This window comes from Heloderma suspectum, chromosome 3, assembly GCF_057233095.1.
Source record: "Heloderma suspectum isolate Gila_16-S chromosome 3, 16-S_ref, whole genome shotgun sequence".
Classification (NCBI taxonomy): Eukaryota; Metazoa; Chordata; class Lepidosauria; order Squamata; family Helodermatidae; genus Heloderma; species Heloderma suspectum.
This window is the reverse complement of record NC_139460.1, coordinates 283,870,221-284,334,699: the sequence shown is the minus strand read 5'-3', so window position 1 is coordinate 284,334,699 and position 464,479 is coordinate 283,870,221. Positions and strand designations below refer to the sequence as shown.

General features: G+C 42.6%; 7 protein-coding genes and 1 pseudogene across 20 annotated transcripts; 3 read left to right on the top strand and 5 right to left on the bottom strand.

Moving 5' to 3' along the window:
- Nucleotides 1–6,994: 6,994 nt before the first annotated feature.
- CCL20 (C-C motif chemokine ligand 20) lies at nt 6,995–13,795 on the bottom strand. Its single transcript, XM_084847162.1, has 4 exons — nt 13,669–13,795; nt 13,312–13,426; nt 11,342–11,419; nt 6,995–10,481 (listed from the first exon to the last, which is right to left on the bottom strand). Exons 1-4 carry the CDS (start codon nt 13,739–13,741, stop codon nt 10,442–10,444), a joined length of 306 nt encoding a protein of 101 aa, XP_084703288.1. The 5' UTR covers nt 13,742–13,795; the 3' UTR covers nt 6,995–10,441.
- A 35,335-nt stretch (nt 13,796–49,130) lies between these two features.
- On the top strand, nt 49,131–63,488 carry SLC19A3 (solute carrier family 19 member 3). The gene is made up of 5 exons (XM_084847161.1): nt 49,131–49,280; nt 52,739–53,555; nt 54,569–54,761; nt 57,134–57,275; nt 63,265–63,488. The coding sequence occupies exons 1-5, from the start codon at nt 49,131–49,133 to the stop codon at nt 63,427–63,429; spliced, it is 1,467 nt and encodes a 488-aa protein (XP_084703287.1). The 3' UTR covers nt 63,430–63,488.
- A 26,448-nt stretch (nt 63,489–89,936) lies between these two features.
- On the bottom strand, nt 89,937–124,939 carry AGFG1 (ArfGAP with FG repeats 1). Of its 8 annotated transcripts, XM_084847152.1 has the most exons (14): nt 124,450–124,939; nt 118,192–118,285; nt 108,904–109,019; nt 106,017–106,179; nt 105,241–105,394; nt 101,431–101,550; nt 100,765–100,839; nt 99,743–99,946; nt 96,295–96,472; nt 94,984–95,063; nt 94,324–94,416; nt 91,790–91,942; nt 90,871–90,962; nt 89,937–90,146 (listed from the first exon to the last, which is right to left on the bottom strand). In XM_084847152.1, the coding sequence occupies exons 1-14, from the start codon at nt 124,614–124,616 to the stop codon at nt 90,087–90,089; spliced, it is 1,749 nt and encodes a 582-aa protein (XP_084703278.1). In that variant the 5' UTR covers nt 124,617–124,939; the 3' UTR covers nt 89,937–90,086. The 8 variants fall into 8 exon arrangements, with proteins under 8 accessions (XP_084703278.1, XP_084703279.1, XP_084703280.1 ...); XM_084847153.1 differs by lacking the exon at nt 100,765–100,839; XM_084847154.1 differs by lacking the exon at nt 100,765–100,839 and having other exon boundaries at nt 96,382–96,472.
- A 10,054-nt stretch (nt 124,940–134,993) lies between these two features.
- On the bottom strand, nt 134,994–146,916 carry MRPL44 (mitochondrial ribosomal protein L44). Its single transcript, XM_084847151.1, has 4 exons — nt 146,736–146,916; nt 140,309–140,777; nt 137,567–137,745; nt 134,994–135,292 (listed from the first exon to the last, which is right to left on the bottom strand). Exons 1-4 carry the CDS (start codon nt 146,897–146,899, stop codon nt 135,124–135,126), a joined length of 981 nt encoding a protein of 326 aa, XP_084703277.1. The 5' UTR covers nt 146,900–146,916; the 3' UTR covers nt 134,994–135,123.
- A 3,921-nt stretch (nt 146,917–150,837) lies between these two features.
- Nucleotides 150,838–206,371, bottom strand: MFF (mitochondrial fission factor). 7 transcript variants are annotated; one of them, XM_084847143.1, is made up of 9 exons: nt 206,250–206,371; nt 203,422–203,579; nt 193,803–194,023; nt 191,969–192,132; nt 186,204–186,292; nt 170,799–170,957; nt 161,687–161,746; nt 155,929–156,013; nt 150,838–154,837 (listed from the first exon to the last, which is right to left on the bottom strand). In XM_084847143.1, the coding sequence occupies exons 2-9, from the start codon at nt 203,457–203,459 to the stop codon at nt 154,706–154,708; spliced, it is 948 nt and encodes a 315-aa protein (XP_084703269.1). In that variant the 5' UTR covers nt 203,460–203,579; nt 206,250–206,371; the 3' UTR covers nt 150,838–154,705. The 7 variants fall into 7 exon arrangements, with proteins under 7 accessions (XP_084703269.1, XP_084703272.1, XP_084703276.1 ...); XM_084847146.1 differs by lacking the exon at nt 161,687–161,746; XM_084847150.1 differs by lacking the exon at nt 170,799–170,957.
- Nucleotides 206,372–208,405: 2,034 nt separating this feature from the next.
- Nucleotides 208,406–344,141, bottom strand: COL4A3 (collagen type IV alpha 3 chain). Its single transcript, XM_084847141.1, has 52 exons — nt 343,883–344,141; nt 315,695–315,751; nt 308,753–308,842; nt 305,710–305,754; nt 304,237–304,281; nt 303,366–303,428; nt 302,888–302,941; nt 302,035–302,061; nt 300,918–300,995; nt 298,057–298,119; nt 291,094–291,129; nt 290,929–290,970; nt 288,863–288,940; nt 286,623–286,685; nt 279,637–279,693; nt 278,796–278,840; nt 277,681–277,734; nt 273,301–273,342; nt 272,854–272,941; nt 270,898–270,933; nt 270,521–270,685; nt 263,520–263,612; nt 261,358–261,453; nt 258,778–258,848; nt 256,767–256,955; nt 255,385–255,553; nt 254,388–254,480; nt 253,230–253,334; nt 250,874–250,971; nt 249,693–249,843; nt 247,761–247,874; nt 245,110–245,277; nt 244,744–244,833; nt 242,704–242,838; nt 241,411–241,509; nt 240,373–240,462; nt 239,118–239,257; nt 238,893–239,019; nt 238,128–238,208; nt 236,404–236,502; nt 231,002–231,052; nt 227,166–227,351; nt 224,853–224,983; nt 223,658–223,730; nt 221,355–221,426; nt 221,136–221,255; nt 220,205–220,303; nt 219,633–219,845; nt 218,599–218,776; nt 217,859–217,973; nt 213,254–213,426; nt 208,406–212,258 (listed from the first exon to the last, which is right to left on the bottom strand). The coding sequence occupies exons 1-52, from the start codon at nt 343,997–343,999 to the stop codon at nt 212,174–212,176; spliced, it is 5,049 nt and encodes a 1,682-aa protein (XP_084703267.1). The 5' UTR covers nt 344,000–344,141; the 3' UTR covers nt 208,406–212,173.
- LOC146351361 (alpha-1,6-mannosylglycoprotein 6-beta-N-acetylglucosaminyltransferase A pseudogene) lies at nt 215,492–217,590 on the top strand (annotated as a pseudogene).
- On the top strand, nt 343,367–456,825 carry COL4A4 (collagen type IV alpha 4 chain). Its single transcript, XM_084847142.1, has 47 exons — nt 343,367–343,939; nt 346,603–346,774; nt 349,613–349,655; nt 353,994–354,071; nt 367,912–368,046; nt 369,055–369,099; nt 371,493–371,609; nt 372,741–372,809; nt 373,716–373,751; nt 374,923–374,985; nt 376,514–376,549; nt 376,788–376,829; nt 377,459–377,539; nt 377,991–378,044; nt 379,720–379,779; nt 387,914–387,958; nt 388,412–388,465; nt 389,076–389,145; nt 389,245–389,349; nt 396,333–396,497; nt 398,013–398,105; nt 398,262–398,425; nt 398,845–398,917; nt 403,050–403,156; nt 405,348–405,531; nt 405,924–405,992; nt 407,586–407,693; nt 409,914–410,132; nt 412,409–412,570; nt 413,762–413,932; nt 415,355–415,498; nt 416,901–417,008; nt 417,778–417,959; nt 420,363–420,426; nt 421,108–421,182; nt 422,618–422,725; nt 423,203–423,310; nt 429,113–429,184; nt 431,772–431,900; nt 432,669–432,776; nt 434,550–434,705; nt 434,798–434,896; nt 443,319–443,450; nt 445,373–445,489; nt 446,606–446,794; nt 453,129–453,415; nt 454,284–456,825. The coding sequence occupies exons 2-47, from the start codon at nt 346,731–346,733 to the stop codon at nt 454,545–454,547; spliced, it is 5,034 nt and encodes a 1,677-aa protein (XP_084703268.1). The 5' UTR covers nt 343,367–343,939; nt 346,603–346,730; the 3' UTR covers nt 454,548–456,825.
- The last annotated feature ends 7,654 nt before the right edge of the window (nt 456,826–464,479 follow it).

Sequence of the window (464,479 nt, the reverse complement as noted above, 5' to 3'; positions counted from 1 at the left end):
GTTCTGAACCAATTCAGCTAGTGTGGAAAGCAATCAGAATCCTGCTGAATCAAACCAAAGACCCGTCTTTTTTTTAATGGAAATTGTTTTCAGCTATTTTGTAGTTTGTATATTTTAATAATGCAAGCCTGTCAGCCGCCCCTTTCAGAATTTGCTGTCAAGTCAAGCAGCGAAATGGAGGAGGAATGTGACAGCTGGCATTTCAATATGTTATGAGGAGGAATTTGACAAGTGGCATTTCTAGACGTGCAGAGGCCGTTTCAATGTGCTTGGGCACTGTACTAGGTGTCTGTCATATTGACCCAACTTAACGTAAACTGCTGTCCTGCAAATGTGGACATTTGCGAAGGACTTAAGGGGTGGGAGGAAGCAATCCCATTTGCGCAAATTTGAAGGACTGAAAAGCAAAAGAAAAAATAGTGATCCCATTTGCTGAAAAATAAGGCAGTTTCCTATGATCCCAACCTCTACCGAGCCATCAAACTGAGCTATAAACAATGGGAGTAGAAATGAAATAGGGGGAAAAAACCTCAAGATCACAAAGTCAGTGAACACTAATGAGTGACTTGTTGCTGTGTGATTAGAAGGTACAAAACATTACAGTTATCACAAAAAGAAAGTGCCAACTGAAAGGAGAATCCATTTAACAGAAATATTTCTAACATTTTGAAGGAGACCAGTAAGTCTGCAGCCAAATAACTGAAGAGAAACGGTTACTAAAGAGTAGTGATATTGTATTCTTTGCTTCAATTGTAGTCAGTATTAGTCCTGATACCCAAATAAAACCTGCTAATGACCAATGAATCTTCAGAATGGTGCACATTAACAGTATGAACAGAGTTTTCTATGGGGAAAAAATATTAATAGTAAAAATGGCCAAGTAATGAAAAACTTGAAAAGACTCCCCTTTCAACTGAAAAATTAACATTAGGTCAACACAAATATGATATAGGTCAGAGTGTAATCTAGTACATTTTCAAAGCATTCTTATGACTCCCCACTGTTTACCCTTTGAAGATAAACCTTTGTTGTTTCAAAGAAAGGAAATAAGAATAGTGGAGGGTTTCTAAAATACTTTGGGGAATAAGATTTCCTGGCTTTTTGTATTGGTTTGTTTGTCTGCTTTGTGTTTAGGAATTCATCTGTGGTGACTGTGAAGTAAAGGAGGGAGTGTTCAATTTGGAAACAGTATTTTTAGATTGCTCCAATAAATAACAGAATTTGGTTTTCAGTTTGCTAGTTCACACTAAGCAGCAGATGTGTTTGCTACATGTACACTGGTTTTACCAGCCACCGTCATAAAGTATGAAAGGGAGAGATGTCTGTAAACATGCAGTGAACATATTTATTTAATTTATGCCCTGCCTTTCTACCAAAAAATGGCACTCAAGGCAGCTTACAAGAACAATTTAAAACAGTTTAAACCAATAAAACACATTAAAATACAATAAAAACAACAATTATAGAGTAAAACAGCATCTGACCCACAGACCCACTTACAGGTCAAAGGCCTTCTTGAGTAAAGTGGTTTTTGCCTGCTGTCAGAAGGACAGCAGAGAGGGAGAAAATGTAGCCTCCACTGGGAGGGAGTTCCACAGCCTGGGAACAAACAACAAAAAGGCCATCTCATGTTGCCACCCAACGCACCTCTGGTGGTGGCCGTCTCAAAAAAAAGGGCCTCTCCAGAAGATCTTAAAGATCAGGCAGGCTCACATGAGAGAAGGCAGTCTTTTAGGAAGGGAAGTGCATCCAATCATGGCTTCCCATCATATGCCTGCTTTGTCCCCTTGAATGTACAGGCTTTATGTTCAACAAAGGATGTCCAGCAGCAACAAGCATGGCCTATTACACAAAATATGAAATCAGGCCTGTAAAGAGAGCTATAATCTGATATTCCCAGATTAGAAACACAAAGAGCACATCTGAGCATACAAGTGTAGGATATGACAGCACATGTTGGGCTCATTCCCCCTGAGGTCCCTGGAGTTCATAAAGATCAGAGTGGGCCAGGCTTAATTTAAGACAGAGCTTCTATTAAGCTCTGGCTTAATACACAGAAACATGTGTATTGAAAACAATGCAGTGATTACTCAAAGCCAACATGGATTTGTCAAGAACAAATCGTGCCAGACTAATTTGATCTCATTTTTTGATCAGATAACCTCCCTTATGGACTGTGGGAATGCCATGGACATAATATATCTTGACTTCAGTAAAGCTTTCGACAAAGTGCCCCATGATATCCTGATTAGCAAACTAGCTAAAAGTGGGCAGATGAAACAACTATCAGGTGGATCCACAGTTGGCTCCAGAATTGGACTCAAAGAGTGCTTATCAATGGTATCTTCTCAAACTGGGGAGAGGTAATAAGCGGGGTACCGCAGGGCTCAATACTGGGCCCAATGCTCTTCAACATTTTTATTATGGTTGCCTCCTTTTGGGAGGAAATTATACGGATAAATTTTGTATTGGAAAGCTCTTTAATATTTACTGATGTAAATGTTCTTTTAAATTACTTACCTGCTTCTTGGAATGTAACACATGGTCAGCGTAAACGGATTTTCCATGCCTTTTTGGTTGCTAAAAGACTGATATTTTGATACTGGAAGGATAAAAGCCCATCGCCTACTATGCAATGGACTGAAGACCTAACAACACTAGCAACATTTGAAAGAGTGGTATATAGGCATAACTTGCAGATGGACTTATATGTGTATATTTGGTCTGCTTTTACTGAAGTGTATGTATAACCTATCCCCCCCCCTTTTTTTTTCTTCTTTCTTTCTTGAATATTGTAGTATTTGAAACTGAGGATTTTAGAATACGTTGTGTTTTTTCATGGGAGGGTGTTACGGTTTTGTTTTGGTTTGTTGAAACTCACAATAAAAAATTGGAGGGGGGACATTTTTATTAATGACTTGGATGAGGAGGTGCAGGGAATGCTCATGACATTTGCAGATGACACAAAATTGGGCGGGATAGCTAATACCCTGGAAGACAGAAACAAAATTCAAAGTGATCTTGATAGGCTCGATCACCAGGCTGAAAACAACAGAATGAAATTTAATAGGGATAAATGCCAAGTTCTGCACCTAGGAAAAAGAAACCAAATGCACAGTTACAAGATGGGGGTGACTTGGCTCAACAATACTACAAGCGAGAAGGATCTTGGAATTGTTGCTCACAAGCTGAATGAGCCAACGATGTGATGTGGCTGCAAAATAGGCAAATGCTATTTTGGGCTGCATTAATAGAAGCATAGCTTCCAAATCCCAGGAAGTACTAGTTCCCCTCTACTCAGCACTGGTTAGGCCTCATCTTGAGTACTGTGTCCAGTTCTGGGCACCACACTTTAAAAAGGATGCAGACAAACTGGAAAAGGTTCAGAGGTGGGCAACAAAGATGATCAGGGGACTGGAAACAAAGCCCTATGAGGAGAGACTGGAAGGACATAAGAAATATTTAGCCTTGAGAAGGCTGAGAGGAGATATGATAGCGCTCTTCAAGTACTTGAAAGGTTGTCACTGGGAGGAAGGCCAGGATCTCTTCTCGATCATCCCAGAGTGCAGGACACGGAATAATGGGCTCAAGTTGCAAGAAGCCAGATTCTGGCTGAACATCAGGAAAAACCTCCTGACTGTTAGAATAATACAACAATGGAACCAATTACCGAGGGAGGTAGTGGGCTCTCCCACACTGGAGGCATTGAAGACGAGGTTGGACAGCCATCTGTCAGGGATGCTTTGACTTGGATTCCTGCATTGAGCAGGGGGTTGGACTCAATGGTTCTCTAGGCCCTTTCCAACCCTACTATTCTGTGATTCTATGATTCTATGTCTAGAGGAGACCTATGAGGAAAGATTGAAGGAGTCTGAGTTGGCTATGTTTAGCCTGGAGGAAAGGCAACAAAGAGGCGATATGATAGCTATCTTTAAATATTTGAAGGGCTGTCACATAGATAATGGAACAAATTCATTTTCTGTTCCTGTAGAGCAGGGGTGGGCAACATGAGGCCCCCCATGGCCATTTGTGCAGTTCCCGCCCAGTCCCTGCCACTGTTGTTGCCCCACCCCATAAATCCCAGCAAAACAAGATGTGTGGGGAATGCATGCCTTGTTTCCCAGAAGAATCAGGCTTTCAGCAGCATACCAAACTGCTGTTTGGAGAGCTGTCGAGAGTGTGGTTCTGCTGGGAAACAAGGTGCATGCTCCGCATGTGCTTTTTTTCCCAGCACATTTGCTGGGATTTTGTGACAATCACTTCCAGTGGGGGGTTGGGGGAGGTGCACCCCCACAGGGTTCCAGGGGCAATGCAGCCCCCCAAGCCCTGGAAGTTGTCCACCCCTGCTCTAGAGGATAGGAGCTGAATCAACGGATTTCAATTACAAGAAAGGGTTTTCAACAAAATATTTGGAAGTGATCATATTGATAGCCTGTGTCATCGCCTCGTTCTAAATGGAGACCAGGGTCTCAGTAGGATCACTGGCTAAGCCTGCAGGAGTTTTATTATAAGTTCCTTTGAGTATATGGTTGAGGAGGGATAGAAATATAAATATACATAAACTTTCATATTGGGTGGCTTAACGTTCACACTATTTAAAGTGAGTAATAATAGCTTTTCAAGGCCTTTCGTCCCCATTAGTTATATGCCAGGTACATATTTCCAAAACCCTCTTGCTCTGATGGAAGACTGGAAGAAAGAAAGAAAAAAAGATGCCATTAGTCTAAAGTAATTATAGTTATGGAGGCTGGTGGTTACAAAACCTCCTCCTCTAAAGCTTCGTTCTGACCTGTTTGTCAAGTATTTGTCGTTTGGTGGTATACTGAGACCTAAATAAAAAAAGGGCAAAGTAGAATTTGAAACCATAATATTGCAAAAAGGGAAAACAAAGAATGCCTTCATATTTCCATTGTATTTGTCATCTGAGTAATATTTTTCAGAACAAGGTTTTATTTGTTGATATGGGTTTTTTTCATGGTAGATTTAAACTTTAAATCTCTGCTACATTATAGCAACCCTGCAGCTTGGTTTCACATTTCATGTGCACTGAAATGCAGTCAATATGAGCTGTGCAGTACCATGTGTTTGTTGCATGTCTAGTGTGATCACATTGTTTGATGTCTACATTGCATCTGGACAAATGTCAGCAGGGTTTGCTTGTTTATTTATTTCAGGTATATAACTCTTTACAGCCACATAGGTAAACCAAGTAACTCACCAAAAAAAACAATATCAACCGAATCAAACGTTCAAAACTTACACAGATTGAAATCCTAAAGACCAATTATAACATTAAAATTAACCATCATCAAGTCCAAAATTCAAAGAACAAAAAATGAAATCCCCCATTCCTACACCGTCAGCTAGAAGAGGAAGGCCTTGTTTTGCTTCCTGAGGATCGTCAGGGAATTTGTCATGTGTACTTCCTGGGGAAGAACATTCCAAATACATGTAGCATAGCCAAAAAGACCCTTCTATTGCAGAGGTGGGCAACTTCAGGACAGACCGCAGTCTCCTGAGTGACCCGAAAAATGCATTTAAAAGGGTGTGTGTGAAAAAAATGGTGTCCGGATCACTACAGAGCACCAAAGAGGTCAAGAGCATCTCTACACCAGCCTAAACTCCCACATTTAAAACAGGGCTTTCTGCTTCCATTTTAAATGCAGGATCATGACGGACTCCCTTTACACCTGCTTCCTCCCCCCTTTCCCCCCTCCTTTTCCCCCTTATCTGAGTCTTCAGGAACAATTGGGGTGAGTATGGTTTTTGGCTCTAGGGCTTCAAAAAACATACTCGGCTTGTCCTTAAAGAAGGAAATCAAATTTCTGAAACACGCTGGCCTGTAATAAACTCTGGCACTTGTGAGAATCCATTCGTATTTGTTTCTTTGTTGCATATAGTGCCTTTCTTCTTTGCTTCTTTTTGACTATAGTACGTGTGCATGTAGATGTAGACATTACTCAGAATGCCAGTGCCTTGCTTCTCTTCTATCCCCCTCCTCACTCTTCAACTGTCGAAATAGTAAATGTTGCAGGTTGTGTTTGAGTTGCATCTATTTGATAAGGACTGTTGCGAATTTAAATATTCTGTTAAACATTCTTAAACTTGTCATTTGTTTGATATACAGCAAGCAGCAAAAAGTTTTCAGTAATATAAGAAAATTTGAAGAGTCGTGCTGGATCAGACCCAAAGCCTGTTTAGTCCTGCATTCATTTTGCACAGCAGCCAACCATCTGCCTACGTGAAGCCCAGAAGTTGGACATGAGTGCAACAGCACACTCCTGCTTGTGTTCCCAGCAACTTGTATATAGAGGCATGCTGCCTCTGATACTGGAGGTAATATATAGTAGCCATTGTGACTAGTAGCCAGTGATAGCCTTACTCTTCATTAATTCATCTAATTGCCTTTTAAAGCCATCCACGTTGGTGGCCATCACTACATCTTATGGTAGCAAATTCCATAGTTTAAACAATGCTCTGTGTATGTATGTTTAGGGAGGAGTGGCAGTGCTCAGACAGAGATACCTGCTGTGAGACTAGCGGCATTACAAAGACAATTTTAGTTTATATTATAAAACTCATTTGTTAACCTGCATGAATGATTGGAAAACAGCTTTTTTTTTTTTTTAATATCTCCCGTGGGTTGTTTTGGAGTCAAATTATTTGGCACCTCTTTTTGGCAGGATGGTGTTAGGATCTAGGTAAATAAAAACAGAATGGCTCTGCTAACACAGTTAGTAGTGAGAGAGACTTGGAATGCAGTGTCTCGTCAGCTGCAGTTTGATCCATATTGTCACACTAAATTAATTTTATGGGAGAATCCAGTTTTGAAAATAGAGAGATGGCCTTTTATGTGGAGGAGTTGGGCAGATAGTGGAATTTATACTTTAGATCAGTTAATAGGATCAGAGGATGAGATTTTACCATTTTCAGTATTGCAGATTAGAAATTATTTACCGGCTAGTGTTGGAGTCTATACAGTGGCCCAAAAGTAGGTATACAGCATAATTTATTTGCATTTTATTACATTGTTTATTACAATTACATTTGTTTAACACTGTTTAATCTCGTAAGTGCTGGAAATGTATTCCATCAACGTTGCAACGTTCTTCAAACCTGTCCAGAACACAATTACTGTCCAGAATACTGTCCAGAACAGTACGACACAAATTCCGGTCTGCATCAATGTCCATAAATGCTTCAGTTGAGATGTGATAGTCAAATAAGGATTTTCATCTGCCCAGTACACATAGTTATGCCTATTCACGTGGCCTGACAACTTGAAAGAAGCCTCATCTGACCAGATGATCTTATCAAGAAGGTCTGGTTCGTTAGAGATTTGGTTACGCATCATCTCACAGAATTGCAACCAACGGTCTGGGTCATCCTCCAGAAGACCATGTAACAGTCTTGGATGGTACAGCTTTAATTTCAATTTACGCATTAAGCGTTGCAAGGATGTTCTAGGTATGGATAACTGCTTAGATGCACGTTGTGTGGACTTTTTCAGACTGTTCACAAATGTCAGAGCGACTCTCATCTCATTTTCCTATGTCATAGACGTCCTAGGATGTCCAGATTTCAGTGCATTAGCCACTGCACCTGTTGCTTCAAATTTATCTCTACGACGATAAATTGTCAGACGTGTTGGTGGAGGAGTGTCAGATGCTTCTTGCCACGCTGTGCGCACCCACTCGGCATTTTCAGTCTTCCAGCACTGCTTTAGAATCCACTTTCTTTGTTCTTGACTCAAGTTCGCTGCCATCATTCACAATATCAGTAAAAAAAAATAACTAAAAAACTAAGCAACTCTATACCTACTTAAGGGCCTCACTCCCCTCACTCTCTACACTTAACTGATTTAACTGTCACACCCTGTCACTCACTCTTCCCAACTGTCATTCTGACTCCACCCACACATCTTCTACTCACACATTCTCTCCCCCTTCCATCAACATTCTAAACAACTGTATACCTACTTTTGGGCCATCTGGTATAGGGGCCATCAGTAGTGATGAGTGCTTCAGTGCTTCCTACACTGTTAGAGGAATTAATTGGTTCTTTAGAGAAAACTAAGCCTACAATAGCTGTTTATAAAAAGTTGTTTGCAATATAGTAAAGTAGATCTTCAGATTGTCAGAGAGGAATGGTGAAAGGGGATGGAATGCTATATGCAGTGTAATCAATGGAAAGTTGTCTTAGGTTCCATATGTACAATTTCTGTAGATTTAAAACTGGGGCTGATTCAACAGAAATTTATGTTTCACATATATTGGACACCACAGAGGCTTGTTAAGAAGAAGCCAGCTAGATCTACCAGATGCTGGCGATGTAATGAAGACAATGCCTCATTGAGGCATATGATGTGGGCATGTCCTGTAGTGGCCTCTTTTTGGTTGGAAGTAATTGCTCATATAAATTTTGGCCCTGAAAAATCGGTGATAATAGTGGATGTCCATGTGCTTTTAAATTTCATCCCTGCGATGTGGGGCTTGACAACAGATGGCCAGTAAAAGTGGATACTGAGAGCCCTTACAGTTGCAAAAAGACTTATACTTCAAGCTTGGAAGGATAAACACCAACCACCTTTCATCTGCTCTTACTACATTTGAACGTATCTCCTACAGCCGTCAATTTCATAAGGATAAGAAGAGCCCTGCTGGATCAGACCAAGGGTCCATCTTGTCCAGCATTCTGTTCACACAGTGGCCACCTAGCTGCCCATGGGAAACCCACAAGCAGGACACATGTGCAACAGCACGCTCCTGCCCATGTTCCCTAGCAATTGGTGTACATAGGCATACTGTCTCCAATACTGGACATAGCATAGCATATAGTCATCAGGACTAGTAGCCATCGATAGCCTTCTCCTCAAGGAATTTGTCTAACCCCCTTTTAATGCCATCCAAAGTAGTGGCCATCACTATGTCTTGTGGCAGCTAATTCCATACTTTAGCTATGTGCTGTGTGAAGTACTTCTTTTTATCTGCCACCCAGCAGATAAAACGAATCTCCCACCCAGCAGCATCATGAGATGACCCTGGGTTCTAGTATTATAAAAGGGAGAAAAATGTCTCCCTATCCACTTTCTCCACATCATGCATAATTTTGTACACCTCTATCATGTCTCCCATTAGGCACCTTTTTTTTTTAAGCTAAACAATCACAGCTGTTTTAACCTTTCCTCATAGGGAGTTGCTCCAGCATCTTGAACATTTTAGTTGCCCTTTTCTCCACTTTTTCCAACTCTACAATGTCCTTTTTTAGGCGCGGTGACCAGAACTGTACACAGTATCCCATCACTTATACTTGAAGTTGGAATGCTTATTTAGATATATGGTCCGCTTATATTAACATATATATTTGAAATGGAAGTGTTAAATCCTTTTCCTTTCCTCTTTTTCTTTTCTCTCCCCCTCCTTTTTTAAAGTTTTTGTTGTTGCAGTTGCTATTGTTACTGAAAATTAAAAAGATTTTTTTAATTACAAAGACAAAAGAAGATCCATATTGTCTCCTCTGGAATGTCAGAGGCTATGGTCCTACTGAGAACAGAAATAAAGAGGGCAAGGCATGGATGTGTACAAAGGAAGTCTTACTGGGGCTCAGCCAGCCACAGGAGGACAACAGATGGATGAAGAGGCATCAGTGTGACTCAGGGGGCACAACATGTGTACATGGGAGGGAAAGATGACATTTTAATAGCTTACCTAGCAACATGCACTGGATGTTCATAATACATTTTCATGAACTTCCCATATGTCTTAATTTATCATGTATGTCTTTAATACATAGCATCCACTTCTGATGTTACATTTCCCTAGCTATAAGGTTATTGTATGAATGTTTTTAAAGCTAAATGTCTGAATACGTAAGGCCCATAATACAGCATACAATGTACATGTATTTGTTCATATTCCCATTCTTCTCAAATTACTCAAAATATTGTAGTATATATGTTTGAGTTTATATACATCAAGTAATACATGAACAACATTACTTTGAACTGTCTGGTGAGCCAGCACCAAAAAATGCAAACAAATACCTAAAATGAAAGTAAAAACAAATACCCCAATCCAGAGATGATAATATGCAATAAGGCATTGCAAATCTACTGTAATAGTAATAGTTTATAGCAAACGGTGATTCACATTCTCATTTGCTTCATATGACAGAATGAATGTGCACTATAATCACAGATACACATATTGTATATAATACAATTTCGTATTTATCCATCAGTCACAACATGTGAACAGATATAAATGAACAATGCAACTTCATTGCTTCATTCAAACAAGTATTTGATGCAATATGAGTACATGTTTGAGGTTCCAGAGAATCAGGGATTAGTAGCCAGCAAACACTCAAAGGTATACAGCGAAACAATTCCAACAGATTTTAAGTTATTTGGCCTGGCTCTGCATTTGTCTCTAGTTTCATTTCAGAAATGGTGTAACTGTGACCTCTTCTTGAGCTTTTCACTGTAAGAACAATGGAGGAATAAATATAAGATCATTAGAAGAGCCATGCTGGATCAAACCAAGGGTCCATCTAGTCCAGCATTCTGTTTACACACTGTCCGGCCAGATGCCTACGGGAAGCCCACAAGCACGACATGAGTGCAATAGCACCCTCCCGCCGATGTTGCCCAGCAACTGGTGTACATAGGAATACTTACTTATTTATTTCGATACTTATTTATTTCATTTCTATACCGCCCGATAGCCGAAGCTCTCTGGGCGGTTCACAACTGCCTCTGATACTGCAGGTAGCACATAACCATCAGGACTAGTAGCCATTGATAGCCTTCTCCTCTAGGAATTTGTCTAGCCCCTTTTAAAGCCATCCAAATTGGTGGCCATCACTACATGTTGTGGTAGCAAATCCCATAGTTTAACTCTGCGCTGTGTGAAGAAATACTTCCTTTTATCTGTCCTCCCACCCATCAGCTTCATGGGATGACCTTGGATTCTAGTATTATGAGAGAGGTATACAGATGTTTCCCTATCCACTTTCTCCAAAGTTATGCATCCACACCATGCATAATTTTGTACATCTCTGTCGTGTCTCTCCTTACCCCTTTTTTCCAAGCTAAACAATCCCAGCTGTTGTAACAGATAAGCTTGAATTTCCCTATCTGCCATATAGCTCCTGAATTATGAATAAGCCAAGGAAACCTTATCCCTACCAAAGAAGACTTAAAGTCCTGCCCTTTCCAATTGGAAATGTGAGGAATGAAATGTAGCATTTCCAGCATGTGGCCAAAGAACCCTCTTTGATCACAGCTACTGTATTATAGGCACCCATAATCAAGTATTTTAACTTGATTCCTCCAACCTACCTCAGCCAGCGGAGCTGCTTCTTCACCCAATGGTCTCTCGGGTTTGCACAAGCTCTCAATCCATTCTTAATGTGGAAACTGGAAAGAGGAAAAGCAGAAATTATAAACAGGTTTTTAAAAAGTCCTAGAGGTTTATAATAATTGGAACAAAGAGGGAAGGCAACCTCTTCCTAGATGCAGTACTCAATAAAAAAGCAATCAATTTTTTTCCAAGTGAAGAAAGAAAACTGATTTGATGTGTATCATTATACTTGTTGCATTCAATCCCAGTAGCATGGCATCCAGTCACCAGAGCATGGATTGAAGATGCCAGGGATGTGTTGTTTCATTTTTCGTAAACTAAGCTGGAAAAATTCCCTTCTGAGAGCTTTCCTTTCAATGGGTTTACCTAGGTCTACGAAATAGCAGGCAGTGCTAGAAAAGAGGGTAATCTCACATTTTTCTTTGTTTTTGGTTTTAATTATCAGTGTCTGTATATTCTAGCATTGTAGTACAGTAGGGGGAACAATTTTTTAAAGACCCCAAAATAGACAAATGTTTTAGAAACTTGTATAAGAACAGGGAAGGAGGAGAGAAATGAAGTTGTGTCACTCATCATTCATGACAGCACCAACAGTATCCAATAGGTTCTAATGATGCTTCCACACTCCAGGCAGCAAATCAAAATACCCCAATCCCTGAAAGAGCTTGGAAAAGAGTTGCATTTGAATTGCAATTTGACTGCTTGAAAAATGTGATTATCTTGAAACAGGAACACTTCCTTGAGAGAAGGAATGAAGATTTCCATGCAAAAACTGAGGAATAGCCAGGCTTTTCTTGAACTGTTAACAGTTTTGTTGTACAAGTGTTTCCAAATTAGAGACAGTCCTCGACTTGAAGGCATCCTTCTGTATTTGAAAGGCTGCCCTGTCCAAGTCTGCTTTAAAGATAAAGAACCATAAGAAGAGAGAGCCCAGGGGCCTTGAAGCTGCCGGTCAACAGCTGGCACCTGGAGAGCAGACACACTGGTCACCTGGTCATCGTCTTCCCCACAGTGGTGAGATGTATTGTATTTCTGTTTAAACTGTTTCTTTAAATGCTTGCTTTAAAAGCATCTCTATACATGTACGTTAGCATATGCAAATGTTATGTAAATCCACATCTTTATTTTGTGGGGGTGATATATTTCCTCGTTTAGTGATGCATAAGTGGCCAGCCTGTTCAAGTTGTGATTAACTGGAATAGCCTTAAATTGCTAAACTCAATTTTAAATATAGCAACAAACAATGTATAATATTACTCTAAAGTCACGTACACTACAAATAAGCTAGCAAATATACAGATATAAAAATAAATTATAAAGAGGGTATAGTCACACCAGAGGATATTGAAATGGTGATTCACCTTTTAACAGAAGCTCATATGGCAATTAGTTTTAAATGGAAAAAAGTTAATCCGGCTACGATTGATGTAGTAGGGTCTGGGATATGGCCTTCATGACTAGATTGACCAACATAATGACCCAGTTCACATGTAGCGCCAATTCATGGATTACTTAAATTTGAAGTGCATCTGAAACATTTACATTCAAATACATAATAAAAAGATACCACTTTTCTATACATCTGACCTTCTCTCTCTATGTGCAAACTGGGCCAATAATAATGACAACCCATGGGCTGTTTAAACCATGGGTTGTGTGCACAAGCGGGAGCCTCCGGCACACTCACTTCTGCTTTCAATTAACAACCTATGATTGCCCTGTTCATAGGTTCTTATGATGTCTGAACCCAGACAATATAGATTGTTTAGGAGTTAGTCATCAAAACTTGTATTTGAATGGCTAGAGTGATGGTTGAAAAAAATTCTTTGAAGCATTTTTAGGCATTATTTAAAGCTAAATAGCATCCTGGATGATTAGGAGAGGTATTTTTTTTTAAATATCCTTCACTGATGCAAATATTTTTTCCCATCCATTCCCATTGACTCACATGACAGCATTGATGTCACAGACTTCACTAGAAAGTTGCTCTGTGAATCCTATGATAGCCCTTCGAGGCAGAGGATTCTTGGTGTAAGAAAGGCAGCAATCTTGGTTGTTTTGAGCTGGAGTGAAGAGAAAAAAAATACACTGAAGAACAAGCTAACGTTTTAACCTATATCCTTGCCCTGCCAAGTGCACATGTTTTGGACCAGTTTCCTAGCAAATGGCAGTGCTCCAAATGACTTTCTAGAGTGCCATTTGTTTTTAAATCCCACGGGAATCTACTTCCTCATCTCAATTTGCAGGACACACACCTCAGCATCACAACAGGTCACTGGAACAGAATTCCAGACACACCACTCACCTGTACTAGTGCCCAACAGTAGCAGCAGGCCCATCAAAATGGCAAAGGCTGTGTCCTTGTTGAAGGTAGTCATGATCTTGCTGCTGCGTATGTTATGTGCATCAGATGAAATTGGCTGTTCTGATCTGGGTAAACCAGCTTCAGTCAACCTACTTATAACACCTGCTTGGGATATTTGGGGCTTCACCAAAGGGTGTGTCTTCCATTTTGCAATTGTGGGGATTTCCCTATGACTGTATTCTATTGCAAGCTATTTCTCTCCTTTACAATGTTGTGTAGGCTTAATTAACATTTAGGGTTGATTAACATTAGAGGTGGAATGTGCAGCCATACTAAAGAGGAAGCTGATATATTTTGTGAGTTTCTGAGGGGGCAGAACTGTGGTAAGAGCGGGAAAATCCAAACGATTACTTCCCGCTGCTAGTGGGAAACCACACACCCTTTAGTAAATCCCCTGGAATCTCATCCAGGTGTTATAATCCCAACTCCCACCCCCACCTCCCAAATAGCTTGTCTTTATTAATTTAACTAATGAACGAACCTGGCTTCGCAAAGGTTGTAATAGCCCTTAGTTTGAAACAATGAAGCCTTCAAGCAAACTTATGCAGCTATCAGTGTTGGACACCTTGTGTCCACCCTGAATATATGCATGCCCTCTGGTACTACTAGGCATGGTCCCTGCCATGATGCAGCCCTCCTTAAAGGAGGGGCTGTCTGTCCATTCCATTCCTTTGAGGGGGGCTGCCCCACAGCTGGAGCAAGGGGGTGGATGTATAACTCTGGCCCTCAGCCTACTAATCTCCCTTGGCTTCAAACTGTATCAACTGCAAAGCTATGCACTGGTTAGGAACATCTGGCCCTAGTGACTGAAAATGTTACTGCAGGCTTCAACCGCATGGACACATTTGAATTAATTTAAATTTATTAATGCATTTTAAAAATAAAATAACCCTGAGGTGCACTAAGAATCCCCTTAGCAAGCACGCTAAATTTCAAGAGTTTCAGTTTCACAGTCTTAGAGCTATGGCACTGACAGACAGACACACATCTTTTATTATTATAAATGTGTATTAATGCTTATAGTTTTAATGTTTTTATGTAAACTGATTTGTGATGTTTGCCTAAAGAGCATAATGTAAGTACCCTAAATATTAATGTAAGATAAAATAAGCAGGATAACTACAGCGGATTCAATCAGATCAGAACAGCCAGGTTTTTCTGTTTGCTAAAACCTCTTGTATGTCTATGCATGTGTAACACTTTTCTTCAGGATCTCTAAAGGGACTCACAGCAAAGGCCTTGTACAGGGACAATATATATCATTTTAATGTCTTAATTAAAAACAACAATAATGCACATGTAATAATTTTACATGTGTAGCAATTCACTTATCACCAAAACAATAAAACAGAGCACAGCCCTCCCAAAGTTCTGTCTTTTAGCTTGAGTCCAAAACAAAAATATAAATAAAACTTCTCTCGGAAGCTTGTTTTTTCTACTGGCAGAAGAAAGAAAACAGTCTCTACTCAGTTCACTCCAGCTCCACAGCAATCTTCTCAAAATGGACCAGGATCTAGCAACACAGGAGCAACTTGTTAAAACAACACTTTATACAATATAAAAGAACATAAACAAACAAGGAACTCATAGTGTTTGTAAAAAAAAAAAAAAAGACTCTCTTAAAAAAATTTAAAAGGAAACCTCCCTACTAACCTGTCTCAAGGGTTCAGGGTCTTACAGAGAGGAGAAAGCTAGCTTCTTCCAAACTGTATTTTGGTAACTGCCTAAAAATGGTGGCCACTCCCTATCTCACTCCTTTACTGAACATGTGCAGGAATATTCCCACTCAGAATTCTTAAAGAAAAATATACCAGTGGGTTACACGTGCACACACACACACGTGCATAGCCTGTTGAATCCCAGTTATAGTCTTTTGTATTGTCCTGAGTTTGCCACAGGGCTGCATCCTCACAAACTCAACAGTTTCATCTTTCTAGTGGAAACCTCAGGCTCGTTCCTCCCTGCCAAAAAAGTCAGGAGTTTGGGGAGAAGCACCCCATAAAGCATCCACCCCTCTGGAATTAAAAATTGAGCACACATGAGCTTCTCAGAATTACACCGTAAGAATTCTTAACCAAGATAAGTATTATTGGCCTTGTACACTTTTGATAATAACCTTTAAAGGCCAATTCATATGGCCAGTTAAGAACTATTCACAAATGACTTTTTCTGACTCTAGGGATCCAGATTTCCTGTCGAACAGATTAAGTGACGTATTTGCAGTCTATGTGTATTTGATACATTCTACACCAGGTGTGGGTAGAAAATAGATTTCCAGATGTTTTGGACTTCAGTTCCCAGCATTCCTGACCATTGGCCATGCTTGTAGGGATATCTGGGAGTTGAAGTCCAAAACATCTGCCCGCTTGTGCTCTACACCTTTTCAAAAGTTTGTTGACTCCAGATCCAGCCTGATGGGTGCTAGTAGGCTATTAACCTTCTCACCCTCTTCTAAAACCCAATTATGCATATTAAATTACCTCTTTGCCCTTGTGGGAAATGGGCAGGGCTGGTCTTACCATGCAACAGGGTAAAGTGACCTGCTTCAGGCAGCACCATGGTGGGGCAGGGGGGTGGGAAGGAGAAGAAGAAAATTAAGGTTGGAAATTGTGTCTGAATGGTGCAGTACACCTTTTGAAATGTTGGCCCTAATGGCTGGGGGGAGGCACCATTTAGGCTCTCCTTCAGGCAGCAAAATTGGCCAATCCAGAGCCTTGGCCACCAGGACCTTCAATGGATATTGTGACATAATAAATACACAATGGAGAAGCCAGGAAATCACCAAACAATCTGCTAGGGGAAGGGGCTACCTGGGGAGGCCCAGAGGGGCAGATCGAGACCCAGCTGGTTCACATTGGCCAGTGAGCCTGAGGTTCAACACTCTTCATCTAAGAGCCCTTGCCAAAACCCTGCAGATGCATCCAAAGTGGAGAAATATTTGGCACCTGCCATATCCAGGAAGTTTCTAATTTCCCTCAGGGGTCGGGTTTGTCCCCAATGCTGTTTAACATCTACATGAAACTGCTGAGTGGGATCATGCAGAGTTTTGGCATGCATTGCCATCAGTATGCTGATGACAAACAGCTCTGCTTTTCCTTTTCCTTTTTATCAGCTGGGGCTGTGGATTTGCTAAATCAGTGCCTGGTTGTGACAATGGACTGGATGAGAACTAATAAACTGAAGCTCAATCCAGACAAGACTGAGATGGTGCTAGTGGTGCCCTCCTTCTGACCAGATGGAGGGTGCCCAATCTGTTCGGGATAGAGTTGCACTCCCCTTGAAGGAGCAGGTTCATAGCTTGGGGGTTCTCCTGGAGCCATCTCTGTCCCTTGAGGCTTAGGTGGCCTCAGTGGTACCTAGTGCCTTCTAGTAGCTTCAGCTTGCAGCCCAGCTACACCCCTATCTGGACAGGGATAACCTGGATTCAGTAATCCATGCTCTGACAACCTCCAAGTTAGATTACTTCAATGTACTCTACATGGGGCTGCCCTTGAAGACTGTTCAGAGGCTGCAGCTTCTGCAAAATGCAACAGATAACTGGAACTAGAAGGTCTGAGCATGTAAGACCAATTATAGCCTGCTTGCATATAACACCAATTCTAGCCCGCTAGTTTCTGAGCCCAATTCAAGATGTTGGTTTTAACATATAAAGCCTTACATGGCTCAGTGCACAATACCTGACAGAGCGCCTCTCCTGACATGAACCTATCTGGACACTACAATCAGTATCTGAGGCCTTCCTCTGAGTGCCTTCTCCAAGGGAGGAGAAGGCCTTCTTAGTGGTGGCCCCCCAATTTGGAATGATCTCCTCACTGAGACCCCCCTGACACCAACACTGTCATCTTTTCGACACCAGGTTAAGACTGTCCCCTACTCCCAGGCATTTAATGGCGTATGATGGGGCCTTTATGTCAGCTGTCTTTATCAGGTCTAATATCTTACTGAAATAGTTTTAGCTGTTTAAATTGTTTTACATTTTGTATGTTCAAAAATTTATACTATGTTTTGTTATCTTGTATTAGTGGTTTGTAATTTTTTAGAACTGTCCAGAGAGCTTCGGCCATTGGGCAGTTCAGAAATGAAAATAATAATAATAGTAATAATAATAACCGTAACAATAGTAATAATAATAATATCCCCAAAGTTCACCCCTTGTGGGAATGGAGAAGTCTTAAAGGGCTTCCATCACATTTATGTTGCTACTTCCCTTAATACAGTCAGTTAAACTATTTTTAACTGTGTCGGAGACCTTTGTTGGGGAAGTTATCTGCTGCCTTGATTGCTGATCAAAGAGCTGTTGTTTTTACCCTTACACAGGACAAAGGAGTAGTTGTATATAATAATGCATTGTGATCCTTAAAGTGTCTGGCTTCAAAGTCCATGTGCGACAAGGGAGCTGAGATGTTAGGGAAACGCTTAGAGCAACAGACAAGTAGCTTGTTTTCTGGCTAGGCCATTATGTGAAAATGTTTTTCTTTGGTGTGTTCAATCTGCCCACAAACCCCCTCCCAGAAAGCAATTGCTGCTGTGTTGCTGCTATGGGAGAAAATGCAGACTGAAACTCATGTGAGGGGAAGTTTCAGGCAACCCCTTCTTTGTCTAGCTCAAAGCAAGACATCAAAATTGAATAGGGTACTTGGGAATTTCTGTGGCTTTGCTGCCAGAGAAGCCTAGCTGCAGGAGGGTTACTTTGTTGTGGAAAGAGAGAGAGAGAGAGAGAGAGAGGGAGGCGTATGAAGGGAGTGGACAAAACAAAACTAGGAAGAGAAGAAATGATAAGAAGGTTTGGGATTTTGTTTTGTTTTTTGCTTTTTTGGTTTTGCAGGAGGGAAATTTCACTTTCCCAGCAACTCAGATAATTTCTACATGAGGCTTGTATTGCACGCTTGTGATTGGTCACTCATGGAACTTTGCAGGTTCCTTACATGACTTTGTCAACCTCCAGGGCATCTCCTGTGCTTTCTGACCTTTATCCCACTTTTTAAAGATAAAAGATACCCCAATAGTCCAATATATCGGCAGTGTGTAATGACGGAGTTGTTCTATAACCACAATGCCATCTAGTGGCCGTGAAATGAAACTTATAGAAATTGCCAAGAACTTGCCGAGAAAGACAGCCCCGAAAAAAATAGCCCATGTCAGCCCGTGTAAGGAGCTGATCTTAATCCTGCAAAGAATCTGGAAGCAGAAGTCCCAGTAAGTTGTGGGATAAAAAGCCTGGTGTGGTGAAGCCCTTAGTATTATGGCTTGGGACAGATGCAACTTCCCCAGAATTGTTATGCTCATAGGAAGAACAATTTCTATGTAAAAACAATATGGCCTAAAGAAAGCTGTATCTAGTGCTGCAATAATGATGATGATGATGACGATGATGTAGCACCATCTATGTACTGTCATACATGGTGCATCACAAATAGTAGGTAAGACAGGTCCCTACCCCAGTGGACTTAGAACTTAAAATAGACACAAGCAAAACAAGAGTGGAAGGAGGAAAATGGACACCTGGGTAAGCAGGGGAAGAATATGTGATTATTTCAATAGCGCACACTTTGGCTGAAGGCCACACACCCATCCCTGCCCCACCTCCTTTCCCCCGACCATCAATCATTTGGTGGCTTCCTGGCTTTTGCACAGTGTTTTTCCTTATTCTAAAAGGTTGAAATGTTTCTCTTAAGGCTTAGTTACTTGCAGTGAGAGCCTTAAACTAAATATGCTGGTATTTTTGGTTCCACCTGTTTTGTCTTCAGCTCTGCTCACCACTGGAATGTGGTCCCCAAAAGCTTCTCCGAAATGGAATTTGGCCCGCAGGTTGAAAGAAGTCTTACAACCCTGCTCTGGAGCAACAGAGAACAAATTTGCTCCAACTTGAAATATTTGAAAATGTCTGTCATATCACCTCTGAAAATATAAGTGGGGGAATTTCCTCCCTTCTGTCTGATAGGGCTCCTGTTTCCTAGCTCCATGCAGCATAATGGCCCTTGGGTGTAGTGAATGTGGGGCTGAGCCCTAGGCCTTGCTCTCCAAATAATACACTTCTGACTCCAAAGTTTCTACAACACCGTTCTTTATTGGTATCTACATGAGAGGAGACTCATTCCTGAGGAGCCACATACCAGACTGACTGGCTCCAAAGCCTACACAAAGGGAATGGAGAATGGGCCTCACCCAGGCCTCCAGAAGGGAAAGAGACTGCTTCTCTCTGGGCAACTTTACACCAGCCTAAAATCCTGCATTTAAAATGGGTCTTTCTGCTTCCATTTTAAATGCAGAATCACGACTCCCTTTTTTACCCGCTTCCATTCCCCCCTCCCCTTTCCCCCTCCTTCTCTCCATATCTGAATTTCCATTATCTTTCTTGACCTCCCTCCTCTTCTTGCTGCTTTTCCTCTTTTCATGGAGGGAACTCAAGTGGAACACAAAGGGGTAATTTGATAGCTCATTATCTGCAATCTAATCTATTTAAAAACGGAACAAAGGGCATTTAGTGCAGGATACACCCTGGAGGGTCACGGCATCATATAAAGAGCCCGCAAACATCTGTGAGCCATCTCAATTGCAGGATAAAAGCTCCGTGTGAAGAAAGCCTTTCTGTTGGTCATCAGAGAGGTGGTTGGGGAAAAGAGAGTGAGGGGGCATGACCATATGGGGAACTCTAGAAGCCTAGATTTGGACCCCAGGAAGGCCAGATTTGGACCCCAGGCATAAGGTTCTGCACCCTTGCTCCAGAAGATAGTGCCCAAACCAGTGAGTTCAAACAACATGAAAGGGCATTTAGACTAAACTTTAGGAAGAGGTTTGTGATGATACGAGTTCTAAATCAGTAGAACAGACTGCCTCAGAGGGGGTGGACTCTCCTTCATTGGAGATTATTAAGCAGAGCCTGCATGGTCATCAAACTGGGATGTTTTAGCACTGGATTTCAAACCCCCCGCCAGAGGTTGGACTAGATGTCCTTTGGGAAACATTCAAACTATGATTCTTTGATTTTAAGAAAACAGCTACACCCTACCTGCCAAACCTCAGCAGTGAGGGTGTTTGGCAGATATGATGATCTCTGTTACTGGGCTGGTTCATATAGGAGCAGGTTGTTCTTTAGGTGTTTAAAAAAGTTACCCTCTCCCAGCATCACAGCTCCAATTTAATTCACACACAACCCCCACCCCATGGCTATGTTTATTTTTAAAAAAAAAATACAGGAGGTCCAGTCACAAATGTCCTGATATCCTATTTAGTTTGACCCTTGAAAAGTCCAGACTTGCAGAATTTATCCCTTCAAAGAGACATATGCGGGCCATTAATATAAGGGCAGGAGAAATGTTTAGGCCAGGCACAGATATTTTGCATTTGAGAAGCACTTTATGAAAGTGATTTCCAGACCAAAGGCCATTTTGGTAATTACTTTCAAATACACATTTCCTAGGGAACCATACTTTTGAGTTCAGTATTTCTGTCAGGCTTCCTTAATGGAGGCAATTTGGTTTTATAGGAGACTTGCACAATCAACAGTAACAACAAATGGATCAAGAAAGGACTTTTCCATCACACCAACACGTGCAAGAAAAGCACAGGGGTTTCCTAGCAACAGGACAGAAACTTGTGTTGAAAGGAGATGCTGAAAAGACTAAAGGCTAGTGGCAAGCTGCCATGGGTGGAAGGGATAATGAACAGAAATCTATATGAAGTAACGTAATTACCAGCTATTCCCAGCAGGGTTAAAATTAATGGCAATTCCAGCTAGGTTAAAACACATGCTGTTGTCTTCCCTTGCTTCCCTCAGTATGTTGCTGTCCATTCTCCAGATGCTAATCCTTGAAAATATGACTGATAGGGATGGCGGAGAATTCTGCCACAGATCTCAGTGAGGCCAAATGCCAGTGCATTCAGCCCCCTGAAATCCGTGGCGGAACGAAGCCCCTCCGCCCCACCACCCCGCGAAAGGTGCGCGAAATGGAGCACCTACCTGGTGCTGTTCGCGCTGCTTTGCGAATGGTTGCCGCATCTGCGGCCACCATTCGCTTCATGATTTTTCCCATGATAGGCTATGTAAATATTTACGTACCTTTCATGGCGAAAAAAAAGGGATGCAAATGGTGGCGGCTACAGCGGGCGCCATTTGCATCCCTGCACAGCCCAGCAGCAGCCGGATGTCACTGCGGGTAGCCCTGGCCAGCGGCTCTGCGGAGTCGCCGTGGAGCCAGCCGGTGAGGATTTCGGGGGGAGGGACGGAGTGCCTCCTCCCCACCGTCGATGTCACAAAACAAAACAGGTAAGTCACTTCGTACATCCCAAATGACTGAAACGGGATTAGTTTATAATGCAGTGGTGAGTCTGTGGCAAAGGAGAAGCACTTCCAGTGGGCAATTCTATATAAGGGCCTTTCCAGAACATCAATAGTGTGTCAAAAATTCTCAAATATAGTGTTTCAGACCTAGGGATATCTCAGCCCACCCGCACCTCCAAGCAATCAAACAACAGTATTTTGTTACTGCCAAAATGCGATTTCATTTCCCAATTAAACACGTCAATTGTGATTGTTAGTGCTGCACAAATATGGTTGTGCAAATGTCATAGGATCCTATTAGGTACTGCCTGCGAAACCGATAATAACAAGTGACACAGCTCCTCCCTGCAATACCTGTCCCATTTTGTGAACTTTTAAAAATGATGAGTATATTTTAAAAAAATAATAATTAAAAATTAGGGCACAATCCTATGGCAGCTAGTCAGCAGCTAGACAGCCATAAAATATGTCAGTTTCCGGGAACTGACCTTGGAGCCCATGCTCCAAGGTTAGTTTTCTGAGAACTGGCCTACCCCCACCCCCGCCTCCTGCAGTGCCTCATAGGCAGCACGGAATGGCCCTGCACTCCATGCTTGGAAGAGGAGTGTGGAGCAGAGAAAATGGGGCATTCCTGGGAGCAGGGAAGGTGGAAATGCCAGTACGACACATCCAACGTGTCATCTGGCAGCTGCTTCCCCTACTCCGCCTTCCCACAGCTAGACAGCCGATAGCCGCAAATGCAGGGTGGCTGATACATGGAGGGGATGATCCCCTCCACGCTTCTCCTGCCCTGCCTTGGATAGGTGGTCACCTCCAAGTTCAGAGGCGGCTGCCGATCCCGGTAGGATTGCTCGCTTAAAGGGTGAGCATTCCCCTGCTATATTTGTCAAATGCAGGAGTGTTCATGTAGTCCTAAAGCACTCAGTGTGGTGGTCGTAGGTGCAATAGCTGATGTGAAGGCTTCTCCTGGCACTCACAGATCCTTGGCGCTCCATTCACTGTCTTTTGCACTGACTGGCTTTTCCCTGGCTTCAGAAATGGGACGGGAGTGATTTCAGCCTTGAAAATGACATACAGTCAACCTTTTTTCTGTCCCTGGGAGGATGGGGCATCTCTTTTAATGGGCAGCTGGACAATATGCAGATTCTGGCTCCTTCCAGTGGTAGGGGGGCCTGATAGAAAATGGGGAGGGGGGATGCTGTTGGAGAATGTCTACTCAGGCTTTTGATGTTGCTTGTAGCAACTAGGGGCCTGTCTTCATTAGTGATTTGCTGTGGATTGGGACCGTTTGGAAGTCCTTTGCAGCACATGATGTCATGGCCAGTTTGCAGCCACCCCTGAGTTTATCTGTGGGAAGCCACATTTTTGCAGAGTACATTTATTCCATTTTTAAAAAAAAAAATTCAGCCCCCCTGTGCTTCAGCAGCTGTGTGCCGATCCCTCTTCTTTAAATTCTGTATGATTGGGCATTCCTAGGGGTGTGCCTTTCATCTGGCTGTGACCTCGGTAACCCAGGTAACTAACTCCCCTGCTTTTCCAACTCATCCAAGCACCAGAGCACTCTTTTGAGCCTTCAGAATCACGCTGTACTTCCTTTCCGCCAGTGGGAGTAACTAGCCTCTATTTCCCAGCCCTTCCCTGTTGAAAGCCATGATTATGTGCTTCTCTGATGCTTGTGTTATTTGGCTGCTTCTCTGCACTGGGGGAAAGGGCTGGCTGGAATTGCCTCCCTTTGTTAGTGCTGTTGCCTCCTCTGCTGGCTGCCTCCTCTCCTGCATTCCTTAGTTTTCACTGTATCGCCGTATTGATACAGTGAAATCCCGGGGCGACAGGATCCCGCTCCTCTGGTTGCTTTCTCTCGCTAGATAGCTAGCACTTGAAACAGCACGGCTCCAATTTTCTCAGTGGGAAAAAGATGCTACAGATTCTCAATGGGGGGAAAGAAGGCAACAGAGGCTGCAGAGTGGGAGTGGGTGAAGCAGCTAGGTGGCTGTATTTACTCCCTGGAAGTGCACAGCTGGAGTTTTTTGACTGGGCAACACAGGCTGCAGCCTGTCAATGGGTGAAGTGGCTAGATCCCTGTATTTACTCCCTGGAAAAGGAGAAAGGGGGGGGGAGCTCTAACTCCCTGACTGTTGGCTGTAGTGGGGCAAAATTCCACTGGTAGGTGCTCTCATGGGGAGCCTTCAGATGCTGTCAGGGATAATTACATGGTAGCCGGGGAGGGTGGGGGGGAACCTGGACAGAGGCAGGAAACAAACCTCTCTCACTGGTTGAGCAGCACCGGCCGGGTTGATGATGTTCAGTTCTACTCCCCTCACCCAACCCAGAAGTATGTTGCTTTCAAGTACTGTGTGACCTGTGAAAGCGGATTTTTAAGGTACGGTACACTCAGCATTTCTTGCTTCATGTGCCCTTGACAGGCCAAAGCCAATTCCATGAAAATCCAGATAATACTCCAACGTGCTTCTCATTCTGTTGTCATGAAGATCCCTCCTTGTGTAACAGAAGCTTTTGGGGATCATATCCATTGCTGCAACCTTCCCCTACCTTCCCCTAAGTACCTGCATTCTCTTCTAATTATTTCAGACATCCTTCAGATTTTGACCCAGTCTACATGGCCGATTTAATGTGGAGCGACATCAAATCAGGGTCATTTGCGACAGATGATGCTGTTGCCAATCCACAGCAACCCCGCAGCTTCCATCTAGAAAAGGTGCATTTTCGGAAAGCCCCTTTAGTGCATCATTTTTTCCTTTAAAGCGGGTCCCATGAGGTTCCACTGCAGTCTGCCTCATCCCCCCGCATTAAATCCTGGGCATGCCTATTTTTGTGACCTGGCAATCAAGGGGTAGGGCTGCCCCCTTTTCCCTGCAATTCCCTTTTTTTTCCCATTCGCAGTAAGGCTGCTTTCCCATTCACAATATCTAGCTCTTTTTCCCATTAAACCGTATTGCTGTAGCGGTGTTTCAGGCATTCACAATAGCTTCATGTGCCCCTGACGAACCAAAGTGATTTCATGAAAATCCAGATATAACCAGAAAGTGCTTCTCATTTCATTTCCATGTAGATGGAGCCTTTGTTGATCGAAGTTGAACATTGTCTTTGCACAGCACCTTCCTAAACTCCTAAAGGAATCCATGTGCTTTTAATCCAACGTTTTCAGAAGAGGCTGTGCAGAAGTTTAAAGAGGAAATTTTTGTCCTGCTGATCAGGCATAAGTTTTGTGTCTTTCAAAACCACCTTGAAGGCATTGCAAGGTGGAAAGAAGGAGTAAAAATGTTTTAAAGAAATAAGTAACACACACCTTGGGAGGGATACAGAGAGCTACATCCGACATTATGTGAATGGATGTCTGCTCACACACCAGGGCTGGATCTACACTTACTGCCTTTTTTCGCTTCCAATGAGGTTTCACTGCCCGCCTTTCACACTACGCAGTAGCCGCCTCGATTTAGAACCGGAATTTCCCACTTCCATGCTCCTGCTTTCAATACCCTAATATCCCAGTATTTCCCCTTAATGTGATCTGATTTTCCGCCTTTGCTACCATATCCAGTCATAGTCCCCTTCCCTGCCTGTCCATATGCAGCGGTGTTTGTATTCCCCTCTTGTCCAATCACAGCTCTTGATGGCCCCATGTCTTCTTCCGGCTACTGATCGCATAGCTTCCTCAGCAGCCCCTGTTTCCTCAGTAACAAGCAAAGGGCTGGATGTGCGCGCGCTTGTCTGATCTCCGAAGCTAAGCAGGGTTGGTCCTGGTCAATGCTTGGATGGGCGTCCGCCTGGGAATCAGGTTTCCTGCACTGAGCAGGGGGTTGTTGTATCCCTTCAAATGAGAGTAAGTTTTACCCCCTGCTATCCCCCGCTCCAGATGTTTGTTTGTTTTTGAATTCAGGTGTTATCCTCGCAGAATTGGGGCTTCTCCGCGATGGTTTTTTTTCTAAATGAGGCATGATCTTCGAAGCTTCCAAGATCATGCCTCAGTTAGAAAAAAAACATTGCGGAGAAGCCCCGATTCTGCGAGGATAATGCCTTAATTAAAAAACAAACAAACATCTGGAGCGGGGGATAGGAGGGCGTAAAACTTAGTCTCATTTGAGGAGATACAACAACCCCCTGCTCAATGCAGGAAGCCTGATTCCCAGGCGGTCGCCCATCCAACTACTGACCGGGGCTGACCCCGCTTAGCATCCGAGATCAGACAAGCGCACGCAGGGAAACAGCACAGCGCTCAAGTGTGAACTGAGCTTGTGCATTCGATGAAGCACTGCAACGGGGAAAATGGGTGAGTGTGAATAATCACGTTTTAATGCAAGAGTGTTTAACCCGACGGGACACCGAATTTATTGTGATGGCGGGCGCAATGTAGATCGGCCCCAGAAGTTTCCCTTCCACTCTTCCCCCAAAGCTCCCTGTACACCCCCCAAAATCTCTGAAGGCCCCCCAACCCTTAAGAGAAGATTGAGGGGTTTCTGGGGGGCTGCAGGGGGAAGGGTAATTCAATCCGCCAGCTGTGTCCATTCAACACCAAGTCCTTTGGACGCAACTCTTTAGTTTTTGTTTTTTGGTGGGACTCTTGTATGATTTTAATTTTATTCAAAGAGGCCTTTCCAGGGCTAACCTTTGTTAGAATGCGCCTATTAGTACCTATGGTACAGAAAAGCTAGTGAGAATTCTGATGGGTGACAGCTATTCAGACGGCGGTATTGCTTGAGGCCTAAGCCTTAATTTTCTGAGGAAACTTTGAGAGAAGATTTGTGAAGTGTGCTGTGTTAAACCGACACATTACAGTGCTAGGATTCAGCTTTCCAGCATGACAAGACAGGGCTCTTTGAAAAGACACATAGGAGGATTTGAGGAAGTTGGCTGTGCTTCAGATTACATCAACAGAGAACACACAGCAGCATGTTCACAGCGTTCTCTCTTCAGTTTGGCTTCATTCTGTGAGTCACTTTTGACTGTCCTTTGTGCTGTGCAGCCCTCGTAATCGGAAGTTACGCTGGGGACTTTTCCTGTTTTCAATCTTTTCTTCCTTGTTTACACTTTATTAACAGGTTCTCCCCTCCGTACACCCACATTTCTCATAATAGCCTTGGGTGTGTCACTAGAAACTGGAAAAATACTGTGTAAACGCAAGAGAACTACAAAATGGGCAAAGAGTTATTGGATTGGGTCGTCCCCTTCTCTTTTTTCAGGAAAAAAGGTTCCCTGCCTTTGGTGTGGGTACTAAGGAATGGAGCCTGCCCAATTCTACAAAAGCTGAGTGTCTGGCCTATTCCAGAATCTCAATGAGCTATTGATTATAGCCTGTGATGCCATTTAACATCCTTTATGCTACTGTCAATGAATTTTCACAAATAAATTGCCCAAGATAGAAAAACACCTGCAAGTTTACATATTCAATAGTACATTAGTAATGATGGAAAGTATTTTATTACCAGCCTTAACAATTGTGGGAGTTATCCTAAAACAATAAATCAAATAAACCTCAGATTGTATTTCCCCTGGAAATAATAATCATTATCTAAAAAATCCCAGCCTTAAATCTGATAAGAAGTTTACAATACTTTGTTAGTTTTTCTTCTTATTGGCTTTCAAGAAAAGTGATTTGCTGTGGTAGAATTGGGAGATAACTAATTGAATGTTGAGGTGATGTATTTTGAAAATAGTGAATGTCTGGAACAAATCCATTAAAGTTTGAATAATTCTCTCAGAATGCAATCCTATTCAGATAGGCAGCTGCCTCCAAACTCAGAGGTGACCGCCTATCCGATGCAGAGCAGGAGAAGCACAGGGGGGATGGTTCCACAGCGCGGAAGTGAGGAGAGGTCGGTTCTCCAGGAACTGACCTCAGAGTGTGGGCTCTGAGGTTGGTTCCTGGGAAACCAGATATCCTGTGGCTGTCTAGCGCCCATAGGATTGCTCCCTCCATTGTCTTTCTGGTCCAAACTAGACATGACATTAATTTTTTGAATGCAGTTAATGTGCTTTTTTGTTGTTATGTAGAAGCAGCTGTGGGGAAGCCTGTTTGGTCTCAGGACTAGAGGATGGGGGTGGGATGAGGAGGGAAAGTTTAACTTCAAAGCTATTTGCATTCCAGTGAAGCCCCTCTTAGCACCAATGGGAGCTTTCTTTGAAAGGCAAATAGCAGTTTTGGAGTAGCAATTTTTATTGGGACCATGATATTTATTTATTACAGATATATCCAATGTTTTTTCCTCTTGCAATGAACCTAAGGCAGTTTATATGATCCTACTCTTCTTCATTTTATCCTGATAGAGAAAGAAAGAGTTTAAACTTCCCCTCTGAACTTCTTTGGCCTGTTTGGAACCACATAGGTAAAAATGCCTGGGAAATTCACTGGCGTGTCCTAACCTAGCACCAAGTATATTCTTTATTTGTTTATTTAAGCTGGGGTTTTCCAAATGCACATTGCATGCCTAGAAAGTATTGTAGCATCAGAACAAGGCATACTAGTACGCCAGAACACTCTAGAACATGAGTGGGGAACCATTTTGGGTCGAAGTCCACATTTCCTCAGGAGTCATCTGTTGGGGGGCAGTATGCCAGTGGTGGGCAGGGCTGAAGCCAGTAGTGGCTGGGAACAGAGTCAAAAGTGGGCAGGAAAACTCCCTTTTCTGTGTGTCTCTCTCTTTCTGCCACCCTGTTCTATTTCTCTGTCTCTTTCTCTCCCTCTTCTTCCCCACCCAGCAGACTTTGCCAGAAGTCTGAACTGAGCACTCGTAGAGGGCTTCTGAAACTAGTCCAAGGACCACATGAAATTAGGCCATGGGCTGCAGGTTGCCCAGCTCGGCTTTAGAATAATCCCATGGCATAGTCAGTATTTAACCAAGATTAAGATTTGATTAAGGGAAAACAGAATAAAACACAAAATCAGGCATATAAGAAAATAACCACAAAATATGTTACCATGTGTCCTTGTCTACATGTGTATAATCATTCACACATCTACTGTACCCAAACTACATGTGTTAGAATGTAGCACACTATGACAGAATGAATGCTCCTGAGAGAGGGAATGAGTAATGAGACAACAAACCAAATACGGGGTATTCAAATATATAGTTTATTTACACAGTGTCAGGACTGATTCTGAGTGTATAGAGATAGTTAGCAGTTCAGATTCAGAAGGGAAGCAGCCAGAACCAGGGGAGGCATCTTCCTGAGCGAGTTCAGATATGGATAGGTGTGCTTCTCAGGATGCTAGCACCCAGATGGCTAGGCCTGAAGCTCCCGCCCTCCATGAGAATCCAGGAGGAGGAGGAGGAGAGTGCAGGGTGTGACTTGAGGGATGCTAGACTGTGGTGCAGAGCGAAGCAGGAAAAGTTAGAGGCGGAGCTCAGACAGTTGACCTGGTTGGCGATGCGTGAGGGTCAACATAGGGGATCATCACTGGATGGAAGGGGTTTCCCTCCCTAAGTTATTCTAGCCAGAAAGTCCCTGTTCAAACTGCTGGCAACATCTTAGCTCCCATTTGGATTCCCTGCTGTTATTCTTTTGTAGCCTGAGAGTCTTCAGGGATTTGCATCTGTAATGAACCTGTTGATAGTGAATTAAAGGCGTGAGACTGAAGCCTCTCTTCTTGTGTGTGTGCATGAGGAAGGTGGGGGCCAAGGGAACGTGACACAGAGACAGGCAGAGAAATACATGTGTAGTGTTTAGACTGGACTGGCAATGACTGGGATCTTCTGAACCCTCCAAAATGGTACAGAAACAGAGGTACAAAAATGATACAAAATAGGGAGAGAGAGAGAGAGAGAGAGAGAAAGCTCTCTTGTTCTGCTTCAAAAACCTTTTCAAAGAGATAGAGGCTTTTCTAATCCAAAAGAAAGGACAAGGGTCCTGATGTTAGGGTTTATTTTCCCCTGCCGTAAAGAGGTGTGTGTGCATCTTTTAGGGTGTAGGATCCAAACCTTAATGTAGAATATTCATGGTAGAATATCCATGGGATTGTCCTTAGAGTGGGTTTCCCAGTGCTTCCTGCACAGTGCCCTTTACTTCTTTCAGGCTCTGAGTAGCCAGTTAATAGGTGTACAATGAGGCTTGATTAGATTGGAACTGGGTGGAAATATAGGGCTTCTTCACATGGAGCTTTTATTCTGCTATTGAGATTGGTTCCTCACGGAAGTTTGCGGGTCCTTTAGATGATGTTGTGAACCTCCAGGGCATCTCCCACATGAAATGACCTTTATTTCATTTTTTAAAAGATAGGAGATAATGAGTGGGTTGAGTTCTGCCTGAGTTCCCTTCATGAAAAGAGGAAAAGCCACAATAAGAGGGACTAGACCACAGTGCCATCTAGCGTCTGTATAATGAAACATATGGAAGACTGAGATAAGGGGGGAAAGGAGAGGTGGAGGAAGCACGTGTAAAGGGAGGCCGTCATGATCCTGCATTTAAAACAGAAGCAGAAAGCCCTGTTTTAAATGTGGGATTTTAGGCTGGTGTAGAGATGTGTATAGACTGCTTGCACTCTTCTGGAGATAGTATGCCTGCTGAACAGAGGGTGGTAGGGTGCCACTCCCATTATCCATGCTAATAGATGCAAAGCAGTATACACTTGCAACCTACTCTGCCCTTTCTGGCCAGTTCTGTACCAGCTCACATTTCAGGTAAAATGGATCATTTTGGAGTCAAACACCAGGGAAACACTCAGCAGAGGTGATGAAACTTGCTGTCTTGGCAACTTATAGCACACTAGTTTAAGTAGACCAGCAGTGCCAACCTATCCATGCTTACTCAGAAGTATGCCCAGCCCTATCATTAGGTAGTGTGAGGTGGTTGCCTCAGGTGTTACAGGGCTTCACCACACCAGGCCCTTTATTCTGCAATTTACTGGGGCTTCTGCTTCTGGTTTCTATGTGGGATTAAAGATCAGATCTTTACATGGGCTGACACATGCTGCAAGTTATCAGCAGCCTTGGGGTGGAGAGCAAGCCACAAATTAGTAGGTTTCCTGACAGATCCAAGTACCTCTTGCTCGCTTGCTCTCTGCAAAGCGGCATGGGGCTTCGTTGCTATCAGTTGTTTATGTGGCGGGTCGCTGTCTTCTTCTTCCTCCGCTGCCAGCTCCGTGCTTGCTTTGAGCCTCTCCTAGCCCAGCCAAGAAAACTCTCCTCCCAGCCCAGGTCAACAGGCAGACACACGGGGGGGGGGGGAGTTGTGATTTTTCCTGCTCTGGCCCAATGGCTTCTTCTTCCCAGGCTGTGGTTATAGTGGAACCACACAATTATACACGGCCATTACAGTAGATTTACATTTAAATAGTACATTATCTCTGAACTTTAAAAAGCGGGATAAACCAAAAAAAAACAACAACTGTGGATTTGCCCTGGAGGTTGACGACGTCATGAAAAGGACCTGCAAACATCCATGAGTGACCCACATCGAGTGCATGATAAAAGCCTGGTGTGAAGGAGCCCACAGAGGAGCTCAGTCTGGTGGCTTATACCCATGCAGTTTGTGTCTTGGATCTTTATTGGCATCACCCTGGCACCAATACCTTGGCTAAAGAATCAGTTTTGCTCTGGAAAAAGCAGCAAAAGCAAGAAGGCCTTGGATGGTAACAGCAAGGCCAGTACCTAACTGTGTGTGTGTCCTCTGCTGATTACATTAAAAGTTTGAAATGCCTCTCCTTAGGGTCAGCTACTTGCAGTAAGAGCTTTAAGATAAAATATGCTGGCATTTTGGCCACACCTCTTTTCCCTTCAGCCCTTCCCTACCATGGGAATGCAGCCCCCAAGAGCTTATTTGGAATTGAATTAGGCCCTTGGGCTGAGAGAGTTTCAACACCCCTGATTTAAAAGATAGTAATGTCCAACCATACAGTCAGTAAAAACAAGACCTGGAGCTGACTGTGGCTCAGATCATGAGCTGCTTCTTGCAAAATTTTGGCTGAAATTGAAGAACGTAGGGAAAACCACTAAACCATTCAGGTATGACCTAAATCATATCCCTTATGAATATACAGTGGAGGTGAGGAATAGATTTCAGGGATTAGACCTGATAGACAGAGTGCCTGAGGAACTATGGACAGAGGTCCGTAACATTGTTCAGGAGGCAGCAACAAAATCCATCCCAAAGAAAAAGAAATGCCAGAAAGCCAAGTGGCTGTCTGTTGAGGCTTTACAAGTAGCTGAGGAAAGAAGGGAAGCAAAAAGCAAGGGAGAAAGGGGAAGATATATCCAACTGAATGCAGAGTTCCAGAGAATAGCAAGGAGAGACAAGAAGGCCTTCTTAAATGAACAATGCAAGGAAATCGAGGAAAACAACAGAATGGGAAAAGACTAGAGATCTCTTCAAGAAAATTGGAGATCTCAAGGGAACGTTTTGTGCAAAGACGGGCATGATAAAGGACAAAGAAGGCAGGGACCTCACAGAAGCAGATGAGATTAAGAAGAGGTGGAAAGAATACACAGAAGAACTATACAGGAAAGATCTTAATGTCCTTGATAGCCATGATAGTAATGTCCTTGATAGCCATGATAGTGCGGTCACTGAACTTGAGCCGGACATCCTAGAGAGTGAAGTCAAGTGGGCCTTAGGAAGCATTAGTAACAACAAAGCTAGCAGAGATGACAGTATTCCAGCTGAGCTATTTAAAATCCTAAAAGATGATGCTGTTAAAGTGCTGCATTCAATATGCCAACAAATCTGGAACACTCAGCAATGGCCGCAAGACTGGAAAAGGTCAGTTTACATTCCAATTCCAAAGAAGGGCAACGCCAAAGAGTGTTCAAAGTACCGCACAATTGCGCTCATTTCACATGCCAGCAAGGTGATGCTCAAAATCCTACAAGCTAGGCTTCACCAGTATGCGAACCGAGAACTACCGGAAGTACAAGCTGGGTTTCGAAGAGGCAGAGGAACTAGAGATCAAATCGCCAACATTCGCTGCATCATGGAGAAAGCAAGAGAATTCCAGAAAAACGTCTATTTCTGCTTCATTGACTACGCTAAAGCCTTTGATTGTGTGGATCACAACAAACTGTGGCAAATTCTTAAAGTGATGGGAGTACCAGACCACCTTACCTGTCTCCTGAGAAACCTGTACGAGGGTCAAGAAGCAACAGTAAGAACTGGACATGGAACAACCGAGTGGTTCAAAACTGGGAAAGGAGTACGACAAGGCTGCATATTGTCACCCTACTTATTTAACTTATATGCAGAGTACATCATGAGAAATGCCGGGTTGGATGAATCAGAGGTCGGAATTAAGATTGCTGGGAGAATTATCAACAACCTCCGATATGCAGACGATACCACCCTAATGGCAGAAAGTGAAGAGGATCTAAAGAGCCTCTTGTTGAGGGTGAAAGAGGAGAGTGCAAAAGCTGGTTTGAAACTCAACATTAAAAAAACGAAGATCATGGCATCTGGCCCTATCACTTCCGGGCATATAGAAGGGGAAGAAATGGAAGCAGTGACAGATTTTACTTTCTTGGGCTCCAAGATCACCGCAGACGGTGACTGTAGCCATGAAATTAAAAGACACTTGCTCCTTGGGAGGAAAGCTATGGCAAACCTAGACAGCATAGTAAGAAGCAGAGACATCACCTTGCCGACAAAGGTCCGTCTAATCAAAGCTATGGTTTTCCCAGTAGTAATGTATGGCTGTGAGAGCTGGACTATAAGGAAGGCTGAGCGCCGAAGAATTGATGCTTTCGAACTTTGGTGCTGGAGAAGACTCTTACGAGTCCCCTGGACTGCAAGGAGGTCAAATCAGTCCATCCTAAAGGAAATCAACCCTGAGTGCTCATTGGAAGGACAGATCCTGAAGCTGAAGCTCAAATATTTTGGCCACCTAATGCGAAGAGAAAACTCTCTGGAAAAGACCCTGATGCTGGGAAAGACTGAAGGCAAAAGGAGAAGGGGACGGCAGAGGATGAGATGGCTAGATAGCATCACGGATGCAATGAATATGAACCTGAGCACACTCCGGGAGAGTGCGCAGGACAGGAAGGCCTGGCGTGCTATGGTCCATGGGGTCACGAAGAGTCGGACACGACTGAACGACTGAACAACAACAATGTCCAACCAAAGACAACTTTTAGGGAATATATTTGCGGCACAGCCAAGTGGCTGCAAAAATGGACAGGCATGGGCGAATTTAATTCAGGTGACCATCATATCTACTATTGTGGGCAAGAATCCCTTAGAAGAAACAATTAAAAGAAGCACAATTGCACTCATTTCACATGCCAGCAAGGTGATGCTCAAAATCCTACAAGCTAGGCTTCACCAGTATGCGAACCGAGAACTACCGGAAGTACAAGCTGGGTTTCGAAGAGGCAGAGGAACTAGAGATCAAATCGCCAACATTCGCTGCATCATGGAGAAAGCAAGAGAATTCCAGAAAAACGTCTATTTCTGCTTCATTGACTACGCTAAAGCCTTTGATTGTGTGGATCACAACAAACTGTGGCAAATTCTTAAAGTGATGGGAGTACCAGACCACCTTACCTGTCTCCTGAGAAACCTGTACGAGGGTCAAGAAGCAACAGTAAGAACCAGACATGGAACAACCGAGTGGTTCAAAATTGGGAAAGGAGTACGACAAGGCTGCATATTGTCGCCCTGCTTATTTAACTTATATGCAGAGTACATCATGAGAAATGCCGAGTTGGATGAATCAGAGGTCGGAATTAAGATTGCTGGGAGAATTATCAACAACCTCCAATATGCAGACGATACCACCCTAATGGCAGAAAGCGAAGAGGATCTCAAGAGCCTCTTGTTGAGGGTGAAAGAGTGCAAAAGCTGGTTTGAAACTCAACATTAAAAAAACGAAGATCATGGCATCTGGCCCTATCACTTCCGGGCATATAGAAGGGGAAGAAATGGAAGCAGTGACAGATTTTACTTTCTTGGGCTCCAAGATCACCGCAAATGGTGACTGTAGCCATGAAATTAAAAGACGCTTGCTCCTTGGAAGGAAAGCTATGGCAAACCTAGACAGCATAGTAAGAAGCAGAGACATCACCTTGCTGACAAAGGTCCGTCTAATCAAAGCTATGGTTTTCTCAGTAGTAATGTATGGCTGTGAGAGCTAGACTATAAGGAAGGCTGAGCGCCGAAGAATTGATGCTTTCCAACTGTGGTGCTGGAGAAGACTCTTACGAGTCCCCTGGACTGCAAGGAGGTCAAATCAGTCAATCCTAAAGGAAATCAACCCTGAGTGCTCATTGGAAGGACAGATCCTGAAGCTGAAGCTCAAATATTTTGGCCACCTAATGCGAAGAGAAAACTCTCTGGAAAAGACCCTGATGCTGGGAAAGACTGAAGGCAAAAGGAGAAGGGGACGGCAGAGGATGAGATGGCTAGATAGCATCACCAATGCAATGAATATGAACTTGAGCACACTCCGGGAGAGAGCGCAGGACAGGAAGGCCTGGCGTGCTATGGTCCATGGGGTCACGAAGAGTCGGATACGGCTGAATGACTGAACAAGTGGCTGCAATCAGTTTGCCATAATTCTCCCGTCTTCACAGCCGAAGGGAGGGCATTTCGCGACTGCCAAAACAAACTACGCACCCGTTTATTTGTAAGGAGCCCAGAAACAGAGTAAGATGACTGAAATGAACAAAATTCTTGCCCGATGTACAGTTTTCCAATCCAATATAACATTTCTGGAGGCATCATTTCGGTTTAAGCAAGAAAGTAATTAATGAAGGAACAGTACGTTTTGCGTGTATTAATAATTCCTCAGCATGTTTGCCAAGGACTTTCCCCTAACTAGGAATTCCAAGAAGGCAAAGTTCATTTGCCAGCCATAATGCCACCTTGAAGCTTACTGATTTACTTTCTCTGTCATTTACAAAGGCCACTTTGTCAATCTACTTGGCCCCTGTGAGCTGGAAATCTGTTTAGAAACTCACATTCGTCATTCTGTGGCGATATTAACTGCACGCAGGTGAAGGTGGGTAAAATGGTGTGGCTGAATTTTCATAGGTGTGGGGAGGGGAGCAGTAGGAAACAAAGTGTCCTGAATGTGCCAATTGTCCAGAGGTTAACAAAAATGTATAATACAAGCATGCAAAATAAATGTTACCTTTCAATTACTTCTGTACATTGGAGAACTTTTGCTTTCCTGGAGGCTTAATTTTTTAAATTTTTCTTTAAAGTTAGAAAAATCTAAATACTTGATGCATGTGTTTTATCCCAGTTAGAAAATATGAATTTATTTGAGAAGGAAAACAGAAATTAAATGAGAAATATTGGGGAATACCAAAAGAAAATGCTAAACTAGAATATTGGCTTTGATTTGATGTGTTATGACATGGTTGGTTTTTCAAATGGATTGCTTTTAACTTTTTATAGTCATGAAACTTAAAAAAAAACAAACCACCGAGTTAGTTTAAGCAAGGGTGAGAAACCTGTGCCCCCGCAATGTTGTTGGACTCCAACTCCCATCAGCTACAGGCAGCATGACCAATGGTGAGCAGTGATTTGCAGGGCAATCTTATACATGTCTACTCAGAAGTAAGCCCATTGGTTTCAGTGGGAACTTACTCCCCGGTAAGTAACAATAGGATAGCAGTGTCAGTGGAGGATGTTGCCCGTTTGCCAGTATTGATGTAAGATTCAACTGTCAGTCTGGTTGACTTTTCTATATATAATTGGAGGAGGTGCCATCTTATCTGCTTCAGGCAGAAAAGTGTCTTAGGTCAACCTTGCTTCCCAGAAGATGGTGTTCCATGGCATATTGGCTCTGAACCTGAAGGTCACTTACAACCATGATGATTTGTAGCCATTGATAAATTCATCCTTTATGAATTTGTCTAATCCCTCTTTAAAGCCATCTAAGCTGGCAGCCATCATCACAGTTTCTGGTAGCAAGTTCAATAAATCTATTAAGCACTATATGAAGAAGTTATTCCTTTTGTCTGCCCTGAATCAACTGTCAATCAGTACCATTGGATGACCCTCAAAGTTCTACTATTATAAGCAGTGACAACTACTGATTTTTGAGGGCCCTTGGGCAAGACACCCTCAGTGGGTGCCCTCCCTTTGTGAGTCTACCTTTTCACTGCCATTGTCAGCAGCTGCTATTGCTTCTCATCCTCTCTCATCATTGGTACCAGTCAGCAAGTAGGCAGTGGCATCTGTTGCTCTTTCTTCTCACCACCACCATGTTCTCAGCCAGAGCGAGAGGCAGGTAAAGAAGCAGGTAGCAATTATGAAGAGGAGGAGCAAGTCCAGGGGGCTCTGGCCAAGAGCCCACACCCCAGCAGGGGCCCACTGACACGTGCCTGACAATATCTGCTCTTGACTCCAGCCCTATGAGGAAGAAAAACCTCTTGATCCACTTTCCACCCTATGCATAATTTTATAAAATGTTATCATCCCCCTCCCCCCATGCACATACTTAGTTGCCCTTTTTCTAAACTAAAAAGCCCCAAAGATTGTAGTTTTTCCTCATAGGGAAGGTGCTCCAGCTCCTTGGACATTTCGGTTGCCCTTTTCTGTACCATACCCAACTCTGTATCCTTTTTGAGATGGGGTGATTAGCACTGTACAGAGTCTTCCAAGTGTGGCCATACCTAGCCCAGTGCGGATGGAGAAGTCGCTATAGCAGCTGTATGTTGTCAGCAAGAATATCATACATGTGTTGTGTAATTAAAGCTACAGTCCCCACTTTCAAAAGAAAGACGTAGGATCTTTCCATTAATGTCATAGATTTTGAATCCAGAAGAAAGGGCCCCCCGATAGCCCTGCCTGGCCACTATTGTTGTCATCTTCAGGTAGGTGGATTCTCACTGGCTTACCATTTTTGTTGCTGTTCATGGCAGTCAGCTTTCCCCAGGATATGCTCCTGGGCATTTTAGATGCAGTAAAAAGATTGTGTCTGTTTTCAACTAGTTCCCCATCTGCCCCTCAAACTTCTAAAGAATGTACTTTTTACCACTTCACTGGGTATGCTTTGCACAAAGCTACCTTTCCTAAAGATCTGATCTGACTGATTGAAAAGGACCTGATTTTCATTGCTTCATTCACCTGTGACACATCTTGCATCAGTGGTGGCACCCAAAGCAAATGAGCAAAGGTGTGAGACATTTTGTCTGTTTAGGGTCTTTGGGTTTCTACAGCAAGTGGAGTCTCTCATTATCTTGCTCAAACTAGACCCACCCGAGTCCCTACTTTACAACAGCCTTCCCAGACCTGGTGCCCTCCAGATGTGTTAGACTACAATTCCCATCATCCCTGGGTTGATGGGACCTATAGTCCAACACATCTGGAGGATAATAGGCTCGGGGAGGCTGCTTTACAATCTAATCCCTCCTGCAACTATGCAATAGAGCGCAGTTTCATGCCATCTGTGTGTTTTGCTTTATCTATGATCCCAGCTCACAACTACTCTAGTGCTGGTATAAGTCTTTTTCAGCACTATCAGGGGGAATGTCAGCAGCTATTTTCATATCCTGTGTAATCTAAAAATAAACTATAAAATACTTCCCATGATTTTTTTAAAGCCATAGTTTTCAAAGAAAGCTTTTGTGGTTGTATCCTGGCATATTTTAATGCAGGTTTCCTAGAATGTTAAAGGGGGCAGTTATTTCAAAACAGAATGTTGTGACCTTACCTTTAAGCAGGAGAACATGAGAACATGAGGAGAGCCGTGCTGGATCAGACCAAGAGTCCATCTAGTCCAGCATTCCGTTCACACAGTGGCCAACCAGCTGTCGACGGGAGACCAACAAGCAGGACACGAGAGCAACAGCAGCCTCCCGACCAGGTTGCATATTGCTTTGCTTAATAGGGAAAGATGTGCTTAACATCTTTCCCTATTGTGCCGCCGCGAGGTAAGCTCCGTCCTGTGGGGATTCCGCAGGGTGGCGAGGGGGGGAGGCCGTTCTTTAGAATCTGGCCTCACTGGAGTCCGTGGCGGAATTCTCTGACATCCCTACTTCAGTATCAGAAGCAGTATGCCTATGTACTCCAGTTGCTGGGGAACATGGGCGGGAGGGTCCTATTGCACTTGTATCATGCTTATGGGTTTCCAGCAGGCAGCTAGTTGGCCACTGTGTGAACAGAATGCTGGACTAGATGGGCCCTTGGTCTGATCCAGCATGGCTGTTCTTATGCTTACTTTTTAAAAAATCTTAATGAGTTGATATGTATCCACTGGCAAATGCAAGAAAGAAAAACCACCAGCCTGAGCAGAGGAATTAATGTTAAGTATTTCTAGCCTACATAATTTTCAAATAATGTTCAAATGTACAGATCAGATATATTCACATAATCATATTAACACCATCAGTAAAACGAAATGCCAGCATGAAAAAAAATCACCCCAAAATTTTCAGTAGCTTTCTCAAACAACAAAATGACATGCTCTGATGGACTTGGGGCTGATTAACTGCAGGGGTGGGATGTATACTTGCACCCTAAAGCTTCCATGAAAAAGGTATGTGGCTATCTAGATAATCATAGCTTTTTCCAGTTGTGTTGCTCCATGCAGGGTTGCCATGTGTTCCACTTTACAGAGAACAGTTCTCTACTTGAAGAGCTGTCAAAATGACAGTCCTCTGTTTGGAGGTGTCCTTTATTTGAAAGGCTGTTCAGTCCAGGTCCAGTTTAAAGATAAGATGGAGATCAGGGGCCTTGAAGTAGCCCATCAGTACTTCACACCTGGGGGGCAGACTGAGCAGGCACTCTGGTCACTTGGTCATTGTCTTCACCACTATGGTGAGATGTACTGTCCATTAAATTATAGTAATTATTTCTAATTTTGCATCTATATGTATAAATTAGTGTCAAGAACTCCATTTGTGCTCTGTGCGTCTAACGCCATTTGGCCAGGCTGCAGTGGCACGCAGTGTTGCAACCACCTGTGTGGCTCTCATCTTGAGATGCTTCCGGCCTTCAAGGCCAGAGCAAGACTCAGTTAATTGAATTGGATGATCTCAGCTGCATTCCTGTGATAATTCACTCTTCTCTATGGGATTTGGGAATGCTGCTTCAGTCGGCCTGTGGCTGGCTAAAAACCTTCCTTGAGTTGTCAGGGGTTTGAACATAAAAAGAGGGGGCCTGGAGCTGCCCACTTGTCTTGCACTCCCCCTAAAGGATCACGTTCATAGTTTGGGGGTGCTCTTGGACCCAGAACTGTCACTTGAGGCACAGGTGAACTCAGTGGCACGGAGCACTTTTTATCAGCTTAGGCTGGTATACCAACTACGCCCTTATCTGGACAGAGATAGCCTAGCTACAGTGATCCATGCCCTGATAACTTCTCGTCTGGATTACTGCAATGCGTTGTATGTGAGGCTGCCTTTGAAAACGGTCCAGAAACTTCAGCTAGTCCAAAATAGGGCAGCAACAGGGATTAAACTGTTAACAGGGACTGGCCAACGAGTTCATATTACACCAGTACTTTTCCAGCCGCACTGGCTGCCAGTCCATTTCCGGACCCGATTCAAAGTGCTGGTATTAACATTCAAAGCCCTTAACAGCTTGGGGCCAGGTTATTTCAAGGATTGCCTCCTCCCATATGTGGCCTGCCTGGACCTTAAGATCATCCTCAGCAGCCCTTCTCCGTGAGCCCCTGCCAAAGGAAGTGAGGTGGGTGGCTACTAGGAGGAGGGATTTTTCTGCTGTGGCATCCTGGCTGTGGAATGAGCTCCCTAGTGAGGGTCCCCTGGCACCTACACTGTATTCTTTCCGGCACCAGATGAAGACCTTTTTATTTTCCCAGGCATTTTAGCATTTTCGCTCTTTAGACTTTTAGCTTTGCTGTTTTAAATCTGTATTTTAAATCCCTGCACTGCTGCTAGGTTTTATTCTGGTTGTATTGTTTACTGTGGTTTAAATGTTTTATATATTTTATATTGTTTTATTGTGTGCTCTTTGGTTTTAACTTTTATGAACCTTCCAGACAGCTTCGGCTATTGGGCGGTATAGATAAGAAAGAAAGAAAAAAAGAAAGAAAGAAAGAAAGAAAGAAAGAAAGATTTTGAGTTTTGCTGCAACTTGCTTTCAGGCTTGTCTTTGGATCTCAGATTGGACCCTGTCCTGTTAGAAGACCCACACTTAGATAATACATAGGGCAAATTTAGGTATTTCTTTGTTATTTTTGCCATAAGTATGGCAACTTCCAACTCAGATTCTGGTATGCCTTTTTATTCCTCTTCCTCTTTACCCTAAGTAAATCAATTTGATCTCTGCCTTAACAGTTGTGTATGCTTCTTTCCAGGTAAGCCTTAGTACTAAATCCAGAGTTTTCTGCTTGGTTAACTGCTACTATAGAAGGTGCCAGTTTGGGCTCCCATTTCTAAACCTGATGCCTGTAAGGTCTGAGAGTCCTCTGGCTCAGGCGGATGTAAGAGGTGGAGGCCGCCTACTTTGATAATTTTTTGTCCCTGCCTACGCTGCTGGGAGCCTGAGCAAACCCCCTTCTCCCTTCACAGTAAGCACATGCAAATGTTAAGCAAATCTGTGTCCTCTTTCTACTCTTTTTGGCTCATTAGACTATGTCCCAGTTTAATGAGCCAAATTGCATTATACAATACAACTACCTAGGCTTTTAAAAATGGCCAGAGTTCCTATTGTTGGAATATATATATATATATATACATACATATATATATATATTCTCTCCTATGCAAGCTCCTTCACAGCCTGGTCAGCACACAGCAGGAAGCACTTTGTAAACAATGTATCAGAATTAAAATAGCCTCTTAAGATTTTTCACTTCACTTAAGAGCAGGATGCTGAAACAGAGCCAGTTTGTTAAGGAGGTTACTGTTATTCCAGTCTTACTGGAATAACAGGAATGAGGCAAGGAACATACATCAAAGTTTGGCAGAAGAAAATGATCAACAAGATTTAAACTACAAGGATGAATAAAGGACAAGATTTAGACCTGACAGGGCATCCAGGAGAATGAGAAATGACGAGAGAACTACTGAAAGGTGGACATGAGATCGGGAATAAATCCTACTTGAAGAGGTTTGACTCCAGTTGGATTTTTAAAAATCTGACAGCACATGCCCTGGCTGGAAGCAAGAGGAAGAAAAGTGAGAGAAATGAGCTGCATTATCAGCTGAAGATAGCAGTGAAGAAGGCCATAATTGTATGGCCAGCCAAGAGCCTTCGGAATACAGGGTAACTATATGAGAAAATAAAGTGTTGTGTTCTGTAGAAACTTTGGAAGGAAATCAGAGATGCTTAGAGGAAGAGAATATTATTGGTGCTATTAATATACAAATGAGCTCTACAGCCTGTGTGGAGAGAGTTGGTTTTCATGCTGACGTTTTGAAATTCAGAGCAAAAAATTGAGGCCCCTTAGGTGAAGCATCTGTAGGTATGTCAAGGGAAGCTATGGGGATTTAGAGAAGGTTTCTTATGGTTTGGTCTGTATTTATGGGAGAAATACGACCTATCTTGCAAAACATGCAAGAAACCTCAGCCAAATGAAAGACAGTCCTGCAGCAAAAGAAAACAAGCCAGAGTCAAGTGATATTACACACGCACACGCGGAGAGAGAGAGCCACAGAACAGTCCCTCTCCCACCAAGGCAGAAGTAAAGGAAACCAAACCTTGTTTGCTTTAAGCAATGTCTGGTGTCCTTTGTTCTTGCTTTGTGGGGTGGGCATGCAAGTCTGTTATATTTTTCTTTTGCTGGAGAGCTCTCTTTATTTGGATGGTTTACATAGTTATACAGTGGAATGTTCTTTTCGTTGAATAAGCCCATCATCCAGAACAATTTTCCTTCTTCTTTTCTTGACTATATGCTACTACTGCTTCTTGTTGTTTATTCGTTCAATCACTTCCGACTCTTCGTGACTTCATGGAACAGCCCACACCAGAGCTTCCTGTCGGCCATCACCACCCCCAGCTCCCCAAGGTCGAGTCCGTCACCTCCACAATATCATCCATCCATCTTGCCCTTGGTTGGCCCCTCTTCCTTTTGCCTTCCACTTTCCCTAGCATCAGCATCTTCTCCAGGGTATCCTGTCTTCTCATGATGTGGCCAAAGTACTTCAGTTTTGCCTTTAATATCATTCCCTCAAGTGAGCAGTCTGGCTTTATTTCCTGGAGTATGGACTGGTTTGATCTTCTTGCAGTCCAAGGCACTCTCAGAATTTTCCTCCAACACCACAGTTCAAAAGCATCTATCTTCCTTCGCTCAGCCTTCCTTATGGTCCAGCTCTCGCAGCCATAGGTTACTACGGAGAATACCATTGCTTTAACTATGCGGACCTTTGTTGTCAGTGTGATGTCTCTCCTCTTCACTATTTTATCAAGATTTGTCATTGCTCTCCTCCCAAGAACTAAACATCTTCTGATTTCCTGCCTGCAGTCAGCGTCTGCAGTAATCTTTGTGCCTAGAAATACAAAGTCTGTCACTGCCTCCATGTTTTCTCCCTCTATTTGCCAGTTATCAATCAAGCTGGTTGCCATAATCTTGGGGTTTGTTTGAGGTTGAACTGCAACCCAGCTTTTGCACTTTCTTCTTTCACCTTCGTCATGAGGTTCCTCAGCTCCTCCTCGCTTTCAGCCATCAAAGTGGTATCATCTGCATACCTGAGATTGTTAATGTTTCTTCCAGCGATTTTAACTCCAGCCTTGGATTCATCAAGCATCAACTACTGCTTAGACTATTACTATTTATTACCTCAAAACAATATGCTTTGGCTGCTAAAGAAGAGTCAACAATTCTCCTTATTAACTGTGCATCCAGCTAGAGGTGTGTGTGTGTGTTTTTAATTGTTCATGAAAGTTTAGAATGCCGTACATTGAAGGGGCAATGCAGTAACTGTGCATCCAAGTAGAGGCATGTGTATATGTTTAATTGTTCATGAAAGTTTAGAATGCCATTCATTGGAGGGGCAATACAGTAACTTTACTGGTAATAAGCCACATTGGACGATGGTACTTGGCTTCCTGAGCCAGTTGGTAGGCATGTGGCTGGGGTTTTCTTCCTGCATAACTTTGAGTCCTGTGGTGGTGCCTTATTTTGTAGTCAAACAACAGGCTTTATTTTTATTTCCTCTTGGTAAGGATATGGGGCAGTGGGTTCCATGTATTTTTTTTAGCTCATGCATGCATCTACCTTTGGACCTCCAACAAAGAAAACTGTAATTTAGAGAAAGGTATTTATTAGTACAAGCGCAGAAAGATGCGGTTCTTTAAGTTACTGTGGGGTTGTGTTTTTGTTGTCTTTTAAATCTTGGCCTCTGATTCAGGCCCCACACAGGTGACAGTAACCACTACATAGGTTTATTAAACAAGTTGCTTACTCTAAGCACATGCCTGAAGCAGGATTTTTGCTAGACTAGGCGAAGGGAGTCTGTTGTTTGGGCCTTCCCCAATCTGACGTCCTCCAGATGTGTTGGAGTACAACTTCCATAATTCCTGGCTGGGAATTATGCTGACTGGAAATTATGGGAGTTGTAGTCCAGCACATCTGGAGGTTGCAAGATTGGGGAAGGCTGGTCTAGGCTGTCCGCAGGGGACAGCATGCAAGTAATTCACTGTGCCTGAATACAACAGAGCGGTTAATTTTTTTCCCATAACAGAAATGTTTTGCTGGATCTTCCAAAGAGGTTCTTGATTCAGCCAGCTCAAAATAAACAGGGCTTTGTGTGTGTGTTGACACGCACATGCATGCAAACTTGATTGAGGCTTTAACTCTTGCCATATCTGTGCACAACAAAGATGTAAAAAAAAACACACACCCTGTATTAACTTGCCCTGTATTGGGGAATAACTTGTATGGGGAGGGGGGTGCATGCATGCTAATTTGATTGGGGAAGCAGTGCTGGGGTGGGATGGGGTGGCCATGCGCCCTACTTTATAGAGGGCAGTTCCCTATTTGAAGGGCTTCCTCTATTTGAAGGCATCTTGTATTTGAAAGGTTGTCCAGTCCAAGTCCAGTTGAAAACTAAAGAGCCTTACAAAGGGAGAGCAGGAGGGGCCTTAAACTTGCCCGTCTAGAGTTAGTACCTGGACAGCAGACTGAGCAGGCACACAGGTTACCTGGTCACCATCTTCCCCACTGTGATGACATGTATTGTATTTCTGTTAAAATTATAGCAATTATTTCTACATTTGCAGCTATGCATATAAATTAGCATATGCACATTTTATGCACATCTTTATCCTCTTTTGTCCTCTTTCTTGGCCACTCATAAGTGGCATAAGTGGTCATTTTCTCTCTGAAATTACACTGCCCTGAAGCTACTATTTCTACCCCCACTGAGGGAAAAAATACAGGCTTCATACGGATACGGTGTTGTTAATTAGTGTCTGGTATTCTGGCTGCTTGTTTTGAGTTGTGTGGACAGCAAGTGCAGCTTTAGCAGCAAAATTCAGATTGCATAAAAGATCTTCAGGATTTTATTTCCAAATGAAAAACTGGGAACAACTGTAATAAAAGGGTTGGCAACTTGAGCAAATGCTCGATACTTTTGTGGACCCCTCCTTATCTGTTCATTCTGTTCTATAATACATTATATGAATCTCTTCCCTGGCAGTTGATTTGCTTCCCAATTTGAGGATACATGCCTTATGGATGACCTTTATTGAGAAAGGGATGGGGGAATGCAACCCTGCTAATTCCACTCCATCTCTCATCAGCTTTGGATACCATGGACCATACTACCCTCCTGGATCAACTCTGTGGCATGGGCATTGGAGGCACTGTGTTACAGTGGTTCTGGTCTTACCTGCGGGGTTGATTTCAGACAGTAACATTGGTTGACTTTTCCTCAGCCCCTTGGCTATTGAGCTATGGTGTCGCACAGGGTACCATCTTGTCCCCAGTGTTGTTTAACATCTATATGAGCAGTCATTGGGGGATTTGGAGCTAAATGCCAACAGTATGCTGATGACATGCAGCTCTCTGTGACATCTGAATCAGGTGAGGCCGTGCAAGTCCTGGATTTATTAGACACTGTAATGGGCTGGATGAGGGCCAATAAACTGAAATTGAATCTTGGCAAGATAGAAGGCCTGTGGATGAGTGGTTCTTGGGTCCAGGAGATAGGCTCATTGCCTGTTCTGGACAGGTTGCACTCCCTCTGAAAAATCAGGTTTGTGGTCTGCGGGTACTCTTAGATCTATCACTGTCACTGGAGGCTTAAGTGACCGTAGTGGCTTGGAGTACCTTTTACCAGTTTTGGCTGGTCCTCCAGCTATGGCCTCTCCTGGACAGGGGTAGCTTGGCCATGGTGGTACAGGCATAGTAACCTCAAGACTGGATTACTGCAATGCACTCTATGTGGGGCTGCCCTTAAGCCTGCTCCAGAAGCTGGAGCTAGTGCAGAATGCAGCAGCTTGGTTGTTGTCAGGAGCTGCCTCTTTTCAGGATGAAACTCCTTTGCTGAGGGAACTGCACTGGCTGCCTATTTGCTACCGGGCCAGGTTTAAGGTTTTGGTACTAATACACAAAGCTCTAAACAACTTGGGACCAGGATACCTGAGAGAGTGCATTCCTTACCAACCTGCCCAATGATTGAGGTCATCAGAAGGATTGCTCCTGGTGGTTCTTCATGGATCTATGGCCTGAATGGAGTCCACCTGAAGAAGAGCCTTCAGGCTCCCTTCCTATGGAATGCCTTGCCTTTGGAGGTCAGGCAGGTGCCAATACTGGGTTGTTCTCAGCACTTCCTGAAAACAGCTCTTTTCCAGGAAGTCTTCCTTGGTTAACCAGCCAGAGCTTTACTGGCACTGTTTTTTAAAGAATAATTTTAATATCACGTTTCATTCTTCTTATCTTTTGTTCATTTTATCTCTTGTTGTTCACTGCTCCGGAATCTGTTTAGATGTGGAGTGGTATACAAATGTTGTAAATAAATAAATAATAAACAAACAAACAAACTGGGGAAAAGGCCACCAAAATTAAGAGTGAAGACATGTGATGTGTGTGGGGTGGTTCAAGTCAGAGTCCTTTAGCCAGAAATGCCTCTCAGTTTGTTCACAGGTAAGCTTGCTGCTGTATAATCTACTTCCTGATTCTAACCATTGAAGGGAAATTGTGGCCGTTTTTTGACAAAACACGGACGATTTTTTCAAGGTAAATTTCAAGATTTACAACTCTTTGTTAGATACAGCATTGCTCAGTGTTGCATACCACTGAAATGTTTTCTTTTGTTTCTGAGTTTGGATTACACTATATGGAGGAAGGCTAGATGTGTGCTACCGAGTGGCCCACAGTGGACCTGAGCTAAAAAGCTGAGAATCCTCTGGAAATAAATGATGTGATATGTGTACAGCACATAGGGCTTCTTCACTCTGAGCTTTTATCCTGCAGTTGAGATTGGTTACTCATGGTAGTTTGCGAGTCCTTTAGATTATGTCGTGAACCTCCAGGGCATCTCACACACGAAATGGCCTTTATTCCATTTTTTAAAAGATCGGAGATAATGAGCTATCAAATTACAATGCTTGAGTTCCACTTGAGCTTCGCACAGGAAGATGCTTGGCTATTGTGTGAACAGGATGCTGAACTATATGCCTTTGTTCTGATCTAGCATGGCTCTTCTTATGTGCTTAGTGCTTTTATGAGTAGAAGCTGGAGGGCAAGACCGTACCGCTAGTTCTACAACAAATATTGCACACACAACCTGCTGATCACCTTGATGTCCAAGCATTCAGCTGGGATGTCTGCAAGGGGAGGACTCTGCATGAGCACTTGCTCACATATAGGTGCTCTACATGATTGGGACTGCTGTGCAATTGGGAGGAGCCATAGTTCAGTTGTGATTAGGGATGGGGAGAAGTTCACATTTCTCCGAATTTTGCAGTGGAGTTGTCCTATCAAAATTGCATATAAAAATGTGAATATTATGGGAAAGTGCACATAGAAATGCATATATTAGTGAAAATAACATTCAGCTATGCATCATATTAGGAAAAGTACTTATGCATAGTGTATATATTAGGCAAAATTGCAGACAAAAATGCATGCATCAGGAGAAATGCAAACAAAAATGGCCACAAATTTTCATGCAAACTTAAAAAAAATTCTCAAAGTTCAAGATGAGCCAAACGTAAGACTGGAAAAATTCTCAGCATTCAAGATGAACTGAACACAAGATTGGATAACATAGAAACGGAGGAAAACCAAAATTGATAGATACAGCCATTCCTAATTGTCACAACTCTACATTCGTATAACGCATGAAAAGGGCTCTGAAATGGTAGAATGCACTGTACTGCTTCAGACTGTTGGTTGAGAAACCAGCCTTTATTTGAAAGCTCTCTGTTGTAAAAACTTTCCTGCAAAATAAAATGAGCATATGATGGGGAAAAGGTCCTAGTCCAGCCATCCAGCTGGTAGTTTTCTATTTGCAGGGAGTTTTAAAAACAGCAACATATGAGCACATTAAAAAATGTGATTCCTCCCCCTGCAGCCTGAGGTACAGTTCATTCTTTCACCTGAGATCACTACCACCTTTTTCTGCTGCACGTGTTGGTCTACTCTAATTTATCTGCTGTGTTCCAGTAAGAAACCATCACCAACAACAGACTACCTTATTCATCTTGTTGTCTTGCAGTATAATTACAATCCTTCCCCAAATCGCTTGATCACATCTGTCTTAAACTAGCTGCAATTCTAAAATAGTTTCTTAAAAAGTTGCAATGCTTACATGGAAGTAAACTCAACTGAAAACAATGGGGGTTACTTCCAAGAAAGACAGGGTTATTAATCTATGTTGTAGCAGGACTAAGAAATTATGAACAAAAGGTTTGATTGGACAATGAATTGTGACCTGCTGAAGTATGTAGGTCACAGGTGAGATACAAAAGTTCAAAATTGTCCAGCTGTCCCAACTGAGAATGTCACCTTTTCAAGATGGCTATTACCACTTAATCCAACTGGTTTGGTAGTTTCTCAACTGCAGACATGATGTATACCATTAAAAGCCAAAGCAAGCAATGACTAGAGTTTCTCAGAATTTTTCGTTGCCAAGTTTTTCATGTCTTTACTTGCATAAAAAGCTCCTGTTTTGCCTTCCGTTCTTCAGTAAAGATCCTTTTGTCAAATGGCTCATTGTGTGCACTTTATATGAATAGACTCTTTTCCAATTGAGAGCCTATTTCTTCCATGTTTGCATACTGTTTTCTTTACTCTCTTTTAGCTGGAAGAGCCATGGCTTGTTGGGGGGAAATGCAAAGCAGTGGATGGATTTTTCCCACCTTGATTCTTTGCATATATGGTTTCTTCACCATGATGAGACCATCTGAGCCTTTCCTCACACCTTATCTCACTGGACCCGATAAAAACCTGACCATCGACGAGGTACCATGAAATGTTCTTCATTTGTACTGTGTGCTGTCAATAAAAGACTGGGTGTGAAGAAGCTGTAGGGTGTGTGTTTTTTACAGTCACTGTAGGAAGACTGAATTGCCAATTGCCCCAGCAAACAGTGGTGCAGCTAGGTAAATTTAGACCATAGACTCAAGGATGGTGTTAAATGTAGGCATGGTTGGGCACCTGCCGAGGGCTCACAGCCCAGCAGGAGCTCAGTGACAATAGCCCCTTGGCCGTGCTCTTCCTCTTCACCATTACAATCTGCTTGTTCACCTGCCTCTTGCTTTGGCACAGACAATGGCAGTGGTGGTGAGAAAGAGAAGCAGTAGATGGCCACTGCCTACTTGCTCACTGGTTCTCTGCCCGCCGCAAGCAAGCAAGCGACAGTAATGATGAGAAAGAGGGGGAGGAGCAATAGCAGCTAGTGACAATGGTGGTGAGAAGGCAGCCTCTCTGAGGGAGGGGGCCCACTGAGGGTCTCTTGCCCAAGGGCCCTCAAAAATCTGGAGCCAGCACTGCCTGAGCTCAGTGGTTTTAGGGGGCCTCCTTTTAGATGGCCACGTGCATTGCTTCAATTGCGAAGTAACTAACATTTCTCTTCTCCCCTCCCTGCCATTCCATGCTTCACAACTGGTTGTACATTCCTGATATTTCAGACCAACAGGAAAAGCAAAAACTCAAAAAGAAATATTCTGAGCATGTGTAGTTATGCCTTTTAAATTCACTTAAATCACAGAACTATTTTCTTGTAGAAAAGGATATCTTCTTAAAGTAAAAATAATAAAATGAGCATCTGTAACCCAGTTGGCTGACCTCTAATTCTAAAATGTGTAAAAATACAAAAAAAGGATGCTGGGGTGAGCAGCATCAGCCCTGGTAGGCCCTGGCATGCCCACGCCAGCCCAGGCCCTACCATTAGGCAGAGTGAGGCAGCCGCCTCAGGCGGTAGATACAAGGGGTACAGAGCAGTGCCAAGCTCCTGTTTTCCACTGTCCCCATCACCTGCTGCTCACTAGATGGTCATTTGGGCTGCAGGGGCTCTGGACACAAGCCCTGAGTTCCAGCCCTTGCTGTACCACTGCTAGCAAATACTCCTGGTGTGTGGAAACCACTCTCTTTCTCAGCACTCAACCCACCACCAATTGTAGGCAGCTTCAGGTAGCTTGAACTGGTGTGGGATGTTCAAATGTACATAGATGGGAAGGTAAACCTCTACTGGCTGACTCCTCTTGGTTCATTCTCTTCACAGCTCCCTCTGACTGGATGTCTACCTCTCTCCCACCCTCACAAATCTAAACCCCACAGTATTCCCACAGTGTCCTAGGGTTCCCTTCTGAGGACAACAAGGTTTCCTTTAGTCCATTCCTCAGGAAAACATTGATCCAGGGGTGGGGGAGCAAGACTGGCCCTACCATTAGGCAGAGTGAGGCAGCCCCCTCAGGAGGTAGATACAGAGGGTACAGAGCCGTGCCAGGCTCCTGAGCCACACAGCCTGCCCTGTCCCCGTAAGCTAGCCTACTGCTCTCAGGTGCAGTAGAGGATGCTGTCCTGTCCTAAGATTCAATCACCAGTGAGTCCAGTCTGCTTCTGTATGTGGAATGGTGAGGGGCACCATCCTATCCTTTTCCTCAGGCAGCAGAAAATCTTGGATGGTGCTACCAAAGGATCCATGTAAGAAGTGCACTGGAAAACAATGATTCTTGACTAGTAGCAAGGACAATGTGCACATATGTGGGATGGTGGTTGTACTAGCATTGTGGGCTGGGCACCTGTTGGATGGTGCCCATGATGTCACTGCTAGGTACATGTGGATTTTTACCATTTTGAATTACCTATCAATTTTCACCTGTCCTTCTCCAAAGCATTCTCTCCCTCTCTGTTCCATCAGACACCGTGTGCCTACCGTCTATAGTGCATGCTTTGTATAGTTTTTGTTATCAATAGGAAAGGGGACAGCACCAAAAAGGACAAACACCACCCCAGAAAAGTACTGTTCAAGTAGTTATTGTTTGTCATCTCTCTGCTGAAGAGAGAACACGCTGAAACCTCTTGGGCATACCACCTCTCATGATACTTTTTCTACTTCTGAGATAGCTTTTTAGGCTTTGTCTCCCTGTTTTGGTTCTTCTGACAATTTTTGTAACAAAACAAGCGGACTGCATGTACAGGACATGTGCACACGCACAGAAAGCCAGTCTCCCAGCAGTAAAGCTAGTCCTATCCCTTTCCACTATGGGAGGATGAGCACATTGCTTTCTGGGGCTAGCATTAGTAAGGCTCTATGCTGGGAAAAGACAGTGTCTGGGCATGCCCCATATAAGAAAAATAATAAGAGCAATAAGGCGTTCCAGCAATGTAAATGTCACTTGAGGCCCAGGTGGCCTTGGTGGCATGAGTGCCTTTTATCAGCTTTGACTGGTTTGCCAGTTGCATCCATTTCTAGACAGGGATAGTCTGGCTATGGCAATCGATGCTCTGGTCACCTCCTGGTTGAATTACTGTAATGTGTTATACATAGGGCTGCCCTTGAAGATGACTCAGAAGTCTCAACTAGTGCAGAACGGCTGGCATGGCATAGTTTTATCTGGCACAGCCAGGTTTGTTCACAGTATACCAATCTTAAAAGAATTGCCCTGGCTGCCAGTTTGCTTCGGGACCCAGTTCAAGGTGCTGGTATTTATCTTCAAAGTCCTAAATGGCTTGGGACCCAAATACCTGTAGGAGGGCATCTCCCATATCTGGTTATGTTTTGAGATCTTCTGCAAGAGTTTTTTTCCAAGCACCTTCCTTGCCAGAATGAGAGGGCTTCTTTTGGTGGCCGGGCCCCTGTTAGGGAATACCTTTGCTAGAGAGGTGCACCTGCATTAAGTTATTTTTGATCCCAGCTTAAGACATTTTTATTTCCCAGGCATTTTAATTTGAGAAATACCCTTAGCCTGTTTTTAGCTAGTGCCTCACTTTATCGTTAATGTGATAGTTTTTGTTGCATATTTTAATGTTTCGTTATATATTTGCTGTTCTGTTGAAGGGCGACATACAAATCTTTTAAATAAATAACTAAATAAAATTCTTCATTCTGCAAAAACAGCAGCCATCTATCTAGCTCTGGAAAGCCAGCTGGAAAGGAATGAAAACCAGTTAATGAGCATGTGTTGTTCCTAAAGAGACTGGGGGAGATGACCAGGATCTTTGCAGTGCATTCTGTTATATATTCATCATGTAATTTCATTAATACTTATGTCAGGTGTGGGAAATGTGTGGCCCTCCAGATATTGGACTGCAACTCCCATCAGTCCTAGCAAGCATAGACAATGGTAAGGGATGCTGGGAATTGCAGTCCAACAACATCTGGAGAGCCACATGTTCCCCATCCCTGACTTTTAGGTTTTGAATGCCTTATATTTGCAGTCTCTCAGTGTTACACAATTCTGCCTTTTCCCTTCCAGGTAACACAGCATGTTTTCCCAGTTTGGACATACTCCTACCTCGCTCTGTTATTCCCCGTATTCCTGATTACAGACTACGTCCGCTATAAGCCTGTCATTATACTCCAGGGAATTAGCTTGATTGTTACCTGGCTGTTGCTTTTATTTGCATATGGCCTGCCAGCCATGCAGCTGGTGGAGTTTTTCTATGGGCTCGTGACGGCCACAGAAGTTGCCTATTATGCCTACATATACAGTGTTGTTAGCGCCGACCATTACCAGAAAGTGACAGGTTATTGCAGAAGCATCACTCTAGTGGCATCCACCATGGGTTCCTTCTTGGGGCAGATTTTAGTCTCTTTTGCTCATGTGTCTTATTTTTACCTCAATGCCATAACATTGGCTTCTGTCTCTGTGGCATTTATATCTTCCTTTTTTCTGCCCATGCCTCAAAAAAGTATGTTCTTTCATAGAAAGTCTTCCCTAGAAGCTTCCATTGGCCCACTCAATAAGGATGCACCCGAAGTATCAGACCAGCCACACAATCAACAGGAGGACATTACAGCGTCATCAGTCAACTCCCAGAACTTACCTGAATACCCACTACCCAAAACTCAAAACCAAAATCACTTTTTGACAGTGCTTTGGCAACTGCGTAAGGACTTGAAGGAATGCTACACCACAAAGAAACTTCTTTATTGGTCAATATGGTGGGCATTAGCCACTGCAGGCTTTAACCAGGTTTTGAATTATGTCCAAGTTTTATGGGATGACAAAGCGCCTTCCCATAGTTCTGCTGTTTACAATGGAGCTGTTGAAGCCATAGCAACATTTTTGAGTAAGTACATGATTTAAAATGTGTCTTCCCCACTAAGGTGAGATGTACTGTATTTCTTTATAAATTACAGTAATTATTTGTAAATGTGCCTCTATACATATAAATTAGTATATGCAAATCTGTGTACTCTTCTGTTTTGGTGATGCAATTTCTCTTTTTTGGTAAAGCACCTACCTATCAGGGATGCTGTTGTAGTAGATTTCCTGCATTGGCAAGGGGGTTTACTAGAAAAGCATTCCAGCTCAATCTATATATAACCTCTCTTCAAGAATTAGAATATGGATAGTCACAGCGCCTTTCCTGCTGTGGCACCTAGGCTTTGGTATGAATTGTGTCTGCCTGCTGTAAAGTTCATATGACCATCTTTATAGTTCAGTGTGTTTGGCTCACTTCAGTTGGTGAACCGATGGCTGCATGTTTATTATTGTCATACTGTAGTCTGTATTGTTGGTGTGTTTTTAAGTTTTGTAAGCCACTTTGAGCACTTGGGAAAGTAGCACTGAAGTGTTAAATAAATAAAATACTTTAATAAGAAAAAAAGGGATGATATTGATATAGCAAACTGAACATTATGAATCTGCTTCCACCTCTATGATTCTATTTAAAATGTAGGTACCGTTACACAGCAATCCTATACAAGCCTACCTGGGAATACGTCCCAATTAACTCAATGGGGTTTACCTTTAAGTAGACATGTATAGGATTGCAGTATTATTTATGTAACTGAAGTAGGCTCTAAACATATAAAAGCTCATGCCTCCAGACATTTGTTAAGGACTTGTTGCAGAACAATCTCAGCAACTCTTCTGGAATTGATTATCAATCACATTATTTATTAAAAGTATTTTTATCCTGCATTTCCATTGAAAGATATGGTCAAGGTGGCTTAAAGCATTATTGTGCATTTCCATATCTATAATTTCTAAAGGAATATTGTGTTCTAAAAAAAACCCTTTTTAGCGAGTCCTGTGGTTCTGCAGGGTATAACAGGTCTACCCCATCTTTATTTCCAGGTTCAGTAACATCACTGGCTGTGGGATATGTGAAAATGAACTGGGATCTAACAGGGGAGCTGGCATTGGGGGTCTTCTCTGCATTGGATGCTGTTTCACTGTTTCTGATGTATTTTACCAAGAACATCTGGGTCTGTTATGCTGGCTATCTAGTTTTCAAAGCATGTTACATGCTCCTTATAACCATAGCCACGTAAGTATATCTACTCCATTTGTGCTAATTTGTTACTGTTTGGGAATCATTTGGAATGGGGCAGGAGAGGTTAAATATTGCCAGCGACACTAAAAATCTTGGAGAAGGAGATAATGGGAAAGCAGGTTCAGGTCAGGGCATGCCCTGTGACACATAAAAACTATTGACAGCATCAGCTCTGCCTTTTCGTGGGGCCTTGGGCAAGACACCCTCAATGAGTCCTATCTCTTAGTGAGTCAACCTTCTCACTGCCATTGTCATCAGCTGCTGTTGCTCCTCTTCCTCTTTCTCAGCACTGCTACCGCTTTCTTGCTTGACAGGCAGAGAGCCAGGGAGCAGGTAGGCAGTGCCATCTACTGCTTCTTCTCACCACCATTGTTCTTTGGCCAGAGCAAGAGGCAGGTAAACAAGCAGTTTCCAATGGTGAAGAGGAGGAACAAATCCAGAGAGCTCTTGTTAGTGGGCCCCTGCTGGGGTGTGGGTCCTTGGCAGGTGCTCAACCACGCCTTCCCTTCATGCCGGCATGGGCAGAAATGAAGAAAGCTGATTTGTTCGTTTGGCGGCTGCTGTTCCAGCCACAGCCACACAACAGTGCTGCCAAAGATGCACCTGCCTTCCCTCCAAGATCCTGTAATCAGCCCAGGGGTAATCCAGGGGGTGATCTTCACAACAACAGAATGAGAAGCGCGTTGAAGTATTATCAGATTTTCATGGAATCAGCTTTGGTCCATCAGGGTCACACAAAGCAAGATAAGCCGAGTGTACCATTCCGTTAAAATCTGGTTTTCAGGGGTCACACAGGGCTTGAAAGGGATATACTTCCGGAAGGGGTGAGGGGGGTAGATTGAACATCATCCAAATGCCAGGGGCTGCTCAACCAATGAGAGAAGCTTGTTTCCCAGTCCATGTCCAGACTCCCCCCTGCTACTACATTATTATAAATGGAAAGCATCTAATAGGCTCCCTATGGGAGAGCCACCCCCTGGCCCAATTTTGCCCCATTCCAGCAATCTGCTGCAGAGTTATTCCTTCCTCCCCTGTTCCCCAATGTGCACACTTTTGCCTTGAGAAGCCAAAATCCCCAGTTCTTGAGTGCAGCATCTGAAGGCTCCTCCTGAGAGCACCCCCCCCCCATTTTGCCCCATTCCAGCAAACTGTCATGGAGTTATTGCTTCGACACACACACCTTTCTCCTTCTCTGGGCACTTTCTCCCTGCTTGCAGTGACAAGCTCCCAAGACCTTGCCAGATTGGAGAAGCAACTTGACATAACTTCAAAGAAGCAACAATATCAGAGATGCAATTTAACACAAAAATAGAGAAGCGAAGTAATGCAAACATCAAAGAAGTGCATCATCATGGTGGCTAATTCCTGGTAAAATGGAATTGCAGGGTGATTTTGAAGGCTGGACAGGCTCAGTGAGGTCACAGCCAGGTGAAAGACACACGCCTGGGCAGAGCTATCATGCCGAAGTTAGTGCAGAGGATAGGGGCACACAGCACCAGAAGCACAGAGAACCTAAATTAAAGAAATAAAACAGTCATCTCAGAAAATCTGGCTTTTCCACTGGAAATCTCTGGGGTGGTTGCAGATTGGCCACGATGTCATCTGCAACCAACAACCTTGAAATGCTCCAAATTTGCAGCAAATCCCCCATGAGGATAGCCCCCAGATCAGCCATTAATTAAATAAGCACAGGTTTTGCTTACACTAGTACTTATCAGCAAGTTTAAGACAAACATGGGACTTCACACACATACCCATCATAATAAGCTTTGCATGTCCCTTCCTGGTCATTCGGTAGTAGAATACATTTCCTTAAATCCCATTAATCATCTTGTGAATCAAATATGTGCATATCTGAAAATTCCTCGCTCCCAAGTTCTACCTTGATTTCACACAAGTGGACTTGGAAAAAGATACCTGGGGGCATGGGGTGGGGGTGAGGGTTGGGGAATCAGACATAGCTGGATATCATGCTGGCCATATCTCTCACTTGTTATTGTGGGCCATCTTCCCCAGCCTGGTGCCCTCCAGATATTTTGAACTACGACTCCCAGGATTCCTGACCATTGGTTATGCTGGCTTGGGTTGATGGGAGTTTAAAACGTCTGGAGGTCACCAGGTTGAGGAAGGCTTCACTATAGCTACTCCATCCTAATGAGATGATTTAGGCTACAGATTGATGTCAGCTAAGCACAGTACACAACACATTTTACTCCTGTCAACAATAGCCTTTATAATACTTTTGTAGAGAGCTTTCACTTATACACTCCCAATAAGTTAAGCAGTTTTATTTCCACGCTCAAAGAAAGATAAAGCTACAACTGTAGAGTTCTACCACCAGTATTCTAACAAAAGTTTCACTTTAGTTTCCAGATTGCTGTCAGTCTCAGCATGGAACGTTACGCATTAATGTTTGGATTCAACAATTTTGTTGCACTGCTAATTCAAACTATTGTGACCTTTACAGTGGTGGATTCCAAAGGGCTGGGACTTGATATTGGGACACAGGTAAACTGGATTGTTGATATGACATCATGGGCACTGTTGCTTATTCAGTAATGTTTAAGTACTTTGCATCTTTTCAGAGGCCGCAGTCTTATGAAACCAATAGGCTTAGGGATGCCAAGCCTTAAGACAGCCTTCCCCAACTGGGGACCTCCAGATGTGTTGAATGACAACTCCCAGCATCCCCAACCAGCATGGTGATAATGGGAGTTATAGCCCAACACATCTGGAGGACACCAGGTTGGGGAAGGCTGCTTTAAGACAAAGGACTCAATTTAATATATTTCTACCCCGCCTTTTAGGGCAAGGCCTCACATGGCAGCTTACAATAAAAACATTAAAAACGAAACAATTGAACAAATTGCCCCTGGATTTTGCCTCTGCTGAGTGTTATCAAGCTATAGTTCTAGAATTTAGGAAGCCCTTGGCTGCCAGTTAACTATGTATACTGATTTGAACACCAAAAATTGCTGCAGGGTGGGTTCAGTTTTGGTTGTGTACTGACAAGAATTAGTGAGGGGGAAATCTTGAGATTCATTCGCAGTTTTATTAAATCATCTAAATATTTTCAATAAAACATAACTTCAAAATACAACTGTGTAGGCTAAAACGAGTAATATGAAATCCTTAGCAATACAAAATGCATAAGCTTCCCAGATCTTAAGAGTTTAAAAAGACAGTATTTCTAAAGATGTCTAGTTATCAAAGATTTCAGTTTAAAAGGAAGAGCTCCCTAAGTTCCAAGTTTCTTGACAGGAGGGCAAGATGGAACTGTGAGATGGACATTCCTCCAGCACCATCAGGCTTCACTATGAAAAAAAAGCTTTAAACTGATTTTTAAGCACTGTGACTTTCTAGCCCCTATGCCTATCCTTCTATACCTTTGTAGGTTTCTTGCTTGGGGACACCACTAGGATGTGTGCCATTTTCATACAAACTGACTAAAAAACCATAGAAGGGGTGTATGTGTGTGGAGGAAGAGGAAGTGAATCACTTCTCCCCTCCCAAAAGTAAAGAACTCCCCTTCCACATGAATCAATGTACTTCTTTTTCTGAAAGTTTGCAGGTTTATTACCTGGGGACATCTCTAGGCTGCCTGTAATTTTTAGAACAATGTTCCATAAGGAACATAAGGGGATAAGTGCATCCTCTTTTGGGGACCCTCAAAATGACTAGGCTCGCTCTTGCTCTTAAACTGGGCAACCTCCTAATATTCTCAGCCCATTCTACCAGGGAAATTAAAAAAAAAAACCTTTGGGCAGTCCCCTTAAAAAAAATAAAATCAAACTACGAAGGATACGTAGCAACAAAACCCTGCACCTATTTTTATGTCATTGAGCAGGCGTAATCCCCTCCTAAGACTACTATGCCTGCAACTATCATCCAATTGTGGCAAAGACAAAAAACATTATACCCCTTTTTAATTTCCTATGATACTCCATGGGAAGTGCAAAGCCTTGGATTTCTGAACATCAACTCAGGTTGGGTGCTGAGTCAAAGCAGGCCAACTCCAGATTGGTCGGATCAGAAGTGGGCCATTTTCTGAAGTGCTGAATTGGGGTCCGAGTTGAAGCAGAGGGTCAATGCATGCCTCTAGTGTGTAGGTACACAGGTTTGTGAGCTTCTGGATATTAAGACACTGATATGCCCAAAACATTAGAGCATATTTTTACACTCTTTACAATATTACTTCATTGTTTACATACATTTGAACTCAGTCTTAACTCCTCAGAAATTCCAATGAGGAGAGCAATCTTATGGGCGACAAGTCCAAGAGACAGCACACCGATGTTGGAGGTGCCCGATCATCCTATGCCCTGCCAGGCTGTTGGGAGGGGAAGATCCACAGTATGAACTCCTCTGAGTTCAGAGCTCAGTCTGTAGCCTCAGAAGAGGTCGGCTGCATCATATGGCCCCTCAGACGTGTCTAGGGACCATAGGATCAGTGCCAGCTCCGGGTTTTTGAGGGCCCTTGGGCAAGACACTCTCAGTGAGCCCCATCTCTTAGTGAGTCAACCTTCTCACTGCCATTGTCACCAGCTGCCGTTGCTCCTCTTCCTCTTTCTCAGCATTGCCACCACTTGCTTGCTTGATAGGAAGAGAGCCAGTGAGCAAGTAGGCAATGGCATCCGCTGCTGCTCCTTCTCACCACCACTGTTGTCTGGGCCAGAGCAAGAGGCAGATGAATAAGCAGGTTGTAATGGTGACAAGGAGGAGCAACTCCAGGGCTTCTTGTCAGTGGACAGCCTTTGACAGGTGCCCAACCACCCTGTCCTTGACACTGGCCCTGCATAGGGTTGCTCTCTAAGGACGGAATCCTATGCACGTTTAGACAGACAAAAGTCCTCCAACTCCCAACATTCCCCAGCCAGCCAGAATAAAATGAAGAAGAGGAAGACTATGACTGAGTTTAGATGACTGCAGCAGGGGAAAAAGCCATCACGGTTTCCACCCCTGCCCCTGCGTGTGCCGCATGCGCAACTGCCATTTGCATTATTCCCTGCGACGTAGCCCAGGTTGGCACGTCATCCAAACCTGGCATGCAGCGTGGTAGGGGGATTCACAACCACCGTGCAACCCACGACATGCAGTAGAGATTGTCCACGATGGCTTCTTACACAGCCGGGATTGTCCAAATGCACCCTGTGTAAGCCACCTTGGGTTTCGTGCGAAAGGAAAAAAGGCAAGATATAAGTGGAATAAAATAAATAAGTGCAACTAATGACTAAATCAGCCTTTCCCAATGATGTGTCCTCCAAATGTTTCAGACTACAACTCCCATTAAGCACACAGAAAGAGGTTTAAGGTTAACATATATCTTTCAGGCTAAACAAGATTGATTCTAAATTCAGTCTTTGAGAAAACAACCCCCATCTCAATATCGCTACTTAAACATTAATTGTATAGAAGTTCTGGAAAGTTTATACATCAGATTTTATAGCATTTATACCCTATACAATTGACTGGCTATTAATTATCAACCAACTGATATGCAAAACTCTTAGTACACCTTTGACCGTAATAAAGTAATATTTTACAGCCAATCTTCAGATAAACAGACACCAAAGATCAAGTTTTACAACTCTTCATTAATCAAATAACCCTTGACCCTGAGTGATGGAATGAACTCAACATCCTTCCTTGGATATTATCCAGACTTCTTTGCCAAATAGTTAATATCAGTTACCTTGAATTCATTGTGGCCGTGCTTGTGTGTTTGTGTATCTTCTCTTTACTACAATACTATTCTTACTTTTTACATCACCAAATTCTTAATTAGGTATCATTAAGCACATTCAGTTGCTCTTCACTTGGGATTTCACAAAATGACATCTTATATGGCTTTGAGAGAGGTGGGTTAGCAATTTGTCAGTAGACTTCCCAGCAATTCCAATACAGCTAAAATAGGTATTTCCTAGAAAAATGTCATAGAACCTAATAAAAACTCCATCAGATTAAAAACGTATATAGAGGGCCCAGAATAAGATCAATAAAAAAGCTTGGTGGGGTAAAAATAAGTTTTCAGGGACTGCTGGGGGTTCATGTACAGTTCTCAGAGGAACTTCCTGCCTGCTTCTTGGGCCTGTGTTGGATTGTGGCTTCTGTGTTTCCGCATAACGTCTAATTTAAGGAATGCCAATTATTTCATTATTTAACTAATTAAGTGTGTATTAGACTGCACACCTACACACACTTACTTGATAGTAAGCCCCATTAAACACAGTAAGACTTTTGAGTAAACAGGCACAGGATTGTGCTGTCAGTGAACACGTGTTGTAGAAAATGATTGCTCACTTTACAAATTAACCTTAAGGAAATCTCCACAGTTCATCTCAACATCACATTTATCTCCACGACTTTGCTTCTTCCTCTGTTTAGCAGCGGATGGCACATTTGCTGATACTGGCTTTCTGGCCTCATTGGAACAAATTCGACCTTATTCCATGAATCATTGAAATGGATGCGCCACCAAAATAAGTAGCTGCTAGCAAGCCCTTTTCCTGTAATACTTGGGTTTTTAGAGTCAACAATGCACTTTAAACAGTTCAACTCAGCCCAGAATTTATGATCAGGTTGAAACACCTGGCTCCACATTTTTGCTCACCCCCAAGTAATAACCATTGAATTTTCAAACACTGTTCACCCCATATAAAAAAGCAAAAGTTTGTTTTCAAAGATCAAACATACCTGTGAAACGTGACCATTGGCAAAGTTTGCTAAATTGTTTATTCTTGTTTCTCATCTTGCCCTATTATTTGCACATTTGCACACCTTGCACTATTATTTATGCACCACAATGTCAAAATGTTGCCTTCACAAAAATGTGCATACACACAGCTGCTCCCCCCAGACCCCCAACCTCCCTGGTGACTTATTCTGTATCCTTGGCAGGGCCAGCAACAGCCCATGGCATCCTTGGGCAACTGCCAAGGCCTGCAACTAATGCCTGCCCTGCTCCCATTTCCCTCTCCCCCCCCCCAGCATTCCAAGCAGTGCCTAGTGGCTGGATCTAGCCAACATTTTAATTTCTCACAATGCCCCCAACCTAGCATCACTCTGAAGAATTGTAGGAATTTAAAGTGTGGTTAGATCTAACTGCCCACTGCCACTATAGCAAAATATGCTTACCAGGGCCCTCCAACAGAGGAGGGGCCCACCAGAGGACTCTGTCCAGGGCCCCTCAAACCTAGAGCTGGCCCTGATTCTTGGGAAGCTACCTGGGCTGCTCACTCCTTGTTGCCTGCCCAGCTTTGTGACCAATCGCATTCCTACTTTTAGATAATTTCATGAACAGAATTTAAAATATGCACGTATTATTTTAACAGCAAACTGTAGACGAAGGGATGACACACAAATGCAGTCTGTTAAGCCTGTTATTGTTGTGGCCTACGACATTGCGGTATAGTTCACTTGGACTATTTCAGGTTGAAGTCAGGCTATGCCAACCTACAATTTTGCAGTAGCATTGGAACCTGAATGAGAACTGGAATGAAGTTGGGAGGGAAGCTTAAATCAGCCCTTCAGTGTTGTCCAGCAACGCTGTTCTGCTCACATTATTGGGTGTGTGTGTGTGTGTGTGAATCTAGGCATGCTTCTAGACCAAGGGCTTCTAGCCCTACCAAACAAAGGGCATTGTGGAGCTATTCCATCTTTCCTTAACAGATTTTTTTGTGGAAAGAAAAAGATGGCAGAAAAAGCCATGGGAAAACATGGGAGGGTTACAAGTAGGGATGAGCAAATGTGTCGATTTCAGTTTCTCATTTTTCCAGTCTTAAACTGGGTTCATCCTGAACTTTGAGAAATTGTTTTTTAAAGTCTGCATGGAAATTCATATGCATTTCTGTGTGCATTTCTAATATATGCATTCTTGTACGTAATTTTGCTTAATATACACCTTTTCAAAGAAATTTTCCTAATAATGCATGTTGAATGTTGTTTTCACTAATGAATGCATTTTTGTGTGCATGTTACCCTAATATACACATTTTTGTATGCACTGTTTGATTGGAAAACTCCACTGCAAAATTTGAGAAGTGCAAATTTTGAAGAATAACTAAGTTGTGGTTCATATAGCAGTTCAAAAGTGTGAAATTAGGTAAATTTGCTTTTAAATGTGAACTGCATGAATTTCTTCACCATCCCTATTAGAACTAGAAACGATGATCATTTGGACATCTGTAAAGTGTTATGAATAATGCAGGGCAATTGCACAGTAAAAGCCTCATCTGGAAGTATCCAGGAAGAAAGAAAAGGAAAAATGTTGGACTCCCCATTTTGAAAAATATAAAATCTATGGAGACACGTCTGAGAAAACAGCCAGCTTTTATATTTTAAAAAATTGTGATCAAACATTTTTTCCTTTTCAGGAAGTACAGTAGTGAAAAGGTTAAGAATGATACCGATGGACAAAAGGGTTGAAAACCATTAAGGATAAAGCCAAATGTGTTCTCAGAAAAGATATTTTACTGCCTCTCCCTCTGTTTCCTTGCAGTTCCTAATATATGGCAGTTACTTCACAGTGATAGCTGGGATTTTCCTAAGCAGAAGCATTTACACTATAATCTCAATCAAATGCCAAAAGAAGAATCTTTCTGAAAGTTCTCAGAAGACTGAGGTGGATGAGCAGGGTACAGAAGGCTGTGGCACAAGACTGTGAGACTTCAACACCTTAGGAAAAGACTGCTATAAGCCCAAATCAAACACTTGAGTGCTTGAATAAAGGGAGCTGGGCTGAGTTATCCCTGTATCCCTGTTACCAAGTCACAAATTACATGTCAAGCGAAGTTAAGAACATAAGAAGCGCATGCTGGATCAGACCAAGGGTCCATTTAGTCCAGCATTCTGTTCATACAGTGGCCAACCAGCTGCCCATGGGAAACCCACAAGCAGGACACGAGTGCAACAGCACCTTCCCGCCCATGTTCCCAAGCAACTGGTGTACATAGGCATACTGCCTATGATACTGGGGGTAGCATATAGCTATCAGGACTAGTAGCCATTGATAGCCTTCTCCAGGAGTCTATCCCCCTTTTAAAGCCATCCAAATTAGTAGTCATCAATACGTGGTAGTGAATTCCATAGTTTAACTATGTGCTGTGTGAAGAAGTACATCCTTTTATCTGTCCTGAATCAGCTTAATGGGATGACCCCAGATTCTAGTATTATGAGAGAAGGGGCGGGGGAACAGGTTGCTTACCTGTAACTGTGGTTCTTCAAGTGGATATCTGTGCATTCACACATATGGGCTCTGTGCCTGTGTGGAGCCTCAATTTGGAAAACTTCCATGGCTAAGAATTTTGGTGGGAACTCTCCCCAACTGTCCTACTAAGCATGTCTGGGTGGGTTCCTGCCTATTCCCTCAGTTCGATCAAGACCCCATTGTGGTCTCAGGACCAAGGGAAAGTTATCATGTTGTTATCAACATTCATGTAAGCACTGAACTGGAAGTGGGGACAACGGGTGGGTTGTGTGAATGTACAGATGACAACTCGAAGACCCACAGTTACAGGTAAGCAACCTGTCCTTCTTTGTAGTCTCTGTGCATCACACCTATGGGCAATTTACCAGCTCACTTACCAGAGGCAGGGAAAGTGTCCAACTGAAGAACCAATGTTAGCATTGCCCTTCCAAACAAATAGTCCACCTGGGATCGAGCGTCCAATCTGTAGTAACACATAAATGTAATTAGCCTCTACCATGTTGCCGCACTGGAGAAGCGCTGACGGGGACGGGGACTGGAGAAGCGCTGATTGGAGAAGCGCTGATAGAAACGGGGCTATAAGAAGCCAGTCATCAGGTATAAGTGGACTCCCTGCAGTCTTAAGTTAGTGTACTCCACTGCTATACTCTTAGTGAAGACACGTGGGCCGTCAATAACCCAAATGGGAAAACTTTGAATTGGTCACGAGTCCCAGTGGCAAAACGTAGGTATTGCTGACTCTCCTTCTGTATGCCAATATGAAAGTATGTGTCCTTGAGTTCTGTGGATGTGAACCAGTCCCCATTTTGCAAGAGTGGCACGATCGTTGTCAAGGAAATCATGCAGAACTTCTTGGGTGTTATGAATGTACTGACATCCCAAAGACCCAAGATTGGTCAGAGCCCTCCATCCTTCTTCGTTATGGTAAAGTACCAGGAGTAGAATCCCTGTTGAACGCAGTGTGATGGTACCGACTTGACCACTCTCTTCTCCAATAACGAAGCTACTTCTGCTTCGAGGATGTGAGATGATGGAGTCAAGTGGAGGACACCGGAAAGGGGGAGGACATCAAACTCGATTTTGTATCCTGATTTGATGATGGTAAGTACCCAAGAGTCTGTTATGTGCTTCCAGGCCAGGAGAAAAAGGGACAGACAAGAGCCAAGACTAGGGGTGCAGACAGGACAATGAAGAAAAAGATCAGAGGAGTCAAAAATGGTGCTTCGCATTGAAGTCACCCTTGTGGTGACTCACACAGTATTGAGGAGAAGGAGTATTGGCATTCAGGCTGTGCCAACAATTGCTGTTGTTGTCTGAAAGGAGAACAGTCATCCTATGTGTGTGACTGCTGGAAAGCTGGTTGCCGAAAGCATCTGCAAGTTTTAAACTATTTTTAATGTAGAATTTTATTGTTTTAACTGTTTTGTTGTTGTACATTGCCCAGGGTGGCTGGGTGACCAGCCAGATGGGCGATTAATAAATTTAATAAAATAAATAAATTAATAAATAAATAAAACTGAGGAAGTGGCTGGCCGACACCCGTCTTTTTTGCTGTGGACTTCACCTTTTGTACCGAGTCCATCAGTTCGTCAGTCTTTGAATTAAAGAGTCCCATGCCATCAAATGGCAGATATTTATGAGGGACCAAGCCTCCTGAAAGAGGCCTGCATAACGCAGCCATGCATGTCTCTTAAGTGTGATGGCTCCCACCACTGCTTTTGCTCCACAGTCAGCATGGTGTCTTGTGGTGTTGATTTGTTGTTTTGTGAGGTGCATCACCTCAGTCTGGAATAACCTGTCCAGCTCTCTTTGATCCTCTGGTAGGTGTTCACACAGGGTGCCCATTTTCTCCCAAAGGAATAATTGATATCTGGCCATGGTGGCCTGGTAATTTGACACCTTGAGGCTGAGTGCCGCCAAAGAATATATTCTACGCCCAATGAGATCCAATCTACATCCTTCCTCACGATTAGGCCAGAATGGATCCTCTGCGAGTGACCTTGAGCAGATTTTACTATGATGAAGTTTGGTTGGGGGTGAGTGAACAGAAAATCCACATCCTCCTCTTGGATTTTCAAGTCTCTTTGATGTCAGGATCATCGATGCTGGGGCCTTCCACGGCTGTTGTACTGTACTGTTTCTAACAGTGTTGTTAAAAATGGAATTGTGAACCGGCATTGCGATTTTCCAATGGATGACATCAAAAACTGGGTCATTGTCTAGACCCATTCCAGTCCGGGTTTCAATCTGGTTATGGGACTGAATCAGCCTTGGTCACCCTGATGGATGACATTTATCAAGAGACCGATAGAGGGAGTGCAACCCTGTTAATTCTGCTTCACCTCTCATCAGCTTTTGATACTGTCAACCATGGTACCCTCCTGGATTGACTCCATGGGATGGGTATCAGAGGCACTTGGTTGCAGTGGTTCCGGTCCTACCTATGGGGCCAATTTCAGACAGTAACATTGGGTGACTATTCCTCAGCCCCTTGGCAATCAAGCTACAACATTCTGCAGTGTACCATCTTGTCCCCAATGTTGTTTAACATCTATATGAAGCCATTGGGAGCAGTCATTAGGCAATTTGGAGCCAATGCCATTGGATAAGCTAATGATACGCAGCTCTATCTCTCTGTGACAATCTGAATCAGGAGAGGTGGTGCAAGTCCTGGATCATTGCCTAGACTGAGTGCTGGTCTGGATGAAGGATAATAAACTGAAGCTGAATCCTGGCAAGACGGAAGCCCTGGGGGTAAGTGGTTCCCAAGTCTGGGAGACAGGCTCATTGCCTGTTCTGGATGGGGTTGCACTCCCCATGAAAGATCAGGTCCATCGTCTGGGGGTATTCCTACATCCATCGTTGTCACTGGAGGCACAAGTGGCCGCGGCTTGGAGTGCCTTTTAACAAATTCAGCTGGTTCGCCAGCTTTGACCTCTCTTGGACAGGGATAGCTTGACCATGGTGGTACAGGCATTAGTAACCTGAAGACTGGATTACTGCAATGCGCTCTGTGTGGGGCTGCCCTTGAGGCTGGGCCAGAAGCTGGAACTAGTGCAGAATGCAGCCACTCGGCTGTTGTCAGGAGCTGCCCCTTTTCAGGATGCAACTCCTTTGCTGAGGGAACTGAACTGGCTACCTATTTGCTACCGGCCCAGGTTTAAGGTTTTAGTTGTTGTTCAGTCGTTCAGTCATGTCCAACTCTTCGTGACCCCATGGATCATAGCACGCCAGGCCTTCCTGTCCTGCGCTCTCTCCCGGAGCGTGCTCAAGTTCATATTCATTGCATCCGTGATGCTATCTAGCCATCTCATCCTCTGCCGTCCCCTTCTCCTTTTGCCTTTAGTCTTTCCCAGCATCAGGGTCTTTTCCAGGGAGTTTTCTCTTCGCATTAGGTGGCCAAAATATTTCAGCTTCAGCTTCATTATCTGTCCTTCCAATGAGCAGTCAGGGTTGATTTCCTTTAGGATGGACTGATTTGACCTCCTTGCAGTCCAGGGGACTCGTAAGAGTCTTCTCCAGCACCACAGTTCAAAAGCATCAATTCTTCGGCGCTCAGCCTGCCTTATAGTCCAGCTCTCACAGCCATACATTACTACTGGGAAAACCATAGCTTTGATTAGACGGACCTTTGTCGGCAAGGTGATGTCTCTGCTTCTTACTATGCTGTCTAGGTTGGCCATAGCTTTCCTCCCAAGGAGCAAGCGTCTTTTAATTTCATGGCTACAATCACCGTCTGCGGTGATCTTGGAGCCCAAGAAAGTAAAATCTGTCACTGCTTCCATTTCTTCCCCTTCTATATGCCAGGAAGTGATAGGGCCAGATGCCATGATCTTCGTTTTTTTAATGTTGAGTTTCAAACCACCTTTGCACTCTCCTCTTTCACCCTCAACAAGAGGCTCTTTAGATCCTCTTCGCTTTCTGCCATTAGGGTGGTATCGTCTGCATATCGGAGGTTGTTGATAATTCTCCCAGCAATCTTAATTCCGACCTGTGATTCATCCAACCCGGCATTTCTCATGATGTACTCTGCATATAAGTTAAATAAGCAGGGTGACAATATGCAGCCTTGTCGTACTCCTTTCCCAATTTTGAACCACTCGGTTGTTCCATGTGTGGTTCTTACTGTTGCTTCTTGACCCTCGTACAGGTTTCTCAGGAGACAGGTAAGGTGGTCTGGTACTCCCATCACTTTAAGAATTTGCCACAGTTTGTTGTGATCCACACAATCAAAGGCTTTAGCATAGTCAATGAAGCAGAAATAGACGTTTTTCTGGAATTCTCTTGCTTTCTCCATGATGCAGTGAATGTTGGCGATTTGATCTCTAGTTCCTCTGCCTCTTCGAAACCCAGCTTGTACTTCTGGTAGTTCTCGGTTCGCATACTGCTGAAGCCTAGCTTGTAGGATTTTGAGCATCACCTTGCTGGCATGTGAAATGAGCGCAATTGTGCGGTAGTTTGAACAATCTTTGGCATTGCCCTTCTTTGGAATTGGAATGTAAACTGACCTTTTCCAGTCTTGTGGCCACTGTTGAGTGTTCCAGATTTGTTGGCATATTGAATGCAGCACTTTAACAGCATCATCTTTTAGGATTTTAAATAGCTCAGCTGCAATACTGTCATCTCCGCTAGCTTTGTTGTTACTAATGCTTCCTAAGGCCCACTTGACTTCACTCTCTAGGATGTCCGGCTCAAGTTCAGTGACCGCACTATCATGGCTATCATGGCTATCAGGGACATTCAGATCTTTCCAGTATAGTTCTTCTGTGTATTCTTGCCACCTCTTCTTAATCTCATCTGCTTCTGTTAGGTCCCTGCCTTCTTTGTCCTTTATCATGCCCGTCTTTGCACAAAACGTTCCCTTGAGATCTCCAATTTTCTTGAAGAGATCTCTAGTCTTTCCCATTCTGTTGTTTTCCTCGATTTCTTTGCATTGTTCAGTTAAGAAGGCCTTCTTGTCTCTCCTTGCTATTCTCTGGAACTCTGCATTCAGTTGGGTATATCTTCCCCTTTCTCCCTTGCTTTTCGCTTCCCTTCTTTCGTGAGCTACTAGTAAAGCCTCATCAGACAGCCACTTGGCTTTCTGGCATTTCTTTTTCTTTGGGATGGATTTCGTTGCTGCCTCCTGAACAATGTTACGGACCTCCGTCCATAGTTCCTCAGGCACTCTGTCTATCAGGTCTAATCCCTGAAATCTATTCCTCACCTCCACTGTATATTCATCAGGGATATAATTTAGGTCATGCCTGAATGGTTTAGTGGTTTTCCCTACATTCTTCAATTTAAGCCGAAATTTTGCAAGAAGCAGCTCATGATCTGAGCCACAGTCAGCTCCAGGTCTTGTTTTTACTGACTTTATGGAGCTTCTCCATCTTTGGCTGCAAAGGACATAATCAATCTGATTTCGATATTGACCATCTGGTGACGTCCATGTGTAGAGTCGCCTCTTGTGCTGTTGGAAAAGAGTGTTTGCTATGATCAGCATGTTCTCTTGGCAAAACTCTATTAGCTTTTGTCCTGCTTCATTTTGTACACCAAAGCCATGCCTGCCTGTTATCCCGGTGATTTCTTGACTTCCTACTTTAGCATTCCAATCCCCTATGATGAAGAGGACATCTTTTGTTGGTGTTAGTTCTAGGTGTTGTAGGTCTTCATAGAACCGATCAACCTCAGCTTCTTCGGCCTCAGTGGTTGGGGCATAGACTTGAATTACTGTGATGTTGAATGGTTTGCCTTGGATTCGTACTGAGATCATTCTATCATTTTTAAGATTGTACCCCAGTACTGCTTTTCCCACCCTTTTGTTGACTATGAGTGTTACTCCATTTCTTCTAAGGGATTCTTGCCCACAATAGTAGATATGATGGTCACCTGAATTAAATTCGCCCATCCTCGTCCATTTTAGTTCGCTGATTCCCAAGATGTCGATGTTCAATCTTGCCATCTCATGTTTGACCACCTCCAGCTTACCTTGATTCATTGATCTGACATTCCAGGTTCCTAAACAATATTGTTCTTTACAGCATCGGATTTTCTTTTCACCACCAGACACATCCACAGCTGAGTGTCCTTTTGGGTTTGGCCCAGCTGCTTCACTCTTTCTGGCGCTACTTGGAAATACCATGTGCTCTTCCCCAGTAGCATATTGGACACCTTCCGACCTGAGGGGCTCATCTTCCGGCGTCATCTCTTTTAGCCTTGTGATACGTTCCATGGGGTTTTCTTGGCAAGAATACTGGAGTGGGTTGCCATTTCCTTCTCCAGTGGACCACATTTTGTCAGAATTCTCTGCCATGACCTGTCCGTCTTGGGTGGCCCTGCACGGCATAGCTTATGGCTTCACTGAGTTACGCAAGCCCCTTCGCCACAACAAGGCAGTGATCCATGAAGGGGATCTACCTATTCACTACCGGCCCAGGTTTAAGGTTTTAGTACTAGTGTACAAAGCCCTAAACAACTTGGGCTCAGGATACCTGAGGGAGCGCCTTCTTCCTTACCAACCTGCCCAATCACTGAGGTCATGAGAGGGCATGTTTGCAGTGTTTCCACATGGACCCATGGCTTCATTGGAATCCACCAGGAAAAAAGCCTTCAGTGTAGTGGCCCCCTTCCTCTTTGGAGGTCAGGCAGGCGCCAACGCTGTGTTGCTTTCAGTGCCTCCTGAAAACATTGTTATTTCAGGAAGCCTTCCTCAAGTGACTGGCCGCAGTTTATCAAACTTGGTTTTATCAGAACTCTGTTTCTTTAGAACAAAAAAAAATATTTCAACATGGTGTTTTTATTCTTTATCCTGTCTGCTGTTCACCATGCCAAGGACTTTGGATGTGGAGCAGTATACAAATACTGTAAATAATAAATAAGTTTTTGCACCGGTTGGTGTGTCTCGATACCGAGAGCCTGAGCCATTCTCTCCATCTGGTCCCTGAAATGGTCTAAGTCTTCCAAAGGAGAGATTGGGTCCTGCAATCCGACTGCACCATTCAGGGATGATAGTGATGGTGCTACCGATTAGTATGAGACCGTAGCAGACTGATAGTTGTCTGTAGCCCACCCTGGTGATATGCTCCACGATGGCTGGACACCCCATCCCAATCCTGGGATGGAGTGGTCACGACAGTGGTTAGAGGATCAGTTGAGGTCAACGGTGCCGGTGGTGGTGCTGTGTGGGTGTCAGATCAATTGGTGCTGGAGCCAATGGAGAGAGAAAAACATGTTTGGGTGGCAGCTGTGCAAGTGAAGCAGATAGTACTGCTCCCTGTCTCAGCGACAGTGGATCCTTATAGATGCAGTGGAATCGATCTTCTCTCTCGTCTCCAGTGCCAGTCATCCCAGTAGTATGTAGGTCTGGGTGGCAGTGACGCGCCTGCTTAGAGAAGGCCTGGCAGTGTGGGCAGGCCTCTACAATGTGCCCCTCTCCCAAGCAGATCAAACACAGGAAGTGCCCATGTGTGAGTTTGCTGCCACAGTGAACACACTTTCTGAATGGCGATTTTCGCCATACACCCTCAGGCGAAGAACACGAACATGAACCTCGCTCCAATTAAAGAGTGAAACAAAAGAAAATGTTAGAAGGGCAGGAAAACATGATAGAAAGATAAAGTTAAGAAAAAAACTCAGCTAATGTCTGAAGACCAGAATGTTCTCAACAAAGCAATCACAATGACGGTCGAAGAACTGAGGGGATACGCGGGAATCTACCCTGACATGCGCAGTAGGATGGTGGTGGAGGGTTCCCGCCAAAATTCTCAGCTATGGAAGTTTCCAGAATTGAGGCTCCATGCAAGAGCAGAACCCATATGTCTGATGCACAGAGACCATGAAGAAGAATGTCTCCCTATCCACATTCTCCACACCATGCATAATGTTGTACACTTCTATCATGTCTCACTTTACTCGCCTTTTCTGCAAGCTGAACAATGCCAGCTGTTGCAACCTTCCCTCATAGGGGAGTTGCTCCATCCCCTTGAACATTTTAGTTGCCCTTTTCTGCACTTTTTCCAGTTTTATCAGACCATATTCTCCTCTGATTAAAAACAGTAGCATTATGACATTGCGGTTAAAGAAAATAAAAATAGTATGACATTTCAGCCATGTTTATCTAAGAATTACAATTTCCTTAGTAGCTCTGAGCAGATAAAGAAATGTAAATTTTCTATGTTCAATTAAAAATAAAAGATTTGTTGTACATGAAAATTGATTAATTGATGGAAAACAGTGCTATTATTTGTAAAGGCCACTAATATATTTGGGTTTAGAAAATGCTTTAGTCAAAATACGAAGTAAGACTGTGTAAGGACTGGGCCCAACATCTCTGCAGAAGCACTCCAAAAAGGCTTGGGAACAGATCCAGAGTCAGATAAGGAAGAGGACAAAGGGGTGGTGTAATTACCAAGGGTGCAGGAGAGAGGGCAGAGCAACAGTGGCAGAGAGTTTTTTCCAGATGCCAGCTTATCAGCTGGATCAAAGCCAGCCAGAGACCTCTCCATCCGTGGGAATGCCAGATCTTACTGTCGGGGAGGAGTTGGGAGCAACAAACCGAAGAATCAGATGTCGGGAGAGGAGGGAGGAGCAACTTAGGGAAGTGAGGCATTCTAAAAGGTTGGCCGCTCAAAATAGGTCCCTGGGGAAAGACCCTCCCTGAGGGTGGGACTGGAAAAGCTACTCACGTTTCATACTATCAGCTTGCACCAGTTTTTGTTGCAACCTCCTATCACAGAGTATTCATCAAAGGGAGCCCTTTGTAGTCTAATATTATACAAAGCTGACTAGAGAACTTAGATCTGTGTTGCTGTATGCAAATTACATCTGTAACCTGTTTGCCTTTCATTTTCATCAGATGTGGGTGACGCCATGGCTATCTTGAACCAATGCTTGAACACAGTAATATACTGTATGAGGGCAAACCAACTGAGACTCAATCCAGATAAAATAGAAGTATTGATGGTTGGTGGTTCATCTGCCCAGGTTAATGGTGTTCAGCCTGCTTTAGATGGGGTTGCGGTTCCCTTAAAGGATCCGGTTTGTAGTCTGTTGTTGATCCATTGATCCAGCACTGTCTTTAGAGATGCAAGTGACCTCTACAGTTCAAAGTGCCTTTTATCAGCTTTGGCCAATATGCCAGCTGCAACCTTACTTGGATGGGGATAGCATGGCCATAATCACCCATGTTCTGATAATCCCCTATTTAGATTAGTCCAATGCATTTTATGTGGGGCTTCCTTTAGAGATGTTTCAAAAACTGCAGTTGGTCCAGACAGGGAGACTAGATTTAAAGACTTAAGACCAGGATACCTGAAAAACCACATTTTCCCTTATGTACCCACCCAGACCCTAAGGCCTTCTTTGGAGGCCCTGTTCTGAGTCCCCCTGTCAAATCAAGTGCAGTGGGTAACTACCAGGGAGAGGGCCTTTTCAACAGTGGCACACCAGTTATGGAACAGTCTATGGAACAGGTTGGACTTGATGGTCATATAGGCCCCTCTCACCCCTACTATTCTATGATTCCTAAAGAGGTTTGCCTATCCCTGTGGCCTTTTTGTGGCCAGGTAAAGGCGTTCTGGTTCATCAAAGCAATTTAAATAACTCAAATAACAGTTTGGGTCTGTTTCAGAATCTGTATTTTTAATTTTGGGATGGCTGTGAGTTTTGTTTTATTTTACGTTGCTTTTGATTTTATTACTATCTTCTATTTTTAATCTAAATTGTTTTTATGTTCATTTATTGTAAGCAACCCAGAAAACATTATCTTAGGTAGCACATAACACAAAAGACAATGGGCATTAATTGCAAAGGAGATGGCTCATTGTGGCATTTCCCAGTCCTAAATTTAAAAAAATTAAGCAGCCAATGTGGAAACTTTACTGCTAATCTGGCAGTTTTGCTTAGTGAAATACAATATCATATATTTTGGTATTGAATTCTGAATATTTATCTTTACAATACAATGCTTCCCAAAATTATTATTTTACCTAACATCCATGCATCTCTTCAGGATATAGTTTTCCTAAATGAACTGACACCTCAATTTAGGTCTTAACACATCTATTGCTCTATGGAATAATCTCCCCAGACCTACATGGCTTCGCCCTCCTTACTGGCCTATAGAAAACTTTGTAAGACACATCTTCTATCTGGCTTTTGGTTCAACTAGTCTGTTGGATTTCTTTTTGTATTTTATGCTCTTGTCTTATTCTACATTTTATGGTCTTGCATTGTAATATGGAAGCCACATATAACTGTCAAGATGTGGCTAAGGAATTATTTAAATAATATAAATGATTAAAACAAAAGCAGACCCTGTATTTTGATTTGGGGGAACCTGACATTTTAATATTCATGCCCATTAGCAGGAAGCCTGGAGTAGCACTAGTTGTATCTCATTCTACTCAAAGATGGGAAGAAAAACACACCACTATCACAAATATAATTCTGAGAGGACTCCGCTACTTGAGCTTGTCCATGGACCAGCAGGGAAGTGACTTGTTCAAAGACTTCATGGAAGAAAACCAACTGACACATTGAAAGGTGTTAAACCAGACAGATAAAATGACACCCAAGAGCTCAATGCAAAGAAAATTTATATCTGGGTTAGTGAAGGGAGTAGGAGGGTAGGGGCTTGCCCAACTCCCAATTCCCCGCAGTGTAGGCACACATTATCCAGTAGACTGCCACCACCTCTTAACATCTACCTCAGCCTGAGCCAGGGGAATCTCAGACCTTAGAGGACACACTTGGGGGACAGAAATAAGCATTCAAGCTGACACCCTCTATTTCAAGCCCCAAGCCTAAAACTAAACAGTAGCAAGACCAAACAGAAGGCTCTGAATTTAATACTGAGGCTTCAGTGGAACAAAGTACATACAAATTTTGAAATAGATGTGAAGTTTATTGACAATAACGAAGGGGGTAAAAAGGTGTACAAATATCAGAGAAACCCGAGAAAGCCTTCGGAACAATGGAGACACCTTTTGGAACAATGCTGCAGGAAAAAAATAACAAATCAGTACCTAAGCCTATCCTATACTTTACCTAAGGGTCTTCCAATAGGACAGGGCCCAATTCAGGATCCAAAAGCTCCCAGGCCTGAAATCCAAGTAACATGGGCAAATGAAGACTGAAGATCAAACAGAAGGTCAGAATGAAGACCAAATGGCCACAGTAGCCCCCCTGGCTTTATACCATCCTACCACCAGGTCCCTGTCAAATGTGAGGTGAGCCTCCTTAGCCAATCACTAATGGGCTGAATAAATTATTCAGCTTTCAGGAGAGAAGGGGGGTGAAAAGCTCTCACCTCAACCCCACTGAAATCAGTCAATCTAATTTTGGCAAGAATTCAGCTCTGACCTTGAAGTGCCTGGAGACTAGATCAACATGAAATGACTTTTCTCTGTCTATGGCATTTCACTGCTGTAAAAGGAGGGGAGTGGATGTGCAGGTGGCTTGAGCTTCATACAGTCAGGGCCAGAAATATTGGAACAAGGATAACTGTTTTGGCAGTTGGCCTCTGTACACCACCACACTGAAGTTGAAAGGAATCACACCCAAATGGGAGTGAAGTCAGGACTTTCAGCTGTAATTCAAGGGGTGTGACAAAAGTAGGGCACTAACCATTCAGGAAGGACAGCCAGTGGCATACACACATACCCATTGTTGGGGGCTCATAAGTAATGGAACAAACCAACATCATTTCAAACTTAAGGGTCGCCTTTAATACCTGGATGAAAATCCTGTGCAGTCAACGACTGCCTGAAGTCTGGAACCCATGGACATGACCAAATGCTGAGTTTCCTCCCTCAAGATACTTTGCCAGGCCTTTACTGCAGCTGCCTTCAGCTGCTGCTTGTTTGTGGGTCTTTCTGCCTTCAGTCTTGTCTTCAGGAAGTAAAAAGCATGCTCTATTGGGTTGAGATCAGGTGACTGACTTGGCCATTGAAGAACATCCCACTTCTTTGCCTGGAGAAACTCTTGGGTAGCTTTTGCTGTATGTTTTGGGTCATTATCCATCTGCAATATGAAGCAGCATCCTATCAGTTTGGCAGCATTCGGCTGAATCTGAGCAGAAAGTATAGCCCTATACACTTCAGAATTCATCCTGCTGCTTTTAACAGCAGTCAGGTCATCAATAAACACCGGTGACCCGGTTCCATTGGCAGCCATACATGCCCATGCCATAACACTGCCTCCACCATGTTTGATAGATGATGTGGTTATGCTTTGGATCATGAGCTGTTCCTTTCCTTCTCCATACTTTTCTCTTCCCATCATTCTGGTACAAGTTGATCTTGGTTTCATCAGTCCAAAGAATCTTATTCCAGAACTGGGCAGGCCTTTTTAGGTGTTTGCTGGCAAAGGCTAATCTGGCCTGTCTGTTCTTGAGCATTACCAGTGGTTTGCACCTTGTTGTGAAGCCTCTGTATTTACATTCATAAAGCCATCTCTTGACTGTAGATGTTGACAATGACATGCCTACCTCCGCAAGAGTGTTCCTGACCTGGCTAATGTTGTGAAAGGGTTCCTCTTCACCATGAGCAGAATTCTGCGGTCATCCACTTTAGTTGTCGTCCATGGTCTTCCAGGCCTTTTGCTGTTGCTGAGCTTGCCAGTTAATTCCTTCTTTTTCAGGATGTTCCAAACTGTTTTGTTGGCCACTCCTAATGTTTTTGCTATCTCTCTGATGGGTTTATTTTGTTTCCTCAGCCTAATGATGGCCTACTTCACTGGCATGGACACCTCTTTGGACCTCATGTTGGGAGTTCCAGTGAACAGCTACCAAATTCATATGTAACACTCAGAACCACCTCCAGGCTTTTTATCTGCCTGATTGGTCATGGGATACCCAGGAACAGGCTACACCTGGCCATGCAGCTGCTTGTCAGCCATCCGTTCCATTACTTATGAGCCCCCAACTATGGGTGTGTGTGTATGCCACTGGCTGTCCTTCCTGAATGGTTAGTGCCCCACTTTTGTCAAACCCCTTGGATTACAGCTGAAAGTCCTGACTTCGCTCCCATCTGGGTGTGATTCCTTTCAACTTCAATGTGGTGGTGTACAGAGGCCAACTGCCAAAACAGTTATCCTTGTTCCAATATTTCTGGCCCTGACTGTATATTGTGCAGTGTTCTGCTTGTATAAATATTGACTGCCTGGTAGGTGCTGGGCTTTCTACAAAACAGAGTGCCCCTATCATCCATTTTCCTCTGCTCAAAGGATCGACACTCATATTTTGGCATTTACTCTATTCCTTTGGCCCTCAGCTGAAACTCTGTCTCAATTATTAAAATACATTGCACAAGTTATTATGGAACAAGTTATTGGGGATTGGTGCAATTTACTTACCCATAAAATGATATGAGAAATGATGTCCAGCCTTCAGTGGAAAGTGCTAGCATTACTCAGAAGTAAAATACTTGACAAACGCTACCTGATCTCTTCCCCTGCCCACTCTCTAGTTACTAGTGTAAAACCCATGTTGCGCGCTAGTAGTCCAAGAATGATTGGATAAAAATGTTTGGCTGTTTCCCTTGCAATTGGAACAACTTTCAGGGCACATTTCCTTCTTTCCTTTCCTCTTCCTCTCTCAGCTTTCCAATTATGCCCCCCATCAGCTTCCCTTCAATTAGCACCCCAATAATATGACCTCTTCCCACTATATTAAAGCAAGCCTCCCCCCACCATACCGAATGGGGTCTTCCAGCCTCCCTCCCTCTCATTCACCCATACAATGACCCTCCCTTCTTTGAATAAGAGCCTCCTCCCATTACATGGAAGCACAGACAAACCCACCCCTCCTCTGTTGCAGGAAAAGGGGGTGTTCCAAGCCCCCACCCAAGAAGCCCCACCCCACCTTCACCTGGCCCTAAAAAACGAAAGGTGAGATGGGAAGAGGGGGAAGAGAAGAAAAAAACATCACCTGCCCGAGCCAGAGCCATCCAAAATGACGCCAGTCTTGCGCCCTGCCCACTCTTGCAGCATCACCCCCCCACTATGCCACACACACACACACACACACACACACACACACGAACTCCACCCGTGCACAGGGCATCACGGAAGAGCAGTCCCTCCCTCTTTGCTCTGATTCGTCCCATTCAAAACAATACAATCCGATGGGGAAGCATGGCCATTGCCCCCAGCAACCATCCTGAGACCTAGCAGCACCCCGTGAAGCCTGTCTGTGACGCAAAATGAATAAAAACAAACCCAAAGAGTTGTTGGAGGGACAAGTGCCATGAGTTACTTCACCTGAATTTGAAGGGTTAATACATGCCCGAGTGAGGTGGGAGGGGATCTCTGGGAGGTTGGTCTACCTTTTCCTTGTCCCCTCCCTCTACTCTATCTTCTTCCTTCTTCCTCCTGCAAGTGATGCTGACCATGGGGCTGACCTCAGCCAACATACCTTGAGATGCAAGTTTGTTATATCTCCAGTAAAAGGCTATTCCTAACCCACCACTCGAGTATGTTTTGTGTACATCTGTGGCCCCCCACTGGGGGCTGATTTGGACTTCAGGTTATGTGACCCAGCAGGCAATAAAGAAGAAAAAGGCTTTCACAAGGAATCACCCAGAAACCTGTGAGTACTGCCCTTCGGATAGACAAGGGAGAGAGAAAAAAAATCTCAGAGGGTGGAATGATGGCTGAAGGAAATATACATGCAGCCACGGAAAGCCAAGCACTGGGAACTACCAGATATGGAAGTTCAAGATGGAAATGGTGCTGGTGAAAGAGGACTTGTAGGAGATTCTGGAATTGGCTCGTCTCACAGAAAACGCCCAGGACCGGGACAAAAGGGACAGAAAAGCAAGGGCAACAATTGCCCTGTCAGTCCAAAATGACGAGTTGCTCCACATCAGAAATGAGAAAACAGCTAAGGGAATGTAGGAGGTTCTGCAGAAAGTGCACCAGCCTACCAGCATAAATACAAAGCTCTTCTTGAAGAGGAAGCTGTTCAAAATGAGGCTCAGCTTGCCAGACCATATAAATGCAGTCTTGCAAGTTGTTGAAGAGCTGTGGGCAACTGGCTCAGAGACCCCAGAGGAAGATGTTGTGGCCATCATTTTGTGCAGCCTAGATGACTCCTATGAACCCCTCATAACAGCCTTGGAAGTGCACCCCGAAGCAGAGCTAAAATTGGACTATGTAAAGGCCAGCCTGATCAGTGAGTGGAATCGCAGGATGGAAAAGATGGCTGATGCAGAGGATAAAGGCTAGGCCAGAGACAAAGGCCAAGTGGGAATCAGAACAAGCCCTTAAGGCAAGGACAAAAGAATGCTACAAGTGTGGGGCCAGGACACTTTTCAAGAGAGACTGTTCCAAAAATGGCCACGAGAGGGAGCCAAAGAGGAATGAAAGGCAAGGCAGAGTAAACTGCATGCCGCAGAAGCAGCATTCCTGTTGATCGGTTCACCTTGAAGTAACCAGAGCTCAGAAGCACAACCTAGTTTGGGTGCTGGACTCGGGAGCGAACAGCCACATGACTAGCCGGAAGGAGTTCTTCGAGGAACTAGATCACCAAAAGCAGGGTTACATTTACCTGGCTAATGGGAAACAGATAAAAGCAGCTGGAATTGGAGCAGGCGCCACAGAATGTACAGCATCACCACATGGTGACAAGACAATGCTGACAGATGTCTTGTTTGTGCCAGACCTGGAGGGGAGCTTGATCTCAGTAAGAAAGCTCACAGCAGATAGATCTGTCCTGCTTTTCGAAGGGGATGAATACCAAATCTCCAGAGAAGGAAGGTTGTGGGGCAATGCCAGGGTGAGGAACACTATGTATGAGATTGCTGGAAGCAGAGAAGAGGCCAAGAGGGCAGACACACACCCCACAACAGCTGCATTCACCTCTTGCACAGATGCATGGGGCATAGAAGCATGGAGGCAGTGAAGGAGTTGGTGACCAGGGAACTCACTGCAGACTTACACATCCCAGCGTGCAGGTCAAGGATGAGCTGTGTGTGCTGCATCAAAACTGAGTCCACGCGAGCCCCACTCAAGGCGAGCAAGAGCAGAGCTAAAGAACCATTGGAGCTCATCCACTCTGATCTCTGTGGACCAATGGAAGCGATAACCCCTGGAGGGCGTAAGTACTTGCTCGCCTTCTTTGATGATTGTTGCAGGTTCAAAACAGTGTACATCATCAAGTGTGAGCATCAAGTACTGAGCAAACTGAAGGAGTTTGTTGCAGCAACCAAGAACAAATTCTGCAAGACATTGGGCGCCGTTCATACCGACAATGGAGGAGAGCACATCAGAAAGAAGATGGAAGCGTACTTCTGAGCCCATGGCATCATGCACCAAAAGATGGTCAGTTACTCATCGTAACAGAATGATGTGGCTGAGAGGCACAACAGATCACTCCTAGACATGGTAAGACGCGTGCTATCAGATGCAAATCTACCATTTAAATTCTGGGGAGAGGAGGTATCTATGCTACCCTACATACAGAACACGTTGCCAACCAGAGCCACTAGTAAAACACCTTTTGAACTGTGGCATGGAGCCAAGCTGAAGGTGGGCCATCTGAAAGTGTTTGGATGTAAGACCTACGCTCACATCCCAGAACAGAAAAGGACCAAGCTGGCTGACAGAGCCATCAAAGGGGTCATGGCAGGATACAGTGCCTACTGTAAAGGCTACAGAATTCTTATTCTCCAAGACTGCAGCATCATAGTCTGCCGAAGTGTGCAATTTGATTAAACTGTGAGGCCTGGAATTGTGGAGTTGATAGAGGTGAACCTGAGCGCACCTGAGAGTAGAGAAGCGGAGCCCACGGCACCTGAGGAAGATGAGGGCAGCTGACACATCTGAACCCAACAGCAAGGCTGGCAACACTGGGGAGCCCAAGCTGAATTCAACAGAGCAGCAGGAACCCAGGAGGTCAGAGAGGGCCACCAAAGGCGTATCACCAGCCAGGTATGTGGACCATTACTTTGCAGCCAGAGGCAGCAGATCCAAGACCAGGCGAGCTGGGAGGACATTGCCTCCTTGCCCAAGGATGAGGCAGACAGGTGGAAGAAGGCAGCACAGGAAGAGATGGACTCATTACACCAAAATGGGGACTGGACCCTGACTGAACTCCCCCCCCCCAAAAAAAAAATCACAAAGCAATTGGCTGTAAGTGGACCTTCAAAGTAAAGCGCAATGCAGATGGTGAAGTAACTTGCTACAAAGCCAGGTTAGTAGTGAAGGGATACTCTCAAAAGTATGGGGAGGACTATGATGAAATGTTTGCCCCAGCAGTGAAGCACACCACCATTAGAGCAATGCTAAGTGTAGCAACCAGCAGGGAGATGCAAGTTAGGCATCTAGACATTAAAACAGCATTCCTGTATGGTGAAATAGAGGAAGACCTGTACATGATGCAGCTGCCAGGGTTTGTAGATCCAGGAGGGGCAAGGAAAATGTGCAAACTGCACAAAAGCATTTACGGAGTTAAGCAGACTGCCAGAGCCTGGAATGAGAAAATTAATGGAGTCCTGATAAATCTGGGCTTCACCAAGGGGAAAGCAGACCCCTGCCTCTATACCAGGCAGAGGAGGGGGCAGGTGGGCATACATACTGGCGTATGTGGACGATCCGGTCCTGCGCTATGAGCAGGAAAGCAACGGCACAGACTGAAGCAGAACTTTGAAATCAAGGACCAGGGTCCAATAGCGCATTATTTGAGTATACGGGTGGAGAATGGGGACAATGGGAGCTTCCTCCTTAGTCAAAGCCAAAAGATCAAGGAGATGTTAATGGAGTTCAGAACAGCAGAGGCAAAAGGGATCAAGACTCCCATGACCACAGATCATCTGACAGGTCGAGATGACGTTCCACTGTCAGTCAGCAGCACCAAAGGGCGATTGGCAAGCTGCTATTCATCGCAAAAGGCCAGACATACCTGCAGCTGTGGGCAGGAAAGTGGCCAAGCCATCTCAACACCACTGGAATGGAGTGAAGCATGTGATGCACTATTTATTTGTTTGTTTGTTTATTTATTTATTTCTATACCGACCAATAGCCGAAGCTCTCTGGGTGGTTCACAAAAATTAAAACCAAACAGCACACAATAAAACAATTTAAAATATATAGAACATTAAAACCACAATATAACAATACAACCACAATAAAACCTAGCAGCAGTACAGGGATTTAAAATACAGATTTAAAACAGCAAAGCTAAAAGTCTAGAAAGCTAAAATGCTAAAATGCCTGGGAAAATAAAAAGTTCTTCACCTGGCGCCGAAAGGAATGCAATGTAAGTGCCAGGCAAACCTCACTAGGGAGCTCATTCCAGAGCCAGGGTGCCACAGCAGAAAAAGCCCTCCTCCTAGTAGCCACCCGCCTCACTTCCTTTGGCAGGGGCTCACGGAGAAGGGCGGCTGACTATGATCTTAAGGTCCAGGCAGGCCACATATGGGAGGAGGCAATCCTTCAGATAACCTGGCCCCAGGCCATTAAGGGCTTTGAATGTTAATACCAGCACTTGAAAGGTACTGCTCAAAGTGTCCAGCCGCACACACACAGAGCTGATCAGTTTCATGGATGTAGATTGGGTGGATGATGAGGCGGACCACAAGTCCGCATCAGGAAACCCGTTCACATACAATGGCAAGGCTATTTAGTTGGGCCAGCAAGAAACAGGCAGTTGTGACCATGTCTTCCACAGAAGCAGAATACATGGCAGCAGCTGGTGCATGTCAGGAAGTGATTTGGCTCAGACAATCATTCACTGACATGGGACTGGAGAACACTCAAGCCACAGTGCTACATGAAGACAATCGGGGTGCCTAAAGCTGGCATTGAGTGAGAAGCTGAGAAGCTTGCACAAAGGCGATGCAAGCAGGCAATAAGAGATGTAAAAAAGCATATTGAAGAGCATATTGCTAACATCAAGGTCAACAATAAAGAATTCTTCAAATATATCGTAAGTAGAAATCCAGCTAGGGAGGCAGCTGGACCAATGGATGACAATGGAGTTAAAAGAGTACTGAAGGAGGACAAGATTTCAGAGAAGCTAAATGAATTCTTCTCATTTGTCTTCACTGCAGAAGATATAGGGCAGAAACCTGTGCCTGAAGTGTTGTTTTCAGGAAGGTAGTCTGAAGAACTGAGGCAAATAGTGGTGTCAAAAGATGTTCTCAAACTTGTTAGAATCATAGAATAGTAGGGTTGGAAGGGGCCCACAAGGCCATCGAGTCCAACCCCCTGCTCAATGCAGGAATCCAAGTCAGAGCATCCCTGACAAATGGTTGTCCAGCCTCGTCTTGAAGGCCTCCAGTGTGGGAGAGCCCACCACCTCCCCAGGTAATTGGTTCCATTGTCGTATTGCTCTTACAGTCAGGAAGTTTTTCCTGATGTTCAGCCCGAATCTGGCTTCCTGTAACTTGAGCCCATTATTCCGTGTCCTGCACTCTGGGATGATCAAGAAGAGATCCTGGCCTTCTTCTCTGTGACAACCTTTCAAGTACTTGAAGAGTGCTATCATATCTCCCCTCAGTCTCCTCTTCTCAAGGCTAAACATTCTCCTCTTCTTTCAGTCTCTCTTCATAGGGCTTTGTTTCCAGTCCCCTGATCATCTTTGTTGATAAACTGAAAGCAAATAAATCACCGGGCCCATATGGTATCCATCCCAGAGTTGTCAAAGAACTCAAATATGAAATTGCTGATCTTCTAAGTAAAGTATGCAACATGACCCTAAGAACAGCCTCTATACCTGAGGACTGGAAAATGTCAATGTAACACCAATTTTTAAAAAGGGATCCTGGGGGCATCTGGGAAATTACAGGCTAGTTAGCTTAACATCTGTTCTAGATAAATTGGTTGAAGGCATCATTAAAGATAAAAATTAGTAAGCATATAGAAGGACAAGCCCTGCTGAAATAGAATCAACATGGCTTCTGTAAAGGTAAGTCCTGTCTCACTAACCTTTTAGAGTTCTTTGAGAGTGTCAATAAACATGTAGACAGGGGTGATCCAGTAGACACTGTTTACTTGGACTTCCAAAAGGCTTTTGACAAAGTCCCTCACTATAGACTCCCGAGTAAACTTAGTAGTCAGAACAGAGGTCCTCTTATGGATCAGTAACTGGTTAAAGAACAGAAAGCTGAGAGTAGGAATGTCAACGCAGTTTGCAGCTGTTGTAAAAATGGCAAACCCAGTGTTTGGCATAATTAGAAAAGGTGAGAATAAAACTGCCAATATCATACTGGCTTTATATGAGTCTATAGTGCGACCACGCTTAGAATACTGTGTACAATTCTGGTCACCATACCTAAAAAAAGTTATTGTAGAGCTGGAAAAAGTGCAGAAAGGGGCAACTAAAATGATAAAGGGGCTGGAGCATCTCCCCCATGATGGAAGATTACAACAGGTGGGACTGTTTAGCTTGGAAAAAAGGAGGGTAAGTGGAGACATGATAGAGGTGTACCAAATTATGCATGGTGTGGAGAATGTGGGTAGGGAGACATTTTTCTCCTTCTCTCAAAATACTAGAAACTGGGGTCATCCCATGAAGCTGATTGGTGGGAGATTCAGGACAGATAAAAGTACTTCTTCACACAGTGCATAGTTCAACTACGGAATTTGCCACCACAAATGGCCACCAATTTGGATAGCTTTAAAACGGGGTTAGGCAAATTCCTGGAGAAGGCTATCAATGGCTACTGGTCCTGATGGCTGTGTGCTACCTCCAGCACCAGAGGTGGTGGGCCTGTGTATACCAGTTGCTGCGGAACATGGGTGGGAGGGTGCTGTTGCACTCATGCACTGCTTGTGGGTTCCTGGTCGACAGTTGGTTGGCCACTGTGTGAACAGAATGCTGGACTTGATGGACCCTTGGTCTGATCCAGCAGGGCTCTTATGTTCTTATGAAACAATTCTTGTCACAAATAAGGTACAAATAAGCTACAAAACAGTATGACACTTCAGTGAATCTTTAGTGAGACAGTGGTGCAATTTTATTATTCACATCAGGAAACCAAATCTATCTGTGGTGGACAAATAACTCCAGAGTGTCTAGCAAAGCTTGGTGATGCTAAGATTTATTGCAGAAGCCTGAGAAAATAATCTACATTCATGGACAGCTGGAAACTCTTTTAGTTGTATTGGAATAGAACCATGTGAAAGGAGCCCACCAGGAAACACTAAATATTGTGTATTTTCTTGTTGTAACCTTTCTGGTGGGATAGTACCCATATATTTTCTTTAAAAAAAAAAAAAACACATCAGAATTAATTTTAGTAAAAATGATTCAGATTGTGCTCTCCACCTGTGCATTATCATTTTAACTTAATTATGTAACATGAGGTTTTTAAAGAATAACTACATTTAGCAACTCTGTCCCTACAGGAGGGGGAGAGAATTGGAATTCCCTTAGATGGAGGGAAATTTTTCCGGCTTCCCACCTCGCTCTGATCACTACCTCTTTTCTGTGCATTTTTTCCATTCGCAATGTTTTTTCCCTATCCTTTTCTCATTCAGTGCTTCTGAAGTACACAAATGGGTTCATTTCCCCCTGTCATTTGCAAATACACCCATATTCTTGCAGTAATTACACTCATACTCCCACAGTAATTAAAGCTGCCTGCCCCAATAGCTTTGTTTCGTTCAGCTTCTGCTTTTGGAGTTTAGGGTTGAGGGACCCACCGAACTGGGGGAGGAAATTGATAAGTGTCCGTTCAAGACGTAATACAGCTAGAGGATGAAACTGACAAGTAGGATTTCAACAACGTACAGAAGGGAGCTGTATCACTGATAAGACAAAAGTAAGTAAATAGCTGACAGGCAAATGTATGCACTTGTGCACAATATAATTTAAACAAAACCCTGAACCCAGTTGTGTACTTTCAAAGCACCAAATAATATTTTTTTTAAAAAAGGTTGCAAATGAGTTACAGACATTCCTTAGTGTCACTTCTGAATCAGTGGAGGAGTTGACAGCAGTGGTGAGGGAGGCACATTAGCGACATAATCACATCAATGTTTTATTCACCTTTATATTCTATTATGGTGCTTCAAACACAGCAAACTGAAAGACGTTGCAGGTGTCCAAAGAGTTTGCATTTAAGGAGTAAGCGTCAATATGAATATGCTCTATACAACACTCCAAGAGCTACTTCAGACTCACCGCAAGTAATCCTAATGAAATTAAATGTTGTATTCACCTACAACCATGTTCCATGAAAATGAATGAAATACTAAATAAGTAAGTTCTTAGGCTGCATTCCTATGCACTTATCTGTAATCCCCATAAAACAGCCTTTTCCAGTTTGGTGCCCTCCAAATGTCTTGAAAATCTTCCAGCTTTCCTAACCATTGGCCATGCTGGCTGGGGTGGATGGGAACTGAAGTCCAAAACATCTAGAGGGGGCACCAGGTTTGGGATGGTTGCCACAGAATACAGTGAACTTTACTTCTAAGTAACAACACACAGGATTTCATTGCATGAGAGTTGTATAAAAACTAAAGCTGTACTGATTATGCAAGCTCAACAATGCTAAATAATGCCTAATCTGTAAGGACACAGTCTTAACATTTTAAAATGTTAGAAGAGATACAACAATTCATTCCTTTAGAAGGGTGGTGAAAGAAACAAGATCCTGCTCATTATTCAAGGCATCTAGGTGAACACATAACTACCTACATTTTTTCACCGGCACAGTGAAGAATAGCATCGACTAGGGATGGTGTGGCTACATTCAAGAAACATCAGGAAAGGGTTAAAACCCATGCTCCAAAAAAACAGGAGCTCCCTACAGCTACTTTAAAGCAAAAGAAGTTGGTAAAACAAATTATAGGCACTTGTATATCAAGTCTGTTCTAGCTCTGAGGTTTCATGTGTGAAGGCTGTGTATTTGGGCACAAATTTTTACTTTCCATTTCCTGAATTTGAACACCAAATTCACAGGTGAGTGAAGATGACAGTCTAATCATAGCAGGATACTTTTTTGAACTCACCCAAAGCTTATTATATGAACAAAATAATGGGAACTTGGCTCAAATTTTCAAAAGGGAATTAAAATAGCCAGAAGGTGACTATTCACTCTGTTCACTCTCTCCTCATTAAGAGGAGCTGACAAACTAAAAGCAAATGCAACACAGACTGGGTTCACACATCACAATAAGCCATTGTGGTTTATAAACTACTCATAGTAGCTTATAAACCACCACTGCTTATCATGTCATCTGTGAGCGGTTTTCCCCTGCCAGGATGGCCAGTTTTATTTAAATCATGGCTTATTGTGTCATCTGGCACTCCACAGTGGCTTAAAGATCGCCTACAGATTCACTTGGCAAGAGTGATCAAAACTGCTACTGCTGCTGCTGCTGCTCTGCTCCAGCCAGATCTCTGCTTCTGAGATCTTCCTAGCAGCCAGGTACAGATAGCTAATGACAAAAGCTCTAAACTGCCCCTGAAACACTGGAATAGCTCTATGGCAACATAGTACAAAGTAAAAATAAGGAGCTTCTTTGTATAGTGCCAATCGCCCTATCTCCCAAGTGTGCGACTGCAAAATAGCGGTACTATACTACCGCGACAAGTAGAAAGAGCTGCTCTGTATAGCACCAATTGCCCTATCTCCAAGCACACAACTGCAAAATAATGAATGTGTGAAACAGCGCTACTGCAAAATAGTGCTACTGTGAAATAGTGCACAGTGGGAAAAGCAGCATCTGTCAAAAGCATGCTACTTCCAATGGGGGAAACAAAAAGAATGGCAGGGGGAAAAAACGGATGCAGGGTTTCTATGGTGCATCAGGTGCCTTGCTACTAGGGGAAGCTTATATGAAGTTTTGTCCCGCTCCTGCAAACTTCCAAGGGCTTACAGATACACACACACCTTTTGGGTGCAAACAAGGTTTTCACTCCTTTGGGCAGCTCGGAGAGAGGAACTGCGGCATGAGGGCGGGGAGTGGTATCCAGCGCAAAGGAAGCTGGGATACCATCCTGGCCAAGTGAGAGAACTGTAGAGGGAGGAGGGGCGAGGGCAGGGAAAATAAGCCACACACAGTAGCTTATTTGTCCAGTTGTGTGGGAGATACAGTAGCTTATAAATCACAATGGCTTAAAGTGATGTGCGAAACCGCCCACAGAGTGAGGTACGCTAAATTGCCTTTTTTTAAGCAAGTCCAAACCCCAGAATTATCATAGTTAAGCTAATATCTGGACAGAATATTCTGCACGCTTTGTAAGTCAATTCTCTTGGAAAGAGCACATATTAAATAACTATATCCAAAAATCATGTTCATAGTAGCCTGATGATCCCAGACAGAAATTTGCAATTTATCACCCCACATCCACAGTTAAACCGAACCAAATGGAAACAGACTTTTATCTATGCTGGTTGTTAAACAGACACCTATTTAAAAACTTAGAGGCAACATGTTTCCCAAAATCTCTGCCTTTCAATGCCTACGAAATACACAAGTGTGTTGAGGTGAACAAAGTCTCAACAAGTGTGTTGAGGTGAACAAAGTACTTGAAACAAAGTTTCAAGTAGCCACAAACTATTAAATCAGTCCCTTATCAGCAGCAAGGAACACTAAGTACTTTCAACTTTCAACTCCTGTAATTTGTATCACAAAATAATTTTAATAGAAATATGATCAAGAAATCAAACAACATGGCTCCAATGTGAGGCAAATGAATAGAGTGTTTAAATTCCACTGACACCACACATATACAAACTATGCTTAGACAAATATTCAAACCTTTTCTGTATTCACTCCCTTATAGTAGCATATGAAATATGAGGCACATTTTGGTCCAAATCCTTAGTTCACTATATTTTTATATGGCGAACTGTTTGGCTCCATCTTTGTACTTTACATACATGGATTTATATTTGTCATTGATAGTACTGCTGACAACAGAATTAGCATTTCTACTGATCAGCCTAGATCAATGTACAAAGTATTAGAGTTAAAGGTGACCAGGAAACTACAGAAACATATTTGTGAGACAGGTCAATCAACTTTCACCAAGAAATGCCAAGAAAACTAGCACTGGGATTTATTTTGCAAAGAATAAATACTGAATAATACTCTTGCAAAACAGGGACACATTATCCACTCAACAGGAAAAAATTTGTAAGTGAGGAAGAACCAACCCCAAGTTAAGGTTGGAGATAGTGAGTATGTGCTGGCTGATGGACCTTCAGTGACGCTACAGAAACAACCTTTCAGCTTGTTTCAGTTAACCAGGATGAACAACGTAACAACGTATAGTCTGATAAGACATTTAAATCAAGAAAGAAATTCATTATGTTCTATACTGTGCATTTGACATCAGATTAAATACAGTGTTCAGAATAATGACATTTTGATATTTTATTGACTGATCAGTCACAGTATTCCTACTATGTAATAGATGGCAGTTCACAACATTACTGAAGCAATCAGGAAAGTACTGCATCTGTCTTGGGAAGGATCCTGAAGATTTAACAAAATTGGTTAGTGCAAATGCTGACAAAGACATACATGTTTTTTCGAACGTTTATTTTTTTCCACCTGCAAACTGTAGCAAAACATGATCAGCTTTATTATGCAGACAGGTATCCCTCTACATTATAGAGAATTTAGGCATGTATAAATAGAAGAGCTCTTTAGGAAAGGAAAAAACACATCAAGAAATGAATAAAACCTTCAGTTTTGAACTCATAACTCCCAACAGCAATGGTTAAAATGGTGTAGGTCATTCATTCCAAGAGATACAACAGCACCTTAAAGTGGCTGATCTATTTTCCCCAGTAACATTTTTCACATAATAATGTGTTAAAAGTTACAAATACTGATATGCACAAATAACTAATTCCTAAGAAAAAAATATGTACAGTACTGCAGCCTAATGAATGTGATATCTGCAATAACTTAATATTAGCCAATTTTAATATACATGATACCGTTAACATTCTCCTGCCAATGCACAAATTAAAGGATGTTACCAGAGCCCCCTGTTTTGCACATTACCTGATGTTCCTTGGTTTTAATACACAATGCAGGCTTTTTTTTTTTTTTTTTAAAGACTTCTCATGTGTTTAAAGCTAAGGTCAGTGAAACAAGACAACAGTGCAAGAGGCGCAGAGATGTTATGTGATCACATAAGAGTTCTTTTAGGTAAAGTGTCTATAAGGCTATAAGAAAGGATTGGTTGATGAGCTTCCTGTTGGAAATTGCCCTGCTGGTGCACTGGCCTAAAAGAAAAGAGGAAAAGTCTCACACAAAAATAATGACAGCCCTATGCAAAGCATATTACCTCAACAGACTGAATTAAAATAGAAAATGTTTGAGCTGATCCCATTTTGTCAGAAGTATTAATTCAGGGAACACGAATCTCTTACTATACATGTTTTTCCTCCTGCTATGCTTGGAAAATCATTCAGTCTGTGCTGGAGTCAGTTTCTCTAATTTTCTCTTTTTCTTTTTAAATCAAAGACTGTTTACAACACAAGGATAGTTATGAAGAGATCATGGGTGGTTCCAGATTTAGGTATGTGCAACTGGGCGGACTAAAGCATATTTCCCATGGCAGCCCCTCCAGCCCCCTGAAAACACACACAGAACCTTGGATGGCCAGTGCTCAATTTTCTTTTACTGGGGGCTAATTGTCTATTAACGTATTTTTGGTAAGCATACAGAACACAGAGCTAACAAAATGGCACTGTTGTTCCTTTAATGTAGGAAAATGCACGGGATGTAAAATGGCACATGGAAGGCCAATGTTTATTATTGGGAGGGGCAGCTATGACCCCCAAATACATTAAAAGATTAAGATTAAAAAGTTTTAAAAGACCATGGTTCATAAATGGCCCTCCAATTTATTATTAAATAGTCTTATAAATACAAGTCAGTATTGTGGTAACACAACAAATTACTCTCTAAATCTGAAAGACTACTAAACCGTTAGGCTTCACTTACCATAAAAGGATTACTAGATACTCCAACAGCTGTAACTTGCCCAAATGGGGTTACTACTGGTTTTGCCTGTCCAAATGCAGCAAAGCCTGCACCTATGTAATAAAATATCATGTAAATTTTAAAGCTATAGTAAAGTATTGCACTGCGCATCTACTCTATTTCCAGCAATTAATCTCTTGATCATTGTGTTTATAAAATATTTGATCTCAATGAAAACAATGGAATCAGATCCCATGCCCCTATGAACTATGTAAGAAGTTTCACTTTGTTGACTTGCTTCCCCATTCTAGGTTTTCTTCAACAAAATCATGTAAGTTAAAAACACAACTTGAAATGTTCTGGGTACTCTTAAGTAACCAACTCAAAGTGGGTATTCCCACTTTAACACTGGGGTCCTAGATATGTCTGAAACATATAAATGCTAGCTAGGAAAGCCTGGGAAAAATCAATTTCTTACTTTAACATAATTAAAAACACTTAAAGTTCATGATATAAAATTATGCAGAAACTAGGTTCTTATTTAACCATCTAGTAATACAGTTGTTAGATCATTTAAGGGTAAAGATTCAGAGTATCATTCCAAATAGGTTCCCTGCATCTGCGAAGCAGCGACTTAGCTGGGATTACCAGGTTTTTCTAGGGCCAAACATAATTCATAACAGTCATTCCTGCATTTAAGGACAGGGAATGTGAGAATATAAAATATGCAATAGCCTGATCAGGTGAACTCCCTCACCCTTCACACCACTATACCATCAGTTACATCCTGAGGCTACAATGTAACATTCAAGCGATCAGCTGATGTAAGCACAGAACAGGCAAGAATATCTCAAGATGAACAGATTAATTACTAAAATGTTATCAAATTACGCTTGTGCTCCCAATTTGTTGAAACAAAATGTAACATGCAAACATTTACCATTAGGTTGCTGGGTAAAAGCAGACTGAGGAAAGGCTGCCTGGGCTGGAAATGCAGGCTGTTGGAAGTTACCACTAAAGCTAGTAGGAAGACTGTATGAGGCAGTTGTTCCAAATCCTGCAGGCATGCTCATGGATGCGGTGCCAAATGTTGCTGTTGGTAAGGGAAATGTAGCATTCAATTACTTTTCAATCGTGTTCTACTGTTGCTATGAAGTCGCACTACGCAGCATTTCCACAGAATCCCTTATGAAGCTGCCAGTCACATGGCTAGCCTTAAAACCATTAAGCTTCTGGATTTTCTAGGAAAATAGCCAAAACTTGTTTGGTCTGCTCCCTTTGATCAACATCATGTTTGCCAGTATCTCTTCTTAGGTATTTCAAAACATTTTTTCTTAAAACAGAATATGGAGATACCACAGGCAATAGCTAACTACCAATGATTTTCAGTGGATAATAATGTAAGATAGGGGGAAAGGACCATAATTTCAAAAATATCATGGATCCATTTAGCTCAGTACTTCCAGAAATAAGTGTGCAGAAAGCATTAGAACTCTATAGTAACTTTTACTGACCACCATTAAATTATGTCCAATAAATAGCAGCAGCCAAGATCCAGGAGCTATTTTGTTGGGCTAATTGATTTTTTACTCAGACAACTGACCCACATGGCCTGTCAAAATGATTCTTTAAGGAAGCCGCTGTTGAAAAACTGCTAAAGCTTCCTTTGTTTAATCTAATTGGTTCCATTGTTTTTTGCATCCTGGCTGGGTTGCGAAAGAAATATTGTTCAGTGACAGCATTGCATGTGAAGCAGTCTATTAAACAATTTTAATTTTTGTATAATATTGTTAGATATATTGAGTTTCCTGACTAGAATTTCCAGTGGATCGTTTTACTGAACTACCTACGATTTTTTCTTTGTTTATAGAACTTGGGGCAGTATCCAATGGTGTCATTTCGCAAACTCACAGTAGCACCGGCGGAGCTCTGTTGAATCTTTCTATTGCGCAATCAGTCGCCTGTTATACTTGCACAATCAGTTGCACAAGCAGAATGCATAACAAGTTGTGCAAACTTAATGCACAACTGGTTGTGCAACTGCCTGCACAACTATGCTTGCATAAATGTAACTTTAGTTGAATTCTCCTCTTGTGCATAGTTCAGAACTTGATTTCTGCTAGCACAACATTTGCACTAACAGAGTGACATAGTTGCATACTGCCCCTGATCTCCCTTTTGTTGTAGAGAACTGGCACGACTTTATTTCTATGTCACCACATCCATCAATCAATAGTTATGGCTAGCCAGGAAAGACGTGGCATAACAGCTCATTAAAGTAACTGTGGAATAAAGAGGCACATATGGATATAAAATAGACAAACTACAGATAGTGCACCAACAGACTTACACAAGCTACTATTAGCAGGGAGGATATTTAACAGTGAAACTTGCTAAAACAGCAAATCCAAACACATTGTGATAATACACAATGGTTTGCCATTATTAGTTTCACTTCAGCTACTATGAACACAAGCTTCAAAACTCACTCACTTTTTAAGCATCTACTAATGTGACCATGGAGGTAAAATGTAACAGTTTTCGCTTACAATCCTAAGCACACTTGCTTGATGACAAGTCCCAATGAAATTAAAAGCACATGGTTTTGAATACATGTGTTTAGGACTGAGATGTAAGTCTTAAATTTATATCAAGTAATGTCAACATGTATTTGAGGTGAATCACCATCCATGCCCACTCCACTTCAAAATATGGAAGGGGGGTTGAAAAAGTTGTACATGCGGAAGAACCAGTAACCAGCAGTAAGCTTTCACAAGCAAATGAACAGTTAGCCACATGAAACTTATATAAAATGTGGCCACCTACCAAACTGAGCCTGAGGAAATATGTGAGAGTGCATTGCTCCTGAGAGGCCTTATGAGAAGTCACAAAGAGACCAGACAATGTCAAATAATTATAAACAACTTCTTGCAGAAATATTTTTGCATGGTAAAATGATCAATATTTAAACACCCTTTTAAAACTTCAGAATACTTCATAGTTTGGAAGTTATTCTGTTAAACTGGTCAGAAACTGACCTCTTTTAACCAAGTCAAGCTCATTCCTTTAATACAGACGCTACCTAAATATTTTATTATGCATAAGCACAAAAAAGCTGGAAGGCTAAAGGAGATATCAATTTTATTACATACATTATATCTGTTAAAGGAAATTCAAACATTAAAGTGTTCTAAAAGTAGTAGTGCAGTGTAACGGTTTGAAACACAAATATTGACTAGATTTAGCCTTAAAAATCAGGAATGGGAACATCTTTATTTGAACTTATGCATGTTTCCTGTTCTAACTGTTTGACCTAGCTAGATAAATATAACAGCCACGACAAAAGTATTTGATTTCATAAGAGCAGGAGTATATTTAACATGATAGCTTACCTCAAAGTTACAAATTTATAATTATAGAAGATTAAAAACATGAATTGTTATCAAGCATAATCGCATGTTTTCTTTTTCTAACCTGTTGCTCCTCTGTTATTGGTTTGGAATGGGTTCGTTGAAGGTGCTACTGCGGCTACGGGAGCAGCCACAAATGGATTCGTGGATGGTGTTGCTGAAAAATCAAGCATTGACATTATGAAAACACTACATCCCTCAAACTATCAAAATGACACAGTACAACAATTCCGTCTAAGATATATTTCATTAATGAGCCAGTTAAGATGATCACATCTTGGCATAGCTCCCACTGGTACTTAATAAGTCAAGATATGAATGACCCTTTTGCCTGTGCAGGCAGCCTCTTCACACTTCTCTTTGTTTAAACTGTGATTAAATCAGGAAGCCTTCAATTAACCATAGTTTCCCATGGTTTCCCATTTAATTCAAACCAGGAAACTATGGTTACCAGATTCAAAACAAGCCAGGATACAAGCCAACTTCAAACTTTGGTTTAATATCCTGGCTTGTTCTGAAACTGGTAAGCAGTTTTCTGGTTCAGCAAAAATGGGCAACTACAGTTAATAGAAGACCACCTGATTTTCTTGCACTAAGCTGAGATATAATCATCCAAACGCTTATGCACGAATTGCCTTTGGGGTTAAGGCATAACTATGGATACAGGAAAAAACAGGATTATGTAACACAAGTTAACAAGAAGGTTTAGTAATGTTTACAATACCTCCAAATTGAGCAGGTACACTTGATGACGCAGGCTGTGTCTGTGTATTAGCACCCACTGGTACTGTTCCAAAAGCATTACTGAAAATAATTCACATTCATCAACATCAGAGCCAGTCACTTAACAATTAGACACCTACAGCAAATTATTGTATATGGAAATATAGACAGCTGTTTTATCACATTTTGGAGGAAACAACTGGCTTAATTTAATTAATTAATTAATTAATTACATTTGTGTCCTGCCCTTTATCATTAAGATCTCAGGGCAGTGTACAGATAAAATCAATTTAAACAGTATAAAACAATAAATAATGTAAACGGCTAAAAACATATTAAACCATTAAACAAGCTAATAACAATTAAAATCTAAAACAATGAAACAGTTAAAATAGTGTGCTTCTTTAGGGAATGCATTTAGCCCTCAAAGGCTTTGGTAAAAAGCCATATTTTTACTTGGAGCTGAAATGAAACCAATGTATGCATTAATCGGGCCTCCAAGGGGAGAACATTCCACAACTGGGGTGCCACAGCAGAGAAGGCCCTCTCCCATGTTCACCGCAGTGTATGTCTCACACTGGTGGGACCCAGAGGAGGGCCCCTCCAACAGATCTCAGTCCTTGGGCAGGCATATATAGTGGCAACCATTCTTAAAGTACACGTCAAAAGCTAACCACATCCTCCAATAGCCAACGGTATGCGTAGTAATAAGACAAAAGAAATTTAGATAAGGTACCAAGCAGAAACTTGCACTTCCAGATAGTTACAAGATTGTATTTAATTTTTTTTTGACATCACTAATATCAAACTTTACAAATCTCGTGCTACCAACAGGTTTAAGCCAGTTATGGAATTAACACCAATGTAAATATTCATACACAAATGACTTATCACTGACAATAATTTAGGCATTGAGAATGCTGAAGCCCCCCTCCCCCAGCCAGTAATATTTGTTTCAGTTTCATATCAGCAACTTGTGCTTAGTGATATTTGTAGCAAGCTTTACACTTTAGTAAACCACTACCTCCACATTCACCTGTCCACGCCTTAACTCAGGGATGGGGAACCTGTGGCGCTCCAGATGTTGTTGGGCTACATCATCCCTGACCATTGGCCATGGCTAGGACTGATGGGAGTTGGAGTCCAAATACATCTGGATGGCCACAGGCTTCCCACCCCTGCTGTAACTGAATCTGCATTTTTTAAACTATAGGTTTTCAATGTTTTCCGCACTTCTTCAAAAGTGTACCATTTCATTTTTATTGTTTGTAAACACAACTGGTTTACATTAACTTCTATCAAGAAAGAGTACCTGCTAACATTACTGGTGGAAGTATATGCATTACTAGAGGTTGCTGTGGAGCTGAACACACTGTCTAATTCTGCTAGAGCTGCATACTTGTCTGAAGATGTACTTGGCTGACTTGGGGCTGACACAGCAGGACCTGCTGGTGCTGTACTGGCAGCAAAGCCACTTCCTTGATCACTACCTACAAAAAAAGATACGAGATTAAAAATTCACACAAGATTTCTTTAGAGCATAAGTTAGCAATGGCAATTATATCTTTATTGGATAACCTACAGTTAGGAAATTAATCTACTGTTGTTCCCCCAACTTTCATTTTATAAGACAATCAAAGCAATTTTCTTCCAACTTTTTTTCCTTAATGCCACAAAACTATAGCTAGACCTAAATAAACAGACATCATGGACCTAGGCTGAACACTTGCATGCAGTATGATCAGTTTAATGAAGGCCCACAGCACACATATTAAGGCTGCCATTTAGATGCTTGCTTTAACTGCTACTCATATGTAGCAGCTAACCAAGCAGCTAAACCTGTATTGTCCGCACCACTGCAAAAAGGTAAAAAAAAAAATATAACCCCATGCCTGTGGCAGGAAGAAATGTCCTGAACCAAGTGAAGAGCTGATGGGTAGGAATGACCTGTCACATGGCTACAGCTGTTTGAAGCAACTCTCATATGGTGAACAACCCAACAACTTTGGTCTTGAGTGTACAGAAAATAAAAGGAATAAGTCACTTGCACATTGGCAATAGATGGACTAAGATGTGGGGACATCACAGAAAAGTACTTGGTTTCCATTTATATCATCCTTGAATAAATCCTTCATGTGTGTTTTTCAGTGTATGAGAAGACACACTGCAAGTTTAATGCAAGTTGTAAGGATGTATGATTTTAGCTGTACATTAAGTGCATATGCTTACAAAAAAAAAAAAATTAAAACAGGCAGAATAATCAATTAAACTGCTTCAACCCAAAAAAGCTCAACATAAGTATTACATTATAGGGTTAAACATGTAACAGCATCAAAATCTTAAAATTATGAGTGCCAGTTTTTGATTAATAAACTTTATTGTCCTATTAATGGCAGTTAAATATTCCACAATCATGAGCCTTCAGATCCTTAAACTCAGCAGGAGGGAGATTCCTGAAATACTGTCTGAGCACCCAACAAAATCAGGATGAATGTTCACTGAGCCTATGGGGCTATAGGGCTTTCTCCCCACTTAGTTGCAGATACTAAGCCCTTTTTGATGAGGAAGGTTTTTTTAATTGACCAGAGCAAATTAGATTTTCAATGAAATAGTTTAAAATTGGTTTGCACTTTTATAGGTGTTATCCATGTATGAAATTTTATATTTTAGCAAATTAATATTTATAATTCAATCGTTTAATACTGCTCATATGAGTCATTGCAAATGACTCATTTATAAAGGAAGTTACTGTCATTTCCTAAACTCACATGTCAATATTTTTTTTATTTTAAAGGGGCCCATAGTTATAGTTCATGAGAAATGTATCAGGCAGAGGACTTGTATCTTCTTTTGAAATAATGCATTCCTAAAACCTTGTTTGCTACACTAAAACATGGTTTCCACTCTAAATCCAAATCCAGATACGTTCCTGCTTGATCTGAAACTCATTACTTTTTACAATGGAGTAAGAGCCAAGAGCCCTTGTAATATAGTAGTTCTGAGCATCAGACCAGGAAGACTACCCTTTCGACTACTGTAATGCATTCTATGTGGGACTACCTTCAAAAGCTGTTCAGAAAGTTTAGCTGGTCCAGAATGCTGCAGGCCAAACCACTGAGCAAGGCAGCATGCGATTCACTCGTTACAACAGCTTCACTGGCTACTAGTTTATTTCCAGGCAGAATTCAGAGTGCTGGTTATGACCTATAAAGCCCTATACGGCTTAAGAGTAGGCTAGCTGAAAGACTGCCTTCTCCCCTACAAGCCTGCCCGGTTCCTGAAATTTTCAGGAAAGACCCTTCTTTCGAGACCAATGCCTTCACAGGCACATTTGGTGGTAACCCAAGAGATTACCTTTTAGGTGGTGATTCCCAGGCTGTGGAACTCCTTCCCAAGAGAGGCTAGGCTTGCTCCCTCTCTGCTGTCCTTCCACAGGCAGGCAGAAAGCTTTATTTAAGAAGGCCTTTAGCCTGCAAGTGGATCTGGTGGGTTGGGTGCTGTTTTTAATAATATTTTCCCCTGTGATTGTTATATTCTTGTTGTATTTTAATGTATTATGTTATTGTTTTAATCAATTTTAATTGTTTCTGTAAGCTGCATAGAGAATCATTTTTGGTAGAAAGGCAGGGTACAAATAAAATAAATAAATAGGACCAGGGTTCTTATCCCCACTCAGCCATGAAGCTCACTGTGTGTCTTGGGCCCATCATTTATTTGTTGTTGTTGTTTTTATACCCACCCTTCAACAAGTTCTCAGGGAAGTTTAAAAAGTTAAAATTATAGCAAAACAAAACAACCTACCACACAAGACTAGAATGGGAGGCAGGTGGGGGGGAAAGAGCCATATGCTGCCCTGAGCCCCTCAGAGGAAGGGCAAGATATGAGTTTAACAACTTCCAAGATAATCAGAAATTATACTTAACTGCAACACTGTGCAGTTCTGTGCTGCAACCTGACACAGTCCCTACCACTGTAAGAATATTCATTATAGACAGTGATCCAGAAACATAATCTAGACCATTACCCTATATAAAGCCACCTAGTCATGGATTTGTGGAAACTATAGCTTTGATATCCTAGATCCTACAATAGCTTTTATGAATAGAGGTTTCTACCCTCTTAATTCTTAAGGGGACTTGGCTAGATGGCTCACTGTGAACTTTCGGACTACTTTGCCTTTCTAAAGAATGAGACATAGCTGGGTGCATCAACTCCACATCAATGTTAAGGGGTTTTTTTGTAGTATGAATCATAAACAGATTTTTTGAAATAGATAAAAAAAGGCAGAACAGAGTAGAACGCAAGTCTGAAGAATTACTCAGATGCAAAGATCACTCTTTCAGGCATCAACATCATTGCCGTCTGCTGAATTCCATGATGGCATTTGCTATACTGAAAAGGATAGGTTTCCTTGGAAGCTTCATCTGCACTCAGATGAACTGAGTCATCACCCCCCCACACAAAGCACACCCTCCCCACACACACAGAGATGACTTGATCAGAATATTAATGGCACTCTGGAGCCTGGTATTAAGGAAAGAACTGAACACACCAGAGACCAATACTTTTACTGTACTACCTTTATTTTTACCAGATCTGATATGCTCGCAGTGTATAAAATTTGCAAGCAACATGCTACTAGTATTGGTAGTTCATACAATGGGAAGCATTAAGAACCCCACTGTCTACTAGAATACAGAACACCACTATTGCCATGATAAATAGTGTAAGAGAACAGGTCAAAGAATAAGAATTAGTACCTTGCCCTGTGCTGAAGATATTATCTAAATTAGCAAGAGCTGCGTATTTATCTGCTGACTGGAGATTCGATTTATTCAATGCAGCTTTACTGGCTGCAGTTGTGTTGCTCTGAGAAGCACTGAAGGCTCCAAAATCAGCACTGGAGGATTTGGGGAAGTTATCAAAGTGTGCAAAGTTAGCATTCACTGATCCAGCGCTCCCACCTGTAACAAGATAAGTTAAACATGATAGATACTTCCAAGCTCAACGAATGTCTCTTCAAATGCTACTGGTGACCATGTATGTGGATATGTTTAAAGGTCACACATATCAAGAAGAAGAACAGAGAGCAGAAGAGACTGTATCACACTTTTTAGAGGAACAAAATCCCTGTCAGTGCCTGTGGCAGTCAAGTATTTAATATTTTCAAATTTAAACAGAAAAAGTTCCACACAGTGGCTGCCACCACTTGGTCCTAAACACTAGCACAGGGATAGGCAACCTGGTGCCCTTCAAACGTTTTGGACTACAATGCCCACAATCCTAACCATTGGCCATGCTGGCTGGGATTTATGGGAATTGTAATCCAACACACCTGGAGATTACCAGGATGCCTACTGCTGTACTAGGATGTGTAGTCTCCTTCCTCGTAAATACTGCCATATGTCTTGGGCAATTGGATTTGGGAGAACATCTGAAAGGCCTGTTTGTGTGAGGTATATTAAAGAGTACCAGAACATTTCCCTGCCCTATCACAGCAGAACCCCAATGATTCGATGTTAGACAGATTTTATATATGTATCCTGAAATTATGAGATTCAGTTACATTTTTAATTTATTTGCAGTAAGAAAATAACGTTAACTTTGACTTCTACTGTCTATGTATTGGGAGGACTCCTAATCAATACAACTAAGCTAATAAACTACAAGCTAGCACTTTTTAAAGCAAGGACTAATATAAGAAAACCTGGACATGATAAAGGAAACAAAAAATGGCATTGTAAATTAAGTGAGCTGAGTTTCCCACCATGGTGGAACTTACTGCGCACAGCCTGGAGAGGGAAAGCGGTAGTAGTAAATTCACCAAAACTGCAGCTAGATGAAAGCGTTCTGAACGCTGGACAGCCAGAAATTGTGTGAGGGGTTAAAGTTAACAAAAGGGAAAAACAAAATTTTAAAAGAAAGTCTTAAGACAACACACTTAAAAAAGGAAAAGGAAAAAAGAAAATAAGTCAGCCATAGACAAGTAGCGTGTCATTCCAAACAAACGTTATTACAACACAACCAAATTAAAGAGCAAAGCAATAGACCTTACACATGAGATATTTTTAAAAACTGGATACACTTTTACCACATTAAACAAGTTTCTTCTCTAATTGGAGTGCATTTACTGTTACCTTAGAAGATGGAAAACAGAGTCTCCTTTTAACTTAGAAATAATCCAATATTCGACAGTGCCCACAAACGTGGCACAGATTATTTCATGTGTAGGGATAAATAAGAAGCTACAGTGCAAAAAATTTGTACGAGAAAACATCAACATAACTCACACCAAATATAGCAAACAAAGGGGAGCATCCATTTCAGGTTTCCCCAGAGCTTCAGAGTGTGTGTTAAAGTAGGTACAGGAAAGAGTTAAGAGATATTCTAAACTACATATCCAGATTAGTTTATATTAAGAAAGCTAACAATGCTAGAGCATTTCTACCTGTATTTTGGTGCTGAAAAGCAGACTGACTTGCTGTGGGGAAACCACCAAAATTACTCGAACCACTAGACTGTCCAAATGCATCAAAGTTTGCAAAACCTGCATTTGCAGAGTTCTGCGCTGTAAATTGCAAATGAACAAAACATGTTAATGGTATGAAAACGAAAACAGATCATAAACTGAATCACATTACGCCAGGCTTTGAGGGCAGCTGTACCTCAAACATGCCACTGACATAAATGTCACTTATGAAATTATAGTGTATAGGACAAAAGTTATCTTAAATATTCCATCTGATGCGAAGTGTTTCACATGGGAATACCAGTTATTTCTATGGTATGTGTGCAAAATATTTAAAACCAATGTCTTTCTCCCTCATGTGAGTCAGTAAAAGTGAAAAGGTCACTTCTGCAAGATCAGTTCTATAATCACAATACCTCCAACACAGCTTTTAGTTCACCATGAAGTTAATAAATAAGGTTACTATTTTTTTTCCTGGAAGTTAGCACCCAAGAAATTAACACTGAAAAACTCAGTATGGCAAAATTCACTTCACACAATTTGGCTTAGAGCATTCGTCTAAGATAGTGACATCAACACTTTGTGCTATTATACTGCTGGTCACTTCAGACTATTGGGCCAGTTGTATCCATGTTCTTTGCTACTACAGCATCTATTTAAGACAGCCTCAGTCTCTCACTGAGAAGTAGTTCTGTAAGTTTAAATTCACACTGGCCAAGATCCAAACCAGCCTGCAAGTTCAGTGGATCCTAGCATTTGGGTGTTTTTCTCAAACAACAGTTCTCCATGTCACACAGCAAGCAGCTTTTGAAACTGAAGTTTCATTAGCATTGTTCAGTATGCCTGGAAAACTCACTAACCCCACTCTCTTGATCCTGGCCTTTGAGAAGTCACTGTGACTTATGAGGAGATAATACAGCCAATATAAAATTTAAGAGAATAATCCAGAAGGAAGCGCAAATCCTTTAGTCAAATATTGTGCCCAAAGCAAATTAGGCTCTTTTAAGGTAGTAATTTATTTACAGGACTGGGAACATTAGATACACAACAAGTTACACACAACTATAGGGACCTTGCCTATAACAAAATACAACAAAGCCCAGATACATCTTCCTGATTATACTTTTAGAATCATTCCCTGAAGTATGCAGCCAAAGAGTTGGCTAGTTCAAACCAATGTGCAATTCACGCCACCCCCCACTCCTGCGCTGTGATTGCCAGGTCACAATGATACAGTAACCATGGAAGCCACAGTTCAAAGAATCCCCACTCCCGCTCACTGGAGTCTAGACATAGCAAACACACGCCTCTCTGGCATTCCGGACTCCAAACCTTCCTTGCCAGCCCACTTCCTGTCAATCACGTACAGCCCCAGTACTAGTTTTACTTTTGCTTCTCCTTTCTTCAATGGCAGATCTACACCACTCATTATTTCATTTGATTCCTGTTTTTTAGGCCACCGCCCACTTTGCTGCCCGCCCTTCAGCCAGCCTGTCTCCTGACAACCCTTCACTGCACTCCCCTCTCCTTCTCCAACATAGCATATTTCCTTCTCTGAAGTTTCTTCAGAGTCTCCTCTCGCTTCAATTTTTTTCTCCTCTTCAAGCATCATTCTCCACCTATCCTTCCCTTCAGGTTATTTTCTCTCAGTCCATTGTTTATGCTGCTCCCTTCTTCCAATCTCCTTCTGGACGCATTGTCCCTTAGTTTCTCAAAACCTTATTGCAGTACTCAGCCTGCCCTCACCTGAGGTTTTAATCCCAGTCAAATTGGCACATTTCCCTTATCTCACAAAAGCTAGACTGCGAGTTGCTTTATGCAGTAAACAATTGGACATTCCAGCCTCAGACAGTATAAAACTAGGGATTCTACACAGGATCCTGTAAGCACCACTGACCAAAGAATGACACATCAATATCCTTTCTTACAGAACAAGAAGTTAGCACAGATAGAAGCGACCTAATAAACTGAGATGGCCTGGTATAGTGGTTAATTATGTGAACTTAAGTTCATAGTTCAAACCTTGTCTCAGGCATAGGCTTGCCTCAAAGCCACCCAGTGAGTCATTATACCCTTAGCCCTCCATCCTCAATGTGGTAAGAATACTGACTTGCCTTACAGGGTTATTGTAAGGATAATTGAGATAATATATGCTAACTACTTCGAACAACTTCATAGAATCATAGAATAGTAGGGTTGGAAGGGGCCCACAAGGCCATCGAGTCCACCCCCCTGCTCAATGCAGGAATCCAAGTCAGAGCATCCCCGACAGATGGCTGTCCAGCCCCGTCTTGAATGCCTCCAGTGTGGGAGAGCCCACCACCTCCCTAGGTAATTGGTTCCACTGTCGTATTGCTCTAACAGTCAGGAAGTTTTTCCAGATGTTTAGCCGGAATCTGGCTTCCTGTAACTTGAGCCCATTATTCCGTGTCCTGCACTCTGGGATGATCAAGAAGAGATCCTGGCCTTCTTCTCTGTGACAACCTTTCAAGTACTTTCAAGTACTTGAAGAGTGCTATCATATCTCCCCTCAGTCTCTCTTCTCAAGGCTAAACATGCCCAGTTCTTTCAGTCTCTCTTCATAGGGCTTTGTTTCCAGTCCTTTAATACAGGATATTTAATTTAATTTAATTAAATACAGTGATTTAATTAAATACAGTAATTTAATACAGGATATACCTAAGTATTATCATAATCTCTGATTTGGGATTCCACACACAGTACAATCCCAGTCCCAAACTTTAAGTTTAAGATACAGTGATGACAGATCAAAAGTGTCAGATGTTTAAGAAAAGCAGCTAATAGGTTGTGCACAACATTGTTAATAAGCAAACTGCTCACGCTGGCCAGTGGGGACAGCAATCATCCCCCACCCCCACAACGCCTCTAGAGTGACTGTCATCGTGTAACATCAACGCAAGTGAGGTATTATGGGGAAAACACTGCAGACTGCCAAGAGGAGAGCTGCTGCTGCAGCAGCAGCTGCCAAACTATACTTAAAGGGGGGGGGGGGAGCTGCTACCACCACTTGTCCCAGGAAGCCTCCACCCCTGAAAAAGTCTAGAATTTCTTCTGTCCCCTGATGAAATCACTGAATACGACAACCCATTTTGCTGCCTGTGAAAGGGGCCATGAAACTGGGGTAGCATTTTTGTTGTAGCAGTGGTCTGAACACAAAATCACAGGGCCAAAAGGGAGGAGCTATTTTTTAACTTCAGAATCATGGGTTCTGAAGGTTCAAAATAAGGATCAAAATAAGAATGTTGACATATTGACTGTAAAGCATTAATTTCTCAAATGTACTAAAATCTGTGCAAATGTACTAAAGCCTAAGACAACCATAACTATCTTTCTTGTCATGTAAAGCAACATAGTCCAAACTATGTGGGTTCTCTCATTGCCATTTCTTGCCTTTAGTTCCATTATATACTTAGTCAACATTAATTCTTTCCTCAATACTTTCTGTAAATGTACCACTCTGTCCCTCCAACTCTGACAGACCTTGACAGCTACTTCAGAATTAAGACCGACAGAATCTGGCCAGTCTGCTTTTTCATAGACCAAGTTTCCTGATTCATGTGTACACAGCTTGACAAATTCAAATTGTCACTTGTCATTTAATGACTAAGTGCAACCTGTTAATGGTATAATTTAATCATTCTTATTGAAGGAAATCATTTAAAGCAAGAGCCTGATTTTGTTTTTCTACAGAAGAATACTATTTGCACTTCAAGCAGCTGGATTTCAGTATTTATTAATACCAAATCCAGGAATAGAAAATACTGTTACCTGCATGACTGTTGAAATGTGCAAAATTAGCAAAATTTGCTGTAGCTGTAGACTGAGGAGTAGGAGCAGCAAATATGTCCGATCCAAGGTCACTGAGAAGATCAAACTGTTTCTTTTCTTGTGACTGTCCTTGAGACCGAATTACAACAGGAGACTGTAAACAACAAGTTGTAGTTGGCTAAACAAACATGAGTACAGGCCAATCCAGAGTTTTATTCCTGAGGTGGAAAGACACACCTCGTTTATAAGCCAAATTACTTTTTACCCAGATCACACTATTCTATATTGTAATGCCTTAAGGAGTTTTGTGAGAATAGCAACTTTCATAATGTCTCAGGCACTCATTGAGTGAACTGATGGCGAAGTTGTGTGGAATAATGAAGCATTCTATGTGAGAAGGGGAAATGTTACAGTCCACTTCTGTGCATTGTCAGTTTAGCTGACAGAACTCTCCACATGGGCCCTAGATAAGGGAGGAGCTGTATGAGCAAGGAAAGGAGATAGAAGACTGGAAAGTTGAATGGGAAGATACCAGAGTTACAGAAGCTTAGGCGCTGGGAGCCTAAAGACTTGTAGGCTGTTATAAGGGTGAACATGCATGGAGTGGGCTGCAAAATAAAATGACACCCAGACCTCCTGCAGTTGCCCACCACTGGCTCAGGGGCAAGGGACATTGAGCTGAGGGCAGTATTACTACCAACGGACAAGGCACTGAGTAATACATTTTGAACAATACATGTAAAATTCAGCCAAGTTTTTTTTGCCACATTACTCACTTGGGTAGGTGTGCCCTTGTTTAAGTGCAATGCTGGTGCAGATTCTCCCAGGAGAGATTTAAGTGGCTTGACTTCCGGTGTACTGCTTGTACTACTAGCTGAGGACCCAGATATAGATGCATGGACAGATGCCACAACTTTTGCTTGTTCTGGTGGGACATACCTAAGACAAATAGATGCATTACATATTAAATAAACGGTAGTCCCAAAATCTATTGTGAGCAGATAACCCAGAATTACTGTTCCAAGCACTACATTGTTGACAACTGCCAGCGTAGAACAGCCACCACGAACCTCCATATGGCACCTATAGTATGACAAGAGTCCCAGAATCCAAATGTTTCACAGCAGTTATACTAGGCACTTCGTAACATTAGTCCATTTCAATTCAATTCCAGCTGACAGACTTGCAATCTACTGTACTATTATCTCAAAACTTGTCAATCCTGGTTTTGAAAGGTACAAGGTAAACAAAGAATAGAGACAGAGGGCAACATTATTTAACCATTTCAAGTGCAATGTTTGCAACTTCACAGTCCTGAATGCTTATGTCAGAAGCTAACAAGGCACATTAGGTCTAAGTTGAATGAAAGGAGTATGTTGCACACTTGAAAAGCGTTACAAAAGTAGGGACTCCCCAAACCAATTTGGAAGCCGCTTTGGGGCTTCGAAGGCAGGCCCGATTTACTTCGGGCTGATTTGGAGGGGCCAATCCACCTCAGCCCTGAACCCAAAGTGGGATTTGGACAGCTAAATCCCACTTCAGGGCCCCCCGACACCCCCACACAAGCCTCCAGCTCCCTACCTGGGCCACTGTTGCTGTCATCGCCACTGTCTCTGTCGCCGCCACCACCATCGCAGCCCACCACCGCCAGCCCCTGAGCCCTGGATGTGCCATTTAAAAAAAAAATTAAATGGCGACTCCCACCAAAAACAGCTGGCACACATCCAGGTCTCAGGGGCTGGCAGCAGCAATGGCAGCGATTGATGATGATTGTGGAGGCTCTTCCTGTGAGTCGCCTGAGGTAAGGAGCTGGAGGCACTGGCGCAGATGGGCTGGGGTACCCAAGCTCTGAAGTGCACCGAAGCACTTCAGAGAGCCCCTGACCCACTTCAGGTTGCTTCGTGCCCCCTCTGCTTCACCTTGGAAAGGGCCCAGAACATCCCATTCTGACTCGGGGTTTGGGCCTTGGCCTGAAGCGGTGCACAGCCCTATACAAAAGTGTATGACATTTTACAACAAGTAGTAATACTTAACATTAAGAAATTCATTTAATGATACACTATGCTAAAATGTGAAAGAATGTTACCGGAACTTTACTATCCATTAGAAATATTCCTATGGGCTGCTGCACACAATACTGTGAAATTGATACAAATGCAGGAAACAGGAAAACCAAGTATACATTGTGCATGTACTGAAATAAACAGTAAACATTTACATTATCTCTTTAATTTCATGGTCACATGAGAAATAGTGTGCTTTTTTTCACCTGTGTTCCTCCTGCTACATGGGAGCAATATCTGTGTAAAAATTTATTTTGCAGTTAGTGGCCCTAAGTTGTGATAGAAAAAGAAGCAAGGCCACTGTATTACAAGGGCTGCTTCCTGGAAAATTCTGATTCTGGTTTGTCCAGCATGTGATATCCTCTTTTCTTTAAAAAAAAAAAACAAAAAACTTTCCAGGATTTGCTTCAATTTCACACTCAGTACTAGGCAATGGACAGGTTTAAAAAATACTGCTATTTAAACATATGCTAAGCAGTAGGGACACTTTATCCTTTGGGAAAAACGCCAACCCACTCCTGGCCCAGGCCATAGCCCAAGGAAACCCAGTCATAATAAGAGGAAATGAGAGAAGGTCCTGGGCCCCAACAGTGGGTAAGCCTTTAAGCTGATGCTTTTGGGGCCTGTGGACATATTTTGAAATCTGAGAATGTTCCGAGCACCTCCACAAAATGACTGCCATGGGCGCCTGCCTTGTCACAAAGGACAAGTAACACTCCCAAGAAACTAAGGTAGAGGTGAGGCTTGAGCCACATAGGAAGGTGCCTTATACTGAGTCAGACCATTGGTCCATCTAGCTTGGTGCTGTCATCACTGACTGGCAGCGGCTCTTCAAAGTTTTGGCAAGAATTTTCCAGTTCTACCTGGAGATCCCAGGGATTGAACTTGGGACCTTCTGCAGGCAAAGCATGTGATCTACCACTGAGCTATAGTCCTTCCCCACTCAAATACTAAAAACACATATTTGCCCCCACACAACACAACAGAATACCCATTTCACAGAAGTAAAACTGGTGATGCTCAGAGAACACACTTCCACCTGCCAAAAAACCAGGCAAAAGATACACCACAAAGGAAAAACAAAACCAACCAGACCCCCAGGTTGCTCCCTCCTCTCCCCAGTGCTCTTACAAGGCAGCACTGGGGGGGGGGGGTTTCCCTCCCTTCAAATACAGTTTTAACTGGCTGTCTGGCTACATTAGAAAGCTCCTTTCCTAAGAATGCCTCTGGGCCCACATAGATCCCAGAGGCATTCTAGGAAAAGGAAAAAAAGCAGGCCAGCTGGGGACCAGCATTTTGTTTTCCAGAGCACCTGAGGTAAACACACACACACACACAATTTGGAAAGGGCAGAAAACCTCAGTGGGTGCCAAGGGAGATGCGTGGGGCACTGTGGTGCCTGTGGGTGCAGCACTGGAAATACCAGAGATAAATGAATAGTGGGAAACGTCCTGCAAAGCACCCAGACAGGATCAACTGTGATATAAATAAAAGCCTGTGTATTTGTAATAACTGTTCTATTAGCAAAATTAAGACACTTCAAGTTTGATTATTTTAAGTGAGAGTTTTAAACTACTAGTTAAACAAGGTATGTACTGACCATCTTTTCTTTTCATATTTTTCTTGTAGAAATTCCTTGACCTTTTGAGGATCCCTGAAGTCTGGAATTGCTGATGATCTTTCATCAAATAATCCTAGCCAAATCTGTTTACATACCTTTCGAAGGAAAAAGCAAGTCAACATCAGGTTAAATCAATTTCACTCTGATTATTTAAGAAAAATAAGCAGCACATTGAAGACAGTCATCAAATCCTACCATTTATTTTCTCTATAAGAACAGCTATTTAAATGAAAAAGTGGAACATGTGTTGTGCTTAACGATGTACTGATGCTGCTCTTCCCAACTCTTTTGATAAAACTTCATCTGTACCTTGACAACAAAGGTTTAATACTATTAGGACAAAATACTGATATTTTATTGCTTATATAAACACAGTTAAATAAATTTTTGTTTCACCTTGCAGCCTTAACAAGGGGCCCCAAGGAAATTTACAACAGTTATTTGGGAAGAATATCAGCCTCCTACCAATTACACTTTTAACTCAATGGGTTTGTTTCAAATCTTAAAATAAACTTTTGTAAAAATTTGGTTAATCTGTTATTCATTACTCAAGAGCGTATATTAACTTCTACACGTACAAAAATCCTTGTAATTGAAAGATACATTCTAGTCCAATTCAGAATGGCTTTCATACAGAAAAAACAACGAAGTCTTATGACAACTTAAAGGGCTAACAAATTTATTTTGGCATAAGCTTTTGTAGACACTCTCCACTTCATCAGATTGATGGGACATGGTTTCAAAACACTGCTACAAAATTAACTTCTAATTCTGCCTTGTTTTATTTATATTTTTAATTGATTCCTAGGTACTCCCCATCACTTTTGCACTCTATATGAAAGATTCCAATCAGAAGAACAGTGAATGCTGTGTGAATCTCTTTAAATATATATTTGGTGGATCCAATAAACTGAGCATATGAACTGAGTCCATTGACTTTACCCATAACTCTGTGCCTGTATGTGTTTTTGCTTTAAGGCCTTGTGTGTGTGTTACCTCTTCACTAAATTAATCCACATCAAAAAGTTCTGCTACCAGAGTAAATTGCATGCACTTTGAATTGATTTCCACAATTAATCCAGTGTTTTTATTATGGCACAAGGGGGGCTTTCAGAAGGAGTCTATGCCTTGACTGAACAATACTTTCTTTATGCTCGAGCTTCTGAGGCTATGTAAACGAGAAATTAGGGAGCGAGGGGGGGCGTGTTGTAGACAGTGCACATGCGCTGGGGAATTCTGGTAAATTTACAATAGCAGAGGCACACTCTTGCCGTGGACAGTGTGATTGTTGGATATAATTGGATGCATGTACTGAGGGAGAAGGGAATCTACTTCTTGCTTACGAGCTTCCTGCTACTAACTACAATGGAGATAGGTTTCTGCATACAGACTCTTGTTGTCAGTCAGCATTTAACCGCATGAAGAAAATGAAGATTCCCCAGGGTTCATCCTGACTAATACAAACCAGGAAGATGGCCAAGAATAGCTGGCTGCCATAAACACAGGCAGGCAAGAACTATGATTTAATTTTCACTCTGTATGGATTTTTTCATAAACTATTAACATTTCAGATATATCTAAAGCTTAAGAAGGTCTCTACAGGATCTTCTACAAAAAAACAGAGATGGCTATTAAGTTATTTTTATTAATCTCAAATCCTAGTAAAGAGTGAACCAATTTAAGTTAAAGCAAGTGTTAATTCCACTGAGAAGAATGGCCTGATTTATATAAACTTCCTCATATGCGCTCTAGCTATTTCCCAGAAACAACTTATTATTTGACATTTATAAAATGCCTAAAGTTTTTAAGTGCTATACAGATATTAAGAGATAAAACAGTCCCTGCTTGTAGGCTCACAATCTAATACACACAATAAAAACGGAAAAAGGAATGGGGAGGGAAGGAAAAGGTGGTGGTGGGGGAACCGATACTAAAGAGGGTACTATTTTACAACACACTCATTTAAAAAGCTATATTAAATTGCCTATTTCCTAATCATATGATTGTAAATTGGTACCATATAGGTACAGGTGTACAAATTCTAGTTCAAGTAGCAAGAATCAAGTGGAAGATACAGTTTGACCCTGCTTTTAGGACAGCATATGACCTGTTTAGAATATTAATATAGCATTACATTCTAACGACTGTTTTCCGATGGAAGATTCCAGCTTTCGTTACAGGGAGGTAAATATTGTATGACACAGCAGCATCTAGGCTATATTGCACTACAGAGGAGACTACATTATAGGCATTTTCTACTCAGCTGATGCACAAAACTGTGTATCAAAACCCAGTTTATTAGTTCAAGTTCTTAAAGGGAGTCTAACTATCAACTGTTTAAGAATTTTAAGGCACAATCCATGCTGGCTGAGGCATGCTGGGAATTGTAGAGCTTTTTCTGTCTAAACATGCATAGGATTCCACCCTTAGAGAGCAATCCTATTGAGCAGCCAAGAGATCATAGGATGGCTTGGAAAACCCCTTCCGAGATTGGAGACAGCACTTCAGTCTCGGAAGGGGGAGTCAGAGATCCGCCCCCTCGCAGCTGGCACAGAGAGAACCACATTAACTGCCTCTCCAAGGTCAGAAAGTCAACTTCAGAGAGAGGGAAAAGGGGGCATCCCAGTGGGAGGGGAGGAGACTGGAGAGGCCAAGATATGATTTAGCTGGGGCACTGAAGGTGCTAGACCAGGCTGTAATGGGCTGGATGAGGGCCAATAAACTGAAGCAGAATCCTGACAAGATGGAAGCTCTGAGGACTGGTGTTTCCTGAGTCCAAGAATTGGGTAAGTGACCTGTCCTGGATGGGGTTGCACTCCCCCTGAAGGAGCAGGTGCACAGTTTGGGAGTACTCCTAGATCCATTCCTGTCACTGGAGCCCCAAGTGGAATCCATGGCCCAGAGTACTTGGGGCCAGCTACGGCCTTTCCTGGACAGGGATAACCTAGCCACATTAGTGCATGCGCTGGTAACTTCTTTGATTAGACTACTGCAACGCACTTTACATGGGGCTGCCCTTGAAGACGACTCAGAAGTTGCAGCTAGTGCAAAATGCAGCAGCTAGACTGCTGACAGGAACATTTCATAAAGATCATATAACACCAGGTTTAAAGAAACTGCAATGGCTACCAGTACGCTTCTGGTCAGAATTCAAGGTGCTGGTGATGACATTTAAAGCCCTAAGCGGCTTGGGACCTCAATATCTGAGGGAGCGCCTCCCCCTATATATGCCTGCCCAAGGATTGAGATCTGTTGGAGGGCCCCTCCTCTGCATCCCACCAGTGCGAGGCATACACTGTGGAGGGACGTGGGAGAGGGCCTTCTCTGTTGTGGCACCCAGGTTGTGGAATGCCCTCCCCTTGGAGGCCAGACTGGTGCAGACATGGGTTTCATTTCGGTGCCAAGTGAAAACATGGCTTTTCATCAAAGCCTCTGAGGGCTAACTGAATTCCCTAAAGTTGCACACTGTTTTAATTGTTTTATTGTTTTAGATTTTTAAATTTGTATTAGCTTGCTTAATGGTTTGATATGTTTTAGCTGTTTAAATTATTTATTGTTTTATACTGTTTAAATTTATGTGTATGCCGCCCTGAGATCTTACTGCTATAGGGCAGGATACAACTGTTTTAAATAATCAAACAAACAAATAAAATTTTTCCTGAGCCCTCTCCAGCCTCCTTCCCTCCCTCTCCAAAGCACCCTCACCAGACTGGCTGAAAAGCCCGTCTAGCAGAAATATAGGAGATCAGAAGAGGAAGAGATTGCCTCTGCTGCTCCTCCCTTCCTGGCAGCTTCAGCCTGGCAGAGCATAGGAATCTTGGAAGCCTCTGAGTTCAGGGCTTCTGAGAAGTGAGGGTGCAGTCCATAGGATTGTGTCCTTAATAAAGCACACAAATTTGAGCATCATCTGGCAGAAAGGCAGGATACAAATTTAATAAACAAATATAAATTATGTCTTCACCCAAAAATGAAGGTAGACCCACATGGTGTAGATCAGCTGGCTAGCCACATGTTTAGCAGTGAGAGAAACACTGGCTGCACTTGCACATAACACCAATCCATAGTTTATGTTAACCATGGTTTGTTGCTTTAGCTGTGAACTGTCTTGCAGATGAGCAAACAAACCAGAGCTTCTTTTCCCTATTTCTGGTTTATTTCTCTTCTGTCAATTCTGCCAGCCTTCACAGCGGTTTCATTTTCAGGCTGCTCTTGTTGGGCGCTTTTTCAGGGGTGGACAGCGGTGCAAACAAAACATGGATAGTCCACGGTACAGCATTTAGAGATCACTATAAACCATGGTTTAAACAAACCACACTTTGTAAGCCAACATGGCTTCTATTTGTGGTTTGTAACTGGTTAACAAACCATGGTTTGTTTGCAGGGATGGGCTCAGACACAACAACAAACCAACAAGCCACACCATTCCTTAGTGTTATGTGGAAACCAGACCACTGCACGCCATCTATAATAGTTGGGCCTTCTCCTTCTGCAAATATTGGTATGTATGGTCCTTACGTCCAATACTTTGCCAAGTCAGGAAAACGTCTCCCATATGGTTTTCGAGTGATGTATTTGAATGTGAATAGAGTATTGGTTTGAGCTTGAAAACGAGATTCAGTTGTACAGTGATTCTGCAGTCATTAAGTGATATGCCAGTAATTTTTAGTGTGTGGAACATGGCTCAATAGGATACATTCTGGTTAAGATGCATAAGCATGCATAAGCCACATTTCATTCATCTGAAGATCACTCTATATGAAAATAGCTTGGGGATCAAACTAACAAACATGTTAATACAAGCTGTATAAAGAATGCATATTAACCTATATTATATAGTAAGCCAATTAGAAAAAAATACTAGGGATTTTCAACAATGTGACTAAGCAACAGAGCAGAACTACAATACTTGCCACAGGAAGAATTTTGAAATCGTGTTCCTGTGTAAAGCAAGCTATAACGTGTTTTAAGTAAATTCACTATTTCCATGTGTCTTAGTCACTAATGTATTGGCTAATGTATACTTCCTAGAAATGCAAGAGCTGACAGCTCTTAGTCCATCATAATATTAGGCACGCCATAATTAATAATTGTCATTTGATCAGAATTTATTTGCTTGACTACTTTTGCAGGACATTTAAGTATTCCCTCCATCCCACTGATTTTTTTTTATATGATTACATACTATTTTCTTTCTATTGTAATTGGTTCGCTCCCATTTCCTAAGCATACTACTTCATAATGATGCAGTTATATTACATTATGATTTGAAGCAGCATCTCCCTTTACAAACTTTGTAAAAGGAACAACTTTTACATGTCACACAATAAAGAATATTGAGCAGAATGTACTAGATAAAGACTTGTCAACTATTTGTTTAAGTAATCACTCTACATCCCACAACTGCATACACACTGACCCCTTTAATACCATTTACTGGGAGAAGCTCAGAATTTCTGCATCTTTCAACAGTTACTAATAACCACAGCTCACATTATACTTCCCTAGAAAAAGTGTAAGAAAAAAATATCTAAACATTAGGGAAGCTGTGCAGTTCTTGGCTCTTGCCTATGATGCATTTGTACAGGATCAGCCTACATATGCATCATAGCGGAACTGATATTTCTATGTATCTGTATTGTGGAAAAGTTAAAGTTTAGCGCACACAATCCAAGACACCTTGATTACAAAATAAGACTGAGGGAGATTATTATAACAAATGGCCAAGACTTCAGACATTAAGGGAGCAATCCTATTGCTGCTAGACAACAGTGTCTAGACAGCCATAGGATTTTTCATTTTCTGGGAACCGACCTTAGAGCCAGTGCTCTGAAGTCAGTTCCCAGAAAACCAACTCCCCTCCCCCGCTGCCTCATAGGTGGCATGGCTTGTCCCTGGCTCTGTGCTCGCAAGAGCATGGAGCAGCCGAAAAGGGGGCATTCCTGGGAACAGGGAGGGGACAGTGGAAGCGCCATTACGATGCTTCCTATGCACCATCCAGCCTCCCCCACCACTCTGAGGCGCCCTGGCTAGACAGCCAAAATTGGCTGTCTAGCCACAAATGCAGGGTGGCCAGAGCGCAGAGAAAAAGATCCTCTCCGTGCTCTGCCTGCCCTGCATTGGATAGGCAGTCACCTCCGAGTTCGGAGGCAGCCAGCTATCTCCATAGGACTGCACCCTAAGGGTGCAATCCTACGCATGTTTAGACAGAAAAAGTCCTACAATTCCCAGCATGCCCCAGGCACGGGATAGAATATCAGGCTGTGAGAATTTTAATCCCGTAACACCAAGAAAGGTTTGGCATTAAAGAACACAGCCAGAGAAGCTTTTAGCTTATGTACCACTGGAACCTAGCAATCACTTCTGGTCCTGGTTTGTAGGCAAGCACAAACCACAGTTCACCTGTTTCGACCAAACAGTAAATTATAGCTTTGAGAAAATGAGGATTAGAAGTGACTGCATGCAAGGCAAGATAAAATATGAGCACAAGGCTTATCTCATAATGAAAAAACATGGTTGGGTGTTATTTCTGAACAGCCCTTTGGATTCACATTTGTAGCCATTACCATGGATCTATTATTGGAGAATGTAAGCGGAATATACTGGTATCTATCTAAAAACTGTTCAACCATCTATACTCTAAGATGACCAAGTCAGAAAACGCTGGATAAACTATGCACATAAAAATCAAACCTGACCCTAATGGTATCATTGCTGGGAAGAGGTTTAGTCTCTATCCCATGGTGTTCATGGATCTCCCTTTGCTGGCTACAGTACATGTTAATAGTGCCATTTATTCCTACAGGGAATTGTTGCAATGGGGACAAAGTCTGCCCACTACCCCTGAATCTGGGTGGCCTAGCCACCATCAACAGGGATCCCATAGGGAAATGTAATGCTTCTGTGTATTCAGAACTCTTGGAACTTCCAACAGCAGCAGCAGCTAGCATATATGCATTATGAGTTTGCTTGGGGAGTGACATGATCAGAAGTTTCAAGCTAGAAGGATCAGGTGTCCTTCTGCTTGCTCACTCCTGTAACCTCTTGCACTGTCTTCAGAGACTGTGTCAGCTACACTCAGTAGCACCAACCACAGGCTCTAGACAGATGCTTTCTTTTCAAGCCGTCACCCAGCACACTCCCCAGCTAGTCTAAGCAAGACTCCTTGTCACGATCCTTTTCTTGGAGGGGGAAAAGCTAACTGGACTATAAATAATATCATATGCTTGGAATCTCTGGTGGAGACGGGGAGGGACAAAGGAGAGTAACTGTCATCCAGCAGCCATTCCATCAGGCTGTAGCAGAGAGAGATACAAAAAGCAGAGCCATGCCATGCAATTTTTGGCTCCTCTTCTTTTTAAATTGTTTCTATTCCAGATGGTTGCAATAAGACCAACTGCATTACCTCTGCATTATATGTGGTCATTATAAGATCCATATAACATTAAGAACTGGTGCCTGGGTTTTCTTGTTTTCTCCCCGCGTGCGCACACACACTCTCCCCTTTTTCCATTTGTGTTGTATCTTTTTAGATTGTAAGCCTGAGGGCAGGGGATGTCTTGTTTTTATTGATCTGTAAGTAGCTCTGCAAGCCTTTCTAGCTGAAAAGCAGGGAACAAATGCTTTAAATAAAATATCCATACTCTCAATCTGTTAGGGTCAAAATAACTGATGTCTAGTTAACCAGGGTCCTGTGAACTATTGTCTGTATTTGTCTGTATTCCCTGCATACCAGCTGTTTTGTTTTCAGTACTTCTCCTAACAGCAGTACTATGAAAAATGCAGTTATTCAGCTACTCTAGAAAGATCTCTTTAAAAAACAATTTAAAATATCTAGTAGTGTACTGAGTAGCAATGAAGTGGCCCTCATTTACAATTATTCAAAAAGAAGAACTATTCATATCTTCTAATCAAGTAGAATTCTGTACTCCTGTGCTCATATCAGGAAACAAAATTGGCTATAAATCCCTTCCTTGTAATCATGTTAAACTGATAGCAGTAAACTCTTCCATTCTCAGGGAGAGCATAAAGGACTACATTCCTCAGCAAGCAGATGACTTTGGCCAAATATAAATATGGCAGAGTTAAAGCTTCATATTTATTAGCCATTTTCTATCACTGTTTTAACTAAAAAAAATCTACAACTTGATTGTGCTTGGTGATTTAGCTTTGCAGCACTGGTGCAGCAGCTGAGATACCTTGCTAGTGCCTAAAAGAGGCACTCACGGCATGAGATGCAGTAGTTTCAAGACACCACACATCAGGTCTCAAACATAGTATTTTCCTAATTAAATCAGATTTTGTTACAAAGCTGTTAGAGATCATTCCTAAAAAAACAAATCCCAGAACCTGCAATTTTTATAAGCAGAATTTTGCATTTCTCTGACAAAACCATTACATGTCCTGGAAATTTCAAAGATCTCACATAAGCAACTTCCCCGCTTCTATCTACTATTAAAGCATGACAAAAGTGACATGGCAAAAGCAGGGCACTGTGACACTACCCTATTATGCAACATGAATGGGAACAAGTGTTTCTGAGGAAATACCATTCATCTTTAGAAAGGAAGTCCTACCCACACTGGAAAATGCACTGTAGCAGCATGTTGACTGATAACAGGGGTCGGGGGCGGGGAGGTATTAAGAAATAATACATCAGCAGAAGTCTAGAAGACATAATTCCCACTGCAAAAACTAAATTACAGCTCACCAGGGTTAAAAAGCTTAATAATGCTCACAGATACCAACTTGTCTTTTGACCTCCTACAGACAGCAAACAGAAACTCACATTCTCTTGTTTTCAGAATGAACATTTAAATGCTGCTGGTGCTGGAGCTCTTACGAGTCCCCTGGACTGCAAGGAGGTCAAATCAGTCCATCCTAAAGGAAATCAACCTTGAGTGCTCATTGGAAGGACAGATAATGAAGCTGAAGCTCCAATATTTTGGCCACCTAATGCGAAGAGAAAACTCTCTGGAAAAGACCCTGATGCTGGGAAAGACTGAAGGCAAAAGGAGAAGGGGATGGCAGAGGATGAGATGGCTAGATAGCATCACTGATGCAATGAATATGGACTTGAGCACGCTCCGAGAGCACAGGACAGGAAGGCCTGGCGTGCTATGGTCCATGGGGTCACGAAGAGTCGGACACAACTGAACGACTGAACAACAACAACATCTTTTTTATCAATGGTAAACTATAATCATTAAAGGATTGTTTATTGCTTTAAAATCAATTCAGTCAATTATGCATTCTGCAATAAATACTTACTTCATTCCCATGTTTCTGGAGAAATTCTATTTCTTGCTGTGTGAATGTGGTCATGGAAATGGACTTCACTCTATGAGGTGGATTTAAACCTCGCCTATAAAACAGTAAGTTTTAAGATTGTCATTGCAAGAATCTTTTAAACAAGAAAATAGAAGATTCAATGACACCTTAATTTTTAAAGTTGCCGCTAGTAAACACCCCCCCCCCGCCCCGGTTTGAGAAATCCTATGAGGTTTGAAAGAAATCCATCCTTTCCTCAAATTAGGCCTAAGAAGTCTTTTTGAAGAAGTCTTTTTTGTTCTCATGTGTCTATATCCAAGTATAGAGATGTGAAATTTCCAGAAATGTTGAATTTCCAAAATTTTGAAATTTTGGAGATTCTGGGGAAAATGAAAAAATATGAAATATTTCTTTTATAGTGTTGTTTACAGGTCTAAAATCACCTTATTACTTTAGGAACATAAAATGCATTATATATAACTTGGTTTGCTCACAGAATCATTAAAAATAAAAATAAACTCAGTAAACTTGTAATTGTCTAAGCTAAACTTTTATATTTAATATACCAAGTACGAGAATTATGGGCAAACCAAGTTATACACAATACATTTTAGCTTCCTATTTTATGTCTGACCAGAGGGAACTTCACCAAGTGGTCCCTGAAATATCTGAATCCTCCTAGAAGCAGGAAGAGCTGAAGGCAGAATAAGACTGGTGTACAGCATGTTTTCCTGTGTGTGAGGATTTGGTTGAGATGGCGTTTAGGGAATCTGGTCTAAAGAAAAAGCTATTGAGAGCTTATTAAGAGAGCGTTCCCCAGGTAACTTATTAGGAATGGTAATCAAACATATTTTGGCAAAGCCCTGATTGACCTCTGGAATGGGGAAATAGCCTGGACAGTTGCCATGATTGCTCCTAAGCAACCTCTCCTGCTAAGTAGAGCCATGAGCGCCATGGTTTTCCAGGGAGCTGGGGGCATGAAACAAGTGGGATGGCAACTAGAATGAGGTTGGCAGAAAACTCAGAACAAGTCCAACCAAACATGGGATGGAGCTCATTTGAAGGCCTACTTGAATGCACAGTACAAATAAAATAAATAACTTCATGGCAGTGAGGGCAGCAAATAAGTTGTTCTCTCGTGGATGTAACTTTGGCCTCTGTTTGGTGAGCTATAATTGATACTTTTCAATTCATACAGCTCGAAGATGTGAACAAGATCATTGGAGAGGTGAGGCTACCACATGTATCCTCTTCCTGGCTTATATAAACAGCAGTGGGGGGGAGGGGCTGGCCGAGTGAGTGAGGCTAGCGGTAAATGCCTCTTTACAGTAAGGTGTGATTCTGTTTTACCTAAAGGAGGCAGTGGTAAGACCTCTGCTTAAAAATTCCTGCCTGAACCCCAATGTATTGGATAATTTCTGGCTAGTCTCCAATTGTTGTGCAAGGTGCTTCAGCATGTGGTGGCTTCTCAGTTTCAGGGGTTTCTGGGTGAGGCAAATTATCTACATCCATTTCAATCTGGCTTCAGGCCTAGATATGGGACAGAGACTGCTTTGGTTGCCTTGGTGGATGATCTATGCTGGGTCTTGGTGAACAACCTATGCCAGGAACTGAACAGGAGGAGCGTGTCCTTGCTGATACCTTCTAAGGTGTTTGTCTGGGATGGGACTTGAACTCACTGTTCTACATAGGCGCCAGTCCTTCTTGGAGGGGCTATTTCAGAAGATGTCAAGAGATACCTGTTTGATGACATAGCCATTGGCCTGGGGTGTCCCTCAGGTTTCCATCTTGTTCCCCATGGTATTTAACATATACATGAAACTGCTGGGAGAGGTTATCCAGAGTTTGGGGGTTCAGTCCCACCAGTAAGCTGATGAAACCCAACTCTATCTCTCCTTTCCACCTAAATCCAATGAAGCTATTCTAGTTCTAAATCAGTGTCTGATGTCAGTAATGGACTGGATGAGGACAAACAAATTGAAGCTAAATCCAGACAACACAGACATGCTCTTGGTTACTCAAAAGGCTGATCAGGGAATAAGGATTCAACCAGCGATGGATAAGGTTACAGTCCCCCACAGACTCAGGTTTGCAGTTTGGCTGTACTCCTGGATTCAGCCTGAACCTGGATACCCAGGTTTCAGTGGTGGCTAGGAGTGCATTTGCATAGCTTAGGCTACTGCTCCAACTACACCAGTTCCTAGATATGTCTGATCTGGACTTTGGCATGTAAGCTTGTCATCACGCCTTAGTTACATCCTGTTTAGATTACTGTAACACACTGTATGTAGGGTTGCCTTTGAAAAGTATTTGGAAATTTCAGCTGGTCCAAAATGCTGAAGCCAGACTGTTGACCAGGGTTAGTTACAGGAAGCAAAGTATTCCCTTGTTAGATCTACTTCTCTGGCTGTCTGTTTCCAGACATAATTTAAAGTGCTAGTTATGATATATAATGCCCTTGGGACCAAGCTACCTAAAAGACCACCTTCTCCCGTATGTGCCTGGCCAGATTTTAAGATATTAGGGGGAGGCCCTGCTCTCAGTTCCGCTGCCATTGTAGGCACATTTGGTGGGGCCACAAGGGGGCCTTTTCAGTGGCTGCTCCCAGGCTCTGGAACTCCCTGCCAAGGGCAGCTAGATTTGCCTCCTCTCTGTCATTCTTCCATCAGCAGGCCAAGATCTTTTTATTCAAGCAGGACTTTGGCATGTAAGCTTGTCTGCTGCTGAAGGGGGTGGGGTGTTAATTGGTTGGGTGCTGTATATTTCTTTAATTTGTGTTTTTAACTGTGTTTTAAATTTGTTTTTATGTTACTTTTAATTAAGATTTTGTTTTCAGTGTGGATTTTATTATTGTTTGCTACCTTGAGAGCCATTTTGCCAGAAAAATAGGTCCTAAGTTAAATAAATTCAATTTAAGTATTTTAAGTGATCTCAAGCTATTATTTGAAATATTTTATTGCCATTTTAAATACCTCTTAATAAGCATCTTAATCTTTGTTCATTTTGAAAGTCTCCAGTGGTAGTGTGAATCCCATTCCTACTACATAGGAACCAGGCCACTGAGATCCTCCTTTAAAGTGTGTGTGTGTGGGGAGGGGGTATTTTGGTGGGAGCAGTTAAAGGTTTTATAGCTGAGAAGCAACATTCCTTAACAGTGTGGTCTACTTGGAAATGTTTTAAAAACTGTTGCAGTGAGTTCCATAGACAGAAGCTTCAATGTTTTTGTTGTTGTTGTTGTTTTTAAAGAAACATAGGTGGGGTAACCAACTCATTGTTCCGTTTCATTTTCTGGCAGTGGCTAGTCTCATGTTGGAAAATTGAGCATGACTTGGAGCATCCCTAGAGGTCTATCAGTAAAATCAGATTAGATCAATAATTTCAATAACAAATGGAAGAAGTGACTATGCTGGGAATCTTACAGAGAGGATGAAAAAAAATCACTTTTTCTGATGGCTTCAAAATTTTCAGAGATTTACTTTTCTAGTCTTACATTATGTAATTTTTGGAAATAAATTGCGGGGTGAGGTAATGGCTGGGTAACAGATGAACACATTGGGCAGTATCCAGTGGGGTGCTACGCCCCCACCAATTCAGTTGTGCAATGTACATGCGGGACCCACTGCTTGCATAACAGAGATTTAATGTTTCCTAGAGGATGCCCCAAAACGAGCAGAAGCACTCATTTCTGGATCAGGACAGGTCAGTGGTGCTCGAGCAGAAGCACTCATTTCTGGATCAGGACAGGTCAGTGGTGCTCCCTTATGTGAGCTCCACTAACCTGCCCCTTTCCAGAAACTAGCATTTCTGCTGGTTTCCAGATACTCCTGGAAGTGTTAAATCTCCGTTGCGCAAACAGAACAGAATCAGCGAGGGCGTAACACCTGATGGACACTACTCCTTATTTTGTTCATATTTATTCATGTTTACTTTAAACATTCTAAAAACATGTTTCCCCCAATTTTGGGAATAAAATACCAAAAAGTCTGTGGGGCGAGGGAAGAATCTTTCCCCCCTAATTTTTTGAAGCCCCCGCCCCCCGGCCTTCATTTCTGTATCCAAGGAATGGATTATTTACCTCACCTTCCCCAGTACCTGTATCTTTACACTTATTAGGAGTAAAGTTTTTCCCTAAATAAATAAATAAATTATACCTGTTTTGGTTTCAGAAAAATATTGACTATTACAATAGAGTGCCTTAATGGTATAACAATTTATTAAGTTACATGGGAGAAAGTAAAGTGGTTGTAATCTAGGACAGATCAAGAGGAACAAAACCCAATTCTCAAACCAAATACAGGTCATCAGGAGCATGGTGAATATTTAACCCTCATCCTTTTATTTTCTCCTACATGTGAATGGCTGTCACATATGACTGTCAGTAAGCGGCGGCGGGGGGGGACGGGACTAAGTGCTGCTCTTGACTGTGTGTGGCCTAGTCTCTATTAACAAGAACTCTATTGGGTTTGTTTGTGTACAAATGGGACACTGCAATATACAGACTGTAATCCTCCCCATTTCCCACACATACATACCATACTTATCATAATGAGAAGCATTTCACTGGCATCAGAATACTTCGCCTAAAGTGGGTTGTGGATCCTATTTTTTTCCCATCAAGAAGGTCATGCCCTTAGCCCAGGTGCCCTGTGCTCCCAATAGGGTCAGTTTGACAATGGTTAGGTTAATTTCAACTACAGAAGTTCAACCGCAACCATGTCACCAGTAGTATGTACAAAATAGAAACTGAGGGTTTAGGACTGAAAAGCAAAGATGCCTGCAGCTATTAAACAGGAAGCTTCAAAAGTACCTTAAGCTACACATCTATATGGTTTACTGCTGGAAGAATTAGTGACTCAATGGAAATAGTAACACAACTGTGTACTTGCAAAGGAGAACTAGTAAAAATCAATTAAGAGTAAAATTGTACATGCTTCATACCATAAGCAGGTGCCATTGACAGTAAATCTTTCACATTAAACTTATAAGGATAACTTTATGCACCTAAAAACACTTATGGATCGCAAGTGATGGCTGGGGAAACCATATAACTTTGGTTATCTTAAGTATTTTTCAAAGAGCAACTTCTTACAACTGAGGTTATCAAAGAACTAATTAAAAATACAATTCAAACAAGCCAGAAGACTAAGATTCAACAAAAAACCAAACCATGTCCTATTAACACCACATTCTTGAACAGAACAAATGGGATAGGAGAGCAGACAAATGTGCTAATGTTCTATTAACTGGTGTAGTGAACTTAAATTCAGAGGTTAACAAGTAATCATTCATCTGTTTCCTGCTGTAAGCCCTCAAGGTAAACATTTAATGTGCTCAGTAAACTCAATATCATGAAGTGGTGAACCCTTACATACTCTGGCAAAAATGTATTTGTCATCCCAGTTATTAGTGTAATAACAAAAAGAACTAAAGCATTACATTTGCAAAAAGTATTTGACAAGCTTTCCCCACCCATTTTACATACTTCCAGGATTAATATCAGAGTAGGCACGTGTCCACCCGTACTCTTTCACATGCTCTTGGGGACCTTCTCCCAAAAGGCAGACCTATTTTGCACAGTCCACTTCATCAGTAGATGCAATAATCTCTTTATTATTATTAAAGAACGTGCGTTTTTCATTACAAATATCCCACCCATTAGAGAGGAAATAAAATCCTTTCACTACTCTATACATTTAAGTGGAACAGAAGAAGTGCTGGAAGATTCCATAAGCCTCCATTCACCTACCAACTTAACCCCACCAAGCTTTTGCTTTCCGGTGGTCTCTTCAGCCTAGCCTTTCAGTCCTCGCCACCCACCCATCTGGCCCCTTGAGTTATACCAATTCTTATCATTTGCCTAAGAAATATAGACAACTCATTCTTTTCAACCGCAGATATTCCCTCCAGCCAACGCTACCTCATTACTCTCAAGTCTTCCCCCACAGCATTAAGGGGCAAAAGAGAGGGAGTTTGGTGGGAAACGGAACCTCTCCCCCCCCCATCCCATTTACCTTTCAGTCTTCTTCCAGGTCCCCAGAGGCCTCCCGCCCACCGCCCTAACAGTCCATTACCAACACCCAATGTCCATTTCGGAAAGCGGGAGATGGTCTTGGGGAGGAGGCCCCCTCGCCAATCCCCAGCACCCAATTTCCCTCAGCTCCTCGACCCCTCCCACCGCCTGCCTGAAGCTCTCGCTCGTTTCCTCCCGCCAGGAGGTCAACAACCCCTCCTCTCTTTCTCTCTCCCTCCTCAACTCACAGGATGCCGGAGCAGGAGGTACACACGAAGCTGCCCACCGTCATGTCGGTGTAGGTGGGGCCGCGCTGGTCGCAGTCGAAGCACTTGCGGTTGGGGGGGAGGCTGCTCATCTCCCTCAGCAGCTTCAGGTGTTTCTCCTCCTGCTTCCGCTTGGCGCTCGCCGCCATGGCCTCCGCCGGGGGGGGCCGGTTCCCGGCCCGCTCACGCCAACCCGGGGGCGAGGGCGAGGAAGACGGCAACGCGGGGAAAGCTGGGACCGTCCCGCTTGAGGCGCGGCAGGGGGAAAGGGGGGGGCGAGGGGGAAGCCTGGGCCCGCGCCCTTAGCGGCGCGCACGCGCGCGCGCGCACACACACGCGCACACAGCCCAACTGACGAGAAGAGGCGAGGCGAGGGAGGCCGGCGGCGGGGCGACGCGCGACAGAGCCGGGCCCGGGGCGGCTCAATGACGAGCTGAGGCGGAACCTGCGCGACACCTTTCCCAGAACGAACAAGGAGAGGAGCGCAGCGGCCTCGGCGATCAGCCCCCGCTCGCGCTCCCAGGGCGCCGAGCAGCGCCCCCTTCCGCCCGGGAGGATTCCCCGAGTCCCTCTCCCTGAGGGAGCCGGTTACCTGGCGTGACCCTGCAGGAGGGGGAAAAGAGCGCGAGCAACCTGGTCGGTTGCAGCCTAGGCACCCGCGAGGCTCCGGTGAGGAAAGGAGCAGAGCTTAAGAAGGGGAAAGGCCTGGAAGGAGGGTTAGGAAGGAGGAGGCGGGGCAACGGAGGGATCGCCTGTGGTGGCCCATGGGCATGGATGGTACCGCTCCCTCTTTCGGCTTTGTGTTTAAATGCCCTGACCGACAGCGACTGGACCGTTCCAGTGGTCCATTCTAGTCCAGTGTTGTCTATTCTGACTCTGAAGTCTCTGGAGGAAGAAGAAGAAGAAGAAGATAACAGCATTTCTTAATCACGACATTTTATTTCATTTCAAAATAAAGTTAAAGGCACCCAAAAGAACTGCATAATAATTGATCAAGATCACTAAGGAAACAAAGGAATTCACTAATTATAAGTCTATAACCAGTGTGCTAACTTAGCACCTACAGTAAAACAGCCTAAGTAGGAGCGCCTAAGTATCTAACGAAATAATAAAAATACAATCTGGACAGCATATAAAAGGAGCATGTGTGAGTGCGTGTTATTTTGTGTGTATTAGTCAGAAAAAATATAGGCAACTGTGCTAGGTTGAAATTTGATCAAAAGTTTGAAGAGCTTCAGGACAGGAAATGAAATCATGGTGCCATAATATCTTTCTTAAAATCAGCCTTACAGGTTGGCAACCTGTAATCTGTATACGAAGCATGTGCTCTACTATTGAGCTATGGCCTTTCCTCAGTGCATAATTCTTAGCCAATTTGCCATGTTAAAAACAACAGATCTCCCAGGAAATCAAAGGATCACTCCAAATCTGTACAGAACCTTTAGAGAAGTACATCAATTCCTCATCTCCCCCCTTTCATAACTGAGGATCACATGCTGTCTGAGCATATCCCTGAAGCTCTTACTTATTGGAATGAGGTTTCATTTCATTCCTGAGTCTGGCCAACTCAAGAGTTTTTGAGAATTGCAAGATTGTGGGGCAAAATACATTTCTGCCCCCTAGATATCTGTCATGAGACTAGATTGGTCTCAGAGAATACAAAACTGGCCATTCTTTAGATATTTGTGTTTGGATGCGGGAGCAATACATACATTCTTAAAATGAGAGGTGCTAGGATTTATGCCTAACAAAAAGGCTGCACCAGCCCCAGATTTGTCTGGGTTAATTGTGGTTCTTCAGTAGTGAGAAGAAAGCACTCTGCACATATTCAAAAGAGCTTTTGTTAGTATTTAACATGTTCTAGGGCTCAGCCTTTATGGCCTTGTGATCTGTATATTTATTCTAATGTTAGCAGGTGTAATGCAGCGACTAAGAGACTGAGGATGTTCCCAGGAGAGGTTTTCATTGCGCCATTGCCTTGCCTCATCCACAGAATTTTACAGGGAGTCCAGATGACATCTTCCACTTGTAGTCCTCCCATGTTTCCCACCACTTCTAATTTTTTTTTTCTAACCAGAAAAAACGAGGAAAGGCAAAATAGCTGTGTAATGCCTTTTGAATGAAAGCAGTAGGAACCCTCCATCTAGAAGCACCTTGAGCTACAAATTGGGAAATCAGTTGAAATCTTGCCTCTGCTGTTTCCTCACAAAATGGTCTTAGGCAACCTACCCTATCTTAGCCTCAGCCCCCACTCCATCTTCAGTATGGGGATAATAATACTGACCTACCTTATAGGGTTAATTAATTAGCTAGTTATTAATTATATTTATATCCTGCTTTTCTGGAACTCAGGGTGCAGAGGCCATAGTGTTCCCAAACTGTCTCCTATCTGACCAAAGACTAGGCCCAAACTTCCTTACCTTTGGCAAAGTTGCTGCATCATGTGCCTTCAGACCATGCCCTGGGATCTGGGTTGTTGTAAGGATGATAAAATAGTGTATATGAAGTGCTTTGAACACTCAAAGTGCTATACAAATGATGATGTTGATGATGAATCTTCCAAAATATTATTTAAAATGTGAAGTACTTTATAATCCTTATCCCATTCCTCTTACAACAACTGCACAAGTTAAGTGACTTGCTATTATTTCAACTTGCAGATGGGGCAATGAAACATTCTTGTTTTCTGGTTCCTGAATTTGATTACCAGTCTTTGGCTGTTTTTTATTTATGCATTACATTGAAACAAGATCAAAGTGTTGCAGGCAGCAGCCTTATTCTGTATTCTGCTGTGTTGAGGAGGCAGCTCTGCCTCAGCCCTAATGCAAATGAGGCAAGCCGCTCAGAGTTCTTAATTCTTTTTCACAATTACTTTAGGAGATGGATAATTCTAATTGTACAGGTTGGGAGATTGAGTCTAAAAGTGACCGAGGTACCCAAGCAGGTCTACCACTGATCTGGGATTGAAATGCAGGCTTCCCAAGTCTCGGTCCAACACTCTGCCCATACTGGCTCCTACTGAAACTCCAGTTTTAATTACAGTTTTATTACTGATTTTAATGAAACTTAGCTGTAGCATATACATATATTCTGTCAAGTCTTCTCTTAAGAACATAAGAAGAGCCATGCTAGATCAGACCAAGGCCAACCTGTTCAAGCATTCTGTTCACACAGTGGCCACCCAGCTATTTGTAGGAAACCCACAAGTAGGACGTGAGTGCAATAGCACCCTCTGCCTCGGATACTGGAAGCAGCATATAGCTGTCAGGATTAGTTTCCATTGATAGCCTTATCTTCCATAAATCTGTGTAATCCCCCTTTAAAGCCATTCAGATTGGTGGTCATCACTACATCCTGTGGTAGCAGATTCCATAGTTTATGCACTGTGTGAAGAAGTCCTTTTTATCTGTCCTGAATCTCCCACCAATCAGCATTATGGGATGACCCCAGGTTCTAGTATGATGAGGGAGAAAAATGCCTCCCTCTCCACTTTCTCCACACCATGCATAATTTTGTATACCTCTGCCATGTCTCCGCCCTTTCTCTAAACTAAACAGTCCCAAATGTTGTAACCTTTCCTCGTAGGGGAGTTGTTCCAACCTCTTGACCATTTTAGTTGCCCTTTTATGCACTTTTTCCAATGCTTTTTGTTGTTGTTATTTGGTCAGTCGCTTCCGACTCTTCGGGACTTCATAGACCAGCCCACACCAGAGCTTCCTGTCGGCCGTCACCACCCCCAGCTCCCCCAAGTTCAAGTCTGTCACCTCCAGAATATCATCCATCCATCTTGCCCTTGGTCGGCCCCTCTTTCTTTTGCCTTCCACTTTCCCTAGCATCAGCATCTTCTCCAGGGCATCCTGTCTTCTCATTATGTGGCCACAGTACTTCAGTTTTGCCTTTAATATCCTTCCCTCAAGTGAGCAGTCTGGCTTTATTTCCTGGAGTATGGACTGGTTTGATCTTCTTGCAGTCCAAGGCACTCTCAGAATTTTCCAATGCTACTATATCCTTTTTTAGGTGCAGTGACTAGAACTGTTCACAGTATTCCAAGTGTGGTGGCACCATAGATTTGTATAAGAGCAGTATGAAATTGGCAGTTTTATTTTCAATTCCTTTCCTAATTATGCCTAACATGGAATTTTTCTTTTTCACAGCAACCATGCACTAGGGTTGACATTTTCATCAAGCTGTCCACAACAGTCCCAAGATCTTTCTTGGTCAGTCACAGCTAGCTCAGATCCCATCTGCATATACACAAAGCTGGGATTTTTTTGCCCCAGCATGCATCACTTTACACTGGCTTATGTTGAACTGCATTTGCCATTTTGATGTCATTCACCCAGTTTGGAGAGATCCTTTTGGATCTCTTTGCAATCCCTTTCTGTTTAACCACCCTAAATAATTTGGTGTCATCAGCAAACATGGCCACCTCACTGCTCACTCCTAATTCCAGATCATCTATATATAAGTTGAAAAGCATCCTGTAGGAATCCACTGTTTACATCCCTCCACTGGGAGAATTTACCATTTATTCCCACTCTCTGCTTTCTGTTCTTTAACCTGTTACTGATCCATAAGAGGACCTCTGTTCTGACTACTAAGTTTACTCGGGAGTCTTTAGTTAGGGACTTTGTCAAAGGACTTTTGGAAGTTCAAGTAAACAGTATCTACCAGATCACCCCTGTCCACACGTTTATTCTCAAAACTGTCAAAGAATTCTCAAAGGTTAGCAAGACAGGACATACTTTTGTGGAAGTCGTGTTGATTCAGCAGGGCCTGTCCTTCTATACGCTTACTAACTTTATCTTTAATAATGCTTTCAACCAATTTACCCAAAACAAACATTAAGCTAACCAGCTTGTCATTTCCCCAATCCCCCCCAACCCAGGAACCCTTTTAAAAAATTTGTGTTTTTAAAACACCAATTTTGGTGCCATTCTCCATTCCTCTAGCGTACAGGCTGATCATAGGAACATATTATATATTTACTCATCCTCCCTCCCCAGAATATGACATTGTCCTGGGTTTTCATATGGGGAAGGCTTCTGATTGTGTAGATTAGTATTCTACTAATAACAGTTCTGTAATTACATTAACAGCATAATCTTATGTATGTTTGCTCAGTAATACCTCCAGCCCCCTCCAACTGAGTTCAATGGAACTTACTTCCAGATATGTATGTATAGGATGTCAGCTTCATTTACTTATCTGTGCATTTGAAGATACCCATGTGTGTAATTCAGAAACGTCATAATAAGTTCTTACTGTATCTTCATTTTTGCCCACATTATGGTACATACAAAAAATTAAGTTTCGATGCAGTTCTAATCCTATGCACATAGAATGAGCATGTTTATAGTAATTTTTAATATTTATATGGCACTTTTTAAAAGTTGTGTACACTGTCTCAGTAAGGATTTTACAACAACCCTGTGAGGCACGTCAATATTATTATCCTTGTGTTACAAATAGTGTTGCCTTGATCTCACTTTGTAAAAGAAGGATGGGATATATATTTAGGGAGCAATCCTATCCGGACAGGCGGGCCACCTTCAAACTCGGAGGCGACCGTCTGTCCAAAGCAGGGCAGGAGAAGCATGGCGGGGATCATCCCCTCCACGCTTCTCCTGCCCTGCTTTTTCTGCTAGATGGCAGAAGCGGGGAAGGAGGCTGCTGTACAACACATAGGATCATGTTGTACAGGCAGCTACACTCTCCCCACCCCGGAATGCCCCCAGCCACGCCCCTTTCTGGCCCCTCCGCGCTCCTCTTGCAAGCGCGGAGGATGGGGCTGTTCTATGCTGCCTCTGAGGCAGCGCAGAAGTGGGAGGAAGTCAGTTCTCTGGGAACAGATCTCAGAGCACGGGCGCCGAGGTCGGTTCCTGGATAACAGCATATCCTATGGCCATCTAGCTGCTATCTAGCAGCCATAGAATTGCTCCCTTAATAAATAAAAGCAGGGGCTAGAGACTAAGAAAATAAAAGCTTTCCAAAGGTGACTCAGCAAGCTGGATGGGACTGAACAAGATATAATTACAATTTATAGGTTCTTAACACCTTTCTGGCGGGCAGAGCAATCCTATACTGACATTATGCTGGGGTGAGGGGGAGAGATATACCACTAACATAACCAAAAACACAAAACATAACCAAAAACACAAAAAAAGGAACTGCCGCAGCCCACTAATCGGGGACTGTGCCAGCAACAATGCCCACATGCTGTGCAGACACAGGGACCAATAAACTCCTGTCGGGGCATGCCGCTAGCACACCCACTGCATAACAAGACAGACAACAGCAGACTGACCCCATTCCATCAGCCCCGGTGGCTCAGTCATTAATAACTCCAGTACAGTCAGTCCTCAGGCATTCCCATATGCCTGGATTTGAATCTCACACTTCTTCACAAGCCATTTTAAGAGCACAATACACACAAAGGGGAGGAAGGAGAGGTCACATAGAAAGGGGCATGTACAGAGTACACACAGCCCTCCGGGGACAAGGATTGAAGCCCTACCAAGGGAGGGAAAGCAGCCAAGAGGTCCAGGACAAAAAAGAGAAGGGGAACCAGAAACACATGCTGCCTGATAGCAGCATCCCCCAGTGACTTACTGCATAGAACACACTGTTGGGAAGCAGTAGGTGGGAGGTCCAACCCCACGGGGGGGGGGGGGGACATGCTCTCACTTGCCTTTTGCGTACCTGAAAAAGTCATCCCAGAAGCAAAAGAGAGGGAGCTCCACATTAAAACTTAAAACACATAATGCAAGCTTCACAGAGCAGCTCCCTAACCAGTCAGACGCAACAGACAGTGATCAGACACATGGGGTGTTTGTCCCCTCCCCCTCAACATCCAGTCAGAAGCACAAAGACAGGAACAGCTCCTGTTCTACATGATGAAGGCCCCTGATTCAAATCCAGAGGACAACCCCACACTGAGGTAAACCTGAACCAATCAGCAGGAGTGCTGCATGGGCCCATTGCCTGGCTCTTGCATGGGCCAAGCAGCCCTTTTGGCCCACCTCTTCCTCCCCCTGGCAATCCATGTGAGCACCTCCTGCTATTCTGCCCAATAGTCCAGTCCCACCAGGTAGCATCCCAATATGCCTCTCTTCCATATCATCCCACCTTCCTCTTCATCCCATACCCCCACACCACACTGACTGCCTCATACACTCAGGCAGCAGCACCAATTGCACCCAAGAGGCCTGCTTCTTCACAATGCAGGGAACTGGGTGAGCAGAGAGGAGGGGCTGTTGACCCCAAGTGCATCATGCTCCCTGCCTCCCCCCCAGAGTCCCATCCGGAGGGTAAGTGAAGCCAGATCCTACTGGGGGGCGGGGGGGGCACAATGGATCCTTACATACCACTCCCTAGCAACAAATACAACATATGTGGCACTGTCAACGCCTTCACTAAACATCATCAGGGATGGTGGAGATTTTGAAAGGGAAATACATATATGGGCTTGACAACCAGTCACTCCAGCAGGGCTCCTGTGCCTTGCGGACAGTAGTTCAACAGACATTAAGGTAGCCGGTACAGTGGCCTTCATAGAATCATGAAGGCAGCAGCATATCTCCCCCTACCCTGCCAGCATAATTGGAGTATGGGGATTGCTCTGTAAAACCTCTATAGCTAACAGCAGCTTTCAACATTAACATTCACTTCCACATTAAGAAGCTAATTTAAGAGGTTTTAATGCCACAAATGCATTCCATTGTAATAAAAACAGGAGCTGAGAGCATGATTAGACATGGATGAATGTTTCTGAAAGCTAAGATCAGTTCTTATTTTCATATCTAAATCTCTATGTGCATGATACACTGGGGAAAAGTATTTCCTATGCTCCACTGGAGTGTGCAGTCTTGCAACAAACCCCATCCATTCCAGGGAGATTTATATACATTCCTAGTGAATTGTTATGTCCTATCTTATTTTTGCAAAAGCACATAATAGGCTAGATCTTGCTGGCAGATATCAAGAGGGAACTTTGAATAAAACGAAGTGAAGCTCTTGCAACAAAAAAAGTGCAACAGCCAGCGCATGGAGTTTAGAACTTGAACCTCAATGAATACAACTGTGCTCTGCCATGAACTCACTGGATGCTGGTATATGAAGATGCTGGTATATCAATTTGTATTATGAAGATTTGTATTATGCATTCATAATCAATTTGTATTATGAAGATGCAGGTATATCAACTTTAGTGAGGCAAAGTGATATGTATCTTCCCTCCAAGATGAGGAAGTTCAGTACAAAGGAATGAAGAACCGCCTTTCCCTCCACAATGAAATGAATGCTGAAATCTGTGGGGACAGTAGCCCTGTATGGCCCATTGCTATATTTTGACCACTTTTCTTTAAACAGGTTTAACATAGATGAGTTTTAAACAGAACATACAGAGAAGTGTGATGCAAAGGTTAACATGTGGTTGTTGTAGCCTTTTACTTAGTTCCACTAATGATAAGCATGCCAGATGAATTTTGCAGATAGTCTTATTTTTCATAATGGGTTTTAGAAATAATGGAAGCGGGCAACTCTAGGGACTGCAATAATGGACTGTATTGATTCTTTGGAATACATACATATATTAAAGGCTGCTTTTCCTTCTTTTTTCATTACTCATTATATGAGAAATTATATCCAGCTGGATCACTTGTGTTGCTGTGGCTTGTGTTTTCAGATGACAGAATTCTCTCCTAGCAGACAATATAAATCTATAGGTGTATAACGATATAGACATTTGGTAGGGATACACACAGCCACCTCACAAAGCATGAGGGGGAGTGGCATTGCACCCCAACACTCAGTGAGAATGTGTGTATTCTATGTGTGTAGAGATGTATCCTATTTGTGTAGAGATGTGTGCAAGGCTCCTCCATATGAACAGGAAGCCTCATTGCTCCAGGATTCTCCTTTGTGTGCAAATGGACTTTATGCATACAGCCCATACTCAATGAAGCTGCCAACTTGAGGGATATTTGAACATATCAGACAGCTTTGCCACACTAAACTTCCAAAAGAAGTATAAAGCAAATAATCATTCTAGTTCAGCTAGGGCAGGGGTCCCCAACCTTTCTGGGCTACAGGCACATTTGGGCATTTGAGAAATTCTGGTGGACACCACCATTACAAAGCAGCTGCCACAGTAGGGTTGGCTAATCACAGAGCGACTGCCACAGGCAGGCTGGCGAATGACAAAGGATAAATATCTTGCCCAAGAAACTGAGTATAAGGCAAAGGCTGGGCCTGAGCCCCAAATGCTACACTAAATATTTAACTCCACATAGCGCAACCAAATACCTATCTCACAGAAGGCAAACTGGTGAAGCTCACCCAGTGAATCCAAGTAGGACCAGCCCAAGATATTTTGACTCTCCTACATCCCATCCGTACACAAGCACATACACTATTCATCCATCACGCACACACACACATCTCTCCTTTCTCATCCTCCTCTCAATCCCAAGATTGTTCTGTTGAACCTCCCCAGCCCCTTCACACTTCTCTCAGATCTATTAGTTTCTCTGAACTATTACCCCTCCCCTCTTCTCTCTGCACCATCACAGGCCTGTACAGACCTTTCCCCAGCCAAACGTGTCTGTAACCCTATTACACCTTTTCCCTTTCTATCTCCCATGATTCTGCACCAGTAAACCGTCTCTGTGCCCCGGGGCTCACTCTCTTTTCTCTGCATCACCACAGTGCTCTATGCTCCATTCTCTTTTCTCACCTCACATTTTTGTATCCCCAGCTGTTTTCCTTTTATTTCAGTGATCTATTTAGTTTTCTATTTTCCCTCTTCATCTCTCCTCAATTCTACCCTGAATTTGCCAGTGACAACACACAAGGCTTTCACTCTCCCAGAAACTGAGGAAATTCCAGGTACATGTAAGGCATGCAGTATGGTTTGCTGGCTGCCAGTGACAGGCTGGAAAATTTGGTGCCAAGTCCATCAGATGCCTCTTAATTCAGGGACTGAAGAAATACTGCAGATGTGAAGGCATTCTCACATCTGCTGTTTTGAAGGACTTGGACGGGCCTTAGCTGGAGATCAGAAAGGGCTACAATTGAAGGTTATTAGACAATACCATAGGGGGCTACAATCAACCTGTGGGCCTAACGTTGTACAAGCCTACTTTACAGAGATATCTCATCAAACACGCGGGGGGACGTGGTAGAGAATTAAGTGATAAAGCAATCAATAATGTTTTGTACTCTTATATTAATTTGTGTATTTGCGCATGTATTGCAACTCATTAATTTGTATATCTGCAAATTAATTTTACTCTATGGTGGGATATGAAACATTTTATTGGCCAAAATTATTCTGAAGTTTTGCATTGTAGACTTTTGCCTTAGTCTTTGGCTATTGGAAAGTACAGAAATGTAATAAATAAATAAAAGTATGCACTTAACCATGATTCTTCCGAGTTTACACAACACATTTAAGAGTTATTTTATTATTAAATACCCTGTTTTTTCAACCCAGCATTGCTCTCCAAAGTGATACTAAATAGGAGTAAAAACCTTATACCACCAACTTTATTTGCAGGAAATTGGTATTTTTTAACCCAAATTTCATAATCACTCATTACATTTTACTCCTTCAAATGCAGCATCATTGTATATGGAAGAAGTAACTTTTTCTGCCTAACTGCTAATAGCATTTTCTGCTCTCCGCTCCCATTGTGGAGAAGAATACACCCAGGGGCGCCTGTTCTCAGTGAACCCATAAAGCTTCCTCAGGGCCACACGGGCAGCTTCTTCTTCAGCAGCTAATACTGTTTCACCAGCACCTTCAGCCAGAAGCTTCTTATCACTGAAAGGAAAGGAAATAACTTCATGAGTTCTTGATTATTACTATGCATCCCATTATATATAACAGGCAACAGCAACTGAGCATTCCTTTAGCCTAACAACTACGGGCCATGCAAGAAATATTCACAGAACGTAATATTAGTTCAGTGATCCTCAACTTGTATGTTGTGTTGCGTAACACCCAGTAACTTATAATAGCTTATTCCAGCCTACCCTGTCTAAAAAGAAGTCTATGTATTTTGAAATCTAGGACTTCTCTTACTTCTCAGAGAGCCATGGTTCTTCGGGGCACTAGTCTGGGTGGCAAATCATATGTTAACTATATATACTAATTTCATCAAGCCAGCCAACAGGTTGGGACTGATACAGAATCCACGGTATCTTAAAGTCAACATATAGTTGAACAGTTGTAAAATAAAAAGGACACCACATACTGAAATGAGTTATTTACAGCCTTTTGAATTCTTTCAGATCTTGTCCAGAGAGACAGTAGATTATGTGGTAAAATTGTTTCTGGGTTCTATTTCAGGCTGTCTATAGTAATGGGTATGTGCTCCTTGCTGCAGACCTCCCTACACATAGAAAACATTTCATTTGGAGAAATACTCAATTGTGAAATATCCTAGAGCAGTCTGTCCTGACATAGTTTTACCCATGATCTGCTGTGTAAGTCCATCATAAAAACTATTTTTTTCTGAATTTCTATCTTTAAGGATATTCTTTTCTGCTCTTATATTTGTTAGTGAGTTTTATTATACTGATTTTATGCTGTCCACAAATCCAAATCAGATGAAGGGTAATCTTAAAACATCTTAATAAACTATAGTTACCTTATTAAGATCTATGGGTTGGATCCAACTTTGCCTCTCATGAAGAGAAGCACTCCTTCCATCTGCAAAAGGCTTCTGATCCAGCAGAGGAATCCTGCTGGTAGAATGGAAGTGGAGGCAATTTTTGTTGATTTCCTCCCTCCTTCTGCAGCCCAGTAAAAATGTGCTCTAGAGGAATGGGAGACCCTCCAGAAGAGTACGGGAGATGGCACTGGGGACTGCAGGGGGAGGGAGAGAAATCAGCAAAAATCAGCCTCCCATCCTACCCCTTCTTCTCTTGGGAGTGTTCTCACCAGAACTCTGCTCAGGGAATGCTACTGCAGGTGGAGGCACACTCTGGATGCTTTTACTCACTTGACGACTCTCCTGATTCAGTACAATAAGCAGAGGAAGAATTAGGTACCAGTTGGATTCATTTGTGTGTGTATATGTAGTGTAGCAGTGAAGTGCTTACTCCTTCAGAAGTGCTTAGCATGGATTGCCTGTATTAATGTAAAGGCAGCCTGGCTTGCTAAAATTAATGTAAAGGCAATCATGCAGCTGATTATCATGCTCAATGGGAATTACTCAGTGTACAGGAATCCAGAACTAAAAGAGACAAGACGGGACTAATCAAGATCTTGGAAAGGAATAAACAATCATGCTTGCACAATCTAGAATGAATCTGCAAGGTTACCCCCAGCATACTGAGAAGGAAAACAGCAGGAATTACCAATGAATACTAGTGACAACAAAAGGAGGAAGTAAGGCAGGACTAGGATAAAGATAAGACAAATGCTTGGTTATGTAAATACAGTCTCTTTCCCATTCCTTTTAAAGGTTCAAAATCCATCAGACTCACTCAGAGGCATTTGTAATGAGCCTGAGGCCAGGTTTTGACATTAGGCTGTCTAAAACCGGGCTAAAGAATACCAGAGACAAGTCTCTTCTTGTCTGAAAAATATGACACCCATATCCTAGAGCTGCCAAGCTGGATAATTAGTGTGTCTTTATCCTTTGGAGAGATGAAAATGACAAAAACATGCAGCTCCTTTATAAGATACAACTCAGACTTTGCAAAAAATGTGAGAATAGATAAAGAGCCAGTACAGATTATCTTACCAGCTATGTGTGGTTGAGGTGGGATTCTATGTACTCACTGGAAGCACCTGTGCGACCTTTGGGTCCACCAAAGATCTGTATGTGGATGCATCACATTTGACTCATGCCAACATGTATAGGCCCTAACTGTATGGTCAATTCTCAGAGGATATTGATTGCATAAGTCTGGGCCTATGCATGTTACATTTTTCATGCAAAGGTTCCATTCAAAGTTTCCATTCAATATCCACAGGTACAATCAGTGGGCCTAGAAGGAGAACAGGTGGTCCCAGTAAGCAGGGAAGGCATAATCCCAACATTCACGGTCAGTAAGATCATCTGAACCAGTCTAAAGTCTTACTAACCAATACAATCCAACAAAATACAAGGGCAGTGCAGTGGTAGCTCCTGACTGTCTGGTTAGTCTTGGTTCTGGAGCAGATGTATTCCTCTTCGCCAGTTCCTCCAGTAGCAAGCCCATGGGGTTTATAACATTCCACATCTCAAACAGTTCTTTTCCTATCAGTTGAGGAATGAAGAAGTCCTGAATATAAAAAGGGGAAATTTTCAGATGTCAATACGCTTTGATTCCTGGCATGTAGAAACAAATATTGTAGTTCAGGTATTTTAAAATTGATAATCATAATTACAAAGAGTAAAGATTATAAATCACTCCTGTTTATGCTAAAAGATGCTAAAAATGGAAAGTCTGGGTGTCAAAATATATGCTAAATTTCACAGGTATGTACTAATTCCATCAAGCCAGCCAGCAGGCTGGGATTGATACAGAACCCACAATCGCTTAAAATCAAACAGATTAAGATTTATATGGGTACATTTCTTGCAAAGACTAAGTGCTACAATCCTTGCTGCTACATCATGCTGTCTATTATAAATCAAATACACGTCTCAAGCATCTCATAACCAAGGCTATTTTCCACTAGCATATTAGTAGAAAGAAGCTTCCTATACATTAACGAAGCTGTGATGGACACATTGCATCCCTCTGCTTTGGGGGCAGGGAAAGCCATGCTGTTTGATAGGATTTGGATCAGTTCCTATGAACAGGCCTGCAATGCTGATGGTGACATCAAGCACACAAGGAAGTCATTAAGCAACATCACATATGGGCTTTATGGAATTACCCTTCCTAAAGAATAAACTGTTAAGCTAGCTTTATTCTGACCTAGAAGGCAGTGCAATGATACCACTACATATTTATAAAGGCGTAGGAATGAGAAGCTGCACCAGACAAAGGTATACAGGCTCAAACTATGAGCAAATTAGGCCAATGGTTGTTGCGCCCACCACAGGAGTCTGCTACAAGGCTATAGCTGAAGGCAGCATAAGGTTTTAAATCAAGCATCAGCATTTTATCTTAAGTAAAACTCAGGGTTCAGCATGTTTAAAGTTAGGAAAGATAGAGACCGGACATCACCCTAGTAGAAACCAACCATCAGCATGTTCTAAGGGACAGCTAAAGAGCAGAAAAGGGAACGAAGGGAACTATTGTGATTTGTAAGCATGCTGTGCCAGAATGTACCAAGATGTGTCTTCCTGTTAAAACTAGGGTACATGAACATAGCCAGAGTGCAATTCTCTTGGTGTGGACAGAGGTCACTAAGAGAAAGGGTAAGTGATGTAAGGGGAGATACGCATGGATGTAAAGCGCTAGGAGTAAAATAGTACAGTAACTAATCAGTACAGTAACAAATCACGTCACATGTTCAAATGTAAAACAACAGAAGTAAAAAGAAGATACCGGGTGTGGTTGCTCCTAGCAGAGAGTTACCTCTGCTAGAAGACAACATAACAACTGATAAGTTCTGTTCTTGTAAGGTAGGAAGTTGTACCTTCATCTTCTTGTTCAAAACTTAACTAGTACCATGGTATTATTTTTTCTATAATTGTCTTAAATATATTTACTTTTTGTATATAAGCATCTGTTTATAAAGTAACCGTATTGTCAGAGGGTGAACAACCAAAGAATCCATTTTTTTCTCACTAGATAGGGCTTTAGGGACTTGCTCTACCAGGGACACTGTTGTTTAAATTTTAAAAGCCAAATACATCCTTGGGGGAAATTATTTCCCCTTCAAGGGAACTTACCCTTAACTCAAGCCAGAGAGCCCCATTTCATGCAGCAGTCTGGCCTCTGATGGTCCAAATGGAATTACTCCAAGGCCTACATGCAATAAGCCAGCCTTCTCCAACCTAGTGTCCTCCAGATGTTTTGGACTTCAACTCCCATCAGCCCTGGTCAGCACAGCCAATGATCAGGCATATTAAGACTTATAGGCCAAAACATCTAGAGGGTACCAGGTTGGGGAACATTGCAGTAAGTAGACAAATAAACCATGATGCAACACAATTGATGTTCTACCAACACACCTGGATGTGCATGCATTAAAATTTCAGTGCGAGCTCTCCAATTTCCAGGTGCCTGTATTAAATGTACATGTGCAACCACTTGTCTCTTCCAAACCTCTGAGTGCATCATTCTGTATGTTTAAAAAAGGAGTGTGTGTGTTTTTTTTAAATCCTCTTAATATTCTGTGCAATCCAATCTACAAATGTAAGTTGGAGTGGTATCACTTCCGTGCAAGCACTGTCAAGAAAGACAGCTGGTCTCAGAGGCCAAATGTTGATACAGAAAACTGTGCCAGAATTAGGCACTATAATATATAGTATAGAAAATACACACATTTTCATAGGGAAAGGGTAGGCAATCCAGCTGTTTTGGATTGCAACGCCCATCAACCTCACACATCATGGCAAATGGGTCAGGGACTATGAGAGCTGTAGTCCAAAACATCAGGAGGGTATCAGGGTTGCCTGCCACTGTCTCAAGGCAACACTGGTTTTCTTAGGTACAACTTATAAACAGTCCTGGTTATAGGCTGCTTAAAGCATTGCTTCTTCTTCAGTGGTTCACATGGAGTAAAAGCTAAGAGATGAGTTGTAGCAGATTATGCTCTACTGATGTTTGGTAAACAAGATGCAATGTATTATTCCTTATGTTATGGCAGGCAGCATTTTAGCCCTGGATGGGTGCCAAAGAACTATTAATTCTACTATACATAATAATATACTGCGCAACAACTTACCCTGACAAAGATCTCTGTTCTCTGAGGGCCACTGCTTTGAAGCAATGCTCCTATTACAGCAAATAAAGTATGCTGAAGCACATTGGGTGGCACAGGAAATTCTGCACAAAGTGTCAAGTCTTGTAGAGACAGGTTTCTGGCCAAATAAGATACCATTTCTTCACTGGTAAGAAAGTTAACAAGAGCCTCAATGCCTGCAGGTGGCATTTCTGGATAAGCCTCTTCAAAGCACTGTTTGAGGTAAGAGCATGTAAAAGATGCCCCTTGCAGAGAAAGTTCATTATTGTCCTTGAGATTAAGAGCAACTGCTTCTTTCTCTAGTCCCAGTGTTTGGCGCCTGGACTCTTCATGTTTAATATAACAACGATTAACAAATGCAGTTTTGAGAAGAATCAACGAAAACGTCTCATGTATCCGGTGACCAAAAGCCTGTATTTCTGCATGATAATCCCAGTTAGGCTTCTCAGAGCTACATAATGACACAAAACAAACAAAAAGCCAGAAAACAATCAGGATAGACATTTGAAATCAGGATTCTCTCGAGCCCATTATTCTAAATTTGGTCCTACAAAGCAAGAATTATATTCATTGTTGTTCGTTTTCATTTTCACAGGTTAGGAAACATGAGAAAAATTTCTGCAAGGGTAAACTATCTAATGTTGATCAAATTGACAGAAAGTAGGAACACATGGTGTGAAATTCAAGAATAGAAATGAAAGGCCTCTGCTGCTTTTGCCATATAACACACCACACAGCCTCCCGCCAAGGTGTTTCTGTTGATTTAACACAAACAGATCCTAACCACTCTTACACAGAAGAGGCACAGATATCAGTGTAGTGGGGTAGGAGAATTTAAAAAAGCTTCATTTCTGGAAACCAACATGCCCTTTTATTTTCAGGTCCAGTTTATAGTTGTATAACTCCAATAAACCCTGGACACAAATTTCTCCTCCCCACACCCTCCAGGATCAGTATAGCCCATGTCAAATCTATATAGGTAAAATGACATGTTTGTACATTTACACATCTAAATCAGTTAATCCAATCCAATCCTAACTTTCAGGATTTGACTTTCAACTTAAAACAAGGAAGGTTTATGTCCATAAATGCTACACCAGATGGGATGGGACATTTTGAAACAGGGATGCCCCTTATGAAATCATAGCTAAACCAACTAGGAAATTATAAATCAATCCTGGCAAGTGGTATATACAAATGTGGTCATGCTATCCATCCAAGAGCATAATTTAGCCATTTTAGCTTTATTAATGAAAGTATAATTCAGGGTGCAAAATGTATGTAAATATTCCTACACACTCATTATTGCAAGTATAGTACATACATGAATGTAACTATATATATAGAACAGACAAAACATATGTATGCATATTTAAATATAACAACAACATTAACAATATATAACAATGTCAATAACAAATAACAGCATGGACACATTCATATAGCCCACTTGTCAGAATTGATTTATAACTTACTAACTTGTTTGCCTGTGATTTCATGAGGCAAACAAGTGATTTCACCCAGCAGCACCCTCCCTCTTTCCAAATGCCCCTCCATGTGGAATTTTTTGGAGAAAAACTTTTTTTAGTGTAAACTGAACATACCTTGAAAGTTAGGTTAGGATCAGATTAACTGGTCTTGATTTATCAGCATACAAACATACACATTTATGTCCCAGCTTTGTTATTTGCTTTTTTAATTAATAACTATCACATTACCTGAAAATAAAAGGGCATGTTAGTTGGCAGAAATGAACTTTTTCTTGGGTGTTTTTGGGGGATCTATTTTCAAGTAAGTACTTTGGCTTCAATCCTAAATATTGGATTGAGCAACATTTAGGATTGGATTATTAGAACTGCACCTTACTCAGGACTACAGACCTTTGTGTATCCTTCTGATTGCCAAATGATCTATGGTCCAAGGAATCTGCCTGTACCTTAAAGTTGCTTCATATTTATTTTTATTTTATTTATTAAATTTCTTAATTGCCCATCTGGCCGGTCACCAGGCCACTCTGGGCAATGTACAGCAATACAACATTTTTAAAACAATAACATTCTACATTAAAACATATTTCTAAAAATACCCTAACCCACCCCAAATGCCTACCAGAAACAACTACGTTGTTAATGCATGGCGGAAGCTCATTAAAGAGGGGGCATGGCAGAGTTCCCTAGGGAGGAAGTTCCACAGCGTGGGGGCCACCACAGAAAAAGCCTTCTCCCTCATCCCCACCAGCCTAGCTGTCCTGGCTGATGGGACAGAGAGAAGGCCATCCGAGGCAGATCTTGTTAAGCGGCCTGTCTGGTGTTGCTGGAGGCGCTCCTTAAGACAGGCAGGGCTGGAACCATATAGGGTTTTAAAGGTCAAAACCAACACCTTAAATTTAGCCCGGAAAACAACTGGTAACCAGTGCAACTCCTTCAGCACCGGAATGATGTGATCACGCCAACGGCTGCCTTTAATCAGGCGAGCCGCGGAGTTCTGTACCAGCTGCAGCTTCTGAACCATCTTCAAGGGTAACCCCACATAGAGTGCATTACAGTAGTCTAGACGACAGGAGACCAGGGCATGTACTACTGATGGGAGCAGATGGTCGGGAAGGTAGGGGCGCAGCCACTGTATCAGATGGAGTTGGCACAGCACTGTCCATCCCACAGCTGACACCTGAGCCTCCATGGACAGCTGGGAATCTAAAATGACCCCCAGGCTGTGGACCTGGTCTTTCAAGGGTAGCCGTACCCCATTCAACACCAGGTCAACATCCCCCAACCTCCTCTTGTCTCCCACCAAAAGTACCTTGGTCTTGGCAGGGTTCAGCTTCAGCTTATTCCTCCCCATCCAGCCACTCACTGTCTCCAGACATTTGGAGAGGGATTCTACGGCCAATCTTGGTGAAAATTCAAACGAGAGGTAGAGCTGCATGTCACCATATATTGATGACACCGCACCCCAAACCTCCTGATAGCCTCCAGCGGCTTCACATAGATGTTAAATAGCATCAGGCAGAGGATGGAACCCTCCGGCACACCACAAGTGAGCGGCCACGGGTCCGAAACCTCCTCTCCCAGTGCTACCCTCTGGTACCTACCGGAGAGGAAGGACCAGAACCACTGTAATACGGTGTCTCCAATGCCCAACCCCTCCAGGCGGTCCAGGAGGATATCATGGTCAATGGTATCAAAAGCCACTGAGAGGTCGAAAGCACTTTACAGCCCAATCCTATGCATATCTACTCAGAGGTTAGTGCCACTGAGTTTAATGGAACATCCTTCCAGGTAAGTGCATGCAAGATTCCATCTTCAATGTGGGAAACAGACACAAACCTTAACATCGCACACACCCATTTTAAAGCACATTTCGTGCATGTAAATGCTTTCTCTATTGGAAACTGATAATATGTGGACCCAGAAATCTAGAGCTACACAATGCTCTTACTGGGGAAGTTATGCAGTGGCAAACTTCCACTTTTCTATCACAGCCTTCGTTCATGACACAAACTAGGTAAATGAAGAACATTTCCGCTAAATGTTCTTGAAGCTCTGCAGGTGTAAAGACAGAGAATACAGATTCTCAATAAGTAAAATCAATACTGCTATTATTAATAAACTATAATAATAAAAAATGGTGTGTGTCTGTCTGTCTGCACAATACCTCCAAGGCCATGAAACCTAGACACTTGAGGCATGCATACTACAGGACCCTAGCAGTGTGAAGCTTGGGATTCTTTTGTTTATAATACACATTAATTTAATGTCACTCGTTTGTGACCAACTAACCAACCAACATGGTTCGAAGCCATGTGTTAGTTGGTCACAAACCACTGCATAGCTTTGAAGCCAGGAAAGAGCAGGCTGAGAGACAGAGTTATATGCCTGCCCCAGAGTTGATTTGATTTAAATGAAATTGATTTAAATCATGATTTAAATTGCTTCTCTGAAGGACTCAATTGTAATGATTTAAATCACAGTTTAAATCACTAGTGACGAAGATTCTATTTAGTCATTATTTTAGCAGAAGTACATTATTGTTTAATATAAGCTTAATACAATTTAAAAACCTGTTTGGTGGTGGTGGTGGTGGTTATTCTGGCACATCATGACAAAAATATGATTAATAGAACAGTTAAGCTGTTCATCTTCTGAATGACTTCATAATTTCTTCTTTAGTACTAAAATGACCAAATTATCATCCTATTTTTGATGAAAATTAATCTGAAAACAGAGATTATTCAGAGATAATATTCATATCTTAATATCTCTGATATTCAGAGATGTAGGTTTCGTTAGAAGGTAGGTACACCCTAAGTAATTATTCTGAATTGTTTTCAGATTAATTTTCATCAAAAATAGGATGATAATTTGGTCATTTTAGTACTAAAGAAGAAATTATGAAGTCATTCAGAAGATGAACAGCTTAACTGTTCTATTAATCATATTTTTGTCATGATGTGCCAGAATAACCACCACCACCACCACCAAACAGGTTTTTAAATTGTACTAATAAGATTGTTGAAGAAGAAAACTAACCAGAAGAATAAACAAACAACATTAACAAAACACACATATGGATTTTTGTGGAGGATATATGCAGCAGAGGTTTCCTCAGAAGTCAGGACAACATGTATGGTTTCACTTTCTATTCCCCCCCATCCATTGCATTTATAACCAGACTCCTCCTCCTTGTTCAGATCTACTCCACCTCTGCAAATTCTCTATTCATTGATTTTCTCTATCTTTGCACTTAGAGAGCGGCAAGGCCTTGGGAAAGTGTGCAAGAGAGCATATGCACTTCTGTACACCACCTGCAGTGCAGAATAGGACTGATCAGGTTATCTTCCATCTTCATAAACTGCTGTTAACATATCCATAGGATATAATTAGAAGTTGTATAATTAGTATTTGTGATGATATCTTTGACCAAGGCTCTTTTTTTTTACTAATTGTTTTAAGAAAATTACAAAATCTGATTTACATAAAAAAATCCAACTTAAATTTTAAAAATTTTAAAAAATCACTGAGATTTATCAACCTTGGCCTGCCCCTTTCCCCCTGCTGTGGGCGGCTCACCCAAGGGAAATGGAGTGAGCAGACTCCTCCCTCAGAGGGCTACAGGGGATGCACTATGGCAGGGGCCATGCCTATGAGGGCCAGCATGCCTTGCTTCACTGAAACAGGGTGAGTCCAATGTGTCCAAATCTGACAGATGGTTAACTTTGCTTGAAAGCTTTAATGTATCAAACTAAAGGGCTATTCCCACCTGTGCAAAGCTAGTTCTGGGAAGTAGTTTGAGGAAGAGTTATATGGCTGCTCCCTCCCCACTGCTGTGGGACAGCCTCCCCAGTGTGGAGTGTTGGACTAGGACTGAGTTCAAGTTCCAACTTAGCCATCAATCTCAGTGGCTGACCTTGACCTATCACTATCTCTCAGCCTAACATAACTTACAGGGTTGTTGTGTAAATAAAAGCATGTACACCACCTTGAGCTCCTTGGAGGAAAGGCAGGATATAAATGCACTAAATAATAACAATACAGCATGCACCATGACACTGGCCCTGCCTAGAAGTGCTAGCAGGCCTGGCTTCACTCAGATGGGGCAGGCACAACGTGTCCAACTCTGACAGCAGCATAACTTTGCTCGAAAGCTTCGCCGTACCAAACTAAAAGCCATTCAACCCGTACGAAGCCGGGTCCATTCACTAGTAATAATAATAATTAGAGGCAGGTAGCCTCGTTTCAGGCTCTTCTATACAGAAGACAACTCTCCTTCGTGGAGGGGCCATGGCTCAGTGGTAAAGCACATGCTTTGCACGCAGGAGATCTCAGGTTCGATACCCGGCATCTCCAAGCAGGGCAGCAAAGCCTCCTATCTGAAACCCTGGAGAGCCGCTGCTGGGCTAGACGGACCCGATGCAATGAATATGGACTTGAGCACGCCCCGGGAGAGAGCGCAGGACAGGAAGGCCTGGCGTGCTGTGGTCCATGGGGTCACGAAGAGTCGGGCACGACTGAACAAGAAACCTTCTTCTAAGACGACGTGAATTCGGCCACGCCAGACAAGCAGCCCCTCTCCACAGCAGAAGAGCTCGCTTTGGTGGCAAGCCGGCAGAGCCGCGGGTCGGCAAGCCCGCCCTGCCCAAGCTTCCCTCCTGTCGAGCTGCGCACAGAAGGGGCACCTCCGGCTCCGGGGCCCGACTTTCCCTCACCGCGTAGCAGCCCTAGCCGAAGCGGAACTCCCGCTGGCCGGCACCGCAGCGCTGCCCAGGCTCCCTGCAGCCAGCCCTTGAGGAGCTCCGTGGAGAGGCGCAGCAGGCGAGCGGCCCGCACGAGGCCCGCCCGGAGTCCCCGTTCTCTGCCGTCCCCGCCCGCCCGCCCGCCTGCCTCTCTCTCTCTCTCTCTCTCTCTCTCACCGGCGCTTTGGAGGCTCGAGCCGCCGCTGCTGCTCCAGATAAGCGCGGACCCAGCGCTGGTTATCTCGGCGCGGTTGGAGGCGAAGGGCGGCACGCCCCGTCGTGGCAGCCAGCAGGCGCTGGGAGCCCCCCAGCAACAGAGGCCGCAGCAGCGCCGACGCCATTGTTCCGAGGGGAGCCCGTCAGCGGCGGGCGCGTCGGCACATCCTCCGTCCGGAAACAAGCGCCGCCTCTTTTCTTGTTCCGGTTAACTAGGTTCCTCCGCTGACAGAACCCTTCGCGGCAAGTCAGGCTGGGCTGTGAGGGGCAAACACGTCCCGGTTCGCGGAAGGCGTGTTGAATCTGTAGTGTGGGTTTTGCCCCTACAAACAAATGCAAAAGAAATGTGTATTGGCTGGCATGCTGAACCTAAGACTGGGGAGATCCTGATTTATGATGCCTGCTATAATCAGGCTCAAGTATGACCTGATGGGATCTGAGCTAGTGGTGACCGATGAAGAAAGAGATCTGGCGGTTGTGGCGGACAGCTTGATGAAAATGTCAACCCAATGTGCTGCTGCTGTGAAAAAGGCAAATTCCATGTTAGGCATAATTAGGAAAGGAATTAAGACTAAAACTGTCAATATCATACTGCCCTTATACAAACCTATGATGCTGTGAAATACAGATTTCATTTTACCCGGGACCACTCAGTTGATCAGGCTGAGAGGTTTGGGATCTTATGAGGTGGAGAAGAACACGCACACAACCAATGTAGATGAAAGAAAATGAGATTTATTGAAATAAAAGGAATAAGCAAAAGTAGAACCTCCCCAGAGAGTTGCACGCTCTCTGAGGCTTAAGAGGTTGCACACCTTCTAGGTACAAACTTAATTACAAAGAAATCTCAAAGAGTTTCAGGCTCTCTGAAACTTAAGACTGAAGAGGTTACATGCCTCCTAACTAACAGCCCCAAACTAACAAGCCTCAAGAAGTTGTACCCTTCTCTGAGGCTTAGGAGGTTGCGCGCCTCTTAGGTAGAAACTTAGTTACCCAAATGTGCATTAAATGACGAAATATACAGTTAGTCCCTGTTTGTTGCTCAGCTCCAGATCGGTCCACACTGCAAATGGCCCACTGTTTAGGTCTTATATCCTAAACCCAAACGGTTAAGTATGACAGAACAAAGATAATTGCACCTTATCTAAGCCCTGGACAGTAAAATACTTTCCCTGAATTTTACCCAACACATACCACACACTATCAAGTACTTGGCCAGAGCACTTAATACGTGTCCCGTGGATTAAGGGTACTGTTGGTATGTTGTTGTTGTTCAGTCGTTCAGTCGTGTCCGACTCTTCGTGACCCCATGGACCATAGCACGCCAGGCCTTCCTGTCCTGCGCTCTCATACAAATGATCCAGATGCAACCACACCCCTCCTGAGCAATGGCAGATTCAGGAGTTTTATACCTTTTTCCCTCATTGGGGCTTATGAGATCAAAGAGAGGTTCAGTATGTTCTTTGTTGATGTTCCCAATTCCAGGATTGATGTTGTTACTGACAGATTGACATCTTCTTCTGACTCCCCAACATTTCTCAAGGTTGTTTCTGTGGTCATAACTTGCCGTCCTCCTCTTTTATTGGCCCATTTCCATGTTCTGTAACTGATACTTTGGCAATCTTCAGGACATACCAGAGCACCCTCATCTGGCCCTCCTGCAATAAAACTATTCATTCTCCATTCACACACCTCTCCTTCCTGATCTGGGCGATTCACATGACATGGACTGGTTTAGAATGTTGACCTTTTTACATTTCATACTGTTCTCAATGGTCACTTAAATGTTTTGGGTTACAAAATACATTTCAGCATGTTTACAATTCAGGCTTGTATTCAGGGTCAAACTTTGCATTCTATTTCTTTTCACACCACATTTTTTACATTGCAAAAGAGAACAAGAGTACACTGTGGTGCCTGAAGTCTACAAGGTTATCTACTAGGAGCAGAAAGAGAAGTTATAGGAAGTAGCAATCTTTATTAACAAAAATCAAGTAAAGGTAGATTTAAGAAATGAGGCAAATTAATAAAAGTGATAAGATACTAAAAGTAAGATATAAACTTAAATATTTAAGGTAAATATATGTGGATGTGAGGAGATATAGGGAAGCCAACATGAAAAAATAGGAAAAATAAAATCACGCCATGTCATTGCCACCACACTTGGAACACTGAGTACAGTTCTGGTCACCACACCTAAAGAAAGATATTGTAGAGCTGGAAAATGTGCAGAAAAGGGCAACCAAAATGACCAAGGGGCTGGAGCAACTCCCCTATGAGGGAAGGTTACACTTTATTATTTATTTCATTTCTATACTGCCCAATAGCCAGAGCTCTCTGGGATTGTTTAGCTTGGACAAAAGGTGAGTAAGGGGAGACATGATAGAGGTGTACAAAATTATGCATGCTGTGGAGAAAGTGGATAGGGATATGTTCTTACACCCTTCCGTCATGGACCCTTCCCTTCAACCTTGGTCTAGGGGGGAAAAAAAGTTACTTTGGATTTACTTCCTCAACAAAACTTTGTGATGAAATATCCTAAAAACACAAGGGTAACTTAGCAACTGTGCAATATTGCACATGGAGAAGGTATGAGTGGGAAATTCCCTTTTAAACCAATGCAGGCAAATGCCCAGATAAAAAAAAATAAGTTAATTTAGGAGATGGGGTTGTGCAAGGAAAGGCAACAATCACACAGATAATTCCAAATAAAATCAATAAAGTCAATCTATCTTAGCTAGTTGCATGTTCCTATGTGAGCAAAGTCTTGGGTTTCAGAACATATGCAGAGTTCATTGCAGAGAAAAGAGTTTGAAAGGAAGCATTTTTTGGATTCTTGATTTCAAGAGACAGAGGGGGAAGTCTCACAGATTTATGGAAATCTGAATCCAAAAAAAGCCAGCATGTTTATGGAGATGGAATGTTGTTTTGTCCAGTGGTACAATACGCTCCATTTCTGATATCTGTCTACCAGCCATTCAGAAAATTATTTAGAGAGTAGATCCACCTGCTTAATGACTCTGTACTTACATTATAAAAGAGCTAGTCAGTTCCAGTTAGATGCAGCACTGAGAAAGGCAGCTTAATTTCTGGATGTTTACTCGGAGGCAAAGTTCAGGATATATACTCATTCAGGTTTCATTGCAGGGGACAAAATCAGTCTCCAACCTGGTGGCTGTAGGCATCACTGTACCCACGGATACCTTCCTTGGTGCCTACCAGAGTGCCTGCCCCACCTAATTTTTAAAGGTGTTTTTCAATTTAAACATGAGTTTAAAACTGGGAGATTGGCATGCTGCCCAAATGGGTTCCAAAGGCATTCTTAGACAATTAAAAATGGTGGGCAGTTGCAGTCCAGCACTCCATTTTGAAGAGCACCCAGCTATCCAAAAAAGAGAGGGAGGTAAACTGGGGGCAGGGGGTGTCCTGGGGAGCCAGAGAGAGTGGCAGAATGCATCCTGGGCAGCAGGATAGTGGGATTATCTTTTGAGGGTTATCTTTTGTTAATGATCCATACAGTTAAGTTGTCCATGTTCACCAAAGTAATTTCTAGTATTCTGGCATCCAGCCCTAAATATACTGTAAGACTTCTTGAAGTTATTTATTTATTTATTTAGTTGCAATTTATAGCATAGAGACATTGTTTTTAAACAAATTTATATCCAGTTTTCTTTTATAATAAACAATACATGGCTGCCTTTTTTTTTTTTTTTAAAGGTGTCCAATTGTTGTCTGCCTTCTTTTACACAAGCGAAGCTTGCTAGTTTGGACATTACATAGTCCCATAATTTTCATATTCATTCCTTAACTGATTGTTCTTCTTCACAGTACATGATGTATACAACCTTTCCTGCTGTAATCATACATGAAACAATTTATAACGGATATTGATATTTCTACTCTAAGTTAGCAAAAAATAAAAAAGGATCCAGTTGAATCTCACAGCCTATTATTTCCCTTCATTGATTTTGCAACAGATCACCAATATTGTTTCACTTTAGGGTACAACTACCATAAATTAATACACATATCAGCACACAAATGAAATTGCCAACACATCTGTCATGTTTATCAATTTGTTAAGTTTATTAAATGTTATATGTCACTCATTATGTTAAAATTGTTTTCTCTAACATTGATATTCAAAGAGAAGTAATGGCATTTTACCCATAGTTATTCTCAAGTTATAAAATATATGGCAGTATTGAAAGACTGTGCCCACTTTTATCATATAGGTTTTGTCTTGTTCTTGCTCACGGTTTAATTTCAACAAGAACTTTTATAAAGTATACCATAATTTGTGTCAAATAGCACAAGAAATGTAATATTTCAAAATTAGTCTTCTAACCTATTCATTCTGTTTTGTTAACCAGCTTTGCAAATAATGTTCTCACCTCAAAATATTAAAGTCAAGGGGGAATCTCATGCATGTTTGTTTTAATTATATCATATAACTGAAATTCAGAATTCCTAATGTATGTTCCACATTTTTATCTATCCATGTTACCAATCCTCCTCATAGGAATAAATTGCATATCATCTGCTATCTGCTAACAGAGCTTTAGTTAGAGTCATGATAGATCTATATTAGTCCCATATTCTAAGAATATTTGAGTTATTCTTTATTTCAGTTTTTACTGGGCAATCCAGTTTCTTTGGCCAAAGGATAGAGTTTAGATCAAAATCTATGTATTCTCGCTCAAAAGGTTTATTATAATCTTGATTGCTTTGTCCATATAAGCTGTGCTAATGTAATAATAAATGTATTAGCAACATGTAGATTGGGGGTGGGGAACCTGTAAACCCCCCTACAGTTGGACTGCAGCTCCCATGAGCCCTAGCCAGCATGGCCAATGGTCAGGGATTATGGGGTTTGTAGTCCAACATCAGGAAGACCACAGATTCCCCACTATTTATCTAGATCTCCTAGATACCTTCAATATATGTAGCCTTTTGTGTAGTTGTTTGAAACTGATGACACCTGTTGTGAGTTGGGGGACACAAGACAAGTTATCTGCTATTACTTTTTCATGGAGCATAGTCACTTAACTGAGCTGAACTTCCTAATTCTTATCAGAAGATATGGGCATCATAGTGGTGATTGATACAAGTCTTTTCCTTTAATCAAAATCACTGAAGATTTAGGGTTTGCAAGAAGGCTGAAAGATGGTAGATCGTGTTAAGTCTCTAAACTATTTTCACAAGCCCAAATGCTAGCCAAGCATTCCTTCCCAACTCACACATAGTGGGTTGTGGAGTTTTTTTGCTGTGGTAAAAGTTCTGGAGGAAAATGCAGTCAGTATCCATTCTGAACCATACAGTGCAGCAGACCATCTAGTCCATAATTGCTTGCATCAGCATTAAGTATTATAGGCATATTAGCATCACATTATTTACCTTGTTGAGCCAAAGAAGAATTGGCTTTCTCTTTCTGTGGTCATTCTTTGCACTGTCCTATAGTTTGATAGCTGATAGCTAAGGATCAAACTATAGGTGACTTTAAACATGATTTAAAAATGTGCTTAGACTGGTCATGCCTCTTTGTTTACTAAAAGCAACTATGGGTTAATCCATATGGCTTCCATTTCCCTCCCCCCCCCCAAAAAAAACCACCCAAGCTATTTACTGTTTTAAATATTTCAGAAATCAGGGCATATAGCAGCTGGGGGGGGGGATTTGGTGGGGAAACAGCATAGAGTTAAACTCCCCACTGCTGTCCCCATCTGGCTAAGGGGCTCCTTTTTGTAATCAAAGAAAAGTGGCCAGTCTCAGTACATTTTCTGAATCATGTGCTTAAAGTCAGCTCTAATTTAAGTGCCCAATATTTGAATATTTACACTGAGCTACTCTAGGTGGGCAAGCACCTCTAATGTGGATTCTACTATGTACTGTGCATTCAAAGTGAAAATATATGCCCTTTGTGCGGCATGTTTTTAAAACAGCTGAATTTCTCCTGGGCTTTCTTTTGTGTTGCTTTTGCAGTAACATGAAAGTAACCTTACTTTTTCAAAATGGCTGCTTTCAGCATTTGTAGAATAGATGTTACCTCTTCCAAGTTACTCTTAAATTGCTGTCACTTTCTGATAGGAGTGTTAACGGACTCCGCTGGCCTTGCTGGCTCTATGGCCTTGTGAAGGATTAACTGTTTTCTCTCATTCTAGCACTTTAAATTCCAGGCAAAGTGCTATCTAAAAGGTATTTTTCTCTCTCTTATCAGCAAACTCAACGTTCAGCTAGTTCATACAGGCCCGTAACAAATGATTTATACATTTCTCTAGGATACTGAACTCTTTGATAAAAGCAGGCCTTTTCATAAAGCATATCACATTTGGGAATAAAGTCTGCATCAATTTGGCCAAGATGAATTTGTGATAGGAATGTAGGAAGCTGCCTTATACCAAGTCAGACCCTTGTCCATCTAGCCCAGTATTGTTGACACCAACTGGCAGCAATGGCTCTCCAGGGTTTCAGGCTGGATTCTTTACTAGCCCTACCCGGGGAAGCCGGGGATTGAATCTGGGATCTTCTGAAAGCAAAGCAGGGGCTCTACCACTGAACTACAGTGCCCTTTATGTCTCTCTTCAGCAAAATTAAGCCGCTTATAAACATTGCTGGCTTCTTTGCTCTTGACATAAAACGTAGTTTCCAATGTTGCTGCTCTGTTTACGCCATTGACATAGCACTACTGTAAGCAATTCCAAGTGCAATGCTAATAGCATATACTGGCATGACAAGTTTCTGCCTGCTGGCAGCATTACATGGCCTTTTGATGCCTTCAATATTCAATTTGGAATCAAGCATTTCAGTGAATTTGAAATATATTTTAGCAAACACCATCCTTAATGACTTCAGTAAGTGACTCAGTTCACCTAGTTTTTAATCACTGAAATATTTAGGGACAGGACTTTGTTTTTCACAGTTGACAAATGCTTTTCATGTCAACTTTTTCTTATTTTACAGCACATTATCCCAAAAGGTAGAAACTTTAAAATCAAACACAAAGCCGGTGGAGGTCTGTACAATAGCTGGATGGAGATAAGAGCAAGCAAAACACCCACACCCTTATTTAACGGGCAGTAAAGTGAGATTCAATATTGATCTAAACATAGGGAAATAAAACAATACTTTCAAATAAAAGATTTCTAAAATAGGAGGTTTTCCCCCACATCTGAAGAACATATTTTACAGTTCATTGAAAAAATAAGGAATTATACACTGCTTAGGGTTGACTTTTATTAAATACACTACCATTGGTACTTGGTTCCATAATCTTTAGATCATTCATGGACAGATTTGCTTAAAAATGTATTTTTTTTTTTTAGGAAAAAAAAAACATTTGCAAAATTAAAGCTAAAATACATCTTACACACACCTCTGGATAATCCACTGACTTATATTAGCAAAGAATATCTTTCAGTCAATATGTACATGTGCTTGAATGAGAGATAAACATGGGTTAGGATGCCTTTTAATCTGGTGCACTACTGCATCAAATCTGACTAAAAGAAAACAAGTGTAAAAGGTTAACTTTAAAGGTGCTGAATGTAACAATGGAATAACAGCGAGAAACCCATACTTTGTTATGCCATTTTGCAGGTAATTTAAATCCAAGTTTAGCATCTTTCTATACAAGAGAACTGTCTTCTGGACACCTTTGCTAGGTGGATGCAATTCCCTTTGTAAAACAGTTCAATACAAATGTACATCAAATCATGCAAAAAGAGGTTAACAGGATGTTACAACAAATCTGAAAAAAATAAATACAATTGTCCAGGCATCCTTTTAATGCTGTAATGTTACAGCTGTTTACTGTGGCAGAAGTTTTCAGTGCATGTCATGAACCACCATACAATTCAGAGACAGAAACAAAAGACTTTGTAAATTCTCTATATTTCCCCACCATCCAATCTTTGCAAGTGCTGTGGCAATTTCTAGCGACGAAACCAAAGCCAACTATTTAGTAGCCAGAAAGCTACAGTAATTGAATACACAATCATTTCTCTTTTTGCACGCTCTTTGTTTTCTTCTTCCAGAAGTTGTAGACGGCGATTCAGTTTGATAATCTAAAAAAGAAAGGAAATGTCTTTCAACTTTAATGTTTAGCACAAGTTTACTAATCCTTTCAAGACTTCTCAGTCTCATCCACTCCAGATTTGGATGATTATAAGAGGAGCAAGCCCATGTCGGACTCTAGTAATGGAAGCCTGCAGCTCTGCAACACTTGAAATAAAAGAGTTCTTTTCAATAGACAGCTCTCTCAGTTCCATGCTCCTAGACCTCAGAATCATGGCAGTTATAAATAAGTCAAGCAAGCATGTAATACAAATAAATTATCCAATTCAGCTGCTTGAACCCAATCAGAATAAAGCCTAAATGGAAAAATAAATTATAGCACATGCAAAGCCAAACAGACTTCCATTCGAACCTAAGGAAGAAGCACGGGAATTTCTATAACCCTATACATACCTATGTGATTCACATGACATGATAACCTACCATGGTTTAATTCACCTGTGGAGACTGTTGTGTAGTGCCGGGCTTGTTGTATCTTGTGAATTCAGGAGGCAGGGGCTGTTTGAGGGTGAGACAACACAAAAATAACCCTAAAACAAGCCATGGGTTATTTGCGGGTTATCTGACCCTCAAACAACCCCTGCCACCTGGGTTCACACAACATGCTAAGCCATGACAACTGCTGGCTGGGGCTTGCATATTCAAAATGGTGGCTGGCATGTGCTGTGGCACCCCAAGCATTAATTATCCCACTTTGGCTTGTCGTGATGTGTGAACTGGCACTGACTGGAAGTCACACTGCACCCATGGCAATGTTCTTCCCAACTGGGTCTCCTTTCTGAATGCCTTTCTCATTAATCACATTTGTGCCCTGAACTCCCTATATTTTATCAGTGTACTTCAGAAAATGAAAATGCACAAGGTGCTATATAGTATCCTAGGCATGCTAATACTGAGAGTGAACAATTGTATCATCATGCCACAGGAGAAAAGTTGTACTTGCACTTCCAAATGTTAGGGCAAATTTAAATTTTGTTCCCCTCGTATCTCCCATTTGTTATTTGAATAGATAGAGCATTAACTATATTACTGGAAAGATGCATATGAAGCAGCACTACAATAGCTGAAGCATTTTAGATACCTGTCGTCTTAAAGAAGCAGCATCCACAACTGTCAAATCTTCTGGCGTTCCATCAAATGATGTATCCACATTTGAAAGAGTATATCTATGAGATGAAAAAGACAAATATACTTTAATGGCACAGATGTAGATGGCAATGTGTATAGGATCCCTAAAATCAGCCTCTGTACCAAAGTAACATCATTTAAAAAAAAGGGATCTAGGGACATCCTGAAAATTACAGGCCAATTACCTTAACATCTGTTCTGGGTAAAGTGGTGGTAAGCATGATTAAAAATAAAATATCATGCTGATAAGATAAGTGGTACTGAAGAAGAGTCAACGTGGCTTCTGCAAAGGTAAGCCCTGTCTCACTACCTCTGAGAGTGCCAACAAACATGTAAAAAGGAGTGAACTGGTACATTGTCAAAAGTTTTTTGAAAGTCCAAATAAACAAAGTCCCTCATTCCTGAGCATATTTAGCAGTCATGGGATAAGAGGAGAGGTCCTCTTATGGATAGGTAACTGGTTAAAGAACAGGATGTAGAGAGTAGGAATAAATTGAGATTGCCCACAATGGAGAGATGTAAGCAAAAAAGTCCCCTAATGATCTGTATTGGGACAGGTGTTTTTTAATTTATTTGTAAGTCGTCTGGAGTTTGTGGTGAGCAATGATACCACATTGTTTAAGATGGTTAAAACAAAAAGGGATAGCGAAGAGCTCCCAAACGATCTCTCCAAACTGGAGGAATGTGCATTAAAATGGCAAATGACTCAATATAATAAGTGTAAAGTGATGCACACTGGGGCTAACTTCACATTTACGCCGTCAGGATCTGAATGGATCTTGAGGTTGTGATGGATTGTGCAATGAAAATGTCAACTCAGTGTGCAGCTGCTGTGAAAAAGGCGAATTCTATTTTGGGAATTATCAGGAAAGAAATAAAAAATAAAACTGCAAATATCACAATATCTTTATGCAAGTCTATGATATTGTGTACAATTCTGGTCACCCCGCCCCCAAAAGAATATTGTAGAGCTGAAAAATATGCAGAAAATCAAAACCAAAACGATTAAAGGGCTGAAGCAACTTCTCTATGAGGAAAAGTTACATTTGGAATTGTTTAGCTTGGAAAAAAGAGGAGTAAGGTGAGAGGGCATGGTATAAACTTATGCATGGTGTGGAGAACGTGGATATGGAGAAGTTTTTCTCCCTTTCTCATAATACTGGAAGGCAGGATCATCCAGTGAAGCTGAATGGTGGAGATTCAGGATAGACAAAAGAAAGAACTTCTCTACAAATGCATAGTGGAACTCACTACCACAAGATGTAATGATGGCTGCCCACTTGGACAACTTTAAAAGGGGATTAGATAAATTTATTGAGGATAAGATTATCAATGGCTACTAGTCATGATGCCTATCTATTACCTGAAGTATCAGAAGCAGTATGCCTCTCAGTACCAGTTGCTGGGGAACATAAGTGGAACAGTGCTATTACTCTCATTTTTATTACTATTTATTAGATGCTTAGATGCTTTCTCCTGCTTGTGGGCTTCCAATAGGGATCTGACTGGCCACTGTGGAAATGAAGTGCTGGACTAGACAAGCCTTCAGTCTGATCCAGAAGGACTTTTCTTATTAGGCTTATTCTTTTTATTACATAAATTTATATACTGCTTTCCAGTAACAAAAATGATAAAAGCATAAAACATAATTAAAGCACAATAAAATAATTGTTGGTTGACTATGACTACACTGGCTTGGTCACCACACATGGAAAGCCTGCATGAAGAGGTAGTCTTGAGCAGATGTCTAAAGATCAAAACTGAAGATGCCTGCCTAATGTCAATAGGGAACGCATTCCAGAGGGCAGGTGCGGCAGCACTAAATGCTCTGTTACAGGTAATCCTGAAGTGGACCTCAGGAGCATGCAGCACCATCAGAAATACTCCTACTGAGGACTGCAAGCACTGGGCAGGGACATAAGGAGCGTGGTGATCCTTAAGGTAACCTGGTCCTAAGTTGCTTAGGGCTTTGTATGTTAGCAATGGAACCTTAAACTTGGCCCAGTTGTTTATTGGCAGCCAGTGCAGTTCTTTTAGCGGAGGTGTAACATGCTGTCGAAAACAGGCCCGTTAGTAGCTTTGCAGCTGCATTCTGCACCAGCTTCCAGACCTGGTCTAAGGGTAGCCCTACATAGGGTGCATTACAATAATCCAATCTTGAGGTTACCAAAGTCTGAAAAAATTTGGCCGAGTAATCATGGTTCAGGAATGGCCACTGCAGGCGAACTGGCCAAACCTCATAAAAGGCACTCCTAGCCACCAAGGCCATCTGAGCCTCTAGCGACAGAGACTGATATAGGAGTACCCCCAGGATGCACACCTGTTCCTTCAGGGGGAGTGCAATCGATCCAGGACAGGCAACTGACCTATTTCCTAAACCCATGACTCACCTATCCATCTCACCAGGATTCAAACCGTCTACTGACCCACATTCAGCCCACTACTGCATCCAAGAACCGGATCAGAGTCTGCACACCACACCTGATTCAGATGTTATGGAGAAATACAACTGGGTATCATCCATATACTGATGGCAACTCACACTAAATCCTCAGATCATCGCTCCCAATGTCCTCATATAGATGTTAAACCGCACTGGGGACAGATTAGTGCCAGCACCCCATAGCACAAGTGACAAAGGGCCAAAGGGGACTTTTAGTTTTTCATTACGTAAATGCCTAAAATAATGTGTTTCATCACCTGCCGCAGGGGCATCCTGACAATTTCAGGGGTTTTAAAGCAAGTTCTTCCCATTTTCTATTTATTTATCTATTTTTTGTTTGTTTATGGGATTTATACCCAACAGTTTTATTTATTTATTTTTATTATTAAATTTATTAATCGCCCATCTGGCTGGTCACCCAGCCACCCTGGGCGATGTACAACACACCATAAAACAATTTAAAACAATAAAATTCTACCATTATTTTTTTTAAAATACCCTAACCCACCCCAAATGCCTGCCTGAACAACCACGTTTTTAATGCACGACAGAAGCTCATTAAAGAGGGGGCATGACGGAGTTCCCTAGGGAGGGAGTTCCACAGAGTGGGGGCCACCACAGAAAAGGCCCTCTCCCTCGTCCCCACCAGTCTAGCTGTCCTGGCTGATGGGACAGAGAGAAGGCCATCCGAGGCTGATCTTGTTAAGCGGCCTGTCTGGTGTTGCTGGAGGCACTCCTTAAGATAGGCTGGGCCGGAACCATATAGGGTTTTAAAGGTTAAAACCAACACCTTGAATTTGGCCTGGAAAAAAACTGGTAACCAGTGCAACTCCTTCGGCACTGGAGTGATGTGATCTCGCCGGCGGCTGCCTTTAATCAGGCGAGCCGCCGCTTTCTGTACCAGCTGCAGCTTCCGAACCGCCTTCAAGGGTAACCCCACGTAGAGCGCATTACAGTAGTCTAAACGAGAGGAGACCAGGGCATGTACTACCGATGGGAGCAGATGGTCGGGAAGGAAGGGGCGCAGCCACAGTATCAGATGGAGTTGATACAGCGCTGTCCGGCTCACAGCTGACACCTGAGCCTCCATGGACAGCTGGGAGTCCAAAATGACCCCCAGGCTGCGGACCTGGTCTTTCAAGGGTAGCCGTACCCCATTCAACACCAGGTCAACATCCCCCAGCCTCCTCTTGTCTCCCACCAAAAGTACCTCGGTTTTGTCAGGGTTCCCAGCGTGGGTAAGTGATGAGCAGATTCCCAGCGTGGGTAAGTGATGAGCAGTAAAAAAACCTAAACTCAAGCTATGGACATGAAATATTTGTGTTTAGCATCATTCCCTTCCATTTTGAGGTTTGTAAAGAATAGCCTACATTACAAGACCAATTTACTACATGGCATGAATTTGCTATAACAGTGGTGGGGAACCTCCAGCACATGGGTCAAATCTGGCCCACAGAGGTTGCTCATCTGACCCTCTGAGGCTTGGGCTCTCTCTGCAGCTCCTGTACCCTGGCCTGGAGGCTTCCAGGGGCTTGGGGAGGAGGCGGGGAGTGGAATTCTTTTGTTATGTCCAGTCACAGTAATTAAATACTGCAAATAGATATATAATTTTACAGTACATAGTTCAAAATGTACATTTTTTTCACAAGACATTAATACTGGAAGTTGGCCATGGTTAGATTTTACAACTGTCCACAAGAACAATAAGTATTTATCATTGATGGTATTTAAGACTTGGATTTAAGTAAGATGCATATTAAGATCATGTTTATAACCTGTGCAATAAATGCCTTGCAGTGCAATCCTATGTGTCTAGTTAGAAGTAAACCTCATTGAATTTAGTGATGCTTCCTCCAGTTAAGTAGGTATAGCAGAGGTGGGCAACTTCAGGTAGTCCTGGGGCCAATTTCTAGCACCCAAATCCAGTCTCCTGTGTCTGCCACACCACAAAAAAAAGAAGCAGCTACAGAGACTCAAAAGAGCCATATTTAGCTTGAAAACAGTGCAGAAGGAACCATGATACTACAAAAGCATCTCTGCTTCCAGTTGACTAGGCAATGCTTACTCATCACAGATGAGTGGCCATTTACAAGTAGTTATTCCTGCAAAGTCCTTTTTTTTTTTTTTTAACATAAGCATGAGGTAGGCATGACAGGCATTTCTTTTTTCCTTTCTCCACTGCACTCCCAAATGAAGAATCATCCAAGCCATAAGAATCAGATTTGGGAATTCGTTTGAAATGTGTGTTTTATTACTCATAGACATATGGTTCTCTAGATGCACAGGTGGGCCCTGGCCAATTCTTTACAAAATGGGATTGTAAAAGGATTTCCTTTCAGTAAAACAGAATCAGAAATCTTCAAAACATGGTAGTGTTATAAATAAGGTGGGTACACCTGACATGTTCTAGCAATTCTCATTTTGTAAATAATCTTTTGTGTATTTAAAAAACAGGAATGCCAAACCTATTTCTTCAAAGTCATAATCTGTTGCTAAAATGAAATAGTAAAAGTTATTTCTCAGCACTGCCAGCCAACAGTGAGCCCCAAATAAACTGTTTTACATTTCTAGATCCATACTAGGGATTAGAGGGGGAGAAAGCAAAACTTTTTAAATGCATAGAGAATAAATCCTTTAATTCTGTATGATTATACTCAAGAACAGTCAGTCAATGAAGGGAACACAGAAAAGGAGAAGGAAAGCACTATGCATAGCCACAGGCATTATCTCAAACACATTTTGTTTTAACTTCAAATGATTTTTCAAATATGAATTTAATCTCCTGTGTTAAATTTAATATGTCCAGTCCAAGGATACTATGCAAGTTTAATGGATTATGTATTGTCTGATTAATTTAAGAGTTTACCAATGTTTTAGTTATTTTGAAGCAAGTTTCTGAGCAGGCCTTACCTTGAATACTAAAATCAAAGAGAAATCCATCAAATACTTTTGTAGCATAGGATTGGTCTCTTAAAAGATCAGCAGGCATTGTTCAATGCAAAAGAATTCCAGTGAAAGGATTTAAAAATTTGCATGTAATCCAGCAGAGAGGTAAAGTTGTACTCAATATAAAGGCCTGCTTGACCTCCAAATGTATAAATCTACTGAATATGCAAACCTACGTATGCCTGCTAGGAAGTAAACTCTGCTGAACTACTACTATAACTACTACTATTTGATCATTGAGCAAACATGTTCAGGAGCAAACCATTATCAATTCTGTGAAAGCTGAATATAGGATATCACAGCTAACTAAATGCAAGTTTACCTGGTGTCATGATGAGGGTTAGAGGAAGTGGCAGCAGCCGACCCACCTCGCAACACTGGCCTAGGGCAAATTTTGAGGATAGGAGACACAAGACAGAAACAGGAAAAAGACAGAGAGAAGAGGTAGAACAAAAAACCAAAGTCAAAGATTGAAGTATTTCTAGTCCATCATACTGAAATAGCACAAATATAAACCCTAGTTATTTTCAAGATACTCCATTTTATACATACTAATTACTATTGTGTGAAGGGGTCTTAACAATTTGCTTGTTGCTTTTTTCAGATACCGGACTGATTCCAGATGTAGTCATATTTAGAACAGACCCATTGAAATCAATGGGACCTTAATCATGACTAACCTAAGTCTGATTTTAACGTGTCTACTCAGAGTATGACTAGATGTGGAACCAACCCTTTGTTTTTTGAGGAGAAATGTTGGAATTGAAGCTTGCACAAAGACTTATTTTAAAACTATATAGATAATTTCCACCCATCTGCTGTATGGTCAGGGAGCAGTCATGTTAAAGTTAAACTGAAGTTTTTCCACAAGGTAATTCAGTGTGCATAACTACAACAGACTTGCCAGTAGCAGTCAATGACATATCAAATTAATCACAAAAGTCAATATGGACCAGGATAACAATGTACTAAAGCAGATCCAAGATGATCCACAGCCCCATAAATCACAATGTAAAAGTGCAGCTCTTTATTCTCCAGGTGCTTGGATTTATTAGCCCCTCCCTCCACCCTTATTGTATTTCCCCTCCTCTTCTCCCTATTTTAAAAACTTGTTTTAATATTTTTGCTGTATCATGTAAGAACACTGAGTTCCATTGGTTATATGCTATAGCCCTGAGTACCAAGGAGGAAAGAAAGCAATACAGTTAAATATATAATTGCAATGCTCTTTCCCACTTTCTCTTTGTGCCAGGGTCAGAAAAACTTGAAAGCAAGCTATGCCTTGGTTCTACCTAGCTTATTCAACAGATGGCTAAACCCAAGAGGGTTGCTGAGTATTCCAAGGCTGGTATTCAGTGGTGGCCTCAGCAGAAAACACTTCCACCAGCTTAAGTCAGGACACCCCATTTTTCCAGAGCCTCCCCCCCGCAACCCAATATGTCGGGTTATGACTTCTCAGAGTTGGGGAACCTTCTAGAATTGAATATGATATGGCATCAAGTACTGTAGTAGGGTGTGCCTGCTTTAGCGAGCGGAAGCACTTTCCACTAAGGTAAAGCCACTACTGAACAACCCTAAGGATTTCAGCAAAAGATGCTACTGTATACTGTGCTTGAACAGAAAACAAGATGTTTGCCAATTGCTACTGGTTCTCTAAATGATGAACCAAGACACACTGTGACATTCTTTAACAAAGATACTCAGAGATTATTTTTAAAATGCAGTCCCTGTGCTGTCCACAGGACAACATGGTTGTCACATGCAAACTCCAATATATACCTTGCTCTACCCTTCGCAAATGAAAGCACACCACCACTATTCTGGTATAGAAGCTGATGAGAATGCTGCTGGAAAATGTAGAGATGTCAATAAAGTGCCATCCCAAACTGTTGTTACTGATGGATTCAGTGACCTGGTTTGCACATAAAGCTAACTCAAGGATTAATTAACCCATGAGTTGTTGAATTGTGGGTTGTGGTAACGTGCAAACCCAGCCACACTAACAAACAATGGTTTGTTAATCATGAACAACCCAGAACCCATGGTTTGTTGTTGGGTTGGGAACACTGGGTTGTTTAAACCATGGGTTATTGTTATGTGTGAACCCAGAACTGTGGGTTATTCATGGGTTGTTTTGCCAGGCTAAAGAGGTGGTGGGCAAGAGCAGTAAAAAAAAATCCAGCTGCTCTACATGCTGCAAAGACAGTTGGGATACAGGGAAGGAGTTGGCAAAGGTGGAGGGAAACAAACAACAAGAAAACAAACCACAGTTGCCAGACAGACCTTGGGTAGGAAAACAAATCATGGGCTATTTAGGGGTTCAATAAACCAGGGGGTAGCATTATATGTGAACTAGGTCTGTGTGTGTGTGTGCACAATTTTTTGCCTGGTTTAAAATCTGATGCATCAGACATGTTAAAGTCTACACATACTATCCTAAAGCTGAAACATGACCATATATGAATCAGTTAAAAGCTGTTTTTCTATGTAAAAGAGATGCCCGTGAAGAAGAATCTGACCTTGGAGTTTAAGTATTATAACTGATACCTTTAATGGCTACACCCTTAAAGGCAGCCTAAAAATAAATTTAAATAAAGTATAAAAAAACGACAGTCAGGTACTATATTTATTACTATGCGCTTCCTGCTAGACTTAACAAGTAATCAGAGGGGTTAGGATCCAGGAGATGCCACTTTGTATCTCACCAGGATGATCCAATGAGCCCATAACAATCATCTTGTACTCATTTTCCTAAATTCTAAGCCATCTTGCTTTTAATTCATATAAAAACAATTTTCAGATTTTTCTACAAGTCAGGTGTCTTAAGCTTTTAACAACCTGAGCCTTTTATACAAACTAATCACTCCCAGACTTAGATTATTTTTTTAATTGAATCTTAATTTTCTTTGAAAAATTCTATGAAACAGTATCACCATTTTTCCTCAGGAAATTTACTCAGAGCAAGATACATCACTGATAACTTAACACAAACTACCCTGACTACAGATGCCTGAACACATGTACATCAGCTGCTATGAAGTGTTGTGATTCATTGTATAAGATACAAAGCAGGTAATTAATATAATTTACAAGTCTGACAGGTAGGTATTGTTGCCCGAAGTCATTGGTTCCTGAATGGTATGTGTGTTGTTTAACCTCGACACGTAGATGATATATCATATAATTCCATTGAAGAGACAAGGAGCACAAGACAATTCCTGTTCACAACTAACTTGAACTCATTTTTAATTGGCACTCTAGAAGCCATAAAGATCTGCAATCTATTTGAAATCGATTTGTTATAGGCAATTTTTTTTGCAAAACACAAGGTTGTTTCCTGATCTTTGCAGCAACCCAGGTGCCCTGGCTGGGCCCCAGCTGTTAGGGACCTGGAATTTGTATCCCCAAGCAAAATTAAGATCAAAGCCAACCCTATAAATAAGCCCACAAAAATTACTAGCCTGCTGGGAGCTGGCAGAAGAATGATGGAGAGCCAGGGCCAGGGTTAGTACCTGGCATTCTTGGGAAGCTGCCATGGCTCTGGCAGGACCTGCTACCAATGCTTGCTCTGGGCATCCCCCTTTAATTTTTTCCCCCAAAGCAGCATCACTTGGGGGTACCATGGAAAATTAAAACAGTGGCCTCCCCAGCCACTTAGCTCTGCTGCTGCCTGCCACTGCTGCCAGGTAAGTCCACCAGGACCAACCAACCGACCGACCTATTTATTTATTTGATTTACTAGCTGCCCATCTGGTCAGCTACTCGGCCACTCTCGGTGGCATACAATACAAATAACAACACGAAATACAACAAATTTACATAATCAACTGAACAAAACAATTGACAGAAGATGGGCACATCAGGACCAGGACCCCCTCAAACCTGGAGCCAGCCATACAGATTTCTACGCTGGTTACAGAGGATGGGGTTTCACTCTTTTGGCATCCTGCATAGAATATGGGTAGATGCTCTATACTGAGTTAGACCATCAGTGCATCTAGCCCAGTATTGTTTACATTGACTAGCAGCAACTCTCCAGCATTTCAGGCAGGATTATTCCCTAGCTCTACCTGGAGATGCCATGGATTGAACCAGGAACCTTCTGCATGCAAAGCATATGCTCTACCACTGAGATAAAGCTCCCCCTCCCCATTTCTATGCTAGGCACAGAAGAGGGACAGAGCATTCCGTCTTTCTTCTGCCAGTCTGCTCACTCACCTACATGGAACTCCATGCAATCTCCTGCATGCAATTGGTGGTCATGTATCACTCTCAGTGCTTAAATACAAGGCTGTTACTAACTCATTATACATTGATAAGGTGCTGCTATCAAAACAGGACTAGTATTCTTTCTACAGAAGGTGGAACATTATAAAAAACATAGCTTTGGCACTTAAATCTTTCCCATCTCCCCTTCGTACTATGTAGTACAATTTATACCATGTCCTGACTCCCTGTACCAGGATGGGGAATGTGTGACCTTCCAGATGTTGTTGGACAGCAACTTCCATCATCTCTCACTATTGGCTATGCTGGCCAGGGATCATGAGAGCTGCACACCTAGAGGGCCACACATTCCCCACTCCTTGCTCCTGTCAGCAGCTGCCAATGATGTGGAGTGGGTAGGTGGTGGCTAGAGAAACACATAGTGTAAGACATCAAGACACGGGTAAGTTGCATTACACATTACAGAAAGGAAGGGGGAGACTGCACACAAGGCTGCTGTTCCACTTCCAAAGCAAAAGTAGATGTCATTCTATTACTATTCTAAATACATTTGTTGAAGGCACACATTCCAGGTTTAAGAGCTTCCAGACTCAGGGCGAGACTGCAAATGCATGTCCATGATTCGCCAACAACAACATCTAACCATTACTTGCATGTGTACAACAGCTATCATAGTTTGAACACTATAGACCTACCATAGTTCGAACACTACAGACAGACCTTTCGTATCAGCTAACATCTCACACACAGTACTGTGCGGAGGAAATTCACAGTCAGATGCAAGTCATCAAGTATAAGCCCAAATGATTTCCACTGATATGCATGCTTCATGTATGGACTGGCTGCTACTAAAATTATTTTCATGTGTAAAGCTTTATAGGTCAGGACTACTTCAGGGAGAGAAAGTACAGCTCTAGTTTTAAGAGGGAATAAAAATATGGTATCCATGTATCATTCTAACACTTCTTGCTTTTCACAAGTTCAGAAGATGGAAGGTAAGACACAGTGTTGGTAATAAAAAAAAGAGCAAAGAAAAAGAAAAGACAAAAAGGAAAGTTGTCTCACATAAAGGAAAAGAGGAATGCTGCAGAAGATGGCAAGTTCATGAATATATGATGCTGCCTGGCAGATGGCATTCCCAGCTCTGCTACTTGAGAACATTTTAACTGGAGATGCTAGGAGGTGAACCAGAGACATTCTACATGCAAAAGCGTTGCTCTACCAAGCCATGGCCCCATTTCGTTGTATCGGGGCAGTTTTAAGTCCCTATATAAAAGTTCAAATTTCTTTCAGGCTAATTGAATTAATTAAATCAATGTTTTGTGTTAAAACTCAACATGTCTTCCCAAGAGGCATATACCACCTCTTAAAGGCCATATTTATCCTTCTGTCATATCCTATTCATAAGGCACTTACTGGCTCAATTTTCAAACACTGACCTCACAATCCTATGCAAACATACCTGGAAGTAAATCCCACTGTATTCACAGTGTTTAATCCCAAATAAGTGTGTTAGTCTTCAGCCTGAATGTATTAATTTTTGCTAGTTTCTTCCTGAAAGTAGAATATTCTCTGTTTATCAGTTTTGAACATTTTCCTACAATATATATATTTTTACTTAATTTAGTAGTTTGATAATGAGTTTGTCAGTTACTAAAACATGGCTATAATTTTTAATTTGTCCATCAAACAAACCATAATGAGACTTTTAAAAATACGTTATTTATTTAACAATATTCGGATGGCCACCTAATGTCATATGTTCACTGGGCGGCTTTCCACCGCGTAGCTTATTTTAGGGATTAAAAGGGGTCAGACTTTATGAAGGATACAATATTTAGAACCTGGTATATTAAAAAGCTCCCTCTTTTGTGGTGAAACTTACATTAAATACCATTAAAGGACCAACAGCGTAAAATGTAAACACCCCCAAATAGCTAGAATACATCTTGTATTTTTCTCATGTACTAAAACAAAAGGATTGTTTAAAATGGAAGTTAATCTGACCCATTTCCATTGTCCAACTCAGATAAAATATAGAATAGACAGGCAGCATGAACAGAATACTTAAGGGCACAATCCTATGACTTCTACCCTCAGTGCTTGTAAGCCTCTGAACTTGGAGGCTTACCAGTATCCAGTGCAGCGGGGAAGAGCTGGAGGAGCGGCAGAGGCAATCATTACCAAGCCGCTCCTCCTACTCTGCATTTTTGCTAGATGGGCTTTTTTGCCCATCGAGCTCAGGTACTTCGGATGGGGAGGGAAGGAGGCTGGAGAGGCCTTGGAATAGCTTGTATCCCAACCTCTCCAGACTCCTCCCCTCCCTGTCCACTGGAACGCTCCTTTACCCCCTCTCTGAGATCAGGTTCCCAACCTCGGAGAAGGAGCCGGCATATTTCTTTCCATGCAGGCTACAAGGGAGAAGGGGTGTGGAGCGCAGATCCCCTGATCCAAGGTTGGAGTGCTGTCTCCAACTTTGAATCTGGGAATCCAAAATATCCTATGTTCCCATAGACTCTGTCTAGAGGCCATAGGATTGCTCCCTTAGCTCTGTTAAGTAGTTCAGTGAACCGTTGTTCTCTAACCCCCAGGCATATTTACCAAAGTTCCTGTGATAACAAACTTGTGTGGTAATCCAAGTATCCAGGCAATAGATGTCTTTAGTGCAGAGCAGATACATCTTGCTTGCTTTGGGTATTTCAACCTATACCAAGTTTACTATGGAATGTTTGTGTTTACCTAGACTAGCCTTCCCCATTCTAGTGCCTTCCAGGTGTGTTGGACTACACTTGCATTATCCCCAGCCAGCATAGCCCCCAGAGGGAGTTTTTGAAAGGAGGAGAAATTGTAAAGCAGTGGAGAGTTAGTTCACCATAATATTAAGTTAGCAATGATAAATCTTTAACATTTTAATTCACAATAGTACAACATACAATAGCTGTGTAAAGCAGGGGAGGGGGAAGAGGGAGAAACCAGAAAATATTTTGAAAGGGAAAAATCAAAACAGAACTAAAACCAGACGCTTTAGGGAGCAGAACAAAGCTAAAATTCAATCACTAAAAGAAATGTCTTGCCCTACATATACCTTAAACAGAGAGAATACGCTACCAAGGCCAATGAAAAACAATAGTATAGTTTGAAATACGATAAAATAAACAGCATTTTATAGCCATGCAAATGGTACATTTTCCAAATTTCACATTCCTACATGTAGATTAGAAAGGTTTCATCTGACATGGAAATGCGTGTGAACAACAAAAATAGTATCTTCTCCTAGATTTTAAGGTTGTTTTTTAATTAACTCAAGCAAGAACTATAATGAGAAACTGTCTTTAGAGTTTCCAATATGCCTCCTGGCTTTACTATTAATATACCAACAGAAAAACTGTGTCTAATCCATTTACATAATTTGAGAATTCAACAATGAGGCAAAAAGTGTTTGTTAGCTTTAATTTCTCATTAAGAATACTGAGAAAATATTTTAAATCTATTTTAATTTAGGAATGTTTTGTGTCAATACCCCATGGTACATGCCAGACTATTGCTTTACTTTGAGTAAGCCATTTTGAAATGCTGTTTTTCAAAAAGGGGTTTTAAAGCAGAATACAAATATAAATAAAAAGAAAATGAACAAAATTATTCCCAAGAGTGAAAAGAAGTGAGCAGCCCCTGATCATATGGTGATCCATGCATATATAAGAGCCTGACAAATCTCTAGATCACGATTATTACTATGGAAGTGTAATTCTAATGGAATCAATGACTGTTCTTTCCAGGTAGTCTGTTTAGGTTTGGAGTGCCAAAACATCAAACAGTTCAAGAAAAATATTTTTCAGAAGATCATTTCTGTCAATTAGTAACTTTTAAAAAAACAGAGGCGAGGAGAAAAGGGAAGGAAAGAAACAGAAGCCAAAAGCCTATGCTGGTTCCCCCAACCTCTGTTTTTGTTACAAGGGGCTAGGAGGAGAAAGGGATTTGAGAATTTACTTCTGCACTACTGTAACCTTCTTGCACTGACTTTGGAAGAAAAAACAAACAAACAATCCTGTACAGTACTTCTGAACGCCAACCCTGGGATTTGGCATTATGAAAAAGACATATAGACAAGGAGCAGGACCTTTCGTCTATACAGCGGTACTTGTGCAAACACCCCAAAGCTCAGAGGATCACAGGGTTATGGTATGGCTGCTAAACAGAAGAACTGTATTTGGGTAAAACCCTCTAGTGTGGCTGAGCTTCTTAAGAGTGATCTCAAAAATTCTCCACTAACAGAATGCAACAGAATACCTACTGATCTGTAGTCTGACAAGATAGTTATACACACAAGAGGGGTGCCCAAACACAACTGGATTCAAAAACAAATGTAATTTGAAAAAAAAAAATACAGGCTTCTGATCTTTGGGAGCTGCCCAGAGAGCTTCAGCTGTGGGGCAGTACAGAAATGTAATAATACATAATAATACATTTTGGTGTGGAAAAATAATTTTTAAAATTTCCTGACTCATATTTAAGTAGTACATCACACTACATAATCAACTAAAGCCTTAAATCAGAGGTTAATAATATTCTGCCTCCCCAATTAATTTGTGAGGTAAAGACTGTGGCACTTGGGAATCTGAAGACCCTCCATGCAGGCTGCACAAGGTCCTTCCTCCATGCAGCAGGTCTTATGGATAGTTTATCTTCCAGTTTGCATCCTTTCAGGATAAAGTTACTGTAGTTATTTTTTTTTTCTAGCAAGAATCACAGCAATTGATTTCATCTAGATCTCCTCTAATATTAGTGAGCCTTGAACATTTAGTTTTTTGAAACCATTTTGGCACTGGCGTATTGCTACAAGAGGGAATGCTGTGTACTTCCAAGTGTAATTAAAAAGAACAGAAACTGTCCCATTGAAATCAACAGGACATAAAGGCTTAAAAATTGTCGGAACTGTGCAACTACATTTTTGCCGCTTCTTTCCTTTCTGTTCTTAATTTCTATTGCAAGGGAGATCGGAATTTCAACAGATGGTCACTCTGACCAAAGAAATAAGACAACTAAGATCCATGAAATGTGAATTTTGGAAATGTCATTCACTAACAGCAAAAGAAAGCAAAAATGTTAATTCTGATCCATGTAATTTAAACAAATCAAAACCAATTAATTAGGAAATGAAAGCGAAGTAAGAAGCAGTAAACTGGGCGGAATCAGTGACGGCCAATCACCTGCGATTTTCATCCAGCACTTCCAAGACTTGCTGGTAAGCCCTACGGGTAGAAGACTGGATAAGCGACAAAATGCCCCGAGCAGAGTAAAGATTAGATCCATCTTCAGAGAACATTTGGGGAGGACAGACACGAACCTGCTGAGGTGATGGTGTCACACTGTTTGTGCCAAGCGTAGTAAATGAAGAGAGAAACACTAGTGTCAGGTTTCATATAGAAAAAGTTTCATCCATCAACCAAACCTTTCTTTTTTTTTTTTTTGGTAAAATTAAACTGGTCCTGTTTTTCTTGTGCCTTTCCCATCAACAGGTAAAATACTATCAAGAAAGAGTTAGTGGATCTCTTGTGAATTGCATCTTGAAACCTTTTATATCAGCCAAAATGTAAAGTCACTTTAAGATAATGTTTCTGATCCACTGTGACCAGGAGTTTATTATTATACTAAAAAACCAACAGGAATTGTAAATGCTACCTGTTTTAAAAACACAAAATCACTCTTAACTAAAGACTGATTCTGACACATTGGGCTGGATTCAGGCTTTGTGATATTTAAAAAGTAAAGCCACTGACATCCATGATAATTTTGTCATGGCTAACCTGTCCCACTGATTTCAATGGGTTTACTCTAAGCATGGACCCAAACCACTGTATGCCAGAATCATACAGCATAGAACACCATAGCCTCAAACATCCAAATTGCTCAGGAATTGGAGAAAGAGAGTACGTTGACAACATTCTGGAAAACATAAGTTTATATAAAACAAGAGTGATATTAAATGGGACTAACTTAAGTCCAATTCATTTCAGTGGGTCTCTCCTCTGACTAAATCTGGATAATACAGGGCTATGTGAAGAACACGTAAATAAAGGACTACAAAAGAAACACACAAGATAGCAAAAACATTGATGAAGACTTTTAGACATATTCCAGGTATGACAAGCCAAGGGCCTTTAATCACTTATCCTGAAAACAAACGGCTAAAGATTAACCAACACTGCATCAAAGGCACTCCTTGCCTGTAAAACAAATTAAGAGCACAGTTCAGCGCCATCAACATAAATTGGAATTTTACAGTTCAGTTCAATAGGATATTGATTAAATAATTCTTCAAAGTTTGTTTCCCAGAGAGCTATTGAGCCTAACAGGATTTCAGAAAAGCACACAACTGAAGAAGCAAAATAAAGAAGTACCAAGCAAAATCTTGTCCTAGCTTTAAAGCTTGTAGCGCCATCTTGCTTGCTTTAAAAATAAAAAAAATATTCCTTTCCATATTTTACAATTGCTCTTTAATTTTGAAATTACCAACGTTAACCAATATTTTACAGCTTATTCCTACTCTGAACTGTGCCTTACTTTAAGCGGAGGCAGAAAAGTATTAGGGTAGTATTTTAAGTCAATCTGAATAAGTAGTTCATGGCATAATCTGGGTGCAAGCCAACAAGCACTTTGGTCATGAAAACCTCATCAAAATAGAAAACAGGGGTGGAAAACCTGTAGCCCTCCAGATGTTGTTGGACTCTAACTCCCATCAGCCCCAGCTATCATGGCCAATGGTTAGAGATAATGGTAGTTATAGTCCAACATCATCTGGGGGGGGTCATAGCTACTTCAACCCCTGATTGAAAAGAACTCTTTTGAATTGAACCTGATAAACACTGCTAAGAGGGGACTTGGTGAAGCAATCCAGTCCATCCTCTCTCAAGAACATAATAGTTTTGATATAAAACTCCATTTAAAAAATCCTTATAGAATTACAGAAAGAGGAAATGACTGAATGTGGGGTGAGAGAGAGGATAAAAGCAGGACTGATGTCCTAGAAATACAATACATGCTTAGGGCTGAGAAATTGTACACATGTAATACCCCAGATAAAATTTACATCCCTGCGTAACGTTCTCTCAAACATATCTGTGTAGGCATTTGTGAACATTTCCATTGGAGTTACTGGACTGAAACTACACATTTTACCCTTGGTTTATATTGCATAGAAATAAGCTCTGATGAATAAACCGAACATCTTAGAAAAAGTACTATATTTGGGTTACATATTGTGAGAGAGTATGTCCAATGGGATACAAATGGATAATTGCTACTCATGTTTAACACCATCAACAAGCCACCTGCATCACAAGGCTGGCATCACAATCCTGAACATTTTTTTATCAAAACCACGTCTCAAGAGATTTCAGTGGAACTTGCTCCAAGGAAGTCTGCTCAGCATTGTAGACATCTCTCACTTTGTGACTTTGACAACAGCAGAATGCAGATGTGTAGACACCAAGTTTTTAGAGTAAACCAGTAGCAATGCACTATTCTAGCAAATACCAGAGTTACAAATGATTATTTATATAGCACTCTCTATGGTTGGAGTCAATATACCCTCAAAGAATAAAGCCCCATCTTCAGGTGGTAGAAAATCCTCTTCCTCCAGTTTAGGAATTCACTGAATCTAGCTGTTCATGAGCAGAATCCTATTGTTTGGGCATGCCCTCAAAAAGTACTACCCATTTTTACCTAGTGCACCATCTAAAATTAATCTCCACCTTTGCTAATATTAAAACTGCCATGTTTCTCTTTACATCTGTTCTCTACCTAACAAGGAACCTGTGTGTTCCACTTAAGGTTGAAGACATATACAGATAAATTGCCATTGAAGTGTAATCTGAAACCTGCACATCTTGGAGAGCCTAATCAAACTAGAGATTGCAACCTCTTCCTACACTCCATCTTACGACTATGACCACTGCAGATTTTATGGCTTAACACCAAGCCAGCATTTTCCTCCCCGCATCCTGTTTTATTTTATTTATTTATTTATTCATTTCATTTCTATACCGCCCAATAGCCGAAGCTCTCTGCCGAAGTTTTGCTTAACATCCAACCTGATTAAGAGTTCTGTAAAACCCAAAAGCTTGTTCATTATTTTGTGAGGTTGCGGTTAGTCTTTGTTTCTCTAATGCATCAACTATAATTACAGAGATAGCCTGGGTTCAGTGATCCATGCCTTGGTAACCAACCACTTGGGTGACTGCAGTACACTGTATGTGATGCTGCCTTTAAAAATGGTCTAGAAATGAAAATGGTCTATTCTGTACTAGCTTGTACAGAATATAGAGCACAAACTGGCACTGGGCAATAGAAACACATCATACCAATGCTTCATCACCTCCACCGGCACCCAGCCTGTTTCCTGGGTGCCAAGTGAGGTGACAAAGTTTTAAAGAGCTGGTTTTGACCTTAAAAGCCCTTCTCTGCTTGGAATCTGAAGGGCAATCACCTTCCACATATACATACAGAAAAAAGAGCCAGTGTGGTGTAGTGGCAAAAGTGTTGGGCTAAGAGCTGGGAGATCCGGGTTCTAGTCCCCACTCGGCCATGGAAGCTCACTGGGTGACTTTGGGCCAGTCACAGACTCTCAGCCCAACCCACCTCACAGGGTTGTTGTTGTGAGGATGAAATGGAGAGGAGGAGGATAATGTAAGCCACCTTGGGTTCCTTGCAAGAGGAAAAAAGGCGGGGTATAAATGCAATAAATAAATAAATAAATAAATAAATGTGAGGTCATCATCTGAGGCCCTTCTATGACCTGGTTTACATGACTGGTGGCACCCAGTGTGGCTTAAATAAGCCACAGTGGGTTGCAGTGCGTGCTGGCCACCATTGTGAATATTCAAGCCACGGCTTATTGCAAAGTGCAAACCAGGCACGGTGGCTTGTTGTTGTGGATAACAAGCAATCCGGAACCCATGGGCTGTAGTAGAGTTCTGAGGTGGCTTCTTAACCACAGCAACAAACCATCCTGCCCAGGTCCACATGTCACAATAAGCCACAGCAACTGCCTGCTGTGCCTTTGTATTGGCCTCAGGAGTGTAACCAAGTCACCTGTAGTGTTAGAGGGGCCTAGAAATCCATAATGCCTTGCTTACATTCATTATTGGTGCAATTCCCTTGTTAGTAAGCCTCTGGCACGTGAAGATGAGTCAAAAGGCCGATAGCACGGCTCAGCGCATTCCATACTAACGAATGCTAGAAGGCCTCATCAGGCCGTGCCTGCGAAGTGAAGCTATGTGTTTATGCTGAAGCAGGTGGCTGTGCTGGAAACCAAGCACCGTGAGTCTATGCTGGGAATGAACGCTAGGGGGAGCTTGCTGCTGTTATTCTGCCTGATTGCTCTAACATGTATGGTATAAAACCCATTGTACGCCATGGCTCTTGGTTCAGAGAAGCTGTCTGATCCAACCATTGGGTATGCCTGTGTGCTGTAAGTTACTCAATAAAGTACTCCTTTATTAGCAAACCTGGATCTGATTTATCACTATCTTGGCACCTTTAAATTAAGAGTTCAGAGCCTACTGCAGGGGCAATACAGGCTTGAACATTCAACAATGGTGGCCAGCATGAACCTCAACCCACTGTGGCTTATTTAAGCCATGGTGGGTGCTGGTGATCATGCAAACTGGTCCTATGAGTGCCCTTGCCAAGTGAGGGACAGCGGGTGGTAATGATCTGGTTCACACATTTGCAGGTTAATATGGGTGGCTTGTTCAGGTGGGTGACAAACCACCCAGCAACCCTAGAATAGGCCATGAGTTCTGGGTGGTTTGTTACCCACCCCGACAAGCCACCCTCACTGGTTTCAGGCATCACAACAAGCCATGCTGGTGAAGACAATTATGTAAATCTGCCCGACATGCAACTGACACACGCACAGTGGTTAACAAGCCATTGTGGCTTATTAATCACCCTGTGATCATGTGAACTGGCCCAATGAGTGAAAGGGCCTTCTCAGTGGTGGCCATCTGATTGCAGAACAGCCCCTCCAGAGACACCTGTCTGGCACCTATCTTACAGCACAATTCTGTCTACTCAGAAGTCCCACTGAGTTCAATGGGCCTTACTGCCACATAAGTTGCCATAGGATTATAGCCCTAATGTAATTTTAGTGCCAGGGCAAGACCATTTTATTTTCCCAGGCCTAAATTGTCTTGGTGCTTCTATTATTGTTTTAGCTGCTATCTGTTTTAACTTGATTTAGTGCTGTGTGTTTTTAATCCTGTGCTGCCAATGTTTAAGTGATGCATTTTGACATTGTGTTTTATTTGTTGTCTTTTACTGCATTTTTATTGCGATGGTGTCTTTAAATTTTTGCTCCACTGAAAACTGCCTAGAGAACATTTATTAGGTGGCCTAAAATATCCCTAAACAAAAATAACATTCTTGGTAACACGTTTTGCTAGACAGTTTAGACAGAGTGCGTGTGTCTGTGCGTGACAGACAGACAAAGTTTCTTAGTAACATGAAGTTTGTTTTCAGCTTGGCTACCTCACACACCACAAAATCAGTAAAGAAGACATTGTGACTGAGTAACTAAGTTCATGTAAGGAAAAACCAGAGATCCGTTCACCATTTGATCATAATCTTGCACTATGATTACTGCTTTTAACATCAGAAATGTTGCCCCCAAGGATTCTCTGCATGGCTGATTGTGTATATGATTGAGACATCATATACATAATATGGGGATGAAATTGAAATTCACAGCTAAAATAAACTGAGAAAATAGGAAGCTGCCTTATGAATCAGGCCATTGGTCCATCTAGCTCAACACTGTCTACCGTGACCGGCAGCGGCTCTCCAGTTAGAGGTCTTTCCCAGTACTACCTGGAGCTGTGAACCCGGGACCTTCTGCAAGCAAATATGTGCCCTATCAGTGACCTATTGTCCTTCCTCAAGTTGTGGAATAATATGAAACCATTTACAAAAAGGCAATGATTAAAGAATAGACATTAACAATGACAAGTAATACAAACCCCTAAAGAATAGTGGTAAGTAAACTCAGGAGCATGTACAGAATCCTTTTCAACTTCAAATTTGAGAAGAATTTTAATTTTTTTAATTAGTTAGCATTATGCAGTCACTTCCCCTGGTGGTTTAAAGAACTAAGTGATCTCTGAAACTTCAAGGCTAGCCTCTCTGCAAAGCACAGGACAAGAAAAAGGGGTTGTTACCTATTCTGTGTCCCCCCCCCCCATTCCAACTGCACCAAGTGAACCATCCATTCTAACTACCAAAGATGGAACAAGAAACAGGAACTTAAAGCAGCCAACATCTCCACAGTATAGGAGTAGCAACACTTCTCATACTTCATTCAAACCTGTGTTAAATAGGAAGTCTCTGCAAGTACAAGCTATACATGGTGAGGAAGTAAGATCCTATCTTCCCACTGAATCCACTAGGCATACCTGTGTGGCCTCTGGGCCCACCAGAGTCTTTGAATTGGTATAATATTTGCATAGAAAAGATCATTGGTCACTTACCTGTAAAAGGGATTTCTCTATGCATGTAAAACAGTACATCAGGTGGGTCTTATGCGCCACCTAGTGGACAAAGGCAAAATCACCACTCCAATTAAGACTTTTAACTGTCTTTCCTGCCTTTGAAGCTCAGTTTCCAATGACAAGCTCAGGAAGTATTAGGATCAGTGAGAAGAGCAAAATACAAACAAGAAAAACAGGACATCTCGCACTCTCTGCAGACAGGGTTTGGAAAGAAACCAAATGTGACAAAATAAGAAAATCAATCCCCACCAGCAGAAACAGCCATAACAGAATCTGAATCTAGGGTGTGGCCCTGATGTACTGTTTTACATGCACAAAGAAATCCCTTTTATGGTTAAGTGACCAACAATCTTTTCTCTTGTGCATGTAAACAGTACATCAGGTAGAACATACCAAAGCTTGACCCATGTAGGGTGGGATTCATTAAGAAGCTGCTTAATGACATGCCTTCCAAAGGCTGCCTCAGCAGAGGCATATAAGTCAATCTTGCAATGTTTAACAAAGGTGTTAGGATTTGCCCATGTAGTGCCCTACAAATCAATGCAGCAGAGCACTGATGAAGAAAGCTACCGATGTCGCAGCTTCTCTTGTAGAATGGGCAAAAATTTTGGTAGGTGGAGACAATTTTGGCAGGGATAGGCTAGGGAAATACACGCCTTTAGCCATCTACTCAGAGTGGCATTAGAAACCTTCTGTCCCAAGGAAGCAAGAATGACACAAACAAAGAATCTGAATGCTGAAAAGCTTTGGCTCTGCTGATATAGGCCTTCAGGGCCCTCCTAACAACAAGGGAATGCCATTTCATTTCTGAGGGATGCACAGGGGAAGGACAAAAAGTGGAAAGAATTAGCTCTTGTTGACAATGAAAAGGAGACAGGACTTTAGGGCAGGGTTAGTACAGAGCACCACTCTATCTTTATGGAACACATAGATGTTTATCCATAGAGAGGACATTAACTTTGGAGATCCTTCTGGCTGATGTTACGGCCACCAAGAATAAAACCTTGAAAGAGAGTAGTCGGAGAGATACTGATTTCAGGGGCTCGAAGGGTGGCTTCTAAAGTGCTGAAAGTACTTGGATGAAAACCGATCTAAGAGGAAGTACGTGCGTTAAGCGTTGAACCACTAGCCTGGCCACCTGGAATTCAAGTAGGGTGATAGGAAGCTGTGACTCCCCTGAGGACCATGTTCCTTGTACCATCCTCCCCTTGCACAGAGCTCCCCAACCAGAAAAGCTGGCATCTGATGTAATCACTGTTTTGGGGGGATCCTGGAGGGGGACCCCTCTCTCCAGAAAAGGACAGAGGAGCCACCAGCAGAAGGAAGCTTAAATAGTCCTGGACAGATAAATGTTCAAGTGACATCTTGAAGCTATATCATTTTGGAAAGGAAGAAGGGCTGATTGTAAGGGATGAGAATGAAGTCTTGCCCAAGGAGTTACCTGGAAGCATGAGGTTAGCTGACTTCTTGAAGCAAATCAATTTGACTGCAGCTTGAATTCTGGAGAACCTCTCTGGAGAGATAGCCATGATCCCTACTTGTGTGTCTATTAAGGCCCCCAGGTGAAGTATTCTGTGAGAGGGGAACAGATGACTCTTTTGATTGTTGACCAGAAAACCGAAGTCCTTGAGACATGCCAGAGTGACTTGCAGGATGTCCATTACCTGATGCCGAGAGGCTGAATGGATGAGAAGATCGTCAAGGTAAGAGTATATTGAGATCCCTTGCATGCAAAGATGTGCCACCAAAGTGACCATAATCTTTGTAAATACCCTGGGACATGAAGCTAGGCCAAAAGGTATGGCTCTGAATGGAAATTGGGACCCTTCGAAGGCAAAATGGAGGTCACGCTAATGGTTGAGGAAGATAGGAACATGGAGACAGGCTTTTCTGAGGTCCACTAATGTCATGAAGTCTCCTAGGCAAAGAGCTTCTTTGATGGACAGAAGAGTCTCCATCCAGAACCAGCGGTAACAGATGAAGTGGTTGAGAGACTTGAGATTCAAGACAGCTTTGACCAATCCATCTTCCTTTGAGACTGTAAAGAAGTGAGAATAGAGCCGTAGTCCCTTCACTTCTAGAGGTAACGGTTCCAATGTTGCAATACCTAGTAGAAGGGGGATGGCCAATTTTGTCATCTCCCTTTTGGCTCAATTTGCTGGGGTTGGTAATGGGAAAAAAATAGTGGGGAGGTCAAGATGTCAGCTCCAGACGCAGACCTGAGCAAAGAGTCTCCAGGACCCAATGATCTGAGGTGATGGTCAGCCATTTGTCAGTGTACCCAGCAAGACGACCGCCCACTAACAAAAGGCTGGTGTCAGAACTGGTGACACTGTATCCCCTTGACATGGTGGATGAGCCATATCTAGCGGAGAAGTTCTGTTGGCCTTTATTTCCTCCTCAGGGGCAGGATGGGTGGACCAAACATCTCTCCCTCGCCCAGAGGTTTTGGAGTAACAAAATGGCTAGCTGGTTTGGTGGGGATGAAAAGATCTCCTAAAGAAACGCCTTTCTTCCTTCTTCGTTGCCATAGGCATAGCCTTTTTCTTATCTTTTGATTCGACTAGGACATCCTTTAAAGCGTCATCCCCAAAGAGCTTGCTCCCGATGAAAAGCTTTGACACTAGGTCAGACTTCAAAGGAGGAGCAGCTTCCCAATGGCAAAGCCAAATCAGTCTCCTGGCAAACACATCAGCTGCTAGGGATCTAGCAGAGAACTGATCCAAAGAGGCAGCAGCAATAAAAGCTACCACTTTTATTTTATTTTAGAGACCTTGAGAAGAGTCTTACGTAATCCGGCTGGATCATGAAGTGCCCCATCTAACACATCTTCTAACCACAGGAGGGAAGGTCTGGCAAAAACTGATGCTGAAGCTGCCACCCGAATAGACAGGGGTGCTGCTTCATGGACCTTCTTCAAACCAGTATCCAGCTTGTGCTCAACCGATTCCTTGCGCTGCGCATCCATATCTTTTGGGTGAAGAGCATGACTCACCAGAGCTATGACAGGTGCATCAATAAGCGGGACTTTAATTTGATCCATAATAAGCTGCTCTAAAACATAATGTTTGTTAGGAATAGCGATGCATTTCTTGTGCTGCAAAGGATCATTCAACTTACTCTAATCACTTTTGGGATAACAGCAGGCAGCTTCACCACTTTGGTCTTGGGCTGAAGATCAGGACAGACAGCTGCCATCCTAAAAGTAGAGGGTTTAGGAGCTTCCTCTGAAGGAATCAAATCTAAGGCTGCCATTGACTTACATAGGGAAGATAATGGGATTCCTGGAATAGGTGATAAGAATCAGGCCCCTCAAGGTCAGACTCACCAGTCCACTCCTCTTCATCCAGGACAATTAAATCCACACCATTCTCATCTGGGTTAGGAGAGTCCAGATTTGGGTTGGACATTTTCTTTTTAACTTCCTCCTAGGCACATCATGAGGATCTGGAGATATATGAACACTGTCTTGAGCTGGAGCTGAAGGAGCCTGCTGTGACATTAGGAGAGAGCCAGAGGGCTGCACAGCATTTCTAGATGTAGCAGACACAGAAAGGGTTAAAGGCTGAGAATGAACCATCCTTAGCCAGGGCAGCTAATAAAGCCTCCTTCAAGCCCTATAGCAGAGAAGGTGGAATTTCCAGAGAAACTGAATCCCCCCAGATTGCTGCCTAATTGTAGGGGATTGACAGGGTTTTGGTGGGAAAAAGCAGCGGGCCTGGAAGATAATGCCCCTGTTCCCAAAGAGTGGTCTGTGAACCCCTGGAACTCCTCCGGGGAACATTGCATCGAAAACACACTGCCCAAGTTCCCAGCCAAGTCTGCCTCTCCGTCATCAGAGAGAACTTCATCTGTCCTAAGGCTCCTTCTGGCCAATCGCTTGGGAGATGGTGTAGCAAAAGCTGGGCTCCTGCGTAAGGCCAGGCTCCCCACTCCTTGTCCTCCTCCTCTTCCTCCTCCTCCCAAACTCCCAACATCCATATCAGCCAGAGCTATGTCATTGCAGGCATTTGATCTTATTCTGAGCCCTGCTGAAGAAAACTCCCAAAGGCAGAGAAAAGGGAGCTCCAGATGTGACGGAAAGGTTTGCATTTTTATAGCTGTAGGCAGACAAGCCGCTTCAGGACAAATAGGAGGAGGGCCAGTAATGGCTGCCATTAGTGCCTTTCACAGCGGCCACACAGAGGCAGCTTGTGAAGAGCCCAAGGAGACTGCCAGGTGAGGTTTATGAGGAGATTTGTGGGCAGAAACAGACTTTCCTTTTGCTTTCCCCATAGCAGCAGCAGAGCTGAAAGCATAAGGGAGAAAAGGCTGGCCAAATTGGAGGCGGGGGTTGCTGGAGACGACAATTAAGGTAGCTGACAAGAACAGAGAAGCTGCAGTGGGTTGTTCTTTTTTTTTTTTACTGTTTTCCCTGAAAGGAAAAAAGATTGGGAAGTGACAAAAAGAGAAATGACAATAATGCAGGATGTGCGGAAGTTAAGGAGAAAATGGAAAATAAACAAGCCTGAGTCAGAAGAACGCAGAGAGGCAAATCCACGACTGCTTCAGTGAGGTAAAATTGCAAAACTGAGCTCAAAGGTGGGAAAGACAGTTAAAGACTTAATTAGAGTAGCAATTTTGCCTTTGACCACTAGGTGGCGCATAAGACCCACCTGATGTACTGTTTACATTTAGGGATGGCAGAGAATTCCGCCACGGATCTCGGGGAGGCCGAATGTCAGTGCATTCGGCCCCCCGAAATCTGTGGCGGAACGGCCTGCTCCCCCCGCAGATCCCCCCGGAACGAGACTTACCTGGGGCGGATCTTCCGGGCGGCGGCGGCTCCGGCGGCGGCAGCTGGTCTTCTGACCGGCTGCCGCCACCGCCATTTGCAGTTGTTGTTGTTGTTGTTGTTTTACACAGACGTGATAGGCTACGTATGTTTTTACGTAGCCCAAAACGTCTGGGTAAAAAAAAAAAAGGTGCACGCAAATGGCAGTGGCTACGGTCGGCCGCCGCCATTTGTGTTCCTTATTTTGGGCCGTCTTACTCTACGTAAATAATTACGTAGACTAAGACGGCGAAAATAAGGGGAACGCAAATAGCGCCCGCTACGCTATTTGCGTTCCCCTTATTTTCGCCGCCATAGTCTACATAAATATTTACATAGATTAAGACGGCCAAAAAGAAGGAACGCAAATGGCGGCCGTAGCCGCCGCCATTTGCGTATGTGGGGTTTTTGTTTTTGTTTTTTACCCAGAGCCCTCTGCGGCCGGAAATCCGGCTGCGGATGGCTCTGGCCTGGCTGGGCCTGGCCAGCTGCTCCGCAGAACTGCCGCAGAGCACAGCCGGTCGCGGAGGATTCCGGGGGGGAGGAGCGGAGTGCCTCCACCCCCCGGCCAGGATTCCGGGGGGAGGGACGGAACGCCTCCCCCCCCACCATCAGCATAATCCGCGAAAGGTAAGTGATTTTCGTACATCCCTATTTACATTACATCATGCACTAGAGAATCTATGAGCACAAAAAAATCCAAAGTGCATAGGCCAGAACAGTACAATCGATACCCCACTGACAATACAGGAAACAACTGCTTCAAACTCTCTGAACTAGATTTTACACATGGGACCCATTATGCTGATCTGAGGATATCTAGCAGTCCCATAAAGTTGTAACAGGCATGCCCTGTGTGCAAGGCAGGAAAATACAACTTTGTTCCCCCAGCCATAGTTTCTACTTATGGAGAAATTTTTCCAACCAGTGCATAAAACTGATGCTTAAGAAAATATAACCAAAACATTCCCCTGAATTCTTTACTGGAGGAATGACAAACTTTCATATCTTATAATGCTTAGGCGTGAATTACAGGTGGAGCATATAATACAGCATAGTAAAAATAATTTCAGATGGTATATTCCAGCATTTTAGACAGGAATGCAATAAACAGAACACTTGATTTTTAAAAGTGAATGGTTAATAATTACTGGTCAAGCTTACATGTCCTCTTTAGCTGTGAAGGGTGACTGGTACCGCGGCATTTTAATTCTCAGAACAGTATAAGGACAGTGCCACCATGAATAATAATTGTGATTTTTTTAAAGAGGCGACTTTCTAAATAAATGGAAGGTCATTAAGAGAGGCATTATTATTGCTCATCACTTCTTGTGCCTAGCTATTACTAGTTTTGGAAAGCATCTCAAAATCTGTGCAAGTTCAAAAAGTTACCAGGAGAGCAGTGATGACAAATATAAAGCACTATTGTTCCTATAAGACAGAGAAAAAAAGGAAGCAAACGGATTCTTCTGGATCTGGTACGTTTTGTGCACAGAATTGTACCATTGTTACAGCTAACATACTAGAATGTCATGTCATAGTTCATATTATACTAGAATGCAGAAGTTGTCCTGTACAGTGGCACTTACCAACCATGTCATAGTTCCAATTACAAACATGCATACACATCATCCGAAGGGAAGAAAAGTATGAATGCCTGTTAAAATGTTGTACAATATATAGCACTTGAATGGATAACTAACTTTTTATGCAATGAGAACCAGTGTGGGCAACATTTCTTTTTGTGGAAAAGCAGAATACAAACTACAAGTGAAAATGGAAACTGAAAGCAGGAGTCTGAGAACTAGGGCCTGAGAAGAAAAGGCTATCAATCCATGCGGAACTTGCTAATGAAGTGCTAACTAGAATGACATCTAGTCATTCTTAAATACAAGGGGGATTGGCAAAGTGCCTGCAGTAGCCAAAGTACCTGTGATGGCAAAAGATTTAGGAAAGATCATACACCTCTAGGGTTGCCAATCAGACATCACCAAAAAAGAGGAAATAAGAGGATAGATATGCATAACATTTGCATATGCTAACGTATATGGGCATATTTAGAAATAATTACTATAATTTGAAAAGAAATACAGTACACCTCACTGTTTGGGGGAAGGCTGTGACCAAGTGGCCAGCATGCCTGTTCAGGTGATAACTATTGATGGGCAACTTCAAGGCCCTTGCTCTCCCTTCTTATGGTTTTTTAACATTAAACCAGACTTGGACTGCACAGCCCTTCAAATAGAGGACTGTTTGACACAGAGGTCTGTCATCTGTAAAGTAGGATACAGGCTTCCTCCTTACACATAAGACCTTGGTTTATATCTGTGGATCAGTTACCCTTTAGATCGAACTTGTCTTTACATATGACCAGTTGGAAAGAAGCCTCAGAGCACCAGAAATGACCAACAGTGCCATCAGCCACTAGAAGCAGTAAGTGACCCTTCTCTGACCCTGTACTCCTAATCAGTCTTGCCTTGTGCCAGCAGACTGCTCTTTCTGGTCAGCAGACAAGGAAATGTTACTACAGCTCTTTTCCTTCTCCCTGCCTTCCCGTCCTCCCAACTGCAGACAAGTGGAAACACAAAGGAACACAGTGAGGGGGGGGGGGGGGAGTAATTTCTTTTGTCAATTAAAAGGAAACTGAATAAATTGTTTACCTTGCTAGCAGAAAACCTAATTAAAAAATCTGATCACCCAGAACTCTTATTGAATCAGAATTTAAAATTATGTCATAGATATTTAGTTCAGAAACTTCAGCTGGTACAAAATATAGCAGCCAGGTTGGTCTCTGGGACATCCTGTGGCGACCATATTACACGAGTTTTAAAATCTTTACACTGGCTGCCAATTTGCTTCTGAGCAAAATATAAAGTGCTGGTTCTTACCTTTAAAGCCTTACATGGTCTAGGTCCAAGGTACCTTAGGGAGCGCCTTCTTCCCTACTTCCCAGTCTGCCACCTAAGGTCCTCTGAGGGCTACCTGCTGCAGCTGCCTAATGTGAGTTTGGCAGCCACACGCAAGAGGACCTTCTCCTTTGCCACCCCTCAGTTGTGGAACGACGTACAGGTTGAAATGCGCCTGCTGACCTTGTTGAAGATTTTTAAGCAGGCATTAAAGACACTATTACTCCAACAGGCCTTCCCTTTTTAGAACTCTTGTTCCTTTTGCTGACATTTGTATACTATTTTTAAGCAGTGTTGTTTTAAGCTGTGTTTTACTGTTGGATTTTTTAAAGTTGTTTTTAGTTATATGTTGTTGTATATACTGTCCATATGTTTTTATGTAAATGGTTTTTAAACTTTGTATATTGTACTTTAATGTTTTAACTTTTGTAAACCGCCCAGAGAGCTTTGGCTATAGGGAGGTATAAAAATATACAAAATAATACAAAATAATAATAAAGCCCCACATGGTTGTTTTCATTCGTTCCATCAGTACTATAAGAGATGTAATTCTAAGCATGTACACTATAAATAGAAGATTCAAGTAGATCCAATACCAGTACTAAATTTATACAAAATGCCATTGTAAATTTATTTTACAACCAAAAAATATTTAACATTAAGGCAGAAAAAACAAGGGGGGACTACTACAAGCCATTATACGCTATTATAAAATATTGGTTTTAACTGATCACCCAGAATGACACTGACAAAAAATGCTCATCGCCCAAAACAAATGATTAATTCCAACGGGGATATACTAGGCAATCTGTTATATAGCTTATCATGTAGAGCTCCACAGGTTTTCCAGAAATTTGATTAAGATTTAAAATATTCTAGGTTGATATTTATCAACGGATTTCCAACATGTGTTTAATCATTATAACAAAGAGCCAACTTAACTGTGTGCTTAAGTTCAAACATGTCAAGGTGACCTGGTGATGCATCTCAGGTTTCTTTTGTTTTAAGTGAGGCATAATTAAGAACAAGAGTTTGACGATTTATACATGTTTTAAAGACGTTACCAAATTCTGCTGTATGAACATATTTAGCAAATGCCTAATGTCATCCCTTTAGCTGAAAAAAAAAGTTAAACAATTTGAGGACAAAGAAATCACATTTCTTTGAATAACAACAAACTGATGTATTATTTCAACAAACAGAATGACAGTTAGGAAGAGAGCTGTAATCCTTTAACTTTTCAATTACACAGTTTATCAATAGGATCAGCATTTGAATGCTGACCATGAATTGGGAAGGAAAACTTTTTCTACAAAGTTGCAATACATCAAGAATCTCTCTACTCACACAGAATCATTTTTTATCAGTTGACCATTTTGACGAGTTGCATTCTCACTCATTGAACGTTCTCTTTTCAGCCTTCCTACTGAGCGAACCTAAAAAAACAAAGCAGGGCAAAGAAAAATAAAAAACAAAGCAAGTCTTTCACCATACCTATGGCAAAAAAACAAGATCACCTAATATCAATCAACAGACCTCCTTCATTTATGAGCAATACATCAAAGGAATAAAGGCAGTCCTTTGGATGATGACATTTTGTCATTTGCAGATAATTTTGGAAAGTCAAGAGAAGACACACACCCTCTCCCCATTTCCCCAATTTTTAACATTAAGGATTCTCAAACAAGAACCTAAAGAGGAAAATTCATAAAATAAGATGTATTTAATTAAAATTGTTAAAATTAAAAATTCCTAGGATAGATTACACAAGAAGAAAATACAAAAACAATTAAGATACAAATAATATGAACACTAACAATCATTAAAATGTGAAGACTGGAAGGCAAAATAATCTTAGAAACCAGATAAAAGCAATTGAAAGGACTAAAATTATGTCTAAAAGGCCTGGGAAACTTTTTTTAAAGGTCTTTGGTTCCGAAAGAAAAACAAAGTAGGCAACAGCAAACTGCTCGAGAGAACTTTCCATATTTAGGGCACCACCACTGAGAAGGCCTTTTCCCTGGAAGCCACCCACCGCATCATGGTAGTAGTAACTTGTTATTACAGAGGAAAACTAGATTAATATAGGAAACTACATATGGGACAAAGGTTTACAGAGGAATTATATCAAGAAGTGGCTGGAACTATATAAGTTAATATGGACCCATCTTTTTCAGACTATATGATGCTACAAGAACCTAAATTAGAATCATACTTATTTACTTAAAGCATTTTTACCCTGCTCTTCAGCTGAAAAGGCTTCCAGAGAAGCTTACAACAATCAATAAGAAAGTCCCTGCTTTCAGGCGTACAACTTCAAAACACATGACAGAAAAGGACATGGGATTGGGAGGCAGGAGAAAACCAGAGTCAGACACTAGTTCTTGAAGTTAGTGGTATTTAACATCAAAGAGCTTACAAAAGATTTCCACTAATAAAAACAATCAGGACTGGAGATGCACAGTCCAAATCCAGGATATACGTACGTGTGTGTGCGGAAGTGCAGCAGAAGTGAAACATTCCGGAAATATGTACTTGAGTTTGAGACTGTCATTTAAAACATATAAGATATGTTCATTTGTATAAGATAATTAACCCTTGGATGATAGGTGGGGTTAAATCTACCCCAAAATTGCTAGAAAAAATAGTTTAAAAACTAGTGTGTCAGTCTTCTACAACCCCATGCTTTACATATTCCTCAATCAGGATGAGATATGAATTTCTATGTGGTGTTTCTACTGAAACATTGATGCTTTTATCCTTAGAGCTTTTGGGGTCAGACCTACTGGGATGGTTTAGAAAATGGAAAAACCATGTACTTAGTGCTAGAGAGCTAAGTGATCTTGCAAAATACTGTTCAGTTAGTTAATCATCATGTCTATAGAAGCTTAGGAAAGAACCTGTTCTTTCCATTTCTTGTGAGAACAAAGCATCAAGGGTAAAAATACAATACTTTGTCTATTTGCATAATAGACAAATCACTCACTTCTTAATATCACTACACACTGTTTTAGGGGGCAATGGTACTCTGCAGGTGTACAAAAACATTTTTTTCTCTATTAGAACCTTCCTTGTGACTAGGAAGACTAAGAAAAGGCTAGAAAAATTCAGGGGTGGGAAGAACGGATTTTTCTCCATGCTGCCCCCCGCCCAGGACCGTTTTTTGTCTCCACCCTAATTTAGGAAAAATGAACAATTTGGGATTATGAAATATTTTAGAATGGTGAATAAAATATTTAAGATAAGGTGTTCATATATTGCTCCCCAGACTTTACTCCCCACAAATAATTTCTAAAAATTGTATCAAAGAAAAACTTTTATAGGAAGACAAGGGAGGTAACATTTCTGGAAACGTTGAAGCCAGGTGGGGGAATTTTTTTTAATCCTCTCTCTAAGATTCCCAGCAGTTATTTCTTCCATTCCTTATTAAAAGTATTAAGCTACTTTATCTTTTATTGATAGACATTTAAAAAGGTAAAGGTGTCCCCAACCAGTCGTGTCCGAGTCTAGGGTGTGGTGCTCATCTCCATTTCTAAGCCGAAGAGCCAGCACTATCCGAAGACGCTTCCGTGGTCATGTGGCCGGCATGACTGAACACCGAGGTGCACGGAACGCTGTTACCTTTCCCGCTGAAACGGTACCTATTTATCTACTTGCAATTTCTTGCTTTCAAACTGCTAGGTTGGCAGGAGCTGGGACTGAAGACGGGAGCTCACTCCATCACACAGCACTCAGGTCTCGAACTGCTGTCCTGCTGACCTTCCAGTCTGCAGTTCAGCATCTTAACCACTAAGCCACCGCAGCCCCGATAGACATTTAGGGATCCTCAAATTCATGCTTAGTTTCCCACACTTCTGGAATAGGTTGCCACTGAGGGTTCGTCAAGCCCCAACATTGCAGGCTTTTAGGAACGCTCTGAAAACCTACTTGTTTACACTAACCTTCCCCTGATTATGTGTGTGTATTTTATTGTCGTATTGTTGTTTTATGAAATTGTATCAGTCTATTTTATTGTAACCCACCTTGGGAGGGCTCTTGCCCTGGAAAACAGCCGAAAATATTTTAATTAATTAATTAATTAATTAAATCCCATAACATGAAAAAATGTGCATTTTTGAGAGTTTGGATTTTGTTCTCCTTCTGAGCTTGTTCTGGCTAGATGCTGTAACAAGCCAACATGTGAGAGAAACACTAAGTTATACCACCACTACCACCACATGCAATGGAATAATGTGTAGATTATCCCACATATTTTTTTATTTTTGTTTTTAAACATTGAGGTTGGGTCTATGGAACTCACTAACAACATTTTTAATAAAGTTACCAATTAGAACTCACTATTATGGAATGCTGCCTCAATGATAAAACCTTTAACTGCTACCCCCAATATAAACTCTCTATACCTACAAGAAACAAAGCAGCCTGGTTCCTATGGCATAGGCGTGGGATTGACACCACCACTAGAGATAATCTTTCAAAATGAACCAAAAAAAAGATGTTTATTAAGGGGAATTTTTCACAAAAGGGAATAAAATGTCACTCATCAAATAATAGGTTGAGATTGCTTTTACCATGTTTGGTTACCATTCCTAATAGGTAAGAGTCTTTCCCAGCTAATTAATCTCTCAATAGCTTTTCCTTCAGACCAGATTTCCCTAAACGTCACCTTAATAATTCCTCACAAAGAGGAACAGATGCTGTACACCAGTCTTTTACTAGGCAGTCCTTCCTGTTTCTTCTGGTTTCTATGGTGATTCAGATGTTTCAGGCACTAACTGTTGAAGTTCCCTCTGGTCAGACGTAAAATAGGAACCTAAAATGTATTAGGCAGTATCCAATGCTGCCCGTGCACTAGCAGGACCCACTGCAAGCGCAGTAGGAATCTAGCGGTTCCGAAAACATTTGGAAATGAGCTGAAACGCTCTTTCCTGGAAAGTGGGAGGTCAGCAGAGCTTGCAAAAGGGAGCTCCACTGACATGTCCCAGAAACTAACATTTCAGTTCATTGCCAGGGTTATTTTAGGAAGTGCTAGCTACCTGTTATTCTCGTGGTGGGTCCCGTGGGTGCAAGAGAAAGAGCAGAGGCTGAGTGGCAATAATGGATACTACCCTCTATGTATAACTTGATTTGCTCATAAAATTATCCTGTTTGTTATATTAAATGTAAAAGTATAGTTTATTCAGAAAGTAATTACAAATTTACTCACAAGTTTACTTTTAAATGTTTTTAACTTTAATGAAAATTTTATGAACCAAGCAATACATAATACATTTTATATTCCTAAACATGGTGACTTTATGAACAAAGCAATACATAATACATTTTATATTCCTAAACACGGTGACTTTAGATCTGTAAAGAACACTAAAAAAAAGTATTATGTATATTCCCCCAAATTTTTGCCTCCCCAAATCCCCAGAAAACCACTTTTCCCCCACCACTTCAACATTTCCATAAATTTTACATCTCTACTTGTCACCTTGCATCATCGTAGCTGTTTTGAGATGTCATGTTACCCCAAAAGGCAACAACCCCAAGCCTGAGATAATTTCTTGCTATAAAACTAAAGGAGTTGTAAATACCACATGACCAGATGGTTTCCGTAACATTTCCAAATGCATGATCAAATGGTAGCCAATGCATTTTTCAAATATAGTAGACATTGCCAGTTTAAATTCCTATTTTTTTAGCAGTTGAACAACCCACAATGGAGTGAACTTATCTTCCTAGAACTTATCTTCCTAGTAGACCTTATCTTCCTAGTAGACCTGGGTCTTAAGCTGATCAAACCCTGGGCTGAATCTAAAAAAACCAACCATCTTGCCTGTGACACTGAGAGAGGTAGCAAATGACAGGACCTCCCACCGCTGACATCAAGAAAAGGGGCAGGTGTCATCTTTGAGGCTGAAGCAATGAAAGAAAAATTGCAGCACTGATGCACTTCATGCAGTTATTTTGTCTGTCCAACTCATGCAGTTGTGAAATGTGGTAGTTGTGCAAAGGCTGCTCACATAGCTTGTGCTATGGTTGCAAGTTCTGTAACATTTGATGTTATTACAGGTAATTCACATTGTTATTATACTGTTATAATTTTATGTTAGTGGCACACTACATTTTACTTTTAAAGAACACAGGGGTCAATTAGACCTCACACACAGTGTTTGAAAATGTTTGTATTTTACGTTGTGGGGTATTAATGACCTCAATTATTTCTTTGCAGCTACATTATTTTAATGAGAAAGGAAAGTTCTCTCTAAAGGGGTAATCTTTTTACTTGCAAATGGTGTTATGTTTAATACCATCCCATGGGTATTTATTTTTATGGCTTTCTTGGAGTAATTTGATTCCATGGGTAGTATCCTATTGTGCCCATGCACTCACAGGACCAGCAGATCATGCAATGGGGCTTTTGCGGTTCTAAAAATAACCCGAAATGAACTAAAACACTAGTTTCCGGAATGGGGCAGGTCAGCATAGCTCACAGAAGGGAGTTCTGCTGACCTGTCCCAATCTGGAATCAAGTGTTTTCTTAGTTATTTTTAGAAGCACAAAAGCCTCATTCCTACAGTAAACAACAAGTTACCACTGATTTCAAGGGAGAACACACTTCTCTATAAGAGCAATCAATTTTAAAATATTTTCAGCTTGCGTTTTGACAATGCAGTCTTCAAGGTGGCTAATTTCAGATTTTGAAAATGCAGAAAAAACAAGTCCAAGCTAGCTCCCACTCAAAGCTCATGTAAATAAGCACGTGTGACTTAAGTTGGCACTCCAAAGAAAAAAAAGTGCATGTGCCAAGTGAATCTCTGCAGAGGGCATTCCAGAATCTGGGAACCATCACAGCAGAAGCCCTATCTCTGGTATCCATGTGACTATTTTTGGAAGGATAGGACACCTGGAGCAAGACCTGAGATAATGACCACAGCAAACAGACAGGTTCATACAGGAGAAGGCGATCCTTCAGTTATTCTGATCATAGACTACATATCTGAATTTACACTATACTGACCCCGAGTATATTGCAGGAAATACTCACCTTCCTTTTTGACTTCTTTATTAAGTACAATGTTGAAACAAAAAGTGATGACACGAAAGACAGAAAGAATACTAGCCTCTTCCGTTTGAGGAGCGGCTCTCTCTAGGTCCAAGAAATCTAGTGGCCGTTCACTAAGTGAAATAACACGAGGTGGCGTTTTCAGTGACAGAGGCTTGAATGGAGTCGACTGGAGAAGATCTAGATCTGGGGGCCTGGAAAGTGGAATGTCTTCACTATTGCCTGTAACAGAGTTAATTTTAAAACCAAGACCATTTTATTAATAAATTATTCAGTGTGATTCAATGGATAGAGTGCTGGTGCTTGGAGAGCTATGTTCAAATCCCACCTCATGTATAAATTCACTGGGTGGTCTTAAGCAAATCACACTCAACTTCATCTGTAAAAATAACCTGACATCACGTTGTGCTTTTCTAGGAAGGAACTGCAGAGACAGTGCAAAGCATTTTATACATTAAAATAACTACAAAGATAACACATAAACGTATTTTAGGGATATTCTATTTCTAAATACTTCAGTGATTTCAATAGTATGTACTCTATGTAAAATGTTTTCAGGACAGAGATATTATTCTCACCTGTGTTAGCATTCAGCTACCTCAGTACCACAACACAAGAGCAGCAACATAAGCTAATGTTTTTCTGCAGTACCCTTCATTAAACATTTCAGATTTTGAACTAATTAATCACTTGCTGGGTTTCTCAACAGCTAAGCTGAGATTCATATTGAACACACAGTCACACTCATTTCAGCACTTGCCTACCCCCACAACTTTAGTAAAATAGCGCATCATCTACCAGAATGTGTAATGGACACATAAGAACAATTAAAGCATAGAGGCAGCCACCTGTATTATTCAAACAGTTCTAATTTGTGACAAAAACATGTTTTTAAAACACTCAAATACTTCCTTGTGCTGATGTGGATAATTCCACCAATATAAACACAGGCAGGCAGGCATTTTATAGATTCTGATCCTTCCCCTGCTGTCAGATAAAAAGTTATTTGAATTTTGAAAACCATAAGAAACAAATGAATATTAACACAAGCTAAACATCACATATGGCAACACATCACATATGTCAGTATCAATTCAATCCTGCAAGAATCTCTATGCAATGGAGCAGCATATTATAATAAAAGAAACTGGAGAAACTCCTCACACCCAATTATTTCAATTATGTAGACACAGCATGAAGTGAAAGGCACAATTTGATCACTTCTTACCAATTTATCCCAGTAATGTTTGCATTGCTCACTGTGGTTTTAAGTTGATTATCTTTATTTATTTGTTATATATATCCCAGCTTTTGCAGCAAGTCCCCACAAGGCAGCTTACACTTTTTTTAAAAATTGATGCAATACAATACCTGGCATCAGATAAAAATATGTAAGAAGTCAGCAGTAAAATCATAAAAATATTGGGAGTAATAAAAAGGGGGTAATGGTCCGTTTGAAGGCCACAAGGGGAGGGGGCAAAGTTCTCAGGAGGGAATTCCACAGATAAGCAGTGGCTATTCACTTTATTATTGTTATTCATTACATTTTTATCCCACTCTTGCTTACTCCAAGGAGTTCAGGACAATGCACACGATCTTTTCCTCCCTGCTTTATCCTTAGAACAACCCTGTCAGGTATATTAGGCTTAAAGTATATGACTGGCCAAAGGTTACCTAGTAAGCTTAATTGATGAGTGAGGCATTTGAGCCCATATCTCCCCAGCTATAGTTTAACACTCGAGCCACTACATTTTAAGAAGCATTACATAATACTGGACTATAGATATAATTTCCAAATGGCCATTTTTATTACAGTAAATGCACACAGAGTTAGATACAGAGTCTGACAGCATAATATTTTACCACTCCCTCCCACCCAAAGGTAAACATACCTGCCACTACAATCCTCTCTGGCACCTGCATTGTTACACTGGCATTCGGAAGCCCTCCTTCATGAGCTGTCTGCTCAAGGTCAGCATTTGGTGGAGCTACCTTGAGTTTTTCTGGAACTCTCATTCTCTGGTTGATCCCTTCAGTATACTCAATTTCATACTGAATTCGATTCATTTCTGCCATTTCAGCAGCTGGAGATGGAAATGCTGCTGCACTCATCCTAATACAAGATAAAACAACTTGAATTATATCTCAACAGCAAGAAGTGACACAGCATGGGTTTCAGTGCATAATAAATTAAATTCTTCCACTAACTTAGCAGGGAATGCATTTTTTTCCATTACAGACATTGCCCAAGTATAAGGGTCTTTGTTGCAGCATGGCCATTGTATATAACAAAATTTAATCTTGCAGTTAAAACTCAGGAAGATTCTTCCTTCCTTCAGAGTGCTACCTGGGAACAATTGTCACATCATCTCTCTTTAGTCACCTAGCACAAAAATTACTAAGGAGCAGGCAAATTGTGAAGATGTAGCATGCCAACCCTGGGCAACCATTCTGGAGGCAAACAGCAGAGAAGGTAATGCCTCAGATTTGCAGCATATAGGCTGCAAAAAAGAGACTGTAGCTAGCACGGTTTGGGTGCAGTCTCACATTCTGATCTCATAAAGAAATAAAATGGTTAAGCCATTTTTTGTTTTGTTCTTAGTTGTAAAATGGTTGCTTTCTGTTTAGAGGCTGTTCTGGCCAGTAGGTTCAAAGTCAGCCCAAGAAACTGAAACTTAAGCGGGGGGGGGGGGGGGAGAATCCTACTTATGATAGGAAATAGAAACTTAACACAATGCTGCTGTCCTTCTGAGGTGGGAGGGAGAATTAAAAAGGTATATAGGTGAAGCTGGCAAGTGGGCAAAGTTATTGTTGTATTGCTGGAGAGATTAGAAGAATCCAGGATGGAGAGTGCTGCAGAAGACCCAGACTCCTGAGATTAAAGAAGCTAAAATGAAAGCAAGGTGGCTTGATGCTGCACTGCCAATGGACAATAATTTGCTTTGCTGCTTTGTGTATTTGTTTTGTTTCTAGGTCATGACTAAAGAAGAAAGGCAGTTTAGGTTAGGTTTAGATAGATGTATTTCCCATGTTATATTCACATCCTAACTGCTCTTATGGCAAACTGCTAAAACTATTTTAAGAATCTTCCCCTCACCCCCCAAAATATATTTCAGTAACTGCAGTGCGGAACCTGCGGGTACCATAGCACCCCTTGCCCTTCCCAGTTTGTTTGTTTTTTTAATTGTGGGCTGCCAGTGCACTGCAAAACAAAGCTCATGGTCCCACCTTCTTCCTTCCTTTCTCTTCCACAAAATGTCTCTGGGCTCCATGTAGGCCCAGACATATTCTTAGGAAAAGAAAGGAAGAGGGTAGAGCCACTGGAGCCAGGGCTTTGCTTTCTAGCACGCCAGTGAAAAAGCCTATTTAAAAAATAAGAAATGACCCTGCAATTGCCTAGTAAACTCCCAAGGTGGTAGTGGGGTCTTAGCAGTCAACAACTATCTTTGGCCACCTCATCAGTTTGTCATTTGTCTTTTCAGTTTTCTCTCTGTGAAACAGATATTTTGTTGTGCTTTGTGGGGGTGAATATATGGTTTGGCATTTGGGTCTTAGACCCAAACTCTGCCTTCTACTCAGTTTCTTGGGCAAGTTACTTGTCCTTTGTGACTACCCAGGTCCCACCACATCCATTTTGTGACTAAGAATGTCACCCCCTAGGCAGTCTTTTTTTGTGGCGCCCATGGAAGTTTCTCAAATTTCAGAATTTGTCCATGGGTCTAAAGGGGCAGGGGACCTCCTTTCAAATCTTTACCAAAATCTAAATTTGTTGATGGTCTGATGTCTTGATTTTCACCCCATGCCTAATTCCCATACCACACTACCCCAATACACTGAGTTGGCTGGATCAGTAAGTTACAGAGATAAAAGTGTGCTTTATTGGAGGAAGTCAATAAACACTTCACTTGGTGGAAGCAGTGAGAACCACAGGAGGGGTTATGTTAGCTGGTTTGATTGCCTCCCCTCCTTCTCAAGGTGTAGGCTACAGTCCCTATAGTCACAGACCTGTGCTATAAAGAAGAGTTTCATTTCATAACTTACATTCTTCTTGCAACAGTTTCAGAAAGGGCCCGCATGAATTACCCAGTTAGAGCTAAGATAAAACAAAATTAATTTGCAGCCATCTATATTAATTAGGCAGTACTCATTCAGAATACAAGCCCCTCTAATTATATATAATTTTTAAAACCTTAAAAACTGTCTCTTGTCTTAACTGCCTAGAACAAAGCAATCTTTTGAAGAAAACAGTCTTTTGAAGACTGCAGAGCTCTAAGATGGAAACAGCATAGGCCAAATCAGTAGCTGCACTCCGCACACAGATCATGCTTCCTGTGTCAGAAAGAGCACCACTCTCCATTAATGAAGCTCCTCAAAAAACTAACCAAACCAGAGTTAACTGTTCCAAGCCATACAGCCACATATCCTGATGTGTGGCCAGAACACACATACAAGTTTCAATATCAAATTGCACTCATCATGGTTACTCTAGGAAACGATTTTGTTGTTGCCCAGGGCATGGTCTAGTTTTTTACTTTTCTTTTACACTATTACATATTTATGTATTGTATTTGTTAAAAACCTCATAAATAGATTTCTCTAGGCACTGTACAGTGTAATTTAATATAGAATACTAAATAATAAAAATACAACAAGATCACAACAAAACAATAAAATCCAGCACAGCATAACACCAAATAGACTTCTATTTTACCATGTGGTGTCAATATAATATAGGTACAAAAACTAAAACCAACATCAGTTGTAAGAAGCAGAAGTCCCTGGCACGTAGATATTGAATCTAAAAAATGCTAAAATAATTAAAATGTCTGAGAGAACCTGGTGCTGAAAGGACAGTAATGGGGGCACCAGGTGCGCTTCCCTAGGGAGAGCATTCCAGAGCAGGGAGCCACAACTGAAAAAACTCTCTTGTTACCACCCTCCAAGGCTCAGAATGAGGAGGCATCTGAAGGGCTTTTATGGATGACTTTAAGGCATGGTTAGTATATATGGCAGGAGGTGTTCCATCAGGTACTGACGTATCAAGCTGTGTAGAGCTTTACAGGTCAAAACTATTGGGCCCAGAATCTAATCAGAAGCCAGCGAAGACCACAGAGAATCAGTGTAACATGATCCTAATACCTGGTCCATATTGCAGCTGTATTTTGAATTACTTGAAGTTTCTGGACCATCTTCAAAGGCAGCCCTATAGTAATTACAGTAATCCAAATGGAAAGTTACCAGGGCTCATAACTAGGTTATGAGCTAAGCAGCTACTGGTAAAACAGTGGTGACAAAACAGTGGTGGGCAACTTGTGGCCCTCCAGATGTTGTTGAACTGCAACTCCCATCACCCCCGACCATTGGCCATGCTAGTTAGGGTTGATGGGAGTTGTAGTCCAACATCTGGAGGGACACACGTCACCCACCCCTCTGATAAAAGGTGCTCCATGCCACAGAGGTCACTTGGGCCTTTAATGTCAGTGATTAAGCCAGAAGCACCTCCAAGCTATCCACCTGGTCCTTCAAGAGGAGCGCAACTCTCTCAAGAACAGACTGAGCCCACGCTCAACCAGTCTGAGGACACTCCCTCCCCTAGCAGTGTTTCTGTCTTGTCTGGACTGAGCTTCAGTTTGCTAGCCATCATCTAATAATTCATGAACATGACCAAGCACTGCTCTGGCACCCCCACAGCCTCACCTGGCTCCAAAGAGAAGGAGGTATAGAACGGTGTGTCATCTGCATACTGATGACACACTCCAGCCCCTCAAATGACCTCTCAGTAGTTTCATGTAGATATTAAACAGCATGGAAAATAAAATGGAATCTTGCAGGACCCTAAAGCAAAGATGCCACAGAGATGAGCAGAAACTCCCCAGCACAAGCTTCTGAAAACCAGTGTTCCAAGTAAGAGTGGAACCAATGCAAAGCAGTCCCACCCACACCCAACTTTGACAGCCATTCCAGAAGCATACCATGGTTAATGGTACAGAAAGCTGTTGGGACTGCAGAAGTGGGATCAAAAATAATTAGTAAGATTGCACCCTCACCACTGGTCTCTCTTTCAACAGGACAGGGATACCAATGCTGTCTCAGTGTCGTAACCAAGCATGAAGCACAATTGAAATGGAATCCAAAGAATCAGTCTCATCCAAGAGAGCATGGATCTGGTCAGCTATCACCCACTTGATCACCCAAGAAGGAAACATTTGCCACTGGCCTATAATTAAGATCTTGTGGGTCCAGCAAGTTTCTTCAGGAGTGCTTGCACTACTGCCCCATTTAAGGAGGCTGTGACCACTCCCGCTCTTGAAGAGGAGCTGACCTCCTGGATCCAACCAGTTTTCCCCTCCTTGTAATCAGCCACAAGGAGCAAGGGTCGAGCAGTCATGAGGTCCGTTAAACCTTACCAAGCACCTTGTCCACATCCCCAGGGCCCACAGACTGACATTCATCCACCAACATAGGACCAGACAGAGCTCTGGACACCTCCATGGACAGAGCAATACTAACTGAAGACTCCAAGTCATGAAAGATAAAAGTGATTTTGCCTCAAATGTGAAGCAAGCATGTCACAGTGTACTGAGAGTTCCACCAAATTACCATCAGGGTCAGGTTTTAAAAGGCCATGAACCACTTCAAAAAGCTCTGCTTGATGACTTTGAGAAACTAAAATTATTATGGAGAAAAACTGCTTCTTTGCCAACATCCCTGCCAAAGAGTAACTCAATTATGAGCTCTTACACGTGTTTACCTGTATTTGCACCAAGCTTTCCTCCACTTGCATTCTAGATGTCTTCCAGCTTGCTTCATTGACCTTAATTCAGATGTATACCAAGGAGCCAAATAGGCTCTGCTAAACAGGAGAGGTTGCTTGGAGGGTGATGGTATTAACCACCTGATTCATGTCTACATTCCACAGATCAACCAGGGCTTTGACAGAAGCACCAGTCATACCAGCCAGAAAATCCCCATGAACCTTCTGGAATCCATCAGCCTTTGACAGCAGACCATCCCAACAGATCCCCTACCCTTGCAGGGGGTGACAGCCACCTTTAGTCTAAATCTCAACAGGAAATGATCTGACCATGACAAGAAATTATAAAATCCCCTGCCTTCAGACCACTTTCCTCCTGTCCAATAGAGAAAACCTAGTCTAGTTTCTGTCCTGCTACATGTGTTGGGCCTATGACATATTGGGACAGCCCTATGGGCAGTCATGCTGCCCATAAAGCCCTGAACTTCCCAGGATCTGGTGGCCTCAACATGAAAGCTGAGGTTTCCAAGGACAAGCGTCCAGTGTGTGTGTGTGTGTGTGGGGGGAATCCATGGATGCGTTTTAAATCCACAAAGCAAGAATTTATACCCAAGATTTTAACAGTTAAGGCATAAGCTGTGTTAAATGATCCTGAGCAGGCATCCAAAATTCCACTTGCCTGCTTTCCAGGGGTTAGCGTCCTCTGGCCATAAGGACTCCCAGCAGGCTCTCACCTGGCGAGGAGAAGAAACAGCAAGCATTGCCATTTCTTTCCATATCCAAACTTCTGCACAAGTGACACAAGACCCCACCTCTGCCTTGAGCTCTCTGCACTTACTAAAAGGCTTGAGGATTTGCTTGCAGGAGAAACTGAGGCTTAGCTAGTAAGCCAAGCTGATATTTATGGATCACTATTTGTGAACTTGTAGGACAACATAAGTGACTTGCAGGATCATATCAAGGTCCAGCTTCTAATCCAACCTTCTCCCACTTCCAGATGTTTTAGACTACAATACCCAGCATTCCTGACCATAGGCCATAGTGGGTGGGGCTCACGGGAGTTCTGGATGGCACCAGGTTGGGGAAGGCTGTTCTTATCTAACCTATGCAAGGAGCACAGTACTAGGTGGGACCTATCAAAAATTGGTAATGGTCCACCAATAAACTGCAATCTCCCTTCTGTCTACCCCTAGGCTAGAGACTAGCAAACCTCCACAGTAAGGTTAGCTGTTTGTATCTCACAAACCAAGTATTATGTCAGAAGCAGTTTGTTCTGCTATTGACAACTTAAGCTCAATTTGTAGCTGAACATCGATACTGATCTTGAAATTCATTATACATCAGAGTGACATATGCTCTGTTTATGTACCAGAATGTGCACGTTAGAAAACAGTGTATGAATATATATATATATATATATATATATATATATATAAAAGTAGGATTATAAATGCTTGGATGATCAAGCCTTGAAAAATATTCTAAACTAGGAAAATGTCTGTCACTATGTGAGAAAGAGGGTGCGGGGGGTGCACGCACATAGGACTTGAATACTGCAAGATACCTGGGAAGTGCAGTATATTTCTAGATACAAAGCATCCCTTGAAGGACAGGCTGTACCACCAAAATCGTATCCTCAAATGCAACACTTTATATAAATGAGAGTGGAGATCATTCACTCATGGTGAAAAGGTACAGAAGTATAAGACACTATGTGGGGGAGTTAAAGAAGGGAAGCGAAAAGCAAGGGAGAAAGGGGAAGATATATCCAACTGAATGCAGAGTTCCAGAGAATAGCAGGGAGAGACAAGAAGGCCTTCTTAAATGAATAATGCAAAGAAATCGAGGAAAACAACAGAATGGGAAAGACTAGAGATCTCTTCAAGAAAATCGGAGATCTCAAGGGAACGTTTTGTGCAAAGACAGGCATGATCAAGGACAAAGAAGGCAGGGACCTAATAGAAGCAGATGAGATTAAGAAGAGGTGGAAAGAATACACAGAAGAACTATACAGGAAAGATCTGAATGTCCCTGATAGCCATGATAGTGCGGTCACTGAACTTGAGCCGGACATCCTAGAAAGTGAAGTCAAGTGGGCCTTAGGAAGCATTACTAACAACAAAGCCAGCGGAGATGACAGTATTCCAGCTGAGCTATTTAAAATCCTAAAAAGTGATGCTGTTAAAGTGCTGCATTCAATGTGCCAACAAATTTGGAACACTCAACAATGGCCGCAAGACTGGAAAAGGTCTGTTTACATTCCAATTCCAAAGAAGGGCAACGCCAAAGAGTGTTCAAAGTACCGCACAATTGTGCTCATTTCACATGCCAGCAAGGTGATGCTCAAAATCCTACAAGCTAGGCTTCAGCAGTATGCGAACCGAGAACTACCGGAAGTACAAGCTGGGTTTCGAAGAGGCAGAGGAACTAGAGATCAAATCGCCAACATTCGCTGCATCATGGAGAAAGCAAGAGAATTCCAGAAAAACGTCTATTTCTGCTTCATTGACTACGCTAAAGCCTTTGATTGTGTGGATCAGAACAAACTGTGGGAAATTCTTAAAGTGATGGGAGTACCAGACCACCTTACCCATCTCCTGAGAAACCTGTACGAGGGTCAAGAAGCAACAGTAAGAACCAGACATGGAACAACTGATTGGTTCAAAATTGGGAAAGGAGTACGACAAGGCTGCATATTGTCACCCTGCTTATTTAACTTATATGCAGAGTACATCATGAGAAACGCCAGGTTGGATGAATCACAGGTCGGAATTAAGATTGCCGGGAGAATTATCAACAACCTCCGATATGCAGACGATACCACCCTAATGGCAGAAAGCGAAGAGGATCTCAAGAGCCTCTTGTTGAGGGTGAAAGAGGAGAGTGCAAAAGCTGGTTTGAAACTCAACATTAAAAAAACGAAGATCATGGCATCTGGCCCCATCCCTTCCTGGCATATAGAAGGGGAAGAAATGGAAGCAGTGACAGATTTTACTTTCTTGGGCTCCAAGATCACCGCAGCCGGTGACTGTAGCCATGAAATTAAAAGACGCTTGCTCCTTGGGAGGAAAGCTATGGCCAACCTAGACAGCATAGTAAGAAGCAGAGACATCACCTTGCCGACAAAGGTCCGTCTAATCAAAGCTATGGTTTTCCCAGTAGTAATGTATGGCTGTGAGAGCTGGACTATAAGGAAGGCTGAGCGCCGAAGAATTGATGCTTTCGAACTGTGGTGCTGGAGAAGACTCTTACGAGTCCCCTGGACTGCAAGGAGGTCAAATCACTCCATACTAAAGGAAATCAACCCTGAGTGCTCATTGGAAGGACAGATACTGAAACTGAAGCTGAAATATTTTGGCCACCTAATGCGAAGAGAAAACTCTCTGGAAAAGACCCTGATGCTGGGAAAGACTGAAGGCAAAAGGAGAAGGGGACGGCAGAGGATGAGATGGCTAGATAGCATCACCGATGCAATGAATATGAACTTGAGCACACTCCGGGAGAGAGTGCAGGACAGGAAGGCCTGGCGTGCTATGGTCCATGGGGTCACGAAGAGTCGGACACGACTGAACAACAACAACAACAACTTTGCAACTGCTGTCTGCAGCCACTGAGGGGCAAACTAGTAAGACACCATTCATGCAATTAGCAATTGCGTGAATGACTTATTTAAAGTAAATAGAAAAATCAGGACCCTGCCATGGAGAAAGCCTTTCTCCACTGTCACCATGACATTGGTGCAGGTCAATCCCCCTGCAAGTTCCCATTTGCACCAATTGAGGCTTTGCAAATAACAGGGGGTGGGGGTTGGATCCAGTTTGGGACTACAGCAGTGGGAAAAGACTGATCCCCCCCACACACACACACACCAGGGTCCCAACTGAGGCCTCTGCACCTGCTATTTACTTTTCAGAAGTCGTTCTCATCTAGCTTGGCCCAGAGAATTATGTCTGTTCGCATATACATAGCACCACACCTTCACCTGCTCCCCCACCTAGATGCCTAGGCTCTGATTTTTGGTTACACCACAACATGAGAGAATGGGGATGCTGGGAACTGGACTGTATACATCAATTCTTATGCAATAAAATTTCATTTTGGGAGCCAGAATCAAAAATGTTTTAGATACCGACCCTGATGGCCAGAAAAGTGTCAACATTCTAAGTTGCCGGGATCTGGTTTTTAGACAAATGGATTACCAGCCACCTGATGTTGTCTAACCCTAGTTTCACAGAATGGCCCAGTCTGCACATCACAACCCATGGTTTGTTGTTGGATTATTTCTCTGGCTTGTTGTGGGAGAGACAAGCCAGAGTTCCTGGTATGAACCTCACAACAACAGCATGCTCTCTCGTCATAACAATGAACATGTGAACCAGCAGACAATCTCTCTAAATTTTATGTTGAAAATAGAACAAGGTCAGAAGGCACATGAGGTCTACCCTGTTGAAGAGTTAAGCAGCTAAGCAAATTGTTGCAGCTAACCAAATCTAGGCCTGCTCAGTGCCAAAACGGGAGACTACCTGGGAACATTATGAATACTTCCTTGAGCTGTGATGAAAGAAAAGTGGGATATATGTGTAATAAATAAATAAACAAACAACATTTTAATTATGAAGAAACATAAGGAATCCTGTCAGGCCAGGCAGCAGTTTATGTAATACATTAATATCAAAATGAACCAAGATAAAAATACCTACAATGAGAGTCCATCCACTACTACTATGAACACGTTTAACTCTATAACTTCCACTAACCTTCCTAAAGGAATGTCACTGCTTGTTCTCTTGCTCATTTTGGTGTTTGCTTGCAACGTTTTAATATTACTACACTGCAGCACTGTTTACTTTACATAACAGTATCCCTAAACAGTGGAACTTTTGTACATAAGACAGCATGACAACTGCTTTTCGAGCTGTAAGGGGAAAAAGAAAAGAACAGAGAGCAGCATTAGGCATATCACTTAATTAAATATTTATTACTTATGGCATTTAAACTCTATATTTATCTATTCGGTAATGTGAACTTGATAAGAAGATGCAAAATAACTCTCAAATATCTAAATGCTTATTAGGATGCACAAATGCCGTTTCTTTTGAAGTCCCCAATTGGTGTTCCTGAAGAAGCAAAACATGCAGCCAGATGGCAGCCGCTAAATCTGCAAAATAATTAAACTATCCTCAACAAAAATAGATTGTGTCTATGCCTAAGTATAACAATGACAAAGCAAAGATTACTTGGCAGTACTTCCTTTGATCCTAGGCTGCAAGGGAAGCAGATCCACGGATAAGACAGAGAGCATGACCACTTAAGCATGTAGTGTACTATATGTAGTGTACTGTAAATCACGCAAAGGTGAGTGTGGTGGGAGTTGGGACCACAGAATACAGTTAGCTGCACTACATTTATTCCACTGCAGGAAGAGAGATCAGTTAGACCTAAGTCAGTATTCTGACTACCATACAGAAAAGTGGGAGCAGTGAAGGCATTATCATCAACATGTGTACGCTTCCTTAAGGAGACTAACCTCATGTTGAGATTCCTTAGAGTCAGAATGGAATGGTCAAGGAGAGAGAATGTGCAGGGAGGATAGCAAAGACGGGGCACCTGCGATTGGTTTTGATAGTAAGGGTTATCAACGCAGGGCTACCCCTGCAGTCACTGAAGGAAGCCTACTGAATCTGAATGGATCCCTGTAAGCCTTGTACACCTATATATATATATATATATGTGTGTGTGTGTGTGTGTGTGTGTATTACGTAGAAGCTCTTCTAGGGCTGCATTTGCACAAAACACCAAGCCAAAATTCTGGAGAATCCTGGTTTATCAGTCACTAGCAGCACACTGATGTATGCTGCCTGATCACTCCCATCTAGCTCCTCCCACCAGTGGGAGTAGGTAAACAAACCAGGAGTCCTGGTTGGTCTCTTTCTTGCTGGTGCATTCCTGATTTGTTTAATTGCTACCACTGAAGGGAGCAGTCAAACAAGAGCAATCAGGAAGTGTGCATGAGCATGCTACTCACGAACGAAAAACCCGAATTCTCCAGAATTCTGGCGTATTGTTTGTTCAAAGGTGGCCTGCACGGTGAGGACTCAACATGCTAAAGTAGCACATAATCTCTCCAACCCAAGTTGACTGGATATACCTAATCAAATAATGTCCACACAGAGAAATGGGGGTGGCTTGACTTATAATAAACGTTGACACAATAGGAAACATAAGAAATGTCAGCCCTGTAAAGGAAAGTCTGCTGTAAATGAAGACCAACCTGGTGTCAGAAGCAGAACATATTGGATCAGGAGAGCCAACTCTATGGCAAAAGGGGCAACAAGGAAGGCAGAAAACAGTGACAGTCTACTTAGAGGATCATTTTAGCACATGGGAAAACACTTGCACAAACGTATCAGCCTATGCCAAGCCAGTGCAACCGCTGGCATAAATGTAGGATTCAGCTTTGGGCACAGAAGCACTGCCAAGTGTTATTACCCAGGCATTCAGACAGTGGAGTGCCTCTCTATCCAGCATGGCAACGTATTCACAAATCCAGCTCAACACGGGCTGAGAGACACTTTGAAATTGTTGTGTGAATCAGGGCCAGCGTCAATGGTAGGCATGGCTGGGCACCTGCCAAGGGCCCACACCCCAGCAGTAAAAAGAGCCCCTGGAATTCCTCCTCCTCTTCACCATTACAACCTGCTTATTCACCCGTCTCTCGCTGTGGGCCAGACAGCAGTGGTGGTGGTGAGAAGGGGAGCAATAGATGCCATTGCCTGCTTGCTCACTGGTTCTCTGCCGTCAAGCAAGCAAGTGGCAGCAAAGACGAGAAAGAGGATGAGGAGCAATAACAGCTGATGACAATGCCTGGAGAAGGTAGAATCACTGAGGGAGGGGGCCCATTGAGGGACTCCTACCCAAGAGCCCTCAAATACCTGGAGCCAACACTGATGTGCATAGAACCTAAGTAAGGAGAAGAAGCGCAATACGTAGCAAGGCAGTCATAAGAACACGAGCCCCGATGGACCAGACCAGAAGTCCATCTAGCCCATCATCTTGTTTCTTACTGTGACAAACCAGATGCTCTCAGAAGGGCCACTAGCAGGGCATGAAGACGACAGGCCTCCTTCCGCCACTGGCTGGCACAGGGGGTTCAGTGGCACACTGCCTTTGAACATGGAGGTTCCACTAACAGCAGAACGAGGGCGGGGGCAGAAGAATTACGGGCAAAAAAAAAAAAGAGGGGAAAGGTGTGGTGAGCCAGTGGCGAAAGGGGTGGGGGTGGTGTTGACGGGACAGTGACGACAGCTAGGGAAACGCGGGGGAGGGGATAACGGAGAATAACGGTAGCAGTGGGGGAAGGGAGCTGAGACAACGAGGTGAAGGGAACTCGGGAACAGCGTCTGTGGGGAACGAGGTTCACAGGCGGGGGATATGAAACCCTAAATACCAAGCGCAAACTCGGTTGAATTCTGGCCTTCGGGGCGGGAAGCCAGTGTGGGGTTTCCTCGGAGCTCCCCACGTCCGTCCCACTGCAAGTTCTGAGGGGAGAAGAAGGCCCCAAACCAACACTCCCTTCTGTTCTCACCCTGAGGCCAGCGAGGAAACGGCTGCCCGGTCCCGGGGATCCACTCCGTCCCTCTTTCAGGGGCCGTTAGCGGCGGGGCATCAAAGCAGCGCGGAGCACCTTTAGCTACACAGCCCCGGAACAGAAGGAATGAAGCGAAAACAAAAAGACAAACGACCCCAATTGTCCCATTGAGCCGCCGTACTCGGCAGCGAGGAACGCAACGCGATAGGTCGCGAGACCGAAGAAGGGCGGAAAAAGTTTGTCGGCAGGGGTTGAAGGCGCTGCGGCCATCTTTACTACGGTCACAGCTCTTTTCCGCCTGCTTAGGAAAAACCAAACAGATTCCTCTCCTTCTGCTCATGACGATCTATCTAGGTTGGCCTATGCGAGGAGAGCGCCTGCTGCAGCGGAGGCCAGTCCTGTATCTGTTCAGGGAGTGTTGGTTCGTTGTTGATACATAATGCTCAGATCCAACTTGCTACCAAAAAGGGTTTTGAATGTCTCAGGTATTGGCGCCCGGGGATTGTCAAGACCTAGAAAGTCAGGTAAAGCAAAGTTAGCCGTGCTGGCCCATAAGACAGTTTCTCAGACCCAGTCAGTACCTTTATTAGGACCAACCAAATATGCACAAAATTGTGGGCAAGCTTTCGAGATCTCCAGATCGCTTCATCAGGCAAGATGTTATAAAAAGGGGGGGGGGGGATGACGCGGGGAAGGTAGATTTGATGTTGAAGTTTGCACGATCAGAGCCTAAGGGCGCAATGCTATGCAAGTTTAGACAGAGAAAAGCCCTGCAACTGGCTGGGTCATGCTGGGAGCTGTAGGGCTTTTCTCTGTCTAAACATGTATAGGATTGCGCCCTTAATTTGGGATGAAGAGTCGTAGACTTAAACAGATTGTGTAATGCGGGTTTCGGGTTATACCTATACCTTGGACTGTTGAGACAAACAAATCATTTTTGCAAGTATAACATCTTTCCATTTTTGAAAGTATAAAATCCAGTAGTTACTTGGATTTGTCTCCAGCCTTAGTTGAAACCCACAGGTTCCTTCGTAATCGGGGAACAAAAGTACATAATGGTGTTTCAGATTCTTCCTGGAGCCCTTCTCTTTAACAGTCCCTATGCACAAGCACACCTCGGCCCACTGAAATAAATTGATTTAGAGGTGCCTAGAGCTACAAATGCACATGAAACCTGCATTGTGGTTAGTGAAACGCATGCATTCCTTCTGATGCAGTTGTGAATTTATAGATTTTCTCTCTGATCGGTTTTCTGTACTTTATTGGATATGCTGTACATTGCATTACTCATGAGAGAGATTGGGGAAGCTCCTACAACATGCAGAAGTCTGCACGTGCTTATTTTAGGATTGTCTATCTCCATATTAGCCTGCCTGTTCCCTGAGGTTATCTTCAGAGGCTCTTCTCTCGGTGCCCCATCAAGTGAGGTACAAGAAGTGGTGACTGGGGAGAAAGCCTTCTTGGTGGCAGAAGTGGTGCAGTTAGAGATAATGTTAAGACTCCGGACAATGGTCTTATGGTGTACCACCTCTCCCACCCTACCCCCCAGATGGTAACATGTATTTCAAATACATGGCTTACTACACTTCAAAATATAGTAAGCCAGCTCTGCTGTATTTGGGGCCATCCTGTTCATTCTGTTGACTGGAGCCTTAGACGTCTGCCCCCAAAGTCCTGCCCTGATGGCCCCACTAGGTACTAGTGCTCCATATGTGAAATGCTGTCTGGAATTTCTATAGTCATCCTTTGGGCCAATACCTTTTTTATTTTCCCAGCCCATGTAAGACCTTTCAGCCCTCAGCCAATGGGTGTTTATGCTTCTTTAGCTGCTGTTTTCAATGTTTGTTATATTGTTCTTATATTATGTATTTTTATTGCACATAAGCTGTCCTGGTAAATTTTGTCTGAAAGGTGGGATAAAAATCTATCAAACTTGGATTTTTTTTATTAATCCAATAGCTAATGTTAAGGTATATGTCTGAGCCCCAGGAATTTTACCGCCTTCCCTCTCCATGTTCTAATAAAAATAACCAAAACAGATGCTGCACTTGATCATGCCTTATTATCAATAGCATGAGTCAACCAAGAGGACTATGAATTACGACGGGTATAATTCTAAAATATGAAAGACAATAATACAAAAATCTCTCTCAGAGGACATTTTATTTACCACTGGAGCGTAAACATTTGCACTGGTATATGTGCTTGCAATGCAAATTAAATATTCCTGCTCCACCATGTAATTTAATGATTTGTGATGCTGCAATGATTTTGTGGTTGGCAACCCTACAGTAAGTGTCTATTTACCGGCTCAGCAGCAGAATGGTTTTGCAATATTGTTATCATGATGGATGCAATCCTATGACACATACTTGGGAGTAAGCGCCACAGAACTCAGTGGGACTTACTACTGAGAAAATATGCATAGGATTGTTTTTTAAAAGTCCACCATGAAAGAAAGCCATTGGAAGCATTAAAATGTAAATTAAATGAAAACATTTACTTGCAAAAATACATATTAGTAATAAGAAGAAAGTGTAGTTTAGTAGATCTCTAAGGCTGCAGTCCTAAACACACTTGCCTGCGAGTAAGTCCTGTTGAGCACAGTGGGACTTACTTCTGAGTCAGCATGCATAGGATTTCACTGTATATTCTGTATTTAGAATCACACATTTACATAAATATGCACATTAATGAGATGTGTTTTTATGGCTAAGTGTTGCAATGATGATAGTTGTGGAAGTATCAAAAGTAATGAGTGTCCTTAGTGTTAACTTTAATATTTTCAGTAATTTTTCAAGTGCACTATAAATATAAAACATTCAGAACTACACTTTCATACATAAATTATAATATAAAGGCCCTGATCCAGCTTTTTTTTTTTACTTCATATTGCACACTAGTGCAACTGGTGGCCCTAGATGAATATGCAAGTGCATCCCCCATCAGATTCATACATCAAATTCATAGGAACTGGATGTGTTCAGATGCAGACAAATATTTCATCAGCTGTGCACAGGAATCTGGTCAAACCTCACCTCAAATACCATTCTGGACACCACACTTTAAGAAGGATTTGGATAAACTGGAATGGGTTCAGACAAGGGCAACAAAGATGATCAGGGACTAGAAACTTAGCCCTATGGGGAAAGACTGAAGGAACTGGGTATGTTTAGCCTTGAGGGGAGAAATGGGGATATCATAGCACTTTCAAGTACCCAAAGGTTTGTCACAAAGTAGAGGGCCACAACTTGTTCTCTGTCACCCAAGTCTATAGGACATAAAATAATGGGCTTATATCACAGGAAAGCAGATTGGAGTTGAACAAATATGAAGAACTTCCTAATGGTCAGATCAGTCAGACAATGGAATCAATTGCTTAGAGAGTGGTGGGCTCTCCATCACTGGAGGTATTGAAGCAGAAACTGGACAGCCATTTGTCAGGGATGCTTTAAACTGAATTCCTGCACTGAGCAGGGTGTTGAACTTGATGGCCCAAATCAGGGGTGGGCAATATACGGCCCACAGTCTGTATGCAGCTCCTGCCATGCCACCCATTATGGCCTCTACCAACTCCTGCTGCCCCCCAATTTAAAAAAGAAAACTTTTTTTTTTTTTAATGGCATCTGTGGTGGCTTGTTTGCAAGCTAAATTTGGCCCTTTTGGTACTGGGTAGCACTATGGAAAACAAGCAAAATTTAACAATTGTAGCAGTCTGTAGTGCTATGGAGCGTTTTGCTACAAAATTTTAGCAGGAAACTAGCATTTTTGGCCCTTTTTGTTTTTCATTTGGGGTGGGGTGGGGATCCTGCGGATATTGCAGCACCTTGCCGACTGCAGCCTGCATTGGGAATCCAGGCAGTGAAAATGGCCCTCTGGAAGTTGTCCACCCCTGTCCTAAATGGCCCTTTCCAACTCTATGATTCTATCTCCCTTGCTGATCAGGATGACTTGCCTAAGGCTGCAATTCTGAACACAGTTACTAGGTACCAAACCTCCTTGAACACAGTGGGACTTATTTCTGAGTCAACATCGTTAGGAATGAACAGTTAGTCCTTTTAAACTGAATGATCCATGTAAATCTTTTCTCAGTTACTACTACTTGAAACTATTGAAAGATTGTCTGTGTTGGTGGAGGGATTTTCTAGAAGACAACTGGTTAAATTCAGCTGATATTTTCAGCAATCAGTGAAGTCTACAAGACTTTAAGGGAGCAATCCAATCAGCATAGGTGGCCGCCTCCAAACTCAGACAAAAGTGCCTATCCAATGCATGGCAGGAGAAGGATCTCCTTTGCACTCCACCCACCCTGCATTTGCGGCTAGACGGCCGATTTCGGCTGACTAGCCGCAGGACATTGGAGCATGGGGTGGGGAGGCCGGATGACGCAGAGGAAGTGTTGTACCAGCACTTCTGCACTCCCCATCCTGGGAATGCCCCCTTCTGCCCCACTCTGCACTGCTCATCTGAGCATGGAGCCTGGGGACAATCCACACCGCTATCTAGTGGCCATAGGATTGCACCCTAAATATGTAGATTTTACATGATAGAATAGAGTTGAAAATGGGAGGCTTTTGCATTTATTGCATGAAAATCACATTTCATCTAAATTTGATGCCGTGTCAAAAAGTCTACAAAGCTACTAGACCATAAAAGATTTTACTAGCCCAGTGCCCATCCATACCGTATCATTTATTTGTGGTCATCTAGAGCCTGAAAGAAAACCAACTATTTTCTAGTTCAGAAAGCTTCCTTACCTGGTTACCTAGAGGTGATTACTACTTGATAAAGGCTAAGCCTATCATAGTCAGTTTTGCTTCAGCAGACTGGCTGGATCCATATTAGATTATTCATGCTTAAATTAGTCAAGATGAACTTGTCTCACTAATTTCAATGGGAGTAAAGCAAGAAGTATTCTGGATCCAACCCAAAGGCAACAGGTAATGAATTAAGGTTGCAGTCTTATATTCAGTTTCCTTTGAGTAAGCCTCATTGAACTTAATAAGACTTACTTTTGCGTAAACATATATAGGAGAGCACAGTGGCATTCTTTGGTGGGCAGGTGGTGGCAGCAGCTGAGGAAATGTGAGCAGTTGCACTGGTGGCAGGCAGCTCTTTGGGCACCCTTCCTCATGGGAGAGCCAGCCCCCAGCCCCGCAACCATCACATCTCTCAAGATTTTGATATTTCAAGACAGGGTCAATAATACAGGACCAAAGACCTATTGCAGTTAGTAAGATCCAATAATATGCAAACATATCCCTATTGTACTTTAAGGGTAACTAACCAACACGTTCACCTTGTAAGTTACCTTTCAGCTAGTCAAGAAGTACCACTACTGTAGTGCGATAAGAATGTTACAATTTCCATTTCCTATCTAAAGGAAGGGTCAGTGGTGAATATAGAATACATTTGGGAAAATTTCAAAAGCTTTGTGCAGAGTTTTTTGATGCTGCACTCAGTTCTTTATAGTGCCAGTGCTTCAGCTTAAATAATACCTGCTTTGACAACACTTATGTAAACAAATGCTACCCTGTTTACTCCATTTTGCAGTTAGAAAAGCACAAGGCCAAAAGGTGACAGCTGTAGCCTTTTCACATAAAAAAATAAACAAACTAACAGGTGACACCTTCATTCATAATTTACATGGACCCAGGAATGGCAGAGTTCAGAAGGTGGCAACCTTGTAGTTCAGCAAATACAAACAACCTATTTCAAGAAAGTGCTTTGGATTTTAACAAAATAGTCAAAATATTGCACCATTTCATGATAGTACAGCACTGGTATTTTCAAGTTCATATTATAAATGCAGTTTGGCTTTAGTGGAGGCACATAATTACAAGTTCATATAATCTCTTTTTGTTGTTTAGTTTTTTGCTGTGCCACAAAACTTGAGCCTAATTATCTAATGACAGTTTTGTTTAGTTGGGTCTCCTCATGCAGACTTGACAGCGACTGATTATTTTTTCCAGTTCTCCAGCTTTCACAGTCTGGGGTAATGGTTTCCTTAAAAAGAAAGAATATAATATAATCACCCGTTTGGAAGAGAATGAAACTTTCTTATTCTAAAAATTAGTTTGATAAATAGTGATTAAAACAGAGGTAGAAGTCAGTCATAACCAAATAATCATAACAGACCTAAATGGAGCTCATAATGGCAGACAGTTTGTTGTTTATTCATTCAGTCGCTTCCAACTCTTCGTGACTTCATGGACCAGCCCACGCCAGAGCTTCCTGTCAGCTGTCGCCACCCCCAGCTCCCCCAAGGTCGAGTCCGTCACCTCCAGAATATCATCCATCCATCTTGCCCTTGGTCAGCCCCTCTTCCTTTTGCCTTACACTTTCCCGTTAGCAAAGCATAAATGTGTATGAGCTTATACATAAATATTAACAATATATGAAAATGCCCTATCAGTCAAATGATGGGATGCACAGAAATGGGTTATTAAGGAAAACACCGACCCAATCAGCATCTATGAAATCTAGTTGGAAGACAATTATCAATAATCTCAGGATTCAACATCAGAAAGAATGAAATCGTTATGCTAAAGGGTACTGCACACTACGTGTTAATGAAGATATACAGGAGGCCAAACTAATGGCCTAATTCTGTGAGTTGCTGTATTCTAGCAGTGGCTCATAGGATCCCACATTATCAATCTGAACACTGTCATACAGGGACAATTGCTCTCTTTGTGCTAAGGCTGCCCTGACACAGGTGTAATTTGTGCTCCTGTGCTGGTACCACTACCCCAACCCCCTGTATAGCATAGCTATACATGTAATTTTATGCAGGTATTCACCGGGTTGAATGGGGAAAGAGGCAGTGTTCTTACAGATACATATGGATGGATCTATCTTCAATACTGATAGGTATGGGGCAGTTGCTGCTTTCATGGAGTTTTTGTTAGTACTAGAACACTTTAGTGTTAACTGTTCTATTCTGTGATAGGTGGAAGGATCTGTGTGGCTCACTGACAAAGTAGCGTAAATTAGCATACCTGAACATTCTTCTTGGATTTAGTGAAGCCAGCCAGAAACTGTAGGAGTTTGAGTAATAATTGCATGTCCCTCGGCCATGACATTCAATAAATGGAATGGCATAAAATTTTTCTAAGCATGACCCTGGCGATGCCAGCACTTGTCCAGAAGCTTCTGAGCCTGCTCCTGTATACTGTAACAATAAATGTATTCCATGAAAACCTGTTTGCTGTTAATTTTTTGCAGAGAAGAAATACCCTTAAAAACCTGTGTTTGGAGTATTAGTATTGGAGCTAATTTATCCCAGAGCATGGAAGCCACAAAGAGTTGCCACAAGGTAGTTTTATATAGCAACTGGTAGTATTTGCTAGTGTCACTGGTAATGTTAGTGTCTAACATCAAATTAAGAGAAACACTGGGATTTTGATTACATTAAAGTATCACTTACTTGATTCCTGGAAGAGCTCTTCTTCCTGGATAGAACAATGATAAGCAGTACAAAGACAGCAAAGACTATAGTAAGAAATTCCCAGAGGGGTAGCTGTGAAGAGTTTTGTGGCACTTTAACAAATTTTATTAACAAATTTTATTTGTTAAACGAATGCTTATACAATTACATTTTTTTTTAGTTTTAAATGTGCCACAAGATTCTTCATTGTTTTGGTAGGGAGAAAGTATCCCTTTAATTTAGGACTGTAATAGCTTGATTTCAAAAGAGCCAGTTTTAAATAATCTTTTATTTCCTTTTGTTACTGTTATATTGTTTAGGCTGATAGAAAACAAAACATATTTAATGAAATGCTCACATTACTATAGCAGATCTGTAGGTTCCAGATCAAACTTTAATCAGTGTGCTCTTCTCCCAAATTTTGAACTGATAATTGCCTGCATCTGTCCCTGAGTTTAGCACAACCTCTATCAGTGATGTTTTGAATCCATCTGCAGACCTCACTAAAGATTTTTCTACTTCTCTTCTGGTTGCCAGCCCTCTTCTGGCATTGGACAAGTGGATGTTTATAGTCCCTCCAAGCACTGGGGATCTCTTCGGTTAGTCCCTATCCACGAACAACTGATATTCCTCCAGACTTTCTCCTGTTGGGTTCTGGAGCCTGTACATTTGTAAAATCCAGTCTTTCAAATGTGTTGGCTGGACTATCTGATTAGCCTGAGGACAAGTACCCACACTATTCCTGAATACAAGCCTTTCCCCTTGATGGGCTTGGCTGATATGGAAATCCCCAACAACAACAACAACGACCCTGCCTGATGGCATTTAACTGTGAACTAAAACCTGCAGCTGATGAGAACAGACTTGCAATTACATATGTAAATCCCAGAACTATATTTCATTTCTTCTAAATTATATCCCCAACCAATATCAGAGGTAGAACCAAGAACCTCAAGGACTGGTGCTGCAGGAATCTCTCCTGATGGCAAGGGCTCTGGACGTAGAACTTGCTTCAGTACCAGAGTGGAACAGGGATTCCCAGTATCAGACTATTTGATATGCATGCAGTAAGAAGCCTCCAGACTGGCTAAGGCAGTTTTAAATACAAGGACACTGATCATCTATCTTTTCCAGGGAACAGAGTATCTCTAGCTTTTCCTGCAGCCTAGGCTGCCAACTCAGCATCTAGCTTCCTTGCAGGAATTCCAGCCTTTTCTGGATCTTTGCCTACCCATATTCCAGATTATTTCCAAGTTCCAGGTTATTTGACCAAGTCCCTAGTTTGCTTTTTTGGCTACAAGATCTTCAGCTTTTGGTTCTGCCTTTCTTTTAGTACACATTGCACTCCCTGGACAATTTTCCTTAATGTGGGCCAAGTTTTGTCCCTGAGTTAGTTTGTGGCCAGTACACAATATATAGTATCATACGGAGATTTCTATTCGGCTCAGTTAAAAACTTTAAATTTAATGCTACAAACCAGATATCCAAATATCCTTTGCTTGCAAGCTCCAGTGCTGCAATTGTCAGTCTGACCCTAGCCAAACAGCAGGGCACCACTGTTACTTCTAGTTTAACCTTCCCACCAGTCTGATGGGGAAGCCAAGTCACGGCCCTGCTCAACGTGTAGGATGGACCAAGGGAATGGATCTTCTTCAGGCAGCAGGACAGAGCAGAATTAAAAGAGCATGTTGACCAATGAACCAGGCTGAATATGAATTGTGATTGTTACTCACCTGGACTATGAACTGAGCCCTTGACTTTGAATTCTTTCAGACATTTTTCAAATAACACTACAGCTAGCCAAATAGCCATGGCGTTCTTTACTCCATGGAAGATGTATTCTCAGGAACTTGGCTCCTTTTTAGTGACAATTGTGTTCATTTGGGGAATTATATTCCTGCATTTTACTGTCCATCAGCCCAATGCTAGTGTTGCAGATCTCATTAATGGAGCCCAGAAAAAGTGTAAATTGCCTCCTATGGATGGCTTCCTCCATTGCAAGGGCAAAATAAAATCAATGAAAAGAATCTGGTGAACTGATTCCTGCTATGCAAATTATAGTGTGGATGGGTCCACATACCCCTTCCTTAGTTACCTCAGTGAGGTTGAACACTGGTGTCCTCATGTACCCTGGAGAGCAAAAAACCCTAACAAACAAGAAATCGATCAAAATATAATGGCCAAAGTAAGAGCCAATTTCAGTCTGTTATACAAAATGATGTTTAGACATGAAAGATTCACATGGATGTTGCTGTGAATAAGGTGAATGGCTTATTCTTGGATAGAAGCAGTTAAATCACTTGTGGGAAAGCAAAACCTGAAGAGAAAACGAAACAATGTCTTTGTTTAAGTGTCCTGACAAAAGAATCAGGATTCAAGATAGCAGAGAATGTCTTCAGTGGTTGACCACTTGGTAAATTAGTGCAGTTGAGTGATTTAATTACAGCTCTCTATTTATTGGGCCATGACATAATGATTCCAGCTTCAATGATAAAGCTCAAGGAGATAATGAAGAAGACTGATAACATCTCGCTGCCCAACCCATGAGGATAATATAATATTACTTATTTATGTTGACATAGTTGGACTCACTCAATTTAAGAGGGGGCATCCTGGGCTTACTATTGGTGCAGGTTGTGAGTGCTGGATTCATTTGGGACTGAATCAGAGTTTAATCATGCTCATTATATTGTGTCCAAAGGCCACAATACGCTATGGGGACAATGGAAGTTTAATCCACAGCAGTTCTACACTGTGTATCCTCACACTCCAAGCAATAATTTCCTTGGCTTTGTGGAACAATATCTAAATTCCAGGGACATCAGTGCCATCAAAGGGCAGAATCAGTCGCTTGTTTATGGCAAGATTGATAGCTTCTGGAAAGATAAGTCTTACTTAGATGTCATTCACATCTGTACATAAGTCCATTGCACTGTCAACAGGACAAGTTCTGTCTACATGACCAGCTATGTTAAAAACCATAGCATCTTCAGTGGCCAAGATTTGCAATTCCTGCCGAGAGAGACAAAACTCTTTTGTGACTTGATTTTCCATATTTGGGGCCTACTTCTTTAGAGGCCATTGCAAATGGATGTGCTTTTTTGAATCCAAAGTTTAATCCACCCAAAAGCAGAAAAAACACAGATTTCTTTAAAGAAAAGCCAACATTCTGAGAGTTGACATCTCAGCATCCCTATGCTGAAGTTCACACTGGGAGGCCTCATGTCTCGACTGTAAATGCCAACAATCTTTCTGAAGTTGAGAAGGCAGTGAAAACAATTTTGAATTAAAAAAATTGAGTATTACCTGCCCTACAAATTCACATGAGAAGGGATGCTCCAGAGATTGAGTATTTTCAAAGAGAAACAGGACTTCTGCCAAAGGCTAGTGATATGGCCTCCTTTAAGTGCTCTTCAGGTTAAAATTGCTGGGTCTGGTAAATCATGTAAGCAGGTTTGTCAATACAGTCAGCTCATCTGAGAGTCTTCCTATTTCCATTACCTTAACAGCTACAAAGATCTCCAGAAATGCAATGTTGAATGCCATACAATAGCATATGAAAATGATATTGTGGTTGCATTCTTTAATGAAAGGAGAAAACACTGTGTTTTCCAGGGTGATCTCTTGTTGTCCACTTGTGCAGGATCCCATGAATACCAGAACAGAATCTACCCTTGCAGAGACTACTTTAAAGGACAAGTTGCAGTTTGTAAAAACTGTCTATAGCAGCAACTCTCATGACTTTTATGAAGGGACGAAAGAGGAAGTGCCTTGGAGAAGGTTTCTTGCACCAGTTGGCTTATTGCAGGTGGAACAATTGCTGAAGTGCAAAAGCCAAGATTGAACAGATAAACTAAGCACAATTTTAAAATCCCTTTATCTGTGTACTTTAGGAACTGATTTTTTCCTCTTGCCGCCATATTACTGCTCCAAGGGTAATCTCCCATGTGACGCTACTGCTAATATAAATTACATTGCGCTAGTGTAAGTGACCATTAGCGCAACACTAAGAGTGCTTGTTGGCATGATTGGTTTTCCAAGGAAACCCATCATGCCAGCAAACCCTATTGGCATTGTGCTAGAGGTCATGCTATCGCAACATAATTGACGTTAGTGGTAGTGTTGCATTGGATACTTCCCCAAAAGTGCAGTAACAGCTTTTATTTTTCTCTCTTACCATAACAAAAGAAAATCCTTTCCAAAGAGATTGCCATCCTTGAGGGCATGGTGGAACGGAAGTTGTTTGGCTGTGGACTGCTATCATCATTGCAGGGCCTTCACAAACAGTGCACCTACACAATGACATATGAAATTGTTAGGTGAAAAGTGACCCTTAAGAAAGGGGTAAACAAATTGCATCCTACAAGCTGTCTTTTAAGCCCTGAGGAATGTTGCCCATTCTTCCTTTCTCTTGCATTTGCCCTCTATCATGTTATGCAGCCTAATCCAACTGGGTAAGTGAATGTATGTTGGAGGGGAGCATGTTCCTGCTATGTGAACATTTTTGTCCCCAACCCATTTCACAGGGGGAGAGAAGGTCTGCCAAATCAGGCAACTAGAAGGAAGTATAGAAATCGAATACATGCATGCATATTTTGAAACATTTTTTTGCTTACATTCATATTTAAATGTACAACACTACACCCACCCACCCCCGGTAACTTAATCTGAGATGATTTTAATCAGTTTTGCTAAACGTTTTGGGTTTTGTGTGTGTGGAGTTTTCATCATGTCATTTCGAATTCATATTTTGTTCATGTTTTCCACAAAAGTGTACTAGATTCAGTTCTAAATCTCAATTTTGTTTTTGGGAAGACCAGTCATAATCTGCTGCATGTTTATCCAAAACAAAAAACAAGCAACAAACATTTTTGTGGAAATACAATCAGAAGAGGAATCCAAGTATTAAAATATTACCTGCTAATATAGGGCTCCAAAGATTTCCCAGAAATTGGTGCCATATCTGAAGGCATTGGTTCTGCTGTTGACAACCAGTATGAATAATCATTGCGAGAAGCAAACCTACAAATATTACTGGGATTACATAATAAAAAGGGCATGGTGGTAAATCTCTGAAGGCAGCTACCAGCTGTACCTGGAAGATTCAGAAGAGAAGGTATGATGAGCTATGTAGTGCCACAGTTTGTATAGACATGCTATAAAATCTAATGTATAGTACTGAGCAATAATAAAGCCATAGATTGTAGGGAAGCACTGTAATGCGCAATGCCAGAAAAGCTAGTCAGAGAAAAAGGGTGGAAAAGGCTATTAATAGGAGAGCAAGAATTTAATCCACGCTATAAGGACCTTAATGTAGTGTGACTGAAATCAGAAAATATTTTAGGGGAATGTCTACTATCCTTTGGAATCATCCCTGCACTGTAATAAAGCAACTGTGGTTGCATGATAGCAAGAGCTACATTAAAACAGAATTGCCAGAAAATCACTTATTGAAAGCATGAGACATTAACGTTGCAGTAACTTTCTTCACGATGTTTCTGAAACAAGTAGTATACAGGAGCCTAAAACAGTGCATAAAGAATTGAGGTTGTTAACTAAAGTGGCTACAAAAAAAGAAGAAATGCCTTTACTAGCAGTTATTCCTGTCCAGAGGTTCTCAAAAGGAGAAATAGCTACCAGAAATAAGGTTTCTTCCATAGGGCTGGTCACATAAGCACTATCTCCTCCAGTGTGAGTAGTATGAAAGAAGGATTCTTGGTTAGTTGTATAGTGCAATCCTATACACACTTACCTAGAAGTAAGCCCCACTAAAAATGATGGGACTTCTGAGTAGATATGTGTAGGATTGCACTGCCAATTATATACTCTCATCCAGGCAGTGAGATGTTCGCCTTTGCAAAATAAAGTTGATATGGTGGTTCTGTTTACTAAAAATGTTCCATTTATAAGGAATAAGTAAGGGCATTTGAAGAATATGTTTATTAAAATACCAAGGTCTTGTCCATGTGCTTGCTCATTCCCTTGTACGAAAAGGAGTGAATAGCCACTATAGATGTGAGCAGTCCCAGACGGACATGAAGGAATCTTTGTTGACTGGCTGTGCCGAGAAAAGATGAAGCCACTTTTTCTTGGGCCAGATAAGCAACTTCCTGGGAAACCAGGAAGTCCCTTCATACCAGGAAAACCAAGCAATCCAGGTAAACCTATGAACAAATCAATAAAAATAAATGGATAAAATTATCTATGTTTGTGAGTGTGTGTGCATCCGCAAGCAAACAGTATGGGATGAATACAGACTATTTGCATGATTATTGTACTCTAGGATTGCAATGAGATTGCAATATCAAGAAATTTCAGTTAGACAAAGAAAGAAGCTACAGGCACTCTGTTAGGTTTGCCAGATCAAAGCGGGAGAAATTATAGAGGAATCTGACATGTGATGTTACTTTTTCATAATTCAGGCCTTTTCACAGTCTTTTGTTTTAGATTAGGTTCATTATATTACAGAATATCAATATACTATCACTTCTGTGTAGCACTATCAATATTTTCTTTACCATACCTTTTTGTCCTTGAAATCCCTTCTCTCCTTTTAGCCCAGGTGGCCCTGGTATACCGGGAATCCCAAAATGGCCTGGCCGGCCCTTTATACCAGGAGGCCCTGGATGCATAAAGGACAAAACATGTTAACATACAACAATTTATCAACACATACACAATCTGGATTTTTTTAAAAAATGCAACTGCAGAATGCAAGGCAGAAAATGGTGATTTCTAATCAAGATCCTTTAATAGTATTTGATTTTAAAGCAAACTAGGAATAGGATGACAAATATTTGTTAAGTAGGAGTCCAAGAGGGAAGCCAGGGGAAGGATTATTATTCATATCATCATTCCCACTGGGCTTCCTGGGAGCTGCCATGGAGAAACTCAGCAGCATGATGACTATATATTATGCATATGTACACCAGTTGGTGGGGAACATGACTGCAGTGCAGTTATGCCCTGCTTGTGGGCTTCCAAAAGGCAACTGGTTAGACACTGTGTGAACAGAATGCTTTGGTCTGATCCAGCATGGCTCTTCTTATATTCCACCACATGGCCACTGAGAAGACCACTGGGCTGTATTTTCAGGAGTTTTATTATTTTTGTAAGTCACCCTGTGAGGGTTAAAAATATTTTAAATAATACTAAATAAAACTAATAGAGCCAGATTCACATAAATTTTTGCTCTTGAGATCATGAGCACACATATGGCTATGGAAGACAGGAAGCTGCTTATATTTAGAGAAAGCTACCAGTGTGTAAACTGGTGCTAATTGCAGGATGCTTTGATGATTACTTGATATATTGGGATTTTGTATTCTTAAACATTTCCAAGACTTTTGTCTGTTTCTCTTGGTAGTATCCATGGCTGATGTATGCAGGATATGTTTTCGGTCATTCCTCTCTTTGTGTAGGGATGCAAAAGAGAAAGATTAGGAAATGTGTACCTGTTGGCCCAGGTGATCCTCTGGGACCTGGATCTCCTGGATTTCCTGGGCTTCCCGGAGGTCCAGCAGGTCCTGGGCTTCCTGGGAAAGAGACTGCTTTCACAGATGGTCCAGGTGGACCTAGTAATGAAGGCATAAACAAAGAATTGGTTGATTTATATTAAAAATCAAATGGGATGAAATGGAAAGGTAGATTGAGAGGGACTATGAAATAATTACCAGGTAGTCCCTTTGGCCCTCCAGGCCCTGCTATTCCTGGTGGCCCAAGTGGTCCCCTGTTGCCCTTTTCACCTGAAAAGGAATATCTGAGATGATTAGACATGAGTCTATTTAGTTCTAATGTCAGGTGTATTTGTGAATACAATTAAGCCTATTTAGCTAATCTGTGTAATCCTCCAGTGACTACAATACATTATATTAACAGTGCATCCTATGCATGTATCCTCAGAAGTAAGCTCCTTTGAACTCAATGTGACTTACCCTCAGGTAACGGTGTATAGGGTTGCAGCCTAAGACTGATTTTGTATCAGATCAGCACAAATGTTGCTCTTCCTAAATTTCTAACTTGGGGCATTGTTTATGGAAGCTTATGTTCCTTGAAGAAACACATGAGCCACGGGTCACTGGGTTAACTAAGAGCTACAATTTTATTAATACATGAACCTGCAATTACCTACTTCCCTATTTAAGTTAGACTGCAATCCTGTGCACACTTCCTTTGGAGTAAGCCCCACTGAACACAGTAAGTAGACAGAGCAAGTGAACATGCATAAAGTTGTGCTGTTAGTTCCCTAATTATTCTCTTTCCCCAGGATAGTTCTTGGGGTGAGATGAGGGTGACTTGGTTTCCCCTCAGCCCTATCTCTTTATCTGAATGATCCCATCCTGACCCTAGGTGCCAGAGCAGTAGCAAAATTCTGCTCTTCTATCCTTCACTTCTTGCTGCCCACATGTCTAAAGAGGAGTCAAAGGAAGCCCCATTGACTCAACACTCCTTTGCACAGCCGAGAAGACTTGAGTATACGAGGTGGGCCCCTCAAGCCAAGCAGCCCTGAGATGCTAGTTTCAGGAAGAACCCGCAGTTTCCAAATGATTCCTCAGTGCTCACAAGTGTATCCTACCTTATTATTACTTCCTATAACCTGCACTTTTTACATTCTGAGAGGAAATGTTTACATTTTGTATTTTGAACTGTGTTTTAATTACATTATGTTAATTTTGTTATAAGCTGCTTTGTGTACTTTGGTAGAAAGACAGAATAGAAAATAACAACAAAAGCTGTGACCCAATTAAGTGCTGAATTACCAAATGCAAAATACTACCCTTTGCTCAGTTCAATGGGTCTTTGTCATATTGGGTGCAGTGCAATGCACAGTGGGATTTTTTTTAAAAAATATAAAGACTAATTGGAAACCAGTGTGGATGAGTTACAATCAGTAAAATATGCTCTCTGCAGACTTTGGTCTTGACCCAGGCCACAGAATTTATTTATTTATTTATTTACAATATTTTATGCCGCTCCATATCTAGAACAGATTTCGGAGTAGTGAACACAAGAGATAAAACAGTAAAAGGATAAAAAGATTAAAACACCTGATTAAAATTATGCTATTTTTAAAAACAACATTCTGCAGTAGTGGTAGCTTCAGAGTCATGTTCAAAGGCAAACCCAAAGGAAGTGCATTAAAATAATTCAGTCTGGAGATTACAACTGCAATGCATCTTAAGCCTCCAGAAGAAAGCTGCCAATTCATCCCAGCTTGATTTTATAGCTGGAAAGGAAGCAGCTGTTTGACAGTGCTGTTTCACCGCTCTCCCCAGGCATGCAAGCAATGAGGAGATGGAGCAGTATTCTCTCCATTTGTCTTGCATTCTCCCACTGGGCACTTCTGTGAGTTGGGCTCAAAAGGAGAAAGCAAGCAAATAGGCAGCAGTGACAGTGGTGAGGAGGAGGTGGGCCCACTCAGGGCATCTCGCTATGAACTTGTCCAGCTATTAAGATTTTCCTTTTTGAGGACACCATTGCTTGTGGAGACCAGCTTTATTGGCACATGTGGGAGGATTTTTTCCTGTGTTACTCCCAAATTGTGAAATGCTCCGAGTTATGATTGCTTTGCCTTTTTAAAAAAAGTGTCAAGATGCATATTTTTACCTTAACAATAAAGCCCTGCTAAAAATAGGTCATTTTTAATGTGTTAATGATGGCTTTATTGCTGGTTTTAATATTTATGGGTTTTTCTTTACTGTTTTGATTCATTGCATTGGCGTGGGGGTTTTGTTTTTTTGGTTTTTTACAGAATATGCAGTATAAAAAGATGATAAATAAATAAATATTGCCCAAGCCTTGGAGCCAGCATGGCAAAATCCTTGCAGGAAAGCACAACTCCAGGATTGCTTCAGTTCAAGTCCTGTTCTATAGAGGAAACAACATATCCACAACACCTCAACTTATATAGTTTATTCATGGAGTGTACTGTGTAAGAGATGACAATATGGCCCTTTTGAATTCAGTCAAATAATACCTTTTATCCCTGGAAATCCTGGAAAACCAGGTTCACCTCTAGGGCCGTGATAGCCAGGGATACCTTCAATTCCCTGCAAATTGGACAAAAAGAGGGAAAAAGAATCTTGTCTCAGTGATTATACGCAAGATAGGTTGGTTGTTGCTTTCAGCAGATTCTGTGAATGGGGGAAAGAACAGAAGCAGAGAAAGGCAAAATTGAAAATAAGCCCAGCTTGGCTGTGGGGGACGGACTGTCAAGTGAGGGACATTTGCAGGGAAGAATTGGCAGGTAGAGGAGGAGCTAAGCACCGCTCACTTCCACTTGTTGATCCTCCCTGTAAGTGCTGCCCACATGTTTCTGGTATCTCATCAAAAGCAATGTTGGAACCATTTGTTTGCTGACATAACTTCTGGCTCCACCCAAACACTCCCCATTTGTTGAAAGACACTAAGGGTGCTTCCAAATGGAAGGTTCCTAGAACTACCAGGCAAAAGGCATTGGGCACCTATTCTGTCCTTCTTAATTTTTTTTTTCTGAAAAGAAAAAATGATGGAAGTAGTGGGAAAACAGGGCAGGGCTGCAAATGGAAGACAACAACATCTGGACCTCCTATAAAATTCCATGTTTGAGGCAGGGCAATTGCAGGATTCCTCCTCTGGAAGCCCCTTATCCTTCCTGTGTTGTCAAAGATTCTGATTGTCTGGAAAATGTTATTTTCCTAATTATTTAGTAAGACAAATATATCCCATTAATTTCTCCAACTGAATCAACAGCAGGTAAGCCAGAAGGGAGACTACTGAATGAGTTTCAAATGTTGCAAGTTTTGGGTGACCAGACATAAGGCAAGGGAGACTTCATTCACTGGTGTCCTAAGAGATGAAATGATGTTTTGCTAGCATAAGTATGAAGGGCTGAAAACTGGGTATTGCTCTAATTTGTTGGTGAACAGCTTGTGATTTATAAAATAAACATCTATTACTGAAAGATGAATGTGCAGAAACACTTCTATCAATAGCTGTATTGGCAACTATGATAACAGCCAAGTCAGTGAAATCTCCTACATGTCATATAATGATTACACACTGATGCTTACATCTCAATTTTTTTTCTTCTATAGAAATTGTATTATGATTCTTTTGCTAAACCATTTTGCATCCTAAATGCAAAATTTAAAAATAGTGAATGAAAAATAAGGGATAGTTATTTCACTTACTGCTGGGCCAGGTAGGCCAAAATCGCCTCTAATTCCAGGTGGACCTGGTAAGCCATCTGTACCTCGAATACCTTTGCTTCCTTTAATACTGTAGCTAGGGAACGCAGCAGGTCCTGGAATACCAGGAATACCTATATTTTTAAAAACATGCATTAGCACATGCAGTTGGAAATTGTCTTTAAACCAGAAATTGTATACAAAAGACTTAGAAAACAAAACCTCAAACCTGTCCTTAGCAAACCCTAGTATATTATTTGCCTTTCTGTTTAGTTGTTTGTTTACTCCATGTATATGCCAGTTTTGGACCTTGGCCCCTCCAAGTGGCTAGCAGCAGTTAAGACTACTATCAACTGCCACAGTACTGCAGAGGAAGAAGGTAGAGGGGGCTGTCTGCATTTCTTCATCAAGGACAGGGTGAGGAAAGCTTTGATTCCCAAGGGACATTTGAAACACCTGACTCTAGAGGCCCCTTAAGGGTGGGTGGGATATTTCTGCCAAGCTTGATGCAGCTGGCAGGCTTACCCCAGCAGGGGTGACCTTGAAGGGGAAAACAACTGAGCTGGATGAGGGCCAATAAATTTAAGCTCAGTTTAGACAAAATGGAGGTACCGTTAGTGGCCGGGTGGGGTGCCGAGGTAAGAGGTGTTCAACCTGTTCTAGAGAGGGTTCTAAAAGATCAGGTTTGTAGTCTTGGGGTGCTCATTGAAGGTAATCCTTCAGGTACTCATTGATCCAGAGGCATATGTAGCCTCTGTGGCCCGGTTATTAATGTCCTGTAACCTCCTGACTGGATTACCGCAATAGATTGTATATGGGTGGGGCTGCCTTGGAAAATAGTCAAGAAACTTCAGTTAGTTTAGAATATGGCTGTGAGACTAGGAAATATGTGTACATCACAGTACTTGGCCATCTTCATTGGCCCCTGTCCATTTTTGGACCCAATTCAACGTGGAATTTTGACTATTATAGCCCTTCATGGATTAGGACCAGAGGACCTAAGGACTACCTCTCTCCACATATACAGTACTGTGCAAAAGTCTTAGGCCACCATTACATTTGTTGTTTTAGCAATGGTATAATGACCATATATAATTATTTCTCAGTCTCTTCATTAGAATATAACCAGAAAATACAGGAAATTTCTATGCAGTATTCAACAATAGAACAAAAATCAGAAAAAAAACCCTTCCATAGGCTAAAGTGGCAAGTATTTAGTGTGACCTCCCCTTACACTAGAGTAACAGCAGGCACCTGGCCAGGAATGGTCTTCGTGGAAGGGTAGCAGCCAAGAAACCACTTTTGCGGAAGGGGAACAGGGTGAAAAGGCTAAGATATGCTAAAGCTCACAAAGATTGGAATGAGGATCAGTGGAAAAGAGTATTTTGGAGTGATGAATCCAAGTTTGAAATTTTGGGGTCCAATCGTTGACAATATGTGAGAAGAACAGTTGGAGAGAGATGGACAAATGAGTGCTTGCGGCCTTCAGTGAAACATGGTGGAGGGTCTGTCCTGGTTTGGGGCTGCATTTCTGCCAGTGGTGTTGGCGATCTTGTCTGTATTGATGGGATCATGAATGCTGAAAAGTACAGACAGGTTTTAATTCATCATGCCATTCCTTCTGGAAAGCGCCTGATTGGGAATGGTTTCATTTTTCAGCATGATAACGATCCCAAGCACACTGCTAATGCAGTGAAATAATATTTAGCGAGGAAAACAGCTAATAAAACACTGACAGTCATGGACTGGCCTCCACAGAGTCCAGACCTGACTATTATAGAGGCAGTATGGGATCACCTGGGCAGAGAAAGAAATAAAAGACAACCTACATCTAAAGAAGAACTCTGGGAAGTGCTGAAAAAACCTGGTAAAATATACCAGAAGATTACTTCAGAAAACCTCAGGATAGTCTCCCCAAAAGAGTTCAAGATGTGCTTAGAGCCAAGGGAGGTCACACTAAATACTGACTTTTGCCTGTACATATTTCCTGTATTTTCTGTTTGTATCTTAATACAGAGACCGAAAAATAATTATGGATGGTCATTAAAACTTTGCTAAAACAACAAAGCTGGTGGTGGCCTAAGACTTTTGCACAGTACTGTACCTACAAAGACTTTAAGATCTTCCTTGGAGTTCTTTCTCTCTCTGTCAAGTGAGGTGCAACTGGTGGCTATGGGAGAGAAGGCCTCTTCAGGGGTGGTGCCCTGGATGTAGAATCCCCTCCCCAGATAGGCTCACGTGGTGCCTACTAAGATCTTTGAATCTTCTCTATTGGGATAGGTTCATGAATAGGCCTGTACAATAATACATTCCTACCTGGTTTACCATCTGGACCAGGGGGTCCTCTATTTCCTTTTGAGCCAGCAATTCTTAAGCCTGGTTCCCCTGGAAGTCCCCGTTGTCCAGGTAAGCCAGGAGGTCCCCTTGGTCCTTGGTCCCCCATAAGACCTTTAACACCTTGTAGTCCTGGAAAACCAGCTACTCCCATATCTCCTTTGACACCTATGCAATATTTAAACAGAATTTAGTTACATTTTAGTCAACTTCAAGGCACTTTTAAAGCGAATGTGACATATTTCATGTCCTGATATTGCACTCATGTCCTGGTTGTGGGTTTCCCATCAACAGCTGGTTGGCTACTGTGTGAACAGAATGCTAGTCTAGATGGACCCTTGGTCTGATCCAGCACGGCTCTTCTTATATTCTTATTCCCCTAATTCCAATGCAAAATGAATGTGTACTATAGCTTACTCTGAAATGGAAATCCTGAGCTAGGGTTGTCAACAAAAGATTTGGTTGTATTCAACATTATTGTTCCATTCACACAAAGTAAGTTCCACTCAAGGAAGGACCTCTTCCATGAGTGCAACTTTCCTTCCATGAATAGAAGCTCCATTAGATACAACTCAACACTGGATACAGCCCACTATGCTCTTGTTACAGGAATTACTGTTAGTGTTAGTGCATTTATTATCCCAACCACTGAGGCCGAAGAAGCTAAGGTTGATTGGTTCTATGAAGACCTACAACACCTTCTAGAACTAACAACAACAAAAGATGTCCTCTTCATCATAGGGGATTGGAATGCTAAAGTAGGAAGTCAAGAAATCACCGGAATAACAGGCAGGCATGGCCTTGGTGTACAAAATGAAGCAGGACAAAGGCTAATAGAGTTTTGCCAAGAGAACACGCTGATCATAGCAAACACTCTTTTCCAACAGCACAAGAGGCGACTCTACACATGGACATCACCAAATGGTCAATATCGAAATCAGATTGATTATGTCCTTTGCAGCCAAAGATGGAGAAGCTCTATACAGTCAGTAAAAACAAGACCTGGAGCTGACTGTGGCTCAGATCATGAGCTGCTTCTTGCAAAATTTCAGCTTAAATTGAAGAACATAGAGAAAACCACTAAACCATTCAGGTATGACCTAAATCATATCCCTTATGAATATACAGTGGAGGTGAGGAATAGATTTCAGGGATTAGACCTGATAGACAGAGTGCCTGAGGAACTATGGACGGAGGTCTGTAACATTGTTCAGGAGGCAGCAACGAAATCCATCCCAAAGAAAAAGAAATGCAAGAAAGACAAGTGGCTGTCTGATGAGGCTTTACAAGTAGCTGAGGAAAGAAGGGAAGCGAAAAGCAAGGGAGAAAGGGGAAGATATATCCAACTGAATGCAGAGTTCCAGAGAATAGCAAAGAGAAGGCCTTCTTAAATGAACAATGCAAAGAAATCGAGGAAAACAACAGAATGGGAAAGACTAGAGATCTCTTCAAGAAAACTGGAGATCTCAAGGGAACGTTTTGTACAAAGACAGGCATGATCAAGGCCAATGAAGGCAGGGACCTAACAGAAGCAGATGAGATTAAGAAGAGGTGGAAAGAATACACAGAAGAACTATACAGGAAAGATCTTAATGTCCCTGATAGCCATGATAGTGCGGTCACTGAACTTGAGCCGGACATCCTCGAGAGTGAAGTCAAGTGGGCCTTAGGAAGCATTAGTAACAACAAAGCTAGTGGAGATGACAGTATTCCAGCTGAGCTATTTAAAATCCTAAAAGATGATGCTGTTAAAGTGCTGCATTCAATATGCCAACAAATTTGGAACACTCAACAATGGCCGCAGGACTGGAAAAGGTCAGTTTACATTCCAATTCCAAAGAAGGGCAACGCCAAAGAGTGTTCAAACTACCGCACAATTGCGCTCATTTCACATGCCAGCAAGGTGATGCTCAAAATCCTACAAGCTAGGCTTCAGCAGTATGTGAACCGAGAACTACTGGAAGTACAAGCTGGGTTTCGAAGAGGCAAAGGAACTAGAGATCAAATCGCCAACATTCGCTGGATCATGGAGAAAGCAAGAGAATTCCAGAAAAACGTCTATTTCTGCTTCATTGACTATGCTAAAGCCTTTGATTGTGTGGATCACAACAAACTGTGGCAAATTCTTAAAGTGATGTACCAGACCATCTTACCTGTCTCTTGAGAAACCTGTACGAGGGTCAAGAAGCAACAGTAAGAACCAGACATGGAACAACTGAGTGGTTCAAAATTGGGAAAGGAGTACGACAAGGCTGCATGTTGTCACCCTGCTTATTTAACTTATATGCAGAGTACATCATGAGAAACGCCGGGTTGAATGAATCACAGGTCGGAATTAAGATTGCCGGGAGAATTATCAACAACCTCCGATATGCAGACGATACCACCCTAATGGCAGAAAGCGAAGAGGATCTAAAGAGCCTCTTGTTGAGGGTGAAATAGGAGAGTGCAAAAGCTGGTTTGAAACTCAACATTAAAAAAACGAAGATCATGGCATCTGGCCCCATCCCTTCCTGGCATATAGAAGGGGAAGAAATGGAAGCAGTGACAGATTTTACTTTCTTGGGCTCCAAGATCACCGCAGATGGTGACTGTAGCCATGAAATTAAAAGACGCTTGCTCCTTGGGAGGAAAGCTATGGCAAACCTAGACAGCATAGTAAGAAGCAGAGACATCACCTTGCCGACAAAGGTCCATCTAATCAAAGCTATGGTTTTCCCAGTAGTAATGTATGGCTGTGAGAGCTGGACTATAAGGAAGGCTGAGTGCCAAAGAATTGATGCTTTCGAACTGTGATGCTGGAGAAGACTCTTACGAGTCCCCTGGACTGCAAGGAGGTCAAATCTGTCCATCCTACAGGAAATCAACCCTGAGTGCTCATTGGAAGGACAGATACTGAAGCTGAAGCTGAAATATTTTGGCCACCTAATGCGAAGAGAAAACTCTCTGGAAAAGACCCTGATGCTGGGAAAGACTGAAGGCAAAAGGAGAAGGGGACGGCAGAGGATGAGATGGCTAGATAGCATCACCGATGCAACGAATATGAACTTGAGCACACTCCGGGAGAGAGCGCAGGACAGGAAGGCCTGGCGTGCTATGGTCCATGGAGTCACGAAGAGTCGGACACGACTGAACGACTGAACAACAACAACAACAAGAGGATGTCCTTTTCATAGCCATTCCTTTCTCACTGGAATAACCATCGTATAACTTTCTCATCAGGATACTCATTAGTTCACAAGAGCACCCCTTCCTTCTTTTTGTAATATCAACTTTATTATTGGCAAAAATATATCAGAATGCTTATAAAATTTATGCAAGTTGTGCATTTTTCTACAATGTTATTCCAAACACAAACGTTTTTGGTCTGGATGTTTTGGTTCCAGAGAGATTTTACTGCAAAATTTGAAACTGCTTAAGATTAACATCAGTAGGACTGGTAATAGAAGTGTTGTTGTTGTTCAGTAAAAAGAGCAAATCACTGGTTATTGTCACAAGAAGAATAATTCATAACATAAGCCTCTGAGCAATATCACCATCAACTGTGAAAGCCTCTTACCAGTTTTAGGAGCCTGACAGCTGAAAACACAAGCCAATTAAGTAAACTGGTTTACTTTCACTGAAGTTGGCAGGATTAAACTCATTTTAAGATTTACCATTATGAGTTAAGTGGGTTGTACCCCACTACATACGACAAGTTACTCAAAACCATTCTTAACTTAGTTAGTAAACTCTAAAATTATGAGCCCACTGTAAGGGAACAGAAAACTTCAGAAATTGTGTTTGGAGGGAAAATATACAATAAAATATAACTTTACCTTTAGGTCCAGGAACACCTTGAGGGCCAGGAACTTGCCGCCCTGGGAAACCTACATGATAATATATATATAATGTATTACAAGTGCAGAACAAGAAAAACCAAAGGACAATACATTAAAATAGCTAGCATAAAAATATGGCTAACCATTATCCTGAAAGTTCTTGTTGTAAGGGTTCACAAATAAACTCTATAAATTTATAAATGTATCTAGTAATACCCCTTCTTTACTTCTCTTGCAATAAGTAAGTTGACTTAATAAAATATTTACCCATACTTATCCATAACAGCATGGCTGGCACCTGTTGTAATTTCTACATTGCTGCAATATACGTGCTAGCTCAAATTAGCAAACATATTACTAATTCAAGGTCTTCTTCACCCCTTTTATATATCCTAAAAGTGCAGTTTTAGGAGTAAATGGAACTTCATGCCCAGTTACATTCAGGTTTCCCTCCAGCAAGCCAGAATAATTGGATATAGCCAAAATTCATAACAAAAATTTGCACCAAACATCTGGCATTCCACCAATAATCATCTAAATTATTTCCATTTTAAAAGGGTGTGTGTGGGGTCAAATGTAAGCAAAACTGCAATGTGGTAATTCTCTTTGAAAGTCATTCTAATTTTTTAAAAATATGTTTTTTCCACAACTAACAACATTTTCCCCCCAGAATAGGTTCACCTAAATCTAGTTCCCATTTACAATGAAAGTTTACATTATCGAATTCCTATTTGAGGAACAGCTACCATTTTCCTATCAGCCCCTTCCATGCTGCAGAGGTCAATAAACATTCAGCTTCTTTTCCCTCTGAATCAACCTCTGTTCCTGTATCAAAATATTCAGGATTCTGTTACTTGAAGTGGTGTGTTCCCTTTTATCTTACTCACTACATCCAGAAACGTTAATACGTATATAATTTCCTTCCCATAGGAACTTGAGTTAAACAATAGATACAAATGTTTATATAATTAAAATGTGTACATTTACATTGTATGTTGTTGTTCACTCGTTCAGTCGTGTCCGACTCTTCGTGACCCCATGGACCCTAGCACGCCAGGCCTTCCTGTCCTGCGCTCTCTCCCGGAGTGTGCTCAAGTTCATATTCATTGCATCGGTGATGCTATCTAGCCATCTCATCCTCTGTCGTCCCCTTCTCCTTTTGCCTTCAGTCTTTCCCAGCATCAGGGTCTTTTCCAGAGAGTTTTCTCTTCCCATTAGGTGGCCAAAATATTTGAGCTTCAGCTTCAGGATCTGTCCTTCCAATGAGCACTCAGGTTTGATTTCCTTTAGGATTGACTGATTTGACCTCCTTGCAGTCCAGGGGACTCGTAAGAGTCTTCTCCAGCACCACAGTTCGAAAGCATCAATTCTTCGGCGCTCAGCCTTCCTTATAGTCCAGCTCTCACAGCCATACATTACTACTGGGAAAACCATAGCTTTGATTAGATGGACCTTTGTCGGCAAGGTGATGTCTCTGCTTCTTACTATGCTGTCTAGGCTTGCCATAGCTTTCCTCCCAAGGAGCAAGCGTCTTTTAATTTCATGGCTACAGTCACCGTCTGCGGTGATCTTGGAGCCCAAGAAAGTAAAATCTGTCACTGCTTCCATTTCTTCCCCTTCTATATGACAGGAAGTGATGGGGCCAGATGCCATGATCTTCGTTTTTTTAATGTTGAGTTTCAACCCAGCTTTTGCACTCTCCTCTTTCACCCTCAACAAGAGGCTCTTGAGATCCTCTTCGCTTTCTGCCATTAGGGTGGTATCGTCTGCATATTGGAGGTTGTTGATAATTCTCCTGGCAATCTTAATTCCGACCTGTGATTCATCCAACCCGGTGTTTCTCATGATGTACTCTGCATATAAGTTAAATAAGCAGGGTGACAATATGCAGCCTTGTCGTACTCCTTTCCCAATTTTGAACCAATCAGTTGTTCCATGTCTGGTTCTTACTGTTGCTTCTTGACCCTCGTACAGGTATCTCAGGAGACAGGTAAGGTGGTCTGGTACTCCCATCACTTTAAGAATTTGCCACAGTTTGTTGTGAACCACACAATCAAAGGCTTTAGCGTAGTCAATGAAGCAGAAATAGATGTTTTTCTGGAATTCTCTTGCTTTCTCCATGATCCAGCAAATGTTGGAGATTTGATCTCTAGTTCCTCTGCCTCTTCGAAACCCAGCTTGTACTTCCGGTAGTTCTCGGTTCGCATACTGCTGAAGCCTAGCTTGTATGATTTTGAGCAACACCTTGCTGGCATATGAAATGAGCGCAATTGTGCGGTAGTTTGAACACTCTTTGGCGTTGCCCTTCTTTGGAAGTGGAATGTAAACTGACCTTTTCTAGTCTTGTGGCCAATGTTGAGTGTTCCAGATTTGTTGGCATATTGAGTGCAGCACTTTAACAGCATCATCTTTTAGGATTTTAAATAGCTCAGCTGGAAGACTGTCATCTCCGCTAGCTTTGTTGTTAGTCATGCTTCCTAAGGCCCACTTGACTTCACTCTCGAGGATGTCTGGCTCAAGTTCAGTGACCGCACTATCATGGCTATCAGGGACATTAAGATCTTTCCTGTATAGTTCTTCTGTGTATTCTTTCCACCTCTTCTTAATCTCATCTGCTTCTGTTAGGTCCCTGCCTTCTTTGTCCTTTATCGTGCCCGTCTTTGCACAAAACGTTCCCTTGAGATCTCCGATTTTCTTGAAGAGATCTCTAGTCTTTCCCATTCTGTTGTTTTCCTCGATTTCTTTACATTGTTCATTTCAGAAGGCCTTCTTGTCTCTCCTTGCTATTCTCTGGAACTCTGCATTCAGTTGGATATATCTTCCCCTTTCTCCCTTGCTTTTCGCTTCCCTTCTTTCCTCAGCTACTTGTAAAGCCTCATCAGACAGCCACTTGGCTTTCTTGCATTTCTTTTTCTTTGGGATGGATTGAGTTGCTGCCTCCTGAACAATGTTATGGACCTCCGTCCATAGTTCCTCAGGCACTCTGTCTATCAGGTCTAATCCCTGAAATCTATTCCTCACCTCCACTGTATATTCATAAGGGATATGATTTAGGTCATACCTGAATGGTTTAGTGGATTTCCCTACATTCTTCAATTTAAGCTGAAATTTTGCAACAAGAAGCTCATGATCTGAGCCACAGTCAGCTCCAGGTCTTGTTTTTACTGACTGTATAGAGCTTCTCCATCATTGACTGCAAAGGACATAATCAATCTGATTTCGACATTGACCATCTGGTGATGTCCATGTGTAGAGTCGCCTCTTATGCTGTTGGAAAAGAGTGTTTGCTATGATCAGCGTGTTCTCTTGGCAAAACTCTATTAGCTTTTGTCCTGCTTCATTTTGTACACCAAGGCCATGCCTGCCTGTTATCCCGGTGATTTCTTGACTTCCTACTTTAGCATTCCAATCCCCTATGATGAAGAGGACATCTTTTTTTGGTGTTAGTTCTAGAAGGTGTTGTAGGTCTTCATAGAGCCCATCAACCTCAGCTTCTTCGGCATCAGTGGTTGGGGCATAGACTTGAATTACTGTGATGTTGAATGGTTTGCCTTGGATTCGTACTGAGATCATTCTATCGTTTTTAAGATTGTACCCCAGTCCTGCTTTTCCCACCCTTTTGTTGACTATGAGTGCGCCTCCATTTCTTCTAAGGGATTCTTGCCCACAGTAGTAGATATGATGGTCACCTGAATTAAATTCGCCCATGCCCGTCCATTTTAGTTCGCTGATTCCCAAGATGTCGATGTTCAATCTTGCCATCTCATGTTTGACCACCTCCAGCTTACCTTGATTCATTGATCTGACATTCCAGGTTCCTAAACAATATTGTTCTTTACAGCATCGGATTTTCTTTTCACCACCAGACACATCCACAGCTGAGTGTCCTTTCGGCTTTGGCCCAGCCGCTTCACTCTTTCTGGCACTACTTGGAAATACCCCCTGCTCTTCCCCAGTAGTATATTGGACACCTTCGACCTGAGGGTGTCATCTTCCGGCACCATATCTTTTAGCCTTGTGATATGTTCCATGGGGTTTTCTTGGCAAGAATACTGGAGTGGGTTGTCATTTCCTTCTCCAGTGGACCACATTTTGTCAGAACTCTCTGCCATGACCTGTCCGTCTTGGGTGGCCCTGCACGGCATAGCTTATGGCTTCACTGAGTTACGCAAGCCCCTTCGCCACAACAAGGCAGTGATCCATGAAGGGGTTACATTGTATAGTCTGAGATAAGTTTAATATCTGACTAATGATTAAGGCCTTTTGAATTTAATATTAAACTTTATGCTATATGCTACTGTTGATAGATGTTTAGTTTAAATATCTGTCAATTTGCATTACTGTTCAATTGCTGGCAAGAAAAAGAGGTGACATTTCACATATGTTTGAGACACTTTAGTCATAGTAAGACATGTTTTATGAATGGTGCATATTAGAAGTCAAATTGCAACGTACAGAAAAAATATCAGAAAAAAAGCAAGGCTTTCCACTCCATTTTGTTTAATACAGCAAACAACACAATCCAATGTTTACCCAGAAGTAAATTCTACTGTCTTCAGTGGGGCTTACCTATCTGTTTAGGACTGAAGCCTATGTCAATTAAAAATTATACAAGCATAAAATATTTTGTTACTTGAGATATCAGCAAAACAAATCATAACAATAAAAACAAGAGACTGCTAGAAGCAAAGGCACAATCCAGATAGAATTGAGAACTTTTAAATACCATTGATTTCATTGGGAGAGATGCAAGCATGTGATTAACTCCCCTTGTGAAATCAATATGGCCAAAGTAAATAACTTCCGTGGTTTAAGGATACTTGAAAATAACTAATTAACTGATATCGCCATTCCTTAAAGTGGATGAACTAAATGTCCATCGTTTGTACTGGAAATCAACCAAAATTTTCACAGTTGAGACATTGTTAATAAGGCTGAAATCCCATACACAAACCTGTGAGTAATCCCACTGAACTTAATGGGATTTACTTCTGAGTAGATATGGATAGGATTACACTGTAAGAGTGTGGAATAATATGGACATGATTAAATCAGCAAATATTGTACAAACAAGAGAAGGCTGGCAAAAGTATAATCCTGACAGAAAAGTGGACTAATTCTGGAACAGGAAGAAGCGCCTTTGTTATGGACAAATTGTCCAAAGTCTATCTATCTGGTTATTTTGTGCATAATTTTATGATGTTATCCATTGTTTTATTTTTTATTTGGAAAGACTTTATAACATTTTTCTTTACTTATTTTTATTTGTTTTAAACAGCAAAGTTTTAATAATTGCGCATTTTCCAACAATTTAATAATTTTAGCACGACATGAATTCTTTAACAATCCCAAATTATTGTAAGATATGGAATGAAATAGGTTCAGAATAGAATGAACACCTTGGGCTCCCTTTTCTCCAGGTGGGCCAGGAATACCATCATGCCCTTGATTACCCTTTTCACCAGCTGATCCATCTTCGCCAGGTAGACCAACGGAACCTGAGGATTATAAACATTAAAAATTGCTTGTTTTTGCATACTGTTCTGAAAAACAGGAAACTGTTCTCATTTGTTTAATTTAATATGATGTCCACAAATATAATAAAGTGTAAATAGCAATAGGGAGCGGTAGTTTGCTGAAAACAATAAACAAACTTTCAGAGTTGTCAACATTCAAGTATAAGTTCAGATCATACTGTCTCTTTTCTTATGTCCTTGAAAAAGTGCCAGAAACTAGACTTTTGCTAGGATTCACACATAATCCTGTATAGCACTGGCTGATCTTGCCAGTATCCAAAGGCAAATTCTCATCTTCATCATATTAATTCAGAATAACTATACTAAAAATGAATTGAACAACTCCCAGTGCCAGATGTATATCAGCATAGGCATTGTTTGAATATCTGGAGCACAAGCAATATAATGTCAATAGTGTTGACTTGTGTGTGGTTTTCAGGGCAATATTGATCTTGGAAAATACTTCCAGTAACTCTTCTTCTAGAGGTATTAAACCAAAGAGCAAATCTTCGGTGTTTTTGTTGCTTAGCAATGTGTCCCTGTTTAAAGCACATTCTAGACTTCCACAACCAGCAGTGCCAACTCCAGGCTTTTGGGGTCCCTTGGGCACTGCGGATGTCCTTCAAATATGAACTTTCCCATCTCATAGTACCCACCTCTCCCATGGCACCAACAGAAGGTCAACAAGTAGCAACTGTGGCTGCTTCTCATCTTCCTTGCTACTGTTATGGTCTGCCACCATCCCATGATAAAGGAGAGGATGGATGAATGAGCAGGCAGAGGAAAGGAGCAACAGCCACCACTTGCTCATCCATCCTTTTCCTCTAGGTCATATTGACAATTGTGTCCAGAAGGCCTGGTCAGCAATTGTCTCCCTGTCATGGTCCTACAGGTGTCCAATCATGCCAACATAAAAAACATAAGAGCCATGGTGAATCAGTCCAAGGGTCCATCTAGTCCAGCATTCTGCTCACACAGTGGCCACCCAGCTGTTGACTAGGAACCCACAAGCAGGACATGAGTGCAACAGCACCCTCCCACCCATGTTCCCCAGCAACTGGTGTACATAGGCTCACTGCCTCTCGCACTGGAGGTAGCACATAGCCATCAAGACTAGTAGCCATTGACAGCCTTTTCCTCCAGGAATTTATCTAACCCCCTTTTAAAGCCATCCAAATTGGTGGCCATCACTACAACCATTGACAGTGGGCTTTTGAGACTTTTCCTAACAGAATTCTTCTAGAGCAGAACTACATAACATATGGTCCACCAAGCCAAACACACAGAGCTTCGACAAACCTCCTAGTTTTACTGTTGGTCTAGGACTGCAAAAAGGGGGGAAAGTGTGTTTGTCAAGCAGTTGGACTGCATTTTGCTTTATGGATCACAATTTGCACAGGCCAGCTCTACAGCTCAACCATATTCTTTAGTTTGCATGAGAAGCATGCCAATTGCAGCAAGAAATTCCACTGCCACAAGAGATAAAGTAGATATATGGAAAATCCAGCCAGTGAAAAAATAAAAAGCCCCCCCCCCCCCAACAGTGAGGAGAATAGAGGAGGGGGGAAAGGCAGAAAAGGGACTACAAAGGGTAAAGCGTCACAGACCTGGAGAGCCCCGGGTACCATTTTGTCCTGGTAATCCTTTACTACCTTTAATACCATTACTGCCTGCAGGTCCTGATTGTCCTATAAATAGAAGATCAGTCATTTTTCAGAGGTGTTAAAATAAGTGCCTTCAATCATCTATGAATTTTTGCTCTTTATGCAGCCATCACAGATTGTTAGTTGAACAGAGCTGAAGTGGCTATATTTGCTTCCGTTCACTCCCTTCAAAATACATTCATACATGCTCCCTTCACTGATCTAAAGAGCAAACTTGGGGGGTGGGGGGAGAGGGTTCAGTGAAGCCATCAAAGGTAGCACAGTCTGCTCTAGATCGCTGCATAAACATATGCCCAACTTTGTATCTCTTTTATTCAATGGTTTTCCCCTGTCCTTATGATTTGATATTAAATTGTGCTCAAGAAGCATCCATGTACAAGCAGGAAGCTATAATGAAAGAACATAGTTTAAAATAACGTAATATATGTAGCATTATACTGTTCCCATTAGGGTTCTTCCAGATGGAGGGTTTCTAAGCATCATACACAAGAGACTGCAATAATCTTTAGAATGGTTGCTACTAGTTTAAATGGCAGATAAGGGTCAAGCAGGAATAGCATAAGAGGCACAGTTTAAAATACTGCCTGTAGCTCAAAACCCCATGCTAGCTGGTACCTCTTCCATAGAAGACGCTGCTGTCTAGGTGTAGTTTTACATGGCACAATAATTCTCTAACATGCCTGCATTGGTGCCTAAATCATACTTCACCTGGAATTCCTGGTAAACCACTATTCCCTCTGTTTCCAGGTAGTCCAGGTTCTCCTACAAGCCCTGGCTGACCAGGTGATCCACTTTCACCATTTCTTCCTCTTTCTCCTGGGAGGCCTGGATCACCCTAGTAAGTTATCAATGAAATACAATCTTACAGTAAATAACAGATCAACCTATTAAGCACCCCTTGATCCCAGTGAATCTACTGGCAGCTTTGTATACCTTGGGTCCTGGGCTTCCTGGAGGCCCATTTCCAGGGCAGGCTGGTTCTCCTTTATCCCCTGGAATACCAAGAAAGCCGGGTGGCCCTGGTATACCTGATGATCCAGGCAAACCTGAAGAGCCTTGCTCACCTTTAGGACCTGAAGTGACAAACATTGGTCTCAAACTGGATATTTTAGATTGTTAATTGTGAAATGTAAAAAAGAAGGAAGGCTAAAAAACCCAAACAAAAAATCAAGGACCAAACTAAATGTTCTTTTAAGCACACATAGTGGAGCGATGCATGCTACTTTTGTTTTTTGTTTTACTCTTCTGCAAGTGCATCTGGCCTTGATTCATATTGGGACCATGGTGCTTTGGGAAAGGAGGGTTTAAGCTTTCCCACCATAGATTTTTGTATCAAAACTTCCCCCTCCCTCTGTTGGAAAAAAGGGGGGGGGACCCTATCAATTGGAATCAATGGAGACCTTTTTAAACCCCCCGCCCCATAGGTAGAGGGGAATTTTGAAACAAAAACAGGTGGGAGGAAAGCTAATGCCCTCCTCTTCCAAAGTGCCATGGTCCTGATCAAAATCAGGGCAGCATGCACTTACAGGAGAGTAAATAAAAGTAGTTACAGGAATGTTTAGTTTGGCCCCAAGTCATGCAGACATTAAATGAGAGCTATGAGCTCATGTGTTGCAGTCTGACCCCCTGTCTCTCTTCATACACACAGACATTCTGCCTTAATGAAAACAGAATTTCACCCAGAATTGATGTTAATATACATGCAGAAATCTTGACTGCTTTGTGGCCAATGAATTCACAAATGTGGGTTCTCTAAGCAAGTCTCTTCCTATTCCTATAATGGTCCAACTATCAGAGTTAATCTGGCAAATTTAACAGCGCTCATTTGACAAAGGTTAACGACCTCTGCCTTTTATGCATTCCACTGCCCTCTATGCATTTAATATAGATTAATAGAACAGTTCTATTCACACTCTAAACAAGGGCATCTACAAGAGAACTACAAAAAGAACCCAGTTAACGGAATAATGGGTAAAATGTCCACAAGCATCTGTATTTTGACCTGAATAAATTTATTAATAATCACTTGCTGTGCTATTCCATAATTTAAACCCGTGTAATCCCATTCTCTGCTACGCTTGGTTTGCTGCCTTTATCAGTTCTTACAAACACATTACTCATGTACCCAGACTATTTGTTATTCAGTACTCTCCCTATGGTGACAATTCAGATACTTTAGTAAGATCACCTGGCACTCCCATGTTCCCTCTGTCTCCTGGAGCTCCTGGCAATCCCAGACCCCCAGGAGTTCCTGGAAGTCCTTTATTTCCTTTGGAACCTGAAAGTATAAGACAATGTTGTCTTTTTTTTTTTTTTTTGCCATACTTTAGTATTAGTGGGAACATTTGTCTGGGAAGTATCTGTGTTATACTAATCATACCTGTTTTTCAGAATATTAGCTAAAAAGAAAAAAGAATGTCCTCCTTCTCTGTAGCCTGGTACCATCTCTCCTTTTATAGCCACTACTTCCTTCGCCTTCTCAACAAGCTACTATTCTTAGTGCAGCTGCTATTTCTACTGGAATCCAGCAATGCTCAGACATCGACTTGGGCCTGTAGCCAGCATAAAGGTTCAGGGGGGGGGCACCAAAAAGGGGGGGCAGTTCATCTTCTTTGCCGGCCTTTTAAAGACAACGTTGTAAACTGTGTTTTAACTATTTGTTGGTAAAAATAAATTAGGGGGCAGAGAAAATGTATGGGGGCAGGCCCCGCTAGCTCGCCCTTGCCTACAGGCCCGCATCAGCTGTGGGTCAACTGAAGAATTATTTGAAGTTGCACAGGATATCCCACAATCATGCACATACTCAGTGTGTGGTTAGGATTATGCTAAAATTACTTTGCTGTCCTGAGATGTGGCTGTTTCTTTAAAAATACCCTTTTTATTGTTGTTGTTGTTTAAAAAAGGAGCAGGCATTGTTAAGTTTTTATCCATTGCATGTCTAAACATGCTTTAAGCATGTTTTACCATGCTAGCCACACATTGGTATGAGAAGTCTCTGCAGCTGCATCCCAAAATAGGCTGGTTCTTTCATTACTTCTCCATTCAACCATGGGCAAGTGGACAACCATGGATGATTATAGGTGTAGCACGCTGGGCCATTTTTAAAACCTGTGTTAATTAACTCTTGTCTTGCTATGACAAATTATTGAATCACTGAATTTTGATTCAGGATTCTTCCATGAAGCTGATATAGTTTAAGGTATGATCGATAATGAATACTATATACCTGGTGGACCTGGTGTCCCTGGTAGCCCATTAGGACCCACGCATCCTTGCACACCTTGCTCTCCTCTTTCTCCCTTGATTCCCATTCGTCCTGGAAACCCTACAGCAGCAAAGGCATAAATTAAATTGAAAACTACTAACACCCTCATTTCACAATAACAGGCAAAGAAAAGTTGTGTGTGGAATGGCGAGTTTGAAATGTTACTCCCTGCACCAGCCCACCCCAATATGGTGCCCTTCAGGTGTTTGGGCACCTGAACATTAGCTCCAGCCAGCATGGCCAAGGGTCATGAGTCCTGGGGGTTGTAGTCCAAAACATCTATGGGGGACCAGGTTAGAAAAGGCTGACCTACATTTATGCCACTATTTTAAATCCCGTCTAAATGCAATCACCAATGTACATCTCTTCAGATGCAACGAACGCATAGTAAGTTAGGGCAGAACTACAGATTCCACCTCCATCACATGTCTTCAGAGCGTGGCGTCTGTTTGTCCTTTGCAAAGTGGGTCCAGGAGGATGCCATTTCTGACAGACAGGTGGCAGGAGGGCACCTAACTTTTCCCTTGTTCAGCACTTTTCCTCTCCCAGTCTTCCTTTCCAACTGCAAATATAGATATGGAAGCTGGGCTGGGAGAACAGCAGCTCCTGTCATTGGGAGTTGAAAGGAGAAAAATAGTGCACCTGAGAAGGCTTGAGCACCCTTCCCTGTTGGAAATTGTGTCCTCCCAGTCTGATTTTGCCAAGCTTTCAAGACATGCAGTGAAGGCAGAATGTGTATTTCCCACCCTACCCTTAAGGTCAACAAAGAAAACTATGAGGATAAGCTATGTGAATATGCAGAAAGAGTATACATATATATTGAGCATCCCACAATTTATATCTGGCCTTATTTAAAACTACAGCCCCGTGTGGCGCAGAGTGGTAATGCAACCAATGTAATGCAACCAAAACTCTTCCCCACGACCTGAGTTTGATCCCAGCGGAAGCCAGGTCTCGGGTAGCTGGCTCAGGTCGACTCAGCCTTCCATCCTTCCGAGGTTGGTAAAATGAGTACCCAGCTTGCTGGGGGAAAGGTAGTCACGACGGGGGAAGGCAATGGCAAACCACCCCGCTATAGTCTGCCATGAAAACACCAGTGAAAGCAGCATCCCTCTAGGGGTCAGTAATGACCCGGTGCTTGCACAGGAGGAACCTTTCCTTTCCTTATTTAAAACTTACACATGATATCGTATTTCCAGAGGAGTAGCTGTGTTATGTATCATGCCAATTTTAATAGTAGTAACTGCTACATACCTATAGCTCCTCTGTCTCCTTTATCTCCAAAACTCACTTTGGATTCTGATGTTCCAGGAGGACCTTTATCACCCGGCTCTCCTTTTTCCCCTGAAGATCCCTTTCTTCCTTTTGATCCTGGAAAGCCAGGAGAACCTACAAATTAAAAACAGAACAGAACGAAGAAATATTTACTATAAGCTAGCAAAGCAGTGTCCTATGATTACCTTTATTTGCTTTTTAAAAAATTATCTGGAACTGAAGCACTCTCTTTTTTACATCCAACTCTGGAAGAACACTGACTTGCTCCTCTTCTATAACTGGAAGGGTAAATGGCATGACACCGAAGAGGCAGATATTTAATTAATAAAACATGTGCTGCCCCTCTTCCATATTTGCAGCTAATGTGCCATTTATCACTTTAGCTCCCAAACATTTTATCCAGAAAGACCCACAAGATGCTGGAATACATATATTGGTCAAATGGTCCTATCCAGAAATCACATTATTCCAGCTCTTTGTGCTATATTATTCCAGCATCCTCAACTAGCAGCCAAAAATAAGCCATATCCCAAAGACATGTGACCATAATCCACTGGTAAGCCAATTAGCCTACTGGGGTGCAGGTTCTGTGCTTCTTCTCTGTTTGCTAGGGCATAGGGGAGGGCCCATACTGAGTGCCCCCATAAGCTTAGAAGGCCACAAGGGAAAGCCACCAAGCAGGGGAGCAGGCAAACCAAATGCAGCCCAAACTCTCTGGAAAAGACCCTGATGCTGGGAAAGACTGAAGGCAAAAGGAGAAGGGGACGGCAGAGGATGAGATGGCTAGATAGCATCACCGATGCAATGAATATGAACTTGAGCACACTCCGGGAGAGAGCGCAGGACAGGAAGTCCTGGCGTGTTATGGTCCATGGGGTCACGAAGAGTCGGACACGACTGAATGACTGAACAACAACAAAAGCTACTATGTAGGCCTGGTTTTCATGCAAGGAATGATGGGAACTGCGGTTCTATTAATGGCATATTCCAAACTATCACGACCTCAATACCTAGAATTTCTTGAGAAAAGCCATGACCATTAAGCTGGTTTGAAACTGGTTTAGGTTTAAACCTATAGGCCAATACAAGTCAAGGGACAGTCCACTGGCAGACTTCACTGATATTTCTGCATATTTTTATTTATTTATTACATTTCTATACCGCCCAACAGCCGAAGCTCTCTGGGCAGTTCACAACAATTAAAACCATAAAATACACAATACAATACAATATACATGTAAAAGCTTAAAACTACAATATAAAAGTACAAACTACATTAAAATAAATCAATGGAAAAGGGCTGAAGCAAGACCATGGAGACTCAAGCTCCTGTGAAAAATAAACCATTGTTCCACTTCTGTCAATCCCATTGACCATCATAACCTGACAGGCCTACAGGCTCTGTTATTAAATAATATGGGTCCATAGTTTACCACTTCAAAAGAAAGCCTAAAAAATTGCCACATAATGTAAGTTGCTCAGAGTGCTTCTCACTAAAGAATGATACAAGGTATTTGATAAATAGAATCATAACATTAAAAAGAAGCAACACAAACCTCTTAATTCTCCACGGAGTGGTCTGCCTTGCATTTTGAGGATCAGAACATGTGAACTCAGTCCATCTACACAGTAATTTAACCCCAGATTGTATAAATAATGCATAGATTAAGAAGGTACAAGAATTTTGTTTCAGTTCACAAATTATCTGAACGTACCCCATTCACAACTCCAAACTTGAATGCGTTTCCTGAACTTGCAGTCTCGTTCAAACAAAGCATATCTTTAATGTGCACTTTGAAATGCACATTGAAAAAAACAACAGCACACATTTTCACACTTTAGTCAACGGGTGAAGTGCACACTCCTGAAAAATGCACACAGATACGAACTGAAAAACAGCTCATAAACAAAACTGGGAGCAAGCCAAACTGAACTTTCAAGTGAAGTCTGGAGAATGTTGATGAGCTCAAACATCCCTGATTCTCTCATCCTAGCACAGATAAGTTTTGTATAACTTACCCCTCCTTCCAGGGATACCTGGATTTCCAAAGACACCAGGCAATCCAGGAACACCTACAATGCCTATCAAGCCAAGTTCTCCTCTTGTACCTATGGGAAGTGAACAAAAAAAACCCACTGCATGATCTAGACACTCAAAGGTTCTGCACTCCCCACTACCTGTGCAGGATCTCACACCTAACCGTAATTTAAAAATGGGACCCCTCCCACATTTCGCCACACTTTGCATGTAGGCTTAATATCATGCCATTGCCTTAATTGAATCATACTGGCTGTATCTATAAAATGTATGAAGAGCAAAATGGCAAACAACTAGTATCAATAGTGTGGTCAATTCATTTTTTTTTTAATTCAGGGAGGATTTACCTGGTATACCTGGTACTCCAGGCCTGCCAGGTTGTCCCCTGATGCCATGCAATCCTTCATCTCCTTGAAGGCCAGGTAATCCAGGCGGCCCAAATTGTCCTGGGAACCCTGGAATATCTAATCCTGGAATACCTGGATCTCCTTTGGCTCCTAATACTCCTCTGTCTCCTAAGGTAACAGACACATTGTAATGAACATTCAATGAAAAATCTGCCCCCTGCCCCGCAAAAAAAGGTTGTGGTTCTGAGGTCTGGAAGATGTAATTAATAATAAATAACATGAAGCCCTGCTTAAAGTTTGTGGACAACTTTTATAAGGATTGCACCAGCACTTCTAAAAGCCATGCACATACAGGGGCAACCAGTTAGTATAGCAAAATGTAGGTTGAGCCTATTGCTTAATTTTAAACAAAACACAACAGGAATACCTTTCAGACGTGGCATAGAAAAAGGGACCAACTTGAATGCAATTTGGACAAAATCCCTTTGAGGACACTTTCAAAAAGCAGATATAAGATTTAAATGAAATATTTTGCACTTCTGTTTTATTTTTATGGATCATTTTCTTAAAAAACCTTTTAAGATAAAATATCAGTTTTAAAGAAAGCAGAGAAAAGAAGAGATTTGGGTGTATAGGGGCCTGTCCCAGTGTTTCATTTTGTCAGTGTACTGCATCCTCATTATGAGGAATAGCACTGCCATTTGTTTATCCAGCTGTGCCTTGTGTGTGTGTGTGGGCGCTCTTTGAGTTTACTTGTTAGACTTAGTGCGCAATCCTATGCACGTTTAGGCAGGAAAAAGCCCTACAACTCCTAGCATGCCCTAGCCAGCATGCTGAGAGTTGTAACCTTTTTTCTGTCTAAACATACATAGTATTGTGCCCTTAGTATTCATTCTTCGAGGGTAACCAGGGGTGTGTTTCCACGCTATTGCTTTTATTTTGTTTGCAACTTTGTTGTGAAGTTTCCCCAATCGCATCTTCTCCTCTTCCTATTTCCACAGCTCTTAAAGACCTGGCTTAACGTTGCTGTAGCCTGGGGCTCTGTACTGTTTCCACTGGGCTCTAATAAAATTATTTTCTTGATGGCTGGTTGGAGTCTGAGTGGAGTTTGGGTTGGGTCTGATTACCTTATCAGTGTTCCCACCTTCTCAGCCATGTTTCCAGGACAATGGGAGAAGAAGCTAATTGAGGAGTACTGGATTTTTAAAAAAGGAATCAGTTCTGCTGTGAAGAGATACTTCCCCCCCTCTCCCCCCTTTCTCCTTTCCCCTAAAAGTCCAGATGCACCTGCATTTCAGGAGCAAGCCTCATTGAACACAATGGGAGTTACTTCTGAGTAGACACACATATGCTTGTGCTGGGAGAGGGATGGGGAGCACACAAAGAGAGAAACCAGCCCCCATTTTAACTGAGAGGACCTCATTGACCACAATGGGAGTTACTTCTGAGGAGACACTAATGGGTTTGTTGTGGGAAAGAGAGTAGTAAACACAAAGATGAAAACCAGCCCCATTGTAACCCACAGGATCTCTATAACGAAGCTGTGAAGTACTTTCTTCCTAAGGCAATTCATTGGAGCCTCAAGATCCTGTTTGGTAGCTTAATTGCACTTAAGGAAATGGGCTTTAAAGTGTGCCATTTCAATTGAGGGGGAATTCTGTAAGTTCTGATGAGGGTATTCAAAGGCAAGCTTCGGTGACCGCAATGGGAGTTACTTTTGAGGAGACACTAATGGGTTTGTTGTGGGAAAGGGACCAAAACCAGACCCCCATTTTAATGCACAGGATCTCTATATGGAAGCTGTGAATGAGTCACATCCTAAGGCAATGGACCAGAGCCTTGAGATCACGGTTAATCGCATTTAAGGAACTGAGGGCTTTGATATGTGCTGTGTCAATTGAGGGGCTTCTCTATTATTTCTGTGGTCATTCAGAGGGCAAGCCTCATTCAGCACAATGGGAGAAAACACCCTCATGGGCTGTGTTCTGCTGCTTATTGTCAATGACGTTTTAAAAGTTGGTTCCTCGGCATCCTGCTCCAAAACAGCGATGAAACTTCTGGAAAACAGGGAGGGAAAGGGTTGGGTCACTGAGGTCAGAGCAACACACCCACAAAGGCTGGACTACACGCCCCAGGGGCAGGACTATGATACTGGACCCAGTGCGATTGTGGAAACAGGTCAGTAATGGAGCTGTGGTAAGCTGGAAAAGTCAGACTATAACCAGTCTCAGAAGAAGCGTTTTTTCTCCATTAAAATGTGGTGCTGATGCTGAATGGCCACAATGTCATGGAAACACAGAGACCTCACTGCACAGTCAGGTTGGAGTAAATCGCTGGTGGAAATACAGCCCACGTTCATATTTTGTGGTCAGTTCTGTACTAGTCCAAATACTGTGTTTTTTACTATGTCAACATGGATGGGATTACTCATAGTGATAACATTAACTTGTCCTGCTCCTATCCACACTGGATTGGTGCAAGTCTTTGCATGGCATAACTGCATCATCCAAAGTTGCAGGACATACTGGGTTTTTTTTATGCCTCGCACATCTGAACATGTCAGGTTATCTGACCACAATGTTTCCTATGTATCTTGGTTACCATGATTTTTATATACTGCATATGTGTCGGTAATTTTGTACAGAACTTACCTTGTGGGCCCATTGCTCCACATGGACCTCGTAGCCCTGGTAAGCCATTAAGACAATCACCTATTTTTCCTGGAACACCTTTTTCTCCTGGCACTCCAGGGGAGCCAGTTTCTCCTAAAAGACAGTATTTATTACATTAAACATATTTAAAATCATGACCTTTTTTCTTTTCTTTTTTTTACAACTGGAACTTCACAGCTCCAGTCTCTCTGTCTCTGTCTCTCTCTGTCTCTTTCTCTTTCTCACACACACACACACACACACACCAGAACACATACCCCACTCATGCACACAATTTGCACATTTAGATCACAGAGGATTGAAATATGAATGTAAAACCTACTGTTACTGATAAAACCCTCTCACTGGCCAAAGCCATAAATATAAGGAAGTAAGAAAAGCCCTGCTGGATCAGACCAGAGGCTTATCAAGTCTTGGATTCTGTTCACACAGTGCCCAAACAGATGCCTATGGGAACCCCACAGCAGAACATGAATGCAATAGCACCCTCCTACTCATGAACCCTAGCAACAGGTATTCAGAGGAATACGGTCTTCCAATATTGGAGGTAATATATAGCCATGACTAGTAGCCATAGATAGCCCCAAAGTGCATCACTTTACACTGCCTTACATAGGACCACGTTTGTCATTTTAATGGCCATTCCCATAGTTTGGAGAGAGTCTTCTGGAGCTCTTTCTGATCCCTTTTGGTTTTAACCACCCTAAATAATTTGGTGTCATCCACACACCTGGCCACATCACTACTCACACCCTAACTCCAAATCATTTATGAACAAGTTAAAAAGCACCGGTCCCAATACAGATCCATTGTGAGGACAGTCCATTTATTCCTACTCTCCTTTTGAGAGTCCAGGTAAACAATGTCTACTGCAGTCTTCCCCAGACTCATGCCCTCCATATGTTTTGGATGACAACTCCAGCATTCCTGACTATTGACCATGCTGACTGGGTCTAATGAGAGTTGAAGTCCAAAAGAGCTGGATTATATCAGGTGGGAGTCTACCAGATCCCTCCTATACAAATGCTTGCTGATACTCTCAAATAACACAGTGGCACAAAAGCCTCCATTCAGAGGAAAAGCAGTTTAACACACTCCTAATACATTTTCTTTTTTCTCCCATACACTCCCTTCAATCAGGGCAGAGATTTAAACTTATTTTCCTTTGCCTATCTATCCTTTTTATTGGCTGGATGGTTGCTAGGATGCTAGACCTCCGGGACTGACCCTAATTCTTTGGGTTCTGTTTGTCCTATGGTTTCAATCTTTGGGTTTCTAGGTCCAACCATCCAATCTCCAGGCCAGCACCTACCACTGTTGTGGGCCCATACCTGGCCGTGAAGAGGAAGGAAGGCAAAAAAGCACCACACTGCTTCTGTTCTGATTCTCTTCCCAATTTGCCCTCCCATGCTGTTTTGCCTTCTCAACACAGTTTTATTTAAACTCTGTGCAGTCACATCCTCTCTCTCTCTCTCTCTCTCTCTCTCTCTCTCTCAATCTCTCTCTCTCTCGCTGTCTCTCTCGCATATTCAGCTCATGTGGCCAGATCTTCTCTGGCTGCCTTAAACAGCAAGGAAGGGCAGAGATTGACTTACACAGACAATTGACCTCCTTCTTCCATGAATTCTGTCCACATCCTCAGGCTGCACAAACTCAATGTTACACAAATATGATGTAAAGGAGGGATATACATTTATTTAATTAGTGAAACCACCACTGAAGAACAAATGATTTTTTAAAAGTAAATATGCACCAGAGGCAGCCACTTTACTCAAAATGCAATGAGTTTGCACAATCTTTCATGGCATTTTGGTTGCTCCTAATAAAGGTATCACCTAACTGTGGGTTTTGGATTTTTTTAAGAGCCTAGATATGTTCCTATTCCATGGAATCGACATTGGGAAGCTCTACCTCTTGGGCCATCAGCACCATCACAACCTTGTCGACCTGGAAGTCCTCGAAGTCCTGGGAATCCTCTTTCACCCTTCTCACCTGACATACCTTCTTCTCCTTGTGGACCTAGTCTACCTTGTTGTCCAGGAAAAACTGGGCCTGGTTCACCCTAAATCACAGAGGAAGAAAAATGTGAGTAAAATCTGAAATGTTGAGGAAAAACAGGCAATTTCCCTTTCCCTTTTCCTTATATCCTTTTAGCCTTTTCCTATCCAATCACTAATAATGCTGTGGGATTGGAGTTAAGGATTTGATCTATGTATGTTCCTGCATTAGTCAAGTACTCCTTATAGCAGTTATTATTCTGGGGACTTCATGGATATATTTACACACACACACACACGCTGTGATGGGAAACCCCTTGGTACATGTCGTATTGATAGGTTGTATTGATATTACCATTTAGATAGTTATGGGTTGCATTATGTTTATTATTCTTTTGATTAATTTAGTACTTTTGTTATATTTTAATGGTGCTATATTTTACAGGATGAAGTTGTTCTTATACTGATTGTATTTTGCACTTATGATTCCTGCAGTGCCCCTGAGGAAGATATTCTTTTGAAATGTATTGACAGGTATGTTGTATTCCTTGTACTTATTGAAATATCTCTGTTTTATGTCATTCACCTGAACAGCTTAAAGATTTTGGATGCAATTCTGAGCAAATTTACCAGGGTTCAAAACTCACTGAAGTCAATGGAGCTTACTTCCAAGTCAAGATGCACAGGATTGGGCTGTGTGTTTGTACTTTGCTATGATACACAAATGTGGTTATTTCATTACCCCTGAAACCAGCTGCTTCTCAGTACTATCTCAAGCCTCCCCCGCCACACACAACCTTTTCAGCATGCTACATAAAATGCAAAGGAATGGGCATGGGTGCCTGGGCATAAATGTGCACATTAAATGTTTACTAACATTTTAAAAATCTGGGTTTATGATTGCAGAGGCAGGAAGGAAATGTGTTGAGAAAATGCACGAAGTTCATTGGCAGGACAGAGCTGGATTAAACCAAAATGAAGTGTGTTTGTAAAGACATTGCCTAAATATGTATGGCCCTGTCTGTTTTGGGTTCATTAAAACTTTTGCTAATTAGTAGACTTGATGTACTCATAGGAATTGGTTGTTGAACCAACCTTTTGTCCTGGAATCCCAGGTTTCCCAGGTAAGCCTGGTTCTCCTAATTTTCCTGGACAACCTGGCAGTCCTTTAGATCCTTGAAGTCCAGTATCTCCTACAAAGAAAAAGAAACCCAACATCAAGTGATAAGACTTCGCTGACTTGTGCCAAGTGAATATGTACTTTCTGAGGTTATGATGTTGTTCTTGCTTGCTACGTTTTATGAACTGACAAAAAATGTGGTGAGGAACATTCAGTTGTGGGAATCTGTCATAGGATTGAGGCTATGCAGTGCCCTTCACCCTTTATTACTAGCTTTGAGGGGAATCGTGGCCACAACCAAACCTCCTGCTGTGACATTCCATGACCAGGCATGCAATCTGTAGCTGGACGGTAGTGCCTTTACCATGGCTTTGCCTTCCTTTCAGATCTCCCTAGTCCCACAGCATTCTCTATACAAGTTTCCTGCACTGCTACCAATTCCTGCATGGATCCCACCAGCCTCCATGCATTATTTATTTAAAACATTTAGGTTCCACCTTTCTGTCTTGAAACTGAGACCCCTCCAAGGTGGTCAACAGTGTCAGATCATTGCAACATCTACTCTTTGCCTAGCTTTCAGCTCCAGCCTGGATCACCATATGCTTTAAATGTCCATACCTTCTATTGCTTCTGGCCAACAGTCCATTACCTTCACCCACTGACTGCTTTCTGGATTTGTATCTTGGACTAGGCTTTCAACTTTTCAGTATTTCATGTCCTGTTCAGTTAGTATTGGAATATTACATATATAGTATGTTCCTAGAATATGGCTTGACTATATTGCTTAGTGATCTTTTGGACCCTGACCTAGCTTTAACACATGACCAGATGACCCTGATTGTGTATCATATTCCTACAGCCTTGTTCCTAAGCAAATATTACACAGTAAATGACACCTATATACAGAAAACATTTTGAAATGTTTACTAGAGTTTTTGTTTTCATAGTTTGGCACCAATCTAGATAACAGCAATGGAATTTCAGGTGAATATGATAATTATGAGATGGAGGTCTATAAACATGATCCAGAAGATAGCAACTTATGGTTCAATACTATGCATGTTTACTCAGAAATAAGTTCCACTCTGTTCTATGGATCTTATTCCTTGGTAAGTGTGCATTTGATTGCAGCCAAAGAGTTTAAGATATAAAAGGTGAGGATGGGCTAAACACTAAAAAAAAAAAAAAAAAGGAAATGTAAAAGTGAAAAGAAAATATTGTTATTATTGTATCATCATCTAATTACACATGCACAATAAATAAGATTTGGGTGAAAGAAAATATTAGATCATTTTAAGGGTAAGCTTATTCTACTGAAGGAGGAGATATTGGAGGACTGTTTCCATACTGGGAAGTTCAGGAATATTTAAGTATGTCTACAGAGAGTACTTTAAGGCACAGTCCTATTCATGTTTAGACAGAAAAAAAAGTCCTACAACTTTCATCATTCCTCAGCCAGGTATGCTGGCTGAGGAATGTTGGAAATTGTAGGACTTTTTCTGTCTGAACATGCAAAGAAGTGTGCCCTTAATCAACATAGCAGTTGGCTGAAATGTGACACTAGGCTGGAGTCAGAGTTTTCTTGCCTCCTTCTCCCCACAGCTGCTCCCTGCACTTCTGAGAAGACATTGCAGAATGGTATGAGATGAGGCACTGAGGGCTCCAATGGAAGGGGGCAATCACTGAAAATAGGGCTGCAACCCCAAACCACATTCCTCACTATTCAAAAGGGCCCCCCAACCATCAGGTGTGGCTTTTCACAGGGTGCAGGAAGTGGGGAGAAGGGAGTGGGAAAGTCCCATTGTACAAGCAGATGTCCACTGATGTAACTCTGGATTTAACCCATTGTTCCTTGATATAAATGCAACTATTATAGTATGCTAAATCTTCAGTGCAAATTAAATAAAATTATCATTTTCATTGTCAGAGGGGAAATATATCAAGTAACAGTAACAGAAAATATATATAAAAGAAACATAGATGTTCATTTCATTTCTACAACAAAGCAATGGAATATACCATCCATGGAGCATATACTTGTGGCATCACAATGTTGAAATGAATGGGTCCTCTCCAAAAGTATGGTGTCCTGTCACTTTGCATGCACTTTACTTTGAAAGCCAAATACTAGCAGCCCTCCTTTTTGAAAGAAGATGCCACTCAAGTGCTTTCATGAAGATACAACTACATGTATGCAACAATGCAGCTCTAACTGGGATTTTTGGTCTGAAGATCTCTAGGTTTTCATATATGTCTATTTCTCAAATTTCCACTTGTTTTGTTGTTCTGATTTATTACTCATTTCCCCTTCAAATAAAATAAATATGTTACCTTTCAGACCAGGATAGCCAGGAAATCCAATCTCTGTTAAGCCTGGGTCACCTTCTGGTCCTGGGAAGCCTGGGTCACCACGCTGCCCTCTGGATCCAACACTACCTATCAGAGAATGCAAGTAGTTCTGGCAGCTATCAGATGACAGCACTGCTTTCTTCAGAACAAGAACCTAGATCCCCTCAAACCCAGGGGTGAAAAGGACCTCACTACAAACACAATAGCATTTTCCTGGTTTTCCTTCAGGGATATCTCAGGGTGCGTTGTTTATTTGAGGCCAAGGTGGCATGTATGATCCTCCTCTCCATTTTATCCTCACAACAACCCTGTGAGGTAGGTTAGGCTGAGAGTCAGTGACTGGCCCAATGTCACCCAGTGAGCTTCATGACCAAGTGAGGACTAGAACCTGGGTCTCCCAAGTCTCAGTCCAACACTCTAACCACTACACCACACTGGTTCTCAGTATGGGGACCTATAGCGCTGTCAATCAGAAGGTAATGTGCAGCTGTTCTGTCATTTCTTCCTTAACAGATTTTCTGTGTTAAGGGAAAAGATGGAAGAAGTGCTGGGAAAAAACTGGAGGAATACAAGCAGAAGAAGTCATCTGGGCCCCCTGGATGATGGCATCATAAAAGTCTCGTCTGGAAGTACCCTCACTCTGAATGGCTCTAGCTGAGAAGTGAGTTACATGTTATACAGGAATAGTGCCAAAAATGCTGTTGCGCTCTCTCTCTCTCTCTCACTAGCTGACTAAACCATCTGTGTAAACTCTGTACTTGTGGAAATGAGACTGTATACACAGCAGACAGGTGATCTGTAGTTGCCAACATACTGACAGTATAGTTTGAGAGAATCTCTGAACCAGGGCATATGCCACACACTCAGTGTTGACAGTACTGGGATGGATGTAACAATGGTCTGATTCAGTATAAGCAGCTTCCTATGTTCTTAAATTAGAGCACATTTACTCCTTACTGAAAGGACTTTGCTTGACCCCACTTCTATTTCATTCTTTCAAATTCTTCTTTGGGTTACTTCTTTGGACAGTGGTTGCTGCTTGGTTGACTTGACCATGGCAGGTTGCAGCCTTTTCTTTTCATGCAGAACTTTAGATATGCTTAGTTTTACAGCAGTTCTGCTTGAAGAAGTAGCTCTTACCTCTTACTCCTTGTAGTCCAGGTCTCCCATCTAGTCCTCGAAGTCCAGGTGGTCCAGGAATTGCATTTACTTTACCAAATTCACCTTTGGGGCCTTTAAAGTTATAACAAATTTAAAAAAAACCCTAGAATATGCCAATTCTATGAATTTTTAAAGTCAGCATGAACAATGAGGTTCTTCAGCATTACACATCTTGAAAATACCAGTCTGATAGCTCCAATACAGGTGAAGTGATCAAGGATCACATGGAGATATCCAATTATTTAAATTCATTCTTCAGGTCATCCGTCAGATGACTACCCAGCTGCATGAATCAGTGAACAAGTAGGCTGATACAAATCACAGATGTCAAAACCACAGCTGCAGTGCATTCTGAAAATTTACCAGGAGTTATGATTCCTGGGCCTTTCCTTCTCAGGCCATGAAAGGAGCTCACTAACATCTACTAAGTCACTCACTAACATCTACGAAGTCATGAGTAAACTTGGATGCCATTAGCAGTCCAGGGAGGACGTAACATTATTTCACTTATATTACTCTACACGGATGAATGCAGCTTTTTCTCTCCCAACCCCAAGTAAAAATGAATCTTTTTTCATTTTTACTCTAGAAAGGGCTGGATCAGGCCATGTGCGTGTGTGTGTGTGTGTGTGTCGTAGGGTGGCTTTTAAGACCCAGACTGCGGCCCCTGTGGCTACTCTACAGTAAAAATGAAAAAAAAAAAAAGATGTAGCTGCTTGGCCCTCAAATAACTTGAGTTCCATGCTGGAAGAAAGATATTATGTTAATGTAATACATAAATAGTGTCAAATCAAAATTTCAAAAACAAGAGACAATATTGAGCTTTTGTATTGTTCAATACAGTTATATTATGTTATCCTTATTATACAATAGCATTGAGTTTACCACAACTTTCTGGTTTTCAATCTACCACAGACATCACAGTGAAATACTTCTCTCAATAATGATAATGATGATAAAATGAGGTTCTACTGACCAGCTACTCCAAGCAATCCAGGCAAACCAGGGTTTCCCAGAGATCCTTTAGAACCTTCTATTCCTTGTGGCCCATATCCTGGTGGTCCAGATAGCCCTACCTCTCCGGAAAGACCTGGGATACCAACTGATCCTGGTGCACCTCTGTCTCCCTTTGGACCATCAGATCCCTAGGAATAATTTAGAAAATGTTGATTAGTAAACTATGCTTGAATTCCAGAGTAGTAGCCCATTTTAGTCTGTTTCACCAGTTAACACAATGGCAAGCAGGAGAGGCTAAACAAACTGTGATCCTCCTGTCTGTGGTTTGTTTATGGTGATGTGTGAACCAGCAACTCTGGTTTGTTCATGGCTCATGTCTCTGACTTGTCTGGAGAGACAGGAGCCAGAGTTTCCAGATCACACATCACAATAAATAAACCACGGACAGAAGGTCCATGGTTTGTTTAGCTGCTCCCATTTGCAGTGGGAGCTAATGAGCACCATGGAAGAGCACACTGGCTCATTCACAATAAGTGAATAAGTGCCAGGTGAATGTGGCCAATGTGTTATGTGGAAACCTGAAAAAACTAATTGATTGAAGTATGAATTTTACACTCTGCTCCTGATGAACAAGAACAGTGAAACAGGATATAAAAGACATCTATATTCTATTCTTGTCTTTACAAAAATCTGCTGTGCTCCAAGTGCACCCTTCAAATGTGCACCCTTATGAATTCCTATTGAACTTCATAGAACTAACTTCTGAAAAATGTGCTTCAGATCTTGTTGCAGGTATGTTTCATTGCCTCTTTACTTAAGCTTTTAAAAAATTGCAGTAGAAGCCAATATATTGTTATATGGCACTGTGGGACAGTGATTCTACTTAATGTTTATGCTCACAGCTAAGACAGAAAGGAAGTGAGGAAATCTCCAGGAGCCCTGAACCAGCAGAACTCTTCTGTATGTGCACTGCTACCATAAATATTCTGAAGCCTGATGCGGTTAACACTTGCCACTTATATCACCCACTGCTGTGATTCAAGAGTGGCACTTAATGCACAAATAAATAACATGTTAATTTCACTTTGATCATAACAAATTACTAGCTCGGGGTTTAAAATACATTACATCTTCAGTTCTATAACAAAATCTATATTAAATAGAAAAAAGTTATTACTGACAATTATATATCTGTTCTGCCTATAGGCTGCACACGCACCATACTACATTTTTCAGATGTCATAATAGGGTTATGGCACAGAACAAATAAATTAGTGTATGTGCACAGATAAGGTAAATATATCAAGATACATTAATGTATTTTTCAATGGATTCAAAGAAAAAGAAAAATTAATATGTTTGTGCAAGGTATAACTAGTAGTGAAAGTAGCATATACAAACCTGTGCTCCTACAGAACCCTTTAAGCCTTCCAATCCAGCTTTCCCGGGTAACCCATCCAACCCCTTTTCTCCTGAGCTTCCTCTGAGTCCTGGTTCTCCTTTGTCACCCTTTGGACCTTCTGGATCCACATACGCTGGTATACCTTTTGATCCTTTAAGGCCTTGGTTTCCTGGAAGACCTTCAAGTCCCTAGATCACATGTTATGCATAAAGTCTATGTTAGGTACAGTAAAACTATACATGAAGGCTGTGTTCTGGCAAAATAATTCTCTCCAAGTGCAAAGTGGGTTCTCCCATTGTCAGCAGTTACCCGTGCTCTGGTAATCTCCCATTTGGGCTATTGCAATGTGTGTATGTGGGTCTGCCTTTAAAAACTGCAGTTGGTTCAGGATAGGGCCACAAAATTATTCACTGGGACAGAGCTTTTTTAACATTACACCTGTGCGTTGTCAGCTGCACTGACTTCCAGTCCATTTCTGGACCAAACTTAAAGTGCGTTTTTAACCTTTAAAAACCTAAATGGCTTGGGTCCAGTTTGCCTGGAAGAATGTCTTTTCCCATACATACCTACCTGAACCTTAAGACCTTCTTCAAAAACTCTGCTCTGAGTGCTCCTGCCAAATGAAGTGAGGCAAGTAACCACTAAGGAGAGGGCCTTTTCAGCAGTGGCACCTCCATTATAGGGAGGTGGGCCCAAGGAAGAGGCCCTTATCAGTGGTGGCCCCCAAATTATGGAATTGTCTCCCTGACAAGGCCTGCCTGGCGTTAACATTGTTATCTTTCCAGCGCCAGGTTAAGACCTTTCTCTTCTCCCAGGCATTTGACAGTGTATGATATGTGTTTAATTGATCCTGAAATGTCTTATGGCTATGATTGTTTTTGAGATTGTTTGTTTGAAGTTGTTTTACATATATGTTTCTTTTGTGTATATTGTCTGTTCATGTGTTTTTTATGTAAATGGTTTTTAATCTCTGTATATGGTATTTTTTACTGTTTTTAATCTTTGTAAACTGCCCAGAGAGCTCTGGCTATTGGGCAGTATAGAAATGTAATAAACAACAACAACAACAACAATATAGAACAGCCTTCTCAAAGAGATTTGCCGATGTCATGACACCAGAGACTAGCAGTGCCCTGGCCATGGACTCAGTGTCTGAGGAACCAGTGGTGCCAAGAGAGGAGGCACCGGGTCTTATCACCACTGTAGAACCAGAGACCCCCAATCCTGATATGCCAGAGATTCTCAACCCCAAACTCTCAAGCCTGGACCAACAACTGCAGCCCCAAGCCAAGCTCCAGTGCTGGGCCAGCATATCCATCTCCAAGAGCTTCACAATCCACGGAGCTGATGTGCCAGTGCTGGCAGTGGGTTCCTGGAGAGACGGAGGAGTGCTAGGCTCCAGTCCAGAGGCCTGTCCCGTTAAGGCTTTCCACTTTGTAGGAAGGGGTGGAGTCTAAGAAGGGGCTTCGACTGATGCATAAAAGCCTTCAGTCTGGTCTCAGACCTTACTGGAGCAAATGGCTTGCTAAGAGCTCTCCTAGGTACTGCAACATCCCACTTGCCCTGCTGCTCTGAGCCCCATGGGCTCGTCCTCCAGACGAGAATGCAACCGCCTGGCACCATCTTTGGGGTCTTTTTGGCATCAGATGTAATCCTTTTCTTTCCCCAGACCTTTTAAATAATTTGTAATTTATAATCCAGGCTACCAGTTTTTAATCCATATGTTAATTGTGTTTTAGTTTCAATAGTTTGTATTGTTTTATACTGTATGTTAATGTATTTGGTTTGTGAACGTCCCAGAGAATTTGTGTTATGGGGTGGCTATATAAAGAGAGTACATCTTCATAATTCATGGAGGTCCATCTGTCAATAGACTGATGCCTTTTTATGACCAACACCCGCAAAGGCCAAGATAACCAAAGCTCTGCCTTTCCAACACAGAAAAGCCTATTGCTTAAAAATGCAAATGCACTAAAGCTACCTACAAAAGCAATTTAACATAAGGCTTACTTGAACTCCAGCAGGTCCCTGCTGCCCAGGGGATCCTTGGGATCCTTTAGGGCCAAATATTCCTTCCACACCTGTAATGGAAATGCTATGATTTAGAAGAAATAAGAGGGAAACAGGCTAAAGAATCTGGGCAAATACTAGTACAGTTTATGCAGTTTAAACAGATGGATATTGAAAGCAAGAAAATTAAAGGTTGAACACAGTTGAACACAAGTTGAACACAAGGATATTAACACATGCCCTCTTGTCTAACTTCCTAGGAATATAAAAAGCACACTCTCTTCATTAAAATGTCCTTGGACATTTCATGCATGCTTGGAAAATTCTACATCTGCTTCTTTAATTTATTATATTTTGGTATCATGTAAATTCTTTATACACGCCAGTACTTCTGTGATTTTCTTCAAGAGTATATCATCTTTTTCAAGTGTAATTTCTTATTTATTTTTCCATGGGTAAGGGGTAGGGTGGGAAGATGCAGAGGGGCAAAAGTGAGTAGTGTGTTATGACCCTGGAGTCCAGCAGTGACCTTGAGAGATGAAGGAGTTCTAGGCCTCCCTTTAAGGCCTTCTACTTTGCAAGAAAAGGGTGGAGTCTGAGATGGGGCTCTGGATGTCAAGGCACAAAAGGCTTCAGTCTGATTTAGCAAGATGCTCACTAGGACTGCAGCTCTCCTTGCTGCCTTGCTCCTCTTTGGGACCAGTACATAGTGCTTGAATGAGTGGATGTACTTTCACCTTTCTCTGTGTTAAAAATGAAGGTGGGATTTCATGTTCACGAGCATTGCATTAAAAGTTGTTTATACTTAGCCCCTCAGTCCTAAATGCACATAGGTGAAAATAAATATCACCAAGTCTAATTAAAACTCAGTCCTATTTAAATGTGCTTAGGTTGAAAGGCAACAAGTCTGATCCTTGGGGCAATTGCAGAGGTGGGCCAGTTGTACACGCTTAAGCAAGGGTTACTGATGAGATATTAAACAAGAATAACCTAAGGGGAATGAGATGATGATGAATAGAATAAAGTGAAGCTCGCAACAAAATGTTGCAGTGTGGAGTGCTCCTAATTCAAGGCTGCAGCCAGCCATGCGCTCCTCCAGGACACTCCATTCCATCACCAACCCAGTCTCCCCTCCAATAGTTTGTGCCTATGCTCAATGAGTCCCCCTTAGGATTTTTCTTAATTTTTTTTAGTACTTCTGCGAAGCTTGGGGTATCTCCAAGCCTGCTGATACCTCACTCTTGTGCATGGATGGTTTTGGCTACATAAGTTGTTTAGGCTATATAAGTATCCACAGTCAGAGAACTGAGTTTGCTATTAATACATAGTATTATTAAACTGATCAATTATAGCAGGGGTGGGCAGACATCAGGCTTGCAGGACCTACTTTGTTCCTTACTAGAATCCTGAGATCCATTAAATGGAATCTGGTGCAAACGACATACACTTAGGGTGCAATCCTATGCAGGCTTAGACAGAACCGCCCCCCCCCCCACACACAATTCCCAGCATGGTTGGGGCATGCTGGGAGTTGTAGGACTTTTTTCTTTCTTGCACCCTTACAATTAAAGAATTCTGAGCCCTGGAATTTGTTTTAAGTACCAGAACCAGACTGAGCTCATAGTCCTTTAACACAAACCTCCACTTCTGCTTATCCCGCTCTCCAAGCTTCATTTCAGCAGTATAATAAGGTAAGTGGGGTCATTTTGTTGTTGCTTTTGTTAAACAATTGGAAGTCAGAAATCCTTGCTGATCTACAGCAAATCATATGGCAATCTACCATATTAGAACCCGATCTACCTTCTTGTCCACCCTGATCAACAATTTCACTCTCACACATGTAACGTAAGTGTTTGAACATAAGAAGAGCTTGTCTATATTAGACCCTTGGCCTGTCTAGTCCATCACCCTATTTCCAAGCATTGACCAAGCAGATGATCCTGAGCAACACATAAGCAGAATGCGAAATCAACAAATCTGCCCCATGCTTTGTCTCCCAGCAACTGGTATACAGATATTTCCTCTCTGAACCTGGAGGTTGCATTTAGCTCTCACAGCTAATAGCTGCTGACAGATGTATGCTCATCAAACTCTCCCAGCAGCCTCTTATGCTCACCTGAAGCAGGAAAAAGGTCTCTTGAGTCCTGAAAGGACCCAAATGCCCATAAGAAGTCACATAAAGGGGCAAGAAGCATCTTTGTTCCTCTTCACTCCTGCCAGTGCCCACAGGTGTTCTTAAGTCAGGCTTTTGTTATACAGAGCCAATATGTAGTTGTGCTGGCGATGGGTTCTTGCACCATAATGCTGACACCAGCCATGTCTTTGCACAATTCTTGGACCTTTAAGCCTAATACAGGGCAGCAGATTCTAAGTTTGGGCTGTAAGTCAGATATTTATTCTAATAATTCTGTAAACCATCCTCTTTATTAAAGAATATAAATATAAAGTAGATTATATACCGAATGGCTGTGGATAAAATATTCTATAAACTGGATTATACTCTTGGTTGAAGATTTTTATCCTCTCCCACCCCCATCCTCAAACTCTGGTATATTTTAGTAATATTGCACCATCTTTTACCTTTAATTCCTCGTGGACCCTCTGCCCCGGGAACACCAGGAGTGCCAGGTGCTCCTGTAATATAGGTACACTGGTTACATGGCTCTGCTTCTTCACCTGCAATAAAAATTATGCATCTGTTAAAGGCTACATTGGCAAATTATGCCTATGTGAAAAGCACAAGTGCCTTGGGCAAGCTTATATATTTATTAGCAAGGATGAGGACGTGAAATCATGTGGGTGCATCTAATCCTCTTCTGGCATGGTACAACAACATGGTAGCTTCCAATAACAGAGAGCGCGGTATTTTTTTTCATGATCTTTCTCTGTCAAAGGTTATTAGTGTTATCTTGTCAACAATGAGAAACAGAGAGCCCATACGGTTCATCCGTCTGTCTATCTGTCTCTGTATCAGATTTTAATCCACCATTTCTTCAAGAAATCAGGGTGGCACCCTTGGGTCCGTCACTTCATTCTCACAGCATAAGAGCATAAGAAGAGCCATGCTGGATCAGACCAAGGGTCCATCTAGTCCAGCTTTCTGTTCACACAGTGGCCAACCAGCTGCCCATGGGAAACCCACAAGTAGGACATGAGTGCAACCATCCTGCCCATGTTCCCCAGTAACTGGTGTACATAGGCATACTGCCCCTGATACTGGAGGTAGCATATAGCCACCAGGACTAGTAGCCATTGATAGCCTTCTCCTCCAGGAATTTGTCTAACCTCCCTTTCAAGCCATCCAAATTGATGGCCATCACTACCTCTTGTGGTAGCACACTCCAGGAGAGAGCGGAGGACAGGAAGGCCTGGAGTGCTATGGTCCATGGGGTCACGAAGAGTCAGACATGACTTAACGACTGAACAACAACAACTATGCACTGTGTGAAGAAGTACTTCCTTTAACTGTCCTGAATCTGCCACCAATCAGCTTCATGGGATGACCCCGGGTTCTAGTATTATGGGAGAGGGAAAAAGATGTCTGACAGTGGCCACACTCACTTATGGCAAACCAAGGTTTAGTGTGATGTGCACAACCAGGGCTGAACTGTAATGAGCCTTGGGCTTGCAGGCTCCCCACTCCCTTCTCCTCCTCCCAAGCAGTTGGGAGAAAGAATATGGAAGCTTTTACTTTTGCTTTCCCTTAACTGTGTCTTGTTTCATCTGGCATGAAACACTGACCCAGTTCACATGTAACAACAGTTCCTGGGGTTGTTCTTGAGTGGAAGCAAGTGAGTGCACTGCCTCCTGCATATTCATCACCCCCGCTTTTAAACAACCCAAGAATGACCCATTCCTGGGTTGTTGTTGTCATTACATCTGAACATGTAACTGGGTTATTTAGGAGCTAAACAACCCAGAGTTAACCCAATGATCACCCATGGGTTGTTGTTAACTCTGGGTTGTTTAACTCCTAAACCAGGGGTCCCCAAGCTTTTTGGACCCGTGGGCACATCTGGGAATTTGAGAAACTGCTATGGATATATACAAATTCATGTATATATATTATTAAATAACATTGTTATTTCGAGAGGCCTTCCTTGAGTGACCAGCTGCGGTTTATTAAATTCAGAATTTGTTTCCTTTAAAATGTTTTAATTCTTTTAACATGGTGTTTTATGCTTTTATGTTTGTTGTTCACCACTCCAAAATCTTTTGATGTGGAGCAGTATATAAATATTGAAAATAAATAAAATAAAATAAAATAAAATAAGTAAGACAGGGAAATTTTTTTAAAAATTCAAAACTTTTGTGGGTGCCATTGGAGGTGACTGCAGGTATAAAGGCACCTGCAGGTGCTGCATTGGGGACCTCTACTCTGACTACTACAGCACATTGATTACCATACATGCTACTACACACATTGCCTGATTAAAGGCAGCCGCCAGCGTGATCACATCACTCTGGTGCTGAAAGAGTGCTCATTATCACTAGGAAGGATGATACATGCAGCTAAGCTACTCTTGGGGCAAATTAGTCATTGGTATGGGCTCAGAGTGAAAGCAGAATCAGATCCAATTGATTTTAGTCTGATAAAAAAGAACTGAGTACATTCTATGCTTAAGTTGTCTTGACCAAGTCCAATTTTTAGCAGCTTGGTCTATAGTTAACATTTTTGTTCACTGCCTTGCTGTACTTGATTTATAAAGGATAGAAATATATTTGCAAGCAGAATAACTGACCTTTTGCTCCACTAGCTCCTGAAAGGCCTGGAGGTCCCATGGATCCTGGGGTTCCAGGTGCTCCTAGTAGGCCTCTTTCAAAAGTTATTGGACCTGTTTAGGAGTGAGATGGACAAAAATTTAGTTTCATATCTTGCCTACAAATGTAATAATAGTATTTTTAGGACCTCAGGATGAAGCTGGATCCATATACTGTAAGAACATTAACAATATGGAAGAAAGACAGAAACCAATTCCAAGCTATATGTATGTTACTGCAAATATAAAAAAGACTTACTAGTGAATCTTAATGTTTTTGGAAGTCAATGGGGAATGTCAGATAACTGTGGCATTTATTGGTCAACCTACAAACTGTTTTTGGATAACGAATGATCATATTTAATTATTTATATATTCATCAGTGCAGATCATATTTTACAGCAAGTAAAACCAAGGAAATGGCTGGTCGTTACCATTATATTTTTCATGCCACTATTAGCACATAGAACTGTTTGTTTTCAATCATATATTGTATTTCCAATCTGCAGGGGAGAGCGCTGATGCTTACATAGTCCGATGCTTGGCAGTACCCATGCACAAGAAGCAGTCTTTTTATGCTTACTGGATTCCTGAGGTGTGCATAAGTACATTTTTTAAAAAGAAGAAAAAAACTGACAGGGGTAAAATCCCTAAAACAGAGAAAGAAACACCATGCATGAGTTTGCTTGAGCAGGGGAAAGAGGAGGGGGGGAGTAACAGGGTTAGAAGAGAAAGCTGAACAGGGTTGGGGAAAAGGTGAGCAAAGACGAGAGACACAGAGGTTGAGGGTTAAGATTCTGGTTTGTTCCCAAGTTGGTAAGCATAGTTTCCCACTTTGGACTAAACAGAAATGTATGATTAATTGGAGACTTCTACATTGCATTCAGGTGTTTCCCGCCTCCCAGCTGAGCAGAGCAGAGAAAGCTGCTTCAGCCGGTCCAGGGACTACAGAAGCAAGCAAGTTCCCAGAGAGCGAGCGACCAGAGTGAGCGAACAGGGGGAGCAAACAGGAGTTGGCCAGGGGAGTTGCAGTGGTAGAAGAGACAAAGGAGACAAAAGAGACAGAGGCAAAGAGGTAAGTGGGCTGCAGGAAGCCCACGGGGCTGTCCTTTTTCCTCCTGAGTGGCTGTGAGCTCACGAGGTGCTCCTGAGAGCTCCAACTGAATTGGGGGTATGTGGCCTGAGTACTCCCAGCAGCTATGGGCAGGAAGCTTCAATCTGTTTCCCGCCTCCCAGCTGAGCAGAAGAGGGGAAGCTGGTCCAGGGACTACAGAAGCAAGCAAGCTCCCAGAAAGCGAGCGACCAGAGCTAGTGAACAGGGGAAGCAAATAGGAATTGGCCAGGGGCGTTTGGCAGGGGAGATCAAGGGGGAGGCCCCTAACATTTTTTTAAATTATTTTTCTTGTAACACACACTTCCACAACAGTGGGACTCTGCTTTTAACCTCTAGTGAGTAGAGGAGCAGGCACAGGCTAGTCTAGAACAATCAGAAAGCTAGACACAAAAAGGGAAAAGAGGCTATGGAAGGACAAGATTCTCCAGTGGTGGTGACCTGCAAGGTGTGTGCAATTTTGTTTTCTTCCCTGAGAACAACATGGCCTACACCTGCAACAAGTGCAAGTTGATCACGCTGCTGGAAGAAAAAGTAAGAGGACTGGAGTGGTGACTGTCGACCCTCCAGGGAATAACAGAACACAAAGAGTTCTTGGACAGAATGGTGGAACTACAGCAGCAAAGTGAAGATCAGAAGCTTGAAGAGCAACAGCAAGCTGAGGCAGAAGTAGAAAATGCTGAGGAGAGGAAAAATGCAGTAGAGGATACTCCTTGGTAAAGGGTGACAGTCAGGAGAAGAAGAACTAGACGCCACTCTGCACCAGTGGAAGCAGTGGAGCTGTGGAACCAATTCCAGGTATTTGAGGATGAGACTGGAGGACAGCCTGCAGAGGAAGAATTACAGGGGAACCTGCATGAGAGTGAGCAAGAGAATGAAGGTCAGTCAAGCAGAGGTGATGAAACCCAGGCCTACAACAACAAGAAGAGAAGAGTAGTAGTAGTGGGAGACTCCTTGCTGCGTGGGATCGAGACCCAAGTATGTTGCAAAGACCCGTGGACTCACCAGGTATGTTGTCTCCCATGAGGACAGATTAGAGACGTAACTGAAAGGTTGCCTGCACTCATAAAGCCCACTGACAGGTATCCCTTTCTTCTCATCCATGTGGGAACAAATGATACCGCCAAGCGGAGCTACGAAGAAATCATGTCAGACTTTGAAGCTTTGGGAAGGGAACTCAAGAACTTTGGGGCCCGGATAGTTTTCTCATCCATCCTTCCAGTAGTTAGAAGAGGGGTAGAAAGGGAAAGAAAAATACTCCGAGTGAATGACTAGCTATGAAGGTGGTGCTGGTGAGAGAGATTTGGATTCTGGGACCATGGGCTATACTTCCTGGAAGATGGGCTGTTGGCTAGGGATGGGTTGCACCTCACAAAGGATGGGAAGAATGTGTTTGGCCACAGCATGAAGAACGTCATCAGGAGGGCTTTAAACTGAATCCTACGGGGAAGGGAGATGTAAAGTTGGGGGTAACAATGGACAAAGGCGCATGCACTGCAACGGAGAGAATAGCTCTAATAGCACCCACTAATAGTCTTCAGAAACATGTAGGAAGAAAGCCAGACTATGAAGCACATGGTCTTTGATGTCTATATAATAATGCCCAGAGTATGGGAAACAAACAGAACGAACTTGAACTCTTGATGTTGTTGTTCAGTCATTCAGTCATGTCCAACTCTTCGTGACCCCATGGACCATAGCACGCCCGGCCTTCCTGTCCTGCGCTCTCTCCCGGAGTGTGCTCAAGTTCATATTCATTGCATCGGTGATACTATCTAGCCATCTCATCCTCTGCCGTCCCTTTCTCCTTTTGCCTTCAGTCTTTCCCAGCATCAGGGTCTTTTCCAGAGAGTTTTCTCTTTGCATTAGGTGGCCAAAATATTTGAGCTTCAGCTTCAGTATCTGTCCTTCCAATGAGCACTCAGGGTTGATTTCCTTTAGGATTGACTGATTTGACCTCCTTGCAGTCCAGGGGACTCGTAACAGTCTTCTCCAGCACCACAGTTCGAATGAACTCTTGATACAAGAGGGTAATTATGACTTGATAGGTGTAACTGAGACTTGGTGGGATGACTCTCATGACTGGAATACAGCAATTGAAGGATATAACTTGTTCAAAAAGAACAGGAGGAACCGAAAGGGAGGTGGAGTTGCGCTATATGTGAAAAATACATATTTCTGCACAGAAATACAGGAGGATGAGCTTGGTAGCCCCATCAAGAGCATCTGGATCAAAATAAATGGAGCAAAGAATAAAAGGAACCTGGTGGTCGGAGTCTACTACCAGCCACCCAATCAAGGAGAAGACGAGGATGAAACTTTTGAAAAGCAAATAGCCAATGTTTCAAGGAAGCATGATGTAGTAGTAATGGGGGACTTCAATTTCCCCAATATTTTTTGGGAGACAAATTCTGCAAAACATGGCCCCTCCAGGAAATTCCTGACTTGTGTGGCGGATAACTTCCTCCTACAGAAAGTAGAGGAAGGAACTAGAGGATTGGCTATTGACTTGATCCTAACCAACAGAGATGACTTAGTGGATAAAGTAGCAGTTATAGGAACTCTGGGGGGAAGCAACCATGTTATACTTGTGTTCTTGGCTCTAAGGGCAGGAAAAGCCAAGTGTAGTCAAATGTGTACCCTGAATTTTAGGAAAGCTGATTTTAATAAACTCAGAACAATGATAAGGTCCCATGGCAAGAGACTCTAACGAGAAAAGGAGGCGAAGATGGGTGGGAGCTTTTAAAAAAGGAAATTCTCAAGGCACAATTACAAACAATTCCAACAAGAAGAAAAGGTGGAAGACAACAAAAGAAGCCAATGTGGCTTCACAAGAAGCTTAGAGATGACCTGAAAACAAAAAAGGACACATACTGTATAGGAAGTGGAAAGAAGGCCAAGCAACAAAAGAAGAGTACAGGCAGGTAGCACAGAATTGCAGGGATGGTGTCAGGAAGGCTAAAGCTCAGAACGAGCTGAGGTTAGCGAAGGATGCTAAAAGCAACACAGAGGCTTTCTTCAGATACGTGCATAGTAAAAGACAGAGGAAAGGAATGGTGGTTCAGCTATTAAATAAGAATGGCAAAATGATAACAGATGACAAAGAAAAGGCTCAATTCCTACTTTGGCTCAGTCTTCTCCCAAAAGAGGGTCTACGACCCCCCCCCCCCCCAGCAAAGGTGAAGTACAGGCTGAAGGGGCAGGAATGCAGCTTGGGATTGATAGGCATATGGTGAAGGAAAACCTAATTACTTTGAATGAGTTCAAATCTCCAGGGCCAGATGAACTGCATCCTGGAGTAATAAAGGAACTGGGAGAACTCTCAGAACCGCTGTCTATTATCTTTGAGAAATCATGGAGGACGGGTGAAGTGCCAGATGACTGGAGCAGGGCTAATGTTGTCCCTATCTTCAAAAAGGGTAAAAAGGAGGAACCTGGGAACTACAGACCAGTCAGTCTGACATCAATCTAGGGATGTACGAATCCCTTACCTTGTTCCGGTCCTGGGCATCCACGGTGGTGGTGGGGGAAGCGATCCGTCCCTCCCCCTGGAATCCTCCCCAGCCGGCTCCACTCCATGGCAAGGCCACGAAGCTGCCAGCCAGGGCCGGCCGCAGCTGGACTTCCGGCCACTGCTGGGCTGCTGTGGCTGCAAATGGCAGCCGTCATAGCAGCCACCATTTGCATCCTTGCATTAGGCTATGATAGGCTAGGCAAGTATTTACGTAGCCTATCATGGCAAAAGGCAGAGACGCAAATGGCAGCCGCTATGCCATTTGCACCCCTGCCTTTTGCCGTGATAGGCTACATAAATACTTACGTAGCCTATTACGGCAAGGAGAGGGAGCACAAATGGCGTAGCGGCTGCCATTTGTGCCCCTGCTCTTTTCTGTGATAGGCTACGTAAGTATTTATGTAGCCTATCATGGCCTAATGCAGGCACGCAAATGGCGGCTGCTACAATAGCTGCCATTTGTGGCCGCAGCAGCCCGGCAGCAGCCAGAAGACGAGCCCGAGCCACATCCGCCGCTGCATCTGCCACCAGGTAGGTCCGTTCCGGGATGGATTTCAGGGGGTGGCAGGGTGAGGAGGCCATTCCGCCACGGACTCCGGGGGTCCGGATTCTAAAGAATCCAGCCTCACTGGAGTCCCTGGCGGAATTCTCCAACATCCCTACATCAATCCCTGGGAAAATTCTGGAGCAGATGATAAAGCAATCCATCTGTAAGCACCTTGACAACAATGCCGTGATTACTCAAAGCCAACATGGATTTGTCAAGAACAAATCCTGCCAGACGAATCTGATCTCATTTTTTGATCAAGTAACCTCCCTTGCGGACTGTGGGAATTCTGTTGTCATAATATACCTCAACTTCAGCAAAGCTTTCGACAAAGTGCCCCATGATATTCTGAGGAGCAAACTAGCTCAAAGTGGGCCAGATAAAACAACCATCACATGGATCCACAGTTGGCTACAGAATTGGACTCAAGGAGTGCTTATCAATGGGATCTTCTCAAACTGGGGAGAGGTCACAAGCGGGATACCGCAGGGCTCAGTCCTGGGCCCAGTGCCTTTCAACATTTTTATTAATGACTTGGAGGAGGAGGCGCAGGGAATGCTGATCAAATTTGCAGATGACACAAAATTTGGTGGGATAGCTAATACCCTGGAAGACAGAAACAGAATTCAAACTGATCTTGATAGACTGGAGCGCTGGGCAGAAAACCACAGAATGACATTTAATAGGGATAAATGTCAAGTTCTGCACCTAGGAAAAAGAAACCAAAGGCACAGTTACAAGATGGAGGATACTTGGCTCAACAACACTACTAGCGAGAAGGATCTTGGAATTGTTGTAGATCACAAGCTGAATATGAGCCAACAGTGTGATGTGGCTGCAAAAAGGCAAATGCTATTTTGGGCTGCATTAATAGAAGCATAGCTTCCAAATCCTGGGAAGTACTAGTTCCCCTCTACTCAGCACTGGTTAGGCCTCATCTGGAGTACTGTGTCCAGTTCTGGGCACTACATTTTAAGAAGGATGCAGACAAACTGGAGAGGGTTCAGAGGAAGGCAACAAAGATGATCAGGGGGCTGGAAACAAAGCTGTATGAAGAGAGACTGAAAGAACTGGGCATGTTTAGCCTTGAGAAGAGAAGACTGAGGGGAGATATGATAGCGCTCTTCAAGGACTTTAAAGGTTGTCACAGAGAGGAAGGCCAGGATCTCTTCTCGATCATCCCAGAGTGGAGGACATGGAATAATGGGCTCAAATTACAGGAAACCAGATGCTGAACATCAGGACAAACTTCCTGACTGTTAGAGCAATATGACAATGGAACCAATTACCTAGGGAGGTAGTGGGCTCTCCCACACTGGAGGCACTCAAGATGAGGCTGAACGCCATCTGTCAGGGATGCTCTGATTTGGATTCCTGCATTGAGCAGGGGATTGGACTCGATGGCCTTGTAGGCCCCTTCCAAACCTACTATTTTATGATTCTAGGTGCATGAAGAAGGAAGGAAGAAGGTGGCTACGTGTATGTTGAAAAGGCTCAATTACATCTTGGTTTATTAAGCTGAACTATGATAAGTCTGAATTGGGCCTCTCTCACTCCAAAGCTATTGGAAAAGGCTTCAATGAATATGGGATGTGGGCCTAGGAACTGGTATTAAACTAACTGGTATTGTTTGCAAAATATCTCCATACTTCCTTTACTTCAATATTCCTGTCTTCTTTCATAAGGGTGGCAGTGACAGCTGCTGCTTCTCTAAGGGTTCAGTTGGGGACAGTGCAGAGTTGCACTGGTTCCTCATGAAAACATTCTGGCCCCACATACACACAATGACACAACCATGTTGCTCTACCTACCTGGTTGTCCTGAAAGACCTGGTGATCCTGCTGGGCCAGGTTGTCCTGGAGGTCCAGGAAGTCCTGGTGGTCCAATAACATTCATGCCAGGTTGTCCTCGATCTCCTTTCCTTCCTTTGAGGCCTGAAGAACCTGGCAGACCTCTGGGACCAGGTCTTGAAATACCTAATGCAAGATTTTATATGTCAAATTATTTCGATGTTTATATGTTTTATGTATCAATGTTTTTAGCTATTTAGAAAGATTTAATTTCAACATAAGAAAAACATTATCATGGAATTTCTTATGGTACATATTATTATTAATAATACTACATATGCAACAAAACAAACAACATTAGTAGTCTCATTGGGGTATTTTTCTGTAACAATACATACCTGGCCTACCAATGGCACCAGAGGGACCTTGTAGTCCTGAAAACACAATACATTTGTTAAACATCTATATTATGTGGGTATTATTTTGAGCTATAATTATTTTAGTGCCCTTTCCCCTAAAAGAAATGTATAATTTGCTCAACTGACAGACATTAACAGCACATTCCTATACATGTCTACCTAATCCTAAGTCCCACTGAGTTACTAAGAATTTCTACTGAAAACAACATGAACTGTGAACCACCTCCCTCTACTTGAAGCCAAGCAGATTCCCAGGTTTAGTTCCACATATTCTAATCTGAAAGCAGTCAATTTTGGTTTTTTATTATTGTTTTATTTATTAAAAGATGTATACCCTGCTCTTAAATATGGATAACTTCAGGGTAACAGTTACAGCAGGTAGAACAATCCATATTAAAACAACAAATATTAGCCATAGCTGTCCTCAAAAGACAGCACACGATAAACCCAATTTCAGCTAATTAAAAAAAAAAAATCATATTGAGAACTCCTCTGAAATCTGTAAGGATTTTTTGTCCTTTGGTTTTTCACTTACTGTAGAGATATTATGAGGAATATGCATATGTATATGGGGGGCATAGCTTATGGGGTGCAGGAGAGCTTAAGGGCTGTGAGAGCCTATTAGCATAGCATGCTGAAGGGGACTTAAGGGGTAGGACTTGTAAGTCCAAACCTGACACATATGTTCGCCTGACTAACTTTATATAAGCAAGTAGCTCCAGGAATCAAGACTAAGATACAAGATCAGAGCAAAAATGTGTGTGCCAGAGCTGAGAACAAGCATGCACAATTGTTACCCACCAAACTGAATGTCAACCAGCAGACACACATGGCTGCCCACGAGGGCAGCAGCTTAATAATTCACACGTTCTTGCTGCATGGCCAGCATTGTAAAAATTATGTGTGTGTGCGCGCATGCATGTGTGTGTATATCTATTACAAGCAACCAGCAGGTGGGCAGTATAGGCCATAGGTTTTGCTGTTTTAGAGCACTAAGTACTAATTATCAAAATGACCAGCTGCACTGCTTTGTATGTTGTGCTAGTGCACGTGCATGTTAACATACTACTGTGATTCACTGTACAGCAATAAACAATAGAAAACATTATTTTAAATCCATCTGATGTCTTTCATCACTTTCACATGCATAGCAGAATCGGGCGGGATTCAGGTGGCAGAACTTGAGGACCTAAAATGGACCACCAGTGATCGTATTTTTCAGTGCTCTCCTATCTGAAGAATCGCCTGCAAGAAGAAACCATCATAACAGGAGATGGGCTGGGCTACAATCTTGCTTCCTGATATGCTAGTTTCTCTCTCTCTGTCTCTCTCTGTCTCTCTCTTTTTTTACTTGCAGGAGGTTTGAATGATCCCCTCATGTAAAAACAAAACAAAACAAAAACTCCCTGCAAGTAAAAAAGATCTAGCCTGCTCTCTGCTAGTACCTAATTGCATAAGGGACCATTCAGAGGGTTGTTTCCAACCCTTGACCTGCAAGCACTGGTGAAACGGTTTGCTCTAACCCCTGCAGCCCTACCCCCAATCTACTCTGGAGGGTTGGGAAACTGTCTGGGGGAGTTTTGGAAAGCACACAGAAAGCGCCAGGAGGGAAGGGAAGACAGCAAGGGAAAATCTTGTCACACGAGCAGAAATCTGCTCATGCCATGTTGGATTTCAGCCAAAAACAGCATCCCCCACCTTTAGTCTGAAGTAGTACAATCCACTCTGTCTCAGGTCTCTACCACTTCATTTCAACACACATGTAGACCTGACAAGGCCTCAGTACAAAGTACCTCTGGCTCCGGGGGACATTGACACACCAGTAGCCCATCCTTCATTTGCATCCCCATTTGGTCCCCAGAACCTCATGGTGTGACACCATTTTCTCATATCTTGCTTCTTCTGCTTTACTTAAACCTGTTTATGGTCTCTCACCAGGTGCTCCATGCTGGCCTTTAAGTCCTGGGGGTCCTGAGTAGCCCTTATTTCCTTTTTCACCAGGTATTTCATCATAATACTCTGTCTTAAATAAAAAGAGTGACAGACAGAAGGACAAGAAAAGGGCAGGGGGAAAGGAAAAGAATAACAATGAAGAGAAAGGCTTGGCAGCCAGTAGCAATAGCTATCTTTGAGTGACAATTTGATTTTCTCAATCAATATTCTAAGATGGATTTCAACTGATTTTTAAACTGGTTTTCCTTTTGTGGATTGCTTTCTAAATGATGAATCAATCCAAAAACAAATCATCATTAATGTAATTGAACTACACATGCCTAGACAAGGTTATTGGACATCAATCAGCACTCTATTACTGGGCATGCTGGCTCTGTAAATTTTAAGAAAGTAATGTGAAACATTAAGGCATACATAATTTGCACTTACTGGACCCTGAATTCCTTGTCTGCCAACTTCACCTTTCCTCCCCTGCATTAGAAAATGGAAACTGGTCATGTTGAAATAAACATTCAAAACACTGTAATTTCTCAAATCTAACAAAATTATGAAAGCTACTGACAATGTTCGATATAAATGCACTGGCCGCTTGGGATACATGTTAAATAGAATTGGAGAGGAAATTAATTAATTTTTTTTAAAAAAATGTCCAAACACTTCTGGATTGATCATTCTTTTGTCTCAGGAATTGGCTCCCATTTCCATGGGTTTTTCTACCTTTTGGGTTTCCTTTTGTATCCTGGTCTACCCCCTAGGGGCTAGACCCTGCAAAGACTTACCTACTATCCACTCTAAATCAACTCCCTGCAAGGATATTCTTGTGATTCTTTATGCTATCACAGTTCTTGCTAGTCACTAGTTACTATCACAGTTCTTGCTAGTTACTAGTGTTTATAAACACCAGAATGAGGAATGCTTTTGTTAGCCAAATACAGAATTGTACTGGTAATGTCAATAATTCGCTTGTATTCGCTTGTATGTCATTTTTCATTCTTGTTGTAACCCACCATGAGCTTTGGAGAGGTAGGATAAAAATAGTTTAAATTAAACATTAAATATAAAATAACATATTTCAGTGATCCCCCTTCATGGATCACTGCCTTGTTGTGGCAAAGGGGCTTGCGTAACTCAGTGAAGCCATAAGCTATGCTGTGCAGGGCCACCCAAGACGGACAGGTCATGGCAGAGAGTTCTGACAAAATATGGTCCACTGGAGAAGGAAATGGCAACCCACTCCAGTATTCTTGCCAAGAAAACCCCATGGAACATATCACAAGGCTAAAAGATATGACGCCGGAAGATGAGCCCCTCAGGTTGGAAGGTGTCCAATATACTACTGGGGAAGAGCAAAGGGTATTTCCAAGTAGCGCCAGAAAGAGTGAAGTGGCTGGGCCAAAGCCGAAAGGACACTCAGCTGTGGATGTGTCTAGTGGTGAAAAGAAAATCCGATGCTGTAAAGAACAATATTGTTTAGGAACCTGGAATGTCAGATCAATGAATCAAGGTAAGATGGAGGTGGTCAAACATGAGATGGCAAGATTGAACATCAACATCTTGGGAATTAGCGAACTAAAATGGACAGGCATGGGCGAATTTAATTCAGGTGACCATCATATCTACTACTGTGGGCAAGAATCCCTTAGAAGAAATGGAGTAGCACTCATAGTCAATAAAAGGGTGGGAAAAGCAGTACTGGGGTACAATCTTAAAAACGATAGAATGATCTCAGTACGAATCCAAGGCAAACCATTCAACATCACAGTAATTCAAGTCTATGGCCCAACCACTGAGGCCAAAGAAGCTGAGGCTGATTGGTTCTATGAAGACCTACAACACCTTCTAGAACTAACACCAAAAAAAGATGTCCTCTTCATCATAGGGGATTGGAATGCTAAAGTAGGAAGTCAAGAAATCACTGGGATAACAGGCAAGCATGGCCTTGGTGTACAAAATGAAGCAGGACAAAGGCTAATAGAGTTTTGCCAAGAGAACACGCTGATCATAGCAAACACTCTTTTCCAACAGCACAAGAGGCGAGTCTACACATGGACATCACCAGATGGTCAATATCGAAATCAGATTGATTATATCCTTTGCAGCCAAAGATGGAGAAACTCTATACAGTCAGTAAAAACAAGACCTGGAGCTGACTGTGGCTCAGATCATGAGCTTCTTGTTCCAAAATTTCGGCTTAAATTGAAGATCGTAGGGAAAACCACTAAACCATTCAGGTATGACCTAAATCATATCCCTTATGAATATACAGTGGAGGTGAGGAATAGATTTCAGGGATTAGACCTGATAGACAGAGTGCCTGAGGAACTATGGACAGAGGTCTGTAACATTGTTCAGGAAGCAGCAACTCAATCCATCCCAAAGAAAAAGAAATGCAAGAAAGCCAAGTGGCTGTCTGATGAGGCTATACAAGTAGCTGAGGAAAGAAGGGAAGCGAAAAGCAAGGGAGAAAGGGGAAGATATATCCAACTGAATGCAGAGTTTCAGAGAATAGCAAGGAGAGACAAGAAGGCCTTCTTAAACAAACAATGCAAAGAAATTGAGGAAAACAACAGAATGGGAAAGACTAGAGATCTCTTCAAGAAAATCGGAGATCTCAAGGGAACGTTTTGTGCAAAGATGGGCATGATAAAGGACAAAGAAGGCAGGGACCTAACAGAAGCAGATGAGATTAAGAAGAGGTGGAAAGAATACACAGAAGAACTATACAGGAAAGATCTTAATGTCCCTGATAGCCATGATAGTGCGGTCACTGAACTTGAGCCGGACATCCTCGAGAGTGAAGTCAAGTGGGCCTTAGGAAGCATGACTAACAACAAAGCTAGCGGAGATGACAGTCTTCCAGCTGAGCTATTTAAAATCCTAAAAAATGATGCTGTTAAAGTGCTGCATTCAATATGCCAACAAATTTAGAACACTCAACAGTGGCCACAAGACTGGTAAAGGTCAGTTTACATTCCAATTCCAAAGAAGGGCAACGCCAAAGAGTGTTCAAACTACCGCACAATTGCGCTCATTTCACATGCCAGCAAGGTGTTGCTCAAAATCATACAAGCTAGGCTTCAGCAGTATGCGAACCGAGAACTACCGGAAGTACAAGCTGGGTTTCGAAGAGGCAGAGGAACTAGAGATCAAATCGTCAACTTTCGCTGGATCATGGAGAAAGCAAGAGAATTCCAGAAAAACATCTATTTCTGCTTCATTGACTATGCTAAAGCCTTTGATTGTGTGGATCACAACAAACTGTGGCAAATTCTGAAAGAGATGGGGGTACCAGACCACCTTACCTGTCTCCTGAGAAACCTGTATGAGGGTCAAGAAGCAACAGTGAGAACCACACATGGAACAACTGATTGGTTCAAAATTGGGAAAGGAGTACGACAAGGCTGCATATTGTCACCCTGCTTATTTAACTTATATGCAGAGTACATCATGAGAAACACCAGGTTGGATGAATCACAGGTCGGAATTAAGATTGCTGGGAGAATTATCAACAACCTCAGATACGCAGACGATACCACACTAATGGCAGAAAGTGAAGAGGATCTAAAGAGTCTTTTGTTGAGGGTGAAAGAGGAGAGTGCAAAAGCTGGTTTGAAACTCAACATTAAAAAAACGAAGATCATGGCATCTGGCCCCATCACCTCCTGGCATATGGAAGGGGAAGAATTGGAAGCAGTGACAGATTTTATTTTCTGGGGTTCCAAGATCACCGCAGCCGGTGACTGTAGCCATGAAATTAAAAGACGCTTGCTCCTTGGGAGGAAAGCTATGGCAAACCTAGACAGCATAGTAAGAAGCAGAGACATCACCTTGCCGACAAACATCCGCATAATCAAAGCTATGGTTTTCCCAGTAGCTACGTATGGCTGTGAGAGCTGGACTATAAGGAAGGCTGAGGGCCGAAGAATTAATGCTTTCGAGCTGTGGTGCTGGAGAAGACTATTACGAGTCCCCTGGTTCAAGGAGGTCAAATCAGTCAATCCTAAAGGAAATCAACCCTGAGTGCTCATTAGAAAGGCAGATACTGAAGCTCCAATATTTTGGCCACCTAATGCGAAGAGAAAACTCTCTGGAAAAGACACTGATGCTGGGAAAGACTGAAGGCAAAAGGAGAAGGGGACGGCAGAGGATGAGATGGCTAGATAGCATCACGGATGCAATGAATATGGACTTGAGCATGCTGCAGGAGAGAGCGCAGGACAGGAAGGCCTGGCGTGCTATGGTCCATGGGGTCACGAAGAGTCGGACACGACTGAACGACTGAACAACAAAACATATTTCAGAAATTTACTTATTGTTAGAAATTGTATTTCCCCGTTGCTGACTTGGTAATGGAAAATTGTCTGATTGGGTGACTAAGGGAGCAATCCTATGGCCGCTAGACAGCAGCTAGACAGCCATAGGATATGCTGTTTTCCAGGAACCGACCTTGGAGCCCGTGCTCTGAGGTCAGTTCCCAGAAAACCTACCTCCCCCCACTTCCACACTGCCTCTGAGGCAACGCAGAACAGCCCCGTCCTCAGCACTCGCAAGAGGAATATGGAGGGGCCGGAAAGGGGCATGGCTGAGGGTGTTTTGGGGAAGAGAGATCCTCTTTCCCTGCTCCATGCTCCTACAGCTAGACAGCCGCAATCACCTGTCTAGCAGAAAAAGCAGGGCTGAAGAGACACGGAGGGAATGATAGGAGGCGGCCGCCTAACTAGATAGGATTGCGTCCTATGTAATTTAAGTTTGGCACTGGTTGACAAAGGAAGCAAAATAACATAGACAGAAGTGAAAACAGGGTTTTACCTTAGGCCCAGCTTTTCCAGGCAATCCTGAGATACCCTGGTCTCCCTTTTCTCCCTGCAGGAACATAATTGATATTACAGTGAAATGAACGCTCTCATATCACAAACTTGCAACACATATTTCTTATCTGTAATGTTCCTTTGAAACCAAAATCCTATTAGGCTATTAGGGTACATCGATCTGCTTCCATTATTTACTATGAGCCCAGTATTTCACCTAAGCAGTTTTTTCTCCTATGAGCCCAGTATCTCACCATGCATTTTAGGTTTCTCTTTTGATTTCTCTTCTGTTTCTCCTTCAAGGTTTCCTAATAACCCCAGTGAGGATTGTCTAACAGATGCATTGTATCTTTCCCCCAATGAACTGGTCCCAATGGCTGTGTGCTAGCTCCAGTACCAGAGGAGGTGGGCCTGTGTACACCAGCTGCTGGGAACATGGGTGGGAGGGTCCAGTTGTGCTCATGTACTGCTTGTGGGTTCCTGGTCGACAGCTGGTTGGCCACTGTGTGAACGGAATGCTGGATAGACCCTTGGTCTGATCCAGCAGGGCTCTTCTTATGTTCTTAATAGTGTTTTCTGTTAAAAAATGGTAGTTAACATTTTGAGGTGCAATGTACCCCAACACTTTTTGTGAAGCTTGTGTGCTAGATTATGTCTTTGGAATGTGATAGCAGTAAAATCTATTCTTTATGTTAAACTGGAGTCACTTTGAAATCCATCATATCTTTATTTCCAGCTAGGATTTTAATGGGGTCAACAGCAGGTTAACCCAATAGCAGATTAATAGGAGCAAATGCCTGGCCAGCAGCCCTCCTCCATGAACCGAGCCCACTACAGAATCCATAACATTATTACAGGAGGTTGCCAGGAACACCCACAACATTTATGCTCTTCAGTCTTGCCTTGCCCCATTCTGCCCCTTATCTGGCCTTTTCCCTAAGCTATTCCATCCCTTTTCTGATCCAGCCTTCAATTTTATTGGACAGTAAAATACAGACCACCATTTCTTTTGCCAACAGCCCACAACTTTTCCAGTCTTGAACTACCATGACTAACACTACATTCCTACTTTTTATAACGTATAGCACAAAACAGTTTTAAAGATTTTCTTGTTACCAGTAAGCCGGGTGGACCAGGACCACCATCCTTTCCAGGCCTACCCTAATAGAAAAAGTAATAATAGGAAAACACTACTTTAATACTAAGTATATCATTGTCATTACTGTTGAACAAAATAGGTGAATAATGTTTATGCAGTTCTCCCAGTATAAAATATAGGATTCTAATAAAACATGATTTAGGGTGCAATCCTATGGGTTGCATCCTGGGTACATGTAAGTGCCCAAACCCTGAGGTTTACAAGCATCCTGTGCAGAGAGGGAGGTGCCTCGTGCCTCTCGTGCTGCATTTTAACTACATGGGCGATTTCGCCGGTCTAGCGGAGGCTTTGGGGAACGGGAGGGAAGGAGGCTGGGACAGTAATAGGAAAAGGCATAAGCCAGCTGCCCCACGTCCTCCCCTCCCTGCTCCCAGGAACGCCTCCTTTCCCCCATCTCTGCACTCTGACGAGCATGGAGAGACAACCAGTGTGGTTCTCTCCGCACTGTTTACGAGGGGGAGGGGGCAGGGAGTGCTGTTTCCCAGCTCCAAGCCCTGTCTTTGACCATGGAGCCAGGACTCCAAAAAATCCTATGTCCCCCACTTTCTAGAGGACATAGGATTACTCCCTCCATAAAGCTGAATACGTGGAACTGAAGATCCAGTGCTCTCAGTCTGCATGCATAGAAATACATAAGAACATCTAGCTGTCTGCAGTATAAGTTTGATAATAATAAAATGTATTTTCAAGTTCTACAAATAACTTTAACTTAACTTTTCTGGGACTCAAAGACGTTTCCATAGCACTAGGGAGTTTTCAAGAATAGATCTATCAACCCCACAAAATGACGTTACACACCTGAACTCCTGGCCCTCCTTGTTCTCCTTTTGCACTTTGAAAATCACCAGGTAAACCCTAAAACAGAGACCCAAATGTTGTTTTAGATTCATGTTACTACACTGAACATACAACTCTTATCATTTTATAACATTTTTATATCTATAGCAATATAAAATTAAAGCGTATGTTAATACATCTTAACTAAAGCCACTGCTTTATAGGGTAGCTCACTATAGCTCACAATGTTGAAGGTGATGTCGTCTTTTCATGGCATTCTGCAACCAGGTTCGAGATTATTATTGTTTTCTTCATCTAGACTTTTGTATAGCAGATGGTACATACACATTAAAATATTCAAAAAGCATATACAAAAAAGAGCATCGGTCTAGTGTGGATCCACGGAGAGCATCTAGCTCAGTCAGCTCTTCATTTTCGTTTCAGTCATGTGCTGCCATCTGGTGCACTGCAATCAGCCAAGCAGTTGCATTGTACACGCCACAGTACAATATATACAGTACACAGTACTCACCACAGGGTCTTTACAACTAAGCAAGTGCCAAGGCTGGATAGGGGATAAACTCTAATCCTTGCCGAAGGCCAGCTGTTGGAGGTTAGGATGGGGAAGGAGTACCACTCCCACTGGTGGGATAGCATGTCCACAACAGAGGCCAATCAAAAGCTCCACAAGTATAGATCGATTGTGGGTGGTGTTTCCAACAGGGGTAGCCCTGAAACAGAGCTCTCCAGGGCGGCTGTGAATCTGCTTGATGCAAAGCCACCCTCAGTCCCACAGTTTCCCCAGATTGGTCTCCAAACCTATGCCAGCCTTGAGCTGGCAATGGAATTTTCCTGCCATTGGCATCAATGGGAGAGGGAATGTAAAAAAAAAAAAAAAAAAGTTTATCAGCCAGAACAGAAAGGGCAAAAATATCACCCCCATCTCCCACCCTGGCCACTGTGGGCTCATAATGTGGAGGTAAGACCATGATGGATCTCCCTTTCCCCTCACAAAATTGCTCAGCACAGCATTGATCTCCATTTAAAGAATGGGATTAACTACAAATTAGGTGCATCCAGACAAACAGTTTTTCATGCTATATATGCTTTAATTATTTATTTACTTAATTATATTTTAAATCCGCCCAAAACAAAAGTTCTCTAGACAGATAACAAAGCTAAAAGAATTCAAACAAAATACTAAAAGCAAACAATAAACAATATTGTTGGGGAAATACAGTGTAAAACTTCTGCCAGCAGGTAAAGAAAGACCTGCTCTCTTTCTGCTGGCAGGCAAAGATCTTCTTATTCAAGCAGGCCTTTGGCATGTAAATGAGGCTGTTGGGATGGACGTTGTTTTTATTCTATTATTGTTGTGTTTTAATTGTGTTTTAATGCATTTGTTTGATTATTGTTGTAATCAAATTTTATTTGTGATTGTAAGCCACCTTAAGTGCCATTTTTCTTGGTAGAAAGGCGGAGTACAAATCAAACCAATCACTAAATAAAACATATAAAAGCATCGATTAATTCTAAAATTTAAAATCTAAAATGCCTGGCAGAAGAGAAATGTCATCAACTGGTTTTGAAAAGATAACAATGCAGGCATGACCAGGTGAGCCTCGGTGGTGGTGGTGGGCATTCCAGAGACCAGGGGCAGGCAACCTGGTACGCTCCAAATGTTTTGGACTACAACTCCCATCAGTCCCACCCAGCATGGCCAATGGTCAGGGATTATGGAAGTTGTAGTTCAAAATATCTGGGGGGCACCAAGTTGATGGTGCACCACAACTGAGAAGTTCCTCTCATAGTCACCTGCCTAGCTTCCTGCAGCAGGGACACCTGGAAGAAGACCTCTGAAGATGACCTAAGGGTCTAGGCAAGTACATATGGGAGGGGAACTGCCTGTAGATCAAGGGTGGGCAACATGTGGCCCTAATGGGATTTTTGCAGCCTCCATTGGGCCCCAATGCCGGTGGGGAGCACCTGCCTCATTTCCCAGGAGAATCGCTGGGAATCTGGCCGCACAGGCACTTCTGGCAGTGGCAGAGTATGGCCCATGACGGGTCAGGGTGGGAGGGATGCAGCCCCTGAACTCACTGATGTTGCCCACTCCTGCTTTTGATACTCTGGCCCCACACCATTTAGGTGTTTAAAGGTTAACACCAAGACTTTGAATGGCCTGGAACTCTGGAAATGGACTGGAAGCCAGTACTGCTATCACTTGACCATATAGACCAATCCCAGTTAATAACCCAGCCACTCTATTTTGAACTAATTTAAATTTCTGAATGCACATGCTTTTCATAACTGGCGTGATAGACATCTCGTGTTGTCCCTTTTCCTGACAACTGTTTCATCTCCCCTTTGCTAGCAGAGTATTTTTATTTGTATTTCTGTGAATTTGAACCACTGCAGTGGTGTACCCATTCACTTTGTTGTTGTTGTTGTTCAGTCATTCAGTCGTGTCCGACTCTTCGTGACCCCATGGACCATAGCATGCCAGGCCTTCCTGTCCTGCGCTCTCTCCCGGAGCATGCTCAAGTTCATATTCATTGCATCCGTGATGCTATCTAGCCATCTCATCCTCTGCCGTCCCCTTCTCCTTTTGCCTTCAGTCTTTCCCAGCATCAGGGTCTTTTCCAGGGAGTTTTCTCTTCGCATTAGGTGGCCAAAATATTGGAGCTTCAGCTTCATTATCTGTCCTTCCAATGAGCACTCAGGGTTGATTTCCTTTAGGATGGACTGATTTGACCTCCTTGCAGTCCAGGGGACTCGTAAGAGTCTTCTCCAGCACCACAGTTCGAAAGCATCAATTCTTCGGCGCTCAGCCTTCCTTATAGTCCAGCTCTCACAGCCATACATTACTACTGAGAAAACCATAGCTTTGATTAGACGGACCTTTGTCGGCAAGGTGATGTCTCTGCTTCTTACTATGCTGTCTAGGTTGGCCATAGCTTTCCTCCCAAGGAGCAAGCGTCTTTTAATTTCATGGCTACAGTCACCGGCTGCGGTGATCTTGGAGCCCAAGAAAGTAAAATCTGTCACTGCTTCCATTTCTTTCCCTTCTATATGCCAGGAAGTGATAGGGCCAGATGCCATGATCTTCGTTTTTTTAATGTTGAGTTTCAAACCAGCTTTTGCACTCTCCTCTTTCACCCTCAACAAGAGGCTCTTGAGATCCTCTTCGCTTTCTGCCATTAGGGTGGTATCGTCTGCATATCGGAGGTTGTTGATAATTCTCCTGGCAATCTTAATTCCGATCTCTGATTCATCCAACCCGGCATTTCTCATGATGTACTCTGCATATAAGTTAAATAAGCAGGGTGACAATATGCAGCCTTGTCGTACTCCTTTCCCAATGTTGAACCAATCGGTTGTTCCATGTCTGGTTCTTACTGTTGCTTCTTGACCCTCGTACAGATTTCTCAGGAGACAGGTAAGGTGGTCTGGTACTCCCATCACTTTAAGAATTTGCCACAGTTTGTTGTGATCCACACAATCAAAGGCTTTAGCGTAGTCAATGAAGCAGAAATAGACGTTTTTCTGGAATTCTCTTGCTTTCTCCATGATGCAGCGAATGTTGGCGATTTGATCTCTAGTTCCTCTGCCTCTTCGAAACCCAGCTTGTACTTCCGGTAGTTCTCGGTTCGCATACTGCTGAAGCCTAGCTTGTATGATTTTGAGCATCACCTTGCTGGCATGTGAAATGAGCGCAATTGTGCGGTACTTTGAACACTCTTTGGCGTTGCCCTTCTTTGGAATTGGAATGTAAACTGACCTTTTCCAGTCTTGTGGCCACTGTTGAGTGTTCCAGATTTGTTGGCATATTGAATGCAGCACTTTAACAGCATCATCTTTTAGGATTTTAAATAGCTCGGCTGGAATACTGTCATCTCCGCTAGCTTTGTTGTTAGTCATGCTTCCTAAGGCCCACTTGACTTCACTCTCGAGGATGTCCGGCTCAAGTTCAGTGACCGCACTATCATGGCTATCAGGGACATTAAGATCTTTCCTGTATAGTTCTTCTGTGTATTCTTGCCACCTCTTCTTAATCTCATCTGCTTCTGTTAGGTCCCTGCCTTCTTTGTCCTTTATCATGCCCGTCTTTGCACAAAATGTTCCCTTGAGATCTCCAATTTTCTTGAAGAGATCTCTAGTCTTTCCCATTCTGTTGTTTTCCTCGATTTCTTTGCATTGTTCATTTAAGAAGGCCTTCTTGTCTCTCCTTGCTATTCTCTGGAACTCTGCATTCAGTTGGGTATATCTTCCCCTTTCTCCCTTGCTTTTCGCTTCCCTTCTTTCCTCAGCTACTTGTAAAGCCTCATCAGACAGCCACTTGGCTTTCTTGCATTTCTTTTTCTTTGGGACGGATTTCGTTGCTGCCTCCTGAACAATGTTACGGACCTCCGTCCATAGTTCCTCAGGCACTCTGTCTATCAGGTCTAATCCCTGAAATCTATTCCTCACCTCCACTGTATATTCATCAGGGATATGATTTAGGTCATACCTGAACGGTTTAGTGGTTTTCCCGACGTTCTTCAATTTAAGACGAAATTTTGCAAGAAGCAGCTCATGATCTGAGCCACAGTCAGCTCCAGGTCTTGTTTTTACTAACTGTATGGAGCTTCTCCATCTTTGGCTGCAAAGGACATAATCAATCTGATTTCGATATTGACCATCTGGTGACGTCCATGTGTTGAGTCGCCTCTTGTGTTGTTGGAAAAGAGTGTTTGCTATGATCAGCGTGTTCTCTTGGCAAAACTCTATTAGCTTTTGTCCTGCTTCATTTTGTACACCAAGGCCATGCCTGCCTGTTATCCCGGTGATTTCTTGACTTCCTACTTTAGCATTCCAATCCCCTATCATGAAGAGGAAATCTTTTGTTGGTGTTAGTTCTAGAAGGTGTTGTAGGTCTTCATAGAACCGATCAACCTCAGCTTCTTCAGCCTCAGTGGTTGGGGCATAGACTTGAATTACTGTGATGTTGAATGGTTTGCCTTGGATTCGTACTGAGATCATTCTATCATTTTTAAGATTGTACCCCAGTACTGCTTTTCCCACCCTTTTGTTGACTATGAGTGCTACTCCATTTCTTCTAAGGGATTCTTGCCCACAATAGTAGATATGATGGTCACCTGAATTAAATTCGCCCATGCCTGTCCATTTTAGTTCGCTGATTCCCAAGATGTCGATGTTCAATCTTGCCATCTCATGTTTGACCACCTCCAGCTTACCTTGATTCATTGATCTGACATTCTAGGTTCCTAAACAATATTGTTCTTTACAGCATCGGATTTTCTTTTCACCGCCAGACACATCCACAGCTGAGTGTCCTTTCGGATTTGGCCCAGCCGCTTCACTCTTTCTGGCGCTACTTGGAAATACCCTCTGCTCTTCCCCAGTAGCATATTGGACACCTTCCGACCTGAGGGGCTCATCTTCCGGCGTCATATCTTTTAGCCTTGTGATACGTTCCATGGGGTTTTCTTGGCAAGAATACTGGAGTGGGTTGCCATTTCCTTCTCCAGTGGACCACATTTTGTCAGAACTCTCTGCCATGACCTGTCCGTCTTGGGTGGCCCTGCACGGCATAGCTTATGGTTTCACTGAGTTACGCAAGCCCCTTCGCCACAACAAGGCAGTGATCCATGAACCCATTCACTTAGACCTTGCTAATTTCATTGGCTAGCAGGTGCTGAAAACCTAAATAATTCACAATCCCAGAACCTAGCTACTTCATGATCTCAAGGTTCAAGGTTCATTTTCCCTGCTCTCCCTAACAGTGGCTCCTGTGGGTGATTTGCTTTGCCACTAGGGAAAAGATTCAAACCCACCTGGCAGGCCACAATATATGACTGGTGGGCTGCATTCAGGTTGGTGGATCTTGAATTGTGCAAATCTGTACGAATGAAGGGGCAAGTATTCAAGTCAGGAGGAGCTTAAAATGACAATTACCCCCTCTTGGATTTCAAGCAGGGCCCATTTTGAGTCAGGCCCAGCTCCCTGACTCAAAACAGGACTCACACCCCACCTCTGCGGCTCCCCTGTTCTCTGCTTCCGGTCTCTGCTCCCCCCACCAAAAAAAATTAGCCTGAAATAAATTTGACTGCAAGCTCCATGATCCCTGGCAGGAAATTCTGTAATGGACTTGTCATTTATAGGCAAAGAGAAGTTCAGGAGCTCTGCTGCCCTTTCCTCTTCCCTCTTGGGTAAGGGAGGGTGATGGGGGAGTTTAGGGAGAAACAGAGGTGAGGAAGCTTGGGAAAGGTGAGGACTGGGCTTTTTTGAATGTTGCACCACTTGAATACTTGAAAAGTCCAATTTATTTTGGAGTCAAGTCAGAGGTGGTCTGCCCATTTCTAGCCTGTACTAGCAAATGTGCTCAGAGCTGAACTAGGCACCACACAGCTGGCATGTGTAACAGTCTCTCAACATTTTTACAAAATGAAAATGAAGCCACAGGAAGCTGTAAATTTGGTCAGAGAGGCAGGGTATACTATATCTGGCTCCAAGATTGAGGGTTCTCTTGGCAAAGTGCCCTCTGGTGGGGGCCTTCCTAGATCAATCAGCAGCGAGAGGTCATTTAAGTTTCTCACAATGCCATGGAGCGATGTTATGTCAGGGGCATCGTGGGAAATTAAAATGGTGGCTCACAGAGTCAGACACCAGAGTAGGTGTCAGAGCTGGTGGGGCCTGATTGTGGGCTGGGGCCCTGCCAGCTGCCCAAAGTGATGGGTGCTGATGGAGGCTACTTAATCCTTTTCCTACAGGCCATTTATATGATCAAATCACCCAGTCTGCTTTTCCACCTGCAGAGGAAAAGAGACCGGTTCTCAGTTTAAGGTACTTTAAGCAAAAGTATTTGTATGTTGAGTAAAGATGACAGACATGTTATAGATACAGTCACACCACTAGTTCAGCAATATGTGCTAAGGCAAGAGGCAAGAATATTTTAATATCTATCTTCTAGCTGGAATCTGAAAGACTGGTTTAGTACCACTTACTCGTTCTCCTGGGAATCCAGGGGGTCCTGGAAAACCCATATCTCCTTTATCTCCTTTTAGTTCCTGCCGCAAAAATATTAAAAGTAAAATTAGTATTTATTAATTTAATGGAGCCAAGAACTTTGTAAAAAGCATAATGACTCCAAGCAAACAAACCTGAACCAAAACAAGCAAAAACACAAACTACACGTTGTTAAAACAGACCCCGCTGGTGTGTGAGAGAGGCACATGTTGGCACACAGAGGGTCAAACTACACATTGGGCTTCTTCACACAGAGCTTTTATCCTGCTATTGGGATTGCTCACTCACGGAAGTTTGTGGGTCCTTTTCATGATGTTGTCAACCTCCAGGGCCCATCCAGAGGTATTTCCTGGTTATTCCATCTCAAAAAGATCCGGAAATAATGAAGTATCTATTTAAGTCGGGATGTTGCACTATTAAAACAGCCACTAGATGGCACTGTTTCATTGAGTTCTATGGAACCTTGAAAATTAAAAACTTCCCCTCTCAGTAATCACATGGTCACCACTGTAAATATGGAAAGGCTCCACAATGGGAGGACTGCAGGTTTCTTCTTTAATGTAAAGGCAGCCGTTATGTTAATTACATCATGTGTAGTTGAGCCTATTCTTTTTTTACACAGGAGTAAGTGCACAGCCCTGATTTGGATCAGAACCTGCACACACCAGGAAGGAAGGAGTAAACCTCCCCACACACCATTTCCTTCCCCAGATTCCACACACACACATGCACACATGCACACACAGCCAGTGTGGGGATTTAAAGAAGGAAAAAAGCCTCCATTGACTCCAATGGAGATTTCCTCCCTTTTTCCAATCCCTGCGGGGGCGGGAGGGTGGAATTTCAGGAAGCAAATGGGGGGGGGGGTTAATTTGCCTGTCCTGGGATGCACTGGTCCAGATTGGAATTGAGGCCATGTGCATTTACTCTCGAGTAAAAAAAAAGCACATAGGCTCAGCTACACGCTACACACTTAATGAAAAGTGTAGTTTGACCCAGAGGCTGCAGTTCTATGAATATTTATTTAGGAATAAGGTCCGTGGAACTCATGCATAGGATGGTGCTGTTAATATACTTTCAGCCCCTTTTTAGCAACTGCTCATTCCTCATCAGGAGGGGGGGATGGACGACATGAGATGGGGAGAACTGGCACCTCCCCTATCAAACTGCTGTTTAAATTCAAAGGGATTAAAAATGGAAGCAGGTGGTGGTGGTTCCAAGGGGCAATTGCTGCTAATATTTCTGATGTTCAGAAGTGAGTGCTGTTGTTTATGTAGCCAAACTAGCACCATCCATTCAAAAGAGGGAGGTATCTGCAGGCATGGGGGACCCAAAGGTTTGCAGAAGTACCAACCCCCCCCCCCCGCAAACTGTTTAGGAAAAAACCTTGAGGGGGGAACTCTCCCAAACAACCTGGTGAGTGTTCTCAGTGGTCACAGGATGCTGACTGATGGTTGGATGGAGGAGGGAAATGAAAAATGTAATGGCATATTGTGGAGGAGGGCATGTCTCACTGACTGGAACAGTGAACAGCAGCACTCCACGCTGCAACATTTTGTTGAAGGTCCCACTTGCTGCAGCTCACCCCAGACTCTGCATGATGTGCAGGAGTAATGTCAGTGCTGGGTTACCCCACAACACACTATATCTGATTTTCAAGGTATAAAGTGTCTTATAACCCTTCCTTCGGGTTCCTTTTGTGCTATGCAGGAAAACTGGTAGCTGAATACAACGATTTAGGGATACTTGAGTAATTCAGTCTTTGCAAACTCCTATATGGACCTGATCTGCACCTTCTGTCTTAATGTGTGGACTGGATCTTAGTTATCCACTGACTTTTGTACTTCGGGAGTGTTCTGACATAGTTCTCAGCTCAAAAAATGTATCAAAATATATTTAGAAATGCATATTTTGAAATGAAATACATTGAAACATATGTATAATGTGACTTTTTGTGTAGATTAAATAATTATTTATTAATATGATAATTGGATGGAATGGGCTTATGGGTGAAATAGGCTGATTGAGCCATCCCCACACAGAATACAAAGTGAAAGTATCCTGGTGAACAACTGTATATAATCATGGAATCATAGAATAGTAGGGTTGGAAGGGGCCTATAAGACCATCGAGTCCAACCCCAATATAATATTGCTTATTATAATAAGCAATATAATAATGCCTATTATATTGGTCATTAACAGTATTATATTGATACCGTGATATTATCTGCTCCAGTCAGTGTTACAATAACTGTTCCTATGGGTCCAGGGGGTCCCATTAGTCCACCATCACCCTGTAATTAAAAAGAAGAACCACAGGAGTTATTTTCATGTATGAATAAGGAAGCTAGGGTCATATATGCCAAATACTGGATATTAAGCAAGATATCCACAACAGAAGAATGGGGAAATAAGATGTATATGAGTTGTGGCCAAATTAACACACTACTTAAGAGTGTGGAAAAGGCATAACAAATTTAATGAAAAGTGGCAATTATTTTTTACTGAAATAGCAAAGTGCAGCCATATGTTTAATTTATTGCAAACAATTGCTGGATCTGTTTAATAAACCATTCATTATACAACTTTGAAATGTTATAATAAAACAACAACAAAAACAATACAGTTACAATTGACTGATTTTCATTACAAGTAAAGTCCATTTAGGCAGATACTAATCTAATTAAACTATTTAGATCAAATATTCTGCAAGATGTAAATACTGTATATCCATAATAATATATCTGCTGGAAATGCATGTTGACCATGAATAGGATTTGGCAATAAAGATAGCAGAATGTAATTTTAGGCCAGAGATTTAGGGCAGTATCCAATGCAACACGAGGACTAATGTAAATTACATTGCAGTAGCATAACAGACCTCTAGCCAATGCCAATAGCATTAGGTGGCATGACAGGCTTCCCCGGAAAAAAGTTGTGCCAGCTAATGCTATTGGTGTTGCGCTAGAGGTCCCATATGCTAGCATGACATAATGTAGTTCTTCTAATCAAGTATCTTATCTCCAACTGTGATCTGTCCTGGAGGCATAACAAATCTTTCACAAGTTATTTTGAGATTCCTCTTTCTGTCTTTGCTTCCCCCCTGCTACTCCTTACTGAAAATAACCTGATTATTTCATTTATTTATTTCTGATCATTTTAATTCTGCATCCTGCATTAAAAAAAAACACCCTGCAAAGTTTATCATGATCTAGCGAAGTTCTGTACCAACAAGGAATTTTTAAAAAGCCATTTGTGTGAATATATAATTAAACTACAGTTTATTGTATGGTATCCAACTAGCGTCCCTCTGCTGATGAAAGACATCCATCAGCAGAAGAGAGAGGGGTGATTTTCAACTATTACCCCTCTGCCCTGCAGCTCCCTGTCTCCCTGCACCCAAAAAAACCTGGTCCACAGGGGAATTGCTGAAAATCACCCCTCCCCATTCCTCTGTCAGATTCCTTCCATTGGCAGAGGGACGCTAGTTGAATACCACTCATTTAATTTAGCAAAATTTGCCAGTGGAGTTTGGAATGTAAGTGCAAATGAAATCAAGAATCCTGTTGCAGGCAAGGGAACTGAAATAACCAAACAGGTTTTTACGGGCAGTATCCAACGGTATCATTCTGCAAACTCAAACAACACCAGCGGAGTTCTGCCACATCTCTCCATTGTGCAAGCGGTTGCACATTATGCATGCACAACTGGTTGTGTAAATGTGAGGTGCAAGTAGTTGCACAATCAGTTGTACAAGTGTGATGCGCAACTGATTGGACTAACAATTGCGCAAACAGTTGTGCAAGCATGATGTGCAAACGGCTGCACAACTGTGCTTGTGCAAATGTAACTTTAGTTGGATTCTCCTCTTGCGCATAGTTCAGAACCTAGTTTTTGCTAGTGCAACATCATTTGTGCTAGCGGAATGACACAGTTGGATACTGCCCTAGGAGTTAGATACTGCCCTAATTTTGCAACAATAGAGCACAAGGAAGATAGCTACACTTTGAACAGGTTCTAGACTTAAAATGTCCCAGAAGAAGCAGAAATAATTGCAGGAGGTGCACATAGTAAACCACACTGGCAGGACCACAGCATGTAGGAAAACAAAGAGTTTTAGGGTGCAATCTATACATGTTCAGACAGGAAAATGCCCTAAAACTCCCAGCATTCCCCAGCCAGCATGGCTGGCTGGGGAATAGGATTTTTTCCTGTCTAAACATGCCTAGGATTACACCCTTAGTTATTTTAGAAAGAAAAATATAGGATTATATATTGTTACCTTTATTCCTTTGGCTCCAATGACTTTAACACCCATGAGACCCTACAAACGGAACCAAAATGTCATTAAAATATATTTCTAATGCACAAATCAGCAATGGAATTGGTAATAAATGGTACTAGGTGGTGAGGGTTAGGGTTGTTCAGATCATAACTCTGAAAATACCTTGGGTCCTGGAAGTCCTGGTCTTCCTACTGCTCCCTAAAAGGCAAAAAAAAGATAAGAAAAACATTAAATCTTTTACCTGAAATGTGTTGTGGAGGAACCATCACCTACTCTATTCTGTTTGCAGGGAGAACAAACAGAGAGGGAGGTACTTATTTGTAATTCACTGTAAATATAAAAAGTAAGGAAGGATCATTTAAATTTGCAAATTGCACACAAGCATGTTTCTGACAATATAGTCACTCATAATAAAAGATATTTAAAAAACAACAAGCCACATGGATACATTTTGCTCAGTCCTTCAGTCGTGTCCGACTCTTCGTGACCCCATGGACCACAGCACGCCAGGCCTTCCTGTCCTGTACTCTCTCCCGGAGCGTGCTCAAGTTCATATTCACTGCATCGGTGATGCTATCTAGCCATCTCATCCTCTGCCGTCCTCTTCTCCTTTTGCCTTCAGTCTTTCCCAGCACCAGGATCTTTTCCAGGGAGTTTTCTCTTCGCATTAGGTGGCCAAAATATTTGAGCTTCAGCTTCAGTATCTGTCCTTCCAATGAGCACTCAGGGTTGATTTCCTTTAGGATTGACTGATTTGACCTCCTTGCAGTCCAGGGAACTCGTAAGAGTCTTCTCCAGCACTACAGTTCAAAAGCATCAGTTCTTCGGCACTCAGCTTTCCTTATAGTCCAGCTCTCACAGCCATACATTACTACTGGGAAAACCATAGCTTTGATTAGACGGACCTTTGTCGGCAAGGTGATGTCTCTGCTTCTTACTTTGCTGTCTAGATTTGCCATAGCTTTCCTCCCAAGGAGCAAGCGTCTTTTAATTTCATGGCTACAGTCACCGTCTGCCGTGATCTTGGAGCCCAAGAAAGTAAAATCTGTCACTGCTTCCATTTCTTCCCCTTCTATATGCCCGGAAGTGATAGGGCCAGATGCCATGATCTTCGTTTTTTTAATGTTGAGTTTCAAACCACCTTTGCACTCTCCTCTTTCACCCTCAACAAGAGGCTCTTGAGATCCTCTTCACTTTCTGCCATTAGGGTGGTATCGTCTGCATATCGGAGGTTGTTGATAATTCTCCCAGCAATCTTAATTCCGTCCTCTGATTCATCCAACCCGGCATTTCTCATGATGTACTCTGCATATAAGTTAAATAAGCAGGGTGACAATATGCAGCCTTGTTGTACTCCTTTCCCAATTTTGAACCACTCGGTTGTTCCATGTCCGGTTCTGACTGTTGCTTCTTGACCCTCGTACAGGTTTCTCAGGAGACAGGTAAGGTGGTCTGGTACTCCCATCACTTTAAGAATTTGCCACAGTTTGTTGTGATCCACACAATCAAAGGCTTTAGCATAGTCAATGAAGCAGAAATAGACGTTTTTCTGGAATTCTCTTGCTTTCTCCATGATGCAGCGAATGTTGGCGATTTGATCTCTAGTTCCTCTGCCTCTTCGAAACCCAGCTTGTACTTCCGGTAGTTCTCGGTTCGCATACTGCTGAAGCCTAGCTTGTAGGATTTTGAGCATCACCTTGCTGGCATGTGAAATGAGCGCAATTGTGCGGTACTTTGAACACTCTTTGGCGTTGCCCTTCTTTGGAATTGGAATGTAAACTGACCTTTTCCAGTCTTGCGGCCATTGTTGAGTGTTCCAAATTTGTTGGCATATTGAATGCAGCACTTTAACAGCATCATCTTTTAGGATTTTAAATAGCTCAGCTGGAAGACTGTCATCTCCACTAGCTTTGTTGTTACTAATGCTTCCTAAGACCCATTTGACTTCACTCTCTAGGATGTCCGGCTCAAGTTCAGTGACCGCACTATCATGGCTATCAGGGACATTCAGATCTTTCCTGTATAGTTCTTCTGTGTATTCTTTCCACCTCTTCTTAATCTCATCTGCTTCTGTTAGGTCCCTGCCTTCTTTGTCCTTTATCATGTCCGTCTTTGCACAAAACGTTCCCTCTAGATCTCCAATTTTCTTGAAGAGATCTCTAGTCTTTCCCATTCTGTTGTTTTCCTCGATTTCTTTGCATTGTTCAGTTAAGAAAGCTTTCTTGTCTCTCCTTGCTATTCTCTGGAACTCTGCATTCAGTTGGATATATCTTCCCCTTTCTCCCTTGCTTTTCGCTTGCCTTCTTTCCTCAGCTACTTGTAAAGCCTCATCAGACAGCCACTTGGCTTTCTTGCATTTCTTTTTCTTTGGGATGGATTGAGTTGCTGCCTGCTGAACAATGTTACGGACCTCCGTCCATAGTTCCTCAGGCACTCTGTCTATCAGGTCTAATCCCTGAAATCTATTCCTCACCTCCACTGTATATTCATCAGGGATATGATTTAGGTCATACCTGAATGGTTTAGTGGTTTTCCCTACGATCTTCAATTTAAGCCGAAATTTTGCAAGTAGCAGCTCATGATCTGAGCCACAGTCAGCTCCAGGTCTTGTTTTTACTGACCGTATGGAGCTTCTCCATCTTTGGCTGCAAAGTACATAATCAATCTGATTTCGATATTGACCATCTGGTGATGTCCATGTGTAGAGTTGTCTCTTGTGCTGTTGGAAAAGAGTGTTTGCTATGATCAGCGTGTTCTCTTGGCAAAACTCTATTAGCCTTTGTCCTGCTTCATTTTGTACACCAAGGCCATGCTTGCCTGTTATCCTGGTGATTTCTTTACTTCCTACTTTAGCATTCCAATCCCCTATCATGAAGAGGACATCTTTTTTTGGTGTTAGTTCTAGAAGGTGTTGTAGGTCTTCATAGAACCGATCAACCTCAGCTTCTTCGGCATCAGTGGTTGGGGCATAGACTTGAATTACTGTGATGTTGAATGGTTTGCCTTGGATTCGTACTGAGATCCTTCTATCATTTTTAAGATTGTACCCCAGTACTGCTTTCCCACCCTTTTGTTGACTATGAGTGCTACTCCATTTCTTCTATGGGATTCTTGCCCACAGTAGTAGATATGATGGTCACCTGAATTAAATTCGCCCATGCCTGTCCATTTTAGTTCGCTGATTCCCAAGATATTGATGTTCAATCTTGCCATCTCATGTTTGACCACCTCCAGCTTACCTTGATTCATTGATCTGACATTCCAGGTTCCTAAACAATATTGTTCTTTACAGCATCGGATTTTCTTTTCACCACCAGACACATCCACAGCTGAGTGTCCTTTCGGCTTGGCCCAGCTGCTTCTCTCTTTCTGGTGCTACTTGGAAATACCCTCTGCTCTTCCCCAGTAGTATATTGGACACCTTCCGACCTGAAGGTCTCATCTTCTGGCGTCATATCTTTTAGCCTCGTGATACGTTCCATGCGGTTTTCTTGGCAAGAATACTGGAGTGGGTTGCCATTTCCTTCTCCAGTGGACCACATTTTGTCAGAACTCTCTGCCATGACCTGTCCGTCTTGGGCGGCCCTGCACGGCATAGCTTATGGCTTCACTGAGTTACGCAAGCCCCTTCGCCACAACAAGGCAGTGATCCATGAAGGGGACATGGATACATAAGCAATATTATATCATTGTCTGGGATTTTTTGTTTTAACAAAGCTAGACATCTTGATCTTACTACGTTATAGTATCCATGGAGTGGCTTCTGCTATAACTACACCTACCTTGGTCTACTTAGCTTTTTAAAATTACTTTTTACATCTGAGAGCTCAGCAGTGGTGATTAAACCATCTATACCTGCCACAGTAGGGCTGGATCCCATTGCTATGGGACGGCATGAGATGTGGCTGTTCAGGAACAAAGAGAATGATCCTAACCTTTAGATCCTCTGGCCATAGGGGGGTAGGATGTGGCTGGAGTGCCCCTCCCCAAGGTAGAGAAGCTCTGCCACTGGGAGGGCACATCAGCCCTGGCACACCTGTGAAAGCTCCAGGGGTGTAGATCTACCACCAGCAGTATTTCTTCCAACAGTAGGCCCCCAAGCAGGGTGTTCCAGGGGCAGATTGATCCAACCGGGGTGGGGCTGGGAGAGATTTCACAGAACTTCCCAGAAAAAAACCCCTCACCTCCTATCCTTGCCAGCACAAGCCGGCGGGGTTTTGGAAGTGGCAGATTGTCACTCCCACCCTCCTTATGTAGGAGTGCACTGTCCAGGGGCAGCCCTATATTGAGTCAGACTATTGGTCTATCTACCTTTTTAATGACTGCCTGCTGATCGCCAGTGTGATATTTCCAAGCCCTTTCTAGAGACGCCAGAGATTAAACCCAGAACCTTTTGCGTGCAAAGCATGTGCTCCACCAGTGAGGTACTGTGCACAAGTATATGCACTCCGGCATCAGATCACTGCAACACCTATGTATGTATTTATCTATTCATTTACATATTTACTATATGTGCATAGACTGCCCAATAACATATACATGATACATTCTCTGGGCAGCTCACAGAAATAAAACAATAAAACACAATATTAAAATACAATACAACTTAAAATGGGTGCCTAACAGCAAAATCCTATGGGTAAGGAGCTGAAATGATGGACCGCTCCAATCTTAGAGGCCATATTCTGTTGAAAGCCCTGCTGGGCTCTGGCCAAAGGGGCAGAAGTTACAGTGGAGGCTCCCCCCCCTCTTTCCCCCCACATAAGGGAAACTCAGTTAGACAGGCCTCAGAGCTGGTCTAACATCCCCTCTGTCTTAGGGGGTGTTGTTAGGGGCTGAAGGGGCTGTGGATCCTTTGGATCCACACACCCAATTTGCTGATTTCTCCCTGTTCCCTAGGAGGTGGTGACTGGAAGGAACCAGGACTCCAGGAGGAAGAATCCAACATCGGGAAAGTCATAGCTGTGACTAAGTCCTCAGAAGGGTTTTCCCAAACAGTAGGAGTGGTATCCGGTTGGAGCCATGGCGTCCTGCAGTGACTTGCAGAGCTCCGCAGGTTGCTTATCTCAAACAGCTGTGAAAAGGTTGAGAAACCTTTTTATCTTCCCCTGGAATTAAAAGGGGAAGCTTACAGTACCATCCGGATGAAATCTTGGAAGAACACCTGCTTCTGCGGAGAAACAGAGAGGCTGAAATCTAAGATTAGACGCTGGAGTGTCATCTACTGAACACTGTTAGAAACTCCTAAGCAATTAGGAGACATAAGGACAAACGGCTCCAAACAGTATTTCTGAATTTAAACTACCAGAAATATCTGAGGACTTGTAATTAAATCTGTGTGTTTGTTTTTTTGTTTTGTTTCTGCAATTATACTTGCTTGTTGTGCTTTTGAAAGTGGAGGATGGCAGTACCAAAAGAAAAAAAGAAAGGCTTGAGAACGCCATCTAGCCCCCCAGTTGCTCCCTTGGCAAAGGTTTCTAGAAATGCTGGAGATGAAGAGGAGTTACTTGCTTTGATAAAAACTATGTTTTCTTAGCTACCAGAGCAGTCAAAGAAACTTGAAACAATTCAGGACTCAATTATTGCCCTTCAGGGGGCTGTGGATTTAATTAATATCTCTTTTCAAAAGATGGAACTGAAGGTTAATGCTCTTGAAGATCAGGTTACTGCTCATGAAACAGTCATCGAAGCATCTCATAATATTTTGTCTGCTCGAATTTCCCAACTAGAGGCCTTCACAAGTACAGCAAATCTATGTATCCTTGGTATTAAAGACGTGGCTACTGATATAGGTTTGGCTGAATTATGGATAAACTTTTGCATGAGCTATTTGCTTTACCATCTGATTTTTTACTTGATATTTAGCATGCATATCGTGTCCCTGGTTCAATACGTGGCACTAAAGGGACTTTTGGGACTGTTATTGTTCAATTTTCACAAGTCTCTACAAAACATCTTATGTGTGTGGCAAGAGAACGAGATGAGCTTCGGTGGGGATCAACAAATGACAAGATTATGCTCTTTCCTGATTACACTAAAGAAATTGCTGACAGAAGAAGGCAATTCACCAAGGCAAGAAGTTTGGCAAAGCAAATTAACCCGCAATATCATATTAAATATCTGGCTACATTTTGCATTCTTTTTGAAAGCCAGATGAAAAGATTTTTGGATCCTGATGCTGCAGAATCATTTTTAATTGGTATTAAAATTAAAACAAGGGAACCAGTTCTCTCAGCCTCCAGAGTTGGAACTTAGCCATCTTTACTGTTCTTTAAAAGTGCTGTTTGGGCTATAGCTGATAAGATGTCTAGGCAGTTTGCCAGAGTAAATGTTTGCATATTTCTGTTTTTTCCCCTCCTTTTATGTGTTATATTGTAATAAAATGCCTATTTGTATATGTGTGTGTACACATATAAATATATTTTTAGATATGATATTACTTAAAATATACAAATGATTTGCTTTTGTTTTTTGTTTTTTTAACTTTTTCTTAAACTTTTTTTCTATTATTATTATTAATATCATTATCAGATTATTATTATTACTATTTCTTGTTGGCTAACCCTTAAATGTTTAGTAATACACGTTAACTGAATGGTATGGATTGTTTGCTCCCATTCCTTTGCTATAAGATTGAGGTTATGATACGGAAAGATAAGGTTTACCGTTTGTGGTATAGTGGATTGAAGATTTAATAATACTTGCAATATTTGGAAGAATGCAGTATCGGTATAATCTGCAATTGGACTTATATTTGGATATTTGGTTTGTTCCTATTGAAGTTTAATATAATCCTTTCTCCCCTTCTTTTGCTATCCTCCCTTTTTTGTTTTTTTCCCCTCAGAATACTGTAATGTTGGAAACTGAAGATTCTAATTATGTTGTTGGGAGTGTTTATTTCACTTATAAAAATAAAACAAAAATAGATTCAAAAAGAAGAAGAAAAAAGAAGGGTTTTCCCAAACAGTCCTATGCCCCCTAAGATGCTGTCCAGCGACCATGGGATTGCTCTCTAAGGGAATTAAGGCAAAATTCCCACTAGATTTTAATAGTATCGGACCTATAATGCAATACATGTTCTTTTAATAATTCCAACCAACAAAAAAATTGAGATTTTCTACTTACTGGAAACCCTGGAGGGCCTTCTGGCCCAATCAGCCCTGGTAATCCTCGAGGGCCTGGTTCACCCTTTACATCAAAACAAGAAATATAAATAATTCTTCCATCTTTAATTCTTCTTAATTTTGTTTTTTTAAAAAATATAGTATAAATCAGTTACTACTATACTTGAGTATTTTGTTCCCTTTTACCTAGGGATGTACGAAAATCACTTACCTTTCGGGGATTATGCTGATGGTGCGGGGGGAGGCGTTCTGTCCCTCCCCCCGGAATCCTCGCTGGGGGGGGAGGCGCTCCGTTCCTCCCCCCCCCCCGGAATCCTGGCCGGCCGGCTGTGCTCTACAGCGATTCTGCGGAGCTGCCGGCCGGCTCCGCCAGCAGCCGGACATCTGGCCACTGGCTAGCAGGGACGCAAATGGTGGCGGCCGTAGCCGCCGCTGTTTGCGTCCCTGCAGTCAGCTGTGATAGGCTACATAAATGTTTATGTAGCCTATCACGGCTGATTAAAAAAAACACCAAAAAATGCGCGTACGCAAATGGCGGCGCCCATGGGCGCCGCCATTTGCATTCCTTATTTTGGCACATCTTAGTCTACGTAAACATTTACGTAGACTAAGACGGCGAAAATAAGGGGAACGCAAATAGTATAGCTTCTACGCTATTTGTTGTTGTTCAGTCGTTCAGTCGTGTCCGACTCTTCGTGACCCCATGGACCATAGCACGCCAGGCCTTCCTGTCCTGCGCTCTCTCCCGGAGCGTGCTCAAGTTCATATTCATTGCATCCGTGATGCTATCTAGCCATCTCATCCTCTGCCGTCCCCTTCTCCTTTTGCCTTCAGTCTTTCCCAGCATCAGGGTCTTTTCCAGAGAGTTTTCTCTTCGCATTAGGTGGCCAAAATATTTGAGCTTCAGCTTCAGGATCTGTCCTTCCAATGAGCACTCAGGGTTGATTTCCTTTAGGATTGACTGATTTGACCTCCTTGCAGTCCAGGGGACTCGTAAGAGTCTTCTCCAGCACCACAGTTCGAAAGCATCAATTCTTCGGCGCTCAGCCTTCCTTATAGTCCAGCTCTCACAGCCATACATTACTACTGGGAAAACCATAGCTTTGATTAGACGGACCTTTGTAGGCAAGGTGATGTCTCTGCTTCTTACTATGCTGTCTAGATTTGCCATAGCTTTCCTCCCAAGGAGCAAGCGTCTTTTAATTTCATGGCTACAGTCACCGGCTGCGGTGATCTTGGAGCCCAAGAAAGTGAAATCTGTCACTGCTTCCATTTCTTCCCCTTCTATATGCCAGGAAGTGATAGGGCCAGATGCCATGATCTTAGTTTTTTTAATGTTGAGTTTCAAACCAGCTTTTGCACTCTCCTCTTTCACCCTCAACAAGAGGCTCTTGAGATCCTCTTCGCTTTCTGCCATTAGGGTGGTATCGTCTGCATATCGGAGGTTGTTGATAATTCTCCCGGCAATCTTAATTCCGACCTCTGATTCATCCAACCCGGCATTTCTCATGATGTACTCTGCATATAAGTTAAATAAGCAGGGTGACAATATGCAGCCTTGTCGTACTCCTTTCCCAATGTTGAACCAATCGGTTGTTCCATGTCTGGTTCTGACTGTTGCTTCTTGACCCTCGTACAGGTTTCTCAGGAGACAGGTAAGGTGGTCTGGTACTCCCATCACTTTAAGAATTTGCCACAGTTTGTTGTGATCCGTTCCCCTTATTTTCGCTGTCTTAGTCTACGTAAATGTTTACGTAGACTAAGACGTGCCAAAATAAGGAATGCAAATGGCGGCGCCCATGGGTGCCGCCATTTGCGTACGCGCGTTTTTGTTTTTAATCAGCTGTGATAGGCTACGTAAACATTTACGTAGCCTATCCCGGTGTTTTTTTAAAATTTAGCCGTGATATGCTATGTCAATCTTTGCGTAGCTTATCATGTTTTGTTTTGTTTTTAACCTGGAAATGGCGGTGGCAGCCGGTTGGAAGACTGGCTGCCGCAGCTGCCGCTGCCGAACCGCTGCCAGAGCTGCCACCGGAGCTGCCGCTGGAGCCGCCGCCGCCACCAGGAAGATCCGCCCCAGGTAAGTCCCATCCTGGGGGGAAGGCGGGGGGGTGGAGGGCCGTTCCGCCACCGATTTCGGGGGGCCGAATGCACTGGCATTCGGCCTCCCCGAGATCCATGGCAGAACTTTCGTACATCCCTACTTTTACCATATTTTGATATCCATGAATACAAAAATCAAAATAACAATCCCACTGAGCAGTAGTAGCAATATATTTATTGTGAACCAGTAAGCCTTCACAACATAACTTATAGCATATAAAATATATACATTGGGTTGGATCTGAAGGATCCTTTCTGCAAGCAGAAGAAGTGGAACACTTCTATGAATGAAAGCACATTGCATGAATGGAAGGGAACCTTTGGATCCAACTCATTACATTCAACAATGACAGCTCAGAGTTTTGGAGTTGCGGTCCTACACATCTGGAGGGCACAGGAAGGCTGCCCTATGGACTGTGATATTCCTGTCTACAAAATCATGCCAACGTTTTGCAACTAAAATAGCAAACTGAGCAACTTTCACATGGATGTATGTATCCATATAATTTAACAAATATACTAATGCCCAGTTAACCAAACTGATCCTTAAAAGACCCAGCAATTCCTCTCTAGGAACTCTATAAATGGAGAAAAACAATATATAACGAGCAAGCTACTCATTACTTTGCCTCATGGGCAAAGTCTTATACTGCTCTAACTTAACTAAAGATTCCATGGTTTGCTATCCCACAAAACTGAACACATGTATTCATGTCTAAAAGATTATTCTGCAAAATAAATTATTCTCAGGCTTACCTGAGATCCAGGTGTTCCTGGCAATCCAGGATCACCTTGGGAAATATAACTCTGGTTATATCCATTTGCAGAACATCCCTTGGGAATTAAGAGAGAGAGAGAGAGAGACAGAGAGAGAGAGAGAGAGAGCGCAAGAGTGAATTCGTCCATTATGTTCAATATCGGACAGGTGGAGCATTGCACCAGCATGTCAGAGCTAAAAGCTCCCAGACAAATGCAGCAAACTGAGTATCTTTTGATTTGATTTTTTAATGGTGACCAGGAGATTTGAGAAAATGTCTTCCAATAGTGGAAGGGCTGAGAGGATTTCCTTCATTCTTTCCTTATTGTTTGTTTGGTTCCCCATGCACCTGAATTCTGGGATAACTAGGATAATTACTACAGTTCACTAGAGAACTGGAATATGCACAATTTGCTGCATTTTTGAATGCCTTCCATTAATTTTCAACCTTCCCTCCTTTTGCTTTACAGATGTGCATTGATAAAACACTTGAAAAAAGCAACCTTGATGTGTTCATAGGTATGCATGCTTCAACATTTTTCCTGCATAGTGTTTCACTGATGAGCACATGCACTCTTGCACATTGGTAAATTATCGCACATAAAGAATCTTGATGCAACTGTACTTGACATAATCATATCAAGTCTGTTTTTTCCCCCAAGTATTTTATCAATGCACACACATGCACATACTCATCAGTAAAATAATATACGTAAAGAATCTTGATACTCCAATATATTTTATCAATGTGCATGGATAAAGTAGGAGAGAAGACATGAATGAACTAAAGGAAATGAAAACTGCATGAAAATGCACATACACAGAACTCTGTGTAAAATTTGACTGTATTAAAAAAATCCAGAAGAAATTACAAATTCCTGGAACTTTGGTTCCATTCAGAAACATGACAAGTATTTCAGAACTAAAATTTTGAGGGGGAAAATGAATGCAATTATTTTGGGAGAAGTGTCCCTATACCAAAAGAATGGACAAAACTACATTTCCTGCATTTCCTGTAAAAAGAAAAAAGAAAAGTAGATCCTGCAAGCCTGAAGTCTGCCCTCCATGATCCTAATCCATAGCATTGTTTTTTCTTTTGCAGGTTTACTGACTTACTTTTCCTCCTTTGATGCCTTTAGGACCCTAGATAGAGAAAAATACAACATATTATAAATGCATAAAATCTAGTATCAGGAATTTAAGAAGACAGTTTCTAATATGGGGGCCTTAAGTGTCCAGGGAAGTGTTCAAAATCACAAAGTACTTACAAGTACTGTCGAATGGCAACATTATAGAAAGATAAGGCCCAGTCAAGCCCATTTTACTCTCACAAATGTGCAGTGCATATTTCCTATATGTATCTACTCAGAAGTAACCCCCACTGGGATCGATGGGACTTAATCCTAGGTAAGTGTATAGAAAATTGCTGCTTAAATGATCCAGAAGAATAATCTTTCAATATTTTTTCAATATTTTTAAACTATGTTTTTATATTTCTTGTTGTCACTTGAATATAGAATAAAATAACAACAATACTGAAATCAAAAGAACCTCCAAAGAGGTGTTTACAAGCGTGAAACTGATGTACGTATAAAGTTAAAAAAGACAAATGGAACTATGTAACAGTCCTTGATTGTTATGTTATGTAGCAATGTCTTTTCAGAGTACTAATTGATGATTTTCAAAGTATAGCAGGATTTCTGTTGGCTTTTGAGATAAATGGGAACTGTGTGGTCTAATCTTGCCATACCTTGGAACATACATACTTGCTCAATTTGTCTATTAATGTAAGTTTCCATAATTTTTGGCTAATTTGACATTGATAATTTGAAACATAACTCCATGCTTCTCCTCATTTTCCCCCCAAGATAGTACTGTGGTTGATAATTAATTTTAATCTAATAATTTGGACCTCTCGGATGAGAAACTCTACACAGGGCTCATTAGACGATTATAAACTGAAACTTACTGGTGATCCTGGAAGTCCTCCTTGCCCTGGGAACCCTGGAAATCCCCTCTCACCCTGGAAATTAGAGAAGTGGTGAAAGAGAAGCTGGCACAGAGACAAAGATATGTGATAGACCCATAGGAACGATGCACTCTGTTACTCCGTTCACACACCTTCCACAAAACTCTTACAGGCTCTAAGGAGTGTCACAGGGCAATTCTTTACCAAATGTGCACTCCCCCTTGCTCTAAAGGCAAAGGGACAGACACTGGGGAGCTGTCATGGTGTGTGTCCATAATGTGTCCCCGTACAATTCTGTCCCCATTGCACTTTATGTTGCTCACTTTGGCAAGCACTGATGTACCTGCCACATAAAGTGTGAATTGATCTTAAGGCCCAACTCTCCACTAAAGAATGGATGCTACTGTCATTACTAGAAGTGCACATACATACTGGTGTGGTGCCACCAGGAGGCTATCGGGTTTTGCTTTATTCTTACCTTTGTCCCATTGCATCCTGGTATACCTAGACGACCTGGGGGACCAGCATTTCCTGGCTCACCCTAAAAATAGTTACAACATTGCCAAAGTAACTATTACTGCAAATCAGAATTACTCATGACAGACATTTGACTATAAAGGCAGTCATCACCAGCGGCCCTTCTCCGTGAGCCCCTGCCAAAGGAAGTGAGGCGGGTGGCTACTAGGAGGAGGGCTTTTTCTGCTGTGGCACCCTGGCTCTGGAATGAGCTCCCTAGTGAGGTTCGCCTGGCATCTACATTGTATTCCTTTCGGCGCCAGGTGAAGACCTTTTTATTTTCCCAGGCATTTTAGCATTTTAGCTTTCTAAATTTTTATCTTTGCTGTTTTAAATCTGTATTTTAAACTCCTGCACTGCTGCTAGGTTTTATTGTGGTTGTATTGTTATATTGTGGCTTTAATGTTCTATATATTTTAAATTGTTTTATTGTGTGTTGTTTGGTTTTAATTTTTGTGAACCGCCCAGAGAGCTTCGGCTGTTGGGCGGTATAGAAATGAAATGAATGAATGAATGAATGAATAAATAAATAAATAAATTGATTTAGCAAAACTGAATCCCACTGTACCTAGGGTTGTCAGAGAAATCCATAACGGACTCCAATGAATTAGGATTTCTATGAATCTGACTGGTAGATTCTGCAGCAGACTGGCTTTTTGCTAGTCATCCAGATTCTGTGGACTTCTGGCCTGTTTTTTTTTTACTGGGGGTGGGGTGGGGCGGGTTGCGCAAAAACATTGATATCAATAAATCTTTAAGATATAGAGAGTTAATTGTAAGATGGAGGTAATTAATATACTGGGATTTTATTGGTAATGTTTTATTTCACTTACCGGGAGACCTGGGGGACCTGAATAACCAGGGACTCCTGGGGTTCCCTAATGATAAGAAGAAACAGAGAAAGAAACCAGTGAGTACACTATTTTACTAAAACAAACCCAGAATTTCACAGAAACGGGATTGCAATTGTTCAAGGGTACAAAAGCATATATTTTGCTAACGCTAGCTCTTATCTGACCAGCTGCTGATCGGAGATAAGAACTTTTCCCTGAGGGGCAGAGGGGGCGGGGCATGGGGAGATACCTGCGGAATGATTCAGTCCCACTTCATCTGAGGGCATATCTACACCAACCTAAAATCTTTTAGGATTTAAAAGCCTCCATTTTAAATGCAGGATCACAACGACTCCCTTTTTCACATGCTTCCTTTCCCCCCTCCCCTTCCCCCCTCCTTCTCCCCATATCTGAGTCTTCCATCATCTTTCATCAGTTTTGCTCCTCTTCTTGCCGCTTTTCCTCTTTTCACGGAGGGAGCTCAAGTGGAACACAACAGGGTAATTTGATAGCTCATTATCTGAGATCTATTTAAAAATGGAACAAAAGGCATTTAGTTCAGGAGAGCCTTGGATGATCACAGCGTGATGTAAAGAGCCTGCAAACTTCTGTGAAGGAGCAATCTCAGTCACAGGATAAATCGCAGCTCTGCGTGAAGAAAGCGTGAGCCTTGTCTTGCAGAAGTGTGCCCTACTTACATCTGAGTAGATATGCAGAGGCTTGCCTTGCTTACTTCTGTGTAGACATGATGGTCATGCTTACTTCTGAGTAGACATGCAGAAGCTTGGTGTTTGGGATGCTATTGGAAAGTGCTGCTAAGTGATTCAGTCATGCTTACTTCTGGCAGACACACAAAAACTTGTCCTGCTTATTTCTAAGTACACATGCTGCTCATGCTTACTTTTGAGTAGACATGCTTCCTATTATAAACTGGGACCTGGGACTGGGGTGGAGGTTCACCTTCCAGCAGGACAATGACCCTAAACACACAGCCAAAGTTACACTGGAGTAGTTTAAAAACAGGAACCTGAATGTCTTAGAATGGCCCGCTCAAAGCCCAGACATCAATCCAATTGAGGACCTGTGGCAAGACTTGAAAACTGCTGTGCACCAGTGGTCCCCATCCAATCTGACAGAGCTTGAGCAATTTTGCCAAGAAGAATGGGCAACAACTGCAGGATTCAGATGCGCAAAGCTGGTATAGACTTACTCCAAAAGACTCACAGCTGTAATTGCTGCCAAAGGTGCTTCGACCAAGTATTGACTCAGCAGAGTGAATACTTTACTTTTGTGGCACAATAAAAATATTTTGCACTTACAGAGTGTTAAGTATGTTGAGTAAATCAAATGGGGAAAAAATGCCAATTAAATCCATTTTAATTCTAGGTTGTAACACAACAAAATGTGGAAATGTCAAAGGGAGGTGAATACTTATGCAAGGCACTGTATATTACTGAATACCAAAATACCAACCCTTGAACCTTTAGGCCCAGCATAGCCTACTGGCCCTGGAAAACCCTAGGAAGCAAAAGGAAAGTACAATTAATTATACTACAAGTTTATCTTCCTGCAGAAGATCCAAAGATGTAATTTAACTGTTCTTAGGTCCCATTTCTGTTGTACTCTAGTTATTAAAGGAATTAAAATAACAGACAAAAAACAAAGCAACTCCACTGCCTATTACATAAGCTCTAAAACAGATACACCTTTTTTAAAAAGGAGAAAGTACCTTAGCAAAACACAGGAATAATCATCCTGCTGGCAACTGAACAAATGGGAATTGTAAACACAAACTTTTTTCAGTAAAAGGTTTACAAGCAGTGATTCCTCTGGGTTGAAATATGGCAACAGTGTTGAATGTGATCAGTTTAATCTTATGATATACTACCTAAAGACCCATTCATAACTACTTTTGGATATCTTGAGGGCATAGTTGCTTGTGACGATATCGAAATGGTGATTTGCCTCTTAATTGCAGCCCAAATGGCAATCAGTTACCCACCTTCAATTAATGATTGGTGTCTTGGGTCTGGGACATCACCACTATGGTTAAGTTGACTAACATGAAAAGAGGTAGAGAAGGTATATCAATAGAGGATCAATTTACAGAAAAGTGGAGTCTTTTTATCATTTATTGGAATGAAAAAGCTCAGGAATTATTAAAACCCTTTTCTTTACTTGGGATGATTTAATAGCAGTTTTCCTATAAATATTGTTTTTAAATTCTTAATGCTGCTTTTACTTTGTGACTAATTTTGATGTTAAAATGTGATCATTGTAAGCAGTATTGGCATTATTATGTATCTGGTATTACAATATCACTATGTATTATGTAAATAACCATAAAATAGTAATTATTTTTTTAAAAAAGGTAAGAAATTCGGCAACAGAAAAAAATCTCAGTGATAGAACAGAATGTTCATAGACACAGGATGTGCTCGTTCACAAGCCCTGTTCAGGTGTTCTCTAAGTGTGTTGTTGATAGAACAGAATGTTCATAGACACAGGATGTGCCCGTTCACAAGCCCTGTTCAGGTGTTCTCTAAGTGTGTTGTTTAAGCACATGAGGAGGGGGAGCACTCTAGCCCTCACCCCCTCCATTGTCATACTTGTCATGCTCTACACATAGAAGATGACTTTGTGAAGGGAAGAGCCTCCTATATCCACAGGGGTTTGTAATCTTATGAAGAGCTCCCTGGGTTACAGGAGGTTCTCCTCTTCAAAAAGTTCCCCTCCACTTGTTCAGTGCTATGAGAATGACAATGGAGGAGAGCAAGGCTGGAGTGCTGCTGTTCCTTGCGTGTTTGAACAACACGCTTAAAGAATGCCTGAACAGGGCTACATTTTTTTCAATATATAGTCTGATTTTGAACGGTTCATATGGTCAGGTCACAGACTGAGATTTAAAAATGGGTTCATTTATTAACTGAACACATCTTTGGCCATTCACAGGAACAGGATGCACATAGATATTCATGTAGGAAGGTTTCTCAACTGTGTGCAGAGCCTGCTCTCATATACTTTGTATATGCATAGGGATTAGCAGTCTAATGAACGCCCATAACTTGGGGAGTGGGGCTTGTTGCTGTGATATCACTCCATCACCCCCATGTTTACTCACTGCAGTGCTGTCATTGGAACACGGCTCTTGAAGATTTCATGGCAATGTAACTTGTTTCAAAGGACGCAAGCCAGTCAAAACTAAGCATCTTAAGTCTCACTGATTTCAATAGGAGAGTTTACTAGGTTCTTACAACCCCTCATGGGACTTCAAATCCATGGGACTTCAAAATCCTTAACTTTTGCTGCATTGTGCCCAGATTTAGCAGCTTAACTAACCAATACCATTGATAGAACTGGAGATGGATGAAATAACGCAGTGAAAACATATTCAACTTTTGAAGTTTGTTGTGGCTTATGGCCAAAGAAATCAAATTTACTTATTTACTGTGGGAGTTCATGCCAAATTTGTCTGCGACTCTAATCTAGTTTCTCAAAACCATACTATCAATAAGATGGATCTATATTAAATTCTAAATAGGTGCATTTTACAGAACAGGCAGAGCAACATGCAATGAGGCCAGGAGAAGCAAAGTGACGGATCCATCATCCACCACAGCCCAAACCCTGCCAGCTCATGTCAGCCACAGCAGGAGGTGGGGACATCCCCCCATTTGTTTGCTTTGTCAGCTCCAGACTGGTCTAGATGAGGGGCCTAAGGGGTCCCCTCAGAAAATCTGCAAGCCACCATCACCCTGTTCCCAGCCCATCCATGAAATGCCCCACATTTCAGGGCTTTCCACCTGCTAGCTTTGGTAGTTTTCCATCACAGTGGTGCAGCAGAGACCTCAGTTGTTGCAACCCCCACCCACCCACCCACCCAGGGGTGCAGCTAGACCATTTTATACCCTGGACGTAATGGTCTTGTGCCCCCTGCCCTTTAGATGGCCATGTGTATTACTTCAATTGTAATGTACACCACTAACATTTCTCTTTCCCCCTCCTGCTGGCCGACCACCATTCCATGTTTTACAGCTGTTTAATCATTCCTTCTGTGTTAAAATGTTTGCCAACTCTGATTAAAAGAATGCTCTGAGCATCTGCAGTTTTGCATTTTAAGCTCACTTAAATCATAGCACCATCCATGACCACAGGAATTAAATAGAGTTTGCTTCTGCCACCCTGATGCCCTCATCGACTGAGATTCCCTGGGTGGTCATTGGGGGGGGGGCTGAATTGTGGGATCCTGAACTTTGGCTCGAAGTTCCAGCCCTAGCTGCACCACTTCCCCCACCCCCACCAGTGGAACTTCTCTCCGCAAGTGGAAGCCAACCTCCGCTACATCCTAACCCCCTCCAGCCATCAACAATGGAGGGCGGCGGCGGCGGCGGGGAATTCGGATTGCACTGTAAGCTACAAGCTCAGAATTGTCTTTTGCTTTTCCAGTGTTCTTCATAATAATCTCTCAATCACACAGTGAGAGTCTCACATGCACACGCATCAGACTACAGCATACCTTGGGTCCTTGTGGTCCAGGAGGTCCCTCTGGGCCAGGGAAACCCATCTGCCCAGGTGGGCCAGGATAACCAGGAAAGCCCTTTTCACCCTGGAAAAAAAATGCATGTGTATCCTTGTTGTTTCTCCTGAAAACTCACTGCAGATTTGGGGGTAAAATTCTAATGTTAGCTGGACACACCCATCCTCACCCACACCTTTCAGTTAATTCATAGACATTAATGGCACATCAGTCAGAAGCTTTCCCCATTTTGATGTGGCGCTTGAGAGCTAAGCTGGAAGGATAGGGCGCTGGCACTACAGATAGCTTAGAGACATGAACCAGGACCTTGAACCCTCATCCTCAAAGGATTCCAAGCCCTTGTCCTCAGAGCAAGAGACTCCATAGTTAATGATACAGGGAGAAGACTTGACTACTGAAAGGAGTCATGAGGCTTCCACCTCCCCGGGATGCAGTTCTCCAGGAAGACTCCTGAAGCCAGCTCCTCTACATCCAGAGGAAGTTGCATTACTGTCCTCAGGCTCTGAGAACTCAGGCCCTGAGGAAACCAGCATGCCACAGCCATTCCCATATCGTTGCAGCCTGAGGTTGCTAAAACAAGCCAGGCCCCTTTAAGAGAGCCTCAGTCAGCATGACGGTGGGGCTAACCAGAGCAAAACCCCAGTCTTGCTCTGATCATCATTGTTGGATAGTCTCTGTTAGTAAACAAGGTATGGCTTCTAAATTTTGAGCTGTACCTTATGGGACTTAGAGCTGGGTTTATCTTGGGTACCTGCTTTATCTGGGTAGGAGTGGGTAATGAATTGGCTGATCAGGCCACCAAGGAAGCATTGGGACATGATGTAATTTATATCAGATTTTCTTTATCACCATCAGAGGTCACAAGCTGTGTTCAGCATGGAATCAAACTGAACTGGCATTAACAGTGGGAGAGTGGTCTTTTGGGGAGGAGGATTTTTTCTTTCTGTCGAGCCCTGGGTGATTTTAGGCTTTCTGATCAATGTGGTCAGATTCAGCAGGTCTTGAGTGGACACTGCACTTTATGTAGCAATATGTTTGTTTTGCAGGAATCCACTCTCTTTGAGGTTTGTAGGGTGGATGCAACAATATACCATCTTCTCTGGGATTGTTTGCTGTGTAGTACTGAATGAGACTTACTTTTTAATGAGCACCAGATGTTGGGTGTTGAAGGCCTTTCTTTGGGGCCTATTCTCCAAATTAAGGATCTTAAAAGTGTGCTCCTCAAAGTGCTATGGAGATTTGTTAGAATTACAGGCATCTATGCCCACTTGTAAGAATTAGTTGTGGGTCCCCCCCCCACTTTTCCCCCAGCATGTAGTGGTCATGGGGTGGTTTGGGTCTTCATCTGCTATTCATTCCCAATAGAAAAAGATCCTTGTTGGAGCAACATACAGACAGCCCTATTTAACTTCTAGTCCCAGATCCAATTAGAGCTTTCCATGGTGCTGATTTCTTTTCACCTTGCTACCTGAGAAATCTGACCTAACCTGACCCCTGCTCCAGAACTGATCCATACCACACCCCTACAAACCAAGCCACATCGCAGAGCATCATCAGAACCCATAGCCTGAAACGGTCCAGTGAGAAGTGCAAAGACTCTTTTCTTGTCCTATCCATCACAACTGTTGGTGCAATGCCTAGTGCCACTTGTGATATAGGCAGAAGGGACAAGCAAGAGGATCAGGTGTAGTTGCTAGTGTGTGGATTGTAGGTTGAAAGATATGTCCCAGGGCACAGTCTGAAGGCACTTGAGACAGCCACGTTGCTGAAGCTAAGCAGGTTTGGGTCTGGTCAGTGCCTGGAGGGGAGAACACCTGGGAACTACATGTAGCCATCTTGAGTTCCATGATGGAAGAAAGGTGGGATATAAATGTAGTAATAATGATGATGATGTGCTGGATGCTCATAGATGCCCATTCAGAACTGTCAGCTGGACATGCCATTATTTTCCGGGAGTAAAGTTTCAGAATTTGGCTGTGTTAATGCAGGTTGGCTGAAAAGCACAAAGTTTAGCTGATAGCAAAGAGTCCAACCAACAATGCTGTTGTGTCCTAACAAAGCTGTAACATTCTTGGCCTTTACCAGTGTCATGATGGTCTGGAACTCTAATTCTATTGAAAAATAATACTTCAGCTGGCAGATGCTATAAAACTGCCAGCTGTGGAGCGAATTGTATTAAATAACAGCTGTTTTCTGGCAGGAGTTGAAAGAAATAATTAGACTCCCAATGCACACAACCAAATTTGCAAACTGAGAATGGGAGATTGCCTCAGATTTACGATGCCACACCAAAGCTGATGAAAATAAATTGGTCGATTATGTGTTAAGTTGAAAGCTAGGCACAGCAGTGAAGCAATCATACATCCACTTCACTATGTGCACAGACCAACTCAACACACATATTTGATGTGGTGATTGGTTCTGCTCTGTACTGAAATTATCATCAGCATCATCTATATCCCACCTTTTCTCTAATGAACTCATGTTCAACTGTTGAATGACTATAGGCCAGTTTAAATGTGGGATGGATGGATCCATTCCTGGTCTGTGTCAGTTTTGCATATACTCTCACAAAAAATATTTTTAATGGTACTTTATCTCAAAATAAACATGTGTAAATGCATTTTGATGTATTTTTTGAGCAGAGAACTGAATCACAAAATTTGGAGAACTGCAAAATCTGAAGAACAACTATGTTCTGATCTGCAAATTGGTCCAGAAGCTATGAATCAGGTCAATTCATATTCAAATCTGTAAAGATCGAATTGCTCAAGCATCCCCAGTTTAAACAGTCAGGCAATATTCATGAGATCCCCACACACTCGACTGCCTTGATCATGAAAATTGCCTCTGCTGTGTATTTATGGAACATCAGTTCAAAGAGTATACTTTCCCATAGGACCATGTGGAGGTCATTCACCTGTACAAACTGGTCTTCAAATTCAAGGAAAATATTTAAAAGTTGTTTTTAAAAATAAAATTATTAGAACATGAATTTACATCATCCTGTCTCTTTCTGCTAATGCATCTTTTCTTCTCCTAAGGCATGAAGTTCTTCCAGAGATCTATCCATCCATCCATCCCACCCTGTCTCTATGGAATATGGGGTGATAAAACAGAGCGGCTATCTGTTTTCCTCCTCATGAGAATCCAGTGAGATAGGTTGGACTGAGAGACAATTGTCTTGTTTGGATGGAAAGATACATTATGATGTATTTTTATGTGAACAAAGCCTCTGCAAACATTGTCTGCGGCCAAAAGGAGATCAGAAGCTTTCACTTCAATTTTTAACGAATTGCAGTTTGTTGTTTCATTGGAAACAACACATAAACTGTAACTATGTCACTATGGTTTACTGAAACAAGCCAACTTCAAACCATTGATTATTATGCTGGCTTGTTTCAATAAACGATAGTTAAGATTAATCACAGTTTAGAGTTCAGACATAACACAAATCTGTTGTTGATTGGAAGCTTTCACTTCCATTTTCAAACATCTCTGCAGCCACCTTACAAGAGGAGGGGGAGCGAGATTGCATGAGCCCAAGCCTCCATAATATAATGATAAAACATAGTTTATCATTATCTCCAAAGGAGGCCAGAATTTGGAGTTGCCAGGTTTGATGGACTGAGGTCAGGCATGTAGGCCATAGATTCGTCCAGGCTTCAGTCTATGAGCATCAAGTATATGTTGTTAAGTAGTTGGCATCAGCCATCTTAGCTGCTGCCCTTGGTATTGCTTATGTACAGACAGTTTTGTATTTAACAGGTCAAAATGTTTAAGAAAGCAGTGTCTAGATGGCCATAGGATCTTTCAGTTCCGAGAAACTGTGCTCCCTGCTCCCTCCCCTGTCCCCTTGTAGGCAGCACGGTTCTTTCACGTCTCTGCGCTCATAACTGCAGCACAGAGCAGGCAAAAAAGGGGCGTTCTTTGAGGCGGGGAGGGGAGGAGACCACGGACACATTGTTACGATGCTTTCTATGCACCGTCTGGCCTCCCCATTCCCACTCTGATGTCCCCACCAAGACAGCCAAAATCAGCTGTCTAGCTGCAAATGCAGGGCAGCTGAAGCGTGGAGGAGAGGATCTTCTCTGTGCTCCATCCACCCTGCATTGGATAGTCAGCCGCCTCTGAGTTCACTTGCACCCTAAAACACTCAGGTACACTCAGGTAAACAAATTCCTCTCAAATAGCTTCAAAACTTGGGAAATCTCCTAAGGACTACCTTTTACCAAATCTCCTGAGTACTACCTCCCTCCCTGCATGCTCCGGCCATCACCTCAGGCAGATTCCTCAACCTCTTGAAGCTAGGTGGACAACCACAACGTCCAGAGCATTCTCTGTATCTGCACCCACCTTGTGGAATGCTCTGCCGACAGAGATTCGTCAGGCACCAACACTGTACTGTTTTAGGCAGTATGTACAAACTTTAAGAAGGTGTTTGGTTAAAAGTTTTAATACCCCTAGGTGTGTGTTTGGTATGTATGTATGTATGTATGCATGCATGCATGCATGCATACATGCATTTATTTGTTTGTTTATTTATTTCCTGCCTTTTTCCTCCTTAAGGAACCCAAGGTGGCATACATAATCCTCCTCCTCCTCCATTTTATCCTCACAACCTTTCGCCCTTATGGTTAACTGCTGTTTTTAGAAATGTTTCTTATTGTTGTTTTTTAATTTGGATGTTTAGGATTATTTTAAATATTGCAGATTTTTTGCTGGGGAAATAGGCGGGATATAAGTTTTTACAATGAACAAACAACTCTCATCTGGCCTCAGCTGGGACTCTAAAGGGGCAGACAGAGAGTTTGATGGGCTTGAGGCAGTGGCCCCTCCACTCTTTGCTCACCTGGATTATAAGGAGGCAGGTGTCTCAGGGTGCACAAGTAGGATGGGTACTGCTGCCAAGGTGTATGAGGAAGTCAGATGGGGTGGGAAGAGAGCAAGGGATGGGGCTGATAAAGGGGTGATGGGCAATGAGTCCTAATGGGATGCTATTTGGCAGGGCTGGCCTACCCTGGGAGGATGGACTGGTCACACTGGTTGCCAGTGGGAGGGATGGGCCAAAAGGGCTGCTTGGCATATGCAGGAAACAGTCCATGCAGTGTTCCTCCTGATTAGGTCAGCCTTGCTTGAGTGTGGGGACCCCTCCACCTTTCCTGCTGTGGAATTGTCTTGTGATTTTTAATGAGGAACCTCCAGCATGGAAAACACAAGCTGTTCTAGCAGGCTAGGTCTCCTCCTACAGCCTCTGTGCTCCTGGCATCTATGACTGGGGCTGGAGGCAGTTGGGAAGACAAATGCCCCACGATTTGTGGGTTTGCTGTCTGCTGCTGGGGCTGAATGCTTAGCGAACTGCTAAATAGAATCATAGAATCATAGAATCATAGGGTTGGAAGGGGCCTACAAGACCATCAAGTCCAACCCCCTGCTCAATGCAGGAAGCCTGATTCCCAGGCGTCCTCCCATCCAAGTACTAACCAGGGCTGACCCTGCTTAGCTTCCAAGATCAGACGAGATCAGGCACATCCAGCCCTTTGCTCGCTGCATGGTGCTTGCAGTGTGGGTTTGAGTCCTGGGAGCATCCTTTATTTTGCCCCTGACATCATTTTCTTTCTTTTTCTTTTTGCCAGGAATGCAAAAGGTAAGTATTCTTCCCTTGTCCTGGTGTGGGCCAATAATTCCTATATCCTGTTTCCAAACCCTGTCCCCTACAAGGTGAGCCACTAGGAATGGCAGACTGGGGACACTCTGCTGTTGTGTGTTGTAATGCAGGGGTGTGGTAGGGCCGCCTATTCTCCACTATTTTCTTCCTGGAAGGAAGTTGCCTAAAGGCCGCTGCAGAGATGGTAAGAAAGCGGGACTTAAATCAGAGTACTGGTCAGGCCACACACGGGAGAAGCCTCTTACCAAAAAAGCAGAAAGATATATGATTGTCCTAATAAACCAAGCAGGCTCCAATCACCAGGCCTTAAAATGACTCACTTCAGATATGTAAAGTGTTTATTGAACATGTCAGTGCTATACTGGAAACCTGCTGCTCGGCTTTAGAACTACTTTAAATCCAGGTGAATTCAAATGATTTTAGTCTTTGAGAAATTTGGGAGGAAATCTATGATGAGCCAATCTATGAAAAATTTAAGAATAGGACTAAACAATATTCTTGATTATGTTTTCACAAAGAGCAATAGGAATCACTTTTTATTCTATAGAAGAAGGTTGACAAAATTAAAATTTTGTGTACAGGAGACAGTAGTGTGCCCCCTCCACTGGCAGATTCTGGAATAGCATGTTATGAAAAAAGAAAGAAAGAAAAATGGACAGGCATGTTAAACTATTAGTTACCAAAATAACAGAGCAATCCTACATTCACATTACATCAGGGGATGACATACACCACTCTTATGCTGGTAGAATTGCTCTGGATGTTCAGCCATCCGTATACAAGAAGAACAGATGTTAGAAGAACAGATATATGTCACCCAGGGAGCTTCATTTATGAGTGGGGACTAGAACCTGGACCATTCAAGTCCCAGTCCAACGTCTAACCTCTACACCACAATGTCTCTCTTAAATGATGTTCAAACTGTGATGCTGTTTCTAGTACAGGTGAAGCATACTATCTCAAAATGATCTCCAATAGCAGTGCCCTTGTCACTTAAATATCAAAATACTGATGCCTATGTAATCAGTCCCTATCTGCAACATGGGACATAATAATACTAACTTACCTTACAGTGTTGTTGTAAGGAGCGGATAATGCACGCAAAGTGCTTTGAACACTGCTCTATAAAACAACTTGTTATTGTAATTTTTTTATTATTCCTGTGTACATTTAGGTTAATGCAGTTAAAAAAAAAAAGATAATGTGATGGATCTTTGGCATTAGCAGCAGGAAAAATATATAGAGCTCCTTACCTTACTGCCTTTAGTTCCATCACAATAACAGTGGCTTTTGCCCTTGCAGACACAGTTCTGAAAAGAAGAAAGTAGGATTTTTACACATAGCTTATTGTTTCATTCTTATTTTTAAAAATGAAATACATTATTGTTAATGAAAAAACTGGTCTTTTGTTTTAATTTTCTCTTGCATTTCTCCGTAAGAGATTTCCATTTACAGTTTTAATTTCATTCAAATCCTGACATCTGAATTCCCAGGTGTTTGACTTTAGACACTCGTTCACTTCCCAGTATAGTCCAGCCACTGATTCTCTTATGTAGAAATTAGAACTTCCTTGGTTAGAGGTCAGAACTGAGTTCCACTCAAAATTGTATTAACTGTAATTTTGGCTCCTCTCCGAATTTGGCTCCAGCACTCTTCTCTATTAGCCCTCTCAAACAAGGAGGATGGCTGTTGTTCAGTCGTTAAGTCATGTCTGACTCTTCGTGACCCCATGGAACATAGCACGCCAGGCCTTCCTGTCCTCCGCTCTCTCCCAGAGTGTGCTCAAGTTCATATTCACTGCATCGGTGATGCTATCTAGCCATCTCATCCTCTGCCATCCCCTTCTCCTTTTGCCTTCAATCTTTCCAAGCATCAGGGTCTTTTCCAGTGAGTTTTCTCTTCGTATTAGGTGGCCAAAATATTTGAGCTTCAGCAATGCTGTGTCCACAACATTGCCCTTTATCCCAAGTAATGGGGCAGTATCCAATGCTGCCACTCTGCTAGCAGGAATAACTGCTAATGCAACGGGAAACTATCACTGGCTACTGCAACCCCAAAAGGGAATTCTCAATGAACTCTTCCCTATGTGAAAGACCGCCTGGTTACAAAGCTACTACTCCGGTTTGGGGGATTTAAAAAAGGGCATTGCTAAGTTAGGTGCTCCTGGGCTTTGGAAAAGAAAATCCAAAGCACTGTTCTTTTTATTTTCTCCTAGGGCTGGGCTGAAGGGAGGAGATTATGGTGATAGGGCTCAGAAACTCCCCAAGCAGCTAGACAGACTAAAGTGTATCAGGAGGTTTGTGGTAGGTGACAGCCTATCAGGAATTCTTTTTCTTGGGCAACCCTTGTAAAGAAGAGGTTCACCAGGAGGAAATGTCATCCCTACTGCCAAGGCCTGGTTCACATGATTGCCGCAGCCCATCGTGGCTTTTTAAAGCCACAGTAGGCTGTGGCGCATGCTGGTAAACATTGTGAATATTCAAGCCACCGTGGTAGTCACCGTGGCTTATTGTGACATCCAAGCCCGGTGCAGGGTGGGTTGTTACCATGGTTAACAAACAACCCCCAACCCCAAAACAGACCATGGCTTGTTGGTTGCTTGTTGACCATGGCAACAATCCACCTCGTTGCTTTTGGATGTCACAATAAGATGCAGCAACTGCCCAACGCACCTTGAATATTCAGACTAGGCACCGGCATGCACCGCGACCCACCATGGCTTAAATAAGCCATGGTGGGCCCCAGCAATCATGAGAACCAGCCCGCTGTCTTGAAACAGAGTGAAAGAGGTTCAGCGCCCCTGCTCAAAGGGATGTGGCTATGGAACAGGGTCCTAGGGTCAAACTATATGCGATATTCATTGCATATTTGAATCGAACGTGCAGGGTCTTTTTCTTTTCTTTTTCTGAAATGCAAATTCCATCAGCTGGGGAGAGCTGATAATTAATGGGATCAGAGGAGGCATGAAGAGGGAATTTGATACTTTCCTCTGCTGATGTGGTCCTCCTGAGGAATACCCCTCCTCTGAAGTTGATATTTACTTTGGGGGGGAATCCCTCACTGGTACCAATGAGGAATTTCCTCCCAATAAAAATACTTCAGAAGAGTGATTTTTGTCAGGACCACAGCAAGGGAGAAAAGGGTTAAATTCCCTCTACACTCCTGCTCTGATCCCATTTATTAGCAACCCCTCCCCAGTTGATGCAATTTGGATTTTTAAATACCTGCATCCCTGATCTGCTTCAGATATCACTGAACCCTAGAAGTACTGATTTGACTCAGCTGCCTGGGCAGATTGCATAAAGTCACAAAAATGATATGATGATAATCTGAAGCTGGTCACTTCCATTACAAACATAACCATGGTTATCTGCAAAATGAATAACAGTTCTTCATCATAATGTATTAAATTACATAATAACTAAAAGTCTGAATGGAGTACAGCACAGTAGTACATATGCATGAATAACTGTAGAGCATTTGCCAGTTGGGCGGTATATAAATCTGAATGAATAAATAAAAATAATAAGATGTTCTCTTGTCTTGCATTTCTGCATGTGAAACTTCACTATAAATAATGCATGCATCAGCCTTGGAGAAGAAAGGGAGAAGATAGCAAGGGGGAGAGAGAGAGGGAGAGAGAGGGAGAGAATGGCAACATGAGAGAGACATAAAAGAACAGCTGGCAAGAGAGACATAGAGAGCCTGTGAGTATGTGTACATGAGAGGAGAGAAAGATGTGTAGTATATGCATGGGGAAGAGAGACAGATGGGCGGTGTACTTGAGACAGAGATAGACAAGAGAGAAAGTGGGTGAGAGAAAAACATGAGCGGTATCAAAAGCATGCTGGGGGAGAATGGAGAGAAAAAGAGACGCTCCCACAGTCCACTAATTAGACAGTGAGGAGAGGGGGAAAGTTCTCTGTGTTGGAATTTATCAACCAAAACATTGGCTGTAAGCCTCTAGTCTTATGTCTCTACTGGATTGTTGGAACATAGTTTGGGAATTTCATTGGATACACTTTGGGTGGCTTCAAAGTTTCTTGCTTTCATCTAACTGTTCCTTCCCATGATAAGTGCTTTGTGCCTTCTGGGGTGGCAATGCCAAGTTATGATGGATCTAAGTAAAACACAAAAGACTCGGAGTATGAGGTGAGCCTTTCCCATTGATTTATGAATATTTTGCTAAACAGATAAAACAGAGAAATCTTATATTTGTTCATAATTCATCTATTGATCCAGAAGTCACCTGACATCTACAGATTCCTTGAGAACAATCCTTCATAACTGAAGTACTTCAGTCCTAAACATCACTCCCTACAACAGAATTCAGTGCACGTCCAGTCCCATCGCACCCCACACAAGGGCTTCTTCAAATTGGATAGCTCTGGGTGAACTAGATCTTTCTCTACCAGGGTTAAATGGGCTTCATCATTCCAAGCTGCATAGAAGATTATACCATTAATTAGCCTGCATGCCTTCTGAAGTTTATGAAATGGGAAGTCCAAAATGAAAGATAAAAGTTAGTGAAGGTAGCTGGGCAAACTCATAAGTTCAGACATGGGGAAAGAAACAACAGCAGCAGCCTCCTGCCATGGCTACCATTCCTAATGGACAATGGTCTTTTGTATCTAGCATCTTCCAGACTTTGAGAAATGAGGTTCAGCTTTGTTAGCCATATCCTGATATCATGACATCCAGAGAAGGTTGCCACATTTATTCCATATCTCTTCCATTTCTTAAATAATTATTAAAAGTACTTCTCATTTCTAGATTAATGTGTATCATATGTGAAACTGCTCCAGTGAATCTTTCCTGTATTTATCGGGGGGACGGGGGACAGAACAGCAATACAAAATGTACGCAATAGGCCAATGTAGCAACAACCAATGTAGGTTTTATTTGCACATCTAACTATTATGGCTTGCATCCTAAGTTGTTCATCCATTAACGTAAGCCGGAGGGGGGGGGGGCAATTTCTGCCAACTCCCCAGTTCATATGAAGCCTCCCCTCATCATATCCCGCACAATTCCCAAGGTCCCCAAACCCCCAGGAGATTTTCAGGGAGCACAGGAAGCTTCAGAGAAAGGAAGAAGTCCTGATCTGTGCACTGTATTCCATTCGTGGAAGGAAAGTTAGGATCCAAGGCAAGAGCCATTTCACTGCTTTTTGTTTTTAATGTGCCATGTATTATAATTCAGACAGGGTCTATATAGTGGAATGGGAGCAAAATGGAGAGAACAAAAGGTGGGTCAGAGCACTTGATAGCTTTTCCAAAACCCAATCCAAAATAGAGGTGGCTTCGTTCTTTCAACAGAAAATCGGATCTCCATTGAATGACTTTGTTTACTTTATAAACGCCTATTATTGCTGCTACTCTGCCTGTCTTACCACTGTGCTGAATTAGAGCTCCCAGTGAAAGGGCAAAGCTTGCTGACACAGCACAGCACTAGAAGGAGTGATGGAAAGCAGAGCGATGACAGTGTAATAGGATGTTTAATTTGTTTTAAATTAAAGTTTAAAGGCCTTAGAGTGATGACATGGGAAAGTTAAATAAGAATGAAATAAGTAGCTGGATCTACAATGTGAAAAATATTTTCCCATAACGTTTAGGATGATTTCATGGCCCATGAAGATGTACAGTGAGAGGTCTTCGGAAAGTGTTCATGCGTTTTCTACATACCTGTTCAGCCTTTGGGTGTCCCCTTTTATAATGTGCCTAATACAATGAAAATGCTACTTTTGAATAGACACTAATCAGTTCTTAGGGTACAATTGTTAGGATGCCTAGGGGTATAAGCACACACACAAAAGCTCACTGGCTGAAAATGCTGAAGAAATTTCCTTGACATTTCTCACTGTTACAGACAAGACATAGCTTTAAAATGGAGATTAACCATGGCAGCATATTCCACAATAACTATGCATAGTTGGTGAGTCTTGACAAAAGTCCTATGAAAGAAGCTATTACATTTAAAGTGTTTTCAGGGTCATATATCATCCTGCTGACACCCCTATCAAGAGCTTATGCAAGAAACTCCCACATTTAGTCTAAGAATACTGTTTTAAATTTCTCCTGAGTAAATAAAAATGCAGCTGATGGAATTCAATGACCATGAACTGTGCAGCTTTCACTTGCTTATTTGTGTCTGAACAAACTTTCTGCTAAGTTGATACGTACTTTGGGGAAGGGCTGTAGCTCAGTAATTGAGCACATGCTTTGCATTCAGAAGGTCCTAGGTTCAATCCCCAGTTTTTCAATGTACAGCTGGAAAACATGCCTTCCTGAAATCCTGGAGAGCTGCTATCCATCATTGTAAACAACACTGGGCTAGATGGACCAGCGGTCTGACAGCTTCCTATGTGCCTAAGGCTTTCAAATTCTGAACAGAAGAGATAACACCACACACATGATGAGATGGGAATAAATATAACATACAGATGACATAAAACTTCTCTCATCTTGCCTCTGGAGTAATATTAAACATGTCCCCATGGTCATTTATCTGTCTATAGTTGAAAAGATTTAAGAATATATCCTGAAAACCTTCTCAATGGAGTAGAATAAATAGAGGGCGGGCAATAGAGTTTCCTGAGGAGTAGGCTCTCAATGCAACCTACCCCACCATACCACCTCACTACCCATACCCTTTATGGAGCTCAGCCGGGGTGGATTAGACAAATTCATGGTTATGAATGGCTGCTAGTCATGATGGCTATATATTACCTCCAGTATCAGGAGCAGCATGTCTATGTATGCTAGGTGCTGGGAACATGAGTGGGAGGGCACTGTTGCACTCATATCCTGCTTGTGGGCTTTTCATGGGCCACAGTGTGAACAGAATGCTGGACTGATCATGTAGAAAATCAATCTATATCACTTAATTCTTATCATGGATTTTGTTCTCTGCAATGGGGAGGAGCTGAGGCTCAGTGGTAGAGCGCATGCTTTGCATTCAGAAGGACCCGGGGCGTGTTTCCATGCTATCAGCTTCACTTTGTTTGTGAATGTTTCCCCAATCGCATCTTCTCCTTTTCCAGTTTCCACAGTGCTTAAAGTCCCGGCTTATCATTGCTGTAGCCTGGGCCTCTGTGCTGCTGCTACTGAGCTGTAATCGAATTATTTTCTTGATGGCTGGGTTAGGGATGTTAGAGAATTCCGCCATGGACTCCAGTGAGTCCATGGCGCAACAGAGCAATTCCCCCCTCCACCCCGTGGAATCCCCCTGGGACGGAGCCTACCTTTGTTGATCATCCGCTGCCCCACGAATGGCTGCCCCGGTCTGCGGCCGCCATTTCCTCTGTACTTTAGCCATGATAGTCTACGTATTTACATAGCCTATCACGGCTAACGCAGGGCTGCCATTTGTGTCCCCGCCTTTTGCTGTGATAGGGTGGCCGCCATTTGCATCCCTGCGGTAGCTGTGATAGGCTACGTATATATTTACGTAGCCTATCACAGCAAAAGGCAGGGACGCAAATGGCGTAATGGTCACCATTTCCATTCCTGCTTTTTGCCGTGATAGGCCACGTAAATATATACGTAGCCTATCACGGCTACCGCAGGGATGCAAATGGCGGCTGCAGCCAGTAGCGGACAGAAGTCCAGCTGCAGGTGGCCCTGGCTGGCGGCTCTGCAGGCTCCCCATGGAGCCAAGCTGGCTGGGGAGGATTCCGGGGGGGGAGGGACAGAGCACCTCCCCCTGCAGGGGACAGCCCCAGCGGAATGGGGTAAGTAATCCATACACCCCTAGTCTGATTACCTCATCAGTGTTCCCGCCTCCTCGGCTGTGTTTCCAGGACAACGGAAGGAGAAGCTAATGGAAGAGTGCAGGATTTTTTAAAAAGGAATCAGCTTTGCTGTGAAGAGAGTCTTTCCCCCGCTTTCTCCTTTCCCCTGAAAGTCCAGATGCTCCTGTATTTCAGGGGCAAGCCTAATTGAGCACAATGGGAGTTACTTCCGAGTAGACACACATATGCTTGTGCTGGGAAAGGGGGGGAGACCACAAAGTGGGAAACTAGCCCCCATTTTAACCCAGAAGACCTCATTGACCACAGTGGGAGCTACTTCTGACAAGACAGTAATGGGTTTGTTGTGGGAACGCGAGCGAAACCAGCCCCCATTTTAATGCACAGGATTTCTATATGGAAGCTGTGAATGAGTTATGTCCTAAGGCAATGGACCAGAGCCTCGAGATCACGGTTAATCACATTTAAGGAATTGGGCTTTGATATGTGCCTTGTCAATTGAGGGGCTTCTCTGTTATTTCTGTGGTCATTCAGAGGGCAAGCCTCATTCAGCACAATGGGAGAAAACACCCTCATGGGTTGTGTTCTAGTGCTTATTGTCAATGATGTTTTAAAAGTTGGTCCCTCAGCATCCTGCTCCAAAATGGTGATGAAACTTCTGGAAAACAGGCAGGGAAAGGGTTGGGTCACTGAGGTCAGAGCAACACACCCACAAAGGCTGGGCTACATGCCCCATGGGCAGGACTATGATACCGGACCCAATGCGATTATGGAAACAGGTCAGTAATGGAGCCATGGTAAGCTGGAAAAGTCAGACTATAAGCAGTCTCAGAAGAAGTGGTTTTTCAGCGATAAAATGCAGGGCTGGTCCTGAATGGCCAAAACGTCATGGAAACACAGAGACCTCGCCATGCAGCCAGGTTGGAGTAAACTGCTGGTACAAACACAGCCCCAGATTTGATCCCCAGTATATCTCCAAGTAGGGCTAGAAAAATTCCTGCCTGAAACCCTGGAGAGCTGCTGCCAGACAGTGTCAACAATACTGGGCTAGATAGACCCATGGCCTGACTCCATATAAGGCACCTTCCTATGTTACTGTGATGCCATTTCCCACAAACTAGGACATCTTATCCTTTTAGGTATGAAAGAAAAGAAGCAGCCCAGTGTACCTCTTCTTTGGGACAAATGCTATGCTGATATTAGGGTGGGGTGGGTGGGGGGTGAAGAGAGGGGAAAGTAAGCCACCTGTAAGGCAAATAGTAGACCAAAGTTGATACAAAACAGAATAATGTGTGTTTTTCCCACATAGTCCCAAAGCTAATATTTTAGGGACTTGAACATTTAACACCCCCATGTAATGGGAATCTGTAGAGGCTTCTTTTTGTATTTAACCTTTCTGGATTTTAAGCAAAATTAGGATGGCCATGTGCCCTACTTTCCAGATGAGAGGCCTCTATTTGAAGTGCTGTCAGTCCTCTCTGTAAAGATATCCTCTTTTTGAAGGATTGTTCAGTACATGTTCAGTTAAGATGTAAGGAACTGTAAGAAGGGAAAGCAGGCTTCTTCTTCTTCATCTTCATTTATTTTAAATACAGATTACTTTGAATGATGTAGGCTTAATCATAAGTAATAACTTTAGAACCAACATTCTTCCAACCCATACTATAGTCCTGTGTATATGTTCTCTGCTGTGCATAGAGGTGTTGATGGGAGAATCATGCCTTAAGCAGTAGGCCCTGGCTGCTGGCGCCTCCATGTGTCCATGTCTGCAGTTGAATGCCTACCCAAGTGCTTTCATGAGTAGCATGTAGGCCCTACCATCCATTTCTGCCATTGTCATGCTTCTCTCCATCCATGCATGACAATGGACGCATTGCATGACAGTGAACGCATCTGCACGGGGCTAAGCGGCAGGACTAGGAGATACAATACCTGCATAGTGTTGTGGACAGATCATTGGACTAGAATGCTCAGCCAATCCCCACGCAGCCATGAATCTCACTGGGTGACCTTGGGCCAGTCACTATCTCTTTTTATTTAATTTAAAGGTTAAATCTGTATCCTGTCTTTTCACCAAATGGTGCTCAAAGTGGCTAACCGTAAAATAAAAAAGTAAAATATTATGTAAAAGGTAAAACATCAATAAAATACAGCCCGTTGAACAAATTGCACATTCACAGTGGCTATAAGACAGGGACGGGGAACGTGTGGCCCTCCAGATGTTGTTGGACTGTAACTCCCATCATCCATCACCACTGGCTATGCTGGCTGATGGGAGTTGCAATCCAACAAAATCTGGAGGACCACACATTCTCCACCCCTGGTATAAGAAGTCAGCAAAGGCCAAGATCTGTCTGAATAAAAATGTCTTTGTCTGCTAGTAAAAGATAATCAGAGTAGGGGCTAGACATGCCTCCCTTGGCAAGGTAGGTTAGTTTTTTGCCTAGCCTATCTTGCAGGGTTGTGAGGATAAAAGTGTGTGAGAATGTGTGTGGTGGGGAGCATAGCACCCCTTGGAGGAAAAGTGGGACCAAAAAAATATAATGAAATGATATTCAGCATTATATATTGTAACTGTAGCAATTGAACATTTTCAGACAGAAATTTGTTTGTTAAAATGGATGGTGTTCCTCTAAAGAATGTGTCTGTGTGAGAAACAAATATTTTCAGAAGCACTTCTCATACTTCTTGTAAGTGATAAACCTCACCTTCATAACCACTCAGGATAAGACGGTACTTGAGCCAGGCAGGTAGACAAAGCAATCTGGCTCAGCTATTTATGTCTACGTAAATGATCGGTATGCCATCCACTAATGAAACTGTTATTTCCACAAATAAAGATTAAAGCATAAAGCTAGTTGCTTTTCTAAAAAGATCTGTGGCTGGTTTAAAAGGCTGAAATTACAACTAAATCATTGGAAACATTTCCATGGTGGTGAAGGGGATAGACTGCAGCAACTTTTCCCAACCTGGTTGCCTCCAGATGTTTTGGACTTCAAGTCCCACCAGCTCCAGCCAGCATGGCCAATGGTCAGGTATGACAGGGTTGCAGTCCAAAACACCTGGAGGGTACTAGGTTGGGGAAGGCTGGACTACAGTATTCAACTTGGACTGGGAAGACCCAGGTGCAAATTTTCGCTCAGTAACTATGATGCTTACTGGGTGACCTTGGATAAATCACTATCGTTTACCCTAACCTACCTTGTAGGTTTGTTGTGACATTAAGGCTGCAATCGTATGTCCACTTACCTAGCTCAAGGCGACTTACTTCAGGTAAACACACCTAGGATTGCACTGTAAATGGGATATAAACATCCCATCACTTCCTACAGTCCTGATCTTTCTTAGCAATCCAGAGCTTCGTATAACTTTATGTTGAAAATAAAAGTCTGTAGTTAATTTTATTGCCGTAAGGGTGTGTAATAACGCTTAGATAACCATGTATGTCACCCTCAGTTTCTTGAGGGAAGGGGGGGGCGCGTGGGATAAAAACATAGATCATAAATAATTTTCAAGCCAAGGAGTGTCTATCTTCTAGCTGATACTAGAAGGCAAATAAGGTCTCAGTCCAACATTCCATCCTACATGTGGCTCGCCTTGCTAAGGGCAGGAATGCTGCAGGCCTTTGTTTTTAGGCAAACTTCATGACACAAGTTTTGACTGCTAGATATTAAAATATTCTGTAATCAGATCGTTTTGGACTATGTACACGCAATATTTCAGCTTTCACGGTGGCCTGGAAGTACTGTAATCATTTAATGATATGCTCCAAGGCAGTGAGTTCTCTCTTTGGGGGAAGAAATGTAAAAAAAACACAAAACAGTTTCCAGACTATTCTAGAAATCAGGGTGTATTGGACTGTCAGTGAACCAGATGTCAAGGAACTGCCTTAAGCATTCCATTCTCTGAGTGAGTCAGCCAGTCACTAAGGCCCAAACAACTTCATATCATCTATTTGTAATCAGTAGTCTCCTGCTACTACCTTCCTCCATTCCTTCTATTGCCTCCACATTCTGAATATTTGACTGTAAGACCCTCAGGGCAGAGATGTCTCTTTTTGTAAAGTGCCATGCAAGATCCACCAACTGGACCCAAATGGAAAACAATGTCTTAGGTGTATGTCTGAGCACATACTCCATCTAGGAATTTGTTTTTAGGACCAGAACTGAGAGTCAAACTTCATGCATCAGACCAGCATCATCGTCTACAAGAGCTCCACATTCCAGGGAGCCAATGAGCCAATGCCAGCAGTATGCCAGGCATGAACTCTTGGAGAGATGGAGGAGTGCTGGCTACAAGCCAGAGACCTGTCCCTTTAAGTCTTCCATTCTGAAGGAAAGGGTGGCGTCTGGGCCTGTAGCATAAAAGGCTTCCATCTGGCCTCAGACTTTGTTGGAGTAATTTGCTCACTAGGAGGTCTCCTGGGTACTGCATCTTCTGGCCTTGACTTCTTGCTGCCTGGTATTGATCCCCATGGACTTCTGTTTGGTCCAGAACAGGACACAAAAAAGAATCCATTCCTTTCAATGGATCTTTTTTTGGCAATACAAATTGCAGGCCTGCTCTCCTCAAGATGGATTGGGACCACAGTTGGGCATAAGAGGAAAGCCTCCCCCCCCCAATGCTAGGGTCCCACACTTACTTTTGAGTAAATTAGAAATAAAGGCTGGTTCTCATGATCACCGCAAACCACCCACAACCCATGGGCTTTTTTAGGGTTATGGGTTGTTTGTTAACCACACCAACATCCTACCCTCACCAGGTTTAGATGTCATAAGCCACGGCAACCACCCACCATTACTTGAATATTCAAAATGGCCACCAGCACAGTCTGCAACCCAGCATGGCTTTAAAAAGCCATGGTGGGCTGTGGTGATCATGCAAACAAGGCCATTCACTTAGCTGCTAGCTATGTCTTTAAAGTATGGTGTAGTTTGATCCTGAGATCTAGGATGGCCACTTGCACATCATCCAAAACAAAGAAATACATCACCAAACAGAGGACAAAAGAGGATACTGATTTGCATTAAATATGCATATGCTAATTTATATGTATAGATGCAAATTTGAGAATAATTACTATAATTTAAACAAAAATACAATACATTTCACCATAGCGGGGAAGACGCTCACCAGCTGACCTGTATGCTTCCTGCTCAGTTTGCTGTCCAGAGGCTAACTGTTGATGGGCAACTTTATGGCCCCTGCTCTCCCTTCTTATGGTTCTTTATCTTTAAACTGGACCTGGACTGGACAGCCCTCAAACAGAGGACATTTTTAAATAGAGTGATTCCTCTGTAAAATAGGACACATGGCCTCCTTCTTCCACCCACAAACCCACTGCCAATCTACTGCAAATCACCCAGATGTCTCCCAAGAGATTCCAATCTACCTTCTCTCAAGCCCTGGTTTAAAGTGGCACACAGTAAACCCATTAAAGTGCATGTGATTGCCAAACAATGTGTCTTTTGGGGCCATTCAAGGGCAATGCTGTTATCATAGCATTGCTTATTTCCTACTGCAAAACTGATGTATTTCTCATTTTCACATAGGTTAAGAAAGACATTTGCCAACAACTACAAGGTTTCTTCAGTGAGTATTGCGTTTTCCAGCCACTAGATCCCACCTGCCTTGTATTCCTTTAAAATATTTACATGTCCCTGTCTTGTATTGTAGATTGTAATGCATCCAAGTGTAAGAGAGCAAGAGAATTCAAATTATATGAACAAGCTTGAGTGGAGAATTTTGCTTAAGCAGCAGTTTGCAGCAGGAGGGACCTGGCTGCAAATGAAGAGGCTTGGTGAGTCAAGTTCCAGTAATTCTACAATACTGCTAGCAAAGCAAAATGCCAGTATACTAAAATTGTTTCATGCATTGCAAGCATCAAACATGAATTCACTAGAGTTTTCAAAGAGCTTTATATGTTTTTCTGGTGATTGCTGGAACCAGTAGAACAAAATCCAATTATTAAGCCTTCAATAAATATAGACAACATTGCGAAAAATTAGGAGATGCTCAGATGCAGGAAAACATGCCAGCTCCCCAAAACACACCATGCAATCACTTGTGAACTGGATTTTCTGACACTAGAAGGTAACCAGTCTGACAGACCTCCAATAACTCCTAGCAATCAATGCATAAATATGTGGGGAAAATGTGTAGCACGTTGCCAACTTGTTGTCCTTAGGACCAACATCATATTTTTTTTTCCAAATAAGAAATATATCAATTAACCAATTTCTAGACTTATTTTTCCTAAGTGTGATTTCTTCATACTATAGTTAAGGAGTTTAAATTAGTGCAATTTACTGGAGAGTTGCAAAACGGTGCATGAGGATCCCTCAGCGCAGTGCGCCATGTGGTGGAATGCTCTTGGGGTCCTGTGAGAAATCATGGGGGAGGGAGATACAAATTGTGATATTCCCCTTACAGTCCAACCATGTAAGATTTCCAAGTTCTAGGACTAGATGAGGAGCTGCTTTCTCAGTTAGCCCTGCACTTCAGTAGTCCAGCATTGTAACACAATTGCCCTTTAGCGGTGACAGCTGAGGGTGGGAGATGAGTAGGAAGCTGCTAATCTAGCCCTGAATTTGAGCCATATTAGTACAAGGAGGGGGAATTTTATGTCTCCCTCCCTATGCTGTATAGAAGGAGAAATTGGGGTCCAGGGAAGTGTGCCTCATGGATGAAGTGCATCCTTCAGCCCTGTTTTCTCCCTCTGCTCCAGGGTTCTTTATGGTGTGTGAGCGGGTTTGTCCCCTTTGCAACTCAACTGCCTTCAACATTAATTTCTGCTGGGTAGTGAGAATACTTATACTCATTGGGGTTTAGCTTTTCTCCTTTTTTTTGTTAACCATTTGAAAACTGGGTTGTTGTTGTTTTGCATACTGGGGGGCACTCCTGAGTATATAAAAGCCCTTATTTTGTCTGTGGGTACACTGTTTACTCCCCTTCATGGATCACTGCCTTGTTGTGGCGAAGGGGCTTGCATAACTCAGTGAAGCCATAAGCTATGCCGTGCAGGGCCACCCAAGACGGACAGGTCATGGCAGAGAGTTCTGACAAAATGTGGTCCACTGGAGAAGGAAATGGCAACCCACTCCAGTATTCTTGCCAAGAAAACCCCATGGAACGTATCACAAGGCTAAAAGAGATGACGCCAGAAGATGAGCCCCTCAGGTCGGAAGGTGTCCAATATGCTACTGGGGAAGAGCAGAGGGTATTTCCAAGTAGCGCCAGAAAGAGTGAAGCGGCTGGGCCAAACCCGAAAGGACACTCAGCTGTGGATGTGTCTGGTGGTGAAAAGAAAATCCGATGCTGTAAAGAACAATATTGTTTAGGAACCTGGAATGTCAGATCGATGAATCAAGGTAAGCTGGAGGTGGTCAAACATGAGATGGCAAGATTGAACATCGACATCTTGGGAATCAGCGAACTAAAATGGACAGGCATGGGCGAATTTAATTCAGGTGACCATCATATCTACTATTGTGGGCAAGAATCCCTTAGAAGAAATGGAGTAGCACTCATAGTCAACAAAAGGGTGGGAAAAGCAGTACTGGGGTACAATCTTAAAAATGATAGAATGATCTCAGTACGAATCCAAGGCAAACCATTCAACATCACAGTAATTCAAGTCTATGCCCCAACCACTGAGGCCAAAGAAGCTGAGGTTGATCGGTTCTATGAAGACCTACAACACCTTCTAGAACTAACACCAACAAAAGATGTCCTCTTCATCATAGGGGATTGGAATGCTAAAGTAGGAAGTCAACAAATCACCGGGATAACAGGCAGGCATGGCCTTGGTGTACAAAATGAAGCAGGACAAAAGCTAATAGAGTTTTGCCAAGAGAACATGCTGATGACAAACACTCTTTTCCAACAGCACAAGAGGCGACTCTACACATGGACGTCACCAGATGGTCAATATCGAAATCAGATTGATTATGTCCTTTGCAGCCAAAGATGGAGAAGCTCCATACAGTCAGTAAAAACAAGACCTGGAGCTGACTGTGGCTCAGATCATGAGCTGCTTCTTGCAAAATTTCGGCTTAAATTGAAGAACGTCGGGAAAACCACTAAACCGTTCAGGTATGACCTAAATCATATCCCTGATGAATATACAGTGGAGGTGAGGAATAGATTTCAGGGATTAGACCTGATAGACAGAGTGCCTGAGGAACTATGGACGGAGGTCCGTAACATTGTTCAGGAGGCAGCAACGAAATCCGTCCCAAAGAAAAAGAAATGCAAGAAAGCCAAGTGGCTGTCTGATGAGGCTTTACAAGTAGCTGAGGAAAGAAGGGAAGCGAAAAGCAAGGGAGAAAGGGGAAGATATAGCCAACTGAATGCAGAGTTCCAGAGAATAGCAAGGAGAGACAAGAAGGCCTTCTTAAATGAACAATGCAAAGAAATCGAGGAAAACAACAGAATGGGAAAGACTAGAGATCTCTTCAAGAAAACTGGAGATCTCAAGGGAACGTTTTGTGCAAAGACGGGCATGATACAGGACAAAGAAGGCAGGGACCTAACAGAAGCAGATGAGATTAAGAAGAGGTGGCAAGAATACACAGAAGAACTATACAGGAAAGATCTGAATGTCCCTGATAGCCATGATAGTGCGGTCACTGAACTTGAGCCGGACATCCTAGAGAGTGAAGTCAAGTGGGCCTTAGGAAGCATGACTAACAGCAAAGCTAGCGAAGATGACAGTATTCCAGCCGAGCTATTTAAAATCCTAAAAGATGATGCTGTTAAAGTGCTGCATTCAATATGCCAACAAATCTGGAACACTCAACAGTGGCCGCAAGACTGGAAAAGGTCAGTTTACATTCCAATTCCAAAGAAGGGCAATGCCAAAGAGTGTTCAAACTACCGCACAATTGCGCTCATTTCACATGCCAGCAAGGTGATGCTCAAAATCCTACAAGCTAGGCTTCTGCAGTATGCGAACCGAGAACTACCGGAAGTACAAGCTGGGTTTCGAAGAGGCAGAGGAACTAGAGATCAAATCGCCAACATTCGCTGCATCATGGAGAAAGCAAGAGAATTCCAGAAAAACGTCTATTTCTGCTTCATTGACTACGCTAAAGCCTTTGATTGTGTGGATCACAACAAACTGTGGCAAATTCTTAAGGTGATGGGAGTACCAGACCACCTTACCTGTCTCCTGAGAAACCTGTACGAGGGTCAAGAAGCAACAGTAAGAACCAGACATGGAACAACCGATTGGTTCAAAATTGGGAAAGGAGTACGACAAGGCTGCATATTGTCACCCTGCTTATTTAACTTATATGCAGAGTACATCATGAGAAATGCCGGGTTGGATGAATCAGAGGTCGGAATTAAGATTGCTGGGAGAATTATCAACAACCTCCGATATGCAGACGATACCACCCTAATGGCAGAAAGCGAAGAGGATCTCAAGAGCCTCTTGTTGAGGGTGAAAGAGGAGAGTGCAAAAGCTGGTTTGAAACTCAACATTAAAAAAACTAAGATCATGGCATCTGGCCCCATCACTTCCTGGCATATAGAAGGGGAAGAAATGGAAGCAGTGACAGATTTTACTTTCTTGGGCTCCAAGATCACCGCAGACGGTGACTGTAGCCATGAAATTAAAAGACGCTTGCTCCTTGGGAGGAAAGCTATGGCCAACCTAGACAGCATAGTAAGAAGCAGAGACATCACCTTGCCGACAAAGGTCCGTCTAATCAAAGCTATGGTTTTCCCAGTAGTAATGTATGGCTGTGAGAGCTGGACTATAAGGAAGGCTGAGCGCCGAAGAATTGATGCTTTCGAACTGTGGTGCTGGAGAAGACTCTTACGAGTCCCCTGGACTGCAAGGAGGTCAAATCAGTCCATCCTAAAGGAAATCAACCCTGAGTGCTCATTGGAAGGACAGATAATGAAGCTGAAGCTCCAATATTTTGGCCACCTAATGCGAAGAGAAAACTCCCTGGAAAAGACCCTGATGCTGGGAAAGATTGAAGGCAAAAGGAGAAGGGGACGGCAGAGGATGAGATGGCTAGATAGCATCACGGATGCAATGAATATGAACTTGAGCACGCTCCGGGAGACAGCGCAGGACAGGAAGGCCTGGCGTGCTATGGTCCATGGGGTCACGAAGAGTCGGACACGACTGAACGACTGAACAACAACAACAACAACACTGTTTACTGCCATGCTGATAGCCACATGACCACTACATTTGCTATTAAATACAGTGGCAAGTTGGGAGCCTGAGAGAAATTGCAAAGGAGAAATAAATTATAGGGAAATTCCCCTATCCTCAAATTGCATAGTAGCACAAGATTGCTAAACTGTGGAGATTTTCACCAGCAAAAAGGAGTCCCTTCAATATCCTTTTCTATGTGATTTATTTATTTGTTAAATTTGTATCTTGCCTTTCCACTAAAATTAGTGCTCAAGATGGCTAACAATAATAAAATACAGGTAAAATACAACATTATAAGTAAAACAAAAACAAATCAATTATACACACATCCATTAAAAAACATAATTAAAACACATCAATAAAAAAGAACGAATAGCACCCAGTAGTTAAAAACTACTTGTGCATGCAAGTCAGCTTAAAAGTCAAAAGCATGTCTGAATAAAAATGGCTTTGCCTGCCAGCTGACAGACAAGGAAGATGGAGTTAGACTGGCCTCTCTACACAGGGAGTTCCAGCAGCCACTAACAATAATTTAGGGTGCAATCCTATGCATGTTTAGACAGCAAAAAGTCCTACAACACCCAACATCTCTCAGCCAGCATGTCTAAACATGCGTAGGATTTCCCCCTTAAACTACTAGAAGGGGGGGGGGGAAGTATGTTTTGGGTGGGAACAAAAATGGTAGGAAAGATGATACACTTAAACCTCAAACCATTTTTAAAAATAACCCAGTTAAATCTTAGGCATTCTCCATCACACCCCCGCTCCCGAAATGTGGCCAGATGATGACTTTCACCAGGTAGGCTCTCTGAGTCCATGGCACATTTCATAGTGATGTGAAAATGCTTCTCAATTGTGCAACAAATAGTATTTTCAGGCTTTGTAATAATAAAATTACCTTAACTATAGAGTTGCTTTCATGCCTTTATAATACTGATCTATATGATGATATATGAGAATTATAGAGGTGGAAGAGAACTTCGAGGTCATGTAGTCCATCCTCCTGCTCACTGCAGGTTAGTTTAGGACTAGAGGCTAAGGGAGATTTCAGTTCCTTGTTAGATTTGGAATCAAAACGTTGCTGGTACAGAACATAGACAAAAGTCCACTGGTAGGTCCATTTAGTAAAGAACACTGAAATTTTTACAAATGTAATCCATTACATTTAACCACATCTCTGTTGACAATAAACTGAACTGCAAACGTTTTAGTGTTGATAAATGGATATCTGAGCAACTGAAGGGGTAATTTTACCAGCTGACAATTATACCTTACTGCTGCACCACACCCTGCACTGCATGGATCTGGATTAATATAATTCTGCCATAATTAATGTGCTATTCCTGACACACCCCAATTTTTATATTAAGTTATATTTCTTCTTCTTCTTCTTCTTCTTCTTCTTCTTCTTCTTCTTCTTCTTCTTCTTCCTCCTCCTCCTCCTCCTCCTCCTCCTCCTCCTCCTCCTCTTCTTCTTCACAATACCATAGACATAGATGGGAAGGGAGTAACTTTTTCATACTGTCTGGATTTGCCAGGGGATTAAGCTGCAGTCCAAATAATATTTACTAAAGAATAGTCTGTTCTTTAACAGTGTTTCATAAGAAGACCTCTCCTCCTGTTCCATAACTGCTAAGTTTGCTCAAGAGTCTTTGATGAGGTACTTTGTCAAAAGCCTTTGGAAGTCCAAGTAAACAATGTCTACTGGATCACCCCTGTTCACATGTTTAGTGACACTCACAAAGAACTCTAAATGGTTAGTGAGACAGGGCATACCTTTGCAGAAGCCATGTTGATTCTATTTCAGCAGGACTTATCCTTCTGTATGCTTACTAATTTTATTTTTAATAATGCTTTCTACCAATTTATCTGGAACAGACATTAACCTAAATGGCCTGATCCCCCCTGGATTCCTTTAAAAAATGGTATTACATTTACAAGTCTCCAGTCCTCTGATACAGATGCTGATCTTAGAGAAGGGGGGGAAATAGGGCAGGGGCATGCCGGTGAGTGGGGAATGAGACGCCCATGACCATGGCCGCAGCACAAACAGGAAGTTAGATTTCTCTGAATCTGACCTGGGGATTCCACAGTAGACTGGCTTTTTCCAACTCATGTGGATTCCATGGGCTTGCAGACCACTTTTTCACCTTCGGGGGGAGGGATCTGCGCAAATCTGCCTGTGCATATTAGAACTAATGTGCACTTGTACACATGTGCTAATCAGCATTAGTTAATGTGCATTAGTACTATTTCACATTACCTAATGCAGATTAGCACATTTGCGCAAGTGCAAATTAGCACTAATGCAAATTAGCAGAATAACAAAATTCTGGTTTAAAGAAATCCAATTCCATCAATGACTGGATAATAGAATGAAAGATGCCTGATGATCTGCAAAACAAAGATGGACAGATTTAACAAATTTACTGCCAAAGAAGACATTGGTTTGGATAGCACCAGAGTCTTAAAAATATTTGCTTGAAAGAACATTCCATTTAAATCAATGAGTAGAGTAACATTTTAACATCCTGTACTAAAGCTCTTCAAGGCTCAAATACACACACAGGCAGGGCCTTCCACAGGCAATCCAATGTATAATAGGGATGCATTGAAGTCTATGGTTGAGCCACTAACTGAGCAGGAATCTGTATATGCACTTAAGCCCCTGAATGAGAATATAAGTGTTTCAAAGCAAAAGAACATTCAGCCGTAGTGCACAAACACATAGCTGAAATCAATATGACTTGCAAAGTAAATGTAAAGGAATGGATTTTACTACCCCTGGTTGACACTCATGGGACTAATCTATATTGGTGAAGTATCCATGCCAACTGAGTTTAATCCACACGCTCCACTTGTGGATCAGGCCTGTACAGGAGCAATTCAAAGCAATGAAATGTAGTCACTATGAAAAAAAAACTGATTTCATAGTCAGGCAAATATGCTAGCTTTTGATATGGAAAGGGACCGTGTTACGCTGCAAAACTAAACACATTTACTTGGGAGCAATCTCAGATATGCAGATGATATCCAGCCTATCTTAAGGAGCGCCTCCAGCAGCACCAGACAGGCCACTTAACAAGATCAGCCTTGGATGGCCTTCTCTCTGTCCCATCAGCCAGGACAGCTAGACTGGTGGGGACGAGGGAGAGGGCCTTTTCTGTGGTGGCCCCCACTCTGTGGAACTCCCTCCCTAGGGAACTCCATCATGCCCCCTCTTTAATGAGCTTCCATCGTGCATTAAAAACGTGGTTGTTCAGGCAGGCATTTGGGGTGGGCTAGGGTATTTTAGAAAATGTTTTATTGTAGAATTTTATTGTTTTAAATTGTTTTATTGTATGTTGTACATCGCCCAGAGTGGCTGGGTGACCAGCCAGATGGGCGATTAATAAATTTAATAATAAAATAAAATAAATAAAAATAAATATCACTTTGATGGCTGAAAGCGAGGAGGAGCTGAGGAACCTCATGATGAACGTGAAAGAAGAAAGTGCAAAAGCTGGGTTGCAGTTAAACCTCAAAAAAACCAAGATTATGGCAACCAGCTTGATTGATACTGGCAAATAGAGGGAGAAAACATGGAGGCAGTGATAGACTTTGTCTTTCTAGGCGCAAAGATTACTGCAGATGCTGACTGCAGCCAGGAAACCAGAAGACGTTTACTTCTTGGGAGGACAGCAATGACAAATCTTGATAAAATAGTGAAGAGCAGAGTCATCACACTGACAACAAAGGTCCGCATAGTTAAAGCAATGGTATTCCCTATAGTAACCTATGGCTGCGAGAGCTGGACCATAAGGAAGGCTGAGCGAAGGAAGACAGATGGTTTTGAACTGTGGTGCTGGAGGAAAATTCTGAGAGTGCCTTGGACTGCAAGAAGATCAAACCAGTCCATACTCCAGGAAATAAAGCCAGACTGCTCACTTGAGGGAATGATATTAAAGGCAAAACTGAAGTACTTTGGCCACATAATGAGAAGACAGGATACCCTGGAGAAGATGCTTATGCTAGGGAAGTGGAAGGAAAAAGGATGAGGGGCTGACCAAGGGCAAGATGGATGGATGATATTCTGGAGGTGACAGACTTGACCTTGGGGGAGCTGGGGGTGGCGACGGCCGACAGGAAGCTCTGGTGTGGGCTGGTCCATGAAGTCACGAAGAGTCAGAAGCGACTGAACGAATAAACAAGGGCCAGCTCAAGACATTTTGCTGCCTGAAGCAGACAAGATGGCATCTGACCTCCCATTCCATAAAATGACCAGACTGGCAGTTGAATTTTCTTCAACACTGGCAATGGGATAGCATCTTCCACTGTACCTGAATGCAAAAGGCTAGCTGAGGGGCCACAGGGCAGGCTATGTGGCACACACTACTCTAAACCTCTCACCAATAGTCCCCTCCTCCCAGCTTCTGCCCCATGAGGCAGCTGCCTCACTCTTCCTAATGGTAGGGCTGGCTCTGACTGGGAGTAAACCCCGCTGAACACAGTGAGACATGTTTCTGAGTAAACATGCATAGGGTAGTGGTTAACCAGGCATTTTATTTTATAATTTTTGATTTATAAATCATATAATGTATATGAAGCCACAATGTCAAATGAAAGAGGTTTGCAAATACAAGAATAGAATAATTACTTGACAACAATTCTCGATCACTGCATAATCCAGCTGACAGATAGATAGATAGATAGATAGATAGATATAAAATTTATCTGAGTGAGATTCTATAATAATGGCTATAATTACAATGCAATTAAATGCTTTGATTATTCCCCCCTATAACCCAGGCAATTTGTCATCAAGAAGAGAAACAGGCACACAAAGTTTGGGTTTTGGTGATGACACTACAATCAAAAATAAACTGAAATAGGAAACACTAAGTTGGATAAAATTAGCTCAAGCAGAGTGCATAGAATAGGAGTGTAATACAATACTGTGAAAAGTTGCCCTGCATTCTGACTGTGAACTAGTGCCAAGATCCCTTTTTGTTCTTGGTTTCCTGGGCCCAATCTACATGGCTCCCAGACCCTTTCAGTGCTTCCCTGCTCAGGCAAGTTTAATTGAAGAGATAAATTAGGTCCCTTAGTTTACCCCACACCTTTCTCCTCACATCCACCAGGACTGTGAAGCAGCAATACTGAAACCCTTTTCCCTGCATGAGTCACTATAGTGTGCTAATTCAACACTTAACAATTTCACAATTGTGCAATTACAGGAATGTGAATCACCAGGATTGAAGCCCTGCTCCCCAGTACAATTCAGTTCTGACTATTGCTCTGAGACATGCACTATTGCGCTAATTGTGTGATTACAGGACTGTGAAGTAGCAATGTTGTCATGCAAAGTAAAAATAAACAGGAAAGGTCTGCAGCCAAATAGCGGTAATGTATAATAGTGCTAAGTAGGAAGAGAAACCTCTGTCCAAAGTGGCTACTGCCAATGGGGGAGGGGGAGGGAAAGGAATGGGGAAAAAGGGGGTGGCCCCACCCCTTGACCGGGTCACAGCTGGGTCACAGACACACCCCTAGGTACACCCAGTATGCAGGATTTAATTTGGGGGAATGGGGCACACTGCAGTGGAACCACGTGGGAACTATTTTTAAGGAAAAAAGACACACTAAAAGGACTCTGCAAAAATGCACCTTTTTGAGAAGGAAGCTATGCAGTTGCTGCGGGGTGGCAACAACGTCATGTGTCATGAACAACCCTCATGTGCTCTCCTTCAACATTAAATTACTTGTGTAGGTTGAGCCCTGGACAAATGTGGAATAAGATTTTGTTTTCACTGGCAGAGGGCACAATCCACTCAGTACCGCTGTCTTACTAACCCAATTGATATCAGTGTAATCTGTTCAGGAGCAGCACTTGATAGGTTACATCCAGAGCCAGAGGGAGCAATCCTATTGGCCGCTAGAGAGCGGCTAGACGGCCATAGGATATTTGGTTTCCCAGAGAACCGACCTCCCCCCCTTCCATACTGCCTCGGAGGCAGCATGGAACAACCCCATCCCCTGCACTCACAAGAGTAGCGCGGAGCAGCTGAAAAGGGGCATTCCAGGGAGGGTGGAAATGCCTGTACGACACATCCAATGTGTTGTACAGCAGCCTCCTCCCCCACTTAGCCCTCCCATGGCTAGACAGCCGTAATCGGCTGTCTAGCTGAAAATGCAGGGCAGGAGAAGCGCAGAGGGAACGATCCCCTCCATGCTTCTTCTGCCCTGCATTGGATAGGTGGTCACCTCCGAGTTTGGAGGCAGCCGCCTATCTGAATAGGATTGCGCCCTAAATTTCTCTGGCTCTTGCACCTTTCACATCATCTTAACTTTTGTTTTAAAAACGTATTTTTACCTGCCCAAGCTATAAAGAGGTCAGGACATAATGAAAAGGATTACTAATTTGCTTCTTGAAATTGGTCAGACCATAAAAACTGAGCAGTGGGAAGGTATGAAGCATGTGCTGAGTGTTGTATGTGTTACACAACCACCATATCAATGAAACATTATCGTAGCCACTATTACCACATGGTTCTGGAGTATCAGCCAGAAGCAGAGGAGAAAAAGTACATATGTTGTTTAAGTGTGTGTGTGTGTGTGTGTGTGCGTGAGAGAGAGAGAGAGAGAGAGAGAGAGAGGATGAACTATGAAAGGAGCAGAACATGAGAGCAGCAAAGATGAGTGAATGCTTAAGTAGGTTAGGTTTGCAAGGACAGGTGGGATCAGTGACTGAAGCAGCCTTTGCAGTGCTTAGAAGGGGCTATGAAAAACTGACTTACACTATAATCCATGTGTGAAGGATACACCTATTCACATATTTTAGACATTTATTGCACTTAGTATTATATTATTAAAAACACAACACAACTCTTGTACACTTTTTGAGTACATAATAACTGGGAAACAATGACAATAACAGCGCAGGAACCATTAGTTCAAGTGCTCTGAAAATAAACCTTCTAACTTTCAACTATTATCTCAGCAGATAAAGCAGCATCATTTGCCATTTTTCTAAGAGTTGATCATTCTTTGCAAGAGAATGAACAGAGAGTTTTTTCCCAACTTCCCATGCCAAGTTAGCTTAATCTTGAATAGCAAACGCTTCACTTTTCACTTGCAAAGAGCACCGGTCACTGAAAAAAAAGTGTGGACAATGCTCTTCTCTTAAGTGTAAACAGTAAACACACCAAATTAGTACACTTTATGCTTGGGACATGGAAAAAAATGCTTAAAACAACAACAACACACACACCTTGTTCGCCATTGACAAAATATATGTAACAGGCAGGATTTGCTACACAACTCCCTACAGATTCCAGTTACCTTTCTTTGCTTGCTCATATCATACCCTTTCTTTCTAGGCTGCTCTCACCAATTTGCATTTATCAGAATACCTAAACCAGCCTCTGTGACCACAATAAAAACCTTCACCTAAAGCCTGTCTATTTGTGTTTAATCCCAGCTGTAAACCATAGTCTCTGACATGTGTGCCTGACTCCTCACCTTCCTGTTGTCCCCCCGCCCATCCCAGAATCCTTCTAGTGCAGAGATGGGCAACACTTTTGCCCCTGAGTCTAGCGGCTCCTAGCAACCAACGCTTTCCTTTCCACACTCATCATGTTCCTCTTAGCTGCTGTCCCAAAGATGCCAGAACCATTACACTCCTTATCTACGCCTTCTCAGCCATTCTGTCTATTTTCTCACACTCTCTCTGATCTCATCCCCAGGCTTTGTAAATTCACCATGCTGCCCCAACTGTGTTTCTAGCTTCAGTCCTCACACAGTTCTAGTCTCCAAGATGTGGTGAAGGCCTCTGGCTTACATGGCTTTGAAAGGGGATTCAACAAATTCATGGAGCATGGCTGTTCGCTACCATGATAATAAATGCTACTTCCAGGCAGGGCTGGCAGCAGCACTTGGAATCCTTGGACAGCTGCCAGGGCCCACCTGATATTTGACCTCCCCACTCCACCCCATCCCCACTTTTTGTACTACTGGGTGTCTGGATCTAGCCGCACTTTTAATTTCCCAAAATGCCCCCAAGTTGATGTTGCCCTGGAGCATTGTGGGAAATTAAAGGGTGGCTAGACCATCCACCAACTGCTACTTGGAGCCCTTTGTGTTGCAGCAATGCAAGCCCCACTAATATAGGACAGAGCCCACCAGGACATTGCCCAGAGCCCCATGAAACCTGGAACCAGCCCTGCATCCATAGTCAGAGGCAGTATCCACTGAATACCAGCTGCTGGGGGACACATGGGGAAAAGCCTTCATTTCCAGCTGGAAGGCCTCCTGGAAGCATCCAGCTGTTCATTGATGGAGACAGAACGCTAGCAGAGGACTTATAGCTCAGTGATAGAGCAGGGGTGGGTAGTTTTCAGGCTTGTGGGATCTACTTTGTTTTTTTACTATAAATGTAAGTTCAACTAACCAGAAACCAGTACAAAAGATGAATAATTAGAATTCAAGAATTCTGAACCTACGATTTTGTTTTGAGTACCAGAACTGAATGGAACTCACAGTCCTTCTACACAAGAATCCATTCCTGATTACCCTGGACTTCCTCATTTCAGCAGTATAATTTCGGGTGAGAGGGAATCATTTTGTTGCTGCTATTGTTAAACAACTGGAAGTCAGAAATCTTTGCTGACTTCCAGTTGTTTATCATCCAAAGATCTACCAGTAGACCCAGTTCTACCTTTTTGCCTACACCTACGGAGAGCACCGAAGATGTGTTTCCTTTCCTACATTGCGAACATCCCTGTGCTCGTTATGGTTGATATATATTGTGATCATCAAAAGTCACAATCCACTGGAACCTCCTTCTGTGCAAACCTCAGTTAAAAGAATGGAAAGCTGAGTGGACCAAGGTATAAAACATTTAGGCTAACATGCCAGAACAGACACAAAGTAATCCAAAGAATTAAAGCATCAGCGTTTGCATGCAAGTAAACTGCAAACCTTAGCAGGGAACACCATAAGGGAGGGTGCTATTTCTGTTTAGGTAAGAGAGAGGATGTTATTAGAAAATTGGTAAAGAATGCAAATAAGATTTATAACATTCAAAACTTCCTACAACAAACATTCCATTGGGGGAAGGAGTTTGCTTTAAAACATTTTCTCTATCAAATAATGAAATAAACAGTAAAATGAAAAATGATAAACTGAAATAACAGATTTTAAACTATAATATTTAGGGTTGGTTCTCATGCATATACTTTCTGAATGTATCTTTATTTTATTTTTTTTTTTTACTTCACATACCTTTTAGAATTCTTTGGGTGTGTCAAAGGGATGATCCAGGAGACATTATATGCCTGGACTCTGAAAAAGACTAACAATGCAATCCTATGCACATCTACTGAGAAGTAAGTCCTATCAAGTTCAATGGGACTTATTCCCAGGCAAGTGTATATAGGATATCAGCCTAAGCCTTTCACCCAAATTTCCCAAGTAAATGTAACAGTAATTGGATAAGAGAACAGGACCACTTGGTTAAAAAACAGGAAGTGGTAGGAATAAATGGACAGTTTTCACAGTGAAGAGACATAAGTAGCGGAGTTCCACAAAGATCTGTTTTGGGCCAACAACTTCTTTACACAATGCATAATTAATTTATGGAATTTGCTGCCTTAAGACCTGGTGATGGCCATTAGCTTAAATGGCTTTAAAAGGCAATTGGACACATTATTTGAGAATAGGCCATGAGAGGCTGATAGCCATGATATTAAAATGGAATCTCCAGATTTAGAGACTCTGATGGCAAAGAGGGCAGACAATGGGGCAGGGTTGTTGCTTCTATGTCCTGCTTAATATGAGCTTGGCACAGCTTGAAAGAGGATGCTGGACTTGATGGACCCTCAATCTCATCCAGAAGCTTTCTTCTCATGGCAGCTTTATCACTCCTGCTTTCAACTTGTGGCACACCGTGATCTAGTTTACATAAGTTAATTGGTGATGGGAATGATATGTGGAGGAACCTATTTGTGCCAGGAGTCTGGACTTAAGCACCTTCTGACCTCTACATAAGAACATAAGAAGAGCCATGCTGGATCAGACCCAGGGTCCATCTAGTCCAGCATTCTGTTCACACAGTGGCCAACCAGCTGTCAACCAGGAACCGACAAGCAGGGCATGAGCACAGCAGCGCCTTCCCACCCATGTTCTCCAGCAACTGGTGTACATAAACTCACTACCTCTGGTGCTGGAGGTTGCCCACCAAAGCTATGACTGAGATTTCCCTTTGGCTTATTATGTACATAATAGGTGAAAGCTGTTACTGTATGATATATTCGGAGTGTTGAACCTCTTTCAGCCCAAGGACTGAGTTCAATTTCAGAGAAGCTCTCGGGGCGTACTCCTGTACTGGGGAGGGCCATAGACAAAAGGAGCGTGACCAAAATACCAACATATTTTAGCTTAAAGCTTTTACTGCCAGTAACTAAGCATTAGGAGAGACATTTCAACCTTGTAGAATGGGGAACGAATCACACAAAAGCTAGGAAACCACCAAATGATAGCTGATGAGGAAGGAGAGCAGGAACCATCTGGTGATGTGGAAGGGAGTGTGGCTATCTGGGGAAACTTGGAAGGCCAAATCTGACCCCGAGGTCTGAGGTTCAACACCCATATATTGACTCCAAAAGGATTCATACACTGATTCTAATTTTGGATGCACTGAGCATTTGATCTGTAGATGCTCAGTGTGCTGGCACCCAATAAACCATACAAGGAAATTGTTGTGCAAATACCAGCACCAATCTGCTATCCCCGCCCCCCCCCCCCCGCCCAAACACACACACCACTCCACTACCCAGGGACTGTTTCAACATTTAAAGTTTGCTTGACAAATGTGTGAGGCATACCAATAAAAACAGGAAGGAGGAAAAGGCCATCTATTTGAACACACACACAAAGCAGCGTTGCTCATCTGTCCCACTTAGATCCACCTGTGTACTGCAATCTATAGGACAAGCAAAAGGTAAGTGCATTGCAGAAAGATGTGCCTGAAGCAAGTGAACCTAGCTGCGTATTACACCAAAAGGCAAAAACAACATAAACCAAAGGCCAGCAGGGGCAGCAGCCTAGCTGATTTGAAAGACATATATGAGATCAGTGAGATTCAGAGAGCAAACCACGGAATTTCAGCAAGTACTTAATGAAGACAAGAGTGTCTCTGAGCACAACTCCGAGTGCGATTCCCTCACCAAGCAACCAGCCTTCCACATCTCTGAGAATTAGGAGAGGGACCTCAGTCAACTACACTGACTGAGTTACTGCCTTTTTCTGCCTTGGCACAGCAGGGTTCCTGCGCCTCTGAGCGGCATGAAGGAGAGAAATTCAACAAGTGACAAGAGAAGCTAACTCCATGATAGGCAAAAGTGCACCTGCATGCCTGTCTGTTAAAATCACAGAAGCCCTGCAAGGAATAAGAAGAAGAAGAGCTGGAAGGGGGGGAGGGCGGTCCTAGGTATACGGGGTGTCTAAGCAGGCTTGAGCGCTGGCGCGGAATGACCTCACCTTTGCCGCCACAGCAACAGAAAGGCGGCCGTGCTCCTGCCCGTGCAGGGCCACCAGGTAAGTGAAGACCAGCAGCGCGAGGGGCCAGGAGCTGGGGAGCAGCTCGGGGCCCTTCATGCCTCCCGCGCGGTCCACCGCTCTGTGCCGGACCTATTTTTCCCTCCCGGCGCAGGCAGGCTTCCTCCTCCTCCAGCGGCGCCGAGTCCCAGAGGCGCTGCGCTCGCGCTCCGTCGCCTCGGTCGGTTCCCCCCTCAGCACCGCCACCTGAGAGGTCTGGCCGGGTGCGGGAAGCCCCTAGGGCTTGCTCAGGGGCGGGGCCAACCCCGGGGGAAGGCGCTTCCCGCTGAGGGGAGAGGCGCGAGCCGTTGGGACGCCTGGCTGGAAGGCGAGGCTTGGCCGGAGCGAGAAGGAGCGCGCGCGGGACAGCGACCGGAGCGCCCCGGCAGGTGTTGTTCCCCCGGCGTCAGGTACGACGGAGTGCCGGCGAAGGCGCGGCGCGGCGCTGGCTGAAGAGAAGTGAGGGGGGTCAGAGCAACGCTAAGGGGGTGCTGGGAGCGTCCCGGCAGCGCCTGTGGCGGCGACGTTCTGGCGGGGGAAACTTAGCCCGCTTTCCCCTCAGCCTTCTTCTAGGCTGGCCCTTGGGAGGACTAGCCAGTGTCGCGGGACGAGAATGACGGCGCCCAGAAACTGAGCTGAGCGGATCCAACCCCACCCTCTGGCAACACCTAGTCGCAGGGGTAGGCAACCTGGCGCCCTCCAAATGGCTTGGACTACAACTCCCATAAGCCCCAGCCAGCATGGCCAGTGGTCAGGGATTCTGGGAGCTGTAGTCCGAAACATCCGAAGGGCACTGCGTTGCCTACCAGTGACCTAGTGATATTCTCATGCCACGCAATAGCTGAAGCTCTCTGGGCGGTTTGCAACGATTACTTTCTCCTGGGCTTGCAGAGCGGTGATGGGCTTGCACAGCCAGATGTTGCTAAGGAGCAACTTGGAGGCCTTCTGGCATTCGCCTGCCTCAGCACCAAAACTGGCTGGCCGGCTGGCCCATTGCCAAGTGGTCTTTGTATTGGCAGGGGGTTGCTCTTGCCTGAATTGGTTTCATCCTTGAGACATCGGGTCCTTCGCACCTTGGATAGCTCCGTTAGAGTTCTGACTGAAAACCGGAGCAGATTCACTGTCCTACTGACATCATAGCCACCAGCCTTCATTGCTTTTAGCTCCTTCATCTGGCAGCCTGAGACAAACTGGAATTTGCTATGGGCAGTATAGCATTGGCTGTTGCTTGGTACCTACTGTATGAATTTTTTTAAGTCAATAGATCATTGGCACTGACCACAATAGGAAAAAGATTTGGCCTTGAGTTGCACTGCCATGGAGTTACCCTGTCACTTTCATCCTCACAACAGACTGAGCTATGACAGCAGGTGCAGTAAGCTGATCCTGGTATCTTGTCTGCAAGGCTTTTTGCATTAACTGATCCAGGAAAAGAGGGTGTTACTTCCTGAAAACCAACCTTGAAAACAAATTTGGAATTATGTTTCCATTTAGGAATGATATGCTTTGTAAGTCTTCTAGTCATTTCCTCTTCTATTTTTTATTAAGGCTATAATATAGTCTTGATTGAGGATGTGTTTTCAGTAATTATTCTGACGCCATCAATATCCTTTGAACGTGTCACCCCACTGAAATCCAGTGCATTTTAAATGGATAGCGTTAGCACTGGATAGCATTAGTAGCATACTTTCAGATTCAATGGGCAGAGTGTTGGTAAATGAGGTGCATCCTGGCAACAGCTGGGCCAGTCTGTATCTTATGATGGCAGTGTCCCTCCTTAACATTCCTGAATAAAGTGAGTACCTTTTAAAGAGAGCAATCTCATGGTGTCTGAGGGGGCCATAGGATGCAGTGGATCTCCTCCTTTGAGGCTGGAGATAGAGCTCTGACCTCAACTGTGGATCTCTCCCCCACCCCTGCAAGCCCCGCCCAGTCATTGCAGAAAGCTTTGTGGTGGCTCCCTCTCCCAGGGTTGGGATTCCAACCTCAGGAAGGGAGGATATGTGTGTATCAGGGACAGGCCATTGGGTGGGAAGGAGAGAGGCCATGAATCATCTGGATCAATAGCCTTGTCCCCATTCCTGGTAGCTGAGCAAGGTGGATGGGCTCAGAGGCCTGTCTCATGATAAGTACTGCAAAGGAGATTGGAGAGGCAAAAAGTATCTGTCGCTCCTGCTGCCCTGCTGGCAACAGCCTATGGGTATCCCACAAGCAGGACCTGAATGCAATACTACTCTCCTCATGTTCCCCAGCAACTAGTATTCAGAGGCTTACCGTCTCTGAGACTGGAGGTGATATGCAGCCATCATGACCAATAGCCATTGACAGCCTTATCTTCCATGAATTTGATATGTTTTGAACAAAAACCTAAGAATTATTGCATGTGCAGTTGTTTTTGTTAGTGAATAGGGTCCTTGGGGAAAATTATATTGGCCAGATAGTGGGATAAAAATGCCTAAAACACCTGGACTTATGTAAGAAGCAAGCATGGACAACAAGTGAGTCTTTGAGCTGTGATATTAGAGACTACTTTAACTGACCATTTGCATCAGTCTTTAAAGATAGGAGAGCATGCTAATATTTCTCAACATATTTCACCTTAAATGTAATTTTTAAAATATGCATGTGAAGTTGAGTCACTTGTATACTTTCTTGATGAGCAGATTAAGAAGGCGGAAGAATGCTGAACACGATTTCCATGCTTCCAGATGCAGTAAAGCCAAGTCGCTATTATTAAAAATCAAACAGTGAAGGCTTGAATTCAAATGTATTAATACAAACTGGATCCATAATGCATTCTTTAAAATGGATTAAACTTATTATCACAGGTGCATGGTAAGTTTTAAACTCCATCTCTATTAGTGAAATGAAATATTTATCTTTAGATTGGAGAATGAGGTGGGGGGCAGGAACAGTCTACAAGTTATTTTGATCATGTGAATGCTGCTTGAAATGTCTTCCACACTGTATTTACTCCATGATACTTTTGTTAGGCACTGGGAACATTTTGGGACAAACCAAACTTGTACAAGAGGAACAGGCTCCACTTGAATCTGAACCAGACTGCTGGTGTTTAACATAAAAAAGGGGTAGCAGAGGAGCTTTTAAAATGAACCCTGGGGAAAAGCTGACAGGAGCAGGGAAGCATCCAGGTTCAGGTTGAATCATCCCAAGGGGATAAAGGTGAAAATGGTTCTGATTTCCCAAATGGAGTGAATAGGTCATGAGCATATGGTGAAATATAATAGCCAGGCAAAGAGGCCTAAGGGCCGTAGCAGAAGATGCACATGCTAGAGACATCTGTGGAGGGATACTGTGTATAGGTATTTCTCTGCTAATGTTGGAAGCCTCTGAGCCAAGATGAGAGAGTTGGAATGCCTGGTTATAAAGGAGAACTTAGATACAGTGGACATAATGGAAACCAGATGGAACAGAGAGAACCAGTGGGACACGGTCATCTCTGGATATAAACTCTCTAGGAAGGACAGGGAAGAGTGTACTGGAGAAAGTGTTGCTCTGTACATCAAAGAGGGCACAGTGTCAAGCAGACTAGAAAACTTAAAAGGGGTAGACTCCTCCACAAAAGTGTTGTGGGTGACAATACTGGGCTTCAAAAGTAATTTAGTACTAGGGACATCCTATCATCCCCCAGACCAGAATGCTAGGGTGACCTTCAGATGGAAAATGAAATCAGGGAGGTATCCAAACAAGAAAGTGTTGTAATAATGGGTGACTTCAATTACCCTCACACTGAGTGAATAGGTGCATGTTGCAGTCACAATAAAGAGGTTAAATTTCTTGATGCTCTAAACAACTGTGCTGTGGAACAGTTGGTCACGGAACCAACCAGATGTGAGATCACCCTGGATTTAATCCTAACTGGTGCTGCCCAGGACCTAGTGAGAGATATGAGTGATGATAAACCCATCAGAAACAGTGACCACAGTGCTAACAGATTTAATATATATTTAAGGAAGCTAAAAAACTGCCAAGGAAGTCCAACACAGTCACACTTGACTTCAAAAGAGTAATCATCTCTAAAATGAGGAAACTTGTAAAAAGGAAGTTGAAAGGGAGAGTCAACAGGTTTAAACCCCTTCAAAATGCTTCAAGGTTACTCAAACCCACAATAATAGAAGCTCATCTAGAACGTATACCACAGGTACGAAAGGCAACACCAAGTCCAAGAGGTCAAATTTGAAGTCAGTGTGACTGTGTTAGATTTCCCGGGCAATTTTCCACTTAAGTATCAGTATCCATATAAGGTGAATTGACAAATTCATGGAGCATAAGGCTATCAAGATAAGAACATAAGAAGAGCCATGCTGATCCAGCATTCTGCTCACACAGTGGCCAACCAGCTGCCTGTGGGAAATCCACAAGTAGGACATGAGTATGATAGCACCGTCCCACTCATGTTCAACTGGTGTAAAGTACTGATACTGGCATATGCATTAACTCCAAAAAGGCACACAAATATATACAAGCCAAATCTGATGGGCAAGAAGATAGAGTTTCCTCCCTCCAGTGTTCTAGCTTTGTTTCCCCATAAAGCTGTAGCTTTTCTACCCCTCAGTATTTCATTTATTTATTTATTTATTTATTTCTATACAGCCCAATAGCCGAGGCTCTCTGTGAAGCTCACAAAAATTAAAACCACAAAGTGCAGCATAAAACAGTATAAAATATGAAAGCTTAAAACCACAATATAACAGTACAGTCAGAATAAAACCTAGCAGCAATGCAGAGATTTAAAACATAGATTTAAAACACCAAATCTAAAAGACTAGGAAGCTAAAATGCTGAAATACTGGGAAAATAAAAAGGCCTTCACCTGGCACCGGAAGGAGTACAACGTAGGTTCCAGGCGAATCTCTCTAGGGAGCTCATTCCACAGTCGGGGTTCCACAGCAGAAAAGGCCCTCTTCCTGGTAGCCACCCACCTCACTTCCTTTGGCAGGGGCTCACAGAGAAGGATTACTGACAATGATCTTAGATCCCAGATCTTTTCTCCCTACCCACCTCCTGCACTCAGTTTCTGTAGGTGTGGGAGGACATCCCACTGCTGGGGGGGATAATTTTCACTAAGCAGGGATACAAAATGTCTGGGGCCAAATCCCCATTCATCCCATGTCATTCTAGATGGTTCCCCAAACCTCAGGATCAGCTTTTGGTACAGGGCTTCAATGGGGGGGAGGAGGCAGAAAAGCACCATTCCATGAGCAGAGCTCTATTTATGCTTCTGTGAATCCAAAACTAAACTAGCAAAATTTTGAACAGAGATTAGCTGATGGAAGGAAGAAGCTGCAAATACATTCTGTTTATTACAAGAACATATTCCCACTTTATTACCCACATTACTCCCATGTAGAGTAATGTGATGGTAGAGAGGGGTGGAAAAAATATAAGCAAAGACAAGGCTGTACTCTCTGTTTGCGTTTGACTTTACACCTGCAGCTCATGTTGTAAGCAGTGGAGATGCTCTGTCCCACCCTTGTGTTTACAGAGGACATCACTGGCTGCTATTTCATGATATGTATACTTTTACTGGAGGTTCTCCCTTTACCTGTGAGTGCTAAAGAGTTTGAAAAGTGGTTCATTTTAGATTTCTTTGTTTTCTAGTAAATTGGGGGCTGACTACAATAAATTAACCTAGATCTTACTATCTACTAGGTGGCTGATGATAGTTGTTTCTTCAATCCAATCAGTTTATGGGGTAAGTTATCACTTTTTTTAAAAGGGAGCTTTTGAATGCTTATTTTGATTTTTGGGGCTTTACACCAGCATGTTGGACCAATACAAGAAATTATCTTAACTACTTTGTTTAATTTCACTAAAATGCAAACATAACTTGAACTACTATGGAATATGTCTGTAGGCTTGGATAGATTTGTTGAAATAATTAATCAGTTGAGCCTGGATTTCTATATGCCTTTACTGATTAATGTAATTGGACTTACTTCTAAGTAGACATGCACAAGTTTTTGCTATAACTGTAGGACAGAAAAAATGTCCTACAACCCCCAACATTCCCCAACCAGATGGCTGGCTGGGGAATGCTGGGAGTTGTAGGACTTTTTTTTGTCTAAACATGCATAGGATTGTACCCTTAATTCAATCTGAAACCCTAAAAATGCCAGTACATTGCTTACTTCACAAAGTCAATGGAAGTAATAATATCTCCCCCTTTTTCAAATCAGTGATTTTCAAGTTTTTGGTCTTCAGGAAGTCCTTCCCCATTTACTCATCTGAGGAGGCATACTTGCACATCTGCCATGGAAATCCAACACATTTCAGGAGATTCTGGGCCATGTTCTAGGACATATACTCAGTTCATGTAGTCTTACTGCAGTCCCATGGGAACTGTGTAATCTAGAACACATTTAGTATTTTCCTGCAGCTGCACATTGCAGATGAAAATTTGTAATGAAAAACAAAGTGTCTTTGAGGGAAACTTATTTGCCATTACAAACCTTCCCACTAAAGGAACCCATGGTGAGCTTGCAAAGAACCTGATGGTTCCCCAGAATGCTGTTTGAAAACCACTGCCTTAAACTAACCATGGTAGTTTTCTTTAAGAATTGTAAGCTATTTTCTGAGAAAAGGTCACAAATTATATTGTTAATCTATATTTTGACTGTTCTAGCATTTTAATCTACAGCCCAAGGCTAAACGCTGAATAATAAACACTTTTCCTAGAATAATAGAGAAATGTAGTTTTGTAGAAATGTAGAAAAACACAAATTCTTTTGATACTGCTATAGAAGCATGCTTAGAACAAGCAAGAGAGACGAATGAAGTACCGATTTATATTCTCATGGAAATTCCATCTCAAGATACAAGAAAAGGAAACAGAAAGAAAAAAAAGTCAGAGAATACCCATGTGTGTGTGGTGTGTGTGTGTGTATTGAAAGTCAAGAGCACAAAATCTTTTGGAAATATTTTAGATAAGGAAAAAAGTGGTTTAAGGAACAATCCTATGCATGTTTAGACAGAAAAAAGTCCTGTGACTCCCAGCATGCAGGACTTTTTTCTGTCTTAACATGCATAGGATTGCGGCCTTAGTTCATTTTATTAGACAAACTCTGACCAGAGTTCCACATCAAAAACCAAAATATGAATCCTTTTTATTATTAGTGAGAGACTCAAACCCACAAAAGAAGGGACATTCAAGTCCAAGCAAAATCAATTATACTTTCAATCATCACTGACTTATATATGGTGTTGATTAAGTATATAATGATACAGTAAAGTTTGAGCTCAAGACTGCTGTGTCAAGCATGTATTGTACATGTATTATACAATACATGTGCAATATAATAAAATACAATACAATTGTACAATGCAATAAAAGCATGCATTGTGCATGCTTCTATTAAAATAACCTACCTTAAGAGAAGGTGGACCATGATGACAAACTATATTGAAAGTTATTTATGTAGGCTGATATTGCAACACTGGAGAAGCTTCACTCCAGCCCCACTATGTACTCTATAATGTCACATTATTGGACACTATCCCATATTATCTCTTGGAAACCACTGCTGTCTGTCTTGAAAGCATGTTGATACATCACCCTGTTTCCAGTAGCATGTTAGTATCACCATCTGTCCATAAAAGTGCCAGGTTTACACCCTAAAGGTAGCAATTTTACATTCTTTAAGCATGTATTCTCGAATAAGGAGGCTGGGAATTTGTGTGGGGAAAAGGGCTATCAGCGTCTTCTTTTTTCTGGCAGGATTCCAGTACTTTTCAACAGCTGAATTACAAACATAAATTAAGCAGATGACACTTTTCCTTTCATGGAGATACAGTGAAGAGAGAAGCTTCACATGCTGAAATTTCTTCCTCTTGTGAAGCTGTTAAAGACACAGGATTCCTGTCAGAAAGACATTTTGGCTTTGTTGTTCTGGACTCTGTGTATTCACCTTTACTTAAGGTCAGGCAAACCACAAATATGTTTCAGAAACACCATCTGGGAATATCTCTTCTCCTTTCCTGATAACACGTTGGGGTAAAGCTTCAACTCAGAATATTTCAGAGCTTCAAAAATCCAAAAATCATATAATATCCAGATATTTCCTTGTCCTTGGAACAATTGTTAGTACCTGGTTTGGGAATTGTTACCAACTAAGCTGAATCTACCTCTGAGTAAGCATGTTTAGGATTAAAATATTATTTAAATATTTATTGTATTCAATGGCCGGCATCAAGAGTAGGCATGGTTGGGCACTTGACTTGGACTCCACACACCAGAAGGGAATGATCAACAAGACCCCCCTTTATCACCATTGCAGCCTACTTGTTCACATGCCTCTCATTCTGGTCCGGACAATGGTTATGGCGAGAAGTAGGTCTTTGCCTGCTCGGTGGCTCTCTGCCTGTCAAGCAAGCAGGTGATAGCAGTTATGAGAAGGAGGATGAGGAGCAATAGCAGCTTCTGACAATTGGGATGGGAAGGTAGATTCACCGAGGGAGGCACCCCATTGAGGGTGACTTACCCTACAGCCCTCAAAAATCTGGAGCTGGCACTGATTTGATTTAATTTAATATATATTTTAAAGTTTCAATGTTGGTTCTGAAAACTAATTCCTGGGCAGGGGTAGCAGTTTTGACAAACCATTTGGAAGTTGAAGCCAACTGTCACATTCATCAAAAATATCTCCTATACAAGCTCTATTATGGGATCTGTGCAGCTGCACAATTATGTGGTGGATCATGTACAAGTGTTGCAATCCAATAGCTATTTACTCTACAACAGTCCAGAAGTTTCATGAACTTCAGGGACATTGCTGTGAGTTATTGGTTTGAAATGAAAATGAGCATAAGCTATTCATATGCTGTTAATGTGTCCTTAGTTGATTGCCTTATGACTTAAATGAGCTACAGATTGTATTTTTATCTATTTATTTTTAAACATTTCTACCTTTCCTTTCCTTTCCTTTCTTTCTGAGACTCAAGGCAGCTAACAGCAGAAGTAATAAATGGCACAGTTAAGAACAACCTTACAGTTAGAAAACTTCCATTAAACATTAAAACACAAAAACAGCAGCAGAAAATAAAAATATTTAACGCAGTCATGTTTAAAATATTCAAAAAAAATAAAGGCAGGTTAAAACAGCAAGTTAAAAATCACACATTAAATGCCTTCCTAAAAAGGAAGCTCTTTAGCAGCTTCTGGAAGGTCATTAATGAGGAAGTACAGCCGGCCTCTCTCAGAAGGGAACTCCAGAGCCTAGAGGTGGCCATTGAAAACATCCTTTCACTAATCCCAATGGAGTGTATCGGTGGGGTTGTTGGCCTCTGAAGATGATTTCAGTAGATAGGCAGACCTGCGTGGTAGAAGGCTGTCCTTCCAGTATCCCTGTGCTAAACCGTTCAGTGCTTTAAAGGTCATCAGCAGCAATTTGAATTGTACCCAGAAATACATTGGAAGCCTGTGCAGCTGTTTCAACAAGGGAGTCACATGTGGGCATGTGGCTCCTGTAACAACTGGGTTGCAGCATTCTGGACTAACTGAAGTTCCTGGATACAAAGGCAGCCCTATGCAGAGTGCATTGCAAACTGCATTGCAATAATCTAGGTGTGACATAACTAAGGCATGTATTATCTTGGCTAGATCCGCATTCTTTGGGGATCCACAGACATACATTAAACACTCTTGTTTCATGAAACAATATTTTATTATTAATTTATCCACTATCAGAAAGTTAGTTTTTTTGAAGCAAGATTTTCAGTATGCCTTATTTCTCCTAATTTGTGTGGAGTTTTTAAATAAAGTATAATAGCCCCAGTCCGGCTTAAGTTAATTATGACTTATGTCCCATTGAAATGAATGGAATGAGTTAGTGGGAGGGAAGGTGGCAATTCTACGAATGGATACCTGGGAATACGGCACAAAGAACACAGTGGGACTTATTTCTGAGTAGACATGCATAGCATTACACTGTTAACTGGCATAGGATTACATTGCACCTGTAGCTAAACTGGGGCCAACAGGTTTGAAATAAGGAAATAATTAAACATCAGAAGACTAACTTCTGTTTCTTCTTAGGGTGAATATGCATATATTTCCCGTTGTGCTGGACAAGATTGCTCAGTTTGTCAATGCTTTCCTGAAAAAGGCTCAAGAGTAAGTGTTTAATTCTATTTATTTATTTATTTATTTAATTTATACCCCACTTTTCTACATTAACATGTAGTGAATGTGGCTTACAAGTTTAAACAACACATTAAAAGAAAAAAAACACACACACCACACAGCGAGATAACAGTTTTAAAGCAATGGTGCAAGTGGCTATAAGGTAAAACATGTTTAGAGACATTACCTTAAGAATGCCTACTGAAACAGAATTGTTTCCAGTGCTCTTATAAAAATGCACAATGACCAGGAGGCCATTCCATAGTCTGGTCACCACAGTCTAAAAGGCTCATACCTACCTGCCAAACATGGAGGGAGAAATCCTATGGCTGCTAGACACTGTCTAGAGGGCCATAGGATATGCTCTTTTCCAGGAACCGACCTCCCCCCATGTCCCTACTGCCTCGGAGGCAGTGTGGAGAAGCCCCGTCCTCAGGGCTTGCAAGAGGAGAACAGAGTGACTGAAAAGGGGCATTCTGGGGGGTGTTCCAGGGCAGGGAGAGTGAGGTTGCATGTATGACACATCCTATGTGTCGTACACGCAGCCTCCTCTCCTGGTTGGCCCCCTGTGGCTAGACAGCCAAAAAAGGCTGTCTAGTGGAAAATAGCAGGGCAGAAGAGGTGCAGAGGGAATGATCCACCCTGTGCCTCTCCTGCCTTGCTTACGATAGGCGGTCACCTCTGAGTTCAGAGGCGGCTGACTATCTTGATAGGATTGTGCCCTTAATGACAATGATAAGGGTCTTGTAAGTAGAGCAACATTCATATGCAAGGAGGCGATTCTTGAGATTTTGAGCCTTTCCACACAAAGCTTTTATTGTGCGCTCATGATTGCTCACTCATGGGAGTTTGCAGGTCCTTTCATCATCAACCTCCAGGTTTTATTTTCTCTTCAACCTCTTGCATGCTTTGCAACCATTATCACATTTTCCCCCTAAAGAGGAAAGTGTGGTGTTTTTTCTAAATGGCGGCATGAAACCCTCATGTATTTCTGCAGTTCCACTATACCACAGTGCCACCTAGTGATTGTGTAATGGAACATATAGAAAGACAGGAAAGAAAAGCCCCAGAAAAAAAAAAATTGTAAAGGAGCTGCTCCTAATCCCGCAAAGAATCTGGAAGGAGAAGCCTCGGTAAAGATGCAGGTTAAAAGCCTCATGTAGAAAAGCCCTTCCTAGTTTCAGGCTATTTAGAGTTCTAAAGATTAAAACCATCACCTTGAATTGACTCTGAAAAATTCTAATGCCACCAGCAATTATTATAAGTGCTGCTAGCTCACATGCAACAACATCAACACCATCCCTAAATACATTTGCAGATAAAAAGGTTCATTCAATTTCAGTGGGATTTACAGATAGGCAAAGTAAGGATTCCAGTCTGCATGTGGAGGACAGAAATGTTGGGGCTTCTGGTGTTCAAATATCTAAATTCCAGGATTACAACCATAAACCTGATCCTAGAATACCTGACGTGTTGGTGGAAATTCATTTCATCTGGTGTTAAGAATAAGCAATAATTTTAGCCATTGCTACCTATGCCTTCCGGGAGAGAGCGGAGGACAGGAAGGCCTAGCTTGCTATGGTCCATGGGGTCAAGAAGAGTTGGACACGACTTAACGACTGAACAACAACAACCTATGCCTAGTTTAAATAACAGTTAATAGTGAAATGGCTTAGTTGGTCTGAATAATAGCTATCTGAAATTCCAAAGAGGGGATATATATTCAGTAAAACAGAAACTGTATAACAGTGGTCAGAGTTCAACAATATATAGATCACTCAAAATAAGGGGCTTACGATGACTACTTTCACAATGACACTCCACTATGTTACCCCTAATGGAACAAGTTTTCATTGTGGTGATATACAGTATTTAAGACTCCCCTGATTCCATCAGGGAGGTGCCATTTTGGTATGAACCCTGCTTGGTCTGGGGAGATATACTGAGTTATAAAAGAGTTAAGTCTATTTACCATTATACTTGAGAGCAGTTTGGTGTCCTGATTAATGGCATCTGGCCCCATCACTTCCTGGCATATAGAAGGGGAAGAAATGGAAGCAGTGACAGATTTTATTTTCTTGGGCTCCAAGATCACCACAGACGGTGACTGTAGCCATGAAATTAAAAGACGCTTGCTCCTTGGGAAGAAAGCTATGGCACACCTAGACAGCATAGTAAGAAGCAGAGACATCGCCTTGCCGACAAAGGTTCGTATAATCAAAGCTATGGTTTTCCCAGTAGTAACGTATGGCTGTGAGAGCTGGACTATAAGGAAGGCTGAGCGCCGAAGAATTGATGCTTTCGAACTGTGGTGCTGGAGAAGACTTTTTCAAGTCCCCTGGACTGCAAGGAGGTCCAATCAGTCAATCCTAAAGGAAATCAACCCTGACTGCTCAGGACAGATACTGAAGCTGAAGCACAAATACTTTGGCCACCTAATGCGAAGAGAAAACTTACTGGAAAAAAGACCCTGATGCTGGGAAAGATTGAAGGCAAAAGGAGAAGGGGACGGCAGAGGATGAGATGGCTAGATAGCATCACCGATGCAATGAATATGAACCTGAGCACACTCCGGGAGAGAGCGCAGGACAGGAAGGCCTGGCGTGCTATGGTCCATGGGGTCACGAAGACTCGGACACGACTTAACAACTGAACAACAAATTAAGGAGAAGGAGACTATGAATAGGCTGTTAAATCCATGTTTCCAAAATAGTGCATATCACACATTCCCATTTCACTGCAATACCTTGCTCTTTAAAATCCTCAATATCATGTTAATAGGTTTCTTTCCATTGAATTATATCTGCAGGAACAGAGTTCAACATGTTAGTCAGTGAAATCTAGACACAGTGAAATCTGTGTACTCTGTTTGGGGGACAATGAACAATTTCAGGGCAATGAGAAACAGAAAATGCCATATGACCATACTTGAATGAGTTGGAATTTTAATTGCTGAAAAATGCAGCCATCAAATAAAATGGAAGCACAGGAGTAAACAGTACTTTGAAGCTTGGTTTCCACTTGCTGCTAGGACCAACATTCACAACTGCTATGCCTTTGAACAAAAGCCAGTTGGGATTACCTGTTCTCCCTGTCTTATGAGGAAATCAAAACTATCTCATGTAATAGCACGAGAAAGATGATTGAAACTCTGGGCCACGATCTTGCATATAGTTATGGACTCTCAAGTCACATTAAATTCCAAATATTGTGTGTGGTTTGTTTTGTTTTTAAATGGCAACTCAAGCCTGATTTAGATGACACAAGGTTCAGTTACAAAACATAGCGGGGTGATCAGGAGCACTTCTCCATCTACTTCCTGGTACTGTTCACATGAATTTTCTCCTCCCTTTCCTAATTAGTGATAACTGTTGTTTATAGTGGTATCTAAACCAGCATAACCATAATGTAATTCTAGTTTGAATTGCTGCTTTCAGAATAAACCATAACACTAACCATAACTGTGTTGATTCAGGCAACAGTAAACCATAGTTAATGCTGACCATGAAAGAGAAAAGGGGAAAGGAGCATGTGACCCCTAAGAGGAAGGAAGAGTATAGAGAGGGTAGAGATAATGAGCCTGTGGAGTACTCCCAATTGTCAAATGATGATTTGACTATTGAGCTCCGTGGTGTCTGAATTGGGCCTATATCTCAAAGAATCCAAGGTTTCAAATTATTATATACAATAAAACATATTCTTGTGACCAGGCTTTTATTAATGAATGATGTCATTAATCATCTTTTTCATTTGAAGGTGATTGCCAAGCTTCAGAAAAGAGTCTGGTAAAACTGGCTCTTCCTTTTTCTGCCTACTCCAAACATGCAATTGCATTGCTCTGGATTCTGAGAGCTTTCAAAAACCAAAGATTTAATTGGTTAAAATTGGTCTCATTGAATATTTTTTAAAACACACACACACACACACACACACACACACAGTATGTCCTGCTCTGACCTCTCAGGTTTTATCCCATTCATTACTGTAGGCTTTGTTAATAGAGTTAAGTAGATCATAGAAGCAAGCCTGCATTCATGATGTGACCCAATTTGGCTTCTTCTAAGAGATTGTGTCATGTGTTCAGAGCAAAGCCCATTGTAAGTAAAGCTCTTCTGATGTTCATTTTCCTCTGCAGCCAAAATAAATGATTACCTTTTTATTCCCATAAGATAGTTATTTGTTTCTGGTTTTTAAAAGTAAACTGTGCATGAGAGTCCAGGAAAACTGAAAATTTCAATCCAATTTCTCCAGAGAATTGCATATAGCGGCCCAGTTCAGATATAGAAGAATGAGCAGAGTGAGTCTCAGGCTCACACATTTCCACCTCCCCTTCCTCCATCCATGAGGGGTGGTGGTGGTGGAATTAAAGATTATGTTTGCTTTTATAACAAGACATAATTTCCTCTTTTGTCTGAATACTGGAAAATCTGGTTTGTACAAACCATAGTTAACAAATTGGGATATCAGACCAGACCCTCATTGGTAATTGGGGTGGGTGAGACACAAATGGAGGAAATGAAACTGAAGCAAACTGTAAGCTCAGTTTTCTGTACAAAATTTGGAAATTAAAATGGACAATGGATAATTTTTAATGTATCTGTTCCACTTCAAATATAAGACTAGGTAATTTGGAACTTTAAAAATATGGATCAAAATAAATTCAGAAGCATCCATGATTAGTGCCATATCAAAGCACCCATGTTATCATGCGCTTTTAAGGCTCTCCACTTCTCAGCAAGGTATTGGAGCCTCGGAGGCATAGTCAGACCCAAGGAGCATAAAACAAGTAGTCCGTTTCCTGGGCACTGCCCGGGGTACTGAAAGTCTTGCCTCTGCCCACCCATCAGTGGGCGCCCACCCATCAGGATTACAGGAGTCCTGATCATAGCTAACAATTGTTCTTGTCTTGCCTGTGTTCTCCCTCCACCATAGAGCTGTATCCTCCCACCCTGCTCTGGGTTCTGTTTCACCAGGGCTGGAGACAAGTTAATCGGCATGCACAAAGCAACTAGTTTTTAAACTCCATTTCTTCATTTAACTGGAGATAGTAACCTAAATTCTTGGAATCAGAATTATAGAGGTGGAAGGGGCCATTTAAGCCACTGAGTCCAATCTCCTGCTCAGAGCAGGAATCCAACCTACAATATGCCTGTCAGATGACTTTCTAGTCTCTACTTACAGTCAGGGCCAGAAATATTGGAACAAGGATAACTGTTTAGGCAGTTGGCCTCTGTACACCACCACATCAAAGTTGACAGGAAACACACCCAGTTGGGAGCGAAGGCAGGACTTTCAGCTGTAATTCAAGGGGTTTGACAAGAGTGGGGCACTAACCATTCAGGAAGGACTGCCAGTGGCATACACACACACCTGTCGGTGGCTCATAAGTAATGGAACAAACCAACATAATTTCAAATTTAAGAATCGCCTTTAATACCTGGATGAAAAGCCTTTGCAATCAATGACTGCCTGAAGTCTGGAACCCATGGACATGACCAAATGCTGAGTTTCCTCCCTCAAGATGCTTTGCCAGGCCTTTACTGCAGCTGCCTTCAGCTGCTGCTTGTTTGTGGGTCTTTCTGCCTTCAGTCTTGTCTTCAGTAAGTGAAAAGCATGCTCTATTGGGTTGAGATCAGGTGACTGACTTGGCCATTGAAGAACATCCCACTTCTTTGCCTGGAGAAACTCTTGGGTAGCTTTTGCTGTATGTTTTGGGTCATTATCCATCTGCAATATGAAGCGGCATCCTATCAGTTTGGCAGCATTCAGCTGAATCTGAGCAGAAAGTATAGCCCTATACATTTCAGGATTCATCCTGCTGCTTTTATCAGCAGTCAGGTCATCAATAAACACCAGTGACCCGGTTCCACTGGCAGCCATACATGCCCATGCCATAACACTGCCTCCACCATGTTTGACAGATGATGTGGTATGCTTTGGATCATGAGCTGTTCCTTTCCTTCTCCATACTTTTCTCTTCCCATCATTCTGGTACAAGTTGATCTTGGTTTCATCAGTCCAAAGAATCTTATTCCAGAACTGGCAGGCCTTTTTAGGTGTTTGCTGGCAAACGCTAATCTGGCCTTTTGGTTCTTGAGTGTTACCAGTGGTTTGCACCTTGTTGTGAAGCCTCTGTATTTACATTCATAAAGCTGTCTCTTGACTTAGATGTTGACAATGACATGTTTACCTCCTCAAGAGCGTTCTTAACCTGGCTAGATGTTGTGAAAGGGTTCCTCTTCACCATGAGCAGAATTCTGCAGTCAACCAAGAAGATCAAACCAGTCCATACTCCAGGAAATAAAGCCAGACTGCTCACTTGAGGGAATGATATTAAAGGCAAAACTGAAGTACTGTGGCCACATAATGAGAAGACAGGATACCCTGGAGAAGATGCTGATGCTAGGGAAAGTGGAAGGCAAAAGGAAGAGGGGCCAACCAAGGGCAAGAGGGATGGATGATATTCTGGAGGTGACGGACTCGACCTTGGGGGAGCTGGGGGTGGCAACGGCAGACAGGAGGCTCTGGCGTGGGCTGGTCCATGAAGTCACGAAGAGTCGGAAGTGACTGACCGAATAAACAACAACCACTTTAGTTGTCTTCTGTGGTCTTCCAGGCCTTTTGCTGTTGCTGAGCTTCCAGGTAATTCCTTCTTTTTCAGGATGTTCCAAACTGTTGTACTGGCCACTCCCACTGTTTTTGCTATCTCTCTGATGGGTTTATGTTGTTTCCTCAGCCTAATGATGGCCTCCTTCACTCGCATGGACACCTCTTTGGACCTCATGTTGGGAGTTCCAGTGAACAGCTTGTTGTTGTTTATTCGGACAGTCGCTTCTGACTCTTCGTGACTTCATGGACCAGCCCATGCCAGAGCTTCCTGTTGGCCATCGCCACCCCCAGCTCCCCCAAGGTCGAGCCCATCACCTCCAGAATATCATCCATCCACCTTGCCCTTGGTCGGCCCCTCTTTCTTTTGCCTTCCACTTTCCCTAGCATCAGCATCTTCTCCAGGGTATCCTGTCTTCTCATTATGTGGCCACAGTACTTCAGTTTTGCCTTTAATATCCTTCCCTCAAGTGAGCAGTCTGGCTTTATTTCCTGGAGTATGGACTGGTTTGATCTTCTTGCAGTCCAAGGCACTCTCAGAATTTTCCTCCAGCACCACAGTTCAAAACCATCTGTCTTCCTTCGCTCAGCCTTCCTTATGGTCCAGCTCTCGCAGCCATAGGTTACTATGGGGAATACCACTGTTTAACTATGCGGACCTTAGTTGTCAGTGTGATGTCTCTGCTCTTCACTATTTTATCAAGATTTGTCATTGCTGTCCTCCCAAGAAGTAAACGTCTTCTGACTTCCTGGCTGCAGTCAGCATCTGCAGTAATCTTTGCACCTAGAAAGACAAAGTCTGTCACTGCCTCCACGTTTTCTCCCTCTATTTGCCAGTTATCAATCAAGCTGGTTGCCATAATCTTGGTTTTTTAGTTTAACTGCAACCCAGCTTTTGCACTTTCTTCTTTCACCTTCATCATGAGGTTCCTCAGCTCCTCCTCGCTTTCAGCCATCAAAGTGGTATCATCTGCATATCTGAGATTGTTAATGTTTCTTCCAGCCATTTTAACTCCAGCCTTGGCTTCATCAAGCCCAGCACGTCGCATGATGTGTTCTGCATACAGGTTGAATAGGTAGGGTGAGAGTATACAGCCCTGCCGTACTCCTTTTCTAATCTTAAACCAGTCCGTTGTTCCGTGGTCTGTTCTTACCATTGCTACTTGGTCATTATACAGATTCCTCAGGAGGCAGACAAGATGACTTGGTATCCCCATACCACCAAGAACTTGCCACAATTTGTTATGATCCACACAGTCAAAGGCTTTAGAATAGTCAATAAAACAGAAATAAATGTTTTTCTGAAACTCCCTGGCTTTCTCCATTATCCAGTGGATATTGGCAATTTGGTCTCTAATGCCTCTGCCTTTTCTAAACCCAGCTTGTACATCTGGCAATTCTCGTTCCATGAATTGCTGGAGTCTACCTTGCAAGATCTTGAGCTTTACCTTACTGGCATGTGAAATAAGTGCCACTGTTCGATAGTTTGAACATTCTTTGGTGCTTCTCTTTTTTGGTATGGGGATATAAGTTGATTTTTTCCAATCTGTTGGCCATTCTTGTGTTTTCCAAATTTGCTGGCATATGGCATGCATCACCTTGACAGCATCATCTTGCAAGATTTTAAACAGTTCAGCTGGGATACCGTCGTCTCCTGCTGCCTTGTTATTAGCAATGCTTCTTAAGGCCCATTCAACCTCACTCTTCAGGATGTCTGGCTCTAGCTCACTGACCACACTGTCAAACCTATCCCCGATATTATTATCCTTCCTATACAGATCTTGCCACCTTTTCTTGATCTCTTCTGCTTCTGTCAGGTCCTTGCCATCTTTGTTTTTGATCATACCCATTTTTGTCTGGAATTTACCTCTGATGTTTCTAATTTTCTGGAAGAGGTCTCTTGTCCTTCCTATTCTATTATCTTCTTCCACTTCCACGCATTGCTTGTTTAAAAATAATTCCTTATCTCTTCTGGCTAACCTCTGGAATTTTGCATTTAATTGGGCATATCTCCCCCTATCACTGTTGCCTTTTGCTTTCCTTCTTTCTTGGGCTGCTTCCAGTGTCTCAGCAGACAGCCATCTTGCCTTCTTGGTTTTCTTTTTCTTTGGGACGTTTTTTGTTGCCGCCTCCTGAACAGTGTTGCGAACTTCTGTCCATAGTTCTTCCGGGACCCTATCTACTAAATCTAGTCCCTTAAATCTATTCTTCACCTCCACTGCATATTCATGAGGAATATTCGTGAGCTCATATCTAAGTGATCTGTGGGTCTTCCCTTTTCTCTTTAGTCTGATTCTAAATTGTGCAATAACAAGTTCGTGATCTGAACTACAATCACCTCCAGGGCTTGTTTTTACCAACTGCATAGATGTCCGCTCCTTTGGCTACAAAGGATGTAGTCAATCTGATTTCGGTGTCGACCGTCTGGTGAAGTTAGTTACTTCAGCAAAGGAGATTGTTACCTTGTTGTGGTGCTGGAGTTTGAGCACCTCAATGACATCATGAGCTAAACCGTGAAGGGACACCCAAGACAGGAAGGTCATGGCAGAGAGGTCAGACTAAATACGATCCCTGGGGAAGGAAACGGCAACCCACCCCAGTATTCTTGCCATGAAAACTAAATGGATCAGTACAACCAGTGAACAGCTACCAAATGCAGATGTAACACTCAGAACCACCTCCAGGCCTTTTATCTGCTTGATTGGTCATGGGGTACCCAGGAAACAGGCCACACCTGGCCATGCAGCTGCTTGTCAGCCATCCATTCCATTACTTATGAGCCACCAACAACGGGTGTGTGTGTATGCCACTGGCTGTACTTCCTGAATGGTTAGTGCCCCACTTTTGTCAAACCCCTTGAATTACAGCTGAAAGTCCTGACTTTGCTCCCATCTGGGTGTGTTTCCTTCCAACTTCAATGTGGTGGTGTACAGAGGCCAACTGCCAAAACAGTTATCCTTGTTCCAATATTTCTGGCCCTGACTGTACATACATCCAGCAGTGGTGGTGGTTGTCATTGTCGTCTTCCTCTTCTTCCTCTTCCTCATTCTGTTGCTCCTCCTCATTTTGCTCCTACTGCTTCTGCTCCTTTGTGCCTCATGAAGTAATAGTGACATCCTCTGGTGAATGGGCAACTTTAATATTTATTTAGAAAACTCCAATAAAAAAAATGCAATTAAGGGTGCAATCCTATGCATAGGATTGCACCCTAAGACACATAGGATTGCACCCTAAGACACACAATTGTGTAACACATAATACTCAACACAATTCTTACATGTGTGCAATCATATTATCAAATTGAATTTTATGATAGTATCCAGTGTAAACTGGATATTAGAAGGGGTTGTATACACACAGTTACTTCTGGATATATTTTTCCATTACAAAGGAAATGGAAAATAATATTATCAAGTGTTGTTATAAATAAACTTGCTATGTATTTGCATTTACAGAATCCCTCTTTTTTCTTTTACATCTAAGCTGAAATTGTTTTTAGTTTCTTTCCCCTCTTTCATTATAGGCTAAAAGCATTTCCAGTTTTTAAGTATGCTTTAAACTGCTATCTGAAAATGTTGTCTATTTTTTGTCCAGCAAAACCCTTGAAGTCGTATTTATAAGGCTGTGTAATTCCTAAGCTACCCCACAGGGCACAGCATCAGGGAAGCCCCTGCACTTTGGGAGAAAAGGAGTTGTGCAGTCCTAGAGATCATCTGAGATTGAACTGAAGCTGAGGTGGAATCCCTTTATATACTCTTTCTAAACTTTTCCCCAGGCCATTTGACTGATAACAGCCCCACTCTAAGCCAGTCTACACTGACATGGGCTGCAGGAGGGCTTACAGAATTTATAAAGATACTCTTCCTAAGTTTTAGCTCAGTCCGATCAGGGAACATCCTGAGCTTGGTCAGACAAGCTCGGGAATTGCACAGTGCTCTTGCTTCCAAGTTTCTCTGAACCAAACTCTGTGTATTATGGATTACCCAGTTCCCTGGAGCCTTAAAAGCCAGCCTTTGGGTTCTTTTGCATACTTCTATTTGAACTGTGATTATATCCAGGTCTTAGATAAAAAGTAGATAAACATGTCTGATTTTTCTACTTAGCTGTTTGACAAAAGGCTCTCCCTCATGGAGCATGCACATTTTAACATGAAAATGGGAGCTCATGAACTTTCAGCTCACCTCTACTCTTTTTATTGAAGGTCAGATCATCATAAGAACTTCTCAGGTTTCTGGTTCAACTCTTGACTACAAAACCAGCAGTTCAGGAAGCAGTCCTCCCATCAGACAAAAGTGACAAAGTGTATTTCCAGCTACTGCAATGCAGATAGGCAGTTGTCTCCTTTAAAAATATTAGGGCAGACATGCCCTTAATATGATTTTTAAAAAGTCATGAACATTGATCCTCACTATGCTCTTGCTGGCAATGGCTGAAGAAGGTTCAGAACAATCACTAACATATTGCTGGCTTTTAGTAATCCTCTTGAGCATATTTCAAAGACTAGAGGCAACATGAAATAGTTATGACCAGCAGCTGCTAGAATAGCAATTAGCCAAGCTCACCAAGTTGAGCCATAGCACAGCATGTTCCCTAATTTGTTCTTCCCACAACTAGCAAAGAAAGTGGATTAAGGACTCTAAAACTGACTAAAGAGCAGTAACTTTTCTTGGGGGAGAAGTTATAACTTATATCCAATACTGAAAGTCTTGAACAAAACGTGATTGATTTTATGTAATATTTATAACTGAAAATTGAGAAACCTTAATTCCAGCAGGAGAGCACTGTTTCATAAAAACCACCCCAGTATACTTTATTCCAGGACCTCTATTCAAGTTGAAATGAGTAACAAAACTATTTGTAGAGGAGAATAGAACCATAGAGCATTGTTGTAATTGCAGTAGTAGAAAATAAGCAATATATATTAATTTGATACACAATTTTAATTTTAAAAAAGTTTTAAGGAATCATATTTTCTTTAATAAAAACCGTCACTCTCATTTTCAAATTAAGCTGTTTTGTTTGGTTGAGAATCAACCTCCTACAATCGGTCAAGTCCAGGATGTGCTAAAATAACACTGGCTGGTCTTGGCATTGGGAGAGTTCCTGACCTAGACAATTAGCAAGCTAGTGGAATTTATTAGCGTTAGCTGGCAGATGCCAGGCATAACATTCGGTCTGTTTTAACTGAACTAATTTGTCATTTCCACATTAAGCATGGCTTCCTTCACCCTCTTTATTTTGACAGCTGTCCTGAGACTGGAATACTGCAGCAGACACATTAGATGGGCACAAATAATGGATGTTATGGATGGTATCAACTCGGTCTTAACAAAGCTTCTACTCATAATTGGTCTTTGAGCTGAAAGAAAGACCAGCAATGCACTGGCTTCATATGGTGTGCCTAAGTTGAACCAGTCAGCTGTAAAACTCATTGTGAATTCTGGATTTAGTTAGTGTGTTCTATTACTTGTCCCTTTTCTGTTGACAATCTAAATTAGGGAAGGGAAACTGGCAGCTCATGGGCTGAACCTGGCCTCTGAACCCTACTAAGCCCTATTATAACCCCAAAGAGCTGTTATATCCATAGTATGCCCTATTATAGCTCAGGAGAGCTATTCTGTTCAGCTCGTAGTAGCCCGACTAAATTTTTTATCAAGGTGATAAAAATATAAAAGGTCACAGTTTAACTTGTAAGCAAAAGAAAAAAAAATGGTCAAAGGGTGGACAATCCTTATTTTTCAAACTGAAACTTTACATCTGTTTTTGGAATGCATATGTAATGCTTCAGCTTTGTCCAGGGCTGGGCCAAGCCATTTTTCAGCCTAAGGTGGAACACCACATGCCACCCAAAGCTGGTAAGTTATTTTGGCTCCTGAGGCAAAAAAAGAAAAGAAAAAACCCTCAAGTGCCTGTCCCTCTCCCTGCCAGTAAAAATACAATAATGATAAATGAAATAACTAACAATTTGTTAGCCCTTTCATAGCACCCCAAACTGGCAGCCCGAGGCAGCTGTGTAACGTTTGCCTAATAGTAGAGTTCTTGAATAAGTATGCTTGGGATTGCAGAACAAGAGAGACAGCCGTCTGGAAAGGATTCTTGTTCATTCATTTGGCACAGGGGTATTTTCAGGTGATGTTTTTCATCTCACAGCAACCATGAAGTTGGGATGAGGTTTGCCTAAGGCCCCACAGAGAGCTTCCTTGCTGAGAAGAGATGTGAACCTCAGTTCCATTATTCTGTGCACATTATGCAATATACCACACTCTCTTAGCTTTCGTAATGATACCCACAGATAAATCCTAAAACAGCTGGTTTTCCCAAAGTGGCAATTTGTGTTCCCAGCTAGTATGAAAAGGAATCCTTGAATCAAAGTGAAGACCAGAGCGTTTATGGTGTATCTGCCCTTCCAAAGAGAATTTGTAATCCTTGGTGAAGTAAGAAATACAGAGAATGAGAGACAGAGAAAGATAACAGGAGTTTTTGATAGGACAGCAAAAATAGGATATCATTGGAAATGTCTGTGTGAACATGGTGGATTTTCTTCTCAAAGAAAAGAATTAGGAGCTCTATGTGTGTCCAGTTCTGATTCTGATTCATGGTCATTCAGTGAACAAGCCATAGAGTCTGCTGCAGTTTTTCATCCATGCTGGTAGTCCTGCAATCACTATTAGATCAAACCTCAAAAGGGAGGTTTTCACATTTATTTCACATTTGTCACCAAGAGAAGTAATCTGATCAGGAAATCCCTGAGATACAGGCCTGCATATGTCAGCATTTGCTTTGTATATTAGTGTGTTTTATGTCTAATCAATTTATGTAAATGTGGTTTCTGTGAAAGGAGTTTATAATCTGAAATTCTTTGCTGCCCTCAAGTGGTTGCATTTAAGACATATAACCTCTCTTGATATAGCGAGACTGTGGCTTCAGATGCACGAATATCATATCCAGAGCTGTTTTATTTATTTTTATTTAATATTTTTCTTAGCCACCTTCCAGGATCATGGTCTTCTATGTGTCAATTAGTGGTCCAGTACACTATGTTCAATACTACACAGTGTCTTAGAAGTAGAAGCTAGAATCATGTATGAATGTTAACGTTCTATAGCATTTTGGGGAGGGTATTCTTTTGTTTTCTTTCTTTCTTTCTCTCTCTCTCTTTCTTTCTTTCTCTTCTTCTTCTTCTTCTTCTTTTACAAAAGGCTAAATTTGAATTCTTTCTTTTCAGGGCCAACCTGGCCAGCTGGGGGCCCAGGGTCCAATTGGTGCTTTGGGTTCCATAGGACCCATTGGTTTGCCAGGAGAAAAAGGTCAGAGAGGTGATATTAGTTTTCCTGGGCCAGCTGGAGAAAGAGGCAATATGGTGGGTAATAATCATGCTGAAAAAGAGTGGTTTATTATTGTTTTTAATGTTATATGAACATAAGAAGAGCCATGCTGGCTCAGATCAAAGGTCGATCTTTGTCCAGCATTCTGTTCACACAGTGGCCAACCAGCTGCCTGTGAGAGACCCCAAGTAGGACATGAATACAACAGCACTCTCTTGCTACTGTTCCCCAGCAACTGGTATACACAGGCATACTACCTCTGACACTGGAGGTAGCATATAACCATCAGGACTAGTAGCCATTGATAGCCTTATGCTCCATGAATTTGTCTAAACCCCTTATAAGAGCATAAGAATGACATCTATTACAGTTTGAACCTTAATCATTCTCTTTTTCCTATTATAGTACATTCAGAAATATCTTTGTTACAGTGTTGCTTGAGACAGGTGTCCAATATTTGACTCTATTGTATTAAATATTGCAAGAAAAAATATTAAAGAAACGTACATTTGATTTTTCAAGAGAAAAGCAGGATGTCGCATAACTTGCAGTACTAACCAGGGAAGCTATTTGTACATGGTGAGGGAGTCCATAGCATACTGTGAAGGATAAGAGCAACTTTCCTATGATATGTAGTTTGGTCTAGACAACTGGGAATGTATTGATATGAAACTGGTTTATGCTGAATCAAACCATCTATCCTTGTAGCTTGATAATGCCTACTTTTACTGACAGCAGTTCCCCAGAGTCTCAGGGAGAGCTCTTTACCGCTCTTACTACCTCAAATCCTTTTAACTAGATATGCTGGGGGCTGAAACTGGCCCTTTATGCATGCCAAACATTTGCACTACCATTGCACTATGCCCCTGTTAATTCCAGAGAATAAGTAGTAAGAAGACAGTAGAGGTTTTTTTACACACACACCCCCCCCCCCCCGTCCAATCTGTTGCTGTAAGAATAAGTATTATACTTCCCACTTTCTGGTTAAGTCACTTTTAAAATTAATGCATAATTTAATGTTCTTTAACATTTAATCTCTTTAGGGTCCTACTGGAGTTCCAGGATTTTCAGGTTTAGATGGTGTGCCTGTAAGTATGCTACCAATGTGCATGCATTTTTTAAAGTTTGTAGAATGCTGTTATGCCAGCCTGCCTGTGCAATAAGATTATCATACAAGCCCCTTCTCCAAGTACCATCAGTAAGTGAGGTGCATTATGTATGCACAAAGTGGATGGCCTTTTCTATGGTGGAGTCCCTACTCTGGAATGCCCTTCCTAGGGAAGTTCAACTGGCACCCACATTATACTCTTTTTGGCATCAGGTCAAAACATTTGTATTAGCCTAGGCATTTTTATTGATTGTATTGTTTGCTAATTGTATAGTTTTATTGTGTACTGCCACATAGTTTTCATTGTTATGATGTTTGATTGCTTATTTTTAGCATTGTATCTGCAACATTGATTTTTTTAATGCTTGTACATTGCCCTGGAATCCATTTTTAGATGAAGGGTGGCCTAGAAAGTTTTAAATAAATAAATATATTGCACTACAGAAACTGACATTTTACTTTTATTGGACCAAAATTAGTTCCTTTTCTGTACTTTTTACTGAATGAAAATCGTGTAGAAATTAGCAAGATTCCCCTCTATATAAGAAAGAGCAAGATAGAGTCGGACATGACTAAACGACTGAACAACAACAACAACGTCTGCACTGGAATCCTGTTTGTAGAGTATCATATGCAGATACCACTTACGACAGTGCAAGCAGTAAAAGAAATGTTCTCAGATGTGTAGTCAAACAGAGGATGCTTTCAGATTAGGTTTTTATCATGCAGTCATCCTGCCTCATCCATAGAATTTTACAGGAGGCCCAGATTATGTTGTCTTCCATTTGTAACCTGTTGTAATCCCAAACAGCCATATAGATTTGCTGATCTGGAGCTCAGTAAACTCTCTGATGTGTAATCTAGAGCTCCAGTGTGCACGGGATGCCCTGTTTATTTCTATGGAGTGCGAGACTGTAGGTCTGATGCTTGTCTCTGTGCACATGTAGTTGCCTTTTCTAGGGAAGTAAATTCATGTGTGGGAATTCTCTCTATGCATTGGAGCTCCTCCTTTGTATGAAACAAGCCTTAGTCTCAATCTAGATGTAACGTTAGCCACATCTTTGAATCCAGTGATTGGAATTCTCCTCTTCTGTTTGGAAACTAAAAGCAGTCATGGGGAGCCCTGATCCAGATCTGGACCATGGGGGAGCAGCTTTAAACCCATTCCTCCATGCTGTTTTTGCTCAAAATTCACCCTCTGAAGCTGTGTCAGGTTTCCCTTTGCCCCCACTGAACTTCCAACAAATCAAACACAGACAAGAGGCTTCAATCTACAGCTTTTAATTCCATTACCACAAAAGGTCATACAGATGCAAATTCCCAGTGACTCTCAGTCTGTAAGGAAATGCCTTCAGGGGGTTCAAAAGGTAGCTACAAAAGTTGCACACCGTTTGAAAGAAAAGGCGGGCTCACTGCCTAACTTAAGGAGTGGGCGGAGGTCTCTCTCTCTTGAGACTTCTAAGTGCCGCTGTTCATGCAGGGCCAATCGGGAAGACCTCCTGAGTTCTGCCCCGGCCATCTCCCTCTTGGCTCTGCGTCTGTGCCTTGCATCTATTAATTCAGATTCACCAAACACCGCCTCTCCCTGTTCACTATCTCTAATGGCAGGGTGTGTGTGAAGAGGGACCTTCCTCCAGCTGCACCTTTGAAACCTGAGAAGCCTGCCTCGCCATCTGTGGAATAGCCTGGGAACATTCCTCCCCCATGTCTGGCGGCTCCTCTTCAGGCTCTGAACTGCTCTCCCACCCTCTGCACTCAGAAGTGCCTGTGACAAGCTGCTGCTTGCCTCTGAAGCTGCTTGCAATGTTTGGGGCAAATCACAGTTTCAGGGACAGGAAATGTTCATTGGAAAATGCCACAGGGAGAAGGATTAAAAAAAACAAAACCCTTCCCCCATGCCACAGTACCAGTTTGGATCCCCCCCCCCCGCTAAATTTAAAAATGGATAATTTCAATCATGGATTTCAAATAAATTACTGTCAGGTGTAATTTGACCATCTGCATACATTTCTTAAAAAACAAAACAGTCCTTCAATTTCACACATTTGAACATTTGCTTAATCTTTATTTGAGAACTGCAGTATTTCCTTAGATTTCTTCCTGTCCTCAAGGTTGGCAATTAATCAGTTTCATGATAAAGCTAGTTAATATCATTTACAAAATGCTTAGCTTTTCATCAAATACAAAAACTGGCATGTAAATCATGAAATGAATATGTCATTGAAGTAAATTATTAATTTTGGGATTAAACATACGTAACTAATGGCAAAACTAACATGCATATTTGGCTATACCAGCTCAGGAGCTCACGTTTGGTTAATGCTTCCCCTCACATTTTAATATGAATTTGCATTTGAATTGTATCCTTTCTAGGGGTTGCCAGGACCAGCAGGACCCAGAGGCAGGCCTGGTTTGGATGGATGTAATGGATCAAGGGGGGATCCAGGATTTCATGGAGAGGCTGGGCAGATTGGACCAAGAGGCTTACATGTGAGTTGAACTTCTTAATGACCTTATCAAAAGTATTGAGTTGAATCCAGATTTCGTTATACTTAGAACAGATTCATTGAAATCAATGGGCAGTATCCAAGTGAAAAATTGCACAAGCAGGGGCTACTGCCAGTTCTGTTTCTCAAGTGGCACCCACCACTTGCGCAATGGAAATTTAGTGCTTCCTCTAGGAACCAGAAACAAATGGAAATGCTTGTTTCTGGAATGGGACAGTTTGGCAGAGCTCACATAAAGAAACTCCACTGACCTGTTCCAATCAGGAAATGAGCGTTTCCACTTGTTTTGGAGCTTCCTAAAGGAAGCACTAAATCCATGTTGTGAAAGCGGTGGGTGCTGCTTGAGGAACAGAATCAGTGGTTGGTCCCGCTTATGGAATGGCGTACTTGGATACTGCCCAATGGTACTTCACTTAGGCATGAGTAACTTAAAATCCCATTAAGTTCAATAGGGTTTCTCTAAGTATGACTAAATCTGGATCTAACCCATTGTATAGAAGATGTGCATATAGACGTCAAATCCTTGATTGAAATGGAACTGTGTAACTGAAGTGTACTTCATTTTAACATGCACTGTGCAGTAACTTCATCTTTGAAGTACCTGAATTTTATCATGGGTGGACAGGTTGACTATAGCTGCACTCAGATTTCTGCTTGCACTGAAGGAGAGGGGCAGGGCAGAGATTTTCACCAATTAATCCTTCCTGTTGAGGATTCCTGAAAACCTGCTCTGGAGGGTTGGAGGACCAACTGGGGGTGATAACTGGGGGCTGCAGAGGGAAGAGAGCAAAAATTGCTGGCCTAGACCCTTCCTTCAGTAAGAAGCCTCTGCTGGATTCCAGTTCCCCTTGTGAACATTTACGGGGTTGTTCCATTTACGGAGGGACATGGCTGGTTCCAGCCCTACATTTCTAGAGATGTTTTTTTCTAGCCTTAGTCTCAATTTTTAATTGAGCATTATTCCAGAAGCCAAACTTGCTTTTTGAAATTAAATTTAGTGTATAAATGAAAGAACACTGAGGTTATAAAAATCAGAACACTGTTATTCTATGTGCATAAGTAAATCATAAATTGATTCTGTAATTGATTTGGTGTTTTACAAATGTTTTTATAGGGTATTCCTGGGCAAAAAGGTGAAAAGGGAAATTCTATATACATTTCTGATTCCATTAGAGGGCCGTCTGTAAGTGTAATGTGTTATTATTCAAATAATGTCTTGTTTTCAAATAAAGAGATGTTTAAATGATTTTAGAAAGGTAATTAAAAGTCACATGGCACACACAGAGATTTTCATTGTGCTTAAACATAAAATTCATGTAATTAATACTTGGGAAAAATAATTGAGAAGGAACTATATCCAGGTTGTTTTGTGAACCATGAGTTCAACTGCATTTTCCAGACTTTTATAGTAGTAGTATTTTAAACAGTTTTGGAAATTTATCTTACTGTTTTTAAAAAATGAAATCATATGGAATCAAAAGCATTTCCATTGTTTTCCTGAGGGATTTTTCATTGACATTGTAATGGCTGGAGATAATCAAAGTCTTATTATAGCATTCTCTTTTTAAACAAGATACAGTTTATCTTTTAGGCTGAAATCAGAAACAAACTCATTTGGAAGCAAAGCCCATGGAATTCATTAGGGTTTACTTTGAAATAAATATGCATAGGATTGGATAGTCAAGCTTATTTTAATACAGATTTATAAACATTTCTATCCTGTTCCCTTGTGGACTAATAAATTATAAACAGTGCATCCTATGCTTATTTACTCAGAAGTGAATCCTGCTGTGTTCAAAGAGCATGTAGGATTGCAACCACAGTGAAATAAAGTGGAATGAAATAAGTGAAATAAAGTGGAATGGAATAAAGTAGTTATAAAAATGTGTTTATACAACTAAATGCTCTGTTTGCATGGTTCACTTGTATATTCTCAGTATAAATGATTATCTTAGTCTTAGATAAGTGCATTCATTTCTTTTTATACTATAGAAACCTTTTTCCTCAGTTAAGTCATAATACTGTGATAACGCAAGTAATTACAAATAGGTGTGTGGTCTTTTATCTAACAAAGTGGCTGTGCTTATAGGGAGAAAGAGGATATCCTGGAGCCCGTGGCATGCCTGTAAGCAACTTTATCAATTTGTTTTTGTTTGGTTTTTGATAATACACTTTGTACCATGAAAACTCTACTGTCCTAGATTGTGGTTACCCTAAAAATGTTTCATTCTGATGTGAAGTCAGTAGTTGCTCTATGCAGTGGAATTAACATGTATAGTAGCTCACCATATGGATTCCCACCATTGTGTGTTCATGCCAGTGCCAGAAGCCCTTAGCAGTGACTGGTGAGGACATGTGATGATCTCTTCTGTATGTTGCTTTGTAGAGTAGTTGCCACATGAAACAGCCTGCACATGGCAATTGTAATGTGTAGGTCATCCCTGAGTCAATGGATCTGGCAAGAAGTTGAGAAGCTTCAACAATAATAAACATGGGTGGCCGGTAACAAAATGTTGCAGTGTATCCCTAGCTCAGCTAACAGGATTGTTCTTTTTCAGAGCTCAAACCAGCCTGGAAGAGGAACCTTGTAGTTCTGTTCATAGTCTGCAGGGGCAGGGAGAGATTTAAGTAGGGGGAAACAGAAAAAAAGAAAACCCCTAAACCTTCTCTCACTGTGCTATCAGTGGTAAAGGCCTCAGGTCTGGAGCTGGTTGCCTGCCCCAAACCTGAGCACCTTATTGAGATTTATCATGGAGGAGAAGTTCTGAAGAGTGGGAAAGGGAAAGGGTGTCCTTTTTTCCTTTCTTCTGTCTGGAAACATTCCCAAATAGTATCAGGAGAGGACTTTTTAACTACATGGCACATGTAGCCTTAATTTCCCCCTCCAGGATAATAAAAGCAATTAGGGGCTCAGTCAGGCCAATTCCTCCCTGCCTCACCATTTTTGTTTTTTCAATGGATACCCTCAACATTTCATGGGGAAGGCTGATCTTCTGCCTCTGTTACTTTCATACCCTTAGTCTCATTATACCTGGTTTATTTTTTATTCATTTGCATTAATGGGTAGTTAGCGTGTATATTAGATGACCCAAGGTTAGGGTTAGAACATTAGTCTTAATTGATGCTTGCATCTGCCTGCAGTACAAGTACAAGTCCAAATGGTAAAGGCTGTTATTGGGTGGATGAGATGCTGAAGCTTCTACATCTACATGAAATACCAAGCAAAAAATTTATCTTGAGGTAAAACAGAATGTTGCTGGTATTGACAAGAAAAGCATTGTGTCATCTGTTCTCAGGGCCCAAGAGGAGAAAGGGGTCCAAGAGGTCCACTTGGATTTCCAGGCCAACCAGGCATACAGGTATAATGCTAACATTTTTTAACTCAACGCCCCATTGTCAGTGTGTTAGAATGGGCTAGCCCTCTATTAGTTCATGACAGATATGAATTTTGAGCCCATTACAAAATAATTCATATACTATACATGAGCCTTCCCCAGCCTGGTGTCCTCCAGATGTGTTAGACTACAACTCCCATCATCCTTAACCACTTATATCTTTTTACAAGTCTCCTTAAATGCCGGGAGTTGTAGTCCAACACATCTGAAGGGCATCAGGTTGGGGAAGGCTGCTATACATGGGTATGAATGGGAAGTGGGAGAATCAGTTGTCTGTTCAAGCTGCTATAAAGATTCATGCATGCTCAGTAAGGATGGGCGAACAAGCAATGTTTGAGATCACTAAGATTCTCCAGACATCGTCTTGCTGCTCATCTCTTGCTTGATTCCTGCTCGCATTTGCGATTGCTCCTTGTTTTGTGCAAATGGGAAAATTACACAAATCAAGCACCAATCGAATGTGAAACTTGCACAGATTTCCCCACATTTGTGCAAATTTCCTCCATAGACTAAAGTGGGGCTGATTCAGTCTGCAGGGGAAATTTGCACAAATTAGAAAATGTGTGCAAAATTCAACTGGGAAGTTGTGCAAATTGAATGCTAGCACAAGTACAGCAACTTGTGAACATTTTTGGCAGACACGTGCTCACATTCGCAATCATGTTCAGGGTTTCAAACAGGGTGGGCTCGCATGTTTTGCAAGCAAAAATGAAATTCTCAAAAATCCCCATGTGCAAATGCACACAGAACTCCAAGCAGAGTTTCAGGTAGATAATATTCTTTCTCTGACCTCTTTGGTTGAGAAATGCTCTGTTGTTCTAAACTGGTGAACTCCAAGCAATTTAAGTAACGTTTCACCATACTGCTATGCAGTATGAGCTGGGCTAGGCAATCTATAATTTTCCCCTTTTAAGAGAATGTCTGTATCAGCTATTTTCACATAGTCTGCATACATCATAAACAGCTTGCAAAGTCCAGAACTAATCATGTTTGGCTCTCCATTCTCCAAGACTTAGCAATGACCCTCAGACACCTCATTTATATTCATCCACCCCAACTTGAATAAACTTCAGCTGCTTCACATTCTCACAGATATTGCAAGTTTTTCTCCTCACCCTGAACTCTGCCAAAGGAAAAGACCTCCCCCTCCTTTAAGTTCATAGAAGAGTTCTCTGGTCATAAGCAATCGAAAGGTATTATGTATAACAGGGGTGTGCAGGTTGTGGCCCTCTAGATATTTTGGCCTACAACTCTCATGAACTCTCATCATTGGCTATGCTGGCTAGGGCTGATGGGAGTTGTAGGCAAAAACATCTGCAGAGCCACAGATTGCCCACTCCTGAAGTATTGTAATTGTACAATGCATTATTAGGGTATAAATATTAAGAACAGATGGGTGTGAATGCAGACATAACCTAAAGCTTTTTTCTTTCTCAGACTGAATTATTGTATTTAACTAGAACTAACTCCTCCTTTCTTGTTCCTCCTAAAGGGTGCTCACGGTCGACCTGGTTTTCCAGGTGAACAGGTGAGAGACTGCTTTTCATGGTAGTTTCTATAGAATTGTTCAATTTTTTATTTTCTTTTGTGTTTGAAAATAATCTTTTCAGTTTTCACTTTGTGCTGGGTTTATAGAAACTTCCTGCAAGGTTTAAATAATGTCTACATATTTTAATAATAAGTTAACCTATTAATACCGACTTCTTTTTTTAGAAGTCTCTAATCTTATTTTCTTTTCTTCTTTTTAAAAATTAATATTTCATTAGGGAAATCCAGGTGTTGGAGTGGAAGGACAGAAAGGGGAGCCGGTAAGGAAAGAACTTGCATCTGGAATAGTGGCTTGAAATATGTAAAAAATAAATACATTTATATCTCTAATAGGCTTTCTTTCCTTATGTCCATTAGGTTTCTAGTTAAAGAAGAAATAGTAACTTTAAATCATTATTTTTATTTTCTACAGAAGTTGAGCTTTTGAGAATTTCTAGACCAGCCTTCCCAACCTATTGCCCTCTAGATGGGTTGGACTACAATTCCCATAATTCCCAGGCAGCATGGGAGTTGCAGTCCAACCCATACGGAGGACAGCAAGTTGGGGAAGTCTGTTCCAGACAATGGGTTTATTACATATAGAATGCAGAACTGGGTCTCAGTTGTACTAGGGGACTCAAATATTTTTCCGACAGACATCCAGAGCTTCAGCTACAGGGATATTCTCACATAGAAAAGTGTTTTCATCATAAAACCTGCATGGGAAGCAATAACTGAGTTTCTTACTTTGGGTAGTTCATGCTCTTACATATGAAGAAGCTTGGATAAAGTGGTGGTATGTAGAGGAGTTGGAAGAGATCAAAGTCAGACCCTTCAACTGTAGACTTAGTACTCTGCAATGAACTTCATAATGTTATTCACTCGATTTAATCTCTCTTTGGCTTTTTAGGGTGATGTAGGACCTCCTGGATCTCCAGGGCAACCATTATTGGTTGGACCTCCTGGGTCTCACCTGTTAAAGGGAGAAAAGGTAAGCAAATTATGACATGTCTTTGTAATTCTAGCATTTGTTGTATGGCATGTCCCATTATAAAAATACTTGGAAGTCCCAGTAAATTTCAGTGGTTTGTGTACTTTGTTTACTTTAGTTTTGTGTACCTGGGTTTATAGCCTAGACACCTAATCTTGCAGATGGATGTAGCTGTGACAGAATATAGGAGCAGATTTGCAGCACCCTGTGCAAAGCAAGTAAAACAAATTCATCTTTCCATGCTGTGGGTCACTTCCACAGCACCCATACTAAGACATTATCCCTCTTCACCAAGTAAATTGCTAGCATCATGCAGATTTGCAAGAAAAATTGGTATGAATGACAGGGCTCCTTTCGGTTGTTTAATTCTTTGTAAAACAAAGATATCACAAAAAGTGGCGTATCAGCAATAGTAAACAAGTCTTTTTAAATAAACTGCTTTAATATTTAGGGTATAAAAGGAATGCCTGGTTCTATTGGCTCCAGAGGATTGCCTGGCCACAAAGTAAGTGACATGTTCTTTATGCATGAACACATTTCCTAGTGCAAGTCTTAGCTCTTCTATCTCATGACTGTCCTGAGAAGTAGGTTTTCATGCTGAAAAGTAGGTTTTCCTGGTTAGCTGTGCATTTCCTGTTTATATGAGTAACCCCACTCTCCTAACCAACAACCCCTTGTTGTGGTAGGAGTCAAGGAACTTGGGTTCAAACTGTAGTGAATTGGATAATGGGGAAGAATGCCTGGGCCCAAAATAGTATGTGGTACTTCTCTCAAGCCTTCTCTGGCTATGCAATCCTGGGCTAGAATACAGCTGCAGACCAGCAGAGCTAAACTGGATGAAATACTTCCCACAGAATCAACAATGGTGTGATTTTTTAAAAAATGAAGTAAATAGCTAGCACAGCCCCACAATCTAGATAATGTGGTGTAATCTCTCTTTAAGATGAGCTGTTTCCTAGCACAGCTGTAGAGTATTTAACTAACTGTTTTTGGTTAGTCTGTTCCTAGCATAGAAGGCATGCAAGTGCTTGCTTTGTATTTGGATTAAAGAATAAACCTTTTGTCTGCTATATGCGAGCCTTCGATTATATGCGAGTCTATTCCATGGAACCCTTGAAGGACAAGACATTTCAGATAGGGACCATGATAGGTGGGTTAGGGTGCCTTAACCATTGGCCCCCTGCTTCAGTGCTGATCTGAATCAAGCCCTCAACACCTGCTGTTTTCATTGGAGGAAATGCTCCCATTTGTGTCAATGGAATGTTTTCTTCCAATGTAAATAGTAAGCATAGAGGGCCCAATTCCAGATCAGGGGGCCCATGCCTTCTATTTACTTTTTTTAAAAAGCCATCCACACACTTGCTAATTCCATGAATGGCACCTCGTCTATTTTGATCATCTGTCTCTGTCACTTTCAAGCTGTGGAGGAGCTGCTGCTGGTTGAACAGGATGTGAGAGCAGACAGTCTGCTATTACTTCCTGCCGCTGTCTTTAAAATCTCCGCAGCCTCTCTCTGGGCAGAATCCAAAGGGGCATTTCTGCCCCTGCCGATTCTCTTGTGCCCTCCAGAGTCTGTTGCACAAGCAGTGGGTCCCACTGATTCCGTTCCTCTGGGATGGATCTAGCGCTTCCCAGAGGAAGCTCTAAAAATGAGTGGAAAGGCTCATTTCTCAATCAGGATAGGTCAGCGGAGCTCCCTTATGCAAGGGAACCCCATTCCAGTAACACTACTGTCTCCGCTCATTTCTGGTTGCCCCCGGAAGCACTACATCTTCATTCAACAAGTGGTGGGTGCTGCTTGTGGATGGGAATTGGCGGGGCACAAGGGAATCAATGGGGGTGTAAGTATCCAATTGGATTCTGCCCAGATCTTCCATTCTCACTCTCTGAATCACTTCAGCCAACTCTCCTAATATAGAACATTGAACCTTAGCATCTAAAAGGACCGTGAGCAGCTGTATTCCTATCATGTGCTACGCAGCTGCTCCCACATAGCAGTTCCTCTTAAGATGTCTGCACTCAACACATGAACACCTTGCAACAGCAGTAGCAGGACTAGCTTAACTGGGTGATGTCAGGGGCAAAGCCAGTACTGTGGCCCAGTCCTCCATCAGCTCATGAGAGGGCTACCCTGTTGCTTCGTTGAAGCTATTTAACTGATGTATTTTGTATAATAACAGGGACCATTCAGAAATGGAGACAAGGGTGAAAGGGGAATTCCTGGTGTTCCTGGACTGCGGGTAAGGAAGTTTCCGAATACCATTTCCAACTCCATATTGCTTATAGAATATTAGAGGGGCAATTTAACTATACTAGAATTAACAACACAGACCTACCTTAGGAATGCCCAATGGTCTATGCAAATCTGGTGGGACTTTGGACTTTTTTCTTTGAACAGCTGACCCTTAACTTTTAACTTCCTTGAGTTTCAAGAGAAGTTTTCCATGCAATATTTGGTGTCAGTATATATGTGTATGTATCACTGCCTTGTTGTGGAGAAGGGGCTTGCGTAACTCAGTGAAGCCATAAGCTATGCCGTGCAGGGCCACCCAAGACGGACAGGTCATGGCAGAGAGTTCTGACAAAATGTGGTCCACTGGAGAAGGAAATGGCAACCCACTCCAGTATTCTTGCCAAGAAAACCCCATGGAATGTATCACAAGGCTAAAAGATATGACGCCGGAAGATGAGCCCCTCAGGTCGGAAGGTGTCCAATATGCTACTGGGGAAAAGCAGAGGGAATTTCCAAGTAGCGCCAGAAAGAGTGAAGCGGCTGGGCCAAACCCGAAAGGACACTCAGCTGTGGATGTGTCTGGCGGTGAAAAGAAAATCCGATGCTGTAAAGAACAATATTGTTTAGGAACCTGGAATGTCAGATCAATGAATCAAGGTAAGCTGGAGGTGGTCAAACATGAGATGGCAAGATTGAACATCGACATCTTGGGAATCAGCGAACTAAAATGGACAGGCATGGGCGAATTTAATTCAGGTGACCATCATATCTACTATTGTGGGCAAGAATCCCTTAGAAGAAATGGAGTAGCACTCATAGTCAACAAAAGGGTGGGAAAAGCAGTACTGGGGTACAATCTTAAAAATGATAGAATGATCTCAGTACGAATCCAAGGCAAACCATTCAACATCACAGTAATTCAAGTCTATGCCCCAACCACTGAGGCCGAAGAAGCTGAGGTTGATCGGTTCTATGAAGACCTACAACACCTTCTAGAACTAACACCAAAAAAAGATGTCCTCTTCATGATAGGGGATTGGAATGCTAAAGTAGGAAGTCAACAAATCACCGGGATAACAGGCAGGCATGGCCTTGGTGTACAAAATGAAGCAGGACAAAAGCTAATAGAGTTTTGCCAAGAGAACATGCTGATCATAGCAAACACTCTTTTCCAACAGCACAAGAGGCGACTCTACACATGGACATCACCAGATGGTCAATATCGAAATCAGATTGATTATGTCCTTTGCAGCCAAAGATGGAGAAGCTCCATACAGTCAGTAAAAACAAGACCTGGAGCTGACTGTGGCTCAGATCATGAGCTGCTTCTTGCAAAATTTCGGCTTAAATTGAAGAACGTCGGGAAAACCACTAAACCATTCAGGTATGACCTAAATCATATCCCTTATGAATATACAGTGGAGGTGAGGAATAGATTTCAGGGATTAGACCTGATAGACAGAGTGCCTGAGGAACTATGGACGGAGGTCCGTAACATTGTTCAGGAGGCAGCAACGAAATCCGTCCCAAAGAAAAAGAAATGCAAGAAAGCCAAGTGGCTGTCTGATGAGGCTTTACAAGTAGCTCACGAAAGAAGGGAAGCGAAAAGCAAGGGAGAAAGGGGAAGATATACCCAACTGAATGCAGAGTTCCAGAGAATAGCAAGGAGAGACAAGAAGGCCTTCTTAAATGAACAATGCAAAGAAATCGAGGAAAACAACAGAATGGGAAAGACTAGAGATCTCTTCAAGAAAATTGGAGATCTCAAGGGAACGTTTTGTGCAAAGACGGGCATGATAAAGGACAAAGAAGGCAGGGACCTAACAGAAGCAGATGAGATTAAGAAGAGGTGGCAAGAATACACAGAAGAACTATACAGGAAAGATCTGAATGTCCCTGATAGCCATGATAGTGCGGTCACTGAACTTGAGCCGGACATCCTAGAGAGTGAAGTCAAGTGGGCCTTAGGAAGCATGACTAACAACAAAGCTAGCGGAGATGACAGTATTCCAGCCGAGCTATTTAAAATCCTAAAAGATGATGCTGTTAAAGTGCTGCATTCAATGTGCCAACAAATCTGGAACACTCAACAGTGGCCACAAGACTGGAAAAGGTCAGTTTACATTCCAATTCCAAAGAAGGGCAACGCCAAAGAGTGTTCAAACTACCGCACCATTGCGCTCATTTCACATGCCAGCAAGGTGATGCTCAAAATCCTACAAGCTAGGCTTCAGCAGTATGCGAACCGAGAACTACCGGAAGTACAAGTGGGGTTTAGAAGAGGCAGAGGAACTAGAGATCAAATCGCCAACATTCGCTGCATCATGGAGAAAGCAAGAGAATTCCAGAAAAACGTCTATTTCTGCTTCATTGATTACGCTAAAGCCTTTGATTGTGTGGATCACAACAAACTGTGGCAAATTCTTAAAGTGATGGGAGTACCAGACCACCTTACCTGTCTCCTGAGAAACCTGTACGAGGGTCAAGAAGCAACAGTAAGAACCAGAGATGGAACAACCGATTGGTTCAAAATTGGGAAAGGAGTACGACAAGGCTGCATATTGTCACCCTGCTTATTTAACTTATATGCAGAGTACATCATGAGAAATGCCGGGTTGGATGAATCAGAGGTCGGAATTAAGATTGCCGGGAGAATTATCAACAACCTCCGATATGCAGACGATACCACCCTAATGGCAGAAAGTGAAGAGGATCTCAAGAGCCTCTTGTTGAGGGTGAAAGAGGAGAGTGCAAAAGCTGGTTTGAAACTCAACATTAAAAAAACTAAGATCATGTCATCTGGCCCTATCACTTCCTAGCATATAGAAGGGGAAGAAATGGAAGCAGTGACAGATTTTACTTTCTTGGGCTCCAAGATCACGGCAGACGGTGACTGTAGCCATGAAATTAAAAGACTCTTGCTCCTTGGGAGGAAAGCTATGGCCAACCTAGACAGCATAGTAAGAAGCAGAGACATCACCTTGCCAACAAAGGTCCGTCTAATCAAAGCTATGGTTTTCCCAGTAGTAATGTATGGCTGTGAGAGCTGGACTATAAGGAAGGCTGAGCGCCGAAGAATTGATGCTTTCGAACTGTGGTGCTGGAGAAGACTCTTACGAGTGCCCTGGACTGCAAGGAGGTCAAATCAGTCCATCCTAAAGGAAATCAACCCTGAGTGCTCATTGGAAGGACAGATAATGAAGCTGAAGCTCCAATATTTTGGCCACCTAATGCGAAGAGAAAACTCCCTGGAAAAGACCCTGATGCTGGGAAAGATTGAAGGCAAAAGGAGAAGGGGACGGCAGAGGATGAGATGGCTAGATAGCATCACGGATGCAATGAATATGAACTTGAGCACGCTCCAGGAGAGAGCGCAGGACAGGAAGGCCTGGCGTGCTATGGTCCATGGGGTCACGAAGAGTTGGACACGACTGAACGACTGAACAACAACAACAACAATGCTGTTCAAGAAACACACATTTAAACTTTGCTGTACACATGGAACTGGATTGTGGTTCATGTCTGATGTATTTTGACATCCTAAATCCATGGATCTTGGAATAATTTAATCTGAGTATATAAAGGAGGTTCTGGGCCTAAAAGCCATTTTGTTTGTGTTCTCTTATTAACTCTAGTCTTTTAGTTATAGCAGTTCGGCAGTATTACAAATGCTTTTTGATGTCTGAGTCTCAAGTGTATATATACTATACTATACTATAGTATATAGTATAGCTGTATATATCGTAGGAACTTGGGAGTATTGTCTTTGAATTATTGAGTTTGGAATGCTAATACTTAATTTTTGTTGTAAGTAAATGTAACACCTTTAAATAAAGCCTTTCACTGAGCACCGATTGCCTCATTTATCATTAACATGGTTTTTCTGTCATCAAACATCTTATTATAAAACAGAAGATATTCCAAGTAAAATTCTTGTTGAGTTCTTCAAATTACCTCTTATTTTTAATGGTGTCCCGTACATTAATAATTAAAGAATATTACACCAAATATTCAATTCTTAGCACAGATCTGTGGAAGAAATGTCATTGAAATTAAAATACACCCATTAATTTGAAGTTTTCAAATTAATGGGAAGTTTTCCTTGACACTGAAGTAAATGGAGCAGCCCCTTCTCATTTTGAGCTATATGTCCACAATGAAGTCCTTGTGTGCACCTGAACATTGTTGTTGTTGTTGTTCAGTCGTTCAGTCGTGTCCGACTCTTCGTGACCCCATGGACCATAGCACGCCAGGCCTTCCTGTCCTGCGCTCTCTCCCGGAGCGTGCTCAAGTTCATATTCATTGCATCCATGATGCTATCTAGCCATCTCATCCTCTGCCGTCCCCTTCTCCTTTTGCCTTCAGTCTTTCCCAGCATCAGGGTCTTTTCCAGGGAGTTTTCTCTTCGCATTAGGTGGCCAGAATATTGGAGCTTCAGCTTCATTATCTGTCCTTCCAATGAGCACTCAGGGTTGATTTCCTTTAGGATGGACTGATTTGACCTCCTTGCAGTCCAGGGCACTCGTAAGAGTCTTCTCCAGCACCACAGTTCGAAAGCATCAATTCTTCGGCGCTCAGCCTTCCTTATAGTCCAGCTCTCACAGCCATACATTACTACTGGGAAAACCATAGCTTTGATTAGACGGACCTTTGTCGGCAAGGTGATGTCTCTGCTTCTTACTATGCTGTCTAGGTTGGCCATAGCTTTCCTCCCAAGGAGCAAGCGTCTTTTAATTTCATGGCTACAGTCACCGGCTGCGGTGATCTTGGAGCCCAAGAAAGTAAAATCTGTCACTGCTTCCATTTCTTCCCCTTCTATATGCCAGGAAGTGATGGGGCCAGATGCCATGATCTTCGCTTTTTTAATGTTGAGTTTCAAACCAGCTTTTGCACTCTCCTCTTTCACCCTCAACAAGAGGCTCTTGAGATCCTCTTCGCTTTCTGCCATTAGGGTGGTATCGTCTGCATATTGGAGGTTATTGATAATTCTCCCAGCAATCTTAATTCCAACCTCTGATTCATCCAACCCGGCATTTCTCATGATGTACTCTGCATATAAGTTAAATAAGCAGGGTGACAATATGCAGCCTTGTCGTACTCCTTTCCCAATTTTGAACCAATCGGTTGTTCCATCTCTGGTTCTTACTGTTGCTTCTTGACCCTCGTACAGGTTTCTCAGGAGACAGGTAAGGTGGTCTGGTACTCCCATCACTTTAAGAATTTGCCACAGTTTGTTGTGATCCACACAATCAAAGGCTTTAGCGTAGTCAATCAAGCAGAAATAGACATTTTTCTGGAATTCTCTTGCTTTCTCCATGATGCAGCGAATGTTGGCGATTTGATCTCTAGTTCCTCTGCCACTTCTAAACCCAGCTTGTACTTCCGGTAGTTCTCGGTTCGCATACTGCTGAAGCCTAGCTTGTAGGATTTTGAGCATCACCTTGCTGGCATGTGAAATGAGCACAATTGTACGGTAGTTTGAACACTCTTTGGCATTGCCCTTCTTTGGAACTGGAATATAAACTGACCTTTTCCAGTCTTGTGGCCACTGTTGAGTGTTCCCAATTTGTTGGCATATTGAGTGCAGCACTTTAACAGCATCATCTTTTAGGATTTTAAATAGCTCAGCTGGAAGACTGTCATATCCGCTAGCTTTGTTGTTACTAATTCTTCCTAAGGCCCACTTGACTTCACTCTCTAGGATGTCCGGCTCAAGTTCAGTGACCGCACTGTCTTGGCTATCAGAGACATTAAGAACTTTCCTGTATAGTTCTTCTGTGTATTCTTGCCACCTCTTCTTAATCGCATCTGCTTCTGTTAGGTCCCTGCCTTCTTTGTCCTTTATCATGCCCGTCTTTGCACAAAACGTTCCCTTGAGATCTCCGATTTTTTTGAAGAGATCTCTAGTCTTTCCCATTCTGTTGTTTTCCTCGATTTCTTTGCATTGTTCATTTAAGAAGGCCTTCTTGTCTCTCCTTGCTATTCTCTGGAACTCTGCATTCAGTTGGGTATATCTTCCCCTTTCTCCCTTGCTTTTCGCTTCCCTTCTTTCGTGAGCTACTTGTAAAGCCTCCTCAGACAGCCACTTGGCTTTCTTGCATTTCTTTTTCTTTGGGACGGATTTCGTTGCTGCCTCCTGAACAATGTTACGGACCTCCGTCCATAGTTCCTCAGGCACTCTGTCTATCAGGTCTAATCCCTGAAATCTATTCCTCACCTCCACTGTATATTCATAAGGGATATGATTTAGGTCATACCTGAACGGTTTAGTGGTTTTCCCGACGTTCTTCAATTTAAGCCGAAATTTTGCAAGAAGCAGCTCATGATCTGAGCCACAGTCAGCTCCAGGTCTTGTTTTTACTGACTGTATGGAGCTTCTCCATCTTTGGCTGCAAAAGACATAATCAATCTGATTTCGATATTGACCATCTGGTGACGTCCATGTGTAGAGTCGCCTCTTGTGCTGTTGGAAAAGAGTGTTTGCTATGATTAGCATGTTCTCTTGGCAAAACTCTATTAGCTTTTGTCCTGCTTCATTTTGTACACCAAGGCCATGCCTGCCTGTTATCCCGGTGATTTGTTGACTTCCTACTTTAGCATTCCAATCCCCTATGATGAAGAGGACATCTTTTTTTGGTGTTAGTTCTAGAAGGTGTTGTAGGTCTTCATAGAACCAATCAACCTCAGCTTCTTCGGCCTCAGTGGTTGGGGCATAGACTTGAATTACTGTGATGTTGAATGGTTTGCCTTGGATTCGTACTGAGATCATTCTATCATTTTTAAGATTGTACCCCAGTACTGCTTTTCCCACCCTTTTGTTGACTATGAGTGCTACTCCATTTCTTCTAAGGGATTCTTGCCCACAATAGTAGATATGATGGTCACCTGAATTAAATTCGCCCATGCCTGTCCATTTTAGTTCGCTGATTCCCAAGATGTCGATGTTCAATCTTGCCATCTCATGTTTGACCACCTCCAGCTTACCTTGATTCATTGATCTGACATTCCAGGTTCCTAAACAATATTGTTCTTTACAGCATCGGATTTTCTTTTCACCACCAGACACATCCACAGCTGAGGGTCCTTTCGGCTTTGGCCCAGCTGCTTCACTCTTTCTGGCGCTACTTGGAAATACCCTCTGCTCTTCCCCAGTAGCATATTGGACACCTTCCGACCTGAGGGGCTCATCTTCCAGCGTCATCTCTTTTAGCCTTGTGATACGTTCCATGGGGTTTTCTTGGCAAGAATACTGGAGTGGGTTGCCATTTCCTTCTCCAGTGGACCACATTTTGTCAGAACTCTCTGCCATGACCTGTCCGTCTTGGGTGGCCCTGCACGGCATAGCTTATGGCTTCACTGAGTTACGCAAGCCCCTTCGCCACAACAAGGCAGTGATCCATGAAGGGGACCTGAACATTACTGGATTGCAACTGTTCTTGGAAGTGAATTATTATGACATCATGGTGCTGATCTTTCTAATAATGGTGCAGATCTTACTAACAGTAGCCATGGCTAAGTTCCATTGATACTAATGGAAGAAGTCATCTGTAAGGGAAGAAGTCATCTGTACTCTGACTTGGATTCCTGCATTGAGCAGGGAGTTGGACTCGATGGCCTTGTAGGCCCCTTCCAACCCTACTATTCTATGATTCTATAAGTTAGTTGTGCTATTAAATCCCAATGTTTTAAAGGGATTTAGGGCACAATCCTATGCATGTTTAGACATAAATAAGCCCTACAACTCCCAGCATTCCCCAATCAGCATGGCTGGCTGGGGAATGCTGGGAGTGGTAAGGACTTTTTTCTGTCTAAACATACATAGGATTGCACCCTTAGTTACAACCAGCTTTAGCTGGAGTGGGGCCATTATGCATAAGTACAATTGACTGATTTCAGCTGGATTTGCTTCCATTGGGTTCAGTCCTTGAAACCATCAGTCGCAAGAAGTTCATGAAAGGGGATTCTTCCACCACCTACCCCACATAGGGATGGGGCTCAGAGGGCTACTAGGGGAAAAGAGACTAAATGAAGTGGAGGCAGCTTGCGCAAGCAGAGTAAGGATATGTCCAAAGCAATGTATTTCTAATCAGTGTGTTAAAATAACCAATATTATCACTTTCTATCTCTTTTCTTTACTGTAGGGGAGCCCTGGTTCTTATGGTTCTCCAGGTTCTCCAGGAAACAAGGTAAAATATTTAAAAATTACAGTGACAATGATTATGGTTCTTGAGCAAACTTATCATTTGTCTTCGTAGGATAAACGAATTCAGTTGCTTTTAGTAAAATGTTGAGTTATCTGAGCATCTACATCAGCCTTCTCCATCCTAGAGCCCTTCAGATATGTTGGACTACCTGCTGGCTAGGAATAATGGGAGTTGTAGTCCTACCCTTCTGGAGGGTTTATGGGAAGCTCACCTACAAAATGGGTGTAGTCTGTTTCTAAAAGTACTAATACTGTCAATGAAGACTTAACCTGAAGCATGTGAATAGTCTCGGATTAAGCAAGTTTTTTAAACTACCCTTTTCCTGTTATATAATCTCTAACACAATCATCCCTTTAAATCCAACTGCTGTCAGCATAACTTATTTGCATGATAAGTGTACTTAACTGATGTGAAGAAATACTGTTGTTTTTCCAGGGTGAAACTGGAATTGCTGGATTTCCAGGAGAAGATGGCTTTGCAGGCATTAAGGTCGGCTCTCAAATGCAGAAGGCATTTTATGTTTGGGTTTATATCAAATTTAAACTGAATATATATCGTTCCATAGCAGTACAGAGGGGTCATTTTAACTAATTCCATTACATTGCAGTGCCATAGGACCAACCTAAATGTTCTCATAATCACGCATAGTGATTGAATTCTCTACTCTCCTGCAAGTGCAGGGCCCCGAATTGGATCAGGACTGTGATGCTTCAGGAGAGAAAGGTTTAAGCTTCCTCCCATGCAATTCCCCACTCCACCCCAGGGTGGGTGAGTGGCAGGGGAGGTTAAAAAAAGAAAAATGTCTCAATTGAAATCAGTGGAGGGTTTTTTGCTATTTTTAACCCCTGGGGGTGTGATTTCAGGATGAAAATGGGTGGGTGGGGAAGCTGAAGCTCTTCACTCCTGAAGTGCCACAGTCCCAATCCAAACTGGGGCCACACTCACTTGCAAGAGAGTAGGGAATACAATCACACATAGCTCCACTATGTCTGATTAGGAGAATGCTTAGTTTGGCCCATAGTTTATTGTTTTTCTTGGGCTCCTATAAGTGTGATGCCATCATACTGTTACATTGCAAGAAACCTGATAATTCTTACAGGGAGACCCAGGAGAGAGTGGGAAGCCAGGTGCACCAGGACCTCGAGGAACACCACACACTGGAATAAAAGGTTTAACAAACATAACATAATTTAACGTTTATTTGATAGAAATAATGATAACATCCAATAATTTTTAAAAACTACCACATTTTCAATAATCTCTTACAGGTTTTCAAGGAGACCTTGGAGACCGTGGGCCATCTGGAGATGTGGGGGCAGATGGGTTGACAGGCCCTTCTGGTGCTAAAGGAAGGCAAGGGGAGGATGGACGCAGTAAGAAACCTTTTACTTGTACTGGGAATACAAGCAGGAGATTTAGGAAGGATAAAAGGAAGTACTTCTTCACACAGCGCATAGTAAAACTATAGAATTCACTTCAACAAGATGTAGATATGGCCACCACTTTGGATGCCTTTAAAAGGGGATTGGACAAATTCATGGAGGAGAATGCTATCAATGGCTACTAGTCCTGATGACTCTGTGCTACTTCCAGTATCATAGTCAGTATGCCTGTGTACACCAGTTACTGGGGAATATAGTCAGGAGGGTGCTCCTGTCCTAGTGTCCTGTTTGTGGGTTTCCAGTTGACAGCTGGTTGGCCACTGTGTGAACAAAATGCTGGACTACATGGATCTTTGGTCTGATTCAGCATGGCTCTTCTTATGTTCTTATGTACTATTTAGGGAATAAAAGTCATATCATTAGTTTTCAGCTCTTGCCATAAAGGTTATGTTGACAGACCCTGGGATTAAAAAAAATGTATAGCAGCATTTGCATAGCAGTTTATATATTGAAGAGCCTCGTGTGGCGCAGAGTGGTAGGTGGCAGTATTGCAACCTAAACTCTCCCCACGACTTGAGTTCGATCCCAGCGGAAGCTGGGTCCCAGGTAGCCAGCTCAGGTCGACTCAGCCTTCCATCCTTCCGAGGTTGGTAAAATGAGTACCCAGCTTGCTGGGGGAAAGGTAGTCACGACTGGGGAAGGAAATGGCAAACCACCCCACTATAGTCTGCCATGAAAATGCCAGCAAAAGCGGTGTCCCTCTAGGAGTCAGCAATGACTTGGTGCTTGCACAGGAGGAGCCCTTCCTTTATATATTGAAACATTTTAGGAAGCGTGCATACAAAAAAAAAAGTTATTAATTGTTTTTAACATTTTGTTAGTTGGCGCATTTTAAATATTATATGGGCAGCAAACACGTTAAAACATTTGGCTGTTCAAGGTATTGGCTCATGCTGACACATTTGTCTTTTAGACTATTTTATTGCTTCAAACCCCTTCATGGATCACTGCCTTGTTGCAGCGAAGGGGCTTGCGTAACTCAGTGAAGCCATAAGCTATGCTGTGCAGGGCCACCCAAGATGGACAGGTCATGGCAGAGAGTTCTGACAAAATGTGGTCCACTGGAGAAGGAAATGGCAACCCACTCCAGTATTCTTGCCAAGAAAACCCCATGGAACGTATCACAAGGCTAAAAGAGATGACGCTGGAAGTTGAGCCCCTCAGGTCGGAAGGTGTCCAATATACTACTGGGGAAGAGCAGAGGGAATTTCCAAGTAGCGCCAGAAAGAGTGAAGCGGCTGGGCCAAAGCCGAAAGGACACTCAGCTGTGGATGTGTCTGGTGGTGAAAAGAAAATCTGATGCTGTAAAGAACAATATTGTTTAGGAACCTAGAATCTAAGATCAATGAATCAAGGTAAGCTGGAGGTGGTCAAACATGAGATGGCAAGATTGAACATCGGCATATTGGGAATCAGTGAACTAAAATGTACAAGCATGGGTGAATTTAATTCAGGTGACCATCATATCTACTATTGTGGGCAAGAATCCCTTAGAAGAAATGGAGTAGCAACCATAATCAACAAAAGGGTGGGAAAAGCAGTACTGGGGTACAATCTCAAAAACGATAGAATGATCTCAGTACGAATCCACAGCAAACCATTCAACATCACAGTAATTCAAGTCTATGCCCCAACCACTGAGGCCAAAGAAGCTGAGGTTGATTGGTTCTATGAAGACCTACAACACCTTCTAGAACTAACACCAAAAAAAGATGTCCTCTTCATGATAGGGGATTGGAATGCTAAAGCAGGAAGTCAGGAAATAACTGGGATAACAGGCAAGCATGGCCTTGGTGTACAAAATGAAGCAGGACAAAGGCTAATAGAGTTTTGCCATGAGAACACGCTGATCATAGCAAACACTCTTTTCCAACAGCACAAGAGGCGACTCTACACATGGACATCACCAGATGGTCAATATCGAAACCAGATTGATTATGTACTTTGCAGCCAAAGATGGAGAAGCTCTATATGGTCAGTAAAAACAAGACCTGGAGCTGACTGTGGTGCAGATCATGAGCTTCTTGTTGCAAAATTTCGGCTTAAATTGAAGAACGTAGGGAAAATACGGATGGTGGAGAATTTCTCCCCGAAACTTCGGGGGGCCGAGCGCCAACGTGTTCGGCCCCCCGAAGAAGTTTCGGGGAGAAATTCTCCGCACCCCCCTGCACCCCGCACCCCCCCTGGGACGGGACTTACCTTTCCCGAATGTCCCTCCCAGCGGTGGGTCCTGGTGGCGGTTCGTCGGGTCTTCGTCAGGGGCGGGGGCGGCAGCCGATCTTTCGACCGGCTGCCGCCGCCGCCATTCTGATAAAAGAAAAAAAAAAACGTCCCCGTGATAGGCTACGTGACGATTCATGTAGCCTATCACGGCTAGATTTGCAAAGTCAGCCGTGATAGGCTATGTAAATCGTCACGTAGCCTATCACAGGTGACTTTAAAAAAAAAAAAGCGCGTACAGCTAATGGCGGCCCCCATAGGGAGCCGCCATTCACGTTCCTTATTTGGTCGCTGTAGACTACGTAAAGATTACGTAGACTACAGCGACCAAATAAGGAACGCGAATGGCGGCTCCCTATGGGGCCCGCCATTTGCATACGCGCTTTTTTTTTTTTAAAGTCACCCGTGATAGGCTATGTGACGATTTACATAGCCTATCACGGCTGACTTTGCAAATCTAGCCGTGATAGGCTACGTTAATCGTCACGTAGCCTATCACGGGGGCGTTTTTTTTTTAACTTTTTATTTTGCGGCCGGGTGAGGCGAGGCGCCTCCTCCCCGGCCTGAATTTCGGCCGGGCGAGGCAGAAAGCCTCCCCCCCGGCCTGAATTTCGGCCGGGCGAGGCAGAAAGCCTCCCCCCCGGCCTGAACTTCGCGGGGAGAGCAGCGAAGCGCCTCCCCCCCACCACGAAAAGCTGCGAGACCAGGTAAGTGACTTTCGTGCACCCCTAAGGGAAAACCACTAAACCATTCAGGTATGACCTAAATCATATCCCTTATGAATATACAGTGGAGGTGAGGAATAGATTTCAGGGATTAGACCTGATAGACAGAGTGCCTGAGGAACTATGGACGGAGGTCCGTAACATTGTTCAGGAGGCAGCAACGAAATCCATCCCAAAGAAAAGGAAATGCAAGAAAGCAAAGTGGCTGTCTGATGAGGCTTTACAAGTAGCTGAGGAAAGAAGGGAAGGGAAAAGCAAGGGAGAAAGGGGAAGATTTTCCAGAGTTCCAGAGAATAGCAAGGAGAGACAAGAAGGCCTTCTTAAATGAACAATGCAAAGAAATCGAGGAAAACAACAGAATGGGAAAGACTAGAGATCTCTTCAAAAAAATCGGAGATCTCAAGGGAACGTTTTGTGCAAAGACGGGCATGATAAAGGACAAAGAAGGCAGGGACCTAACAGAAGCAGATGCGATTAAGAAGAGGTGGCAAGAATACACAGAAGAACTATACAGGAAAGTTCTTAATGTCTCTGATAGCCAAGACAGTGCGGTCACTGAACTTGAGCCGGACATCCTAGAGAGTGAAGTCAAGTGGGCCTTAGGAAGAATTAGTAACAACAAAGCTAGCGGATATGACAGTCTTCCAGCTGAGCTATTTAAAATCCTAAAAGATGATGCTGTTAAAGTGCTGCACTCAATATGCCAACAAATTGGGAACACTCAACAGTGGCCACAAGACTGGAAAAGGTCAGTTTATATTCCAGTTCCAAAGAAGGGCAATGCCAAAGAGTGTTCAAACTACCGTACAATTGTGCTCATTTCACATGCCAGCAAGGTTATGCTCAAAATCCTACAAGCTAGGCTTCAGCAGTATGCAAACCAAGAACTACCGGAAGTACAAGTGGGGTTTCGAAGAGGCAGAGGAACTAGAGATCAAATCACCAACTTTCGCTGGATCATGGAGAAAGTAAGAGAATTCCAGAAAAATGTCTATTTCTGCTTCATTGACTATGCTAAAGCCTTTGATTGTGTGGATCACAACAAACTGTGGCAAATTCTGAAAGAGATGGGAGTACCAGACCACCTTACCTGTCTCCTGAGAAACCTGTACGAGGGTCAAGAAGCAACAGTAAGAACCAGACATGGAACAACCGAGTGGTTCAAAATTGGGAAAGGAGTACGACAAGGCTGCATATTGTCGCCCTGCTTATTTAACTTATCTGCAGAGTACATCATTTGAAACGCCAGGTTGGATGAATCACAGGTCGGAATTAAGATTGCCGGGAGAATTATCAACAACCTCAGATACGTAGATGATACCACCCTAATGGCAGAAAACGAAGAGGATCTCAAGAGCCTCTTGTTGAGGGTGAAAGAGGAGAGTGCAAAAGCTGGTTTGAAACTCAACATTAAGAAAACTAAGATCATGGCATCTGGCCCCATCACTTCCTGGCATATGGAAGGGGAAGAAATGGAACCAGTGAAAGATTTTATTTTCTTGGGCTCCAAGATCACCGCAGATGGTGACTATAGCCATGAAATTAAAAGACGCTTGCTCCTTGGGAAGAAAGCTATGGCAAACCTAGACAGCATAGTAAGAAGCAGAGACATCACCTTGCTGACAAAGGTCCGTCTAATCAAAGCTATGGTTTTCCCAGTAGTAATGTATGGCTGTGAGAGCTGGGCTATAAGGAAGGCTGAGCACCGAAGAATTGATGCTTTCGAACGGTGGTGCTGGAGAAGACTCTTACGAGTGCCCTGGACTGCAAGGAGGTCAAATCAGTCCATCCTAAAGGAAATCAACCCTGAGTGCTCATTGGAAGGACAGATACTGAAGCGGAAGCTGAAATATTTTGGCCACCTAATGCAAAGAGAAAACTCTCTGGAAAAGACCCTGATGCTGGGAAAGACTGAAGGCAAAAGGAGAAGGGGATGGCAGAGGATGAGATGGCTAGATAGCATCACTGATGCAATGGACTTGGACTTGATATATGGATTTGAGCATGCTCTGGGAGAGAGCGGAGGACAGGAAGGCCTGGCGTGCTATGGTCCATGGGGTAGGGATGGCGGAGAATTTCTCCATGAATCTCTGGAAGGCCGAATGCCAACGCATTCGGCCCCCCGAAATTGGTGGTGAAATTCTCCGCCGGCCCCCCGCCCCCCCGGGATGGGACTTACCTCGTGCGAATGTCCATTTTGGCAGCGGGTCCCGGCGGCGTTTCGGCAGCGTTTCAGCGGGGGCAGCGGCGGCGGCCAGTCTTCTGACCGGCTGCCGCCACTGCCATTGCAAAATAAAGAAGGAAAGTAAAACACACACACACACACCCGTGATAGGCTACGTAACGATTTACGTAGCCTATCACGGCTAGATTTCCAAAGTCAGCCGTGAGAGGCTACGTAAATCGTCATGTAGCCTATCATGGGTGACTTTGAAAAAAAAAAAAAGCGCGTACGCAAATGGCAGCGCCCATGGGGCGCCGCCATTTGTGTTCCTTAGTTTGGCATGTCTAGTCTACGTAAAGATTTACGTAGACTACGGCGAAAATAAGGGCAACGCAAATAGCGTTCCCTTATTTTCGCCGTAGTCTATGTAAATCTTTACGTAGACTAGACATGCCAAACTAAGGAACGCAAATGGCGGCGCCCCATGGGCGCCGCCATTTGCTTATGTGCTTTTTTTTTCCCCCCAAAGTCACCCGTGATAGGCTACGTGACGATTTACATAGCCTATCATGGCTGACTTTGGAAATCTAGCCGTGATAGGCTACGTAAATCGTTACGTAGCCTATCACGGGTGTGTGTGTGTGTTTTACTTTACTTTTTTTTTCGCGGCTGGGTAGATGGGGCGCTCCTCCCCGGCCTGAATTTCGGCTGGGTGAGGTGGGGTGCCTCCCCCCCCTCGCCTGAACTTTGGGGGGAGAACCGAAGTGCCTCCCCCCCACCGCGAAGCAAGCTGCGGGAACAGGTAAGTCCCTTTCCTCCATCCCTACCATGGGGTCACGAAGAGTCAGACATGATTGAATGACTGAACAACAACATTGCTTCAAAAGATTACTCTTTAATTACTTACCACTTAGTTTCAACTAAGTTGTGTCCTTTATGGTCCCAGAAGGTTGTGCAATTAATTCAGGGAGTAACATGCCCAAGTAGTCCCTATTAACTCTAAGTTAGACCTATTGGATTAGATAGGCATGTTGATTATTAGCATGACCTTGACAATTTGGTGAATGAACTATCAGGGAAAAGGCTTCTCTGAGACCATGGGGAGCATGCCTTTGGGACAATGTTTAGACAGATGGGAAAAGTTAGTCATGGTTTAAGTGCCATTGATTTCAGTGGAAACAAAGTTCAGCTAATTATAGCACAATCCTATGTATGCATGTTTACTCAGAAATAAGCCCCCATTGAACTCAATAGGGCTTACCTCTGAATAGGCATGAATAGAATCGTGCTGTTAGCCTGGAACCAACCCAAATTTCCCAGGAGAAGAAGTAGTCCAAGAGACCATGCTGAGGTATTGCCTCTGGAACATGTAACCATGTTTTAATCAAAATTAGGGAAACTATTTTATGCCACTTAACAGGAACTAAGATTAGGAAATCTACTTTGCAGATAGAGAATGATGTGTGGAAACCTCTGTAAATTCTCAACTCAGTTTTTCTGGGCTACTTGGAGAAAATACTTTAAAAATAGTAGCCATAGTTAAGGGAATCGGGTGAACTGAAGGAATTTAGAGCTCAGTGGAGCTTCTTTTCTAAGCCATGCTATTAAAAGTAAGTAATAGTTTAAAATATTTGGTATCAGAAGAAAGTATCAGTTAACTGTATTCAATAACATATAGTTCAAAGAAACTTGAGTTTTAAGATGCCACCCTCTATGCACAGGTGCTATCACAAATGGATATGTTGTGGTCATTTCACTTCCTGTTGCAAGGCTCTGTAACTTACACATTTCCCTTTCTTCTCTAGGTCTCCCTGGTCCCAAAGGCGCATTAGGGGTACAAGGTCCTCAAGGCTTTCAAGGTGACCCTGGTTTCCCTGGTATGTCTGAAGTAGCTCCAGGAAGGTCAGGATCTCCAGGAAGGCCAGGTTTACCAGGGACACAAGGAAGCCAGGGCTTGCCTGGACCACCTGGTAAGATAAGCAAAATACTTTGAGCATTGCATAAGAACAGCAGTTGTTAATAATTTCCATAATATTGGCAAAGAGATTGCAAAAAGCAGATGACATTTTCACTAACATCTTCAACAGCATTGCATTTGAATGCAATTATATTTCATCAGATAGTTTTATTTTACAGATAGTAATCTAAAGTCAAAAAACTATCTAAAGCCTCCACCATTTGTCTTCAAAACCTGGCCAACACTTTTCCAAGGCAGAGAGATGCCAGGAAGGCAGAATTTCCAGCAAAGAAGCAGCTGGAGGGGGCACAAACATTTTTCCTCCTCTAGTAAGGGGTTCTAATAAGGGCTCTGGAATCTAGTAAGGGGTTCTAGTAAGAGGTCTGGAGCATGGGCTGGCGAGGAAGCAGTTGGAGAAAAGTTGAAGGGGGAATCTGGGAAGTGCGGGATGGATTAAGCATTTTTCTTTACTAGAAATCATACCTTCCTTGTATTGCTATGCTTTGGAGAACTAGGGGCTGTTCAGACATAATGCAGCTTTCAGCGGCAATCCGTGAGTTAATTAATCCATGGCTTGTTCTTGGCTTAACTTGGGGTTGTTTAACCTATGAGCAACCAAAAGTGCCTAGGTTTGGATGTCATAGCAAAAGCTGCTGTTACGTCCGAACACGGTCACTGAGTCTGGGATTTGAAAATGGATGGTGAAAACCTATTTTGACATTTTACCCAAAATCTTGTCACTCTTATGTGGAATGTTGAAGGGGGAAAATAGAACTGAGCCAGAATTTTCTCAGAAGACTTTTTTCCTGTGATTTTTCTTTTCCTCACCCCCCCCAAGCAAAACAATGTCACTTTGCAGAATTTTCTCTTTCTGCTCCATAATGACCTAGAATGATGCTTGGTTTGGGGCATTGTGGGGGATGCAAAGTAGTGGCCAGGCTGCCAACACAGTTGCTGCTGCTACCATTTGAAGCAGCCAAAGAAAGAAGCTGTACTACTGCTAATGATAAGCCCCAGCCCCAAGAAACTGTTGAATTTCTCCTCCCCATGGAGAAACTTGGTGAAATGGTTTCCCCAATTTCTCTGCCCACAAATAGTGCAGAGAATTTTGAGAGGCCATTTGAGCACAGCTCTAGAAAAAATGTCTAAAGGAATCCTTATTCCATCCTCTGAAAACCCTGTTTTCTCTAGTTCTGTATAATACATTCATTCTACATTTGCAGCAGCTCTTGTTTGAAAACAATAGTAAGAGATTATGTACTACATAATGCAGTATTGTTTGAAGATCATAATTAAGTGTTCCTCCGAAGTTGCAGGTGAAATGGATGATGAGAGATGGATGAACCCGAATCTCCTATTAGATTGGAAGGGGAAGGGAGCCTGACACAAGTAGGCTTCAGCTATTGTACCTATCTGATCCTTTAGCTATATGGTCCAGAATGTGGCTGAGCCATTTGAAATGTTAGAAAAGGATGGAGTTAATACAGTTAATGTAAATTATAAAATGTGTCTTTTGCAAAACATCAAGGTGTGGCTTGTAGTGGGAGAGGATCCTCTGGACAACCTGGAACTAAAGGCCAAAAGGGACCACCTGGAGAAAAAGGTAGAAGAGGAGAAAAAGGCAAGTATATGCACCCCTCACCAAGCAAATAACTCACCTCTGTCATATCATGTGATTTAACTGTGAATGTCCTTAAGATGCAGTTAACTATTCATTTGCTTTGTAACTTGCTTCATATAACTTGCACATAGCCTTGCTTTCTTTGTGCCTAAATAGGGAGCTCAGGCAACTGCTCATGTGGTCCTGGTCCATGTGGTGCACCTGGCATACGAGGCCCACCAGGTGTTCCTGGAAGAAAAGGAGAAGTGGGATTACCTGGAAGATATGGAAGAATTGGTGATCCAGGCTTACCTGGAGCAATGGGACAACCAGGTTCCCTAGTGAGTAACTGCAGGCAATATACTATATTCTGATATCTGAGGAGAAAATTAACATTATTTCTTAGATTGTTTCCTCCACCTTTCTTTTAGTTTATTTTATCAGGTGTTCTTTGACACTACTAATTTCCATGTCCTCTGGTAGATAGATCAATGTGTCATGGGAACAAATAATGAGGCAAGATTTAATATCTTCATGAAAGGTTGCGGTCAAGGCCGGATGGGAAGCTCAGGGTATGACCTGCATGGCCAGTGTTGCGAGCGTAAACAACACAGATTTCTTATTAGGCAGGAGGATGAGGAAGGTACACTTCTCTCCCATTCTGCTTGCCCAACAGATGTTCACTGCTGTCAGATCTTGGCTATTAATTCAAGTGATGAATTGCTTGAACTTAACTATTGTTTATTTTTAAATTTGTAAGGGAATACCAGGCTCATTTGGGCTGACTGGAGAAAAAGGAAATAAGGGTGACCCTGCTAGAATAAGGATCAAAGGTAAATGTGCAACTTACTATACCCACAAGTTTTTTCTTTACATTAGGGACTGTTTGCCAAATTATTCGTATTTCGAAATATTGTATTATATTGTGCCAGTGGGGTGGAAGCTTTGTCACAAACAGCACATGAATCAACCTGGGAGACAGAGGGGGTCAACTGTGCAAGAGACAGAAAGACAGCACAAGGAAGGGGGGGCAGCGAGAGAGAGAGAGAGAGAGAGTCTGGGGCTTTTCTACATGAGGCATTTATCATGTGCTCATCATTCCTTACTCACAGTTGTTTATGGATTATTTAGACAACATTGTAACCCTCTGATTGTGCGTCTGTGTCAAAAGAGCACTTTCAGTTTTTTTAGAGCAGGGAAAGTGCAGCATTTAATTGTAAAAGTGAAAGAAAACATGTTTTTACTTGTGTATTTGCGCTATTCTGCTATACCACAGTGCAACCTAAAGGCTATATAGCAGAAAAGCAGGAAAGGAAACACTCTTCATGTAATGCTTGGATCTCAATTCTGCAACGAAATCAAAAGTAGGTACATCTGATTAACAGCCAATTAATAGCCTCATGTATAAAAGCTCTGGTTCAGATGTAACCATCTTCGCTTAATAAACCAAGCTGAAAATGAACATGTTGCCTATGTGACCCCATGCCCTTTCCTTGCACACTGACTAACTTTGGTGCTTCTGTGATGGTTTGTTTAAACCACACATGCTTGTTATATTTGAACTAAGAAATTATGGTTTAATCTTGACATCAATTTGAAAAGAGCAGAGAGACAAAACAATGTGAAATGAAGGACTATGCTTACAGAACCAGCTCTGCCTGCAGCAGGCTGAAGCAACATACTTCAGGCAGCATATGAAGAGGAACAGATAAAGACAGGAATCACAGAATTTTCCTTACATGTGAATTCTCCTTTTACTTGTTTGCCAAACCATGGTAGTGCTCTCCATTCCACCGATATGGAGACACCTTCCTCTCCATGGCCAGAAACTAATGACTAAGCCTAACCTTCCCATTAACTGGTCCACTGCAGACCCTGGTAATAAATCCAGACCGGTCACCCTTCAGGTGGGAGCTCAAACACTTGGGCTAGCAGTATTCAGCTCTGAGATCAACACAGGGCCCATGGGCATTGTAGGGGATAACCAGTAATAAACAGCAAACATACAGTTAGGGCCAGAAATATTGGAACAAGGATAACTGTTTTGGCAGTTGGCCTCTGTACACAACCATATTGAAGTTGAAAGGAAGGACACCCAGATGGGAGCAAAGTCAGGACTTTCAGCTGTAATCCAAGGGGTTTGACAAAAGTGGGGCGCTAACCATTCAGGAAGGACAGCCAGTGGCATACACACACACCCATCATTGGTGGCTCATAAGTAATGGAATGAATGGCTGACAAGCAGCTGCATGGCCAGGTGTGGCCTGTTTCCTGGGTACCCCATGACCAATCAAGCAGATAAAAGGCCTGGAGGTGGTTCTGAGTGTTACATTTGCATTTGGTAGCTGTTCACTGGAACTCCCAACATGAGGTCCAAAGAGGTGTCCATGCAGGTGAATGAGGCCATCAGTAGGCTGAGGAAACAAAATAAACCCATCAGAGAGATAGCAAAAATAGTGGGAGTGGCCAACACAACAGTTTGGAACATCCTGAAAAAGAAGGAATTAACTGGCAAGCTCAGCAACAGCAAAAGGCCTGGAAGACCACGGAAGACAACTAAAGTGGATGACGGCTAAGGATGGATGAAAGTCCCTTACCTGGTCCCGCAGATGTGTTCGGTGGTGGGGGGAGGCGCTCCATTTCTCCCCCTGAAATTCAGGCCGGGGGGGGAGGCGCCCCACCCCTCCCGGCCGAAATTCAGGCCGGGGGGGGAGGCGCCCCATCCCTCACCGCCGAAATTCAGGCCGGGGGGGGAGCACCCCGTCTCCCCCACCGCGAAATAAAAAAGTAAATAAATAAATAAATAAACACGTGATAGGCTACGTAACAATTTACGTAGCCTATCACGGCTAGATTTTCAAAGTCAGCCGTGATAGGCTACGTAAATGTTTACGTAGATTTACTTTGGGAAAAAAAAAAACCGTGTATGCAAATGGCGGCGCCCATGGGCGCCGCCATTTGCGTTCCTTGTTTGGGCAGGGGTAGTCTACATAAAGATTTACGTAGACTACCCCTGCCCAAACAAGGAATGCAAATGGCGGCGCCCATGGGCACCGCCATTTGCGTACACACTTTTTTTTCCCCCAAAGTCAGCCGTGATAGGCTACGTAAAGATTTACATAGCCTATCACGGCTGACTTTGGGGGGAAAAAAAAAAGTGCGTACGCAAATGGCGGCACCCATGGGCACTGCCATTTGCATTCCTTGTTTGGGCAGGGGTAGTCTACGTAAATCTTTATGTAGACTACCCCTGCCCAAACAAGGAACGCAAATGGCGGCGCCCATGGGCGCCGCCATTTGCATACGCGGTTTTTTTTTTTTTCAAAGTCAGCCATGATAGGCTACGTAAAGATTTATGTAGCCTATCACGGCTGACTTTGAAAATCTAGCCGTGATAGGCTACATAAATCGTTACGTAGCCTATCACTTTTTTTTTTTACTTTACTTTGTAATGGCGGCGGCGGCAGCCAGTTGGAAATCCGGCCGCCACCCCCGCCACCGCCAAAACGCTGCTGGGACCCGCCGCCGAGAGGGACATTCGAAGGAGGTAAGTCACATCCTGGGGCGGGGGGCGGAGAATTTCACCACCAATTTCGGGGGGTCGAATGAGTTGGCATTGGAATTCTGCTCATGGTGAAGAGGAACCCTTTCACAACATCTAGCCAGGTCAAGAACGCTCTTGCGGAGGTAGGCAGGTCATTGTCAACATCTACAGTCAAGAGAGGGCTTTATGAATGTAAATACAGAGGCTTCACAACAAGGTGCAAACCACTGGTAATGCTCAAGAACCGAAAGGCCAGATAAGCAAACGCCTAAAAAAACCTGCCCAGTTCTGGAATAAGATTCTTTGGACTGATGTAACCAAGGTTAACTTGTACCAGAATGATGGGAAGAGAAAAGTATGGAGAAGGAAAGGAACAGCTCATGATCCAAAGCATACCACATCATCTGTCAAATATGGTGGAGGCAGTGTTATGGCATGGGCATGGAAGGCTGCCAGTGGAACCAGGGCACTGGTGTTTATTGATGACCTGACTGCTGATAAAAGCAGCAGGATGAATTCTGAAGTGTATAGGGCTATACTTTCTGCTCAGATTCAACCGAATGCTGCCAAACTGATAGGATGCCACTTCATATTGCAGATGGATAATGACCCAAAACATACAGCAAAAGCTACCCAAGAGTTTCTCCAGGCAAAGAAGTGGGATGTTCTTCAATGGCCAAGTCAGTCACCTGATCTCAACCCAATAGAGCATGCTTTTCACTTACTGAAGACAAGACTGAAGGCAGAAAGACCCACAAACAAGCAGCAGCTGAAGGCAGCTGCAGTAAAGGCCTGGCAAAGCATCTTGAGGGAGGAAACTCAGCATTTGGTTGTGTCCATGGGTTCCAGACTTCAGGCAGTCATTGGCTGCAAAGGATTTTTATCCAGGTATTAAAGGCGATCCTTAAGTTTGAAATGATGTTGGTTTGTTCCATTACTTATGAGCCACCAACAATAGGTGTGTGTGTGTATGCCACTGGCTGTCCTCCCTGAATGGTTAGTGCCCCACTTTTGTCAAACCCCTTGAATTACACCTGAAAGTCCTGACTTCGCTCCCATTTGGGTGTGTTTCCTTTTAACTTCAATGTGGTGGTGTACAGAGTCAGAGGCCAACTGCCAAAACAGTTATCCTTGTTCCAATATTTCTGGTCCTTACTGTATGTTTGATTTTCATCTCCCAGAATTTTAGTGAATAAGTGCCATAATTAGGGTATCTCTCCACATCCTCATTTTTTCTGATCTGTTGCTGAAAGTAATTCCAGGAGCTGGTGCAATTTGCTCCTCATCCCATGTCCTATCAGTGATTAGTATTCTAACTAGGCAGTATGTTTTATACAAGGAAAGTGTATAAAGTGGGCTTGGACAGAAAACACACAGATCTCTTCTTCAGATACTGATTGTAATATTTCCATCATTTAAAGGGATAAAAGGACAAAGAGGTCTCCAAGGAGAGCCTGGATTTCCAGGAAAAAATGGCATTGCTGGCAAGAATGGAGTTCCAGGGTTGCCTGGTGAAAAGGGGGTTCAAGTATGTCTGACTGTCTTGACAATTGTTTTGTCCTTTGCTGTAAATCAGTTCCTCATTCTTTCTAGAAATGAAGCAAACTAGTAGCTTTATATTCTTCTGTTCACCCATAATCTATTTGACTAATACTGCTTTTTTAGGAATTGGTTCAATGTATTGCTCTAATCCTATTCTTCCAGATTGTTGTCGTGATTTAATAAGGTACTGTACACATGTATCTGGCAACAATATCACATGAATCATTGTTCATGAGGCTGCTGGATCTTCAGCAAGTTTCCCCACCAAACCATAAGCTAGTGTCTCATCTTGAGTGAATTCATGCATACTTGGTGGTTCATCAGGAGAAGCTGCTGGAGGAAGAAAAATTAACCTAGATGTTGGATGTGTTCTAGTTTGGAAGGCATTGTAAAAGAGTTAAAAAGTTTCAGCTTTCATTTGATTTCTAGCACACCAACCAATTTGTTTGCTCAGTTTGAATTGACTCAATTCAGAGGGATGGTTTTAGCCTTTAAAGCCTGGAATCAGGGGTGCAAAATAGGGATTTAAGACAATGTTATGTTTGCAAATCATCTGAAAATGTCATGTTGCAATCCCGAATGTGAGCAGCAGAATGTTTTTCAAGAAATGTTCACAGATATTGCAATCAATTTTTTCTAAAATGCACATTTTTACACTTTAGTCAAAAGGGGGAAAGTGCACACTTTTGAAAAAATACCCACAGAAATGTACATTTTCCCATTCAAAATGTACACTTTCCCCATGTGAATGAGTTGAAACATAGATAGAAAATGAAAATAGGAGTGAGGCAAAACGAACTTAAAACTGCATTTTGGAGAATTTTGGCAAGCTTGAAAATTGCTGGTTCTTCCAACCCTAAAAAGGATCGGAATTGCCCAGAATGTCAGGACCCTGTCCTGCAGTCGGCCTTGAACTGGTGACCTAAGGATTGTCAGGCAGGAATCGAGCCACTCAGATGTGTCAAAAGTAAAGAACTGTGGAGAAACTAGCCAGATAAACAAGGAAGCCTTTTTAAGAACAATAGCCCTATACAGGCAACCTCCAGCCACTATAGAAACTTTCTGATCAGGCTTGCACAGTAGTTAGAACACCAAATAGACTTTGCTGGCATGGTCCATTGAGAGGCTGCCTGGACTTTGCCTTATCTCCACCTTCTTTCTCTCCCTTGATGTAGGAGCTGGGTCTGACATAGGAACCATTTTGAGGTTGTCATTATTCAAATTACATTGATTCATTAGACTATCACAAATGCAACAAAGCTCTAAATCAGGGGTGGAGAACCTTTGTCTCCCTGAGGGCTGCATTTCCATGGGGTAATCTTGTATGGGCCATATGCCAGCACTGGAAAGGACCAAATCTATCAGTCGGTGGGTCCAGAGCCATCCCACACTCTTCCCCTCTCTTTTTCACATCATCCATCCATCCATCCATCCATGCATCCACACACACTGAGGGCCAAAACAGACATGATTTTAAAGACGCAGATTACTCTAAAGTAAGTGCAGGGGCCCCAATCTGGATCAGGACCTTAGCATGGGGATATATAATCTATAAGGTATTTTATTATACTGTATTACGTATAATATTGCAATACATACAGTACATCTTAATTCTGTTCTCCAAATGCTCCCATCATTAAAGGCAAGGCAGGTGGTGGTCAAAGAGAGTATGTTTCTGGTTGTAGTGCCCCATTTATAGGCTTCCCTCCCCTCTGAATCTTGCTTGGCACCTACCCTGCCATCCTTGGGCTGGATCCAGATTTAGTCATATTTAATGTAGACCCACTGAAATCAGTGGGACTTAAGTTAGTAATGACTAGCACAAGTCCCATTGATTTCAATGGGTCTACTCTAAGTGTGACTATATCTGGATCCAACCTTGTTTTTATGTTGTTTAGCTTTTACTGTAAATTGTCCTGAGATCATTTTTTATTTTTTAAAATTTCTTTATATGTTTATATACGTGAACTTTTGAATAGTTCTAAAATAATTATAAGCTTATCTCTGTTTTGTCAGTCACATGCATGCATATATATATATATATACACACACACACACACACACACACACGCCATTGACTGGATCTAGATAGGATCTTGAACCTATCTGAATGCAGTACTGCTTAATTATTGTTCATCTCATATATATGATTGTACATTTCTATTAATTATTGACAGGGTGATGACGGAAGAGCTACACCAGGGGATAAGGGATTTCCTGGCCCACCTGGACTTTCTGGCTCAAGAGGGCCCATGGGACCACCAGGTTTTGGAATTCAGGGCCCACAAGGTGTCCAGGGTCTACCTGGAGATCCAGGAAGCCCCGGTATAAGAGGATCAACTGGTCCAAAGGGTCACAAAGGTAATGTCAGTAACACTGAAAACAGAAAACTCAAAGAAACATAGGTTCAGTTGCATAGTTCATTGAGCCAGTGTATTCACTGCAGTGCCCTAATGAGAATAAAATATTGATGCATGATATGCATTTGTACTTAGAAGAGTCACTGTGTTCAGTGGGACATAGTCCCAAGTATGTATGCCTAGGTTTGCAGTCTTAATTTTTTCTCTAGAACAATTCCAAGAAAAACAAATATTTTTGTTGTCATGATTTCAAAGAATTGAACATTTACGAGTAATTTTCAACCAGTTAATAGAACTTTGGTTGATTCAGTTGTTTAGGAGGTTGGGAGATAAATATTAGCAGCAAATATACTCAGATAAATATTAGCAATTACATTTCTTTTCTGGTTCTAGGTAGCACTCGTCCGTATGCAACAACATATGCTGGGAATCCAGGTGAACCTGGTTTAAAAGGCGTAGCAGGTATGACTACAAAACTGAAGTAAAGTGTTATTCCTTCCACAGAAGCAGTTATCAGACTTCAAATTAGACAGAAATAAAGCAGACCACTTTAATTAAAACTTATAAAAATAAAATGTGGAGTAAGCACTCTCAGCATCAGAATAGCAAAACCAAGGCAACATATCATCCTCAGTGATAGCCAAAAATTAAATGCTGGACTAGAGCATTCCCTGACATTCTATGCAAGGGGGAAATGCATAGAATTTTTTTCTGTATTTTAAACTCCTGTACTGCTGCTAGGTTTTTATTGTGGTTGTATTGTTATATTGTGGTTTTAATGTTTTATATATTTTAAATTGTTTTATTGTGTGTTGTTTGGTTTTAATTTTTGTGAACCGCCCAGAGAGCTTCGGCTATTGGGCGGTATAGAAATGAAATGAATAAATAAATAAATAAATGACTTTTTTTCACTGACAGTGAATTAGGCGGAAAATTAAAATGTGGCACTTTACTCCTATAAGGCTATATTAGTGGAGATAAATTCTTGTGGCAGTATAGCAAGGGAATTTAAAATAACAACAATAACAACAACCAGATTTTGTTTCTTAAACCAGAGTCTCAGAAGCATTTGCTTTTGGTGTTTCTTTAGCAGCATAATAGGATCATATTCAGTATTGCTTCACTTGAGATTGTAGCAAAACTATCGTGGTGCTATAATTTCCCCTCAGGAAGATGAGCTCAAATCTTTCTCCATATTTGATTTGGTAAAATCCTTGGTATAGAACTTAGTAGTAGGAGTAGTATTGAGCTGTTAAGTCCCTTACAAATATTGCTACTTTTAGACAGCTTCCAAATATTAAGAAAATGTAAAGATCTTACTGAACTACCACTGCAGCTACTTTAGGAAAGGAATGGGGAAGCAGTGGTCCCCCAGATGTTGTCGGACTACAAGTCCCACCATCCCTGACCATTGGCTATGCTGGCTGGGGCTGATGGGAACTGGGGGTCCAACAACATCTGGAGGACCACAGGTTCCTTACCCCTGCTTCAGGATGATTCTTAATGAATAACTTGGAATCTCCTAACTTCTAAAAAAACACACGATTATTTCGGGCACATTGCACCCTTAACTTCTCCTGAAATAAAGTAAAATATATTATTGTATAATAAATTGAAACTCACTCTATTTATTACTTAGGGGGTGGGGGTGGAATTGATCTTTTTGGAGAAATCTGCAAATTGTAAATATCATAGCAAGAGACAAGTGCAGCATTAACATTTCAAATTATCCATGCCGTTTTATCTTTGTAGTCTCTTAATATTAAATGAGAATTGCTCAGACTGACCCAAAATAAAAGGAGAATGGCAGAGATCTGCAGGTTGGGCAGCTGTCCTAAAACTTCTCCCCACAAAATCCAAACAAGCTGTATGTACGATGAGGCAGCTGGCAGAGCAAATTAGTCATAAAGATGAACTGAGTTAGCCCCAATTTTTTTTAATGCAACTCTTATATTTTCAGCATACACCCAGCTTGATTTTTATTTGTTCCACAGAAGATTTAAAACCATTCAGTACGAAATCATGCACAAATCCGTATTCTCTTTATATATTCAGGTCCAAAAGGATTACGAGGACAATCTGGGCAACCTGGTCCCAATGGTTTTGATGGCCCCAAAGGCCAGCAAGGTAGACCAGGAATATCTGGCAGCCCTGGTCCAGAAGGTAAATGAAAAGAGGAGGGTATTTTATTTGTTAAATATAGGAATGCAGGAATTGTAGTACAAGAGCCAGTCTATGTTACCCTCAGCTATTGTTATTTCTTTCCCTTTGTAGTTTGTGCAAACAATGACACTTCAGTGAAGACAGAATAGCTGAATGTTGCAGGGTCATTAATTAAAATCACTTTTAGGGAGGAATTGTAGCACAGTGGGAGATCACATGCTTCGTGTCTACAAGGTCCTGTGCTCAGCTCCCAGCAGGTCTGGTTAAAACTGCCCAAACTCAAAATTAGTCGATTGGTAAGTTGAATCTGGCATGTTTATAATTTTCAAATGTATAACCAGCCTTGATTTTGATCCAATGAACTTCGACAAATTTTGTAATTCAAACTGAGTTATGGCTGGCTGGGGAATGCTGGGAGCTGTAGGCCTTTTTTCTGTCTAAACATGCATAGGATTGCGTACCTAATTTATTCTTTCTGAGCCTGTCCTGAGTTGTCTGCATGGTTAAAGAAAAAAGCTTCTCTGAGAGGATAGCGCAGCTCTTCCACATGTTTTCAAAACAGATCCAGAGTTGTCCGTGGAAATGGCACTAAATGATCGCAGATAATGTTTGCAGTGGCTGTACAGGGGGAAAATGTGGTTGGACCATGGGGTTATGATAATGTAGCACCATTTCCAGGGAGAATTACAACCTGATTTTGAAAGCAGAGAGCTCAAACCATACTTCCTAGCCTCTTGGGGAGGCTTTTACCTTTAAAGAAGTTAAAGGAAATGATGAAGAAAATGGCTAAAAGGCCCTCCAAGGATCCAAGGTTCCTCCTGTGCAAGCACTGGGTCATTACTGACCCCTAGGGGGACGCCGCTTTTCCTGGCATTTTCCTGGCAGACTATAGCGGGGTGGTTTGCCATTGCCTTCCCCAGTCATGACTACCTTTCCCCCAGCAAGCTGGGTACTCATTTTACCGACCTTGGAAGGATGGAAGGCTGAGTCGACCTGAGCCGGCTACCTGGGACCCAGCTTCCGCTGGGATCGAACTCAGGTCATGGGGAGAGTTTCGGTTGCAATACTGCCGCCTACCGCTCTGCGCCACACGAGGTTCTGTTAATAAAAGGCCCTCAGACCACCTCAAACTACTGTAAGTTTAAATTTGAGGATACTTCAAAATCTTGTAATAGAGAATTTTTGTCCAAACTTAAACCATTGGGATTGAATCCAGTGTTAGTCCTACTTAGGTTAGACCCACTGAAATGAATGAGACTTATGTTAATCATGAAATACAACTAACATTGGATACAGTCCTTGGATTTGTAAGTTGATGAACAAATTACGAATTTTGATCAAATCAGTTCACCCATCACTAGTGAAAACTAATCACATAGCAGACCTAAGTCCTCTGCTTGAGGCTCTGAACAGTTGGTTTGAGATGCACTGCCAGTAAAGGTTAAAGTCCCAGATGGCTACATCCTAAAATATCTCTCCAGGTTAAGAACTTGCATTGAACAATGAGATAGATTAACATTATCCAGTCACTGCCAGTCACCATTTTTTCCCGCTCATATTACTCTTGAGTGTTTTTCATTATATTTATTTATTTCATTTCTATACCGCCCAATAGCCGAAGCTCTCTGAGCGGTTCACAAAAGTTAAAACCACGAAGTGCAGCATAAAGCAATATAAAATATGAAAGCTTAAGACCACAATATAACAGTGCAACCAGAATAAACCTAGCAGCAATGAAGAGATTTAAAATACAGATTTAAAGCACCAAAGCTAAAAGACTAGGAAGCTAAAACACTGGGAGAGTAAAAAGGTTTTCACCTGGCGCCAGAATGAGTACAACGTAGGCACCAGGCAAACCTCTCTAGGGAGCTCATTCCACACATTCCATATTTAGATTAAATTCATAAGGGTTAGACAAATTCATGGAGAATAGCTCTGTTAGGCCTGATGGCTAAAATGAACCTCCAGGTTCACAGTTTGCCACTGAATGGGCAAACAATGGAGGAGAACTATTTCCTTCATGCCCCATTATGGACTTCTCATAAGCCTCTGGCTGGCCACTGTGGGAAACTGTTCAACTCTGAACAGTGAGCCAGAGTTGTGAACAAGATGGATGTCCAATCCAGCAGGGCTCTTTTTGCATTCTTATTTCACACATACTACCATAAACAGTTGAAATAAAGCAATGATCCTATGTTATCTAATTTTCATTATTCTTAGGTTTTAGCGGTGAGACTGGTGATCCAGGTGAAAAAGGTGAAAGCGGTTCAAGGCTGAATGGCGCTCCAGGGTTGCCAGGCCTTCCTGGACTTGAAGGTCCAAAAGGTGTTCCAGGAGACATCAGTTATGGTCCTCCAGGAATCCCAGGCAACAGAGGCCTTCTAGGATTATCAGGCTTACCAGGCATAAGAGGTGACCCAGGTTTTGCTGGGCTTCAAGGTATGAGGCACATTTATGCATGTTCATCCTGTACTTCATATATTTTTACTGATAATTGGTTGGCTGTAAGCTGCTCTGGATCTCCCAATTATGAATTTGGGAGGGGGGAAGGCAGAATAAAACATATAAATGAATAAATTATATTTCTGGTATAAATGGTGGAAGGACACAAGGGGCTGTATCCAATTGTGTCATTTCACAAACTCAAATAGCACTAGCAGAGCTCTGCTGAATCTTTCAGTTCACATTTGCACATTGCGCTAGCGGAGTGCATTGCACTAGCAGTATCTGATGGTATAATTTCATGAAAGTGGTTGCACAACCACTTGTGCAAACGTAACTTTAAACATAACTTTAGTTTGATTCTCCCCTTGTGCATAGATCAGAACTTAGTTTCTGCTAGCACAACATCATTTGCGCTACTGGAATGACACTGTTGGATACTGCCCATTGTCAGGTTCTGTTTGGTCAAAACAGGTCAAAAAAGAAAGAGAAAAGGAAAGGGTGCAAGGAGTGTGTCACAGCAGTCCACAGAAATGTTCTAGATAACTTTACATATTTTCAGTTTGTCTTCTATATTAAGAAACGAAATAAGTAATTCATTCATTCCTGAAAACATTTATACCCCACCCTTCCATAAAAATTGTCCAAGACAACAACAATTAAGACAATAAGGGTGCAATCCTATGGCCACTAGACAGTGTCTAGACGGCCATAGGATTTGTCAGTTTCTGGGAACCGAGCTTGGAGCTTGGGTCCCAGAAACCTCGCTCCTTACCCCCTCCCCTGCCACCTCATTGGCAGCACAGTTTATCCCCAGCCCTGCGCTCGTAAGAGCACCACGGAGCAGGCAAAAAGGAGGCATTCCTGGCGGTGGGGAGGGGAAGAGACCGCGGAAGCGCTGTTATGATGCTTCCCATGTGCCGTCCGGCCTCCTCACCCCTGCGCCGACACACCCCTGCTAGACAGCTGAAATCAGCTGTCTAGCCGCAAATGCAGGGCGACTGGAGATGGAGGAGAAGTTTCCCCCCCCCCGGCTCTCCCATGCTGCATTGGATAGTTGGCCGCCTCTAAAGTCAAAGGTGGTTGACTATCTTATGGAGGGTGGGCAGAGCATGGAGGGGATCCTGTCCTCCACACTCCACCCACCCTGCTTTTGTGGCTAGACAGCTGATTTGGCTGTCTAGCCGGGGTGTGTTGGAGTGAGAGGAGGGGAGGCTGCGTGGGTGCATAGGAAGCCGCATAAGTGGCTTCTGCAGTCCCCTCCCCTTTCCTGGGAATGCCCCTATTTGCCTGCTCCTATTTTCCTGCTCTGTCTCTGTATCCAAGCATGGAGACCAACGAGAACCGTGCTGCCTACGAGGTGGTGAGGGAAGGGACAGGGAGCTTGGTTTCTGGCAACCACAGTCAGGTCGCTTGCTTCCAACCTCAGTTCTTGGGAACTGAGAAATCCTATGGCCCTCTAGACACTGTCTAGTAACATAGGATTCCTCTCCCCAAACAGTAATAAAAATCACATAAGAAAAAGCATTAGATAACAGTTCAGTAACAAGCAGCATAAGAACAAAAGTGGACTAAGAGCCAGAGAGTTTAAAAAAACACACACCACACTGATTCTTGACTTGGTTCAAGCAGAGAATTTATGTGCCTTGTCACATCTTCCTGTGGTCGCCAATTAGGCACTGCCAAATCATGTGCGTTCAATTGACCTCCAATAAGTTTCATCTTCTGCAGTGGTTTCATGATATTTCCCCAATCTTCACCAACTGGACATGTGTCCAATATGTGAAGCCATCCTGTGATGCATTTATTCATACTGCCACACTGGAGCATAGTCGGAGTGAAAATGTCCTTTTAAGCTCAAGAAAGAAATGGAGAATATAATGTAAATTTATGTGCTGAACAAGGAATAGGATTTCTCCAGGCCTGGCATTACTATGCAGTAACATGAGTGCCACCACAAAATGGCTGTTGTGAGGGCTATAGCCAGTCAAAAATTTTGGGAGCACCCCCCAATTTCTGGTGTGTGTGTGTGTGTGTGTGCATGCACGCACACACTTTCTCTCTCTCTCTGGCTGCTTTTCTCTCTCTGGTCTCTCTCTGTGAAATCTTGCACTTCCATGAAATCTTGTGGCAGTTGTTTCCTTGTCAGTGTGCCATAAAATGTTTCTAGAGGCACCGTGACACCTGCTGTGGTGGGTCTTAAACCTTTCCGTCTTAAACCTTTCTGGGAAGCTTTTTTTTTTTTTTTGCCTTACAATGTAATCTCCCTGCAGGACAGCCCGGCACACCAGGATTTCCAGGAGCTAAAGGTCTTAGAGGTAGAAAAGGTGATGTAGGGATCATAGGATATCCTGGCTCACCTGGACTGTCTTGTGACAAAGGCATGCAGGGGCTACCAGGACCTCCAGGTTCTTTTGGTCCACCAGGCTTGACGGGTGAGCACATCATAACTACAAACCTATCCATCTGGGGCGGGTGGTGGAATTATACATTTTAACGAATGCCATTGCCCATGTGCTTTGTAGGCAAATAATGTCTATGGTGTTGAGCCAACAGCCAGGGCTAGTTCCAGGGTTGAGGCCATCCTTGGCACATTGCCCTTTGGTGGCCCACCTCCTAGGCTGAGCTGTGTAATGCTGACCTGGTAGTGGCAGCAGGTGTTGCAATCGGCAGTGGTGGGAGGGGTTGGACCTGCCATCTTAAATTTCCCAGAATTCCTCTATTGTAGCATTGCTGTCCCTCCAGGTGTTTTGGACTGCAACTCCCAGCAGCCCCAGCCAGAATGACCAGTGGGTGGGGATTATGGGAGTTATAGTCCAAAACATATTGAGGGAGCTGTGTTGGCTACCCGTGCTCTAGACCATTGTGGGAAACTTAAAATGGTGACTCTGAGCTGCCTGGTGTAGGGGTCCCGGGGCAGGTGTCAGTGTATGAGTGGACCCTGCTAGGATGCTCAGGCCCTGGCAGATGTCCAAGGATGCCATGTGCTAACACCAGGTTGCCCCCAGCTGTGGTTCTAAGTGCCAACAGCAATACGCAGAATTTTCTTCTAAGCAAATATGTATGGGATCAGGGTTTTGGTTCTTTTTAAATTGAAGGCTATGGCAAGTTTCCTATTGGTTCTTGTGCTAATTTAAGCAGCTGTGCATATGCAATTTGGGGCAGGGTGCTTTCTGCTTTGTAGTGCTCCACAACAAGCAGCAAACCAAGATATAAAATGGGATACCACCACTATATTTGAAAGGAATCAAGGGGCCTCTTTCTGCTGGCGTAATATGCAGAAGTGCATAGCTTAAAATAGTGGTGTCTGGCATGTTATATATGCCTCTCTGTGTATATAGTGGGGAGCAACATGGGGGGGACCCCCAAAAGTACAGACATGTGCCTTGGGCTAAGCCTTTCAAAAAGATTTTTGTGAAGATCAGGGTATCAGTGGAAGGACACTTTTAATGTTTTGTTAACTTGCTCTCAGCCAGTCTGGTTTTGCCCATCTTGTCTGCTCTCCTCCCCCAATCCTGTTGTTATGAGTGCAGGAGAGCAAATGGAAGGACTTTGGAGAAACAAACTAGTTGCCATGGACTTCTGAAAGATTTGGATACCACTGTTTGGTGCATTTCTCCCTCTAGGTTTACAGGGCATCAAAGGTCCAGAAGGAGATATGGGTGCACCAGGTCCAGCTGGAATGAAAGGCATGCCAGGAGTTTCTGGAACACAGGGTCCACCTGGGTTTCCAGGTTTAAGAGGAAATCCAGGCCTTCCAGGAGAAAATGGATTACCAGGCCTTCCAGGGCAAAAAGGTACAGTTTCTCTATTCAAAACTGTCTGTATTACAGATATAACACTTCAGTTCATAAATGCGTATGGCACTTCTAATAATTTTTCATATTTCTGTGGCTTTTAAAAACCAGGATGTGGGCCAGTTGGGACTTGGACTCACAATTAGCATGGCCATAGGTCCTCTTTTACAGAGGACCACCCTCTATTTGAAAGGCTGTCCTGTCCAATTCCAGTTAAAAATCATCATAAGATCTGTTGCCCAACTCCAAGTAGAACCTGGACAGCAGGCTAAACAGGCTGGCACACAGGTCACCTGGTTACAAACTTCCACAGTATGGTGATATATACTGTATTTCTATTTAAATTCTAATTATTATTTCTAAATTTGCAGAAGAAGCTGCCTTGTACTGGGTCAGACCCTTGGTCCATCTAGCCCAATATTGTCAACACTGACCGGCAGCAGCTCTTCTAGGGTTTCTGGCAGGATTCTTTCATAGCCCTGCCTGGAGAAACCTTCTGGGACCTTCTGCACACAAAATATGTGCTCTACTACTGAGCTATGGCCCTTCCCTGCATGAATCTATACATATAATTTAGCATATGCAGATTCTATGCAAATTGGTATCCTCTTCTGTCCTCTTTACTTGCGTGATGCATTTCCTTGTTTTTTTGGCTGTGAATAGAGTAGCCACCCTACTCACAGCCCAGATACAAGAAGGGCACACTCAGAATGGACATGGAGAAGAGTATTCAATTTTTGAGACAAAAACCCTATGAATATTAAACATTCCTTTTCTCTCCTTGGCATATAACCTTCAACTCAAAGGCACCCTATTGCCAGGAGGGAAGCATCCTAGGGAGCAATCCTATGGACGCTGGTCAGCGGCTAGGCAGCCATAGGATATCTGGTTTTCGGGGAACCAACCTTCCCCCACTGCCTAGCAAGAGGAGTGTGGAGCAACCAAAATGGAGCATTCCCAATGGGTGTTTCAGGGCAGGGAGGGCAGAACTGCCTGTATGACACATCCTATGTGTTGCAGCCTCCTCCCCCACTCTGCCCTCCTGTGGTTAGACAGCTGAAATCAGCTGTCTGAAATCAGCTGTCTAGCCAAAAATGCAGGGCAGGAGAAGCGCAGAGGGAACAGTCCTTAATGGGGTCCTCTGGACATCTTTTTGTCCTGGCCAACATCTTTCAGGAATAAAGCAGCACAACTGATTTATCACTTATAGACGCTCTGGGCAGTCTCTTCCCAGTCTGAAAGCTTTAGAAACTCTAATTTCAAACTTTTCTCTGCTCTCACAGCTAAAAATGGAGTGACCGCTTAAAAACAAGGGGCTTTTAAATCCCAGTTTAATATTCTTTCTAAGCTCTCTCTTGTGGCATAAATCCAGCAATTCAGTCCATGGTATTAATTGCAATGTAATCTAATATTTCTTTGAAGGGAGCAAAGGATCCCAAGGCATGCAAGGTTTCTCAGGACTCCCAGGAAATGAAGGAGAAATGGGAGGTCGTGGTGTGAAAGGTGAAGAAGGACAAACAGGTCAGCATGGTCCTCCTGGAGAAAGTGGGTGTATGGGCTCCAAAGGTACGTAGAGTCGTCCCTGTATTTATGAGTAACTGCCTTCTGAACTGCTTTAGTTGGCATGTACCATGAATTCTCTCCTAGCCAGAATGTATTAGGTATTCCTTTTGCAACAGTTTTTTCAGGATGCAATAATTTGCTTGGAATACTTACCCTTTCTACTGTCTGAGGCTTGAATTCTTATAGAGTTTAAAATCTCTCTTGGAAATCTAGTCTGCTAGTCCAGCGCATGAACCTGTATCCTTTTTGATGACTCCAGTCATATACCATGCATTACAACACATCTACATGACCATTTTGAGGTTGGTTGAACTGGCCTGGTGATTGGCCTCGATCATGCATAAGGCAGATCATCCTTGGGGACAACAGGGATGCCATCTGGTCTTCTGGGTGACCCATCTTATTCAGCTCCCCTATTCTGTGCTGTATGTGCCCCTATAAAAGTCAGTTTCCTCCACTAATGCCTAGGTAGCCAAAGCTGGTGCAAGATATGCAAAAGACAAGATGAAAAAGACAAGATAGTGCCCCTTATTCCACATTCAGAAACTGGCCAGACTGGTAGTTAAATCTTACTTCAACACTAGCAATGGGATGGAGCCCTCCAGCACATCTGAAAGCAGAAGGCTAGCTTAGAATACGCAAGGCAGGCCAAGTGGCACACCCATCTCTATCCTCTGATGCTTCCCCACAATTTGCTCACTTACTGCCTGCTCACCTGCTTGCTGCCATCTCAAATGCTGCAATGCAGCAGTGGAGCAACGCATGTGTATGTATGATGCCTGCTGGAGCACATGGCCTGGCTGGTTGCTTCTCTGCCTGCTGGCTTAGTCAGTGGCCTTTCTGAACAGTGCCGTTTGTCACACGTTAAGAGAAGGCGGCTGGGTAAGACAGACAGCTAGGTGGGTTGGCCACAAGCAAGTGCAGCAGCTATTGGATGCTGACTTGGGAAGATGGGAATGGTCAGGCAGCAGAGAATAGTCAGAGAAAGGTGTGGGAGAAAGGGTGCAGGGGACTGTTCTTGTTCCTTCCTCTAGCATCTGCTGCCTGAGATGACCACCTCATTCTGCCTGAAGGTATGGCTGGTCCTGTAGATAGCCATCCTTAGATCACAGCTCCACTATGTTGGGGCCCAGAGTTATTCAGGGGGTTATAAGGATGGCAGTTCCTGCTGCAGCTGCTTGGCTTGGCACTTCTCTTCAGCGTGCCAAGTAAAAAAAGAATCCAATTAAAAATTGAACAAATATTTAAAACATTTGAAACACCTATCTAAAATGTGGTATCTGTTCAGAGCTATAAAGGTTTAGGTTACAGTCAGGAAACCAGTAGCTGGGCCCTGGGGTAGGTAGGTTTGAAGCTATGTTGTCATGAGCACATCTGCCTGCATTCGATATACTCTACTTTTAAGGTGAAACAGGACCTCAAGGAGAGGATGGCTGCATTACTGTGTTGGTAGAAAAAGGACAAAATGGGGAGCCAGGCCTTCCTGGTGAAGATGGCTTATTAGGAACACAGGGTAAGCAAAAAGCTTGTTTTCTGAGTTACACAGGATCCTATAGTCATAACCTTAAGTTCAGACTCTGCCCAGCATTTTCCATATAATGCCTAATTTTTGGAAAGCACTAATAACTGTGAAGTTGTATTTTGAAATTGCTTTCACTGGTACAAGTTTACTGACATTAAAAGGAGGATCAGGCTGACCCACTGTTTACTTTTAGTTAATTAGCAATTCATTGATCAGTTAATTACTTTAATTAATTAATTACTTTCTTTATAACATGAAATCTATGTACGTCTGTCACATGTGATACACTAAAGGAGATTAGGTACAGCTCTTATTCATATTCAGTGGGCTCAGTATAAATAGAGAATGTTACAAAGTTTAATTGGCATTAGCTACTGAATTGTTCACACCGCTGGCATATGACTTCAATATGAGTCTACTTCAACAAAAACCCAAACCCGTTTGTAAGTTAAACCAAAACTCTTTCATATTGTAAGTCTCTAGTGTTCTGATCACGATTACAGTTTTTTTTTAAAAAATATATAAACTGTCATTATATATCATAAAACAAAATAGTTTTGCTGCATAATATCCTAGAAGATTCCTTTTAATTTCAGCTTTTTTAGTTGTTAGGGTTTGTTTTTTAGCTTTTCTGATATGCATTTTTTAAGTTTTTCTGATATGTGTTTTGTTTTTGTTTTTGGGGAGGTTGTATTCCCTTGTTTTTAAACTGTACGTAGAAAACATAGCAATGTATAACAAGCTCTTGAAATAATTTCAGGTGATAAAGGCAGCCCTGGATTCAGAGGAATCCCAGGACTTCCAGGAAGAAGTGCCCTTCCAGGAGTGCGAAAGGGTGAACCAGGAGATGAAGGACAGGATGGTTTCCAAGGGCTACCAGGCCTCCCAGGGCCTCCAGGACTGAGAGGAATAATTGGTTTTCAAGGACAACATGGTGACCAGGTATGCTGAGAATAGAGGATTTGAAAGTGTTATGCTTTATTTACCTTTATACTTGTTTTTAGATCCCAGTTCAGCCTTAATGTACTGTTTTGTTTTAGGATTGCAGCCTTAATGTGCTGTTTGGGGATATACTTTTAACTCTGCTGATTGTATACCAGGATACTTGACCCATCTAGTATCATTCTTGGTCACCACGGTGGGCAGGATTCTCTTATCTGTACAAAGGGTTGGCTCTACCATTAGGCAGAGTGAGATGGCTGCTTCAGGCAGCAGGTTTTGGGTGTCTTGAAAGAGCGGCAAATTAAGTTATTCAGGGCCGATCTACACTTATGGGTTTTTTCACTTCCAATGAGGTTTCACCACCCGTCTTTCACACTATGCAGTACCCGCCTTGAATTGGAACTGGAATTTCCCGCTTCCGTGCTCCCGCTTTCAGTACCCTGATATCTTGGTATTTTCCCTTAATGTGCTCTGATTTTCTGCCTTCGCTACCATATCTGGTCATAGTCCCCTCCCCTGCCTATCCATATACAGTGGTGTTTGTATTTCCCTCCTGTCCAATCACAGCTCTCAACGGCCCTATGTCATCTTCCGGCTACTGATGGCATAGCTTCCTCAGCACTCAATGTTTCCTCAGCAACAAGCAAGGGGCTGGATGTGCGCACGCTTGTCTGATCTTGGAAGCTAAGCAGGGTGCCTCAGTCAGTAGTTGGATGGGCAACTGCCTGGCAATCAGGCTTCCTGCATTGAGCAGGGGGTTGTTCTATCCCTTGAAATGAGGCTAAGTTTTACCCCCTTCTATCCCCCGCTTCTGTGTGTTTTTTTTTTAATTAGGGTGTTATCTTTGAAGAATCGTGGCTTCTCTGCGATTTTTCCCCCGTAATTCAGGCATGATCTTTGAAGATTCAAAAATTTGAAGATTTGAAGCTTCAAAGCTTTGAATTTTTGAATCTTTGAAGATCGTGCCTGAATTAGAAAAAAAAAATCGCAGAGAAGCCACAATTCTTTGAAGATAACGCCTTAATTTAAAAAAAAAAAGCCGAAGCGGGGGATAGAAGGGAGTAAAACTTAGTCTCATTTGAAGGGATAGAACAACCCCCTGCTCAGTACAGGAAGCCTGATTCCCAGGCAGTCGCCCATCCAACTACTGACCGGGGCCAACCCTGCTTAGCTTCCGAGATCAGACAAGCGCACGCACATCCAGCCCTTGCTTGTTGCTGAAGAAACATTGAGTGCTGAGGAAGCTATGCAATCAGTAGCCGGAAGATGACATGGCGCCATCGAGAGCTATGGGCGTGGACTCAGCAGAAACAGGAAGAGTTTCTGATCCTCCAATGAGAGCCTCCGTCTTTAAGAGCAGGAAAACAGCACAGCACTCAAGTGTGAACCGAGCTCGCGCATTCGATGAAGCACCGCAATGGGGAAAATGGGTGAGTGTGGATAATCACGTTTTAATGCAAGAGCGTTTAACCCGACAGGACACCAAATTCATTGTGATGGCGGGTGCAATGTAGATCAGCCCTTAGGCTGCAGTCCTATACCTACTTACCTGGGAGCAAGCAGCATTGAACTCAGTGGGGCTTCCTTCTGAGTAGTTATGCATAGGATTGTACTGTTAGTTTGTTATTACTGTGTTGTTACTGCCAGAGAGGACGAGAGGTATTTGTGGGATTTTCTGCCTCAGTCACCAAGGCTGGGCTTGGGTACTGTGCAACTTGAATGCCCGGGAGGGGGGGGATTTCCTGCTCCACCCCAGGCAGCATAATGTCTTGGGCCAGCCCTCTCTTATACAGGTAAATTTGGACAATACCAGGACAGTGGTTTCTGTAGGAAGATCAGGGATCAGAAAGAGGGAGGGCCAGTCAAGAGGAAGGGTTAAAGCAGTTTCTAACTACTGTATTTATATTCTTGCTCTTTACACACAAACCATTTTTTCAAGGTCTTTCAGTTCCTTATATTATCAAAGATCAGGATTTGATACACAAAACATGACCCTCATTTAGTTTTAAATTTAGGAGAGGTTTGGAGGGACGAGTGTTATAAATTTAATTTATTGATTTCAGAGAATTTCTATTTTGCTTTTCATTTAAAAAAATAATAATCTCAAAGCAGTTTTATAAGATAAAATCATGACCAAATACAATACAACCAATAATTAAAACAGTAAAGCAGTAATACAGCAATAAAATCTCATTAAAATAACCAGAGGTGGCTTGTAGTGCTAGTGGTTTGGGAAACCCCTTGGCAAACAAATGTGTTTTAAGTTGTTGGCAGAAACACTCCACACTATGAGCCTGCCTGATCTCAATGGGGCAATTGTTCCACATGGTACAATTGAGAAGGATTATACATAAATGTTATGTATAATAATGTTTGCACATTTTCTTTTAATAAAATAATCAGGGTGCATGGGGATTGTCAGGTATTCCAGGAAACCCAGGACTTGATGGTGCAAAAGGATCTAAAGGTAATGATATAATGGCAATACATCTAACAAATGCATGAAAATTAGTCATTGTTTGGATCTGTGTGCATTCATTAGGAAAAATAAATATATGATCAGAAAGCCAATTTTATCTGGTGTTACATTATTTGGGGGAACATTATGAAACTAACATGAGGAAATGCTATGGAAAGCTTTGGGGATTTAAACAGATTATTAGATTAAAAGCACAATTCTATACATATCTACTCAGCTTTTTTAGAGGAGAAAAAATGGAATCTATGTAGGAAAGTGGGCCATGGCAAGATTAAAATAACCAAACTGAAAAAGGAATCCAAATTTGTAAACTGTGTTCAAAGTGGTGGCAAACAGTTCACTTGCTTTACTTCTTTCTGTATAATTGATTATGCTTTTCAACAAACATCAGTAGTTGTTTTCAAGTTTTGGTTGCAGACAGTCAGTGAATTATTCTTCTGAAATTATCTTTCAAAGGACCTAATGTCAAAGGACCAAATGGCTTCAGGATTACAGCCAATGACGCTGTTACAAAAATTAAACACCTGAAATGTTTTGCAGAAGCAGAACAAGTGTGGATATTGGTGTTGACACAGCCAATACAGATAGAAAAAGGTGTTCTACTTGCTCACTTCTTAGGCAGGAACACTTCCTATTCACAAAAGCCATCTCCACCTTTAATGTTTGCAGGTAGCAGAGGTGACCCAGCCATTCACCATGGCCAGCCTGGTAAGAAAGGTCCTTCTGGAGATCTAGGATTGCCAGGTGATGATAGTTTTACAAAGATTTGTTAGTTAAATAACATGCCTATCTTGTTCATTCATTTTTCCAGCAGATTTCACTAGCTTGAGTCAGATATTTATGGCTAATAAATTCTGAGATTTGAAGTGACGAATAAAGGCTGATTCATACTTTATGCTACATATGGCATGTATACACTGCATATCTCTTGGTGAACACCATGAAATGTGAAGGGGCAATGTGCATCTGTAAATGCACAAGAGTGCCTGTTGGATATGTGCCCTTGGGTTCATGGCATGTACCCTTGATCATACATTAGTGTTTATGATGACAGATATCAGTGACAAACATGCCTGGTGTGCAAAGTGGTTCTAGGGGCTATGCTAGCAGCAAGAACAGAAATGCTCATTCTGTCTAACCTGCTTTAGACAGAATGTCTTTGTTTGTAAAGGGAAAAGGCCACCACTGTTATCTGCAGGGTGACTGCACACATCACACATATACACATTTAAGCATATTTGCAAATGCATATGTTATATGTATATTTGGCTGCAACTTCCTGTTGAGTGTATCCTTGGTGGCAAACCTAGGCCTGCTTCCACATAATGGACCACCTACAGTCACATGGGGAGAAATAAAAGGGAGAACCAGCAGTATCCTTTCATGTAATTGTAGCTTAATATATTTCCTAGATATCCCAGTGACATGAATAATATTGTTTACAGCAATAGTGCACTGTTATTCAGAATGGCTCCCTCTCTTTATTTTGTATAGCTTTGGATTTGGTGGTGAGTGCCAGAGTGGTGAACAATTCATTAGTTCTGTTTCCTAATGTGTCTGTGCCCGCCTCCAATGTAGTGTCCATCTGTGATGCTACATTAGGGCCTAGAGGGATTGTGGGGGATTGAAGATGGCAGTGGCTGTATCTGCCCAGCTCAGAGTTTTGCTTTGCAGTGCAGGTGGTGCTGAGAAGTAATATGCAACTGGAGCGGCTGCTCTTTTCAGTAGAGCCACTTGTCCCCATCACCACTGCCCATCCCTGCCACTGGGTGAGCTTGCAAGGGGCTAGGCAAGTAGAGTGACTCAGGAGGGCAGGGTCCCCTCAAACCTGGCACTGTTTCTGTTGTGGATCTTTAGTTATAATGCTCTTACTTTGTCATCGCCTACCTGTGTGCCTGTTATTGCTCACATTTGCTCAACTTGTATTTTTGCAAATGAGCACATAGTACAATACTGTAGGTTTTCAGAGCACTCTCCTCCAAAGTAAACAGGATTGTCTTCCCAAGGCTGCGCTCCACACATGAAAAAATGCTGCTTGAAATAATATGCTGATGTGTTTCTGAAAACCTAATATTCTTTGCTGAACAATAAACATGTCTATGTGTGTGGAACCTGCCATTTTAGAAATATGCACCACTGGAAATCTTTTCACTAAAATATGCTTGCTTGCTTGTTTAAGGATTTGATGGATTACCAGGAGACCAAGGTGCACCAGGTGTTCAAGGGGGACCAGGAAGACAGGGACCCAAAGGATTACCTGGATACGCAGGAACACCTGGCTTCCCAGGTGAGGTAGAAGTAAAGAAAGGAACATTAGATTAATATTACATATAACAAGCTTTTATGGGCAATAATGATGGATATCAGTGAAAGAAGGCTCATTAATAATGGAGTAATAAAACCAGAAAAGATATGAAGGCCATGCAGGGCGTATTCATAGAACCATCTTAACATGTAGCAGCCATGGGGAAAATCAACCTATGCTGGCTTCTACCACATCAGCATATGTCAAGGCAGTCATGCCCAGGGTTCAACCTGGATTGAGCTTTGACATGCCTCTGCTAGCACTTGAAAAATAATGTTTACCATGGCAGGTCAAAAGCCAGTCTAGCCAGTCTAAGAATGCATTCTTAGTTTCATGTTGTTTCTAGATACTCCCCTCCACCATATTCCTAAATAAAATATATACAGAGATGTACAACAAGAGAGAGGGGGGGAATAGTAAATGATGTTTAATTATGAGAAGTGTCTCTTCCACCTGCAGGTGCTCAGGGAGCAGCAGGCTTAAGAGGAGCTCCAGGTGAACAAGGTAATCCTGGTCTTGTGGGACCTCCAGGTATGCCAGGATTACCTGGCAGCCCAGGTAGAAAAGGTAAATATTATGGAATTCTGATATTTTATGACATATGGCAGTGAATGATTTGGAGTTAAAGATGGCAAATATCATTGTAAATATAAATGTAAGACATAAATTGGTATTTTGAAAAGATAGCTCCCCAAGTTACAAGTATGCCTTTATCTCTTTGGGAGCCAAATTTCTGAACTCTCTATGGATTAAACCCCAGCCCTGAGAAGCAAGGCCAGATAGACTGTGAGTGCAGATTGTATCTTTTGTTCGGCCCAGAATTACACACTACAGTACTCAGACAAAGAAGTCTGTAGGATGTGGTGCAAGTATTGCTGTACCACCAAGGCGTTTTTGCATTAGTGTCATGAGCTGACATAAGATGTTGTGTTGGTAGTGTAGTATGGGTCAGCAACACCTGTCGATCACACATGGGTAGTAACAGAATTGAACACAGAGCTGATCCAGATCTTAAAATCTTCATAATGTGCCAATGTGACACATAAGGAAAATTTTAAAGTAAAGGAGCATTCAGACGTGTATATCTGAAATTATACAACTATATGCAAGACTGTAGCACAAGCCCTGCTGAACATTTGGATTGGCACACAGAGACCGTGTTTTGTGGATAGAACACACCTGTGGCATCCTACAGGCATTTCAGCCACCATGGCACCAACTATGATGGTACAATTCTATGTAACTAATATTTGGTAGTACCTGTTTATTGTGTGATTGCAGCTGACAATGAAACAGGAGATTTGACCTGCCAGGCACAGATACTGTTGTAACTACATCACACTACACAATCATCATTGAGTTGCGCATATCTGTAGGACCAGGGTGATGGCAACAATCTCAGACCATTGGTACAATCCCTTTAGTTTATATGTGATTACTCAACAAACAATATTAATCATCATCATCATCATCATCATCATAATTTCTTATTCGTATTCTTATATATTATTATTATTTCTGCTCTCCTACTAAAAGTAAGAGTTAACAATCATAAAACCATATTAAATGATTTTTAAAAATATAAACACTGATTTTTATAATCTGTAAAAGTGCAAGTACAATTTCTAAAAGCTATAACAAAATACAACCAACTCATTTGAGACCAATCAAAACTTTTAGACTGTCTTCAAAGGCAGCCGCATGTAGAGTACATTACAGCAAACCTGTCAGGAGGCAAGGGTGTAATCCTATGGAGATAGTTGGCAGCCTCTGAAGTTGGAGGCTGTTGAGCATCTAATGCAGAGTGGTGGGAGCACAGAGGCAGAAGGAAACCTGTGACAGGGCAACCTGTGACCTTCAGCCTAATTCCATTTAGGCCTTGGCCAGATTTCAAAAGTCCTCTGTAGGTAATCAGTTCAGACCTCTGGCAAGAGTGATCTACCTCTTTTCCAGAAGCTTACTGGGCGGGGAAGAGAGATAGAGAACGGGTTGTCAGAAAGAGAAGGCAGGAGACAAAAGGGGTGGTGGAAAGAGAAAGAGAAAAAAGGTGTGGCCCTCCCTACTTTGGCTCTGACTTCTCCCACTGCTTGCATGAGGCCCCTAACAGATTACCCCTGAGGGAATGTGATCCTCAGCAGAAAAACAGTTTGCTGCTCCTGTTGTAGAAGGCCTTCCACATCCAGAAGAGCTCTACTGGATGACACTAAACAAACACAATGATGGTAGAGAAGGAAGATTTCTTTGCTATCACCACCACCACAATCACAGAGTAGGCCTTAATATGGGCTGTAACCTGTGATCAGTCAGATTCCTCTAGAATCTTACACCATTTATGCCCTAGTCATCTTCCTTTTCATTTCATTGTTCCCAGCTCCTCAGAAAATAGTTGACCTTTATGAATAGGGAGAGGACCATTAGGAGCATTTTTGTCTGTAGACAGGGTCATTTCCCTAATCAAGAGATCAACCAGGGCTATGACAGAACTGGCAGACATGTTGTCAGTAGGAAAATCCCCAAGAAAAATCTGGAATCTGTTTGGAACCATAAGCCCTTGGGGGAAGACCAGTTTAATGGGGCCCCCACCCTTATGGTGAGATATCACCAACAGCCCAAACCTGACCAGGTAATGATGTGACCAGGTAATGATGTGACCATGACAACAGAACCAATGAAGGGTCACCTACCCACAGATAAACATCATCCAGATCGAAACAGAACATCAAATCTAGTGTATGCCCAGTTAGGTGCATTGGACTAGATATAATTTGAGACAGGCCCAGAGTTGCCATGGAGGCCATGAAATCCTGAGCTGCTCCTGACAAGGGGTCTTTGGGATAGATGTTAAAGTCCCTCAAGACTATAAGTTATGAGGTCTTCATCAACCCATGTGAATAACTAAAACTTTTACAGTGAATAAGTACAGGCTATTGCCTCGGTAGTGAGAGCACATTTGCTAAAGGAATTGCATCTGTGTTAAAAGAGTTGTTTTCTTAAAAAATAAACCTTAACATTGTAGTTCCTCCTAATTCCACATACAGAGGTCATATTTAAACATTTTTCAGATATATATAGTATTATTGTTGGGTACTCCCTCCAACGCCCCCCCTCCAATCCCATTATTAATTGCTGCCTCCATAGTTGTGATTAATGGTCCAATTTTGTGAATCACCACTGAAGTTTAAAAGTTGCTTCCATTTAAATAAGGCTAGCCGCAAATTTATGCTGTAAAATGGAACAATAACAGTTCTCTTGCACTTCAGCCAATTTAGCTTTCATCTGGCAGTACAGAACTCTAAATGCTCCAAATATAGACTCACAAGTGTTAATGTTATTATGGATTGCTGGCAAAAGCATTAGAAATTGCCTAGAAAGCAAAGTAAACAAAACCATCAATCATGGTTGAAGGATCAAGAGAGATTTAAACAGCAAATAGTATTCCAAAGACTGAGCACAACCTTTAATGTTTATCTATGCTGGAGTCAGAGTCAGATCCTGCACATGAAAATATCTTTCATTTTAAATTTTGCCAAAATACTGCCATAAAATATAAACAATAGGTTTCAGATATCAGAAATATCTGATGTCAAGAATAGTGGTTTCTCTGGTCCTGTGGCTCAGGCTGGATGTAATAATATGACAAGCAGAGCAATTAGCGAGAGATCTGTGTTCAGTCATTCACGTTCAGATGTTGAGCTTAAGAGATCAAAAACGTTTGAATATGAGGATGTATTTCTTATCCATTTTCCTAAAAGCCTTTGATAGCTCTGTTCTCCCCTAAACTAGGGCTCTTTTGCATTGGGAGTGCCAAAAAGGAGACAACGTAGGAAACATGGCAGGAGTATTTTTTCAGGGGTATGGGTCAAAGCCACAGGCAGAGCGATCCTATGCTGGGGTGGGGGAGAGATGGTGGATGATCTGCTACTTCCAAAGCCCTCCTGGCTTGCTGCGGCCAGGGTGGGAGGTGAGGGAGGCCTTTATTCCACTGCTGGCCCAGAGGTTTTTTTCCCCTCCCATTGAAACCACTGGGAGGGAATTTAGCTACACCAGCTTCCAGGTGGCATAGTTAGAGGGCCTGATTGTGGAATGTGTCAGGGGAACAAGAAGGCTTTGGATCTGGTGGATCCCATATGCCTTCCCATATGTTCCTGCCTACACCCTGAGATGTAGGGCATCTCTACACCTGCAAGTTATTGCACATTCATGATTGGCCGCTCATGGAAGTTTACAGGTCCATTACACAACATTGTAACCCTCCAGTGATTTTCCCACCATTTCCCACTGCCTATCCTGTGTTATTCCCAAATGGAAAAAATGCGGTATTTTTTCAGCCTGTGCAACAAAAGCGCCATGGCCTGCCCGTGTACTTCTCCCATAACGCGAAAAACCCACTTTGTATTGGGGTTGTTGGGGGCGCAGTCATTATGATGACGGCAGTGACATCGGGGTGGTGGGAGTGTTGATATACTGACTTGTCGGTTTGCTGCCATGCCACAACTAATGCAATGCACCAAACTTTGCTCCCAACTTTGGCTGCTTATTCCATAACACAGAACGGCCAGCATTCCAGCAGTTCTTTGGGAAACCGGTGCCTGCGGGAGCAGGATTCGGGCAGTTTGGTGGAGGTTGCTGTCCACCCGCATTGCGTGTCAATCACAATCAAACCACCAGTAATCTGCAAGGGGCGGGAAAGGGGCAGGAAACAGGAAGGACATTTTGCCATGCCTCCAGTGCATGTAATGGCTTTTCGTGGAAAAGCAGCCACCCCGTGAAAAGGTGATAGAAACAACTGTGTAAAGGAGGCCGATCTAATCCTGCAATGAAACCAGATGGAGAAAGCCCCAACATTGATGTGGATTTCTGCCCCCATGAGATGAATGGCATAATCTGAGGCCGTGCTCCAAGTACCCCCACACACTGAGATACATGGGGTGACTACTCACGAGGGGGCCTTTTCTACAGTGGCCCCCAAATTGTGGAATGCCCTCACTAGAGAGATCCACCTGGCACCTACTTTGTTGACTTTTCAATGCCTGGCAAAGATCTTTTTCTTCTCCCAGGCTTTTAAAGTTGTGTGTGTGTGTTTTTTTTTTTTTACTGCTGCTTACTTTATTCTTAATATGTTTAATATGGCATTTTCAAATAATCTTCCCCATGTTCTTAGCTGCTCAGTTATTTATCTCTTTTAAATGGTGAATTTTTGTTGCTGCTTTTAAAAACAATACCTTTTAATGTGTTTTATTATGAGGTTTTATCACTGATTTTATTTTCGCTTTTATTGTCATATTGTCCTCAGAGCTTTGGTTATAGAGCAATTCATCAGTTGAATAAATGAAAATAAAATGACATCTCCAGCATACCCCCTCAGAGCCTGTTTGAGGTAGGGATGTTGGAGAAATCCGCCGCAGACTCCAGTGAGGCTGGATTCTTTGGAATCCGGCCCCCCAGAGTCCGTGGTGGAACGGCCTCCCCCACGCCACCCTCCGAAATCCCCCCCGGGACGGACCTACCTGGTGGCGGATGCGGCGGCCACTTCTGGCTGCTGCTGGGCTGCTGCGGCCGCAAATGGTGGCCGCTATGCCGGCCGCCATTTGCGTTCCTGCCAAGCCGTGATAGGCTATGTAAGTATTTACGTAGCCTATCACGGCAAAAAGCAAGCACGCAAATGGCGTAGCAGCCGCCATTTGCAGATGGCAGTGTTCCCACCAGTGGAAGGGCCTCAAACTAGGGGTGTACGAAACACTTACATGGTTCTGCTGGGGCCATCCACAGTGGGGGGGGGGGAGGCGCTCTGTCCCCCCCCCTCCAGAATCCTCCCTGGCCAGCTCCGCTCTGCGGTGACTCCGCGGAGCCGCCAGCCAGGGAAGATTCTTGGCGGGGGGACAGAGCCCCTCCCCCCCACTGCGGATGGCCCCAGCAGAACCAGGTAAGTGTTTCATACACCCCTAGTTTGAGGCCCTTCCAATGGTGGGAACACTGCCAGTAACTGACCTATGCCCATGGAGCTTTCTGTGGGCATATTGGGGGACCACCAGGGTAGATATACTGCTTCACTAGTGCAGTTCCTCTATACCAGTGGAAGGGCACTTTTACACCATCCTAATCTGCTGCCCCCCTCATCCCCAGCCAGCCTGTTGTTAATGAAACAAAAGGAAGGAATTACAACTTTATAACTTTCTTCATCTTTCTAGAAGTAATTCTTCACTTTTCTGTATAGTCTATATTGGCTTAACATACTGACATATAAATTCTTCAGTTAAACATGCTGATGAACAAGCTGCTAAAATTTATTTGAGTGGTGGTTGTTTTTTGTAAAACATACATTTTCATCTCCTGTTTTCATCTCATTTTCTTTTCTGCAATGTTTCAAAGGCCTTTTAGGATTGCCTGGATTAAATGGTCTGAATGGACTACAGGGTCAAAAGGGTTCGACAGGACCTCCAGGTAAAGAATGAAAATGACTATATTAACATTTTAATTTTTTAAATGCTGAGATTAAATGTGAAATGATGACATTTGTAATTTGGAGTTACCGAAAATCATAGCAATCGTGGAAGTTGTCACCACCTGGTAGGTGAGGATCCCCCCTCCCCTTGCACCACAGCTCACCCCATTCAGCGGAGGCCCCAACTCTTTGTGTAGGATTTTCAGAGGGCTGGAGGGGCTGCTGTGGAGGGAAGGGGGCAGGGAAGTCTGTTTCTGCCAGCCCAGTTGCATACTCTTGAATATGGATCCAACCCTTTAAAGTCAAGAAATCTGTGAAGTTTGGCTCCCACTGTCATTAATAAATTCTAAGATAATGAAACTACCCAGAACATAAAAACTAGTTCATTTTTTTAAAGTCACCTTGATGACCCTATTCAGGCCCAAAGGCAAATAATACATACATACATGATGATGATATGATATTATCCATTCAGTCGTGTCCGACTTTTGGCGATTCTGTGGATCATCTCTCTCCACGTATCCCAATCTTGTACTATTTCTTTGAGCTGTTCCATGCTCTGGTTGGTATCAGTTTTGACGGTATCTAGCCATCTTGTTCTTTGGCGGCCAGGTTTCCTTTTGCCGCTAACCAATCTGAGCATAATTGCTTTTTCCAGTGAGCTCCTCCGCATAACATGGCCAAAATAAGTCAATTGCAGTTTCATGGTATTTCCATCCAGTGACATGTCTGGGTTTATACGTTCCAGTACTTGCTTATTTGTTATCTTAGCTGTCCAAGGAATGCGCAGGAACCTTCTCCAACACCACAGCTTGAATACATCAATTCTCTCTTTCTGTCTTGTTTCTTCATTGTCCAACTTTCACATCCATAAATAACTACGGGAAACACGGTGGTAGAAACTAATCTGCATGTAGTTGTCAAGCTGATGTCCTTGTTTTTCCATATTTGTTTCATGCTCATCATTGTTGCGCGATCCAGCCCAATTCAACGTTTTATTTCTGGGCTGCATTCACCGCTATGATTGATCTGCGATCCTAAGAAAATAAATTCTTCTACACATTCAAACTCTTCACCATCAACTACTATGCTGATATTTCCATTATTTGCAGTGGACATGAGCTTGGTCTTTTTTATGTTTAAGGAGAGGCCAAACTTCTCACTCTCTTCTTTGATTTTCTTGATCATATATTCCAGACCTTTGGTTTCTGAGAGGAGAGTTGTGTCATCAGCATAATGAAGATTATTTATAATCCTTCCGCCAACCTTTACTCTGATTTCTGTTTCTTCGAGCTCTAACTTCCTCATGATCATTTCAGCATAGAGGTTAAAAAGAAAAGGTGAAAGAATAAAGCCTTGCCGTACTCCTTTCTCTTTTTTAAACCAATCAGTATCTCCGTATGATCTTCGAACAGTGGCTTCCTGATTTGTGTACAATGATTGTACTAACTTGACCAAATGTGCTGGTACCCCCAGATCTCATAGTGCTCTCCACAACTTGTCATGCTCAATATGGGCTTGGGACCGGCATGCACACAAGTGTACATGGCTGGGTTACATACATACATACATACAATGTTCTGGCTAGTTTTCATTATGTTAAAATTGCTGCTGAGTCCAATAATTTTGCAGCAGAAAAATGCTACAAAGCAATTCCAAACAGATATGCCTATTACAACCAAACTCATAGGCTGAAAATTAGAGATGCCTACATGCAGATGCAAAGCACTTCTAAGCACATACGGGAGGTTTCCAATAATCACATCCAGCAGCAGTTCCTCATAGCTCATGGGATGCTGCTTTGAAGGGTCTACTGACTTCAGTGGGTCTTTTGGGAGGGCACAGGGAGCTGATGCCCAGAAGAGAGAAATGGAACTGCGCCCCCCCAGATGGCACTTTGGATCTTTTGTTGGCAAAATCCTATATAGTGATTTGGGCACTACATTACCTTGGGGGAAACCCATTTGGAAAACTATGTTTTTAACAAGTGCATTACATTTTTATCCCACCCATTCTTCAAAGAGTTCAGGGCCATATACATGTGTCCCCCGTCCTCCCTGGCCCAATTTGCATGATTGTGGCTGGGGAAATAAGCATGCTAGTCGTATGCTAGGGGGATTAGCAGAATTATCCTTGGCACTGCAGCTTGTCTGGTCATGCAAATTTGCTGTTGTAGGGTTCTGGGTGGCTTGTTACCCACCATAACAAGCCACCGTGCCGGGTTCTCATGACCAAACAAGCTAGCGGCAGCCAGCAGGCAGGCTTTGGTGGTGGTGGCTCTGGTGGGTGGTGCGGCATGGGGGCGCTTCAGGAGTGGGGGATGGCAGCTCTGTGCTGAGGGCCCGCTGGACCCTGCCACTGACCCTGTGAGGCAGGTTAGGCTGAGAGAATGAATGGTTTGTCTCAGATATGCATGCACAAGTAGTCCCTCTGTATGAATTTAGAGAAAGAATTGGAAAACATTGGATAGCCTCACCTGGAAAAAAAGACCTTCAGCTTAGATTTCCTTCCTTCCTCCCTCCCTCCCTCCCTCCCTCCCTTCCTTCCTTCCTAAGCTTCATGCTGTGCAATTATTTCCTTATAAAGGTTCAAGTGAAATAGGTCCTGCAGGGTACAGAGGAGAACCTGGACCAAAAGGCAACAGAGGTGAACCTGGGCTTCCAGGCATTTCCCATCCAGGCCCCACTGGAGATGTGGGGCCAGTAGGTCCTCCTGGTAAGAAGCAGTTTTCTCTATAAAAAATAAGAGAAGAACACAGTTAAATTCCTGCTACCCAGTTGGTAAGAGGGAGGGAGCTTTGTTTTAATGCATGAAGCTACCCCATTATCTAAGGTCCCCCTTCAGGTGCCTTGTCCAAGGGAGGCTTGGAAGGCAGCAACAAGGGAAGGGGGCCCAATTATGGAATATCCCTGACAAGGCTCGCCTGGTGCTAGCATTGTTTTCGGTGCCAGGTTAAGACCTTCCTCTTCTTTCGGGCATTTGGCAGCATATTTATGAGGTTTTAATCAGGTCCTGGATTTTCCTTGGTGTTGTTTAAAATTATTTAGATATATTTGTGTCTCTGTGTCTGCTGTTGGTTTATATGTTTGTATGTCAATGGTTTTTTATACTATGTATAATGTACATATTTTTAATCATTTTTAATCTTCGGAAAGATTGCTTTGGCTATTGGACAGTATAGAAATGTTTATATTGTTATTAATCATTCATTCATTCATTCATTACAATAGCCAATAGATTTCTGGGATAACCATGCAGCCACATTCCACATGGGAATCATTAAAGCAATGAATATGCTACATGGGGAAAAATGTATTTTCTTAGGTAAATATAGTACTGGGGGAAAGTAATGGTCCTCTGCAATGCAAATACAAGCTGAAGAGACACTTGTGCTAAAATCCGACAGTGCTTCACATTGGTCAATACATTTTTATATCTCCACTCTTGAAATATAAAATAGCACAATAAATGTTCTTCTTACAGGAAAGCCAGGTGCTTCTGGGCCTGCAGGTCCTATGGGTCAGCCTTCTGAAAACAGACTTCCTGGGACTCCAGGTGACCAAGGGGCTGCTGGCTTAAATGGCATTAGAGGTACTATTTTTATAATTTCAATAATGAATCAGCAAAATTAGAATGAAGCCATTTCCACATATGCTAGACCTGTCCCAGAGAAGCTCCTGTACAGTGGTAGCCTTTCCCAATCAAGTCGGAGTAGGTAATCAAATAATTAAATTCCATTATGCTTTTACTTTGTAAGCTGTTCCAATGGTCTTTGGAGGAAACATGGCCTGCAAAGAAATTATTATATGTAATCTGCCAGCCCTTCCTAAACCACATAGGAGGAACTCATGGTTCAATTTGGAGGGCTGTAGTTCAGTGGTAAATAACATGGCTTGCTTGTTCTTTACAAAGAACAACACAAAGAACTAGGTTTGTCCCCTGGTAGGGTGGCCACTTATTCATTGCCAAAAAAGAAGAAATGCATCACCCAAAAAAGAGGAACCAATTTGCATAATGTTTGCATATGCAAATATATATGTATAGCTGCATTTCTAGAAATAATAACTAATTCAAATAAAAATACCACACACCTTACCATAGTGGAGGAGATCGACTAGGTGATCTGTGTGCCTGCTCAGTCTGCTGTGGTCCAGGTGCTAAGTGTGGATGGGCAACTTCAAGGCCCCTTCAGCTCTCCCTCCTTATGGTCCTTTGACTTTAAACCAGACCTGGACTGGGTAGCCCATCAAATAGAGAACATCTTCAAATGGAGGATTGCCCTCTGTTAGCTCTCCAAAACAGGAGAGGACATGTAAAACAGGGCATTCCCTAACTTCCCTGGTGTCTCCAAGAAGGACTGGGAAAGACCCTTATCTGAAACCCTGGAGACTTGCTGCCAGTCAGAGTAGACCGAGCTAGATGGACAGATGGTATGGCTCAGTATAAAGCAGTTTCTTATGTTCCTGTGATCAGCCCAAAAAACAATGAATGCCTCCCTGCTTGCCTACTAGGGATGTCAGAGAATTCCGCCCGGGTTTTAAATGGGCTCGAATTCTGACAAATCCGGTCTGAGGAATCCTCCTAGGAACGGGGCAGCCAGGTCGACCCAGACCAGAGCTCACGCGGACCTAATTTTTTTTTCTCTGCCAAAGGGCGGATTTTTCAAAAATAATTACAGAAATAAAAACGTAAATGGGAAATGGAGGAAGAAAGACTGCGAGTGGCTTTACCCTTTTTATGAGGCATTTTCTGGAGGCTCTCTCTCGCTGGGGCTGAGTCATCCACGGAAATCCTCCATCTTTTCTGTTTGTTGTCTGTGGAGGTTGGGTGAGGTCCAGTGAGGTCAGGTGAGGTGAGGTCAGGACAGCTCTGGTGAGGTCAGGTGAGGTGAGGTCAGGTCAGGTGACCAGAAGTTACACAGGGAATCCCCGTGAAGGGCTTTACTCTTATGGAGACTGAGGGTGTGCGGAAAGGATTTTTTGGCAGGAATTATGAAGGTATTTACATAAGTTCCGGAGCCGAAAAAAAATGGAGGGGGGGGGAATCCGGGGCAGGCGGATGGCGGAACGGGTTGGCCCTCGGCTCTGCAGCATTCCGGGGGGGAGGAACGGATCGCCTCCCCCCCCATGGATTCCCCACCAGAACAGACGGTGGGGAATCCATACACCCCTATTGCCTACCTTCCTACCCAGAGAACAAGAATTCACAGCAGTCCCCACGTTTCCTTCTGGAGATGTGTTCACAGAAGCCTGCTTCTGAGGTTTGCATACTAACCTTGTTGTATATGGGTTTCTGTGGATATTCCATTCTTTGTCCTGCATGATTAAGAAATCTTGGTACATTTGTTACTAATTTTTATTCCAGGTCTTCCTGGAAAACCTGGCCCTCCAGGAAATACTATTCTTGTTAAAGGAGATCCAGGTGACTGTGGGACTCTTGGCCCATCTGGAGTTCCTGGTCCGCCTGGGAAACATGGAAATAAAGGTATTCCAGGAAATCATGGAAGAGATGGCTCAAAAGGTATGGCTTGAGATTATTGGTTTAGCATGTGTTAATCAAGTAACGTAACTTCCTTAATTTCTTTCATTGATCCAAATTATCTCCTTATTAAGGTTCAGTAGGAAACCCCGGCCCACAAGGGCCTCCTGGTGCCCCTGGTGAGACTGGAGATCAAGGTTTTCGAGGTTCAACTGGTCCTGTGGGCCCCAAAGGTAATTCTTAATATTTTTTCACACTTCCCTATATGCGCTAGCTATTCTGAATTATTCTGAACCATCCACTTTCAAAGTATAGATAACTATTAAATATTCACTTACATACTTCATCGCAGCATTGTAAAGTTCTGTCCAGCCACACATCTAGTGAGAGGCGGCACATAAGTCCTATAGATTTGCTTAGCTGCCATTGGCACATAAATTAAGCATCCTAGGCAAGGTGAATGGGGCAGGTCTATTCTGCAAATAGGATTCAACAGTTAATATGCTAAATCCTGAGTTCTGCCTCCAGCTTGTTGAATCCATCTCCGCTCACATAAGGCGTTTACATATGTCACAACTGGAAAACGAGGCTTTGCCAGTACTGCTGAGATTTGATTCTGTCCCTTTGTAGCATCCTAACTCGCATTGTCCAGTTCGCTGATGGCACTGGTACAACAATACAAGTTATCATGTTATACTGCAGGAGCAGTCCTTGTGTTAAATTCTATACATTGATTTGCCAGAAGAACAACTTGTGTCATAAGGATATTGGATGCAAAAATATGGAATTGTTCTGCGCTGATAAAAAAAGATGAACATCCATTCTTCTCTTATACATGCACTATTTTGCAAAGCAGTTCTTGCAGTAGTTTGTAGAAAGGAAGAATATGATAGGGCTGAACTGAATGTTGGGTTGGTGGTGGGGCAGGGGCACATTACCAACATTAAGAAATGGGGACCAGAAATATTTATTGAAAGACCGCCCCCCCCCAGTCACCTTCTTTTCGTGCATAGGAACTTTGCTGTCCACTGCCTTGATTAGCAGTTAAAAAGATAATGGAGAAGATCAGAAGTTCATGAATGTACCCCATTTCAGCTCAGTCTTAAGACTATTAATAACTTTGTCTCTAGATATATCCCATGTAAAGGGATATGATTGAAAAGAAGAAGAAGTCATGCTGTGTTCCTCATTTCTTATACAGTAAATAATTGTATTAATCATATTAAGTTCAGTATAAGGTGTACTGACTGCAGTTATTTTTTCCACCCATAGTTTTATTTTTATTTTATTTTTAAATAAGAGGCCCTGAGTCAGATTTTCAAATACAGATCTAAGAAGATAGAAAATTCATGAAAGATTTAGATTTTTTTAAAAATCTGCCAGTTTAAATGTTTCATAAGGAAATTAAGATATTATATACTAATGAAAAATATGAAAAGCATTCAAAAGAATAATACTGAATTTTGTGCCATTAACCTTTGCTTGTTGTTCATGTACTTATATACTAGTTTCTAATGAAGGCATACTGTATAGAAGGCAAATTCCTGATATAATTTTTAATCCAGAAATGTTGTAATCAAGTTTTACTTCTGGGTAACAAAGAGCAGAAAGTTAGAGGACAGTGAAAATTGAGGCTGATGGCAGCCTATGTGAAAATCATAAAAATAAAATAAAAGTACGATTGTGTAGATAAGGGGTTGTCCAAGTCATTCACTCAGTGTAGACAGGATGCTCCTATGTTTTGTCACAACCCTGCTAGATGAAAGATAGTACCACTTGTCCTGGGCTGACCCTACCATTAGGCAGAGTGAGGTGGCTATCTCAGGCAGCTGATTTTGAGCATGATGAAGGGCAACAAACTGTTAGTTACTTAAGGCACAGTTCTATGCACGTTTAGACAGAAAAAAGACCTACAACTCCTACCATTCCCTAGTCAACATGGCTAGCTGGGGAATGCTGGGAATTGTATGATGTTTTTCTGTCTAAACATGCATAGGGTTGTGACCTTAATGTATTTATTATTATGGGGTTGGAGCTAGACTGAGTCATACTTACAGTAGAGCCATTGAAATCAGTTGTAATTAACTTAGTCATCACTTACTTGTCCCACTGATTTCAATGGGCCTAACTCTAAGTATAACTGAATTCAGAGCCAACCTATTGTGTTTTTACTGTCAGTTTGGGTGGGGTGCCATTTGCCACTCTGCTTCAGTCAGACACTCTGCCATTTGGACCAGCCCTGTGTGTGCAAACTACTGCAGTTCTTGTTACAGTCTTTTACTAATCTGTCTGCATGGTGTGTGTTTCTTTCCTGCATGGGAAATGGCTGCCATGATCTGATTCTCGGCATTCAATCCACCAGGTTGCAGAGGTAAGCTACAGAAGGATGAGTGCCTTTTAGAAAATATATTCTCTGAGTGCTTATTTATTTTGCTTTACACTCAAATCTTTGTCTTCATTTTGCTTAAAATTGCTAATAACATCGCCCTTATGTGCATGCAGCATCTGAACCTTTCTGCCAACGAAGTTAATGACACTCCAAATCAGCCTTCCCCAACCTGGTGCCCCCCAGTAGTTTTGAACGTCAACTCCCTCCTGTCTTGCGGTGCTGTTTCATGCCAGATCGGTCTGCAATAAGACCGCATTCATTCATGATTTAATCATGGATGAGAGGGCCGACCTGGTGTGTATTACTGAGACTTGGGTGGTGAGCTGAGTGGAGTCAACCTGACTCAGCTCTGCCCACCTGGGTACTCAGTGCAGCACCAACATAGGTTGGAGGGCTGCGGGGGGGAGTTGCCATGGTTCATAGAACTTCCATCTCTATCACGAGGAGACCACTCCACCTTGGAGCGGGCCTTGAGGGGTTGCACCTGATGTTGGGCCATAGAGACAGATTGGGGATGCTGCTGGTGTACTGCCTACCCTGCTGCCCGGCATCCTCCCTGACTGAGCTGGCGGAGGCAGTCACAAGTGTGGTGTTGGAGGAACTCAGGATGGTGGTTCTGGGTGACTTCAACTTCCATGCTGAGGCTGTCTCTGGAGTTCCAGCTCAGGACTTCATGGCCTCCATGACAACCATGGGGCTGTCTCAGTATGATATCGGCCCAACACATGGAGCATGGCACACCCTTGATTTGGTTTTGGTACAACTTGTGAGATGGGTAGTCTGAATATTGGGGGGCTCCAAGTAACCCCATTGTCATGGTCAGAACATTTCCTGGTGAGATTTGAACTTTTGGCATTACTCTCCTCCTGCAGGGGTGGGGGACCTATTCAGATGGTCCGCCCCAGGAGACTGATGGAATCCAGTGGATTTCTGAATGCTCTTGGGGATTTTCCAGTGGAGAGAGCTGGTGATCCAGCTGAGGCCCTAGCCTCACTGTGGAACAGTGAGATGCGGCGGGCCATCAACTTGATTGCATGTGAGTGCCCTCTCTGGCACTGTGGAACCTGTTCTGCTACCTGCTATACTGGAAGGCTGCAGTCAATGAAACAGGCTGGATGTCAGCTAGAGCACAAATGGTGCAAGACTCGAAGTGAAGAAGACCGAGCATGCTCTAGAGTGCATAATAGTGCCTACTGCATGGCAGTGTGGGCAGCAAAGAGGGTTTATTTTGCTGCCTCCATTGCGTCCTCAAGTAGCCGTCCAGCGGAGCTCTTCCAGGTGGTCCAGCAGTTGTTAACATCTTCCCCAGTGACCCATTGTGACCTTTTTGCATCGCACTTTGAGGACTAAATCGTGCATTTCCGCAGTGAACTTGATGCTGTTGTTAGTGCAGTACCAGTTGAGGTGTCTAATGCCACCATCTCCCCGATTTTGTGGGATCAGCTCCAGTTGTTACAGCCTCATGATGCGGACAAGATGCGTGCAATAATGCGACCAATCACGTGCCCTCTTGATCCCTGTCCCTCCTAGCGAATAAAAGCTAGCTGAGGGGGTATGACTGGGTGGGTCCAGGGAGTGATAAACACTTTCCTATGGGAAGGGGTGGTCCCTGCTGTCCTTAAGGAGGCAGTAGTGCGGTCACTCCTCAAGAAGCCCACTCTGGACCCAACAATATTAGGCAACTACTGCCCAGTCGCAAATACCACTTTTCTAGGGAAGGTACTTGAGAGGGTTGTGGCTGACCAACTGCAGGCACTCTTGGAGGATACTGATTATCTAGACCCATTTCAATCTGGGTTTCATCCTGGTTACGGGACTGAATCAGCCTTGGTCGTCCTGATGGATGACCTTTATCGAGAGAAGGACAGGGGGAGTGCAATTCTACTTGATCTCTCATTGGCTTTTTATACCATCGACCATGGTATCCTCCTGGATCGACTCCGTGGGATGGGTATTGGAGCCACTGTGTTACAGTGGTTCCGGTCCTACATTTGGAGCTAATTTCAGAGAGCAACATTGGGTGACTATTCTTCATCCCCTTGGCAATTGAGCTATGGGGTGCTGCAGGGTACCTTCTTGTCCCCAATGTTGTTTAACATCTATATGAAGCTGCTGGGAGTGGTCATTAGGGGATTTGGAGCTAAATGCCATCAGTATGCTGATGACGTGCAGCTCTATCTCCCTGTGACATCTGAATCAGGAAAGGCTGTGCAAGTCCTGAATCAGTGCCTGGACTCAGTAATGGGCTGGATGAGGGCCAATAAACTGAAGCTGAATTCTGGCAAGACAGAAGCCCTGTGGGTGAGTGGTTCCTGGGTCCGGGAGATAGGCTCATCGCCTGTTCTGGATGGAGTTGCACTCCCTCTGAAAGATCAGGTCCATAGTCTGGGGGTACCCCTAGATCCATCATTGTTGCTAGACACCCAAGTGGTCGTGGCAGCTTGGAGTGCCTTTTACCAGCTTCGGCTGGTTCGCCAGCTGTGGCCTGTCCTGGACAGGGATAGCTTGACCACGGTGGTACAGGTATTAGTAACCTCAAGACTGGATTACTGCAATGCGCTCTATGTGGGGCTGCCCTTAAGGCTGGTCCGGAAATGGAGCTAGTGCAGAATGTAGCCTCTCAGCTAGGGATGGATGAAAGGGACTTACCTTGTCCTGCAGCATGCTTCGCAGTGGGAGGGAGGCGCTTCGGTTCTCCCTCTGAAGTTCAGGCGAGGGGGGGAGGCACCCCGCCTCGCCTGGCTGAAATTCAGGCCGGGGAGGAGCGCCCCGTCTCCCCGGCCACAAAAAAAAAAGTAAAAAAACAAAACAAAAGCACATCCATGATAGGCTACGTAACGATTTGCGTAGCCTATCACGGCTAGATTTCCAAAGTCTGCCGTGATAGGCTACGTAAATCGTCATGTAGCCTATCACGGGTGACTTTGGAAAAAAAAAAAAGCGCGTATGTAAATGGCGGCGCCCCATGGGCGCCGCCATTTGCGTTCCTTATTTTGGCACGTCTAGTCTACGTAAAGATTTACGTAGACTACGGCGAAAATAAGGGCAACGCAAATAGCGTTCCCTTATTTTTGCCGTAGTTTACGTAACTCTTTACGTAGAGTAGACGTGCCAAACTACGAAATGCAAATGGCGGCGCCCCATGGGCACCGCCATTTGCATATGCGCTTCCCCCCCCCCAAAGTCACCCGTGATAGGCTACGTGACGATTTATGTAGCCTATCATGGCTGACTTTGGAAATCTAGCCGTGATAGGCTACGTAAATCGTCATGTAGCCTATCACGGGTGTGTGTTGGTTTTTTTTACTGTACTTTTTTATTTTGTAATGGCGGCGGCGGTAGCTGGTCAGGAGACTGGCCGCCACCCCCACCCCTGCCGAAACGCTGCCGAAACGCCGCCGGGACCCGCCGCCGAGAGGGACATTCGCCGAAGGTAAGTCCCATCCTGGGGGGGGGCAGGGGGCTGGCGGAGAATTTCCCCAACACTTTCGGGGGGCCGAATGCGTCGGCACTTGGCCTCCTGAAGATTTGTGGAGAAATTCTCCACCATCCCTCCTCTCAGCTGTTGTCGGGAGCTGCCTGTTTTTAGTGTGTAACTCCTCTGCTGAGGGAACTGCACCGGCTGCCTATTTGCTGTCGCGCCAGGTTTAAGGTATTAGTACTAGTGTACAAAGCCCTAAACAATTTGGGACCAGGATACCTGAGAGAGCGCCTCCTTCTTTACCAACCTGCCTGGTCACTGAGGTCATCAGAGGGCATGTTCCTGGTAGTTCCACATGGACCTATGGCCCGGTTGGAGTCCACCAGGAAGAGAGCCTTCAGTGTGGTGGCCCCCTTCCTGTGTGTCATGGTGGACACTGAGCCCATAGAATCTCAGAGTAGTTCTGATGCTGAGGAAGAGCAGTCGCTCCTTCGGGAGAGGAGCGCGCTCCTTTTTTCCCAGGACCAACAGCTGACGGAGATTCCTCCCACCCACATTCCTAGTTTAGAAAGCAGTCCAGGGAGTGACTCAGCACAGATAGCAGACTGGGGGGGATGCGCGGCGCAGACGCAGAGAGCGGCGCCAAATGGTTCACGCTCAAAGAACGGTTGCGCCCAGAGGATCCAAGGGAAAAGGGGAGGGATTCTCCCTCGTCCTTATATTCAGGGGTCTGCCAGTAATTGCCTTTCAAACGGGGACCAACTGTTCCAACTTAGGGCATAGGGATGCTGCTGCTCAGATCTAGTTGCTACCTGTAGAGTTATTAAGTTGTAAAAGAAGAAAAAAGCTTTGAAAAGAATCCCTTTGTCTGTGTCTGGACTTGGCTACTGGATTAGACTGAGAGAGCCCTCCAAGGAGCCCTTGACACTGTGGAATTCCCTGTCTTTAGAGGTCAGGCAGGCGCTAACATTATGTTCCTTCCAGCGCTTCCTGAAGACGTTGTTATTTCAAGAGGCCTTCCTTGCATGACCAGCCGTGGTTTGTTAAATTCCACTTTGTTGGGGTTTGTCTTTTTAAAAAACGTTCTAACTCTTTTAACTTGCTGTTTTATTCTTTTACCGTATTGTTCACCACTCTGAAATCTTCTGATGTGGAGTGGTATATAAATATGGTAAATAAATAATAAATAAATAATCTCCCATCAGCCCCAATGATCAGGAATGATGGGAGTTGTAGTCCAAAACATCCAGAGGGCACCAGGTTAGGGAAGGCTGCTCTAAATCGTCCCCGAAAGTTCCCATCGCTCTCATACCGATAATGTGAATGTTACAGCAAAGTACTGGAAAATATCTTGATTACTGAGGCAGCAGGACTATGCTTTTAGAAGCATCATGACATTCTCGATCATAGTCCTGCCCAGAAATGAATAAATAGGATATCTCCTCTGCTAAGTAATGCCCAGCTGATAATTGAGACCTTATTTAATGTTTGTTTTCCCCACACTGAAAGATCTGTCCTATTTTGAAGCATTAAAATGCAGAATTCCTATTCTTAATAATAAAAAAGTGTGTTAATGGTCTTTCTCCAACACCAAGGCCCTCACCCTACAGCAAAGTTGTCCTCCAGTAGTGTTCATACAGCTCAAATGCTACTGCTGCAGCAAAAGCATAGAGTTATGGGGAAAGCTAATCACATTGCACTCATTATCTTTCTCTCATATTAAGAGATTTTATATCCCCCTTTCTGCTAAAAAATATGGCAATGTTAAGGGCTAGTTTGTCAAACACTCAGTTAGAAGAATACTTTCCCAAATCAGTTGGAGCCTGTATGAATTTTCTGCCTACCAATAGGGATGTCAGAGAATTTCGCCACGAATCTCAGGGAGGCCGAATGCCAGCGCATTCGGCCCCCTGAAATTGGTGGCGAAATGGTCTGCCCCCCCCCGGGATGGGACTTACCTTGGGCGAATCCTCCTGGCAGCGGCAGCTCCGGCAGCGGCTTGGCAGCGGCGGCTGCGGCAGCCGGTCTTCTGACCGGCTGCCGCCGCCACCATTTCCAGTAAAAAACAACAACAACAACAAAAGTGATAGGCTACGTAAAGATTGCCGCCGCCATTTCCAGTAAAAAACAACAACAACAACAAAAGTGATAGGCTACGTAAAGATTTACGTAGCCTATCACGGCTAAGTTTTAAAAAAAAAACCGTGATAGGCTACGTAAATGTTTACGTAGCCTATCACGGCTGAGTAAAAAAAAAACCAAAAAACCGCGCGTACACAAATGGTGGCACCCATGGGCGCCGCCATTTGCATTCCTTATTTTGGCACATCTAGTCTATGTAAACATTTACGTAGACTACGGCGAAAATAAGGGGAATGCAAATAGCGTAGCATCTACGCTATTTGCGTTCCCCTTCTTTTCGCCATAGTCTACGTAAATGTTTACGTAGACTAGACGTGCCAAAATAAGGAACGCAAATGGCGGCGCCCATGGGCGCTGCCATTTGCGTACACGCAGTTTTTGTTTTTGTTTTTTACTCAGCCGTGATAGGCTACGTAAACATTTATGTAGCCTATCATGGCTGACTGCAAGGACGCAAACGGCGGCGGCTATGGCCGCCACCATTTGCGGCCCGGCCGGCCAGGATTTGGGGGTGGAGGGATGGAGCGCCTCCCCCCCCCGGCCAGAATTTCGGGGGGAGGGACGGAGCGCCTCCCCCCCACCGCGAATCAAATTTCGTTACAGGTAAGTGACTTTCGTACATCCCTACCTACCAACTTCATTCTTTCTGGGCCCTGTCATTTCTCCTATTTAAACCCTATTTTCATGCTGTTGTGCATTTCAGGTGATCCAGGGGAACCTGGAACAGTTGATTACTCGTGTCCCAAGATTCCAGGGCCTCCTGGAGTACTAGGCCCAAGAGGATCACCTGGTCCCGTAGGAATAAGAGGGCCAGCAGGCTTCCCTGGTCCCCCAGGTAAAGTAGGGAAAGTCAGGAAATCAATTATGGATCACCCTAATAATCTTTTTAGCTTGTCAATCCCAGGGAGGTCTGCACAACTCTATGTTGACTTCAGTTTGCATCACACATCTAAAGAACACACCTCTTCTATATTACCACATTTTGTATTAATCATATCATGTATGCCCATTTTAAAATTTTCATTGATGGGATGCCTTTTCATAGGACATCAGCAAAAGCAAACCTTAAACATATGTTCAGTTGATAATGACTGGCATTTGGTTATTCCTACATAGTGCAATCTAGCGATGAATCTGGAAGCCTTTGATTGGCATGAGATTTATTTTGTAGCTAATTGGCATCCCATTTCTGAAGTGTCTTGAATTCAGAAAAAGCAATAAATTTCTTGTATACAACATTGTGTTTAAATATTTGTCATGGAAATATAATTTAATCCAGATTTCTGTAGTTGCCATCAGAATTGTAGATGACATAAAATGAAATTCAAGGCAGAAGAATTTTGGACATAAATTCTATCATTGACAGTTTTACATAGTGCTGAACTTTATTTCTGCTATTTCTATATTTTATATGGCTATATGGTGCTGAAGAAGACATTTAATTTTTGTTGGAATGCTATTTTTTAAAAAAAATTCTATCTTTCCAAAGAAACTAATTTGGCATTTTCTTGATTTTTGAGATTTACAGAGGAATTGAATGGGGCTGCAACATGCTAATCCACATTCAGTGGTCGAGTGTGGGTTGTTTTGAATTGTTTGTTTGTTGAACCATGGGTTAGCGTGTTGTCTGACGCAGCCAGGGTGGCTTGTTAACTACTCTAAACAACCCAACAACAAACCATGAGTTCTCAAGGTGGTTTGTTTGAGAAAAATAAGCCACACTGCATGGTTAACAAGCTACCCTGGCTGCATTCAGACAACATGATAATCCACAGTTCAACAAACAACCCATGGCTCAAAACAACCTGCACTCAATCACCGAGTCTGGGTTAGCGTGTTGTGTGAACAGCCTCTGTGTCCCCCACACAGTGTCTGGAGAGCTGTAGGATGGTGTAGGTCTCCTCCTCCATGGCTGTAGACAGAGCTACGACTGCGGAGGAGGAGATCACATCATGGATCTTCCCCCCACAGCTGCCACAGAAAGCAACTGTGTACTTGTAAGAGAAGTTGGAGAGGAAGAAAAAGGGGCATTGCTGGTGGGGGGGGGAGGGAAGAGAAGAGGTCAGGATCTGCAGGATCCAAAAACTGCTCCATCACCTGTCCCACCCACCAAGAGGTAAGTCAGCTAGACAAGCAAGAGCCACGTCTGGTTGTAAATATAATGAAAACAAGGAATGAGAGGCATTTTCACCTCCATCCTCCTCCTGCCCTGCCTGGCTCCTATCAGCAGGGCATTGGATAGACAGATGGCTCCAGTCTCAGAGCCTCCTGTCTGTCAAGTGGCAATCCCTTAGGACTGCGCTCTTATTGTGCTTTCAGTCCACACTGCAAACTGCAGCTTCCATCAAATTTTTGCTGTACAATCTCATAAGTAAAGGAAAGACAAACCCAGTGGCTTTGGTTTGCTTCAGTCCTCAACAGAACACAAGACTAACATTCGACTATCATTCACCGGACTATCATTCATTCTTTACTTTTTTTGCACTAAGACGCTATAGGACTTTTGAGTTTAAATCAAATTGTCAAATCAGATTGGAGAATTCTAGAGGATGGAGTGTGAAACATTTAAAAAAAAAATCAGTATCTATTTTTAAAAATGAGCCAACTGTTTTGAATAATTTCTAGAAGGATGAAGCTATTACCCCACAGGAATCAATCTTCACCTGTTTAATATTAGATTTGTGATACATTGATATAGCTATTTATGCACAGTGCTGAACTATAGTTACTTTTACAGACATATGTATTGTATTTCAGGACAGAAAGGAGAAGAAGGGTTTTTAGGTCATCCAGGTCAGGGTGGCTTGCCTGGGCCACCAGGACCTTTTGGCGATCAAGGTGACATGGGAGGAAAAGGATACACTGGGCTGCAAGGTAAGTATTCTGCTACAAAAATAATTGGTAATCCTTTTTCGAAAGTATTAGTTTTGTAAATCATTCTATTAAGCTTTTATACTAGTTGTTGTGGCCTTTGGCTGAAACCATGGATTGAACCTGCTTCTAGCAGCGCAGTTTGTGTCTTTGAAACATCATGGCAAAGAACCTAAGGCCATTAGACTTTTGCTAGGGGTGGCGGAGAATTCTGCCACGGATTTCAGTGAGGATGAATGCACTGGCATTCGGCCCCCCGAAATCCGTGGCGGAACGGCCTGCCCCCCCGCCTCCCCCCGCAGATTCCTCCCAGGACGAGGCTTACCTGGGGCGGATGTTCTGGGTGGTGGCGGCGGTGGCAGGTCCGCCGGCGGCGGCAGCTGGTCTTTCAACCTGCTGCCGCAGCCGCCATTTTCGTCCTGGTCTTTTCCGTGATAGGCTACGTAAGTATTTACGTAGCCTATCACGACAAGCCAATAAAAAAACAAAAACAAAACGGCATACGTAAATAGCGGCGGCTACGGCGGCCGCCATTTGCATTCCCTATTTCCCCCCGATTTATCTTACGTAAATATTTACGTAAGATAAAACGGCGAAAAAAAGGGGAACGAAAATAGCGTAGTGGGTGCTATTTGTGTTCCTTTATTTTTCACCGTTCTAGCCTACGTAAATATGGCAGTAGCCGCCGCCATTTGCGTACTCCATTTTTTTTTTCTTCCGGAAGGAAGTTGCCCAGTGGCTGGATTTCTGGCTGCGGGTGGCCCCGGCCGGCGGCTCTGCGGAATCTCCGCGGAGTGGAGCCGGCCGGAGAAGGATTTTGGGGGAGGTGCGGAGCGCCTCCCCCCCACCGCGAGTCGCCTAGTCGAAAAGGTAAGTGACTTTCGTACATCCCTATGACCACCAAAGTTTGAAGTTGCTTTTGTGAGTAACCTGCCACCCCACTGACCATGATGGTAAAATGAGCATGTTTTTCTGTTTAATTTGAAGCACAGGAACCTAGGAATTTCTACTCATCAGTCAAACCTATTCTGAATAACAAAAAAGCATTCCTTTAACACAGAAATGAGGTCCTGCTATTAAATGGGACATTACTTGTCTACCTTTTCTCCATTCCATAAGGTCTTCCAGGCCAAACTGGGATGCCAGGTCCACCAGGGCCTGAAACAAGATCTTCTGGTGGGTTCCTGATTGTTCTTCATAGTCAAGCAGACACGGAACCACTTTGCCCACAGGGAATGCCAAAATTATGGACTGGATACAGCCTACTGTATCTTGAAGGGCAGGAGAAGGCCCATAATCAAGATCTTGGTGAGTGTTGCATTTTCATCCTTTATCAAGAAAGAAAATGTTTTGATTGTCTGCTTTTACTGCAAATTGTTCTACTTAAGAAAGCTCTTTATCTCAGTCAAGGTTGATGTGCTTTCTAATATAACAACACCCATATGTAATTCTGAGGTGGTAGGTGCAAGAGGATAGTGCCTTGTCAGGGACCATGACCTGGTTTGCATGACACGACAACTGATGGTGGGTTATCACTCTTGTTTGTTTCAGAATGGCTTGTTGTGACATCCACACTCAGCACAGTGGCTTCAGTGTGGGTTGTTAGCCATGCTCAACCCACCCTGAGAACCCATGGCTTGTCTCTGGGTTGTTCTGGGTGGCTTGTTTGCAGAATGGCTTGTCATGACATGTGAACCCAGCATGATGGCTTCTGCATGACTTGTTTGAAAGGACTACAAAGATGCCTGGCAAGAACAGCAAAATATCCAACTGCTTCTTGCAGTGCTCTCCACCGCCGGTTCGGTGCCTCAGTTGACAGTGACCAGCTTTATCTCCTTGTGAGCTGAGTTAGCACAGCTATGTGTGTATGTGCGATTGACTTATTTCTGGGTACGTGCATGTGGCACCAATTTGGTACCATGGCTGCCTTTGAAAACGGTCTGGAAACTTCAGCTGGTCCAAAATAGGGCAGCAAGACTGTTAACAGGGACTGGCCAACGAGCTCATATTACACCAGTACTTTTCCAGCTGCACTGGCTGCCAGTCCATTTCCGGGCCCGATTCAAAGTGCTGGTATTTAGGGGTGCACGAAAGTCCCTTACCTGTCCTCGAACCTTTTCGTGGTGGAGGGGAGGCGCTTTTCTGCTCCCCCCGCGAAGTTCAGGCCGGGGGGGGAGGCTTCCCGCCTCGCCCGGCCGAAATTCAGGCCGGGGGGGAGGCTTCCCGCCTCATCCGGCCGAAATTCAGGCCAGGGAGGAGGCGCCCCGCCTCGCCCGGCCGCGAACTAAAAGGTTAAAAAAAAAAAACGCCCCCGTGATAGGCTACGTGACGATTAACGTAGCCTATCACGGCTAGATCTGCAAAGTCAGCCATGATAGGCTACGTAAATCATCATGTAGCCTATCACGGGTGACTTAAAAAAAAAAAAAAGCGCAAAGATTTACATAAAGATTTACGTAGACTACAGCGACCAAATAAGGAAGGACTACCATCCCTGTAGTCTACGTAAAGATTTACGTAAAGGCTATTTGCATTGCCCTTATTTTCGCTGTAGGCTACGTAAATCTTTACGTAAATCCCCCATTTACGTAAATCCCCCATCTTTACGTAGACTACAGGGACCAAATAAGGAACGCGAATGGCAGCTCCCTATGGGGGCCGTCATTTGCGTACGCGCTTTTTTTTTTTTTTTAAGTCACCCGTGATAGGCTACGTGACGATTTACGTAGCCTATCACGGCTGACTTTGCAAATCTAGCCATGATAGGCTACGTTAATCGTCACATAGCCTATCAGGGGGCTTTTTTTTTTCTTTTATTGGAATGGCGGCGGCGGCAGCCGGTTGAAAGACTGGCTGCCACTCCCGCCCCGGACGAAGACCCGCCGAACCGCCGGCCGGACTTGCCGCCGGGAGGGACATTCGCCAAAGGTAAGTCCCGTCCCGGGGGGGGGGGGTGCGGGGTGCGGGGGGGTGCGGAGAATTTCTCCCCGAAACTTGTTCGGGGGGCCGAACACGTTGGCGCTCGGCCCCCCGAAGTTTCGGGGAGAAATTCTCCGCCAACCCTACTGGTATTAACATTCAGAGCCCTTAACGGCTTGGGGCCAGGTTATCTGAAGGATTGCCTCCTCCCATATGTGCCTGCCTGGACCTTAAGATCATCCTCAATGGCCCTCCTCCGTGAGCCCCTGCCAAAGGAAGTGAGCTCCCTAGTGAGGGTCGCCTGGCACCTACATTGTATTCTTTCTGGCGCCAGGTGAAGACCTTTTTATTTTCCCTGGCATTTTAGCATTTTAGCTCTTTAGCTTTGCTGTTTTAAATCTGTATTCTAAATCCCTGCACTGCTGCTAGGTTTTATTCTGGTTTTATTCTGGTTGTATTGTTTACTGTGGTTTTAATGTTTTATATATTTTGTATTGTTTTATTGTGTGCTCTTTGGTTTTAATTTATGTGAACTGCCCAGAGAGCTTTGGCTATTGGGCGGTATAGAAATGAAATAAAAATAAATAAATAAATAAAATAATATCTGTAAAAAGCACTTAGAAACTGACACCAGCAAGACAGATGTTGAATGTGGCCAGCTGGGGCACTTTCTTGCAAGCCATAGCACATGCATCTGAGCCTATGGTGTTCCACCAAGTTAGAAGAATGTGTGGATTTGGACTGTTTTCTACCTTGAGAAACTCCACCTCTGTTTCCCTCCAGAGGTATCCAGTCTCTTGCTGAAACCTTCATGATCAGCCTGGTTCTGCTGAAGAATGGATACCAAAGGCATCCTTGCTGTTTCTGGCAGGGGTGGTGGGTTGTTTTTTTCATTTATTTGTGACAGTTTTTTATATGCTTGAGCATATCTGCAAGTTACTGTTTCTCTTTTTGCTAGTGTTAAGCATGCATGATTTTATCAAAGAAATCATGCTGCAACTGCAATAGTTTCAAAACCAATATTTTAGAATGTGTGCACTATAAGAAGGATTACCAATTAATATCCTTAATGTTCACTCTGAAGGAAATTGGTCATTTCCAGGGTGCCACCAGCTGAATTTTAGGCATCAGAAGTGGTAGCAAATTCTCAAGATTTTAAAGGTATCTTTTGTCATTCATAACATGGGAAGCTGCTGTACTCAGACCATTGGTCCATCTAGATCAGTACTGTCTAAACTGACTGCCAGTGGTTCTCCAGGGTTTCAGACAGTATTCTTTTTCCAGCCCTATATAGAGATACCAAGATACATGGCACCTTTTGTAGGCAAAACATGTGCTCTGCTACTGGGCTGTGACACTTCTCCATTTTAATTTATACTCTAAAACAGGGGTGGACAACATGTAGCACCTTCTCTCACCCCCTCAAATCTGGGGGATACTCCCAAAACAATCTAACCCTCTTTTGCAAACATAATGGCATCTGGACCTACTTGTTGTTGTTCAGTCGTTAAGTCGTGTCCAACTCTTCATGACCCCATGGACCATAGCATGCCAGGCCTTCCTGTCCTCCGCTCTCTCCCGGAGTGTGCTCAAGTTCATATTCATTGCATCGGTGATGCTATCTAGCCATCTCATCCTCTGCCGTCCTCTTCTCCTTTTGCCTTCAATCTTTCCTAGCATCAGGGTCTTTTTTCCAGTGACTTTTCTCTTCGCATTAGGTGGCCAAAATATGTGAGCTTCAGCTTCAGTATCTGTCCTTCCAATGAATGAGCAGTCGGGGTTGATTTCCCTTTAGGATTGACTGATTTGACTTCCTTGCAGTCCAGGGGACTCGTAATAGTCTTCTCCAGCACCACAGTTCGAAAGCATCAATTCTTCAGCACTCAGCCTTCCTTATAGTCCAGCTCTCACAGCCATACATTACTACTGGGAAAACCATAGCTTTGATTAGATGGACCTTTGTCAGCAAGGTGATGTCTCTGCTTCTTACTTTGCTGTCTAGGTTTTCTATAGCTTTCCTCCCAAGGAGCAAGCATCTTTTAATTTCATGGCTACAGTCACTGTCTGCGGTGATCTTGGAGCCCAAGAAAATAAAATCTGTCACAATATACAGCCTTGTCGTACTCCTTTCCCAATTTTGAACCAATCGCTTGTTCCATGTCCAGTTCTTACTGTTGCTTCTTGACCCTCGTACAGGTTTCTCAGGAGACAGGTAAGGTGGTCTGGTACTCCCATCTCTTTAAGAATTTTCCACAGTTTGTTGTGATCCACACAATCAAAGGCTTTAGCGTAGTCAATGAAGCAGAAATAGACGTTTTTCTGGAATTCTCTTGCTTTCTCCATGATCCAGCGAATGTTGGCGATTTGATCTCTAGTTCCTCTGCCTCTTCGAAACCCAGCTTGTACTTCCAGTAGTTCTCGGTTCACATACTGCTGAAGCCTAGCTTGTAGGATTTTGAGCATAACCTTGCTGGCATGTGAAATGAGCGCAATTGTACGGTAGTTTGAATACCCTTTGGCATTGCCCTTCTTTGGAATTGGAACGTAAACTGACTTTTTCCAGTCTTATGGCCACTGTTGAGTGTTCCCAATTTGTTGGCATATTGAGTGCAGCACTTTAACAGCATCATCTTTTAGGATTTTAAATAGCTCAGCTGGAATACTGTCATCTCCGCTAGCTTTGTTGTTACTAATGCTTCCTAAGGCCCACTTGACTTCACTCTCTAGGATGTCTCGCTCAAGTTCAGTGAGCGCACTATCATGGCTATCAGGGACATTCAGATCTTTCCTGTATAGTTCTTCTGTGTATTCTTGCCACCTCTTCTTAATCTCATTTGCATCTGTTAGGTCCCTGCCTTCTTTGTCCTTTATCATGCCCATCTTTGCATAAAACGTTCCCTTGATATCTCCGATTTTCTTGAAGAGATCTCTAGTCTTTCCCATTCTATTGTTTTCCTCCATTTCTTTGCATTGTTCATTTCTTCTTGTCTCTCCTTGCTGTTCTCTGGAACTCTGCATTCAGTTGCATATATCTTCCCCTTTCTCCCTTGCTTTTCGCTTCCCTTCTTCCTCAGCTACTTGTAAAGCCTCCTCAGACAGCCACTTTGCTTTCTTGCATTTCTTTTTCTTTGGGATGGATTTAGTTGCTGCCTCCTGAACAATGTTACGGACCTCCGTCCATAGTTCCTCAGGCACTCTGTCTATCAGGTTTAATCCCTGAAATCTATTCCTCACCTCCACTGTATATTCATCAGGGATATGATTTAGGTCATACCAGAATGGTTTAGTGGTTTTCCCTACGATCTTCAATTTAAGCCAAAATTTTGCAAGAAGCAGCTCATGATCTGAGCCACAGTCTTGTTTTTACTGACTGTATAGAGCTTCTCCATCTTTGGCTGCAATCATAATCAATCTGATTTCGATATTGACCATCTGATGATGTCCATGTGTAGAGTTGCCTCTTGTGCTGTTGGAAAAGAGTGTTTGCTATGATCAGCGTGTTCTCTTGGCAAAACTCTATTAGCCTTTGTCCTGCTTCATTTTGTACACCAAGGCCATGCTTGCCTGTTATCCCAGTTATTTCTTGACTTCCTACTTTAGCATTCCAATTCCCTATGATGAAAAGGACATCATTTTTTGGTGTTAGTTCTAGAAGGTGTTGTAGGTCTTCATAGAACCTATCAACCTCAGCTTCTTCAGCCTCTGTGGTTGGGGCATAGACTTGAATTACTGTGATGTTGAATGGTTTGCCTTGGATTTGTACTGAGATCATTCTATCATTTTTAAGATTGTACCCCAGTACTGCTTTTCCCACCCTTTTATTGACTATGGTTGCTACTCCATTTCTTCTAAGGGATTCTTGCCCACAGTAGTAGATATGATGGTCACCTGAATTAAATTCGCCCATGCTTGTCCATTTGAGTTCGCTGATTCCCAAGATGTCGATGTTCAGTCTTGCCATCTCATGTTTGATCACCTCCAGCTTACCTTGATTCATTGATCTTACATTCCAGGTTCCTAAATGATACTGTTCTTTACAGCATCGGATTTTCTTTTCACCACCAGACACGTCCACCGCTGAGTGTCCTTTCAGCTTTGGCCCAGCCACTTCACTCTTTCTGGCGCTACTTGGAAATTCCCTCTGCTCTTCCCCAGTAGTATATTGGACACCTTCCAACCTGAGGGGCTCATCTTCTGGCGTCATATCTTTTAGCCTTGTGATATGTTCCATAGGGTTTTCTTGGCAAGAATACTGGAGTGGGTTGCCATTTCCTTTGTCAGAACTCTCCACCATGACCTGTCCGTCTTGGGTGGCCCTGCACGGCATAGCTTATGGCTTCACTGAGTTATGCAAGCCCCTTTGCCACAACAAGGCAGTGAAGGGTCAAAACTAGCCTGCTTTATTTTGGTGTGCTGTACTAGCTCTGGACGCCATTTTTTGTTTTTGTTTTATTTTCCCCACTCCATTTTCAGCACCTGCAGGGCAGTCCATGGGGCAAAAATGGGACCTGGACCTCCTGAAATTGCCCTGTTCTAAAGTTTCCATGGGAAACAGCTTTTCCTGTTGCAATATTCAGAAACCTCCTGCCCCTGTAAACCCACCAAATGTCCTTATGCATCAGTCATTTTCCTGGTTGTGTGGGTTGAGATGTGATTTTTAACTCTTCTTAAGTAATCTGTTATTTGGAGTAGTAAACTTTGGTGGCTTTTCCCTTTGTTTTAGGTTTGGCCGGATCTTGTCTTCCTGTGTTCAGTACTATGCCCTTTGCCTATTGCAATATCAACCAGGTCTGCTACTATGCAAGTCGAAATGATAAATCTTATTGGTTATCAAGCGCAGCTCCTTTGCCCATGATGCCGCTCTCTGATGAAGAAATACAGCCCTACATTAGCAGATGTGCTGTATGTGAAGCTCCTGCCCAAGCTGTTGCAGTTCATAGTCAAGATCAGTCCATTCCTCCCTGTCCGTTGAACTGGAGAAGTCTCTGGATAGGCTACTCATTCTTAATGGTAAGAGTGAAGATTAATTAGGTCTGCTGTGGAATGCTAGGTCACCACAGAGACTCAATATGAGTTCATAAATTGTTCACATGATAATTGCAGTTTTCACTTGCAACTTGATTGAAGATTTTTTATTCTTTCAGGTTATCATTTGATGAAATCATCACGGTCCCTTTTCTTGTATTTGAGTATATTGTCACCCAACAATGAGATCCAAGCTGAGAACTAAGTGAACATTAATTTGGACATAAAACATGGGTTGCAATACATTCTCTCTCCCTCCCTCCCTCCCTCCCTCCCTCCCCTGCCAATGATAATTGCAGCCTTAATTCCCCACCTTATAAAATTCTAGTACAGAATTATTAGAGTTCTGTGGATTTTTCATTTTTTCCCCTCCACAGTAGCTATAGCAAAAGTAGGAAGTGGTACTTTGTCTTTCTGCTATGGAAAATGTTGATCTTTCTGCTCATGGGAAGGGAGTTACATATCTGGGAGGAGCCAAGAGTACCTCTCCTTGTCCCTTGCTGTCCAAATTTAATATAGAAGTTACATTGTTAATAGTTCTCTTTCAGTCAGTCTTGGTACAATGGCACATAGGTGAGTGTAATGCTTAGTGATACTAGGCTCGAGCCAAAACCATGGCAAATGTCCATCAATATCTTACCATTGGGCAGCACTACAATCCGAAACAAATTTACTTTTAAGAAAGTCACATGGCATTCACCAGCATCTGAGTAATAGCGGTTAGGACTGTGGCTTGAGCCTGTAATCCAGTGTGAGTGAATCCTATTGACTTCAGTGAGATTTACTTCTGAGTAAAAATGCACAGTATCAAGTTGCATGTGTGACATCTTGCTCTCTTGCCTATTTCTTTCAGCACACAGGGTCTGGTGATCAGGGAGGTGGACAGTCTCTCATGTCAACTGGAAGCTGCCTTGAAGACTTCAGATCAGCACCCTTTATTGAATGCCAGGGTCAGAGGGGAACATGTCAGTTTTTTACCAATGAGTACAGCTTCTGGTTAACTACAGTGAACCCAGAGTTACAATTTACATCAACCCCTCTCTCAGGGACTCTCAAAGATGAGCAAGAACAACGTCGAAATATAGGCAGATGTCAGGTCTGCATGAAATATGGCTGAGGGAAACCTGAATATTTACCAAAAAGAAAAAGGGGGGATGCAGTAAGTTGCGCTATAGTTGTAAATCAAGGGTGCAGAGCCTCTTTCAGTCGGACGGCTGAATTCCATTTTGGAGAAGTTCTCAGGGGCTGCATTCCAATGGTGGGCAGGGCCAAAACTATCAGCATCTTTTAGCTTAAAGCTCTTACTGTCAGTAACTAAGCCTTAGGAAAGGCATTTCAATTTTTTAGAATAGGGGGAAAGTTGCACAAAAGCCAGGAAACCACCAAGTTATCGATGGTTGGAGGATAGTGGGTAGCGGCGGGGCCTTCTGGGGAACCAAGGAGGGCTGGATTGGGACCCTGAGCCTGAGGTTCTGCATCCCTGTTGTAAATGGTGCTAATTCTTGGATTTTATTTGAGCATGTGGAACACTGTTCAAAGTTTTGGCCAGATCTACACCATACCTTTAAGCCAGGTGAACTGTGGACACGACTGTTTTCCCCATGTCCCCTGTGCAGCTATACTTACAGGCACTGTGTCTGTGCTAGCCAGACTGTGCTAGCTGTAGACGCTCAGCATTCAGGAGGAGCCTGGTTCTTCCTCTGCCTGTCAACATAAGCCAACTTGTAACAGCTAACTGGATGGGAAGGGCCACTGCTGCTTCAGTTCTTGCTTTTATTTTTTGCTGCTGCAGTGAGTGGAAGCAGAGGAAGCACCATGCTACATCTCTTCAGTACAGGGGAGATACATCTGTGTCAGAGGTGGGCAACTTGTTGCCCTCCTGTTGTTTCAGCCTACACCTCCCATTGATCCCTCACCATTGGTATGCCAGCTAGGGCTGATGGGAGTTGCAACCAAAGTATCTGGACAGTCACAAATTGATCATCCTTGATCTATGTAAACAAGTGGAAAGATTTCTCTAGGATACCAATGACAAGCTGAGACAAAATAATTACCCTTTGCTTGCAAGTTTTCAATTATAGCTCTGATGGACAACGAACTATACCAGCTTCAAGCAACGCTGGGTGTGTTATGACAAGCACTCCATTTCAGTTGGCCACAGTTTGTTTTTGGCTTATTTAGGAGAAAGCAACTCTATGAGCAAAAGGTGTCATGGAGTGTGTTCAACAAGAAGATGGAACAGATATTCTCATTATTTCATCATTTAAAAAATGAAGAGAGAGGGCCTTGCAGTGTAATGGATTTAAGAAAGCTAAACCAATACTGTTTTGACAACAAAATTTCATATGGTTACAGTTCAGCTCTTAGAAAGGGGTTCTTGACATGAAAGATCTATACCTACATATTTCTCTGGCACCATGGTACAGTCATTTTCTGTTTTCAGTTTAGTGCAAACCACTTCCACTATACGCTGTTGTTCTTTGCACCTATCCACAGCACTCTGAGCCTTCACAACATGCATTTCTACGGTGGTAGCAGATTTTAAGATGGAGAGGAGAACAGTTTCCTACCATTCAATGACTGCCTACTCTTTGGTGAGGCACAACAGGAAATAACTGCCATGTGCAGTTCTCCCTGTAACTTTACGATTTGATTGGTCCCTTCAGGAGGGGTCTCACTCAGAGCATAGTCTTCATTGGGACTATCCTGAGTTTTCTTTGCTCAGCCTGGCAGAAACAGCTAATCCATAGGTGACGGTGAGATGGGCACGTTCTCTTTGTTATGTGTTTCCATCAACTTCAATTCTTTTTCAAGTGATCCGCAGACTGATGGACATGGACATGGATTGCATTTTGCTAGCGCACCTTTGGCCTCACCCAACTTTGTATACTATATACTACAAACAAAGTCTTGGGCTGAGAACATTGGGATACCACTGTAAAGGAATCTACGTTGTAACATAGGCTCCCTTATCATGGAGCCAATTATGTCACAGGAGACAGAGGATGAAGAGTGTCAGTACTAGCAAATTTAAGAGAATAATCTACTATAATGTCTTATGAAGTTAAATGATGGAGGTTTCTAGACTGGGGGAAATCTCAGAATATTTCAGCATCAAAATATTTAAATTCAATTTCAGGGTATTTCTTGCATTGTGGTCTCTTGATTGGCAGGTTACCATGTCCCTTTTGCTTTTTTAAAAAAATATGTTTTTTTACACTCATAGGTGCACTTTGCTGGACTCAAGCTTAGTGACTTTTGAATGATGTCAGTCTGTTTTGCATTTATTGCAGCTACTATACTCCGGTGGTGAGAGCACAAATCTTTCCTCTGTAAACACATATGTAAATAAAATGACCATGTGTAGTTTTCAATAATTTTTCATGGGAACAGTGCTTTAATTCTATTTGGTTTTTCTAAGTGTGTAATATTTCAGCTCCAATCCTAATCATGCCAGTAAGGTAGCTGTCAGCTCCCATAGTGGTAACATACCATTAGTACCATGGGTGCAAAAAATACAGGTCCCAAAATGCCACTTGCACCTTCAAAACTGGGGTTCATCTGACATCCTAAGCCAGAAATGACAACCATCTTTGCTGCTATGGGTATCTTAACCAGGAGGAAAAAAAATCCTAATTATTTCTAACCTGAGAGGATAGACACAATCTGAACCACAGTAGTGGTTCAGTACTTGCAAATCTACATAGCCTAACCACAAAAGGGGCTATATAAACTGACTGACCATTTCCAACTGGCTGGTTGAGAAGTTTGTAAATTGCTCCAGCGGAGAGCAGCTTGGGCATGCAGCTGCATGGAAGAACCAAAGTCTACCTGGCACTTTAATTCACACATGAGAGCTGTTGCTTCTTTGGATATGAATGGGCTAAAAATATTGCACCTTCTATTCTCCCAGACTTTCTTCACATATGTAGGCTGCTATTCGATGCATTCTTACCTGGGAGTAGGAAACTCAGTGGGACTCACAGCCAAATGCACATAGAGTTGCGTTATGGTTTTTTTCTAGTTTTTTTTAACTGGTCTCAAATCTGTTCATCTCACATTCTACAAATACATCCTTTCTTAGATCCTCCTCTCTCTATCATCCTGACTCATCTTTTTGCTTGAGTTTTTGACACTTATTGAGGTGTTCACTCTTTGCCTCTTATTTATCACCAGAATTGTAAGGCTGCATGCAAGTCCTGTTTTTCATTTTCGATATTTATATCTAGTATTTGTATAGCACCTAGATGGCTGAGGCACTTTATCAAGAATAAATACTATTCTTACTAGGTCTGACCCAGCACAACCACAGATGCAACCCACATAAGCAGTTTCTGAAAAATATGCTGCCATGCTCAAATTGCTGCCAGGAGTTCGTGGCTGTACCACTGATATAGCCAAGTCATATTTAACACCCCCTGGGATGCTCAGATTGCTCTGAATGGAACAACTACATTCAAAGCTCTTGAATGATCTTTTAACATGAGTTTACACAAACATATGAAACATTTCAAGTAGGGTGTTTCCCAGTCATTTTTACCAATCTTATGTGAATTAGTTTCACTTTGTTTCCACGTGAACCTTTTGTCACTTAAGGAGCCTAATTCGATTATACTAACCCTAAAGGCTGGCTCAGCCCCTCTAGAATTTGCTTGAAATTGTATTGCAAGTGACCTCCTATGGCAGTTGTGGCAATCTCACTGCCAGTTTGAGAGATAAGCAGCCCAATCCAGAGCTGGGTTGCCCTTGGCTGAAGTCAACAGGGCTAAAGTGGTTTAGGGCGCATTCCTATCTAGATAGGCAGCTGCCTCTGAACTCGGAGGTGACCACCTATCCAAAGCAGGGCAGGAGAAGCATGGAGGGGATTGTAACCTCCACGCTTCTCCTGCCCTGCTTTTTCTGCTAGACAGGTGATTGCGGCTGTCTAGCTGCAGGAGCATGGAGCGGGGAAGGAGGCTGCTGTACGACACATAGGATGTGTCATACAGGCAGCTTCAATCTCCCCACCCTGGAATGCACCCAGCCCCGCCTCTTTCCGGCCCCTCCGCGCTCCTCTTGCAAGTGTGGAGGACGGGGCTGTTCTGTGCTGCCCCCGAGGCAGCGTAGAAGTGAGGGGAGGTCGGTTTTCCAGGAACTGACCTCGGAGCACGGGCTCCGAGGTCGATTCGATTCCTGATTTTCTGGTCGATTCCCAGAAAACACCATATCGTATGGGCATCTAGCTGCTGTCTAATGGCCATAGGATTTCTCCCTCCAAGATGAATACTTCAGTGTAACTGGATTTTAAACTGGACTACTAAAGCAATTCTTTAGGGATACAAGTACAAGCAGCAAATGTTTTTGTGCTCTAACCAAGCACTGTTATAACTCTTACTTCTGAGTAGGCATGTATAGGATTGCACTGTAAATTCCACAGAGTTCAGTGGGACTTATTCCAAGGTAAACATATATAGGATTATAACATTAGAAGGGCATTAATTCATCCTCCAGCTATTTCAGGCAATGCAGGAGACTACTGCTGTCTTAATCACACTCTAAGAACAAGTTTCCCAATTCTTGACAGAGATACATTCAAATACCCAATGGAAGAGAGGTAATATGGAGATGTGTTGAATACAATCCTTGGTGACAATGAGCAACTAGACTTATTTGGTTCACCTGTGCCTCCTCTGCTTTCTCACCCTTGAGGGAGACTATAGAAAGAAGCCTGTTGCTAAGGGTGGATGGCAAAGGATGTTAACCCTTTGAAGAGTGCTTACTGAACTTTTTCTTTTACTGCACAGGTGGGTCACTGAGATGCTAGCCTGAGTACCTTTATGTTTTCATTTCTTTTGTGTTGATATTGTTTTATATCTTGCTTGCTTCACTGTTATCGCTGTCATCCATCAACAATCCATCCCCCCACATTCTCTACAAGAAGGATGATAGACAAGTCCCAAGCCAACAGTATGTGTAGGAAGCAGCCAGGGATGACTGCATGTAGCCCTTTTTAAAATACCCCAATCCCCTGATCAGCTGTTCTGCAGGAAAGGGGGAGTAGTGGGAGTATTGAATATAGCCACTGGTCCCCCTCCCAAATTGCTGTTGAGCAGTACTGCAACTCTATACTAAACTATAATGCCACCTTCAAATCACCAGACCGACTACAGCAGGGGTCCTCAACAGGTGGGCACATTTGGAATGTTGAGGGAGTATTGTGGGTGATCTCACAAAATGGCTGCCATTGTGAGCAGAGCTGGTCACGAAACACTCATCTCCCAGAAGGAAAACTGGTGAGACTAAGAGAAAAGTAACTTGCCAAAGAACCTAAGTACAAGGTATAGGTGGGGTCTGAGATCCAAAATACAAAACTACTCTTTTGAACCCAAAGAAAGACGGCACTGTAAGGCAGCACTTTACTTTGTAGTACACCAGCCTCTGAGTTACTTTTTATTAATTACAAAAAATATTAAAATAAAAACCGGAAGAGACAGGGAGCCTGGCAGGCACCAAGAGGTGTCCATGGGCACATTGGTATTCACAGGCACTACGTTGGCATCCCACAATGGGCATAGTTGGACTTTGGCCTGATAATCTGTCAGTTCCCTTTCTGACAAGGAAAAGGAAACAAAGGGGCTAAAACAGCTTTGAGAACATGAGAAACATTCAAAGAAAAACAACAGGAAAAATTCAGTTTTCCCTGCTTAGAATGTTTAAGCTTGATCTTGGTACTTCATGTGACCCCCCCCTTTTCACCATGTTCACTATACTTCAGCTTGTAAAACTCATTCCCAGATGATGATCCAGTCCTTGAACTGTATATAGGTAAGTCCCTAAAGATCTCAAATTCGTTACATAGACCCTCCTACATTTATTATATAAACCCCTTGACTATATCTAAAGAGACATCTCAAAGTAGCTTCAACATAAAATTTTAAAATACAAAATATCTCCACCCTTCGAAGGCCCAGTACGTTGATGTCGCTTTTTAAAGCAGGCTGAAGGCAGTACGTGTTGGAAACAATGCAGCTTAACAGGCTGAGTTATTGGGGATAGCTTTGCACATCTGGCTCCACCCACTCACCTCACCGGTGCTCTCCACTCTGCAGAGATGAAAACTAGGGATGTTCAGACTGTGTAAAATCCACTCCATCTGTGTTTCATGGATTGTCAGGTGCCTTTTGTTCCGTTGTCCGCCCACAGCCAGATGCCAGTATTTTTTTTCGTTGTGCGGAAAAATATGCAAATAATTATGTAAGTATTTACGTGTTTACATAATTTACCTTAATACGTAGTATTTAGCATATTGTCCCCCATTCCATTCAATGTTTCCTCAGAAGAAACTTGTGTATTTTCCTATGAATTTATATGCGTAAATGTTGGGAAAGTAAAAAAAAAAAACCCATTCGAAAGTCCACAGACTCCGTATGGCCTGAGGGGGTCGCTCCACAGCAGATTCCGCAGTTCGGATTCTTGAAAATCCGAGCTCATTTTAGTCCATCTCAAATTTCTCCAGCATCCCTAATGAAAACACGTGAAGTGGAAAGCAGGCCTGTGGCTGCTTTTTAACGTACTGTAAATAGGTTTTTTAAAATGTTGTGGTACCTAGTGTTGTACCTCACACCTCTGTGTAGTGGAAAGCACCATGAAGAGAGTAAAGAGCTGCAAATGGACATGCAAAGTTACTTTGACATTTCAGTTCAGGAAGCAGAAACTCCTTTTGGGTATCAATTCCTCTGGGTAGATTTTCTTTTCCTTTTGCTTCTGTGAATGGAGACCATGGACATCACTTAGTATGTGTTTAAAATAAATAAGCAAAGAGTATGGAATGGACTCAAGTTTTTGGGTGGATGCCAACAGTCCTATACTTTTCCTTAATTGCCCTGGAAGTTGTGCTCTTGATCACCAGCAGGAGCCTGTTCAAGCCATAGCACTACTTTAATATGAACAGTTCTTTGCATAGACTAAATATTATTTGTTCTACAAGACACTTGTTAACAGCATGCTCATCTATAAATAGAACTGTGCAATAAGTGAGTTTCCCTAAAATTGTCTTGAGGAAAAAATAACTGCAAGAGTCACATAGGGAGAAAAATTAATTCCTCATTCTCAGCCTACTAAGTGTTACAGAAATCAAGCATATCAAAGAGGCCTCAGAGCTAACAAGTAGCACAGGACAAACTAGATTAAATATTTTGTTTTCATGCAAAATAAAATGAGCATGGATGTTTGTGCATTCCTAGATACTTGTGCTTTGACAGTTTATTCTAGCTTTATATGCCAATTTGCTGTGCTGTCATGACAAATGTGTTGTTACCATGGTAACTTCCACAGTCAGTGCTTAGGCTATCACTGAAATACTATCCTCCACTTTAAATGAACAACAATATTTCATGGCACGTTTTAAAAACACCATTTTACACAGTAAATGGAGCCATCCATGAGTACCACTATTTTCTGTTTCCCCTATGATGTCCATTTCTTCTCTCCAAACTAATTAGAATTCCAGTCTCACTTGAAGATCAAAGGGTTTAAAAATGGCTGCAATGGGGGTGGGTGGGTTAAAATAGTGTTTGCTTAAATGATGCAAGAGATATACAGACTGCAAATTCCAAAAATAAACCTTAAAAGAAACGTCTGAAATGGGCTTTGGTCTTTTATAAAGCCTGAGTGGCAAACACAAATTTTAGGATACACACAGCAAAAGCAATATTAATTTCAGAATTCTGCACTGCTATTTGAACAGCGTGTGTGTGTGTGTGTTGTGTTTTATTACCTGCCATTGTGTTTAGCAGTCTGCCATACACACACAGCTGGCATGCTAGTGCAGAAAGTCACAGAACTAGGTTCCTGAAGCAAAGCCTCAAATAATGTTCAGGAGGACATTTAGTTACTTCAGTGGAAGCTGAAGGAGGTTTCAAATACTTCTGCTTTTGTGAATTATCAGATTCAAGTCACCATGTAGCTTAGGGGCTGTAGCTCACTTGGATCTTTATCAAGCTGAGGATCCAAGATTGCTGTAATGAGAAAAATCATAGAATCAGGGGCCTACAAGACCATCGAGTCCAACCCCCTGCTCAATGCAGGAATCCAAATCAAAGCATCCTTGACAAGTGGCTGACCAGCTTCATCTTGAATGCCTCCAGTGTGGGAGAGCCCACTACCTCCCTAGGTAATTGGTTCCATTGTCGTATTGCTCTAACAGTCAGGAGGTTTTTCCTGATGTTCAGCTGGAACCTGGCTTCTGTAACTTGAGCCCATTATTCCATGTCCTGCTCTCTGGGATGATTGAGAAGAGATCCTGGCCTTCCTCTCTGACGGAACCTTTCAAGTATTTGAAGAGCGCTATCATATCTCCCCTCAGTCTTCTCTTCTCAAGGCTAAACATGCCCAGTTCTTTCAGTCTCTCCTCATAGGGCTTTGTTTCCAGCCCCCTGATCATCTTCGTTGCCCTCCGCTGAACCCTCTCCAGTTTGTCTGCATCTTTCTTAAAGTGTCACGCCCAGAACTGGACACAGTACTCCAGATGAGGCCTAACCAGTGCTGAGTAGAGGGGAACTAGTACTTCACAGGATTTGGAAGCTATACTTCTATTAATGCAGCCCAAAACAGCATTGGCCTTTTTTGCAACCACATCACATTGTTGGCTCATAGTCAGCTTGTGATCAACAACAATTCTAAGATCCTTCTCACTTGTAGTATTGTTGAGCCAAGTATCCTTCGTCTTGTCTTGTCACTGTGCATTTGGTTTCTTTTTCCTAGGTGCAGAACCTGGCATTTATCCCTATTAAATGTCATTCTGTTGTTTTCTGCCCAGCACTCCAGTCTATCAAGATCACTTTGAATTTTGTTTCAAAGTCATAGTCATAGGCTAATAGTCTTCCAGGCTATTAGCTATCCCGCCCAATTTTGTGTCGTCTGCAAATTTGATCAGGATTCCCTGCACCTCCTCCACCAAGTCATTAATAAAAATGTTGAAGAACACTGGGCCCAGGACTGAGCCCTGTGGTACCCCGCTCAATACTTCTCCCCAGTTTGAGAAGATCCCATTGATAACCACTCTTTGAGTCCGATTCTGTAGCCAACTGTGGATCCACCGGATCGTTGTTTCATCTAGCCCACTTTGAGCTAGTTTGCTCATGGGGCACTTTGTCGAAAGCTTTGCTGAAGTCGAGGTATATTATGTCCACAGCATTTCCATAGTCCACAAGGGAGGTTACTTGATCAAAAAATGAGATCAGATTTGTTCGGCAGGATTTGTTCTTGAGAAATCCATGTTGGCTTCGAGTAATCACTGCATTGTTTTCAAGGTGCTTACAGATGGATTGCTATATAACCTACTCCAGAATTTTCCCAGGGATTGATGTCAGACTGATTGGTTCCTCCTTTTTGCCCTTTTTGAAGATAAGGACAACATTAGCCCTCCTCCAATCATCTGGCACTTCACATGTCCTCCAGGATTTCTCAAAGAGAATAGATAGTGGTTTGAGAGTTCTTCTGCTAGTTCCTTTATTACTCTAGGATGCAGTTCATCTGGCCCTGGAGATTTGAACTCATTCAAAGTAATTAGGTGTTCCTTGACCATATGCCTATCGATCTCAAGCTGCAATCCTGCCCCTTCAGCCTGTACTTCACCTTTGACAGGGGGCTCATAGACCCTCTTTCGGGAGAAGACTGAGAACCTCTGCCTTTTGTCATGTGTTATCATTTTGCCATCCTTATTTAATAGTTGAACCACCATTTCTTTCCTCTTTTACTGTGCACGTATCTGAAGAAAGCCTTTTTGTTGCTTTTAGCATCCCTCACTAATCTCAGCTTGTTCTCAGCTTTAGCCTTCCTGACAACATCTCTGCCATTCTGTGCTACCTGCCTGTACTCTTCCTTTATAGCTTGGCCTTCCTTCCACTTCCTATGTGTGTGCTTTTTTGTTTTCAGGTAATCTCTAAGCTTTTTGTGAAGCCACATTGGCTTCTTCTGTTGTCTTTTATGTTGCAAGTGTTGGTTATTGTGATTTTAGAATTTCCTTTTTTTAAAAACTCCCACCCATCTTGGACTCCTTTTCTCATTAGA

Coding starts and splice junctions, on each gene's coding strand:
- CCL20 (XM_084847162.1), bottom strand. CDS start 13,741: ATGACTACCTTCAACAAGGACACAGCCTTTGCCATTTTGATGGGCCTG. Junction 13,427..13,668: donor ACTGTTGGGCACTAGTACAG/GTGAGTGGTGTG, acceptor TCTTCACTCCAG/CTCAAAACAACCAAGATTGC. Junction 10,482..11,341: donor AAGCAGCTCCGCTGGCTGAG/GTAGGTTGGAGG, acceptor TTGTTCTTACAG/TGAAAAGCTCAAGAAGAGGT.
- SLC19A3 (XM_084847161.1), top strand. CDS start 49,131: ATGGCTTGTTGGGGGGAAATGCAAAGCAGTGGATGGATTTTTCCCACC. Junction 53,556..54,568: donor AGCCATAGCAACATTTTTGA/GTAAGTACATGA, acceptor CTTTATTTCCAG/GTTCAGTAACATCACTGGCT. Junction 54,762..57,133: donor CTCCTTATAACCATAGCCAC/GTAAGTATATCT, acceptor GTTTCACTTTAG/TTTCCAGATTGCTGTCAGTC.
- AGFG1 (XM_084847152.1), bottom strand. CDS start 124,616: ATGGCGGCGAGCGCCAAGCGGAAGCAGGAGGAGAAACACCTGAAGCTG. Junction 105,395..106,016: donor ACAAGGGCACACCTACCCAA/GTGAGTAATGTG, acceptor TGTTGTTTACAG/TCTCCTGTTGTAATTCGGTC. Junction 94,417..94,983: donor TGTACCTGCTCAATTTGGAG/GTATTGTAAACA, acceptor TTGATTTTTCAG/CAACACCATCCACGAATCCA.
- MRPL44 (XM_084847151.1), bottom strand. CDS start 146,899: ATGGCGTCGGCGCTGCTGCGGCCTCTGTTGCTGGGGGGCTCCCAGCGC. Junction 137,746..140,308: donor GAACAGAGATCTTTGTCAGG/GTAAGTTGTTGC, acceptor TTTTATATTCAG/GACTTCTTCATTCCTCAACT. Junction 135,293..137,566: donor TATTTTGTTGGATTGTATTG/GTTAGTAAGACT, acceptor CTTTCCTTTCAG/TGATAAGAAGCTTCTGGCTG.
- MFF (XM_084847143.1), bottom strand. CDS start 203,459: ATGAGCAAGAGAACAAGCAGTGACATTCCTTTAGGAAG. Junction 186,293..191,968: donor CCGCTCCTCAAACGGAAGAG/GCTAGTATTCTT, acceptor TTGTTTTTTTAG/GTTCGCTCAGTAGGAAGGCT. Junction 154,838..155,928: donor CTGCTTCTTTAAGACGACAG/GTATCTAAAATG, acceptor TTTCTTTTTTAG/ATTATCAAACTGAATCGCCG.
- COL4A3 (XM_084847141.1), bottom strand. CDS start 343,999: ATGAAGGGCCCCGAGCTGCTCCCCAGCTCCTGGCCCCTCGCGCTGCTG. Junction 270,934..272,853: donor AGGCCAGCATGGAGCACCTG/GTGAGAGACCAT, acceptor TTGTGTTTTCAG/GACTACAAGGTCCCTCTGGT. Junction 239,020..239,117: donor CAGGAAGCCCAGGACCCAAG/GTATACAAAGCT, acceptor ATAACTTACTAG/GGTGATCCAGGCCTCCCAGG.
- COL4A4 (XM_084847142.1), top strand. CDS start 346,731: ATGCATTCTTTAAAATGGATTAAACTTATTATCACAGGTGCATG. Junction 398,106..398,261: donor AGGTAGAAGAGGAGAAAAAG/GCAAGTATATGC, acceptor GTGCCTAAATAG/GGAGCTCAGGCAACTGCTCA. Junction 453,416..454,283: donor TAGGCTACTCATTCTTAATG/GTAAGAGTGAAG, acceptor TATTTCTTTCAG/CACACAGGGTCTGGTGATCA.